The 576,716-nt window shown below is 39.5% G+C and overlaps 2 protein-coding genes across 13 annotated transcripts; both read right to left on the reverse strand.

Moving 5' to 3' along the window:
* Positions 1–756: 756 nt before the first annotated feature.
* Positions 757–42,678, reverse strand: RPRD1A (regulation of nuclear pre-mRNA domain containing 1A). Of its 3 annotated transcripts, XM_088129824.1 has the most exons (8): positions 42,308–42,678; positions 32,021–32,150; positions 31,242–31,348; positions 31,070–31,155; positions 28,788–28,914; positions 28,500–28,686; positions 4,798–4,804; positions 757–2,243 (listed from the first exon to the last, which is right to left on the reverse strand). In XM_088129824.1, the coding sequence occupies exons 1-8, from the start codon at positions 42,540–42,542 to the stop codon at positions 2,094–2,096; spliced, it is 1,029 nt and encodes a 342-aa protein (XP_087985950.1). In that variant the 5' UTR covers positions 42,543–42,678; the 3' UTR covers positions 757–2,093. The 3 variants fall into 3 exon arrangements, with proteins under 3 accessions (XP_087985950.1, XP_007429958.2, XP_007429959.2); XM_007429896.4 differs by lacking the exon at positions 4,798–4,804 and having other exon boundaries at positions 28,511–28,686; positions 42,308–42,664; XM_007429897.4 differs by lacking the exons at positions 757–2,243; positions 4,798–4,804 and adding an exon at positions 27,320–27,420 and having other exon boundaries at positions 28,511–28,686; positions 42,308–42,664.
* Positions 42,679–64,975: 22,297 nt separating this feature from the next.
* On the reverse strand, positions 64,976–395,020 carry FHOD3 (formin homology 2 domain containing 3). Of its 10 annotated transcripts, XM_088132801.1 has the most exons (28): positions 394,305–395,018; positions 356,237–356,343; positions 351,583–351,647; positions 240,321–240,388; positions 216,088–216,193; positions 206,289–206,383; positions 201,483–201,594; positions 197,136–197,230; positions 188,135–188,278; positions 186,853–187,091; positions 180,584–180,682; positions 178,449–178,811; positions 168,050–168,184; positions 164,102–164,152; positions 157,705–157,919; positions 138,551–138,847; positions 134,089–134,975; positions 123,365–123,523; positions 120,553–120,735; positions 114,847–114,966; positions 112,573–112,734; positions 107,538–107,728; positions 99,476–99,668; positions 82,212–82,235; positions 76,360–76,528; positions 74,184–74,345; positions 73,324–73,346; positions 64,976–66,887 (listed from the first exon to the last, which is right to left on the reverse strand). In XM_088132801.1, exons 1-28 carry the CDS (start codon positions 394,473–394,475, stop codon positions 66,885–66,887), a joined length of 4,638 nt encoding a protein of 1,545 aa, XP_087988927.1. In that variant the 5' UTR covers positions 394,476–395,018; the 3' UTR covers positions 64,976–66,884. The 10 variants fall into 10 exon arrangements, 9 of the variants coding, with proteins under 9 accessions (XP_087988927.1, XP_087988972.1, XP_087988262.1 ...); XM_088132846.1 differs by lacking the exon at positions 73,324–73,346 and having other exon boundaries at positions 178,449–178,607; positions 394,305–395,017; XM_088132136.1 differs by lacking the exon at positions 73,324–73,346 and having other exon boundaries at positions 394,305–395,017.
* Between the last annotated feature and the right edge of the window lie 181,696 nt (positions 395,021–576,716).

The following is a 576,716-nucleotide window of genomic DNA, read 5'->3' on the forward strand; positions in this document are numbered from 1 at the left end:
GGCTTGGAACAGAAAGAAAAGCAAGCAAAATGAAACCAAATATAGCCAAAAGCTTATGAGAAGATTAAAAAATTCTTCTGATTGTAGCTGCTGCTGCAATCAGAAATTAAGCCTTTTGACCATGCAGAGACAGGCAAACTGTCACTGAAATCCTATGCAGTTCTACAACGTTCTGAAAGGAAGCTCCACATAGGAGTAGAACCCATGTAGTATGTGTAAATCTCTGAGAGTCCAATATACTAGTTCATTTACAGTGTGTAATAAAATCATGTTTAGATGTTTATTATGCACAAAGCTATGAAAGGCAGTGGCACTAGTGTAAGTGACCATTTGAAGAACATTATTCTTTGCAAATTCAGATATTGTAACCACCTCTGAAGTTCACAATGGAATGGTTTAACAAGTAAAAATTATACAGTGTAGGTGTACAATGTGTCTGACCAACGCACTGGTATCCATCTAAAGATCATACTTCAGGAAAATGAATACCATAACGCTGTCCTACTTTTTTCAGAAAGCTGAATCCAAAAAATTGTTTAATTAAAAAGTTTTAGGATTATCTAAAAAATTGTAAGCAAGAAGTTAAAAATAGAAGCAAACAATAGCAAATATTTTTGATAAGAACTGGAGCATAATGCAAAAGTTAAGAATTTTAATGTGTTACCTATTTCACTGGACAAGATTTAGACACATATTTAATTCTTTCCACTAAATAAATTGGATTTCACTATGCTTGATTGGACCATGCCTAAAATTTGCAAAACAGCATATGAACACATAAAACAATTACTACATAATGCAAATATGGTAAACATCCAATACTTATTGCATAAACCAAATGTTTACTATAGAAAAAAGTGACAGATCAGGACACCAAATGTGCACCAAAATCGTTTCTGTAATAGAGTCATCAATATTTTTATCCAAGGAATTATACTTTCATATATTTAAGTAGCCATAGTAAAAATTAACATGTTTGATATATAATAATGTGTTCTCCTAGTAGCATTTAATGTATTTCCATTAAGCAATTCTATAGGCAAAATCTAAAAATATGCCAGCAAGGAGAAGAGTGTTACTTAGGTAACTTAGATTGTAAATGTGCAAGTATGTTTCCATAGACAAGTAATTTCGTCATCTGAGATTGTCCATATAGATATTTGGGCAAACATGTTGAGATATAAGGAGTAAATGAGCATGTACTTGTCTAGCTCATGAGTAGTCAAGAATAAACTTTTCTCATATGAAATTTGGGAATGTGAATGCTTTTCTGCAAGTAACATGGAAGCAACTGAGATTTCCCAGAGCAACACAACTCTTTGGTCAATGAATCTAGCACACTACAATGATATTTTTCACTCACTTACCTGGGAATAAACCCCACTGAAGGTAGTGAGACTTCCTTCTGAATTAGAATTTCACTAGTATTTTAGGATTTCTTTTTTTTTAATTACTTCTATATAACCACTCCCAGTTAAGGGAAGTGAGTGTTCTTCAAAAAAGACTATCCTGGATGTTTTCTAGGTTTGCCTATTTGGGTATAAATACAGAACAGAAATTTTGTATAAGCAATACAATCTTTGAAAATGTAAAAAACTCTAAATATTACTGATGGTTTGAAATGCTAAATCATAAAACATTTTTAATTTACTTAAATAAGATCATTGTTGATCTTTCAATGTCTGTTTTTTAATATGATTGTATTCAACATTTAAAAAAAATAATTGTTCTTCAAATATTTAGCAATCAAAATATAAGTTTCTGCTACTTGAGTGCACATATTTTGTTTAATTTAACAGAACTATATCCATAAAAAGCACAAGAAAAAAAAAAGAAGCTGTTTCCTATTGGGGGCAAGATTTAGTCAAAGAGGATACAAAAATTAATTGCAATAATCACTTTTTTTTTAACATAATACACAAATGCTGCCTCTTACATAGTACCTGCTTTACCACTTGTTAATCAAATATTAAACAAAGCAACATTTAACATTTCTTATAAATTAGAACACTTCAGTGCTATTCTCAACAAACATACAAAAATAATTATCAATCAACCTGACCAATTCCTCATTCCAGTGAAAGATCTGACAATCAATCGTCACTATAGACATCCCCTGCAAACGGTAGATGCACTTGACTTCCTGTGACATTGGGGAGTCTTGACAGATCAGGGAGGCTCTGGATGCGTGACTTGAGTTCTTTCCGTACCTGGGACACACCTGTTAATTTGTGCTTGTATTCCTGTAACACATGAAAAACATGTAAGTCAATCAGTCAGTCAGTCATTTTATTTTGATCATTGACAAGCAAAACAAAAGAGTCACGTCTACTGTAACTCTTTGAATATCAATGCAGCCTATACAGGACAGAAACTGACTAGAGTAAAAACAAGCCATAAAATCATATAACAAAACAAGTAAAATTGTAAATTTAAGAATTTTGGGCATAAAAATAATATAGTAAAGCATTATACAATTTATATAAGGCAATTAAATGATTATTATTTAGAATAACAGAATAGTAAATTTACCAATCTAAAGTATAGAACCATTATAGCACTAAAATCCATGGAAAAATTGTGATTGATTGTTGTTGTTTAGTCGTTAAGTCGTGTCCGACTCTTCGTGACCCCATGAACCATACTGCGCCAGGCCTTCCTGTCCTTGTGATTGATATTAATATTATATCTAGAGAAAATGTAGTGATGAAATGTATAAGGAAGAATAATATATAAGAAATGATTATGGTTTAAAAACTAAAAGTCAGAGCCCAATTATAGTGATTATTTATTTATATTGTTAAAATGACTCTGGCAGCTAATAATAAAAATAAGACAGAAATAAGAATCAATTGACAGTAAGAACATAATACACTGAGATAAAGTAGGGACTAAATGGACATCTGCATTTGAAATATCTAGATGTTTGTGGAAAAACTATTGTGTATTGTACAAACTATGGAATGGTATTTGGCCGTAGAAGCAGATTCGTCTGATAGTAACAATTTGAGACAGAGGGAATCAGTGCAACCAGGGTGTTTGATGATGACTGGGAATAGTAATTCCTGGTGAGCGTCAGCGTAGAGGGACCAGTACAATATGACATGTTCCAAAATTTCAGTTGCTCCTCCACCGCATGAGCACAATCTCTGCTCAAAAGGGATGTTCCAGTATCTCCTCTTAATGACTGCTGTTGGAAAGGCACTGAATCTAACCAAAAACAAAGCCCTTCTAAATTTAGGTGTTATGCAACTGGCTGGGTGAAGTAAACATGCAGAGTGGCTCAGAAGGAAGTTTCTGAGCAAGTGACAAATCTGACTTCTGGCCAGACTTCTCCAGACAGTAGATGGGGGTACTTGGGTCCCACTGGTTTCCACCAGTTCTGTGCTGATGGCATTGCTGGACATCTTCCGATGTTGAAGGGAAGTAAGCATGATGTGTCTTCCATCTGCTGCATTAAGTTTCCTTGGTCGGCCACTGCATCTACGGTCCTCAACGTTGCAATTTCATTATACATTTTGTGCTTCTTCAAAAGAGCTTGAACACACATCTTGAAACCCCAGTCTGCTTTGAAATTTTTGCCTGGGAGAGACCTTGCTGATGCAGTAGAACTACCATGTGTCCTGCTGCTGTGCTCAGTCTTGCCATGGTGTATGACCTGTGACATGAAACCGTCTTCCACAACCTCACCTTTGTAGCAGAGTTTGGCTGTTCCTCACTTGTTTTAAGCCTCCCACACAGCCGTTTCTGTTTCAGTTAATGACTGTGTTTCAACCTACATATGTGTTAGAACCTGCATCACCCAACTGTTGTTGTTTTCCATTGTATTGCATTCGTTGGGAGTTGGATTGATTTGTTTCTGCCACTTGTAAATAAGGAGGGGGGGTGGCTGTTAATGGTTGTAAGGGGAGTCGGGAAGCAGCTTAACCATATATGGGCAATTTAGACTGGCTTGATTGCCGGCCAGGCAGCTGGGGCCCAAAGAACCAGGAAGAAGCTCGAGGAGGAAGGAGAGAGGTCAACAACAGGTGAAGAGGAGTCACAATGCCAGGCAATAAGGGGAGGGGGGATAAATAGAGGGAGGTTTACCCAAGGCGTTAGTTTTAGCAATGTTCTGTTTACAAGCTACATAAGCTCTTAATAAAGAAGTATTTATCTGACCCAAGCCTGGTTGTGTGAGAATGCTTCAGAACTGAGAGTTGGACATCGTGACTTGACAATATGAAATTGATGATCACTAGCACCTGCTTGGTATAATTGGTTCATCATACACCTGACTCTAATCCTACAAGATCCCTGACTTTTTGCAAGTGTACAAAGTATGCAAGTGTAAGAATTGATGCTGGTTTGAAGCCAAAGGTTAGTCACACCAAATATTGATTTGATTTAGATTTTTCTTCTGTTTGCTCACTTTGCATTTTGTAAATTGATGAACATAAACAATTACAATATATATTTTTGAAAGTATTCTTACTTTACAGCATTTTTTCACACCTGCCTAAAACTTTTGCACAGTACTGTACTAAACTGAAAATGTATAATGAAATTGCATAGAATAGCGGGAGAAGTAACACCTATATTTCTGGCATCCTGCAACACCTGTCAGATATTAATGATTTAAGGTTCTTATTTAAAGCATATCTAATGTGTGGAATTACAGATATCTCATTTCTCCTGGGATAACTAGGGGTAGCTATCAATTTGCCAAGCAACTTGATTTAGGGAACTGGGCCACAGGTTGAAGCAACTCATTTTAACTTTAAAAATACAGAAAAGTATTTATAAATTACAATAAACAAGCACACTTTAGCAGTTAATAACATAAAAAATAAACACAGTATATCTATTACCACTTCCTCCACATCTTAGAAAGTTGTAAATATTGTAAAAACCTACATACTATGGAATCATAGTGAGTGAAAAGACCATTTAGGCCATGAGCAACTTGCTGCTCAGTATTAGAATCCAAATTAACTTATTCCCAACAGATGGCTGTCCAACCTCCACTTGTACATGTCCAGTAAAATAGTCTAACTTCAAATGAGCTGCCTGACTGCAAAATGGAAATGAGAAATCCACATTCCAATGCTGAGAGGCTTCTGCTGAAGTTGGATGGGACATTATGGGTTGGAAATTGCTATTATGCCCCATTTATTTCTCAGCACCTTGGCTGGAGGATGGGGGAGAGGGAGAGATACCACCTATTGCAACTTTAGCCTATGAAGTGCTTACAATAACCTTCACTTGCTGCAGAAGTATAAAAGGGATTTCTAATTAAAGTAAACCGTTTCACCAATTGTCTTAGTTTACAGCAGCCTTCTTCAATTTGGGTGTCATCTAACCATGTGGACTTCAACTCCCAGAGTTCCCAAACCAGCATGAACATAGCCGAAAATTCCAAAAGCTGAAATGCGTACCTTTGGAGGGTGCCCATATGTGGGCCCAATGTATCTTAACATGTTGTTCCAAACCAATTTTTAAACATTTTTAAAACATTTATAAATCTGCTTTCCTAATAACTTTTACAACTAAAAGCAGTTAACAAAATATATGATTAGATACAATACAAACATGTCAAAACATGTCAAAACCATAATAGTATCTACAGCAGTGGAAAAAAATCCACAAAGTAAACTGGAAAAAATGCATAAAACAAATCAAATCCTCAATATCTCTTTGGAACAACAAAATGCTTTACAGGATGGTAAAGAAACAAATTTCCAGGGAAAAGTTCCCAAATTTGGATATGACATCAGAATCCCAGTCCCACCTTCCTGATTGCTGAAAGCCAGCAGAAGGGGGAAAAAATCTAGAAAAGGACATCTAAAACGTATTATGGTCTTTCATCAAATACCCTGCTTCAGGCCATTAATAGCAGTTCCTTGGAACAGCTTCCAGGTTTTACAATTTGCTACAGCAACCCAGACGTAACCAAGGCTTGCGTGACTTCCAAGTCTTGCCAGGAAAGGCTGTAGCTTCTGAATCAATCTAAATTCATAAAGGCTATTTGACCACCTCTGCTACTTGAACAGCTAAAAGTCTCTATTTTAGGGAGTGCAGACTTTATCCCTCATTAAAAACAAACAAACAAGTTAAACTTTGATCATCAAAGTGCACATTCTTTTTTCAAAGCAGGAACGTCAGATCATTAAAAGAAGCCTACTGTTTAACTGGAGCCTGAGTTTGCTTTTCCCCCACTCAATTCTCCCACATCCATATTTTTAAACTGTAATCTTAAAACTACAGATTGCTTTGCCTTATAAGCAAATGCTTCAGGTGCTGAAGATAAACATATTTTAAATGAATAATAAATTATATGCCAACCAAATGTTTCTCTCAATCTCTTGCCATTCCTCTATGAATTATATTTACTTATATATTCTTCTTTCTGTCTCTGCACATGCTTGTATCACATATGCCTGTAGATTTTAAAGACAATAGACGGGGCTATTTCCTATGAAAAAATAAAATTAGGTTGAGAATATATTTTTAATATAACCTCCCCACCTCTCTCTCTTAGTAGGAATGCTGCCAAAAAGTGAAAAGCAAGAAAAGAGCTTTCCCCCAACTTAATAGAGATTTTGTCATAGAATGGGAAGGGGGAAGGAAGGGACTTTATATACTAACAAAACTAGTTAGGAGAAATAATCTTCAAGACAACAGATACTTGGTAAAATATGTGGACCTTCTTGTAACACATTTCCCCCTCCCAGTGCAATTGCCCCTGCACTAATGTTTTTGTTGTAAGAGAATATACATATACATATACGAAAGCAGATACAGTATAAGGTAGCATACACATACATGAAAACATATATGCAGAGAGGAGAGGTACATGCAATACTTGCAACTGATGTCCCATAATGTCCATTTAGGTTTACTATGCCCCCCTCCTTCCATACAAACCATTGATTGATCATGACTACAACATTTAAGACATTTAAAACTCACCCAAAATATTAAAAAAAACTCTAATATAAATCACCCTCCTTTGATCTTTCTCACTAAATCAGTTACCTACTGAACATTGTTTGATGCTTCTTCTCACCCACTTTCTTACAGCATACACAGAGAAAAATACTGAGAACAACCAGACAGAGACTTCTTTATTAAAAGGGAAAAGTAGTTGGAAGATTAAAATACTTGGAGCTTTATCACCAGTGAAACCTCAGTGTGGTGGTCCAGTTAACAAAGGTCAGCATCTGCAACTATACTGATCATTCCTTTACAATGTGAACAACCTGAGTGTGTGTCAGTATAATACATGCACTTCCTAATTGGTGAAATGCAGTCAATAATATGTTGGCTTGCAGGATAGTCGCTACATTTAGATATCATAGGTTGCCTACAATAGCATGAGTTTGTTTAGGGTACAACTGAATATTGGTTGTGGCATAAAGGCCAAAAGGTGTCTACATTGGCTAATACTGTCCTTACGAGAAACATGGAATGCTGTGCATGGCAAAGATATGACTAAGGCCGGTAATCTAGTCTACAGATTCTCTTATTTTGCTAAAATGAATTACAGGTAGTCCTTGCTTAATGACTACCCTGTTTAGCAACAGTTCAAAGTTATGACGCTGAAAAAGTAACTTTATGACTTATCCTCACACTTATGACCATTGCAGCGTCCATGTGGTCACATAATTGAGATTTGAGCACTTTGCAACTGGCAGGCGTTTACATCCTGTGGTCATGTGATTGCCATTTGTGCACTTCACAGCCAGCTTCTGACAGGCAGAGTCAAGAGAGGCTGGCAGTAAAATCACAAGTCACAGTCACGTGATGTCTTGCTTAATGACCATGGATGATTTGCTTAACAAATGCAGCGGAAGTGAGGTAGGTCCAGTGCAGTCATGTGATGTTTCGCTTAACAACCATGTCATTAGTGATAGATTTGCCAGTCCCAATTATGGTCGTTAAGCGAGAACTACCTGTATGTGAAAGTTTCAACTGATGAAAGGCATGTGAAAGGGTGACAGATATCTTTGGGCCTGTCAGTCAGGTTTGAATTAAGGTGGTTTGATCTTGGGGAGCAGAATTGATGAATACAAGCAGGGAAGTGGTATAGGTTGAATTGAAAGAGCTAAAATTGATGTTAGAATGGATGAATTAGTGTCTAGGTCGCTTTTTGTGGAGATAAAAGTAGCAATCGACATGTTGGTGTTCTGAATGTGGGATAGACCATTTTTGGTAGTGTCAAAGGTGAATCTTGAGAAAAAATGGACATGCTTGGTGAAATGACGTGAAAATGGATCAGAAAAAAATATATTTTTTGCTGCAAAAAATCAGGATAAAAGTAAGTTATTGCAATATGTGTACAGAGAGAGAACAGTGGCAAAGAATATAATCGAAGAGAGCAAGGAACAACTAAGATTAAAAGAGGAAGAAAACAATTTGCAGAGCAAGTTTGATGGAAATGAAAAAAAATTGGAAGTGGGTAAACAAGGCTAAACAAGATGCTGGTGTAGGTTTAATGAAGTTAAAAATAAATGTGATAAAATGATTTGTAATGAATCTAAACTGAGAAAGGACTATTTTAGAGATCTGTATGGGAATGACAAACATATGAGAACTGTGTGGGAATGATACACATATGAAGTATGGAACTGAAAGGAATGCTACTGTCCAAGAAGAAAATGGCTGAAAAGGAAGTCCTAAGTGTCATCTTGAAAATAGTAAAGCTTGCATATGGATGTAAAAAACACAAACCTTGAATGCTAATGTCCGACAACCACCACCAATAAACAGGCAGATTGCTCAACTGAGAATGGGGTTGAGAATAGGACACTGGACTTACTGTAGAGTTCTTTTCCTACGAGGATATCTCCTTCCATTGCTTCATGATTCCGTTACTCTAAATGTAGCTACACTGTGCTACACCATATGTAAAATGCACAGCCTACTGATGGATAAGCCCAGCTAATTTTACAATTTGTCTTTTTTTATATATACAAATCAGTTTTATACTATTACATTTTATTAACTACTAGTATTTGACCACAATAAAGATTTCTTCTTATTTTCCTTCCACTGCTAGGACAAGTAGGGCCAGGTAATTTTCTTCTGTTGCTTCTAGGTAGTAGTAGAGAGAAACCTCCTGGACAATTTAGGACCAGAGGAAAAAAACGTTAATAAAAGCTCCTTTGTGTAGTATGGAATAAAAGCTGTAAGAGATAATCCCTCATTGTCAAAATATTCATCTTCACTAAGGTACAGTCTGGATGCCCTGAGTCCTTGATAAGAAAAAGAACTTCATAGTAAGTATTTGTGGAATATCCTTCCCCCAGAGGTATAGATGGCCCTAATCTTGCCAATCTTTTTTAGATTTTCTAAAATTATTTTTATAAATAACTCAAGGTGGCAAACATACCTAATACTCCTTCCTCCTCCTATTTTCCCTACAACAACAACCCTGTGAGGTGGGTTGGGTTGAGAGAGAGTGACTGGCCCAAAGGGACCCAGCCAGCTTTCATGCCTAAGATGGGACTAGAACTCACAGTCTTCTGCTTTCTAGCCTGGTGCCTTAACCACTAGACCAAACTGGCTCTTTTGTAAGCTGACAAGAGTAATCCTATTTCAGTGTGTGTTCAGCCCTTAGTTTGTTTAGTTTTATGAATATCCATGATGTTTATTGTTAACTTTTAATATTACTTTAATGTTGTGTTCTTAAACTGTGTTTGCTTGACCTTGTTTATCTTGCCCAGAAACCCAGGAATGGAATGGGCTACAAATACTGTAAAACAAATAAACCTAATATTTCAGTTTCCTACTATGACCTAAGCATTTCCTCACGTGGGAGCTACTAGAATGGAACTACTTGTTGTGTCTCACAAATGCATAGGATATTAATTGAATATTAATTGAAAAGGTTGCAGAGGTGACTTCCAGGGGAGGTATGGCAAACTGAAGACAAGTCTGCAAAAGTGAAACTGTGGTAAAGACCAAGGAACCAGTGAGTAGACCGGTTCCTTGGAACCTCTCCAGATAAAGAGGGGATGGAAGATCACCCACATGTGCTCTGGATGGCTGCTCCCAGCAAGGAGACCACAGGACAGTGGTTTTCCATGGGTTTTTGAGCACCAGGAGACAACAGGATTAGCCATCTTGCTTGCAACCAAGGCAGAGACTTTTAAAGGACACTAAGTTTGCAAATCTCACTTTCTAATAACTTTTGGAAATTGCTCATTAACTACTTCTAAGCTAGTAGAGACCTTTGGAATGACAAGTTTGAAAATGCTGGGTGAGTCTGCCTTCAATCCTGAACAAAATAAAACTTTAACCATAAGCTTAAGAATTTAAAGAATCTGAAATAAACAGCAAAAAGGTAAATAAGATTTTGATCTTAGAAAGCTATAAATGGACTAAGGATAAAATTGGAATATTGAAACTTTTACAGTAAGTTTTGGGAATTAATTATAAACAACAGCTTACTGTGGTAAATAGATCCTGTTTTGGTTTTTACAAGATACAACATATATAAATAATTTCATGATTTCAAAAACTGGACACTACAGCAATCGGGGGGGGGGGGGGGACCAGGACCGGGAGATGGGGGAATTTGCCATATTTGCTCCAGCTGCAAACAGAGCCTTTCAAAGGACACTTCCCTTGCTAACTATTTTTAGAAAATGCCTATTCTGTTTCAAATAAGTTAGACGCCTGCAGAGTGACAAGACTGGAAATACCAGGTGAGTGCTTTCATTCCTCAGTATAAGAAAATGAAGATACATTTTTATAATTTTTAAGAACTTAAAATAAACAGCAAAAAGACAAGGTTTTGGCTATAGAAAATTTTAAGGGCTCAGAAAACATTGGAGTTTTGGACTTTGAACACTGAGACTTTGAAATTAATTAAAAAAAATAAATGTATGCCTTGGGGGGGGATGTTTTTGAGATTGAATTTATAAGACAAGCAATTTATAATGGTGTTTAGAGACATATTTGAAGAACTGTGTAGAGACCTGCACCATGATATGTCAGCTATGTTGTGTCTTCTTGAGAACAGTTGGTTCCCAGATGAAGATGTTACAGAACGAGATATGCAACAAAATTTACTTGAGGAAAATACAAACAAAACTCTGAATAACAATCTGTCATCGGATATACAGAGAAAACTAGAAGGAAATAAAAATGATAATCCCAGAGAGCAATTGGAATAATTTCCTTTTGTTGGATATACAAAAGAGATCGCTTAAAGTGCTAAAGAAATTTGTAACAAGGATCAATAATCATCTGAATGGATTACAGAAAAAGACTGCCTTGGATAGAAGAAAAAAGGACTACAAAGTCAGTTTATTCAACCAAGGATAATATGGAATATGTTGTTATTCTGGGTGATTCTTTCTGGATTTATTGATATCTAAATTAGAAAAATATGGTGTACTGGATTTGCTTACATTTAATATGATGTAAAAGTTTTTTTCCCCTATAGTTACTTTATGTAATCCTAATTTCATAGTACTTAAACTGGCTTTGCATGTAACTGTTTCTCTTTTTTCAAAGTAAAGAAGTTTGGAGAATTTGTCTTTTTAAAGGAAAAATGATTTCTCTTTGTTAAGTTAAATTTTAGTCTTCAGTTTATATTAGGATACTAGGATTATTTTATATTTGTGAAATGTGAATGTACTTATAGTTTAGAGACATGGAATGTATATCTCAATAGGATAAGTTGTTATTTGGAATGTTGTGTATTGGAACATATCTTTTGTAAAAGAGAAATGTTTCTTTTTGTCATGTTAAACTTGTTTTTTTCATTTTGTTTATATTAGGATATTGGGATTATTTTATGCCTTTTAAATGGGATTTTGTTATAGTTAAGAGATGAGATGTGGAATGTTGAGTCTTATACATGTTAGTTAATATTAAAAATCTTAAAGCTTTTTTGGATCTTTTGCTAGTAACTGGATTGAAGAAGATGTTACTTATTTGATTTGCCTATTGTTAAGAAATGGGTTATGGGATGAAGCGTTTTATATTTGTTAGCTAAGAGGAGGTGAAGAGATCAAGGAATTGTTTTATACTTGCCATGATGAGGGTGGGAAGTCACTTTCTGGGGGAGGGTAGAGGGTGTTTTTTAAAATATATTTTTTTCTTTTCTTGCATTTCTTTTTTTCTTCTAGTTTGTATTATCTTTTATTGTTTTATTCAAAACTTTTAATATGATTATTTGAAAAAACTGGACACTAGAGGGGACTAAAACTTTTAGGTAGAGGAAAGTATCAGGCTTGCAAGATGGTGCAAAATGTTATGACAATAAAAATATTTTTTTCTTCCTGCTGGATTTACAAATTGAAGAACTCTGTGCGATGGGACAAAGAAGAAATGAAGAGAAATCAATCCTATGACAATATTTGAATGAAGATTAAGACTATTAGAAGTAAAAGGAAGGAATGTAAAGTTGGTTTATTTGATCAAGGTTAAAATAAGATAAATTGTTACTTCTGGCTTCCCTTTATGGACTTTCTGCTGAAACCAGGACTGAAAAGATGATGCTTTATGATTTGTTTATAGATAAGAGATGGGATGTGGGATTAAGAGATAAATGTCTGTAACTTTAGAGAAGGTGAAGAGTTACTAAATGTGTTTATACTTGTGATGACGGTGGGAAATCACTTCTTTAGATATTTCTTTTCTCTTTATTATATTCTTACTTTTCTTTTTTTTCTTTTTCCTTGCACTTTTTGCTCCTTCTCTATTCTAAGTTTAGTTTGTATTAGATTTTTACGATTATAATCAACATTCATATGTGTGTGTGTGTGTATTTGCAGAGATGAAGTGCACTGTTAAACCAATAGGGTGGTGGCAAACAGGGTTCCATAATAGTGGGCTATGCAGGCTTGGATCTTACCTGACATAAAGGGTGTCTTATGGCTGACAGGAGTTTGCTGGAATGAGACATAGAGAGAGTCTGGCCTCTGCCAGTCCTTTGCCCTCTTGAAGTAAAATGTGGTGGTTTTTCAGAAATGTTTTCTGTGCCACTATTTCTTGATGTAGATGCTTGAATGCAGGCAAAAGGATGATAGACACAGGTTTGGTGACCCGTGGATGAGAGAGTTAAACTTGGATGGGAATGTGGGATCACATATCCTGAGAAGATCATAGAGTTCCTCCCTGGCCTGTAAGACACCCACCTGGCTGTTGGTATAGCTGCAAGTGAAAAATCTGGTTTCTGTTGAGTGAATGGAGCTGAATGAGTGGCACACCAATGCTTTTAAGACAAGTGGAAGCCAAAGAAGAGGAACCTATGAACAGAAAACAGGAAAATAAAGTGGTTCTGTACAGGCATCTCTTAATACGAAGAGGTACAAAGATGGATGGTTCCTTGAATCCTAAGAGAACAGATGCTAGCATTGAGACCTACTTTTTCAGTGAGACTGGTTCATACACCTTAGTTGAGGCCTGCTTATAAAAAGGTCAGTTTTATGAAGTGTCTAGAATCCTGTAAATCTGAATTATTAATGCTCTGCAGGAGGCTGAATTATAGCCTTGGCATCTGACTTTCAGGCATGCAGCTATAACTGATTCAGTTATAGGTGAAACTGGTTCTTTGAAGAGCCCATAGAGGGTTTGTGGACTGCACCAGCTTGGAATACCAAGGTCTTCTGGGCCAGCTGGGATCTAAACAAGTTGATTTCCACTTTCTCCAAGAGAAGCAATAAGAAGGTAGAGAACACCTTTGGGCCTTTTGATGTTCATTACTTCTGAGGGCAAGGATCATTCTGGAGAAAGCAGAAAATGAACTGCCTATCCTCACTTGCAGTTTAGATACCACTCTCACTAATCCACATCCCACTGGCTGAGCCAGTTTGCACTCAAGCTGAATGAACTTTGGACATTTTTCTATTGAAAGAGACAGGAGACTGCCCATTCCAGCATCCATGAGATCTCCCAAATGAGGTGGATGGTTCCATCATGACTGTGTGTCAGGCTATTGTTGCTTGCCAGAAATGAATACGTGGCAGTGATGTAGCAGAATGCTTACAGGCCTTTATTTGTACCTGGGGAGGTTCGCTTTGCCTTAGTGATCATACTCAATGCCTCTGGAAAGAAGACATTAATCACTGGCCCCAACCCTGGGTCAATGGATGGCTGAGTTAAAGCTTCCTTGAGGTCAAAGGTCTTAAAGGTCTTCTTGGCCAAGTGTGAGAAATCACTTCGAGTTTTAAAAAACTCATAAACTCAGTGGTTGCAATTTCTTTCCTATCCTTCTGTTTCTAAAAAATCTGGGAGACGGAGAGCCACTGGATGAATCAATACTAGGGGAACCGACACACAGTATGTTAGGATGTGCCTCCCCACCTTTCTTCCAGTGACAAATGTTTCCTTCTCATTAAGTACCCCCAAGTTTGAAGCACAGTATTTCTTCTAAGGTCAAAACAAAAGTCTTGCAACTTTGCTGTTTTGTTCCAAATACCTGCAATAATTATTTTGAACCTGGAACATTTTTCAAATATCTTTGCACTATTTTGATACTTCTGAAGAGAAACACATAAAAATAGAAATGAAGATAGAGAATCAATAGGGATGGTGGGAGCTGTCCAATATATATCTATGACTATCTGCATCCCAAACAGAGGTCATGAATATGTGCTCAATATAATGAGCTCTCAAAAACAAGTTTGCTCCCTTGCAGCCAAGGTTTTCTATAATGCTCTGTTCCCAGGATGTCACTTCCTCTGGTGTTACAGAAAACGAGAGTCTCAGAGAATAAGAATTCACTTAAAAGTGGAGAGTATTTGCCTATCAAACATTGCCATAAATATATATGCTCACATAGAAGTTACTTTATTGAAAAGATCTGTTCTGGGAAGCTCAGTCATTAAAGACACAGTGAGCTAGTCACATGGTCAATTGCCCTATACAAAAAGTCTTCATTTTACCTGTAGACAGATAATTAAAGAGGTCAGCAATCTTGGTGTATACTGACATTATTGATGTGTAGAAATGCAGCTATGGAGGTTAAATGTAGGTTGCTTGGTAGAAGGATGAAAATCAAGATCTTAAACTTCTCTGAAATGCTCCCAGCTTCATGAGGTCCAATTAAAGAATCCCAGTTTATGCATGAGAAAGTGGTGTAGGGGGTTAGGTTTGTTAGATCAAGAGCATTTTGGAACAAGACAGCATAAAAAGGAATTTATCCTTTTTTGAACTAGAACTTGAACTAGAACTTGAACTAGGATAGAATTTATCCTATCTTGAACTAGAATGGATCCAGATCTAGCTTATGAGATTAAAATGGTGGCAGAGCAATTTTTACATAGGTCCTTGAAAAGCCAGCAAAGAGCCCATATTGTGGAATATTGTGCCACTGAGGCTGAAACAAGCTGTCTTTAGTACAGTTTGGAGGGTCTAGAAAAATATTATTTCATTTTTGTACCAAAATGTTTCTATTATATTTCTAATGTTGTTTTTATAGATATTTATTATTCCTTTGTAACTGTCAGGAGCTGTTAAGGGAATGGATCACAATGTAATGTTCTAAATTAAATAAAAATTAAAAATTAAAATAAAAATTAAATTAAAAAGAATCAGCACAAGAGGATGAGGATGGGCATATTTTCAATAATTCAAATAGGAGAAAAAAATATGTTACTGTCATAACTGAATGTGATAGCCAATCATAGAGGGCAAAGAGCTACAAGGAAAAATACATATAGTGGAGACATCTCAAAAGAGACATGATGTACAGTACTGTGCAAAGGTTTTAGGCAGGTGTGAAAAAATGCTGTAAAGTAAGAATGCTTTCAAAAATATATATTGTAATTGTTTATGGTTATCAATTTACAAAATGCAAAGTGAGCAAACAAGAAAAACCCAAATCAAATCAATATTTGGCGTGACCACCCTTTCCTTCAAAACAGCATCAATTCTTCTAGGTACACTTGCACACAGTTTTAGAAGGAACTCGGCAGGTAGGTTGTTCCAAACCTCTTGGAGAACTAACCACAGATCTCCTGTGGATGTAGGCTGTCTCAAATCCATCTGTCTCTTCATGTAATCCCAGACAGACTCGATGACGTTGAGATCAGGGCTCTGTGGGAGGCAAACCATCACGTCCAGGATTCCTTTTTGTTCTTTACGCTGGAGATAGTTCTTAATGACATTGGCTGTATGTTTGGGGTTGTTGTCCTGCTGCAGAATAAATTTGGGGCCAATCACACGCCTCCCTGATGGTATGGCATGATGGATAAGTATCTGCCTGTATTTCTCAGCATTGAGGACACCATTGATCCTGATCAAATCTCCAACTCCATTTGCAGAAATGCAGCCCCAAACATGCAAGGAACCTCCACCATGCTTCAGTGTGCCTGTAGACTCTCATTATTGTACCGCTCTCCAGCCCTTCGGTGAACAAACTGCCTCCTGCTACAGCCAAATATTTCAAATTTCGACTCATCAGTCCAGAGCACCTGCTGCCAATTTTCTGCACCCCAGTTCCTATGTTTTTGTGCATAGGTGAGTCGCTTAGCCTTGTTTCCACGTTGGAGGGATGGCTTTTTGGCCACAATTCTTCCATGAAGACCACTTCTGGCCAGACTTCTCCAGACAGTAGATGGGGGTACCTGGGTCCCACTGGTTTCCACCAGTTCTGTGCTGATGGCACTGCTGGACATCTTCCGATGTTGAAGGGAAGTAAGCATGATGTGTCTTCCATCTGCTGCATTAAGTTTCCTTGGCTGGCCACTGCGTCTACGGTCCTCAACATTGCAATTTCATTATACATTTTGTGCTTCTTCAAAAGAGCTTGAACAGCACATCTTGAAACCCCAGTCTGCTTTGAAATTTTTGCCTGGGAGAGACCTTGCTGATGCAGTAGAACTACCATGTGTCTTGCTGCTGTGCTCAGTCTTGCCATGGTGTATGACCTGTGACATGAAACCGTCTTCCACAACCTCACCTTTGTAGCAGAGTTTGGCTGTTCCTCACTTGTTTTAAGCCTCCTATACAGCTGTTTCTTTTTCAGTTAATGACTGTGTTTCTGTGAAGGAATGGTTGGATGAAGGCCACGCTCGAGGAGATAAGCATTCCCTTAGCCCTCAACAGGAGCGTGGGAAGTTTAAGAAGATGAGACTGGCACCACCCTAAGGAATTCACAATGTTGTGGCTTGCTGGCTTGGGAAGTTAGATTCTGTCCTTAGGTGGAAGCTAATAAACGCAACAAAACTGTATCTGTGCTGTCTCGGGGAATTCTTTGGGCTGAACCTGACATCAATCTCTCCAGACTGAATCTAACTTCCCAAGCCAGCAAGCCACAACACTGTGAATTCCTTAGGGTGGTGCCAGTCTCATCTTCTTAAACTTCCCACGCTCCTGTTGAGGGCTAAGGGAATGCTTATCTCCTTGAGCGCGGCCTTCATCCAACCATTCCTTCACAGTTTCAACCTACATATGAAATTGATGATCATTAGCACCTGCTTGGTATAATTGGTTCATCATGCACCTGACTAATCCTACAAGATCCCTGACTTTGTGCAAGTGTACAAAGTGTGCAAGTGTAAGAATTGATGCTGGTTTGAAGCCAAAGGGTAGTCACACCAAATATTGATTTGATTGGATTCTTCTTCTGTTTGCTCACTTTGCATTTTGTAAATGGATAAACATAAACAATTACAATATATATTTTTGAAAGCATTCTTACTTTACAGCATTTTTTCACACCTGCCTAAAACTTTTGCACAGTACTGTATATGCTAATGCTAGAAACCTCTTAGTCAAAAAAGGAGAATTAAATATAATGGGCATGATGGACAGTTGAAGAATGGAAAGTGCCAGTTGCATATATTTATATCTGGATATAAACTGGACAAGCAGAAAAGAACTTATGAGAAGTAACATCACTATGCAATAAAGAAATCCATAGCTTGTTCAATCTCATTACAGAAAACTTAATACAGAGACTTAGGAACTAGGAAGAAAAAAAAATTCTCTAGAAGAATATAAATACATACATGCTAATATTTCTTTGAAATACATATAGAGAGATACTTAATTACAATTTCAATCAAATAAACTGTAATAGATTTAGAAGTTAATTTTGATGCATTGTTGGCAATATTAATCAACAGTATCAAAAGAATCACAGACGCTTTCAAGAATCCACTGGATTTTGAATTAATCCAGGTTGATTTAGGTAATTACTACAAATAATGGGCCAAATAACCAAATAAATGTAACTATGACCCTTTCCAGTGCAAGTTTAAAATGAAACTAAAGACAGTACTTTTCATTATTATTGCCTAGCAGACAATACAAAATTCAAAATTACCACTATTAGCATTCTATTTTCTGACCTCCCAGTTCCACTGCCTATTATCTAATATTGTAGATGGCAAAGAATTTTCTCTTTATTTAAATGTGACTATAGGTAACTGCTCCTACCTTCTAGAACAGCATTACCCCCAGACCCCAACCCTGCTGTCCTTCAGGAAGGCTATAAAGACCTGATTCTTCCAGCAGGTGTTGAGCTGTGAAGTTTCATGAACCCACTAGTATGCTGTGAATGCTTTGTTTTGTATTCCCTGGAGAGTTGTTTGCTGTTTGGTTCTTCAGTTTACTATTGTGCTTTTAACTTGTCCTATATGTCACCTTGATTCATTGGATGATAGGCACCCTTACAAATTAAATAAATTAAGGCAATCAATGTATATGATTAGGAAATCAAATAATGCTCAGTGGATACAAAAAGAGTTAGCCCCATTGATTAGGGCAATAGCATTCCTCCCTGACATTAAGAAATTAATATCTACTATTTCAAATTCATGTTTAAAATTTATTTTAGAAGTTTGGAAACAGTGGAAATTTTTACCTCCTTTCTCTTTTGTTCTTCTATAGTGGAGAGGATTTTGTGGAATTAGAGAATGGAACATTCTGGACATTATATCCCATCTTTATTATTTTTATAAATAACTCAAGGCAGTGAAGATATCTAATACTCCTTCCTCCTCCTATTTTCACCACAAAAACCCTGTGAGGTGAGTTGGGCTGAGAGAATGTGACTGGCCCAAAGTCACCCAGCCAGCGCTCCATGCCTAAGGCAAGGCTAGAACTCACAGTCTCCTGGTTTCTAGCCTGGAGCCTTAACCACTAGACCACACTCACTCTCTCTTGGAATTTTGGAAAAATTTTGGGAAAAATTCTGGAATATTTTGGAAAAGGATTGGTCACAATTTCTAACTTGATCTTAGATGACTCAAGTCCAATCCTTTCATTATCTTACTAAATCTCTTTCATTATAACTATTAACATAATCATTATACATCTATTTTATTTTAAAATTAAGATAATTTTTCAGTATTATACTATATTATGTAAGTGCAACAGGTTCGCTTGAAAGTCTCAACCTTCAGGAGGCTGATTTGGGATTTGAACTTCATGAATCTATTTAAGGCCACTGAATTTCTTTTAAATCCAGATCATCACAAATGAAGATAATCTGTATACACCACTATGCTGTGCTACAATTACATTACACACATTGTAATTTTCTAGATTGGGCTGGAAGAACTGTAAGTGTACTGCGATTTTTGGTGGTAAGGCCCAATTAATTATTCCTTGGTCAAACATAATTGGAGTAATTGGGAAAATCATCCACAACAAAGAATTATCCTATCGATTTATTGTACATATTTCCTGTGGCTAGCTTACAGTTTGTTATTGCAAAATGCTGGAAAACAAAAAAAGTCTTTCAGTCATATTTATAAGTGTGATTAAAATTGTTTTGGCTGGGAAATTCAAACAAAGAACTTTGAAAAAATCTACAGTTAAGAATTTATTTAAAATTGGCCAACATTTCTTAGTTAACATTAACAATACTTTACTTAATAAATTACATTCACCTGTAGAAATCTCACTCTGGTTAGAAGTATTGACTAGAGATTGCTTAAATGGTTATATTTCTCCTGAAAGTCACATAACACACACACATGCATCACACACAAATGTGTTGCCTTTATTTGTAGAACTGCTATTGTTTATGTTCCATTTAATTCTGTTTCTAGTTTTCTTGATAATTTTGTTCAATAATGAAGCAGAAAAAACAATAGCAGCAGACAAAAACAGCCCATTCAATATAAATTAAATATTGCCAAGGAGGTCCAATGTTCATTACAGGGGGAAAAAAAGTTGAAAAAGAAACTCAAGAGGGCCAAATTTCTTCAGCACGCCTAGAGCTTTCCCAAACCTCAATAACAGAAGTCTGGGCTGGTGTAAATCATCACTCTTCAGGTGTCCTGGAAGTCTTTTAAGATCTGGCTCTGTTTCCAGGCCTGTGGTTAGGGTATTTGTGGGGCCCCTGCCAACTTTTAAAAAATGTTATTTATGTGGTTTTATCTAGGCAGTCATGCTTCTCTAATTATGCATTTTTAAATACTGTAAGCCACTCAGAGGCTTTTTGGAGTTTCATGGCCTCAAAAACCAAAGAATAAATATTTTTTTTTTTAAAGTCAGTTTTTAAACATGCTCATGAATAATTTGAAGTTATGGATAAACAGTAAAAATATTTTGAATGACAACAAACTATTTAAGTTGCTTACAAAAAGAAGTCTTAAAAAAGAAGTCCAACAGGATCTCAACTTAAAGGGAGAGTATTAAAATAATAAACATGGCTCAATATAAGTAAGTAAAAAGAAAAACCATTGGCTCAAATTCTTATCTTCAGATATATGCTGGTGGGATTTATGCTAGTCATGACAAGGAACCAAGGCTATGATGTGTAGCTTTATAAAACAATAAAGAGAACAATAAATCAAATTGTGTATGGTGTAGGAAGAATATGTACATAATATCACTGAGTTTAATCATGTGACATAAGCCTGGCTTAGTGTAAAATGCAGGTACCATGCCTCTCCAATAGTTAGCCAGATGATATAATGAAACTGCAGTGACTAGACTGGGGTCAGAACCTCCTTCCATTCCCTTGGTTTCCCCATCTGCACCCCACATACCTATGAGGAGTGAAACAGAGCCAAGAGCAGCAGACACACCATTGCTGGGGTACTTGCCTTTTGTTGGTATAAGTGCTTCCTATCTCTATTATCTGGGAGACAGCAGGGGAAATTAACATTGTTAATTTAAAACTTAACCCTAACCAGAACGTAATACATCTTAACCAGAATTTAATCTAAAGTACAGATCTGAATATCATACTAAACCAAATTATGCCACAACTTAATGAGGTATCTCACTTTGGCTTAGCATGATGTGTAAGTCTATAATGGTTTGCAAACAATACTATACATTATATAAACCAAATCACTATAACTTATTTAATAAACTGTAGCTTAGCATATGTTAAGCCACTGATTTAATAAGCAAGCTGAATTCAAAGTATGTTTTATAAAATCGGTTTGTTTCAATAATTCATGTTAAGATGCACCACAATTTAGAACTTGTATGGAACTGAAATTATATCAAAATAGGAGTGAAATTTTACAATCTCCCTGTGCTTGGAAAATCTTTTCCAACTTCTACTTGACTAAGACATAGGAAGCAAAAATTTGTTTAATGCAACAGCACTATGTAGGCAACTGTTCATACAGTTCTCATTGAGTTTTCACCAATTCACATGATATTTTATCTAACAAAATCTAGGGAGGAAAAAAAAAGAGATTCATATTCCAATAGAAGCAGGATGTAAGTTTAGCTACAATGTCAGTGAGCCAAAACAAGGACTGCTTCTTTTCTTTGGAAGTGGTAACTGAAGTGGGTATGTAGCAGAGTTGAATACTCTATCCCTCTAATTGAACCCCAGAAGATAAGCATTATAAAGTTGGTTCAAGTTCTAAATGGACCTGAATGAATTCTACAACAATCAAGACGTATCAAGCTTCATTCTAGTGGGAGAATTCTGATTCGTATCCAAAAACAAATTCAACCCCATAATCAAGAATCTCCAGATACTCTTTTAAGCTTTATGGCACAGAGTAAACATGACTAAATCGGTGAGCAAAAACAAAAATAAAGTCTTTCCAGAATATAGTAAAGTACAGGTAGTCCTCACTTAATGACTGCTCTGTTTAGTGACCGTTTGAAGTTATGACAGCACTGAAAAAGTAACTTTACAACTGGTCCTCACACTTACGACCATTGCAGCATCCCTGTGGTCACATGATTGAGATTCAGACACTTAGCAACTGGTGGGTGTTTAAGACTGTCATGGTGTCCCATAGTCACGTGATCACCATTTGCGCTTCACAGCCAGCTTCCAATATGCAGAGTCAATGGAGAAGCTGGAAGTAAAATTGCAAGTTGTGGTCACGTGATGTCTCACTTAATGACTGCTGCAGAAGTGAGGTCGTAAGTCCGTTGTGGTCACATGATGTCTTAATGACTGTGCTGCTTGGCAATGGAATAGCCGGTCCCAATTGTGGTCATTAAGCAAGGACTATTTGTAACAAGAGACAAGTTTGTTCCCATCCCAATATCCCAGTAGCATGCTTGGGCCTAAAAAGGGCCTACCATTCTGACACTGGTACTACAACATCCAAAGTGCTCTCTACAGTTTGTTTCTCCCTGGGGTTCCTGCATTAGGCAGTCACCCCTATAATAGGCATTATATTCTATTTCCAAAGACTGAAGTGGTATAATAAAAGGTTTACTGTTATTAACAGCTGTTTTAAATGGACTTATGTACCTGTCACCGGTAATTTTACACTGGAGTGTGCAAAGAAATCTCAACATTGCCAAATGTTTAGAATACTCTTACAACAACGTGGGTGTACCTATATGTATATCTTATATGAAACAAGTTTAGAATAATCAATTACAATTTGTTTGACTGAATAGATGACCAATAAATATAACTATATATTTAGATAACAGTAACCCATTCAAAATATACAGTACTGTGCAAAAGTTTTAGGCAGGTGTGAAAAAATTCTGTAAAGTAAGAATGCTTTCAAAAATATATATTGTAATTGTTTATGGTTATCAATTTACAAAATGCAAAGTGAGCGAACAGAAGAGAAATCCAAATCAAATCAATATTTGGTGTGACTACCCTTTGGCTTCAAACCAGCATCAATTCTTACACTTGCACATTTTGTACACTTGCACAAAGTCAGGGAACTTGTAGGATTAGAGTCAGGTGTATGATGAACCAATTATACCAAGCAGGTGCTAATGATCATCAATTTCATATATAGGTTGAAACACAGTCATTAACTGAACAAGAAACAGCTGTATAGGAGGCTTAAAACAAGTGAGGAACAGCCAAACTCTGCTACAAAGGTGAGGTTGTGGAAGACGGTTTCATGTCACAGGTCATACACCATGGCAAGACTGAGCACAGCAGCAAGACACATGGTAGTTCTACTGCATCAGCAAGGTCTCTCCCAGGCAAAAATTTCAAAGCAGACTGGGGTTTCAAGATGTGCTGTTCAAGCTCTTTTGAAGAAGCACAAAATGTATAATGAAATTGCAATGTTGAGGACCGTAGATGCAGTGGCTGGCCAAGGAAACTTAATGCAGCAGATGGAAGACACATCATGCTTACTTCCCTTCAACATTGGAAGATGTCCAGCAGTGTCATCAGCACAGAACTGGTGGAAACCAGTGGGACCCAGGTACCCCCATCTATTGTCTGGAGAAGTCTGGCCAGAAGTGGTCTTCATGGAAGAATTGTGGCCAAAAAGTCATCCCTCGGATGTGGAAACAAGGCTAAGCAACTCACCTATGCACAAAAACATAGGAACTGGGGTGCAGAAAATTGGCAGCAGGTGCCCTGCACTGATGAGTCAAAATTTGAAATATCTGGCTGTAGCAGGAGGCAGTTTGTTCACTGAAGGGCTGGAGAGCGGTACAATAATGAGTGTCTACAGGCAACAGTGAAGCATGGTGGAGGTTCCTTGCATGTTTGGGGCTGCATTTCTGCAAATGGAGTTGGAGATTTGATCAGGATCAATGGTGTCCTCAATGCTGAGAAATACAGGCAGATACTTATCCATCATGCCATACCAGCAGGGAGGCATGTGATTGGCCCCAAATTTATTCTGTAGCAGGACAACAACCCCAAACATACAGCCAATGTCATTAAGAACTATCTCCAGCATAAAGAACAAAAAGGAGTCCTGGACGTGATGGTTTGGCTCCTACAGAGCCCTGATCTCAACGTCATTAAATCTGTCTGGGATTACATGAAGAGACAGAAGGATTTGAGGCAGCCTACAACCACAGGAGATCTGTGGTTAGTTCTCCAAGAAGTTTGGAACAACCTACCTGCTGAGTTCCTTCTAAAACTGTGTGCAAGTGTACCTAGAAGAATTGATGCTGTTTTGAAGGAAACGGTGGTCACGCCAAATAGTGATTTGATTTGGGTTTTTCTTGTTTGCTCACTTTGCATTTTGTACATTGATAACCATAAACAATTACAATATATATTTTTGAAAGCATTCTTACTTTACAGCATTTTTTCACACCTGCCTAAAACTTTTGCACGTTACTGTATATACAGTTGTGCTTAAATCTGTGAATGTGTTTTTCAATGTATCTGCACAAATATGACCTAAAATGTGATTTGTTCTCCATACAAGTCCATAAATGATTGAAAGCTACTTACTTTTGTGTGGGCAAAAGTATGCAAACCTCTAGGATTATCAGTTTATTTGAAGGGAAAATTAGAGTCAGATGCTTCAATCAATGGGATGATAATCAGGTGTGAGTGTGAGAGTCCTGCCTTATTTAAAGAAAGAATTCTGGGTATTCACTATCCAAGTCTGATTTTCACAACACAAGTATGTGGAAGGGTGTCATGGCTAGAACAGAGGAGATTTCTGAGGACCTCTGAAAAACAGTTATTGATGGTCACCAAGCTGAGAGGTTACAAAACTATTTGGACAGGTTACAAAAGTATTTGTTTGGACTCCATCAGTCCACTATCAGGCAGAACCTGTACAAAAGGAAGCAATTCAACACCACTGTTACCCTCCCCAGGAGTGGACAACCAGCCAAGGTCACACCAAGAGGAAGGCATGCAATACTTCAGGAGGTCTTAAAGAACCCTGGGGTAACATTTAAGGAACTAAAGGCCTCTCTTGCATTGGAGAATGTCAGAGTTCATGAGACCACCAACAGAACACTGAGTAACAGTGCTGTGCATGGCAGATTTGCAAGGAGAAAGCCATTACTCTCCAAAAAAGAAAATTTCTGACCGTCTAGTTTGTGAAAAAAAACCAGATGGATAAGCCAGAAGGTTATTGGAAGAATGTTCTATTGACAGATGAGACCCAAAGAAAACTTTTTGGGTTGAATAAAAAGTGTTATGTTTGGCAAAAGGCAAACACTGCATTCCAGCACAAGAATCTTATTCCATCTGTGAAACATAGTTGTGGCACTATCATGGTTTGGGCCTTCTTTGCTGCCTCTGGACCAGGATTGCTTGCCATCATTGATGGAACTATGAGTTCTGAACTGTACCAGCAAATTCTATAGGAAAATGTCAGGGTATCTGTCTGTGAACTGGATCAACAAGACAACCCAAAAACATACAAGTCATATGACCAAATAATTGGATAAAGCAAAAGAAAGTTAATGTTTTGGAATGGCCAAGTTAAAGTCCTGACCTTAACTTTACAGAAATATTGTGGAAAAACCTGAAGCAGGCAGTTCATTTGAGGAAGCCCAGCAACATGCCTCAGTTGAAACTGTTCTATAAGGAGGAATGGGCTAAAATCCCTCCAAGCCAACGTGCAGGACTGATCAAGTTATCTGAAAGGTTTACAGATAATCCTTGCTTAACGACCATAACAGTGAGTGGAAAATTGGCCACTAAGTGTGGCAGTTAAGTGAGTCACCATAGTCATTAAGTGAATCATGTGGTCATTAAGCAAATCCAGCTTCCCCAATGGACTTTTTTGCCGGAATTCACTTAATGACCATGTGATTCGCTTAATGATCATAGCAATTTGCTTAATGACTTGTCATAAAAAAGGTAGCAAATTGCAATCATGTGACTGCGGAGGGTGGTGTGATGGTTTGTGATGGTTGTAAGTGTGAGTACAGGTTGTAAAGCACTTTTCTTGAGGCTGTCGTAACTTTGAACTGTTGTTAAATGAACAGTCATTAAGCAAGGACTACCTGTAGTTGCAGTTATTGCTGCTCAAGGGGGACACACCAGTTATTGGATGCAAAGGTTCACATACTTTTGCCACACACAAATAGGTAGCTCTGGCTCATTTTCCTCAATAAATAAATAAGTATAATGTTTTTGACTCCTTTGCTTAATTGGGGTCTCTTTATCTAATTTAAGGACTTGGGTGGAAAACAGATCATGATTTAGGTCATATTTATGCAGAAATATTGAAAATTCAAAAGGGTTCACAAACTTTTAAGCACCACTATATTTTTTTTAGCATGAAGAGATATTTTAGTCAAGGACCTCACATCTTTTACTACTTTACACCATTCTTTGATTCTGCTAAATCAGGAATATAAAATTTCTTTTTCAGGTCAACAACAGCACTTGGTTTAAGTGGCATGCTGAAATCGCATTCCAAAAAGTATCTAGTACCATGACGAAAAAAAATTTAATTGAAAAATCTCCATGTATTTAATAATTTTTCCCTTCTGTCACATTAAAAATGATAGTTTGGGGGCAACTTTTAGAGGATCTGTAAGGGACTTCATCCAAGTTTTCAAGGGCACGTGTGGCTCTTAGGACTTGGTTGTACACACTTGTTCTAAATAGATGTTAGAAGCTAACAACAAGGGGGAGCTTTTCACCTTCATGTCATGCCTGTTAGCTCTCCAGAAAAACAGAGTAATATTAAGGCTATCCTTTCATTCTTAAGATTTCAATAGCCTTCCACAATTCTCTGTGGGCAGAGGAAGGGGAAAAAAACAGGAGGAAAAAAGCAATCAACCCTACTAGCAGCGGGAGTTTGACAAGTCCCCATCTCTCATATATTCATACACAGCTCTCCACCTGTACTTCAACACAGCTGTTCCTCATGTAACATAATACTTGTTACCAGAGACGTTTACTAAGTGATCATCTAATAAACTCAATAGACAATATTAAGTTGGTGAATTCAACTGTATAGAAATTCATTTTTAACTAATTTCATTAAACACATTCATCTTGCTGAGAATGCTTGGTTTTTAAATTTAAGCAAATTTAAATTTAATTTAAGCTTATTTAAATTTAAGCAAATTTAAAACTGATTTGTCAAATATCCAAAAAAGTAAATAGCACAAATTCATATTAAATTGGTAGATATTTGTTTGCCTCAGGCATTTCACTTTGTTTAGGTGATGTTTGAAATGTATGACAAATACAATTAAAACATATGGAACAGGTACAAGAAAGTTTCTTTGTTTAGAAAGAGGAGACAAAACAGGATTTTGATTCTGAATTTTATTTTTAGCAGGATGCATTACTAATGGAAGATGTCACCATTAGAAGATAATATCCATGTTCCTCACCTGAAATAAAAGCTAGATAGATGTTAAAGAAGTGCCACTACTGAAACTATAAGACATTACCTCATCATCTCATGGAGGATAGAAGGATTATAATAATATTAGGCTTTTGTTATAAGCTACTAAGTAAAAGAAATTAATTATATAAGTTTAAGGCACAAATATGAAGAAGCATTGATACATATTCTGAATTTAAAGTTCTTAAATCAGGTTAAAAGTTGTCAATTTAGATAAATAGCTCTCTATCAGAATCATCAGTGTTCCACTTATCTGAAGGGGGGAAAGTGAACAAGTTTATGGCATTCAACAAACATTTATTCAAACTTATAACTACCAGAAGTATTTATCGTAGCTGATGCTTGCTAAATAGCCTATCATCTGATGCTCTATTCTTTTTTCTAGCTAGAATGTTGAGGTTAATAAGTCTGAGTTTTATACTTTTGTTTAAAAAATCCAATTTTAAACATTTGAAGCCTTAAAAAAATTCAACTTAGACTTCTACAAAGAAGCATGCAGATAATCTAGCATTAAACTCCATCTCACAAAAGGCTGGAGAAAAAAAGTATTTCTGTGGTTAAAAGAAAAAAGAAAAACAGCTACAGAGGGCCACAGGAAACATAATAATAATACAATTATCACTAGAAGCAGCAGGGATAGAAGTTTGAAAGCCTTTTTTCCCATTTGGGGGGAAGTTGGCAAAGCCTTGGGCTTAATCTCACTGAATTCACTGGGACAGTCCATACACAAATTGCACAGAGAGTTTACATCAGATTAAAAAATTGCATCAATATTAAGAAAAATGCTGGTGCAATTTGCCCAAAGAGATATGTTAATGTCAAGCTTTATATTAAGTCCCAAAGAACATTTGATACTATAAAGTGTAAGAACAAAATAAAACAAATACCCCTAACATTTTCCCCACAGTAAATGTATGCGCTTCACTGTTTAATACTTCAGAAAAATCCACCTATTATGAGAAATTTGAAGTAACTTGTGATCTAACACACCCTGTGGAAAAAAAGGTAAACACAGTAAAGCATTTTAATTAGGAAAGAAAAGCTGGAGAATAGAACTACCACAACAAATCACGCACTTCCAATGTTTGTTCTTTCTCTGACAGGACTTCTTTTTGGCATCGTAAGAAATCCGACAACATCCGATTTAGTTGTTTTCTATCATCTATTTCAGCTGCCAACCTGCCATTATAATCCGCCAGCAACATACATGCATCATCTACCATCTTGGAAAGCTGTTCTCCTGATTCTTTGTCTGGAAAGTAAACAAAAACATATTCATAATTCACCACATTATAAATTATCCAATCAAGTTTAATATTCTGACACTACAGTTACAACATAAATTTGCCTAACCTGTGATTCTGTTAAGCAAAGTTGCATCTTGAACCTCTAGAGGTATTGAGGCTATCCTCTGATGAACTGCTGCATCTCCAGAAGCTGCATTTTCTAATTCTTGTAATGCTCTTATAAGATCCACTGTCTAGAAAAAATGTGTAAGTTTGGAAACAATCAGGTATTATTCTATTAAAAAATGATACCAAAACTGAGAAAAATTGCAGCAATGTTATTATTAATTCAACTGAGAGCAAAAACAGTGTGTTCAGGATATCAGCTAATCATGGCCTTTTCCAGGATATTCCATTACATTCTCTCTATCCCAGTCTCTCCTCCCTGTCTAGGATTTCCCCCAAACCACTGACACCTTTGCTTCTGTATGCATGGTGCCATTTTTTTAACTACATAAAAGCTGACTTTTCAGTTAATTAGACTGTCTGGGGTCTATTTCAAAGAGGATTTTCTCAATCTTTCTGTACTTCTACAAAGCTTGGGAGCCTTCCAGATCTGTTGCTCTCTCCCTTTCTGTCAATGTGTGATGCAGTTTTGGCAACAGAACTCTAGAGAAAGTAGATCACTGTATCTTCTACTACACATTTTATCATTATGCAGGCCCACATTAAAATATAGTGAATCTCTGGAATTAATTTATTAACTGAATCCCATGATTTGAAAGAAAAGAGAAGCTGACATCAAAGACAAAAGCCTCTGTTCTAACTTGACTTTTATTTCATATGCAGTTTAAAAGATTCTGGATGCAACTAAGTTCTTGATATGGGTGGAAGGCAGTCTGAAAAAGTGCTCTGAATACCTGCAATACTAATAATAGACTACATTCCAGAGTTGCTGTAAACTATTCTCTCAGCATAGCACTCAAACTTGAAAAGCCAGATTTGCACATTCAGTATCAATCACACGAAGGTCATCTTAAGCCGCTCTCTTTCAACCATAGCTCTTCCAACTTTTATACTGACAACGAACAGCATTTGCTTCAGAATTTACATTAGTAGTTAAATTAAAAAAACAAAACAAAAACCCAGCACCAAACAGGAGCTGAGTTAAAAAGAGCTGGAAATCTTTAAAAAATACTGCATCATTGCAACAGTGATTTCCCCCAGGACATAAATAAGAATTGCAAGATATATTAACATTATTTTATTACATTATTTCAAACTATATATACTCTAAGTCCCTGAGTATATTATTTTTCCTTATAATGGAAGTCATTAAAAAAAAGGTTCTGAAGTTACACACTGTTTTTACTGTTACTGGAAACTAGGACACTGATTTGAAGGTAAATCTCATAGATTTTACTTAGAATTTTAGCACAAAGAGTGCCCAGAATTTTAGCACAAAGAGACTTGCCAGTTTTTGTCTGCTTGGATAATTTGTAAGCAGTTGAATACATACACAAGAATATACTGTATTTTTCCATCTATAAGACGATACTTTTTTAAAAATTGTTACACTAAAAATTGAAGGGTGTCTTATGCAAGGAAGTAAGCCGAGGAGAGAACCCCGCGGTTGCAAAACTGCAAACAGGCTTCCTCCTATCACTAGCCTCCAATCACAAGTGAAATAGCTTGTTTCTGCAAACAGATTTCCTCCAATCACAAGTCTTATGTAACTGACGTCAGCTGATGCTGAACAAACCAATTGGAGGAAGTCTGTTTGCAGAGACAAGCTATCGGCAGTTTCACTCGTGATTGAACGTAATCAATTATACAAAAGAGCATGGAAATAGAGCTGCAGAGAAACAATTTGGACCTCCTCCCACTGAGTGTATCATGTAAATGTTACCTAATTACTAAATAAAAATGTGTTCTGCTTTATCTTTAAAATATTGATTTCTTAATTTTGGGTTGGAAAAGTGGGGGTCGTCTTATACATGGGGGCATCTTATAGATGGAAAAATATGGTATATTCTAAACTACGCACATACATACATACATACTCTATGTTTATGTTTAAATGCTTGGCTATTAAATGAAAACAGAAACGGATGCCTATCAGTCTTGATGAAATGAGAGCAATCTGTTGATCTCCCTGCCTCCACTACTGAGGCTGATTTCTCTATGCACAAATCATGCACATGGGCAAACTCACACCAAGTTCAATTACTCATTAGTACCCACCAGAACAAGGATATTGGGAAAACACTGTATAAAGAGACAAAGAGCTTACTGTCACTGGAAAAACATCATATTTGATCTTTTTAGAAAGAAAAGTCGAAGTGCAGTATCAACAGAATGTTCAGAAACAAAACATTTGCAGGTGTTATTTTTATACACTATTAATACCTGGGGAGGATCACATGGAGAGCTTTGTGCTGAGCAGTTATCTTCAATCTTTATCTGTTCATATGTGCGTTTCCTTGGGTTTCCATCTAGATATTAGAGAGTAAAGATGTAAAAATCAAGTAGGAAGTTATATGAATCATAAAATAAAAGGCTGCATATGAAATTTACTTACACAAAGCTTGCCTAAGTTGTTCCAATACATCATTTTCATAAACAGACCTTTCTTCCCAAATAGAGAGCACACGGCCTAGGTGCTTCTTGCAACTATCATCAGTTTCACTATGGTGGGGAAAAAAAAATCACCAACAGAAATGGAAGTAAAACAAAGGAAACAGAGTTTACAACAAACTTTTATATACCTTATTTGTTTTATATGAAATTATTTCAAGTCACCATATGCTAACAGATGTTATCTGTATTTTCAGTCAGAAAAACAAAAGTTACTGCATGTCTGAATAGCTTCCTTCTGTGTAGGGGTTAACTCTTTTCAATTGTTGGTGACCATATAGTACAGTATGGTCTTTTGGCTGTATCAGGATTTTCTATTAGAAGTTCATCAGTCTGATACTTTCAAGTCTCTGAATCATAATGCTCATATTGTTGGATTAAATGATGCTGCTTGCAAATTTCTGCAGTCTGAGTTTAATTAAAATCACCAATTGCTATAGATTTAGCCTTACAACAGTCATCCTTCACCTGTGCCAATTACAAGTCCAATTCTGCATAATTATGTACTTTTTATCCTGCATGACAGAATGAGGTATGATACACACACCCTCCACTACACTCACACACACTTATGCATGCACTTTAGTTCCATTTTCTAAATGCAAATCAAACAGATCCACCCACCCACCCACCAATCCATCTTACATTATTCTAGGATGGTGATTTTCCCCCAGGGAAACTAGCAGTTCCTCAGATTAATATACTGAAAAGAGTGTACTGTACCTGGATACATGCTTAAAAGCCTCCACTATGACAGGTGCAAAATCTTTTGTAAACTCCGGCCCTTTTCTTTTGCTATTTTGAATAACATCATTAGCCAGATACAAAAAAGTTAGCTTCCTGTTTGGTTTGGCTAAAAAAAAAAAAAAAAAAGGAAAGAAAGAAAGAAAGAAGTGATTATAGCAATCTAAAGTAATGTTTATTTCTTTTTGACAAATTCATATTTGCATATGAGACAGCAACCATTAAACAACAATTCTGAGAGTTCCACGCAAAGATTAAATTCAGATTCCCCAATATAGTTCCAAATCCAATACGCTAGTTATGGTGTGGATACCTCACTTGCATGTTGTCACATGCTGTCCAGGGTCTGAAGGAGGGAGTGTATATCAGGTACCGATTGGATGGCTCTCTCTTGGACCTTCGCCATTTGAATGCATGGACAAAATGCCTCCATACAGTCATCCAAGAAACTCTCTTTGCTGATGACTGTGTGTTCCTGGCACACAAAGATAGACCTACAGTTGATGCTGAACAAATTCTCAGATGTTGGAATGCTCTTCAGCCTGACTATCAGCCTGAACAAGACTGAAGTACTTCACCAGCCCGTGCAAATATCAACCCCGTAGAACCAAAAATCACTATTGACGACAAGTAGTGGCAACCCAGCTGACAAATGTAAACAGCTTCAAATACTTGGGAAGCATCATCTCAAATGATGGGTCTCTGGACAAAGAAATTGACTCCAGAATCAGCAAAGCCAGTCAGGTACTGGGGCGGCTGCATACTAGAGTGCTCAATCAACACAACATCTGTGTCTCCACAAAGCTGAAAGTTTACAGAGCTGTGGTTATCCCTTCTCTCCTATATGGATGTGAGTCCTAGACTCTGTACTGAAGGCATATCAAACAACTGGAGAAATTTCACATGTGCACTCTTCGTCCTCAGCATTCATTGGCATGACCGTGCCTCCAACCTGGAGGTCTTGGATCGCACAGAGTCCATCAGCATTGAGTCCCTGATTATCAGAGCCAAGATGCAGTGGGTGGGATAGGTCATCAGAATGGATGACCACCATATGCCTCGCCAGTTGCTCTATAGTGTACTGGAGTATGGGAAGAGACCTCGACCATGCAAGTGCTACAAAGATGCTGTGAAAGAAACCCTATGCCACTGTGACATCCACCTGAGGGAACTAGAAGCTGTGGCTGTTACAGAACCTGCTGGCGAACCCTGTTTATGAAGCCTCCACTGGCTTTGAAGACAGGCACTGCCAAAAACTGAAAGAAAACCATGAGCAGCATCACAGAATAATGCCCACAGTTACAACAATGGACTTCCAGTGCCCCCCATCGTGCTGGATTCTGCACTTCCAAACTGGGACTGCAGAGCCACCTCCATGTCCACAGATGAACTGCAGAACAGCATGTCCTCTTCGAACCCAAAGGACGACAATACAGACCTCACTGGTATTGGTTTTTTTTTACATTCCCCCTCTCTCTCTCTCTGTTATATGTAACATAACACCACCATAAATGTTTGTTCAAACTATTGTGCCTCGAGCAATAGTTTGACATACAGAATAAAGCACTGTAAGTTTATTTAATTAGATTTAACTAGAACCTTCCCAAAGCCTTTATTCTACATCTCATCTTTCCATTTCATTTTGGTAATGCTTCAGATCCATCAGATCAGCAGTTCATAAAAGTTCCCCTTTTTATAATGTACAGAAAGGAAGCAACATTTTTAACTGGTGTCTGAGTGTAGTAATAGTTTAGATATAGGCTAATAAATTGAGATTTAATCCTGACAAGACTGAAGTGTAGTTGACTATTTGTACAGTTGAAACCCCACACCATTTAGGGGTGGGGATGTCCTGTTCCGAAGCAGAAACACTTCTGAGATCCTGCTTCTGGATGCTGAATCATGGCTATGGCTAAAAGTGCTTCACAAAGCTTTGCTTAGTATGCCAACTTCTTTCTGTCTAGTCTTATTCTTATCCTGATTGCATTTAATAGAAATAATGCTACCTCTAAAAAATGTTACCTTTCTGAGATTATCTCAATGAACAATTGTCTGAGTTTGGCAGGTTTGGCAGGACAGCCAAAGCCCAAAGTGGGCAGTGTTATTAAAAACAACAACAACTGCAAACACATACATACAGAATGGTAGAGAGTACCTCGTTGTGGCAGCCTTGGGAAGGAAAAAGGGTAAGGTAGATGGAGCAGGGGAGGGCTTGCTCCAAAACGCAGTTTATAAACCTTTTAAATTAATGAATAAATACCATGGGCAAATTCTAATACCATTAAGAGCCAGACTATGAATAATGATAAAGAAATTCTAATTCGTACATTAATTTGATTAAAAAAATACTGAAATTCTCTTGGCAATATTTTAGTACACAATTATTTTTAAATTTATTTTTATGAGGTTAAATATCTGTACTTCATGAGTTCAGAAACTACACTGAAAATTTCTGTTAAAAAAAAAGAAAGAAAATCCAGTGGTGAAAAAAATTCCCCTTCTTTGCTATTTATTTATTGATGCTATTATGTTTCTGTAAGTGGCTGACATCCATCAATAAACATATGATTAAAATTATACCAACTATCATGCTCATAATAACAAATATCCACTTGATATGCCACCAAATGGGGTGGACTAATCCTCAATGTCCCTAAGCTTTGTCCCAAATTATCATCTCTTCACAGCCCTTTGGAAGCCTAATAGGGAAGGGGTGGTCTGAGGGCAAACTGCCACAGAAAGAGGATCATCATCAATAATGCTCAACAATAAGGTCCTTAGTAGTGTCTCCTTAACAACACTCCTTTCCCAGATCTCAGTGGCTGGCAGATTAAACCTAGAGCAGATGATCATGAAAATAACCAAGCTTCTGAGCCATGTAGAATTTTAAAGGTGACAACTGCCACCTTAACTTGAACCCAGAAGATAAATAATAGCCAATGCTGCTCCCACAATAGCAGCATTACATGGGCAAATCTTAGTAAGTGTGTAACTATCCAAGCTACTACATATGGGCCAGTTGCAGCTTCCAATGGGTCTTCAGAACAGCCCCATGTAGGGTGAGTTGTAATTGTCCAGACACAAAATGATAAGGACAAAAGTGACCATGGCTGTTAACTGGCACACAAGATAGAATTGTACAAAGCCTCTACCTGCTGTTCAAGCAGGAATCATGAGTCCAGAAGGACCTCCAGGTTGTAAGACATTTGGGGGAGCACAGCCCCATTTAGAGCTTAAGAAAGATGTCTTCAGATTCAGTAGGCCTTTGAATCCACAGCCACTCCATCTTGCTTTTCCCATCCAGGGCTAACAGTGTCCAGATACCAGGTCAGGACCTCCGCTGTCTTTCCTGTCCCCTGGAATGGAGATGTATAATTGGATATCATCTGCATATTAATGATATCTCACCCCATGCTAATGGATGCTCTCTCCTAGGAGCTTTATGTAGAGGATAAACCAAGGTGGGGGAGGGGGGATGAGCTCTGTGGTACCCACACTGAAGCAACTTGTCCTTTCCTACCAGCTGAAGCTGGCCAGTGAGGAAGAACAACTGCTACAAGCCACTGAGAGATCCAGCAGGAGCAGGTCACATACCTACTGAGAGATCCAGCAGGAGCAGAAGGTCACCCCCCCTTACACTGGCCTACCAAAGGGAATTAAAAGACCCACCAATGCAGTTTCTATTCAATACATAGGTCTGAATCCTAGCTCACAAAGTTCCAGATAATGCATTTCATCAAGGATTTTCTGTAGCTGCAAGTTCACCATCTTCTCGATAATCTTCCATAAAATGGACTGTTGGAAACCGGATGACAGCTGTCTAAAACAGCCATGTTCACTGATGGTTCCTGAGGAGGGTATTATCATCATCTCTTTCAAGATGGGAATACCTCCCTCAAGGATGTATCCACCATGACTTGAACCCAGATTCCCACCATCTTGCCTGGCAGCTTTCACTAGCTAGGTAGGTCAGGGATCCAATCTACAGGCAGCTGGATATAGCAGCACAGAAAACCTCTTCACTTCCTAAGGATCCACAGGTTCAAATTTATCCAAGATAACTAGGTTAGACATGTCCTCTGTCATCTCAATTGGGTATGCCCAGCTGGCCTCCAATTCTGAGTGAATATGAGTGACTGCATTTTCAAGATGCTGAGTGAATTCCTTGCAACAGTCCATCTGATCATCTGGCTCAAGGTTTCCCCAACAGGGATGTTGTAATTTTAAACAATGCTGCCTAGTAGCTATCCATGAATGGAATAAGAGTGAAGAAGCAAGCCCACTTTGCTCCTCTTGATACCATGGTATACTGTAGGCTTGAATCTGAATTCTTACCAACATCTGAAAACATTCATTTTCTGTTTTGTTCCCCATCACTCTTTTCTGCCACTTCATCTCCCTGGTAAGCGGAGATGTCTCTCAGAGTAGTGGACACAGAAAGGCCACTAAAGAGGAATTCTGTCAAGTGCTCACATCACCTGCTTATTGCAGTGGTCAATCAAGCTCTCCTCAGAAATGCCTGCCCAAGCTTCAGAAAATTCCCCAAACCCTGTTTAGAAACCCACAGGGTCAATTTGGTGCTCAGGGCAGATTAAATGAATAGGGTCCCTCCCCTCTGAAGAGTTTCAAGGCATTGGATCACTCCAAGGAAACAGGAGCCAGATTATGACAAAGATATGATAAAAATACCCCTCATCCTCAAATCACATCTCAGCTACTCTGAAACAAAACCCAGAACTGTGTGATCTCCTATGAGGGTTGGGGCTGCAATCACCTAGACAAGCCCATGGTTGTCATAATGGTAATTAACTCACAAGATGGTTCCCAGGGAAGGAAAACGGAAGTCCCCCAAGAGCAAAAGTCTGGGGCATTCCAACACCAACCCTTCATTGAGATTCAGCAGCTTTGGTAGGAATGACAATGTGTAGCAGAGAGGCCAGTTCAACAGCAACCCCAAACTTGTCCCTTGAGCCCAACCTTACAAATAGCCTTACCTCACAGTAAGACTTCATACTTCATAAACAAGGTGCTTTTGGCCACCTGCAAAGTCTCCCAAATGACAATCACTCCCTCTGTTATCTTCGAGTTGCGCCTGATGCAAAACCTAAAGCTCAAGCACATCTTTGAGAGAGGCACTCTCCCCTCCTCCATCTAGTCTGAGTAACACACAGCAGGTCTTCCCTATCATTCATAATCTAATCATAGTCAAGGGATAATTTATTACAGAGAAACCTGGCATTTAACAGCAAGGCATGTAGAAGCTCTGCTACCTGGTACACAAGAAGCTTCAGGTCTAAAAAAGGGGACCTGTTTGAGATTTTTAGTCCCCTTCTCTCAAAGGTGGCTTGCCTTCAACCTCCTGTCCCACTGCCCATGTCCTCCTCAATGCTATCCCCTTCTTTGAGCCACTTCCACCCTCACCACTCCCCACCCACTACATGACTTAGGGAGGATGGCTGGCTCAATCTCATTCCTATTACATTCACTCCCTCATTCTATGACTGCGTTGAGAGTATCACTCGGTGTAGTCAGCAGTCTCAATCCCCCACAACCCATTCAAAATTATTTTGCTGCCATCAAACTCCCTGAATTTTCTGTGCTGAGACTATCCAAAGTTTTTATTTTACCAACAATCAAAATATATTTTTCTCTTACTTTCAAAAACCTCTCTTCTATTCAGATTTCCAGAGGAGGAAGAGCAATAAAAAGTTAAACTAATTATCAGGTAATTCATACAATAATTATTATCAGTGATAAAAAATTACAAATGTAAAATTTTCATAAATTTTAAAGCAAGTAACCCCCCCCAAGGTTTTTTTGAAAATGAAACTGAAATTTGGGGGGAAATCAAAAGATATATATATATATATTTTTGGCACCATTTACAAATACAAAGTCACTCTGTTTCTAAAATACATTTGTATAACTTGATTTAGCATGTATTTAATTCAGACCTAGTTAGGAAACAAAAGACTAGAACATATCCCCTCCAGCAGCCAACATTCAGATAAGCAGGGATTAACACCAGATAAACAATGAGGCAGAAAACAATACTCTAATCAAAGAACCACCAAGGAGGAAACCAAAACTGGAAGGGTGAGCTACTATATATAAACAGGCAGCAACCCCACACTCACTTGCTGATGTTACCTAGTTGGGTAATGAAAAGTCTGCAAACAACCAACCAAGCTCAGAGGGCACCAAGAACTCCACAATTTATTAAGTGTGCTAAGGGAGATAATTGGTAGAATTCTACGACTTCATCTCAATCAGGAATACAGATCAGGTCACTAAGGAACATATAATGTGAGAAGGTTTATTGTACATTTGTTAATTTAGAGAAAAAAACCTGCATGAGTACAGAGTTGCCACTGAGTGCAATAAGAAAGATATAGGATGGAAGCATATATAACAATCAAACATTTAGGTTCAATACTGAGCACTGTGTAAGATAAGGATCTGTGATGTCCCCTTGATTGTTTAATGTGTTTACTGATGAATGTATAAGGAGATGGAGTTACTTTAATTGGGGATGTGAATGTGTATGTACTTTTCTAAGCAGAGGATGTCATATTGTTAAAAACTGAATAGTTTGCAATAAATGTTAAGACTGCAAGATGCAATGAGGAGTATGCCTCTGCAAATTAATGTATCAAAGACTCAGATAGTTGTGTCTGACAGGGAAAATGAAGGGAATGATTGCAAGTTATATAATAGTACAAAATTAGAGTAAGCAGATGAATTTGTGTATCTTGGTAGAATGTTTACTGAATTTTACATTTTAAAACTTGCAAATGCTGGTTGAAAAGTAGTAGGTAGCATGTGCTCTGTTGCAAAAAATTGTTTTAAAAAGCAAAAATCAGTATACAGTATAAGGGTATGCTTTTGCCCACTGTGGCATATAAAAAGTCAGTCAGGGAAAGCATAAAGGTTGACTGCAACAGGTATGGGATACTTAAGAAGTATGTGTGATAAAATGAGAAGAGTAATGAGTAATGAATACTGAATGCAAAAGTGAGTGATTAGTACAAAAATGTTTTGGGTCATATTACCAAAAAAAAAAAAGTTAAAAAAAAATAGTTGGGTCATTTGCATAGAATGAACGAACACCAAATCACGAAACAAATATATGAAGGAAGAGTGAATAGACTGAAGAGGAGAGAAAGAAGCAGACAATACACGAATCATTGTATGGATGCAGTAAGATAGAAAGGTATAATTAATAGAGTTGGTTTAGTTTGATTTCCTTTTCTCTCCTGCCTTTAATTTCTTTTGTTCACTGCTTTATTTTCTTTTGCTTGTTACAATGTCACTTACCCCAAAAGGAAACAACACTATGAATATCTAGATATGAAGGGGGGGGGGGAATCCATCAAAATCCCAACCAAAACCCAGAAAGAAAAAAATTGTGCATGGAGGCCTTGACCAGTTTGCATTATTTCCCAAGTCACTACAGCCCTTGCCATCCTCTGAAATGTTAAGTGTGCCTATAACCACCAAAAGATTGCTCATTCATTCCTCCCAATATATTGAGTCATTTTATTTATCAGCTCTGCATATTGTATTAACTGCCATGAGTGAAATAAAAAAGACTTGTACAATATGTATAAAATCTGAAGGGGTCTAGTAGCACCTTTTGAGATTAAGAAACTTTATTAAGCTTTCGTAAAAAGTGTAGCTCATTCATTTAGATTTCTGATACTTTTGGCATATGATGCCAAAGGTGGAGAAGAGTCTACTGAAATCATAGTCCATGTCCTGCTGTATTGTATTTTTTGTAAGGACGCAAGAGCCATTTTACCATTCCTCAATAAAGTTCCCAGGCAACTCCAATTTATTTTGTGTGCAGTTGTTATTATCAGATGAGTATGATTCTGTTTCTATGAATGTGGTCAAATTTAGTTACACTGTCTGCAAAACTAGGCATACTTTGATTATATAAATGAACTAGTCATGAACTGTTTTATTTTGGGTTGCTGCTGACTGTTGCATTCTGGTCTGTGTCCATAATAAAGATATGTATGTGCAATTCCTCTTCCCTTTCTGTTGCTTCTGTTCCTTTTAAACAAGTTATATCCTTCAAGTGCTTTATTCCAGTCATGGCACTCATCCCAGTTATTATTATCTGTGGTAAGAGTTCATTTATCTTATTTCTTATTCTCTGAGTATTATTACATAAACAATGATGGTCATGAACCATAAGAGTCAATGTTTTTTCTAATTTCTCACTGAGGCTCCATTACAGCAACACATCCAGTTTTTCTACAACTCTATTCCATCACTAGGGAATAAGCTAGAAAAGATTTGGAGCTCTTTTTTGAGGCATTGATATTGTCTTCCCATTCTCTGATAAACATATGGACATACTCCAGCAAGAATACAAGTTTGGTTCTTACCAATTATATCAGTGACATTACCAGCCAAGTTGTGTTTATGAACTGAATGAGATTCAAATCTTTATACATTCAAGCTATGAAAGTAGCTATTTTATACTTCTGGCATTTCATCTGCTATGCTAATTACACAATCATAAAGATATTGCAGATTCTACAATTACCAGAATTCTACATACGTGGATTTTCTTATAGTACTCATCTACAGGAATGTCTTCAACTAATTAAAATTTAACGTTCCAATTTCTACTTTTATAGTGGACCAGTTTAAAAAATATCCAGTTGATCAGCAATACTAAATGTTTCAGTTAAAGTATACTTTGGCATGCAATGCCCTCAGTTTTACAACTTATGAGAAAAATTCTTGTTAGAACATATCAAATGAAAAATTGTTATCCCAAGTGAGTCTATATATTATCTGCTATCAGATAAACTAAACTGCTAAAACACATTTAAAAAACAGAATATTGCAATCAAAGTCCTGCTGGATTCAAGTGGAGTATAGGCCTAGAAAACAGACAAAATAAAAAAGCTTAGAATAGAAATTGTTAGCACTAGTGTAGTAGGATTTTTGTTTCCCTAATAAGGTCAATTTGCCAGTCATTAAATATGTGATGGGATAATGTTCACTTCCTGGGAATAAGATGCTAAACTTAATTGTCTCTTCTGATGCCTAACATAGAGATCAATGGGGCCATGGCTGATTTGGTTTGGTGATTAAGGCATCCTTTCACTCAATAATTTTAAAGTGAGCTATCATTCTTTTTCAGTTTCTCCATCTACAACACAAGGATAGCATTTTCTTTGGCTACAGTAATGATAAGGCAGTAAAATGTGAAACTCTCTGAATATGAAGAAAGGCCCTGCATAATTTTTTCCCAATGGAATATCTGTATTACTATTGCTGTATCACATTTTATAAAAAGCATCATTCATATGTTTCAACCTATGTATGTATGAATTTTATCAGATTCTTACCAATCGTCTCCTCTTATATGAAGATATAAGATATTCAATGAAATAATACACAATTGATTCCCTTAAGACAACCAAAAATCAACACCCACCAGCAAACACTGCCTCCACTCTTATCTGAAAACATGCATCTTTACCTATAATGTTCTTACACTTCTTAGTAACAGCTACCAGGTAATACTCCAACATTTCCACAGTCCCATCACATGGAAGGAGCCAAGCCTATTCCATGGTAGTGTAACAGTTGTATACATAGTAGGAGCTTATTTTCAGCATACATATAACAGAATCAAATGCAATATAAACTTTAGCCTATCAGAACATAAATGTTTGCTCACAAGTTCCAACACCTTTCTTCCCAAAACATGTTGTACCTTTTCCTGCCAGAGCCTATGCAATAGGACCCGTGTACTATTACACATTCTGAAATTCTATAAACTGCAACAAGACATTTCGCTGTTTTAATTTCAGAGCACGTAAACAAGCCCCTTCATTATCACTGTAACGCAACGGGGACTAAGGAAGGAAATCCCACTGTTAATAAGGCATTCTCGGCATGGTCAAGAACGATCTTTCTCTAGCATGTCTCCTCTTCCTTATCGCCTTGTGACACCACTCCCATCCCCGGAAAAAGAGGCCCAGAGCCGCAGGCGCGCCGACCTCTGTCTGTCTATCCATCCTCCTCCCGCGTCCTCTCTGCTCCCTCCCGAGGTGCTCGCTCCGCGTCACCAATAGGCCGCGGCGGGCAGCCCTCCAGGGCCCATCCACCAAACGAGCACACTACCAAGACTTCCTTCACCCGCAGAGGTAAAACCCAGGCCCGCCCTGAAGAAGCAGAAGGGAGCGCGGGCTGCTCTCGGGTAGCCGACTCCCCTTGGATCATCCATCCGTCCCTCACCTTTGCGCAGTTCGCGCTCCCAGACGGTGACAATGAGCGGCGAGTGTTTTCGGTGGTGGATGAGCCACAGACTCAGCGTCTGGACACTTTGCTGAGAATTGCTTAGCTCCGACAATTTTCGCTCCAGTGCCGACTCTGAGAAAGCCGACATTGCCGTTCTATTTCTTTTCCCAGCTTCGGACCTTCTAGGGTGAACGAACGTTGCGGTAAGCAGATCGCGTACACTAACGTACATCAAACAAAATGGCGGCTACGCTGACTGTAGAGCCGCAGAGGCACGCCTTTTGCGCAACGTCACTAAGCGAGACCTGTCCTAGAGAGAGAATTACGAAAACTCCGAAAAGAGATAACCCGATTTAAAACTCCCAGTTCCGAAAAAGGGGGTGTGGTCTGTCAGAGTTTTCTTAGCGTAGTAAACTGAATTGCACAGAAACGACGCAGCTTTCAAAATGAATCACAACGCACATATGAAGCAGCGATTTTCTCATTGCAACTGCTTGCTGCCTTGCCCCTTCCTTCTGTACACCAGCAAATCGTATTGGATTCTGCATTAACTTCATTTTTTCTGTTCTGATGGAGCCCCCAGTCAGTGCCAGTAGATTGAAGATGAATGAAGTGACCAATAGTCTTCATTTTTGCATCCGTCATGGACTATTCCAATATATCTTTAGGTGGTTAGAATAAGGAAGAATGAACTTGGAAATGAGCAGGTAGTGAACATGTCTCTATCTGCTCTGCCTGTTCCACTACAGGTACTCCACAAACCCAGTTCTGCTGTTTTGGCATTCATGGAAGAGGAGAAATGGTGCCAAGGGATGTGATCTGACCCCATCCTACAGTTTTCTCTTCAGTGAGAGAGAATCCTCAATAGCTCTAAGGCAGCCTGAAGAATTCCATTACAGTGATGTTTCTCCTTTGTCCCATCTCAAGACCTAGCTTAGTGACCAATTATTTTCTTCACTTCCCAAGAACACAGGTGACAAGCCAGTTGTGGCTGCCAGAAATTATTATCAGAGCTTTTTGCAGAAGGAAATATCTACTTATAAGGAAGAGTCTACTGAAGTAGAGCGTTAAAATCCAGGTGCAAGTGGCAACTTACTGAAGAACAGCTGATGGCAGAGGCTTTTACTTATTTTGAACCAGTGTTACATTAATAGCTCTGATAAACTGATTGATGTCCTGCTCCCTTACTCTACCTTCTTAACTCCAGGGGCTAATCAGATTCAGTTCTCCAGTTTGACAGGACCTAGTCCTGGGCTCTCAAGTTCAAATTGATGCATGGGGACCAGCCCACCAGCCCTCACCTCTGATGTACAACTTTCCAATGAGTTGAAAATGAAGAGCAAAATAGCATGGCACCACAGATATATTTCTCAAAAGAAAGAACCTCCACTGTGAAGCAGAACTCCCTGCTTCACCAGCAAGCCTCTACCTTGAGAAGCTTTCAAGTCTTTAATGTATTTGATTTTGAGAACCTTCTCACTATTGTAACAGCCACCACTATCAGTAGTAAGCTGACAACCCCCAGTCCTGGCCATAATGGCAGCCCAACACAGGGCCATCATCCCATCCAAGGTAGGCCATTCCTTTACAACCTCCAAACTGCAGCAAGTAGGAGAGGCAGCAAAAGAAGAAGTAAGCTTTGATTGTACCCATGATGACACACCAATGTGGGTCAGGAGCAAAGTCTCCTAGCTTATCCCACCAATACATGGAGCCACATTCTTCTCCTAGCCCAAGGTGGACCCACATTGCTTGGCTGAGATTCACAAGCTGAAACCCCACTCCCTTCAGCTGCTCTCCACCTCTCTGGCCCACTCCAAAGCCCCATTGTGAGTGGCAGAGGGCCACATGCAACACATATGGCCTGTGTTTGAAAACCCTGACCTAGCTACTTATACAATCATGGCAGGCCAAATTAGGGCTTTCCATCCCAAATAGGGTGGAAAGAGAGATTGCCAAGAAAAGCCAGCCCTACAATCAGATTCCTTTGTCCCTGTTACAGTTCCCTGCCTGCTAGTGACCTACTGAAAGGGGAAAACAGAAGGCTAGAGAGAAAATAATAATCTTGCTTTTAATTAGTGGTTTATTTACAAATCAAGACCACATCATTTCTCAATAACTTGCAACAGAGGTAGCATACAGAATGGCAATAGGAGTAGTAAATGTTATCCTAGAATAGTTTTGTGCCAACTGAGTTATTAAAGGATAGCACTTTACAGTAAGTGAAGACCACAGAAGGTGAAGAAAGTAAGTCAAACATCAATGGGTTTAATCCTTCCTGGCTCTCTTGGTGCTATAGATCTGATCTTGGCTCAACTCCTATACCAGGTAAAGAGGACCATTTGATCTTCATTGTGTGGCTACTGGTATACCTGTGGCCGTCTCTTTCTCAGTTATTTATTTCCCAGTTATTCTCTCCTTGGCCCAGGGAATCAAACAAACCAATTTCAAAGCTGTCTGGTATGTTTGCTGATATGCCTAACCCTGAAGAAGGAGAGAGGATTATGCTAACAGACTTGGAGGAACTGGGTTATTGTAAGTAGTATACAACATAAGTTAAGGCTCTTATAATATGCTGGTTCATATTTACAAATCCACTCATTGCTAGGCATAGGATATGGTTCTAGTTTCACTATAATTATAGTTACCATAATAATCTATAGTTTTGATTTTTATAATAATTAATAGTTTTGATTTTTATTAATTAATTAATATTAACTAACTAATTAATATTATTAATTAATAATTAATAGTTTTGATTATATTATATATGTGTGTGTGTGTGTGTGTGTGCGCGTGTGAGCGCGCAAAACTCCCAGTTATAGATGGATCCCATGCTTTCATTAACTTTATCCTTTTTATACTGCATTGCAGTCTATGTACTGAATGGCCCTTTCATTAAAATAAATAATGCACAATATCTATTTAAGAAAAGTGTTAATGTTGCAATTTTAATATTTTACAATGGGATTTTGTCTGAATACTGTACACATATGTACAGTGTAAGACTTGAATGCCATGAATTTGTTTTGTTTTGTATTCTAATCTATTCCTTGCCCATCTGGTTTTCTCTTTTTCCCCTGCCAATCAACTCTCAGGGCCCAATCAGCATGCTTATTGAACTATTTCTTGAGGGAGAGGGCTTGCCCCTCAACTCCACACCATATATGTTATATTTCTGCAAGTCTAAGAATCACCAATACCTCCCTGTGGTGTGTGAACTGTATTGTTGTCTCTGCATAATAATAATCCTCAAAGAATGAAAATCTTTCTTAGAATATACTGTTATAGCAATGCAGCACCTATTTGTATCTTAGTGGCCATGAAACCACTAGATGGCACTCAAGAAGCTTTTTAAAAAATTAAGTGTAATGGCCAATTTGAAGTGTCTAGACAGGTTAATATGAACCAGATTTGCATACTTCTATTTTAATGTGGCACTCTTTCTCATTGAATCATGGAATTAGAAGAGGGCATTAAGACTACTGAGTCCAATCCCTTGGTTAGTGCACATTAAAGCATCCCCAACAGACAGTGCATCATTTTCGTGAAAATTTGGTTGCGCTGTCGAACTGCTCTTCCTAATATGAAGCTCCCCCCACCCCGAGATTCAGTCAGAATTTATCCTCCTGTAACTTCATTTATTCAGTCTCTGTATTCTGAAACAATACAGAACCTGTAAGAAAAGCCAGTTTGGTACAGGTGGTTAAGCTGTTGGACTAGGAGCAGGAGGACCCTGAGGAGACCGAGGTTCTAATCCACCTCAGCCACCAAAGCTGTTCCAAAATCAGCATACAAACAAACAAACAAATAAATAAATAGGCAAACTTCTTCTATGTGATATCCTTTCAGGCATTTATGCTATTATATACCCCCTTATCTTCTCATGCAATTCAGTCCTGGATTGTTAAGTCCATTAAAAGCATTGTTCTGAGATTAATAAACTCAGTTCCTCCTCTTCCTTCAAATCTGAGATTTGTTTGATTACGCTTAGTTCTAGCTTCCCTTAAAATCAAGAACTCCAGGTGAATTTTCCTCAAAGTTTCTGCTACTTCTATTTCTTCTATTTTTATATTCCAAATTAATTACTGTTAAGGATAGCTGATGTACTAGTGCCTTTTTCCATGGTCTGAAAGAGAAAGTTGTCAGGAAGGCAACAGAATTTCCTGGAAGAACCTTGCTTGGCAAAAGTTGTGTCCCAAAAGACATCAGTGTACTTGAAAACTCCCATCCTGATGACTTCATGCTTCTTTGAAAGATCTGCAGCTTGCTTTTGGAATGCTTCATCAACATTGTCTCCTTGACTAAGTAGGCAGTAGTAGCCACAAGGAAGAGTATTGTTTTTATTTGTTCCTCCACTTATTTCACCCAGATGTTCTCCAGAGCATTGCCAAGTTAGTACATTTAGATTTTTAGGTAGAAATGAATATTTGTAACATAGAGCACTCTACTTCCCCCCTTTCTGTGGCTTCTGTCCCTTTTAAATTAATTGCCTCCTTAATTTGCTATAATCCAGTTATGAGAGTCATCCACTAGGTCTCTTTTATACATATTATATTTGCTTTTCTCGAAAGCTCAAGCTAACCCTTCTTAATTCCTATATTTTGGGCATTAAGTGTACAGATAAAAAAGGCCATGATCTTATGAGCCAAAGTTGTTTCTATTTTTTTCTTTAAATAACTTAAAAGTCCCCATTACAGAAACACTCCCACTGTCTGCAACACACAAGTCTTTTCCTGAAATTCTAAGGGTTTTCGCTTCCATCATCTATCCTTATGAGGATTCATTTTTTTTTTTTTGTCTGCACTCAGTCATTGCTGACCCTGCAGTGACTACTTGGACGAGTCCTTGCAGTTTTCAAGGCAATTGTTTTTCGGAAGTGGTTTGCCAGAGCCTCCTTCCTAGAGCAGAGCCCAGCTGGCAAGCGCAGGAGGCGGGGTTTCCGTTGTTTTGCGCCCTTTTCGCGCTTACCGGCAACTGTTCCCAACTCCTTTTTGCAAGGCGCCGCCAGCATTTTTCCTCCCACCGGAGTGAGAGTCCCCATTTATCTACTCACATGAGTTTTCGACCTGTTGGGTTGACAGGAACTGGGGAGGAAACAGGAGCTCACCCTGTTTAACGCGAAGGCTGGACTCGAACCGCTGAAGCTTCGACCATTTCTGGCCGGCAACTTTCAGCATCATTAAGCCGCTGCGCCACCGCGTCCCCCTGGATTCAGTTTAAGGCCCTCCTAATCAAGCTCACCATTCTTTGGCTATCTCATGTCATCAATCCATCTAGATAATTCAAACCATGGTCCCAGGAACCAATTCTTTCCCATCAACATAATTTGTGTAACCAGTAATTGACTTCCAGTATTCTTCTTTCCCTTTTCAGTCCTCCTACGTGGACTGGAAAGATGGATGAGAAGACTGCCTGAGACCCAAGATTCTGAACTTTCTTTAAGTTTTTCAAAGTGCACAATGATAAAGTTGTAACTGTCTTTGCAGAATCATTTATTCCCACATGTATTACCAGGAAGGGATAATTATCAGTGGACTTGAAAAATTTTGGAAGTTATTCTGACACACAACTAATTTTTGCTCCTGGCAGACCACATACTTCATGAACCAATGAGTCTGGCATGTTTCTTTCATTCTGGCATAGTAATAAGATACTACCGTGACTCTTCGCTTTGTCTAATTACACTACAGAGGTGCATTCTCTCTGACTTTTGGGGATCTACTTTTTTGTTTTCCATTTTGTAATGTTACTTCCCCCCCTCACCCCAGACATACAGAGATGCACTAAATCTGTGTCCAAAAGTGGCCTGAACATCTTTAGTAAACATTGTACCAAGATACACAAACTATCTCTAGATTTTTTTTAATAACTTGCACCTGTTGAATTCATTTTCCCTGTTGGTGTTTGATAAATTACACTCCTTATTGCATCATACAGTCTATCTAATATTTGTTGCAGATGATTTGGAGTTTTGGCCAATAGGATAGGATTAATGTGCATAGAAAGCTATACCCCATTCTTATATCTGACCAACATATGTCACCACAAGCATTTATTATACTTTTATCTTTAAATGCGTTAAACAACAATGGGGCCATCATACATCCCTGCCTTATTCCCCACTGGTTGTTCAGCCAACCAGCCAACCAATCAACCACCATACCTTCAACTGCATATTCACACAAGATATTCCGTAATTCTCCTCTACTGACTTCTTTTAATCTTAATCATTTCTTGCTCTCTGACTATATTCCTTTTTGGTTATCTTTCTCTCTCTATATACATTATATAATATCTTGCTTTTGTCTTTATTTTTTTGTAGCAATCAAAATTTGATTTGATTTGATTGCTAAAAAAATAAGGAAGCCTCTGTCACTTCATCTTTCCACCAAGCAAGATTTTTTCATATTTCCCATTAGCATAACTCCACACATTAGAGGCATGCTGTAACATGATTCTTCTCACTCTCTTCCAAGACTTTCTATATATTCTTTCCTTACATTCAATTTCCATTTATTCTGTTGAGAGAGAGAGAATGATCTTCAAATACATTTTTCACATCAGACTCATATTTTCTCTTTCTGCAAATGTTTCACTTGTCTCTTTCCTTTCACGGTCACTCCTCCCCCAATCCCCAGATCCACTCTTCACACTACCAAAAAAATGGTCTGTCCCACATTCAGAACCACATTCACCATAAATATTCAACTCAATAATGCTTTTCCATTCAATGTTTTTCTGTGTGTATGCATGGGTAGACTAAGGCTTAGACAACATTCAACATTTAAAACTAAGACCCCATTTTCTATGTAGATACTCACCAGTCACCAGTCATATAAATTCTTGAGTTTATGGGAGGTCCAATAACATTTTCTGTACTCTCTTGCCTCATTTCTAACCATCCATTCATGTTACCTAGCAAAATATTTTTTCTCTGTATCTCATTCATTCAGAATGTAGCACAATTTTCCTAAAACGAATCCGTAATTCTTCCATTATAATCATTCACTGAAGTGTAACAACAACAACAACAACAACAACAATTAACTTGTGAATTCCTACTCTTATACAAAGACACAAGTGGAAGACAAGAAAAATAAGTTTATATTACAAGAAAGCTGATTTTGATTGGATATCAGAGTTAGGATTAGGGTTAGCTATTCTGCAATAGAATAGATTTTCCTGGGAGATGATGGACTTCCTTTGATGGCTTTATGGATGACTTCTGTTCTAGTAGTGGATTCCTGCACTGGGCAGGGTATTGGACTAAATTATCTCCAAGGCCCTTTCTAACCCTTCCATTCTATGATTTTAGAATTTAGATGACATGTATTTTCTGACATACATATTAGACCCTCCATTCATAACTAAACTTCCACCTTCATTTCCAAGCCTGTATTCATCAAATGTACATCATAAAATCAGACCATTCATTCAGATGTATTATATCCTTTCCCTTTCTTATTTAATGTATCTACTTTAATTCAATTTTGACATTGCTCAATTCTAACTGACTCTGGGTGGTTCACAAATGATAACATACAAACCAAAAACAAGATGGGATCTGGGTTCAATATGCAAACAAAAGCAAACATAACAGATACACCCAAAAAGGGGCTCCATCCATCTCACCCCCAAGATCTGGGAGAACAGCTAGGCCATTGAGACTTTTATGGAATGCCAACAGGGTGAGAACCACATGGATTTCAGCAGGGATCTCATTCCAAGGGGTAAAGGCCATTGTACTTGTTTGATTGAAGGGACAGAGAGTGCACAAAGGTGAGTCATGGGAGGGCTCCCTGTGCAAGCCTGATGGCAATCTGGAGCAATGTCAGAACTTACTTTCTCTTCATCTGGGCAAGCCCATAGCAAATGTGTGCAGGCAAACTGGAGACCAAAGCATGGAGAGTTTTGCAAGATGGCCAGACTGAAGGGTCTCACTTTTTATCAGTACCATCTACCAATTGCAAAAGTACTGTGATTGACAGATGGTTTCTTGCTGTTTGGCAACTTCCAGCATGATATGTAGCAGCATATCTGTGGTCTCTGGAATATCTGTGAAGTATATGTGTTGATGAAATTATGTATTTGTATTCATTATTCAAAATTGTCTCCTTCTGTTTTGCTTCTGTAGCCTTTGCTGCTATTCATCATGCTTCCCTAGGTACATCTTTTTTTGTAGAGTTCTTAGGGTTCTCTGAGCTTGGATGTTTTCTTGCATATGTTTCATTACCTAACATCTTCAGTGCTAGAAGGGAGTGGGGTTTGCTGTCTGTTTATATACAGTACTTTGCCCTGTCAGTGTTGGATGGGGTGTTGTTTTTTTCTTGGTAGTTCCTAGATTACTATTGCTTACCGCTTGATTGTTTGTATGAGTTGGAAGTTCCTTGATTAGATTATTGCTTGATTGTTTGTCTGATGTTAATCCCTGCTTATCTGGCTGTTGAGTGCTGGTGAGGAGGTGTTCTGGTCTTTCCCCCCCCCCCTTTTTATTGTATCTTTTGAATGATGTGTAAATGTTGTTTATCTCTATGTGCCTGTTGATGGCTGACTTGTCTGAATACCACGCTTCCAGGAATTCCCTCACGTTTTTGGATTTAACTTGGTCTAAGATGCTGTCAATTTCCCAGTTGACACAATGGTTGAGTCTGTCCATATGTTGTGAGATTAAGGAGTTTTCATTGTGTCTTCTGACTGCTAGTTGGTGTTTGTGGATGTCTCTGCATCCTACATAGTGGCTGTTACAGTCCTTATACTGTATGTTGTAGATGACTCCTGTTTTTTTCTTCTTGGGCTACTGGGTCTTTTGGTTTAATTAAGATGTTTCGGAGGGCTTTAGTTGGTTTGTGTGCTACGGTGATGCCATGTGGTTCTAATAATATGTTGGTTGTTTCTGAGATGTTTCTGATGTATGGTAGTGTTATCCTTTTCATACCTTGTGTTGGTTGTGCTGTAGTGGGTTGAGTGGTCAGGCACTTTTTGATAAAGTCGCCTGGGTATCCATTTTGTTGGAAGATGTATAGGTGGTCTGTTTCCTTTTTTTAGCTAGGGTTACCATATATGAGCGGCAAGTCTAGATGACCACTAGATGGCAGCAAAGAGATCTGCAGCCCGGATGGGGTAACCCTTCTTAATGGCAATTTCTGATTCAGTTTCTGTTACCATTGATTTTTCTTCTATTGTTGTCTCTTCTCCATAACAAACCTTTTTTCCACTACAGACCTTGCTTTGCCTGAGCAGCAGGGATATAATTATCAACATTACAGTTTTCCAAGCTCATTTGTTATTGTCTATCTCCTGATAAGGAAACATCATGTATATTAGGACCCAGGGTATCCCTTCTTTTGATAAATGATATGAATTGATGGTCCATTACATTTACTTCAGACAATGATCTTCTTCCTCTTCATTTCATTTTTGACAGTGGTAATTTTAAAGGGTCTTAGCTTCCTAACCCTTCTATTACTGCCTACCTCTTACAGACATTTTTTCTATTCACCAGTTCTGAATGGAATAGAATAATGATTGTTTCTTTTTCCATTTTCCTCTGTGTAACTGTGAATTGCATCTCCTGTTTCCCTTCTCTCAGCTTTTTGCTTGACTTCCTCATAAGGAAGTGTTCCATTGACTCTTTACTTGCATTTATTAGTGCAGTATATATGTGTATGTGTGTGTGTGAGAGACGGCGAAAAATACACAAATAATAGTTTTAAATACCCAAAATTTAGCTGAAAAAAGAGAAAAAGGTGAACACAGGAATTAGAAAGAAAGAGATTGTTGAAGAATACATGTAGGTAATCTGGAACTGTAGAGATGGTGTAAAAAACCCTCCCAAAACACTGAAGCTCAGCAGGAAGGATTAGTGAAGGATTTCAAAAATAACAACAAATGCAAGAGAACAGAATCAGTAATCCAATTGCTCAATAAAGATGGCACAACACCATGAAATAACAAAGGCTTAGGGTTTTGTGATTAGGGCTTCATCTTTTTCAATTATGAAGAGCAGGAAGAAGGGGCAAGTTTGAAGCTTAAGATCGATAGGAACATGATAGCCTATTTATTTTGATATACTATAAATCTCCAGGACCAGATTAATTGCATTACTGAGTACAAAATTAATTTGCTGATGAAACCTTATGTATCACCATGAGAAATCCTGAAGAATGGATGAAGTGCCACACTTGTTGGATACCTGACTTGGTAACAGTACTTATGAAAAAGATCTTAGAATAGTGGTGGACTGGAAATTGAATATTTTGGGAATGATGTTTACTGTACTAACTACGTTAAAAGCAAATCACTTCATAGGCAGCAGTTGAAGCAGGTACTTACAATATTTGGGAAAGATTTTGGGATTTAGTCTACTATTGTGAGACATCAGGGCTAAATGATAGCATGGTATTGCAGTGCTTCTTTGGACTAAGGGTGAGAAAAGCCAATTGAAATGCCATAAATGGATCTGTGACTTGCATTTCTGGTTGTTACTCAGAATTCCTAACAAAACTAAAGCATAAAATCAACTTTTTAGCAGTCTGCAGTACTCATGCAAATGATTTTAAGAGGCACTGGCTTTGTGGCAGTCCAAATTAGCAGAGAGAGACATGGAGCACTTCCCTGCACTGGATGAACAAAAGCCAGAAAAAATACAAAAAAAGATTAGCATGATCCAGAGTGTAAAATTTACTCAACAGTTCCCAAGAATGCTTTCAGGACCAAAAAAGGGGGAAATGGCTTAGACATCTTTATGACACTATGTGATGTTAAGCCAAATGAAGTTTCTGGCAGGATTATGTTTGAACTGATCTCAAGGCAGCAAGGAACTTAAGTCAAGATTCAAGAATGTTCAAAAACTGAAACAGAAGCCATAGCAAGAAATAATGCAAGCAATGAGTCCTCCCTCTCTGAATGTGATCTCTTTTCCTAATAATCAGTCTAGAAGCCCAGGCAAGGACAAGCCACATAGGAGTTCCATAGCAACTTGCTCCCAATCTGAGTGGCTGTCAAACCATTGCTTCCTTATATTGGATCTGTCCCAGATCTACTTAAATCTTGCCTCTATTAATGCGAAACTACACACTGCATTGACAAAGGCACAGATTTTTCTTTGTGATAGATATGCCAAGGATGAGAAAGTACTGGAGTTTATGGAATTGGGTTAAATAATAAATTAGGAAATCAAAATAGACCCACTGTTTAGATCCACAGTAAACTTTATTTAGTATATTAATTGAAGACAAGACAACCCTAACCCTAACTGGACTGGTAAATGAAACTCAAAGGCTAGCTATGTAGAATCTACAATAGATAGCAACTGTGAGTTAAGCCCAACATAAAGTTCTCAAGTACTGTACTGTGAAATCTCAGATGGGTTAGAATGTATGAGGTGCCATAAAAGCTGCACAAATCCTGGAAGATGGAATCTCAGAAGGTTCATACAGACTCACTTGATAGCACTATAAAATATTGGCCCACATATATTAAATGTTTAGAATAAAACTTTGTGCTTCACAATGCACCATATGAAAACAAAAAGCCTACATTACTAAATTACCTGAGCAAAAGACTTGCTGAGTTTTGAAACCTTTCCTATGCAGATAAGCCATGCACAAAACTTCTTTCTGAAATAACAGTGGAACAGTTTTTCACCAACCACTGGAGAATGCCAAATGATTCAGATTTCATTTCTGGAATTTATAGGAGGAAGAAACAGTCACATTTTCAGTGTTGCAATTCAAAGACTCACAGTATTATAATTTTGGAGATATCTTACAAATAGTCCAACTGATAGTCTCAATGATTAAAAAATTCAGAAATGTCTCTTAATACATTTTCCAGTTAGACATAGGGCAGAAATCGCATTAATAACCCTAACAGAGTACCTTCATCAGAACCTGGAGGGAAGGAGTGCACCCCTCCTGGTCCTTTTGGACTTCTCTGAACCATTCAGTACCATTGACCATGATATCCTTCTGGACTACCTGCAAGGAGTGATTTAGAGGCACCATATTGTGGTTCTGCTTATACCTGAATGAATGGCTTCAGTCAGTAATCATGAGGGATTACTGACCCTGACTGCTTCAATGTGGGGTCTCGTTGTTTAACATCTATATGAAAGTGCTGGGTGATGTCATCTATCTATTTGGAAATCTGCCTGCGTGCTCTGCATGCTCTCAGAAGCTGCCTCTCTGGGTGAGAACTAGCCCAGACTGGAAGAAGTGTTGGGGGGGTGGGGTGGAGAGGGAAAAAAGAAAAAGAAAGTGGCAAAAAGTGCCTCTCCCTTGCCCTCCTTTCTCTCTCTCTGTTTCCTAAGTATCAGCTGTAGTTAGCAGTCAATCTGCAGCAGCAGCAGCAAGCAATCAGCAGTCTCTCCCCCACCTCCCCGGTTCTTCCTCAATCCTCATTTGATTGTTTAGTGAGTAACTGTATTTAGCCATAAGAAAAGAAAACTGAAGGGAGAGGGCACTTCAAATACCTGAAAGGATTTCATAGAGCAAAAGGTTACAATTTGTTTTGTCTCATTCCAGAGTGCAGGACAGGGAATAATGGATGTAAATTACAGGAAGGCAGATTCCAAAAGAATGTTTTTTTTTTAAAAAAAACCCCTTCCTAACAATAATAGCAGTTTGACTTGGAACCAATTACCATTACCAAGACTGGTGGTGAATTCTCCTTCATTGGATGTCCCTAAGCAAAGGCTAAACGATCAGCAGGGGGTTGAACTTGATAGCCAAAAAGGTTCCTTCTGACTGTGATCCTAATGCTTAGTTAGTTGTGTGAGGGATCCTTTTTCGATGTGCTGCTGGCTCACTTTCAGAATTCATCAGTTTCGTTGGGCTAAAAATTACATTGGTTCTCTCACTTTCAAGTTCTTAAGAAGAAATCCTAAAATTGTTGACCCTTAAATATGTCCATAGCTAGGCAATAATAACCTGTTAAATACTGAAGAAAAGTGAATATGCTGAAGACAAACAAAAACCTTGCATATTTTTGACTGCTTTTTCAAAAATACGCTGTCATGGAAGGGATCACCAGCTGTTTAGTACATTAATCTGTAACCTTCATTATTCTCTGACTTGATTCTATGAACTTTTTTGTGTGTGTAAAAACTAGCTGTCTCAATTTTAAAATAAAAAAACTGTTTTATCAGTGTACATCTGGAATTTAGAATTGCTAATGGATCTGCTATGAAAGAAGAGAATGATGAAGTGTCTAGCCAACTTAAGTCATGTTAAAAAACATTAGAGCACTGCTGGCAGGAAGCCCTTTCTTTTCTTAACTTTGCACCACTAAAATTCGAATGCTAAGCAGTCAGCTAGGAGTTTGGTGTATATCCCATTAGGTCTAATGGAATGTAGATTAATCCCTTAAAAACATAAAAATCAAGCTACTGCTTATGCTAGAAAACAATCCACCTGCCAACTATATTCAATACAGTGAACATGTATGTGGAGGTCTACAACTGAGAGCTCCTGGGTCAAACCTGCAAACGTGAACCATGAAGTTGCCAATCAAAAGCAAGATAAATGTATGCAAATCATGATATCAGCTGCATGAAATTAGTGCATTAGTCATTTGTTGCAGCTTTGAAAGGGCACATAATTCACTAGTATCTAGCTCAAAATATTTGTGGCTTAGAAAACTGCATATAAAAATATTTACTTTTGAGAAAGTTATGCACAAGAAAATATTATATATATTAGGGAAGAATTATGGCCTTTTTTGTTATTTGTTTTAAATAATGCATACAGAATTTACAGAATGTATTGAGGCTTGTAGAGGCTATATAAGAATAGATACCAACTACTTTTCATGAACTCACATATTTTGGGAGCTACAGTGCTCATACATTTTGCCATGGTTTTATAGATTACTGTTGAGAAAAAAACTCCATGATATTCAGAATATTTGTTGAGCAGTATTGATGATAGGGTCTTTATCTGCATCACATTTGCTTGCCTGTCTCAAATCTTATCTCTCCTGTTTCCTTTCACAACTGGCAGTAAAGTCTGAACATCAATGCAGATGTTTTGCCTGCCTTTTCACCCAATGCTTTTTATTTTATAACAGAAATTCTGGAGGTCTGGAATATAAGAAATACATGTGGAAAATCTGTGCATAAACCTTTCCCCATTATATCTGTATACCAGAAGTGTGGAACTAGAAAAACACAAATTTTATTCCTGCATTCCAGAATCTTCTATTTTAAAATGGAAACTTTGCCCAGTTATTGTTTTATGAACTGCATTTCAGAATATGGAACACAAAAGGCATACAGTATGTGAGAGGACTACATATAGTTTTTTTTCTTCTGATGTCTTCTTTAAATATGCAAAAAAGAAAAGAAAACCTATAACCCCATTGTATAAATACATATGTCAGCATAGGATTTAAACAACAAGAGAAAATAGTAAAAACAAACTAGATTTTTTAAAAGAAAAGGACTGTAGCTCTTTACATGTTAACAAAACAAAACACCACTACTTCAGATGTGTTCTTAACTGGATGAAGAGGGGAAAAAAACATAGATTATTTCCTCCTATGATTCAGGAATTCCATAGAAGGAAAACAAAGAAAACTAAGAAAGATACATGGATATGCATGATACTTGCATGCATGCTCCTATCTTATGAGGTGATGGAAAAGAATCAAGGAGAAAAGATGAATGTTAATGCAGACATAGCATCTTCAATTTTTTTTTATGAAACTAAGCTTTGTAGAACATCCAGATTCAAATATTGGTGCTTCTATTTGAGAAATACGTTTTTGAATAGTTATGTCCTAAGCCAGCAATATAGAATTTACAAAACCTTGTCCAATCCTGAATCATAAGAGGCAATTGTGCACCCATGCACAATGGGGAAGGTTTTAATATGAAATTTCCTTATTAGACCAATGAATTCAAAGCTCTAGATATAAAAAGTGACTTCATTGGGAAAAGGGAATACAGGAAAACAAGGTGAGGACAAACACACACACACACACAATACAAAATAAAGTCAATGTCATCATAGCTAAAATACTATAGTAACTCCCTGAATAAGACCTTAAAGAGTTTCAGGATCCACTGCACAGAGATTGGTTATAGACAGGTCATCTGGACTTTATGCATAAATATTGACAGATCTTTGCTGCCAATGTTCCTTACTCTTGATGTGAAAGCAAGAGAAAGCTAGCCTTTTTGAGAAGACTAGTTATTGCTTTGTCCAATCCAGCAAAACAGTACATCTCTGATGTCCTGGGGCCAGCCAGCAAATCAGAAAACTGTTACTCTAATTTATAAGAAAGGTGTAGTCTAGTTTTCAACAGGTATGCCTGCTGTATGAATAGGATCATATTGAAGAAAAACAAAATAAACTTCTTTTGGAAACAAATATATATTCCATTTGTTCAAGTCTCTCAGATGGAGAGAACTTGACAGATGCTTTAAGGAGAATAACTGCCATGTAAAACTAGGGGTTTATCATAATGATGAGTAGGATTCAGCTTCTACTAAACATGCCATCAAATGGTCATGGGAATGCATTGGCTCTTGTTTAGACTTGATTCCAAAAAACTAAGCAGGGTGGGACCTGGTTAGTACTTGAGACAGGAGACCAAAAAGAAATCCCAAGGTCAGTTTGAGAAGTATAAAAAATATTATCTGGAAGAGGGAATTGGGAAAATAGTTCAGTATTACTTCAAATAAAATTACATAGAAGGGATTATGATGTCACCAGGAACTGAGCTTGAAGACTTATTTACAGAAAATTACTAGATTTCAGGTATGTCCAAGAGGGCTCTGAGCAATCATAGGGAATCATATCCCCTGAAAAATAATTTCCCTCATAGAGAAAAATTTATTAATTAAATTCATCCTAATTTGGTGACTCAGAATTACAAAGGGTTTTCAATGCTGCCATTGCTGTGTTTTACTAAAAGTTGAAAAATTATTTATAAATTTGGAGAAGAACTTCTGTAGGTGTGTAAATACAGGGTGCTGAATACTTTTATAAATGTGCTGTATCACTCACTTGAATTTATGCAGATTTTCTAACTCAGAACATCATCTTTGTTGTTTTTGCATTATAAAATTGTATGTTACAAAGAAACAAGATGACAACAGTATTTGTGCGTTTGTTCTATAACTTTAATGCTCTGTTATTTTCCACAGACAACATTTATCCACTTTTCAATATTTAGAATTCAAGATATCTCAGCAAGATACCTTCATAAGGTTAGATGTAAGACTACATTTCAAGATTTGGGCCAGATGTGTAACAGGAACACATTTTGCTCACTTGCTCTAAAAGATAAGTTGATTCTCCATGACTGTCTAGTGAATCTTAATTTCCTTTCACTGATCTGTTTACTTCCAGCCCTCTATTTCCATTCTCCCCATTCCCAGCAACTTACTGCATTTTGTTCTCTATGTTCAATGCTATTATTCCTGCTCTGACTTTCCATTAACATCCCCAGTCATTCTGTGGTGGTGATATTTTCTTTCAGGCAGTGAGTGATGTTACAGCCAATGAAACCAAGAGTTCTTTTGTAACATTGAATTGAATTGTAAAAACAAAAAAGATATCCAGCCATTTTTAGTCTAGTTAAGGACTGAAACCGAAACAAATATGCCCCTTTCTGACCAAAAAAAAAAAAAAAAGGGGGGGGGAACCTGCACCAGAAAACTATTGCACGTACATAAGTGAATTTTCAATTACACCAGATATAATGGGCTCTGGCCAATAATCAATATGCAAATGCTGAATTGCCAGGAAGAAAAAAATTAATCTAAAACTTATAAGGCATTTGAGAGCAGAGTTTGATGACAGGTGCTGTAATAACTCTTGTATTAAATTCATAGTAGTGCCCAAACTGAATGAAAAAGATGGCTGATGTGGGTCTTCCGGGCTGTGTGGCCGTGTTCTGGAAGTTTTGGTTCCTAACATTTTGCCAGCATCTGTGACCGGCATCTTCAGAGGACAGGAGCACAGACAGGAGCAGTTCTCTCTGTGCCCCAACTGCTCACAGCTGGGCACAGAGAGAACTGCTCCTGTCTGTGCTCCTGTCCTCTGAAGATGCCGGTCACAGATGCTGGCGAAACGTTAGGAAACAAAACTTCCAGAACACGGCCACACAGCCCGGAAGACCCACATCGGCCATCGTATTCCGGCCGTGAAAGCCTTCGACAGTACATTGAATGAAGATGGCTATGTATTTTAAATGTGCTCTTGTATCCAATAAATTCAGGAAAAATTAATTCAGTTCTTCATATCCTCTATTACTCTTCTCAGAAGAAAGCCCCATTCAGCTGAGTGAAGCTTATTTCCAAATAAATGAATTTAGAACTATACTTCAGAACTAAGTAAAACTCTGGAGATGTACTAACTTCCAAGATAATTGAATTAATCAGTTTACAAGATTGTGCATATAACCAAAACAACAATAAATCATTCCTATCTATATATGTGTATATGAATTTGTGTCATTGTGTATTTTTGTGTGTTTTTAAAATATATTTAAATATATTTTTGACCATGCATGGTTGGGTCTTTAAATTCACAGAATAATACTGTTGGGTAAAATGCTTATTTTACATAATACTACACACACAAAAAAAAGATTATTAACATGTACACATTTTACAGTAGTTATCTTTTCTCTAAATACTGTCATCTTCTACTTTACAAACTTCTTTTAAAAAAATACACAGCTCACAAAAAAGACATGAGAAATCGAAAGAGAATCCTTACAAAGAGAAATATAATCGAACATCACAATGCTTTATTTTATAAAACAGCCATATATTTTTCTGTTATTAAAATTTAGTGATGGATTGTTGTAATGCAACAAAGCACTTCAAAAATAATTTAAAAATTTCTTCTTGTATGTATGAAAGTTGTATTTATTATTGTATTTATACAACAATATTTTTATAAATCAGTGTAATAAATTGCTAGCTTACTGAATGTAATTCTATATCATATTACATTTAAAACCATTAAAGGAAACCACATCCACAGTACAGTAAATATGCTGTGGAAATCTTTTATACTGCTTACAGGTTTCATTGTTTAATCTTTGCCTTCATAAACTGGATAGATCAGAATCTTCCTATATGATTAAACTGAATCTCAGTTCTGAACTCTCTGAAAAATGAAGTCCAGGCATAACAACAAATTTACTGAATTCACTGGTGTGTAAGAACCACAGAAATAAATAGAATAGGTAACTGAGATTCTACAGTTTTCTTCTATAGAACTATTCAGTGAAAGTTTCATAAATTCCTATTTTTCCCTACATTTACTAATATAAACTAAGAAAGCTAAAATATTTCTCTTTAATTTTGACTAAGAACATGACTCACTTAACTCAGTGACACTTAGTTCATGTAAGTATTGCAGTGTTTGTATTTCTCATGTCCTTTTTCAATAACTACAGGACAGTTTCAATTTCATCCTTAAAATGGCATTTGAATTCTTGGCCATCAATTGGTTAAGGATGGTTTTCTTATTGTGCAAAACAAAGATTGGGAGAGGGTGGGAAGATATGAAACAATGGTAACCCTTCAGTATTCAATCAGAAAACATACATTTTAAAAATAAATAATTTTAAAATCACATGATGCCCTTCTGAATCAAAGTTTAATAAAAAGGAGACTGATTTTAAGAGTTAACTGAAGTTAATAAAGGCTATTATAAAATATTTTAGTGGATTATAATTTTTAAAGCCTTAACAGTACAAAGTGCTGCACCAGTAAAAAAAATTATAGACAACTATGAGCAATACAGTGCCTTCAACCTGGATTTGTTTGCAATCCACTATATCCCAAATGCCATTGCTTTAAGCAGCAATGTATAACCATTAACAGCAGTTTCCAGATAAAAGGGAGACTGAACCATGTATGAAAAAAAGATCAGTGTTTGCTCATGTCCAGGCTCAGGCACAAGCAAAGTTTATGATCTTTTTTTTTTTTTTTTTTTAAGGGCCAAAATATTTAGCACTTCTAAACAAAACATAACCCTCTTGGTTACATTTAGTGAATCTTTTAAATTTATTTTTGTTAAACTATCCATGCAGTTTACAGACTCAGTTTTAACACAATATCCTTTTTATTTGAATTCAGAAAAGCTCAGTAAGGCTTTAACTCTATACACATGTTCCTGGAAATAAGGTGACTGAACTCCTGAGTTCAGTCTTCAGGCTTGCAAGAAAATGAGAGTTTGAGTTCAATGGACAAAACTATTCTCTTGCTATATAAACACCTAGAAACTTTTATGTTTCAGTCTTTGAATAGGCTTGGTCAACACTGAAAGTCAGGTGAACTTGGGATATAGTTGTAATTATACTTTTTGTTTTGCTTCTTTATGTATTTACTTATGTAACATTTTTCCCTTTTGTTTTTGTATATAGTGAATTGTTAATTTTTACGTACGTCTGTTTGAAAATGGATTAATTAAAGGTATTTAGTGACTTTAAAAAAACCCTACAAAGCAACAAGTAAAAAATGTATGTTTTATCATGGCCTTAACATTTTATAATGTGGAATTTCCTTGGGCATTTCTGAGCATAGCTTAGTAGCTACATAGTACTACTACCCTTCAATAAGGGTAAATAGAAAATAAAAATTACTTGGACAAAGTTTACATTCAAAGCCTGGATACATTTTTGCCTTTTTTTTAAAGTAACAGTTAATAAATGCTAATCTGTCTCATCAAAGAAATATCAGTGCTGGACACATTTATGAATAATTGCTTGAGAGAAACATTTTAAAATGAGCAGGACAGGAGCACTGGAGTTTATTGGATACATTAAAGACAAACTAAGACTGGAAAAAATTTCCACCCATTTCCCCAAAACATTCTCCTCTTACAGTATCGGGCTAATTTTCTAGTGAGATGAGAGTACTATTGTTTATCTTATGAGATGGTTGAAGTTTTCCATTTTTTTGTTTTCATTAAAAGCATGCCTTGTACCTTTCATTGAAATGCCAAGCTAACTCTGCAGCTTCAGCAGCTGCACTTCCAAAATTGCCTTGGAAGCAGGGTAAGATGATGTCACTTCTCCTGGGATTTTAGGAAGAGGAATTTGTGCAGAGTGCCTCATGCCACATCTCACCAGTTTCCCTTTCACAATCTTATGGACACAGTGTAGTAAAAGGCGAGATTCTCAATGAAAGACTATCATTTGGAATTGACAAGATTAATATGTTATCTTTATTTTTGTAAATTTAGAAAATCAGTCCTCAGCTACCTGGAAATAAATAGAATTTCCACTCTTAATTTTCAGAAATCTTCCTTTCTCTTTTTTCCTTCACCTGCAGTCTTTTAAATGGGGTTGTTTGGCTTTTATTCACCTAACAGATGCTCACTGCATCTTGGAAAACATTCTAACTGATATAGGAATTTCAGTTGGTGTCCTGATTTCTGAGAGGTAATAGAAAAATCTTGTCCACTTTTCATTTGGAATACATTCAAAATTTTGTCAGTCACAAGAAGCAAAGGAATAATCCAACAGGCAAATTACATGGGAGATTGTGACCAGGATCCAATGAACGAATTCTATAAGCTTCTACAATACAGAAACACATTTGGTTCTCTCAGATCTTCTCCATTCCTGCATGGCAAGCTTCAAAAGCAGGCTGTGAATGAGTTGGCTGATAAGATATTCAAAGACAAAGAATTCATGTACAGTATTCCACTAGAAAGAGCTACCATATCTGAGCTGTGAAAATCCAGGTGGCCTCTAGACAGCAGCAAAGAGATACAAAAATTCTCTGTAATTCTTCAATATCATCTAGAGTTTTCTGGATTTTAGCAGCCTTATCACTGGGACAGTTGTTTGAATCAGTGCCCATTATCGCAACATTAAAAAATATTTCCTGTGGAACATTAAGGTAATTAAAGTAATCTACAGAAATTATTCAGTGCCATACCATAGTAAATATTAAAAATGGAAACCTTTTAGAAAATTAATGTTTTTAGGAAACAGAATGTCCTTTGTATATCAAAACACAATCCTAATCATGGTTTCAATAAGTAAGTGCTTAGGAGTGTTTCTTACAGAAATGAATTTTTATAAGATGCATGTGGAATAAGATTGAAAAATGATACATAAAATATATTGTAATATACACAATAAAATGGTAAAACAGATCAATGCAACAGTTTAGGATTGGAATTTGCTTACTTCTGAAAACATTCTCTACACTGTGATTAGCATTTTAGTTTTTTTTTAAATTAACCCTATATGTTTATTTTGAGAAATTGTAGACAAAATTGTGTGGTTTTTGATAGCCAGCAATCCATAAGAAATAGGATTCCTTGTATCTTTTTCTGCAAAAGTGACAAACATGACTCCAATCTTGGAGACAAAGCCACCTGCTCCTCTTTCCAATTCAAGCTGGCTCTTTCCAACATACAGAAATTCAAGTATCAGAAAGTTTGAAAAGAAGGTGGGGCAGGAAGGCTTGTCATTAGGATGAAAACATACAAAAAGTCTCACCAGGAAGGAGATGAAGAGACACAAACATTTGTGTTGGTCTGCCATCAGGAGGGCACAAGAATTCTTGAAAGCTCTATTGTTGCACTCAGAGTCAGGTCATATGATCCCACTGACAGTATTTTAATCAATTTAATCATTATTTTATGGGTCTTTTCCCTTACTGATAACATTTTGAAAATTTAGAAACATTTATTGCTATTTGAACTATGCAGTGCTTTGGACTTAAGTTCAAAAATGTGCTCAGAGTATGTGGGAAGATGTGAACTTAGCACCTCTCTGCAACTCTTTAAAGCAGCCCCCGTTGCCCAGCTTTAAAGAATTGCTGACATGCATTCATGCTCTGAAGTGCTTTTCCTGAATTATTTGAAGCACCACAAAGTCCTGATAGCTCTGATATAAGCAACAAAAAATGTTTCTGATGCCTATAATTTAGAAATACCAAAAATTAATTTAGTCCTTTTGAAACAAATAAAATGCTAAAGGAGAAAAAAAGATTGATACAGTATCATTCATTGTACTAATCATGCCTTTTTTCTTGATGAAAACACAACTAGGTTTATTAACAAAGTACTTACATGTTACTGTAGAATCACTAAAAAGTAATGCAACAGGAGGAAAATGTGTAATTCTGCAGCCCAGTGGAAGCTTTTATAGATCCATATTACATCCATATAGGTCCAGGTAAGTTGCAGAACAAAATCAAACAGTCAAGCAAGAGACATTATTAAAGGTAAAGAGGTACAGATTGTTACTCTTTCTGCTTATCCCACTTATTGTGGGGTCCACTTGTTTTGCACTGTGCTGACCTAGTTCACATAGCAAAGCTATCAGTGCATGACTTGATATGGGGTTTTGTTTTCTTAACTAGCTTGTTGCAGCAGTTGATACTGATTAGGTCTAAGAGGGAATGACTGGCCCAAGGTTACCCACCTGGCTTCAGTGCCTAAGGGAGGACTAGCATCTGTGTTTCCCCACTCTTAGTCCAGCACCTTAACCACCATACTGTGCTGGCTCTTATTCATACAGAAGTACACTTAAAAAAAAAAAAAGATTGTATAGTGGAGTCCTTGGGGTTCTCTGAGCTTGCTTCTTTTCTTGCAAATGTTTCATTACCCGGCTAGGTAACATCTTCAGTGCTAAAATGGGATGGGGTTTGCTCTCTGTTTATGTGCTGTGGCCTGCCTTGCCAGTGCTGGTGAGGGTGGGGGTTTTGTTTTGCTCCTCTGGTAGTATGTAGGTATCCACATACTATTCAAAAGAGACAAAAGACCAGAAGATTGCCTCACCAGCAATCAATCACCAGCAATCATCACCCAGATAAGCAAAGGTTACCACCAGGCACACAATCAAGCAGCAAACATATGCCAATCAAAGAACTACCAGAGGAGCAAAACAAAACCCCCACTCTCACCAGCACTGGCAAGGCAGGCCACAGCACATAAATAGAGAGCAAACCCCATCCCATTTTAGCACTGAAGATGTTACCTAGTCGGGTAATGAAACATTTGCAAGAGAAGAACCAAGCTCAGAGAACCCCAAGGACTCCACAGTTCAACCCTGAGCTACACATATTCACCTCTATTGGAAAAGATTGGATATTCACTACTTTCTGTATAAAGTTTGTTAGAATCCTCCAGAATAATGTATAATATCACAAGGCTTACCAACCCCAAACCACATCGGGCCAATGCTAGACAATGCTACTAGCTTAAAATCATGTTTCAACATAAAAAGTTCCTTCATGTTGCCATACTCATAAAACCTAAATCAACCTTAAAAAACCCTTGATTCTTCTAATTTTCCAATCTGGTTATGTATCTCTTGTAAACCAATGCAACTCATGGAAGTATGTGTAATGAAATTTCAAGCATATTCTTTAAATGATAGATTATTTACTTCTGGAAGCAAACTCTGCAGAATATATTGATGCAGACTTTCATGGTCAGTGTCAGTCCAGTGGTGATGGGCCTCTGGGCTAATGGGCCATGGTTTAATTATTTGGTATCCTGATGTTTGGCCAGCCACTGTGGCTGGCATCTTCAGAGGTGAAAATGGTTTGCTCTGTACCACACATTGACTGTGAGCTGCCAAGAAGTGCAGCTGCTCAGAAGCCTGGAAGCTCATCACCATTAAACTCTACTGAAGTTGGAAGAACGCCACTGGGTAGGTGATGTGGAACAAGTTTGATATGTAAAGCAATTGTTTTCCTTATTGTGTCTTCAAGGTTTGTGAGAGAAAAGCAAATGTTAGCAAAATCCTAATGTGATTGATAGCTAAATGTTATAAAATTGAACGAGGAAAGCAGCTTAATGGGCCCCAATGTGAGCACTACTTTCCTATCTAAACCTTTATAGGAAATAGTATTTTGTCTCAAACTATTCTGGTATAACTTAACTTGTTTTTCATTTTTATGCTTGACTGACAGAAGATATTCACGTACTATCCTAGCAGAATTCCAAATCAGTGTATTTTTATAAAAAGGAACATTATAGGCATCTGGATTCTATAGGTGTGCATGTGTGTATGCACAAATTGACATACATTTTACATTCCTGGTGAAAAGATAAAAACAATAAAGTACATTTCTCTACCTTTAGAAAGATAGTAGTAACTTCAATAAAAAAATTCTTTAAAGAATTGATAAAACATAGTGCTTTACAATTACTACAATATGCTGCAAGGAAAATGAGCATTAACACCTTTCACACAATGCAAGATGGGCCAAGGGCAACTCTCTCCAAGGATATATCAATGCAGCCTGACAGAATGAGTGTGACACAATGTTCAATTGAACTTCTGTTACCATAACTTATTTTTGTAGTGGTCAGTAATATACGTCTAAAAAATTAACCCTCCGACTTTACTATTTGCTTCAGTGTCATGCAGCAATGGGATAAAACAAATAGCAGCTGAAACAGGCAGAGGGCTGAACTTAAAAAGACTGTTGATGGCATGTGTGCGTGAAAGAAAGACAAAGATGTTTTTTCTTCTAGCAGACTTGATTGCTGTCCTCACACTTGCATCTCCGAAGTGCCCATCAGACCTAAAGCTTTGGCTTCTTCTGGAGTCAATCCACTCTTAAGTGTCCTCCTTACTGTGCAATCAGAAATGGAAAGAAAAAGATAGCATGAATATACTAAAAGACAAACTGCACAATCCTATATGGGAGCACTCAGAAGTATTATTGTGTGTATCCCTCTCACTCGCAGGTGTGAATATATGACTGTGGCAATATCACAAACTGAAAAGTGAGTACAAATGTAAAGACAAAGCATTACTTTCCTGAACAGAACAACTGGTGCATTGTAGACATACAGATGAAACTTGAAAAATTAGAATATCGTGCAAATGTTCATTTATGTCAGTAAGGCAACTCAAAAGGTGAAACCAATATATGAGATAGATGCATTACATGCAAAGCGAGATATGTCAAGCCTTACTTTGGTATAATTGTGATGATTATGGCGTACAGCTTATGAAAACCCCAAATTCACAATCTCAGAAAATTAGAATAGTGTGAAAAGGTTCAATATTCTAGGCTCAAAGTGACCCACTCTAATCAGCTAATGAATCCATAACACCTGCAAAGGGTTCCTGAGCCTTTAAATGGTCTCTCAGGCTGGTTCAATAGGAATCACTAGCATGGGAAAGACTGCTGACCTGACAGTTGTGCAGAAAACCATCATTGACACCCTCCATAAGGAGGGAAAGCCCCAAAAGGTAATTGCAAAAGAAGTTGGATGTTCCCAAAGTGCTGTATCAAAGCACATCAATAGAAGGTTATGTGGAAGGGAAAAGTGTGGAAGAAAAAGGTGCACAAGCAGCAGGGATGACCGCAGCCTGGAGAGGATTGTCAGGAAACGGCCATTCAAAAGTGTTGGGGACTTTCACAAGGAGTGGACCGAGTCTGGAGTTAGTGCATCAAGAGCCACCACACACAGACGGATCCTGGACATGGGCTTCAAATGTCGTATTCCTCTTGTCAAGCCGCTCTTGAACAACAAACAACGTCAGAAGTGTCTTACCTGGGCTACAGAAAAAAAGAACTGGTCTGTTGCCCAGTGCTCCAAAGTCCTCTTTTCTGATGAGAGCAACTTTTCCATCTCATTTGGGAACCAAAGACCCAGAGTCTGGAGGAAGAATGGAGAGGCACACAATGCATGATGCTTGAAGTCCAGTGTGAAGTTTCCACAGTCTGTGTTGATCTGGGGAGCCATGTCATCTGCTGGTGTTGGTCCACTGCGCTTCATTAAGTCCAGGGTCAACGCAGCTGTCTACCAGGAGATTTTGGAGCACTTCATGCTTCCTTCAGCAGACGAGCTTTATGGGGATGCTGACTTCATTTTCCAGCAGGACTTGGCACCTGCCCACACTGCCAAAAGTACCAAAACCTGGTTCAATGACCATGGGATTACTGTGCTTGATTGGCCAGCAAACTCGCCTGACCAGAACCCCATAGAGAATCTATGGGGCATTGCCAAGAGAAAGATGAGGGACACGAGACCGAACAATGCAGCGGAGCTGAAGGCCGCTATTGAAGCATCCTGGTCTTCCATAACACCTCAGCAGTGCCACAGGCTGATAGCATCCATGCCACGCCGCATTGCGGCAGTCATTGTTGTAAAAGGGCCCTGAACCAAGTACTTAGGGCACTAAAAGAGATCTTAATCCCAAAGAAGAAGCTTAAAATAAAAAATTGTTAAATATCGAAAAGAAAAGCCAGTCCAGTTGAGTTTAAAAAAAAAACACACGTTGCCAGATTCAAATCCATAAAAAGGGAAAATTGAAAAACTAAAGGTTTTTTTTTAAGAGGCTCGATCTCGCCGCTTGATCCCACTTTTCTTCACTTTTAAAAATTCACTTTAAATTACTTAGGGTGTTCTCTAAGAAAAGTTAGATAGTAAAGGTCCATCTCACCCGGTTGACACACTTTGTCTTTCTTCTTCCGTTTGGAGCTGTCCCGGCTTTTGCAGTCTTAATGGCTGCCACTCCGTCGCTGGTTTTAGGGACTTCTCCTGGATCAACCAGGGACTTTGCGATGTCCCTGGGTTCTACAGGACGTGCCCTATATAGTCGCTGTCTCTACGGGACGGCTTGGGTCCTTCGGGACCATCCAGCAACGGAGATATCGGCTGCGATCTTGGGAGCTCAAGATCGCACACTGTACCGCCGCAACGCCAGCTCCGCCTCCCGCCCTGAACCAAGTACTAAGTACATATGCATGCTTATACTTTGCAGAGGTCCGATATTGTTCTATTTCCAATCCTTGTGTTATTGATGTCATGTAATATTCTAATTTTCTGAGATTGTGAATTTGGGGTTTTCATAAGCTGTACGCCATAATCATCACAATTATACCAAAGTAAGGCTTGACATATCCCGCTTTGCATGTAATGCATCTATCTCATATATTGGTTTCACCTTTTGAGTTGCTTTATTGACATAAATGAACATTTGCACGATATTCTAATTTTTCGAGTTTCACCTGTAAATATCTGAGTGTGGAATCAAGTCATTGCACAGCAGACAGAATACTATTCATGGGTTTCACAGCTTACTAACAGATTACCGTATTTATTGGCATATTACACGCACAGGCGTATAACACGCACCTTAATTTTAAGAAGGAAATTTGAGTAAAAAACCCTTAAATTTAAAATAAATGACTTGGAAGCAAAATAAAGGGAGCTCTGAACTTGTTTATTAATATTTATACCACTTATAAGGTAAATACGTAATATGAAAGAAAAAGCACTTCTTTTGTATGTTGTAGGCTGTGTAGTGTGTAGTGTGTGTATGCCATTAGTATTTATTAGTTGTGTGTAGTGTGTGGTAATGGTAAGTCTGTTTATTACCATATGGGTACTTATTCCCTCCCTTCCTGCTTATCTGTCTGCAGCAGGCAGGCAGGTAAGATCTCTGGTGGACCAGTAGGGGCTAAAAGTCCCTGGTGGTCCGAGTGGATTGGGGGGTACAGTAATTTATTATTAGGGTATGCCTCCTCTGTTTGCAGTCTTTAGCAACATCACCCACGCTGGCGGCCAGGAGAGCATTTCTTTTTTGGTAGCTGCCGCAACCCGCCCCAGATGGCCGCAGGGGGAGGTGCGGGGCCCACGGTGAGCTGCACAACGCTCCCCTGGCTGCCCACTGACAGCTGTGCCTGACTCCTCTCGGATCGCCCCAGGACTGGCGAGCACGGAAGATGTAGCCTCTCCTCCGGCTCCCCGCAGCTTCACCCACTCCTCCCTCCTTCCTTTGGCGACTTTGGAAACTTTGGCGCAGAGGGGCAGCCCTTTCCCCTGAGGGCTTGACAGTGACGTTGGGAACATGGGAGAGTCTGGGGACCGTGTCAGAGCTAAGTGCAAAGTGCAGATCCGCAGGGCTTCTTGGTTTGCTAAAACAGGGCGGGCAGGGAGCTGCGCACCACCCATTCCCCGGGGCCTACAACTTTGCAAACCAGCTGGTGTCCCGAGCGTGCTGCGCCTGGAGGAGGAAGAGGTAAGCGCCGGTGTGCGTGTCTGTGTGTGTGTCTCTTGCAGAGAGCAGAGGTGTGTGTGTGTGTGTGTCTCCCTGAGAGCAGGGGCATGTTTGTGTGTGTCTTGCAGCAGAAGAGACATGGACTTTGAACAGGCAAGCCAGACGCTCCCAGGCAGAGCGGGGCACCTCCCACTGCATCAGGCCTTTGACTTTGCCAGGCTGAGAGACCGTGCAGTCCGGAGAGGTGAGTGCCACATGCCACGCCACCCGGGTGAGGGAACTGGCACTCCTCCGAAGGCTGCACTGCGCAGTTGGGAGCACAGGAGAGTCTGGGGACCCTAGTTCTCCAGCACTCAGTGTGTCAGAGCAAAGTGCAAAGAGCAGATGTGTAGGGTCAGAGGCTTGGTGTGGCGGGAGGCACCCCGCTTTGCCTGGGAGCATCTGGCTTTCCTGTTCAAAGCTGTGTCTCCAAAGGCGCCAATGTTTCTCCCGATGGGAAGGACAGAGGAGCGGGCAAGGCCGCAGGGAGCTGGAGGAAAAGCTGCGTCTTCTGTGCTTGCTGGTCCTGGGGCGATCTGAGAGGAGTCTCTGAGAGGGGTTGGGCACAGCTCTTAGCAGGTGGCCAGCCAGGGGGGGCATTGCACAGCACCTCCCCCTGGGGCCATCTGGAGCAGCAGCGCTGGGTTGCAGCAGCTGCCAAAAAAAGAAATGCCATCCTGGCTGCCGGTGCTTTGCTCTCCCAGCCCTGCTGCTTGAGGTGAGAAGCCGCAGGGCATATCGGCGTATAATGTGCAGCTAGGATTTCAACCCCAAATTTTAGGGAAAAAAGTGTGTGTTATACACCAATAAATATGGTACTTCTTAGTTCCCAGTGGAAGTTAGTTTTCAGTCCTAATCCTAAGTATAGTAATTAAAATAAGATTTACTAAGGTTGTAATTAGTTAACAGAGATAGACTGTCCCTCAGATAACCAGGTCCTATGCTATGAAAGGATTTATAGGTGCACCTTGAATTGTATCTAAAATCCTACTGGCAACCAATGCAGCTCACACAGTAGTGTTGTCACATAGGCATACCAATGACATGCAGCTGCAGCTCCTGGGTGGTCTTCAAGGACAGCCCCATGTGCCTTCCAATAGTTCGTTCTTGAGGTGACAAGGAACGAGTGATAGTTTGAAGGGCTTCCTGATCCAGGAATAGGTACAACTGGTGTCCTCGATAGATCTTGCAAAAGGCCTCTTGACCACAGCTGCCACCTGTTCTTCAAGCAGGAGCTATGAGTCCAAGATGACACTCCAATTTGCACACCAGCCTTGAATAGGAAAGTGCAGCCCTATTCAAGACTAAAGATGTGATGATGATGTGTGTGTGTGAGATGGACACACAGACACCTTGTACATACCCCCCTCTTGTGCTTTATATTGTGTGAACATATGAATGGACTTGCATAAAGGAGCCCTAGAAGTAGAAGGCTTTGTTCTGGAATATTTCAGACTGTGCAGTATGTGGAGAATACAATTTTGAAGAAGGGGCAAAAAGATATAATGCTCCCATTGAAAATGGTTTCTGTGTGAATTGGATAAGGCAATGGCACTGGTGGAAGAGTACCAGGAAGTGTGAGAAAAGTGCCAAGGTTGGAAATTATAAAAGTGTATGGAAAATGTAGTTCTTTGAAGTTACCAAATAGAAGAAGGTATGTGCACAGGATTTTGCCTTGATCCTTGAGTCAACCTAGTCTAGCCAGGTAGACTCTGAGTGGGCAGATACACATTGCTAGATCAATGAGTGAAGAAAACTTTGGTTTCAGAAAGGGAGCACTGAAAAGTTGTAAACCTGCATTTATTTCTGTGTGTCCTGAGTCTTTGGATAAAAAGAACAATAAGAAGGCTGCTTTTTGTGACTCCCAGAATGATAGGGATATAATCCAGAGAAAGATACTGTAGGTAGACAATATATAGAGACTATTTTAAAAGTATACCTAATACTGATAAAATATCACTATAAGCAATATCTCACATTCTACATTTAATGGTGTTACTCCATTAAACAGGTTATAAATCCTGTTGTAATGTTTTTGTATCCATGTGAAGTACTTTGTTTAAATATTCAAATTTTCCTGGAAGACCAAGAAAGTTCTTCCATTTGTTTAGATGATCATCACACTTTAGACTCATAAGCCTCTCATTCTCCCCTACTCTCTCTTTTACAGTGTGTGGAATGGAACTAAAATCTGAAAATCAATAGATTTATTTTCTGTAAAGTATTCTTATTCACGTTTCATTGTTGTTGATAAAGAAAACACAGAAATGAGGAGAGCAAAGGTTAATATCAGAGCTGATTTTGTTACTCAATAATTCCTCCCCCCAATAGATAGGAAACCCTAGCTTAGATCCACCCAGACTTATAGCCTGATAGGTCACAGCCAGAGTACAATGTTTTTAGGATTGCTGTTACTGTACATGAACTTGCTGAGGTGAGGGAGAGGTAAAAAAGCCCTAATTTTGCAAGGATGGTGAGAAAGCATAATTGTTCAAAAGTTTGCAATAGGTCAATCCTGGCTTACAGCCAGTTTCAGGGCAAATGCTACTTCACATGTATAGAAAGCCTGCCAGATAGTATAGCTCAAGGAGAGGTTACCATCACCTCTATCAGAGCAACAGGGATAATCCCCCTCATGCCCCCCTGGGTACTAAGGCACTAAGCACCCCAAAATAGTTAGTGCAGTTAGTTGCCATGGATTAATAAACTTATCCAATTCTTCAGTCTGCAATAACTGAGCAATAATACTTCAAGTGCATATAACTGGTGTGGCATATGGGTTTTGTGGCCAGGCTGGCTGCTGTTGTGCTGGTGGTGAGTCAGCAGAAGGAGACAGGAGAAATGGGGAGAAGAGGCTCAGGTATGGCCTTGGAGTGCAGCTGTGCTGTCACGAGGGCAGATGAGCTGCCCCGGCTGCTAGCCAGGACTGTTGTGGGGCAGATGGAGGCAGCATTCCCATTAGTCCAGCCTTGTGTATAGGTGCTGGGTACCAAAGCACTAGGGGGCAAACCTACCTCCTCAGTTGCCGGGGGGCATGCTACCAGTTTGAGATGTAAAAGGAGAGAAAAAGAGAGAGGAAAGACAATGGGAGACATGTTGCCACATTTGAGCCTGGGCTGCTTTGAGGCATCAAGGCAGACAGGGCCTTTGGAGAGGCTCTGCAGGAAGCTGGTGGCTGGAGAGAGACCTCTCTGTGAGCGTGCTGGGCTGCTGGAGTGGGGGCTGGTTCCTGGCCCCAGAGGGAGAAGAGGGTGGAGGCTTCCCTGAGAGAAGGGAGGTGAAGACCCAGGCAGAAGGACCAAACCCAGGGGACAGCGGCTGCCTGCAGACAGATAACTGGAGCCTTCAGGGAAGTCCCAGACTGGGAAGTGTTGGGCAGAAAACCCAGAGGAAAGGTGCATCTTCCATATAAAGGAGGCAATTAACAGTGATCACTCTGTTGAGGCATTTCTTTGTTCAAAAGGCTAAGAGATCCAATAAGATGTAGTGGTTAAAGTTTCAGACTTGCTCTAAAAGTTTATCCTTTTTCATTGAAACTTTGAGCCAGTCACTCTTCTCTAATCCAACCTCCCTCACAGAGTTGTTATGGGGAGAAAATAAAAGGAGCTCCTTATGTAAACCATCTGGGCTTTTGGAGAGGATATAAATCTAACAGACAAATGATAGTGACTTCTCTCAGCTACTGACTGAGGGAGAAATGCTGGGAGGGAGAGTTCTGACATAGGAGGCAAAGCTTCTTCTACCCAACCAAATTGCCTGCACATACATGGTGTGGATGGGGGGAGAATCCAAAAGGAACCAGTTCATCATCCCTGAAGTCTGTTCTTTTGTTTTGTTTATAGGCAAAGATCACCAGTTTATCTGTTGAACTTACTTGACTTTCTGTTTGCTCTTGATCGCTTTCTTTCTTTGGGCACTACACGCTGACTTGGCACTTGTGTGGCAGACTTGACAATACGATCCATTATCTCATCTGCTGCATCTTCTGTAGCATTAGACAAGTCGTCATTGCCAGGGTTCCATGAACCAACATGGCCTGGAAACCAAAATATTTAATAAATTTATATTCAACACAGTTGAGTATATTAGACAGTCACCCTATGGGAGGCATAAGTCATATTCTGTGCCTTTTAAGTCATCATCTTCTTTATTACGGTCACAGACCAGAATTACAAATAAAAATACATTAAAATACATGAAATACATTAAAAATGCATTAAATGAAGTGAACAGAACATGATAATATATTTACAGATTGGTGGGATCATCAGTGGGCAGTCAAAATCTGCCTAATTTTGCAGACAGTATAACAAAATTTAGCCACGTTCAGGGAAACTAAATCATTCTGATCAGATAGCAACAACTGGACGTAAAAAAGATCAGAATTCCCTGGATATTTTATCAGATGAGGATTTATTAAATGGGTTCGTGAGTCCTTATAGAAAATACAGTATAACAGGACATGTGCTATAGTTTCAATAGTCCCTTGTCCACAGGGGCACAATCTCAGTTCATATGGGACTTTTTTGTATCGGCCCTCCAAAACTGCTGTAGGGAGAGCATTACAACATGCTAACTCTGTGCCCTCCGAAATTTGGGGACAGTGATGTAATTTAGGTATCTTGCTGGCTTATAAGAAAAGGCTTTACTGCTCAAAAAAACGTTCTTAGACAGAGCAGACTGATCCTGCTGAGTTTCCAGATCTTTGATATGCTGTTTGAATTCACCAAGTGCATGCTCGTAGCCCACTATTAGAAATGCCTCACTAGAGAAGCCAAGATATTGAAGTTTTTGGAAGATAGTCCTGAACCATACTGATTTATAATTATCTTTAATAAGGAAAGAACCCAAACCTGTAGGGAAAAACAGTAGTTTCAACCAACGTGCTATAATACAAATCCATGCACCTGTTTTGACTTTGGACAACCCTGCTTCCCTCCTTAGTGCTACATTTGGGATACAAGGGGCTACCTGAAATATGGCCCTTAAGGATTTGGATTGAACCCTTTCCAGAGGTGTAAAAGAAGGATAGGGTCCTAGCTGGGCATCGAAGAGTAATTGTATGCGAGCCTTAGCTGAGTATAGCTTCAGTGCTGCTGGGATACACTGTGCTCCTCTGGTAAAGTAAAAGGATTGGATTGCAGCTACTGTTCTTTGAGTGTTTTGGATAATGTAGCTTTGGTGCACACTGCGTTTAGTGGAGCTATGAAAAACCATGCCCAAATATTTAAAGGATTTAACTTGTTCAATAGCCTTTTAAGTATTTACAGAGCCCCATAAAAATCAGTGAATAAAATACATTACTTTTGGGTTTGCCAGAAACACCACTACCAAACAGATACCTTGACAGAATAATTTTGCCCTATCCCAGAAATGGGGAAATCAAAGGTTGGGTTCTCTTGTCATACATCTTAACTGTCTGTGTGCACATCTATCTTTGTCCTCAGACACACAAAGGCCTCTAGTTCAACTTATAGGAGAAACAACAATATTGTATTCTTAACTTCAGAAGCATCAGTTATTCTGGGTTTACCTGCCCCATATAAAATATTCCAGATAAATTTTGCTTATAAGCCATAATTTGATATGTACTCTTGAAAATCTCTCTCATAATCAGGTTTTATTAACCTTTTTGTGCCATAGACCTCTTCGAGGTTTCTGGAGAAACTCCTTTACAGGAAAATGTATTTAAATGCATAAAATAAAATAGTATAAATAAAGTTGTAATTTTGTCCTCATCCAACTTCATGAAAAACCTGAAATCTGTGGACCCCAGGTTAAGAACATCTGCTCATAATATATTAAATATTTATTTATATTTCAACTGTGTTGAATATAAATACACATACCCATACTCTGCAGAACAATCTGATTATGTATATTGTACTCATGTGCATTGTGTCTTAATTTAGCCAGAATTACTGGAACTGGCAGTGGCCTTCTATAAATCTGCATCTCAGCTACATTCATCACTCAATATATATGTAATAATAATAATAATTAAAAAACAGAGTGAATCACCACTCCTCATATAAATCCAAACTATTCACCTCGATTGGCCCTGCATCGAGTCCGTATTCCTAACACGGTGTTCTCTCCAGTTAGAGATGAAGTCTTCAGGACCGCTTTCATGTTCTCATGTTCTACAGCATCTTCAGCATTCTGCAGCCCTTGCAATTGGTTGTGAGGTGTAGGAGAGCTACTGGAGAATTTTCCAGACTGTCAAAAAAGAAAGAAAGAAAAAAGGAATCACTTTTAGATTTAAAAGTGTTCAATCAGTTAATCAGTTAAGATCAGTAAAGAAAGAGGCCAATCCTTGGTAGATTTTATTCATGCTGCATTTCTAGAGATCTAATATAGTTTCAAAAGTTCCAAGAGATAAAATATATAAATAAGTATAAATAAAATATTTAAATATATAGTTATCGTTGTGAAGATACATTTTTGAAAAAAAAAAAGATTCAAATGTAGTAGTGTTTGAATAGCCTTAAAATAATGACATGGTACCAGAACAGAGATAATTATTTATTTAAATTCAGGAATGTTAAATTTATAGGTTATAAAAAACATTAATCCATTCATGATACGAGGGATCACATGTTGTCTGTTCCCATGTATGCCCAGAATGCCTGTTCCTACTTCCCAGGATTGACCAGAATAATTTTTTAGACAAACTTTAAACATGTTGAATCCTGTAAAATAAATAGAAGCTGGTATCAAGGAATTCTAAAATGGAGGCTTAATTTCTTTGTAATTTTAAAGTTGATAAGGGTCCTGGAGTATAGCAGCATTGTGATTATATACAATTTTAGAGAACTTCACATCAAAATTCTGTGATATATTTTACTATTTTGCTAACAACAATATCATACATTATTTTGTTAAAAGTCTTCATGAAATCCAGGTATATTATCATCCTCATTACTGTAATAATTCTTTTATACAGAAATGTTAGTTTTTTATTATCTTTCTAGTTGACCAGTGTCAAGCTGGCTGGTGTTAATAGCTTGGATTCTTTATTTTCTCCTTTTAGAAGATGGGGATATTTCCCCATTCCCAGTCTTGCAATACATAACTTGTCCCCAAGAAATTGCAAATCTTAATAGACAGAGGCAGCAAATTTATTAAGTTGTTTAGTTCCCTAGGATGTGATGTGACAGCCCTTTAACATTTTTCAAATCTATGAATTAGGTGTTCCATTACTATTCTTCCCTCCATATTCTCCTCCAAGACATCAGAAGTACAAGTATTCTTTGTGTGCATGTAAGCATTCCTGACAGTGGGAATCCAACCAATGCAAGAATAACTGCAATAGATTTTATTACTATAACAGTAAGGAGATTTATTTACAGGAATACATTATAGGGATAGGCAAAGCCTAGCATCTAGGTAGCTGCATCCCACCAGTAGGAGAATCTCAGAGTATGTGCTCTTTGCTTGTGTGCCTTCTGATGGGCAGTACTTCAGTTCAATGAGTTCCTCTTATTGCATATAGTGATACATGTTGTCCATATGCTTGAGTTTCTTCTGCATTCTTTCCTTATTTGTCTTCTTCAGTAGCTGTCATCCTTTAATGTTCTTTTCTGTGGGGAGTTCTTCCATTTGCTCTCTAGTGGTAATGTAGAATAGCTTTTGTGGTGGAACCCTTTTGATTAGTTTCCTCTTCTGGCTGTACCTGGAGTCTGAATACGGGGAACAGAATCGGATAATAAGCAATGTTGCGTACTTTAATGGTTTTTGTGGCAGGATCCCTTGGAGTGTATGTGTATCTAACCTTTACTTCTTCCTCACATCTGCAGTTTAGCTGGCTTCTCTCTTCTCTTGGCATATATGCATATACTTTAAACCCCATTGTCTATGTACAGAGGCCAAGGCTTTCCCTCAAATTTATTGCTTACTAACCTCCTTAGTCTTTAAATGTCTTCAACACTTGACTTTTTTCACTGAGCAAGAAGGAAAAAGTAAATCTTATATAAAATGAAAGTTACGAAATATTTGTTTCCACACAATTTGGTGATATTCACTGGCTTACAAATGTTGTTGTGAACAAATTCTAATGTCTCTTTTTCTTTTCACATAAGTGTGTTTGGGCTGCACACCTGGATTCACACATGGCTGCAACTTTACACCTTTGGCTAAGCTTTCTAATTTTCCAATAGCATCTAGTCTCTTGTCCTATTCTCCCGTAACATTTGCTTACAATTTTGTGGTTGCAATTTCTTCCTGCTTTATCTTCTGCACAGTTTAATTCAAATAGTCCATTCTTCTGGAGGGTATCTTTCACAGTGAATGCCTTCCAATCTTGCATCACATCCTCTCTCTGTGATATATTTTACTGGGAGTAGACTTGATTCCAGATTTGGAACTTATAAGGCAACTGTGATTGTTGAGCAATTTGCCTTTGCCTAATGCAGAACAGAATCTCTTCTGGTTGAGGTGATTTTTTTTACCCATTTGCCAAGTAAATAGTAAATTTATATTCATTCAATTCAACAAACCATTCTCTTTGATAAGATTAGAAGTTGTGCCAGAATCAAAATACATGCCATTTGGTGGCTCATTTGTTCTCACATTCATTGCTCTATTTCCTTTCTGGCCTTTTCTTATACTTGCCTGAAGTGAATCACCCCCTGTGAAATGCAGTCTAAAAGGTTTGTCTTGTCTCTCTTTCCTAGGACAATTTCTTTGTAATGATCTGTACTACTACAAAGGAAACATTTCCTTTCTTTTCTCCTGGTCAAACAGATTTTTAACAACTGCATCTTGCGTTTTAAGTTAGGCTGATTATAGCCTTGTAAGTAATTTAGCACAAAATGTATATCTTCTTCCTCTTTCATTTCTATGGTGTGTACCACAGCTTGGTAACTTCTAGGCAAAGAATGAAGGCAAGTAGTGTTTCTTCCACTAAAGTTTAGCTGCTCAAATTCACTTGCAACATCTTTTATTTGATTTATATGTGGATTTAGACTTCCATCCTCCTCCAGATGCGTGTTGCATAGCGTTCTGAAAAAAAAGCATTTTAGAGACTGGATCTTTTCTCATGTAAGATTTTCCAGATGTCTTTGTTTTGATCTAAATCCCTTAAATGCACAATAAGGCAGTCACTCACCATCAGGCAGATTATCCCAAGGGCTCTGTCACTTGCAGCAATGCAAGTTGCTTGCGTCTGTCCTGGTTTTGTCAATTTCTTTTTTTGAAAAGAAAGGCAGTTCTTTGAGTCTTCAGAAGCATTTTCATCCTGAATGACCAAGATAGAATTCTGGTCCTTCCAGTTTCTCCATGGATTGAAACTTTCTTGTCTCCAATTGTAAAAAAAATCTGTTTTTTTCCCTAATGTTTTCTTTAGCTGTTCATGAGACTTTTATTCCTTCTCTTTATGAAATCTCCTTGTGCATTTACTGCAATCAGTGGAGACATAATACTGTTGGAGCTAAAGTATTCTGTATGGGCTTGTGAGCATTTCTGAGAGTGGAAATTAACCTAAGCAAAGATTAGTGAAACAGGTTTTATCAGGGAAAGAAGATTTATTTACAAGAACAACATTTGTAGGGATAGGCAAAACTTAGCATCTAGCTAGCTTCATTCTACAGGATGAAGTAGTCCAGGAGCATGTGCTCTGTGCTAACATGCCTGGGAAGAAAGGCACAAGGAAGTGACCTCATGAACTGGTCATGAGGAGCTGAAGAGTCAGTGCTGCTGTATTTACCATTATGTTTCTACTTGCTCTGAATAGATAACCTTTCGAAACCATTTTTGGCATTTTTACTACTCCTTTCTTGACCATCTTTTTTATCTTTATCATTATTCCAAGATAATGGAATTCTACTTTCACCCATTATTCCATTATTTAATAATTCAGCTTTTAATAAGTCAGCTTTTCCCTGTTCGCAAGTGCCTAGTCTATTAGCAGCCCCTCCCCTTTTTTTTCCTTTCATTTTCTGGAAGGCAGATACTAAATAAAACCTAGGCATGAAATTAACAAACATTTAACAACCAATATACTGTAATTGAAGCCTTCCATTATTATTCATCTCAGTGATCTATAGCATGCAGCTATAAATGGCTTTATAAATATTTATAAATTTAAATTTAAATATTTATAAATATATAAATTATTTATATAATATATATAAATGGCCGCGGATCTAGGCTGATCCGAATGGGAAAATACCTTAGAATTGTATTCAAACTATAAAAGAAAATCAGAATATATATCTAATAAATATTGGTGATTACTTTAAATATATTTTAATTATTTTTGATGGTATTAAGGCAGGCAAAATTTTTTTTCTAAAAAAATAAAACCATCTTCACTTTTGAAAGAATGTAGTGATCCAAGCAAATTCTTAATATAAACATTATTCAGAGGTTATTTGCAATATTAACTGCTAATTTAAAAAATCACTGTGAGATATGGAGAGATAATTGCTAACTTGAAATATGTCTAAAGAAAAAAGCTAACTTTTGTCCAACTGTTTATAAAGATCTTCAAAAGATCTTCCCAATATCACATTTAAATTAACATTTTATGGGCAATAAGTGTAGTTAGCTGTTTTTTTAAAAATATCAGTACTGTGTTACATAGCAATGTTAGAAAACATTCATTAAGTACAAAGGCAAGTTTTCATATTGCACTGTGTATTAAAGCTTTTCTACAGAGTATGAAATTAAGAATTGCTCGTCTTTGGAAAAGCCTACCTCATTTTCCTGACCCTTAACTGGCAGCACACAAGGCCAGAAAAATGATTCATGCAGAGCTACAATGGGCAAGGTCATCTGAAGGCACTTCTATTGCCTTATTAAAGTGGAAATGATTAAATGATGCATTTCCATATGATGCAGAGATCCAGCAGAATTACCTACATCCAGCAGAAGCTAAGTGAAAGAAAGCAAGGATAGAGCACTAAATATAATGCAAAGATAATATGTGCAACTTCTAGTGTGAATTCCCTGACAGTGTTAGCAATCTGCAGTAGAATACATTTTTGCACTCCTTTACTTCTTGTGTTTGTGGTTAGACTGTATAAAGTTGCTTATTTTTGTTCTATTCCTTACTGGATGTCCCCCCCACCCCCACCCCCGTCATGAAGATAATATGAATAGGGAAAAAGATCATTGATATTTGGTATCACCTGTTTTTTCCACTTCAATTCACCTTGTAGAATTGCCATAGCAATCTTTTCTGTTCCAGTAATACAGCCAGTGCTCATTTAGCAACTACCTCAGTTAGTGACCATTCACAAATACAATGGCAATAAATGTTAGTAAATCATTTTTGGACCAATGAGTGCACTTGCACCCTAATTTTGATGCCTGACAACAAAGCACGCTGGAATGAGGGTAACGCTGGCATTGCTGCATGAGAGAATTGTATCTAAATGAGACGGCAGCAACCAGTGATTTTTGCAGCATCTCTCAGTCACATGGTTTACTTAGCAATCATGTTGCTTAGTGAGCATGTCGCCAGAGCGGATTGCAGTGGGTAAATGAGGACTGCCTGTATTTGATTACGGCCACAATTTCTATAACTAATGCAATTATAATAATTTGAAATGTTAGGATTAGCAATCTTTGTGGCAAATCTCCTATAATGCTTAGGCTTGCCATGCTTTTTCATATAACCAATTACAGTCACCATGTTGAAAGAAAAAGACCCATATCAGACATTAAACACACTGTAGTCTATTAGTGCAATCCAAATAGGAATCCTATGCATTCCTACTTAGAAATAAGTCTCATTAAGTTCAAAAGGACTTACTCCTAGTTAAGAAAATACAGAATTGCAGATACAAGGATTCCAGCCACAAAGCATGGTAATAAAGCATTCCTACTGAACTGTTATCAGTAGATCTCACAGCATACAGAAGATTTGAACAGAACATGCTCTTTTCCAGAATCATACCTCAATGTCATCTTCTTCATCTGTCTACCAGTGGGACAAAGAATAGGACAGAAAAGGATAGAAAGCAACGTTAGGTAAGGAATAATGTCAACACATCAGCCATCAAAAGTAACTATGATGCTGCTTCATCATTAAAGTATAGAATAAAACATGTGGTATAAAAATCAATGATCAGCATGCATCTTTCATGACGTCACAGAACAAAAAAACAGACTTTGTATGGTGTGAATCTTTGTCATTCCAATAATAAATTACACTGGAGTCTTGTCCTGCAGTTTATCATCACATCCTCCAGCAGATTCCATAAACGCAAAAAGGCCCAAGAAGACCAGTTAATTCTTTTCCTCCATTCTAATTGTCATTTTCTGTCCCTCAACCTTTATTATTACTGAGACCAAAAACCATTCTCAGTTCTTCTGGAACTTTGTGCATTCCATCAAGCCTTTATTCTGGAAACGCGAAGTGGCAAACATAGCATTTCCTCCTCCAATTTTCCCCACCACAAGCCTGTGAGTTAAACTGTGAGTAAAACAAATAATTGTCCTGAAATCACCAAGAAAGAGTCCTTGATTGAAGATGGACATGAAATAGAGATTTCCGATTTAAACTCAGGATTTTAATTATTGCACTAATGTTGGCACTTTTATAAAGTAATTTGGGTTTCTGTAAGCTTCAACAGTCAGCTGAGAATATGAGTGCCTATTTTATTTTTATTTGTTTACTAGATTTATAAGGCTGCCCAACTCCTATAAACTGAAAAAGAATAACATCACAAAAAACCACACACAATACATAAATATGAATATATTTATATAAAATATAAATATATAAAATTGGCAACTAAGCACCATAATAAGAATAGCCAAAAGGGGACTCCACTCAACTGCCCCGAAATGCCTGGGGGGAAGCCAGGCTGGTTTTAGGAATGGCTTAACAGCATTCCTAAAAGGCAAGTAGAGTTGGGGTTGGGGGGGAGGAAGGGGGAAACAGTTTGTTCCAGAGAACAGAAGTAGCCACAGAAAAAGCAAGCTTCTAGGTCCTATAAGGTGAAAAGATTTTAAAGGATGCTCTCTCTGTGGGAGTGTGTGGGGCAGGCAGATGTTCTTGGGATGTTCTTGTTTTTTATAGTTACCCTGCTTTAGCCCCCTTCCTTAATAGCATTTTCTCATCTGAATTTATAGAAAGGAACAAGTGGAACCAAAATCTTGTAGTACATTGACCATAACAGATGTGTATTTATTCAAATATTCAGTTCTGGCTTCCTCAGAATATTATAAGAAGCTCAAGCGGGTCAATTTTTGTCCCCCCTCCCCCCATGTTTTGTTCTTGTTTTGTACTAAACACACAACATCTCATTGCTCCTGGGGACAACACTATTCATTTTTCATTGGACATCTCTTCCTTTTAAGTTGCTTGCATTTCTCACCCCAGTTATCTTTCTCCATTAAGGAAAAGGTAAATAGATCTGATACCTTTCTCTAGAACAGGAAAGCAGACAAAAGATGTTTGATCATAAAATTAACCAAAAGAAAATACTGAAGCATTCATTGCCTTGCATTGCAATAAGGCCAAAAAAAAAAAGGAAAACATTTAGTTTTATCATCACCTTACATTTAACTTTTGTTACTTTGACTCTAAGATTTAACGAACTTTTATTTAAATAATATGTCTTGTCATTTCTCTAAATTTATTCTAGGAACACTTGCCATGACAAATAAAACCTAATCGGATTTATCTTCCAGGTCTTTCTGCAGACTAATAAAAAAGTTTAGGCCCACAATGGCACATTAAGCACTGATTTTATGGATACATATTTTCCCCATGAGACGATGATGATGATGAGCTATCAACTTGTTGACTTGTAGCAACCACATAGATAGATGTACTCCATGACGATCTGTCCCTAACGTGGTCTTTCAGGTCTTCTTTTTTTCTTTTAGTTCTATCTTCTTTCTTTTCTATAGTTTTTGATTTGTATTTTAACTGTACTTTTTATATATCTCAATAAACTTTTTAATTAAAAAAAGTAGGATAATTTGAGCCTGGTCATTTGTGCCTTGAGTGAGAACTCTGGATTGATTTGTTTGATGATCCATTTGTTTTCTTGGCTATCCATGGTATTCTCAGGAATATTCTCCAATGCCAAAATTCAAAAGCATCAATACTCTTCCTACCCTGCTTCTTCAAAGTCCAACTTTTGTTTCCATAGAGCGTTGCAGGGAATACCATGGCTTGCATGATTCTGATCTTTGTAGGTACAGTATAAACACATCACGGCATTTGAATACCTTTTCCAAGGCCCTCATGGCTGCTCTACCAAGTGGCGTATTTCTTGACTGCTTGTTCCTTTACTATTGATGGTTGATCCTAAAAGGCAGAAGCTGTCTACTACTTTGATATCTTCACTGGCAATTCTAAGGCTGATGGTTGTACCTGTTGACATTAGTTTGGTCTTCTCTACATTTAATTTAATCCCATTTTTTCACTGCGCTCCTTGACCTTTATTACTAGAGCTTGCAGATCCTTTGTACTTTCGGCTATCAGAATAATGTCATCAGCATAGCACAGGTTATTGATGTTTCTTCCTCCAATTTTAAAACCATGTTTATCTTCTTGAATCCAGTTTCCCTTAACATATATTCAGCATATAGGTTGACTCAATAAGGGGAGAATATACAACATTGTCACACTCTTTGCCATCCCGGAGCCAGTCTGTTTCACCATGTTCTGTCCATACTGTGGCTTCCTGACCTGTAAATAAGTTTCTCATGAGGAGAATGAGATGTTCTGGGATTCCCATTTTTCTAAGCACATTTCGCAGCTTGACGTGATTGACGCAAAGGCCTTTCTATAATCAGTGAAACACTGTGTTTTCTCTTTGGCTTTCTCAATTATCCAGCATGTATCAGCAATAATGTCTCATGTTCCTCAGCCTTTTCCAAAGCTAGCTTGAATGTCTGGCATCTCTTTTTCCATGTAGGGCTCTAAACTGGATGATCCTAAGCATGGGCCTAGTAAGACTCAAAGTCAGCTAAAATGCCACGGAACCAAGGCTGATATATTTCTTAATTGCTAGGGGAAAAAAACAGCCTTCTGAAAATTGTTCTAAATGTTTTATCCTATACTGTTATTACCAGCTTGAAAATTAAACTCAGAAACTGATACAGTATTTTTATCTTTAATAAAGTAGCACTAAGAATTTAGCGCTTTAGAAACTACTACTATGAATGCAATCCCTTCAGTACTTACAGAAATAGAGGGAGGGGGTGTTGAGTTAGGCTTCTCTGATTTTGTTATTAAATGAAAAAAGGTTCATAAGTTAGTACAGGGTCAAAATTAGATGACATTTGGTGGAATAGTTGATGCTTTCATGTAGATCAACCATGCCAGATGAATTAATTTCATTAATATTATAGTAGTCCAGGCATTTTACAGAATGCAAACCTAGCTTCAAAAACAGTATCTGTCCACTTGTACTTTGTCATAGTTCGTACCAGCCAGAATTCAAGAATATTTACTATTTTTATATATACTGCTTGTTAAACAATTTGGGTGGGAGGACTAGAATTTTTTTGTTTTTACCACCATGTATTAGAAATGTTCTCTTGGACAAAAATCCCTGCATATATTGGTTTACTCTTCTGCTTATTTAGCTTACTGATGTTCACAGAAAAGTCAATGTCTGCAAACATCATTTAACTCTATTGAAAAAAATTAGAAAATTACAGGCACTTCTACTTTTTACAAAGATCAGAGTTTGAGGCAGCCTAGTTCCAAAAATCCCGGTATTTATTTCTTTGCAATGTGGCAGATTAATTCCCTCTAAGTTTTCTCTGCCTGCAAATTGCATTCCATTTTACTGAAAATTTAAAATTACAATGATTTGTGGATTTTCCATGCCATTCAATAAGAGGCATAACCCTTCATTTTTTCTGAACCTAAGCTGTGTGTGTGTGTGTGTGTGTATGTGTGCATGTACATCTGTATGGTGAAGGTTTATGCCCACATATATGAATGAGGCATACAGAAAATCCAGTTTCTTTATGAGAAGCTAGACTTAAAGAAATGTAAACAGAGTCTGAAAGTTCTTCAATATTAATCAAATTTCCAGTATCTGAAAGATTTGATGCCAAAGCTGGAAATTTTTGTTAAGTACTGGCAGTCCTTAAGCTATTTGGACTGAATAAGACCATCTTAACTAAAGATTTACACATCTAAGAGTTTTATTTTGAAAGAGTTTTAATCTTCAGATTTAGATGAACTGTACCTTAGTGCTGAAGAAACTAGCTGATATCAATTTGATGAGGTCAAAACTTTATGTATTATTTCTGAGAAATAATGTTGAACAGGTAAAATGCCTGTTCGTTTTGAGAGCAGAGCAAACGTAGTCTCTAGCTTCAAAAAAGAATGATTGATTTAGGGAACTATTACACTACTTAATCTTAGGGAATATAGACAACTTAGTTGAACATTGATACTCTGGAGAATTTTAGAGGAGATCTTAAATAAATTGTTCTATAAGTATGTTGAACACCCAAAGGTTAGCATACATTTTTAAAGAGCAAGTCTTGCCAGAGTTTTATCTCACCTTTTGAGAATAAATTGTAGGCAAGCAATAGATATAATATTTTAACTGTATATTTTATACATACATACATACATGCATACATACATACAATATAGGGGTGGAGACAAGTTTAATAAATAAATAAATAAAATAAATATACTATTACATCTATTATTAGTAATATTAATATACTATTTCAGCAACATAATTGAAGAAAATACCCTATCAGAAGTCTGTACTAGAGAGTCTAAGGGAGAAATTATAAAAGCAACATCATGTTGTCATGATGCAAGCTTGGGCCCTTTTATACGACCAGTGTGACATTGCACACATAGAGAAAATGGCTCAAAAGCACAAATCTGAAATACAGTGTTCTACTAAAGGTGCTCTGACTCAGTGTTTTTCAAATGTTGCCTGAATCTTGTCAATTCTGATTTTCAGAGCTCTAATACTTTTGCCCACATAAAGTTTAGGATGGATACTGTATGGCTCGTACAAGAATGCTTTTCATAAATAATTTGTAACTTGAATATAACTTGAGGCTATTCTATTTTAGACTCTTACTGAATTACTTGAATATATGCAAGGAAAATTGGCCATTTTTAGAAATACATATCTTGCAAGTCATTCTAATGTCCTTTTTGTATTATTTCTGTTTTCATAGATCTTTGAAAAAGGAAAAAAAAATCTGAAATGAATTGGGCCTAATAAAAACTTCTTTACTAGCATGTGGAAATCCTTTCTCTCTTGTTTCTTTATTTCCTACCTTCCTCTGTCATAGTGTTTTAAATTCACCCTGGTTGCTCTGGATTGAGTTGCTCCTGCTGTGAATGTGCTCTGAGAACCAGACCTCTGAAATCATGGATATCTGCAGCTCTGAGGATCCTGGTTAGATGGTTAGAAAGATGCCTGGAGAGGAATTTCTTCCTCAGGCTGTAGACATGCCCAACCAATAGCTTTGGATAACTATTTTCATCCTTATAAGAGGCAATGCAAGCTTTCATTTTGGCTACAGGTAGTCCTTGCTTAACACCCATTCATTTAGCAACTGTTCAAAATTACGAAGGTGCTGAAAAAACGGACTTATAACCCATGCCTGAAGTTATAGCTATTGCAGCATCCTGTTGTCACGTGATCAAAATTTGGGTGCTTGGCAGCTCACCCACACCTACAACTGCAGGGTCACTGCAACTCCCCACCCATCTCTCCCCCTGATCTTGGTTGCCCTGCATAATGGCAATTGTTGGTGGCAGTGCTGGGGCTGAAGTAGAGGCCCGGGGCCTTGAGCAGTGTCAGCCAGCTGCCACCGCTGCCACCACCATCCCAGGCCTCTACTTTAGCTCCAGCACTGCTGCGGCCACTGAGAAATGCTGCCTCAAGCCCCATACCTTGGCCAGTCACCCCACCACCACTGTGCAAAGCCCCAGTGGCCCCCGCCACTCTGTGTTCCATAGGCTCTGCCACGCTGAGCTGACCTTCGCTGTTTTCCTCCTGCTGCTGCTGAGGCATGCCTGGACTGACTACTGTATGCAAGGCAGCTGCTGACCATACCAGGCCTTCTTCCTGAGGCTGCTCGAGCCATTCTCCAAGCTGCTCATGCCATTCCTTCACCAAACTGCATGCCCCATTCTCGCAATCCTTTGGAAACCTTCTAGTCTTCCCCAGGTCTTGTGAGAACAGGTGCACTATTTGGAGAATGGCAGAAGCCCTGTTCTCATGGTGCTTTGGAAGACCTCATTCTTCAAATCACATGCCCCATTCTTTCTCCAAATAGCACACCTGTACTTGCAAGACCTAGGGAAGACCAGAAGGTTTCTGAAGGATCACAAGAATGGGGTGCCCAATTGGCCTTTCTCCATTTTTCATTCTGCACCATCTACCACTGAACTGTGGTCTCCTGGCTCCCCTCTTTTAGTTGAGAGCTTGGGGGAATTTTTCTCTATAAAGTGGCAAATATTGTTCATTCTTTTCCTTCCACCAGCCCTCCTCTGCTATCCTAATACTTTTTTCTACTCCTTTTACATTTGACGTTACCCAGGTTTCAGAGAAACAAGTTCAATAAGCTGTGGAGGACTCTCCTTATGTTATTTCTCCTGCTGACTTTTTTCCCTTGGCTCCCTTTATCCTATTCCTCCTTTTCTATCCTATATTACCCAGCTTGTTAACTGTTTTTTAACTATTGCTGGTTTTCCAGACTTCTTTGAGCATGTTCTTCATACTATGTTGAAGAAACTCTCCTTGGATCCCTCTTTGTATTCAATGTTTCTGCTTCCTTTTTTAATCTAAAGTCCTTGAAAGTGTTGCTTTTCACAACTCTTTCTTCTTCATTTGTCTTCTAATGGCCTTCACAATTAATATAAATCAGGATTTTGAGCAGACCATTTAAATGAGATGGCACTTTATTAAATTCTGAATTATATTTTGGTGGCTAAGTCCCAATGCCTTACATTAGTGCTAGTACTTTTGGACTTGGTGACATCATTTGACACATTGATCATCTGATATTGCCGTCAAAGTTATAGTCCCTGGATATCATGGGCTATGCATTTGATTGGTCTGAATCTTTTTTTCTTCTCATTTTTTTGCAATATTGTATGGTGGATTTTTGTCCTGGGAATTTCCCCTTATTGTGGGTATTCCTCAGGCTTCAATCTTGTTTAACATTTATACCCTTCTCTTGGGTGCCATGATTCATGACCAGGACTTTCAATATCACTGTTATGCTAATGATACTCAAGTCTATCAATCTTTTGTGGCCCTTAATGACAGAATGTTTTATTAATGTTTCCTCCAAAGCTTTAAACTGAATATAGATAAGTTATAGATCCTTCACAGATCCTTCATCTTGTTGGGGTTCTGAAATGTTACTACAAAAACCATGAGGAGGAGGGAGGATTCATTCCTACCTCATGGAGAGCCATGAGGAGAAGAGAAGGAAAATGAGGGAAACAGGAAAAAAGGCAGAATCCAAGCCCCTCTCACACAAAGCAGCAAAGTTAGGCCGCAGCGAAGCCATCCCTCACTTCTTGTGCTCGTGTGAGACAGGCTTGGTTGAAACCCCATATTTTCCAACACCCCTTCTTTTCAACCTTGCATGTCTCCGTGTCCCACAATATTTAATTTTTCTTAGTTCTTGATAACTGGTTCTCGACAACAGCTTCATGAAGATGTCCACTCTCATGTTTCCTGTGGGACAGTAGTCTAGTTTGATTAACCTTTGTTGTTGCAACTCTCTCATCATGTGATACTTTACATCAATGTGGTTAATTCTCCCACCTACTTTCTCCGACTGTGAAAGTCTGAAGCAACTCTGATTGTCTTCAAAGATTTGTATAGGGGTTGGTTCATCTATACCCATTTCTGCAAGCAATAATCTAAACCACACAGTCTCATTACGTGCGTCTGTTGCTGCCACATACTCTGCTTCTGCTTTGCTTGTGACTTCCCCAGCTCACTGTTCCACCCCATTGAAAAATACATAGCCACTAATGGACTTACGATCAGCAATGTTTTCTGCCCAGTCTGCATCTGTGAATCCCACTAGTCTAGGATTCTCAGTGGCTGGCAGTTTTAGTTTTAGGTGCATGGTCCCCTTTAGGTACCTTCCCACCTGCTTGACACCAGTCCAGTCTCTCTGTGTTGGCGTGCTTGTCTTTCTGCATAGAATGCCCACTGCAGCTGCAATGTCTGGTTGTTGTTGTTCAGTTGTTAAATTGTGTCCGACTCTTCGTGATCCCATGAACCATATCGCGCCAGGCCTTCCTGTCCTTCACTGCCTCCCAAAGTTGGCTCAGTTTCATGCTCATTGCTTCAGTGATGCTATCTAACCATCTCATCCCTCTGCCGTCCTCTTCTCCTTTTGCTTTCAATCTTTCCCAGCATCAGGGTCTTTTCCAAAGAGTCCTCTCTTCGCATTAGGTGACCAAAGTATCTGAGCTTGAGCTTCATTATCAATCCTTCCAATGAGCAGTCAGGGTTGATTTCCTTTAAGATTGAGTGGTTTGACCTCCTAGAAGTCCAGGGGACTCTTAAGAGTCTTCTCCAGCACCACAGTTCAAAGACATCAATTCTTCTGGTCTAGTGGTGGTGGCTAGATACAACAAGTTTCCTGTGGCACTTCTATATTCATTGTCCTTTGGTAGGAGATCGGTGGGTTCTTGTTGCTTGTGGAAAGCTATCTCCATCAGTGTAGGCGCAGGATTGGCATTTTGCAATCCTAAGCTTTCCAACAGTTCTAGAATCTTTTGCTTCTCACTTAGAAGAAAGCTCCCATCTTCTTCTCTCTTGATCTGTATTCCTAAGTAGTAGCTGGCATTGCCCAGATGCTTCACTTCTACCTCTCTATTTAGTTGAGAAACAATATCATTAAAGCCCCTCTTGTTATTGTGGCAAATCATTAAATCATCCACATAACAAAGTATATACACATCCCTCCCATTTCTGTGTCTTGTGTATAGGCAGGGATTAGCTTTTCCTTGAACGAAACTCTGGTCAAGAAGTATTTGTTTTAACTTCTTGTTCCACGCTCTGGCTGCCTGCTTCGGGCCATAAATCCCCTTCTGAAGCTTGCAAATGAGATGCTTGGTATTGGGATTAGTGAAGCCTGGAGGCTGTGTCATGTAAAGTTCTTCTTCTATCTCCCCATGTAAAAATGCAGTTTTAACATCTAAGTGTTCAGCGTCCATGTTCCTGGATGCTGCTAGACTTAGAAGCATTCTAATTGTGGTGTGTTTCACAACAGGAGCAAAACATTCATCATAATCCTATCTGTATTTCTGTGAGTAGCCTTTTGCTACCAATCTGGCCTTGTACCTTTGTACTTTGCCATTCTCGTCTTGTTTTGCCTTGAACACCCACTTACAACCTATGGCCTTCTTGTCTTTTGGTAGTTTAGTTAAAGTCCATGTTTTGTTTTTTGTACAGAGCATCTAGCTCTTCTTGTGCTGCTCTTCTCCACTTACTTGCCTCATCTGCTGGCATTTGCAGCACCTCATTCCACGATGCGGGTTCGCTTGGTAGCGACAACCTTGCGAGGTAGGTAAGTCTGTCAGCTGGAACTCCTTTGTTGGGTCATGATGAGTGTCTCAGAGCAGGTTCAGGAGTGATGACTGATGGTTCACCCTCTTCTGCATCCTCAGCCTCATCATCTGTCTCTGGTGGAGTCTCTTCCTGGACTTCCATCTCCCTCTGGGTTGGTGTGGTTGTGTCTTCTGGTGTCAGGCTGAACATCTCAGGCTGGTAACTGCTGCTGCTGGTTTCTCCGCAGTTATTATCCACCTGAGTGCAGTAGCCTCTCTCCCTCTCATCAAAGTATACCACTCTGCATACACTTACTTTTCCCGTCTTTGGGTTCAGGATTCTGTATCCCTTGCTTCCTGGAGCGTAACCAATCATGACCCCTTCTTCATCTCTAGGGTCTAGTTTGGATCTCTCCTCTTTTGGTATGTGGGCATAGGCCTTAGATCCAAACATTCTTAAATGTGTGACACTTGATTTTCACCCATGTCAAAACTCAAAAGGCATTACCTTATTGGCTCTGGTTGGCAATCTATTTTGCAAGTACGTAGCTGTGATAAAAGCATCTGCCCAGTATTTGTCAGGTAGATTTGCCTCTAACAGCATACACCTTACCATGTCCATTAATGATCTATTCTTTCGTTCTGCGACTCCATTACTCTGGCGTGTAAGGAGTGGTTAATCTGTGCTCTACGCCTAGTTGTGTTAGGTATCTCTGCATGGTGTTAGAAATGAACTTACCACCTCTGTCGCTTTGAAGGGCTTGAGGGGTCTGGTTGAATTTATTCCTTACCATAGCAACGTATGTCTTCAGCATAGACCCACTTTGGAACTTTTCCTTCATCAGGTAGGTTACACAATACCTGGAAAAACCATCTATAAAATATATTATGTATTTGTTTCCACCTGCTGACGTTTGAAGAGGTCCACATAAATCAGTGTGGATAAGTTCAAGTGGTTTAGTTGCACGCCTTTCCCTTTGTTTGGGTATGGCAGGCCTTGTTGCCTTTCCTCTGATTCATACTACACACTTTGACTAGTATTTTTCGCGCTTGCTTAGTTCAAGGTCTCTTACTATATTTTCCTTCTTCATTCTAAAAATTGCAACAAAGTCCCTCTGTGCAAACCGTTTCTGCCATATGGTTGCGCTGATGTCCTCCTTTCTCTGCTGCTGTTGGCAGGTGAAGCTGACATCTGGTGGTGGCTATTCACAGTTCACCTGGTACACCTCATTTTTCTCAAAGCTTGTAACATAAATCTGCCTACCACTGGTTACTTCACATGTTCTATTGGCTTTAAACATTACATTGAAACCTTTTCTGTTTAATGATCGCACATTAAGCAAAATGGTTGTCAATCGTGGTACATAATATGCATCTGTCACTATGAGGTGTTTGTATTTTTCTCCATTAAAACATCTCAAGGGTATTTTGCCTTTTCCTCCTATTGAGATGGAATTCCCATCAGCAAGAGCAATGTTCCCTTGTGGCTCTTCATTCAGTTCACTAAAGTTATCTCTGCTCCCACAAAGATGGGATGCGACAGGCTTGCACCTGAATCTAAGATTCATTGACCTTTGGCTTCATTAGAATTAGCTCCAAGAGCATTTTCTGCTCTGAAAACTGTATGCAGAGCTAATTTTTCTTTGGAATGCCTTCCTTTTGAAAAATCCTTTTTGTCTCTGCTTTTACAAAATCTAGCTATATGCCCTGGCTTGTTGCAGGAATGACAAACAGTGGGTTTATTGTGCTGATGAGCAATCAATGGCTTCTGCTTATGTTTCCCTTTTTCTGCCAGGTAACCCATGTCTTCTGTTGACTTTTTATGGAAATACAAATAATTTTTCTGTCTCCTCACTTCACTTCTAATTGCTCTAAACAATTGAGACAAATTCATCCCTTGTAAATTCTGCACTGCTATGAAAGGGTAATATTTGTCAGGTAATGAGCTTAGTAGGAAACCCATTTTTAGTCTTTCATTCATGAAATTTTGAATTGTGCTCGTCCTTTCAAAGATAGACTGCATTCTCAATAAATGCTCGTTAATATCCTAATCTTCTAAAAAACTAGATGCAATCAGTTTCCTCAGTAACGAAATAATCTTCTGATCATCATTTTCTAAATATAATGTCCTCAGGTTCTCAATCATTTCTTTGGCAGTTGGAAGATCTTTTATTTCTGCCAGTCTGTGATCAGGTAGTGAACTAGAAATTAAAATCATGGCCCTTTTGTTTTTCTGTTCCCATAATCTCTTGGCTTCCTCAGAATCCCCTGGTTGTGGTTGAGGGGAATCTAAACAATCTAGGCTGTCCTGAAAGTTCAATCGTAGCCTTAGTCTGTATAGCCAAGCTGAAAAATTATCCTCATTCAACTTTGGGATGGGGGGAAGCCCCTCCTCCTCTCCATTGTTAAAAGGAGAGAAAAAGAAAAAATCTGAACTGAGCCTTTTTAAAAATGTGCAAGCAGTTTCTTGGCTGTAAGATCAAAGAAACCTCCCGGGGTGATACACTGGGCCCATAACCCTATGTTGGGGTTGTTAAATGTTACTACAAAAACCATGAGGAGGAGAGAGGATTCATTCCTACCTCATGGAGAGCCATGAGGAGAAGAGAAGGAAAATGAGGGAAACAGGAAAAAAGGCGGGATCCAAGCCCGTCCCACACAAAGCAGCAAAGCTAGGCCGCAGCGAAGCCACCCCTCGCTTCTTGTGCTCGTGTGAGACAAGCTTGGTTGAAACCCCATATTTTCCAACACATCTAACATCCTCCATTGTGTTTTCCCCCATTGTCTCCAGGGCTGCTAGACTGGCCCAATTTTCTCCACTTACAACATTAGGACACTGTATTGTCTGAAGACCAGGTGACTTGGTGCCTGTTTATTGCTCTTAGAGTGATGTTTACTAATTTTCATTTGACAAATATTTGTAGGATGTGAGGTTTCTGACAGAAGAGACTACAACTTTGCTTTATTAGTGCATGCAAGCATGGTGGGGCTGGGCCTGGCTCCTGCCAGGTGGGGAAGGGTGCACAAGTGGCCCTTGAGGCACAGTGTAAGTGTGGTGGGAGTGGCTGCTGCTGGATGGGGGAAGGGGTGTGAGTGGCACACAAGCGCAGCAGGGCCAGCTTCTGGTGGGCAGGGAGGGTGTGCGAGTGGCCCGCGAGGCATGGCATGAGTGTGGTGGAGTCAGGGGTGGCTGCTGCCAAGTGGGAGAAGGTGTGCAAGTGGCCTGTGAGGCATGGCATGAGCATGGCGGAGGCTGGGGTGGCTGCTGCCAGGCGGGGTGTGTGTGTGAGGAGTGACTGCGTCCTTCCCTGCTGGCTTCCCCATTGACTTTTCTTGTGAAAAGCCAATAAGGAAGGTCCCAAATGGCAATCTTGTGACCATGGGAGGTTGCAACTGTCATAAGTGTGAGCTGATAGCCAAGTGCCTAGTTGTGATCACATGACTACAGGGGTGCTGTGATGACCAGAACTTCAAGAACCAGTTGTAAGTCCCCCTTTTCAGCACCATTGTATCTTTGAATGGTTGCTGAATGAATGGTTGGTAACTGAGGACTATCTGTATTTGAAATACATATGGTGTTATATTTGGTTTGCCTTAATGTTCATATTTGTTTACTGGTATGGCTGTTAAGTTGTAAATTAATTTTATTGAATTAAATTCTGTATTTTTTTCTGATTTGTATGATGCCATGATAAAGATGCATAACACATAAACTTTATCATCATAATCAATGGAAATTGTGCAGCAACCCTAAATAGTATCCTTTATAGCACAGCAGTCTGCATAAAATATTTCTGGTTTAAATTATGCAGAACATTGGATCCTGATTTAACATTCCCATTTCCCATTTTCAAGGTTTGTGAAGCATGTGTCAATTAAAATGATCTCACACCCTCATCTCAAATCAAATTGTTTGATGAATTAAATTAAGTTTGTCTATGTTGTTTTAAGGTTAGATCTTCTTGTTATTCTTCTCCTGGTCTGTCCTAGAGTTACTAATTTTAAGATAAAAGGCTACTAAGAGCTAAACAGTTGTTAACTTGCAGTTGTCTTTATCTACACAAGTCATTTTTCTGCTTCAGACAGAATTAGTTTCAAGCATGCAATATGATAGAAAATTTAAGATGCATGTTTTCTCCATAACACAAATGAGTGATTTCCTAAAGTCTACCTGATTGTTTGAATTAATTTATATTGCACAATAACATGGTAGATTTAAAACTTGGACTTGGTTTAAAACCATCTATTCCAGTCTGTTGCATCAGACATAGCAGGAACAACACAATGAGGAGCTGACTTCCACCTTCAGTTATGTACACTTATGTTCCCTGCAAAGCCACATTGCAGTATAGTAAATTTAGTTAAATTATATTTTGGACCAGACATATATCCCATTTTTTTTCAACTTATACATAAGATTAAAACAAAACTGCCATTTTGAGATGGCAGAGAAAACACCACTAGGGTTAAACAATTATACCAATTTGTACCTACTATTCAGTCTGCAAATTGAGATTTGCACTCAATAAGCCAACAAGTCTGGAAAACTCAACGGTGGCCACGGGATTGGAAAAGGTCAGTTTACATTCCAATTCCAAAGAGGGGCAATGCAAATAATGCTTAAACTACTGCACAATTGCACTCATTTCACATGCTAGCAAGGTTATGCTCAACACCCTACAAGCTAGGCTTCAGCAGTACATGAACCGAGAACCGGATGTACAAGCTGGATTTCGAAGAGGCAGAGGAACTAGAGATCAAATTGCCAACATTCGCTGGATCATGGAGAAAGCACAAGAGTTCCAGAAAAACATCTACTTCTGCTTCATTGACTATGCAAAAGCCTTCGATTGTGTGGATCACAACAAACTGTGGCAAATTCTTAAAGACATGGGGGTACCAGACCACCTTACCTGTCCCCTGAGAAATCTGTATGTGGGCCAAGAAGCAACAGTGAGAACCGGTCATGGAACAACTGATTGGTTCAAAACAGGGAAAGGAGTACGACAAGGCTGTATACTGTCACCCTGCTTATTAAACTTATATGCAGAGTACATCATGAGAAATGCCAGGCTGGAAGAATCACAAGCCGGAATTAAGATTGCAGGGAGAAATATCAACAACCTCAGATATGCAGATGATACCACCCTAATAGCAGAAAGTGAAGAAGAACTAAAGAGCCTCTTGATGAAAGAGGAGAGTGCAAAAGCTGGCTTGAAATTCAACATTAAAAAAACTAAGATCATGGCATCTGGACCCATCAATTCCTGGCAAATAGAAGGGGTAGAAATGGAAGCAGTAACAGACTTCATTTATTTGGGCTCCAAGATCACCGCAGACGGAGACTGCAGCCATGAAATTAAAAGACGCTTGCTCCTTGGGAGGAAAGCTATGGCAAACCTAGACAGCATATTAAAAAGCAGAGACATCACCTTGCCGACAAAGATCAGCATAGTCAAAGCTATGGTTTTTCCAGTAGTAATGTATGGCTGTGAGAGCTGGACCATAAAGAAGGCTGAGCGCCGAAGAAATGATGCCTTTGAATTGTGGTGCTGGAGAAGACTCTTATGAGTCCCCTGGACTGCTAGGAGGTCAAACCAGTCAATCTTAAAGGAAATCAACCCTGATTGCTCATTGGAAGGATCGATAATGAAGCTCAAGCTCAGATATTTTGGTCACCTAATGCGAAGAGAGATCTCTTTGGAGAAGACCCTGATGCTGGGAAAGATTGAAGGCAAAAGGAGAAGAGGATGGCAGAGGATGAGATGGTTAGATAGCATCACTGAAGCAATGAGCATGAAACAGCCAACTTTGGGAGGCAGTGAAGGACAGGAAGGCCTGGTGTGATATGGTTCATGGGGTCACGAAGAGTCAGACACAACTTAACGACCGAACAACAACAACAATTCAGTCCACTCGGTTCTCCTTGTTCTTAGATAACATAAATAATTTAGATTTATTTTTAATAATCATTTTTGGATCATAAAGATTTAGGACAAGTCTTGAATAGGACTTGTTAGATAGGATCCATTTGCTTTTGAAATCAGATCTTTATATATATAAAAAAAGAAAATCACTGTGTTTATATTGAATGTTGAGCATGCAGAGCTGAATTAAGGAGAATCCAAGCAGTTCTGGTTTTTAATACGTTGTTTTAGATCAAGATGAGACAAAGTTATCAATAAGAATCAGAGGAGTCAAACCTTCAAGGGCTGTGTATAAATGTGTGCTCACTTTGTGATATGGGTGTGTCATGGGAAAGATGCAAGTTGAATTCAGTGGGAATGAAATATTTCATAAATGTGGCTGGTAAAACAAGAACAGATAAGGTCAAGAATGAATGAACCAATCAATGTGGATTTAATGGAGAGCTGAGTGGTTGCTATGAAAGAAGTATGCTAAGGTGGTTTGGTCATGTAGACAAAATAAATGAGAACTGAATTTTAAAACAAATATAGGAAGGAAGAATGAATGAGTGAGTGAGTGGAGAGGAAGGGTAAGACTGAAAAAGTAATGGTTGCATGGATTTGATGAAATCCTCAAAAAGGGAATAATGAGAAGTTTAAAGAAAAAAAATCAATATATGAATCAGTATTTGAACTACAGTATTTAGTCTTTTTCCATACTTTATGTAATTTTGTTTTCTATGAAGGGAATTGTGTGATAATTCATATATGTTTTTCAGTTCTAGGTTGTATGTGAACCTTTTATGATGTTATTCTAAGTTTACATTCTTCCACAGTATTGCAAAAATGATAAAAGGAACCTATGAGTAGAAGACAGACATTAACTGTTGGGGCTGAAGCATAAATGGACACATTCAGTACTGCACCTAGCAAACAGTTCCCATGGAAACTTACTATCTCAGCTATGCAAGAAAGAGTACTATATTGTTAGCAACTACTTAGTCTGAAGTACATATAGCTATCTATAATGAGGTAGATCACCTGGTATAGAGCAGAAATGCAAAGTCTGTGAAATGTAACTAATTTCTGCCACTTGCTGCACCACAACACAGTTCACAATCAGAATGTCCCTCTCTAATATACTGTAACAAAGTGAATATGGATCAATAATCTGCCTTTCACGCAGATAGAACATATAGGCAATGATTATTTGTAAGTAACAACTTGTTTATGCAAGCAGAACAACGTGGTAATTGTGCTTTCCTGTATGAGAGACCAAGGTAAAGGTGAACATGGGTATGAGAAAACATGGCACATGAAACTAGTGGGAAAGAATGAAAGAAAAATAGATAATGAGAAAATGAAAAGAGAAATTGAGCATGTACATAAAGAAAGGCAGAATGCACTTGTCACTTTTAATGGCTGTTCTGTTTGAAAAAATAAATCTAACATTTACATATCTAACATTAACATTCCAACATCTCTCTTTCTCATACTGAAATTTTCCTTGTCATTGCTGGTTTTCTCAGAGGTTACTTCAGCATCAACAATTCTTCAGCAGTAAAAATGATTCTATCTTAATCAGAATTTTAAATATAATTTCAGTCTGGTTGACAAACACTGGTTACAATTAACTACAGTTAATTTTGGTAATACCAGAATAACAGCAGAAGAGTTGTCAGTTGCTAACCCCCAGACTTTTTTTTTATATACACACACACACACACACACACACACACACACACTGCTGCATGTGATTTATTTTCAACTTACATCTGTGATCATTTTCCCTCTGGTTTTGTTCCTTTCTCTGTGGTTGGCTCGCTTCTGTTTCTGTTGCAAAACTCGTTCCCTGGTGGTACGATACTCCAGTGCAAATTCACTAATAATCTTGCAGAATTTATTGATGTTGACTTCACGGATTGCATAAAGAGGATAGCCCATAAACAACAAGAAGGAGTGGAACCTAGACAACCAGAACAAGTTACTTTTTAGAGTTTTTCTATAATTAGTAAGAGAATCCCCACAACCATTCTGGAACTCTTGCAGAAAATGCAAGTTTGGCATTTTAGGAGGGAATCATGTAAAGTAGGAAGAAAAAAAAGGATTTTAAAACTGACTCTGGGAAAAGTATATATTTTAACACATTTTCAGCAGAACAGAGTAAATCAAAGGAATGGTTGTTTTTAAATTATGAACTTTTATTCTGTTTCCCAGATGTTTCTGCTTTTTCATGCCTTTGAATCCCCTTGCCTTCATTCCAAACACTTATAAATAAAAACAGAGTGACAATAAAGGAACGTGATAATTTTTTCCTGATTTACTTTCATGTGATGATACATAAAAGAATTTTTTTGGGGGGAATGGAGGAACTGAATAATATATTGATTTTATTTGATTTTTACATTCATATTTGTTAATCCAACGTCAGCAAGATTAAGATGTTTGGAAATAGTCTAATAAGGAAAAAAAGATGTGCATGCCATCTATCCATATTTCTCATCTTGATAAACTTCAGGTTCATATTTAATAGTACCCATCTATTATTAGATGGCTTCTTACTTCCTTCTTGTTCTGTAGTAGTATTTATTCATTATGAACTGTACTTCCCTATGTTTTAAAAAGAAATCATTAAAATATACTTAAAAATTATGAACCACAGTATACACACAAGTGCATTATTTTTAATTCTTGCTAACAATAAATTGTTATAACTGCATAGTTGAAAAAATATTCAGTTGATGTGAATGAGAAAAGCATATAAAAGTTCTGCATAGGACTCATTCACTCCAAAAAACTTACGTTATCCTAAGAATTAGTGACTGATTGTTCTCTCTCTTGCAGAATATCCCACAGAATATCTCCTTTTTGATAGGTATATTTTGTATGTAAACAAAATACCCAACTGTAGCTTGGATTTTGAGAAATATTTCCCCCCATCCTGACTCTGGAAAGGGCAGTAAAAAGATGGTTACTCTGATCTGAATGCTATGGGTCAACACTTGTGCTTTGTGTAAAGGGTCTCAGTGACTAATCTTAATTTCTAAGGAGATATTAAAATGTTTTTTTAAAAAAAGAATGAACCTGTGACAAATATGTCTCCAGGGAGATCTGATCTGCCTAATCAGCCTTATTAATACTACTCCCCCCATGTGCTAACTCAGTCAGAAGCTGCTTTCCTAGCTAGTGAGTCAGTCAGTCAATCTAAAGTCAAGTACCATTTGAATATTATTTCTTTTTGTTCTTCTGCTTACCCCACATTGATACTGTTCTTCTCCAGGATTCCTCTTTGTTTCAGTGGGCTAAAATATCCTAGAAAAAGGCAATGGGGAACTATGGCTATACTGTTGCCAATAAAACTACATAAACATGTAAACACCAAGAGTCAAGCTTGATTTAAAGGAGTGATTGGTTTTATAGCCAATCAAAATATGCTTTCATTTATTTTGTTGCTAGCTGTATTACTGCAACCTTCCAAGACCAGCAATTTTCATTTGCCCACTATGTCTGGACAGTCTCATTTTCTTAGCCAAATAAAAGTTGGGTCCCAAATGTCTTTCCCCTAATCTTTTCAGACTAACAGATAGAATGTAATTGTAGAAAGAGAAGCTGCAAACTGCTGCTTTAGTGGAATCCTTGGACTATCCCAGAAAAATGGCTGTCCAACCTTTGTTTGAAAAACTCCAGTGATGGAGCACCCACGTCTCCATGAGACAGACTGCTTCATTGTTAAATAGTTTTTGGTCAGGAAATTCCTCCTTGTTTCTAGTTTGATATCTCTTTGTAAAGCTTCCACTCACTGGTTCTTGCCCTGCCCTTGGGCTCTATGGAGAATAAATCCACACCTTCCATGTGATGCCCATTCAAGTATTGGAAGGCTGCTATCATGTCTCCCCTTAGCGTTCTCTTCTTTAGGCTAAACATACCCAGTTCTTCATAGGATTTAGCCTCCAAGCCCCTCACCAGCTTTGTTTCTCTTCTCTGCACTCTTTCTAGTTCCTCAGCATTCTTCTTGTATTGTGGTGACAAAACTGGACACAATATTTCAGGTGTGGTCTGACAGTGCAGTGTACAGCAGAGCTATTACTTCCTGTAATCTCAATGTTACATATCTGTTGATGCAACTCAAGAATGCATCTGCTCTTTTGGCAGCTGCAGCACACTGCTGGTTTATGCTTATACTGTGGTCTACTGGGACATCGAAAATGCTTCTCACAAATACTACTGTTAAGCCAGGCACCATCTATCCTGTCCCCATTCACCTACTTTTTCTTAAGTGTAGAACTCTACATTTCTTACCACTGAGCTGCATTTTAATGGAAAAGACCCAATGTTTCAAGTCTTTCAAGATCCTTTTGAATCTTGAGTCTGCTTTCTGAACTGTTAGCAATTCCTCTTCCCCAGCTTTGTATCATTGCAAATTTGCTGAGCATTTTTTATAATCTTTCATAAAAACGTTGAAGAGCACTAGGTCCAGGACAGAACCCTGAGGTAGCCTACTGCATCTCTCTCTGGGACTTCAGCATCAGTGCTGAGCCGTCTTTTAGGATATGTTCAGGAATTAATGCACCAGATGATTTCCAGGGGGCTGTTATAATTGCTATTATTCCCCACTCCCAAAGCAAGAAACACCTTAATATTTTTCTTTTCACTGAGGTGAATGTTCCATGGATGGAGGAGGCAAAGGTCATGGATAGATCACCACTTTGCTAGGGTATGCAGATCTCATGCTGGGGACCAGGGCAACTATGAGACCCCTGTCCCTATTTGTGGGCATAGGATGTCCAGTTATTTCAGGCCATAGACCATTTGGCTTCAGAGCAATCTGTCTCTGTTAACTAAGCTTGTGTGTGGTCAGGCAGACATCTAGAATGCAGGTGGCAGAAATTCAAAAGCTAATAACTAAGAGCACAATTGGAATGTCCGCACTGTGGCTTTGAAGCTAGAGAAAAAGATGTTTTTCTCTTCCACCATTGTATCTTCAGAAAATCACCTGAGGGAGCTGTTCTGGGTGGCATGGGAGCTGGTCAGTCCTCTTGGGTAGTGGAAAGCCTTCTTCTGTCCTCAGCAATAAAATGTTAAAGCTTTGCAGAATTTTTCTGAGTTGCTCATATCCACAAGCAGTTAAAAATACCATTAGTGAAGAAAATAGAGAGTGTACCAATGTTACCAATTTCAAGTTTTGTTTGCTTCCCTTTTAATTCCAGTTGCTATATTTTCAACTTGTGCCATCCCTAAATATGTATTTATCATATAAGTTCAATAGATATGGTGATGATATACATCCTTGTCTCACTGCTTTTCCTATTCTGAACCACCTTGTTTCTCCAAACTCAGTTGTCACTTCTTGTTTCTAAGAAAAATAAATAATATACTTTGACGCATCTATTAGCTTTAACGTAGTCCACATTCTGGCATGACCTACCCAATCAAAGATCTTGCTATAAATAACGCAAAGGTAAACCCGCTTAAATTTTCTCGCTCCCTCCATCTTACTGTAGCTAACTGATCTTGTGTCTCCCTGCCTGTTCTGAAACTTGCTTGTTATTGTGGCATTTCTCTCTCGGTGGATATTTCTATTCTTCCTTGTAAGCTTTGTAAGAAAAACTTTGCTTGCCTGAGGAACTAGTGCAGTGGTCTGGTAATTTCTGTCTCCCTTCTTTAGTACAATATATAATCCAATCCTTTCTAATCTCTAGACCGTAAAGTCTTGTTCCTTGATTGCTAACACAGAGCTGATAGCATTTTCATTGCCCTTTCTCTGCAACTTCAACCAGTTCATTCAGTTTCTCATCTGTTCCTGCTGCTCTCCGATTTTTTCTCTTCTCAAATGTGCTTGTCATCCTAAAATTCCATCTGTAAAAAGATTTCTACTTTCCTTTAAATGCATTTGCCCCATTAGATCTTTTGAGTATTCCTATTTAGACATATACTTTTCTGATTTCTTTTAACTTTTTGAAAAACCACTCACTTTAATTTACTTGTTTTATTCTTCTACTTCTTGACATTCTTGATCAAGATTTCTGTATCCTTTCTTTTATGTTGAAAGTTTGCATTCATTTTATGTCCTTATTGCCCACAGCTTTTATCCAACTTTCTCTGGCTGTAATGTTAGATTGCTCTGAAAACCATGTAAATCTTTTGTTCTCTGAACTTTAGGAATTATTTTTTTTTGCTTCAGCTTTCATACTGTCACTCATTTCTTCACATAACTCTTTTGCATATGTTAAGTATACTGAATCTGCTCCTTAGAAACTTATGCATTCTTACTGTATATTGTCCAGGTCATATCTTGCTGGCACACCTACCCTCTTTCATTTTCTATGTTTAACTCATATATTTAACACCTCTCCCTTTAATATCCATGCAGTCTGTTTATGGTCTGTTCCACAGTTTATATCTGGAAGTGCTGACAGGATCACACAACTTTTTATCTTCTGTCTCCTTTTACGCAGCCTATCACCTTCAAAGTGTTGTGCATCTAATAAAGTTCATGGGCAGAATCTACATTTATATAGTTAGAAGCAGGTATTGATAATAAACTAACCTTTCTCCTGCATTATTGCATTTATTTATTCCAGACCTATTCTCCCATTTTTATTAATCACCTATTAGTAATACTAATACCTTTCTTTATATCATATCATGCAGTTTGCTACAGTATTCTATGGTGGTCTTCCTTGATTGCATCAGTAGTAAGTACATGTTTATGTATAACACTGATGTACAAGATAGCCACTAATTCTAACAGATATATTGTTTATTGGATTATAGCAGAATGCATATTTTGTGAGTATCAGTGGCATTTCATTGGTGGCATAGAGGAATGTTCATGCAATAATGTAGGTTAAAGTGACTGATTCTAGTCTACTTCTTCACTTCTTCCTAAAAAATCCACTTTATTATGCTTCCTTTTATCTTGGCCAATTTCAGTTTTTCCTTGGTTCACATTTCCCCTATTCCATGTTCTGTGGATATCCTTGCATAGGGAAGATCCTCAATACTGGCACCAGCAGTGTAAAGCACCTTGCAGCTTCAATCTGGCCACATCATCACCTTTAAATCTCCTTGAGGACATTTTGGAGCCTGCCTTACTAGCTAAAAGAATGCCTTTCAACCTGGAGTGCATGTCTCATTATCTAGCACCCAGACATATCTAAATGCTACACCCTGTCAGTAGAGTTTTCTTGGAAACAAGATGACTCCAGTTAGAGATGACAGCACTCAGACCTGTCAGCAAACTCCTGACTTTACTAATGCTCCATTTCTATAATACTTTTTGTTTGCAACTTGCATGTGTTCTGCACTATCACATATTTACAGTTCATTTAACGTGCATTTTATTCTTTATTTTCTATTTTAAGTTTGATTGCTAATCTTCCCAACTATTATTGTACATTTTTGCTGTTATTCAAAGAAATGTCTTAAATACCTTGATTCTGTATGTTTTTATGTGTATAGACAACATCTCTATTAATTGGAGAAATTATTTTATTATGGTATGAGCCAGTCTGGTGTAGTGGTTAAGGCTCTTAGGCTAGAAACTGGGGGACTGTGAGTTCTAGTCCTGCCTTAGACACGAAGCCAGCTGGGTGACCTTGGGCCAGTCACTCTCTCTCAGGCCTAGGAAGTAGGCAATGGCAAACCATTTCTGAAAAATCTTGCCAAGAAAACTGCAGGGACTAGTCCAGTCGCCAAGAGTTAAAAACTGACTTGAAGGCACAATAAAAAAACAATATTATGGTAACTGGATTTAATTAAGATCCACTTTTGGCTATTGTTTAAAGATCCTGTAATGGCTATTTATTAGAAGATGATTTAAAATTTGGTAACATCCTTTAGATTTTACTGTACTGGTCACACAGCACCATCGTAATATTTGCCCAGCTGATTTGATCTTGCAGAGTTGGGGTGCTCTGGGTTCCTTTGATTAAACAATGTCATTTCTTGGGACCCTAGAAGTGCACCTTTTCTGTAGCAGTGCCTGCCCTCTGGAATGATATTCACCCCAAGATCTGGATGACCCCCACTCTATTGTTGTTTATAAGGACCATAAAGACTGGCTTTTCACCCAGGCTGCTGATGAGGGAGAGTGAGACCCTTGTCCGTCTGGTCTGTTGTGCTTGCTATCTTTTATTGGTTTTATTGCAATTTCTTTGTTTGATTGTTATGAGCCGTCCAGAGCTGTTGGGAGTTAGGTGGCATACAAGTTTAATAACAACAATACTGTAGTAGTTACAGAAAGAGGTAGGAGATGAAGAACCTGGAGAGGGGTGAAATGCTTTTAAATAGTGGCTTTTGTGTATTGTGATTCTTTTATGTTTTTGATTGTCTATTATATATGCTGTATTTCTGCATTTTTTATTGATAGTTTTGTCACAAAGATGGCTTAATTAAAAAAAAAGAATCTAAAATATTTAGTGCTGAAATCAATCAAGCTATTTTCTGAGTTTTAAGGGAAAGTTCCCCCCCCCCCAAAAAAACCAGGCGTTCTCAATGTGTGGGTCATGGCCTCCTGTGGGATCAAAAGCAAATTTGAGGGAGGGGGGATCACACATTTTTTAGGCTTGTACATATTTATCCAGACAGAGGAAGGATATGGTCTGATGAGGCTCCAATTATAATTGATTGCTCTAACTGATCCACTGACACCCCCATCTCAACAGCCAATGTTGTTTACTTACCTCTAATGCCTCATTACTAACTCTTCCCTCCATGAAAATGTGGAGGTTTGCTGAGGGAGGGGGTAGTCAGCTGGTCACAAATGTGATGGAAGTAGGAGTTCCCCCCTTCTTCCTGAGTCTGCCTTTGTCCAACCTGGCTAGAAATCCCTGAGGCAGGGCAGGCATGAGAGGCATCTGGAAGTCATGCTGGGCTGCCTAGCATTGGCACCTGGGGGCTCTGCTTGTGTGCTCAGCCACTGGATTGGAGAGGGTCTGGCAATGGCAGGGAGGAGAGAGAAATAATGGTTGCTGCCACTGCCTTCTGTTCCTTCTGCCTGCAAGAGCTGTGGTGGATGCCAGCAGCTTGAGTGGGAAAGGTAGAAGCTATGCCACCAGCTTCCCTGCTCACCGTGAGGAGGAATGAGATGAAGCCATGATGAGGCAGGAATACCACACCAGACCTGTCTGGCAGCAGCACATTCCCATGGATTGCAGACATGAGTCACCCAGGCTGTGTACCTTTCTTAGGGTCCTCCACCACCATCTCCTTAGCAAAGAAATGCCAGGAGGAAGAGCAAAGAGTGGTTTTCCTCCCTTCATATGTTTTACACTTGGGCTTCAGAGGAACAAAACCACTGAATGAAAGAATCTCCCTCCCTAAGAGTGGCATAATGTTGGAGTGGCACCAGGGAGTCCCAGGTTCAAGTCTATCTTTAGCTATGGAAGCTCACAAAGTGATTTTGGGCCAGTCACTCTCTCTGAGTCCAACCTAGCTTTCACAGTTGTTGCAGGAAGATGTGCTCTGTATGCTAAATGAAGGTCCTAAATGAAAGGTGATATAAATCTAATAAACAAATACAGTGGTACATACAGTATATTCATACATGTACAACATATACATATATAATGAATACCCATAGTGCTGCCCCAAGCAGTTTGGGCCATGGAATGGATGAGCAGGGGGTCTGTCTTAATGAATGCTACCCTGATGAAAATTTGGAGACTTTCTGTGGGAGAGTCAGTCAGGAGGGCTTCATTCCAATTATTAAAACCATTTTCAGAAATTAATTTAAATCAATTATATCTTGACAATAGCCCCCAGGTATTTTGAAAAAGCATAATTCTATCACAATATTTGCATATATTAATCACACTGTGCCTTGATGCTCTACCTGTTAATTATTCTTTTGTGGACAATCTTTAAAATTATTATTCTTTCTGCACAGTCTTTGAGGAACTCCGATGTTTTTTGCTTTAATGTTGATTTCATTTCATGCTTTGCAATGGCCTTCAAATGATCCCATGATGCTTTGCATCTTTTTTCCATTTGACATAAGTTATCCTGAAGCTGTTCAAAGTCAACCTGAAAAGAAGAAAAACAGTACAGAACTGGTATATATACTAGAACTTCACCTGTGCAGCATACAGAAATGCCTTGTCTTTCATCATGATTTCCAAACTTTGTGATACAAGAATCAAAATTCCTCTCTGGTTGTGGAAGGTAGTTCACAAGAAATAAGATATCTTGACATCAGGGAACAGAGAGTTACAGAAAGAGTACTTGGTATAAATCAGTGCTTCTCAACCTTGGCAACCTGAAGATGTGTGGACTTCAATTCCCAGAATTCCCCAGCCAGCATGCTGGCTGGGGAATTCTAGGAATTGAAGTCCACACATCTTCAAGCTGCCAAGGTTGAGAAACACTGGTATAAAGGAAGATGATTATTCTGCCAGGATCATAAACCTGAGCGAGATTTTTCTAGCAGTTTCTTCAGGTAAAGAAGGGACAGATGACCAGATTACAATTTGAGATTTTTAAAAAGTGCTTGGTTTTGCCCAATATTATAAATTGGAAGAAATGTTGTACTTCATTCAAGCTGACAGAGAACTTAGGCAAAATCACTAACTAAAGTATCATAATTATTTTTCTTAACTTTTATTTATCATACTGCAAGACACATTTAAAATTTTGAATATTTTGTGCCAACAAATTTTATTGCTATAAATAAAGTTTAATGTGGAGGAAGCCAATAAATTCCTTAATAAAATAAACAAGACAAATGTTCTTAAGGTCATTAGCCATAAAAGGTGTTTAGATGGCAGTGCTCCATAGTCTTATAATGCTAAAACAGGAAAGGCCAGTGAGATTTCACTACATAAAGATACACATGCAGTGATTGTGGATGTACATAAATTGAAATTATTTTTTGTCATTATACTAGATCACTGAATACATGTTCAAAGTGAATTAGGACCATCTTCTTGCAAATATATACCTTTTAAATAGGGAAATTCCAATTCTCTTTTGCAGAAAAAAACAAACAGTAATATTTTAAAAAACCCTAAATTCACTAAACTTTTATATTTGACATATGACCTAGACTTGGGGGATGGGAGACAATTCAATGTATGGAGGTTGAGATGCAGGAAGATTCAAATCCGCTTTTCACTAAACTCAGGAATATTCTGAAAACAACAATAGTAAGATTGGTTGAGATTTAGGTGCTACTGACTTTGAAACACTGAGACTAGCCTGAACCAATCTTTTCATCCTTCCAGTAATCCTTCCACTCTGTTCAGACTACAAAAAAATGGTACTATATTCAGTCAGTGATCTACCCCCTATTTTTTTTTTTTAACTTCTTATTGTGCGAGTTTTCTTGGTGATTTTCCATAATAAAATGATTATATGAGGGAGATGCTAAGGCATCAAATCATTATTCCATTTAGACCAATGAAATGATAGGGTTTCAGCATTATGCCACAATAGCTGAACTTCTATGGGGAAGAGGGAGAAACTGGCTTGTGCCCAAGAGCTATGAATCAGGATGAAGCATGTTTTTACCAATGAGAAAACAGATCATTCACAAGATCTGCAGAAAATACAGCCTCTTTTGAGATTCTAGATACATCACAGCTGAAGGAGAAATACATCAGCTTTGCTAAACACATTTGATGGCATGAGTTTACACAAGCATGGAAGTACTTTTGCAGTGGTGCAGATTCTATATGGAAACACTCTTATTTTATTATATCTGTACCAATGTTCTTAATACTTGATTATGTGTCATCAAATCATTTTCAACTTCTAGCAACCACAGAGATTTTCTCCATGATGATCTATCCCTAACCTGTTCTTTCAAGGCACACTTTTAATGAAAATGACATGTTACTTCAATAACAGTAGCCACTAGATGTAAACATCCTGACCCCTAACTACAGTTTAGGTTTGAAAATGGACTTTAGCATCATGTGCTGACTTTTCTCTTGACTTACATACATTCCTCCTTATATTTATGTTTCTTAGGCGCACATACATAAACAATTTGCTTAAGATAGGAGGCCATATAAATCTTTTAAATAAATAAATAAATAAATAAATAAATAAATAAATAAATAGAATGAATGAATGAATGAATGAATGAATGAATGAATGAATGAATGAATATTTTGTGGTAATTCTGAAATTTTCCCAAGATAAGATTCCAATTCTCAAGTGGCTAAGATAATACTTGTGATAATGGAGTCTCCACTTAACACTGCATTATGAATACTGGTAACAACTTAAATAGTAATAAGACCTATTGTATTCAATGGGACTTACTTCTGATTAGATACATACAAGCTTGCACTATGTGTTGCCTTAAATGCATCAAATTATGTCTAAAAGCACACTAAACAGCAGCCACCTAGCAAATCTAACACCTTTTTTCTTTTAAAATTCTATTGCACTTGGATTTTTTCCCTACGTCATTTCAAAATATAATTCATTTTGTACCCTGAAAGGAAATTGTTAATGTGAACATTTTAAGTTCTTTCAATCCCTAACTCATACAGAAAATGAAAGCATATTTACAATTAAGCATATTTGCTACTTGACAACAAGTGGCAGTCAGATCTTCATAAATATATTTTTCAAGAAATGTCTAATTGTGAGACTACGGTTTCTGCTGAGTCAAAACCAACATGGATATTAGAGATACACAGTTTCTTGAGAATTTTAAAAATAAGCAGTTTTAGATGCCACAATCATTAATTGCAAGAAGTGTTGTAGTGTTGCTTAGCTTAAAAATAATATATCCCATCTCAAGCTACTTCATAGGATTCTATAAAACTCTGGTTGGAAGATTTTCAGTGAATTGTAGGTAGCAGAAAAAAGGATATAATAGTAGTATCCAGCACTCCTCTTCTACTCAGATTGGTGGCCACCTGAAGTGGCTTTCCACTATAAATAATGTTTAAAACCTACCATCTTAAATGACTATGTTCTCTCAGTTAACAGCTAATTTAGTGTATAATCTACATTGAGATGTAGAAAGTCATTATAATACTTTAAACTTTGCACTAGAAAATCCCCAAATGAAATATAGAGGTAATACGCTTATTCAGTTTTATTTTGTTTATTCAAAATTTTATTTTGCTTATTCATTTAGTTGTTAGTTTTCACTTTTCAAAATAGTGTGTTTTGCTAAGAAATACAAATAGGATATACTGAGTGAAGAAGATTTAAAGAAGATTTAAAATGTAAATTTTAAATTTTAAAATTAATATTTAAAGTTTTAAGATTTAAAATTAAAGTATTATAAAATTAAAATTTCATTAAAAACATTATGTTAAGTGTTAACATGCATTCCTTTTCCTTTTAACTCCTTCCAGGCTAAAGGAACCATGATTATTTTTAACAAAAGGTTTTTGGCTATCAAAGAAGCCTTTTAGCATTGGTGCTCTCCAGAAATGGTGGAACACTTTATCAAGGTCCAAATTCACCACCGGAATTTGGTACATTTAGAAACTTCTCATATTACTCATATTTTCATGACTCACACAATGCCAGGTCAGATGGACTTTTTTTTTCTTGCATTAACTTTCAGCTTTTCATATCTTTGACATTCTTAGCTCACAGAACAAGAGGTGGGTGTGTTATCGAATAAGGCATAACTTTCTTACTCTATAACCCTCCTGTCACCTTTGTTTTGTATAAAGAAAATTTTGCCTCACAGCACCTGGCTCTCCCTGTTGAGACTCTTGGAGATAAAAGGGAAACTTCTTCCCTACCTGACTGAATCCATACTGAGCAAAATGTATGTTCAGTCTTGTACACATAACCCTCAGGAAATCCATTTGTCTTTTCACTCCCCCCTTTCTTAGGTATACAGAGAACTACATCACACTTTAATTATTGAGATCATTTGTAATTTAATTTTTTTTTCAAGGGTATTAGCAATCCACTCATCAGTAAACACTCTTTCAGTGTGGTTTTTAAATCTGTTGTGGCTCTACCTAATAGATATGCCAACGAGCCCTTATTTAATTAACTTGGTAATCCGAATATAATGTTATATGTTTTACTGAAGTCAAGACATAATGTGCCTATAACATTCCTGCAATGCATTACTTACGCAAAGAATAAGTACTGTATGACTAATCTGACAAGGCTTGTTTTTCATAATCTGATGCTGACTTCTAATAATTTTTGCATTGTTTTCAAGGTGCTTATACACAGATTGCTTTATGATCTACTGTATAATCTTCCAGGATTTTGATGTCAGATGAACTGGTCTGTAATTTACGGGATCTCCTTTTCCTCTCTGTTGGAGGTAGCGACATTTGCCTTTCTCATGTAAGCTCATGTCACCCTTTCTCCAGGATTTCTCAAAGATAATAGATGACTGGCCAGACTATCAACGAATCCCCCCAGAACTCTGGGTGCTATTTTAAATCACCTAAAATCAGTGATATTCCCTGAACATGTATCTCTCAAACTCAAGATGGAGTCTTGCTTCTTCAACCAGGTCACCACAATTGCCTAGAGGAGCACATATACTCTTCTCAAGAAGACTGAGCCAAAAGAATTGAGTTTTGTTTCTTTCTTTTTGCCCTTTTGCCATCTTTGTAAACTGTTGTTTTTGTTGATAATATATTGACAATTTATTGAATTTCAAAACACTGTAATAGTTTGAGATTAAAAGAATAGACCATATATTAAAAACTTTATCAGGAATCTATTAAAGAGAAAAAGGAAAGGAAAATTTCTGTGATCTAAAAATTACAGTGAATGACGTAAAACAACTGTATTTCTAAGTTTACAAGGGTGATTTGAGAAAACTGATAGAAAAGCAAAATTTAAACGTTGCATGTAAAGCATTTTATGTTCCTTATGACAATGTACCCTGCTACTAGAGGATTTCCTTGCATTAACTGACATACCTTGGCTGATCTAGTGATGGCTCCAATCTCAGAATAAAGATCTGTGCTATCTGGGAATTTTTCCACCACAGTTGTACATACATGATGAAGAAGAGACTGTTTATGGACTGTGTCTTTGACTTCAGGAACCTTCTCAAGGTAGGTTAGTTCAAAGGCTTTAGTCTGTATGGAGAAGAGAAAAAGAAAAAAGAATCAAATAATAATATTAGCAATAATCATATTAAGTATATTTAAATAATGGCACTCAATTTTAACTAGGAGTGACTTTAAACAAGCAATATAATCTCAACTATTGATAACTAATTATGGTAAAAAAGCAAATGAGAAAAGATGTGGTCTAGAAGAACTGTATCTTCCATTTCACATATTAATAGGAAGTGAAAAGAATGATAAATTGCAGTCTAGAGGCACCTCATAAACCTGTTGTAATAATTGTGGCTTAAAGATGAGTAAGTCTTCAAGTTAAAATACAAACCAACATTGAAATGAATGGAACTGAGTGGTTCACCTATCTGTATTTCTTAGCTGGCCTAGAAGGATACCACAGTCAGTGGTACTGAAGGCAGCCAAAATCCAGCAGGACCAGAAAATTTGTAATTCACCTATTGCAGTCCCACCAAAGGTTATCAACAAGTTGACCTTGCAGTTCAGTCCCATACCCAGGCCTGAATCCTGACTGAAAATGGACCACATAATTTGTTTCATCCAGGGGTCTCCATAGCTGCAAACCTATAATCTTCTGAATTTTTCTCTAAAAAAGGAAAAATTGGAAATTTGTTGGTAACCATCCAAATCAGCTAGGTTGAGCTATGGCTTCTTGTGGAGGAGATATATTATTACTGTCTTTTCAAGGAGGGAGGAACAAACCCCTTAACTCAAGGAGCTTTCACCTCCTCCTTCACTCAGCTTCCTGTCACCCTTCTACAGCTTTCACTAACCAAGTAGGGCAGGGATCTAATACACAAACATGGATTATCCACTTCCTCAAGGACTACAGGTACAAACTGATCCCAAATGACTTCACGAGTCCTCCATGGTCTCAGCTGGACTTGGTGAGCCAACTCTAAGTGAGTATTATCCTTCAGGTTTATTTAATTACTTAAATAAATAATACATTATTTACTTTTCTAATTACTTAGAAAATTTATATTGCCACCCAACTCAAACATGACTCCAGGTGGCATACAAAACCATTAAATAAATATACAAAAGAAAAATAACACATACCACTAAAACAAACCTAAACCATTAAAAGACAATCAGGATTAAAATAGATTATAGTTCACCAATTGGGAACTCTACTCAGATGCTGAGTGAATTCATCACAAAAGCTGAGTAGACAATCTTCTGGCCTGGTTTTCCTTATTAGGAACCAGATCACTTTAAATAATGCTGCTGGGTGGCTATCTGTGCATGCAGTAGGAGTGGAGAAGTAAACATGCTTCATCATCCATGCCACCATGGAGTAGGCTTGAATCTAAGCTCTTACACATGTTTGAACAAATTCATTCTTCATTTTACCCCAGCCACGCATATTTCTTCTGCTGTATAACTCCCAGTTTTCCACATAAGTAGGTGCTTTCTCATCATTCCTAAGTGGGAAACAATATTGTGGTGGCAGTTGCCAATTGCTCTGTGCCAATAAATGGCCTTAAGTGTAGGAGGTAGATGTCTCTTGGCTTTGACTGAAAGACTGGGTAGTGAAGCAAAGGGCCTGTACTGACTTCAGAGTGAAAGGCACTAGCATCTTTCTACCCCTCATCCCACAATCACAAGGCAGCTGAATAAAAGCCCAAGGCAGAGAGAAAAAAAAGCAAAAAGTTTTTTCCCCCCCCTTTTGGGGTTCCCCTCCCTGTGATGTTTGCACTTGTTCTCACTTGCTATTACAACATTCACATGGACCTTGGTAGGTGTGCAGATGCCCTTTATAAGTGGGGCAAAATAAGATCACTGAATTGTGATTGTGGGGCTGAAAAACAAACTATCCAACATATAGTGACTGAGTACCAAAACAGAGCCTATAATAGAGATTTCGTTGATTTCCTGGCTGCGACAAATGAAGTAAAAAATTATATTTGTAATCTAGACATATAATTTTATATTTTATATTTCATATTTTGTATTTAATCTCTTGCATTTTTATTCTACTGAATTGCAATGTGAATGTGCCATATGATAAATAATAATAATAATAATAATAATAATAATAATAATAATAATAGGAATAAGAAAATATTGGTTAATAAGAATCAGTTAACAGTCAAATTTACTCACATTGGTTCCATTAAGAAAATTCCCAATAGCTAATAGAGTAGAAAGAATAAATCCAAAGGTTGCATTGTTCTCTAGCTGGTCCATTCCTTCCTTCAGGTCCAGAAGTGGTTCTGCAATCTCCTGTCATTAACATGGAAAACGTTCTTCTATATCAATTAAATCTTATGAACAGGCACTTTCATCCTTAATAGTGAATAATTCTTTTCAGGTCAAGGATGTTTCTATCAGTTATTTTTAATATGACTTCTAATTTGCTCTGCCATTTGACTGACCTGTCTATTCAGTGTTAGTACCTATATCCTCAATAATTTATAACCATTTACTTTACGCCTACCTATCCAGGATTACATTATCAACACTGTTAGAACTTGAAATCCTAGGGCATTTCAGCATAGAAGAAAGATATAACTTGGATCCCACGTATGGCTCTGGAAAAAAACAGTAGATCTAGCATACCTGTCAGGCTGTTCACAGGTGCCTAAAACTGAAAGTGATTTTTTCCAAGCACAATTCTCACAGAGTTCTGTTTAGCAAGATTAATTGAGATGAATAGATGTTATCAGAAGAATCCCAGTAACTAAACTATTTTTAGTTTGGAATCAATATATGCCATGTATTTTAGGGCAGAGTCATTTTGATTTTCCTTCTAACAGCCTTCGTATAACCTGGTGACTCTTCTTCTTGATAACAGGAAAGCTTACAGCTGGCTGATTATTTGATGGTCTCCTGAAACTATCTGGAAACCATCTCTTATAGTATCAAAAAGTGACTGCTACTTAAGTTCTTACGCAAGAAATGAAACCACCCTGTACTTATTGATGCATTTTGGCCTTTATTCATTGCTAATTTTAAAAAACTTCTGCCAGATATTCTTTCTTCTTTTGAAACAAATACATATTTAAAAATACTTCAATATTCACCTCACCCAAAGACTGTTGCAATTATAGATACATACAGTATGTGCAAGGAAGCACTAAATTAGTGTATAGTCTGAAATCCTTGGGTGTAGGTCCCTCTAAAATTTGCTTTGATTGTAGTTCTGACACAAGGAGGCATAATAAAAACATGGAATGTATTATTAATTGATTTAATTTATATCAAAATTTGTTCTTATGCTGGCCTCTTTGTTGTCACTGAAATACAATATGATGTTACTGCCTCCTTCCTTTCTTATTTACTTCTCTATCACACTGTTGCACTTTATCTATTCTTCAGCCAAGGAAACAAATAATCTGCCAACTTTATTCCTTTCTTGAGTGCTGTTAAGCTTACTAAGTATGCTGCTTGACATTACCTTTGCATTCTTAATAAGTAACATTAACCCATATTTTTCTAAAACGGTTAGTTTTTATTTTCATAATACGGTCTTCAAAGTCTTCCTTACTTTCAAAACTTGTGTTTTATGCATATCTTAAGCTATAAATGTTTGGGCCTCTTATTTTTGATTCTGCATGTCACCTCTTCCAATCCTGCCATTCTTACTGTATACTATATTCACTGTATATCTTTAGTACACATGGTGATAATATATATTTTGGTCTCATTCCCTTCCCTATTCTAGTTCTTCAAATTTAGTTCTTTTAGTAGCTTACTATTCACTGTCAAGAATCATGTATTTTGGCTCATGAATTAGCTTTAATTCATTCCACATTATGATATGATCTATATAATCAAAGGCTTTGATGGAGTCTATAAAGCAAAGGTAAATAGCATTTTTATATTTTCTTGTTCTTTCCATTATCCGTCTTAAATTAGCTATCTGATCTTGTGTCCCTATGACTTTTCTGAAACCTAGTGTTCAGGAATGTAGGATTTTAAAAATTAATTTTCTATTATGTGAATGAACTAGGCAACTCTGGCTTAAAATAAATGAAAGAGCAAATAATAGCAATACTATTGCTGATGTCTAACTGTGGATCTTTCAAGGAGGTATGAAGTCATAGTAATAGGAGATTACTCCAACATGTGATGGGAGACAAACTCTGCCAAGCACGGTCCTTCCAGGAAAGTCCTGACATGCCTTGCCGACAACTTTTTCCTTCAGACAGTCAAGGAGACACAAGAAGTTCAACTATCCTTGACTTAATATAAGGTTGACTTATTTAAGAAAGTGGAAGAAAATGACTATGTAATACTGGAGTTCTTGATATTAAATAAACTGAAACACAGCTTGATCCAGTACATATCTTGGACTTCAGAAAAGCAGAGCAGGAGAAAGTAATGGAAGAAGGAACTCAAAATGGGAATTCCTAAAGAAGGAGATATTAAAGTCACAACTGGAAACTATTATAAATAGGAGAAATAGTGGAAGATAGCAAAAGAAGCCAATATGGCTATAAAAAAGTTTAATGAAGACTTGAAAACAAAGGACATGTACAGGAAATGGAAAGAGGGCTGGGAAGATCAAAGAAAGAGCAAACTATAGAGTTGGATTTAGAAAAGTAAAGGCTTAGATTAAGGATTCTAACAATATAAAAAAGTTTTCCTTGGAATGGGTAGGGTAGGGCAGGGCAGGGCAGGGCAGGGCAGGGCAGGGCAGGATAGGATAAACAGGAGAGGACAGGTATGCTAGCTGTTCACGGAAGAAGGCAAAATACTAACAGATAACAAAGAAAAGGCAGATTGTGTAAATTTCTATTTTAGTTAAGTCTTTTCCAATAAAAAGTATTGTTCCATCAGAAAGTTTTGTAGGGCAAAAGCCTGAAATTGATAGAAACACTGTGATGAAACACTGTACTTTGAATGAGTTCCAATCTCCAGGACAAGATGAATTATATCCTAGAGTGCTGAAAGAACTCACTGATGCCTTGACTGAAGTTCTATGTATTATCTTTGAGAAATCCTAGAAAATTGGTGAACTGCCAGATAACTGTCAGACAAAAAAATCATCAGATCTACAAACTACAGTCCTAGCAGTCTGACATCAATATCTAGATGTTTCTAGAGCACATGACAAAGAGAAAATCTATAAGTATCTTGAAAACAATGTGGTCATCACCAGAAGTCAGCTTGGATTGTCAAGAACAAATCTTGCCAGACTGCCTGCACTGACAGTGAAGAAGTTATCCTAAGGAGGTTACAATTGCTCTCCTATAAACCCAGCGTCCAATACTGAGATTGTTCAGGGAAATGCAGAGAGCAATCTGTGATGTCTGAAGTGAACAATTTAACTTGCAGGCAATTTCCTCTTTTATATCCAAAGAGGCTTTAGTATGTATGAAACCACTACTCTTTGCCTTGTCAGAGAGCAAGGATTTATTAATATGATCATTTGACTGTTGCACAATTTTGTCAGATTGTTTTACTTGCCCTTTATCAGCACGCATGTCTGGAATGTGTGGCTTAGCTGGAGCTTCTGAATAAGCCTTAATAGACGTAGTGGCTCTGGCTTTGTATTTTTGAACAAAAGCCTCAAAATCTTTCTTCAGTGATTCCAGATCAGATGTTGAAATAATGAGATAACAGTTTGTGTTGTAAGAAGGCACTGTTCTGCCATAAACTCTGTTGAATACTCCCATGAAAGCCTCTCCATATTCTGATTTTGCTTCTTATTAACTTATTTTCATTTCCCTTGAGGTTAGCAGGTGAGTCAAGCTAAGGTTTTCCAAGCTAAGGTAGTCCCTCACCTTCTTTATGGCTTCCAAATTTGCTCTTTTGTAAAGCTTAACATTCTTGAAACTATTCAAAATATTTATTTGAGCCATACTGATTTTTCCCAAAAGTATCCAAAATGCCATCCTACATGTAGAGACAGATATAGTCTCGTGGGATGCTAGAGCATGGTTTCTTCTTATTATCTTTCAGCTAAAGTTAATTCTACTCCTTATAGGTTCGGCCCCATTAGCATTTAGAGATCGTTTCAAATCATCATGGCTTAAAAAAAACCCTAGATAAAATTCATTTGCCGGGCTTCTCTATGGAAAGTTTGTCCTCGTTAGATTTTGATAATGCTAAACTGCCCTGAAACAATGAATTTGGGATATAGAGCTCCAAACAATTTTAGGCTAGGTGTCACATCCCAAAGTATTTATCATATTCTTCCAAAAGGGTTTGCTCCAGCCTCCTATTTATCATCCATTACAATTCTGAAATTTGATAAGGCCTTCACTTCAGCCAGGCTGGATGCTCTCAGCAGTACTTTTTGGATGTTTTAAGGATACTATGTATCTTCGATTATGTCCATGTGGTGATGGCTCAGTAGAAACTCTAAGCCAGATGCTACTATGCTGCTCCCTATATAAGGACCCTAGATTGACCTTCATTTATCCAATCTTGTAGGAACTTCCAGATAGGGAGTGTGATTTCTACTTAACCTTACTTCTTTCAGACAAGGACTCAAAAATATCTTCCCAAATCTCCCAGTTTTGTGCTACTATCTGTACAATACACCGCACCATTAATTAAATTTGGAACTTCTTATAATACTATTTTTATTCTGTTTTATTATATCTGTTCTTAATTATTTTAGATCCTATTTATTGTTTTTATTTACATCCTATTATATTTGTTTATATTTATTATATTTATTGTTTTATACATGCTACCTGTATGTATGTATGTATGTAGGTAGGTAGTCCTCGACTTACAACCACAATTGGGACCAGAATTTCTGTCGTTAAACAATGCAGTCATTAAGTGAATCACACTAAATTTTACGACCTGGTCGTTAAATGAATCACTGCAGCTGTTAAGTGAATCACATGGTCCTTAAGTGAATCTGGCTTCCCCCACTGACTTTGCTTTTTGGAAGCCCCATGGGAAAGTCGCAAATGGTGATCACATGACCTCGGGACTCTGCAACTGTTATAAATAAATGCCGGTTGCCAAGTGCCCAAATTTTGATCACGTGACTGCAGGGATGCTGCAATGGTTGTAAGTGTGAGGACCAGTCTTAAGTCACTTTTTTCAGCACTGTCATAATTTTGGATGGTCGTTAAACAAATGGTTGTAAGTCGAGGACTACCTGTATATATGTATGTAACAGTTCTACTATTAGATATTTTATTGTATCTGGCCTTAGGGCTGTAGTAACTGGTTGACTGATTGAATCTTGCCAGACTAATCTTACCTAATTTTTTGATTGGGTAACTTAACAGATTTTGGAATGCTCTAACCATAATATATCTTGACTTCAGCAAAGCATTTGACACAGTACTACAAGACCTGCTAATTAGTAAGCTAGCTGGATGGATTTAAGTTAAAGATTGAATGTTAGAAAAAACTTTACCACAATAAGAATACGACAGTGGAACCAATAACGTGGAAAAGTTGTGAGCTCTCTTTCACTGGATGTGATAGTGGAAGCTAGTTAGCCATTTGTCTGAGATGCTGTAATATGGATTTGTATCCTGAACAAGGGGCTGGATTCATTTCCTTAAATGGCCTGTTCCAACTCTATGATTTTACAGTTCTGCCTGCAAGACTTCCCCCCACCCCTAGTTTTTCTACCAAAGTGCTACGGATGTTGAGAAGTATTTTGGGTGAGAGACTATTTCCTGATATAATTCTCATCCCAGTTAAAGTCCACTGTGCTTCAGATACGGCAATTAGGAAACATGGGCCTTACTGAATACTCTTAATTGTTCCTCTAGTTATTCAAAATGGTATTAATGAAGGGCTCAGCAGAGAGTTATTCACTATAGTGAGAGTAAATAGGTTACATTAAAATCCAGAAACAATTATATTTATTCAGCAATAAGAAATTACCTTTTCCACGAGCTCATAATCCATTTTAAATGCCCAGAGCTGAAGTCTAGGAGTGAGTTCAGTAATGGAAGACAGAGTCAGTAGGAACTGTTCAGCAGTACCCAGAGGAATATCAGGGTTGGCTAACTGAGCTTCTTGAATTTTCTGCTTCTCCTCTTCTGTGGGAATCATTGTGAGAATTTTCTAGAAAGACCCCCCCCGCCAAAAAAGAAAAATCCCATCAAAGGCAAACTACACAGAATGCTCACCTAAACTGAATGTATTAAAGCTGATCTTAGTTTTGTAAATTTTCTTGACAAAACTCCTAATTTTTCTTGTTAAAAATCTGAGAATGATTAAGAATTATCCACATCAAAATTATGCAAATATTTACATTTAACTGATTTTAATAATTGTTTAAATATTACAACTATTTATAAAATAATTTTTATCTTTTCAATTCTGTGCAACCATAATGTAAAAAATGGTATTTCTCTGAAGAAAGAGTCTTGTACCTGCATATCCACTGCTAACTGAAGAGATATGTACCGACTCAGGGGTTCAAAAACATGCAGCACCAGGACATCACATATACAGGCTAAAAACTGTCATAATATGTTTGGGGAGAAAACAGACTTGTACACAATCCAATCTTTTAAGCAAGAATGGTGAAATCTCATAAGATCTCAGTGTTCTCACATGAGATTTTGCACCACATTGAGAAAAACTGCATGGGTTACACATACAGTCAGGTCCAGAAATACTGGGACATCGACACAATTCTAACATCTTTGGCTCTATACACCACCACAATGGATTTGGAATGAAACAAACACAATGTGCATTGACTGCAGACTGTCAGCTTTAATTTGAGGGTATGTACATCCAACTCAGGTGAACGGTGTAGGAATTACAACAGTTTGCATATGTGCCTCCCACTTGTTAAGGGACCAAAAGTAATGGGACAGAATAATAATCATACATCAAACTTTCCCTTTTTAATACTTGGTTGCAAATCCGTTGCAGTCAATCACAGCCTGAAGTCTGGAATGCATAGACATCACCAGACGCTGGGTTTCATCCCTGGTGATGTTCTGCCAGGCCTCTACTGCAACTGTCTTCAGTTCCTGCTTGTTCTTGGGGCATTTTCCCTTCAGTTTTGTCTTCAGCAAGTGAAATGCATGCTCAATGGGATTCAGGTCAGGTGACTGACTTGGCCATTGCATAACATTCCACTTCTGTCCCTTTAAACACTCTTTGGTTGCTTTTGCAGTATGCTTTGGGTCATTGTCCATCTGTACTGTGAAGCACCGTCCAATGAGTTCTGCAGCATTTGGCTGAATGTGAGCAGACAATATTGCCTGAAACACTGCAGAATTCATCCTGCTGCTTTTGTCAGCAGTCACATCATCAATAAATACAAGAGAACCAGTTCCATTGGCAGCCATACATGCCCACGCCATGACATTACCACCACCATGCTTCACTGATGAGGTGGTATGCTTAGGACCATGAGCAGTTCCTTTCCTTCTCCATACTCTTCTCTTCCCATCACTGGTACAAGTTGATCTTGGTCTCATCTGTCCATAGGATGTTGTTCCAGAACTGTGAAGGCTTTTTTAGATGTCGTTTGGCAAACTCTAATCTGGCCTTCCTGTTTTTGAGGCTCACCAATGGTTTACATCTTGTGGTGAACCCTCTGTATTCACTCTGGTGAAGTCCTCTTTTGATTGTTGACTTTGACACACATACACCTACCTCCTGGAGAGTGTTCTTGATCTGGCCAACTGTTGTGAAGGGTGTTTTCTTCACCAGGGAACGAATTCTTCGGTCATCCACCACAGTTGTTTTCCATTGTCTCCCGGGTCTTTTGGTGTTGCTGAGCTCACCAGTGCGTTCCTTCTTTTTGAGAATGTTCCAAACAGTTGTTTTGGCCACGCCTAATGTTCTTGCTATCTCTCTGATGGGTTTGTTTTGTTTCTTCAGCCTAATGATGGCTTGCTTCACTGATAGTGACAGCTCTTTGGATCTCATCTTGAGAGTTGACAGCAACAGATTCCACATGCAAATAGCACACTTGAAATGAACTCTGGGCCTTTTATCTGCACATGTAATTGGGGTACTGAGGGGATATCACACACCTGGCCATGGAACAGCTGAGAAGCCAATTGTCCCATTACTTTTGGTCCCTTAACAAGTGGGAGGCACATATGCAAACTGTTGTAATTCCTACACCGTTCACCTGAGTTGGATGTACATACCCTCAAATTAAAGCTGACAGTCTGCAGTCAATGCACATTGTGTTTGTTTCATTCCAAATCCATTGTGGTGGTGTATAGAGCCAAAGATGCTAGAATTGTGTCGATGTCCCAATATTTCTGGACCTGACTGTACCTGCTCCACCTCAAGTTAATTAAAATTTACTATGTAGTATTCTGAATTACTCAGGCTCACACTGGAATTCAGGCTACACCTGGCTCCCGAACACACACCCAAACTAAACCTTTATGGAGTTGTATGATTTTTACATCTATTCCCATGGTATTGCCTTTTTTTTTTGGCTCTGTACTGGTTAATTGGAAAATAGAGGAAAATTTTATTGTGACATTGTAATGAATATGAATATGAATGCTTTGTTCAAAATTAAAATTGTGCCCTATATTGCTGATTGTTTTTAAAAAGATCATATGTCTGCAGAAGGAGAAAATGTTACATTAATACTAATCATATCAGTCCATTAAAAGAATTCATACATCAATACATTTTCAACCATTAGAACCTGGAAATAACAATATACTGTTTAACTTAATGCTCTGCATGGTTTTCTCAGTACCTCTATTCCTTCCTTATTTAAGGCATATTCATCGAAGTTCAAAATGGCAATCTTGATTGTCCTTGGATGTGGTAATACAGTCAGCCCAATATTAATAGCATTGCTCCGCTTGGAATCCAGCACAATGATTTCTTGCCTCTTGCCATCTGCAGCAGTTTTCTGAGAATAAGAAGCAGGGACTGTAAACTGTTATGTTTCTTTAATCATATACATACTTCTTTAAATAATTAAATCTTAACTATTACTTAAGTTAGTATAGCATATTGATAACATGATAATTCAATGATTTCTATAGTAAAAACAGAACTTATTTGTGATAGATTCTTTAGACTTTTCTTAGAAGATTCATGAGATATTTACTTGTCTGTTAGATTGTATCCCATCCTTCCTTCAGGAACTCAAGGCAATTTATACAGCACTCCCTTCTCCACAATAACAATCTGTATTAAGTAGATTGGACTGAGAGAGGGAGAGTAGCTCAAAGTAATTGAGTAAGCTGCTGCAGCTGAGGGCAGATTTAAACCTGGGTCTCCCTGGGACTAGTCCAATATCTTTTTTGTATTTTGTAGTAAGTTCATGTTGACAAAAGTGGCAGAAGCACGTATTTTGGAAATGGAGAAGAAGAAATAGCTTGAGTTAGGAACAGTTCTGCATAACTTAAAGTTGGATCTTATTGTCAATTTTAATTCCCTTCCAGAAAGGAACTGTGGTGCACTAGTGCCCCAGCTGCTGAAATCCATAATTCTTGCTATTTATTTATCAAATTTGTCACTGCCCATCTTGTTGAAATGACACTGGGAGGTTTACAGCAGAGATAAAATTCATTAAAATACAATACGAAACAGTCTCAATAATAAATAGCTTCCAAGAAAGATGGAGAGTTGGCGGATAGTTCAAGGGAGCATCGTCAGGGTGCTAAACACCCCTAAGGATGGTTAGAGCCCATCTTGCCCCAAGCACAGTGGCAGAGCCAGGTCTTTAAATCTTTCCAGAAAGCCAGGAAGGTAGGGGCCCGCTGCACCTCTAGCAGGGGAGAATATTCCAAAGGGTGGGGGCAACAGCAGAGAAGGCTCTCCTCCTGGGCCCCGCCAGCTGACATTCTCTCACTGACGGGGTCAGCAACATGCCCTCTCTGCCTGACTGGGTGGGACGGGTTGATGTAATAGGGATGAAGCAGTCCCTCAGGTAACCTGAACCCATGCTATGTAGGGCTTTAGAGGTGATAACTAACACCTTGAATTTTACCCAGAAGACTCTGCTTGTTCAAAATGTGTTCTGCAGAAAAAATATTATTTGCTGCTATTCGGTGAACATCTCTCTGATTTTCTTTTCCCAGATCAACATTAGTGAAATGTGAATTACTGTTTTAGGCTGCAGTAACAGGATAACATGAATGTATGTGATCTGTGGCTTTTAAACATCTGAGTAAGGTGTCATTTTTTTTACTGAACCATCTTGAATGTTAACACATTCTACACTAAAAGCAGTACATATTTTAACATTATTTAAATAATTAGCAATACATGACTCTTGATGCTATTTTGGATCACATGATGTGAACAACAAACAGTTGCAACTTCTCACTTTATTATTGTTACTGGCTGGAAGTCCTAACAGTAAAAGGTAAAACTGATAAAGAAGAGAGAATCTCAGATGAGTATGGTTATGTTCAAATTATTATCAATTATATGCATATCCCTTCATGTTTATTCTATAATAGAAAAAAGGTGAGAAGCCAAGATTGCAGAATAAAAGCTTCAGGATGGACCATTAGGCTACTGAGTTCAAGCAGGATTCCATATTAAAGCATGCCCAGTAGATGGGTGTTCAGCGTTCACTTCCAATGAATGCAGTCTACCTCTCTAGATAATTTTACATTCAAACTGCTTTTATTTTTATGAAGATTTATCCTAATATTTAACTGGAATCAGGCCTTCCTCTAACTTAGAACCATTATTCTGTGTTTCATGTTCCCAGCATATAGCACAAAGTGCAGTAGCACAACACAAGATGGATTGATGACTGCTACAGGATATATCGTAGAGCAGAGTAGGATTGGAAGAGATTACTAATACTGAAGAGCAGCAGTGAGTGGCCAGCAAGAATGTTGTTACTGTGGATTGGGAGAAAGGATATTAAGCACTTCTAAAGACAGTCAACACTACTGCTGTCAACTTGAACCTCAGAAATACTGTCTGTTTCTCTCCCTGCCATGTCTCTGAATTAATCAACTCAAACAACTGCTGAGAGTGGGGTTGGAAGAGAACCTTGGAAGAGAAGCAGGAAAGAAAGGAATCTCTCTCTCTCTCTCTCTCTCTGTGCTGTTTCAGAGTGCCAAGCTTATGTTTAAAAATAGCCTGCCTCCACCAAAGCTGACAGGCACAGGGGTAGTGGTTATGAGTGAGAGGGAGTTCTCTTTAGTGCACCCAGCAACTGCTTGCTCCGTTGTCAGCTATTAGCTGGGCTACCTTTTACTATGGCCAGCATTCTTCTGGAAGAGTGATAAACTCATGTTCAAAAGCAGCCTGGCCGTGGTTTAATGGCCTTTCAGAAGAGTGGTAAACCTGTTTAAAAGTAGCTTGAAAAACAGCTGACAGTCACTGTGGGGGCTGTGTGGTGAAGCAGGATCTCTCCTGTTTCACTGTGCAACAATGGAATCAGAGATAATGGATAAAGTGTCATTTCCCCACTTCTCCTGCCACCCAGCCCAGCTCAGGTAGCTCTGCCAAGGCTGGAAAAGTGCAGAAGGAGAGAGCTGACTGGTCAGTGCCTATCAACTAGTTGGAAAAATAGGTGACATGCACTGGCGAGGGATTGTCACATTTCACATTAATGAGATCCATCCCATGTTAAGTTAAGTAAAGTAAGAATATCTTCCCAAATGAAGCCACCAACCCCTTTTCTTAGCTTGCCTTGCACACAACCACCATTTGGCATCATCATTACATTTGCAGGATAGGGACTGGCAATGGGGGCAGCAAGTGTTATACTGATAATAGTTTCTGTTGTCTCAAATATGGATGAATAGTGCTAAGTATCCTTTGAAGAGGATCTGTCACCATTTAGGGAAAGTGGAAGTGACCCTAACACTTGCCAAGATCACCCTCCCCATAATGCCTCCTCCCAAGGTACACTTCTTCAGAATAAGGCATATGTGTCCCAAAGGAAGGACAAAGGAAGGAATAGTAAATACTGTTTAAAATGTAGCAGACAAATACCAATATGATGGCATCTGATCACAACTCAAGTAGATCAGAAATGTATTCCTGGAAAGGGTCCCATACTTCATTAGTTTGGGACAATAGATACTGGGGAGAAATATAGATACTGAATAAAAAGCATAATCACAGCTTGAGAAACTCATATCATTAGTGGGTGTGGTAGTGCATAGATGTAATACAAGATTGGTTAGATGTAATCTCTCTGAAATGAATATGCTAAGGCTGCTTGATGATCTCCCATCTTTAGTATTTGAAACTGCCCCCAATGTAAAGGGCTACTATGCTCCAACACTCCCCGGCCTCTTGAAGAATAATAATATTGAATATCCTTATTTTCTTGAGGGTTAGGGTTTTCTTAAGGAAAAAGGGGTCATTTCTTTTTGAGCACTAGCAGTGATGTTTCAGGAAATCAGCAAGATTTCTTGGTGCTCTCTTTGCAGTCAGTCAGATGTTGATGGGCCCAACAATACATCTGCAGGAGAAGCTGCAAGGTTATTGAAGGAATCTGCCTTGGCTTTGTGCTCAAAGGGCCCACACTCAGACTTTGCTGCAATAAGAACAATGCTGCAGTTGCTGAAGACATCTGTATCCTGGGGGCTTCTGGAAGTTTGGAAACTTCCTTCAATCCCCCATCAGCAACGGCTCACCCTCTTTGCATGATAATGAGGTTTTAAGACAGGGTTTTTAGTCTATTATAGTTTTAATACAACTCATTATGGGATTGAGTTTGGATCATTTTCATATTATTCAGAGAAGTTTTGTGGTAGACTGTTAAAGCCCTTTGTGGCAGGCACACTCAGGAAGTAAGAACCAACTGGATTTCTGGAAAGATCTTTATTGCTAATAGGGTAATTATTCCATATATACCTGGTATAATTAAGGGGAATTTCTCACAGTTCATCCCTCCCCTGGACTCAAGAACCTTTTCTATAATAGCCTTTCCCTCTCTAAACTGTAGTTATTTAAAATACTAAAAGATGATGCTGTTAAAGTGCTGCACTCAATATGCCAGCAAGTTTGGAAAACGCAAACTTGGGATTGGAAAAGGTCAGTTTACATTCCAATTCCAAAGAAGGGCAATGGCAAAGAGTGCTCAAACTATCGCACAATTGCACTCATTTCACATGCTAGCAAGGTTATGCTCAAAATCCTACAAGCTAGGCTTCAGCAGTACGTGAACCGAGAACTACCAGACATACAAGCTGGGTTTCGAAGAGGCAGAGGAACTAGAGATCAAATTGCCAACATTCGCTGGATCATGGAGAAAGCACGAGAGTTCCAGAAAAACATCTACTTCTGCTTCATTGACTATGCAAAAGCCTTCGATTGTGCGGATCACAACAAACTGTGGCAAATTCTTAAAGAGACGGGGGTACCAGACCACCTTACCTGTCTCCTGAGAAATCTGTATGCAGGCCAAGAAGCAACAGTTAGAACCGGTCATGGAACAACCGATTGGTTCAAAATAGGGAAAGGAGTACAACAAGGCTATATACTGTCACCCTGCTTATTTAACCTATATGCAGAGTACATCATGAGAAATGCCAAGCTGGAAGAATCACAAGCCGGAATTAAGATTGCAGGGAGAAACATCAACAACCTCAGATATGCAGATGATACCACCCTAATGGCAGAAAGTGAAGAAGAACTAAAGAGCCTCTTGATGAGGGTGAAAGAGGAGAGTGCGAAAGCTGGCTTGAAACTCAACATTAAAAAAAACTAAGATCATGGCATCTGGACCCATCAATTCCTGGCAAATAGAAGGGGTAGAAATGAAGTAACAGACTTCATTTATTTGGGCTCCAAGATCACCGCAGATGGAGACTGCAGCCATGAAATTAAAAGACGCTTGCTCCTTAGGAGCAAAGCTATGGCAAACCTAGACAGCATATTAAAAAGCAGAGACATCACCTTGCCGACAAAGATCAGCATAGTCAAAGCTATGGTTTTTCCAGTAGTAATGTATGGCTGTGAGAGCTGGACCATAAAGACGGCTGAGCGCCGAAGAAATGATGCCTTTGAATTGTGGTGCTGGAGAAGACTCTTATGAGTCCCCTGGACTGCTAGGAGGTCAAACCAGTCAATCTTAAAGGAAATCAACCCTGACTGCTCATTGGAAGGATTGATAATGAAGCTCAAGCTCAGATACTTTGGTCACCTAATGTGAAGAGAGGACTCTTTGGAAAACACCCTGATGCTGGGAAAGATTGAAGGCAAAAGGAGAAGAGAACGGCAGAGGATGAGATGGTTAGATAGCATCACTGAAGCAATGAGCATGAAACTGAGCAAACTCAGGGAGGCAGTGAAGGACAGGAAGGCCTGGTGTGATATGGTTCATGGGGTCACGAAGAGTCGGACACAACTTAACAACTGAACAACAACTCTAAACTGTCTTGCTGCCCCCTCTGTTTTCCCATGGTTTGTTAGGCATTCTAACACAGAGACTGCTAGAGAGGCTGGTTGACAGGCAGAGGGTAGCAGTAGCTGGAGGTGGGGTGCGTAGATGGCAGAATCCAGCATTGAAAAGCCAGGGAAAGACTGATATGGAATGAATGCATATACTGCATTTTTTTAAAAATAGTTCCTTTTCTTGTAGAGGATGGCTAGTCAGCAGGCTTTTTATATTGAAGAGGATGCCTGGTCAGCAGGCTACTACTACATATTTGTTTCAAGTCAATTCATTTTTCAAATGTTTATGAAGATCTGATGACAGAAAAATATCACAGATCACATATACAATACAGTGGAACCTCGGGTTACGAACGCTTCTGTAAACAAACTTTTCGGGTTACGACCAGCTCCGGCTGCAAAATTTTGCGTCGGTTTGCGAACTCTGCCTCGGGGTACGAACAGGATACGTGGCCATTTTCCCTGCTGACATGCGGTCGTGGCTTCCTGTGGGCGAGATCGCGGTAGCAAGGAGATGTTCGGTGAGGCTTGTGATGTGTTTCGTGGCGTTTTGGAAGGTTTTTGGTGTGCTTGTTAGCATGGCTCCAAAGAAACTGCAGAGCAGGCTTGGCAAGAATAAGGCTTTGAAGAAAATACTAACGATCGAATTGAAGAAGGAAATTATAGAAAAGCACGATCGTGGTATTCGTGTGACTGATCTGGGCTCGGAGTACAAGGTGGCGAAGTCGACCATCTCGACTATTCTGAAGAATAAAGATGCCATCAGAGGAGCTGATGTGGCAAAAGGAGTAACGATGTTAACCAAGCAGAGGATGCAAGTGCTGGAAGAGGTGGAAAAGCTGTTGTTAGTGTGGCTGAATGGGAAACAGCTGGCAGGTGATAGCGTTAGTGAGGCTATGATCTGTGACAAAGCCAGGAAACTGCATAGTGATTTACTGCGGAAAAACCCCTCTACCAGCGCAGCAAGTGAGGAATTTAAAGCCAGCAGAGGCTGGTTTGAGAAATTCCACAAGAGAAGTGGCATCCACAGTGTGGCAAGACATGGTGAGGCTTCCAGTTCTGACAAGGCTGCTGCAGAAGCCTACAAGACAGAATTTGAGGAATTCATGAAGGCGGAAGGATACGTTGCTCAGCAAGTGCTCAACTGCGACGAGATAGGGCTCTTCTGGAAGAAGATGCCGAACAAAACCTACATCACGCAGGAGGAAAAGGTACTGCCAGGGCACAAGCCCATGAAGGACAGATTGACCCTTTTGCTGTGTGCGAACGCAAGCGGCGACCTGAAGATTAAGCCGCTACTGGTGTACCATTCCCAGAGCCCTCGTGTGTTCAAGGCGCACAATGTGAACAAGGCCAGACTGCCTGTCATGTGGAGGGCCAATGTGAGAGCTTGGGTCACAAGGCAGTTGTTCATGGAATGGCTGCACGAGGTGTTCGCACCCACCGTTAAAAAATACCTGTCTGACAACCAGCTGCCTGAAAGGTGCCTTCTTCTGATGGACAATGCCCTGGCACACTCTCCAGCCTTGGTGGATGATATGGACGCTGAGTACGACTTCATAAAGGTCAAGTTCCTCCCCTCCCAACACCTCTTCTGCAGCCCATGGACCAGCAAGTGATCTGCAACTTTAAGAAGGTCTACACAAAGGCGCTCTTCACCAGGTGTTTCAATGTCACTGAGGAAACATCCTTGACTCTGAAAGAATTCTGGAAGAAACATTTCAATGTCCTCCACTGCATCAGCCTCATTGACAAAGCCTGGGAAGATGTCACCTGCCGGACCTTAAACTCAGCCTGGAGGAAACTGTGGCCAGAATGTGTCGCTGAATGTGACTTTGAAGGGTCTGATGCAGAGGTAGTGGAGGAGATTGTGTCCATGTGCAAGAGCATGGGTCTGGTTGTCAATGATGCAGACATAGAGGAGCTTGTTGAGGACCATAAGGAGGAGCTGACCACAGAAGAACTTGCTGAGCTCCAGAGTGAGCAACAGAAAACGCTTGGTGAGGAGCATTCCACTGAGGAAGAGGAGGACGGGGAGGAAGTGAGCAGTGATGTGCTAAAATCCATCATGGAGAAATGGAATGAGTGCCAGGATTTCTTTGAGAAGCACCACCCCAAGAGAACTGTGACATGATGAATGACAACGTGGTCTCTCATTTCCGGAGGACACAATCTCCTCCACTACCTCTGCATCAGACCCTTCAAAGTCATGTTCAGCGACATGTTCTGGCCACAGTTTCCTCCAGGCTGAGTTTAAGGTCCGGCAGGTGACATCTTCCCAGGCTTTGTCAATGAGGCTGATGCAGTGGAGGACATTGAAATGTTTCTTCCAGAATTCTCATTTCAGAACGGATTAACCGTATTTACATTGAACCTTATGGGAAAATTTGCTTCGGGTTGCGACCAAAATCGGTTAGCGACCAAATTCGGAGGGGTCAGAATGGATTAACCGTATTTACATTGAACCTTATGGGAAAATTTGCTTCAGGTTGTGACCAATTTGGGCTGCGACCAGAGTCACGGAACGAATTAAGTTCGTAACCCGAGGTACCACTGTATTATCTTCAGCCTGAATAGTAAGACAACTCTGAAACAGCTGAATTCAGGTCAGAGCTTACTACTGAATTAAAAATAGCTAGACCTGGAACTTGACCAACCTTTGCCACTGAAGGATATAGTGAGCAATTCATTTTATTTGAATTTTGGTCTGATTTCCCCCCCCAGAAAACTCACAATGTGGATTAAAATATATTTTAAAGTTCTGTAAATGACCAAAGCATAAACAACCACAATAGAGCACTGGCACAGCATGTGAAATCTGAGAATATTTCGCTGCACTTAAAGGAAATGCAATAGTTTAAATAACATAATTTCAGCTCTTCAACTATCTGTGTGAGGGTCACCGAATTAATCATTCTCAGGGCTTCATTCATTCAATTTATGTTGACTTTACTGTCCTTTTTTTTTTTAGCAATATTTCTATGTGTTGCAATTATTATATTTATTTTCAGACTTTTCAAACTCTCCTCTTAATCTGCATTTCAGACAGATCTACAACACTGAAAGAAATTGTGAAGTGTTCTTTACACTGAGTTCTTCCCATATGTTATATAAAGTCATGGATACACTAAAGGAGTTGGTATTAAAGCCAACTTGCTATTATTGACTGTTGACATCATTCACCAGCTTTCCCACCATATTGTGGTAGCAATAAAACAAAATAAAAATATATTATCAGTCTAATTTTTAGCATATTGTAGCATAACCTGTTGTGCATTAAAACATACTATAATTCTTCAGATATAAAAGTAGAATAAGAAACCTGAGTATCTTAGAGGCCATCTTTCCCTGGTAGTTTCTACTTTCCCTGTCCAAACAGCTAGGGCTCCCCACCTACCAGATGCAGTAGGAGGGGCCTAATGGCCAGCAATCTCTGTAACAGTCCCCCTCCTTTGGAATAGCTAATCCCCTGAAGCGAGGATAGACCCCACCCTCATGGCCTTCTGGAAGCCAATGAAAATGGGATTAATTGTATCCAGTGGCATCATCCCAAACAAAGGATTTAGCTCATTCATTTTAGTACCTAATTTGGGAGAGTAGATTTTGGATTTTATTATTTTAATTAATTATTTGATTTTCTGCTGTGTTTTATTTTGTAAGTACTATAAGCTGCCTAGGTTTCAGACAGTGGACAGATCTCATTAATAAATAATAGCAAATAATCAACAGCAAGCAGTGCAAACACTTTAAGAATGGTTTTCAAGATTCTAAATTTTAAAGGAACCTCAGTCTTTATGAAAAAAGGGGTGGGGGGAATGGTTTTATGGGGATTAGGCTTATCATCCAAACTGAGAACAAGAGAGTTCAACTTTTGTTGAATTAAAGCAATTCACTGTTTTATAATTAGAGAATACCTCATAATTCCTTTTCGCAGCCTAATATCCATGTCAAATGTTTGTATGAATTTCTGTCCTGCCACATGCTCTATGTATTCACTGCGACTGTTTTTTTTTTCAGAATGCCCATTCCAAGATCTATTATGTCCAAAATAGCCGAAATACTCACAGATTTGGTATTCATAACAGAGTTGTGTTTATTAAGACCTTTCTATAAAGAAATAAACCTGTGTTGCCAGTACAGACATCAGATGAGTATTTTAGATGAATGTGTGAAAACAGTGTGTGAACACTGATCATGCGAATTGGATGTATGAATGGCAAACAGATAAGAGAGAGTTATAAATAAAAATATATATGTCTGTGATTTTCTTTGTAAGGGGACCTCAACTTGTGTACTATGTACATAACAATTAAGTTAATCTGAAGTTCTTAGAAGGATATACTTATAAGGAAAAGATGTGGGACAATTTTGTCATTGTTTTCTTTACTTTCACGCATAGGAGGGTGACATCAGTATCAGAGAGCCACCTAGAGCCTATATGTAGGCCCTAATTGTACAGAAATTCTACCAGTAAAATTGACAAGTGACAAGAGTGTCAGAGGAGGTAGAGACCCACTCCTCTCTTTGTATGTACAACTGGTGAGAACATCTGAAAAGGACTATAATTCCACCTACCCCTGCTACATCTTTCAAACAAGACCAAAAATATGGTGTGTTTATGCATATTCAGGTATATACTTAACTTTTTTATCTTGATGGTGGTTAAACAGCAAAGCATTTGTACTAATTCCTACAATAGGACCAAAATCTAATCTTCATATGTGCTGTCCCCACACTTCCCAACAATATTAGAGACTCTTTATGTTAGCAATCTCAAAAGAAAACAAACAAACAAGATTTGATATTAATGTAATCTTAATTTTTTATGTCACAGAGATTTTTAGTGATAAAAAATGAGAAAGAACTTTAACTCTTTGTCCCAATTTAAAAGTCTTATCTGGGTACTACACAGGATATTGAACTTCACTGAAGGATTTAAACATATTAGGCAATTTTCTTGATTCTCAGCACCTGGTAAAACATTATTAATTATATATGGAAATCTGGTCCCAACAGTTTTTGAATTATTTATTATAAAGATTTGGTTTAGAGACACAAAGTATGAACACAATTAAGACATATAAAGAACAGTACCTTTGTGATAGGAAGATCTTTGGATTTAGTCTCGAAGAGGTGTTCTAGTTTGGCAGTGTCCACTTTAATAGGCTCCAGTTTTGACCACAGGAATCCTTTGCAGTGTCTGTTGTTCTTGCACTGCCATTCAAATGGCCTCACCTCATTCCAAAAGAGGCGAATGGTTTTCTTCTTTTTTATAAAGGTTGGTTGATCTCTAGGAAGTGGGGATGACCCTAAACCTTGAGGAGTGCTTGATAGAGGGGGAACCAATAAATTAGCAGAAGGTGGGGGTGGGAGAGGACACCCATAAAGTAATGGAGGAGGTGGAGGAGGAAAACCTAAAAAGGAAGGTACGGGTGGGGGAGGGGGAACTAAGGCATCACTAGGACTAATTTCCATGTCCAATATGTCAATATCATCCTCATCTCCTAAATCTGTAAAATCCATATCTTTGATTTTCAGTTTTCTTGGACTAGCCAAGAGTTGATCCCAAATATAGTCAGATTCTGTCTTAACCTGCACTGGAGTTTTTTCAGAAGTTTTTTCATTAAAATCACTTTCAGGCAAATTAGAAATTTTGGCCACCTCACCATTGTTGAATCTTTCTGCAAAGATCTTCACACTGCCCTGATTTTCCAAACTTCCGATCTCCATTTTTTTTACACATTCATCTTTGGCCTGCTTGGTAGTTTGTAGGACTGAAATCCTACTGGCCAGGCTGTTAACAGTATCTTCACTTGTATCCAACACCTTCTTTATATCTGCCTCCAGTTCTTTAACCCTTTCATCCTTGGGAGAAGGCAAGTTATGAGCATACAACATATCCAGCATGAACCGTTTATTGTTGAGGATGCTGTTGTATTGGTCGTTCACATCATCATCTTGTATGGGCTGTAACCACGGGCCTGAAATCACACATGTGAAACATTGAATAGTAAGGAATAACATTTGCTGAGAATCTATAACAAGCAGTATTGTTTGCAAACTGGAATAAATTTGATAGTCAGAAATGACATAACAGAATTGTAGACCCTATATACTACTGGGGGATGGGGGTATGTAAAGGGGTTTTCAAAGTATTTTGGGTGAAAGTTTCTTTATAGAATGAGTCAGATAACATGATGTACCTGACATCACTTTTATTATTTCTAATAACAGTGCTCATGATTTTTATTGGATGCTTTAATTGGATAGTCAGCACAACAGTCTAACATTAGTTATTCTAACTTCCCAAATGATGCTGAACTTTTCTTAGCAAAGCATCAATTCTATAGGATGCTGCCTTATATACAATGTGTGCAGTGATTTACAATAGCTTTTCGGGATTTTAGGCAGGGATTTTTTCCAGCTCCACCTAAAGGAGCAGACCATTTATGCTGAAAGCATGGGCTCTACTGAGTGAGGTGCTTTCCCATTAGGTGGAATTCTACCTGATAATCAGGTTCATAGAAAAATTCCCTTTTCTCCCTCAGAATATTTTATATGTTTTGTTGTATATAATAGGAAGAATAATTCTTCTATACATTTTTGCCAGCTATCAGGCATTAATAACCCATTTTCAGAAAAGAAAATAGTACTGAAATACTTCAAAGAACTTTTTATTATATTACTTAGGGTCCCTTGTTAACATTTACATTTAAGTTCATGTTAGAAATTTATTGTAAATCTAAGAATAGTAAGAGATAAAATAAAAACAAAAACTAGAAAATCTGGTGATAACACTAGCAGTTTCATGCCATATTTAATAAATTACAAGGAAACATTCAGAGCTCTAAGCAGTTGAGTCAAATTTTTGGTTGGTTTGTTTAATCACCCAGGCAACCATAATTTGTTAGAACAAAACTCTTGTATTGTGGGTGGAAAGGATACCATCTATTTACATTCTAACATTAAAATCAGACACAATAGGCCTCTGCATTTGTTCACCACATTCAGAAAAATCTTAGTAAAGATGATGAGAATAGTTATGCTTAGGACACAAAGAGAAATAATATATACATAATAAAAAGAATGAATCAGTCTTTATGGAGCTGCCCTTTTATAATTTAATTAAAAACTGAGAAAAAATCTTTAAGTGTGATCTTGCTCATATAATAGGTATTGTGTTCCAAATTCATCAGTGCAGATGGAATTCTATTCTCAGATACCATTCAAATGTCCATATCACATAAAAATACATTTAAAAATAATTTAAAAATGGCTGTAACTTGTTTTTCTATGAACCTCATCCATTTTTTAAATTAAAGCATGAAACGTTCTCACTCTTTTTTAATAAGCTGCTCTCCTTTATTTTTAAGCATCTTTCTTTTGAACTAGGAAGCTTATATCATTAATTTTCCTATTTAATTATCTAATTAATTGATAATTTAAAATTTAAAAAACATTATGTGAAGAAAGGGGAAATAGCTCTGATCACAAGGCCACTGAAGCCCTTATTGTTATTATTAGAAATTGCACAGCTCTTCCATTAATGAAGAGCAAATTCTCTTTGGCTTCACTCAGAAGTAGCTTGGTAATTACTCACGAGAAGGTAGAAAAAAACTAGCCAGCTTGCAAAGAGTTATTTTATTGCTTGTGATTTTTGCTTTATTTTATTGTAAAAAAAAAAAAAAAGCCCTCTTACGTTTTAAATGAGTTTTCAACTAAATCTCAGCATTTTGTTTTCAATATCCTGAACAGTAAGAATAACTCAAACACAGCCCCGAGATGCTGACAGGGACTTGAGGAGTAAGGAGTTATCAGCACAAAGCACAGCTCAGGGAAATCCAAGTTTAAGCCAAATCTCTGCAACAAATCCGTTGAAGCTCATCCAAGCTCTCTTTACGCCGGTGTTGTCCAAACTTGGCCACTTTAAGATGAGTGGACTTCAACTCCCAGAATTCCCCAGCCAGCATGGCTGGCTGGGGAATTCTGAGAGTTGAAGTCCACTCATCTTAAAGTGGCCAAGTTTGGACAAAACTGCTTTACGCTCTCTACATATGTCATTGCAAGGCAGCAGCCGCTGAGAACTGGCGACACAAAGCTTGCTTGAGGATTTCCGGCTTAATCGAATATGCCTCCCAAACTGCACAGCACTGGTGCACGATGCCCAAATAATACGCAGCAGGGCCCCAAAGCTTCCTAATCATTGGACAGCCTACAGTGCGTCTAGGTGCATGCAAAACTTTGGAACCCCTGGGGAAGCTCAGTGATGCCCTATTTTCTTTCAACATGGTGGATTTAGAATAGACCTGTTGAAAGCAGTCATTAGGGCAAAATGGATATTTTATCCATTTATATCCTAATATACTAAGGATATTACTGTGAATAAATGTTGCATACAACAATAGATGATCAAACTATTATTAGAGAGCCTCCCACACAGGTTTTTTAGAACAAAGAAATGTGACAATGTATTATATAAGATGTGTGCTTTCACACATAAAGGTATGCGTATGAGCAGAAATATGCCTGTACAAAGTGAAACATGGTTAAACATTTGCTTATGCCATGCATCGAAGAAAAGAATAAATCAGAGTTTACTTTCATATTAACATATTTCTGGACTGGCATTATGTGCAGACCATAAATTAGTAAAGTAATAAATTAAAAAAGTGAGTTGAGCCTGACTTCTTGTAACTTATATGGATAGATCCATGTAGTTTTCTTGAAATGATTTTACAGTAGCTTGTCGCTGTGCTCTGCTGGGAAATGTTTTGGCTTCCCAGTCTAGCTGACAGCCCTGGGTTTTCAAAATAGTTCTCCAATTACAAACCAACTTCCAATTTTGGATGGCAGAATTGAAATGTAAAGTAAATTCTATTTCTGGTCCACATTTAATGAAAACATGGGCAACCAAAACAGAGGTAAGTTTTCCTTCCTTTTGGTCACAAGGGAGGAGAAGCTCGGTGAGGGCATGAATCCAGCTCTTCATGCAGAAATAGTTCTGCTGATCCTAAACTATGGTTTAGATGGAAACGTGGCCCATGCTTGGTTATCAGGAAGGATGTTCAATAGCAAGCAGCAAGTTGCTGAGTATAAGAATATAATGGCATAGACACATTCAAAATGTAGCCAGTTTCTTTGTCTTTCAATCAGGAATCATATACAGTTAAGATGATTTTTTTCATGGAGCAGTGTGTATGTGAAAAAAAAAATACTACCCTTGAAAAGTGGACATCACCTTATTTGGCTAATTCTTACACACATGCAGCGAGGTGAAAATAACTGAAATATTTTACAGATTCCTATATTTCATTAAATACATGTTATTTAAGTTGCTGATTTTTTTGAATATATCCTGAAATCCTCCAATGACCAAAATCATCTGTTACAGGGGTGAAAAAAATCAAAATGTGATCAAAGCCCTCCTCCTATGATTTGTGAGCTTACAGGAAAATTTAAAAGTGAGGAAACAGGCTCAAATTTTTGTTTTTGTTTTTACCCCAAATATAAAAATGACAAAACTACACATGATTACAGGAAAAAGGCTTCAATTTACCCGCTTCATTTTTATTGCTTAGTTTTTGCTCCCGCTCCTCCCTCTCTAAAGTGCTGCTTGCTGAAGAGAGCCCGGATGCAGAGCAGTTGTCTTTCTCATTCACATCTTCATTTTGCCTCTCTTTTTCACTTATTGCACCTTCTTCTCTCTCTTGCTCTGGACCCAGCTCCACCTCTGCAACCTTTACTTCCTGGGATGTTTCTGTTCCCTGCTTGAACTTGGCCTCCTCTTCCTGTTCTGTTTTTGTTTCTCCCTCTGCCTCAGGTTCTGGTTCACATTCAGGTTGACTGGCACTCACTGGTGAAAAGAATAATGGAGAAGAATTCCCTTAATAGCAATCAAGTGAATTCCATCCGCTTTCACTTCCCCAAGGGAGTAAAAAGAAAGACGTCTTGCTAAGAAACAGCTGTGTGTGGGATTCAGAGCACAACATTTAAAGCTAGCGCTTTCTGTTCATGAAGAATAATTTGGAACCCTGCCATTCCTTACTTGAATAAAATCTAGCCATATACCAAAGTTTATATTTATACGTATTTCACCGCAACAGTATAGTACCTAATTAGTACATTGGTAAGGAATAGTTGAAAATACTTATGCCAGTATGTCCAGTTGGAAAAGCAAAAAGGGGTAATAAAAAAGGACAAATTGACTTTGGACTGATATTCGCTCTGTTATTGAAAACATTATTGTAGTGATTGATTCTTCATCTGACATACACAACTTACTAATAAACACATGTGTGCTAATTTTATTACTGTGACAGAAAGCATAGCTTGGAAAAGGAAATGTCATGTACATAGCTGATAGGAAACATATGTCTTCTAATGCCTATTTATTTCAGTATAGCCACATAAATCACTTTTTGGCTCTTGGCATATGTTGTCTCTTAAGTGATTGGCATCAGGCACATACTGTTGATGGTGCAATTTCCTCCTCCATATTTTATCACTGACACAATGAAAGCCAACCATTTGCTATCATTATCATTCAGCTGACGTTTCCCATGCAATAATATTATGCTATGCTCTAAAAACCCTAAAAGGCACTCACAGATATTAAGTCAAGCAACTCACAACTATTGGAATGTAGAGATAACCCTGCAGAAGTGATAGATATGGAAATGTGTATATTAATAATGTGTAATTCAGACATCAGCTCTTAGCTAAATTATTCAACTCTTTTGGCTTTCTCTCTGAGATCTTCCTGATCTCACTTCTAATCTGTGCAATTAATGCAATATTACAGAGGATACTACAGAGAGCTGTTGGCTTAACTGGTGTTTCCTGAGGACAATTCAGCTGAGTTATAAAATGAGATTTAAGGACAGAGGAGTTTATTTAAATAAAGAGATACAGAGAGTTCACTGAAGAGATGTACAGCTAAAAACGGAGACCACAAGATTATTTGAATACGTTGGAAGACTTGGGGAGGGGCGGTGCCACAGGAGCCTCCTAGAAGCTTTCTCGCTGAAATCCTGAAAGGAATTGAACCAAAATACTGTTTTAACAGAACTGATTCAAGATAACATTCTGATATATTAAACCCTCAGCTTCTAAGGTTGTAGATATTTATTTCCTAAACAATTCTTGAGAAGTCAATAACAATGTACTAGAAAAAGGTACTCTTCTAAAATAAAGGTATTTGTTATTTGCCTCACCTGTCAGGTTCGGTCAGCACGGGGCCTCGGGGAAGCTCGCAGCCAGACCACGCGAACTCCACCGGCGGTAGCTAGCGAGGAAAAGAGGAACTGAAAGCGCCGCTAATTAATGGGCCACCTGCGCCCAGCCAAACAGGAAAACCGCAGCGGAAGCTTTAACTATACACTGATAACGGCGCGAGCCAACAATGAACGGGGCCGCAGGCAGCGAAACAAAATCGACGCGCAGCACAGAACCCTCGGGCTTGCACGTAATGGGGGAGGACCAACCCAAGCCGGAGGGGACTGCCAATCAAGGACAATGGACCCTGACCGAACCTGCCATCATGGACAATCAAGAGGGATTATTGGGGGGCCGATAATCCGCAGCGGTAATGCGATCGCGGGGCGGAAAAAAGCGCGAGAAGGGGGGAATATAACGAGTGATGCAATTGTACCAAGCCAGTCCTGGCTTTGCTTGTGACTGCTACGTTACGCATGCGTAAACCTCTTTTGTCAACCACATGTGTCACGAGAGTTTCTCTGTCGAACGGGGCCACTCTTACATAAAGCCAGGACTCACCGTTAGCGCTACCCGGTACCACCGAGGAGCGTTTCCCTTTCTAATACAGGCATGACCAGCGACGAGGAATCCGTGGGTCAGCTGGAGCACGAGGAACCCGGACTCGAGGAGGGACGGTCAGAGCCACCCAGGAGCGACGGGACAGCGGCCAGGGCCGGGGACCCTCCAATGGAGCGGTGGTCGATGTACGTGAACCAAGGGCCAGACAGCTCAGGCGTTACGATGACCCGGGGTTCGGGGGCCCGGAACCGCGAGCAGGACGAGAAGCTCACCCGACTAGAGGAGAGGATCGAGCGGTGCCTAGACGTCGTGGAGGCGATGCTCCAGACCTTGCTACAGAGAGCGGGACCATCGGCAGTGAGCGATGGCACGAGCAAAAGGGGTGGCAGCCCGGCACCCCAGCCGGCACCGCCCACGATGCCCCGGTCGGTGGACCGACGGGCGGCGGACGCCCTGAGACTTCGAGGCATCACTGGGAAGTTCTCAGGGGACCCTGAACAGCTGCCGCACTTTTTGACACACGTCAGGGGTTTTATGCAGAGGGGTGGTCACCTATTCGCTAGGGACGAGGATAGAGTATCCTACGTGGCCGAGCTGTTAGATGGCCAAGCGGCTAGCTGGGTGATCGGACTATACGACGCCAACGCGGCGGAACTGCGGAGTTTCCTGGACTTCATGCAGGCGCTCCGGGACAGATTCAAGGACACATTGAGCTGAGGATGACATCCTGCAGTTCAGACAGCGGGACAAGTTGGTATCAGAGTACGCCCTGGAGTTCCGGAGGTTGGTAGAGAAGCTCACAGACTGGCTGGAGTCCCTGAGGGTAAAGTATTTTAAGAGGGGGCTCAATCCGGAGATCCTGGAGCGGGCACTGGGACGGGATGACCCGTCCACAGTGAAAGATTGGATCTGGCTGGCCGGAACGGCGGAATCGGCGTGGTGGCAGATTCAACAAAGCGCGAGGCGACGGGACCAGACGAGGGACCGGCCAAGGGAGAGACCCCCAGAGGAAAGGCAGAGCAGTCGGCGGCAGTCCACCGGGGGGCGAGAGGCAACCAGAACCCCGAACCTGTGCTTCCGGTGCGGAGGCAGAGGCCACCGAGCGGCAGTGCCCGACGGAGCGGGAAGGAGCCTCACCACGGCCTGAAGTCAAGCCCCCGCGTCCTACCGGGAAAAGGGCTGGTGACCGACCGTGGAAGAGTGCAGTGGCGGCGGTGACCGAAAGAGGACGGATGGGGTGGTCGACCCCGGAGACGGCATCCTCCGGAGAGGACTCGGAGCGAGCGGGAAACGAGGCGCGCTCGCACTGAACGGCGTCCCAGTGCGAGCAGGAGAACCAAGGCGCGCGGACCCAATCGGGGATGAGGACTGCCTTCCGTTCCGGGTGAGGATACACATCCGGGGGGTGAGATCCGGAGGGGAGGCACAGCTGCGGGCGCTGCTGGATTCAGGCTGCACCCACTGCTTGATGCACCCAGCTGTGGTCTCGGGACTCGGACTACAGCTGAGGCGCCTCCGGGAGCCCATTGCATTCAGCCAGCTAGATGGCTCGCTGGCAGGGGGGGACCAGCTCAGTATTACACCGAGCCGGTCCAGATGACGATCGGGAGTCACCGGGAAGAACTAAGATTTGTGGTGGTCCTGGTGGCCGACTACGCGGTGGTGCTCGGCTTGGTGTGGCTGCGGCGACGGAACCCACGGGTCGACTGGACGGCGGAGGCAGTGCGATTCGGGGTCGACAGGCCGGCGGAGTGTGAGAGCAGAGGGGACCGGGGCGTGGCAACGGGCACGACCGCAACCACAGACGGGCAAGTGGAGGATCCCAGGCATAGGGAGGCGAGACGAGAGCAGACGGAGCCCGAGACCTGGCCGGCAACAGCAGCAACAGCAGTGCCGGAACCCCGGAGACTCGCAACGATCCCGAGGCATGGGGAGGCAGCGGCGACTGGCGGAACAACTGCAAAACGAGGGACAGAGTCCGGGGAACCCACGACGAGCGGCGGAATCCCGAGGCAATATCGAGACCTGGCGGTGGCGTTTGGGGAGAAGGAGTCCGACCAGCTCCCTCCACACCGACACAGTGATTGCGCCATCGAGTTAGAGCCAGGGGCAATGCTGCCCAAACCGAAAATGTACTCCCTGTCAATGAGGGAGATGGGGGCTCTGCGGGAGTTCATAGACAAGAACCTAGCGCGGGGATTCATCCAACCCGCGAAGTCACCATTAGCGGCCCCGGTACTATTCCGGGAGAAGAAGGATGGCTCGCTCCGGATGTGCGCGGACTACCGGGGGCTGAACGCAATCAGCACCGAGTACAAATACCCCCTCCCCCTGATGAAGGACTTAATGTCGCACCTATCTAAGGGGAGGGTGTTCACGAAACTGGACTTGCGCGAAGCTTACTTTAGGGTCAGGATCCGCGCAAAAGATGAGTGGAAAACGGCATTCAACACGCCGCTCGGAAGCTACCAGTTTTCCGTGATGCCGTTCGGATTAAAAGGGGCCCCGGGGCATTTATACAGGTAATAAACGAGGTGTTGCACGACCTACTCTACCGGGGCGTCCTGGTCTACCTGGACGACATCCTCATCTACACCGAAACCCTGGCGGAGCACGTGAGCCTGGTCCGCACGGTGCTCCAGAGACTGCTGAAGGCGCAGCTGTACGCAAAGCTATCAAAATGCGAGTTTCATCGGGAGCAGCTGGACTACCTCGGCTACCGGATATCCAGTCGGGGAATTGAGATGGACCCGGCGAAAGTAAAGGATGTTCTGGGCTGGGAAGCGCCGCGAACCCGGAGGCAACTTCAAAGCTTCTTGGGGTTTGCGAACTTCTACAGACAGTTTATCCCGAACTTCATCCAAATCGCCCTTCCCCTGACAGACTTGCTAAAAACCAAGGGCACTGGAAAACCCCCCAAGCCCAGCATGACAGTTGCGTGGACTGCAGAATGCCAGGGGGCATTTGAGGAGCTAAAACGGCGGTTCACAGTGGAGCCGATCCTGCGCCATCCCGACCCAGATCGGCGGTTTATCATCCAAGTAGATGCGTCAGACGTGGCAACGGGGGCGGTCCTGCTCCAGCCCAGCCTGGAGGGGGCCATCCACCCATGCGCCTACGCCTCCCGCAAATTCACAGAGACAGAGAGAAGGTGGATGGTGTGGGAGAAAGAGGCGTACGCCGTCAAGTGGGCGCTAGCCACGTGGAGGCATCTATTGGAGGGGGCAGCTGAACCATTCGAGGTGTGGACGGACCACAAGAACCTCGAGGCCCTGAAGGCCCCGCGTAAGCTATCCCCCAAACAGGCGTGGTGGTCCCAATACTTTGGGAGGTTCAGGTTCACCCTAAAACACATCCCTGGGAAGCACAACTTCCTAGCAGATGGGTTGTCTCGCATGCCCCAGCACGCCAGCCTACGAAAGGAGATCGTGGACTCCATCATCCCTGCCAGCAGGCTGGCTGCAAAGGCGGTGACCCGGAGCCAGACCAAGGGGGAGCGACGGGATGCGGCGCCTGAGGTAAAGCAAGGGTTCGCGGAGGCGGCGGAGCGGGACACTTGGCTCAAGCAAAACCGAGAAGTGCTAACCAGCCAAGAGGGTTTGTGGTGGCACGAAGGGAAGTTGTATGTGCCCGAGGGGTGCCGACGGGAGGTCATGGAAAGAGCCCACGACAGCCGGAACGCGGGGCATTACTGCTTCGTGAAGACGCTCCACTTAATTCGGCGGCAGTTCTGGTGGCCAACGCTCCGGAAGGACGTGGAGGCATACTCGGGGGGTTGCCCGGTGTGCGCGACGGCGAAAGGGGCCAAAGGCAAGCCTACGGGGTTACTCCAGTCGGTAGCGGAGCCCGACGGCCCATGGCAAGAGATCGCCATGGACTTCATAGTACAGCTCCCGGAGAGTAAGGGGAAGACCGCCATTTGGGTGGTTACGGACTTATTCTCCAAAGAAGCGCACTTTGTAGCATGCCGGCGAGTCCCCACGGCAGAGAGGTTGGCGCGGCTGTTCGTGCAACATATTTACCGGCTGCATGGCGCGCCCCGACGGGTCGTCAGCGATCGGGGTGGCAACTTCATCGTGTGGTTTTGGAGGGAGTTCCTGAAGCGGGTGGGGACGAAGCAAGCCCTCTCCTCCGCGGCGCATCCGCAGACGGACGGAGCCACGGAACGCCTGAACGGGGGGCTCGAACAGTACCTGCGGTGCACCGTGGGGCACCAACAGGACGATTGGGTGGAGCTACTGCCATTCGCGGAAGTAGCATACAATAACGCCGTCCACAAGAGTACCGGCTTTTCTCCATTCAAAGTAGCCACCGGGAGAGACTTCGTACCCATGCCGGAGTTGCCTCAGCCGGAATCCCAAATCAACTCCCTGGACGCCTGGTTCGCCCAAATCGACGCCACCCGGCGAGCGGCGCACGCGGCATTGCAAAGAGCCAAAGCCAATTACAAAAAACACACGGACCGCAAGAGACTCCCCGAGGGGCAGTGGAAAGTGGGGGACCAGGTGTATTTGTCAACCAAAAACCTAAAGACGCACCAGACATCGAAAAAACTCAGCCCGAGGTTTGTGGGGCCGTTCCCCATTGCAGAGGTCATCAATCCAGTAACCGTCAGGCTGACGCTCCCGAAAAGCCTCGGGAAGATCCACCCGGTGTTCCATTGCAGCCTGCTAAAGCTGCACCAGCCGGGGAACGCCTGGCAAAAGGCAGAGGGGGTGCCACCACCCATCATGGTCGGTGGGGAGCAGCATTTCGAGATCAACCAGATACTGGACGCCAGGAGGCACAAGGGGCAGGTCCAGCTCCTAGTGCAATGGAAACATTTTCCCAAGTCCCACAGCGAATGGGTAAGCAAAACCCACATAAGAGCGCCGGACCTAGTGCGGGACTTTTACAATAAATACCCCGGGAAACCGAAATAAAGTCGGGGGGGGAGTTGTCTTCAGGGGGGCGGTATGTCAGGTTTGGTCAGCACGGGGCCTCGGGGAAGCTCGCGGCGAGACCACGCGAACTCCACCGGCGGTAGCTAGCGAGGAAAAGAGGAACTGAAAGCGCCGCTAATTAATGGGCCACCTGCGCCCAGCCAAACAGGAAAACCGCAGCGGAAGCTTTAACTATACACTGATAACGGCGCGAGCCAACAATGAACGGGGCCGCAGGCAGCGAAACAAGATCGACGCGCAGCACAGAACCCTCGGGCTTGCACGTAATGGGGGAGGACCAACCCAAGCCGGAGGGGACTGCCAATCAAGGACAATGGACCCTGACCGAACCTGCCATCATGGACAATCAAGAGGGATTATTGGGGGGCCGATAATCCGCAGCGGTAACGTGATCGCGGGGTGGAAAAAAGCGCAGGAAGGGGGGAATATAACGAGTGATGCAATTGTACCAAGCCAGTCCTGGCTTTGCTTGTGACTGCTACGTTACGCATGAGTAAACCTCTTTTGTGAACCACACGTGTCACGAGAGTTTCTCTGTCGAACGGGGCAACCCTTACATCACTTTCATTTATTTGTTTAAACTTCTCAAATGGAATTTTCTTAATCAAGGCTCAATACTACTTGTATATAGGTAGAACCATTTAATATTATGCATAGTCTCAGAACTGAGCGCTTTTTAAAAACACTAACAGATTAATGAATAATAGATCTATCATTCAATCACCAGTAACCATCAAAGTTGAAGGAAACCTTCATATTCAAAGGTTAAACACCGCTAATGAACAGTAGGTGTCAGATGCTCATTGGGGGAAATTCAAATTATGAACTTTTTTGGATGAAACAGAATTTTATCCTGTTTCAAATTAACTCATCCCAGAAAGAATTCCAGACCATACTGAAAATATTACATCCATTTCCAGCCGGGCCTTTTTGCTTCTTGAGGACACCCACAAGACATTGTTTCCCTTTACTAATTTTCAGGTTGCTTGTGCCATTATTCATTGTGTCTTTATTCCTGCTGAGTTTTTGGTACAAGAAGAAAACTACCAGGTCATTAGCACCTTACTCTTTCTGCACATAAATTTTTGTTGAAAGCTGTGGTGATAATGGCATGGCATTACAGCTTTGCAACCTGGCATTTGTCGAAAAGTTGCGACTATGGTGGCAGGTTACAGTGTAAAATCTCTATATGAGCGTGAGACAAAGTTAACTCCCTTGAGCCCAAAACCTGGGTGTCAAGGTGAGGCAAGAGTTTGTTGTTCACTGGTTACACAGGCAAGGAAAATTAAGGTGGGAAGCTTTAAAGGAGACCATGAAACTGACTAGAAAGACTAAGATTCAATCTATTATGTTGCCTATGAAATCTCCCAGAGAACTCCAAATTCCAGCAGAGGAAGGCAACAGTTCCTGTGAATAGGAAAAGATCTAGTTCCAACTTCACCAATTGTACAATAGAAGTTTTGCAATCAGAGCTGTACTGAAGACAAGATAGAAAAAAAAATGATTCACCTTCTCTGGATGGCAATATTGTCAGAACACAACCCTGTGATGCCAATGCCAAATCAGTGCAAACGTCAAGTGTAGAAGAAAATAATAGCTCCAACAACAAAATGAGAGGGGACATTCCAAGAGAAACAAAATGGTAGAGCCAACCAAAAGGAAATAAGAGATCTAGGGCTTATCTACACATCCTGGTTGCTGTGGCATGAAGATGCCCCACTTACAGCTTGCTGGGGACTTGTCCTCACAACTGAATCTCCACCTTGTTGCCAGCCTGCTGCTATGACAGTTGAAGTTGAACTAAGGTGTTCTGGTATGAGAGAAATGTTCTCCATTCTATACCAGCAGAAGGTCTCCCATGCAGACATTCTAGGTGTCGTGGAAAAGGAAATTTTGGAGGCCCGCTATCTGTTGGGTTCCCATTGGCTTGTTGCAGGGCTTCCTCCTCCTGTCCAGCCAGAGGTTGTGTGCCTTTGTGGCCACTTTTGCTACAGCTACCAGAAGGACCAGATACTTTACTGGCACAGGATGCTTCTTCTAATTTTTGTTTTTCAGATATGGGAATATTGATCTTACAAATACCAAACATAGATCTAGTGGGAGATCTACTGATCTCCCTACTGATATTCCTACTGATACTGATATTCCTACTGATAAGCAAGAATAAAGAAGGCCAAACTTTATCCAGCAACTTTTTTGCCAGTTGGTGAATGAGATGGGGGAACAATTAAAGAGGAATGGCTGCACAGTATTCAATTCTTTGTGTATGTGTGTGTGCGTGTGTGCGCGTGCACGCATGTGTGTGTGTTGTGAGTGGATATTCTTGTAGGTATGCAGGTATGTATGTATGTATGTATGTGTATGTATGTATGTGTATGTATGTATGTATGTGTGTGTATATATATATATATATATATATATATATATATAAATTATTGTGCATGTGTGTGTTTAGAGAGAGACCTGCAGAGCAGAGACATCCTGAAACATTTCCCCCCCCTCTGCATCTAACAAATGTGAAGTGGACTATTCTAAACAAGTATCCATGATAAATACTATAAAGGTTGGAGAAAAAAATAAATCCAAGTCTCCTCCTCAAAAAAGATTGTCTGGATGAATGATTTGAGATGTGACTATATAAATTTTATTCAATCTATTTCTGTTCAGTCTTAATTGTCTATTATGGGTACAATTTCCTGGAATACAATAAAGTTGTAACATCCAACTTTGTCTCTCCTTATCTCACAGCCTGAAACCAAGGGTTCACTTGTCACAAATTTCAGACTGTGTCAGGGAATCAGGTACAGAATCAATTTCTTTAACAATTTCTTACAACAATTCCACGTGCCGCAAGCCAGTGAAAATAGCATCTTTGGAATCATTACTGGCCTCCCCCTCCCTCTCCTCCTCCACCACAACTACATTAAAGCTCTGGGTAGCAGGTAATCAAACGTGGAGGCACTGCCTATTTAAAATTCTCCTTATACTTGTGCCCAGAACTTTGCCTCATTAACCTGGATTACTGGACTTTCGTCTATTCTGTGATTATGCTCTATGTGTAGACCTTCAGATTTATGGCAGAGTCTCTGATTTTTCAAACCCTGTACCAGAAGTTGACAGTTCTTGTTTTCTTCCCTTTATAAAAAGTGCCTTGTAGACCTTTGATCTTGGATTTATGCTCCTTTGTTTACATTTCTTAGGCAGACAGGACTACAGTGGGGAGAACAGAAATTCTTTGAAGAAACAGAGCTACAAAATTTGCACGGAGTTTCTAGAGAAGATGGATAGTGAAATTAAAAAAAAGCTCAGGATTAAATGGTTAATGAGATGCTATAGCTTAAATTGCTATTTCCTTTTGGACTGGTTCAGATCCAGACAAGAAATGAAGTTATAATGTAGACTGGACAGAAGTTTAAATTGTATTTGACATTGGAAAGACTTTGTATTTTGGAAAGGCAACATGCCCTAAAAGAATGATCTCCCACCCCCATTTTTTAATACAAAGATGGTCATAACTGAAACACCAGATTCTGAGATTCCTCATCACTAGATCAGACACAAGAACTTGCTTCCCCGCAGTGCTAGTATCTTTGAATCAAGATGGCACTGTATTTTGATGGGATTGGTGTGCTTTGCTTCTCTGAAATATTATCCTAACAATTGTTTATCAGCTACTCTTAATTGACAATGTCGGAATCAGAAACCACTGATAATCTCTTTGCTGACAAAGAATGTGCTTGTTAAATCCTTGGATGTTATCTAATAAAGTTACTCTCCTTCCATAATGAGTGAGTTAATGAGAAGGCTGTTATCTTTGTTTTTATGGAGATGCCGGAGGTCATAATAGTTATTAAAATAATGGATAACACTGCAAATACAAGATTGAATGTGGCTGCACTTGGAAGACTGAAAGAAGTCTACCGATACTTCTATAAACTGATTTACTGAAAGTGAAAAAGATCATTCACAACTAAGTAACATTCTAAGAATCTCAGCCTCCTTGGTTCAATGTACATATACAAGGAATTCCAGAACATGTGGAAAAGGATCAGCCTATTCTTTTATGGAAGTCATAATATGTGCAATATTAGCTGTGCTAGAAAATTATCAGCTAGGTTCTGAGAGAGTGTTTCTTCTTTTTATATTGTGATAAGCTTTGGCTATATATTGTGAAGTTTTTCAGATTTTCCGTGAAAAATAGTTTATTGCAAAGAGTAGGCCTCACTTCTGCATTTTGTTTTTCCCCCAGATCACTCTAAGGAGTTTCAACAACATAGAAAGGTGTTTGGTACTGTGAAACTCATGGCTTGTGAGAAGAATTTTAAATATTTTATCACGAGTTTAGTCATCCTTGTTTTTAAAATACTGGATAATATCCAGACATCCTTTCATAATGGAGGCAAAAATACTCCTTATTGCTTTAAGTTCTGACTGAAATCTCTTTGGAGGGTTGAAAGTTTTCCATGTTTTGTCATTGTGCCTCTTTCAGCTCCAGAGTGCCAACATTTTTATCTGTAGTTCCTAAATAGGCATTTGTTTGTTCTATGTACTTGTCCTTGGAACTACAAGGAAAAGATTAAAAACTGCAGATTCTTTTTAAAATAGCTATGGTTCATTCCAAAACTTGCACCTGTTTTTTGGATCTGAATTTATGAAGATGTATTTCAATATATCAAAAAAACAAAAACAAAAAACAAATCTAGTCATCCTTTTACCCCTTGTTGGTTTGTGTAATAAATCATCATCATCATCATCATCGACAGGAAGTGTCAAGCATACTTGCAATGAGTCTGACCTATTAAAGATCAGGAAGTACAAATTTTATGTTTACTTTCATAATGTTTTTATTGTTTATTTGTTGTTTTATTTTTTATTTTCACAAGAAAGGGCTGGATTGGCTATATTCCCTACTCCAGGACCATATTCCAAGATGGATTATTTATTTATTAAATTTCTATCCTGCCTTTTATAGTAAGAGCTCAAGGCAGCATACACAGTGCTTCTTCCTCTTGTTTTTCCCCATAAAACAATCCTTTGAGGTAGGCTGAGCTGAGAGAGTGATTGGCTGAAAGTCACTCAGTGAACTTCTGTGGCTGAGGATGAACTAGAGCTCCGGTCTCCCCATTCCTAGTTTAACACTTTAACTACTACAATTACACTGGCTCTAAAATATGACTTTTCTCATTTCTTTTCAATATATATACCTTTTCTATTGTTCTGTTTCTAATTTTAATTATTTCTCATGGCATTTCTGAAACATGGAAGGTTATGGAATCGAGGTCACTTTTCTAAGTGTAGTGAAGTATTGTCTAAGTTAAAGTAAAATGGGAAATAAAATTGCTTTTCTATAGAGACTAACCAGAGATAAATACCTTTAATGGAAAGCTTGGGTTTGGGAGATTATGTAAATACTTCTTCCAAATAAGTAAGAGTTTATTTTAATCAGTATATTTGCTAACTTAGCTGCTGAAGAAGAAATAGAAGGTTGTTTTTTACATATCTAATATTAGATTGAGAGATCAATGGCTAGCACCTATTGAATTAATATGGTCAAATGACAGATTCTCTAGAACAAATACCCTGCTGTTTTAAGTCACTTGAAGGGATGGAGAGGTTCTGAATCAAAATCTGGATCACTGTTTATATTGTAACACCCTCCCCATCCAAATTATACTCTTGGTTTTATATGTGTGAATTTAATTGAATGAAGATTTTGCACTGTAGCAATCCTAAACATAAATACTGTATACTTTACACTCATACGGTTCTTTCTGATAATAATTTAAATGCATCTTTCCAATGTATCTTGAATTATAAAGATTTAATTAAGCAGCTAGAAGAGAAAATGGTAGAGTTTTTTATTTTAATAGAGACTTGATATGATTTCAGAGATTTGGTTACAACGTGGTTTTATTTCAGGTTGAATCAGTGATCATTGATCATAACAATAAGTATTATTTGATTTGATATTCCAGATGGTTAACCCATGAAAACCTTATATTTGAGATATTTACACTATTGCCTCTTTTGAAAGTCCATGTTTTTAAAAGGTTTGGAGGAATCAATTCAGGCTCCTAAAACAGTAAACTACTCCTAAGCCAGAAGAGGAAGAAGAAATTGTTGAACTGATATTAATTATTTATACAATCTTGGACACAATGAGTTCCAACACGTTCCTTGAAGGCTGAATAAAATAATGTGAAATTAGGGTTTTTTTTTAAAGCTAAAAACAGAAGTTAATAAATAAAATGCTATTCTGAATACAACTCAGAAAATGTTTAATAAGCGATGGTTCAATTCATACTTCTTCTGTTCAATTCATTTCAATTCAATTCATTTCAGGAATTGGAATATTTAACCCATATTGTCTGAACTTATCTTACAATCACATTTGGGACTGAAATCCGCAGTATTGAGGATAATGGAAACATATTTTCTCCCAGGTTGTAAACCCAGTGCTTGGAATATATCAAAGTGTCACTGTATCTTTTAGACATGGGGAACAGCCAAAATTATTACAGGCAGTCCTTGACTTATGACCATTCATTTAGCGACTGTTCAAAGTTACGATGGTGTTGAAAAAGTTATTTATAACTGGTCCTTGCACTTATGACCATTGCAGCGTCCCCATTGGCACTTGGCAACTGGCATGTATTTACAATGGTTGCAGTGTCCTGAGTTCATGTGATCGCCATTTGCAACCTTCTCAGCTGGCTTCCAACAAGCAAAATCAATGGGGAACCATGTGATTTGCTTAATGAGTGCTGCAAAAAATGTTGTAAAATCGGGTGTGGTCACGTGATGCCTTGCTTAATGACTACACCACTTAATGATGAATTTTCCAGTCCCTATTGTGGTTGTAAGTCGAGGGCTTACACCCCTTGACTATGTATACAATATTGGAAGGATATATTTATACTTATATTTATTAGTGCTGACATGCGCATTATCTGTCTTTTCTTTTTTGCAACAAGAGAGGAACAATAACTTTTGAACAATTTAGTAAAACTTCATGGAATTGTTCATGGAATTGCAGGCCTTTTTTCTTTTTTTAAAAAATGAAATTATATCGAAACAAATTATAATAAGCATCCAATAGTTAGGGGACATTTGCTACCTTTATCACCACAAATTTTGCTCTTTGAAAACTGGTCTTTAAGTTCCACAGGACTTACATGAAAACCAGACAAAAGTGGTAGATTCAAAACTCACAAACTAAATGAGAATATTCCACATGTAAATATCAAATAAGTAAACAAAACCACAGGAAAATAAACTCTGAGATGCTGCTATAGTGACGGCAAGGAAGGAACAGGGGAAACTGTCAGGAGTCACTGCTTGGGAGAAGAGCGCATAGTGTGGGGTTTCCTTTCAACATCTCCCAGCTTTAGAACATTTTGGAACTTGTTCTGTAAAGGTGTACAACAGCTAGATATGAATGCACAGAGACTATAACAAAGGAGGAGGAGGTTTCCAAAGAAAAGGAAAAAAGAAGGGACAAGAAGTGAAATACATGGTTAAAACATGGCTGTCTCAGCAAGTCTTTAGAGATGAGCAGCTGTGATTTGCCTGACATCTGTTTCAGTAGATGCTATTATAATTTTGTATTGTTTTTAATGGATATTAATATGTGATTTCATGGTTTTACTGTTTCATGACTTAGGTTTGTGATCTGTCTAGAAATGTGCAATTTTGGCAGAAAATACAATGCAACATGATATAAGAAAATGACACAAACAGCTGAGAGAATTAGGAGACATATTGTTTCTCTGGAATTAATATAGTAGACACTAGGTGTTCCCATGTAGGGTTATCCTGACCACCTGAAGCTCAGTGGCATAAATTTAATAAAAACCTCAGTATTAAGAGATGCATGGTGATACTAGGGGACTCCCCTGTGAGGGTGACAGAACCAACTTTTTATTGTGATTTTCTACCCCTACCTAATTATTCAAAATGTGATGTATAACCTACCCAGATTTAACTATGGTCCAGATTCATGTAAGAACAAATAGTACATTCAGAAGAAGTGCTGAACAGATTTTCAAAAAATATGAATCCCCATATAGGAAAATTTATTTATTTATTTAATCATACTTATACAGCTGCCCATCTCACAAAACCTGTTATAGCATTGGGGGCATAAATGCTGGTTTCATCACTCATTAATGTGAAAAATCAGAGAGGAGAGAGAGAAAGATAGTGGATATGAAAAGGTCGTTGCATAAATGGTATAATAAAAATAAGAAGAATTCCTAGGGGGGGTGGGGGGGGTTGTGTCTTTGAGTCAGTCCTGATAGTTTTCTTGGCAACATTTTTAAAAGTGGTTTGCCATTGGATTTTTTCTGAAAGAGAATGACTCGCCCAAAGTAACCCAGCTGGCTTTGTGCCTAAGGTGGGACTACTACACCTTATGGTCTCCTGGTTTCTAGTCTGGTGCCTTACACTACATCAAACTGGCTGTCATCAGCCACAGTAGTAATGGAGAATCAACTATTCTGATATCTGCCAAAGGACTAAGCAGCTAAAAATATAACATAAGATACATTTTTGAGTTGCTTTCATGATAACTTTATCTTTCAGAATAAAGAGGAAGAAGCAAAAGGATTTGCTGCCTTAGAGTTATTTATGGTCAGTTGAAGGGGCAGGAATGTTGGAAGAGATCATGCCAACTTGTATTTCATGATCCAAGAGTGGTGAAAACTGAGCTTAGTTGCAGGGAGATATAAGACAACTCCTGAAGCACAGTATTGTCCCTGTGGCATAGGCGCGATAAAAACTATTGTCCATATTCTCCTTTACTGCCAGTTTTTTAGGGACATTCATCACCAGCTGATTACTTTTCCAGGGCATTCCAATAATTTCTATTTACTTGATCTGTTATATGATTGAGATAATTCTATCTCTTTAAATATAGCAAAATTTTGTTACATTATGTGTAAACTCCACCCAAAAATGGCCAATAACAGTTTTTTACACAGGTGCTAATTTTACTTTTTGTTTTCGAAGTTATTTTATTCAGTATATGCTGGTCTATGATTATAATAAAGATTTGAAAGTATGACCTTAGTTGTCCATATTCCTCGTAAGTAATGCTTTTTAAGATTAGCATTCCTAGAGGTAAGTTGGGAACAATCACATGGGTAGAAATTCTGCAAGAAAAAAAAAGTTCAACAAAGACCAAAAGCCTATAAAATAAAAATTCTGAAGGCACAATTGGCAGCTATTCTCATGAGGGGGAAAAAAAAAAAAACGGAGGACATCGAAAGAAGCTGGTGAGAGCTACACAGGAAGCTCTCTGGTGAGTGGAAGCTTAAAACATGCATCTGTCAAGGATGAAGAGAAAGATATATTGCCAGGAAGTACAGAAGAGAATATATTTGAATGTGTTCAAATTATGTCAGGAAAAGTAAGTTATGGAAAGAATTGAAAACTGCAAAAAAACAAGTGGTCCTTTTTTAGTTGCCTGTAATTTGTGAGAATTCTTGGGCAATAGGCAAAGTGTCTGAAGTGTGAAGATTCTAAAATGAGAGAAAAGCAGATTCAGCAAATTACAGACCAAATAAACTAATATCTCTATTGACCAAAATTCTAAAAACAGATTTAAGAGTTGCACTGATTTGTAGGACACATAATGTTAGGAATAAGTCATGCCAGACAAATAGTCTATCTTTTCAGATATTGGTTGAAAATTCCATGAATATGGTATATCCTTTTCAAACAAAGCATTTGAGAAGCATTCCCCAGGGTTCTTTGTTAGCAAGATAGTAAAATCTGGGTTGTATGATACTGCTGTTAGGCAAATCATATTCAACAAGTGCTCTAAGTGCTTCTTAACAGCTGCTTGTTCATCTATATTTTGTGGCTGGTGATCACATTTAAATTTGAGATATTTATCTTTCTCTTAGTGCAGAAAATATATTGTAGTCAATCTCAGTCAACTTCCAGTGATATCTGATTGTAAGTACAATCTATTTGCAAAGTTCCATAATACTGCATACTTGCTAATTACTGTGATGCATTTCTCTGGTAAATCCTGAGACACTTACTGTAGGTTGATAGAAATTAATCCTTCAGTCATTAAGAGTCTGGCTCTGTACCTGTTACAAATCTACTGCAATACTTAATAAAATGCTCCATTTTATAAGGTAGTGTTTAGGATAATTCCCAGAGACATATGCTAAACCAGTGATAAAAGAGATAGCTATTTTCCACACAAGAGTTTTGAAAAATTCTAATTTTAGGGAAAATGGATTGTAATGCCTAAAATTGAATTTGAATGACTGCCATTCCAAATATTTCTAACCAGAAGTGAATTTACAGATACAGTCTTCGTTGGAAATCTTTGCAAACTAAAATAAAGCTTCACATTGGCATATGCAAAGAAAGCATACATCCATTCTTCCTTCAACTGACAGTTGGGCTAACAGCATGTTTGAAGCAATAATAGTCATTAAAGACAAGAAACCTAAGTCATATATACCATCAAGTCATATACCATCAATCCATAGAACAGGCGAGTGAAAACTGGTCTTGAGCATCTACCATACTTAAAAGTATTTGTCAACTCTAACTGTATGGATTTTCTCTCCCTAAGGAAGACATTGAATATAGAAGTAGCATAAATATATAGTGCATGAACATATTTTAATTAAGCTCCAAGACACTAATCAAAGAAAATTCAACTAAAATTCAGCACTCCCAAAGAGGAAATATTTAAGCAGATGCAAAACTTGTCAATGATACCAGCTAAACTTAAAACAAGGATATAACTTGGCCTATAGGTTATCCTTTCTTTCTTTCCTAGCCGATTAACTCAAGTCTTTAACATTTAACTAAAGTTATGATTTTTACAAAAAATAGTTCTTTTCTGTTTTCTTCTCTCTCCATTAAACTGAACAGCCAGTCTTGGCATATGATAGCCACACTTCTTTCAGAGATTCTTGAAACAAAAACCAATCTATTTTGTACACATACTGTATATACTAACATTTTGTTTTCATTTTAACATCTACATGGTACCTAACAATAATTTAAATGTAATACAAATTAAAATTCAGGCAAGTGAATTTTGAATGTATACACCCAGATTTCTCATCTTCACGCCACCCCATTCTGTTCTGAAAGTTTTCAAAAGCAATTTTGTAATTTCCGAGAATTTCAAAATCCCAGAATTTCAAAAGCAGCTTGTTATTCAATATGCATGGCTCCTGTGAGTATAGAGAGTCCCTTACAAGTCTTCCGGGAATATATAAGAATTATTGATTTATCCTCTGCATCAAGACCTACAGAAGATATTGCTTTTCTGGGTATAACCTGGGCAAAATTAATTATTTTTAATTTCTGAATTAGCACAATCCTCTGAACCACCAGACTCTATGGGGGCCTGGAGGATTTATCAAATCAAATCAAATCAAATCACTTTATTACAGCCATAAGGCCAGAAAACCTGGAGGATTTTTAACTAACAATCCATCCTGCTAGGAGCCATGTGTATTGTTGACAAGTTGCTTTTGAAATTCCACACTGGATTTTAATGTGGAGAGCTCTTTCAAATTGGGAGAAAGGTAATAGAAAGATGAGAAGCCAATGGAATGTTAAATGTTTAATCTCAGCTAGATTGCATGTCTTTAGTGTTTTGAGGTTGTTAAACATAATATGCAAGAGTCGTACCAAAACCTGAATCAAATCACAGGCAGGCCTATTTAGTCTAGCATTCAGTTCCTTTATGGCCAACATAAACATAATATCACACCCTTTTTTATGTTTCCAAGCAACTGCCATTCAAAGGAATACTGCCTCTAATACTGGAGTACCCATTTATAGCCTTATTCTCCATGATTCTAAATTCAATCTAATTTCTAAGATATTAGATTTCTAATTTCTAAGCCTACGTTTCAACAACAATTATCACACTTTCATAACATGGAGCACCATATAGTCTGTAAAATTTTATCTACTATAACTACAATAATTATTTACAAGCACTTACCTTCTGGAGTTTGGGGTCTTTTGCAAGAAGTCACACAAGCCGATGGTTTCTCAGGAGAATATGTTAAACCTGGGGTGGTACATTTGGGAACGGTAGCAGTTGGGACTGGAGAACCACCCAAATTCAAGGATAAGTCACTCCTGTCCCTACATAAATTTCGACTTCTCAGCTCCTTTTCATATTCTTCAGCTGCCAATTTTTCCAAGTATTTATATCTGAAAGTTAAATTCCAAAGGGATTCCGTAAAGAAGAAAAAAGTGCAGCTGATACTTGTTTATAAATGAAACAGCCATAAGGAAATGTATGACTTCTTGACACATGAAATACACAGCAAAATGGGCTGCTGGGTTAATCTTCCAGGGGTTGGAGGGGATGGGGGGGGAGATGTGGAAACCCAAAATGTTTTTAAAAAAACCAATAATAGAATGTTGCTCAGATTTGTTTATATTGCCTCTCAAAACAACTTAAATGAAGAAAAATATCTTCGTCTTCACTTAGAAAAATGCTTCCAAATTTCTAGTCCCAGTTTTACTGAAGAGAGAGGGGAAAAAAGCATACTGCTCAGAGAAGAAAGCTCTAAATAATACAACTTATAAATGTTTGGACTAAAAACAGTCTGAGTCTCTGAACCTGCTACTATTTGTTCTAAGAGCAGTGCACTGGAATCACTTTGTTCTCTTCAGTGCCTAGAATGGAAACTTTTAAAAAACATTAAAAGACTTCTCTGCCGGACTCAAGATATCCAATAGCTTGGATATGATGTCACATATAGTTTATTCATCAAAGTCAATTGAAAAGAACAAAGATACATCTGTTTTGCATTTTAGGCAGGCAAGATTCACTAACTGTTTATTAAGACCAGCTACCAATCATATTCTCTATACAATTCCATATATGTTGTGACCAAAATGATTTGAAAAATGTGCCTCTTCCAGATGTCCATTAACTTATCCACCGTTATTTGAACATGGGTACATACATGAATACAGATGTAAAAGTAGACTCCTGATTCTGCCTTATTCAGTCATGAATTTCTAAAAAAAGGCAAATCAAAACTAATTTCCCACATCCCAGGCAATGTGTACTACTTCCAATGTCTCATTGCTATATACTTGTCAAACTAACATGCAATATGGCAAAATAAAGACATATTTCTATGCAACAGTACAGTGTTGTCTAAAACTCTGATAACGCTGATAATTTTCCTCCCAAATTAAAATTAGAAGCCTCTAAAATTAGACACCTATCTCACTTTTAATTCTCAAAGAGCTTAACTTTAAAATGTAAACTGTACTTTTCTCAGAAGAACCTATGCCCTGTTTTTGTGTCACAACATATCACCTTTCAAATCATTATAAGCAAATCATGCAAAGATACAATGAGAATGTTCTTTTGGGAGTGAAACTATATGTGAGAAATGAGAACAAGCAGTGATATCCAATGTACCTGCACTAGTACATCTACCCTTGGCAGAGACTGAAGACAAATTAGTGAATCCTGCATACACATATCATGCAAATCTTCTGTCAGATGATGCTTTGCACATGAAGCATTCATTAAGTTCAGGAATTTTGTAAAAATGAAACTAAACTCAGGAAACTATAGTGCTTATATTTTCATGCACACAACCACTACACAGAAGTATGCCTCAATCTTAAGTAACAAGGACACACAACAGATCTGCAGTAGCTTTTGGGGGTGAAAAGAAGGGTTCTCTGTGAAAGAGAGCATACACAGAACTAGGATTCAATTGCAAAACGGGGAAGTCTGTCCTTAAAAAAGAATAACCACCTTGATTTAATTTTGCTCTTGTGAGTATAAAAACAAGACAGACTCCTACATGTGCTACCATCACAGAGTGAATCACAAGAATGTATGAGCTGGAAGGACCTTATAGATGCCTGGTCCAATTGCCTGTTCAGAACAGGAGTAACAATCCCATTTGCAAACCTCCAGCTAGGAAGTGTGCACCACTGTTCTAGTCAACTCTGTTCCACTGCTTAACCACTTTTACCATCATAAGCCTCCTCCTAAGTTTTAGCTTGAATCAGTATTATTTTAAGTTCAGTCTGTTGGTCCTTCTCCTGCTCTTGGTTTCAACAGAGAACAGCTTTTTCATGCTCATGACATCCTTTTAGATAGTATGTTATCTAAATACATTAGTGTTTTACAAACTACACATGCATAGCTCTTTTAACCATTCCTGACAGAGCTTGGTTTCAGCTCTTCCTTGATCTCACTCCAGGTTCTCCATGACCTTACTCTTGTGCCCAGAAATGGAAACAGTACTCCAAATACAATCTAACCAGTGCCCATACTGTACCCCAAATACAATCTAACCAGTGCTCTCAAAGGAAAAATATATATAAAAAATGAAGATAGTCTGGAAGCTGCTATCATGTAGCACACCAGCTATCATGTAGCACACCCCATTGATTTTGCTTGTGGGAAGCTGGTAGGGAAGGTCATAAGTGGTGATCATGTGACCGTGGGACGCTGCAATGGTCATAATTGTGAGACAGTTACCAAGCGCCCGAATTGCAATCATGTGACCATGGGGATGCTGCAACAGCTGCAACTTCACGGACCAATTTTAAGCCCCCCTCGTTCAACATCCTTGTAACTTTCAATGGTTGCTATAACCCGAGGCCTACCTGTACGTTAATATCCCTGTATCAGGAATTGGATTCAAGCCAATCTCTTAAATCTAAACACCAACTCATTAGTTTCTTCATGCATTATAAATGGAGAGAGCTCAACACGTGAGCACTGCACATAATTTCCTCTTTCTGACAATGTTGCTTCAGTAACACAATTTTTTTCCTAAAGACATTAATGCTTTCAGTTATGGAAGCTAAAACAGGCAAAAACTTTTTTTTTGCAGATATACTTGCTGAAAACATGAATGACTGCAGAAAAAAAAAATTCAGTGGAACAATGTTCATTTTAGCACGAATTAGTTATTATGCAGGAAATCTGTGATTGGATACTTAGAGCAATTTTCTTCTAAAATCAACCCTATTTTCCTCTCCCTAGTTTAGAGCAGTGTTGGAGCATGGCCTGCATGTTTTCCCTAGATCAAGGATGTGCACAATGGGTGTATTGCTCCACCTAGAGTATCTGTGCTTTGCCACAGCTAGAAGCTAATGGATACTGATTTTTCAATTTTACTGTCTGCAAAGAGGAAAAGAAAAATAATCCAGGGAACTATAGGCAAGTTAACCTCATATCATGCCTATGTAGATTTAACAACAGATCATGAAGAGATTAATCCATAGGCACTTTAAAAACAATTTGGTAAATACTAGAAAAGTGTATTGATTTCTTAAAACAAATCTTGTTAGACTGTTATCTCATTTTTTAAAACCATGGATGGCATGACAATTAAATGGATATATAGCTGGTTCAATAATCATACTCAAAGAATGCTCATGAATGTGTCCTCATCAAAATGGAGAGATGATAGAATGAAGTGCTGCAAGACTCAGTTCTGGGCTCTGGATTTCAATATTGTTAGTATTAACTTGAAGTGGTACAGTGAATACTTATCATGGTAGCAAGGAACAAAATAGTTAGGGACTGCCCTTTAAACACTCCTGTGGAACTCTCCTGGTAAACTTCTGTTTGCTGTCCCTATTCATTCACTTCATGAGTTTGTTCCTTGGAATCTGACTGCCTTGCATTTCTCTCATAGTCTCTGCTTATCCAGGAGGAAGCAGTCACTGAATCATCCACGAAGGGCAATTATTTTTTCTTTTCCTAGTTATAGTAAAATTAACTAGTTTTTGTTTGCTCTAGTATCTTCTTTTTTCTACTGTTGCATACTTATAAAACAAAAATGCAAGTGTATTGTCGAAGGCTTTCACGGCTAGAATACGATGGCTGGTGTGGGTCTTCCGGGCTGTGTGGCCGTGTTCTGGAAGTTTTGTTTCCTAACGTTTCACCAGCATCTGTGACCGGCATCTTCAGAGGGCAGGAGCACGGACAGGAGCAGTTGGGGCACAGAGAGAACTGCTCCTGTCTGTGCTCCTGCCCTCTGAAGATGCCGGTCACAGATGCTGGAGAAACGTTAGGAAACAAAACTTCCAGAACACGGCCACACAGCCCGGAAGACCCACACCAGCCAAAAATGCAAGTCATTACTAGAATATGAATTTACTCTTTCAATTTTTACATGACTAATTATGTAAGCTAATGCTCTCTCTACATGGAAGAGGAATGAGGAGCTGGGTGATTATTTTCCTTTCCAGAGACCTCACAGCCTGCTTCGCCAGTGAGAGAGAGATAGAAAATTAGCTGATTCTATACACAGGACAAATTACCAGAAAAAAAAAAAGTTCTATTTAGGTCTCTTCCTCATGGCCATGTTAATGTGCATTCCTCCTGTCCCTGAGTCAGCAGAAAAGGATGTTGATATAAATTTGTGCTGTTCCTATTGCTGAACTTTACTGTGTCTCAGCAACAATGTGGTGTTGTTCTCAAAGATTAAAATGGCCCTGTCCTTATAGATTTCCCAGCTTCCTTTCCTTCCCACCTAGCATTACCACTGTTTTTCATAACATGTGGCATGGTGGGGGACTTAACATGGATGGGGGACATAACATGTGGGGCAGGGGGAATTTATGCTTGAAACTGAGTGTTTAGTCATGTAGAGTAAATTGCCTCAGTAAATGCAGTTCTACTGATCTTCAGAAAGGGTGCTATTCTGCTGTCAATTAAAAAAAATCCTGTCTGTTAATTGTCTGCTGTCAATTAAAAAAATATTCTGACTCTTCTGGGAATGAGTGGAATAAGAACAAGCTTGCAGGTGTATTGAAAGAGTTGCTTCCTTATCATCTTCTGCCCCTCCCACTGACCTGTCAGCCAGGTTATGTATTCTGGAAGTTTTCTGGAAGACAGGCATTTCCATGTCAAAACAAACAAGACAGCAGACATCTTGATGGGGCAGAGGAGAATGCAGGGTGGAGTGGGAGGGGGCTCAGAGATACAGTAACAGAACCCTCTTCTACTTCATCCTGCCTGCCTCCTGTGCTACACTAACTGTTAGCCACCCTCTCTACCAAGAAATGATAAACCCATGTGAAACCCATTCTCATCAGGACCAGCAAAACATTTGGAATACACTCATCTGTCTCTTTCTGCTTAAATCAACTAGCAGTCCCTTTTTTTGTACAGAAAAGTCAGCAGTCTTTTGAAACACTGAAGTTTCAAAAGTTTATAGTGATGTTTCAGAGGTTTAAAAGCACGTCTACTGGTCTTCCAGAATATACTATTTGTCCTGGACCTTCTCTTTATAAGTAAACAAAATCTATACTTCTACTGAAAATAGCCTTAAAGATATACAGTATTGGCAGAATGGCTAATCTTCAAAATTGAACACTGTTCTTTAATTCTTAGAACAACTTTATTTATATTATTCTTAAAGACATTATATTGCATATTTCGGCATATAAATTGGTTTTATTTTCTATCATGAAAATGTTCCTTAAATATTTTGAATCTGGTTTGCCCTTAGAAATGTGTCTCTTAACTCCTTTCAGACTTCAAGCCAACTCTCTGCTTAAAACAGGAGCACAAAATATGTCCCCTGGCACTGTGTCCAGCGAACCTGTGAACCAGCTAGTGATGGTCAGCTATTTTTTCTTTTTCTTAAAAAAAAAAAGAATAATAGAAAGCATAACTATCGAGAGAGAAGAGATGCAGTTTTATGAGGAAAATAATAATATAGGCGCCTTAGATGCAATCCCAAAACATCTGGAGCACCACTTGAACACCATCAGCATTGACAAAATCACCATCAGCCAATTGCAAAAGGCAGATTTACTTGGAACAGCTTATATCCTGTGACTATACTTTTAACACCATCAAACAACGACATCTGCCTATCCCAGGTCCTTGGGAAGGACTCAATAGGTGGATAAAAATGCCAAATGCAGTCTAAACATCCAGCTGACTGTGCAACCAACCATAATAATGGAATTTTAAAAAATAAAAGTGATCAAATCCACTTTGGAAGTTGCTGTGTTACTTCTGGAATATGGCCCTCAACATAGTGTGCAATGGCCTTTGAGCTGATGGAAGTTGTGTACCCATGGTTGAGAAGACAAATGAATAGACATTTTGGGAGGCAACACTGCATCCATAACTTGTATAACAAAATATGGCAGTGAGGGTGAACAGTTACTGAAGACCCCACTAGTTCAAATATTATTTTTGTCAAGTTTTCAGTAATTACCTATTCCTTTTTTTGACTTCTCTGTATATAAGACTTTGTATGCATGTCTGCATTATGTCCTTTTTTGCAAGTTTAGTTAGAAGTGTGTTTACAGAATCATGCACCTCTTAATAGTGGATTTAAGAAATGCAAAGCAGCCAAAAGCAGGGGCTAAGTACAAACCTCTCTTCTCTTGCTTGTTTTAGCTCTTCTCTTTTATCTAGATAATTTCGACTAAAAAAGAGAGATGCACAAAGTTACAGGTAAAATAAAAAAAAACAGGAAAGAAGAATAAATTAAGCAACAAAAGAAACAGAAATCAGAAAAAAAGGAAAAGCAAATGAAGCAAAAATAGCTAATGATAAATTTCTATAAGAATAGCTTTGATAAATTTCTATAAAAATTTCTAATTTGTATATAAATTTCTATATTCAAATAGCTTCGATAAATTTCTATAAGAAAATATAGCATGATTTGAGTACATCCTCTCCTTGTTTAGCGACTATGTTCTGTTCCAATGGCTTGTCATTAAGCAAAATGGTCGTTAAGTGAATATGTGATTGAGAAGGGGGGATGCTGGTCACTGGTTGCTGCTGTCTCATTTAGATCACGTTCTCTCCTACAGTGTCCTGTGTCTGACCTGTTTTTTCCTTCTTTTGCCCCCTTGCAGGGTGGAGAGATTGCTTAAACAAGCTATCTCTTCCTGAGCTGCTTTTCTCCACAGTACAAGCTCATCCCTAAAAGTGTTAACAACAAGTTAACAAGCTCAGCTCTGTGACCTTAATTAGTTGATTAGAACTGGCCTGCTCCAGCTGCTGCCTGAAACTGATCAGACCTTAATTAGTTTCACATTGAAGGCTTTCGTTGTAAATGTGTGCGTTGGTGAGAAAATGAATTTTTTTATTACTGTTTATTACTGTTGTATTTGCAAATGGTCGCTAACCGAGGTAGTCACTAAATGAGGGGTAGCTGTATAAATGAGTTAAATTGAAGTCTAGCATTCATCATACACTTTTGGTATATTTGACTGACAGAAATAAAATATAAAATTTCTTAAAATTTCTGAAGTGGAAACTAAAATCTCTTTAACTCTTTTCTAATATAACTTTTTATTAATACTAATACTAATACTAATACAATACAATATCCACTATTGCCAATGTTGTTCCTATTTTAGTTTAAACGTGTGTGAAGACAGAAAAAATTATCACAGTTCAGTTATGTAGTACAATCAAATATGGAAGCAGATGGCTATGAAGGAGTGCTTTGCTTTGGTGAAGATTTGAATGAGGCATCCCTGGGAACTGCCTTGTGGAATGACATGATTCCCTTGATTCTACAAGAGAATCAAAGTGACCATGCTACTTCATCTCGCTCTGCTTTAAACCCCCTCTTAGTCTGCTCCTGAAGATGACTTAAGCTGCACAGCACTGTGAACCAAAGGTGACCAGCCTGGAGTTCCCTTGGTGCACATCAAAGGCCTTCTAGATTGCATGGTTTTGGGGGGGAAGGGAGTTGTTTCATTTTCTTGCTGAAAATTGGAATAAATAGTTGTTTTGAAGAGAATATCCCTTTTTAGTATGACGATATGGGGAGAAAGGATTTAAGAGCCCGCTACAAGTATGCAATTCAAAATTATATTTAAAATTACAATGAATTTGACCCTAAGAGTGGAGTAACCCACAGCTATTCTTATGAAAGGTGATGATTTTCACTCAGTTATTATTTGTTACTAAGTGACATTATATCAAATATATCTGAACTCCTTGTGGGGGAGGGGAATCATATGAAACCATTCATGCTAAACCCTAGTTCTTATGTATCTTCAAACTGTACTGAATGTCTCTCTGAACAGAAAGATTCTTCTATCCAGAGAATTAGGTTTTCTTCCACACTGAGAAGGGCAATGTTTGGATGTATTTCTTAAGCAAGGAAAGTATGTCAGAATACATACATACATATATCTCAAATTATTTCAGTACTAAGGGTAGGTGGGTGGAGACTACACCATTATGGATCTCTCAACCTTGGGAGCCTGCAGTAAGGAATAAGAATAAATGGTACTTCACAACTGAGGATGTCTCTCTGTACGTGGGAACCCCCAGTCTTTTGAAACCGCTGGAATCAATCAGACACAGTTCTACAGCAAAATAAGCAACATTCCAAGCAGTGACTTGCTGTCTCAAGTCCTCTATAAACAGAACAATTTGTAGTTTGGAAGATACAGTTTCAAGAAAAAGTATGTGAACCTTTTGGAATTTCATGGTGTTCTGCATTAATTTGTCATAAAATGTGATCTGACTGTCATCTAAGTCAAGAGTATTGACAAATATAATGTGCCTAAAATAATAACACAAATCCTGAAAAACAATCCTGATCCTTCATGTCTTTATTGAACACACTCATTCAACATTCAAAATGCTAGTGGAAAAAGTAAGTGAACCCTTGGAATCAATAACTGGTTGACCCCCCCTTGGCAGCAATAACCTCAACCAGGCGCTTCCTGTAGCTGTGGATCAGACCTGCACATCGTTCAGGAGGGATTTTAGCCCATTCTTCCTGGCAGAACTGCTTTAGCTCTGTCATATTCTTTGGACGTCTCATGTGTATGGCTCTCTTCAAGTCATTCCATAGCATCTCTATTGGATTGAGGTCTGGGCTCTGAGTTGGCCACTCCAAAAGGCAGATTTTGTTTTTCTGAAGCCATTCTGTTGTGGACTTGCTCCGGTGTTTTGGGTCATTGTCCTGTTGCATCACCCAACTTCTACAGAGTTCCAGCTGACGTACAGACATTCTCACATTATCCTGAAGAATTTTTTGATACACTTGGGAATTCATCTTCCCCTCAATGACTGTAAGCTGGCCAGGCCCTCCACCATACTTTACGGTTGGGATGATGTTTTCATGATGATATGCAGTGCCCTTTTTACGCCAGATGTAGTGCTGCATGTTCTTTCCAAATAGTTCAATCGTGTTTCATCAGTCCACAAAACATTTTGCCAATACTGCTGTGGAATGTCAATGTGCTCTTTTGCAAACTTCAGGCATGCAGCAATGTTCTTTGTAGTAAGCAGCGGCTTCCTTCGTGGTGTCCTGCCATAGACACCTTGCTTGTTCAATGTTTTACGTACTGTAGACTCACAAACACAGATGTTAGCCAGTTCCAATGATGCCTTCAAATCTTTGGCTGTCACTCAGGGTTGTTTCTTTACCTCATTGATGAGTCTTTGTTGTGCTCTTGGGGTTATTTTGACTGGGTGCCCACTTCTTGGTAGAGTAGCCACAGTCCCAAAGTGTCTCCATTTATAGATCATTTGCCTAACTGTAGACTGGTGAATTTCTAAGGTCTTTGAAATCACTTTGTAACCCTTTCCAGCTTTATGTAAATCAACAATTCTTGAACATAGATCCTCTGAAAGCTCTTTTTGGCAAGGCATGGCTCACATAAGCATATTCTTCTTGTGTGGAGCAGGCTCAAAAAGTTTGAGTGGTTTTTATCAGTCAACATAGCTCTAGTCCACATCTCCAAACTCATTTTCTTAACAAGACTCCAGGTATGCTAATACCTGACTCCAATTAGCTTTTTTGAGGTCAACTCAAGGGTTCACATACTTTTTCCACTAGCACTATGAGGTTTTTATGGTTGTTCTCAATAAAGACATGAAGGATCAGAATTGTTTTTGTGTTATTATTTTAGGCGCATTATATTTGTCAATACTCTTGACTTAGATGACGGTCAGATCACATTTTATGACAAATTAATGCAGAACACCATGAAATTCCAAAAGGTTCACATACTTTTTCTTGCAACTGTATATTTGTGCTCTCCTACATCCCATGCTGTCTCCTGGGCAAAACAACTAAGCACCACAATAATCAGGGATACTGAACTTCAGAACAAAGGATTTACAAGTTCAGAATCCATGAGTAAATGTCTAGTTCTCTCACATGCATACCTCAGGCTGCCCTATCTGGCTATAAAGACTAATCTTGAGTCTCTATGCCACAATTCCAAATTTTCTTAGATGGAAAAATACAAATTAATGTGGAGATGTTAGCAGAAGCAGGAAATATTTTTTTAAATCTACCACATTCATTAAGGTAACAAGCCATTAAAGAACTGTTGCTTACTTGAATTTGTTTCTCTCTTCACGTTCTATTCTTTGCAGCCTCTCCTCTCTCTCCTGACGTCTCCTTTCTCTTTCCGCTGCCAAGGACTCTTGGTGTTGCCTATATGATGATGTAAGGAGACCACCCAAAGATGCCCTATACATGAAGAAGAAATATTCACAGTTTTTAAATAAACCATTGCCTGATTTATTTTTTCTTAAAGAAAATTTGTTAATTAAATCATGTATACTGTAGACTATTCTTTAAGCAGCTATTGCATCCCTAAATAGTATTATGTCCTTTGTTATTTACAATAATGCTTTCCTAGCTCTTACTAAAAGATGAATAAGCAATTGCATATCCTCTAATTGGACTTAGATTTTAAGTAAGAAAACTGCCTTAAGTAAATTAAGAAAAGTAATTTATCCAATTCTCTATGATAAATCATTACACATTATTTTACTGATTTAGTAGAGAATTCCCATTCCCATTCCCTTAATATTCCCTCCAATGTGTGAACAATGTAATATTTAATTATATTTCCAAATATAATTAACTCCTCCATAGATGTGGGTCAGCAATTTGAGAGAAGTCACCAATTATCTGGTCTGTGAGACTTAAAAGCATATCTTCAGACATCTGTATCATTATTGTTTTAAATCATTTACAAGTAGTGATGTAGTGTAGTGATGTACAGTACAAGTAGGAAAGACTGGTACTTTGTACCACGAGTCGAATATCATCATGCAGAATAGAAGACACCACATGATAACTTATAACTAATATTTGTAAATATATACTATAAAAGATAGTTAAAAGTGGGTTTTTTTGAGTTCTAAAGTATTCATTCAATCATTATCCACTGGGGACTTAATAGGATGATACTTCCCTTGGCCAAACCCCGAAGAGGTGAGAATGGACATGTTCAGCTGTCACTTTGTCTTGTATATACTGTCCACCTACAGTGGTGTTTTAAAGTTTGTTAATCTTTTGAATTTTCGACTTCCAGTGAGAAATGGCCATGCACTAGGCTCTCCTTTTCAAGCGGAGAGTCATCTTCAAAGACTTTTTAGGCTCAGGTAGGCTTCCTGGAGCCTGAAGAATTCTCTGAATCCAAGGAGAATCCTAGAAATTGTCCCATACGACCTCTGGACAACTTTTCACAGCCAGAAGACCTCGAAATGGAGACTTTCGGGATCAACTGGTGAGTGATCAGCTGGGGGGCAGGGTTACCATCAAGTTCCAAGATGCAAAGAAGCCAAAAACAGACAAACAAAAAACTGGACACTTGTGCTGACCTCATCATTTCTAAAATCACTTTTTTTTCTTTTTTACTTCTACATAGTTAAAGAGAGGCTTTGTTTAGTTACAGTGTATTTTTTTCTTTTGGCTACTATAGGTGCTCTATGGAAAGATTTTACTTTCTTTTTTTGATTAGGATAAATAGTTTTGTATATTCAGCAAAAAAAAAAGGCAAAGGCTTGGATTTTTTATTGGATTTTAAGTAATGAGAAAAGGAATTCTTTTTTTTTTTTTTGGTGAATCTGCACTTGGGTTTGTGATATTGGAATGCGGATATGGGAATGTGTGAATTCTGCTTTGTTTTCTTACTTAATTGGTGCTGACTGGGGAGGAATTTTAAATAAGATAAAGGGACTTTCTTCCTTTCACTGTTTACTTTGGACAGAATGTAATTTGTATTTCTGACACTAGATAGCACTATTGACCATGGCTATTAAGAGAGCAAACTGCAGAGATGAGTGTTTCAAGATGATGTTTCAAAACTTTGCAGAAAAAATAATTCAATCCCTGGAGGATAAATTTGATAATTTGAACAAGAAACTCGATGCTAAATTAAACGAGGCTGCTGATGTGAGACAAGTCAAACAGAAGTTGGGTATCTTGGAGAATAATATAGATAATAAAGATATGGAGGAAGTATAGAGGAAGAAAGAGATATGGATATTTTACTGGACTTTAAAGAAAAAGAATCTTATTTTGGACTTACAGTTACTTTGGATCAGTCTAACAATGATACTGTTTTGGATTTACAAAAAGAACATTATAAATCACTGAGAGATAAAGGGCACTTATTGAAGTGGTTCCTGAAAGACGACAAGGGGAAAATAATAAAGATTCAACTTGTGGGGCACTGTTTGGCAGGTTTAAAAAATTAATTCTTTAAAAGTAAACAGAACTTGGATCAGTCTAATAATGACATTATTTTGGATCTACAAAAAGAAGGTCTTAAACTACTGAAAGTTAATGTATTGAAGTTGCTCCTGAAAGAAGAAGACAAGGAGAAAATAATAAAGTCTCAATATGTGGGGTACTATCTATTAGGATTAAAGAATGAATCTCTTAAAAGTAAACAGAAAGTGTATAAAGTAAATCTGTTTGATTATGGTTAAAAAATAGGCTGTGGTTTCATGATTAATGGCAATTTTTTGGAACCAGGACTGTATTGTGATGTTATTAAGATTACTGCTGCTTAATAGTAGTACAAATGAATATAGGTTGTGACTCCTAATAGTTATTAGATGGGTTTCTTGTTGATTAGGACTGACTGAGGAAGTTACTAGGATTATATAGGGGAATGTTAGTGGGAAATATAAGTGATATTTCTATTACCTTTGGGAAGGAATGATGGTATATGACAATACTACTGAGATTTTTATATGCACATAGATGACAAAACACAGAGATATTTACAATTGGACATTAATGGCAGTGGCAGAGACGGTGACATAATGTATTGAGATTAAAAAATGGGGGGGGGTTAGCCTTGCTTTTGTTTGGAAATTGCTTTTGGTTTTCTTTTTTGCTTGGGATTGTAAAATGCCATGTTGACTTGCGGATTTGACAATTATTAGATTTTAGGATTAGAGAAGTATTTTTTTTATGTTCTTAGAGTAAAAGATGTATACATTCTATATTCTCTGCAACAGAGAAAGTCAGAAGTCACCTATTCTTTCTCTCTTTTCCTTTTCCTTTTCTGCACTTTTAATTTTTTTCCTTGAATTTTTCTGTTTGTTTTTTCTGTTTCCTTACATTTTATTCTTTATTGAAAATCAATAAATAAAACCTTTTGAATTTTCACTATTTCTCCATAAATATGACCTGGATCATTTTCCTCAATGAACAAGTACAATGTTTTTGACTCATTTGTTTAATTGGGTTCTCTTTATGTAGCTTTAGGACTTGTGTGGAAGACATATCATGTTTTAAGTTATATTTATGCAGAAATATTGAAAATTCAAAAGGGTTCATGAATTTTTAAGCACCACAGTATATTATGTGAATACAACTTTATTGTCAAACCCATTCAGTGTATAGTCACTAGACTGTTCCAGAATCATACAATCATAGAGTTGGAAGAGACCTCAGATCTCATTAATTCTGCCTCTTGCTCAGTGCAGGATCTGCTAAAACATTTTGGACAGATGGCTATCCAGCCTGATTGAAGACCTCCAGGCGACACTCCTAATAATGCAACCCATTCCATGGGCTACTAGGTTTTACAGTAAGAAAAATCCACCTAATACCCAACCCAAATCTATCTCTGTGCAGTTTCAACCATTAGTTCCTATCTGCCTCTGTGGGGAAACAGGGAAGAAATCTAGTTGACCTATACATTTTAGACTGAACATGAGTCCATTTTAGATGTTCTGTTCCAGAATGGATGTATGGGGGTGGTAGAAGCAAGACAGCACATCAAATTTATAGAAAACTCATATGCATAATCACTACTCTCAAAACAATGAACTTGATCAGATAAGAGATATTGTCTATCAAGAGGTATGTGCAGACTTTAACTCACGTTCACAGTAAACATCACAAAAATAGCACAAGCTTAAATACAGGTAGTCAAACATTTAAATAATTGAATGCTATGAAATATTAAAAGCAAGTGTCAAATGCTTATCAGCAATCTTAGTGTTTTTGAACTCAATGGCTACCATAGTTGGGCACTGATCTAGCAAACAACTAGTGAGTGCAGTTTTAATTCTATCTTGTAAAATAAAAAGACTAGAGAAATGCTGAGATGAAAAAAGGTGAGTACATTTCATAAACATTTTTGCTCCCATGAAATGCGCCTCTCTGGATCTTTTTTTTTTTTTTTTTTAAATTCCTTCTGTTTGTTGGGAAAAAGGCCAATATAGTTTAGGCAGAAAATAGATTGAAAAGTATACTTGGAGTTTCCAGTGGTTTACTTGAAATTCTCTTCCCCTTTCTTTTTGGAGTGCCATGTTATGAACTGGCATTGCCTTTTTAGGTTAATCAGTGGTTCCATAGTTGTGTATATCTTCAAAAAGTACTATATCTATAGTATCTAGTAAAATCTTATGAAAATTCTTCCCATCTTCACAGACCAATTTCAAAAGAAAACTGTTTTTATCTTAATACTAAATCTTTCCTGTAAGATGTATCTTCATGTATATATTTGTGTGTGTGCTGCTTTAAGTTCTTTACTATACATTTTAAACTAAGGACATTCCTATAAGTTTCTATGGGTTTACTATCCCTAGCGTTTCTGTGTGCTTCTTTTCTTCCTCCTCCTCCTCTTCCTCCTCCACTTTTACAGACAGGTCTGAATTGCCCACACTTAGCTAGCCCTGTCCTTAGCTGGTCTCCCAGCTGTGATCCTTTGCTCCTCCTTTGGCTGTCCTGGTTACAGGCTGGCATTTTCGGTCACTGATCAACATAAGATGATGACAATCTACAACATCCCAACATAAACAGTCTACCCTATATGTGCTGTGGAAGAATAATTAAAATTTAGAATTACTAATGCAACTGTAAAATCACAATGTCACTAAAATACTAAGATTAAGATTATGGGAACTACAGTGGCATGATATAAATGCTAATATGCAAAAAAAAAAAAAAAAGGAAAAATAGCTAGAAATCAGAATTACTAACCGAAGAATATAAAATTACTGTATCACTGAAATCTACAAGGAAAATTATAATTAATGTTGATATTAAACCTGTGAGTATAAAATAGCGTGATATAAATTCTACTATATAAAAACAATAGCAGTAAAAGTTATAAGGCTAAACAACTAGAAATAAAGCACACTAATAGAAATTTACTTTGAATGCATTATATGATGATCTAGCTCTCTGGAGAAGACTCTGATGCTGGAAAAGGTGGAAGAAAAAAGAGGAGGATGACCAGCAGCAAAGTGCATGGACTCAGTTACAGTGGAGATGGGTGTACTGTTGGAAGTCCTGAAGGAACAGTTAGGGGCAAATAGTAATAGAAAAAAATATATCTATATGGTTGCTAAGAGTCGACACTAACTTGATGGCACATAATCACTCAATCAATCAAAATTTAAGGGCATGGTCTTCAGCTAATCTAATAATCTAAGATATACTTTTGACAAACATGAACTTAGGTGTGGCTATCCAGAAAGTCCTGTGCTTGATTAATTAAATAGAGACGGATCTGTTATGGGACTAATGATATATCATGCTTGTCGTTTGCGTGGGATTCCTTTCGTGAAAAAGGAAATGTTAGGTTATAACAATTCAAAGTCAGAGTCTTACAAATGTATTCTTTCTAGAATCCTAGGCTTAGGCTGTGGGTTTCTTTCTGTTTCCAATGCATTTTGTTATAAACAAACAAACAAACAAACAAACAAATGCCAACTAATTTTTAGTTTAGTCTCTCAAAAGTGTCATGATTGCTCACACTGGCAATTTTGATGGCAGCCCTAGGGAATCTGCCCTTGAGATTTAATAAGTTCAGACAGTGCCCTCAATATAGTGGTCAACTCAGAATCTAGAAGCTCTTGTCTTACCAAGATGGCGTTTTCTTACATAGTGCAATTCTCCAATGATGGTGAATGAATTTCTTAAGGTCTCCAAGAATTGGTTCAGTTTTCTTGATATAGTAAGTAATCAGCCCTTTAAAAATGTGTAAGTTGGTAATGAGAGAGAAATCTACAGAGGCTTTTATTAAAGACTGGAGTATGGATTATATTACAAAAGTAGAGAAAAATAGTTTGATGATAAAGGGTTTTATAGATTAAATAAGGTGATATAATAGAAAAAATAGTGATTATAACTGTATAGAAGAATAAGAAATGGTTAATGGATCCATGAGGAATGTGAAGGGTGGAAGGGGACTATGTTTTTTAAGTTAGATGTTTAGTTTTGTATTTGCAGGTTTATGTTTCTATAGTTATGTATTGTGTTTTAATGTTTATTTTATGTGTAGAATTTTAATAATTAAACATATAAAAATGTGCAAGATGGGTTCTGATCTTCACAACTGATAGTAATTTTTGGGACTGTGGTAGAGTCAGGCCATTGTATGAAGCCCCCTTCTAAACTCCAGTTTCCTCAAGAAATCCAACTACACAATGGCCTAGATGGAGTAGTTTGACTCACTGGGGCCCCACAAATCAAGACTTTTCCAGGGAGGAATTGGCAAAAGAAGGGTTACTGTTTCATGAAGAAGCTTGAAAAGGATAGTGACTTTTACTCCTTCGTCAAGTACAACTCTTCATGCTTTGTCTTCAATTTTTTACCCAGATTCCGAACATAGTCCTAACAATAATCTCTAAGGCTAGGATAAAGAATGAGAGGGTTGTTTTTTTCTGCTTGGTGGTAAACGTCTTATTTTGTTAGCACCAGAGGAATATGTATTCATTGTTTCTGCACTTGTAACTGGAAAGTATTCTTCCTCCTAGGTGTAGCAGACAGAATGTGTCCTGTACTTCTTAATGCTTTCAACTCCCCTAAACTGCTGTTTGTGTATCTTGGAATATACAGCCAGTCCTCGTTTAGCAACTACCTCAGTTAGTGACCATTTGCAAATTCAATGGTAAGAAATGGTAGTAAAAAAAAATAGTTTCCCGACCAATGCACACACTTATGACCAAATTTCTGCGCATGACAATGCATGGTGATGTGAGAGTAATGCTGGCATTGCTGTACAAGAGAACTTTTATCTAAATGCGATGGCAGCATCCACCAATCTTTGCAGCGCCTCTCTCTCTCTCTCTCTCTGTCACCTGGTTTGCTTAGTGACCATTTCGCTGGAATGAATTGCAGTCATTAAATGAGGAGAGACTGTAGTTACTAGTTCATCAGTAAGAATGAGGTTCTTTTCCACTGGTTCCTGAAGTAGCCACTGGAGAAAAAGACCCAGAGGTTTCTGTCTCTGCATATTTTCTGAAAGCCTTTTTACCACCATTTGCATATATTTACTAACAAACATTTATCTTACAAAGTTTCTTCAATAGTTGGTAACCCAATCTTTGTCCTGTAGTGCATCTTTCCCTTATGTAATTCATTCCAGATGTATTGGAAATACAGTATATCTGGAGTGTACCAATTTGGGGGAAAATTCTATATAGTTACATCTGCTCAATGCACATAAACAGCTTCACTCCTTCTATCTACAAAGAAATGCAAAATCTACGCACATTCTGAAACTTACATTCTAAACCATCTAAATATTTCTATATGTCAGCTTGAAGATCAACTATAATCAGTGTGTGCATAATATCCGTAACAGGCCTTCTCGGACCTCCTCTGCCTTTGCTATTGGCCAAATCTTCATAATTTTTAATTGTGGATCCAGGCACCATATACTTCTTTCCCAAGATCCCAGAGATACTATCAGAGAAAAGAAGCTTCAGAACAAGACACCATTTTCCTCATAGCATGTATCAGAGTAACAGTACCAATAGCCTTTCTGGGAATACAGTTAGTCTTCACTTACCAACCACTCATTCAGCAACTTTTTGAAGTTGCAACAGAGCTGAATGAGTGGTACTTATGATTGGTCCTCAAAGTTCTGACCACTGGAGTGCCCCCGTGGTCATGTGATCAAGATTTGGGCACTTGGCAACCGGCTCACACTTATGATGGTTGAAGCATCCCGTGGTCACGTGATCATTATTTGTGACTTTCCCTGCTGGTTTCTCACAACCAAAGGCAATGGGGAAGCCGGCAGGGAAGGTGGCAAGTTGCTCTGGTAAGTCCCCTGGCCTCCCTGTGCTCACACCCTGCCATCTACGTCCTGGCCTTCCTGTACTCATGCCATGCTGTGCCATCTACCCTTAGTCTTTCTGTGTTTGCGCTGCACCATCCACCCCTTGGCCTTCCTGTGCTCGCGCCATCCACCCCTTGGACTTCCTGTGCTGGTCCCATACCATCCACCCCCCCAGCCTTCCTGCACTCACACGCATCCTGCACTAGGCCTCCCCCAGCAGCAAACCCGTGCTCCTTACCTGGGACTCCCACCACTTCCTGTTTTCGACTCATGTGTCTTGGGGTTACAATGGCAACTGGAGTACCAGGATTGTCGTTGCTAAGCAATGCAGTCATATGATGGCGCACTTTGTGGCCACGTTGCTTTCCTGTCCCAATTGCCGTCATAACCCAAGGACTATCTGTAGTTTGTTTAGACTACAGCAGTCTTCCCCTATTAGGAAATATTTTCTCTTTTACTAAGAAATGTGTAAGTTTGTCTTGGGATGAAATTTTGTGATTTATAAGCTTCTAGTCCATATAATTAGTTGAAAGAAATGTTAGGCATCTGCAATAATTCTATTGGAATATGCTGTTCTATCAAAGCAAAATAAAATTTGTCTTCTAGCCAACAAAAATAAACCTGCTGGGGTGTGGCTTGACAACTAAATGAAGTGAAGAGGATGCTCATTATCTTTTAGGGCTTAAGTGCACAAAACCCCTAGGGAAAACTAAATAAGATGACATGCTTATAATTAATTTTTAATTATAAGGGAAGTTCTCCAAAGTGAAAACAACATCTTTAGAGAAGCAGAATCATTTAGAATTTAGAAGAACTAAATGTACAAATTTCAAGCTTAAATAGTGAAGATGATCTCCTAAATGTGGTGAAAGCAGCAGAGAACAAATGAGAAAGAAAAGGAACCCTTATACTGTAGCTTCTGAACTGAAGCTTGACCCATCACAAATTACAAGTGCTGCTGCTATGATTGAAGCTTTAAAGCCACTATACAAAAGAAAGAGATAGAAAAATAAGATGAATGTCATTACTCACAAAATATAATGCAGCTTTGTAATATAGAAAAAATCAATAAAGAGGTTCTTTTCTCAACAGGGCACTAACAAAAACCTATTTCCAACCTGGAGTTATGAACAGAACAGATTTAAAAAATCATTTAAGAAAATTTCCAAAAGTTCAAAGTAAGAACTTAATTTCTTTGGCTAAACTAATTTAATTTGGACACTGAATTTTGAGAGTCACCAAGTTCTGGGTAAGTTGCCAAGAGAGAAGATATAATTACAAAAAAAAAATTGCTGTCCTGGCATGGCTAAATAAAATGCCCAGATAAGTAAAATTCTCAACTTGTTTTATCATATGATCTTGAATTTTCCAGCTATACTTTTTGAATTTTTTCTCAAAACCCAACATTTAGTTTTATCATAGTTAATTTGTAATTACTCTTGGCAATTCTTGACTAGTGCCTCAAGGTGGTGTTTCAAATCCAATCTAGTATGTGAAAGAACAGCATCATCTGCATGTAACAAAGCACAATTTTTTTCCATTTGGTGAATAATGGACAAGAATATTATTTAGATTTAGAGGCTGCCCAACTCCAGAATGACTCTGCGTGGTTAACACTCAAAAAAAAAGGAAAAGAAAAAGAAAAAGAAAACCCTGTGTGATGGACAAACCACACCATACTACTATTGCAACAATATTTGGAAAATTCTTGCTAATTTTCAAGTGTTATTATCCTTATGCTATCAATCTGATAGAAGGCCATGAATATGACTTTCTGTTTCGAAATGAATCTTAGCATGACATAGATTGTGATTGTTCTGATCATACTTACCTGTCTGCTACTAGTGAATGTGCATTACTCTGACTGACATTTGTGAGTTGGCCTAAAATCTACAAAAGACTTTTAATACCATTTAATACCACAGTTCTCTGGTATATAAATAAGAGAATGCTTGGCAGCACATTGAATGTAATATATGCCAGAATCATGCAAGGTGTAAATTTCAGGGAAGATCATTTAAATCTCTTAAGAGTTGGTGAGTTTGCATGATTTTAGGTAAGTTTTCACAGTGATGCTCAGCGTGTGACAAAGTTACAAACAACAAGGATAGGGCCTATATGAGTTGGACTGTATAGCTGTACTATAGTGTACAACAGTGAAATTCAAAATGTGAACTTCAAATAAGATAACTGCATTATGGAATTATTTAATTTGGATTTTGTCACACATTTTTTTCACAATGAATTCTGTTTATAGCTTGGAGATAAACTGCAAAATAATGAAAGAATTCCAAAGACCCCCCCCCCCCCATGATGAATTTCTTAATCTTCTTCTCACATTTCTTAACTGTGGCAATCTTAATTATCTTGCTATAAAACTTCCTTGAAACTTTTGAGAAGTGCTACCTGTTTTCCCTGAACTCGTCTGCTTCCTTTTCTTTCATTGCTGTTTGAGGCTCTTCAACATCATACGAGAAGAGGTGAAAGGGGCTATATGGTACATAAGGTAATTTCTCAACATTTGGAGATGCCTTTGGAGTAACACATGAAGAATTTTGGGAAGAGCTGTTGAAGACAGATGAGGAGAGTGATGAATGATGAGAAAAAGAGTGTGAAGCAACTGAATCAGTCACAAGCGGTGATGAGCTCCTGGAAATATTTGTTCTACAGTTCCTGGAAGGCTTTTCATCCTGAGAAACAATACTTGAGATGGTTGAAGTATCAGAATCCTGTGAAGCATGTTTAACCTTCTGTATTTCTGAGAACCCACTGGATAGAAAAGGCAGATGAGAAGACAAGTAAGGAAAGGTAGAAAAAGACAGGACAGAAAATGATATTATGCAAGTATTTCAATAAACAGGTTATGCTAAGAGCAAAGAGAAATAACTACAGTAGAATTTTAGTTATACACTTACTTCATCTGTCAGGAAGACAGGGAGAACTCGTCAGAATTAATTGGCAAATTTTGAATTTTGAAACCAAGTTATGGGCGCTCTCATAAAATAACTATGTGTTGTGGATTGCCAGTTCACCAAATGAACTGTGATATGTATGGCCAATCACAAAATTCTTTCCTGAAGGGAAACTGATAAGGTCATTTTTTTGGAGGAAGGTTTCTTCAAGTCAGTCTCAACTCCTGGAAATTCCTGGAAAAGTCTGTGTGGTTTTCTTGGCAACATTTTCTTAAGTGGTTTGCCACTGCCCTCTCCCCAGAGCTGAGAGAGAATGAACAAAAGTCACCCAGCAAGGAAGGACTAGAACTCAGACTCCTGTGAGTAATTAAGGCCTGGTGCCTTAACTACTACATACGATGGCTCTAAGTTCTAGTGCCCCTAAATGGTTCCTAGCATCCCACCTTACCATTTTGAAGGTAGAAATTAAGCACTAGGTTGTAGCTATCTTTTATTTTAATCCTTATAAAGGATGGCACTTTGTTTTGTCAAATACCAACTTCCCATTTAGATTCTGTTTAAAAAGGCATTTTCAAAAATTAAATATAAAAGTCAGGTAGAAAGTTGCATGGGCAAATTGGTGTTTATTGAAACTATGATATTTACTCATGACCTTGGAGAAAACTTCCCAAAATGAGCCCATTGTATCCATATGTTTGCCTTTCTCATCTATAAATAGTTGAGAATTCCAGAAAATAGCTCCTGACATTCAGGTGGTGTCCTCTGATATATTTGGGAGAAATATGTTTGGTCAATTCATTTTTTTTCTCTGCTCAAATTAAGAGTGAGAATTTCTGAATATAATTCAGAATGGAAATGTCCATGAAAGAACATCTATCTATCTATCTATCTATCTATCTATCTATCTATCTATCTATCTATCTATCTATCTATCTATCTATCTATCTTTTTTCCTATTAAAATAGTGGCTTGTACTAAATATTGTCTTCTATAAAATTTTCAAAAAGTAAGGGTGCAATCATGATTCCTGTGAAAGTATCTCAGATGTTATACAATATTATGCAGGGGAATATTATGCAGTTCCCCTTCTGCTGTCAGAGAGATAGGTCCACCATAGAAGTAATCTAGGCAAAGTTGGAGTTTTGCAGCACTGTAACTGCTCTGCTGAGGATGCTCTATTAGAGATGGGGAACTAAACAAACAAACAAACAAACAAACAAAAAATCCAATGAAAATGGGAAGAGGGAAACACCCTGATTCTGGTGAGCTTCTGTTCTGGCTGTGCTGAGGAGAGTTCAGGAAATGTAGTTCTTCCACTGCTTTTGTTTTTTAAAAAATAACACACAATTTTTAAAAAATGGTTTATTCCAACTTAATTATGGTAAAGTAAAACCACTGAAATCAATGGGACAAGACAGTCATGACTAATTTATATGGGTATACTCTAACCATGATTAAGTCTGGGTGAAATCCAATCTAAATACAAAGAGACATTATGTGTGGGTTTAATTTTAGTAAAATATACATTGTAACAATAACTTGTAATATTGCAAAGGTTTTGTTGTTAGTTTAATGAGATGTTTATTTCAAAAAGTCTTGAAGATGTTATGGAGGTCATGATCCTAGTACCTGGCTTTGACCTGCCTAGTAGCCTCTTCCTCCCCCTCATCCTCTGTACTGGGCTCTGTGACTGGCTGTTCCTCTTCCTCCTCGTCATATGCCTCCTCTCTAGGACAAAACAAGGTAAAGAGGCATGCAAGTTGGACAGCAACACAAGACACATGAGAGTTCTAAGGCGATATTATCAGCGAAACAAAATAAAGTAGAAATGAGAGAAAGAAAGAAAGAAAGAAAGAAAGAAAGAAAGAAAGAAAGAAAGAAAGAAAGAAAGAAAGAAAGAAAGAACAGAAATAATTAAATTGCCAAAGCATGGACTATATCTGCTAATAAAACGAGGTGCAAAATAATTCAGATCAGTTTTTCAGTGGCTTGGGGATTTGGAGCCTCAGAGACATTCCAATTTTGATCAGTTTCTTGGGAGCTTTGCTGCTACACAGTGACACTGGACAACAACAAAAAGAACATTCATGTGTGTAAAATGCCATGGTGGAAATGGAGAGACAAGGGAAGTAATGAATTATCTGTCAAGTGATTAACATATCTGTTGTCAGGTTAGAGTGACACCACAGAGCTCTGAGAACTGAAGAGAACTGAAGAGATCTTTATTATTTTTTAATATTTGTTTCAAGTGGCTCCACTTTATTATTGTCAGTGTCTCATATATTATTATGTGATAGTGTATTTTTTTAATGCAGCCTTTATTATTTTTATAAATAACTCAAGGCGGCAAACATACGCAATACTCATTCCTCCTCCTATTTTCCCCACAACAACAACCCTGTGAGGTAGGTTGGGCTGAGAGAGCGTGACTGGCCCAAAGTCACCCAGCTGGCTTTCATGCCTAAGGCAGGACTAGAACTCACAGTCTCCTGGTTTCTAGCCTGGTGCCTTAACCACTAGACCAAACTGGCTCCCTTTTTAGTTGTTATTAGCTAGCTTTCTTTCATTTGTTCATTAGTCACTCTACCCTTCTGTTTTGTTCTTCCTCTTTCCTCCTATGGATTCTCTTCTCCAATCCTTTTTTCCAAAGACAGCGTTATTATTTTTTTTTAAATCACCTTTCCCATTATATTGGCCCTATACTTCATCCAGATACTTGGTTCATTTTGTTTTCTTGTAATTTTCTATTTTGTTTATAAACTATGTGTAGTTTGGTGTCCTCTTATTACATCTATAGGTAGTGTCATCTAACTCAATGTTGACTTTGTTATTAAGATACTTCAGAGTCCATGCTTTAAAACATTTGTCGTCTTCTTATTTCATTTGAATAATATCATCCTTTCTATGCTGCCTCTATTAAGTTTACTTTTTTTCATACTCAGTTCTTTTCTATATTTTAGGAATACTTTGTGTTTGTGTGTGGAGAGACACATAGCCATTTCTCCTTTTTCTGTGTACCATACTATTATTGCAGCAATGTTCCAACATCTGGGGAACTCTTGCTAAATTGCAGTCCGTAAATCATCACTCTTACAGAAGGTTCAGTTCTCTATAAGTTTATTCAGAAATGAATCTTACAGTGTGATTTACTGTGATTCTGATTCTATTCCCTCTGATGTTGGTGAATATGTGCTGATCCATCTTGTGCATTGAATATCATCTGAATACCACAATTCTGTGGTAGATAAGAGGGGGGCTGACAGCACAGTCTACATACACAGTCACAAACACACATGCATGCACACCTGCACACACACAGTCATTGTCACCTCCTTTAGCTGATAATGATGTTTCATGCAGAATAGTGGCAACCATCATTACTCAAAAGAGGATTAAACAGGAATGTAATCTGGACCTTTTATTATTTAAATTTTATATTGACATTATATAGCCCCTTGCCATATGCAAATTCCACCTTCAACAAGCCCACAAATCAATTTCCATCCTTTTACATGCTGATGACACTGTCATTTTATCCATGACTCAACTCACAGGCTTCAGCAAAGCCTACAAATGCTAGTGTCATATGAAAAGCTAGACATTTAACTACTCACAGTTGAAGACACCTGTATTTATCAAATGTTACACTAATTATTCCATCAGACAGAAAATCAGTAACAACCAAACTGAGCATGTTTAGGCTTTCAAATATCTAGGTCTCCATGACTTTGCAATACAGAACTTCACTTGGAGTTCCCCACTCGCTAGCCAATGCATTTCCTTGTCTAGAGCTTGCTGAGCCTTTGTACAGGCCTGCAATAGATTCTACTGTTTGAAGTATTGGCTGAAACAGATATTTGGCTGCTAGTACTGGCCCAGCTTATCCCGTAAAATAAAATTACCTCCTCTTGGAATGAAAGAATTTCTGATCTAGCTCACTGCAGTCTCTCAACTCATGCTATATTAATGCTGGGTCCAGAAAAAGCAATGGCTGGTGAAACAGACTTACAAAATGATAGGTCTAAAATACTGTATCATCTCTTCAGAGACCCTGGCAATACTCTTTATGCCATCCCTAATATTTTTAAAACACTCAGCCCTTTCACATGTTGCTACAAAATTCCAAATGTTAATCTGGCAAAAGAAGAAATGTATTAAATATACAGGGACTAATCATATTAATCAAATTTAGTTCCCATCCAAACATCACTTACTTTTTGGAGGATGACCTCTACCATGCTATTTAGAGATTAAGTGCACGCTGTACTGCCCCAAATGTGTACCCCTGTGATAGAATAAGTTAGCAGCATAGACACACATCCCCCTTGTACTCAAGCAACAGAAGGTGAAACAACTGATTATGGAGACCTTGGGTTGGGGAAATGTATAGGATGACAGATTTCAGTGTCAACTCAGCCTCACCTACTGGTTAGTTATGTTTGTTGCACCTAATTAAAAGGGTTTATCTGAATTATTCTTCAAAAGGACAAAATATGTATACCCCCATCTATTTCATATAAACCAATGTAACAATATCACATGACTTACATGAACTCCAGCCAAATTCCTGCCTTAGATATAACAACAAGCCATATGTGGCATATGCTTTTCATTATATTGCAACTGCACAATGTTTTATACTCATCCTCAAAGCAATGCCATAATTAAGTTTTAAGACAGAAAGACTGTCAAGCACAAATGCCACAGAAGCTGACAATAATGGCTTATACCACATAATACGTACATGAATTAAATTCTAGATAGAAAACAATATACTGTATTGATTATGATCAATGTGCTAACACATCACCATAATATGGAAAAAAGATTTTTCATTCTATATACATGTATTTACTATATACATGTATGAATTCTTTTAAAAGATTATTTCACATGATAAAAAAAGTTATCAGAATTAAGAAGAATGTTTAATATGAGTATATCATATATAGAAAGCAATCTATAGGATGAAATACAGAACTTTGTGATTGACAGATACTTTATGGTTTTTTAAGTTGTAAAGTGTGAGAGAATGAGACCAACAAGCCAGTTTTTGGGGGGAAGGACGGGGAGATGTAATGGTAGAAAGATACAAGGGAGTGAATTTGTGGTTCTTTCTTGGCTTTTGATTCTTTTCCTCCTAGGTTCTATTCTGAAATGGGCATGCAGAAGGTTACTGTCATCATGTACAACAGTGCAGGGGTCTCAGATAATGGGTTTGATATTGCTTAGAGTGAGTTATTGACCTCACTGGTAGTAGAGCCACCCAAGACACCTAAGAAGCTTCCCTTTTCAGAGAACTCATGATTCAAACTGAGTGAACAAGGATGTTAACATACAGTTTTACATACAAGCTTTAGAATGTTTAAGGAAAAGTCCAAGACTTGTAAGGAAGCTGGTTCAGTGGTTCAGACCCAGTGAAAGAGTAGCAATGTTACAAAAAGCAGACTTTCTGACTCAAAGAAGGCAGGGCAGCTGATATTTCCCCCTCTTCAGGTGAATCAACATACATACCGTATTTACTGGTATATAACACGCACTTCCCCCCCTAAAATTTGGGGCTGAAATCCTAGCTGCGTGTTATACGCCGATACTCAAGCAGCAGGGCTGGGAGAGTGGAGCTTCATTTGAGTCAGGGCTGTAACCGGGGCTGCAACCATGCGCTTCCCACCTCCTCCTATGATTGATGGCACTTAAACCATGCCTCCTCTGTTTGCAGTCTTTAGTAACATCACCCGTGCGGTCTGGCACTCAGTGTGTCAGAGCAAAGCGCTTTGCTCTGACTCATTAATACACGCCAGACCGTGCAGGTGATGTCACTAAAGTACCGCGAGCTTCCCTCCTCTCTTTGCAGCATTCCGGCTTGTAGTAATGAATCAGAGCAAAGCGCCAGCGCTTTGCTCTGACACACCGAGTGCCGGACCATGCGGGTGATGTGAAACACTACTTGCTTCAGTTTCTTAAAACTACCGGTATCCCTAATCAAATCAAGACAAAAGTGTTTGGCACAGGGGTCCCCAGCCCCCGGGCTGCGGACTGGTACCAGCCCGTGGCATGTTAGGAACCAGGCCGCAGAGCAGGAGGTGAGTGGTGAGCGAGCGAGCGAAACCCGCTGCTTCCCATCGATCGCACTGCCGCCTGAGCTCCACAGAGCAGGAGGTGAGCAGCAGGCGACTGAGTGAAAACTGCCACTCCCCATCGCTCGTGCTACTGCCTGAGCTCTCTTTGTTCAAAGAGGTGCTTTTTCTTTCATATTATGTATTTACCTTATAAGTGGTATAAATATTAATAAACAAAAAGTTCAGAGCTCCCTTTATTTGGCTCCCAAGTCATTTATTTTAAATTTAAGTTTTTTTTACTCAAATGTCCTTCTTAAAATTAAGGTGCGCGTTAAACGCTGATAAATACGGCAATAAAAATAGCTACAAAACTAAAATCTATATACTACTAAAACTCTCACTGTGTTTATCTGTTTGTCTGTACCCTCTATTTAGCCCAAACGGTGCATTATACTGCAACAATTTTTGAATCAAGGTATCTAAAATCCACTAACTTAATGTGTAAAAAGTCTGGACCTCATTACTTCTGTGGAAATGAAATTTCCATAATGTTCAGACTAGTTTTATTCGCAAAGTTGATTACTGATTTGCCATTACAATTATTTTTCTATTTATGATATATACTCAAGACGATAATGGGACCATCCAGAACTGGGGTAAAAAAAAATATGGTCAGCCTAAAATTTAAAGGTCATTTTGTTCACATTAGACTGCACTACCTTTCTCTCAAAGGATGACCCAACAGGTCACAGGATTGTCCAGTACACAATACTGCAATCTATAAATTGATTTGGGATAACAAAATGTATCATCTGAAAAAAAAATCCCTGTAATTTGTACCTCAAATTGTACTGCCTGTTTTCCCCAGATTTCCCCATCTTCCCTAGTCTTCATATCCTTCTTCCCAGCCTAAAAAGATGCATTGGTATTTATAACTATGGAACCTTCACCAAACTGAGACACATTTGAATTAACAGTGAACAGTCTGTTCACTGTTCCAGATTAAATAGTAGTTCTCAGTTGTCTAGACTGGTCCTATAAAATATTCTGTTTCAATTTTCAAATCTGAAAATTATTGTACCATAAACACTGATATTTCTGGCAAAACACCTTCCCCCTACACATACCACAAACCAAACTTTTAGATTAAAAATGAATGTATATCAGTGAAATAAAATTATTGATCTAAAAATGTATGCTTGTAAGTTGAAGGATATACCACACTATGTGTACTTCTTCACAATAATTGGCAACGATAAGGATTATTTGATATGTCTGCAAGCATAAATGATCAATGAGAAAACATGAAAGCAGTATTGCCATAATATGGATGTTATATGAATGGAAAGAAGTTACTGATTTCTTTAATTAAAAAGCTAAGTAGGTGCTAAGAAGCCAGCACTGAAATGACATATTTCAGTCAACATATTCATTAAATAACTTCTCTTTTGTAATAACTTCTTGTCCTCTTTTAAGCTCTTGTATGATTGTGGTTACATCAAACCACAATATTTTCATTTCTCCTACATGCCTTATCAGAAAGGAGACAGAACTTGTTTACATTCATTCTTTTCCATTTTCATTTTCTTGGAAAATTATTTAAGTATCAACTCCTGCAGGCTATTTCCCTAGGAATTAATTGCTTGTTTTGTTTCATTTTCAGAAATCAGTAACTGAGCAAATAGCATGTTGTAAAAATGTTACATGTGTTATGTCATTTTAAGCAAAATTAAGTAGAACTGTGGGGTTGGAGTTATATCAACCAATTATGAGCCACAGTAAACTGAAAGTGTAGAAGGTATAAAGAAACCAGGAACATTTCTTATTCCCTATACTTACTTTTCACTATATTCTTCAGTGCTCTGTCTACGGCCACACACAAAATTAGGGCTTGAATGAGTACAGGGGCTGGCAGGGGCTGATAAAGCGCTCTTGCCACTCTGGATGGAATGCCTCCTGCTCCTCCTACGTTCTAGTCCTCTTCGTTCACTGGAACCAAGACTGGCCCTTCTTCTGTCTTTGCAGCCAGTAGGAAGAGGTTCTCCATTGTCATCACCATCTTCATGTCTCAATGTCATCTGAAAAGAATGAAAGGGAAAGTGTGATGGATAATGCATATAATACATTCCTACATGATTTATGTTTGTTTTGCCTCACAGAGACATCTGGAAATGTCTTTTTATGACTGTTATTTATCAAGGATTCATTACAATCAAGGTTTTTTCATACATGGGGGTGGTGGTGGGGAAATCACCAAAAAACATGCCCTATGTCCTCATGATGTTGCAGGAGCTTTTGTGCAGTTTGAGAAATGAAGCCAATAAAATGTTGACTTGGCTCTTACTCCAAGAGAAAAGCTGTGCAAAGACTTCTGCTGTCTCCTCTGGAGTTGTGGGATGGGGAATTTGGGAAGTCCCATTTTATCCCACTTCCTGGATCCTAATAGTTTCCCCCTCCTGTTAAATAATGGGGCAACATTAAGCTCCACAGTGGTGCCTCCACCCTGCTAGCTGCTACTTGATGCACCCAGTGCTGGGGTGAGGGAAGAAAAGGCAGGTGGTGTGCCGCACATGGGTCAGCTCAAAGGAGTGATGGCTGGTTCAAGGAAAGAGAGGCAGGGATCTTGGAGAGTGCTATGAATATGTCATGTATGGTGGGGAAGGTGGGGAAACAAAGCTGGAAGTCTGGTGGGAAGTAGCATTAATATAAAGTGGTAAAAGAGAACTTACTGCACAATTAATGCATAATTCTGGATAATAATTATGCAATGTGGAGCAGTTCCAAATAGAGCCTTTTCTTAATATTGGATGTTTTTATTCCCTATTAGTATAAAACTGCTGCACTGTATCAGTATTACAGCTATCAATATTAACACAATTCAGTTGTAGTTACACAGTTCAGTAAACATACTTGTTTTACCCTATAGTATTATCCCTGTCTAGTAAAAAAGTGCATTTTATAATAAACTATACTACTGTGTACCTGCATCTGTAGGACATAAACAGATCTTCGGCTTTCCAAATAAAAATAAATAGGCCAATATTACTATGGATTTACTTTCCTTGCAAACTCAACTATGAAATATTTGCAAGCTGTAAAGGAGAAGGGCATATTATGTTACCTCATAAATGTTGAACTGCTCTACTAAGTCCAAATCTGATCCTTTCTTGTTCAGATGTTTCTGGGAAATAATTTCCATCCCTAGCTCTTCTAGACAGTCAACAACATCATAGAAGGAATCTTGATCTGGCAAGCCGGATAATGTCTGAAAGTAAAAAAGGAAATATTTCAATCTTTGTTTTGAAGAAAACATCAAGTGTGACTTAGGCTTCTGTCCTATGCATTGCTTGATATAGGCTACTGAGGTCTTTTTGAGTAACTTTGAAGAATGGAAAATTAATGGAATGATATAAACTGTGGGAACAAAAGCTTACAAAGAAAGGTTATTTCAGAAGTTGTGGGAAGGGATCCTTAGAGAAGGAATGCATAACCTGTAGTTTGAAGTCCATATGTAGCTCCCCCTTTCTCCAAGGGTTTGGTGCAGTCCCCAGAGCTTCTCCAAAAGTGCTCCTGAATTATAATTTTTAGGATCACAGAAAGGGAAAATTATTAAATGCAATCCTGTTAACTGTATTTTTAAAAAATTAAAATACATTAAAATAAATTAAATTAAATCAATTATGTTCTTTTCCTAGTTGGCCATTCTATTTTTGCTTTGACTTTGCAATTTTTTTGAGCAGGCCTCTATACTTCAAAAACAAAATGATCTAAAAAAGTTTGGTATGCCTCTGTGACTTTGCACAATATTATAGCTTATTGAGCTTTCTATGACCCTCCAAAAGTCCTGCTAATACAGTTACTGTTAAGTAAAAGGGGTTTCTTTTAGTCAAACACTAATTTTTTGACAGATAATAGACCTTTAGCCTATTGCATTCAAGCCTCTAGATTGATTTTAGCTGAGACCATATATATGTGATAGTTCCCTGCCTCTAGTTAGAAATCCTGGGTCTCAAGTATAGGACTTTTTTCTTACAGTGGGGCAAAAAAGTATTTAGTCAGCCACCAATTGTGCAAGTTCTCCCACTTAAAAAGATGAGAGAGGCCTGTAATTTTCATCATAGGTATACCTCAACTATGAGAGACAAAATGGGGGAAAAAATCCAGAAAATCACATTGTCTGATTTTTAAAGAATTTATTTGCAAATCATGGTGGAAAATAAGTATTTGGTCACCTACAAACAAGCAAGATGTCTGGCTCTCACAGACCTGTAACTACTTCTTTAAGAGGCTCCTCTGTCCTCCACTTGTTACCTGTAGTAATGGCACCTGTTTGACCTTGTTATCAGTATAAAAGACACCTGTCCACAACCTCAAACAGTCACACTCCAAATTCCACTATGGCCAAGATCAAAGAGCTGTCGAAGGACACCAGAAAGAAAATTGCAGACCTGCACCAGGCTGGGAAGACTGAATCTGCAATAGGCAAGCAGCTTGGTGTGAAGAAATCAACTGTGGGAGCAATAATTAGAAAATGGAAGACATACAAGACCACTGATACTCTCCCTCGATCTGGGGCTCCACGCAAGATCTCACCCCGTGGGGTCAAAATGATCACAAGAATGGTGAGCAAAAATCCCAGAACCACATGGGGGGGCCTAGTGAATGACCTGCAGAGAGCTGGGACCAAAGTAACAAAGACTACCATCAGTAACACACTACGCTGCCAGGGACTCAAATCTTGCAGTGCCAGATGTGTCCCCCTGCTTAAGCCAGTACATGTCTGGGCCCGTCTGAAGTTTGCTAGAGAGCATTTGGATGATCCAGAAGAGGATTGGGAGAATGTCATATGGTCAGATGAAACCAAAGTAGAACGTTTTGGTCTAAACTCAACTCGTCATGTTTGGAGGAGAGAGAATGCTGAGTTGCATCCAAAGAACACCATACCTACTGTGAAGCATGGGGGTGGAAACATCATGCTTTGGGGCTGTTTTTCTGCAAAGGGACCAGGACGACTGATCCGTGTAAAGGAAAGAATGAATGGGGCCATGTATCGTGAGATTCTGAGTGAACACCTCCTTCCATCAGCAAGGGCATTGAAGATGAAACGTGGCTGGGTCTTTCAGCATGACAATGATCCCAAACACACCGCCCAGGCAACGAAGGAGTGGCTTCGTAAGAAGCATTTCAAGGTCCTGGAGTGGCCTAGCCAGTCTCCAGATCTCAACCCCATGGAAAACCTTTGGAGCGAGTTGAAAGTCCGTGTTGCCCAGCGACAGCCCCAAAACATCACTGCTCTAGAGGAGATCTGCATGGAGGAATGGGCCAAAATACCAGCAACAGTGTGTGAAAACCTTGTGAAGACTTACAGAAAACGTTTGACCTCTGTCATTGCCAACAAAGGATATATAACAAAGTATTGAGATGAACTTTTGATATTGACCAAATACTTATTTTCCACCATGATTTGCAAATAAATTCTTTAAAAATCAGACAATGTGATTTTCTGGATTTTCCCCCCCATTTTGTCTCTCATAGTTGAGGTATACCTATGATGAAAATTACAGGCCTCTCTCATCTTTTTAAGTGGGAGAACTTGCACAATTGGTGGCTGACTAAATACTTTTTTGCCCCACTGTATCATATGCTGCATTTATCTGATCAATTCTATAACTGCCATTTTTACAGTGGGAATGGATATGTGAATGCCTCTGAAAAATAAGGCATCTGTGATCAGATCTGTGAACAGGCAGGAAACATGTCATTTAAAAAATTATTTATGTAAAATAATTTTACAGGTAGTCCTCAGCTTACGACAGCAATTGGGACCAGAATTGCCATGGGGATGCTGAGATGGCTGGAACTCTGAAGACCTGTTGTAAGTCCCCCTTGTTCAGTGCTGTTACTTTGAATGGTTGCTGAATGAATGGTCATAAACTGAGGACTACCTGTACTTCATTCCTCAAGCAAAAAGGCTCCAGAGTAGCTTAAATTATTACTAATAAACAATATATTCTCTTTCTGCAATATTATTACAGTCCAAACAGACATGACACAAAAAGGAAAAAGGGCTATGTGTAATAGGCTGAGAGAATAACCTTGAAAGGAAGAGGAGGAAGAGCCACAGCCTAGACAACAGTCTGATAAACAAAATCTGAGTCCAAAAAAAGAATTGGGGGTGGAGAAAATGTCTCAGAATTGATCCTCCCAAGTTCTTTGGAATGTAAAGGGGAGGGGGAAGTGCTTTCAGACTTGCAAAACTCTGTTACTGTAACCTTACAATAAAGGTAGTATTAATATTCTTGGTTTTGGTTTCCTGGTCAAGACTACCTTGAAGGGCTGACATATGGAAGAGGAAAAAAAGCAAATTAATGGTCAAGATATACTTAATGTATAATACAGAGTTTCACTTTTGTTTTGAAGTAATTAGCAAAACAAGGTGAGATTTCTGAGAAAGTGTTGCAATATGCAGTGTAGGGAGCCCCTTCTCTCATCAATCCACCCTTCTTAAAAGGTTAGGGACTTTCATATATGGCTAACTGTAACAGGAAAAAAAAGTGGAATTAATGTTCACTGCAATATGAGGGGGAAGGACAATGCTAGGGAAATTCATGTATATTAGATCCTCTGGAGGTCTTTGGATAGGATTATGTGTGATTTGGTGCTCTTGCTGGATCATTACTGATCGCTTTTAGAGTAAGTGGGATACCAAAATATAAAGTGATTAGGAAGTGGGAAGAACTGATTACTTCCCCATAACTATAGTTCTTCATTGGTAAATATGTCTTCTGTGTCTAAGTGATTTTCTATTCTGAGCTCCTTCCTCCTTCTATTTGGTGCCCTCCAGGGTAAAGCTTCTGCCATTTCATTTTAGTTTGTTAGACTGGTCCAATATCCTTGAATGCAAGGGAATATCCTTGGTACCTGTGAGAAGGTAATGGATCTGAAGCTGAATATAACTCTACTCTGGTGAAAGAAACATCCTGATGGAAAAACAGTTCCAGCCTATAGGGTCTAATGAAGATGGAAGGATGAATCAAATAGCACTTCTTTTAAAAAAAACTCCTGAAGAGATCTGGGCTCTAATGAAGATGGGCATGGATATTTAGCTAATATAATGTCAAAGAATGTCTGCATCCAGAAAAAACATGTCAGAAGGATGATTTCTTGGTTCATATGAAAAACAGAAATTGTGTTTTGAATGAAAGAATTCATGCCTCAACTTTGCCTGTTTAACGCTAATCTGACTGAATTGTCTTGCTCTTCTGAACAAAGTAATCTCAACAGAAAAAAACAACTTATTCAGACATAATAGTGCAAATGAGATGAGCAGACAGCCAAAGATACAAATAGATTTCACATTAAGATGGGCAACCCAAAAGCAAAATTAATTGTGGGACTGTTCTCACTGTGCAAGGGCACGTGTTCAACAGACTTTAAAAAATCTATTTAAAGTTGGATGCTATTGGTGACTAGGCTGTGTTAGTTTTGATATTGGAATACAGTATTTTATTTTATTTTAACTTTATTTCAGGCTGTTTTATTTTTTGTTGTATTTTGCAAATTGCCATGAATTATGTGAAGCTGAATCATGAAATCTTGACTACATACATACATACAAAGCAGAATGTACTAAATTTTACATGCAAGTTATTTAAAATATTTGCCTGCCACAAATTTCAAAAGCATATTTTATTTACCTATTTAGGATTTTATAGTGAAAACCTTCCCAGCAGGTATCAATATTTTATTAACTACAGTGGAATCACATTTGAGAAGAATTTGCTATACAGCCATTTTGGTGGTAAGAAGCTGGGTGGTATATCACTCCACCATACAGTTCTGGCAAATGTGACAAAATGGAAGAGACAAGAAAGACAGGTTCAAAATGAGTGAAGATATAATACAGCAATCCATGGCTGATGTGGCTCTCAGTGAGTGACCAAAATGTAACTGATAATCAACAAACTGCATTATCTACAGTTAGAGATTCTGCCTAGGACTCATTGGAAGTAAAGTTGATCGACTCATTTGATGCACTGCCAGATTCAGAGCAAGCAGACACCATACAGAGACTGGATGAATTAAGAGAAACATTGGTGACAATACACTCCACAGCAAAACCATTAATTAAACTGGTCCTACCATGTACTCAGGACTGTGGCAATAAACTCAACCAGCAAATTGCTAACGCTGCCACAGCCACAAAAAGCCCAGGCACGCAGACCACTAATGGAGAACCTTTAATGTCTAACCCAGTCCCCGATAGTCTGCAGCTTGACAAATTGCTACATCAATTAGAGAAGCTAAAGTATGCAGACCCTGAGAAAAAGGCTCATTTCTTGCTTTCATCGGATCCAGGCATGCTTTTAACAACAGTACCCTCCAACAGTGTAGCTCCCTAATTGAATCCCCCCCCAAATACTTATAAATCATTGTGGGGGTTAGATGGGACACTGACAAAGGAGAAAAGTTCTGATCCCAGAAATCACTCAGAGGCAGAAGTTTTTGGGTCTCATGCCATCCCTGGAATTGTGTCTTCTTATATTGATACTGATTTTTCTAACACCCAAAATACACCCATTTCTCTGATACCTGATCTTAAAACCAAACAGTATGTACCAACTTATGTTCCTACCATTCATGAGGATCTGCCTCTTACAATGGCCACTGCTGGAACTCAGACTGACATTTGGATACCTCTAAAACCTTAACAATTCTTTCATGGAAAATCGCAAGCTGGAATGCTAAATCCAAAGACTTCACTTTCATGAAATATGTAGCTGAATTTGATATACTCCTACTTCAAGAAACCTTGCTAGATAACAGATTATTTATAAGTTGGTATAAGTCTTTCTCATTTACAGCAGCTCCTGGAGCAGGATAAGGTAGATTGTGTGGTGGCTCAAGTATACAAATTTCAAAAACAAAAAACAACACAACACAACAACAACAACAACCAGGGAAAAAATGGTGACAACTGAAGGTATCAAGATGCCATGTGGAAATAACATCAAGAGTCTGGATGAAGAAGATCACTACAAATACCTGGGCATCCTTCAAGCTGACAACATCAAGCACATTGAAGTCAAGAAGAAGGTTAATAGTCAGTACATCGTGAGAGTGAAGATCTTAAAGTCCAAACTCAGTGGAGGAAATACCATCAAGGCAATTAGGCATCAAGGCAACCTGGGCAATTCCAGTCATCAGATACACAGCTGGAATAGTGGACTGGAGTCAAGCAGAACTAGAAACCCTGGATAGGAACACCAGAAGAATAATGACCGTGCATTATTCAACCATGCTGCAACATTGACAAACTCTACTTACCAAGCCGCATAGGTGGGTGTGGAATGTTGCAAGTACACCAGATAGTTGAAGAAGAAAAAAAGGCATTGGAAGAATATCTGAAGGACAGTGAAGACGATGCACTGAAACTAGTATACCATGAAGGTTTACTGAATACTGAAGAGACCAAACTGGCCTACAAGAAAGACCAAAGGAAGAACAGAAAAGAGACATGGCAAGGCAAAGTATTGCATGGCCAGTACACAAAAAAACTAGCAGGCAAAGCAGATAACAAGAAGACCTGGCAATGGCTAAGAGCAGGAAAGTTGAAGAAAGAGACAGAGGGATTAATTCTGGCTGCACAAGACCAAGCCTTAAGAACAAATGCATACAAAGCCAGAATTAAGAAGACAACAACGGACAGCAAATGCTGCCTCTTCAAAGAAGCTAAAGAAACAGCCGACCATCTAATTAGCTGCTGCAAGAAGATCACACAGACTGATTACAAACAACAGCATGACAAAGTAGCAACAATGGTGCATTGGAATATCTGCAAGAAATACCATTTGCCTGCAAACAAGAACTGGTGGGACCACAAAAGTAATAGAAAATGAAGAAGCTAAAATGTTCTGGGACTTTAGAATTCAAACAGACAAGCACCTGCCACACAACCCCCCAGACTTAACAACTGTTGATAAGAAAGACAAAAAAGTCTGGATAGTGGACATTGCTATATGTGGAGACAGCAGAAGAGAAGAGAAAGAACTGGAGAAAATCACAAAATACTGTACAAAGACCTGCAAATAGAAGTAGAACGACTGTGGCAAAAGAATGCAAAGATAGTACCAACAGTAATAGGTGCCTTGAGTGCAATCCCAAAACATCTGGAGTACCACTTGAACACCATCGGCATTGACAAAATCACCATCAGTCAACTGCAAAAGGCAGCTTTATTTGGAACAGCTTATATCCTGAGACGATATCTTTAACACCATCAAACAACAACATCTGCCTATCCCAGGTCCTTGGGAAGGACTCAATAGGTGGATAAAAATGCCAAATCCAGTCTAAACATCTGGCTGACTATGTGACTAACAATAATAATTTAAATATTTGTAACATAATACCTACAAAAAATAATAATATAGATTCTCAGAAAAAGTGGGTTTCTTTTTTCTAGTATGGTAGAACCCAAATCCTTTGATAATGGTGCTGATGGGTTGTAAGATGTGAAAGGTTAAGAACCACTCTGGGTTCTTTAAACAACGGCTGAAAGAGCATCTTGGTTCATTAAGTCTAGTCCCCCACACTTACAGCAGTTACTGATGAATACATATAAAGAATACCAATCAAAATATTCAAGTGATTTATTTGAGGAATAGCAAAAATTCAGCAAATTTTAATGATCTGATTCTGAAATTAAGATCTAATTTTAAAAAAAAAATAAAGAGTAAGATACAAATTACTGTGTATAAAGAAGAGCAATGCAGAGTACAGTTAGAAAAATAGTATTTTACAACTGAGACTTAACTAGAGTGAGAAGTGGGCTTAAAGATGACTTAGGTGCTCAGTTACTTTTGTGGGATCATCAGATATGGGGAGCAGGATTTAGGCAAATTGGGACATGGAAAATTTATGAATTGAGATAAAGTAGAGAAAGGAATCCTAAAAAGGGTTTGGAACAAAAACTGTGAGTTACCAAGAAGTACTCTATAAGGCAGTTCACTCTGCCTCTGAAGATGCCAGCCACAGCTGCTGGTGAAATGTCAAGACAAAAGAAAGCTAGATCATGGCCATTCAACCCAAAAGCTGATTATTGCTTCACTGGTTGTGAGTGTATTGCATTACTGCCTTTTTTTGTGTGTGTGTGTGCGCGCCTTCGAGTCAATGTTGACTCCTGGCCACCGCCTGTACAAGTACCTACAGTTTTCTTGGCAAGGTTTCAGAAGTGGTTTGCCACTGACTGCTTCTTAGGGCTGAGAGAAAGTCTGGCTCAAGGTCACCCAGCTGGCTTCGTGCCTAAGGCAGGACTAGAACTCACAGTCTCCCGGTTTCTAGCCTGGTGCCTTTAATCACTACACAAAACTGGCTCTCTGCACTATTGAATGCAAGCAGTATATAACGATATGACAGCTGTTGCCAAGTTCTGTTTCAGATTACCGCTGAAGAAGCTAGCAGTACGGCTAGAGAAACAATTGGATAGATGGGTGGATGGATGGACAGACTTACATGGTATTGCCTGGAAGTCACTTCATCAATATGTTAGCATATTTCTAAGAATCAGATTAGAAAGGGAGGCTCTTTAAATAATTCTCACCTCTCAACTCCTGCAGTCTACTCAGCATGACCTTTTACTTTTTGGCTGAGTTTTTTTCAAACTCAGGATGGTGTGGGTTCCCCCCCCTTTTTAAAAATGCAAGCTTCCCATTCCATCATTTCTGCACATGTACACATACTATCTTTAAAAAGGGGAGTATTCTTTACCATATTTAATAAAAACAGGGTGATAAAACATGTAAAAATAATACAGGACAGAAACTGGCAGACTTGTCCATCAGTGCACCCAGAGATACATTTAAGCTTGACTAAAACCATGTGGTGGGAATTCCGCTAAGCTGCCATTGTTTATCAACTGATTCTCAGTGCATCATGAGAGAGAACAGTGTATAACATGGAGTTTGGAAGAGCTTGATGGACTACTAAAGGAAGCAAGAATTAAAAAAACACTCTGAGATATTAATACATCTATTTACTTTAAGCTAGCTTTCTAATTACAAATTTAATTCATAGAAAACTCTGAGTGTATTTGAACACATGCATGTCAAATTAAAACAAACCTTGTTTATTAATGTCATTGCATAAACTAGTAATTCTGTATCAATTCCATCCTTTTCCTCCAAGATCTCCATGACACTGGACCATGGCTTGAGACCTGAAGTAAGAAATATTAGTATTACAAAGATGCACTAAATAAGTAGGGTTTACCATGATTAGTCACTGTTTTTTAAAAACTTAATACAGAAAGCATATAATGGATTAACATTTAAAATAATCCAATATAATCCATTCTTTCTGGAAATAAAACCACTTGACATGGTTGAGTTCAACATGCTTAGTACTGAAGTCCATAATGTATTGCTTCTACTTCTTCCTCTGATTATGCCTGCTTGCTCAGCTGTCTTCTTCCTTGGCCTTAAACCAACAAATAAATGGTTATGGGAGTGAGAAGTAAATACAGTCTAAATACTTATACTTTCTTCTATGTAGGAGGTAAGAGGAAGAAGAGTGAGCAATCAATGGGTGACAAAAAGGAGAAGTGGTAGCAAAAGTAGCACTTTCACTGGTGACTGATTAGATGACAAAGAGGACTGTGTGGAGAAAATAGAAATGTTTATAAATGGCACTACTGCTGACTTTATGTTCTACTCCCAGTTAGAGATGGAGATAGAGATAAAATCAAAACTAGTCTGTTCTATGTCTCTCACAAGAATATGAACTTAAACTATAACCTATTCCAAAGGCAAAGTCTCTTCTCCTTCCATAATGAAATTGAGAACTTCTCTACTGTATTACATAAAATCCAAAATATCAGGAGGGAAGGTTACCAATTATTATATGCATGTGAAACATATCTCCAGTTGTTACAAGGTTAGGTGAGAGACTTGCCAAGGATGATTATAATATATAACCAGCTCTTGTATATTTAAGTATACTTCCAAATAAGCTCTAACAAGAAAAGAGAAACGATTCCCTATTCCTGGTATATTTAGTTTGTATAAATATAGGTATTCCTGAACCTCTTTCAGATCTGTCCTTCTACTTCTACCTCCCAAATTCATCTCTTCCAGTTCCCTCTAATATTCTCACCACCTGAAAGTAATACATACTTTAAATTAGGGTGTCCCCATTCTCTTCTCCCTGCTTCCCCACTCTAGGCACTTCTCACCTACGCCACTTACCTATCACCACTCACCCAAGGAAAATAGAAAAAGAATAATTTAAATCCACAGAATATTGTGAACAATAACACCTAGCCCACCCACTGAACATATCAGGTATGAAGGAAGGAAATGATCCATATCTTACGCCACTGCTCCCCTAAGCTGTTACCAATATAGGACTGAACTCAAGCACTTCTCCCAGGAAAACCCTCAACACATAGCTTTTCCTTACCTTAAATCCCCATGATATTGTTTTATATCAACAAACATACTGTGTCTGGGGAAAACCTCCCCTTCCCCCACTGAACAAAATATTCAAATGTTCTTCCTTGCTACATTAAGGAAGTCTTTTGAAAAAAGACTAGTTCAAATATTGACCAAAACAGGTATCTGCAATCCACTGATACAGATTAGGTGTAGCTTTATTCTTCCAATATTCTCCAACAAGTTGGTGATTTTAAATGATCCTTATTCAGTATTTTGAGGAGTCCACTATATGCAGTACACATTTTTATGTTAGGTATAATCTAAAGACTAGCTTCACCGTTTTAAAACAATTCGATGCTTACAACAGCAAAACATTCAAATTGCTATTTCAAAGATCACATAAATAATATCAGTTTTACCTGCTTTCTTCAATTTTGTATAAAGATAAGTTAGTGACTTGGAAGCATCATTTAATTCTTTGAAGACCTTTACTGAATAGAAACTTTCAGAGGGAGCAATGGCTTCAGGGTCAAAGATTCTAAATTTAAAAAATGATTAAGTTTTGAATTAAATGCCAATTGCTCTGGGGTAAATCAAACTAAATTTAAAAAATGATTAAGTTGAATTAAATGCCAGTTGCTCTGGGGTAAATCAAACTCAGTTTTAACTACTTTTTTGGGGGGGTGCCTTCGAGTCAGTGTTGACTCCTGGCCACTGTCTGGATTAGTCCCTGCAGTTTTTAGGGTTTTGGAAGTGGTTTGCCATTGCTTCCTTCCTAGGGCTGGGAGAGTATGACTTGCCCAAAGTCACCCAGCTGGCTTTGTGCCTAACATGGGACTAGTCAAATCAAATCTTTATTACGATCAAAGACCAGCATAAGGAGGGTGGGGTGCATCAATTAAAAAGCATAAAAATACATCAGAGTCTAAATAACAACAGCAGCAGCTTATATCCTGCAACAATACTTTTAATACCATCAAACAACATCTGCCTATCCCAGGTCCTTGGGAAGGACTTGATAGGTGGATAAAAATGCCAAATCCAGTCTAAACATCTGTGCAATCAACAACAACAACAACAATAATAATACAACATATAAAGTCCTGCAAATAAAAGCAGAATGACTGTGGCAAAAGAAAGCAAATATAGTACTAATAGTAATAGGTGCCTTGAGTGCAATCCCAAAACATCTGGAGCACCACTTGAACACCATCAGCATTAACAAAATCACCATCAGTCAATTACAAAAGGCAGCTTTACTTGGAACATCTTATATACTGCAAGACACCTTTAAAACTATCAAACAACGACATCTGCCTATCCTAGGTCCTTGGGAAGGACTTGATAGGTGGATAAAAATGCCAAATCCAGTCTAAACATCTGCCTGACTTATGCGACCAACAACAACAATAAGGTAAAAGATATAAAACAGAAAGTATATATCTAAAAGGAATCTGAAAGGGGGGGGTGGAACATTAGATGGGTGTAGGGGGGCTGAAAAGTTAGTATGTGGGAGATTATATCAAATTACAGAGCATTCTAGCATGAAAAACTAGATGCTCATTAAGACTAGTTTAAGGCACATGTGACAAATTTTAATTACTGCTGCACAGAACCTGGCAACATTATATGTTGTAACAGGGTTGGTATCTGAAAGCAGCAGGGAGGTATAGAATTGTCCTATGCACGCTGAGTATTTATGCAGTAATGGTGAGATGAGGCTAGTATGAATGTGTCTGTAATACAGGCACTGCAGAAGCACATGCTTTCTTGTTTCTGTGTGTCCAGAGTCACAGGGGCATTGTCTTTCCAGGTAAGGGATCTTCTTGAAAAGGAAGGATACACAGAGGACAGCATGAGATAATCCTCAAACTGACCAGTAAAAGAGTGAAAAAACATTCAATTAATGTATCTTTTGAATTTCACAAGATTTTAAAAAATGCTGACACCCACTCCACACAGAATGGAAATTAAATACATTTTCCCCCAGTCCATTATCCATGCCTTTAGTACAAATTGTTTGCATCTGTCTGGTCATTTGGGGAAAAAAACTAGGCAGTTCCTCTTAGGGGAAATTCCTGGTTCTAAAGATGCCATTCATCTGTTGCATTTAGAAATCTTTTATAACTCCTGAAGGTGAAATGATAGTTTATCAGCATTTTTACAATTTCCTTGATAACTTTAACCATGATTGTATCTTACTATGTTGGCTGGAGTGGGAAAAATACATTCTAAACAATCCCTACAGACAAACAGCAGGAATATGATGTGAACTTTATAGGAATGAAGGAGAGTAGCAATTGCCTTGAGTCCAAGAGATAGGAAGTGGAGTAAGACAAATGAAAAATCCACCTTTTCTTCATATTCAAATAAACCTGTGGAGAGTCAGAAAACAGACTCAGTCCAGCTAAAACTATGAAATTAAACAAGCCTGGAAGTCTCTCTGTAGAGGTATGCCAAATTATTTAAACAGTGAATTAATTCAAATATGATATCTAAACAATTCTATGTAGAACCCAAAAAATAGTATAACAATTGTTTCCTGATAACTAATCTTTGAGCCACCTGGCAATCCGTTCAGTCATCCAGGACACCGGTTCACTGTTGTTTATAACATGTCCAAATAACCCCTTTTGCAGAAGTCTGATGATGTAATGCTCATTACAATTGTCTCAAGAAGAGATCCAACCAATGCTGCATAATAAACTATGGCTAACTGCTCTTTTGCCTGAACAAAATATTGACATATTTTTGCATCCCTCACAATCTATCCTCCATTTTAAACACCAATTTCAACAGCCCAAATGGCAATGTTCAAACAACTCTATAAACATCTGGGTTTGGGATCGAATGGTAATGTACAGTTTATGAAAGGATTTAAAAGATTTGTTTCATTTTTGGGCTTCTGTTCCCAAGGATAACCCAAGGGAAGTATCAAATGACCCCCAGATTATTTTTTGTAGTATAAGTTTCTTTTAGCAAATGAAATAATCCACAATTAGTCCCCCCCTTTCTAGAATCATAATAGTGACTCACCCCTCTTTTCATCTACAATAGCCACTGCTTCAATAAGAAGTGATGAATTGGATTCAGTATACTCCACGAAAACAAGGAGCAATTTCAGTGCTGTCTTTACAACCAGACGAAACTGCAAAGGAAGAGAGAGCTAGTCATAAATCAGGTTGTAAAATTTGCAGGCATGGCTGTCTTCTTTTACTGGAATGCAGGCTGATTCTATGTAGAAATAAATCAGTAGGCAAAAGCAACATCACTATCCCGTAAGTCACGGATTGATCCAAAATATGCTTCATTTTCAAAATTAAATGCCAAAGTAGAGCAAAAAGTAAATCCATAAAACATGTACAAATGGAACTAGTTAGTTTAGCCTAGTCCACAGTTATTTTTAATCATGCTTCTAAACATCTTTAACTACCTATACCATAATTTAGACCTGGGACTGTTAAACCATGTGCTCTATAGCTAATTCTATTTCCACCCTCCCAAAACATATGAAACTTTCTTATCCTGAGTCAGAACCATTAATTTAAGTAATCCATGGCAAGCAATTTGTTTGGGCTCAAGAATCAAACTAACTTTGGGCAATCATATCAGAGACTGTATCCCGAAATGGATGAGTCACATGGTCTTGTGATTCTGAAACACACTCTCTATATAAAGAAACAGAGATCCCAGTACAAAAGATTTCCCAATTCTAGCACTAGCCTCCAGTGTCAGTCCAGTGGAGTGGAGCAAAGCCATGAAGGCACAGGATAATGGAAGATACCACAACTTTAACTACTGAGTCAGTTGCAGGACATGCTGTATTTTGCTTGGCAAAATGTGCTGTTTGTGTTTGAAAAACCAATATTTACCTCATGTCCTCTGGCAAACAAGATAGGAATCATGGTATTTTACCATACACGCTTGATAGCTGTCAATACAGAGGGAGCGAGCCCCAAACAAGATAACTTGTATTTGAGACTATCTAATTTTCTACCCTCCTTGTCCAGGAGTACAGACTGTCATTGCAGTCTAGAGCCTGACTGTATTATATTAAGTGTGAAGCTAATGAACAATTATTCCTCTTTCTAAAGGTGAATATAATCTAGCAGCATTTTATCAGTTCTCAAATAAAACCACAAATTATTATATTATTATTATATTATTATTATATTATGGAAATTAAAAGGGCTACAGAAAGGATCTGCAATGCTCCCTTCACTACAATTTCTAACCATAATAAAAATTGAGCAAAGTCACTTCTAAATAGTCTTTTTTCTTAATAGCAATTATTTATTAGGTTGAATTTTCAGCGTATCACATAGATTATAAAATCTTTTTTTCTCCTTAAAATGGTGAAGAAATCAAAACAATGGCAGATTCCTTTTGTTTCCACTACTGAAATCAACAGTGATGCTGATTTCAGGAAGAAAAAACATACTACCTATAATAACTGGTTGGACAAAAGTACTAGCAAGAGGACTCTCAGAAACAGCTAGGTAGTACCATTCACATCCCATGCAATCAAAAGAAAGGATGATTCACCTTGTTATACATTCATCTTTTCAAAAGACTGTATATTGTTGTCTAGGCATAGAAATCTAATGCAATGTCTCTGTCTAGTAATTTAATGGTGCTATCAATTAATCTCAGCCTCATTGCTATCACCTCTTATTCTGCTTTTGCTGCTTATCTGTCTCAATTCTTTTGATGCTTCTTATGAATGTACTGTACTGCCTGCAGTACACATTCCCTTCACTGGGGCATGGCTCTTTATTGTGTACACTGTCAGTTTAACCCCTCTGCTGGAGACAAAAAAACGTTGGTCATTTTTAAATTGGGGCAAGATCTCCAGAAGATGTGAACTGAAACTGGGAAAAACACAGAGCTAACACTGTTCCTCTCTAGCCTCAGATTAGAGTTTGGAATTTACAGGACAAAGGGAAATTCAGGAAGACTGAAATTGAGAGACCATCTGTTTCTAGAGAATTCTGTCTTGGTAAAAAGAGATGCATGCTTTAACCTAGAATTGCATTAGGTTTTTTTCCCTGCTTTCTTCTGTGTAGTGGTCAGTCTAATTGTCCTTTACTGTATTTCCTTGTTCAAGTCCAGAAAGTCTGCACACAGTTGGGAGTGGATGTTAAAATTTGGGAGGTGGTAGTGTTGAACAGTGATTACTCAACACTACCACCTCCCAAATCAATCAATCAATCAATCAATCAATCAATCAATCAATCAATCAATCAATATCAATCTCTCTCTCTCTCTCTGAGGTTTCCAGAAATGTTAAACCAGCCTTGTAATTAAATGTCTTGTGCCTGGTCTCAAATCTCAGTTGCCAGTTGTAAGCAGGGAACCACTTAACACATGGCTGATCTAGGAGATATGCAGACAATGGCAGATTGCTATTCAATATCCTCAAAGGAAAGAATTTTATAGATTCTTCTACTTCTGGGATCTCAATCTCAAATAGTTAAGAATCCTGCAGGAAGACTAGTTCATTAGCTCAAAGACTGCAACGTTTTCCTACACTGATACACAAAGATGAGGAAAATGAAGAAAAAATCATGATTTGTTATTAAACACAATTTTATCAAATAAATATTTTAATGTATCTATTAGTTAAATAAAAGACTTTGCTGTGAAAGAGAGCTAGTTTTTTTTCATTTCACTTTGGCTAGTTAGGCTGCAATGAAGGAACTAGTATTGACCCTGGACCAGGGCATGTAGTGGATGCTTCTTATGTGAAGAAAAGCTAGGAACAGCAAAGCAGAAGAGACTCTGAGGACCCTGTTGCAATGGAACTGCTGAAACTCCAGGTGGAGACATTTTATGCCCCGTTCCTATCTGAGCTAAGTCATACGCATCACTTGCACTGAGTTTGTAGATGTTGCCATTACCACTATCTGCAGGGCCTCCCCTATGTCAGAGGGGCCCTGAAAGGGTGAGGGAACAAGGCTATTACTGACAGGGCTCAGACAGGGGCTGCTCCCTCCCACACTCCTCCTTGTTGGAAACGCAGATCTGTGCCCAAGCATGGCAGGCTGAGGAGTAGCTGCATTCAGGGTATAAAAAATAAAATGAAACTAAGAGTGCAATAATTAATTAAAAGTAAATGTAGCAATCTAAACCCAGAAGCTCTATGCCAGGGGTGGGGAAGCAGACCCCATTTTGTGCCCTCTCAAGGATACCTGATCACACTGCTGAAACTGAACAGCAAAATCCCACTACAGCACAACCAACACAAGCTATGAAGAGGATAACACTGCCATATATCAGAAACATCTCAGAAACAATCAACAGACTATTACAACCACACGTAGCACACAAACCAACTAAAGCCCTCCAAAACATCTTAAGTAAACCAAAAGACCTGGTAGTCTAAGAAGAAAAAACAGGTATCATCTACAACATACAGTGTAAGGACTACAGCCACTATGTAAGACAAACAGGCAAAAGACCAGCAGAGCGCATTCATGAAGACCAACTAGCAGTCAGAAGACATGATGAAAAGTCCCTAATCCCACAACACATGGACAGACTCAACCAGTTTCAACTGGGAAACTGTGAGCATCCTAAACCAAGCTAAATCCAAAAATGTGAGGGAATTCCTGGAAGCTTGGTATTCAGACAAGGCAGCCATCAATAGACACATAGAGATAAACTGCATTTACACACCATTCAAAAGAGACAATAAAAAAGTTAAGAAGGAAACAAAAAGACCAGAACACATCCTCTCCAGCAGCCTACACCTAGATAAGGGGGGGTTAACACCAGAGAAACAATCAAGCAGAAAACAATACTCTAAGGTAGTTTTTAAAAATGGTCAGTTGTCATTAACACACAAGAAGTATTGTTGGAAAACTGAAAAATCCTACCTTGTATTATTTATTTTTTGTATTTATTATTTTCCTTTTAAATTACTTTTTTGCCTTTTTTCTCTATAAATGTAGTTTCTATTTTTAAGGTTGATCTTTGTAAAGAAAAAGGAATTGATTGCTAATTCGTTCACAGAAACAGAGTATTTTCTATAATGGAATATGCCATATGTACCATGAATTCCCTCTGAAATAGTTAAATGAATAAATAGATTTAAAATTATGTATTTTCATAAGGACAGTACTTGGACTGATACATAGTTTTTAAAAGCACAGAATATGTAAAGAAAGAAGCAAGATGAAGTGTAGGAAATATAAATTACTCAGGCTAAGGAGGGGAATGAGAAAATGTTATCTTTGCGGAAAATCCAAATATAGTCCATGTTGTTATTTTCTCTATACCTCATTCATGGAAAGAAATCTATCTTTATTTTCTCTCCTTATATCGTCCCCTTAAATAATTCCCAGATGGCTTGACAAGTAAAATTTAAACAATAGTAGTCATAAACAAAGAATAAATAAAAGATCAGGATAGAACTAACCTTCATTAAAAAAATAACCCAGGATTAAAGTAACAAAAATAAAAAGGAATTTAAACAGATATCAAGTGGTATGTTATGTATGATTAGTACATATTTCTGCAGATGGCATTCCATAAACAACCAAGCAGGCCACTTCCCTAGTTATTGTTTATTGGAGGAAGGTCTTTGAACATACATAAGTGTATGAAAGTTAAGCTTAAGTATCAAGTCCCAAATCATGCTAGCAACATAAAGATATGCAGTGTGTCATAGATGGTTTCCAGTAGCTAAAAAGTGGGGAAATTCCTAAAGCAGCATATTCACTGCATGTTTCTTGTAGCTAGGAAACATTGTTCTGGTTGAAATCCTTAAAAGTTATTGACATGGCCCAGAACAATTTTTTTTTTAAAGCCTGTGGTAAAATCTCCAAGAACTGTTCTTACCTTAGACCCAATGAGTATATACAGCCACTGGATGGTTTCGTTGTGATTTATTACTCCGTTCATCCCATCTACATACAGCATAATCTGTCCCAGTGCTAAGGAAATAAAGAAGATTGTTAAAAATTGTTAGATTTAACACCTTGCTTTTACAAGCAAGAATCATACAACCATCAGATCTAAAATTAAAAGGGGTCACTAAGTTGATCTAAAAACTTAACCTTGATCAGGCTGAAATGGAAGTTTTTCCCAGTTTAAATCCAGTTTCTCCTGATTTAAATGTATTGGTTTGATCTCTTCTCTCTGAGAAAACGATGTTTCGTCTTCATAAATATTTGAACATGCCAGCCATATTTCCTCTTAATAGTTCTTTTCTTTAGCTAAACATAAGTAAACTTTTCAACCTTTCCTTATATTATTTGATCTACAGGCCATACATTTTAGTTTGCCCATATCTGTAGACTGCAATGCCCAGAATTGGATATAGTGCTCCAGAGAAGATCTGATAAAATCAGGATAGTACAGAAACATTATGTCCCATGAATTAGACATCATTCAGCACAGCAGATGATGCTTGCAGTAGTCCTTTGGTTGGTACACGTTCAATGTTGGTTCACAGCACTTCTAAATCATGTTCAACTTCTGTCTATAAAAAAATTCCCTTTTGCATACCATCCAACTTGAATTTGTACTTCTTCCTACCTAAATGCAGAACCTTACATTCACCTCTGTTGAAATTTATTTTGTTAGTTTCAGAACAGTTATCCATGTCAGTCAGTAACAAAGAGAACTTTAACTACATAAAAGTAGTCACTGGATGGTTCAGAAATTCTGCTGAGTCAAAATGAGAGCCAGTGTAGTATAATGGTTATGGTGTTGGTTTGGTAGTGGGAAGGCCTAGGTTCTACTTGCTGTTTGCCACAGAAGTTGACTGGGTGACTTTGGGCCAGTCACTCTCTCTCAGCCTAACCTATCTCACTGAGTTACTGTTGTAAATAAATGGCAGTTCAAGCAATCTGCTAAGCAAAAGAAAACAAAAAACAAAAACAAAACAAAATATTATGGATTAGTATGATTTTTTAAAATTTATTAAACAAATTTATATACAGGTGGTCCTCATTTAACCACTTGTTCAGCGACTGTTTGAACTTGCGACGGCACTGAACAATTAGTACTTGTGACTGGTCCTTGAAGTTCCAGCCATTGCAGCACCCTGTGGTTACATGACTGTGATCTGTGTACTCAGCAACTGGTCTGGATTTCCAATCGTCACAGCTTCACAGCGATTTGTGATCCTCCCTGCTGGCTTTCCACAAGAAAGTCAGTGGAGAAGCCAGCACAAAGTCAGAAGTTGAGATCATATGAGGTCTTCGCTTAACGACCTGTGTGGTCCTCGCTTAACGATGGTAATTACTCCATGTACTATGTTCAGTTGTTGGAGCTTGTAATCTGTAGCCTTCAAAGCCCTCAAGTAGGACACGGCATTTTTTTTTCTTTTATTATTTTGTGTGTTTCAAAGGATTTCAAGGCTGAAATGGTTGCCTTAAACTCTGTAGTGGCTTAAGCTACTGTACCTACTTCATCTCTTAGCCCCCTCAGACCACTTTTCCCCATTTGTTTGTGGTTTTACATATAGTTTTCTATATCTCTTTTCTGCTATCTAGTGGTTATACAGATTTTTGAGGCCCAAGAGACTGGTAATAAATCCCACTTTCCCACAGCTGAAACACTTGAAACTGTTTTGGGTTTCATTTACACTGAAACTTGTAAAAAGCGTATTATTTGGGGTTTTCTGTTAAAACTTGCTGACTGCAACTGTGTTATTAACCATAGCTGTCATGGCCATCATGGAATTAGAAGAATCTAGGTATCATCAACAACCATATTGTCTTCATATTACCAGGAGAAAAATAATGACAAACAAAAGCATAATCTGTATATTTATAAAAAAAATCTCGTAAGCAACAGGATTCAGGAGAAGCCAATAGGAAAACTCTGGCAAGAAATTTACTGAAAGAATTTGAAATGGAGTCTGAAGATCCCCCTCTGGTTAGAGGATCAATCTTGACTTTCCTGAAGTTAGTCCAAAGCAAGTTTGAGATCACTTCTGCATGTGATATGAAATATATATAATATCTTTATTCTTTGTTCTATTCTCTTACTAGCTGACCAGAAAAGGGGAGAAAAGGGAAGAACATGAGTGAACTGCAGAATGCACACTGAACAATCAATCGGCACCATTTATGAATAATTTTTATTAAAATAAGATTTTACAGAGATTTTAAAAACTACAGAAACATAGGAGAAATAGAAAAAGAGATTATAAAAGGGTAAAAGTGAATAACAAAAAAGCAAGAAAAAGATATCTAAAGAAGTGATTTCTGATCTTTGCAACAGTTACAAACATAGCAATTACCATCTCCACCCTCCCATATTGCATATCATAGTTCCCTTCTTCCCATAAACAAACCTTTTTAATCAATAAATCCTGAAATCAGTTCATTTTTATCCATTTTCAGCAAAAAAGTGTATAAAGGGTTTCATCAACTGCCACCATTTAGAGCTGTAAACTAAATGGTAATAAACTAAAGGAAATGTCTGTCAAAGCTGTATGATCGGTACTAATAAACAAGGCTTTATTTCCTTGAGAAAGGAGCTTACACATCAAAAGAAGAAGTGTGAAAACTTGTGAGAATCAGCAGAGGTACCATGATCAGAACATGGTATTGAAATGCTGAAATTCTATCACAAAGACTTCTTTGGGATCTCCCAACTCCCTTTCATTTACCTGGATTAGTGGAGAAGGATACTCTCTCTCTCTACCTTTCTTCTTTTTTGAAATGTATATTGTGTGCATGTGAGTGGATACGTATGGGTGCTTTAGAATGTACTGTATTTACTTATTTATTAAATTTGTATGCTGCTGAAATCACAATACTCTTGGTGCCTAACAAGGTATAAAAATACAACAAATATAAAAGGTGAGAGAAATAAAACGCAAACAAAATGTGTGACATCAGGCCCCAAAAACCTCTGGAGAAGCTCCATCTTTAGCTTTTAGAAGGTAGACAATATCAGAGACAAATAGATCTCCAATGGGAAGTTATTCCAGAGGGTTGGACCCAACACTGAAAACAGCACTTCCAGGTTTCAGCCCTCCTCCTGAAAATGGGGGACAATAAGCCACTTCTGGCAATGAATGGAGTGGTCAGGCTGACACTAGTGCAGAGATGCAGTCCTGCAGATAGTTAAAATATGCTGAGAAAGCTAATCTAAAATGTCCTGAAAAAAAAAAGATGGAAAATACTCTAAGCATTGCTGCTGTTGTGGTAGAAGCAAGCAAGAAGTAAGAGCTATGCCCTATGATCACATACACTAGATGGCTTGTGTTAAAAAAAAGTTTCAGCTTCAGAATATTTGGGAAGAGTGTTCCCTACCAGTACAGAAAATTTGTATGTATGATACATGACACATTAATCTCATGCAGAAATAAAAAAAGAGACACCCCCTCCCCAAGAACCACAACTCAGAAAAATACAGGCGGAGCCCATGTAGTTGCCTGATATGACTGTTGTTTAAATATTTTTTTACTGGCAGATGAAATTCCTGTGATTTCTAATGACCATTCAGAATGAATTAACACATTGTAATTGGATACTATTCTTTTTAGTAGGTTTTTTTTTTCTCTAGATAAAGCACTGTTCTAAAGCAAAGTGACTGGAAAACAGTATTTATGATTATGATTATATTTGTAGACCCGTCAATCTCTTAATGATGGTTCTCAGCCTTGTATTTTATGGAGACATGAAGACAATGTAAGAGCTATTGTGGCTTTCAGCAATCTATAATCCCCTCTAGGTTGCCAAAGCTGATATATTTCTCATCAGGATATAAAATTTATATAGAGAGTTTTAAAGGTCACCAGATTTGCTCTTTAATCAAGAGAAGGGTTATCTCAGTGGATTTGCAAAGCAAATCATTACAGCCTACATGATAAGTCTCATTTGTCAAGCCCCTTGTTGACTCTGACAGGTGTTTAGATAAGACCAACAGAAAAAGCTTTAATGAGTCAAACAGGAAAGCAGAGTTAGTCTCCCCTCAGTGCTTTTAGTGCAGAATGGCTAACAAAGAAAAATGTAAATGCAGAAATATTAGAGTTGAGAGAGTTTATCAATCTTTGTGTGATGTTTACTTTTAATCTCAGCCATTAAATGTGGTACTTTTGCATGATCCCAAGTATGTTGGGATACAAGAAAACTGGAAGCGCGTTTTCAGAAAAAAGGAGGAGGAGGAGGAGGTGGCGGCAGCGGCAGCAGCAGCTGACATTCACATCTTTGCTCCAATTACTTACATGTATTCTGATACATTGCAAACTTCTGGCTGAAGGGATAATTCATTCTTCCTTACAGAAAGGAAGAGATAGAAGGTTCAAAGGAAAGGGGCACTGGCCTCTAGGAAGGGAGGGGGGGATCTTAGAGGCTGAGGGAGGAAGGAGAAAGGAGAGCAAAACCAGCTCTTGGTTAATGAAGGGATCACTGAAAAAAAGATTCACTAGGGTGTTTTCTTTCATTCATTAGGCATTTAGTTTGTTCTGTAGCAGCATGTTGTATAATCACTTTCCCCAAATTTTGCTCTTGGGTGATATTCATCCTTCTTTGCAAATTAAAACTATATTTATAAACTCTGAGTTGCTCATTGAATATGAGTCCCTTATAGATTTTGCCATCCAGCTTTCCATCATAATCCCGAATCTGAAATTAAAAATGTAAATGACTTTCCTGTTTTACCCAAGGAGGAGGAAGCTTCCATACTAAAACAGGTGATGGGGCCTAACTGCAAAGGTCTGAACTACTGAATCATGAAAGTATCTCTGGCTATTCCTGGTTGACCCTAGCCTGAGGAAAGTTGGTATTAATGCCAGGTAACCAAGAAAAAAAGACTGGAACAGATAAATTTTAATCTGATATAAAAACCGTTAAGACTTCCTTTTTCTACCCTCTCATTCATCTTATTGAACTTTCTTTCCCCTCCTCAATTTCTCATAATTCTCTAGCCATCCACTAAATGGGATCTATTGGGGCTTGAGTGGAGACAGTGGTTCAGCCAAGCAATAAGCAAGAGCAGCAGCAGAGTATAACAGGGCCCCAGCCATAATTCCAAATTGAGGGCTAGCATAACTTCTGATTATTCTTACAAGTTCTTCCTTTAGATTATTCTTCTAAGTTTAGCCCTTGATTTTTCAGAGCCATGACAAACATAAACCAGATGTCATTTTACTGCATATCCAAAGCCTAGAATACTTTCGGGAATCTGATTTCCCAGAACAAACAAGCACAACTGTTTGTTTTATAATTGGTGTCCAGGTGACATCATATGTCTTTGTTTTATAAATAGTGCTGTTGGATAACATATGGAGATTTGTCAGTAAGTTATTCTTTTAAAAATGCCTGAAATAAGAATGTACATGCAATTTGCTGCAGATCTTTTTTGGAAGTAAGGAATGCTTTATGAGAAGTGAGAGGCTAAATTCATCATCAGTTGAGAAAGCTAACTTGGATTATAATATAAAGTATTTAATTACTAAACATATGCCAAATACAATCTTTTTACATAATCCATGAGCTCAGAAATTGCTTGAACTTTTTTTTCACAACAGTTGAAAAAACAATGTACTGTTTGATTTAGAAAGGAGGCTGAGGCTAGAAAGCGCAGGTTCAAGCTCCTATCACCCTGTCAAAGATGATTCACCAATCCTTAAGAGATACAAATGTCTGCAGATTCCAGCTCAAAAACTGTAGCACACTTCTAACAATCTGGTCTCTGGATTTCAGTGATTTCTGATAGCATATCACTAAAAAAAAAACTCCTGGCTTTTGAAGTAGTGTCTTTTGATACTTGAATAACTATTTGTTGGTAAAAAATGCTACTAGAACTTCTGGAAGAAGGGCCATGAGCCTTCTAATATATTCTATAAATTCTCCACTCATGGACATTTGGACTTCAATTTTCTTGGACAGATTTTGAGTACAGGAGACTAATGACTGTCTATCATCACAGAAAAAGAAGTCTGAGTATTAGGTAATTGCTTGCTTGTGGGAACTAGGCATGTGCTGAATGATATGAGGTTGAACCACTACAAGCTTGGCAGTGATTCCTTCCATGGTTGTGTTTAGATTTGCTCCTCGATTTAGCCTTCTCTGTATGTCTTCAAAACATCTGTATACCATTTCTCATATAAAAAAACCCAAAGCAGTTTACAACCTTGTGTTAGTTGTGAAGAGAGGGGGTATGGAAGCATTGAAAAAAGACTTTCCTCCTTTCAGTGTTAAAGCTCTTTGGTTTAATATGCCACCAGCTCATTTACCCAGTTTAAAAATTGGAGCCCAAGGCCTGAACTGTGAGAGCCATTACTTATCCCAGACAGATCTGGAGACATAACTGAAATGTCAACTGCACCATTCTTTGTGTCACTTGAGGTATACTTCTCCATAGTCTTCAGGCCAGGAGCACATGCTGCTCCAATCTTCTCCCTGACTTGAAGTTGGAAAAAGGCCTGTGATCCAGATGCTGTCCCACAAGTCTGAGGTCAGCCATGTGGTGCTGTTGCCATGAAGAACAGCCTGCTCATTGGTGGAAGGAAAAAAAAAACAGCAGGGAATGGTACTGAAAATTAAGGCACTGTCAGAATCCTCGCAAGATTTTATAATAGATTATTAGATGGCTAGTTTAAAAAGAAAAAAAAATGGTTTTTTACATGCTGCGGTTCTGCCATTGTAAAAGGGGGGGGGGAAGTAGGGATGAGAAACCATTAAAAAGCAGATGGCTCCTTATCACAAGCTCTGGCATGCTCAAGGTCATACCAGCAAGAGAATCAAAGGACCAAGAACTACGGGTGATGTGGGGGGGGAAAGTAAGAAAAACAGCTTTTGGCACGCTTTTGATTAGTCTTAGCAATGCTTTGGATCTGTACACTTATTCTCAATAAATGAACTTTCTTTTGAATCAATATTGGTTGCAAGGAAAGTTGCTGGATTTGGGATCAACAGGTGGCAGCTCGTTACAGGCACATTTTTTCCAAGAAATCTTTCCTGCTCATTTTTTGTTTTGGGGAGAAAAATGGCTTGGACTCCTATGGAGCTCCAAACCAATCCAGGCATTCTGCTTGACTAGAATTGGCAGATCCAGTTTAGAAGGCAGGTGGGTTCCTCCTTGTAAAATTTCAGGGTTTTAACAATGACCTGATGGTATGTAATCATCATCATCATCATCATCATCATCATCATCATCATCATCATCATCATCAATTTCTTGACTAAGAAATTAAGAATCAAACTGTCCTATTTACTTCTGTGAGGTATCAAATGTACTTCATTGGTTCCAAATAGAAACACTCACACATATATCCCATTCAAGCATAATACTTGCACTAAGCACAAAGGAGGCTTAGACAGTTGGTCACACATGGTAACTAAGATAAACAATACTTAGAATACTGCCAGAGGGCCAAATTGTTCCTCATTTTCTCTCCTGAGAGGCAGATGATGTTAATAGTGGAGACAAGAACACTTCTTTTCTTCAGATCTTCACATATTTCATATCATGCAGCCCTAAAGGCTCAGCTGGTAAAGGTGTCAAGTGCGGTACAGGAATTTAAGAAGGAAGGCTTTTGCTTGATGGGGAACTAAATGGGGAGGCCTGGTGTGCCAGAAGTTCAACATCCCTAGATTAATACATTAGCAGCCAACAGCCTGGCTGCTCCAGAGAGAAAGATGACATAGCTATCTGTTGGCTTAGCTAAAATCAACTGCTATTTCAGGAGTGGCCAGTGTTTGAGGGGTTGAGAACTATAATTCAGCTTCCCAACTTTCTGATAGATTTATTTTGCCTTTGGAGACTTTAAAAATGGGGATGGGAGCAAAGGGCAAATTGTTCCCATACACACTTAAAACAAATCTCCTAAAGGGCCAATTTTTAAAAAACATGGTATATCCAGTAAAACATCCTTTTTCAAATCATTCTCTTGGCCTATCATTTATAGTTCCACTTCAGTATTTTCTCTGTCCTGTCAGATAAAATTTGTTTCACATCTGTCATTCCTTCATTAACATCTTTTAGACATAGTCTGTCCATAGAAGCAGACAACATTACTGACAATGCTGATATTGTAGTTACTAATTTCTGACTCTGTTCTTCAAAGATTTCCTTTAATGTTTCCGATGTTATAACATTTTGTGTCATTTTATAAGTCCCAGTATTGATTGACATGAAGAGCAGGCTTGTATTTTTTTTCCTTCCATTTCCTTCCTTGGAATCTTTAGTGTCCAGTTTCTAAAATCATAAAATGACTCTTTGCTATGACTTAGAATAGCCAGGATAGCCAAAGTAAGTCTGTTTCCCACAATAAACTATTTAATTAATTCCAAAATCTTATAGTAAAAATCAATATTCCAAATTTATCTGGACCCTTAATCCATTTATAACTTTCTTAGATCAAAATCTTATTTAGCTTTTTGCTGTTTCTTTCAAATTCTTTAAGTTCTTAAGCTTATAATTAATTTTTCTTTTGATCACAGCTGAAGATAAACTCACCTGATGACTTTTTAAATTTGTCATTCCGAAGGTCTCTAATAGTTTTAAAATGTAATAAACAATTTCCAAAAGTGATTAGAAAGTGAGGCTTGCAAATTTATTATCCTTTAAAAGGGTCCACTGCAGTTGTGAGCAAGATGGCTGGTCCCTTCATCTCCTGGTGATCAAACCTGTGGAAAACTGCTGTCTGGTGCTGAGCAGCCATCTGGAGTACATATGGGTGATCTCCTATCCTCTCCTTGTCCAGAGAGGTTCTGAGGTCTACTCACTGGTTCCTCAGTCTTTGCTGCGGTTATTGGCTCTGCTTTCGTGGAGACATCTTCAATTTGCCATACCTCTCTGGGATGTCCAGATTTGTTGTGTTTCTCATGCCTTTAATATCTCTGGCTTCATATTTCTTATTCCTGTTCTATCCTTTGTATAATATTGCTTACTCCAGAAGTGTAAATGTGTGTATGTAAGTGAACCAGTTTGGTGTACTGGTTAAGGCATCAGGCTACAACTGGGAGACTGTGAGTTCTAGTCCTGCCTTAGACACAAAGCCAACTGGTTGACCTTGGGCCAGTTACTTTCTCTTCCAGCCCTAGGTAGGAGGCAAAAGCAAACCCTTTCCAAAAATCTAGCCAAGAACACTGAAGGGACTAGTCCAAGTGGTTGCCAGAGACAAGACTGACTTGAACGCCTGGTTTAAGGATGACCCATAGTTAAGAATGGAGCCTACTCTAGCAAAATTTGAGTTAAATACACAACAATTCGAGTTAATTACACAATACTACTTATACAGTATATACTTATACAATACTGTTCTGGCTTACATACAAATTTGACTTGGGAATGGAACTCATTCTTAAACTGTATACTGCCTGTATTCTGAGCACTGTGAAAAAACGGCTGTCTGTCTGTCTGTCTGTCTGTCTGTATCTATCTAAAGGGGAGAAGGGTAAAAGCCATTCTGAGAAAACAGTTGAAGCCTTTTTTTTTTTTATAAAAGGAAAGCATTTGAAAAGAGTAGGAAAACTTTGGATGTTATCAGAATGAAGTGTTAGGAAGAGGCAAGAGAAATAGGAAGTATTCTTATTATTCTAAAAATGGTGAAAAGGGCATATTGACTGGCCATAATTATAGTTTAAATTCCTGAATGTAATTAGCTAGAGCTATAGAAAGTTAGTCGTTAAGTGAAACATACGCAGCTAGTGAAATTAAGCTTCCGTACCTCTCAAGATGTAATTCTGGTAGTTCTGGTCTGCCTCAGCTCCCACTTTTATTAAACAAGCCAGGCCTTCTGCTACAACAAATTCATGAACCAAATCCTTGTCATCCTGTGAAGGAGGAGACAGGGGAAAAAAGACAAATGATACATTGTGTAATATACTGAAAATATAAGAAACCTACATAAGTGTGTACAGGTAGTCCTTGTTTAGCAACTGCCCTGTTTAGCGACCATTCGCAGTTATGACAGTGATGAAAAAGTAATTTTGCAGCTAATCCTCACATTTACGACCTTCGCAGGTCTGTAAAGCAAAGGAAAGCTGAAGTAAGATCATAAGCACAGTTGGGTTTCACTTACTGACTGCTTCGTTTAATGACTGAGTTGCCAATCCCAGTTATGGTCACTAAACGAGGACTATCTATATTACAAATTTCTCATTGCTTCATGGATTTCTGATATTGTTTCAGATGAAAATTAGTGTTCTGTGTTGATATGATCACTCTTCAATAAACCCATTTACCCACAAACTAGGATGAAAAAGCTCTTTGGTGTTCAAGAATGTTTAAGGGAGGGGAGATGTATCATAGACTAAATAGCATCAATAAGCAGTTTGTCCCTTCAACTTCCCTTAACTGCAGATGCTTTAGACAAAATAAAAAAGCCATATTATTCCCCTCCTTGTCTCCACATGCAAAGCTTTTTATGCATGTAGTGTCTTTTGCTCTCCTCTGTGATACTATCTTTCTCCTAGACTTTGGTAGCAACTAAACCACCATCACTCTACTCTATAGACTGAGAGTATATTGAAAATCTTCCAACCCCTTGTCTTCTTTCATGCCAACTACACATATATTAAAAATAATTTAAATAGATAATTCAAAGTAACTTAAATAGATTCTCTAGACTGAGGGACTGGCAAAGAACAACTGCAAATATCCTTTCTATTTCCCACAGTAACTTTCTTTCGAATTTACAACTATATTTTCTTTCTTACCTCTCCTTTCTGTACCATAAAAAACAAAACAATATAATTTATTTTCTCATTTGCAGATTTATTAAAATGTGGAAAGTAACAGTTGCATTATGAAGAGTAACTGTAAGAAAAATCTGCATTATTTTAATTTAGGGCTGTTGTATATGGCTACAAAATTCCATAAAACCACAAGATGGCAGCACAGAGATAAGGAAAACTATTTGGATTTTTGCAGCTCAAATACAGTAGCTCTTTTTTTATATTCTGATTTTAACAATACAAGCTTGTTTTCTCTGCTGGATTTTGCAAGATTCACACTGTCTCTTCTATTTCTTTATTAAATTTATATAGCCGCCCATCTCACATACGTGACTCTAGGTGGCATACAATAAAACAATCAGGTAAAACAATGATAAAACAATATAACAATCAAAAAATTTAAAACAACTTAAACACAGATATAAATAGACCACAGTGGAATGGACTAGCATCCTACACTGTTATTATATTTAAGCCTGGGCAACCACTCCCGCACTTGCCTCCAGGGCACATCCTCACCTCTGAAAATGATATGAACCATTGTGTTGTTCTAGGTATTAGGCACAAGTTTATCTGAATTTTGGTGCATTAACTAGAAAGGAGGGCTTCCTATTGTCTAACACGAAAAACTTATAGCTGTTTATTGATCAAAATGGGATGAAATCTGAAGGGCATTAAGAATATTGTAAACTTCGTAAATATCATAGCAACTCGTATAGGGAACTGTTCGTTTAAGTGCCTATAACTTTTTTCTGAGAGAGGAAAAAAAGGAACAAAACTTGCAGAGAATGAATTGGAACTGACTGCTGGGGTTAGAAGCAGGGGAGGTGGTTACCAGGTCAATTCACTTATCTTTTTCATATAAAAATATAATCTTGAATCCAGTAATGTAAATAAGACAGTCACAAGATGGCTTCTCAGGGCATTTAAGAATTATGTGTCATTAAGTCGTTGTCGATTCTTAGTGACCACATAGACTATGATGATCTGTCCCTAACGTGGTCTTTCAATGGTGGATCCATTGCCAGTGTAACTGAGCCTAGCCACCTTGCTGCTGGCTGTCCTCTTCTCTTTTCTTCCACCTTTAGAGCCTTCTCCAGAGGCTTAGGTCTTCGCATAATGTATCCAAAGTAGGATAATTTGAGCCTGGTCATTTGCGCCTTGAATGAGAACTCCAAATTTATTTGTTTGATGATCCAGTTGTTTTCTTGGCTGTCCATGGTATTCTCAAGAGTATTCTCCAACACCAAAGTTCAAAAGAATCAATATTCTTCCTATCCAGCTTCTTCAAAGTCCAACTTTTGCTTCCATAGAGCATCACAGGAAATACCATGGTTTGCATGATTCTGATCTTTGTAGGTATAAATACATCATAGCATTTGAATATATTTTCCCAGGACTTCATGGCTGTTCTACTAAGTACTAGTCTACAGTGTATTTCTTGACTGCTTGTTCCTTTACTGTTGATGATTGATCCTGAAAGCAAAAGCTATCTTCATTGTCAATTCTAAGGCTGGTTGTTCAACCTGTTGTCATTAGTTTGGTCTTCTTTATATTTAATTTTAGTCCCATCTCTTCACTGTGCTCCTTGACTTTTATTACTACACCTTGCAGATACTTTGCATTTTCAGCTATCAGAGTAGTGTCATCAGCATAGCACAGGTTATTGATGTTTCGTCCTCCAATTTTAAAACCATGCTCATCTTCTTCCAGTCCAGATTCCCTTAATATATATTCAGCATATAGGTTGAATAAATTAGGGAAGAATATGGCACTCCTTTGCCAATTTGGAGCCAGTCTGTTTTGTCATGTTCTGTCATACTGTGGCTTTCTGACCTACGTATAAGTTTTTCATGAGAAGAATGAGACGTTCTGGGATTCCCATTATTCTAAGCAGATTTCACAACTTGACATGACTGACACAATTAAAGGCCTTTCTGTACTCAATGAAGCACATACTTACCTCTTTTTAATATTCTTTGGCTTTCTCAATTATCCAGCATGCATCAGCAATAATGTCTCATGTTCCTTGGCCTTTCCAAAAGCCAGCTTGAACATATGATGTCTTTTTTTCCATGTAGGGCTCTAATCTGCATTGGATGATCCTAAGTATTATTTTGGTAGCACGTGAAATTAAGGATACTGTATGATAGTTTGCACACACTGTTAACTCCGCTTTTTTTGGTATTGGAATGTAGGTTGATCTCTTCTAATTTGTTGGCCACTGTGCCATTCTCCAGATTTGCTGGGATAATTTAGTTAGAACCTTTACTGATTCTTCTTCTGTTGCTTGCATTCTGTGGGTATTCCATCAGTTCCTATAGTCTTCCAACTTGGTAATGACTGGAATGCTGATCAAACTTCATCTAGTTCTAGGGGTTCTTGTAAGTAGGGAATATCTTCTAAGGTATATTGGATGCTGACATCTCTATTGTACAGTTTTTCCAGTATACTTAATTTAAATCTGGTTGGCTTGAGTAGTGATTCACCTGGTGGCAGTAACCTTGAAGAGGTGCCTTTGGGTGCAATACAAGAGGAAGGATTATATCCCTTGGTAGTGTTATGGGCCTGCTCTTGTATCACAGCAGAAACAATTGTGGGGAGGGGTTGTCCTACCTGGCTTCCTGGTGAGAGGTGGAGCATTGGAAACTGTTATCTAAAGTGATAGTTTGGTTGTCACTTTAAGGAACAGAGTCCATTTGGTGAATGTTAAGGAACAAAGTGTTCTTGACAATTCCTCATTATGTTGGACTGAGGGATGTCTATGTAGTGAGTGCAGCTGTGTGTATGCATGTGTGTTCGTGTGAGTGTATGTGTGTATGTATCTAGATATCTAGATATCTTTTTAATTAACAGAGCTGTTTATTATCTTATTTTGGATCAATGGTGGGGGGGGACAAGATGTTCCAATTATGGAATCTGGGACAGCAATCACAGCAGCATGTGGAGTAGAAGAGACTAGCAAGCCATTGCAGGGAAGGGAGATTAGGAACAAATTCTCCTTCTGATGGCTTCCAGCCCCTCAAAGAACCTGGACTTACTCTTATGTAAAGTGGTACTGGTTCAAAATAAAAGAAGAGGTCATACACAGGTTTATAGTAAATGAAAAAGACAACCTGGCTTGCGTAACAAGCAACCTGGCAGCTTATCTCAGTTGCACGCTATAGTAAGGCAAGTCAGGGAAGGGTTGCTTTGGCTATTTCTAATAATGATTCTGTCAATGCCCTGGTTAGTATCTGGAATAGAAAGCTTGCTCTTTGAGCTGCTTGAAAGATGACCCTGTAATACATGGATGAACTGAAGGAACTGAAGAAGCAAGATAGAGAACTAGAATGCAGATGGAAGATGACCTGACTCAAATTTGGTAAGATGCAGCATAAAATCTATGTGAAGGCTTACACTGTAAATCCAGAAAAGAAGCATTTTTTCCTGGACCCATTGAATCTGCAAACTCATGGGCTCCTGACATTTTTTTAAAAAATAAACTCCACTGGAGTTCTGTCTGGTATTAACTGTCTGTAGTTGCTCAGGGCCTTTTCCCCTCCATTTTTGAAGACAGGAACAACATTTGCCCCTTTTTCAATCCTTTCATTTTATGCCTGTACTCCACAGATAATCAAAGGTCACACGAAGAGGCGCCAAGATAATATCTGTGAGCTCATTTAAGCTTCTTAAGACATAATTGATCTGGTCTTGGAAACTTAAACCAGGGGTTCTTTACTTACCTTAGGTTGCTACTCTCTTCTTTTGCTTACACAGTTTACCTTTGGGGAGAAGACCCAGGCAAAGCATGAGGTGAGGAGCTCTGTCTTTTCTCTTCACCAGTTACTATGCTACCCTCTTCTCCAAACTATGCACTTCCCCTTCTTTTTACTAATAACATAGCCAAAAAAGCCCTTTTGTTGCTTTTAACTTCTCTCGCAAGCCTATGTTCCTTTTGTGCTTTTGCTTTCTGACTTTTCCTGCAGATATCAGCTACTTGTTTGGTGATTCCATTTCCTATACACATCCCTTTTAACTCTTAGCTCAGCTGAAACCTACCTATGCATTCACAATACTTTCTTAAGCTGCCTCTCAATTTTTAAAATTGGGATGATATGGTATTATATCAGAATCTTATTTTTGAGAAGTTCCCTCCCTTGAGCTCCTTTTGAGCTGAGGATTTATGTCCACAGTACTTTTCTGAGCTTATTGAAATTTGCTCTTCAAATTCTCTTTTGGAGTATCTTAAACTCTAAGATGACATGGTTATTTCTTCCCAAATGTTCCTACTGCTTTAACCTCTTCCACTAGCTCTTCCCTATTGGTTAGGATCAGGCATAAGAGAATTGATCCCCTTGCCTCTTCTTCAACTGTTTGAAAAATGAAATGATCAGCAAGACTACTGAGAAATTTTGGGATCATTACAGTCTTGGCAACAGGTGTCTGGTGGTTGAAATGCATGATTATTACTGTCTCTCCTCCCTGAAAATTTCTGTAATCTGATCCGGGAGGACATTATCCAGATCTGCCTGGCTTGTCCCAATAAATAGCACACCTTTCAATAAACCCTTCCCTTTATATTTCCACAAATGCTCTTGAATGGACCCTCATGCTGAAATTCCTGGATCTTAATACATGTGTGCACTTTTTTCATGTATAGTATCACTCTTTCCCTTTTGTCTGCCCTATTTCTTTTGAATGCTATACTTTCTAATCCTTGCACACACTCATGAATTTCATTCCATGAGTAGTTCTCTGATAATTCAGAGTCTGATTTCTTTGAACTAAGAACGATATGCTAAAACAATGTCATTAAGCCAGATACTTTAGAACTACATTGAATAAACAAATTATATTTTAAAAGCCTTCCAAGTTTTCATTAAGAGAAAGGAAGAAGAAAAATATGTGAAGAAAAGTCATCATGCCACTGATAGTTTTATTATGTATTTATAATGTGGTATGGGCTGTGAGAAAGACCAAACATCTGGACTGTGAAAGAACAGATGAGAAGAAATCAAATTCATATTTCTCATATTCAAAAGATTATGCTTAAACCATTTTGAATTAAACTTCAGGACTTTTAAATGATTTGCAAAATTTACTGAGCTCTAAAATCATACAGCATTTTTCATGTATTTAATTGGGCTGAGGAGAGAATATCAAAGGCAGAAAGTAAGTTTCAATGCATATGCAACAGCTAATAGAGAGAGGACAAGAAAGTGTCCTAGAAGAGAAAAGGAAACTGCTTAGTAATACTGTGGAGAAGTGACTGGTCTGCCTCCTACCTCAGTGAGCATTAAAGTGACAAAAGAGGAAGCCAAAGTCTGTAATTTTCAGTTTTCTTTGGGGAATATTCACCAACTTTCCAGGACTGTATACCTGATTTGCTCTCATCCCCTGAACTGCCTGAGAGCAATCTGGGAGAATGAGAAGGAACATAAATTGTCTGTATAATTGTCATATTTTATTTCTATACTGCTTTTTTTCCCAGGGGAGCCCAGAACAGTTTACAAGAGAATAACCATATAATTAGTCTTAAATACACAATATGAATACACAATGCTTAAAAACAGTAAATACAAAAAGTAATCAGAATTCATTTTAAAATGCAGGAAAGCAAACTAACAGGCAACATTAATGCTGCAGTGGTTGTTGTTCTATAAATGCCTGAGTGAACAGTTTTCTGAAACAAAAGGGGGGGGGGTTTGAGCAGCAAAGCATCTCTCAGGAGAGAGTTCCATAATTTGGATGCTATCATTGAGAAAGACCAACTCCTGGCCGCAGGGCTGTAGCCCAGCCATCTGGTGTATAATCAAGGAGAACCTCCTCCTTTAAGCACAGCTGAACAAGGTCAGGGACTTCCTAGAAGATCCACAAAGCAAGCAGAAACAAATGAATAATATTATCATGGCTCTTTCATTGCTTTTTCTCTCTCTACCATGCTTTTTCTGGTCACGCCCCTGGTTTGCACCTTCTCAGAAGCCTCATTCATCATTGAGGACTATCTTCTCTAAGAAGTAATATGCGTTAATTGTTTTGTGAGTCTCTTGCTTTTGGACAGTTGCTGACTTGGTGCACATTACCCTACTTTCAATTAACCAGCCACCTGTAAGGAATAAATGCCTTCCTTGTTCCTTCTCTAATTAAGACAGTTTCAGGAACATCTAAATTGTCTGAATGCTACGTAGAGATGCTATTTTTTGGATAATTGGTCTCTTATGTCTGATTTGATTGTAGATAGATAATAGGGGAAATGGATATTAATGCATTAAGTGCCAACAGCCAATCACAATGTTCTGTGTCTGCACAGAAGAAAACTATATTGGTTTTCTTAATTGATGCAGAGCAGCAGCAGAGTTAGTAGCAACCACTGTTTGTCTCTGCAGTTAACCTGAAAGTGACAGTAAAGTAACAAGAAAGGGAAACTGGTTTGACTATGAGAATGGCTAAGTAACTGTATGTCTGTCTTGACTGTGTCTGCATAGCTAGGTGACAAGACAGCACATCACAGCACACCAGTCACCTGATGCCCAAGTCCACCCTGACAGTTTTTCATGGGTTTTATGTGCAACAGAATGCAAAATAAGTACTGAACAATCCACCCAGAAAGAAAGAAAAAAATCATGAAGAGTAAGTATCAGAAGATTGATCCTCAGGTGTCATTGGATTCTCAATTGCCAGCTGTGATGGTGAGTTCACTGGCACTCTTATGCCTAGTGTACCAGCTAAGACCCTTCCTGAACCTATTAGATTTGGAAACAGTTATACATGTCTTTGTACTGAATATAAATTTTCTACTGCTAATTGCCAATTTAAGATGCATTGGTCTTTACAGCCCTAACTGGCTTAGGAATTAGAGATCCATCTCTCTGGTTATGCACTTTTTTGCTATAACAATCTGAAGGAAACATCTTCTAATGATGCCCCTACTGTCAGAATTCCTTTTGGGACATGGAATTGTGTTTAGACTCCTCTTTTTAAAAGACTGAAACATCTAAATGGCACAACACTTCTGCTAGGCTTTTAATATTTAAAAATTAAATATTAAATTTAAAATTTAAACATTTTAATACCTAGGTAATAAATTGAAAATATGTTTTTAAACTCCATTTTTGTACTCGCTAAAGGTGAAGTAAAAATCAAATAAGAAAGAAAATTAATGTAATTTGAAAGATCCACAGTACTTTTCAGTTGGATCTAATACAGCCAAAAAAATTATTCCCATTAACTATGCATTACTTTTTTCAAGCAGAAAGTATTAAATATAGTATGACTTGTTTGATGTTTACAGTAATGAGATAAAAGCAGTACCTGAAACAAAAACTTCCAATATGCAACCAGGGAGTATTTTTAGCATTAATGGTACACTTTCTTATATGGCTGCTCTGCATTTTGAGAAACACAGGTTACTGTACTTGAATCTCAAACAATTTAATGACAAAGGAAAAAACAAAGGTGGAGATGCCAGAGAATGTAAAGACAATGTGGAGGAGGAGGAGGAAGGGCAGAGTGGAAAAGAAAGCGGAAAGGTGGAGAAAAAGGAGGTGACAATTGTAAATGTTCTCAGGGAGGCTGAGGGAAGGGGAAGGCAAGCATCCTATCTGCCACTTTCTTAGAAACAGCATGGTCAAAGTTCCTCTGTTTTTGATGCAGAGAGATAGGAGCTATTTTACCACTTTCATGTAGGAGGAAAGCACACAGAACACAAGAGATAGCTTACAGCTGTGTCCTTCCGCTAACAAAAAGAAAACTGAGAGTGATTTTTAGCAGAGAAGTATTTGTGGATAGAGGTACATGGGGAGGGGTTCGTATGGATATGAAAGGAGGTGAGCATTGAGAAGTGTGTATAGAAATAAAGGGGGGGATAGATTGAATTTTTTTTATTTATGTTAATATTTTTAACCATCCCCACTATTTGGCAGCCACTTTGTGTGTCCTGTTATATCCCCATTGTCACCATTTTGATGTTCTGGTCCTGATATGGTAAGGGCTGAAGCCTGCCTGAAGGGAAAAAGCTTTATTGGTCCATCCTCCTCCTCTACTTTTGTTTTTTTTTGGTTAAGAAAGATGGAATCTGTGTATGATTACCAGCTCTTGATTACCTGTTCTTGAATTCTGTAACCATTAGGAATCACTACCCAGTAGATCCAGTAAACTGTCTTCTCCTCAATAAGCATTCACTTCTCAGCCCATCCTCTATCACTGACATCCCTCCTGCCCCTCTGTGGATCAGGCTGATGTTTCTGATTTTGCTTTGGGCACTGTGATTTGATACTCTGCTCCAAATAATAGCTTGTTCCCATTTGCATATTTACAGTGGGGCAAAGAAGTATTTAGTCAGCCACCAATTGTGCAAGTTCTCCCACTTAAAAAGATGAGAGAGGCCTGTAATTTTCATCATAGGTATACCTCAACTATGAGAGACAAAATGGGGGAAAAAATCCAGAAAATCACATTGTCTGATTTTTAAAGAATTTATTTGCAAATCATGGTGGAAAATAAGTATTTGGTCAATATCAAAAGTTCATCTCAATACTTTGTTATATATCCTTTGTTGGCAATGACAGAGATCAAACGTTTTCTGTAAGTCTTCACAAGGTTTTCACACACTGTTGCTGGTATTTTGGCCCATTCCTCCATGCAGATCTTCTCTAGAGCAGTGATGTTTTGGGGCTGACGCTGGGCAACACGGACTTTCAACTCCCTCCAAAGGTTTTCCATGGGGTTGAGATCTGGAGACTGGCTAGGCCACTCCAGGACCTTGAAATGCTTCTTACGAAGCCACTCCTTCGTTGCCTGGGCGGTGTGTTTGGGATCATTGTCCTGCTGAAAGACCCAGCCACATTTCATCTTCAATGTCCTTGCTGATGGAAGGAGGTGTTCACTCAGAATCTCACGATACATGGCCCCATTCATCCTTTCCTTTACACGGATCAGTCGTCCTGGTCCCTTTGCAGAAAAACAGCCCCAAAGCATGATGTTTCCACCCCCATGCTTCACAGTAGGTATGGTGTTCTTTGGATGCAACTCAGCATTCTCTCTCCTCCAAACACAACAAGTTGAGTTTAGACCAAAACGTTCTACTTTGGTTTCATCTGACCATATGACATTCTCCCAATCCTCTTCTGGATCATCCAAATGCTCTCTAGCAAACTTCAGACGGGCCCGGACATGTACTGGCTTAAGCAGGGGGACACGTCTGGCACTGCAGGATTTGAGTCCCTGGCGGCGTAGTGTGTTACTGATGGTAGCCTTAGTTACTTTGGTCCCAGCATTCTGCAGGTCATTCACTAGGTACCCCCATGTGGTTCTGGGATTTTTGCTCACTGTTCTTGTGATCATTTTGACCCCACGGGGTGAGATCTTGCGTGGAGCCCCAGATCGAGGGAGAGTATCAGTGGTCTTGTATGTCTTCCATTTTCTAATTATTGCTCCCACAGTTGATTTCTTCACACCAAGCTGATTTCCTACTGCAGATTCAGTCTTCCCAGCCTGGTGCAGGTCTGCAATTTTCTTTCTGGTGTCCTTCGACAGCTCTTTGGTCTTGGCCATAGTGGAGTTTGGAGTGTGACTGTTTGAGGTTGTGGACAGGTGTCCTTTATACTGATAACAAGGTCAAACAGGTGCCATTACTGCAGGTAACAAGTGGAGGACAGAGAAGCCTCTTAAAGAAGTCGTTACAGGTCTGTGAGAGCCAGACATCTTGCTTGTTTGTAGGTGACCAAATACTTATTTTCCACCATGATTTGCAAATAAATTCTTTAAAAATCAGACAATGTGATTTTCTGGATTTTTTTCCCCCATTTTGTCTCTCATAGTTGAGGTATACCTATGATGAAAATTACAGGCCTCTCCCATCTTTTTAAGTGGGAAAACTTGCACAATTGGTGGCTGACTAAATACTTTTTTGCCCCACTGTATACTGGCAACTCCTTTCAGCCAAATGAGTGTGTGTGTGTGTGTGTGTGTGTGTGTTACAGGGAACTATTAACCATCAAATACACTTTTCATCATTTGCATCATCTCCTTGAAGGTGATAAATGCCTATCAGGACCTGAACTGACCATAAGAATTTAGAACACTTACAAATTCTTCACATTTCAAGCAACACCAGATCATTCAGACACAATTCTTTTCCTGTTTTAATATTTATATATCCCTAGCTTGTGGAACAAATGTGGGTGTTTTATCACATAATTCACAATGTTCCTTGCTCTATGACCTTCCTTCCATTTCCATTCTGCACCTGGAATTTTCCCCCCCTGACTTGTGGCCCAACCTGTGAGACTCCTGGGGTCAGCAGGATCCATATGAGACTTATTATCCATAATAATCCAAATTATTATTATTATTCCCACCTTTATTTTTATATATAAAAAATTCCCCTCTCACCCCTATGGGTGGTACGTGTCTTCCTCAATCTCGGGTCCTCTACCAGAGGCCTGGGAGTTTGAGGGTTCTGTGCAGTAACTTAGCTGTTCCTAGCACTGCACTCTTCTGCACAGAGAGCTCTGATGTTGTTCTTGGGATCTGTTGGAGCTATTCTCCCAGCTTAGGAGTCATGGCCCCGAGTGTTCCTACCACCACTGGGACCACTTTGGCCTTTACTTTCCACATCCTCTCTATTTCCTCCTTCAGGCCTTGGTACTTCTCCAGCTTCTCATGCTCCTTCTTCCTGATGTTGCTGTCACTTGGCACTGCTACATCTATCACTACCGCTGTCTTCTGGTCTTTGTCTACTACCACGATGTCTGGTTGATTAGCCAGTACCTGCCTGTCCGTCTGGATCTGGAAGTCCCACAGGATCTTAGCCCTGTTATTCTCCACGACTTTCTGTGGAATCTCCCATCTAGACTTGGGGGGGGTCTAGCCCATACGCTGTGCAGATGTTCCTGTACACAATGCCAGCTACTTGGTTGTGCCGTTCAGTGTATGCTGTTCCTGCCTGCATCTTACACCCTGCCACTATGTGTTGGACTGTCTCTGAGGTCTCTTTGCACAATCTGCACCTTGGGTCCTATCTAGTGTGGTAGACCCCTGCTTCTATGGATCTGGTGCTTAGTGCCTGTTCTTGTGCTGTCTTTCAGTCCGGCCCTTTCCAGCCACTGATAGGATTTCCCAATGTCAGCCACCTCAGCTATCTGTCGATGGTACATCCCATGCAGGGGCTTGTCTTGCCATGGTATTTCCTCCGCTTGAACTTCCTCCCATGTCTGCTGCTGCCTGAGGCATTCTCTCAGCAGCTCATCTTTGGGTGCCATCTTACTGATGTACTCCTGGATACTCCGGGTTTCATCCAGGACAGTGGCTTTGACACTCATCAGATCCCGCCTGCCCTCTTTGCGGCTGGTGTACAGTCTCTGGGTGTTGGACTTGGGGTGGAAACCTCTGTACATTGTGAGGAGCTTCCGGGTCTTCACATCGGCAGCCTCCATGTCTTCCTTTGGCCAGCTCACTATACCGGCAGGGTATCTGATGACTAGCAGGGCATACATGTTGATGGCATTGATCTTGTTCTTCCCATTGAGCTGGCTCTTCAGGACCTGTCTTATCCTTTGGTGGTACTTGGATGTAGCTGTCTTCCTTGCCTCCTCCTCCTCATGGTTCCCGTGTGACTGTGGGACACCAAGGTATTTAGAGCTGGTCTCTATGTCTGCTATGTGGCCCAGTGGTAGTTCCATTCCATTGGTCTTAACTACCTTCCCTATCTTTACTATCATCCTGCCACATTTCTCCAGTCCGAATGACATCCCAATGTCTTCGCTGTAGATCTGTGTCAGGTGGATCAGTGAGTCGATGTCTCGTTCACTCTTAGCATACAGCTTGATGTCATCCATGTAGAGGAGGTGGCTGATGGTGATTCCACTCTTGAACTTGTACCCATATCCAGACCTTGTGATTATCTGGCTGAGGGGGTTTAAGCCTATGCAGAACAGCAGTGGGGACACTGCATCACCTTGGTATATGCCGCACTTGATGGCCACTTGTGCGAGCTGTCTTGAGTTGACTTCCAGTGTTGTCTTCCACAGTCCCACTGAGTTCTTGAGGAAGGTCCTTAGTGTGCTGTTGACTTTGTATAGTGCCAGGCATTCACAGATCCATGTGTGCGGCATTGAGTCATAGGCTTTCCTGTAGTCAATCCAGGCTGTGCTCAGATTGGTCTGCCTAGACCTTGAGTCTCGGGTGACTGCTCTATCTATGAGTAACTGGTGTTTTGAGCCTCTGGTGTTGTTTCCAATGCCCTTCTGAGCTGTGCTCATGTACTGGCCCATATGGTCTTGTAGCTTGGCAGCTATGATGCCTGATAGAACTTTCCATGTTGTGGGGAGGCAGGTTATTGGCCAGTAGTTGGATGGTGCTGTTCCTTTGTGAGGGTCTTTCATGATCACCACTGTCCTTCCTTGTGTTAGCCAGTCTGGGTGGGAGCCTGCTGCTAGCAGTTGGTTCATCTGTGCTGCTAGGTGTTCATGCACTGCTGTTAGTTTCTTTAGCCAGTAGGTGTGGATCATGTCCGGACCAGGTGCTGTCCAGTTTTTCATGTTCTTGACCCGCTGTTGGGTGTCTGCTACTGTGATGGTGACTGGTTCCTGTTCTGGGAGATTGCTGTGGTCTGCTTTCAGGTCCTGCAGCCACTTTGGTCTTCTCTTTCTTGCCCATATGTTCTTCCAGTACTGTTCAGTTTCCGCTGCTGGTGGCTCAGCTGTTACTCTGTGGTTGCACTGCAGTTGGGAGTACACTTTGGATGGTTCTTTGGAGAACAAGGCATTTATCTTCTTGGCCTCTGCTTCTCTACTGTATCTCCTTAGCCTGGCAGCCAGTGCTGTGAGCCTTTGTTTAGCAGTCTCTAGGGCTTCAGATGGAGTCAGGCCGAGTCTTATCCTTAATCTCCACACGCTTCTTTAGTTCCACCAGCTGACTGACTTCTCTCCGAGTTGCCTTGATCTTAGCCTCCAATCTCATTTTCCAGGGAGGGTATGTACTGCTGTTCTTCTTGATCGTGTAGCCAAGCATTTCCAGGATTACAGCGGCTGTAGCATATACCAATTCATTGGTTTCAGTTATGGTGGTAGTAGGGATTGTCTGGAGGGCTCTGTTGGCATCTTCTAGCATACTATCTGATGGTACTTCTCCACTGAGCCTTGGTAATCAGACTCGAGGGTTGACTGTAGCTAGTTTATCCATGATCTGATGCCTCATATCAGCTGCTGTGCTCTGTAATGGAAGGGGTGGCAGTGACATTCCAGCTTCAGGTGTTGGCTGCACATCTGCTTGTTCTTCCAGGTCTGCTTGAGTCTGGGTTGTAATGTGGAGTTGGTCTATCTCAAGTTGTGAGAGCAGCTTCCTCTTCACTATGTTGAAGCGCTGGGTAACTAGTTGTTTCTCAGTTAGTGTGGATGTAGGCCTTCTGTCTATCCATAGTTCCCTTATACGTTTCATATATCCCCTCTCATTAGGTCTGCTGTTGTAGTAGCATTCCATCATTTCCAAGTTCTCTTGTCTCATCCATGTATGGCTTGTTCCAGTAGCCCACTTAACATCAGATTGTCCTGGTTCCCCAACATCTGACGCGGACCTTGTTAATCTGGGCGACATCCGAGCCGGCGTGACTCTCTTAGTTCATGTCACTCTCATATTTTGAGGTAGGCAGGTGAAGCGTTAGGCGGTCTTTGCCCAAGGACCCCTACTGGTAAGGTAGATACCAGTCGGGATTTGAACCCTGGTCTCCTGCATCAAAGGCGGTGTTCTAACCACTACGCTATCCAGCCGGTCACTTATTTATTTATATTTCCCCACCTTTAATTAATATTTATCCCCACCTTTAATTTCTCTCCCCCCTCTCTCTCTCAAGTGGCAAACATACTTAATACTCTTGCCTCCTATTTCCCCACAACAACTCTGTGAGGTGGGTCGAGCTGAGAAAGACTGACTGGCCCAAAGCCAGCTTTCATGCCTAAGGGAGGCCTAGAACCCTGTTTCCTGGTTTCTAAGACAGCCCCTTCATCACTACACCAAAGTGGCCCTATGGATATATGACCGCCAGTGATGCCTCTTTTTTCTCTCTTTTCTTGGAAACTATTAGAACTGTGACTCAATGACCAGGTATATATCCCTACTTCCTTGAGTCTTTGCCATGACAGATATCTAGTTTGCCATTTTGGAATATTTAAAATGAGAGATTCTCCATCTCTCTATTCTTCTTGCCACTTCTATCACTGTACAAAGCTTGTTGCATCCCTTCCCTTCATAAGGGTTTTGGGGCACAGCTTTCTTACCATTACTAACCATTCTAATGCTAGCTGATCTCTTTTTTAAGATGGCTTATTTAATTTCTTATTGTGGCCTTCCTTCTATTCCTGTTTATAAAACCAATTTTTCAGCTGTTTCTGTCAAATTTCAGCTGACTTCAATAATCTATCTAGATGTAAATTTCAGCTGCTTCAATAATCTACCCCATACAAGAATGGCAGGGCAAGCTACTGTATATAAACAGGGAGCAAACCCCACACTCACTAGCACTGATGATGTTACCTAGTCAGGTAATGAAACATCTGCAAGCAAACAACCAAGCTGAGGGAGCACCAAAGACTCCTCAATAATCTGTCTAGATTTTGGTTCTGTCTTCCATGGTGTTACCTACCCTGCTCAGTTTTGTGCCATTTGTAAATGTGATAAGCATTCTCTATCTCTTCATCCAACTCATTAATACAAATACTGAAGGACAGAGACCACAAGAATGCTTCATAACATTCTACTCAATACAACTTTCCAATCTGATGAGGAATCTTTGATAAGCATTCTTGGGACCTCTCCTCATGTGTAATTTAAGATCCTTAAATTGTCACACAGCCATGGCAGGGACAAATAAAAACCTTGCCTTCATGACAGTTCAGATCAGCACAATAATGGAAACAGAAGACACTATAAATTGTTACTATGGAAGTATGCCGAAGTATGACTTTTAGAACCAATTATGTATCCAATTAATTGTCATGTCACCTAGCCCACATTTAATTGGCTTGCTACGGAGAATATGTCACTTGCTTTGATGAAATAAAAGCATTCCCATGACCTATTAAGATGTTTCCTGAATAAAAAAATGAAATATGTTTAATCTGACAGTTGTGACAATTCTAGGCTGACTTCTGGTGATAATAGAATCATAGGGTTGGAAGGGACCTTGGTGGTCTTCTAGTCTAAACCCCACTAATCAATTGTCTTCTTTTTAGGCAGCTCTTTTCCCATAATTCAATGTCAGTTTGGCTGATCTGTAATACCTTGGAAACCCTTGTTCGTTTTTTTGAAGATAGAAACAATTGTCCACCTCTTGTCATGAGTTTTCTAGGAGCTTTCAAAGATAATATATAAAAGTTCATCCAGACCATTAGCAAGTTCCTTAAGCATCATTCACTTAGCTCTAGAAATCAAAGTATTTCTTGGTCATGTTTCTATCAATCTTAAGCTTCAAGCCTACTATTTATACTGCTGTTTGTAATTGCCTGATGGAATATACATTCTCTTTGAGAAGTTCTGCTTTTCTGGGGTTACTTGCTAACATTCTGCTGTTTTCATTGAGCACCTGATATACTTATTTTTATTGTCCTTAGCATTCCCTGCCAACCTCAGCATATACTGAGCTTTAGTTTTTCTAATACTACCACCACAGTTCCTGGCTATCTCTAAGAGCTCTTCCTTCCTTGCCTGTCTCTCTTTCCTTCTCCTAAGTTTTATTCATTGTGAGCAGGGAGGTATTTCACACAATCAAGTCATTATTAACTCACTACAAGGTTAAGAACCCTGTATTAAAGAACTTGATTCTAATTTGTAGGAAGAGAGCCATGTCAAATCCAGAAACAGTTTAGTAGCACCTGGTAGGACAATGACACTGCACTTTTTGAAGTGCTGGGTGGCAGGCCCATACTTGCCTAAGAAAGTGTAGACAACCAGCCAACCTGAAGCAGATTCTCATAAGCAACAAGACAATGACACTAATATGGGAACCAGTTCCTAGAATAATCCCAGATGTCTACTATACCCCCACATTTACACCAATATCATGGTGTAAATCATGGGCTCTAACAACTTCATATGTTCTTCCTCTAATGTGATATGTACCATCATCTGCCAGTAATGCCTCTCTGGATTCTACATAGGATAAACAGACCAGACTTTTCACAAAATAATTTATAGATACAAGTTTAACATCAGGACTCACAACAAGGACAAAGAAATAGCAGAGCATTTTAACCTCCTAGGACATTTCATTACAGAACTCAAAGTAGCAGTTCTGGAACAAAGAAACGTTGCCAGCACAGTTGAGCATGAGACAGCTAAACTGATATACATCAGGAGGTTTTAAGCTATCTCAGGAGGCCTGAACAAACACAATGTTCTTTTTAAAAATACACTGCAATTATTAATTGTTAAGGTGCTTGTAGCTCCCTTGCAAGCTTCATCTGCATTGGTATCCTGAGTTCCTCTTCCCTCCCCCATCCTCTTATGTATTTTAATCCCACATTAGGGGACCAACATTCTGCATCTGGGGAGGAAAATACAAAAGGCAAATGGATGGAAGATGGAGAAGACCTGGTTTGGTGGTAATACATGTGAAAAGGATCTGCATGTTTTAATAGCTCACAGGTTGAGCATGAGTCAATAATGTGATATAGCTGTTAAAAACACAAATACTATCTTGGGATACATTAACAAAAGTGTAGTGTCCAAGTCACAGGAAATAATTGTTCCATTCTACACTGTCTTGGTCAAACTCATGCTGCAATACTGTGTCCAGTTCTGGGTACTGCAATTTTAAAAGAACATTGACAAACTGGAAAGGAAGCATATTAAGATAGTGAGGGACCTGGAAACTAAATCCCATGAGGAACAGTTAAAGGAACAGGGTGTATTTAGTCTGCAGAAGAGAAGAGTTAAGGGGAATGTGACAGCAGTTTTCAGATATCTAAACGGTTGTTGTATAGAAGAGGACATGGATTTGTTCTCTGTCACTCAAGAGTTGAATCTATCGGGAAGTATATTCAGGTTAGATACAAGAAGGAATTTCCTGGTACATAGAGCTGTCAACCAGTGGAATAGGTTGCCTCATGAAGTGGTATGTTCCACTTCATTGGAGATCTTCAATCCACTGAGGATGTATAGCTACAGGTAGTCCTCGCTTACTGACCACTCGTTCAGTGACCATTCAAAGTTATGACAGTGCTGAAAAAATAACTCTATGGCCAATTTACAACCATTTACGACCTTCGCAGCATCCCTCAGTTACGTGACTGCCATTACAATCAATGTGTATTGTCCTGTGCCTGACGTGTGATTTTTTTCTTTTCCCCGCCTTGCAGAGCAGAGAGATCGGAGAGGAAGGGATTGCAAGAGAGTAAGCTGTATGCTCTTCCACACATCAAAAATAATGCAATTGTGCCAGCAGCCCACGGCTGGGAGCCGTGGGTATACTACGCAAACAGCTTACAGTACTCTCTTGAAATCTCCTTCTCTCCAATTTCTCTGCTCTGCAAGATGGGGTGGGGGGGGGGGAGAAAAAAAGCAAGCAATTTCTATAGGCAATCTCTCCTTTGTGTGACCCTCTACCCCCCTCCACCACCACCCCGCTCACAGAGTGGAGAGATTGGAGAGGAAGGGATTTCAAGAGAGTAAGCTGTTTGCTCTTCTACACATTGAAAATAATGCGATTGCACTGGCAGCCCGGGGATGAGAGCTCTGGGTGCACTACACAAACAGTACTCTCTTGAAATCTCCTCCTTTCCAATCTCTCTGCTCTGTGGCAGGGGGTTTTCTGAAGAACAAATTGTTTCAGAGTAACCTTATTTCTTTTTTTATACCCTAATTAGTTTGATTGAATGCTGTGGATATATTTTTTTTGGATCTGACTAATATGTTTCAAGAGGTATCTCATTACATTCTTGGGGATAACACGAATAAATGTGGTAGAGACCTTACTGTGCTCTGGTGGATTTGAAACAGGATGAATAATTGCATAACTCCTAAATGTTTTTGCACTGATTCAGAAATAGGCTCAAGAAATGAGAGTCCTGTTCCAATTGAATAAACAGCCTACCTACAGTTGGCCTGTGGATTAGTCCCCTCTACCTCTAATAAGATGATGTAATGGGCAGTAGCAATAACCTTGAGGAACAGGAGGATGAGCAGCAACCAAGACAATGGTCAGACAAAAGAAATCTGAGTCCTAAGCAGAACTGTAATTTGAGAAAGCATTTCAGGCTTGACCCTCCCTGGTTCTCTTGAACATAAAGGGAGGGATGGGGTGAAGTGTATTCAGACTTGCAAGATTCTGTTACTGTAACCTTATAATAAAAGTAGTTTATTTAGCAGTCATAACTAAGTTCCCAGTCTGGTCTACCTTGAAGGGTTGACACATGAATATCTGTCCTTAAGGTTATATGCCAAGGAAGTCATTTGCTAGAGGCGTTTGCCTTTCAGTTTTCCCAGGAGCAGGACTGGCTAATGTGAGAGAAGAGAGGGCCCGCTCCAGGTTGTGGAATGAGAACTGCAATATCAAAACTAGGAAGAGAAACAATCACACACAGATTTCTAGGAGAAAAATGCTTTCAGAGTGTAATAGCTTACCTTCTTTTATTTTGGATGTGTTCAAAGCCTTCTCAGATTCCCTTCACATTTATTCTTCCATGAGGCTTTATCTCCATTTTGGATAAGTTTACTTCCTCTGTCTATATGGTTACTGTGTGAATCTAATCATTTTTCAGTAAGCCTAACATCTACCCATGTTTCTCTTTGCTATTGTGCGCTTCCTAATAAAATAAACATTATTTTAAACAGACCTTTTTGGTATCCATTTGTGTCTTTGGGGCTCTAATCTGGTAACACCTCAGATGACTTGGGCCTCTGCAAATTGAAAGCTAACTGCTGTGCTTAAATGGCTCTTTTTTATTAGCAGAAATGGGAATGCATGTTACTTTTTTAGCCTTGCTCCTACTGGGAAGTAGGGAGAAAGACAGAAGGTGGTGGCAGAGGATACCAAGGAAAGCAGGATCTGTTGTATTCACTCTGGGGGCTATCCTTGTTGGATGGAGGGAAGAATCAAGTGGGGTCCCTCAGGACTCCATCTTTGGTCCTATAGTGCTTAATCTTTATACATGACCTAAATGATCTAAAGGATGGAATGGAAGGGATGCTTATCAAATTTTCACATAACAGAAGATTGGCTAACATCACAGAGGACAAAATCACAGTTGAAAATGACCTTACAGACTGAGTCAGATCCAATGGGATAACGTAACAAGTGTAATATATTTGAGAAGAAAAATCAAATGCATTGATACAGGATTGGGGAGGCTTGGCTTGGTGACAATGCATGTGAAAAGGATCTAAAAACATCTAAACATAAGCAATAGCTAAAAAGTCTGATGCAATCTTGGCTGCATTTTGTCCACATCATAAAAGACAGTATTTCTACTGAACTCTGTGCTAATTAGACTGCACTTATTGTATCCAGTCCAAGTCACTGCACTTTTTAGATAGGATTTAGAAGGGAGATATATGGATGATAAGAGGTTTGGAAAGAAAACACTATGAGGACTTGTTAAAGGAGCTGGATGTATTCAGGACTGACTGTTCCCAGAAGTAAGGTTAGGAAGGGAGCATTCTCTCTGGTTCCTTTTCTAAGAGAGTGTTACTATCAGAGAACTTGGAACTGGGTCTTTTGGTGCTGCCCCTCTCCTATAAATAGCATTCTCACTGGAAATAAGAGTACTCAAATGCTTTTGGACTTCTGAAAGATTTGGAGCTGGATAAAAAAAAAAAGTGCCCTTAAGCCTGAAATCAGAATGAGTCTGGTACTATTTTTCAGATGTACTTGTTTTATTAAAAGACATAAGCTTTGATGAACTGCAGCTCATGTAATCAGATGTAGGATTTAAATTGGCATGAGGCAGGGGGGAGAAAGGGTGAAGGTGGTTATGCAGATGCAAATGAGACAGATGCATGAGATACTGCCAAAGGTTTATTACTAGTTAATGCTGAATGTTACTGTTATGTAAAAATACTTTTTACTCCTTAATTTTTATCCTAATTTTAACTTTTTTAAAAAAAAATATTCCTTAAGGAATAAATATGCATTGTCCTGGTGTTGCTGGCCTTGTGATCCTAATAAATTGAAATAAAAACAAAAGCAAAATGATGTCAGTGATCAGTATATCGCCTATTTAATGAAGATAACAAAACGCTGATAAGTAATAAAGCAAAGGCAGAGCTGCTAAACTCCGACTTGGATTTATTGTTCTCCAACAAAAAACAAGCAATTCTCCTATATTTTTTTCTCATTGATGTCCACTAAGAAACTGAGATTAGCAGGATGAAGACATGGGAGTGCAGCTTGATAGAAGCATAGTTAGGTAGTAACTTTTTACTTGAAATGAGTTCACGTTTCCAGAGTCAGCTGAAGTGCATCTTAGAGCATTGAAGGATCCAGCTGATTATCTGGGTGAATCTTTATATATTACCTTTCAGAAATCTTGGAGAACTGGTGAAGTGCCAGATAACTGTAGAGCAAATGTTGTCTCTTTCTTCAAACAAGGGAAAGAGGAAGATCTGAAGAACCACAGAACAGTCAGGCTGACATTGATACCTGGGAAGATTCTAGAGCAGATCATAAAGAGATTGATCTGTAAGGAACTTGAAAACAATGTTGTTTTCCAGGTCATCGTGGATCTGTCAGAAAGAATTCTTATCAACTAACTTGTCAATCTCAATTTTTGGGAATGTGTGACTCTTGAGTTCACCAAAGCATTTGACAAAGTACCCCACAACATTCTGATTAGTAAGTGAATTAAGTGTGGGCTGGATGACATATAACAATTAGGGGGATACATTGCTAGCTTTAAAACTGCACTTAAAGAATGATCATCTATTACATCTCTTCGAACTGGAAAGACGAATTAGATGGGATATACAAAATGCCATTATAGGACTCTACATTTATATATATCATATTCATGACTAAGATGAAGAGGTGATAAGAAAGTTGATCAACTTTTCAGATGACACAACATTAGATGGGATAGCTAATGATTTGGATGACAGAAATAGAAAATGTTCTAGGTAGGTTAAAGAAATGGGCTGAAAATTAACAGGTATATGATCGGGATACCTGTCTTAGTAATGGTGTGAAAAAGAATTTGGAATAGTAGTTGATGACATACATTTATGAATCAATAATGTGCTGTGGCTGCAAAATAAATGCAATTATAGGCTGCATCAACAAAGTATATTTTGTAAATAACTGAAAGAAATAGTTTTTGTTTGTTATTCCTTGATCAAACCCTAGTTTGGGTATTGTGCCAGTTTTAGGCACCACATTTTAAGGGGGATTCAATGAAACACAACCAATTTCAGAAAAGATCAATGAGGATGATTTAAACGAAGTCCTATGAAGAAGACTGAAGGAGCGGAGTATATTTAGTCTTTGGGAAAAAAAGAGTGAGGGGGAATATGATAGCACTTCTTAATTATCTGAAAGGATGTCACAGAGAAAAAGGCTAAGACTTGTTGCCCCTCATTGAAATACACAGAATAATGTGTTTAAATAACAGGATGGAATATTCTGATGGAATATTAGAAAACAACTTCCAACCAGTATGAACAATTCAACTATGGGAACAAATACTCAGAGAAATAGTGGTCTCCCGTTGTTTGAATGCATTCAAACATACAAAAGCATACCATTCTGCCACGACCATTCCATTTTAAGAGAGATTCCTAGAAAAGGGCAGTGAAAATTATCAGGATGACAAAGGAAATAAAATGCTGTGGAGAGAGACTGAAAGAAAGGGGCCTTGAAGAGAAGTTTGAGGGGAGAAATGACAATATTTTCTAGTACCCCAAGAATGTCAAGACCCTTTCTCTATTGTTCCAGAATGCTGGATCCAGAATAATGGATTTAACTTAGAGCAAGACAGAATCCAATTGAATGTTAGGAAACAATACAAGAAAACCTTCTCTACCTGTAATAAGAGATTCTGAGTGAAGCTAATTAGCCAGAGAAATGTACTCCAGACATGACCAAACAGAGGCCAGACAGCCATCTATCTGGGATGTTTTGGCTGGCACTCCTGCACTGTATGGGAACCTGGATTCAGTGGCCCAATGGAGTACTTTCAGCGGTATATTTCCGTAATTCTATGACTGTGGTTTTGCTCATATTACCTCTAAAAATCAAAGCCACAATTGGGACATATATATGTATGCACTTTTGTGTATGTGTTTATCATGCGTATACCGCAAATCAGCCATATGTGACTTTTATGGCACAACTCAAGACATAAATAAGACCTTATGATTTGACAGTACTGCATAAGAATCCATAATAAAGTCTGAAGGATCCATCAGCTTCTGTGCATGAGAGTCATAATTTTGCAACATAGTGGCATTGTAAAGTAATAGAAACGTAATTTTACACATATGGGCACAGATCTGTAGCTTCTTGGAAATTTTATAACAGAACTGTTAGAAAGTCCATGAGAGTCAAAAAGATCTGGTTTTCAAGCACATATTTTGTGGCATAGTAGTATATGAAGTTTGGAATCTTTATGGCTCAGTCTATGCCCACCTATGATTTCATAGTTTCTTCATGGAGATCCCAAGTAAAAATCCAGATGATTCCTATTTTTATATTGTGGCACTGCAAAGAAATTTCACAATTTGCAAATCCCTTCTCATTAGTCCTTTCACACTTTTCCCACACTACTTACTAATTAACATTAACATGTTTTCTATTTGTGTTGAGAAAATATGGAGTTTTTTTTCACTGAATTTATTTTCCTTGTTGGGGCAGGGACAAAAAAGTTAAGACAGTGGCTGTGACTACGTGATGAAAGTTCTACCCCTTTCTTGCATGTGACACATAAAAAGGGGCAGGTTTCAACTGCCTAGTCATGGTTGCCATATTGACTGCTCATCTCCTCCCTCTGAAAATGCCTCTGCTTCCTCAGGAATTATTTTGATGCTCCTTTAAAGATATGCTATGGAACTTTCTGTAAATTATCCTAAGTGTGGGTAGAGAAAGACATTAAGATTAATAAAAATAAATAAATAATTGAAAGACAAAAAGATATTAGGCCTAGAAATGTAGTCTAACTGCCTGCTGTGGCAAAATAATAACAACAAAAATAGCAATCATAATGAGATACAGTAGTTCCTGGAGAAACAAAACATATATTAAGAGGTGAAGTTCACTTACTTGAAATATTTGTTTCAAGGAGAAGAGGGCCCGCCTCAACTCCCGTCCATTTGAGTTGTACAGTTTTTCTGAAAGCAAAAAATATTAAAAATAATTATCTGATTATCATATTCCATTGTCTGTTCTCTAGGGAAAGAAAGTGATATCTTTCCCCTTCCCCATGCCAAAGCTTTTAGTATGAAATACCGTGTATATGTAACAAAGGTGTAATAATAATAAAGAAACAAACAATTCAGAGCCAGAAGTGGAATGGGAAATTCAATGTCTCACCTCTAATCTCAAAGAGTAATTTGGAATGGTAGTAGGATACTTCACAACCAATGCATTAGTAATTAATTTATGGTTTAATTAATTTTCTAATCCAACAGTATTAATCGAGTTTTAAAAGCTTATTTGTCAGGATTGTATACTGTATGTCCTGACAGTATGGATTGGTAATTCACCCACCCAGCAGAAGAGTAGCATTCTTATGCCAGTAAGCCAATACAGTTTTGACACGTAAAATATTTCCAAAAACGTTTGTGACACTATCTGGGAAGTTGCATTTAGAGAGAGAGAGAGAGAGAGGAGAGAGGGAGGAAAAAACATATATTGCATAGGTATGACCATATTTTCTTGGAAAAAAATAAAGGGGAAACCTGAAAAAGGGGCAAATCTGAAACAGGTTCATAAGGATAAAATGTTTAAAGTGTTTATGTTTATAACTTTGCTTTACAAAGGAAAATTCAGGAGTAAAATCAAGAACAACTTTACAAAAATGCACATTTTAATAAAAATATCTAAAATCAAACAGTATAAGTAGATTGATTTAAAAAAGACTATTCAATTTCCATATTTTTCACATGAATGTGAAAGACTGTGCATTAAGCAGTCAATTGTATGGTAAAAGTGATCAAAATAAAGGAAAAAAGTGCGTTTTTGAAAAATAAATCAAAATTTATTTAAGAAAGCTATCCTTGAAAGGGCCGTCCTTTATAATAAAGGACGTGTGGTCACTGTATGCACAGCATAACTTCTGTGGATATACCTAACACTGTGTTCTGGATTCCAGCCACCAACATTCCGTTCAACGGGACACAGACAATTCCAGGCCCTTATAATTCATTTACTTAGTAGCTTCACTTAGCATAGCAAAATGTTCTGTTAGTTTAGGGTACACTTTGGTAGGGCTATTTTTAAGCCTCTTTTTAATTGGCACTGGAATGGAAGAATACAGCAAGGACATCTTTACTGCATGTAAAATGATAGTAATCTTGGTTCTGGAACACTTTGCTGGAGTTATAAGGAGAAAAAAAAAGATTTGTTGAAGCCATGATTGATTAACTATGTTAAATAATTTATTTGCATTCTAGAATTTTGTTATATTTTACTATTTTCTTTCAGTTAAGTCAAAATACCATAGAAAGATTTTCCCTCATAATAAAGATAAAATTTTAACTTTATAATAAGTCTGTGAAGCAAGTTGATTTGGGAACTTAATTGGCACAGCACAGATTTCTGGACTGAGATTTGACATGTTGTACATCAAATAGCTAATATGTTAGACTATCACAGTTTGGTAAACATCCATAATTTTTCTCCTTCTGAATAGTAAGTCTATTATGCTATATGCTCTTTCAAATAAGAGCAAATAAATAAAAGGATGATAGAGTAGAAGACAGTGAAGTCTCAGGATATAAACCAACAGAAAAATTTCCAGAGTCCACTATTCCTTTACTTCTGCAGGATTTTCCCACTGTTATTTCCAATGTGTTCTGCATAAGGAGAAAATATTTATTTTCTCTGAAAGAACAACATCATAGAAATTTCATAATCCCAACAGCCAACTAAGAAAAGAGACATCTCAGCAACTGCTTGTAAACATCCAATCCAACTTCCTTTTCTTTATAAAATCTTAACTCTCTTTGTTCTCATAACTATTCTTCTCTAATGCAAGTCAATGTAGAAAGCAATTTATCTTTGAATCAGGGCTTCAACTAGCCTATCTAGCTCAAGAATTAATTCACTACCATGAACAGGTTCATTGTATTTCCTGTCAGGGAAGCTGAAATAATATTCTTGAGGGGGGCAGTTGGCTATAATTCTAAACATCTGCTTTATTTACTTCATGGGCAAAATACGAACAAAAATATTCCTTGGAAGCATATGATCATCTGTTCCTCATCAGCATGAAAATTCCCGATTAAGTCATATATAAGGCATCGGCACAATTGCATACATTAGGTAATATGTTAAAGTATTTCAATCAGTTGAAGGCACAGTTGTAGTACTAGCCCCACACAGCATGTAAAATGATCATAAAACTCATTTCTTGAAACAATGATGAGCTTTTGGGCTGCTTCATTGATGCCAGCCACTAAAACCTACACCAGTATATCATTCTCATTTCATATTATAATTCCTATACTCAAAACAGAAGATTTTTTAACAAGAGTTTAGTCTATTTTCTCAGAAGTAGATCCCATGCCATTCAAAGACTTCTTAGCCCTGAAAGTATGCAAGGATCAGTGCCTTTTTTCTTAGTCCTGCTTCTCACTTACCAGAAATGGGGGTGGGGGGCAGGGATTAGGAGGCCTTCACCTGCTCTGATTTCCATTTGGAATGAGAGGATGATTCAGACTCTTAATGCAATCTCTGACCAAAGCCTCAATCCAGTTGTTGATTATGCTGTCTCTTTGGTATATTGGAGGAAGACTTGCAACAAATGCATTCTGACACAGTTGGCACAGTTTAGGATCCATCCATCAGTCTTATTCTGATGCAGCACTGATAATACAGCTATGTTACTTCTCTGTCACCCTTGTGTTTATTCAGTGTTGTCCAGAGTAACTGGTGTAGTGAACTACCTGCTTGCAACTGTATAAAGTGTCAAAGTCTCACTATGATGAATAGATGGAACATCTTCCAAATAAAATCACTTATATCCATGCCAATTTGGATCCTATCATTTTGACAGAATTGGAGACTCTGGACATATTCTGTAGCTCTTTGATCTCTGATGGATCCCTACGGAAAAATGTTCCATGGATACCCATTGATATGAAAGGGTCTCAGGGAAGCAAACTGGAAAACATAAACATTCAGCTGGAATGGACTGGCAGGAGACTGATAATTTGATTTAATTAGCTGCACTTTCATACCACCCACAACACAAATTTTCTGGGCCTCTCTGGGCAATATACAGTATGCTCTTTATTTTTAATTCAAGAAGGAAGTCCGTTGTAAGGATATGAAAAAGGAAGCAAGAAAGGAAAAGATTATCTTGTGGAATAAGCAGCAAATGGCAAAATTATTATTTGAAATATTTCACAACTTTGCAGCCTTTGGAACTTCTATGTCTCTGATGAGCCATTTAATACAGCAGATGTCTTTAAAAAACAATGAAAAGCTTATGCTGGTCTGTGACCGTAATAAAGATTTGATTTGACAATGAAATGCATATTTTTGCACACAACCATTTTTCTTCTTCTACCCAAAGTAAGATACTTAGGGTATCAATTCACTTGGGAGTAATCCAATTTTTAAAAATTCGTGTTTTCAATGAATCTCTGACAATATAGAGTCCATATCTGGCAATCACATAGTTGAATCCTGCATGTTAAACAAAACTCAAAAGGATTGTGGGAGACAGATAGACAGAAACTCAACTGACAATATACAGGAGATATAGGTATAGGTATTTCTTACAGTGAAATACCTGCCCACCTGAACCAAAGTCAAAAAAGTGCCTCATTTTGTTATAGTGATATATGGTAGTGGTGCAAATAAGCACTTAGTGAGAACTAAGACACCAACAGAATGATCTGCAGAGGAATGGATGGACTAGAAAGCTAATTAAATTAGTCTTTGTGCTCTTTGGCATCTGTAGGATAGACAGGCAGAACAATAACTGGCAAAATGTCAGGTCATACTAATTTATGGGAACTAACCAACTGCAAGACTGTCTGTTTTGGCAGAAATGAGTAGTGTGGGCTTGGTTTTTCCTTAAATGCAATTTGAAAGAAAGCTGCTTTCTACTAAAATTTGTTATGAATTCTAGGTTAAATTGTACAAACTTATTCACATTGAACTAATATCTTACTGCTGTTATTTAAACATGGAAATTCAACAGTATATCATCTTCTATGTAAGATTAGAGAATAAGATGATTGCAGTATCTCTTTATACTTCAAAATACATAGAACATTACAGTATAAATTATAATCCATGTCATATTAGATGCAGGGTCTCATAAATGATGATGTTTTCCTTTTCAGAGCAACATTGAATTGGGGAAAAAAGTGTCCAAATAGACATTGAACAGCTGCTGCTTCCCCAATCATTTGACAGACATGCCCCAATGAATTTATGCCCGATACATTTGTACAATGGACAGCACTTTCCCCAAATTCCATCAACTACAATAACTGCAAAGAGAATTTTAACAGATCCACAATCCATCCTCTGTAACATCAGAAATGGTACTGAAAGAATGAAATTATTTTACAAATCTATGTCCTCTAGCACTAATAAAAACAAATAAATGAGAAAAATAATTCATTATATATCATGTGATTTCTGTAGAATATTAAAAAAATAACAGGATCATTATTTTCAGGGAACAATATTGTTATGGATTTACTTTCAGCAATAAATTGTTTTATCTGGGAACAGCTTTTTCTTGGTTAAGCCTATATAATCCGTGATTTACCAGTCCAAATACAACTTATCCGCCACAAATGCAAGGTTACAAAGAGCTCAGTAAATCTGTTTTTTTTGTTACTGGTAAGACTAGCAACAAAAGGTTACCACATACATGGCAAGCCATAAGCCATGATTCTTGGGCTTGATGAGTCATAGGGTGTAAGCATCTTTAGCAAGGCTATAAGCGTATTTCACCACTCTTATATGTATAACTTACACAGCAGGAGTTGTGAGTCCAGGAATACTCCAGAGTGCACATTGCCTTTGAAAGGCCATCTCAGAGACGGTAAGATTTGAACTGGAGATGGTTACTCCCCATCCAAACCTGCATAGCCTCCAGTCATTGGGACAGAAACTCAATAGCCTCACTTGGCCAGCCCGAGGGTTGAAATTGGGTATCATTAGTGTGCTGAAGATACAGAACCGCAAGTTGGCAGAATACCCAGCAGTTTTATGTAAATGTTGGATAGGAGGGGAGGGAAAGTTGAACTCTGTGGTATCTCACACAGGATGGGCCCAGGGAGTGATCTTTTCCTCCCAACCAACACTGACTGGAATCAGCCTCAGAGAAAGGAAGAGAACCACCGTAAAATGGTGCTCCCAATCCCCAGCCTACAGAGCTGGCTCAAAAGGATACTGTGGTTGATAGTATTGTTATCAAAAGCTGCTGAGAGATCAAGGACCACAAAGATGGATGCATTACAGATTGATCGATTTATTTTTCTGATTTATGAAGCCACCCAACTCAAATAATGTGACTCTGGGTAGCATACAGCATGAAAACAAATCATAAATCATAAAGAAAACCCCCCAGCATATAACAGTAGGCCACTGCAATATATGAATACAAAATATAAAATGGCAACCAGCATACAACAGAACAATCAAAAAAGGGGACTCTTACTCAATTGGCCCCTTATGTCTGGGGGAAGAGCCAGGTCTTTATGACTTGCCTAAAGGTGAGAAGAGTTGGGGCCTCTCAAATGTCAGAGGGAAGATGGTCGCAGAAAAGAGGGACAACCATAGAAAAGGCATGCCTCCTTGGTCCCACAAGATGACAAGATTTAAAAGAAGGAACCTGAAGCATGCCCTCCCTCTGGGAATGCATGGGGCAGACAGATGTTCACAGAATAAGGCAGTCCCTTAAACAACCAAGTCCTATGCCATGTAGGACTTTAAAGGTGATAACCAGCACCTTGAATCGCATCTGGAAGCCTATCCAGAAAAAAAACCAGATTGCACACCAAGTCTGAATGGGGTAATGCCACCCCATTCAGAACCAAAGATGGAAATGCTGCATCTCCCCCACCTGAGAACCCAAAACCTATAGCTACTCAATCTTGGCAGGCTTGAGCTGCAACCTGTTCTTCCCCAACCAGACCTTCTCAGCCTCCTGACACTGGGAAAAAAACCTCATCAGCATCACTTGGATGACCAGGGACAGAGATATATAAGTGGGTCTCACCCTGAACTGACCTCCCTTAGTGACTTCATGTATATATTAAAAAAGGAGGGGAGAGCCCTGAGGCACCCAGCAATGTAGGGGCCTAGGGCTCCTCTGCTCCTCTCCCACCAATATCTACGAACCAGCCTTGGAAGAAAGAAGAAAACCGCCACAAAATGGTGCCTCCCACTCCCAACCCCCTTAGCCAGTCCATAAGGATACCATGGTTGATGGTACTGAAGGCTGCCAAGAAATTAAGGAGAGCCAGAATGGCTGCACCACCCCCATCCCGAGCTTGCCACAGGTCATTGAGAAGCACAACCAAAGCCATCTCTGTACTACTCCTAACCTGTACTTTTCCCAATTCCTTTTGTAGGTTGTTGTAGGTAATTTACCCAAACTGATTTTAATGCAATTTTAATAAAGCCCGTGGTTGTACTTAGTGGTAAGATATTATACTCCAACAAAATAGCATAATGTTTAGATATTAGTCCTTTAATGGACTTACTGATATCTAGAATTAATTTTAATTAATTTTTCAAATTCACTAAAGTGCCTTTTAATAATCTGAATATTATGTTGAGAAGAGAAAAAGGAACACAGAAATAAATGGCTTGAAACATGTTCCTTATGTGCTTGAAATTTACGTGAAATAGTATTGTGATGAACCAAAAGAAAATCTGATCATAAGCCATATTTATATGTTTCATCTTTGAAATAAAAACATAATGCAACATTTCTGGTTTTTCCTTATTTGGACCATAATAACTGAGTGCTCAATTTTCTAATCACCAAAATTAAAATCAATCAATAAATATCAGATATTTCTCGTTCCACCACAAAATTAGAAAACTATCCTAGCAATGTTGAATTACCACCTCTGACTAATACATTTCCTTGATAAGAAATCCTTCTCATCAGAAAGAATACAACTTTCTTGCAAAAAACAAATTCAGGTTTCTAATGGTTTACCCCATTAGAAAGAGTGGTTGGGAGTCAGACAGCATATAAATGCAAATACATCAATACAGTAACTAAGTTCTCTTCCCCTTCCTGGATGGGTATCTGAGGTCTCCAACATTCCACAAGACAACAATATAAAAGCAGTACATTTGTTAATAAAATCACCTGAGTATTTCTATGGGACAAGGAAACAGAAAAAAAGAGAAACAATATTCAGTGAATTGAGGTATTAGGCTGTTTACTTTTGACTGTATGACAACTAGTTCTCACCTGATATAGGAGACAGGTGAACAAAAACATTATTTTCACTGCAATATATTCAAAAAAATGTTTGATGGGAAAGCTATAAAATATTATCTCAGGTCATTCATCTGAAGAGGTTTACTACAACTGGGCTCAGCCTCAGTTCTAAAAAAACAAACAAACCCCAAATAATAGGGAGATTCAATTTCCAAATTATATTCAGAAAAACCTTTTGTAAAATATTTTCTCTAAAGGCCACTAGGGGCTGGTCTTGCTCTGCATTAGAGGATACTGAGAAATCTTAAGTTATTTCCACATCATAAAAATTTCATCTTGAAGAAACGTTCACCTTACAGGCCCACCATTTTTTTTCATGTAATTCCTATCAGTACTTTCAAAATGATAATTATCTTATTTAGCTCTTTCATGTCTTTATAAAAGATACTCATTTTCTGCTTCCCTCAACTTTAGCTGCATGCTTTAGCTGTAAGTGAGAGATTTCAAAAACACTGAAAGTTACAAATTAGAAAAAAACCCTGTCTCTCAAGAATGTTGACTGTGTCTGAAGTTAAAATAACTCTTTTTAATTAATCAGACATGGTTATCAGCAATGTCAGGTACATCAGCTCCTTTAATATCTATAGTTACCAGCTGTTCCGCAGGTAGCCTTTTTCCCTTGGTAGATGAGAGAGGGATGTGGAGTTCAAACTTTAATCAAAAGATAATTAGATAAGGTTTCCACTTACCAGTTAATTAAGCAGTCTAAGAGAAGAGATTTTCTGTGAAGCTAACAGGAGAGTCCAAGAACTGTAGCTAGCGAGTCTCCACCTTAACCGGAAATCTCCCCACAGCAAAAATTGTGAGGTACGTAGGGTTGAGAATGTGTGAATGGCCCAAAATCATCTAGTGACTCCCAGGGCTAAGGCTGGACTTGAACCAGGGTCATCCTAGGCCTAGTCCAGTATCTTAATCATTACACCATCAATTATATTAGTGCTAAAATTAAAGGAAAATAGAAAAATTTACATGCATGTTCAGAATCACCTTGCCAAAGAATAATGATCAATTCAAAGAATATTCTTTAAATCTGGCAGACTAGTGCATATATAAAATAAGATTTCATCTTAGAATATTCATTCCTTCATTCTTTCACTCATTTATTCAATTTATGGCCATAGACCAAAATACAGGAAGAAAAACAACAGAGAAAAAACTTTTTTTTTTGGTTATTCTTTAAAAGTCAGGTAAAAGAAAATTAAAAGACAGGAAGCAAGGATTTTTTTTTTAATCCAGAGGTAGAATATTGTATTTGCTCATGTTTATGATTATTTCTAATATACCTGATTCAGTCATGTGCATATAGTTTTTCTTTTAGTACTTTTGTTTTATCTTTTGGTAAAAAAAAACCTTTCTCAGTTATCATTTTGAGTCACTACTTCTCCTCATCATCTACCAGCAATGCCCCCTGGATTCCACATAGGACAAACAGGACAAACTTTACGCAAAAGAATTAATGGACACAAGTCTGACATCAGGACTCAAAATAAGGACAAAGTAAAAGAGAGCATTTCAACCTCCCAGGACATTCCATGACAGATCTCAAAGAGGCTGTTTTGGAAAAGCAAGATTTTAACAGCATCATCAAGGGAGAAGTTGTTGAAGCCACAAACAACAAAAGGTTTATGGCAACCTCAGATGGCCTCAACAAGAGTTTTTAACACATTACAGGTAGTCCTCAACTTATGACCAGTTGTTCAGCAACTGTCTGAAGTTACAACAGCATTGAATGAATGCTGGTTAGGACTGGTCCTCAGAGTTCTGCCCATCCCAGCACTTCTGTGGTCATGTGACCACGCTCTGGATGCTTGGCAAACCACTCGCACTTACAACTAGTTGCCAAGCACCCCGCAATCACATGACCGCCATTTGCAACCTTCCATGCTGGCTTCCCCAGAAAGCCAAAAGGGAAGCCAGCTGGGAAGATCGCAGTTACTGGGGTAAGTCTCCCCCACCCACACACCTTCCCTCAGCCCCACTATGCTTGTGCTGTGCCTGCTACTCATGTACCCCTGTGCAACCTCCTTGACCTGCACTCGTGTGCTCCCTCTCTGAGCATGTACATCTCATGCACCCTCTCTGACTGACACAACACCTCTCACGGACCCCAGTGCACCCTCATCAACCTGCGCCACAACCCCATGCTCCCACCCTGAGTGACATCTCTTGCACACCCTTGCCGACCTGTGCGGCGCCTTTCATGCACCTCCATGCACGCTCCCCAACCTGTGCTGCATCCCCGTGCTCCCTCCCCAAGCCATGTGGTGCTTCTCATGCACACTCACTGACCCATGCAGCAGCTTTCGTGCACCCTCCCCCTATTCATCCACCCCTTCCCCACTCGGCAACAGCCACTTACTTGCCTGCAGGCCTGGGACTTGCAACTTCCTGCTGGCTTCCCCACTGACTTTGGTTGTGGGAAGCTGGTAGGAAGTTGCCTCACCTAATGACTGTGGGATTCAGTTAACAACAGCAACTGGGACTGCAGAGAATGCTGTTGCTAAGTGATGTGGTTGCGTTTCACGACTGCATCGCTTAGTGATGAAAATTCTGGTCCCAACTGCCATTGTAAGTCAAGGACTACCAGTATAATGATTAATTGGTAGAGTACTGGTAGTCTGTCTCACATGTTACCAGCGTCTGCATTACCGACCTTTCTTCCCCCTCCTTTCCCCCCTGCCCCTACGCCAATTTAAATCTTACATCAGTCTAGCTGCTTTATATATCTTATGAAATAAGCTGCAGCTCACAAATATGCCTCATTATAGTTGGTCGCATATTCAGCCAGATGTTTAGACTGGATTTAGCATTTTTATCCACCTATCCAGTCCTTCCCAAGGACCTGGGATAGGCAGATGTGAGGTGAGTTGGGCTGAGAGAGAGTGACTGGCCAAAGTTGCCCAGTCTTTTTTCATGCCTAAGCCAGGCCTAGAATTCAACTCTCCTGGTTTCTAGGCCTGGTTTAGCCTGGCTATAACTCTCCTCCTACAATGTTTGTTTCGCTTTTATAGCCCTGTTCAGGTGTCATACTATTAAGAGCACTCACATGAACATCTTCATATATACAACTAAATTGTTAATTCAAATGTGTTATTCAGCAAAGAAAATATGTTGTTAAGCAACATTTCCCCAGAAATGCACACATAAAACCTCACTTAATTTATTTTTAAAAGAAAACCAATAACTAGCAGGTTGAAAAGACTAGACAAACCTCTTTAAAACAACATGTGGGTCATGGTACAACCACATCCAAAGTGTTATGAGACCTCTGGGAAACTCTTGCTGCCCTATTTCTGCTTCTAAAAAGTCCTAAGGAGATCTGTATTATATCTATGAGACAAACCTTACATACAGCATATGAAGAAAATTGCATAAATCTCTGTAATTCTTTTCCCATTAGACTGCAATAACTTATTGCTAGAAATGGGAGTAATTTCTTTTGTTCAGACTGTCTGGATTCCCAAAGATCAGAGACATAATACTGTAAAAAGAAATAGCTGAGAAGTATCCTGGTGACCATGAGTTTCCCCTATACCACCCCCCTCTGCAGGGAGGCAGGACCCATGTGATTGGTCTGTCCCTGGCGCCTGATGGACCCGTCAGGGTTTCAGAGGGAGCTGGGGGGTATTCCCGTGGATCTGCTGCACGGTCCAGTGGAGGCCTTGGCTGCTGGAATAGGGAGGCGGCCGGGGCCTTGGACAGGATCACACCTATGCGACCTCTCTTGCCACATCGTCCCCGACACTCCCTGTGGTTTATGGAGGAGTTGAGGGTGCTGAAGAGGGTCAAGAGACAGCTAGAGTGCTGCTGGAGGAAGACAAAGACCGAATCCGACCGAACACGGGTTAGAGCCGCTATCAAGACCTACACTGTGGCAATAAGAGCGGCAAAACACCAATACTTCTCTGCCCTTATTGTGTCTGCAGAATGCTACCCGGCGGCCTTGTTCAGGATCACTAGGTCCCTCCTTGCAAGGGGGATGTGGGGGTTCATTGCAGGGCTGTGCGGAGGAATTTTCAGAGCATCTGCAGGACAATGTCGCTCGGATTCATTCCAGACTCCGAGCATGGGGCAGGGTCTGGGGAGATATTGGGGGACTGTTCTTACCTAGTTATCTGGGAACAGTTTGATCCTGAGGAACTGGACAGGATCCTTGGGACTATGAAGGCCACCACTTGCCCATCCTGGCTAGTGAAAGCAGCTCGGGAGGTGACGTGGTTGGATCCAGGCGATGGTTAATACATCCTTGCAGGAGGGAGTGTTTCCAGCTGCCTTTAAGGAGGTGTTGGTGCACCCCCTCCTCAAGAAACCCTCCCTGGAACCTACTGTACTGGACAATTTTCATCTAGTCTCCCACCTCCCCTTTTTGGGGAAGGTGGTTGAGAAAGTGGTGGCATCACAGCTCCAAAGGGTTCTGGAGGAAACGGATTATCTGGACCCCTTCCAGTCAGGTTTCAGGCCCGGTTATGGAACGGAAACGACGTTGGTCGCACTTATGGATGATCTTTGGTGGGAGTGGGATGGTGGAAGTGCGACCATCCTTGCTCTCCTTGATCTCTCAGCTGTTTTCAATACCGTCAACTACGGTATCCTGTTGGGACGACTCAGGGAGTTGGATGTGGGCGACACAGTATTGTGCTAGTTCAGCTCCTTTCTTCAGGGCCGATCCCAATTGGTGGTGATAAGGAGCGAGAGGTCCCATCCTCGGCCCCTTCTTTGTGGGGTGCTGCAGGGTTCGGTTCTCTCTCCGCTCCTTTTCAACATTTACATGAAACCGCTGGGTGAAATCATCCACCATCTAAGGATGAGGTATCATCAGTATGCTGATGATACACAATTATACATCTCCATCCCAGGTGAAGTAAGTGATGCCTTGATCGTCCTTTCACAGTGCCTGGAGGCTGTAAGGGTCTGGATGGGGAACAACAGGCTTCAGCTAAACCCTGGTAAGATGGAGTGGCTGTGGGTTAATGGCTCCTCTGTATAAGGGATGTTGTCATCTTTGATGCTGGATGGGGTAGCACTGCCCCAAACAGACCCAGTGCGTAATCTGGGGGTACTCCTAGACTCCCGGCTCCTCCTTGAAGAGCAGGTGGCAGCCGTGGCAAGGAGGGCCTTTGCACAACTTCGGGTTGTGCATCAGTTATGCCCTTTCCTGGATCGGGATGCCCTTCGAACAGTCACTCATGCCCTTGTTATCTCCCAGATAAACTACTGCAATGCGCTCTCCATGGGGCTACCATTGAAGAGTATCCGGAAGCTAATACGGACTATAAAAATCACTATATTAGAAGATCTCTATTAAAAGTTTGGAATAAATGTAGACCACTTTTATGGCCTAAGATGACGATGTGGACCTCTACACAAGAAGCTTTCTATAGAACTGAAACAAGAGATAGAGATAAATGGATGAGATACCAAGATTTATTAGAAAAAGAACAAGGAGAATACAAAATTAAATCAAAAGAACAATTGGTTTTAGAAGGATATACCTTTCTTTTTTTAAAATAATATTTTATTCAAATTTTAAAGTTACAAAGTTAAAAGTTAGAAATGAAAAAGAAAATGGAAAATACAAATTATAAAGAAAAGGAAAAGAAAAAGTGAGATAAAGTAAAAGAAAAAAGATATAAAAAATAGATAACTTCCAATCTATCTCTGGTCTTAGGAATAGTAAGACTATCATAAGTGCTAGTTTTTAATACATTAAGTAGGAGTAATTCTTTGTCAAAACATATCCCATTACATTTATAATCTAATCTTCAAATCTCCATGTAAGCTTCACCCCACCTGCATTTTGCAAATAGTCCATCAATGGTTTCCATTCTTTAAGATAACAGTTACTTGAGTTTTCTTTTAATAAGCAAGTCAGTTTATCATTTTCTGCCATGTCCATCAGTTTTAACAACCATTCTTGTATTGTTGGTAGTGTCTGGGTTTTCCAAAATTGTGCATAAAGAAGTCTTGCTGCGGTAATCATGTATTGAGTAATTCTAATAAGATGTTTTCCTATTTGAAAATCCATTATCCCCAACAGGAATAGTTCTGGTTTAAATGGAATCTGTATTTGTAGTATGCTCTGCATCAACATTTGCATTTGAATCCAGAATTTCTTTGCAATTTTACATGTCCATCACATATTGTAAAACGACCTTTCTTGTTGGTTACATTTCCAACAAACATTGCAAATTGTCCCATACACCTTTGATAGTCTTTGGGGTGTCATATACCATCGATACAACATTTTAGAAAAATTTTCTTTCAAATTATAACATAAAGTAAATTTTAATCCTATAGACTACATATTTTCCCATTGCTGCGTATGTATATTATGTCCAATATTTTTTGCCCATTTAATCACGCTGTCAGAACCTGCATCACCCAACTGTTGTTGTTTTCCATTGTATTGCATTCGTTGGGAGTTGGATTGATTTGTTTCTGCCACTGGTAACTAAGGGGGGGGGTGGCTGTTAATGGTTGTAAGGGGAGTTGGGAAGCTGCTTAACCATATATGGGCAATTTAAACTGGCTTGATTGCAGGCCAGGCAGCTGGGGCCCAAAGAACCAGGAAGAAGCTCGGGGAGGAGGGGGAGGAAGGAGAGAGGTCAACAACAGGTGAAGAGGAATCACGACGCCAGGCAATAAGGGGAGGGGGGATAAATAGAGGGAGGTTTACCCAAGGCGTTAGTTTTAGCAATGTTCTGTTTACAAGCTACATGCACCCCTTAATAAAGAAGTATTTTTCTGAACCAAGTCTGGTTGCGTGAGAATGCTTCAGAACTGAGAGTTGGACATCGTGGACTTGACATTTTGCTAAAACTCCCTGATACTGGATTTCACCCGAGAGGAAACTCTACGAGGAATTTCCAGCAACTTAGCATGGCGTCTGAGGAACTGCAGAAAAGTTCAACGGAGGCACCAGCAGAAGAGGAGGAACGGCAAATCCCCCTCACTGAAGCTCTAGCGGGCGCTAGACCGAAGACCCCCACGAGGCGACTGGCCCACCACTGGGACCCACCGAGAGACCTGAGTTTCTGGGAAACCACTGGAGGGTTCACCCCAGAGGTGCCAGCCCGCCATAGATGGTCGAAGGCCATGGGGACCGCGGCCAATGTAGCAACGCCATGGGATGAGGGACAACGGGTGAGGGAGCTGGAAGGTGAAGTGCGCGCACTGAGGAAGGAGTTGGACAAGCTGAGGATTCTGGCGCAACCTTCCGTGCAACCTTCCAACCCCCTACAGGGCCCGGCGCCGCTCGACCAGCCCTCCCCAATGGCTCCGCTGGAACCACCGCCCCTTCCCCCTCATCAGGCCCCGGTCCAAAACCCCGCAGGACGCGGTGGGGGAGTGGACCAGCAGCAAGTCGCCCCATGACCATAGCAGGAGGAAGGGGACCTATTGCAAAGATGGGGGCTAGTAGAGATGTACAACGGAGACCCTGCCCAACTGCCCAACTTCTTGAACCAGGGGAGAATCTGCATGGCCACATGCAGGCACCTGTTTGCCAGCGATGCCTGGCGGGTGCTGTATGTATCCCACTTCCTGGTAGGCATGGCAGCTGAGTGGGTGAACGACTTGAACGAAGCAGAGGCCCCAGAACTGGGGGACTTTGACCGCTTCATCACCGCCCTACGGGACCGATTCGAGGACCAATGTGCCCACTCGCACGCCGCGGAGGCGATCAGGGAGCTGAAACAAGGGGCGCGCCCCGTGTCAGACTATGCGCTGGAGTTCAAGCGCTTGGTGGCGAAGCTCCCCGACTGGCCAGAAGCATTCCTCATGCGGCTCTTCCAGGAGGGGCTGGACCCACGGCTCTTCGAGAGGGCCGTGGTGCGAGGATGCACAGCGACCTTGGCGGGATGGATCACCCATGTCTCCGTGTTGGAGGTGCAACTGGCCAGAGTCAAACCGCATGGCGCGGAGGCAAGATGGCAGCCTCCTAGCGCTGCATGGCAAACAGGGAAGAAAATGGCAAGGAAGGAGTTAACCCCCTCGGCAAGGCCGTAGGCCGCGGGGAAAGCCTGCTTCATGTGCGGCGAGAAGGGGCACTTCGTGGCGGCCTGCCCCCAGAACCCAAGGCTACAAACCGTGGCGAAAGGGACAAAAGCCGAAAAACCTGCAAAGCCGATGAAAGCCCCACGGAAAAGCACGGGGGCGAGAGGCAAAGAAGAGCGGCTGAAGATTGCCTACCTCTCCGACAGCGAGGACGAAGGGGAGAGCGCCAGCGAGAGGGAGGAGAGCCCAAGGCATGACCAGCCGATCCCGAGCAAATCGATCGACGACATCCGGGTGAGTCCGATGACATATGAGGTAGTGATCCGTGCTCCGCAATCGACTCGTCGGGCCCGGCTCACAGCATTGCTCGATTCAGGTTGCTCCTGGAGTTTGATCAGCCCCGTGCTCCTCACCGGATTAAATTTAAAAGTGCACTGGCTGAAAACTCCCATAATCTTCAGGCAAGTGGATGGAACAGCAGTGGGGGGAGGTGCAGTCCGCTACTACACAGAGGCTTTTGAGTTAAAAGTCGGAACGCACTGGGAGACTTTAAAATGCCTGGTTGCGCCGCTGGCTAGTTACCCCCTCATTCTGGGAATGTCCTGGCTGGAACGGTGGGACCCCCGCATCAGCTGGCGGGAAAAGACGCTGACCTTTCCGGATGGCGGGCAGGGGATTGCACAGGCGGAGCCCAACCAATGAGGGGAGCTGGGGGCAGCAGCCCTGAAGGAGCAGCTCCAAGGGAGGAAGCCCCACGTGGGGGGAGGGGAGGAAATCCCCTGGCAATATAGGGACTTGGCGAAAGTCTTTAGCGAAAAGGAGTCTGACCAACTACCACCACACCGCCCCACAGACTGCGAGATTGAGATAGTGCCAGGAGCGAAGTACCCAGCCCCAAAAATGTACTCAATGACCCAAAAGGAAATGGGGGCATTGAGGGAATTCATTGACAAAAACTTGAGCCGGGGCTTCATAGTGCCTACCAAATCCCCCCTGGCGGCGCCAGTACTTTTCAGAGAAAAGAAAGATGGGACTTTACGCTTATGCACGGACTATAGGGGGTTAAATGCAATATGCACAGAGAACAAGTATCCTTTCCAATAAAGGATTTGTTAGCCCATTTGGCAAAAGGAAAGATTTTTACCAAACTAGATTTGAGAGAGGCATATTTCTGCGTGCGCATAAAAGCTGGGCACGAATGGAGGACCACATTCCGCTGCGCACTGGGACACTACATGTATCGAGTTCTCCCATTCGGATTAAAGGACGCACCAAGGGTATTCATGCAACTGATTAATAAAGTCTTGCACGAGTTTCTCTACCGAGGAGTGTTGGTGTACTTGGATGACATTTTAATCTACACCGAAACAATGGAGGAACACGTGAAATTGGTCAGGAAAGTGCTGGAGAAACTGCTAAATGCGCAGTTGTATGCAAAATTATCCAAATGTGAGTTCCATAAGGATTGCATTGACTATCTGGGCTACAGAATATCTAATAAAGGAGTGGAAATGGATCCCAATAAGGTGCGGGATGTCCTAGCCTGGGAGGCCCCAAAAACCAGGAGACAACTGCAACATTTCCTTGGCTTTGCCAACTTTTAGAGACAGTTTATTCCTAATTTTGCACAAGTAGCCCTCCCTTTGACTGATCTTTTAAAAATGAAGGACAAAGTCACGGCAGCAGCAAAAGCTCCAGGGGCCTCTTTAAAGAGTATGTCAGGAGGCTTTTGAAAGCCTCAAGCAATTATTTACTGATGAACCCATCCTGAAGCACCCAGATCCAGCAAAGCCTTTTGTTATTCAGGCCGATGCCTCAGATGTAGCAACTGGTGCAGTCCTATTACAAAAGGATGGGGAAGGAGTGTTAAAACCATGTGCTTACTTATCTAGAAAGTTCACTGAAACTGAGAGGAGCTGGCTGGTGTGGGAAAAGGAGGCTTTCGCAGTGAAATGGGCTTTAACAAATGGACACATTTGCTGGAAGGTGCGGAGGAGGCTTTTGAGGTTTGGACGGACCACAAGAACTTAGAAGCGTTGACATCACCCAGAAAGTTGTCTCCTAAACAAATAAGATGGGCGCAATTCTTCAGCAGATTTAATTTCACTTTAAAATACTTCCCAGGAGGGCGGAATTTCTTGGCATATGCTCTTTCCAGGCTGCCCCAGAACAATAGCCAACGGGAGAAGGTGGTGTCAGCTGTAATCCCAAACCGGCAGGGGCCAGAACTGGCAGCTGCAGTCACCAGATCACAAAGTAATGTCACCAAAACCCTCCTCAAGTCAGAGTTATTAACGGACTTAAATCGATTCCTGGAACAGGATGAGTGGTTCCAGGAGAATAAGGAGGAACTAACCCAGAGGGAGGGGGCATGGTGGAAAGGAGATAGACTGTACGTGCCTCAGGAGGCTCAAAAAATGGTACTGCAAAGGTGCCATGATGATAAAACAGCAGGACACTTTGGCTTTGTCAAAACTTTACATCTACTCCGCAGGCAATTTTGGTGGCCTTCGCTCAGGAGAGATGTGGCAGAATATGTAACTACCTGTCCTGTATGTGCTATGGCCAAAAGGCAAGGGGGGAAACCACGTGGGTTATTACAAACTGTGGCCTGCCCTGAAAAACCATGGAAAGAAATAAGCATGGATTTTATTGTAGGCCTGCCAGAGAGCAGGAAAATGACGGTGATTTGGACTGTTACTGATCTCTTCTCTAAACAAACTCACTTCATCCCGTGCAAAGCCATCCCCTCAGCGCCTGAACTAGCTGCATTGCTTATCCAACACATATACAGATTACACGGTTGTCCTGAAAGAGTGATCAGCGACAGGGGGGTCCAGTTCTCATCTAAATTCTGGAAGGCATTTTTAACCCTTTTGGGGTCTAAGCAAGCCATGAGCTCTTCCTTTCATCCTCAGACGGACGGAGCGACAGAGAGGAGGCATGCGGGGTTGGAACAATATTTGCGATGTTTCATAAACCATCAACAGGACAACTGGGTGGACTTATTACCTTATGCTGAAGTGGCTTACAATAGTACTGGGTGGCTGTATATGATAGTACTGGGCTGTCACCTTTCCAAACTGTATCAGGGCAAGATTTTGTACCTATACCTGAACTTCCGCACGCTCAAACAGGGGTTAAAACAGTAGATGAATGGGGTGACAAGATAAGGAGATTGTGGCCTATCGCTGAAAAAGCGATTACAAAAGCTAGAGAAAGTTACAAAGCACAAGTAGATAAGAAGAGAGCACCACATGAACCGTGGAAAGTGGGGGACAAAGTGTGGTTATCTATCAAGAATCTGAAATCTTCTAGGGCATGTAGAAAGCTTGATAATAAATACATAGGACCTTTCACGGTGGATAGAGTAATTAACCCAGTGTCTGTACGCTTGAAACTCCCCAAAACCCTCAGGAAGATTAATCCTGTCTTCCACAGTGAACTATTGAAACCCTACAAGGAATCTGATAAATGGAGGCCGGTAGTGGGCCCTCCTGAACCTGTTATGATTGAGGGGGAACAACACTTTGAGATCAAGGAAATATTGGACTCTAGAAAATTCAAAGGAGAGATTTAGTATTTGGTACATTGGAAACATTTCCCTAAATCACTGGCTGAATGGGTCTCCAAAAGACATGTTAGAGCTCCTGACTTAATTTTGGACTTTTATAAGAATTATCCTAACAAACGCAGGTGAACGTGTTGAACTCTATGGGATGTATGTCTTCATAATTCCAGTTCCTCTTTTTCTTATTTCTAGGGCTCCTGGCCAGCGTGGTGAAGAGAGATTTTTTTGGGGGGGCAGCATGTCAGAACCTGCATCACCCAACTATTGTTGTTTTCCATTGTATTGCATTCGTTGGGAGTTGGATTGATTTGTTTCTGCCACTGGTAACTAAGGGGGGGGGGGGTGGCTGTTAATGGTTGTAAGGGGAGTTGGGAAGCTGCTTAACCATATATGGGCAATTTAGACTGGCTTGATAGCTGGCCAGGCAGCTGGGGCCCAAAGAACCAGGAAGAAGCTCGGGGAGGAGGGGGAGGAAGGAGAGAGGTCAACAACAGGTGAAGAGGAATCACGACGCCAGGCAATAAGGGGAGGGGGGATAAATAGAGGGAGGTTTACCCAAGGTGTTAGTTTTAGCAATAATTTGTCTCAACAATAATTTATACATTTTTGCTATTAAGTGTTCATCTGTTTCACATAATTGAATTTCAAATTCCGATTTATTCTGTTCAAATCCAAATTCTTTTTTATCAATTTTAAATTTTTCTTTATATTGTATATAAGAAACCCATTGAAAAGTATATCCTTCTAAAAGCAATTGCTCTTTTGATTTGATTTTATATTCTCATTGTTCTTTTTCTAATAAGTATTTGTATCTCATCCATTTATTTTTATCTCTTGTTTCAGTTCTATAAAAGGCTTCTTATATAGAGGTCCACATCGGCATCTTAGGGCATAAAAGTGGTCTGCATTTAGTCCAAACTTTTAATAGAGATCTTCTGATATAGTAGTTTTTAAAGTCCACATTAACTTTAACTTTATCATACCACAAATATCCATGCCATCCAAATCTCAAATTATAACCTTCCAAGTTTAATAATTTTTCAGTTCTCAAGGTAATCCATTCTTTAAGCCATACTAAACCACAAGCTACATAGTACAATTTCAAATCAGGAAGACCCAAACCATCTCTTTCTTTCACATCTTGTAAAACTTTATATTTTATTCTTGGTTTTTTCCCTTGCCATATAAACTTAGAGATGTCACATTGCTATTGTTTAAAGGGTGCTTCTGAAGTCAATATTGGAATTGTCTGGAAAAGATATAGGATTCGCGGCAAAATATTCATTTTAATCACCGATATTCTTCCTAGTAATGACAATTATAACTTTTCCCATCAGTTTTTAATATCTGTCCAGAGTAGAACATAATTATTCTGAAATAAACCAGCATTCTTTGATGTCAAATATACTCCCAGGTATTTTATTTTTTTCTCTATTGTAAATCCAGTTAGTTCATTCAGTTTCTTCTGTTGATAAAAATCCATATTTTTAGTTAAAACCATTGAGAAGGATATACCTTTCAATGGCTTTCCTATATGCAATATAAAGAAAAATTTAAAATTGATAAAAAGGAATTTGGATTTGAACAGAATAAATCGGAATTTGAAATCCAATTATGTGAAACAGATGAACATTTAATAGCAAAAATGTATAAATTATTGTTGAGAGAAGAAATGGTTGAAGAACAAGTTAAAGAATGCGTGATTAAATGGGCAAAAAATATTGGTCATAATATACATATGCAGCAATGGGAAAATATGTGGTCTAAAGGATTAAAATTTACTTTATGTTATAATTTGAAAGAAAATTTTTATAAAATGTTGTATCAATGGTATATGACACCCCTATCAAAGATGTATGGGACAATTTCCAACATTTGTTGGAAATGTAACCAACAAGAAGGGTCGTTCTACCATACATGGTGGACATGCAAAATCGCAAAGAAATTTTGGATTCAAATACAAATGTTGATGCAGAGCATACTACAAATACAGATTCCATTTAAATCAGAATTATTCCTGTTGGGGATAATGGACTTTCAAATAGGAAAACATCTTATTACTCAATACATGATTACCGCAGCAAGACTTCTTTATGCACAATTTTGGAAAACCCAGACACTACCAACAATACAAGAATGGTTGTTAAAACTGATGGACATGGCAGAAAATGACAAACTGATTTGCTTATTAAATGAAAACTCAAACAATTACTACCTTAAAAAATGGAAACCACTGATGGACTATTTGCAAAATGCAGGTGGGGTGAAGTTTACGTGGGGATTTGAAGATTAGATTATAAATGTAATGGGATATATTTAGACAAAGAATTATTCTTATTTAATGTATTAAAAACTAGCACTTATGATAGACTTATTATTTCTAAGACCAGAGATAGATTGGATGTTATCTATTTTTCATACCTTTTCTTCTTTTACTTTACTTTACTTTACTTCACTTTTTCTTTTCCTTTTCTTTATATTTTGTATTTCAAATTTTCTTTTCTATTTCTAACTTTTAAATATGTATCTTTAAAATCTCAATAAAATATTATATAAAAATAAGAGTATCCGGAAGCTACAGCTGGTCCAGAATGCAGCCGCGCAGGCTATTTTTGGAGCCCCAAGAAGGGCCCATGTAATGCCGTTGCTCCACGAGCTGCATTGGGTACCAGTTTGCTTCTGGGTCCAATTTAAGGTGTTGGTTATCACCTTTAAAGCCCTACATGGCATGGAACCAGGTTACCTAAGGGACAGCCTCTCCCCCATGACTTCAACCCATCCCACCCAATCACACAGAGAGGGCATGCTTTGGACCCCCTCAGTAAAAGAACTCCGATTAGCGGGGTCCAAAAGGCCGACCTTCTCTGTGGTAGCCCCCACTCTTTGGAACATTCTGCCCCGGAGGTGCGATTGGCCCCCTGGCCTTTGAAGGGCTTTGAAGACCTGGTTCTGTCACTCGGCCTGGGATGGGGACGGAATACTTCAAGTGTGGGGATGGCTAGCCCGATAGAGGCCTGCTGTCTTCACCCCCAGATTCTTCATCTTCTTGGACTCTCCTTTTCCTCTTTTTTAGTAATGTTTTTAAATTTTGATGTTTTATGTATTTATATGTATTTATGGTTTGAATGTTTTGTGTGAGTTGCCCAGTCCCCCACTGGGGGGAGATGGGTGGGGGAGAAATGTAATAAATAAAATAAATAAATACCACAAAGTTTCTTGAGTCTGCCTACAAAACCTATGCAAAATACCCCCCTCCCCAATATTATTTGTTCATAAGCAGTGGTAACTGCATATAATTATATTCCTGGAAAGTGTTGCAATAGATCATGTATTCATATGACTGGTAATTATCCAGCTTATAGTTACTGTCTTCAGATAGCTGATAAAATCTTGTGATGCTGTGGAAATGAATAACATAAATATAACCAGCCAACTGTCACCTAACATTCAATCTATCCTCAGCTTGTAGTGTAAAAATACATTCCAACAGAGGTGGATTCCAAATACATTCCAAAATACATTCCAACAGAGGTGAATATGTGTAGCTCAGGGTTGAACTATGGAGTCCTTGAGGTTCTCTGAGCTTGGTTCTTTTCTTGCAAACATTTCACTACACAGCTAGGTAACATCTTCAGTGCTAGAATGGGATGGGGTGTGCTCTCTGTTTATATACTGTGGGATGCCCTGCCAGTGTTGGTGGGGGTGGTTGGTTGGTTGGTTTTTGTTTTGTTCCTCTGGTAGTTCCTTGATTAGGGTATTGTTTACTGCTTGATTGGGTGCCTGGTGGTAATCTCTGCTTATCTGGGTGCTGATTGCTGGTGAGGAGATGTTCTGGTCTTTTGTTTTCTTTTCTATTGTCTCTTTTGAATAGTGTGTAGATGCTGTTTATCTCTATGCGTCTGTTGATTTCTGCCTTGTCTGAATACCAAGCTTCCAAGAATTCTCTTGCATTTTTGAATTTAGCTTGGTCTAAAATGCTGACAGTTTCCCAGTTAAAACCATGGTTCAGTCTCTCCATGTGTTGTGAGATTAAGGAGTTTTCATCATGTCTTTTGACTACTAGTTGGTGTTCATGGATGCGCTCTGCCAGCCTTCTGCCAGTCTATCCTACATAGTGTTTGTTACAGTCCTTACGCTGTATGTTGTAGATGACTCCTGTTTTTTCTTCTTGTGCTACTGGGTCTTTTGATTTACTTAAGATGTTTTAGAGGGCTTTAGTTGGTTTGTGCGCTATGGAGATGCCATGTGGTTGTAATAGTCTGTTGGTGGTTTCTGAGACGTTTCTGATGTATGGCAGTGCGATCCTTTTCATAGCTGGTGTTGGTTGTGTTGTAGTAAGTTGAGTGGCCAGGCATTTTTTTATAAAGTTGCGTGGACATCCATTTTGTTGGAAGACATTGTATAGGTGGTCTGTTTCCTTTTTCTGTTGTTCTGGGTTGCTGCAATGTGTTTCTGCTTGCTTGAATAATGTTCTTACACAGCTCCTCTTGTGGGAAGTTGGGTTGCCACTTTGGTAATGGAGCACTTGATTAGTGTGGGTTGTCTTCTAATAAACTTGGATTTCTAATTTACTGTTGTTTCCTCTGCTGATGAGGATATCCAGGAAGTGTAGCAAACCCCATCCCATTCTAGCACTGAAGATGTTACGTAGCTCGGTAATGAAACATTTGCAAGAAAAGAACCAAGCTCAGAGAACCCCAAGGACTCCACAAAAATACATTCTTTCAATATGTGTTTTGATAGGTGTGACTTGGAATTCTCTGTAAGATACAGTGGGGCAAAAAAGTATTTAGTCAGCCACCAATTGTGCAAGTTCTCCCACTTAAAAAGATGAGAGAGGCCTGTAATTTTCATCATAGGTATACCTCAACTATGAGAGACAAAATGAGGAAAAAAACCAGAAAATCACATTGTCTGATTTTTAAAGAATTTATATGCAAATCATGGTGGAAAATAAGTATTTGGTCACCTACAAACAAGCAAGATGTCTGGCTCTCACAGACCTGTAACTACTCCTTTAAGAGGCTCCTCTGTCCTCCACTTGTTACCTGTAGTAATGGCACCTGTTTGACCTTGTTATCAGTATAAAAGACACCTGTCCACAACCTCAAACAGTCACACTCCAAACTCTACTATGGCCAAGAGCAAAGAGCTGTTGAAGGACACCAGGAACAAAATTGTAGACCTGCACCAGGCTGGGAAGACTGAATCTGCAATAGGCAAGCAGCTTGGTGTGAAGAAATCAACTGTGGGAGCAATAATTAGAAAATGGAAGACATATAAGACCACTGATAATCTCCCTTGATCTGGGGCTCCATGCAAGATCTCACCCCGTGGGGTCAAAATGTTCACAAGAATAGTGAGCAAAAATCCCAGAACCACACGGGGGGGCCTAGTGAATGACCTGCAGAGAGCTGGGACCAAAGTAACAAAGGCTACCATCAGTAACACACTACGCTGCCAGGGACTCAAATCCTGCAGTGCCAGACGTGTCCCCCTGCTTAAGCCAATACATGTCTGGGCCCGTCTGAAGTTTGCTAGAGAGCATTTGGATGATCCAGAAGAGGATTGGGAGAATGCCATATGGTCAGATGAAACCAAAGTAGAATGTTTGGGTCTAAACTCAACTCGTCGTGTTTGGAGGAGAGAGAATGCTGAGTTGCATCCAAAGAACACCATACCTACTGTGAAGCATGGGGGTGGAAACATCATGCTTTGGGGCTGTTTTTCTGCAAAGGGACCAGGATGACTGATCCGTGTAAAGGAAAGAATGAATGGGGCCATGTAGCGTGAGATTTTGAGTGAACACCTCCTTCCATCAGCAAGGGCATTGAAGATGAAACGTGGCTGGGTCTTTCAGCATGACAATGATCCCAAACACACCGCCCGGGCAACGAGGGAGTGGCTTCGTAAGAAGCATTTCAAGGTCCTGGAGTGGCCTAGCCAGTCTCCAGATCTCAACCCCATGGAAAACCTTTGGAGGGAGTTGAAAGTCCGTGTTGCCCAGCGACAGCCCCAAAACATCACTGCTCTAGAGGAGATCTGGGCCAAAATACCAGCAACAGTGTGTGAAAACCTTGTGAAGACTTACAGAAAACGTTTGACCTCTGTCATTGCCAACAAAGGATATATAACAAAGTATTGAGATGAACTTTAGATATTGACCAAATACTTATTTTCCACCATGATTTGCAAATAAATTCTTTAAAAATCAGACAATGTGATTCTCTGGATTTCCCCCCCCATTTTGTCTCTCATAGTTGAGGTATACCTATGATGAAAATTACAGGCCTCTCTCATCTTTTTAAGTGGGAGAACTTGCACAATTGGTGGCTGACTAAATACTTTTTTGCCCCACTGTAGACATTTTTTTATTCTGATAGCTTGGATCAATGTCTTGAAAAAACATTAGGCTATGTCCCACTACAAGCCTTCAAGCTCCAAGATCATAACATGGAGAATTCTACAATTCTATAAGCATTTATCCTGCTTCTAGGATGTATTAAGGATGGTTCCACAGTTACGAATGATAAGATAAGATAAGCTATCTCTTTCTGTGCTTGGAGTCTTATGTAGTCTTATGTAATACTGGTATTAGGGTTGTGCACAGAACTTAGCTGACCTGAAAAAATCAAGAAGAAAGCATTGTTCATCCTTAACATTAAGCCACAATGTGATTTGTTTTTACCCTAGTTTAATGTGTGAATTCATCCTTTTTAATTTATTAGCCATACTTTCATTCTTTGGATAGGATGACACATTATGTTAAGCACAAAACCAACCATATCATGGATTAATAATAGGTTTGCTATGTAGACCTGTTGTCCCTAGCTTGAATTTTTAATCCTGAGGACTTAACCAGAACCTTGCAGGTTCAGATATGAGCTCAGATATCCCTAGATCTAAAATAACTTAATATTTGACACAGTGTGGAAAGAATAGGTACAACACCTCTCTCTCTCTCTCTCTCTCAATACACACACACACATATATACATACATACATACACACATACATATATACATATATACATCCCTATCTTTTATGCTGAAAAATTGACAAACTGATAAAGATTTTTCCAGTGTTTAAAACATTCTTATCTTTATGTTATATAAAATGTGGGTCATTTCCAAGTATTTCTTCATTTTTTCTAAGGATATTCTGTGATTGTTGTTTAGCATGAAGCCCTTGCATTTAAGGCACACGTTAAATGGGAGATTCACTATTAAGTATGTTTTTTAAAGATTTCAAATTAATTGCAGGGAGATGGTTAGCGCCAAGGAATGAGGAGGTTTGGGTTTGCCTAATTTAAAACATATTTTGATGCTTGTTTGCTCTGGATGAAGGAGTGGATAACCTTGGAGAATAAAGAATTATTACAACTTGAAGGTCATGAATTAAGATTCAGGTGGCATTCCTAGTTGTGGGATGATAAAGTTAAAGTTAATAAGGATTTTAAAAATCATTATATTAGGAATGCCTTACTGTGGATTTGGAAGGTAAGGCTGTCTCCTAATGTACCTTTGTGGTTGTCACCTCAGGAAGCATTTACTAGAAGAGAAAATATGGGAGAAATGAAGTGGTTAAAATATAAAGATTTATTAAATTTTGAGCAGGGTGAACCAAGTTTTAAAACAAGAGAACAGTTAGAATCAGAAGGCTTTATATGTCATTGGTTTACTCATATGCAATTGTTTCAACGTTTCAAGCTGGATAAAAAGAACTATAGATTTGTTAATGAAACATCTTACTTTGAGACTCAACTTTGTATAAAGGATGAATGTGTTATTGCTAAAATGTATAAAATGTTGTTACAGATGAACCTAGAAGATGAACAAGTCAAGAAATGTATGATTAAATGGGCTAAAAACGTTGGATACAATATCATGTTGGAATGATGGGAAAACATGTGGAACAAAGGTTTGAAATTTATGTTGAATTATGATTTAAAAGAACATTTTTATAAAATGATGTACTGCTGGTATAACACCTGAGAAGTTATCAAAAATGTGTACTGGTATAACAAATGTTTGTTGGAAATGTTCACAGGGTGAAGGAACCTTTTATCATCTTTGGTGGACCTGTGAAAAGGCTAAAAAATTTTGGGACCAGATATGCAATGCTCTTCGAAAGATTCTTAAAGTGACCATTCAAAAAAACCCAGAGTTTTTCCTACTGGGTTTGATGGAGAAAGGACTGGAGAAACAACATGGAACTTTGTTTCTATACATGACCGCAGCTGCAAGACTGTTATATGCGCAAAGATGGAAGGACTCACAAATACCTACAGTGGAAGAATGGATTATCAAATTAATGGACTTGGCTCATATGGCAAAGCTAACAGCTTTAATAAGAGATAATACTGTTTCTAAATTTGTCTCCTCATGGCAACCCTTCCTAGATTACATGCTTGGGTTGGGAAAAAATGAAGCTTTGATTGTGGGATATAATGATTAGATGGTTTGTGTTGATAGAAATAATGTGAATTTGGATTAATTAGTGGTAAGAGATTAACTTTTTAAAAATTTGTACTCATATTTGTATTGGAGATAGTCGGAAGTCACTTTCCGTTTCATCTTTCTACCTGTTTTCACTATTTTAGTTTTTGTCATTTTCTTTTAGTTCTATTTTCTTTCTTTTCTATACTTTCTGATTTGTATTTTAATTGTACTTTTTATATATCTTAATAAAAGTTTTAATTAAAAAAAACAGGGAGATGGTTAGACAGCAAGACTATATTTAGACATTAACTCTGGGGAATTTGTTTTCAAATACTTTTAATCCATTGTTATCTTTTAAATGAGAAGAAACCTCCCCCCAAATACTGATTTGAGCATTTCCACAACTACTATTAATATAATAAAACAAGTTAATGTATTTTAAAATATGAAAAATGCCTAAGTTTAAATCCTGTGCTATGACTCTATGGTACATAATTTCAAACTGTAGACTGCATGTTTTCCACAACATTTCCCAAAACCTCAAACCACTTAGCTTTCCTGACAATCCCTCTACCAAGTGTTATTTGCAATCATCAGATAAATATATTGACTAAAGCAAGACTGGGCAACTCTTTTTCCAGTTTCTGGGTGATGTTCTCAAACCCAAAATCTCACTGGACCAATAATAACTTGTAGGAATTATTCCAAGATTACTTCCTCTGCTAGCTTCTTTGGGATTTTTATATCTTGTTGCAACCACTTCTCTCTTAGGTTTGTCAAATCAGTCCACAACTTCCTAACTCCTTCTTGGGGAACATAGGAACATTCTCTAAACCACTATCTGTATGTGTATTTTGTCACATCATTTGTCACATCATAACCATATAACATTGCTCCCAAATGGCAGATACAACTGGTTGATCAAAGCCATGCCCCTTTTATCATGCTTTGTGTGCACCACAGTTATGTAAAAAGAGGGGGAACTTTGACTGCCCAGTTGTATCTGCCAGTTTGAAGCTGATGACCATTGCTGTGGACACGTCTGTTCCAGAGTACAGGTATATATGGGTGTGAATGTTAAAAAAAACTTTGTAACACTAAGAGCAGTTCAACAACGGACCAAATCATCCAGGACCAGAAGCAGTGGCTCCCCTTCATTGGGGAGCAGAGACGATGAGGTTGAGGACGATCAAGCAATTAAAACTAAAACCTATGAAGACTGATTGCAGAAATGTAGTCTTGAATGCAGGATATGACAGCACTGGATTCTTGCACTGAGCAGGGAGTTGTACTTCTGAGATCTTCTACACCTGTATGTGAATACACAGGACACATTTCTGGCAGGACCAGCAACAAAACCAATTTTCCAACCAAATGGTTTGCAAAGGCTGACAATCAGAAGACACATCAACAACCAGGTTCCCTCATAAGCCCCTTTTGAAAAGAGAGTTTGATGTTTGATTAAAGTAATGATTACAAATAAGCCCCTTATTAATATTAATCATGCTTAATGTATAATGATTAAATCTCAGGAAGATATGCAACTAAGAAAAGATGATAGGATTTAAATGAATGTAAAATTTCAAATGCAACTAAAGAAGATTGGAAATTCCCCTTCAACTGAACCATTTTTAAGTCTAATGAACTTCCTCACGGTGGACATTTATAGATACTTATCAATCACTTATTAGAAAAAAAATTATATTTATTATACAGGGCAAATACTGCTCTCTGTACAATCGTTTATGGGAACATCAATCAGACAATTTTTTCTTAGAGGGAAAGCTTAAAAGTATCAGCTGAATTTCCACTGTGTGTGCGGCTTTTAAATCACAGGAAACGATAGGGTTCCAATTTTAACCTCTAGAACATATTCTCAATCTCTCCAATTCACTAAATATGCTTCCAGATCACTGCTTGCTTGCTGTAAGAAACAAGTGGAACTGCAACTGACATTCTGCTGTTAAAAGTCTTCGGCTTTTTAGATTTATGCCATGTTAGAAGTGTTCCGCTCTCACCTTTCCCCACCTCTCATGGTGACCATTAGGGCTGTGCAAAAGTACTTGAAAGTGAAGTAAGTTGGGTTTTTTAAAATTTATTTTTATTGCTTTTAAAATAATGACAGAAAAAAAGGAACAAAACACAAAGATAACCATGATAGAAACACATACATTGTCAAAGAAAAAAGAAAAAAAGTGCTTTAAAAAAAGTAAAAAAAACAACAGGAGAAAGAAAAAAGAAGCAAAGTATAAGATGATGTTATAACAGCAAACAGTTTTAATTCTATATATACTTGATCTAATGCAAATATTATGCAAGTATAAATATATTTATTTCTAATACTTATATAACTATCATGCTTTTTTTAACCTACTGTATTTTGTATAAATGAGTCCCATATTTCATTATACTTGTCCAGACAAAATCTACATCTACAGGTAGTTCTCGCTTAATGACCATTTGTTTAACAATCGTGTAGAGTTACAATGGCCTTGGGGAAAGTGCTTTATGACCCCTGCGGTCACGTGATCGCGATTTGTGACTTTTTTTACAACTATCGTTAAGCAAATCACTGCTGTCATTAAGCGAATCACATGGTTGTTAAGCTAATTCCAGCAAAAAAGTCCATTGGGGAAGCTGAATTTGTTTAACAACCATGTGATTCAGGTAACGACCATGTGATTCACTTAACTGCCATCATGAAAGGTCATAAAATCAGCTTTTATTTTATGCTTAATGACCAAATCGCTTAGCAACCTAAATTCTGGTCCCTATTGCAGTCAGATAGCAAGACTACCTGCATAGGCAATCCACTCACAGGTGGTAAATGTAATCAGGTCTTCAATTCACTGAGTGAATGGGGCCATACATTTATCTTTCCAATGCTGCAATACCAGTTTTTTGGCCATAGTAAGGGCATGGAGAATCCATTTATGTTGTCCGGTTGTCAAATTCCATGTACTAGGTATGTAATTCAAGAGAATATTATCCTCTCAAAATATTAGCTTTTGTTGCACAGTCACATTTATATAACCCACTACTTTCTCCCCCAAATATAGGACACTGTAAAAACATGTGTTTTAGTTTTAATCTCTGCAGTCCTGGTTGCTGTTGTTAACTGAATCCCATGGTTGTTAGGCAAGGCAACTTCCTGCCAGCTTCCCACAACCAAATGTCAGGATCTACGCAAACCAGATTCTTTGATTGTTTATATGCTTTAATTACTAATTATATTTTTGCTTTAATTGGTAAACATAGATCAATAGAGTAATGCTGGGAATGTTATTCTAACCGTTTGCTTGACCTGCCATAAGGGGGGGAAGGAGGAGGCCAGGTGCCGTTATCTCTCTCTTGAGCCAGACATCCAAGGCCAGGACGTGTGAGAACTGGAGGAAGGCGCGAAGAGCTGCAAGCGGGAATAGAAACCTAGAAGGGGGGGAAGTTGGGCTTAAAAAGACAAGGCTTTGCTATGTTGGGGCAGACTCAACAAACTATGATGCTGTGCGCTTCTCCTAAAATAAAGAAATCTGTAATGGAACTCTTTGGACTCCAGAGGATTTATTGAACTTTGGGATTGAGTGTGCAGACTCTGACATTTTGTTGAGTCTGCCCCCCCTTTACGAGGGATTTACCGGGAACCCACCACCGTGGAGAAATCCCTCGAAAAGCCGACCGCGGCTGCGGGAATGGAGGAGGAATGCCCCGAGGCCGGGGTTGTAGGTGGATCCGTGGGGGAGGAATCCTTGACCGGCACCTACCCGTCTCTCCCGGCGCCACGGAAGCCCGACCGGCGCAAAACTAAGTTGTGGACCATGGAAAAGGTGACGGGGGAAATGTCATTTCTAGACATGGAGCCTGATAAGCGCTGGGCCCTGACAACAGGAAGAACTGAATCCACCCGGAGGGGGACCCTAGAAGGTTGCGTGCAGATCCTGCAATCGGAAAACACCATGATGAAGAGGGAGCTGATGAGGATGAGCGAGCTCGTCCGTCGTTCAGGTCTGTACCAAAGCCCGGGCGCAGAGGGGGAGGCCGAAGAAGGAGGGCTAGAGGATTCGCTGATAGCCCCACCAACCACACCTGCCACCCCCCCAGCTCAGTCAACACCGGGTCCTCCGGCAGGCCCAGTCCCGCCACCTGTGCCCGCGCCGATGTTACCTCGGAGGGTGGCCCCAATCCAAGCCCAGCAAGATGCCCTTTTAAAGCGCTGGGGTTTGACCGAAAAATTTAGCGGGGACCCGAAGGAAGTACCTAACTTCATGGCGCAGATCACCATATGTATGGAGCAGACGGGGCATCTTTTCGCCTCCGACCGGGAGCGCGTACTCTACATCTGCAGAGCGTTCACCGGCAAGGCGGGAGAATGGCTGATCCAGCTCCGAGCGGCACAAGCGCCAGAACTAAACCACCTGGGGGGGTTCCTAACCGCCTTTCGCAGGAGATTTGAGGACCCCGGGGTCGTCACCCGCGCCCGGGCGCAACTGAGCACGCTGCGTCAGGGAACCCGTAGCCTCGGCGAGTATGCCTTGGAATTTCGCGGCGTTGCGGGGCTGCTTCCTGATTGGCCGGAGCAGTTCAAAATTGACTGCTTCCAGCAAGGGATGCGTCGCGATCTCTGGAAGTTGGCGTTCGCCCGGGGAGACCCGAATTCCCTAGACGGATGGATCCAGCACGCGGGGAACGTCGAAGCCCAGTGGAAAAGAGTGGACCCGGACTTCGGCAGGAGGCCCAGCGCCTCGGCGCCGACGTCCCGAAGACAACCATCGAGTGGAGGAGACGAGAGAAGTCCTAGAGCGGCCGATCACGTTTGCTTCCGCTGCGGCGAGCCGGGGCATCTGGCGCCTTCCTGTCCTAAGCCGCCACCCGCACGGGGGGGGGAGGCGAAAAAGCCCGCTGGAGCAGCGCAAAAAGCCGGCGCGAAAGGGAAAAAAGGAACCGCTGCGGCAGGCACAGAATCGCCGTTCCCAGACCTCGTCATTTACAAAAATGGATCCATTGGAAAAGATCAAAAGGCAAGCGTCGAGACCGACAAGCCTGCTCACGAACCCAAGGCGGAGCCGGAGCAGGAGGAAGACGACTCCGATGACGATGAGTCGGTGAGTGTTACCACCCTTAAAGTGACTATTTCAGCGCTCAGAACAGAGTACAAAGCCACGCTAACCGCGCTAATGGATACCGGCTGCTCACGCTGTTTGATCAGTCCCATACTGGTGAACGCGTTGGAGCTAAGGGTGAAAAAAATAAAGACCCCGATAGTGTTCACCCAGCTGGATGGTTCCAAAGCAGGGGGAGGGGCGGTGCTGTATCGCACGGAGCCTTTTGAGCTGCAAGTGGGGACCCACAAAGAGACTCTTAAATGCTTAGTGGCTCCTTTAGGGAATTACGCCCTGATCCTCGGAGCGAACTGGGTGAAAAAGTGGGATCCTCGTGTTTTTTGGAAGACAGGGCAGCTGCAATTTGCAGATGGAATTTATTTGGGACCTGAGCAGTCAGGAAGAACGGAAACTGCAGCAACAGCTTGCAGCATGAACAAATCCCTAGAGTTGGACCCAGAGTCCCTTAAAGACATTCCTGAACCCTACAGGGATTTACAGGCTGTGTTCAGCAAAAAAGAAGCAGACACACTGCCTCCCCACAGAGACACTGACTGTGCCATAGAGATTCAGCCAGGAGCTAAATTCCCAAAAAAGAAAACTTATTCAATGACCCAGAAAGAGCTTGCTGCTCTGAGGGAATTTATAGACACAAACCTGGCAAGGGGATTTATACAGCCAGCTAAATCACACATGGCAGCTCCCGTGTTATTTCGGGAAAAGAAAGATGGAAGCTTGAGGCTCTGCACGGATTACAGGGGCCTCAATGCAATCTGCAAAGAAAATAAATATCCCCTCCCGTTAATGAAGGATCTGCTTGCTCAACTTTCAAAAGGGAAAATATTTACTAAATTGGACTTAAGGGAGGCATATTTCAGAGTAAGAATTCGCAAAGGAGACGAGCATTTCACGGCTTTTTCAACTCCCTTTGGCTGCTATGAATACAAGGTCCTCCCGTTCGGCCTTTCGGGAGCGCCCGGGGTGTTTATGCAACTAATTAATGAAGTGCTACATGAGCATTTATATCAAGGAGTGCTGGTTTACTTAGATGACATCTTGATCTACTCTGACAACCTAAAGGACCATGTAAAATTGGTGAGGACTGTTCTGAAAAAATTGTTGAAAGCTCAATTATATGCCAAACTGTCAAAATGTGAGTTTCATAAAAAACAAGTAGACTACCTGGGGTATCGCATTTCTAAGGCAGGAATTGAAATGGACCCTGCTAAAGTAAAAGATGTTTTGGGTTGGGAACCACCTAAAACTAGAAGGCAATTGCAAAGTTTCTTAGGCTTTGCCAATTTTTATCGCCAATTCATTCCAAACTTTGCACAAGTGGCTTTGCCATTAACAGATCTACTAAAAACAAAAGGCAAAGTGATGGCTAAAGCTCAAAAACCCGGGGCCCCGATAACATGGACAGAAGAGTGCCAAAAAGCTTTTGAGGCTCTGAAAGTTTTATTTACAGCAGAGCCAATTTTGAAACACCCAGACCCTGACAAGCCTTTTGTAATACAGGCCGATGCCTCAGACGTAGCAATTGGGGCTGTGTTACTTCAAAAAGATGAAGAGGGTGCACTCAAACCCTGTGCTTATATTTCTCGCAAATTTACTCAGACAGAAAGAAGGTGGCTTGTTTGGGAAAAGGAGGCTTTTGCAGTACGCTGGGCCCTTATGACCTGGAGGCATCTCCTAGAGGGAGGAGCCCAGCCATTTGAAGTATGGACAGACCACAAGAATTTGGAGTCTCTTACAGCTCCAAGAAAGCTGTCTCCTAAGCAAGTACGCTGGGCCCAATTCTTCAGTCGCTTTAACTTCACTTTAAAATTCATACCAGGGGGAAAAAACTTTTTAGCTGATGCATTGTCAAGATTGCCTCAGCATAACAGCCAAAGAGAACAGGTGGTAGCCCCGGTAATCCTTAAAGCACCACCTCAACTAGAACCTGGCTCAGTAGCTCTAACCAGGTCTCAGACAAAACTCCAGAAACAAAAACCTACCACCGACCTACTCCAAAAGATAAATGCTGCTTTGGATTCTGATGAATGGTTCCAGAATAATAAAAATACTTTAACCCATGAGGACCAAGCTTGGTGGATGGGAGACAAGCTTTATGTGCCACTTTCATTTCGTAAACAAATTCTAGAAAGGGGACATGATGACAAGGCTTCAGGCCATTTTGGATTTATAAAAACGTTACACCTTCTGCGCAGGCAATTTTGGTGGCCAACAATGAGAAAAGACATTTCTGACTATGTTTCTACATGCCCTGTGTGTGCAATGTCAAAGAAGAGAGGGGGAAAACCTCTTGGCCTTCTTCAATCTGTATCATCTCCAAAAACCTTGGGAAGAAATTTCCATGGACTTTATTGTAGACCTACCTCTGAGTAATCACAACACAGTGATTTGGGTTGTGGTGGATCTATTTTCTAAACAAGCACATTTTATTCCATGTTCATCAATTCCAACTGCTAAAAAATTAGCTAAACTGTTCATTGCACACATTTACCGCCTCCATGGCGCCCCCAAGAGGGTGATTTCAGATCGCGGGCCACAGTTCACCTCCAAATTTTGGAGGGAATTTCTTACATTACTTGGATCTAATCAAGCTTTGAGTTCCAGTTTTCATCCGGAGACTGACGGATCTACGGAGAAAATTAACTCTTTATTGGAACAATATTTAAGATGTTTCACAAATCATCAGCAGGATGATTGGTCTGAGCTCCTTCCTTTTGCTGAAGTAGCTTATAACAACACAGTGCATCAAAGCACTGGTTTTACACCATACAAAATAGCATCTGGCCAGGACTTTCCACCTTTCCCAGAATTGCCTCTTAAAAACCTGCCTGAACTCTCAGCAGACCAATGGATAAACAACATTATAACTTTATGGCCACTAATTGTGAAATCTCTAGAAAAAGCAAAAAGCCAGCATAAAAAATTCGCCGATAGAAAACGTACTGCAAACCCACCTTGGAAGGTAGGCGACCTAGTCTGGCTTTCTACAAAAAACTTAAAATCTTCCCAACCATCCAAAAAACTTGCTCCAAAATATGTGGGACCTTTCCCAATTGAGAAAGTTATAAACCCTGTGGCATTTAAATTAACTTTGCCAAAACATTATAGAAATATTCATCCTGTTTTCCATGCAAATTTGTTGAAAGCATTCAAATCCTCTGAAACATGGCATCCTGATCCATCTCCACCAACACCTATCATAATTGAAGGACAAAGTCACTTTGAAGTAAAAAACGTTTTGGACTCTAGAAGACATAAAGGCAAACTCCAGTACCTGATTCAGTGGAAGCATTTTCCCAAAACCCATCACGAATGGGTGGACAGTATTAATGTTAAAGCACCTAAACTACTTCTTCGTTTTCACTCAAAGTACCCTGACAAGCCTAAGTAAACATTTTGATGTTCATTCTTGTATTTCTATTTTCTTTTTCAGATTTTCTTCCGAATGTAGGCACATTCGTTCTGTTGGACGGCGGCATGTCAGGATCTACGCAAACCAGATTCTTTGATTGTTTATATGCTTTAATTACTAATTATATTTTTGCTTTAATTGGTAAACATAGATCAATAGAGTAATACTGGGAATGTTATTCTAACCGTTTGCTTGACCTGCCATAAGGGGGGGAAGGAGGAGGCCAGGTGCCGTTATCTCTCTCTTGAGCCAGACATCCAAGGCCAGGACGTGTGAGAACTGGAGGAAGGCGCGAAGAGCTGCAAGCGGGAATAGAAACCTAGAAGGGGGGGAAGTTGGGCTTAAAAAGACAAGGCTTTGCTATGTTGGGGCAGACTCAACAAACTATGATGCTGTGCGCTTCTCCTAAAATAAAGAAATCTGTAATGGAACTCTTTGGACTCCAGAGGATTTATTGAACTTTGGGATTGAGTGTGCAGACTCTGACACCAAAGTCATTGGGGAAGCTGGCAGGAAATTGCAAGTCCCAGGCTTGCAGGTGTCAGGTTCGGTCAGCACGGGGCTTCGGGGAAGCTCGCAGCCAGACCACGCTAACTCCACTGGCGGCAGCTAGCGAGGAAAAGAGGAACTGAAAGCGCCGCTAATTAATGGGCCACCTGCGCCCAGCCAAACAGGAAAACCGCAGCGGACGTTTTAACTATACACTGATAACGGCGCGAGCCAACAATGAACAGGGCCGCAGGCAGCGAAACAAGATTGCCGCGAAGCACAGAACCCTCGGGCTTGCACGTAACGGGGGGGGCAACCCAAGCCGGAGGGGGACTGCCAATCAAGGACAATGGGCCCTGACCGAACCTGCCATCATGGACAATCAAGAGGGATTATTGGGGGGCCGATAATCCGCAGCGGTAATGCGATCACGGGGCGGAAAGAGCACGGGAAGGGGGGAATATAACGAGTGATGCAATTGTACCAAGCCAGTCCTGGCTTTGCTTGTGACTGCTACGTTACGCATGAGTAAACCTCTTTTGTGAACCACACGTGTCACGAGATTTTCTCTGTCGAACGGGGCAAACCTTACATAAAGCCAGGACTCACCGTTAGCGCTACCCGGTACCACGAAGGAGCGTTTCCCTTTCTAATACAGGCATGACCAGCGACGAGGATTCCGTGGGTCAGCTGGAGCACGAGGAACCCGGACTCGAGGAGGGACGGACAGAGCCACCCGGGAGCGACGGGACAGCGGCCAGGGCCGGGGACCCTCCAACGGAGCGGTGGTCGAATGTACGTGAACCAAGGGCCAGACAGCTCAGGCGTCACGGGGTTCGGGGGCCCAGAACCGCGAGCGGGATGAGAAGCTCGCCTGACTAGAGGAGAGGTTCGAGCGGCGCCTAGATGCCGTGGAGGCGATGCTCCAGACCTTGCTACAGAGAGCGGGACCATCGGCAGTGAGCGATGGCAGGAGCAACAGGGGTGGCAGCCCGGCACCCCAGCCGGCACCGCCCACGATGCCCCGGTCGGTGGACCGATGGGCGGCGGACGCCCTGAGACTTCGAGGCATCACCGGGAAGTTCTCAGGGGACCCTGAACAGCTGCCGCGCTTTTTGACACACGTCAAGGTTTTATGCAGAGGGGTGGTCACCTATTCGCTAGGGACGAGGATAGAGTATCCTACGCGGCCGAGCTGTTAGATGGCCAAGCGGCTAGCTGGGTGATTGGACTATAGGACGCCAATGCGGCGGAACTGCGAAGTTTCCCGGACTTCATGCAGGCGCTCCGGGACAGATTCAAGGACACATTGAGCGCCAAGCGGGCTGAGGACGACATCCTGCAGTTCAGACAGTGGGACAAGTCGGTATTGGAGTACGCCCTGGAGTTCCGGAGGTTGGTAGAGAAGCTCACGGACTGGCCGGAGTCCCGGAGGGTGAAGTACTTTAAGAGGGGGCTCAATCCAGAGATCCTGGAGCGGGCACTGGGACGGGATGACCCGTCTACAGTGAAAGATTGGATCTGGCTGGCCGGAACGGCGGAATCGGCGTGGCGGCAGATTCGACAAAGCGCGAGGCGACAGGACCAGACGAGGGACTGGCCGAGGGAGAGACCCCCAGAGGAAAGGCGGAGCAGTCGGCGGCAGTCCACCGGGGGGTGAGAGGCGACCAGAACCCCGAACCTGTGCTTCCGGTGGCGCAGTGCCCGATGGAGCGGGAAGGAGCCTCACCACGGCCTGAAGTCAAGCCCCCACGTCCTACCGGGAAAAGGGCCGGCGACCGACCGCGGAAGAGTGCAGTGGCGGCGGTGACCGAAGGAGGACGGAGGGGGTGGTCGACCCCGGAGGCGGCATCCTCCAGAGAGGACTCGGAGCCGGCGGGAACCGAGGCGCGCTCGCACTGAATGGCGTCCCAGTGCGAGCAGGGGAACCGAGGCAAGCGGACCCAATCGGGGATGACGACTGCCCTCCGTTCCGGGTGAGGATACACATCCAGGGGGTGAGATCCGGAGGGGAGGCACAGCTGTGGGCGCTGCTGGATTCAGGCTGCACCCACTGCTTGATGCACCCAGCTGTGGTCTCGGGACTCGGACTACAGCTGAGGCGCCTCTGGGAACCCATTGCATTCAGCCAGCTAGACGGCTCGCTGGCGGGGGGGGCAGCTCAGTATTACACCGAGCCGGTCCAGATGACGATCAGGAGCCACCGGGAAGAAGTAAGATTTGTGGTGGTCCCAGTGGCCGACTACGCGGTGGTGCTCGGCTTGGCGTGGCTGCGGCGACGGAACCCACGGGTCAACTGGACGGCGGAGGCAGTGCGATTCGGGGTCGACAGGCCGGCGGAGTGCGAGAGCAGAGGGGACCGGGCCATGGCGAGGGGCGCGACCGCAACCACAGACGGGCAAGTGGAGGATCCAAGGCACAGGGAGGCGAGACGAGAGCAGACGGAGCCTGAGACCCGGGCGGCAACAGCAGCAACAGCAGCGCCGGAACCCCGGAGACTCGCAACGATCCCGAGGCGTGGGGAGGCAGCGGCGACTGGCGGAACAACTGCAAAACGAGAGACAGAGTCCGGGGAACCCACGACTAGCGGCGGAATCCCGAGGCAATATCGAGACCTGGTGGCGGCGTTCGGGGAGAAGGAGTCCGACCAGCTCCCTCCACACCGACCCAGTGATTGCGCCATCGAGTTAGAGCCAGGGGCAACGCTGCCCAAACCGAAAATGTACTCCCTGTCAATGAGGGAGATGGGGGCTCTGCGGGAGTTCATAGACAAGAACCTAGCGCGGGGATTCATCCAACCCGCGAAGTCACCATTAGCGGCCCCGGTACTATTCCGGGAGAAGAAGGACGGCTCGCTCCGGATGTGCGCGGACTACCGGGGGCTGAACGCAATCAGCACCGAGTACAAATACCCCCTCCCCCTGATGAAGGACTTAATGTCGCACCTATCTAAAGGGAGGGTGTACACAAAACTGGACTTGCGCGAAGCTTACTTTAGGGTCAGGATCCGCGCAAAAGATGAGTGGAAAACGGCGTTCAACACGCCGCTCGGAAGCTACCAGTTTTCCGTGATGCCGTTCGGATTAAAAGGGGCTCTGGGGGTGTTTATGCAGCTAATAAATGAGGTGCTGCACGACCTACTCTACCGGGGCATCCTGGTCTACCTGGACGACATCCTCATCTACGCCGAAACCCTGGCGGAGCACGTGAGCCTGGTGCGCACGGTGCTCCAGAGACTGCTGAAGGCACAGCTGTACGCGAAGCTATCAAAATTCGAGTTTCATCGGGAGGAACTGGACTACCTCGGCTACCGGATATCCAGTCGGGGAATTGAGATGGACCCGGCGAAAGTAAAGGATGTTCTGGGCTGGGAAGCGCCGCGAACCCGGAGGCAACTTCAAAGCTTCTTGGGGTTTGCAAACTTCTACAGACAGTTTATCCCGAACTTTGCCCAAATCGCCCTTCCCCTAACAGACTTGCTAAAAACCAAGGGCACTGGAAAAACCCCCAAGCCCAGCACGACACTTGCGTGGACTGCAGAATGCCAGGGGGCATTTGAGGAGCTAAAACGGCGGTTCACAGCGGAGCCGATCCTGCGCCATCCCGACCCAGATTGGTGGTTTATCATCCAAGTAGATGCGTCAGACGTGGCAACGGGGGCGGTCCTGCTCCAGCCCAGCCCGGAGGGGCCATCCACCCATGCGCCTACGCCTCCCGCAAATTCACAGAGACAGAGAGAAGGTGGATGGTGTGGGAGAATGAGGCGTACGCCGTCAAGTGGACGCTAGCCACGTGGAGGCATCTATTGGAGGGGGCAGCTGAACCATTTGAGGTGTGGACGGACCACAAGAACCTCAAGGCCCTGAAGACCCCACGTAAGCTATCCCCCAAACAGGCGTGGTGGTCCCAATACTTCGGGAGGTTCAGGTTCACCCTAAAACACATCCCCGGGAAGTGCAACTTCCTAGCAGACGGGTTGTCTCGCATGCCCCAGCATGCCAGCCTACGAGAGGAGATCGTGGACTCCATCATCCCTGCCAACAGGCTGGCTGCAAAGGCGGTGACCCGGAGCCAGACCAAGGGGGAGCGATGGGACGCGGCGCCTGAGGTAAAGCAAGGGTTCGCGGAGGCGGCGGAGCGGGACGCTTGGCTCAAGCAAAACCGAGAAGCGCTAACCAGCCAAGAGGGTTTGTGGTGGCACGAAGGGAAGTTGTACGTGCCCGAGGGGTGCCGACGGGAGGTCATGGAAAGAGCCCACGACAGCCGGAACGCGGGGCATTACGGCTTCATGAAGACGCTCCACTTAATTCGGTGGCAGTTCTGGTGGCCAACGCTCTGGAAGGACGTGGAGGCATACTCGGGGGGTTGCCCGGTGTGTGCGACGGCGAAAGGGGCCAAAGGCAAGCCTAGGGGGTTACTCCAGTCGGTAGCGGAGCCCGACGGCCCATGGCAAGAGATCGCCATGGACTTCATAGTACAGCTCCCGGAGAGTAAGGGGAAGACCGCCATTTGGGTGGTTACGGACTTATTCTCCAAACAAGCGCACTTTGTAGCGTGCCGGCGAGTCCCCACGGCAGAGAGGTTGGCGAGGCTGTTCGTGCAACATATTTACCGGCTGCACGGCGCGCCCTGACGGGTCGTCAGCGATCGGGGTGGCAACTTCATCGCGCGGTTCTGGAGGGAGTTCCTGAAGCGGGTGGGGTCGAAGCAAGCCGTTTCCTCCGTGGCGCATCCGCAGACGGACGGAGCCACGGAATGCCTGAACGGGGGGCTCGAACAGTACCTGCGCTGCTACATGGGACACCAACAGGACGATTGGGCGGAGCTACTGCCATTCGCAGAAGTAGCATACAATAACGCCGTCCACAAGAGTACCGGCTTCTCTCCATTCAAGGTAGCCACCGGGAGAGACTTCGTCCCCATGCCGGAGTTGCCTCAGCCGGAATCCCAAATCAACTCCCTGGACGCCTGGTTCGCCCAAATCGACGCCACCCGGCGAGCGGCGCACGCGGCATTGCAAAGAGCCAAAGCCGATTACAAAAAATATGCGGACCGCAAGAGACTCCCCGAGGGGCAGTGGAAAGTGGGGGACCAGGTGTATTTGTCAACCAAAAACCTAAAGACGCACCAGACATCGAAAAAACTCAGCCCGAGGTTTGTGGGGCCGTTCCCCATCGCAGAGGTCATCAACCCAGTAACCGTCAGGCTGACGCTCCCGAAAAGCCTCGGGAAGATCCACCCGGTGTTCCACTGCAGCCTGCTAAAGCTGCACCAGCCGGGGAACGCCTGGAACAAGGCAGAGGGGGTGCCACCACCCATCATGGTCGGTGGGGAGCAGCATTTCGAGATCATCCAGATACTGGACGCCAGGAGGCACAAGGGGCAGGTCCAGCTCCTAGTGCAATGGAAACATTTTCCCAGGTCCCACAGCGAATCGGTAAGCAAAACCCACATAAGAGCGCCGGACCTAGTGCGGGACTTTTACAATAAATACCCCGGGAAACCGAAATAAAGTCGGGGGGGAGTTGTCTTTAGGGGGGCGGTATGTCAGGTTCGGTCAGCACGGGGCTTTGGGGAAGCTCGCAGCCAGACCACGCGAACTCCACCGGCAGCAGCTAGCGAGGAAAAGAGGAACTGAAAGCGCCGCTAATTAATGGGCCACCTGCGCCCAGCCAAACAGGAAAACTGCAGCGGAAGTTTTAACTATACACTGATAACGGCGCGAGCCAACAATGAACAGGGCCGCAGGCAGCGAAACAAGATCGCCGTGAAGCACAGAACCCTCGGGCTTGCACGTAACGGGGGGGGCAACCCAAGCCGGAGGGGGACTGCCAATCAAGGACAATGGGCCCTGACCGAACCTGCCATCATGGACAATCAAGAGGGATTATTGGGGGGCCGATAATCCGCAGTGGTAACGCGATTGTGGGGTGGAAAGAGCGCGGGAAGGGGGGAATATAACGAGTGATGCAATTGTAGCAAGCCAGTCCTGGCTTTGCTTGTGACTGCTACGTTACGCATGAGTAAACCTCTTTTGTGAACCACACGTGTCACGAGAGTTTCTCTGTCGAACGGGGCAAACCTTATAGCAGGCAGGTAAGTGGCTGGTGCTGGGTGGGGAGGGAACAAGGGAGTTCATGGGGCAGGGGCAGGGAGGGCGTGTGTGAGAGACACTGTGTGGGATGGGGAGTGTCAGGGAGGATGTATGAGGGTGTGATGAGGTGTGCAAGGCACCATGCTGGTCAAGTGCACAAAAATGTGAGGGTGTGCATGAGAGGTACTGCACAGGTCAGGGAGGGTGCATGAGGGTGTGCGAGAGGCACCACAGGGTTGGGGATGGTGTGCAGGGGTGCAGTGATTGGGGATGGTATGCAAAAGGTGCCACAAAGGTTGGGGAGAGTGCACGGGGGTGCAGCATGAGTTGGGTGTGCACAGGTGTGAAAGTGGCTGGAGTGGTACAAGTGCAGAGGAGCTGGGGAGATGCAGGGAGACTTACCCGAGCAACCTTCCTTGATGGCTTTCCCATTGACTTTCTGGGGAAGTTGGCAGGGAAGGTTGCAAATGGCAATCACATGATCAGAGGCAATTGGCAATGGGTTGTAAGTGCAAAGGGGTTGCCAAGCATCAATATTGCGGATCACGTCACTACGGGGTGCTGGGAAGGCTGGAACTCTGAGGACCGGTCATTACCACTATTTGTTCAGCACCTTTGTAACTTGGAACAGTCGCTGACTGAATGGTTGTAGGTTGAGGACTACCTATACCTTTAAAACGTACAAAAAGAACTGCTGAAGGCAATGTATCCAGCCTGGCTAAAGTGAAGACATTATAAAATTTCAGAATCATAATGGATGATAAATAGGAGGTTGGAGCAAACCCTTTTGGAAGAATATGATAAATATTGGGGTGTGATACAATATGTTTAAATTTGTTTGGAGATCTACATCCCAAGTTCATTGTTTCAGGGCAGTTCCAGCATTATCAAAACCTATCGAGCACAAACTTTCCAGAGAGAAGCCTAGTACATGAATTTTATCTCGGTTTTTGAAATATGGGGCCAAACCTATAGGAAGTAGGATTAACTTTAGCCAAAAGACAGTAAGAAGAAACCATACTCTAGTGTCCAGTGGGACTATACCTGTCTCTACACGTAAGGTGACATTTTTGATGTTTTCTGGAACCATCAGTATGGCTCTAATAAACTTATTTTGAATACAGGTACTCCCCATTTTAAGGACGAGTTCCATTCCCAAGGTTTGTCCTTAAGTTGAATTTGTATGTAAGCCGGAATAGTATTATTGTATAATACTGTAGAAGTAGTATTGTGTAATTAACTCAAACAATTGTGTATTTAACAGGAATCATTGTGAATTTAACTCAAATTTTGCTATAGTAGGCTCCATTCTTCACTATGGATCATCTATAAACCAGGTGTTCTTAACCTGAGGACCACCTGTAGTTTCAAGAACGTTAAGCTTTGCAAAAGAGCAAATTTGGGAGCCATAAAGAAGCTAAGGGACTACCTTAGCTTGGAAAACCTTGTGATGGGCTCCTTTTGAGTGGTAAAATCTTACGATAGCTGTACAGGTACACTGAACGATATTTGCCCAGTAAAAAAAGAGCATTCCAGGATAGAAAAGCATGGAACTGTACTCCAAGATAGTTATAGGTGTGCAGCTGCTCAATTTGAGTCCCATTTATTTGCCATTTGTGAATTTTATGATAACGTTGGGTAAATACTTAAAACTTTGCTTTTCTGATACTTTATTGATAGCTTTTGTTCTGTACAGAATACAGCCAGTGCCCTAAGTGCTTTTCTCATTCCCACCTGTGAAGTAGGCATAATAACTACATTGTCAGCATACAGTATGTGTATAAAACTACAGTGGTACCTCGGGATACGAACTTAATCCGTTCCGTGACTCTGGGCATATCCCGAGTTGGTCACACCCTGAAGCAAATTTTCCCATAAGGTTCAATGTAATTACCGTTAATCCGTTCTGGCGTCTGCAGACCACACATCAGGGGCAGGAAAACGGCCGGGCGCCGCGCCACGCAGCGGGAAAACGGCCGGGTGACGTGTGGTAGGAAAACGGCCGGGCACCACACGGCGTGGCGGGAAAACGGCCGCGGACCACGTGTCAGGGGAGGGAAAATGGCTGTGGACCACGTGTCAAGGTGGAAAAATGACCGTACCCCGAGGCGGAGTTGACACATCGAGGTAAATTTTTGCGGCCAGAGCTGGTCGTAACCCAAAAAGTTCGTTAGTAGAGGCGTTCGTATCCCAAGGTACCACTGTATCTGAAAGAATGCTAACACAATGTATTTTGTCTAAAAGTGTTGAAATAATGAGGGGGACTGAGTTTCTAGTTCACCCTCAGTCACAGATGTTCGATGGGTGACTTGGCCCCAATTTAGCCCATGGGGGAGGAGGAACCACTCTATGTGTCACTCTGAGTTCCTGAAAGATTGGATACAAACCATATTTTTTAAAAAAGGAAAACCACACAGACAATATTCAAAGAAAATTATTAGTTTTGGATGTGAGAATGTGAAGAATGTATTTCAATCAGAGGATAACACCACTAGGGATTTTATCTGCAAAGCATATGTGTTAAACACTTGGGGTAATTTCTTCTTCCTTTACTATTAATCCAACCTGGGTTTGACAGTTAATTAGTTATTAGGATGAAATGAAAAGAAACTGGTAATTATATTTATCAAGCATACTTTATACATCTCTACTCCAAAGAAGAAAAGAGGAGCGAAGGAAGGAACAATCTGTTCCTGAACTTGTAGCCATGGTTAGATGCCTAATTTCAGCAAGGATTATGCTATTTTCAAGAATCAATTAGCTTGACAGCTCTGTGTACTGAATTTCACCCCCCCCAAAAGAAAGAAAACAAAAACAAAACAAAAACAAAACTAATTTATAACAGAAAACCATTGTTCAAGTGATACTTTATTCATATATTTGGCCAATAATCACAACAATATGACAGAAACAATCGAACTAAACAAGGGTAAATCAATATTATTTCCTACAGGAAGACAGCCTCTCATAGTTAGCCTATTAAACAGCTGCTAATGAAACAAAAATAACCTTGCACTTCACACAGCCTGAAACAGAAACAGCATTATCATGTTACATAGCTTTATGAATGCCACCAGATAAAGCATTAATAGAAAATGCTGTCCTATCAACTTCAATAAGTGTACCATCATATTTGTATACAATTATTCTTTAAAGTAAGATATGAATGTAGGATATCATCATGAAAAGATACCTACAATTAGTTAAAAGAAAGAGGAGAGGGAGAGAAATAAATAATCATCTTATAATAATTTCTTAATACCATCACATATGTATTTGAACAATTAGGATTTCCTTCCAAAATTAATGACTGGTATATTAGCATTCATTTGTGGGGAAGAAGAGGAACAAAGCATGTGAAGTCCTTAAAATTTCATAGACTCGGCATGTAATTTTTTTAAAAATTGTCTTTAATAAAACAGAACAGAGAGAGAAAAATAAAAGGAAAAAATAAAGCCATGCAACAACAACAAAACATACAAAGGGAGGCCCTGCTCACTGTCACTCATGCCCTCATGACATCCTGTCTGGACCACTGCAATAAACTCTACATGGGCTGCCCTTGAAGAGCATTCGGAAGTTTCAACTGATACAAAACATGGCAGTACGGGTAGTAAATGGAGGCGGTTATTCGGTGCATGCATGTAATACCTCTACTTCGTGAGCTGCATTGGTTGCCAGTGTGCTTCTAGGTGCAATTCAAGGCTCTGGGTTTAAAGCCCTTCATGGCTTGGGTATTTCAGTACTTGTAACCCATTCCCAAGTTGTTTCTACCCATCTGATCCAGTCAGGCAGGATGGGCATGCTTTGGGTCCTGTTAGCTAAGGAATGCCAGTTGGTGGGGCCTACTGGACGTGCCTTTTCTGCTGTAGTACCCACCTTATGGTACATTCTCTCTTCGGAGATCAGGATGGTCCCGCCCCTGCTGGCTTTTTGTAAATCCTTAAAGACTTGGCTCTGGGCCCAGGCCTGGAGCCCTGAGTGTGTGCTACAGGGATCCGTTTCTCGGTTAATCTAGTGATTGTGATGCATGAGTTATTCTCAGCTGCTATATATTTAGATTTTTGTATTATTATAACAGTTTTTATTTTTTTAAATTTCGTTTGCCATCCCAAGTCACTTGGTGAGATGGGTGGCCATACAAATTGAATGAATGAATGAATGAATGAATGGATGAATGAATGAATGAATGAATACATAAAGGTTTCAAGAAAGGGTAACCATATTTCATTGTAATCTTCCATACATAATCTATATCTCTAAGTAACTCATTTATGTTGCAAAGTCTTCAATCCATGTGGTGGATTGCAAAAGAGAGCAATGTTCTCAGGAAAAAGGGGGCGCATTCCAAGAAGGGCAGAGAGACAACACAGTCTGGAGCAGGAGCATGGGAAATGTAAGAGGTTCAGGATAGCCACTCCCTGTAATCTCCCATGGTATATCCACTAGTTGCAGTAGTACAGATTTAGTCTGGCAAGATTTTGTCTATAAGGTGAAAGCAATAAAGGAACTGGTCTCAGTTGGACTGTTTCCCTGTTGTTCTGGGGCTGGGCCTGACAATTCACCAAACAACTGGTACCATAAACGTATCCTTCCAACGTTGACAGACTAGTCTCTCAGCAATAAGAAGAGCATGGAGAATCCACTACTATTGTCCAACTGTCATGTAATAGGTATGCAGTTGAAAGGAATGCTGATGTCTGAAAGTATTAAATCTTGTCTCAAATCAAATAAAAATTACTTCATCCTAGAGCATAATAATCTTAAGGAGATCTTTTTAATTAAGTGTTATTCTTATTTAATGTTTACTGAAGATTAGAAAGAATGCAAATAACTGTCTTGTACGATAACAAAATCCAAACCAACTAATATGGAAGATCAATTGTTTCTAACAGAAGTGCAAAAGAATCCATTCTTGCAGAAACATAAAACAAATAGTCCAAGTTAGTTTGACTGTTAAAAACTTTGTAACTTTGGTTTTGTGCTCTGCTTTATCGTCTGACATCTTATATTAATGTACTAACAGCTTTTCCCTCAAATTTGACTGCTAGTCAAGATTTCATTAGAAATTCCATTACCTCTACAGCTGACATGGTCATACAGAGATTGCTATAATACAGAGTACTATAAAGATAATATTACTTCATGTCCTAATATTATCTCTGTATACCCTCTTCTGGAAATACAGTACATATTTTAAAATCATAAATATGATCCCATTGCAAATTGAGAACTTTAAATCTGGCCCATTTCAAATGGATGGGAATATGAAATGTGCCCAGATCTCTCATTCTGAAGTAAACATAATTTAAAAGTGGTTTATTTGGGGTGAATCAAGGGCCCTGTTTCAAATATTATATTTTGGGAACTGGAATATATTCAGATTAAAACTATATCTAGATAGGAGAACTAGAATGCAAAATATTGAATTATATAAGTGAGAAAAGGAAGCCCAGTATTTCCTTTAATGAGGATGGTGTTGTAAGAGTACAAAGGATTTGAAGATGACTTGGTATAATTGCTGATGCACAATTTGGCGGTCATTTTGGACTCACAACTTCTGGTCAAGAAGCAGGTGGCAGCTGTGGCTAGGGGGGCTTTTACACAGATTCATCTTGTGCACCAATTACGCCCTTTCCTGGACTGGGAGGTCTTACTCATCGTCACTCACTTCCTGTTTAGATCACTGCAATGTGCTATTGATGGGACTGCCCTTGAAGACCACTTGGAAGTTAGAATTGGTCCAGAATGCAGTGGTGCACACAGTGCTGGGTGCCTCTAGGGTCACATTACACCCCTGTTGCACGAGCTGAACTGGCTCCCAGTTTCCTTCCAGGTACAATTCAGGGTGCTGGTTATCACCTTTAAAGCCCTACATGGCATGGTATTCGGTTATTTGCGGGAACACCTCTCCCAAAGAGTATCTGCCCATCCTACCAGATTGGATACGAAAGGCACACTTTGTTGCCATTTAGTGGGACCTTGGAAGTATGTTTTTTCTGTGTCCACTGCTACCTTGTGGAACACCTTCCCCCTGGTGATCCAGCAGGCCCCCACCTTTTTAGCTTTTTGGAAGGCCATCAAGACCTGGCTTTTTACCCAGGTTCTGGGGTAGAGAGGTGGTCTGGAGCTAATTGTTGGGGCCCCCCAGAGGGATGACTGAGGTGCCAGATTTTTGTTTTTATGGTTCTGTGTTTTGCTCTTGTTGTTGTGAGTCACGCAGTGTGGCGCTTTAAGATGGGCAGCCATACAAATCTTTGAAATAATGAAAATAAATAAATTCTGTACCATCTCTCCCACCTGCTCAGAGTCTATCACCTGTTTGATATGGTTACTGAATCCTATTTACAATAATTTCTTGCCAAGTAATCCTTGTCTCTAGGGGAAGACAGACAGGGAATGTATAACGATTTTGGATTCTTTCTAACAATTCTTAAATCAGTTTTGTGTCATTTTCAAAAAAAGAAGCCCTATAAAGTATATAATTATGATGGATAGTTAGGAAGTTGCCAGAGTAATAATTTGGAAATTACTCAGCTATAAATGATAATGGAAGGAAACCAATTCCAGTCTGAAGATTTTGTTTTAAGTTCTCAATTACATGCTATTTTTGTCCTCTCCACAGCTCACAGAACAAAGCATCACACACATGTTCATCAACATTCCATAAAAGGACGTCTGGCAACCTCCGATGGTGTGATCCCTCCATTCTTTGACTTCTGGTTTTAGCTGCAAATAATTACATATGTAATTATTTCACAGCCTATAAAAGCCTTTTATTCTAACAATTGAACATCTGGAGCATTGGTTTCTTCTTCAATAAAAATTAATCCTTATTTTCCATCACTCCATTAAAGAATAAATGGAAGTATTAATACATTCATCAAAAAACAGGTCATATTTTATTATACTCTAGAAACAGAATTCAAATATTAACAAAATGATGTCAGTTCTGATTCAAGTTCATTAATGTAAATATTAAAAACTTAAATCAATGTGGGGGGGGGGGTTCAAACACTATTTTCAAAGGCACTTTGGTAGTTGACTTGGCAATTTTGTAATTTTATAAAAAGAGAATAGAAAACTCCAACACATGCCCCATTTAAGTTCATATATGATGAATCTGAGGAAATGTTGTATTGCCTGCTTCAGTGCTATAGCATATATAGTCCTGATATGATAGCTGATTGGAAGTAATGAATTTCAGTGGAGGACATTCAGCCGACTGCTAATATTAGCATATCGTTTGGAACTGTGAAACTGCAATGTAGGTAACTGATTAGTCAGAAAAAATCAAAATTAATGCAAATGGTTATAACAGGACATTTTGCATGCTTTGTCAACATTTCTTCAACAGACGTTCTTTGCAGAAACCAGGACTCAGATATATGAGGAAGGGAAACCGGGCTTCCCTCATCCAGCAGGCTGCTTTTTTTCTTTTGCTGATACAAGTGAAGACAGAGCAGTCTCCTCTCTCACAGTGACCCTGCACCTTTTGTGCTATTATTAGCTATGGAAAAGAAGCAATATTGAGGAGGATTTTGGGAAGGAGGGAGGGTGACAAACTTCACTGTTGTGAATGTGGTTGTGCTTGCATATACAATAATTTAACACTTGTGCCTGAAAAGATTTCCCACCCTCATTATAACTCCACTGAAGGAGGATATAAAATTAGAAATCAGAGGGAATTGATCAACCCTCTCCATATTAGGATGTATTTCCTTGGGTTTTGCACCTCTAAATTTTGGTGTATGCTTCTTGGACAAAGCAACAACATGATGCATTGTTATGTATTATACAAGCACACTTAATTTGTATGAGAATATTAATGAATCAACTGTAGAAAGGCTCCAAGAAAAAAAAAAGCTGTCACATAAGTCAGTGAAAGAAAAGGATTTTAGGGGAAAACAGTGACAAGCTAATTTAATAGAAGCATCCTCATTCCTTACCCTAACTCTAAATCTGGTGATGGGTGGTGCCATAAGAGTGGAACTCAGAATACATAAGGCCAGTAAAAGGAAGGAGCAAGGCAGAGGTCCAGAAAGCGACGGAAACCAAAACCAACCAACCAACCAACCAAAAAACCCTGTACAAATATCCTAGGTTTTAGAAGCATGGCTTTACCCATGTAAAACAACTACAGGGATTGAAAGAACTGCTTAACACAAAATATGCTACCATTTTGAGGAAATTATTCTATTTCAAATTAAATGATCAGAAGTATCTGTCAAGCATTGGATATGAATTAACAAGTAAATATTAGATTAGGAAAATACAGAAGCAGAACTTTTGCCGAAGCCACTTCAACCAAAATAGAAAACTCAGTTCCTTTTAATATATGTATCGTTCAGATAATAAAGCTATTACTTTGCAAGCCTTAATACAGAAATGTGTTAGCTACTTGCCTTCTTAAATGGGTTGCCATGCTAACAACTCCAAAGTCTTTTGATTTTTTATTTGTAATAGATCTCTGCTTTAGTAATATGAGAGAAAAATGCAAAAGGAATTTTTGCATATAAAGCAAACTGCTCACATCAAAGACAGCCTTAACATGCTTTTGTTGCATAAAATGTATTAAGAATTTAATAAAATTCATGATTCAAAATTTATTAAAAAACAGACGGAAAGATACATATACAGTACTTTTCCCCATAATCACTTACTCACTGAAATACATGTACACTCATGAATACTGATAAATGAGAAAGCAATGAACTAGTCTTATATGATACTCAATGTTTCAAACGAAATTAAATAGTGATTTCTAAATAATAGAACACATAGAATACAAGTTTTTTGGCCATGAATGTATGCCTTATGCAAAAACCAAAATAAAAAACCACTGAAATGTCTGACAAAAAGAAAATGTTCTTGCTTAATATAATTTACTGCAATTTCAATAAATAATTTTATAAAGCTGATAACCCTCTGAAACCACTTAAGTCACTATTTTTCTTCAGAATTCAAATTCATTTGCACCGAACTTAGTGGCCCTACATTATTACTTCATAGTTTTCAGAAAGCATTACAGATAAGATTGATGTTAATTTCATATTACTCTTAATAAAATGAAGGATGAAAACCTAAAAAAAGTTAGAATGATTGCCATGATACCATTTATTTCCAACACATTTCATGCTTTGTATCCCATATAATATTTCATGCATTTCAGTAAAAGGCTCTCTGTTCAAAAGCTGTAACTTTTTCTCTCAGATCTCGATTCTCATCAAGAAATACTACCTACTGAGTAGAGATTAAATTAGAAATTTTGAAGCATTTAATCACGCTTATCCTACTTGATCTCCTGGGTTCAAATGTTTCCAGAATGGTCCATAAATCCACCATTTACTGGCAAATGCCCCATTCTCAAACTCTAAGGGCTAATCCAGCTTTTCTGTATTTTCAACAGTTTGTTGACTTTGTGGACAGGGGAAAAAAGAAACTGCATACAAAAATTTCTAGTGTGGGGGTTGATTTTTTTTAGAATGTGGCTGGTACACTGGCCCATAGACTTCACACTATACTCATCACATTTGTTTACCCAATCCACTAAAAGAGCTGTCAAAGATCTGACAATGTTTGATTTTCAACCAATTTGACTCCTCTCTCAAAACAGGCTGGTTGCTATTTTTTTTTCCTCCTGGATCCTGAGAAAAGATTGTTATGATTCAGAGCTAGCAGGAATGATGTGAGGGAGATTTATCTAAAAATGCATTATGTTATCCTTGTTTTCTTGATCACAAGTGAACACTAACAGTGTGCTGGTCATCTTTGTCCGGGACAGCACTATGCTACACATCTAGGTCTTCATTTCTTTTCAATTAGGGTTTTCAGTCAGAAAATATTAAATACATTATAAAACTGAAGGTGCATATAAGACAGCTATGAACAATAACATGTTTGTGTTTCCATTGTCAAGTGAGGGGAGGGGAATAATTTTCCAAGGAATCCTTATCCTTTTTGTAAAGCTTTGAGTAACATTCCTGAGATTTTAAATGTATATCTTCCAGTATTACTACAGGGGTGCTTAAAAGTTTGTGAACCCCTTTGAATTTTCAATATTTTTGTGTAAATATGACCTAAAATGTGATCTGTTCTCCACACAAATCCTAAAACTAGTTAAAGAGAACCCAATTAAACAAATGAGTCAAAAATTATACTGTTCACTTATTAATTGAGGAAAATGATCCAAAGCTACATATTTGTATCTTTTCTATGGATGTGCTGAGAGTCTGTTTTTATTTACACAGTGGGAAAGGATCAAGACTTTGTAATACTGTAAAGTACTTATACCTAAACAAATCTCAACATGCTTTTGGAATTCCAGATTTTACTATATGTTGGTATTTGGAATGAGAGATTTTACTATTTTTTACTTGGAGGCTTTCCACCTACCAAATATTGAATGGATACTAGCAGAAATAGAAGACAAAATTTGGGTTGAGAGGAAGATCCCAGAAAAATATTCCTGTGACATTAAAAAAAAAAAACTTTATTGTCAGAATTTTAAAAGATTTAAAGCTAAAGTCAAATTTCTTCTGATCTTGTAATATGGCTATCATAACAGAAAATTGTAATTTATGTTTATTCGATATCTCAAATAAATAAATAAATAAAGTTGTTTGCAATTCCTGTGCTGCTGAAGATGTAATCTAAGAGTTGGAGATTTAATTCATATAGCGAATTGTTGTTTCAAATGCACACCTACGGCTGGAGACTGGGCTGATAAAAGTAGAATCAAGAATCTGTATAGCTTCCTTATACCTCTGTCTAAAGCTTAATTTTTTTCCTCAAGGCCTTGCACCATTAATCCTTGAAGACAAATTCTCTTCTTCATGGATCAAGGCTGTAGAGTCTAACCTTGCAAGACTAGGATTTTCTCCTTCCTCAATACTTGAATTGGACTACGAACAGGCAAAACAAAATTTAAGATTAAGAGTAGAGGACACAGAGAGACAAACGGACTTAGAGAAAGTTCCATCATGCCTGTCTCCAGACCATACTAGATACATTGTCAACCCTGCCAGATATCTTAGCCAGTTAGAGACAGCGAACCATCGGAAAGCCTTTTCGCTTACACGATGCCATGCGCTCCACTCAGCTGTTCTGGATGGCAAATACAAAAATTAGTCGAAAGGCTCTGTCCCTGTGATTCCGGAGAAGTAGAAACCACTGGCCACGTCCTTCTTCAATGCTCATTCTAGAGAGACAACAAACAAAATTTATTCATCCGATGATTAATAGGTATCCAGGCCGCTCTGATACCGACTATCTACAGATCCTGCTTAAAGACAAACAGACTATAGTCACAGCGCAGGTAGCTAGATTCTGTGCAGCAGCATTAAAGATTCATCGGAATCTGACGAATATATTATTGTAAATAGTTTTATATAACCAACATACTTCAATTTTAGATATAATCATTTTATCATCACCTTTATTACAGTTACCGATCAATAACTGTAGGATATCATAATTTAAGGAGTAATAATTATACTATGGTATAGGCCGCTTGACTGCATGTATAAATTGTCAGGTTCAGCCCGGCATAGCACATGCCATTCCACCTAGTCAGTTTCAACGCCCCCGCGCACCATTCAACCTAGTCAGTTTCAGCACCCCAGGCGCCAGCAGCCAAAAGACGAAGCAACCAAACCGCAAGCAAATTACCAACGGGTGGTGGCAATCAACCAAAGGCGGAATTCAAATACATTGTAACCGTGGATTTCCCCAACCGCCGCAGGCAAGCAATCAACAATGGAAACAGGAGCTCTGCCGCTCGAGCAGCGATTGCTAACCCATTAAGAGCAATCACGAGCTTGCCCACATGAGAACCACCACGCCAGCACAGCAACCATGAACAAAGGACCACAGCTGAACCTGCCATCAAGAAAAGGAGAGGGGGCGCCACCGGCAAAGGAGACCCCAAGCACGGCAGGGGCAGAAGCCAGGAGGGTCTTACAGAGCATGGGAAGGGAACGCTATATAAATTAATGTAAATGTATCAAAGCCAGTTCTGGCTTTGCCTGTAACTGCGTGCATTACACCCAAATAAACTACTTTGACTGAACCTGTGTTCCGCGAGAGTTTCATTCGGCGCTGAATGTGGCAACTCTTACATAAAGGACATTTAGGTGGCCAAATTATAATTATGACATAAATTTTACCTATTATTATATCTAAGATTTTTAATTAGACATGTTATCTGCATTTTTAGTTGTACTGGTCTATGACTGTAATAAACTGATTGATTGATATAATATATGAAAGGATGAACAACCCTGAGACAAAAAAAAAAATGCTACATGGAAAAGTCAAAGTCAAAGTTTTTTCCCTTTGGTGGTCTGACTGTCAGGTCACAGCTTAGGCTCATAAGCAACTACACGCACACCAAAAAAACCCCAAAACCCTAAACTCCTTAGAATTGCCTGCAACTGGCACATATGTTTTGAAGGGAAAAAAATATACAGTACTGTGCAAAAGTTTTAGGCAGGTGTGAAAAAATGCTGTAAAGTAAGAATGCTTTCAAAAATATATGTTGTAATTGTTTATGTTTATCAATTTACAAAATGCAAAGTGAGCAAACAGAAGAAAAATCCAAATCAAATCAGTATTTGGTGTGATCACCCTTTGCCTCCAAACAGCACCAATTCTTCTAGGTACACTTGCACACAGTTTTTGAAGGAACTCGGCAGGTAGGTTGTTTCAAACATCTTGGAGAACTAACCACAGATCTCCTGTGGATGTAGGCTACCTCAAATCCTTCTGTCTCTTCATGTAATCCCAGACAGACTCGATGACGTTGAGATCAAGGCTCTGTGGGGGCCAAACCATCACTTCCAGGACTCCTTCTTGTTCTTCTTTACACCTGCTTGGTATAATTGGTTCATCATACACCTGACTCTAATCCTACAAGATCCCTGACTTTGTGCAAGTGTACAAAGTGTGCAAGTGTAAGAATTGATGCTGGTTTGAAGCCAAAGGGTAGTCACACCAAATATTGATTTGATTTAGATTTCTCTTCTGTTCGCTCACTTTGCATTTTGTAAATTGATAAACATAAACAATTACAATATATATTTTTGAAAGCATTCTTACTTTACAGCATTTTTTCACACCTGCCTAAAACTTTTGCACAGTAATGTATATATAAAAAGAAGCCAGAGCTGCTAGGCAAAAGTGAGGAGGGGTCTTTTAGGTTCAGCAGAAGATGCTGTTGGAATGAGAAGCAACTGGACAAGACATGGACCAGAGGAAGAAGCAACTGACAGAACCAGGAACCAGACAATCCACAATCAAGGAGAGGGATAAATCAGGAAAAGTCCTGTGGCAGCTGAAGACCGAGAAGAAATTTACCAAGAGTAGAAAGGAGAACACAACCCTGGACTGTAGATGGTAGTGAAGCAAATATCAGGTGGATCAGGTGCTAGAAAACTGGGCAAGAGGGGGTTAAGGAGAGAAAATAGTCAAGCCTGGTACAGTAATGGTTAGACAAGGCAGGAAAGACATTAGCATTCCTAAGTCTAGGAATAAGCAGCTACCAGTGAATTGTGAATATGAATTTTCTTTTGATATCTGAACAGGTTCTTTTTCAATAGAGTTGCAAGGAAGAGGGTTTTCAAGAAATTTGGTCAAGCTTCTTTCAGCTGTTTTGTCTGTCTATATATTTTCAAGGACATAATTCTCTCTTTTTAAATCATAGTAAAATAGATTCATAGAGCTAGAAGAGATCAAAACTCTCTGCAATCAGTTAAACCATTCTTGAGAAGCCACTGTCCAGTCTCTTTTCTAGAGATCTATAAAAAAATAGAAATCTTTTTCATTTACATATTACAGTATATAGTGGTTTGTAGTTATTATTTTGTGAATATAATACGTACACTTTTGTTGTACTGTAAATGTATTCAAATTCATGCCAGTACTACTGATTTCCCACTTTTTAAAAAGTTTAATAAAGAAAAATGAAGGATTCTGAATAAAATTTGAAGTAGGATTAAAAAAAGACTTAGTTTTACTCCCTAAAAAATTGCTTTTTAAATTTAACTCTTCTTTTTATATAAGAAACCATAATTATGAATCAGAATGGAAGGCTTTTTAAATATTTATCAGTGATAATTAAGCAAAGGATATCAACAAATATTAACTTATTTATTTAATCATTGTTTTGACGGTAAGGAATACTGTGAAAAGATTTATCCAGGTTTTCTATTTGTATTTTTAATATTTATGAACAATGTACATGTATGTGTGTGTGTGTGTGGATACACACATACATACACACAGACTTATACACACAAATAATGCAAGAAAATTATGCGTCAGATACAAAAGTCCAAATTAATTATTTTCTAAAATTTTGAATTGGGACACAAACTAAAGGTTTTGGTCAGTACAATCCCATTCTTTTTTTCTAACAATTATACAACTATACTTTCTAGGTACATACATGATGATGATGGTGACCATGATTTAGTATGTGGAGTAGTGCTATCAGATCTGGGCTGCCAAAATCCAGACAACCACGAGTCAAAATGTCTGTCTGTCTGTCTTTGCTGCCTATCTAGTGGGTCCCTGGATTTTGGCAGCCCAGCTGTGTGTGGTATTCCTAATGAGGAAGAAAATTGAATAATTTGGCTCTGACCTGTGATTGTGCTTTGAATTCAGCAACAACTAGATTGTAAAAGTGCTGTTGAAACAGTAGACTAGAAGATAGATACTCTTCTAGTTCTTACACTATAATTAAAAATTGTGGTACAATGTCTGGAATTGCCAACTGATGATACATAGACAAAATCCAACCCATGATTCTTGTGCACCTGTTGTTCAGGAAGCTCTGACATGCTGACTGTTCACTGTGTTTTTGACCGTGTGTGAAAAAATCAGATGAGTTATATATTGCTGAGATCTGCTTAGACTTCTTCCATTTGATGCTTTTAGTATGTGTTGCCATTTAAAGACAGGAAGACACAGGAATGGCCAGTTCAGCAACTACTCTTTGCATGCTAGCTTTGGCTGGGTGACCCTTATAAATTTTTCAGGAAAATAGCAACACTATGACAACAACAGCTGAGTTTTCACAATTCTAAATGGATAGTAGTTCAGGGACTGTGTGTTTCTGTTTGGAGCTGGAAAAGACACAGACCTCACTTTCTGGATGAAAACCTAGATGAATTGTTTAATTGTTTCTATACTTCTGTGATATATCAATATAGAAACAGACCTAGCAATGCTAGCTTAATTCTAGCCTGAATGTGAAGGCCCAGAGTCTAGGCCTAGTGGGTCTCTAATCAGAAAAAGAAAAAGAAAAAGAAATCACACCATTCCATTATGCCAAGTTAAGTTCCAGAGGTCAGATATCTTGGAGATCTGAAATGCAATATGCCTGCAGAAGGACCATCTGTTCTTTATATGCCATGTAGTTCTTAGTTCATTTAATCTTGGCTACAAGATATTCCCAGTCAAAGCAATGTTTAGATGTAATTTTTATTTGGCTGTTATTTCTATAAATATTGCTTGCATATGTGGATTTTTTGATAGAAATCCCAAGTAGCTTCAGAATACATTTAAGCAAGGACTAACATACCAAGTTGATACTCCCAAATATGAGTGTCTCAGACACCACTCTAATTTCTCTGACTATCTGATCATAACATAACATGATAATAACATGACTGAACATTTTCTAGAGGAGATTATTCTCTCACCGTGAATTCCGCTTCTCTATTATTAATTGCACATATAATTAACTACTACTGTGTTGTCACAGCAAAGTGTGAAACCAAGTCTTCCTCAAGTCTGTTATGCAATCAATGATATTAGTTCCTCCTGATCCTATATGCATGGCCCCCTTCCAGGTCTTGATATTTTAGATTCAATCTATTAATCAATTGTGCTATGTTCTATTCCTCAAAAGTAGAACTCCAGTCTGAATCCCCAAGGATGGTATAGTGAATACTGTTCAGCTGAAAACAGATGACACCTGAATAATTTTTCATCACATTTTAGCACTGAAGTGGCCTGCTGAAAGAAAGATCAGAATATTTAATCCTTAATTTTATGTTACAATTTTGAAAATTTTTCTCAAATCTCTTTTATGCAGCTTTTTAGTCACTGAGGGGGAAAGTAGGTATTAAATCGTTATGTTGTCCTATTTTCAGGTTTATAGCTAGCGCGTCATAAAGTTTAATACTAACATAGCTCAAGAGTTAGTCAAAAGAAAAGTTACAGGAACAAGATACCTACACTTAATAAGTCAATTATTAATTTATACTTTTAAAACTTTAAGATTATAAGATTATATGAAATTTACCAAAAACAGAAGAATGATAATATATACAATTAAAGCATTTGTGTTGGTTCAGATGCCTTGGCAGCTGCTGCTGCTGAAACCCCTGTAATTCTGAATGTATTAGAGATTTCTTTAGAAGCTTAACCAACAATACAATGTTGCCAACAAGTACACTGCAAACATAAATTTAGAAAATATGCAAGAAATTTGGAATAGAGCTAAAGTTTTTCATACTACAAAATAAATGATTTCATATCTTAAGGAATGTTAAATATATTTCTTACAATAAGGTTAATGCAACAAATAAGGTTAATGCAACAAACTTTTCTCTTTCAAGTTTATCTGACTCAACAGATGGTAAAAAAAATTGGTTTTCGTCTTTATGTTTGAGATCCAATAAATATAAAGGTGCACTAGTATACATGCTTTGATTACACCCATAGGTGGCTCTTTATTGGCTGGATATTCTTACTAATCTTAACCAGATTCTTGGGAAGAAGTTACGTTTTAAAGATGTCAATGTGCTGTTAAATTATATTCCAAAATTCTGGATTTTATCCATTTATGACTAACTTTGGATGGTTGGACTGTTGCTAAAAAGATTATTATGTGTCCTTGGAAGAACATTTGCATACCATATACAAAAGGTATGGTCAACAAAATGTGTAAATTCTCAGCTCTTTATTAGTGAAAAAGAAAGATCAAACAATACAATTCTATGTGGTCAGGGCTTAGCTTGTTTAAAATATATGTTGCTGAAAGTTTTTATAGATGCTATTCTTACACAGTACTATGCTATATACTATGCTATAGTATAGTAGATGCTATACTTTTTCACATCAAAAGTTCTAGGCAGGTGTGAAAAAATGCTGTAAAGTAAGAATGCTTTCAAAAATATATATTGTAATTGTTTATGTTTATCAATTTACAAAATACAAAGTGAGCAAACAGAAGAGAAATCTAAATCAAATCAATATTTGGTGTGATTACCCTTTGGCTTCAAACCAGCATCAATTCTTACACTTGCACACTTTGTACACTTGCACAAAGTCAGAGATCTTGTAGGATTAGAGTCAGGTGTATGATAAACCAATTATACCAAGCAGGTGCTAATGATCATCAATTTCATATGTAGGTTGAAACACAGTCATTAACTGAAACAGAAACAGCTGTGTAGGAGGCTTAAAACTGGGTGAGGAACAGCCAAACTCTGCTACTAAGGTGAGGTTGTGGAAGATAGTTTTATGTCAGGTCATATACCATGGCGAGACTGAGCACAGCAGCAAGACACAAGGTAGTTCTACTACATCAGCAAGGTCTCTCCCAGGCAAAAATTTCAAAGCAGCCTGGGATTTCAAGATGTTCAAGCTCTTTTGAAGAAGCACAAAGAAATGGGCAACGTTGAGAATCGTAGACGCAGTGGCCAGCCAAGGAAACTTAATGTGGCAGATGGAAGACACATCAAGCATACTTCCCTTCAACATCGGAAGATGTCCAGCAGTGCCATCAGCACAAACTGGCGGAAACCAGTGAGACCCAGGTACCCCCATCTACTGTCCGGAGAGGTCTGGCCAGAAGCGGTCTTCATGGAAGAATTGTGACCAAAAAGCCATACCTCTCACATGGAAACTAGGCTAAGCGACTGTGCATGAAAATATAGGAACTGGGGTGCAGAAAAATGGCAGCAGGTGCTCTGGACTGATGAGTCCAAATATGAAATATCTGGCTGTAGCAGGAGGCAATCTGCTCGCCAACAGGCTGGAGAGTGGTACAATAATGAGTGTCTGCGGGCAACAGTGAAGCATGGTGGAGATTCCTTGCAAGGTTGGAGTTGGAGATTTGATCAGGATCAATGGTGTCCTCAGTGCTGAGAAATACAGGCAGATACTTATCCATCATGCCATACCAGCAGGGAGGCGTGTGATTGGCCCCAAATTTATTCTGCAGCTGGACAACAACCCCAAACATACAGCCAATGTCATTAAGAACTATCTTCAGCGTAAAGAAGAACAAGAAGGAGTCCTGGAAGTGATGGTTTGGCCCCCACAGAGCCCTGATCTCAACATCTTCGAGTCTGTCTGGGATTACATGAAGAGACAGAAGGATTTGAGGTAGCCTACATCCACAGGAGATGTGTGCTTAGTTCTCCAAGATGTTTGGAACAACCTACCTGCCGAGTTCCTTCAAAAACTGTGTGCAAGTGTACCTAGAATTGGTGCTGTTTTGGAGGCAAAGGGTGATCACACCAAATACTGATTTGATTTGGATTTTTCTTCTGTTTGTTCACTTCGCATATTGTAAATTGACAAACAAACAATTACAACATATATTTTTGAAAGCATTACTTTACAGCATTTTTTCACACCTGCCTAAAACTTTGCACAGTACTGTATTTATTGTGATAAAGTAGAATAATTCAAATGTTTTTCCCTCTCTGTTTCATCAAGGTTTTATCTTTTGTTTGAATTGTATTTGTATGGTTTTAATGTTCATTTGTAGTTATATAAAAAGCATTAATAATTATAATTAACAGGACAGGAAAAAAATCTATTTTTAAACAGTGTCTAAACAGCATCTATTATAAATAGTTTAAAGGTTAATAAAAGGGATTTTTTAAAATAACTTTCGAAGCTACTCAGTCTTATCCAGATCAGCATAACAGATCTGGTGGCAACAGAGACTGATTTACCAAAAATTCTGCTGCTTTACTTGTTGACCTTTGTTTATCCTGTTATATTTGCTATATTTTAGAGTATCTGCAGGCCCCTTTCCCTTCCTGTTTTTTTCCACCAGTGTTCTCAGAAAGTTCTTCCCCCCACTTTGATCTCTAACTGGGGAGACTTCCCTGGGGTTCCTCTCCTTTTCTTCTTTTTCTGTCATTTAGACTCATCAGGTACATTTAGAGAACTCCCCCCTTTTTATGTGAATTGTTATAAAATGAGCACTGCTACACTGTCAAGAGGCATCATTTGATCTACACCTTCACTGAGAGATACTGTAACTCATTTGATGTCGCCTTGTCCTCCTCAATAGGTGTTTGTTTATGCAATAGCTGTGGAATATCAGTCACTGTGAAGCAGGTACAAAGAGGAAGTAAGGGAGTAAGTATACTGGTTACCTTCCCAAAATTGTTTGCTAATATTTAAGTAACTCAGTCTTTTACAGGCAATAGTTTGTGAATCTTAGCTTCTTTAAATGTCCTCCACAGTCTTGAGCCTTCTTCTCCATTGTAATGTTTTGTTCAGCTTAGCTATCAGCTCACTTGATAAAACAAGATCCTTCCTCTCCAGGTCTCATCCCTTCCAGATAGAAAAGTACTGTCTTACTAGTTTGGGACATAGAACTTCCAAATGTTTGTTATTTTATATTACTCTATTTTATAATGGAATGTGTTTTTCATTTATACATTTACAAAGTACTTTTATAATTTAGTGATGAAATCTTAAGTATGCAACCATTTAGTATTCTAGTGCTTGTACTTTATCCCTACATTTTATTTTGTCCCAATTTAATCAGAAACTTTTATGTAATTCCATTTGAGCTCTATAAATTCTATTACAAAACTGTACGTTATTCATCAGGGCCTGTAATAATGATGTTCGTCCATTACTTTAGGTGTCTCAGTACTGACTTAGAGTAGCCCTCACTCTTAACATACACTTTCCCTGATTTTCAATGCTTGTGTGTGTGTGTGTGTGTGTATCTATCTATATCTGTATATCTATGTCTATCGCTAATCTGTCTTTCCAAAATGGATCAGAATGTTTTGTGGTTGTGTGATAAGTGCTCTGTGCTTGATACCAGTCTCCCTCAAATCTTAGCTCTTAAAGAAATTGAGTATCTAGATACTTTCTAGGCTGGGTTTAGACTCAGATTTGTCATGAAGATGATCTTGATCACCTTGGGACCAGAAGAAAAATAAAGGGAAAGTGATCCTGATACTCCTGGATCTCTCCATGGCTTTTGATACCACTATCCTTCCTTTTGGAGCTCTATAGTAGTTTTGCTGTTATCCTCATGGGTTCAAAGAGAAGTAGGATTAGAAGACTCTGACTCTTTGGAGGTCTTGTCTCCCATGTTGTTTAATATTTATATAATGTTTTTATTTAGAAAGGCTCCAAAGACTCTTTTATGCCAATGGGCCTTCAGCTTATAACATGATTTATTATATATAGTGCCTTCAACTTAATCTTGACTTGGCAGCTACGTGGTCAAATCCTTGCAGTTCTCTTGGCAACATTTTCAGAAGTGATTTCCCACTGCCTTCTTCCTAGGGCTCAGTACAAGTGACTGGCCCAAAGTCACCTAGCTGGCTTCGTGCTTAAGGCAGCACTACAACTCACAATTTTTAACCCAGTGCCTTTAGCCACTACACCAGATTGGCTCTCACCAGAATAATTATTGCTTGACAACTATTGTTTATTAGGTTAAAGATTATTTTATGTTCTTTTTTTGCTTATTCTGCATTGGCCAGAGTCCTAGTAATAGGGATAATTATTATAATAGGATAGGGGTGGTATACAAAAACAGTTGAATGAATGAATGAATGAATGAATGAATGAATGAATGAATGAATGAATGAATGAATGAATGAGTCTCCATGTTTGACCAGAGCCTGCTACTATTTATCCAAGTTTATCCAAAATTAGATGCAATGCTCAAATAATATCCCAACTTACCAGGTGTTAGCAAGGTCATGTATTTGCTCCACTTTTGCTCCATCTTTACATAAATGATTCTGGTGAATACTTTGGATCTTCACCCCACTAAACTGTCAGAAAAACAGGCAGGATGATATGACAATCCTTTCTAGGACACCTGCATGAATTAGAAGAGCACTGAGGGCTCTCAGTATAGCAAAGGAACTAAGTTGGAAATAAATTACCAAAGAACTAAAATTATGTTATTATGCCAAGTAACAAAAATTATTTATACTAGGAGACCAAGGACATACTCCTGCCAGATGAAATCCAATAAGACAAATAAACATGTTTTAAACACTTGGAGATGGTTCTCATCAAGGAAGGCTTGTAAAACCTATGTGACTCAGAACACCCAGAGGTGTGCTGCTGCATTTTAAAGATTTTTCCATACCCTTTGCAGCCATGTCCAATGCTGAAATACAGCCAGAGACAGTAATGGTGAAGGCAGAGGCTATGATATGAATATCTGTAAGCCCTACCCAGTAGAACAGATGAGGAAACTGACTGCACAGGAAGACAGAACTATACTTTATTGAGACAAGCTACAGTAGTAGAACCTTGCAATTCTGCCTGCATTTTCCCTTCTGAAAGTTATATTCTTATACTCAAGGGAATCAGGGGAGAGCCAATCTGAGCCTTTTTCTAATGCTTTCCCACCTTCCTCTGCTTAATGCGTGTGTAGAGAGAAAGGAAGATGACCTTGATCGAGATATGCAGGAGCTGTTGCCAGGCAAAAGGGGTTGAAGCATAAGTCCAGAACAGTGAAATTACATCTGGAAGCAACTCAGGCAGATGCTTCCCTAATTGACTGAACTATAAGGAGGAAGAGGAGGTGCAGCACAGTCAGACTTGCAGTATTCTCTTATTATAGCCAATCTCAATAAAAGTACTTTTAGCCTTTTTGGAGTAGATTTCCTGGTCTGGTCCATCTAGTGGGGCTGATAATAGGCTTCTGCACCTGTTACTGTCTTAATGGTGTCTGCATAGCCTTTCCATCTCAATCCATTAGACTCAGTTTTCCCTCCTTCATGTAAAGAAAACCCTGGAACGGGAATGCAATGCTGATTCAATTGTCTCACCCTCACTTGGCAGCTCCCTGAGATGACTAGATAAGTGCTGTAGCACAGAGGTAGAAGAAGCAGGCAACCTGACCCCCACCCCTCACCCCCAGTCCTGCAACTGTCTGGGCCAGCTCTCACTGCCCTCTTCTGTTGCCTCTCCCAGCCTACCCAGCAAGTTCTGTAGTCCAGAGGTTTTCTGGTGCTGAATTCCAAGGAGGCCATCAGGAAGGAGACCATGAGTGAAGACAGGCTGTAAAAACCCCTGCTCTTGCTATTTCTTCCATGCCTCAACTCTTCCAACTGGCCATTTATTACCACATAAAATTGGAATAGCCCAAAAAGAGTTTGAGCTCTCACTCTTCAACTGCTTAGATAGGCCCTTAGAAAATACTAAGTTCATTTATGAGGACTTCCATCACATTTTCATGACAATTTACTTAAGTAAGGATCTACTTACTTATTTTAACATATGCGATATGTTACTTCTACTTTTTAAAGTGCCTGTCAGAGTATACAAAACATTCTAAACAACTACTCCCTGAGGTTAAATTAGATATTATAGAGCATCTTCAAACCAACAATGAATTGTGTGTTATCCTACTCTTTTGACCTTCTGGAAAGGGGTGAAGACCTGGCTCTGCCAACTCGCATGGGGTGAGAAGAGGGGCAACCAACCCTGGTAGTGGCTGGCACCTTGAAGATGCTCCCGTAACCTTTATATATTGTTCATACATAAATAATGTCTTCCATCAGTATCCTGGAAGACATTATTTATGTATGAACATGGTTTTTTATTGTATTTTTTATTGTATTTTAATTAATATTTATTCTTGTTTTACTGTAAACTGCCCAGAGTCAGTCTTGGATGAGATGGGTGTCAGGTTCAGCCGGCACGGCGCTCCTAGGAAAGCCAGCCCGCCATGCTGAGCTAATTCCGCCACCTGCTTGCAAGCCGGGGAAAAGAGGAAGTGGAAGCTGCAGCTGATTAATGGGCCACCTGCGCCTAGTCAACGGGAAACCGCAGAGTGGAAGCATTGAATTTACACTGATAAGCAGTGCAAGCTAACAATGAGTGGAGCCGCGAGCCATGAAGCTAAGATCACCGCGGAATCCAGAAACCCCGGTTTTACACGCAACTGAAAAGACCCCAAGGGAACCAGCCCATGCCGGAGGGGTAGTTGATCAAGGAACAATGGGACTCGGGCTGAACCTGCCATCTGGACAATTAAGGAGGATTATTGGGGCGCTGATAATCCGCAGCCGGTAACCCGATCGCGGGGCGAAAACGCGGGAAGGGGAGAGGTATAAAATGAACAATGTAAATGTGCTAAGCCAGTCCTGGCTTTGTTTGAAACTGTTGCGTTACGCTTGAGTAAACCTCTTTTGTGAACCACACGTGTCACGGGAGTTTCTCTTGACGAACGGGGCGTTCCTTACAATGGGTGCTGACTAAATTTGAAATATAAATAAATTACATGGCTATAGAATTTACTTGATTCCTTGAAAAATATTTTTGTACTACTGACCTCTGAAAACGTTTGGAGCCTATGTTATTACAGATGAAGATCTTTGCAATATTTCAGTTCCAATACCAAATGCCTGCCTACATTCTGTACATCTATCTTTCTTCCCACTTATTAAGCTATTATTAAATTCTATATTTGATCTATTATGGCCCTGGCTTAGCATTGTTATGATGTGATTACAGCATTGTTTCAAATATTTTTGATACTTGTAAATTATGCCTGTGAATTTCAATGCAGTACCACTTCACAGCTCAATTTTGTTATTCATGTTTTGATGTAGCGGCTGAATTAAACCACTGTCTACTTGTAAATACAGATAGTCCTCATTTAGCAACCACAATTCGGAGCAGCAACTCCATCGCTAAGCAAAGCACTTGCTAAGTGGGAAATCATGTGACCACAACTGTGCTTTCCTTTTTCCCACTCCCCCATCCTTTTTCAGCTTTTGTTGCCTCCTAACCATTCTTTTGCCCTTTGGAATGCTCACCCTGGTGCTGGGACAATTAGCAAGAATGGAATTAATGTTTGTATTTACATTCATTGGAGAGGAAGGGATTACAAGAGAGTAACCAGGCACACAATGGGGAAAAAGTATCAAAAGCAATGCACTGGTGCTGGCAGCTACAAGCTCACTACACAAGCAGCCCAGCGTATTCCCCACTATGCTCTGTGGGGAGGGGGGAACAAGTGATTTCTGTAGGTAATCTCTTCTGTGCCTGACCTGCTCCTCCCCGCCCCCCCCCCCCAATTCCAGAGTGGAGAGATTATTAAAAAAAAAAAATCTAAACAGGCATGTGCAATGGGCTGAAATGAATAAAATGGAACTTAACAGGGAAAAACATAAAGTTCTGCATCTGAGGAGGAAAAAGATAAGGCATGTATAAAATAGTGAAGATCTGGCTTGGCACATGAAAGTGGTCTGGGTGTCCTTGTTGATGACAAGTTAAACAGGAGCTAGCAATGTAATGAACTTGCCAAAAAGGCTGACGAGCTGCATTAACAGAAGCACAGAGTACAGATCACAGGATGAAATTGTTCTATTTTACGCTGTCCTGAACAACACTATTTGGAATCCTAAATCCAGTTCTCAGGTACCACAGTTCAAAAAGTACAGTGACCAACTGGGAGACTGTTCAGAGGATGGCTACCAAGATGGTAAATGGTCTGGAAATCAAGTTGTACATGGAACAGTTCACTATGTTTAGCCTACAAAAAAGATCAAGGAGAGGCAGAATAGCAGCCTCCAAATAACTGAAGAGCTCTCACATAGAAGAAGTGGACCTATTCTCTAGTCCCCAGAGGACAGGACCAGAACCAATGGGTTAAAATTACAAGGAAGAAGGTTTAGTCTAGATAGCAGGAAGAACATCCTGATTATATGAGTTGTCAGCTGTCATACAGAGTGATGAATTCTCCTTCACTAGAGGTCTTCAAACAAGCTGGATGGTCATCCATCAGAGGTGCCCTAATGGATCCTACACTGAACCTCTAAGGTCCCTTCCTACTCTATGGTTTTATGGTTAATGTGGAATGGCTAGTTATGAATCTTAACTGCAAACTAGAATGAAATCATATTGAGTAGTTCACTGTCCTTTGTCAGCACGAGAGTGCAGTTCTGTTTTATACTGAAAGTAGGTTAAACCTGTTGCTTCTTTATTCTCCTTTTCTTATATTTCAACAAACTTTGCCCCATGCTTCATGGCTTCATAGCATTTATTAGTTACTGATATGACTAGCATCTCTGCTCTGACAACTGCTCTGCTCTGACAACTGCCAGCTCTTGGCTTAGGTCTTATAGGTTTAGTCTGCCTTTAAAGTATGAAGAGTATGAAGTATGAAGAGCCTGCCTTTAAAGTACAAATATATGTATGATCAGCTCTGGAAGGATTTATTTGCATGATTATGATGTTTATATTATAAGTGTATTGAAAAAAAGGATAAAGATATTCCTTATGACATGTACTTCCCCCTTCCCATTTATCCTAGACAATATCACTACATATTCTACAGTGGAAGAATACCAATAGTTAATGTACCTCATTGTACGACAGCCTATGAAGATATGGTATCAACACAGTAATATGAATGTCTGCAGAAGTGCAGAAACACTTCAATAAAACTCTTGTGGGAGGAACTCTGCCAGTCACTAAAAAAACCCTTTGACTGAAGCCTGAACATAATCAGCAAGCATTACATGTTGATAGATTACTGTGGGAGAAAGAACTCAGTGTCTAATATCCTGAATAGGCAGCATATTATTTCAGGTCGTACTTGTTTCCATTTTGATTTTTTAATGTTTATAATTAGAAACAATTATATGAAAAGTATGGCAAATTACCGTTAATTGTGTCATTTTATTGCTTTGTTAAAGACTGTTCAGTGTTAGGGTGTGGTGAGAATTCACTGATTGTTGTGAAAATAATAGTCTGATTTATTATGCAACACATAGAGGAAGGAATTAAAAACTGTGCCTATTTAGCACACATAAATCTTAACATAACTGCAAGTGTTCAAAATAAGAAAGGTTCAGAATGCATTGTTCAACTGATTTCTATTTGACATACCCAGAACACCAACCATTTTTTTTTAACCCCACAGACAGTTTCTATATTGAGATTGTGAATTTGATGTATTATTCTTTTTGCCTGTCACACAAAGGAATTTAATGTGTAGGATACAGAGTTACACTGAATACATAGTGAAGCATGACAGTTCTTAGTTCTCTAGATTTTGACTGAAGCAAATCTATTGGTGAATTTCTTTAGTCCAACTCTCCTTGCTAGATAGGTTCTCTTCCACCCTAAGAAGACAAATTAATGATTTCACATGTAGTCTTACTTTGTCAGCACTGCTTGTTTTGGGACTTGATAAAACCCTGGCTGAACTGAAGCAGAGCATTTTGGATTTAGATATCCAAAATGATACAGCCAATATTCCCCATCTCTTTCATAGCACAATTGCTCTCCTCCCTGAACTGCCCATAGATATTTCTTTAACATTTTATATGCTCTTCATAGGAGACTATTTATTCTAGCATGAACTGGGGCACTATCTATTATGGCAACAACTGGTATATATTTAAGTCTCCCATATGAAAGCTTTTTGTTCTGACTTGGAGGAAGAATCTGTCTGACATGCGCTATTAAAATGTCCACTGTACACCCAATGGCCATCAAACTTCATACTTCCAACTGTTAACCACTGTAATTGCCATTGTGACCAGGAGGCCATTACCCTTCTCTTGGGTGACCTCTCCTCAGAAATCTCTAAGAAGGTTGCAATTTTTTTATCAGTAGCTATAGCTGTCAGAAGCTGTCTGGTTCCTCCCTCATGTTATTAATTGTTAGCTGTCAATTGTTCCAGGATTTTCTCATAATTTTTATTCCTTTTTTATAGTTACTGTATTATTGGTCCTTTTTCTTGTGTTTGGCCTTGGACCATAAATACATTCTGATTGACTGAAATCTTAACATCATGCTAAATAAACTGGTTTGTTTAGTCACTAAACTGTCAACTAGTTTGACCCTTCAACAAAGTGCTAAATGAGTGGGGGAGGGAATTCAAAATGTAATGTACAGTAATGTCATACTGTAGTGCTGCTCTACTTTACATGTTCCCTACCTTTCTTTAACCTTAAATCAAAGCAAAGTTAATATTGGAAAGGTTCTTTCTATAAACTTTATAATATAAAGTTCTAACAACTAAAAACAGGATGAGAAATGCTATGATTGTGGATTTATGGTTTTTTGCCGTTATAAATTGAATGCAAAAAAGAAAAAACAAACAAAATATATAAAAAAGCAAAATAATAATAATTTTGTACAGGGTATATGTTTACAAATACATATACTTTTATAAAAAGTTCTACTTAAGTATTTCAGTCAATGGTACCATACTTCATTATAAGCATCCACAGCTATAAGTAATTTGTCAATTAATTCATTGTTGTTAACAACATTAGCTTTGCAGACCACTGAGTAGTTGGGACTAAAAAATCAGCTTTCCAGTGCTGAAGAGTAACTCTTTAATAGATTCCATTTTCTTTGCCCAGATGTCAATGTCCATGCAATGGGAATATAATTAAAAAGAATATATACATCTGGAAATATTAAAACTTGTCGCAAAGTTGAATTAATACATGTTGAAATAATCTCACTGTAACTCCAATAACATGACAGTTTAGTCAAGCCTTTTCTAAACAAACACAATCAAGTCCCATAAGTCCAAAACATTTTTTGTTGAGTAAGACAGTCAAATAAGTATTGAAGTTTTTGAAAATGATGTTAAAATCTCTTCCCACAGTGTAGGCAAATAAGGAAATTGTACCATATTTTTCCAACTATAAGGCGATACTTTTTTCTAAAATCCTTATGCTAAAAATTGAAGGGCGTCTTACTCAAGGAAGCAAGCCGAGGAGAGAACCATGCGGTTGCAAAACTGCCCATACTTTGTCTCTGCAAACAGGCTTCCTCCTATTGCTAGCCTCCAATCACGAGTGAAATAGCTTGACTCTGCAAACAGGCTTCCTCCAATCACGAGCCTCCAATCACGAGTGAAACTGCCCATACTGTCTCTGCAAACAGACTTCCTCCAATCACGAGCCTTATGTAACTGATGTCAGCTGATGCTGAACAAACCAATTAGAGGAAGTCTGTTTGCAGAGACAAGCTATCGGCAATTTCACTCGTGATTGAATGTAATCAGTTATGCAAAAGAGCATGGAAACAGAGCTGCAGAGAGACGGTTTGGACCTCCTCCCACCGAGTGTATCAGGTAAATGTTAACTAATTACTAAATAAAAATGTGTTCTGCACTATCTTTAAAATACTGATTTCTTAATTTTGGGTTGGAAAAGTGGGGGTCATCTTGTACATGGGGGCGTCTTATTGATGGAAAAATACGGTAATTCTTTATTCCATTCAACCATTATAGTCTGCATATCAAACTGCATATCACCCACAGACATTTATAAAAGTAATTGTAGGTTTTTTAGTGTAATAGGAACTAATAATCACTTGTAGCAGTTTTGGAGGCTGAAAATGTTGTACTGTATGTCCAAATAGATGTACGGGTAGTTTTCACTTAACGACCATTCATTCAGAGACTGTTTGAAGTTACAACGGTGCTGAATGAATGGTAATTACACCTGGTCCTTGAAGTTATAGCCGTTGCAGCATCACAGTCACATGATCAAAATTTGAGCACTTGGCAGCCTGCCCACATTTACAACTGCAGGGTACACTTCAACTTCCCCATCTGGCTATCTCCCCCAAGCTCTGCTCATTTGGCTGCCTTGCACTCTGCCCTGCACCCCGCTGATACTGCTACCCCATGTTCTGCCGCCCTGCACTCCACCCTGCACCCCATCACCCCTGCCGACCCCAGCTGACCTTTGCCATCTTCTGAATCCTGCTGCTGACGAGGTGTACCCGGCCTTTTTGAAGCTGTGTGTGGCCTTCCTGAAGCCTTGCAAAGCTTTGGAAGGCCACACACAACAACAGCTGTCTCACGAAGGGTCAGGTGCACCTCGTCAGCAGCAGGAAGAAGTCGACGTAGTTCAGCTGGAGGGAGCACGGGCAGTGGGGCTGCAGGGCAAAGCATAGCGTAGAGCTGGCGGGGGTGCAGGGCACCAGGGACGGCGGACCACAGGGCTGCCAAAAGGAGAGAGATATGGGGGAGATAAGCAGGTTTGGGTGCTGAAGTGGAGGTGAGCACAGCAGGGCAGGAGAAGCATAAGATCCTGGCCTAACAATGGCACACGGTTCTGGTCTAATGACCGCAACCAGGACAATGACTGAAACTGCCATCGCTGTGATGGAATGGAATTATGAAGGCCAGGCTCAGGGAGATAAGCGTTTTCTTAGTTCACTGAAAGAGCGTGGGAACTACAAGAGGATGAGGCTGGCACCTCCCTGAGGGATTCACAGTGTTGTGGCTGGCTGGTTTGGGAGCTGGGGTTTCAGTCTGAGCAGATTCTTGCTAGAGGTTGTAGCTAATAAACATAGCTGAACTGATTTTGCATTATCTCTTCGAGTTCCTTGGGCTAAACCTGATAGTCACTAAGCGATGCAGTCACATTAGATGTTTCACCTAATGACATCATTTAGCATCACATAGCAACAGAAATTCCAATCCCAATTAGGGTTAAGCAAGGATTACCTGTGGTGATTACAAATACAGCTATTAATCTTTATTAAACAGACAATATTTAATGTGAAAAACGATTGTACAAGTCATTACCTTCATCAATTAATTGATCCAAAGTATAAATCTTGACTTTCATCCAAATTTCCATAGATAGGTAGTTGAGTTACGACTGCAATTAGGACCAGGATCGCTGTTGATAAGTGATGCAGTCATAAAGCACATCACATGACCACATCACTTGGCAATGGCAATCCAAGCATTCCTGGTTGCCATCATACCCCAAGATACACGGGACATAAGCGGGAAGCAGAGGGAGTCCCAGGTAAGGAGTGCGGGGGTGCTGCAGGGGGCAAGCCACATGCAAGTTGGGAACAAAGGTGCTGCACTGCGGCGCAAACTCAGGAAGGATGGAGAAAGAGGGCATGGGGTACATGCTTATGTGTGAGCAAGCACAGGGAGGCCCAGGAAGGAGAGCGCTGATGGGTGCATGTGTGTGTGTGAGCACAGGAAGGCTTGTGGGAAGCCGGCAGGGAAGGTCACAAATGGCGATCACGTGACATAAATCTCTTTGTTCAGCACTGTTGTAACTTCAAACAGTCGCTAAATGAATGATCATAACTCAAGGACTACCTGTAATAGTGTTTTAATTAATTCTGAAATCTGGACTATGCCATAATGTCAGCTGAATATGAGAAAATGACATTGAAATGAACAAAATGATATTTTTTAAAAAGGTGCGCTCAGGTACTATCAAACTCGCATGGTGAGTCACATGTGGTGTGGGCTGAATACTAATTATGCACAGTAGGACTAGTTACAACATGTGATATTTTAAGGTTAGTTTGTCAACTGTAACCCAAAAATGTATAAAAATCTGAAAAAAATGTAAGCATTTTTTATAATTTGTTATTTTTACAATGATTTTAATTTTTAATCAAACATGTTTTCTAATTTATAGTTTAACTAGTTTATTAGCTAAATTAGGAAAATATATTTTGTATTATTTATTTTTAACCCTAATTTACAGAAGGCAAAACAAGTTTCACTGGATTTTTTTGTCAAGAAAAAAAACTTTTCTGAGTATGGCACAAGTAGTAAACTAAATCATTTTTTTTATGGTTCCAGTCCAATAAAACAGAAGTACAAAATTTAAAATATTGGGGGAGGGGGCACCAAACCTGAAACAATGTTGAGAAGTGGATATCAATCAGCTTCTGCAAGTCGTAACTATTGCTAGAAACTTGGCAACCTTTATAGTCGTTGTCCAAATTAAGTCCTGAGGAAGGAATATTATAATTTCTTCATCAGAAAATTGGCTAAAATTTCTGATAATCAGGCTTCTGAGTGCCAGATGCTTAGGATGATACGATGATAACTATAACAATGGATTACTGACTCAACTTCTGTATCTGAACAGACATACATACAGTTGTTGTACAGGAGACTAGTATATTTGCCTATAGTCTCCATAATAGGTAGTGTGCCAATTCAAGCCAAAGTAGAAAGTCTCCTATGTGAAGTATGTAGGTTGTTATAAAGGTAGCTAGGAAACTTCCATGGAGAACCTGCAGTTGTGTCATAATAGGGATGGATGATTTGGGTCCTGTCAGTTGCAGATCTAAATCCCAAATCCTTTGTTTAAGTTTGATCAAGGCTGTATCTAAGCCGAATGACAATACTGCCAGGAGTGACAGGTTGCAATATGCCAATGTTTTTCAATAACAAGTAAGACTGAAGGACAAAAGTAAAAGTAGAAGCTTGGAAGAGAGTTTCTACAAATTGCTATGGTATGTTCTATCATTTAACAACAATTTTCCATGAAGTAGGTGATTGTCAGTCCTACTAGGTAGACCAGACCAGGATATCAGTGTCACAGAAAGACCAGAACTACTGGCTATAAAAACAGAATCTTGCAAGTCTGACTGTGCTGTACCTTCCTGCTTCTTATACTCCAGTGAATCAGGGAGGCATCTGCCTGATCCATTTTTGAATATTATCTTGTTCCCCAGGGCTTAAGGACTGATTCAGCTCCCTTTGCCTAGGTAACAGTTCCTGCGTATTTCTGTCAAGGTCATCTCCCTTATGCTCTACAGTGGATCTCTGCTGCTTATGTTCTATCTCCATATTGGACATCTATGAAAAGTTATCCCCTTACAAATTTAATAGAAATTTGTTTTCTATTAAAAAAATATTTTCCATCAAAAGAAGATCCATCCATAGGATCTGGCATCCATTTCTTTAATTGAAAAATAATTCAATTCAATTCATTTATTATTTCAATTTACATGGCTGCCCATCTGAAATTCATGACTCAGGGTAGCTAACAGTATTTTTTAAAAAATGGCATAATAAAAAACAGACAATGACAATACACATATAAACAGCAGCCAGGGTAAAAACAATTTCATCAATAATAAGTCAACATAAATCAATAAATCAACAGCTTCCCAGAGTCACAGGTCTGAGATGGGCGGCTATATAAACTGACTGACTGACTGACTGACTGACTGACTAAATAAACAAATAAACAAATAAACAAATAAACAAATAAACAAATAAACAAATAAACAAATAAACAAACAAATAACCATTGCATGGGCTCTGCCATGCATCCGAATCCCTAAGCTCAGTGACAAACCTGTGTCTTTAAGGCCTTGCGAAAGGCCAGCAGGGTCAGAGCCAATCTAATCTCTAGGGGATGATATTCCAAAGGGCAGGCACCACAACAGAAAAGGTTCTCTTCCTGGCCCCACCAAAGTGCATTCCCTAATAGACAGGACTTGAAGCATGCCTCTCATGCCAGTCTTAATGGGGTGGGTAGACATAACTGGGGAAAGGAGTCCATGCCATGAAGGACTTTAAAGGTCATTACCAGCACCTTGAATTGAATTTTACTAAACGTTACAGGATAAATTGTTGGAACTGACTACTGAGGAAGGATTGAAGATGATTTTGAAAATGTGTACCATTTTTGTGATTTTTTCCCCTTATGTTGTTTGTTCTGATTATATTTATTGAAACATATTTTTATGTCTCTTGAATCTAATAATAAAAAAATGGGCTCGTATTTGTAAATCATTTTCTAATAATTCATTTTATTGTATGTCTTTTTTTTTAAAATCATTTTCTAATAATCAGAGGAACCCAGGAGGAGGAATTATCACTAATGGAAGTGGTCCAAAATTTGACATTAACCAAAATATATGCAAAATGGTATAGTTCAAAGTTTGGACAATCAAATAGAAAGTTACATCTTAAAAAAAAATTAATCTTGGATTGTGGGTTTTAAAAAGAAAAAGGAATATTGGTTCTTTTTATCCCTGACACAGGTGAGGAGGAGGCAATGATTTGCAGTTGACATAGTATCCACAACCAGGAACTGCACAGAATTTAAGAGTTCTTTTCCTTCCATTTTTTAGCATGCACCAGTATATCAGGGATGTATTAACTGAATTCATACATCCTGTCATGACATGTATTAACCATGAGTTGTTGACCACTTTATATGCAATAAATGAATCCAATGATTAGTTATAATGATTTCCCAAATGCAGCAGCTACATCTACTCTAGTTTCAATACATACACTCAGTGACTGTTTCAAGAAATAATGACAATCATGTGCAAATGAGCCGCTGCTGATTAACTAATAAAATATTCTAAACTTCCACTGCCAATTCAGTTACAACTTTTGAAGAAAACCATCCATTCCATTTGAAGGAAAGTTATCAAATCCTGATCAATCATGTCCTAAGAGATAACAAAGGATAAATATTTTAGGCTGAAGCAACTCTTAAAGCCAGAGAACTGTATATATCATGGTAAGATCCAGAGGGCAACAAAACTCACTGGATAGAGAGCATAAAGGCCAGGGCAATTTGATAGAACCTAAAGCTTTACTGTGTAGCTGAAAAATATCAAGGAATCAAGAAAAATATAATGCATAAAGTAACAGAGGATAAATTAAAGGCATAAAATCTACCCATCTAAAGCTTTTAAATGTACTTTTTTCTCCAAACCAACTTCCAATTTCAAAACTAAATAATGTTTATAATTTTACTGATTATAAACCAGAGGGGTTAAGTAGGAACTATGCAAAAGTTATTGAAAGCATGCTAATGTTATTTATCTGAACACAGCAGTTCTTTACAAAACAACAGGTGAAGAAAGAGTTAACAAAAGGACTTACAGTAGTAAGGTATAAGAGATCTTTTATGAAAGAGGACAGAATTAAAAGAAAACCTCTCAGGGCCAATTCTGCTGAGCTGCAGTCCACTTAACTGAAAATTATAGATCAGGTTAAAACAATATGGGCAAAAATAGAGCAATCGGGGTCATGTTTCTTTTTTTAATTGAGAATCACAGCAACCAAGATATTCAGAAAGCCAGTAATTCCAGGAGGCTCCCATACAACTTGTAATTACTGCATTGCAAAACATGTTTCCTTAAGAATACACAGCTTTCCTACATATCCAACATTATTATTACTGCTGAATAAACATGGGAGAAAAAGGAATCACTACGGAAAATAAGATAAAGTTCAGTTGAAGAAAGAGATTGTGGTTTGTAAAATGCAAAACATATCCTGCATAGAAACCTCATGATAGCAGTTTCCAGTATTCTCTTTTGAGAGACAAACCTAACATTTCAAAAAAAGTGTAGTATATTTATTGCACTTTGAAGGTAAATCATGTAATCCAGGGGACTGGGTTGTTTTATCATTGAGCTATAATCCTAATCAGAAAAGATGCCATCACTTTCTAGTACATTATTGGTAAGTACATGCTAAAAGCCTACGATGATAGCATCAAGTAAAAAATACAATATAACTCAGTGACAAAGTTATACATGTGTCTTAGTATATTTAAAATTAATCCTTAACTTTTAACTTTACAGAAATATCATCAAATGTGACTCTGGGCATAATAAATCCATCTATAACATTAAACTGAAGACTAAATGGCTCTGGAACTTATCTATCAGTAACAAATAACTTTCCACAAACTTGTTTTTACTGGCCCCTGGCTTTAAAGGATGAGATGGACAGTTAGACAAGAGATGCAGTGAAAAAAACAGGAGTACAAATGAACATTCACCATCCAGGTTGTACTTTAAATTCTTTAAAACATCCCATGATAGGCTCCTGATTCTCCTGACTCTCAGTTTCCCCATTTCAGTTCCTTTCCTACTTTGCCTGCATCTCCATATGAATTCCTTATTTGCCGAGTGGCTTCCATCCTTTCTTCCAAGGACCACTGAATTCCATTTAATCAAATATCACTTTTCCTACTGTATATGCATGTCCAGCTATTAAATTGGATGTACTTCATCTGACTTGGGCATTCATCCTTCAGCTCCTTGTGACTACAATTGGAGTCAGATCTCTCCTATAACGTGGCACTTCACAAACTCCATAAACTAAGCTTCATAAGAATTTACTGGGATTGGAAGCATAAAGATTTATTCAACTAGAAAACCAAAAAGGATGTGGGGAAGCAAAGGATGCCAAAAATTTGGCTCTGCAGTCAATGTATGGGAAAATAAAACTTATTTTTAAAAAATGTCCTCTGAGGAATTCTAATATTTGTTTACAGAATTTGTAGTCTTCTACACATTTGTTCTCTTTGTATCATTCTGGCTCTTCACAGGATTTTAAAAATATCTTACATATTTAACTGATTCAGCCGGATAAGACTGCTAGAGAATTTTAAGTGCTAAAAAGAATGCTCATTTCCATGACCTTCTCATTAAGCTATAAAATCTGAGCTCTGTCTGAATGTTTTTGTCTTTTCTACATGCCACTATTTGCAGTATCACTCAAAACTAGAAGAGAAAGCAGATATATATGTGTACGCTAGTGAAATGTCTTTTCAGCTGTTCACTCATCTAGTAGAATTTTCATAACCACTGATACTGCCTTGTAGCAGAGACAGAAGTATAAAAACTTCTTCCTAAACTATACACAAAGATCATACAAAAATTATATAAAAAGCAAGTTTTGAGTAATAGAAAATGACAAAACATGAAGAAAAATGCGTATGTCCTATGTTTTATCCATAATAATCACAGTCTGCTATCAAAGTTGAAACGACACCATTCCCTCTCAGCATAACGTGTGGGGTTTGTTAAACTACTATTTCACGTCACATTACTATTTCCAATTTAAAGAAAATTTTACAATCAAATTTTGATTTGCATTTCTGATTTATAGACAGAAATTAAACAGTTGTTCCACAAATATATTTTAGGCATGGGACAAAATGGGGGTGAGAATGGGGGGGATAAAACAAACCAACATGTAATTGCTATATCTAAATGATTCAGTATTTAATTGCTGCTAGAACGTCATTTGACCTTGCTGTCTATAAAATTTGGTTATAGATGATGCACTCCTTTGGCCTTTGACAGAATTAACCTGAGCTTTTAATTTCCTAGAAGCCTGAAAGTCTAAGCCCAAATATTTAAAACATTTAACTTGCTCTAGTTCATGACAGCCAATTATCTACATCATTTATTTAATTAATTAAATTGTTTATGACTAAAACAGTTGCTGAAATATTGTATGGTGTATACCTTGTTTATACACCTAAGGAACATATGAAACCATTCATCTGAGCTTCCCTAGGACTCTGTTCATTCTCCAAAATGTGTCCCTAATGCAGTTTTGAGGCTTGAAGCTAATGTTTCAAGCATTAAGGACCAGGATTGGACCAGGATTTTAACTTCATGACTCAGAATCATGTTTGATCCTTAAGGGCTCTTACCTCTGCTGTTGAAACACAGCTATCAATATTGTTGGTATCAAACTTGTATGGAGGAATTATGTAGTCTTGGCCTTTCTCCTGAATACAGATAGTCCCTGGGTTGGAACTGGAATTTCCACTGGTAAGTGATGCGGTCATAAAGCATGAAGTCATGTGACCACATTGCTTAGTGACAGCAATCTTGGCAGACCGGGTTGCCACCTTAACCCCAGGACCACATGGGTCATTAAGTGAGGACCTCATGTGATTGCAATGTGGGAAGAGGCAGAAGTGCCAGGCAAGCAGGCCAATGGGCAAGAGTTATGGGCAGGCAGGTGCCCCGGGGGGGCCCTACAGAGTGTGGGCTGACAATTGCTACAGGCAGGTGCTACGGAGTACAGGTGGGTGGGTGCTGCGGGCAGATGCTATGGAGCGTGAGTGGGTGAAAAAACAGATGGAGCAGGAGTGACTTGTGACCTCCTGCTGGCTTCCCCACTGACTTTGCTTGTGGGAAGCTGGTAGGGAAGGTCGCAAATGGTGATCACATGACCATGGGATGCTGTAACTGTCATAATTGCGAGCTGGTTGCCAACTGCCCGAATCACAATCACATATCTGCAGGGACGCTGAGATGGCTGCAACTTTAAGGACTGATCCTAAGTCCCCCTCATTCAGCACCATTGTAACTTTGAATGGTTGCGGAATGAGTAGTCATAACCTCAGGACTATGTGATAGTCCAATTAATCCTTATGGAGGCTAAACCAATGGTAAAGCGAATTAGGGACAATGATTGTCCAGAATGATCTCACCACTGTTCCTGAATTTTATTGCCAAATGTTAAACTGCCACAAGCCTTCTATTCTGGATATTTATGCAATCTAACACTGAGTAAATATAGATGGGCTTTTTCTAGAGCTTATTTTAATGCATTTCCTTTTGCATTATTGGTGGGTAGATTTCCTGAGACTCTTTATCCTCAGAGACTTTGCCCTTGAGGCTCTAGGAAGGTGGAAACCCTTGCCCGCATCTTCTTAGGTTGTTGCTTATATGATATCCCGAGATGCACTATATTCTCCCCAGTTATTTCCCCATTTGAGAGACAAAGATAAATTTTCACAATTTTTGAAGGGGTATTAACTCTTTACTCATATTCCAGGTTGCCAAATATCTTTACTGAACCATATAAGTGCACAAAAAATTGATTTAGATGTGTTATTCTATTGTTTAATGATAATCTACAACTTTAATTTATCATCATCATCATCATCTCTTGGTAATAGGTTTTTTGTAGCAATCTTTTTTTCTTATTTGGAATGCTGGTCTAACACTGTAATAAAGAATGTTTAATTTCACAACAATTCAGTATTCGCTTCAGGAATCCAGAACTGAGTCTATTGAAATACTGAGTTTCAATATTAAAAATCTTCAGAGTTGAGTAATTTCTTTAAAAATGTAATTGTAAAACAATTTGTACTTTAAAATATGTGCAGACGCCCCAGAAACAACTACAAAAATAAGTGGCATCTATAACAGCAAAACGTTCAAAGCTAGCAAATGTTAACAGAACAACACTTCACCAAATATTTCCAAATCAGCCTGAAAACATTTCAGAAAATGTAAGATCTTAAGAGCAGAAGTGTGGAAAATGTCATCTGAATAGTTTGTTCATTGTTACTGAAGCAAAGACCACTTAGTGTGACAGACTAAAGTACAAAGACACTAAACAAACAATGCAACAAATAAAACATACAACACATTATCAAACTAAAGGATGTGAGGACTATATGAACTCTCTATCATTATCTCACTAAGGTCTCAAATCAAACAAAAACATTGGTTAATTTTGTCATAAAACAGAGTACAATGAAACATCACTTAGCACTGAGAACACATTTTGGTATACTTAAGTAACCAAAAAAAGAATAAATTTATCTGAAAGTTACAGGGGAACAAAATGGGAGAAGTGATAGTGTAGAGGATGTTTTGGATTTGATGAGTGCCCCAGTGTGCCAAATGTCAACTAACAGTGAATTTTCAAAGCTATGGAACAAGATTTATCTATTCATTAGGTAGCATTGGCCTGAAGCTTTGACATACAATTTATACTTTAGCTTCTGTACCTGGTACATATTTAGGAAAAGAGAGATTAAGGTGGAACACAGGTCCTTATAAAAGTTGCAATATACAGTTATAAGATGTGGCCCATGTCCTCAATTATGTGAGAACCACAGGGGCATCTGAATAGCTAACCATTTTATACAAATAGCTTGTTCACATTAACTGCAGGTTAAGGCTTAGATGTATCTTTTATAATTTTTAGGCACACTAGGGTTTTTAATACATAACTTACATATTGTAACTTGTAACTAAGCTATTTTTAGTTCAATAATCCCTTCCTGAAACTTGACAGCAGAACATGAAGGCAGCAATGCATCATCAACATATGATAAAGAATGTTTATTCATGAATTTTACTAGAATTGGGGTTTGGAGTTTTATAAGATTAAAGATACTTCATTTAAGCACCAATAGTTTGTCAGAAATTACTTACTGCTTCTAAGTGCATTAACGAGTGGTTGTATGTTGAATATATAAAGAAATTTGTGGAAAGAAAGGGTATGGCTCAGTGTCAAAAGTCCTGCTTTGCAGCCCCTCCTCTCCCTGTTACAGTAAACCACACCTGTTTACACTGACTGAGCTGTGCAGATAAAAGCAGAAATGCACAGCCCAGCTGGGGAAGTTTGAGGCTTGTACAGCAGAGAGATGTAAGAGAGAAGCATGTATAGTTTGAAGCTGGATGGAGTGAGAAAGTTAAAGAAGTAACATTCTTTGTAAGAACAGCTTGAAAGGCTTTTTCCTTTAAAATACAGTGGTACCTCGGGTTACGAACGCCTCTGTTAACGAACTTTTCGGGTTATGACCAGCTCTGGCCGCAAAAACTTACCTCGGTTTGCGAACTCCGCCTCGGGGTACGAACAGGATACGCGGCCATTTTCCCTCCCGTGACACGTTCCGCGGCCATTTTCCGCCCCTGACATGTGGTCCGCGGCCATTTTCCGCCCGACACGTGGTCCGCGGCCATTTTCCGCCCCTGACACGTGGTCCGTGGCCATTTTTCCACCCCTGATATCTGGTCCGTGGCCATTTTTCCGCCCGACACGTGGTCCGCGGCCATTTTCCCGCCCCTGACACGTGGTCCGCGGCCATTTTCCACCCGACACGTGGTCCGTGGCCATTTTTCCACCCCTGATATCTGGTCCGTGGCCATTTTTCCGCCCCTGACACGTGGCCCGCAGCCATTTTTCCGCCAGACACGTGGTCCGTGGCCATTTTTCCGCCCCTGACACGTGGTCCGCAGCCATTTTCCGCCCCTGACACGTGGTCGTAGGGAGGGGGACTCTCCCTCCAAGCAATAGCCGCCTCCCTGTCCTCCACGCCAGAACGGATTAACGGTAATTACACTGAACCTTATGGGGAAATTTCCTTCGGGTTGCAACCAATTCGGGGTGCGACCAGAGTCACGGAATGAATTAAATTCGTAACCCGAGGTTCCACTGTATGCAACTGAAAGTTTAGCAAATAAGAGCCAGAAGGTAACTGCCGCCAGCTAAGTGTGCCTGAAGCTATAGCAGCTGGAACAGTTATAGACAAAGCGGAATCAAGACCAAGAAGACCTAGTAAGAGCTGAAGGAGCCAAGACCAGGGAGGGTCCAACAGCAGTAAGCTTTTTAAAGGGACATTTGATGGATTTGGTATGGGAGGTTAGAAGTGGTCCAGCAAGTGAGGCTTAGCGAAAGTTCTTGCAACAGATGATGTGGGGAAGCATATGCTCAACCAACCCTAGTGAAGAAGCCACAGTAGCAGGTGACCCATAAAAAAGATCCAGCAGTGGCTGCCAGCTGTTAAACAGGGTAAGACTGGTTGGGAAGGCTTTCTGGAGAAGGCAATATAAAACAAGCCCAGGGGGAGAAACCTCAAGGTAAAGTCCATGCTAGGCTTATAACTCCATCTTACAGGAAAATCCTGGTGATTCATAGAGGGACTTATAGTAAACCCAGGCAAAAGGGAAAGGCTGCACAGGCCTAGATCCCTAAGAAGGCAGCTTGGAAGAGGAATTACCACCAAGCTGCCAATCAACTGCCCTATCATGGGACTTGTCACCCCATGTGCTGTTTACCATCCTAAGTCAAACTTACAAAAAAAAAAAAAAATATTGAAAAATAGTTTTCTCATATATGTGTGGTGATACAGCAGGGATGACATTCATGATCACTCCCCAAAACCATGGAGTCAAACCACAACAATTTAATCATAAATTATTTAAGGAACATAGGAATAGAGTGTCTGTTTTAGCAGAAGCTTGTTTTCGAATGCTAGGAAGTAAAGCAAAATAAATCATCCTAGGTAATTATGTTTGTTTTTAACAGACTATATTATCCTGCAAATTAGTTCTCAAGGGAGCTAATAAAATTAACTAAAATTAATTTATTTGGAAGATTTAACCTCTTAGAAATGCCATAATGAAGAGTCTGATTTTCTTTCTTTTCTTTCTTTTTTTCCCCTTCAATATATATAATTTGACTGGTACTATTTACAGATTCCTTAGTGGAACCAGTGGAAACCCTCCTTTGTAGATAGCAAAAGAGCAAAAACTTATTAGAAAAATCTTCTAAAATTCTCACAGGAAGTTGCAAAAATAAAAAACTTTTTTTTACCCCCAAATAAAATATGATAAAAAGGATAATAATTCAACTATCAGTAACGTTTAATGGTAAGTAAATTAATTTCATCTTATTAAGTTGCATTAGGTGTGTTTCCCCATGTGTAACTGACCACAGAACAAACATTCCCTGGCAACATCCTTTTCATCTTGTCCCCAACCTCTGAATGAGACAGGCTTAAGTTGTCCTTATATGTATCAATGTTAAAGTTGTATTTCCCCCTTTATTCTGACATCATCCAAGGGTAGCCTCAAGGTGCAAAAAAAAACTCTTTTGGGTTTTGTCACTCATTATCTTTGGGGGAGCCAGGTAACTGCAGTGACTGGAGACAAGGGCAGTACACTTCCTGCTGATATCGTTTTCTGTCAGCTTAAGAATGGGTAGAAAATATTTGAACTCAGCAGTGGGGAAAGGCCTTAAGTTTCAGTGAGTACAGCACTGTTAATGTGAAAGAGATTTAAACAGTTTCATAAGTAAGTACACTGAAATGATGTCTAGTACCTCTAATGGGCTTGAGAAGGTCCATCTACAAAAGCAGTTTTACCCGATATATGAAACAGAAGCTGTTTATGAAGAATGTATTTACTGAGGGTGGGTTTTCTTAAAAGCCTGAAAAACTAAAAAACTTAAGATACTCATAATATCTTCTAACTGGAATAAGAGCACTGTTGTATTTCGACCAATTAAAGCAGCATCAAAAGTGACATTTGGGGTGATAAAAATACAGCTTCTTCAATCTCATCTGAGAGACAAATACTGTATCTTAAACTTTATGAGACAACTAATCATAAGTAACTGATTCAATTCAAATGAGCTGAGCCATAACTATGGGTTAAAGGATGAGTTTCTTCCTATCGCTCATGGTTAAGTTTCTGAATGTAACAGAGGAAAGTTACAAATGCCATACAATTCATAAGTGGATATTTATCAGAAAATATTTTTTCTCAATTTTATGAAAGTTAACTCAATTAGACAATTTAATTAGGGTTTCCTGCAAGCAAATTTCCTGCAAGCAAATAAAGCAGCACGTTTCATGGTCATACTTCTTTTACAGCATATAGGGGAAAATCTGAAGTGTGGTGATTCTTCCTGGGTGGAATAGAAATGGCTTTTTAGCAGAGTTTGGGTTTAAATCTTCAGTGTAGTTTAAAAAATTGGGCTTTCTGTTTAGTAATCAGATAGGACTAAAATGATGAGCTTTGCAATTTTTGAATCCAAGTGAGAATGGGGTCTTTAAGTTTGATTTTTTTTTTTTTTTAGCTTTTAGAGTTGAAATAGTTTTATGCTAGTTCTTAATTACAGAACCTAAAAAGCCCATGCTCTCTTTGCCCTCTGTACAGTCCATATTTCGTCTGTTATATACTCAGTATGATCTTGAAAACAGGGAGAAAGGGGAGACAGGTGATTGAATTACCAACCCAGATTAAGCATGGAATCCTTCATAAAGTACGTCATCACTATGAACAGCAAGGCAAATCAATGAGGGATTTGGATGGGAATTTTGGCTCTGCTCTCTGTGGTTCCAGCTAGCTGCAACTAACAGACACAAGAGGCTGTTGTAGAAAAATGACAAGGGACACATAGAAAACGCTTTTAAAGTATCCACAGACAAAGCAAGCCAAGACAATTTTATACTTTTTTTTTTTTAACTGAGCCAGGATAAGTTTCTGGATGAATTAAGAACTTCAGCAGGATATCCGAGTTTTGAGAGCCATTGCTTTTCAGATCCTAAACTATCAGCTGAACAGATGCAAGGCAAGGATTAGGGTTAGAGTTAGTGAAATTGGAACCTGAAAATTGGAAATTGAAAAATTGGAACCTGAAACAGAAAACTCTACCAAGAGGGAAGCTTCTAGGGTTTCTGAAAGGATGGGTTTATCAAGTCCACAGTGGGGGCTGTCCCCAGCAATCTTCCTCTTGTCTACCTCCTTACTTTTGGCTAATCCATGTGATGCCACCCTTCTGCCAGCCTCATCTCAGTCTCTTAATTTTTACAGAATTTAGCGAACAACTTTCTTCCCACAAAGTCTCCCAAGCAAACAGGGTTTATCTTTTCTTAAGAGAGTGAGGAGGGGCAGAGTTCATCGGTGCCCACAAAGAAGCAATGGAACAGGAGGAATAGTGGGGAAAGGGAAAGAAAAAAAGATTCAGAGACTTGGCCAACAGATTGTTATTAAATTCACTGATCAGTAAAGGCTGTAACAGCTTCTGCCCTACGCTAATTAACTATTATGCCAATGCCTGGGTTGGCTGGGTGGGTAGCATTTAGCTTGGGCTAACTGCTATAGCAGTGCTGTTGCTGTTTTAATGTAGGTCTTTTTAGGAGAAGCAGATTCATTCTGTTTTGAAGAGTCCCATTTCTGCTACAGTGTGGAACATGGAAAAAGTAGTACAGGCCTCTTTTATTTTATTAACCAGTTCAGTGATGCCTCCAGGAGAAAAAATGAAGCTCCTCATTAATTTTCTGATACAAAAGAAAATACTGTTGGAAGATTTTTTTTACAGTATTTGGTTTTGTTTTAGAGTCCTACTATATTTTTAACTGTGAACAGTAAACAACTAGAAAAAGCACTTAATTTGAAAAGAATGAAAAACGAAGAACAGGGAGGATTTCAACTAAGCCTGTAAAATCCTAATCTTTCCTGCTGAAGTGTATGTGTGTGTGAGTGTCAGCAAAAGTGAAGAACAAACACAGAAACAGACAGAGAAGGGGTTCAAACTAACTGAATGTGATTAGTAGCAACTACTCAGGAGGGAATCTAGAGCAAAGTCTCTGAGAGCATTCCAAGCAAGAGAATACAAGCAGGTTTCCAGGACAAAAAGCAGCTCCTAGAGCCTGTGCCCGCAGCAATAACATCACAATGCAGTCTACTTCGCATGTTCTGACCCTGCTTCTTTTTGACTCACAAGATGCCCTGAAAGGGAAATATATTTTCAAAAATAGCTTTAAAACACAGTATTTTCTTTTTCTTTAATTTTTATTTCTAAAAAAATTACAGTAACTATGAACAGTGCAATAAAATTCAGCACATACATATAAGGGTTGAAAAGGGAGACAAGAAAAACAATTCATAAAACTCCACATATTAATAATTCTGTCATACTCCTCCCACACAATAATATATTCATCTGGCATAGAACAATTATGGTTTCCCTAGTTAGCATAATATATATAATCAGACCATATATTTGAGAAGGCTTGACCAGAACACAGGTGAATGGTGTTGGTCAGTTTTTCAGCTATGATGTTATGCCAAACACTTTGGTAACTCCAAAAACAGAGAAAAAGATTATGTTGTCTTAAGGTGCAGTGAGTACTGTATAAAGTGGAAGCAGGAAGAATGCTCAGATTCACACTGAAACACAGTGATATAAAGTTACAGATTTAGAGGAGTCCAGGCCCAGTACTTCCACTGGCTTTCTCCAATCTGGCAAAGGACCTCCACTGGGTTTCTCCACCTTTCGGCCTTTCTCCATACCCAAGGAGAGAGAGGGCTCCACTGCTACCCATTTATTTTATTTCTGTTTTAGAGCCAAGCATGGAGGAAGCCATGTGACAGTAGAAATGGTAACTGCAGTGGCATTAATCTCTCTGTAGTGTGTGTGTGTGAGAGAACAATGTAGGAGATACCACATGGCTAATTCGGATAAACAAAATTAGGAAAATGGTTATGCATTTTTTATCTATTTGTTGGATTTATATTCCATCTTTTATTCAGGAGTTCAAGGTGATGTATGCAGTGCTTCCTCATCTCACTTTCCTCACAACAACCCTGTGAAGTACATTGGTCTGAGGGTGAGTTTCCAAGGTAGAAGCAACAGTTCTTTCTACCAGCAAAGATAAATGTTCCAACAAAAGGTTCAGAGAGGTTAGTCCTTCTAGGGCTCTGCTTGTAGGGCCCAACAGAATTGCAAGTTTTGCCCCTTATTTTATTTATTGCTTCATGATCAAAGACCAGAAAGATGACATACAAATGTTTGAATCAACTTACATAGTAAAGAAATAGTCGCAGCAATAAATAGGCCAACTAATACCTTAGTAAGGATTGCCATGTGTACAGAACTGGATACTCACTCTCTGGCAAAAGCAGTCAGGCTGCTAAAAATAAGTAAAAAACGGAGACTTAATTCCCTAATGGGTACACATTATACTTTTTACTAACAATAGCAATCCTAGAAATTTTGCGACTACAGGTAGTCCTCGTTTAGTGACTGCCTCATTTAGTGACTGTTCAATGACATGATGAAAAAATAACTTTATGACCAGTCCTTGCATTTATGACTTTCACAGGTCTGTAAGGCAAAGGAAAGCTGAAGTAAGATCATAAGCACAGTTGCGGTTTCACTTAGCAACTGCTTCACTTAACAACCAAGTTGCCATTCCCAATTGTGGCCACTAAATGAGGACTACCTGCATTCTAGAAATTCCAGTAAATTAATCTCACAATAGTTGGTCTAAAATAACTGACTGAGTTATGAGGGAGGTTGTGGCAGAAGGTAGCTGCACCATCCATCAACCAGTACCTTCCTCAGCTGATAATACTGATACACAAAAATACATTTAGGCAAATAGATATAGGCAAACTGAATCCCACTGTTGCACACTAAAAGGAGTAAACCAAGGCTGGATTTGTATTTCATATTAATGAGACAGTATCAGCCCTTGCAAAAAATGAATTCCATATTTTTAGTTTTAGGCAATAGGACAACCTCTATTTTTTCGTATGTGGATGAGGCATCCATCCTTTCTGTGCTCAGAGTTGGTACTCACATGTGTCTCAGTGGGTTGTCTTTCTGCCATAGAGAAAAATGAGAAGGCACTCTAAAACAAAGGTGCTAGTTTTTAATTTTAAAAATGTTTCAATTTTTCTTATAACTGGAAAATGATAGATCAAAGAAGTTAAAGGTTTCACGTATTTAGGTATTCACTTCCAATCATCTACCTCTTGATAGATTGTGTGCCACAAGCTGGTGTCGACTTTTTGTGACCACATAGATTTTTCTCCCATGATGATCTGTCCCTAACCTGGTCTTTCAGGTCTTCCAATGATGCACTCATTGACACCATAACTGAGTCCACCCACCTTGCTGCTCATTGTCCTCTTCTTCTCTTTTCTTCTCCCTTTCCTAGCATTAAAGCCTTCTCTAGAGAGCTAGGTTTTCACATAATGTGTCTGAAGTAAGATAATTTAAGCCTGGTAATTTGTGCCTTGAATTAGAACTCTGAATTAATTTCTTTGATGATCCATTTGTTTATAGGCTGTCCATGGTATTTTCAGGAATCTTCTCCAACACCAAAGTTTGAAAGCATCAATACTCTTCCTATTCTGCTTCTTCAAAGTCCAACTTTCGCTTCCATAGAGTGTCATGGGGAATATCATGGCTTGCATAATTCTGATCTCTGTAGGTATAGACACATCATGGCATTTGAAGATCTTTTCCAAGGACTTTATGGCTGCTCTACTAAGACATCGCTAGTCTACAGTGTATTTCTTGACTGCTTGTTCCTTTACTGTTGATGATTGATCCTAAAAGCAAAAACTATCTTCATTGTCAATTCTAAGGTTGGTTGTTCAACCTGTTGCCGTTAGTTTGGTCTTCTTTATATTTAATTTTACTCCCATTTTTTTCTGTGCTCCTTGACTTTTATTAGTAGAGTGTGCAGATCTTTTGCATTTTTGGCTATCAGAGTAGTGTCATCAGCATAGCACAGGTTATTGAGGTTCCTTTCTCCAGTTTTAAAGCCACACTCATCTTCTTCCAATCCACTATATATTCAGTATATAAGTTGAATAAATAAGGAAAGAGTATTCAGCCTTGTCTTATTCCTTTGCCAACCTGGAGCCAGTCAATTTCACCATGTTCTGACCTGTGTATCTACCTCTTGGATTCACCAACTTAGCAAACTCACAAAGATGTGCAATAAATAAATAAATAATCTTCCAATGAAGTCATTAGATTTCTGAGCCTTAAGGGGAAGAGTTACATTCCTGCAGCAATCAAACTATTTAAAGCTACAGTTTTAAGCTCACTGCCATACTCAAACCTGTATATATAAAGACTCATCTAACTTGCAAGCCATTGTGATTAAATTTCTGAGAGCCTTCTTCCACATCTCAGTCTACAGGAAATACAATTATTTGGTTGGAGCATGGCTGTGTCTCTTTTGAGACCTAAGACTCTGGTGACTTAAATACAGTTTAAAGTAAATGTTGAGGGGGTGTGTGTGAATCTTTGGTCCAGCTCACCTTTTCTAACAATTGCATTTCTTCATTTAAAAAACAAATAGACCTTGACACATTCAATATGTGATATATCTGCGATGGAATGTGCCTATGAAGGGGGAGATGATAGGATGGACTACAGTAATGCAGCAGATTCTCAGGAAGGAGGGAATACATTCCAGGAAGTGGGGCGAGACAAGAGGCAACATAGTTTGGAGCTGGATCATGGGAAGAGGAAGACATTTAGGATAGCCACTTCCTAGAATCTCCCAAGGTATATCCACTAGGTTAGAGTAATACAGATTTAGTCTGTCTATATTGTGTAAGCAATAAAAGAACTGGACTTGGCTGGACTGTTTCTCTGTCGTTCTTGGGCTGGGCCTGACAATATCTCAGCTATACTATCACTGTGCTCAGGGAAAGCTATGGCAGAGATTAAACAGATAATTCTAAATCCAAGAAAACAGACCCCCAAACTTCACACATCTTCTATGGAATTCTTGTTAGTGTCCCTTTTATCATCCCTAGGTATTTTTATTATATTCTCCACATTTTGCACAGAAGGGCATTTACATTAGCACAAATCAATGCCTTGCCTTTAATGGTAATCACAGGAAGATACTATAATATTTATTATTTATTTATTTATTTAAGCAATTTATATGCCCACCCAACTCACCCACAGTGACTCCCAGGCAGCTTACAAAAATAAAACCCCAAATATAAACCCACTACACCCCACACCCCCCTGGCGACAACAATAATATCCCTTACCAAGATCCCCCGACCTTGAGTCATGTGCTATTAAACTTTCCTTTACATCATGCCTGGCATCTTGAGCTCACTGTTCCCCTTGTAAGTAAATTCTCAGACCAACTGTCAGCAGTGATTATAGATGAGCTATTTCCCATTAATGCTGACAGGTATCGTGAAAAATGTTGGAAGGGCCATGTTTTCTCCTGCTCTGAAGGAAAATACAGGAGACAATATCCTATAGCATCATGATCTTTCTCTTTCTCCTGTCTAGGCAAGACATTTCTCTTAATCCTCTATCAATAAAGAAGAAATTTCCACAAATATGATGTAAGAGAAAAAATGGAAGAGAGAAATAGAAAGAGGGGGAACCCCTCCCCCAAGCTATGAAACAGATCCATTGGCTCAGTAAGCAGAGCCAGACTGGGAGAGCTAGGTAGCTGTTCATCCTGAAAATCAACTTTTGCCTTACCTGTCTGTTCCTGAAATATTATCAGAAAGGTTTGTTAGTTAGTTAGTTTATTTATTTATTTATTTTTCACATTTTGAAAAATGCCCAACTTCTCAAGGACTCTGGGCCACATGATGTATGCAACCTACATTGGGAAAATGACAAACAAGAGAACAATTTCATAAAAACAGAATAATAAATTTCTTTATTATTTTACCTTCAGCAGGGATATGCCTTATCAATCCAGGATTTGGTTTTAGCTTAACAAAGATGCTTTACATGAAATATTGCTTTCTACAGGAAACTAGAAGACAAACTTCAAATTCTACGTGTATCAAAAAATCAGTGTTGTAACTGGGCCATTAGCCTGTAACAAAGAATTTGATTTGATTTGTTTCTTAACTGAAATATTTTAAAATCTCAGATAAACTGATTGTAATAGTAAATAAATGAATTACTAATTTCTACATTTAAAAATGTTAATTAGATGCACTCCAGTTAATTCAGTGATGCTTACTTCTGAGTAGTCCAAAAGAGGATTCCATCAGTAATAATTTTTAAAAATCCAGAGCTGGCAAAAACCATTTTAGAAAGGCATTCCTCTTCAATGCCATGGAGGACAGAATGCCTCTTAACAAAATGCATATAGAAATGCAAAATCTAAATGTACACACAAAATAATTCTTAACTGTTATTCTTCATATGTGATGCTATGAAGATTTAATCAATTAATACAATTTATTTAAATCATGGGGCATTTAAAAATGAAAAACTTATATGTAAGTATAAACTTTTCATTTATAAATGTAAATATTATTTTTAATCAAAGGAAGCTATCATTGCATTCTATTCTGTTTTGGTACTTCAAGTACTGTGTCCTATGAGCCCTATAAGAAAGGTATACTCAGCCTTGAGAAAAGATAAATGGAGTGAATGGGTATGAGAGCACTCATCAAATACTGGAGAAATTTCACACAGAAGGTTAGGACCTGTTTTCTCTCATTCTAGGTTACAGGACATGAAATAACAGAGTTGAGCTGCAGGAAAGCAGAAACTTGCTAACAGTAAGATCAAACCCAGAGTCAACCAACTACCAGAGAAGTGTTAGGTTCCCCTTCAGTGGATATGTTCAAATAAAGGTTCAGAAGCCATCTGTCTTGGATGGCTGAATCTGGGATTACTGCCCTGACCAGATGCTGGGCTTCCACAGCCCCTTCCATCCAAAGACATTAAAGGCCTGAGAAAGGGGGGAGGGGAATAGAGAGAGGGAACACAGCTAAAACAAATTTATCAACACTTTCACTATGTATTTTTATACTTTCTATCCTTGGAAATCGTGCTTACTTCTATCACATCTTTATAAAGCTTCATTCCAAAGACCTTCTCAGCCATACTTTGCAAACTCCGGTAGGTCTTGCATTCAGCTACCTTTCCCTTTCTATAAGGAACAATAAAGGCTTTCTTCCAATCATAAGGCACAGATACAGTCTTCACATACAGTGGGGCAAAAAAGTATTTAGTCAGCCACCAATTGTGCAAGTTCTCCCACTTAAAAAGATGAGAGAGGCCTGTAATTTTCATCATAGGTATACCTCAACTATAAGAGACAAAATGAGAAAAAAAATCCAGAAGATCACATTGTCTGATTTTTAAAGAATTTATTTGCAAATCATGGTGGAAAATAAGTATTTGGTCACCTACAAACAAGCAAGATGTCTGGCTCTCACAGACCTGTAACTACTTCTTTAAGAGGCTCCTCTGTCCTCCACTTGTTACCTGTAGTAATGGCACCTGTTTGACCTTGTTATCAGTATAAAAGACACCTGTCCACAACCTCAAACAGTCACACTCCAAACTCCACTATGGCCAAGACCAAAGAGCTGTCGAAGGACACCAGAAACAAAATTGTAGACCTGCACCAGGCTGGGAAGACTGAATCTGCAGTAGGAAAGCAGCTTGGTATGAAGAAATCAACTGTGGGAGCAATAATTAGAAAATGGAAGACATACAAGACCACTGATAATCTCCCTCGATCTGGGGCTCCACGCAAGATCTCACCCCGTGGGGTCAAAATGATCACAAGAATGGTGAGCAAAAATCCCAGAACCACATGGGGGGGCCTAGTGAATGACCTGCAGAGAGCTGGGACCAAAGTAACAAAGGCTACCATCAGTAACACACTACGCTGCCAGGGACTCAAATCCTGCAGTGCCAGACGTGTCCCCCTGCTTAAGCCAATACATGTCCGGGCCCGTCTGAAGTTTGCTAGAGAGCATTTGGATGATCCAGAAGAGAATTGGGAGAATTCCATATGGTCAGATGAAACCAAAGTAGAATGTTTGGGTCTAAACAACTCGTCGTGTTTGGAGGAGAGAGAATGCTGAGTTGCATCCAAAGAACACCATACCTACTGTGAAGCATGGGGGTGGAAACATCATGCTTTGGGGCTGTTTTTCTGCAAAGGGACCAGGATGACTGATCCGTGTAAAGGAAAGAATGAATGGGGCCATGTATCGTGAGATTCTGAGTGAACACCTCCTTCCATCAGCAAGGGCATTGAAGATGAAACGTGGCTGGGTCTTTCAGCATGACAATGATCCCAAACACACCGGCCGGGCAACGAAGGAGTGGCTTCGTAAGAAGCATTTCAAGGTCCTGGAGTGGCCTAGCCAGTCTCCAGATCTCAACCCCATGGAAAACCTTTGGAGGGAGTTGAAAGTCCGTGTTGCCCAGCGACAGCCCCAAAACATCACTGCTCTAGAGGAGATCTGCATGGAGGAATGGGCCAAAATACCAGCAACAGTGTGTGAAAACCTTGTGAAGACTTACAGAACACGTTTGACCTCTGTCATTGCCAACAAAGGATATATAACAAAGTATTGAGATGAACTTTTGATATTGACCAAATACTTATTTTCCACCATGATTTGCAAATAAATTCTTTAAAAATCAGACAATGTGATTCTCTGGATTTTTCCCCCCATTTTGTCTCTCATAGTTGAGGTATACCTATGATGAAAATTACAGGCCTCTCTCATCTTTTTAAGTGGGAGAATTTGCACAATTGGTGGCTGACTAAATACTTTTTTGCCCCACTGTACATGTTAAAGAAGTTGCACAGCCTATACATTATATACTATAAGCAAAGCTCATCCATATTTTACATCTCTCCAGATACACTATCAAACACCTGCAGCCTTATCATTTTTCGACATTCTCACAACACTGATGACTGTTTTAATCCATTTCTTTTCTTAGACATTAAAATATATAGCATTCATTACAATTCCACTACATCACTATGTGTGTGAAATATCACTATGAGAATATGCACGAGAATTATTAGTAAACTGCCATGCAATATTCCTTCCAGCATTCCTTCATTCAGTTTCATCCCAAATTAAACTTTAGAGCCAGCACAGGGCCGTTGCTAAGGTGCTGTATTGGCACAGGAGACACCCAGATTCTAGTCCACTGTCAGACATAGGAGTTCATGAGGTGGCTTGTGGCCAGACACTCTTAGGCCAACCTATCTCACAGAGTTGTGTGAAAAATAGGAGGCAGCATATATAACCAACACACAAGTAACTTCCCTCAATTTTATTTTTAATTCAATTCACTCTGCCACAGGCTCCTTGTTTGCCTTCTTTACCCATTTCCAAAGCAATTTATTACCTCTTAAATTGCTTTACATTTTGTCTGCCTCTTTCAACTTTAACCATTCCTTGCTATCTTTGACCACATATATCTTTCTATAAACATATAGAAACATATATCTTTCTTACTTTTTGCAATAATGATTCTTTGATTCTGAAATCAACCACTTGAATTCCAGGAAGAAATAGAGTCAAACTATAAGCCTTGTAATATGTTTGAAAATCAGGAAAATTAAAACCTTCAAATTCCTATGAAAATAAATGTTATTAAAATAAATGTCGTTAAAGATTTCCATAAGTGCATGGTGATGCATTTTTAACTTTTTTTTTTTTGGTGCCTTTGAGTCAGTCTTGACTCCTGTCCATTGCCTGGTCTATCCTTGCAGTTTTCTTGGCAAGATTTTCGGAAGTGGTTTGCCATTGCCTTCTTCCTAGGGCTGAGAAGTGACTAGCACAAGGTCAAACAGATGGTTTCATACCTAAGGGGGGACTAGAACTCATAGTCTCCCAGTTTCTAGCTTGGTGCCTTTACCATTACACCAAACTGGCTCTTAGCTATCTATCTATATCCTTAGTAATCTAACATAAACAACTGAGAATATTAAACCTTCACCAACAAAGAATTTTTATAGCTATCATAATTACAGAATATTTAAATGAACAGTTATCTTAATTGTATCTTATTGGGAACGAACATTTCACAAATTCCTGAAGAAATCTAACTATATAAATTATGTCCACAAAGTTCCCAAACAAGATTTACTATCTACAAGTCTGACTTAGAGTGACAGTATAAATACTTTTAGTGTGTTGAGCTATACGTAAAAAGGTTCTCTTCTTTGTTCTCTCAAAATCAGAGATCCTTTCCAATTAAATAACTAAGTTCAGTTCTGGCAAATCTACCTGTTATCAGAATACTAATGATACCTTCTTCTTCCAGCATAAGGATCACCTACATTCTTTACCCTTTCTGAACACAGCCTCATTTGAAATATGAAGGGATGGGGGGGTGGGGAAGAAAACGAATTCCTTTCCCCCTTTTCTTTTTAGCTCTTCAAATTTACTGATAAAGAGAAAACATTGCTACTCCTGGATTTTGAAATAGACTCTAAAAAGTCCTGTTCAATGTGTATTAATAAATTATATGTGTGTATGTGTGTGTTGTGTGTGTATGCATGTATGTGCGCATATGTGTATGTATGTATATGTGTATACGTATGTACAGGAGGTCCTCTTAATGATCACTTGTTCAATGACTATTCAAGCTTGCAATGGTGCTGAACAAGTGGTACTTAGAACCAGTCCTCAGAGTTCTGGCAGTCGCAGCCTCCCACAGTCACATGATTGTGATTTGTGACCTTCCCTGCTGGCTTCCCACAAGCAAAGTCAATGGGCAAACCAACAGGAAGTTGGAAGTCAAGGTCACAAGGCCGTTGCTTAATGACTTATGCGGTCCTCGCTTAACAATGGCAACCAGGACTGCTGGAATTCCCATCACTAAGCGGTGTGGTCACATGACATCACACTTTACAACCTTATTGCTTAGCGATGGCAATTCCAGTCCAATTCTGAGGACTACTTCTGTGTGTGTGTGTGTGTGTGTGTGTGTGAGAGAGAGAGAGAGAGAGAGAGAGAGAAGAATTATAATATTTTCTACAAATAAATCCAACAATGGAGCAATTCTTTCAGCAAGAAAAGGATTTTTGTTTATTTTGTTTGGGAAAAGAGCCTCTAGCTTCCATTAGCAGAATAGCCAATACAGCTTTTACGACAATAGTTTCCAAAGATGATAAAATCTCTAGGACCATGTTTGGCACAAAGGCATCAAAATGCTAAAATTAAATGCAGAATGCATATATTCTTGGAGTGGGTTGATCACTTCAAACCAGGGTTAGTATGTAGAAGATTCTGCATGGAAATCTTGATACTTTAGCAAAAGCTAGCATATAATGTAGTTTGAATAATCAGTATCAGAAGCTCAAAGTGTTGCTGGAAAAGTGGTTAAGATATGGAAATATATTCTACACATTTATTCATGTCTGAAATCTTATGATAAGAGGGCATAAAGAGTTTGAATCCACTGATACAGCTCTAGTCCATCTGCAGCTTCAGAACTCTGAATTGTTGCAAAGCAACTATAGTAAAAAAACTAAAAGAAAATGTATTTAATCATGTATTTAAAATGTTGATCAAATGCAATGTCTTGGGGAATGGAAAGAAAGAGTACATGTATACAATGCAAAGAGGCATATAAATAATTATCACATTTAGTACAGCACTGTTCCTCATCATATACAATCACAGACACTTAGATTAATTGCATGAGAATAGAGTGCTTGCCAGTTTCCTGGCACATTTGCTTAACAATGGTCAGACCAAGGGTCTGCATTTCCTTAATTGTACCAGGAGCAGAACAGAATTTTGCCACATTGAAAGTAATTGATAGATTCAGATCCATCACAAACAAATGGGTATAAAACTGATCAAATCTACAAGGCATATTCATTAAAAAGGAGCAATGAGAGTAGAACTGGTATTAGGACAAAAAATGAATAATGTAAGAAAATACTGACTCACAAGTTCCCTGGGGAATGTTGTGAAATCTTCTGTGCAGCACTGAGATGAATGGAGGTGTATGTTCCATATTGTTTCAAAGGAACAAGATTATACAAGTATTTGGTGATTCTCTAAATCAGTTGCCATTCATGGTCAAATATCTGCTATCTAAAAATCATTTAACAATCTCATATCCTTGGGGCATTAGAAAATTATGGGAAAAACCATTCGAGCTTAATTTCCTCTCTAGGTGCTTGGGCCAGTTAGACTTACAGTGTCAAGCAGGGTAGGGTAGGCCATTCCTTCTGGGAAGAAAAAAAACTTTTAAAAAGTAGCTTCAACCATAATTATGTTTCCAGGCAAAGTGCTGCATTAGACACATAAATAGCCAAGGGAAGAACAATTAGAAGAAATTCAGATTGTACCCTAACTGTGCAAAACTGTGATATGGGAAGATCTCTGAGTCATAACAACAGCTGTGCCGAAGTCTTAGCCTCAGCTACCTTAATGGATGTAGATATGTTATGTCCTCTTCTAGAATGAAAGGCTTTGAGGATAGCTGAGACCTTCTTTGGGTGTTAAGTTGCAGCAACCTGAGCTTGAGCCTTCCAGGAGCTTGTAGCCCAAAAGATGATCCACAGATACTTATAACTCTTTACTTGCTTGATTTTATTTCTACAGATCTTCCACTTATGAGAGACTGGCATTTGGGCAAACACCATGACTTTGTTTTGCTAAAATTAGTTCTTAGATGATTTTGACTGCCAAGATGGACTAATGCCCAAGAAACTCTACTCATCCCTTTGAGAATGCAACAGTCATCCACATATAGCAACATTCTTTTTAGATTTTTTATCCTGCCTTTCTTATTTTTATAAATAACTCAAGGCAGTCAACATACCTAATACTCCTTCCTCCTCCTGTTTTCCCCACAACAATAACCCTGTGAGGTGAGTTCCGCTGAGAGAGCGTGACTGGCCCAAAGTCACCCAGCTGGCTTTCATGCCTAAGGCAAAACTAGAACTCACAGTCTCCTGGTTTCTAGCCTGATGCCTTAACCACTACACCAAACTGGCAAAATATAAAATATTGCTAAGTCTTCTTGCAGTGTAGAGGAAAGGAAATCAACATCAATGAAACATTTAATCAATAAAATTTAAAGTAATTAAATAAAAGGAAAACAATAATTTATCTCTGTTCCATGCATTCTCTGTGACAAAATAAGGTAATAAACTGCACCTTATCCAGAGGAGATATTATCATGTAGTTTATGGATGAGCAAGAAAAGTGAACAAAGCCTCTCACTAGATATGAAGTCAAAAGCTGATTTAAAGTCAGCAAAAGTACATAAAGAGACAATTTAGCACTATTCATACCCTTCTCAACCAGATGTTGCAGGATTAATCAGTGATCCAGTGTACACCATACTACCCTAAGACGAACCAGTTCCTCCATATAATATCCTGCTCCATGCAGACTAATAGTTTATTATAGGAGTGCCTGGCAGTTCAGTTTATTTGATTACGGTCATAGACAAGTTCAAACTAAATTTAAAATTAAAACATACAATTCCCAAATAGTGAGTAGTGAAAATGAACAGTAGTATACAGATCTGTGAAACCTATATATGGTTAACTAATTGAACATAATCCAACATAATACTAAAAATGAGCAATTAGTTTGGGCAAAATGACATTTAAAAGCTGCTTATTGATATGTTAAAGTGAATACTGCAGAAAACAAAACAGTATTTAGCTATGTGCATTTTTAAAAATTATTTTAAAGGAACATATAACACATAACAGGTTCTGTGAAATTTGGCACACACTCCCATCTCTTAAAGCTCTAGGTTGCTTGATGTTGCCATCCCATTCTGCTGAAAATTAAAAAAAAAAAAACTGTTTTGATTTTTTTCATCCTAGACTATGGGAAAATGCAGTGCTGATCATTAAATGTGACCAAACTATATACAGAAAAACCCACAATAGATCAGGTCATTTATAGAGCTCCCGCTGGACATTTAAATCGGAAAGGCAATCTCAATTTCTCTCTACCTCTTTCTGGACAATTAGGTAGAGGCTGGCCTACTTGATTTTTTTTTAGCTAAATGAGTTTTACTGTAATGACAATTGAAAAAAAATGCTTTGAAATAGAGGCCCCACTGTGATTTAACTGAACAAACTGCTACAACTTTAAGCCAAAATAAACAATTGCAACATTTTCAGACAATATTAATATAAAATGTTCCACATTGTGTCCTGCTTCTATAATTATAATAATGGTCACTATGATGCTTGGAAATGCAATGAAGAGAAGTGACCTCAAATCCAAGTCTCTTCTGTTATGGAATTTTATGTATAATTTAACCCTTTCTGTACATGACTAGAATTCTTTCTGATGTCTACCAAATACAGAGACAATGGCAAAGACTATATGGGACAGAACCCATTGCTTTCTCCACACATTTTTTCAATCCTTAATATATGTGCTGAAAGATTACTTCAAATACACCTGGAGGGCAAAATTCAAAGTCCTGAGTATAGGACAGGAGACCATACCTGCAAAGATGATCTAGGTATCTTAGTGGATCACAAGCTGAACACAGACACTGTTGTAAAAAAAAGAAAATGCAGTGCTTGGCTGGGTCAACAGTAGTGTCAGGATCAAGATAAGTAACCATTCCTCTCTATGCTGCATTGGTCAAATCACATCTAGAAAACTGTATCCAGTTCTGGGTATCATATTTTAGGAAAGTCATTAACAAAAGTGGAGTGGTCCAGAGGAGACCTACCAAGATGATAAGATGTCTGTAAGGAAGAATAGTTGGAGATGTTGGGTATGTTTAGCCTGGAGAAGAGGAGACTGCAGGGAAACATGTTAGTTGTCTTCAAGTATCTGAAGGGCTGTCAGAGGGCAGGCCAACATTGTTCAGAGTTGTTTTGGAAGACACAACAAGAAACAGTGGGTTTAGATAACAATGTAAGTAGATTCTAACTGGTCATCCGATTAAAATGTCATAAAGGTAAGAGCTGCTCAGCAATGGAACTGAGTACCTCAGGAAGTGGTAAAGGTGCTACAGGCATTTAAACAAAACCTGGATGGCCATCTGTCAGGGATGCTGTAGTAGGGGGTTCCTAATCTGGACAGGAAGTTGGAATAGATGATCTCCAAGGTTCCTTGCAATCCTTACATTCTATGATTCTATGAAGACCGTTTCCCTGAAATAGGAAATAGGTAAATCTGGTGGGAGGTTTTTTTTTTTTAGGGTGACTTCAGGAGAACACCTTGGAAGAGGAAGGGAAGATATGCTTTCCATAAGGAGCTTGTGGACAAGATAGCAAATCTTTGCACACATTTGACACGTAGCCTGGAATTTCCCCACATCTGGTAGAAGTAGCACTGAACTAAATGGAACAACTGCAAATAAGGCTGCTTCCTATGATTCCTAAATTATAAAGATTCCTAGAATGGTCAGTATTTTTATATAAAAATATTTCTTCTATATGAAGAAAGCCGGTCATAGATGAACAATCCTTATACAGAAGGATACTTAGAAGAATAATGGTTTTAAATGGATGCAGGAATTGTTTTTTCTTCAAGATGATAACAAATCTAATTTAAACCAATTAAGCCAAAAAAGTGGAGGAGGAAAGGCAAGGAAGTATCAGGGGCTCACATTACAGGGGAACATCACTGTCTGGAGTATTTGTATACATGCAAAGGATTAAACATAATTACAAACAGCATGAAAATAATGAGGGACAAGTATAAATGTGTCCAATTAACTAGGAAGAGAAGCAAAGCTAATGCATTGTTGCCCCATGGCTTAGAGATTTATAAATAGCCTAATGAACTATATTACACCCAAGTAAACTGTATCAAGCTTGGAGTGCCTTAGAACAAGAGAATGGTGGTGAGTCTGAACATTCATATTTGGACATTAATATTAATAATTTATTTTAGAAGATTAAATATCTGGCATTGTAATTTACTTCATGGAGGAGTAAAAAGGAATTAGTTATATAAATTAGTTAAGATATAATTAATTTAAAAGTGTTATTTTAATTATTTATATAAATGTGTAGGGAACTCAGGTTTCTAATTAGAAAATAACCCCAACTTAGTGTGTAGAAGTAGGTAAGAGCTACTATTATTCATGTGTTATTGTTTATATGAAGTATTTTTTTTATTCTTTGTGGAAGCCTTGTTATTTCTGAATGTCATAGACTAATGGACAATGTAACTTCTAATACTTTTACAATTTAATATGAATACGAAAATATTTGGACAGAGAGAGATGTTTTATTGTATGCTTGAAGACTCTATAAGGCAAGGAGGGGTAAACTTTTCTAAAGTGTCAAGTGTCTAAAATGGCAAATTTTAGAAATGAAAACAATGTGAATTTCAGAAAAGGATTTTTAATGCTTGTCAGGATAAGAATATAATGTTGAAAACTGCAAAAGGAAGTTCCCAGGCACACTTAGAGTATAAGCCAATTAAGGTGGAGTTCCTTCCCAGAGCTCCCATCTCTGGGCTGGGCTGCCTATTCTCACATCCACTGAACTCCTCCTCCTCCCCTGTCTGGCTCTCTGTGTCTCACACCAAGATATCTTTATGTGTCAGGTTACCTGACCTACTTTTAGTTGGAAAAAAATTGTGTCATATAAAGTGATTTTTGGACAGGGACCTGATAAAATGACAAGGTGATTTTGAAGAGGGATTAGATTAATCATTGTATATTTTATTATCTCTTTCAGAGATAAGCCAGGCAGTCTAAACTGAGTAGGTGCATATGAATGAATTGAAAGCAACAGTTTAGTTTTGTAGAAGCCTAAATGAGTGTTTGGATTTAATATAATCTTCTTAAGAGACAGAACAATCCTGAGTGTAGACATACTAATCACTGAGGTCAAGTCTCAGATAAATGGTTTCTTTTCTTCCAATCTGCATGCTTATATTTTCAGTTTTCCCAGTGAGTTATAATAAATAGTTGAGATTTTGAAAGCAATCTTACAAATGCTGCTGTTCTCATATATATATAGATGTGGATGATAAAGCTATGAAAGCCATGATGTCTTGGAATATCAGCTGTTCAGGAGCAACAGCAAGAAAAGGACTATTGCCCTCACGTCCTATGCTTCTCATGGATAACTGCTGGTCAATAAAGGAAACAGAGTGCTGGAATAGACAAGTCTCTGGTTTGATTAGCCAGGCTCCTATGAAATACCCTAGAAACACTTTGTCTCTTTATATTCTTTATCAATGCCCAATCAAGAGATTATTCAATACAGACATCACACCAAATTAAATTAATGATGATTTGTATCTATTAACGAACCATAGTTATGATTAAGACTCTGGATGAAGTTACAAAGCTGGGAGAATGTTAAACATACTGTACTATACGTTTTCAGACTTAAACCATGATTTGGGCTCTCATTAGAACCAACCATGTCAGGTATGATATCTGAATACCACCTAGGGCACACATTTTAAGACCCAAGTGATCCAAATGGGAAAGCCACATTTCAGCTGCTGTTTAGAATGACAATCCCATATTGAACATTTTCAGGTCCCTGTAATGTTTAGGCAAGTTAACCTATGTTGTTTCCCCATGTTTATGATCCTCACTAAACATGAGCTTTCATTACTAATAACCATGCATAAGATCAAATAATAATTCCTTTAACTGCAGATACAATAGGAGGGAAATACACTCTTGATGTAGTGGGAAAGGGAACCAATAACTGACTTGAGATTTCTTAATTATGGTTAGGGTTGGATCTAGCATTATATCTCTGTTGTACCAGCTTTTATCTGAATTGCACATTTACTTATAAAATCCACCTGTTTTTATTTCATCAAACTGAATCTGGAGCCTTAGAAAACATTACATTCTTTCACATTTCTTATTCTGATGATGCAACAACAAGCACATTACTTTGTTTGAGAGAGTAACTATGTTAGTTGCATCAGAAATGGTACCCTGAAGACCAATTACTGATAATTACAGATAATCTTATGAAATGTTGTTTTCATTCTGTCTCTCAGTTGCTTGTTAAGGGGCAAAACAAAAATAAAAACAAAAAAATGAAAAGCACCAAAATCCAACCCTGTTGCCATGAAAATTCTGAAAATTAAAAGATGCAAGCAAAACCTTTTATTCTGCTTGCTAAATCAGCTACAGAAGACAAAAGTATTGTTTGTATGTTATTACATTCAGTGTTACCTCCAGAAAAAGACCTGATATGATAAATACCTGATAAATACAGAGGTAGGTATATAAATATTTAACTACTCTAATGACTCTGACATTACTTTTAATTTTTAACAACAGATACAAAGAATCCTCCTACAAGCCTCTTTCAGTATACTGTACCTGGCTTAATATATATTCATTTTTTATAGAGTTTCCATTGCCATCATATTTTTAAGAGAAGCACCCATACAAAGCTACCCCCAGCTTTTGCTGTTTTCCCACAACCTAATTTCACCGGGATGACAAAGGCCTTTCACACTAGAGCTTCTGAACTGACCCCTTGTTTTACATGTAAAAGGCATCAAAGATCTTTCAATCCCACCTCAAAGAGGAGGAATAAATGAGGAAGAATTGCTGGGGCAGAGGATACTAATCTCTTTAGGATGCTGAGAATCTCCACTATACAAAACATCCTGAAGGGATGGATGGATGGATGGACAGATAGACAGATAAAATAGCATTTGGAAAAGAAAAGGAGAATGGAAAATTATGATGTGGCATTTTCTCACAATAATTCAGTAAAACTTTCTGCTTACATGCCATATTTTTCTAAAGTCCTTAGAAATGTTTTGAAACAGTATTTTGCAATAAAAAATTCACAATACTTCAGGTAATGGTATGCCACTTGTATTCTACCAAGTCAGTGTTTGATTATGATAGGTATGTTTCTATGGATTTGTGTGTCGAGAACTATTTTTAAAAATTGAAATAACATGTATTTTACTCTATATATTTTGAATATCTCTTCATCAAGCTACAATTTTTATCATTAAAGCAAAAAAAAAAAAAGCAACAAAATATCCTATTAAAGTCAGAACTACTAACAGTTTCTTAAGAGGTACATCTGCTGACACATTATCCGCCTGCTCCCATCTGTTAACCCTCCTCTCTGGCCCCTATTGCTCTTAGAAAAATACAGTCATAAGATTAGAAGGGACCTTGAAGGTCTTCTAATCAGATCAGACCCCCTGCCTAGGGAAGGAATCCTCAAACCATCCCAGACAAATAGCTGTCCAATCTTTGCTTGAAAGCCTCAGTGATGGAACACCCACAACTCCAGGAAGCAGGCTGTTTCAGCGTGCAATAGTTGTCACGGTCAGAAAAACTCTATTTTGAGTTTGGATCTTCTTCTGTTCTTGTTCTACTAATGGGAACTACAGAGATTAAAAAGGTCTGTAACAACCCTTCAAGTATTAGAAGATTGCTATCATGTCTTCTCTTAGCCCTCTTTTCTTTAGGCTAAAAATGTCCTGTTCCTTTAACCATTCAGTTTAGCCTCCAAGTCCCTCAACATCTTCCTTGCTCTTCTTCGCACTCTTTTCAGATCTTCAGTGTCCTTCCTGTATTGTGGCAGTCAAAACTGGACATAATATTCTAGGTGCAGTCTGACAATGCAGTGCAGTGCAAAGCTATCATTTCCCATGATGTTAATACTATACCTTTACTGATGCAGCTCAAGATTACATTAGCTCTTTCTGCAGCTGGAGCATATGTTGGCTAAAACCTAACTTGTGGTCTACTAGAACACACAGATCCTTCTCACAAATACTACTGCTGAACCAGTAATAGTTAAGTACAGACCTGAACATTTTTTTGCCACTGAACCAATTTTATTGTATAGGGCTCAATTTTCAAGTCTATCAAGATCCTTCAGAACCATGACCCTGTTTTCTGAGGTGTTAGTAATCCTGCTCCTGCCCCTCAGCTTTGTGTTATGTGAAATTCTGGTGGACATCCCTTCTAGCTCCTCATCCAAGTCATTAACAAAAATGTTAAAAAGCACTGGGCCCAGGACAGAACATGAGTTACTTCATGTTGACATAAACATTAAAGATCACACATGTGGTATTGTTGTTCAAGCAGCTGTGAATCTATCTCATAATGGGACCATCCATCCCATATTTTTTCATTTATCAAGGAGGAGTTTATGGCCAATTTTATCAAATGCCTTACTGAAGTCTAAGTATGCTACATCTAACATAAAAACATACAGTTTTGATAGTTATAGAACTATCTTTGAAAGTAATATAACATACTATATGAATGCACTTTGTATATTCCTTGGCCTAGTAATCTGAGTATAAAAGAAAAAACAACTTTGTAAAATAACATATTTTAATTACAGAAAATAAATGGAGAAAATAGACTTTGATCCAGGCAACAGGGTTTTTTTAAGAAAATGTTCAACTTTGCATTTCTTTTAAAAATCTAAGCAATCATTTGATACTTCATTCAGGGCAACTCAGATCATTAGTTCATCTAGCTCAATACTGTCCCTGTGGCATTCTCTCCCTCAACTGGCTATGATTTTCTACAGTTTGCTTTTTTCCTCCCTTATTAGGAGACACTAGGAATCTACTACATAAAAAGTATCTATTCCACAGTTGTACCTTCCATGGTTATGCAACAATAATAGCATGATAGAGATCTTCCTTCCTTCCTTCCTTCCTTCCTTCCTTCCTTCCTTCCTTCCTTCCTTCCTTCCTTCCTTCCATCCATCCATCCATCCATCCATCCATCCAATCCAAAACATACTTTTAGCTTGCTCTTATCATTCAATGAAAATTGCTCTGGTCACTGCTTACTAAGGCAAAAACTTACTATTCAGGAGGATCACTTCAGGATGCTATATTCTTCTGAGGAGTTTTCCTCTCCTGATGTAAGTCTGGATTTTGAATACTGTAAACTTCATTCCCCACATGATGTCCCAAGGTCACTAGACTACCCAAACAACTAGAACTGGCTAAAGCACCAGGTAGTAATTTCATCACTGCAGAGGTCCTTCTTAATAATTCAGCAGTTTATGATGCTTTTATTGACCTCAGATGTGCCTCTGACCTAGTATCCAGACCCAAACTACATATATATACGACTTCCATAGATACACAACAATTTTTACTAACCTACAAACTTTACAGAAACTCCTGGATGAAGGTGTGATGTAATGCACATGGAGACTATACAACAGAAATTCCAGTTTGAAGAGATGTCAGACAAAGGTGCATTTTGGCACTTTATTATTTAAATTGTTCATTAACCCTCTTGAAGCAAAATTCAATAAACCAGCCATTCATTCTCCAAAACTGGTTAGTAGACATGTTCCAGTCCTCTTCTATGTTAATGATGCAGTACTTTTCTCAGAGACACATTTTGGCTTGAAGCAGGCGCTGTTTGCTCTTACTTAGTACTGCCAGGAAGAAATGCTTGTAATCAATTATTCTAAAAGTAAGTTTACAGTGTTTGCCAAGCATCTTGTGATCTATGTGGGGCACTTAAACAACCAACTGATACAGTAAGTTTCAGTTCCTTCAAATATTTTTGTTCCTTCAAATATTTAGGCATTGTTTTCATACACCACTGGCAAATGCAAAACACATTATCTATCTATCTATCTATCTATCTATCTATCTATCTATCTATCTATCTATCTATCTATCTATATCGCCGCCCATCTCACACAATGTGACTCTGGGCAGCGTACAACAATTAAAAAAAAAACATTAAAAACTATATATAAAAAACAGTAAAAAGACACAAAACAGGAGGGGATAAAATTAGTAAGGGAGCCATTGTAAAATCTCCCCAGTCCCCTGGGAACCGCAGGCCTGATCACATAGCCAGGTCTTGAGGGACTTATGGAATGTTAAGAGGGATGGAGCTAATCTCCCTTCCAGGGGGAGAAGATTCCACAAGGCAGGTGCCAACTCCATTTCATTTAACACTGAAAATTTGCTTCAGCTCTTCAGTCTATTTCACAAAAGGAGTTCAAATTTTTCAGTTAAGATTCACGTTAAGGTTTTTGGAGCTCAGGAGCCATATAGGCCATTTATTCTATTACAGGTAGTCCTTGACTTATGACCATTTGTTCAGTGACCATTCGAAGTTATGAAAGGACTGAAAAAATTGACTTATAACCAGTCCCCGAAGTTTCAGCTATTGCAGTGCCATGGTCATATGATCAAAGTTTCGGTGCTGGGCAACATGGCCGCACTTACAACTGCAGGAGTGCTTCGACTCCCCCTTTTAGCCTATCTTCCCCCCCATCTCTGCCCTTTTGGCAGACCTGCACTCTGCCACTGGGTGAGGGTGCAGCCCTGGGATGCGCACAGTGAGAGTGGCAGGGAGGCGGAGCCTCACCTGCCAAAAGGAGCTTGCCAGGCCTGGCCAGGGACGAGGCAGCGGGTTGGCGAGGCCCAGCACTATCACTGGGTAAGGCAGGAGAGCCGCCGTCGGCTCCCCAGGTAAAGGTGGAGGCTGTGTGGGAGGCGCTATTTGGGACTGGCAGCAGAACTGGAGGGACCGAAAGGATGCGGGCTCATGTTGGAAGCACTCCTGGAAAATGGGCCTGCAGGAATGCCCATTCACATAACCACCCAGGCACTGCCAAGTGTGCTGCCATTGCTGGGATATCTAAACTGCTAGGCTCCTCTCGTACAGCATCCAGGGCCAGCAGCCCTTCAGGACCTTGGTGGTGGCAAATGGGTCCCTAAGCCACAAGCATGGCCAGCCAAGGCAGCAGGCGGCTCCCTGCCTTAATCAAGGCTTAAAAGACAATGCCCACCTCCACCCTCTGTGGCCACTAGTGCGGCCTCTGCCATGAGCACTGGGGATTCATTCATTTTTACAAAACTGCTGGCCGTTTGTGAGGCTTTCTGGAACGGGCAAAATAAGCAAAAAGGCATAGGTGCACTTTTTAGTTAGTGTGTTCACCTGAATGAGGAGCAGGAATAAGTCTACGCCACAAATCCACCATGAATGAACACTTTTCCAGACTTCACCGCTCAACCCTTGTGTGCTTTTCCTAGTTGGTATTTGTGAAGAAAAGACTGAGCTTTTACTAGAGGGAATAAGGAAAGATACAAAATACAAAAGAGGGTGTACGGCTGGTGCAGAGATTTTGCGTTCAGGTTTCTTCTCTGCACTGCCCAACTCAAACACTTATCTGCCAGACACTCCCATATGGATAAACAAGCAGCGGGGTTGGGGAGACTTCTTGCATGCCTCTCCTCGATTGGCTGGTATCGTGCGCTGCTCTCCTTCTGATTGGTTGGAATATTCTGCGTACTGCCTCTGGGTAAGGCATTCCTCCCACCCTGCAAATTTCACTGACTGTTTTCTCCCCTGGTAGATTAGACTTGGCCAATTGGCCATTAAACTTTTAAGGTCTTTTTCTGATTGGCCAACCCCCCCCCCCAAAATCATGCTTTGGCCAGGGTAATTGTGGAGTGGGTAACCTTGTATAAATGAAGAAATCCCCCAGCGCACGTTCTTCTGATTGGCTGACCACAGAGGCCGGTTTTCCAGGAGTGCTTCCAACACGAGGTGCAGAGTGTACACAACTCACGTCCAGTTCATCCGTCACCCCAAACAGCATCTCCCACACAGCCTCTACCTTTGCCCGGGGAGCCGCCACTGGCTCTCCTGCCTTGCCTGGCAATGGAGAGTGCCATGCCTCACAATTCCACTGCTTTCTCCCCAGCTGGGCCTGGCAAGCTCCCTTTGTCAGACGAGGCAGGAATGGCTTGGATCAAGGTGGGTCCCTGCCTAACAACTGGTGGGATTCGGTTAACAACAGCAATGGGGACTGCTGGGATTGCCATTGCTACGTAATGCAGTGATGTGAAATCATACTTTACAACCGCACTGCTTAGCGACAGAAATTCTGGTCCCAATTACTGTCGTAACTTGAGGACTACCTGTACTATCGTATTAGAGAGCCTATGAAAGAAAAAAGAAATATGGTTTCTGGTATCATGTAGCCAGGGCCAGAGAATTTTCCAGCTTTCCCCCTCCTTATCTGAAGCATACTGGGAATTCAGCAAGTCCGCAATTCAGGGTCAAGAAATAGAACCATTTCAGAAAAAAAACAAAAACTTTTTTTAGTATATAAATCCAGATATGCCATTAATATATTTGAATAGTATTTTCTCTGCAGTTTATTCTTTTCCTATAATGTTACCACCAATGACCGTTCTTATTTTACAGATAAATTAGTTCAGTGTGCAATTAAGACTAGCCAGTTTACAGTCTAGAATATTAGTTGGCAGCAATCTAATTTCAATAGATGCATCTGAGAAGATGTATTCACTCTTCAGAGCTTTTACAAATGCAGAGAACTCCGATAGTAAAAATGTAAACAGCAAGCAAGAAGTGAGAAACAAAGGACAAGAAGTGGGACTATGAATGAGGGAAACATGAAGACGGAGCAAACAATGGTGTTTTTAATACACTCCCTGACCTACTGTTCAGAGGGAACATCTGGATAGTAACTCCCTCACTTCACTGCAACTTCAGTTGGCAGATCTTCAGCCTCATCCCAAATCAATGCCAACAAATTTGAAGGAGGTGTCAAGTAAAAGCTACAGGCTACATGGTAGGAATAATACTAGCGCTTATTTTACATGCTTGGATTACGTCTCCAAATTCCTGTGGGTTTGGGGATCAGATAGAGCATGCTAGGAGGCATAATCTGCTTTCCAAGAGTTGATGTAATACAATACATACATTAACCTTTAAGATGTTATAGGACTCTGCTGTTTGCTGTAATTTAACTTACAATAGTATGGGTGCAGGAGGAAGAATGGGGGAAATATCTCAACTACTTTGCATGTGCTTGTCCAAAATTATTCTTACAGCATGAGCAGGTCCAAGGATTTCAAGAGTGGGGAGACCTTATTAGACAACATCCAATGCAGCAACTTCCATTGCACTGAAACCAAGGAAGGCTGATTTGGGCTAAATTAATAAGATTTTATTCATAAGAGCTGCCTTCTACATACTGGTTTTACTTGGCTTTCTTTCTGACAGCAATATTTTCTATCACTGTCACTACTCTAATAAAAGTTTGGCTGGCTAAAAATGATATGATTTAAGACTAAAAGTATTGTTTTTAAAATACAATAGCTTGCTGCCTGCTAGCAGTTCTGCAGTACCCCATATCTTAACAGCATGCCTAATCTAATGAGGCACTACGAATGTTCTATTTAGATTACCTGAAGAAAAATTATAAATATTCATGTATACTTATAAATTATACATAATCTTAAAAAGAGAAATGTGTTTTCTTTTCACTACAAGTAAAATAGTAAAAATTCTTAATTCATGAGTAAAAGATTGAGCAAATCTGAATGAAAAAATGACAAATAATCACATTCAAACTTACTTTGATCTAAAATATGAAAACTGTTCAAATTCCACTAAGAATTTATAGCCTTAGCAGGATTTCTTTCAATATGTATTGTGTTCATAAACTATGCTGATGTCTAAATAGTGAAGACAGCTTCATGAAGGATTGGTATGATTAAGCTAAAGGATATTCTCATTCACAAAAATGAAACTTCAGTGCATCCTGAAAGCGATGTGTACGTAAATTCAGAGTTCAACATCTGTCCATAAGGAAGTCCATAAATAGCTGGGCCTCAAATCAAACTCTGAAACCGTTTATTCTAAACAATTTGTTACAATTATTTTCCTTGTATATACTCATTAAACAGAATATTCATATATTTTGCTATGCAATGTGTTTTGTAGCACACTGTACCAAAAGATTTTCAGTACTTTCAAAATCACAAATGTAAGATAATATTATGCAAATACTACAGATTCTTACTTTAAGAATATTTCCACTACATATCATACATTCTTCTATTTAAAACTTGCTATGCACACTTACCAATGCAGGCATGGACTCGGACTGAAAGTTGGGTTCTCAGAATTATACTGTGTTTTTTGCCCCTACTGGGGAGAACAGAGAAAAAATGTGATAAGCATAGTAGAGGGTAATTACAGAAAAACTTAGATTTACCTAATCCTATGACATCTAATGAATTTAAAGACAATCACATCTCATTTCTTCCATTAAAAACCATACACAAATATGTATTATGACATCTGCAGCTCTATTTTAAATTTAAAAGAGAACAATTCTAATAAGAGTTACATTTTTTTGTCACAGATTTGGTCTGGATTGATTTATACAAGTTAACTCTGTAGAATTTTGCCAAAACCCATACTAAACTAAACTAAACTAAACTAAACTAAACTAAACTAAACTAAGAAATATTCAGGTGGTATATATACCTCTCAACACACACCTACATACCTAGATTTCAATTAATATATATGGGAACAAAGAAAATAAATTTATGAACAATGGGCCCAACTGCCTGAACTTCTGCCTATGGCTTTGTTCGTGTATTCATTTATACTCACATATCACCTGTTCATCCTACCACCCAGGACTTCTGCTAGAGTCCTCCTTTCTTTCCCCCATTCCTAACAACTCAATTTCTGCACGAAATTTAGGCATTATAACTTCTCAAGGGCTGAGCCAGCTCAAGGTTTCTTACAAACATGCAGCTGATCCTCACTGCCATGAAGACTCTTCCAAGTTTGGATTCTAAGTTTACTAGGCCAGCTATGTAGCAGCTCAGAGAGGTCTTTTGCCTGCACTTTCCACCTACTATAAACATACATCTTGTTTTCCACCATTACCTTTTGGTCCTGGAATGTCTTTTATGCCCTTTCATCTGACCCACCTCCTCCTTCAGCTTCAGGTGGAAAAAAGGAAGAGTTTGATATGGAATATTTTCTGGATTCCAAGTGTAGGAGGTTCAAATTGCAATACCTGTGTCACTGAGAAGCATACTCTGCCACTGATACAGTATACCCTAGGAAGCAGCAAACAAAATTTATGCATCCTGTCTTCTTTGCCAATTCCATTTGCTGCAGCAACACAAATCTAAGCTTGGCTTTGCCATCTGCCTGAGTTATTTACAGACTCTTTGGATCCTGACAGGGAAGGCAAAGATCTGGGAATTCAAATTTGTGCAGGAGTTGACTTTTTAAACCAAGCTTGTCCCTCCTCTCCAGCCTGCATCCTCAAAATGGATTTCTCAGAAGGAAGGGAAGGTAACTGGGCACTTCTTCTCTGCCTTTCTGATTCTATAGCCCACACTGTTAAAACATGTTACCTAATATTTAACCAAAATAATATTTTGTACAACTTCTACAACTTCATTGTTCTGATAAAGCAAAATTATACTCACTCTTCCATTATCACCCTTCATATCCTCTCTTGCTTTAATTTTCCCTTTCCTATGCTAAAATCTGTAGCCTTTTCAACTTTTCCTCAAAGGACAGACATGCCTCTCCAAGTATTCCTCCGCTCTTTTATTTGACTTTTACAAAATTAAATATGTTATATTCTTTTAAAACTAGAGATCATTGTTAAAATCAAATTAATATATGAATATCAATGACTGTAATCAGTACTATAATTTTCACTTTTAAATTATACTTACATTTAAGTATAATTACATACTATTTAATTTTATTTACAGTGCAATGAAGATAATATAAAAGCAAAATGCATGTAGCCTTAATTAAATTTCTAGGAACCCAGAACTGGGTAGTAAACAATCATTATGCTTTTGTTATACATAATTGATGTTTAAATCAGGTAGAATAAAAATCAGCATCTGCGTTATGGTAATACTGACAGATAGATATCCTTTCCTGTTTTCCACCATGTTTCTGGCTGCAACCAGCACCTGCCCCCCGCCCAATTCTTTAGGCTCATAGTATGACTTGGCTTGTCAAAACATACTATCACACAAACCAAAAAAACCCTTAATAAGGCCAGCTTAGGGTGTACAATAATTCTGAGTTGTGATCTGTCCTATTTTTATAAAAAGGACAGTCCAAAATAATTGAAGAATTTTACCAAATCACCACCTATGTTAATATGCACCTTCTTCTTTACATTTTCTAAAACACACAAGAGTGATAACATAATTTTCATGTTAAATTTCCTTGTTAATAAATACAATTTATGAAATACTTTCATAGACTTTTCTCTAATCTTGGCTGAATTAAACCTTAGTGGTTCTCTGTGCCAATTGGATAACTATAAAATCAGAGGTAAAGAGGCTTATATATCTGATTCCCATATGTTTTCAATCCTTTCAAAAAGTCTGCCTTCTTTTCTAATAGAATGTTATGAAAATATTTGAGATTATCTCCCTATTAGATGGTGAATTTAACCTAATTTCATACTTAGACATATCACGTTGCTTGTATTCTACAGTAACTGCTGGGATTGCAGTGAAATGCAGAATTTGATGTATCTAAAACTATGAAAAAGCCAAATTTCCTAATTTTTCTGTACTTGTTCTCCAGTTTTAGGAATATCTCCAACATATAAAAAATAATAAAGTTATTGAATTTCTCTACCATAATACTGTAATTTTATGTTCATCGTAAAAAGAATACTGAAACATAAGTGATTGAAAAGGTAGTGGGTGTGGAGTTGATTTGTTGCTCTCACCACAAACCATAGTAAAAACACAGAATAAAATAACTGAAACAGTAATATATTACAATTAATCATAATGTCATAATATAAAATAAAGGCTGTCTAAAAGGTCCATGACATACAATAATATCTATAGATTACAAGTGACAGGTAAGAATTTATTTCTTTTAAAGAAACTGCACAAGGGTCCATGACAAATAAGTGCTTTTTAAAAACTTTTTTAAAAGAGTGGTGGTTTGTGGTGAGAGCATAATAAATAAAAGTACTATCATCACTATTGCTACCCCATAGGTTCAGCCATGCTGCTACAATAGTATATGCAAACCATAATGTGCTATTATAGCTAATTAATCTGAGCTAGGCTTCAGCTGACTAATTGCTCCATCATATTTGTGGTTGCTTATTTTTATTTGGTGATATCTGGAGAGAATTTAAAATGATCTTTAAAAAGCTTCAGTGCTTTTTAAAAACTTTTAAAGGATCCAGTTTCAGATATAATCTTGGTGGGAATCTAGTCCAAAGAACTGAAATCAAGTGAGAAATCACCTTAACCATGATGTGGCTATTCATCTATGTGGCTGAAGCAAATGTTCCTGGACTGATAATCCAGTTAAGCACAAAGGGACATGAGCCACTAGCTTGTTCTTTCAAATAACTGGATTTTGTTGTCATTAACTATTTTATACTGTAGAGTAAAAGATTGCTGGCCTCCTCTCCCAGAAGCACTTCAATCTACACATAATTGTTCCACCTTTGGTGATGTGCTTTTTAGTTACTGCTGCTGCCACCACCTATCTACCAGAGTGGTGCCTTTACATGGCATCCTCCTTCCAACTTTGGCATATGATAGAGATAGAACCCCACAGCCTGTGTACCTTACTGGCCAAAAAAACAAGCTGATAAAAATGAAATAAATTCTATAGTACCACCTTCTTGGCCCCATAGTGTGAAATGTGTGACTAGGGAAATAGCTCCCCTGTCTTTGGAAATAAATCAATTTGATAAGATATATACAAAATCAATTCTATAATAAAAAAGAGAAAAGTAAAAAATCCTGCAAAATAATCAATGAGGGAAGAATTAAAAACAAAGTTGTGAAATTCACAGCTTCTCAAGAAAATCTGTAATGGAAAATATAAACAAGGAAAATTAGTTCTCTCACGGACTATAAGATGTTATTGTCTGTTACCTACTGAACTATCTATGTGTGTGCACGCGTGTCTCTATGTATATTGTTATGTACAGAAAATACATATCAGAGACAATATATATCAAAAGCCATAAAGTTTAAATAGCTACACACATTTCAAAATAAAAGAAATATTATGCAACAGTTTTAGCTCAAACTTGTTACTATTCCTTAGGCACAAATTGTGGCAAACATCTGCTTGCTTCTCTGGAATTTCCAGTTTCCAATTGATTCCAACCTTTAATCAGATGCTCAAGAATAATGTTCCTTAATTCCTTTTCCTTTACAAAGGGGAAGATGCTGGGAGGAATCTCCTGCTGTATGCTAAAGTAAGGTTTGAAACAAAGTGATATTAACTGGGAAATCCCACAGTCTGCATGACAGTTCACAATCTGGAATACCATGGAAAGCACATCAGTTTTGCAAGACCACTAATCTTTAATACATCATATAAAAAAACCTTTGCCACTGTAAAAACTCCTCTATGTTTTAACTTAATGTTTTCAATAAATATTAGCCCCCCATCCTTCAAAAAAGATTTATAACCAATAGTTCTTAACCAATAATTTAGAGAATGCATTCCCCAAATGTTGTTGCTATTGAATATATATATCATTCTGTATCAAAAACAGATGTTTTAACCATCCGCTCTGTTCTGCAATATACAGTACATGTAATAATACATCACACTGCAATATCAATTTTGTGCAATTCTCTGGTAAGATTAAATAAAACTGTTTCTAAAGCTTGTATCAAAGCACGTGAGGTACAAGTGCTCTACCAACCCTAACTCTAGGTGGATAAAAATAATTAATTCCTTACCCAGATTCTCCCTGGAAACCTTCCAAGTCATCCTTTTGCTCAGCTAGGGTAGACTCTAAATCCAAGTAGGTACCATTGTGAGACAGCTGCAGTGCACAGTCATCAAGCTGAAAAATAATTTAACAATTTAGAATTTGTTGTTGCAATAAGACTTCTATCCAGCAAACCATCTTACATTAACACTATAAAGCAAGGAGAAATCAAATTGTTACCATTTTTACTTTGCCCTCCACACTATCCATTCCTCTCAGCAAATAATAATAAAAAAAACACACACTAAATTGGAATGACCAGGGAAATTATGGTTCCTACTGCAGGACTGCTTGTTTAACTGCAACTCAAAGGCTACTTCTCAGGATTCTTTTTTAATAACTACCACTCTTATTCATTCAAATAAGATATTCTAGCATGTTCGCTAACATACAGTGGGGCAAAAAAGTATTTAGTCAGCCACCAATTGTGCAAGTTCTCCCACTTAAAAAGATGAGAAAGGCCTGTAATTTTCATCATAGGTATACCTCAACTATGAGAGACAAAATGGGGGAAAAAATCCAGAAAAATCACATTGTCTGATTTTTAAAGAATTTATTTGCAAATCATGGTGGAAAATAAGTATTTGGTCAATATCAAAAGTTCATCTCAATACTTTGTTATATATCCTTTGTTGGCAATGACAGAGGTCAAACGTGTTCTGTAAGTCTTCACAAGGTTTTCACACACTGTTGCTGGTATTTTGGCCCATTCCTCCATGCAGATCTCCTCTAGAGCAGTGATGTTTTGGGGCTGTCGCTGGGCAACACGGACTTTCAACTCCCTCCAAAGGTTTTCCATGGGGTTGAGATCTGGAGACTGGCTAGGCCACTCCAGGACCTTGAAATGCTTCTTACGAAGCCACTCCTTCGTTGCCCGGCCGGTGTGTTTGGGATCATTGTCATGCTGAAAGACCCAGCCACGTTTCATCTTCAATGCCCTTGCTGATGGAAGGAGGTGTTCACTCAGAATCTCACGATACATGGCCCCATTCATTCTTTCCTTTACACGGATCAGTCATCCTGGTCCCTTTGCAGAAAAACAGCCCCAAAGCATGATGTTTCCACCCCCATGCTTCACAGTAGGTATGGTGTTCTTTGGATGCAACTCAGCATTCTCTCTCCTCCAAACACGACGAGTTGTTTAGACCCAAACATTCTACTTTGGTTTCATCTGACCATATGGAATTCTCCCAATTCTCTTCTGGATCATCCAAATGCTCTCTAGCAAACTTCAGACGGGCCCGGACATGTATTGGCTTAAGCAGGGGGACACGTCTGGCACTGCAGGATTTGAGTCCCTGGCAGCGTAGTGTGTTACTGATGGTAGCCTTTGTTACTTTGGTCCCAGCTCTCTGCAGGTCATTCACTAGGCCCCCCCATGTGGTTCTGGGATTTTTGCTCACTATTCTTGTGATCATTTTGACCCCACGGGGTGAGATCTTGCATGGAGCCCCAGATCAAGGGAGATTATCAGTGGTCTTGTATGTCTTCCATTTTCTAATTATTGCTCCCACAGTTGATTTCTTCACACCAAGCTGCTTGCCTATTGCAGATTCAGTCTTCCCAGCCTGGTGCAGGTCTGCAATTTTGTTCCTAGTGTCCTTCAACAGCTCTTTGCTCTTGGCCATAGTAGAGTTTGGAGTGTGACTGTTTGAGGTTGTGGACAGGTGTCTTTTATACTGATAACAAGGTCAAACAAGAGCCATTACTACAGGTAACAAGTGGAGGACAGAGGAGCCTCTTAAAGAAGTAGTTACAGGTCTGTGAGAGCCAGACATCTTGCTTGTTTGTAGGTGACCAAATACTTATTTTCCACCATGATTTGCAAATAAATTCTTTAAAAATCAGACAATGTGATTTTCTGGATTTTTTTTCTCATTTTGTCTCTCATAGTTGAGGTATACCTATGATGAAAATTACAGGCCTCTCTCATCTTTTTAAGTGGGAGAACTTGCACAATTGGTGGCTGACTAAATAGTTTTTGGCCTCACTGTATATACACAGTGTGTAAAGTAACCAGTCAATGGTTATTGAAACCCATTAGCTTCCATTAGAGATATTTCAGACACTTCATTTTCACTCTTTTGTGTTTTTAAGCTAAAAATTGCACTGCTAAGCTTTTAGCATTTTGCTACCCAGTTAAAGCTTGCGCAATCTTGTGTTGTTTCCAGAATTGCAAATGAGCTACTAGGTGGTTGCATTTAGCCCCTAGGCTACAGGTTGTCTTCTGTAGTTTGGATACTTACTTGCATTAATTATCTCACAAGAGAATATGAAGGGGGAATTTTTTGCCCATTTACTTCACTCTTGGGGAGTGGGTTTACACTTTAAAATGTCAACATAATTGGAGGGGTGATAAAAAATAATCAGTATTTTCTCCCAAAACATAATAGAAAAATATACAATTCAATTCAGTGACGTTAACCCACTGCTTCAGTAGCTGCAGTGGCTAGCACTATGTTTCAGGATGCTGGTTCACGTTTCTGGTCACCAGATTCCTGGAACTGGTTATCTAAGAGTCCAACTTTCCTGAATAGGTTATGGCAGGCCAATGTGTCATCTTCTCATTTTTAAAGCATAGAGACCTTTCAGAAGCAGATAACAAACTTAGATCCATTCCTTAAAATTAGGAGACTGACTTTCTTTCCAGTTACATAAAATTATCTTATTTGTTATAGCCCAAGCTTAATAAGGCCAGAGCTATTTATAAAACAACAATTTCCATATTTTAAGATCCTTAAATAAATTTTAAGATCCTTTCTTTGACTGATTTATGGCTTCACATGTGAAGATCCAATCATTGGTTAAAACTGAGGTATGTACCTTTTTCAGGGCAGGGGCCATAGTTGATCTTTTTGATGGAATGCCAGATATCATAAAATGGGGAGGGGTTTGGATCAAAATAAATACATGTAATTAAATGCAATGGTCTCAGCAGTTGATGGCATCTGGCTGACCTCGTGGGTTTGAAAGCTAAGCAGGATTGGCCTTGTTAGTATTTGGATAGGAGATTCAATTGAATTCCAAGGCTACATGCTAGACTTGGAAGTCAGACATTCTGGAAGGAAGCACTGGAAATCATTTCCATACTGTTGCAAAGAAAGCTGCGTATGCCATGACTATGAAGTCACCAGGAGTCAAACTTGACTCAGAGGCTCTGTTTCATTAAATACAATTACTGTATTTAATAGTCTTCCCTTTATAACTTATTCATGGGGGGTACCTGCAACATTTGGGGGTCTGCATGCAGCCCTGTGGCCTCATGTTATACATTCCATGATTTAGTACAATTAATTGAACCTACAATTTGTGGGGGGAAAGCACACAGAAGTTTGCAGAGAAAAGGTTTTATAACATCCCAGTAGTATTTGTTTTTATTAATCCAGCATTAATGAAATGAATGAAAACAAAGCAGGTTAACAATGTTTATTGTTAACTTTAGGAACTAAAAACTTTGCTTACACACAAACTCACGCAAACCTACCCATTTCAGATTCTAGCTGGATAGGCTAAGTTTGCGTTCCAGAAGAATCAAGACAGGATGCTGTACCTCAGTCAGTGTAATAGCTTTTTACAACATCCAGTTAGGCTAGGCCAAGCCCAGCTTGGTACTTTTCTCATGCCTCCTAGTATTTTTACACTTGAGTGCCACTGCTTCATGTAGTTAATATGAGAGCTATTCCTTGTTTTGAGAACTGTTTGTGTTTTGAGAATCTTCTCTTCTTGTGGCTTCTTAGAAATCTTCATTTGGATACTTTTTTACACACTGCAGAAACTGATATTTTCCATAATGGACCATTCTGCTTCTCTAGTCTGCATTGAGATGGTTTCATGTACTCCATCTTTTATACATAGCCATTCGTACCTTCATACAAACATGCGGGACAAAGTATATGTATAGGAATTAAACAGCTACAAATCAGTATGCATGATAATTACAGGCCATCACTGGTAATAATGTGGTGACGGTATATTTATAGTGGTGCTTAAAAGTTGTGAACCCTTTTCCATTTTCAATATTTATGCATAAATGTGTCCTAAAACTTTATGTGTTTAAAACTAGATAAAGAACCCAATTAAACAAATGAGTCAAAAATATTATACTTGTTCATTTACTCATTGAGGAATAAATGCAGAAATATTGAAAATTCAAAAGGGTTCACAAACTTTTAAGCACTAGTATACTGTAGGTATCAACCTAAGATTTTATATGTATTAATTATACTGTATTAATTTTTAAATCTGTTTTAAGTGTGAAAAATAAATACTAAAGAAGGGAACATTTAAAAACAATTTACAATATAGTAAAAAAAATTAAAGCATAAATAATTCAGTAAAGTACTCTAAAATAACATGCTAAAAATTACAAAAGAGCTTTAACAACTAAGATACAGGATATAAATCAGAATATACATCAGCACTAATTTAACTAAAAGTCTGGGTGAATGTCTTAGGCTGGTGTTGAAAGCTTTAAACAGCTTAGTGCCAACTGCTACCTGAGTGGTGAAGGAGTCTACAAAGATGTTTTTGTATCCAGAATATCCTTTCTTAAATTGCACATAGCAATTTGCCAGCAGATGACTCATCCTTAAGAGGGCATCTCCATTAGATGTTAGTTGAAAGAAGAGCATATAAGGGAGCAGGCACTCCTTTAAGGTCCAAATTCTAAGCCATATCAGGCTTTATATACCATAATGAATAACTTGAATTTGACTCAGGAATAAATTGTCAGCTAGAGCAGCTGTTTCAGAAGATGTGTAATATATTCACAATAGGCAAGTTACCTGAGTTATTTTGCACTACCTGCACCTTCTCAGGCAATCTGAAAGGGTAGCATAATAATCCAATCTTGAATTTACCAAGTTTTCCTTGTGCAGAAATGGCCTCAGTGGTTTCAATCTCATCTATCTCACCAGATGTTCTTGGTTTTATGGAAAGGTTCCATCTCCCATTATCAGCGGGAATTCCTCAAGTTTGGTTTTGGGTCCTTTGTTATTTCTTTTATGCACTCTTCCCCTAGGCCCCTGTTTTTGTCTTCCCAGTCCAATTATTACACAATGACTTTCAGGTTTATTCATCTATCCATGTTCTGGATGATATAATGCGGACATCTCTTCCCAACTATTTAGGTAGGATTTTGAAGTGGATGTACTACCAACAAATTAAATTGATCTGGATAAGACACATATTATTGTATTCTATCCTGATCATTTCATCCCTCCCCTTCCTGTTTTTGCTGATTTTTAATGCTGCTAGTTGTGGGTCTCCTTGATCATGAGGAACCAAGAGCCCAAATCAATGACATACTTATGGCTTATTGAAATATTGTTCAAATCTGTAATTTCCATTTGATGAATATTTTTAAGATCCATTAGTTCCTCAGTACTGAAACAACTAGGCAATTGGTTCATGCCCTGATTCTGTCTCCCTGGGATTACTGTGGCAGCCTGTTAACCAGAGTACCTCATTCTGCCTTTTTTTGTGTCCAGAATACTGCTCTTCGTACTATTCTGGATTTTCCTTTTTTACTTCTACCTCTTTTTATTGCCACCCATTATACTAGTTAGGTATTCATGAAAGATACTATACCCACTCCTTGTTTAATGACAAAGTTCCATTCCAATGACCAGGTCGTTAAGCAAAATGGTCCCTAAGTGAACATGTGACTGAAAGAGAGAGAGAGACAAGCTGCAAAGATCACTGGTTGCTGCCGTCTCATTCAGATAAAGTTCTCTGGTACAGCTATGCCAGCATTACTCTCACTCCAGCGGGCGTTGTTGTCGGGTGCATGAAATTCGGTTGTAAATGTGCACATTGTTCAGAAAATGAATTTATTACCGTCATATTTGTGAATGGTCGCTAACTGAGGTAGTTGCTAAACAAGGAGTGGGTGTATTATAAATTTCTGGTATTGTCCCATTGTGCTCTGTGTATGGGCAATCCAGCTATTTGAAAAACCTGCTAGCAGCTCATGAGCCTGTGCATTTTATCTGATGACCAGGCAAGAATTGTCTGGTTCTCCCATATACTAGAATAGCCACGTTGTGGTAGAAAGTCTTTCTCAGCTCCAGTTCCCTGGAATTGTTTCCCACTAGAATTATGTTTCGAAGCAGGTCTACTAAAGATTTAAAAAGTACACTGGCCCTTAATGAAACTGATAACATTTTAAATATCTGAATGTACAAATGCTGATTCTATTTTATGTCATGGGCCTTTTAGTCTAAAGACTCATTATTTTATTGTGTTTTGACAACTGTTTTTAGAAGTTTTTATAGTATTAATTGCTCATTTGATTCTATGTTGGTACAGGTGCATGATAAATTTATTTCTACTATTCTACTAACTGGAAAAATGCATTCCTTGCCAGTGGCTCCCTGTGCCTTCACTGATAATGATAACCGCAAGCATCTGCTGCTGGCTATATTGATACATAACAAAGTGGCAAAATTTTCATTCAGGCATCATGATGCAAAGTAAAATTGTGTGGTGAGCATCTTAAATACTAATCTGTGCAGTCCCATCCAGCTCAGGCAACCTGTTTAATTCCCAGCCAAGAAAATCACTGATTCATAATGCCTTCATATTGTTGAGATTTAGCTTCAACTTACTGATGACCCTCATATACCCCAGCACCCTGTCCCAGTCCAAAGCTTTCACAACCTCTTCTGATTCAAATGATATAAAGATATAATGTTGGGTATCAACAGCACACTACTAAAACTTTACTTCAAATCTCCTTCTGACTGCCCCCAAAGTTTCATAATCTTGAACCACATTGGGGACAGAATGAAACAGTGTGGAGTCCTGTTAATTAACTGCTGTATGGTTAGGGTCTTTTGAACATACTTCCACAGGTAGGAACAGAACTACTATAATGCAGTGCTCTCAATTCATAACCTCTAAAGTAGATCAACTCATTAAAGCTTCCACCAACAGTATTAAGGAGGGACCAAAAAGAACCAGCAAAGTTATTATGCAACAATCTGACGGTAAAGGTTACCTTATTTATTTTATTTAAATTTATTGGTCACCCAACTCCAGAGTGGACTCCCTATTTATTTCATTATTTATTTATTTTTTTATTTTTTTATACATTTTTGTAGACTACACTCTTCTTCTCGAGCTGCACCCTCAATGAAGAGTATCAATGCCCTCTCCCAAGTGTCTTAGTGAGCACTGATTTCATTCTGGTGCCAGATTAAGACTTGACTATTTACACCAACCCTTTAACTTGTTGCATACAATTTATTATGTTTTATTTCATCAGAACTATCAATGTTTTAAAGATATTATCATTAATGTATCCATTTACTGGTTGCACCTTGTCCCTGTGCAAACACACATAAATACATTTATTTATTTATCCAATTTATATAGATGCCCATCTCAACAAGTGACTCTTGTGGTGAACAGAATTACAATAGAATAAAAACAACCCAAATAACTAACACAATCAAGAAACGGGTCCTTGTATAACACTTGGGGCCCCAGGTCCGGGAACAGAACCAGGTCTTTAGGGCCTTACGAAAGGCTAGCGGGGTCGGGGCCATCCTGATCCCTGGAGGGAGAATGTTCCATAATGCGGGTTCTACAGCAGAAAAGGCACATCTTCTAGGTGCTCCCAACCAGCATTCTTTGGCTGATGGGACCTGAAGCATGCCCATTCTGCCTGACTAGATTGGACGGGTATAAATAACTGGGGAGAGATGGTCTCTGAAGTCCTAAGCCATGAAGGGCTTTAAAGCTTTTTACATGCTTCTAATGCTTTACTCAAAATAACCATCATCTTCTGAGGCAAGCTGCACAATGTAACCATCTGTGATCCAGCTAACTGGACATCAAATTTAGCAAAGCCCTGTCTAAGCTTGTCTTTTAAGGACCCAAATATAAATGCTACAACTTACAAACTCACATGTTGACCTCTAAGAAGAGGAAAATTCATTCTCTTTTGTTACCCCCAAAGCTGGTGACCTTAAACCATTCATTTTTACACAAGGAACTTCAAAGGGATTTACCCAGAAATTTAACTCCTTTTCCTCTACCTTGAATCACTACCATTCCTATCCTGCTACAGGTACTAATTAAGCTGGAAATGCTACAATATTACTGCTGAGTTCAGTTTGTTTATGCTAGTCCCAGACTATATTTCATTTGTTCCCCACATCAATAAACTTACCAATGAGTATGTACCATGCATCGGCTACTACAGACTTGTTGTGAAAGTTTATTTCAAAATACACATCAATTTTTAGATCTGCTAGAGCAGGGGTTCTCAAAGTATGGCCCGCGGGCCAGATATGGCTCGCCAGGGTCATTTATCCAGCCCACCCACCTGATTGGCCGCCACTGGTGTCTGTCAGAAGCGGAAGTGTCGGGGCTGTGTCGGGAGCTGCAGGAGATGCACGAGGAGGGAGATCGCAGAGCCGGACTATTCTACATGACAGGTATGCCGGGTCCGGCGGCTCTCCTCCTCTCATGTTTTTTTCAAACTATAGTCCGCCCCCCCAACATTCTGAGGGACCGTGAACTGGCCCCCTGTTTAAAAAGTTTGAGGACCCCTGTGCTAGAGTCTTCCTTAGTCTTTCTGCGAAAATTGAACATAGCCATTGACAGATAAGGTAGATAGACAGCAAATGAGGATAATGGTAACAAGATCTGAAAGTATCTTGGTTCAGAATATCTGCTATGCTATGTTCACTGAAACTGACTCTTTAAGAAATTTATAGAGCAACTGAATTTCTACAAAATAGCTAAAGTGCAGAAAGCTCCACTATCAAGTATTATTAAAATAAACTATTTTAACAAGTATTATTAAAACAAAATAGGAGAAAGAAGGAGTATTATGTATGTTTGCTACCTTGAGTTACTTATAAAGTAATAAAGGTGAGATAAAAAATATGTTTTTGATATGATATCCAGTAAGATCTTTCATACACATTCCAAGATTTGGAAAAGAAAAAGATCTCAATTTTCTTAAAATGAACTAAATGAGTTTGCAGAAATAAACAAAAGTTTTCAACAAGTCATATAATCTGAGCCTAGAATGTAAAATAAGACTGAATTATTAACAAATAATTATATTGAAATGGCATTTTCATATTGGCTATGTTCAAAACAAAGGGAATTAAATTATTTCAGTGAAGAAAAAATTAAATAAAGCTCCCGTACCTACAGAACATTTTAAACTATTTCATAATAATAGAAATATAAATACAGTTAGTCCCCAGTTTAAGAATGAGTTCCATTCCCAAGGTCTGCCTCAAATCAAATTTGTATGTAAGCTGGAACAGTATTATTGTATAATACTGTATAAGTAGTATTGTGCAATAACTTGAACCATTGTGATTTTAACTCAAATCATTGTGTATTTAACTCAAATTTTGCTACAACAGGCTCCATCCTTCACTATGAGTCGTCCATAAATTGGGCGTTCTTAATCGTGGACTCTCTGTAATAGAAATTTAAATAAACAATAGGAATATAAAAATTATATTTTATATAAAAACATAAATATTTTAGCTAATAAATCCTGCTGTGATCTAAAATAGACTGGCTAAATCTAAAGCTGCCTCATGTTTCCTATACACTTCAGTTAGCCATGTATCTCTATAATCCCACTGCATTTTAAAATCATTACCTCAAGAAAGAAAGAAATTTCCCTTAAAATAAATTTAATGTATTTTTGGAGATCAATGCCAAAGCATTGCTCAGCTGTATTATCAGAACTTGATAATTCTGTTTTTAATGTTCTTTTAATTAATGCTTTTTTAAAAAAATTGTTAGCTGCCTTGAATTGGGCAGGGGGGTAGAAAAGTGGATTATAAATCCCATAAATTGTAATAATTGGCTCAGTTTCCAGTACAAAAGACAGCCAAGACAAGCCTCTGAAACTATTAGGAACAAAAAGCTGTAATTCATCTTTTCATGTATTTCAGCATCTGAGTTGTCCAGATAAATGCTAAGTACATAACAGTACCTAATATCTGTATACATGTAAAATAAAAATATAAGTCTTTTCCCATTTAATGCTTGTCTAAGCAAATTGTTGATCATTTTTTCTCTAACTATAAATGCTTTGATTAAGCTACTATTCTCCACTATATGCATTTGAATACAAATTTGGGCCTAAAAATCCCGTTTTATGAGTCCAAAATGACTTGTCTCAAATCTTACACTTAACATTTTAAAACATTCTAATTCCATCAACTGGCCACAGATGTGGAAACTTATGGTCCATGTGTAAAGAAAGACCCTAACTAACAAGCCCAGTTATAGATGTTTTACTTATTTTAGGTAAGGCTGTTGCATGACTCTGGCTCTGCATGCCACATTTAGCTAGCTATAAATCAACTACATGGGCAGGGTTCGCTAAGTTGGCTAATTTATGGTTCATTAAGGAAGCAGGCTTCCTTTAAACATGATGGAATCATGGAGTTGGAGAGGAGCCATTCATGCCACTGAGTCTCTGCTGTGCCTAATTAAGCATCTCCAACAAATGGCTGTCTAGACTGAGCACATCCAGTGAAAGGTGCCCACCATTACTCTGGTTCATTTGTTCCAGTACTGCTCTTACTGTTTTTTCCTAATGCTCTATCAGAATGTGCCTTCCTGTAATTTAAATCCATAAATTTGTGTCCTGAACTCTGAAACAATGGAGAACATGTTTTGACCTTCTGCTGCATGAAAAGTTCTATAATTTCATATCTCAATCTTTTCAAGGCTAAACATTCTCAAGTCCTTCAATCTCTCTTCATGGAACTTAGTTACTAGCTCCTGACCATGCTCAACATTCTCTGAATCTGTTCTAGTTTGTCTGGTCCTTCTTAAAGTGCAGTGCCCAGAACTGCACCCAATACTCAAGATAGGGTTTGACTAATGCGGGTAAAGTGAAATTATTACTTTCCTGTAATGTAAAACCTATACCACTGCTAATACAACCTAAAATTGCAATTAACTCCTTTCTATTAATGTCATACTGCTAACTCATATTCAGTTTGCAATCAACTACTATTTCAAGATTCTTTCAAAAATACTATTAACAAGCCAGATATCTCCCATAATATACCTGTGCTCTTCTGAATGAAGCACTTGCAATTGTTTCTGTTATTTCAGCCCATTTCTTTAACCTATCAATACTATTTTGCATGCCCTGTCTCCTAGAGCAGGGGTCCCCAACCCCTGGGCCGCAGACTGGTACCAGTCCATGGCCTATTAGGAACCGGGCCGCAGAGCAGGAGGTGAGTGGCGGGCGAGCGAATGAAAACAGCCGCTCTCCATCACTCACATTACCGCCTGAGTTCTGCCTCCTCTCAGGTCAGCGGCGGCATTAGATTCTCATAGGAGCATGAACCCTACTGAGAACTGCGCAATTGAGGGATCTAGATTGCGGGCTCAGAATCTGACACTTATTTTACTCCGCACATGGCCCGCCCATTATTTTATTTACCACTTCTGTCCGCGCCTCTTTCCCACACTGCGTGCTCGTCTCAGTCAGAGTTTTGGTAAGCCCACAAGCTTTTTTTTTTTTTTTAATCTGTTCAATCGTGTCTGATTCTTCAGAGACTACCTGGACAAGTTCCTGCAGTTTTCCTGGCAAGGTTTTTTTCAGAAGCGGTTTGCCATTGCCTCCTTTCTAGGGCTGAGCCCAGCTGGCGGTTGCAGAGGAGTCGGATCTTCTGTTGCGTTGCGTCTTTCCGACGTTTGCGTCTAGGCAGGACCAGCAACCGATTCCTATCCCCGCGCAAAGCGCTGCCAACATTTCCTCCCACCAAAATAAAAATAGAAATAATAATAGAAATAATAATAATAATAATAATAGAAATAAAGTTTGAAATAAATGTAATGTGCTTGAATCATCCCGGAACCATCCCTCCCCCCCGGTCTGTGGAAAAATTGTCTTCCACGAAACCAGTCCCTGGTGTCAAAAAGGTTGGGGACTGCTGTCCTAGAGTACTAATAAACATTCCTTCTACTTCTTCATCCAAATCATGAAAATGTTGAGTAGAGGGCCGAGTACAATGTTCCCTGATCATATTTCCATCAATCTGACACTTCAATCCTACCATTCTACCTTCTTTTCACAAGTTGCATGGTGGAACACTTAACACTCATACCAGTGAAGAGGAGCCAAAAGAGAAGTCAAATATTTCTGTCTTTTCTTTGCTACTGTTAACATTTTGTTGTACTTCTTGACCAGATGGTACACTGATTCTTTAATTTTGAACATAATCTTTTTTTTCTTAACCTGATTTTGATTTTTAATCTGATTCTGAGATTACAATTCCAGTTCATACTCTGATCCTATTTTATTTTCTATATGTGTCCCTTTTTGTTTTTCAGAATTTCACTAAGCTTTTTATAGTCACATCAGCTGCTTCTGCTGTCATCCTTCCCTCCTCTCACTCTACTGGAATTATTTGCAATTATTCTTTTAGTATTTTTCTTTCTTAGGAATGCCAAAGCAACTTGAATTTGTTTTCCTATTACTTTATTCTGCTATAGGGCACTAAATATTATTGCTTTGAAACTACTTTTTTTGAAAACCAAAATATGTGTCTGACTACACAAAGCTTTAGCTTGACTTAAAATCAAGAACTTCAGCATTACATAATTACTTTCTCCTATGTTCCTAATATGAGCATTTCCATTTCTGCAACCACGTGTTCCTCAAAAATTAACAAGTCAAGCATAGATGGATCTCCAATAGAAGAGAATATACGTAGCTCAGGGTTGAACTGTAGAGTCCTTGGTGCTCTCTGAGCTTGGTTGTTTGCTTGCAGATGTTTCATTACCCAACTAGGTAACATCATCAATGCAAGTAAGTGTGGGGTTTGCTCCCTGTTTCTACCAAGGAGAACCCCCCCCCCAACAAAACTGGCAGGGCAAGCTACTGAATACAAACAAGGAAGCAAACCCCTCACTTACTCACAGTGATGATGTTACCTGGTTGGGTAATGAAATGTCTGCAGACAAACAACCAAGCTCAGAGAGCACCAAGGACTCCACAGATGGATCTTCTTTTGCCTTCCTTTAAACTTCTCTGGCCTAACACTTCTCTGTAACAAAGTCCAATAAGAACAAACCAGAACATAATATAATAACTCTAAGATTGGTGAAACTCAAAGGGATGGGTTGAATTCCAAAGCAGAGTCAGAAGGTGGTTTAAATCCCTCCCCCTCCATTCTCCTATAGTCAAAGAGCTAACTACTTATTATGGAACTGCTTCTACATTTCCATTCAAAATCATGGGGTAAATTAAAAAGGGTATTAAATACCCTTTTTCATACAGTTAGATTCTTGGGCAAGAACACACTGTCCCTGTTTTAAACAAAGAAAATGTGGTGAATGAAAGCAATGTTAAGTGAAAAAAATATCTGGATTTACACTGCCACTTTCAATAGTTGGTTTTAATGAACCCAGACTTTGTTGTTCTATGTTGGGAGTTTCTAACTAGGATTCATCAACATAACTTTAATTACTTAATAATCAGTCAATAGGAAAAGAAAGTTCTATGCCCATTTTCCTCACAAATGTAACTCTTGTTGCTAAGCAACTGAAATCTAGTTTCCTTAAACTCTATTGCTCCTTTTAAAGGACCCAGGAGCGGAGGAAACAAAAGAAAACAGTAGCTGGCTTCCAGCAAGTTATCTGAAGAGAATTAAATCTGTTATGCCCTATGCAGAATTAACAATTGAAGTTCCACATTGTCTTTAAATAAAACTGACTCTGTTCTATCTGTGCTTTTAACTATCTTAAGCTTTAGACTGACCCAGAAGGAAAGGGAGGGATCATTTGCCACCAGCACATTATAATCACCTGTCTTTAAAACCCATGAAAGTTCAAGCCTATCTCCTCCAACCATTCAGAGCCACCCCCGCCCCCATGCTAGTGGAACAGGCAAGTAAGTCAACAGAAAAATAATATACTTGTTGCCGTGTCAAAATAAACTCTAAGGTCCTCTTTTGCTTCCATCTTTCTTTAAATTCTATACTGAGATGTTATTGAATGGCTTAGAAGAAAGGACAAAATTACTGTTTTCTGCCAACAATGTTTTTAATTTGCATTCTTTAAGCTTTTGAGCTAGTTGCCCTAATGATAAAGTTTGAAATACTTAATTTTGTAAATTCCTCTGACTTCAAAAGTTTCCTGGACTATTTTAAGTAGGACATTACTTTTGCGCCAGTGTCGTCTACTCTTTTTCAGTCACAGACCCTTTTCATTCAAGCCCAGCCATGACAACCCCAATTCAGAGGATTCCAGGACATCTTCTAGAGAGCCCTTTCAATTCGCCTGGAAGCCTTGGCTAGGCCTATTCTATGAGCTCACCAACAGCATCTGGCAAACTACCTTCCTGAGAAGCCTGTGCCCAATTGTGGGCCTTCTAATTAAGGAATCTCTGATCAGCTCCCAAGGGAACACAAGGGCTCTGTTGAAACACAGGCTGAAAATGGTATGAACTGTTACTGACAGTTATAATTAGCTTTAGCAAAGGACAACTTGGATTATTGTTGGCTGAATCATTTCCATTTTAAACACATTCACCATTTTCAAGGTGTAGTATTGGAGGGCATAAAAATATAAAAGGAGAACGCTATTTTGCAGCACAAAATATTTTGCCTCCCTAGGATTTGATTAATTTTAGCAAACTGTTCTCATAAATATACATAGAGAGTGCAGAGTCTAATTTAACCTTTTTTAAATTGATTTGCCCTGCAACCCTAAACCAACTTTTACTGGGATGTTTCACTGAACTCAATGAATTTAGTTCAGAGCAAACATATATAGGATTGTAAGAGCTGCTTTTCCTGGAGAACCATTTGACTGACAGGTTTGAGCTAAAATATGTTTCAATCATTCCTTTTTTACTCTTGTGTGGCCACTTAGCTATTTATATGCTAATAGGCTTAGCTCCTGTCTCAGTTTCTTTTGACTACAGTATTTTATTTTCTAGTAGATGCACAGATAATAATTCCAGTGGCAACGGACAGAAACCATGAAGTTTTTCAAAGAATGACCTCTATGACCTCGAGTCACTCTTAGAGGCACTGAAAGTAATTGTGATTCAAGTGAAACAGAATATTTGCAGCTTATACAAAACAATTCAGTTGCCAAGCCCATATATGAAAAGTGGTTTCTTAGCATGAGAGAAGCAATCCTGACAAATGCTTTGAGTCTGGCACAATCCCCAGTTTTTGAGTCATGTGAATGTGAGACCAGATGTAATAAAGAAGCGAGGAACATTTTATTCACATTTTATTTATAGCTCCTTTTTAAAAGGAAAACCCAGGGCCTTTACATAAGCACTGTAAAATAAAGCTAGCTTCCTGCCACTTCACTTTACCATTGCCAACTACAGGATGGCTAGCTGCGGAGGAATGCTGCTCTGTGCCTGGGACCTAATTACAGTTAATGTCTCTCTAGCTTTTTTTGTGGACAAGGCCAGCCCAGCAATATGATTCCTCAAGAAGCATCAAGAACACTGCTTTTGGGTGCCATCTATGAATACTTGCTGTAAAGGAAGAACAGGGAAAGATGTGTTAAGGATTCACTGATTTGGTGTGACAAGAATCAACCAGCCCAGAAAATGCAAAGGTTGCTGGGGGGAAGGGGATGACAGATGAATATTCTGATCAGAGGGAGAGAGAGAGAGAGAGACAGTTAACATTTGTTGATAATGTGAACAATAGATAATCTAAATGATTATGCCCAAAACAGTTATGCACAGAACTAGCTATAATTAATTGAAATAACCATTCTTAACTGAGAAATAACGTGAGAACTGAAAAGCAGGAAGGAGAGCTTGTATTTCTTTTCCACCGTATAAAAGTAAGAAATCTTAACTAAAAAGTAAGAATGCTTTGCTTTCCTGGGATATGCCAGGATCTCACAGGAGTACAGCTGAAATAATTCCTCCCTCCCCTTTCAGAAGCAGGGAGATGGGTGTAGGGGAAAGGGGGGGGAGATTAAAAAAAAAAGCTAAAGCTCATAGCTAGGGTTGAAAAAGGGTTAATGGGCAGCTTCCCCTTCAGACTACCAGGAAATACTTTTGAAGAACAGTTGCTACTTCCGGTTAGGTGCAAAACTCCCCATCAGAATGAGCCAATCAGAAGCAAGTAACACTTCTATTCACACTAGGTTAGGCAGCCATTTTGCTGATTGACTATAATACATTTTGTTTGAATAAAGGTAGCAGTCAGCAAAAAAAACAGAAAGGAGGTGTTCACTACCAGATAAAGAAGCTTTCTCCATTTTTGATCTTAGGCCTGTAATTGTCTCTGGAACTTACCAGCAACTATTCCTAAAAGGGAACTAACTACTGGCTGGAGAGCAGCACACTGGGTATGAACACTAGCCTGGTATTACAATAGGTTTTCTCTCTTTTTCTGCTATTTTTATTTCAAAACACAATTTTGTATTTTAGTACAAAAAGAGATCTTACAGTAGCACACAGAAAAAAAAAGAAGTCTAGACTCAAATGTGAACACAGGAACATTTTTCAATACGTGAAGTTTTCTTTCTCATTTTGCTTGATTTTTTTCCTCTTCAGGTTTCAGCCTTAAGGGGTAGACCAGACACAACCAGATGAACTAATTCTACTTTATTGTAAGGTTACATTAGTAGAATCTTGCAAGTATGAAAGTACTTCTCTCCCCCTGTCCCCTTTACAGCCCAAGAAACTTTACAGCCCAAGAAACTGCCCAGAGTCACCCCACAGTGAGATGGGCGGTGACAAATTTGAAATATGAATAAATGAATAAAAATAAACAAACTAGGGAGAAGTTCTTCTGAGCCTCTTGCCCTGCCCACATTCCTGTTGTGGGCTAAGCTGCCTTTTATCTAACGGTTCCCTTGGCTGTGTCTCATTGCCTTGACTCCCAAGGTCATTCCACATACCATTACATCAGGGTACCTTAATATGGCAGCAAATAAAAAAAGAAAAGTGTCAAGTATGGATTGACTTATATTACAAGAGTGGGATCCAACATCATAAAGGTCTTGCATAGCTCAACAACCTCATCAAATTTGGAGAGCATCAACTGGTTCCGGCATGGGTAGAAAAATAAGTCTCAGTATAGAGTCACTTTTTTGTGAGATGGGCGGTATCTAAATTTGAAATATAAATAAAATAAATAAACAAATAGTCTCCTGCCTCAGTAATACAGGTAGTCCTTGGTTAACAACAATAATTGGGACCAGAATTTCTGTCACTAAGCAATGCAGTCATAAAATGTGATGTCACATGACATCGCTTAGCAATGGCAATGCCTGCAGTTCCCATTGCCATTGTTAAATGAGGATTGTGGGTCATTAAGAGAGGACCTGCTTGCAACTTCCTGCTGGCTTCCAACAAGCAAAGTCAGTGGGGAAGCCAGCTGGAAGTTACAAGTCCCAGGTGGTTTGGAAGCAGGCCAGCCAGCAGGCAGGCAAATGGCTGCTGCCAGGTGGGGGAAAGTGAGTGTGTGTGGATGGCCAGGTGAGGTGCAATGGGGTTCATTGCTGACAGGTGGGGGAGGGTGCACAAGGGTGCAAGCAGCCCCAGAGCCATGGTGTGGGAAGCAGCTCTAGAGCCACGCACAGCAAATAGCTCCATTGCCACTGTGCAAGAAGCCCTAGCCCTGTGGCGAAGGATTGTCCCATATGGCAGCGTCATGCGGTGAGGTGCACTGCTAAGGATCATTCCAGCCAGTAGGGTCCCAACCCCCACTTGCCCACCTGTAGCTCTCACCTGCTGGCCTGCGGGACATTTCTGCGGTGCCTCCCCACGAATGGCTAGGAAGCCAAGCCCAGCAGAGGGGAGGCAGGTGAAGACAAAAGTCTGCTGGGGGGGGGGGCGGCTGTAAATGCAGCCTGGCTCAAATTTTTATCATGTGACCGTGGGGTCACTGCAATAGTCGTAAATTAAAAGACCAGTCACCAGTCCATTTTTTCAGCAACACTGTAACTTTGAACAGTTCCTGAATGAATAGACATTAAACAAGGACTACCTGTAGTTTAATGATGAAACTTTCATCTAGAACCTGTGTGGCCACCAATTTTTTTTTTTAGATTTTTTTTTATCCTGCCTTTATTATTTTTTTTATAAATACGGTGGTGAACCAACCTAATACTCCTTCCTTCTCCTATTTTCCCCACAACAACAACCCTGTGAAGTGAGTTGGGCTGAAAGAAAGTGAGTGGCCCAAAGTCACTCAGCTGGCTTTCATGCCTAAGGCAGGACTAGAACTCACAGACTCCTGGTTTCTAGCCTGGTGCCTTAACCACCAGACCAAACTGGCTCTAAACAAAGGGCCAAAAGCTACCCTAAAATATCTGACAGACTGCCTTGATTTCTGGAATCCACTGCCTTTTTGAAATGTTAACTACACCTCTCCCTTGCTTAGCTTGACTTTTGGATTTCCTGCTGGCTATCCTATTGCTTGAAACCACTAAGTACCATGGAACTCAGTTGTTTATGCTTGTTAATGTGTTTTTTAAAACTCTCAAGCCTTGGACAGGACAGTTTAAGGAATATATAGATTGTCTGCCTACTTCTTTTCAATCTTAGTATCTCTTTATTTTTTTGATACATAAAAACTGCTTTAAGACTTAATGCTTAACTAGCACATTCATTAATACTGACAGTTTAAAACTGCAACAATGTTATTACTGCTTTCAAAGCATGCTCTATTGAAGCTTGCACTTTGTTGGAAAATTCAATTTTTTAAAAAATAATATTTTAACACATCTTTGTTTAATGATCAATAACTTATTAGCTGGATGGATCAGAAGATGATAGAATTTTCATTTTAATGAGGGATTCTACTGCAACTCTTTCTTCGATATAAGATGCAACTAAAGAACTCCAGATCTTAATCTTGCAAACACTTCATAAGAGGTTCTTGGGTCTACTTCACCACTAATTGCCTGTTGCCTTATAAAGAACTTCAGAGGACTTGATCCTACTATATATCATTTGGATTATTTATAGTTCGCTTTTTCAGGAGATGATACTGAGACTCTTACTTAGGAAGCTATAATTGCTTGGGCTATCAGTACCTCTGAAAAGATGAGGGTGGATATAATTTCATATGCAGATCATACTTTGTTTTACCGACCCAAAAACTCTACTTCTACTTTTATTTCAACAACAGCAACAACAATAATAATCTGTATCTTAAATGTATCTGTATCCTTCTACAAAGATAGATAAATATTGATATCATTGGGTTGTAACAGTAATGCTATTGCTGACATACTCAGGGCCTGATATAAACCTCCAGAAACTTTCTGAATTATCTCTGCATCAGGCACAAATGAAACCCAACCAAAATAGGTAGAGTCTGGAATCTCTTCAAAAAACAGGCTAAACCATTATTTAAACATTTGTTGATTTCTATTTTATATTATCACCTCATTTTATCCTATTATTTTTATGGGATTATAAATGATCTTATAATTCCTTTTAAATGGGGAGGGGGGAGGCATTTCTATCCTCATTATAAGATAGATTTGTTTCAGAATCAAGCTCCCCTTTGGATTCAGCTTAAGAATTATGATTTAATGATGTTGAAATCTTGGAAGACATTATTGCTGTACTTGTTCCAGAATCTGTTTCATTATCAATCATTAAGACTACATGGGATACATGGGTATACAGTATACATGGTATACTGTTTTGAACCTTTTAAGGTAGCCCTCACTTAACGACTGTTCATTTAGCAACCATTCGAAGTTACAACAGCACTAAAAAGTGACTTACGACTGTCATAACACCCCTGCGGACACAAAATCACGATCCAGGCACTTGGCAACCAGCTCGCACTTATGATGGTTGCAGTGTCCCGGAGTCACATGATCACCATTTGCAACCTTCCTAGCCAGCTTCCAGCAAGCAAAATCAATGGGGAAACCGTGTGACTCACTTAACCATGTGACTTGCTTAATGACCACGTGAGTCACTTAATGACTGCCGCAAAAAAGGTCATAAAATCAGGTCTGGTCACATGATGATTCACTTAACAACCACACCACTTAGTGACCAAAATTCTGGTCCCAATTGTGGTTGTTAAAAGAGGACTACCTGTGTTCATAAAAAGCTCATATTTATTTTATTTAAATTTATTGGCCACCCAACTCCAGTGAACTCTGGGCAGCACACAAAACTAAAAAGACATAAAAACAATTAAAGCTTTATACTTCTATAAAGTATTATAGAATACTTGGAATTAAAAATTATAGTTCTATGTATTAGTTCCCTTTTGCATTTTCTGAGTTTTTGCACATTTTTACCACTACATGTTTTGACAATGTAGGTCCAAACATGGTGCTTATTTATTTTATAAACAAAGGCCTTGATAACAGAATCTGCCAATGTGAAAAAAGTTGCCCCCTTAGTTTCAGTAACTGCTTACCTGCAAGAACTGCAACGAAAACCTTCTTGTAACTGGTAACCAGTTTATCACACTGCTGTACAGGGAGTTTGGGCCATTCCTCATTCCCAAGCTGCCTCACTCTGAGGCTTTTCTAACATAAACTGATTGTTTCAGGTCTTGTTGCAGTATTTTTATGGAAGGTTGTATTTTTGAATTATGTAAATTCTATGTAAATTATGATTTTATCCATGGGGTGGGGGCAGCAAAAAAATTACTTCTCAGAACTGGAAAGAAACTGCACTCCCTGATGTACAATTTTTGATCGCTGATAGGTGTTCACTTTTTTCAAATGAACCGGTTCTCTATTTAAGATCTCAATTTACATGGTCGCCCATCTCAAATTCATGGCTGTGGGCTGCTAATAGTAAATAAATAAGTTAAAAAAACATAAAAGAATACAAACAAGAACACACATGTAATCTGCAATTGAGGTAAAAAAAAACAAAAAACCACCAAGCAAAAGCCAACAACAAATTAACACAACCACTGCATGGGCTCTGCCACAATTGTACTATCAGTGAAATGGAAAGCGTAATCATTACTATTATAATTTATTATATATTTATTTCACCTTCTTAATATATATATAAAACTCAAGGCGGTGAACATACCTAATATTCCTGCCTATTTTTCCCTCAACAACCCTGTGAGGTGACTGGGCCAAACTGACCCAGCCACTTTCATGCCTCAGGCAGGCCTAGAACTCACAGTCTCCTAGTTTCAAGGCCACACACCAAACTGGGGCTCTACTTATAATGGTTTAATGATGCATTTCAAAACTAGGGTGAGTAATTTCCTATATGTTTTTGCTGTTCTTTTTTGCTCTGTGTCTTTTTGGTATGTTTAAACATAGAATAATTTTAAAACCTTTTCAATGAGTTTATGTCTAGAATTTGATTTGGTCATTTCTAAACACTGAATTCATTTTTATTCATTCTCTTATAGGTTGCCATATAAATTTTGGATCATTTTCTTGCTTCATAACCCCTTACCCTTCAGCTTCAACTGATGATCTGATAACCTCCAAGTCCTAAGGGACCTCCAACCATCCCCAAATCATGAGGCTACCACCTCCATACATGACAACTGGCATGAGGCTCTTATTATGGAATGCTGTGGGTTTTGCCAGGGCTAATGATAACTGTATAGTCTGAAATGTTCCACTATTTATTTATTTGCGCACAGAACATTCTTCCAGAAGTCTGAAGTTGAAAAATGGGAGATAAGCATCAATATTCTTTTTAATGAGCAGTGGCTTCCACCTTGCACAGATGGTAGAGTCCTAAACATTGACTTTGACCAAGGAGAGAGAGGTCTTCAGGTTTTTAGATGCTTGTCTGGTGTCCTTTGTAACTTCCTGGACAATTTTATGCTGTGCTCTTGGAGTGATTTTAACAGGACAGACATTCTTAGAAAGGACATAGATATTATTGTTCAAAAGCTTCTAAATTTCACAGCTATGCCTCTGACCGTGGATTGGTATAGCCGATCATATTTTGCCAACTGACTTTCAGTCATTCTATAACTATTACTCTTGGAGCCAACTAGCATCCCATTCCTTCACCACTGCTGTGGCCTAGGACCAAGAACTCTCAGCAACTAACGACGCAGCTCTCTACTCTTCAAATACCTCCGAGAAGGAACATGCACAATAGCAGACTACAATTATTGCCATAGTTCAAAGTAAACCATAATCTATTTTAACTGAGGTTTAAAGCTCTGCCTGGATGCACACATGATACTGAGCCATAAACCATGGTTTACAAACCACTATGTTGGATTCATACAATACAGTAAGCCAAAATTTAAAAACTGTATTATGGCTTAGTGTGATAAAGTATGTAAACAAATCAAACTGGTGTCAATGTCCAACTCTCACTGAAATGATGGCTTTTGTGATTTATTATTTATAAAATAGCTAAAGATGAATAAGAATTAAACTTTTATGTTCTAGTGATTTGAATGAACATCCATCGTATTCCTTTCTGGTCTGTGTGTCTTATGAATCCTGTATAAAAATTCTACTTCACATGACATAATGTATTCACTGAGTGAAGTATATATCATGTGACTTATCTTCCCAATGAATCAATACAGTCAAAATAGACCATCCAAGATTTCTCAACCAGTCTTATTACACAGAAGCTATCAACAGTTACCCAAAGCCAAGAACAAGCAATAATATATACTGCCTGAGTAAAAAACTATTTTTATACAGTGATTCAATCAGCAGCATTCTTGCAATGACTGAGATTAGTGCACAGGCACTAAGTCACTGTGCAAGACAAAATACCATAACATTTCTTTGGAGGAAAAACATAAAACATAGAGATTTGCTATTCCAGTTTACTCATCTGCCAAATGAAAGTATTCTGTCTAATTAGTAATCTTAATAAATGACTAAGTTCTATGCATCCAAAGGATTTGGACAAGCTATTTTTAAAATGGGGTGGGGGACTTAGATATACTTCTGATATAAGATGAGGAAGTGGTATTCAGATAAGGGAAGGGAAGAGTTTTCTGGGCATATTTAAATTGACTCATATTATTCATATTTGAGTACCCCGCTGCTTTCTTTCTAAGCACCTACAGGAGTGAACTGGTTTTCCTAAACTTTCCCCACAGACTACAGTATATAGATAGGTACTGAACTTAGTATTACTGGAAGGTAGAGAAGGATACAGTCACCCTATAGCTGCATAGCTGATTCATACCAACCTCTCTATGTATCTTTTGTTCCATCAATGGAAGAACCAATTATCCAGAAGCAGAAAAAAGACATTCTTCTACAAAGCCCAAACACCTTCAGAAGAGACTCTTCTCTTTTGATGGTATTCAAATTATTTAGTATTTGGTATAATATCACATTCCTTTCCTATTCTAAATGACCTTGCAAGTGTTCTGTTCCATACTGAGGAAAATATACAATTTAAATACAATTTAAAAATTAATGTGAAAACAACTTTGTTCAGTCAGAAGAAAGGACCACTGACTTCAAAAATGATGAATCTAGGTAACTATGTATATTGTGGATATGCAGTGGGTACAGGTAGTCCTTGCTTAATGATCACAATTGGGACTGGCAATTGTTACTAAGTGATGCAATTGCCAAGTGAAACATCACATGACTATGCTGGACTTACATAATTTCTGCTGCTGTCACTAAGCAAAATCACCCATGGTTGTTAAGTGCAATATCACGTGACTGCAACTTGCGACTTACTGCCAGCTTCTCCACTGACTTGTTCATTGGAAGCTGGCTGTGAAGCTCACAATGGCAATCACATGACTGCAGGGACATTGCGACCATCGTAAGTTTGAGGACTGCTTGTAAAACTACTTTTTCAACACCATCATAAGTTTGAACGGTCACTAAACAGGGCAGTCATCAACTGAGGACTACCTGTAAACATAAAGGGAGAGCTAATAAGAATTTGCCAAGGGAGTTTAGTGGGAGAGTTTAAGAGTGGATCCCTAACAAATTTTCTTTCTAAGTCAAAACTCTGTACTTTGGTAACATGAGAGCCTGAGACTGAGAAGATGACAGGACAGAAGTATGTGACTTGCAGTGTTTGTGGCATACTTCCCTTCTTGCCTGAAAACAACCTTGCATGCATTTGCAGAATAGATAAGCTTGTAGTAAATGGCCACACTTTATCTGATCAGAAAGGACAAAGATTTATCCATTCAAAGAAAGGAGGTGCTACAATGTAATTAGAAAGTGACAGCTACTTTTCATAAAGAAAGCAGTTAAACAGAGGACCAAGCCCAAGGGACAACAATAATAGCCAAAAGCAAGACATGAAGAAGACATTTTGACCACTGGAACATAGCAACTGTTTTCAGGCTGCAAATGAAACAGGCTCTGAGTGAAAAAAGAGAAACTGAAGAACACTGGATGATTAAATAGCAAAGAGTATGCACTATGCCCTGCGAAATGATAAAATAAACGTAGTTATTTGGTGACTCCTCCGACTAAGGTCATTAGCCACCTACTAGCATCTTCCACCAGGTATGCATGTCCTATGACACAGAGGCAAACACCTTTCTTGAAACGAAAAGAAAGACCTGAGAATTACTACATGGGGACAACTGAGACCTAGCAAAGAAGGAGAGCTGTTGGTAGGCAAGGGGCTGCTTGTCATTGTAATGGCAATCTGAAGATGGTAGCAAAGAAAAGAAGAGAAAAGTAAGAAAATATGAAGAAGACAAGTGACAAAACCTGCAGAAAGTAAGCAACTCAAGACTAAGAATATGTCCCAGGGGCTGCTTGTCATTGTAATGGCAATCTGAAGATGGTAGCAAAGAAAAGAAGAGAAAAGTAAGAAAATATGAAGAAGACAAGTGACAAAACCTGCAGAAAGTAAGCAACTCAAGACTAAGAATATGTCCCGGGAGAAAAAAAGACAAAGTAGTGAGCTGACAAAGGGAGAATGCATATGGGTATGTGTGTGTGTGTGTGTGTGCGCGCGCGCATGTGTATGGGGAGAGGGGTGATGGATGCTGAGAAACTGTAATTACAATCCAGCTTCAGGAGTTCTAGATAAAAACTGAGCTGGGAGAGAAGACTGAGGGATCTTTGTTATGCAGCATCTATTAAAAGAGGTGAATATTGCTGGGGACAGAGAAAGAAGGAGCTACAAAGCAGCTTTGTGGAATCCTGAGGGGCTGGGCAGGAAGAAGAGGACACCCAGCACAAAAGAGATTCTGCCTTCAGCCAGAGGAGAGTTCCCATAAAGGGTGAAGGCTGAGAAAAAGAAGAATGGTGTGGCATCATCATCAGAAGATGTGTTCTGTTGTGAGAACCAATCTCAAACCCAAATGCTTGAAGGAAGAAGCTAGGACAAGTGACTCTGGAGGAAGAAAGAGGAAGAGATAATAAAAGCCATAAAGGTCTAAGAGTTGGGTTGTAAAACAATAAAAGGTTAAAGAAAGTGTTAGGAAAGATAAGTAATCAGGGAAGAATGAGAAGACAAATGAAATCAGTAACTTTGTGTTTGTATGAAAGATGTTGTTAGTACAAAAAAGTATCAAGGTTAAAAGACAAATTTTACAGACCAATGACTGGTTATTCAAATGATGCTGATGGGTCAGAGTGAATTTCTGGGATTGTGGTCTAAGTTAGCTGGATAATGGACTGCTGATACAAGAGGGGTTCCACCTCACAAGGACTGGTAAAAATGTGTTTCACCAAAACTGTGTGAACCTGATTAGCGGGACTTTAAAAACTAACTCCTGTAGGGAGTGGAAACATACAATTCTGAAGTAAAAAGCTCAGATAAAGATTTGGCACTGTAGAAAATGGGAGTGTTCCTAAAATTGAATTTCTGAAACTACTTAAGGGAAAATCTAACAGAACATTGACTCATAGTTACTATCTTCATCATCTATACACACACACTATGGGAATTAAATCAAAATGAATTTGACTTCTTAATACAGGAAAGCAAATATGGTTTAACTGATATAAAGGAGGTGGTGTGACTCTCATGAATGGAATATAGTGATTAAAGGAGTAGAATGAAAAGAAGCTGTAGTACGGAATGAGTTCAAAATTAGTAGGCTCAAATAGAAGAGTTGCAGAGTATAGCAAACATATCCATTGCTGCTCAGAAATCCAAATGAATAATGTGGAAACTTTGTAGAGAATATCAGGGTTAAAAATAAGTCAAGGAACAAATAAAAGCAATATTGTATCACCTGTCTGACCAAGGATAAAGCCTTCCAAAAGCAAAGTGCAGATCTCTGAAAAAAGCCTGTAACAGTAGTGATGGGAGATTTTTAAATACCCCATCAACTTTCTTCTTCAGAGACTGGACAAAGACCCAAAAGGATCACCTAGTTTTAATTATGCTAATGAACAGATAAGGCTTTGCTGAGGAAGTTGAAATAGCAGGAACAATGCGATAAAGTGATGATTTAAAGCCAGAATTCTTGATTTTAAGGAAAACTAAATCTGACAGCAGTCAAATATGTATTTTAGAAATTTAAAACAGAGGATCTTAATAAACTCTGAGCAATGGTAACAAGGATCCCATGGCAGAAAAAGCTAATGTATAATCTACAAAGCTGCAAACAATTCAAATGGAGAAAAACAATGGAGGACAAGAGAAGTAACAAGTGAGGCTACATAAGATGTTTAATGAAGAACTGAAAATAAAAAGGACACATACAGAAAATTGAAACAAGGCCAGGAAAGAAAGGAAAAGGACAAGGAGGTAGCCCTAAAAAGCTGATGTCAGGAAAGCAAAAGTTTCCAAATGAGCTGAGGTTAACAAAACATGTTAAGAATATAGGTAGTCCTCATTTAGTGACTGCCTCGTTTACTGTTTACAGTTATAGTGATGAAAAGGTACCTTTATAACCAATCCTCGCATTTACAACCTTCACAGGTCTGTAAAGCAAAGGAAAGATGAAGTAAAATCATAAACACATTTTCACTTAGCAACTGCTTTGCTTAATGACCGAGTTGCCAGTCTCAAATGTGGTCACTAAACAAGGATTACCTGTAATACAAAAGGGCTTTTTAAAGTATGTTTAAACTAAAAGAAAAAATCAGCATACCAACTGCTCAAAACACTTGGCAAAATGCTAACAGGTAACCCCCCCCCCCCAAAAAAAGCTATATAACTCTAACTTTAGTAGTCTTCTCTAACAAAAAAATGTGTCTTGTATCAGAAAATTATGAAAAATAGGATGAAGGAAAGGATTGTAACTTGAGGTAGACAGAAAAGTGGTCAAGAAATGCCTCTTTATTTTGAATAAGGTTAAATCTCCAAAACCAGATAAACTGCATCACAGGATACAAAAGGAAGTAGCTATGGTCTGGCTGAACCCTTGTTTACAAATCTGGGAGAAATGGTGAAGGGTCAGATATCAAATACTATTTTCAAAAAGGGAGAAAGTTGAATCTGGGGAACTATATCTCCATCACTCTGACATTTACAGCTGGGAAAATTCTAGAGCAGGCCATAAAGAGATTGATCTGCAAGTACCTTGAAAACACTGTGGCAACTACCAGAAATCAGCCTGAATTTGCCAAGAACAAATCTTATCAGATTAAGTTTACCTAGTTACCCTCTGACATACTGATTAGAATAGTATGACATGGCAATTAAGCTGAGATGTAACTGGTTTGAAAGCCATACTCAAAGAATGCTTATCAAATTGGAGAGAGATTTCAAGTAGATCAGTCCTAGTGGTCCCTCTGTTCTTCCAAATTTGTACTAATCTGGATTAAGAAACAGAGGTAATGCTTATCACATTTACAGAAAAGTTGGTGGGACAGCTAAAGAAAACAGAAATAGAATTAAAAACAGTCTTGGTACAGTGGAGAAATAGGCTGAAAGTACTAGAATGAAATTTAACAGAAAACAGCAAAATGTTTCAGTTAGGGAAGAAAATTCAAATGCACAGATAGGATGATGGACCTGCTCCTATTCCGAGCAGTTAAAGCTCATGCCTGGTTAGATGGATAAGGGATGTCTGATGATACATCTATTTCCCACTAAACAATCAAACAATCAATCAATTTTATTTTAGTCATAGACCAGCCCAGAAGTAATACCATAACAATTATGCCAAAATAAAAATAAAAAGTCATATTGATAGAATAAAATAAGATAAAGATAAAATTATTAACATAAAATTACAGAGTACAGGAATTAAAATCCTATAAAATTACAATTAATTTTACAATGAATAATCTAAATGCTATAAATAATTAGGATAGATAACTATAAAAGGACATTGTATATTCCCCATATATAGCACAATACCCAGGCAGACCGGAGGCTGATTATCTTAGTCTCTTGCTGGCTGACCAGGTGACAGGGATTTCAGACAATGTACCCCAGTTCTGTGTCAGAGCTATGATTAAACATAAACAACTCCTCCAAGTGAGGTGACGCTGAGCCTTAACAAGGCTTCCATAACTCAATATATTTTCTGTTCCTTTTTTTCCCTCCTTTTCTTCCCCCCCTTTTTCTTCTCCTTTTAAATATACATATACCATTCTATGTTTTATGTCTTTAGTTATAATTGGTTGAACCATAATCCCAACAAACCCTAGTAGGGTTTCAGCACATATTAGACTTAATATAAATTAGCATAGCTTTACATTCTCGAAGTGTTTTATAAATTCTAGAATTATGTCCTTTCTCACCAATCTGTACCAAATAAGATGTTATTCTGCAAAACAGCGATGGGGTGACATATCACTGCTTAAGCCTAAATCTGAGTATTAACACTGCAACCCTAGTCACTGTACTACTTGAGTGGTGCACACTAAAGTAATGACCTTCTGTGGTACACACCGGGACTGTACCATAGTAACTGCACAATTTGAGTTGCAGAGAAATTCAGCCCCCCCTCCCCTGCTTCCCTCAGACTTGTTCCCATGGTCCATCTCCTTCATGAATGCCCAGCATGATGTTGTTGAGCCTGTCACCAATCTGCATGAAGGTAGTGCTATGAAGCATATTGTAGCCCGGTCGGAAAACTGCTTATGGCTGCATGCCTACCTTCTTGCCTACCTGATGAGTAACTTACTTTTTTAAAAAAAGATTTCCTATCAGGCAGCTATGGATGGGTTGGATGTGAGTTCTGCCTTGTGTTTCCTTGTGCAGACAAGTAGCCTGCAAAAAAAAAAGGGGGGGGTAAACGCAGTTAAGGGCACCCAAATGCAAAATGATGTGTGTGCATTTAGAGTGCAATCTGTAAATGCAAAGATCCTAATATTATCTTTCAATGATTTTATTGATTTATTGAGGTTTGGTAGGTATGCATATTCTTCTATCCTGCTGAAGTTGAATTTCAAGGTGCATTTTAAAAATTGATTCTTTGCATTTTAAAATATACCTTAAAAGATCAAGAATAAGACTTATCAGCAAGCATAAAATGCCTGAATGTACAAAGGCCTGCACATACGCAAAACCTCAACAAATGAACAGAGACTTTCTAAAAGCTATCTATGTTACTCTGGTTGGTTTGCTGAGCTTTGGTGTGATGTGTGCAGTCTGGGCATGCTTTTGTGTCTTGTTGAAGGTGAACTTTCAAAGTATATTTAAATGCAGGTTTTGCTGGTTTGACAAGCCTGGCAATTGCAAATGCAGTAATAGTGGGTGTTGGGGGGGTCTTTTGTTTTTGTTGTTAATGTTACTGATGCAAAAATTAAGCAGCAGAAGCACTTTTTTTACACAAATTTTCAACAAAGAACAACAAAACAGTTACTTTATGTTGGCTGGATTGCAGGATGCAAAAATATGTGCTAAAACTATTGCTTGAAGTTTTGTAGGTGTTCTTTATTTTTTACTCTAAAGCTACATGTGTAGGTGGAATAGCAATCTATGATTGTTACCAACTTGCAGTAAAATTGGCTATATAAAACCTTTTAAAACAGTTTTTAAAAAAACAACAAAAGAACTCCAACCTCTGCATTTTGAGAAGTTCTTGTTCTACTACCTTCTTTGGCAGGTAGTAATTTGGTAATTAATATGTATCAGTATACAGTACTTAAATCTTTTAATGTGCCATCTGTGCAATTTTAATTTCTAGTTGATGTTGAACTTAAGGGTGAATTTAAAAATGATGAATTTTCATGTGTTTAAAAGCTTCACATTTAAAAGCTCAACATCAACAAACTACACAAAGATGTCAGTGAGGGGTACGCAAAATTTGGATTCTGAACGAATCACCCCACTGAAGCAAATCTGCAAACTGAAGACTCACTTTGAAGCAATAAATCATGCCACAAATTCAGGGGCTCTTCTGCTGCTTCTGCAATTGTTACATACAATGTTTCAACTTCATTTGCATATATGGGGAATGTTGACAGCATGGAGAATGTCTGACAGACTCTCTAATACTTTCTTAGTTACAGCTTTTTGTATTGCTGAATTTCTAATACAATTTCTGTTGTTTTATATACAAAAAACAATATAACACTACCAAGTAATTGATAAAAAACATGAAATAACTAGTTAAAAAACAACACCTACTAGTGCACAATCCTAATGGCAATAATTAACATATCAAGCACTCTAAAAACAATTTACTTGCTTATGGCCTTTTTAAATGAGATCAACTAACTGTACAGGTAGGTCAATGAGACTCTTTGATTAGAGGAGACACTATTCAAAAAGAAGGAAGTTGCAAAGGAGCAATATTGCCTCCATCCCCCTCATTTCTTTAATGGGAATTGTGGCCCTTGAACATCCCTTCCCAAGATGGGCACCAAGCTAATGCCAGCTTCAGCCAAATGTTTATTGTCCTAAAAAGGAAGGAGTGGTGAAATACAAATACCCCTTTTTTTCCCCTTGGGCCAGCCTCTCCCTGTGTGATATTTCCTGATGCTGCTTCCGCTGCCATTGCTAATTAGCAGTATTGCCAGAAAGCCCCAATCATGACACAAATGAGTACTTCCTTCTCAAAAGGGCCATATTTGCCAAGCCAGCTCTCCTAATGCCCCAGAAAACCCAGTGATCAGAGACAGCAAATCACACACCATTCCACCCACAAGAACAAGTCAAGTCAATGGTTATTCTTCAGTGTCATGCCCAGTCTGACTTTCCACAAGAACAAGCAGAAACGGGCTTACTTCTAAAACAGTGCTGAAGCATTTAAAATTGTGGAGTATCCAGAAGTACTGCACAGCTCTGTCTTTCTACACACACACATACCTCAGGGTACCTCATGAACTCATGAAATGTTAGAGTAGTATTTTCACAGACTATTGTATTTATTTATTTATAGCTCACCTGCAATCTTAAGAACCTCAATCTAAGATGCAGCTTAAAACAAAAGGAAAAAAATGAAAAAGCAGGTAATACTTTAACAGCAGATTTTAAATTCTATAATAGAAAGGTACAGATTTTACATGGGACAAAGGGCATGGCCAGGCAGTGGTGAACCAAACATATAAGAGTAAATGCATCCTATTAATTCCTTTTACATCTAGAGCTTGGTTAAGGGCCCTATTTCAAAATAAAAGAGCAGCAGCAACTTTTCAAAAAAGGTGATCACATAGGGATAATAAGAAGTAAAGGAATTATTAAGAACATGCAACCACAGCATCTTCTTCCTTAATTTATGTTCATTTGTTTCTGATTTATTAATGCCTTAAATGTTGATGATGAATGTTCAACTTTTGAACTTTCCTGGTATCTCTTCTTAAATTGGCACTAGTTATTTTGAAATCCATATCAAACCAGTTGTGAGAAGCTCACTGAGGAAGCTGCTGCTCCATCATCATCTTAGGTAATCAAACCAGTCAGTAGGATATTGGAGAGAGTTCATTAGCTGTTAGAAGACATGGCTCAAGTTCTTCCATTATTTGTTGGGTCACTTTTAGATAAATTGGTATCATAGTTAACATACAATTCAATATGACATATTCTGATAAAATAATTAATTTGGCTACAATGGCATCATCTCATTTTTTTTAAATCCCACCTTTTTTATTTTTATAAATAACTCAAGGCAGCAAACATACGTAATACTCCTTCCTCCACGTATTTTCCCCACAAGCAACAACCCTGTGAAGTGAATTGGGCTGAGAGAGACTGCCCCAAAGTCACCCAGTTGGCTTAATTCACTTAATAACAATCAATTCTATATAAGCAGACATTCTAATTACATGTTAAAAAGCTCAAGTAAAAAGAAGATAAATAATGCTGATACACATACATATTTAAAAGAACATAGGAAATCCAATAAGGAAAGAAAAAAGGGAAAACAGTATAAGTATGAACATATGAGTGGATAACTTACGAATCTCAAATAACCACTAGATCTAAAGTAGCATATGGCTAATATATTTTAATATAGCATTAACATTTTAGAGCACTATAAGACATTTCTTACCCAGCTTCTAGTTAAATCATGTCCCTACTGAACTAAAATATTTGACACAAAGTTGATAAGCGTGGAAGAAAAAGTTACAGATAAATAAACAATTTATTTAATTTTTGTATGCTATCCAGAGTCACTGCTGTGAGATGGGCACTCCTATAAATTATATTAATTAATTAAAAGAATACTGTAAGTAATATGTAGGCTATATATCATATTGAAATATAAACTCTAGAACCCAAATTTGGGATGTGGCACAATTCCACACAGTCCAAAACTGGTTTCCAAATACAACTGAACTGGTCATCGGATTTATGTTTTAGATATGAAATTATTCTAGACATCGAAGCATACAGTATTCCCACAATTTGTTTAATCATTCTTCCATAGAGGGGTTCAGTGACCATTTCCATTAAAAAACACACAACATTTTTGTAGTTGTTATTATATACAATGCCAGTTCAGTATATTTTGAAGAAATGTGTGGTTTGATGAAGTTTAATAGAAATATCTCGGGTTGAAATGGAATTACGGCTTTCAAAATTTGTTCCATTCTATGATGAATTAATTTCCAGTTGAACTTAGTAACACTGTCAATACATATGGAAGAAAGATCCAATCTGTTCATTGCATTTCCCGCATTTCAGGGAAAACAAGCTACTCATTTCAGTAATCATGACTGAAGTAACATAACAGCAATAAAACATCTGATACCAGTACTCTCTAAATATGATGTTTGAGGTGAACGTAATATTCTTTTTCTTTTGAATTTTTTACTGTTCTATCTCTATAACTGTATTAAAATTTTGCACCCATTTAAACATATAATCTTGACCTGTTCAAGTTCTGAATCATATTTCAGTAACAGATTATAAATCATACTCAGTAAATGTTCAATATTATGCGTTAAAGGATTTTCAAATTCAGCAAAGTTCCTTACATGGATGTTTCAGGAACAGTACCTCGCTATTATTAATATCATAACAGAGTTCTATCCTACTCAGTGATATATCCTGACTTTTTGCTTATTTGAGAAGCCAAAAAGGGTAATTAGAAGATTTTCATGTCTGAATTTCTTCATCTTCAGGTACCTCATAGCTTGTCATCCTTGCTTCACTAGCTTGCTCCACTAGGCACGGCTCCATTATATCATTCTCTTTTCTTGTATCACTTGTTACATAAAGCCTTGTCTCTTCTGGTGTAAATGACTGATTTCCATCTCCACCTGATGGATTCTTAAAATATTATCACTGGCAGTGCCATATTTATATGTAAAGTTTTAGTTGACAAACCCTATGTGGAAATAGTTCTTAAGGAGATATTAGGTTAGTAGAACTCACACTGTTGATGATAATACACAAAAGCTTCTTAAACATAGAAAGCTTCAACAATATGTCATTCCAAAGATGGAATGAGAACCCTATAGTTCATTGTTACCATTTCCTTTCCTTCCAAAACTGTCAAAAGGAAAAAATAATTGGTACTGTTCTCACCTAAATTCCCTTATATTGGTTTAGTGTAACTGGCTGCTGGAGAGAATTAGATGTATTTAGATCAATGAGCTTTCAAAAAAAAAAATTATTCTCTTTCCTTGACCTTATGTTTTCCAGAAATACAGTAGTGAAGATATTAGTTGATACCTTATAAATCTGGAAAGCTTCTTAGAGTTACAAATTATGATCAAAGTGGCCTATACATTTGACTAACAAGCAAACAAGTAAAAAAGCCTACCTTAAATTTGTAAAAATTGTTGAAATAGTTCACGTTTTCACTGTTTCAATGTATCTAATGGCACATCTGGTATCACAGAGAACCTTTCAGTCAACCTCCCATCTCTTTATCAAAGACAGATCATCTAACCAGAGATTGAATAGCCTAGCTGTGAACTCATATTGTTTACTAAAGAGAATCAGAAGATAATCAAGATTATTGTTTTCTAAAAAAAATACAGAATTAGCAGAGCGTATGATGAAGGTAAAACACTATTTCTAATGTCCCCTGACTTACTCAATGATTTTACTCTGGTAAAAATTCAAGGATACTTCCACATCAGAAGGATTTCTACTCTCCAACACCTCACAAAGCAGTTTGAATCTGTTATTTGATCATCTTTATTTTTGCTGACCTCAAAACACTAAGAATTAGCATGTCAGTTACCTTATTTTTTTTTCCATTCCTATATAACAGTTACATATTTGTAGACTATAATGCAAAGGGTAGAATCAAATTTATAGTATTTGATTCTAAATACTATAAATTAATGCAAATATACATATTTGTGATACACTTTCCTAAAAATCAATTTTATCCAACACAAACTACACATGCATTCAAAGCGTAGCTTCATGAGAGAAAACAGGGTACTTTATGTAGCATTCTTAATCCATGTAGGTCAATGGCAAGGCCCAAATAATGACACTGTCTGATATATTCCAGAACTTGAATCACCAATAGAATGGATCATATACTGTATGTGCAGAAGTTTTCAGCAGACATATATACAATACCGGAAAATCAGCCCATAATAACCGTATTTTGGTCTGTATCCAAAATAACCAGCCCAGTTTCAATATGTGGGCCAAAATATCTGAAATACCCATGTTTTGGCTGAGGCATGAACTTCTCCCCACCCCACAAAACAGCTTTTTCATGCATAAAATGAGTTATACACTGAATATTTTGCATATCCCTAGAAAACAGTATTTGTTACATGCAACCTCTAGGCCCAATCTTTCAATAGTTGCTATCATTGTCCCAAACAGATAGGAAAATATAAAGGGATTTTGTTTTACAAACAGCGGAAGGACCGCCTAGCAAAAACAGAAGGTGGCAGCCTTCCCATAAGGTAAGATACTACTGTACCAGAAAGGTATCCCTGAGTACTCTTAGTTAGCAGCTGGAAAAAGGTTTAGAAGTGTCACAGAGATAACAAAATGGGAAGGGGTGGAGTGAGACTTGAGTTGGGGGGGGCAGCTTCTACTAAGGTTATAGATGGCTTCTTTTTATGTGATGCGTTGTAGCCTTTACAAGGGTATCAACTATTCCAAGGACAGGAGATTCAACTTCTATTTTTACCAAAGCTTCAGCACAAGTGTCAGCTCTTAAGACAACCATATGCAACAGCTTAAATATACTTTTATTTGCTTGTACATATTTCCCTCTTCCCCAACTTCTCCATAAGTCCTGAAATCTATATGTCTTCCTACTTCACTTTCTGAACAGGTTGCTAGTGCAAATTCATGTATAAGGATGACTTATATATGTTTTTAAGGCTTCAGCCATTTCAGAAACCCTAGCTAAGTAGAATTGTTTGTCCTGTTCAGCTGTTGTGGAAGTAAAAAGCAATCTCCAAGAGACCTAAGAAAACAGGGCAAATTAATGATTAATAGAAACACTTACATGCATTCATTTACATGGATGCCAAATGCACAGTTGCTAGAAACAGCTATTTGATAAGATTCAGAGGAACTCATTCCATGCAGGGGTAATTTATTAAGAAAGAACTCAAAATGTACTAGAAAAGAGCCAGCAGCCCAGGTTTCTAAGCCTCTAGATTTAGAAACATTTAAGTTAAAAAAAAATTTTTTTAAGGAATATTCTGTCTGTTCAAGAAAAAAAAAGTTGAGAGTAGATTTCTTAGATACTGGGTCAATGTGTAGGGTGATGGTTTGCTATGAGAAGAAGCATTTTTGGAAAGGTTATAAATACCCATTAACAACATCTTCAGGCACCACCAAAAGTACCTCAAATTGCAGTTGCCATTACTAACTGATCACTGTTCTGTTTCTATCTGCACCCTATTTGGTATCAGCATACTGTTGCACTATTTTTATACTAGGTTCTTAGCAAAAATCTGTACTGAAACCTGAAGTACAATCTTTCCATCCCAAATAAATTCAAGTTAAGAACTATTTTTACAATTATCCCACAGTCTACTCTAAATAGGAAGAGAAATTTTAAAGTTACATCTTCCTTTCTTCCACAAACAAAAAAGAAAGAAAACATTATCTGTATCACCAAGTACAGCTGCCTGAGAATAAGTTCCACTTAATGTAGCAGGGCTTAATTCTGGTAAATATGGTGATATCTGGCAACTTGGTAAATATGTACCAAATGAAACTGTCCCACTCCTGACTTCTCAGCAGTGTTCCAACTAGAACACCAAAAAATATGTAGGTTACTCAAGTCATTGGTGTTTTGTATATCATTGTAGCAAAGCATATATCCTTTTCTTCTTTCACATTACTGGTGACACAACAATCTCCAGCTACTATTTTTCACATATATTCCATCATCTGATACAGGAAATAGGTAATTATTGTGTGTAGTGAACAATATCTTAGAATCAAACCATGACCGCATTAAACTATGAACCCTGCTTTAGAAACAAAAATGCTTATGAGACTGCATAGAAGATAAAAGAACACCAAGAGATAAAACAGCATGAATAGAGTGATACTTTTAGGCTCATTATCATTAAATAAATACATGTACCCTGCAACATATAACAACTACTGTAATAGAACACAATAGAATCATATTTTTACATTTTTAGATATAAATATTTAAATACCTAGAAGTAAAGGAAGAACATTATAAAACCTTATTTCCTTCATATTTTGGGGACTATAAAAGCAAATAATAAATTCCAAAGGCCAAGCCCAGACTGTACAAATACAGCCAATTTGCACCCATCCTCTTATGTATCAATCATATTGATACTATTCCCCAACCTAACATCTTCCAGATTTGTTGCAACCTCAGTAACTCATAACTTACTGATGGTTTTCCCTATATGTCCCACTTAGGAATATTCTGGAAAATTAAATGCAACCTCCAATGTATCTTATATTTTGTGTCTGGGAATTATAACTTCAATTGTTTTGATTGCTCCTATCCATTTGACTTCAGGATGTTTGGTTATTTCAAAAACGTAATACAAGAAAGCAAGATCTACTTCTCAAGTCACACAACAATTAATCAAAGTAGATAACAGCTGGAGTGTGATAGATTCAGTTATTGATAGAAATCTGAAAGCAGCTCTTCTTTTTCAACATGATCAACTAGATACCTCTGCAAAGATCTCAGAAAGAACAGTAATCCAGTCCCTGCCTACAATTATCCCAACTGCCCCATAAGCCAACATTCACAGGGGTACTGCCTCTGCATCTGAAGATTTTATATAGCAGTCAAAATAGCTGTTGACAGACTTAAGCTCCAGAGGTCATTTGATCCCCTTAGTCACGTTTAGCCCCGATGAAATCAATGGGGCAAGCCAGTCCTAGGTAATCTAATTCCTACTGGTTTTTATTTTAATTATTTTAATGGGAGTAAAGCATAATTAACCTAGCCTGACTCCAACTCCTGAATCTCTTTTTATAGCTCCTAGGGTTGTGGCCATCACTGTTCTTGAAGCAATGAATTCCCTACCTTCATCATGTATGTTGTGAAGCATGTACTGTCATCAAACTACTGCCGATCCATTTCACTAGATAACTCAGACATTCAATACCATGAAAGAAAAAGTACTCTTCAGTCACACCACGCGTACTTTTTAAGAAGCAAGTCCACCATGTTCTCCAGCACAAAAATGTCCTTAAGTTGCTTACGGGCTTAATTTTTTACGTTCTGGCGAAAAACACCAATGGTACCATATGAACCCAAGAACTAAACGAGCTACGCAAACGGAGCACACCCCCCTCCGAAGTTTCTGGCCCCTTCCCCATCCAAATCGGCCGTTCCGGCCAGTTAAATGTGGCCCGGGAACTTCCATACCTTTTGCGGGGCTTTGAGCAGGCGGTGGACCCCGGCCAGTTGGGTGGCCAGGGGGATGTCCTCCCTGAAAGAGTAGAGGGGCGGCCGAGTGGGCTCGGGAAAATTGGTACTATTGAAAGGATCGGTGTCGTCCAGAAACTGCACCCTGCAAACCAGCGTTGCGGTAGCCATGGTGCAGCCATTCAAAAAAACAACACAGACATACAGCCGTAGAAACAGCGGCACCAAAATGCAAGGTCGAGGGGAGCTCCGACTTCTTTCTTCACCACCAAGCAAACGAAAACGACCCGCTCCTCACACACACAAAGTTAGATCCAAATGATCGGGCGGTCGGCAGAAAGCTTCGCGCGTCTCTTTTCCCGCTGCGAAGGAGATGTGGCGTCAGTCGCGCGGGAGGAGAGAGACAGAAAGAAAGAACGAAAGAACAATATGCACGCAATCCAGGAGTCTTGCAGAAAGCAGTCATCTCCCGAGCTGAACTCGGGCTGGTAGAATCGGGATGAGCCCACGAAAGCTTTAGGCACTCATCGAGGACAGCGAGATTAGAGCTGGCGCACCTTCCAGGCAAAGTCACTGCAGAAAGGAGAGGTGGCTACCGGAGCGAGAACAAGTTCCCCGCGGCAACCGATGGTGGTGGGGGCGGGGGCGGGGGCGCTGCCTCCCCCATTCTCAGCCGGCCGCTCACCCTACCAAAGTGGGAAGCAAAGGCAAATGAGGGAAGCGGCTGCTGCTGGGAAAGTTACTCCCCTCCCCTCTTCGCAGTTGCGTGCGGGAAGCAATTGCCGGCTGCGCCTCCCAGTGGGCGCAAATGAATGGATCTAGCAAAAACGCTAACTTTCCACGCCTGCCTCTTTGCCAGCGAGGGCCTAACTTCATGTGGCGGTTGGACCTTTATTTTGAAAAGACAGGGTTTTATTTTAAAGAACCCTCTCATAGATTGGTTTTAGCAATGTAATTCATGGGTGCATTGTATGAAGTAGTGTATGATAACGGAGAAGCAAGGCCGGTTTGCAAGGATAGAAACATGCAATGAATAGTGTTGGGATACATTAGAGCTATATTTCCTTTCTCCTAACTTAGGCCTTTAATGGCCTGGGCTTACTATTTCTTACTCTTTTTCTGCACTTTGCATAAGGTTGTTTACTTATGGAATAGGTATAATAGGATTTGGATGGATGGATTTAAGGAAAAGCAGCCAGAGGCAAACAGGCAAGAAGAGGCCGAGCTTAGGGTTACCAGATACCTGCAGAGGCAAAGGAGGACACGGACAATTGGAAAAGAGAACAAAGGTGGGGGAAAGGAGGACATACTGTTTAACTTTCTTGGCGTACATGACAAAAATTACAGTGAAAAACTGCAAAGAAAAAAAATACTCAGGCTGACATATATATGAAATTATTTTTTCCAGCATCAGAAAGACTGGTTCTTCAATCGCGATATTTTTCCAACAAATCTTTATTTTCAAGAACACATGCTAGAGATAATACAGAATCAATGTCATCCTTTTCAAATTTCACCATAGAAATGTATGAGAAATCTTGTGATTTACAGACAACAGTGATCATAGGTTTGAGGGACTGGATTCAAGCTGATTGCTGGAATCAGGAAATAAATAACAAATCTAAGATGTTGAGTCTTTTGATGGATGAGGGAAAGAAAAGCAACAATTTACAAGGTAAATTGTAAATACATGAAAGTTTGAATGACTACAGTTGTGAAAACAGTCCCCCACAAAACCCAAGACACTCAAAGAGCCAGACAATATTTGATTTTAAGGGTAGACCTGCCAGACCTGAGGATAAAAAGGAGGACACATCTGGTAAACCGAGCCATGCTTCATCTTGCTGGCATCTTATGGAAGCAAACCCTGCTTTGCACCTTTGCTCTACGTTGCTTTTTCTGGGCATTATTTGGCTATGACATCTCTGCTGTCTCTGTCTACTCCTTCATCCTCATTCATTTCTCTCTCTCTCTCTCTCTCTCTCTCTCTCTCTCTCTCTCTCTCTCTCTCTCTCTGGGCTGGGAGCATTTTTTTGGTGCCTTCAAGTCAGTCTTGACTCCTAGCAACTGCCTAGACAAGTCCCTGCCGTTTTCTTGGCAAGGTTTTCAGACATCATTTGCCCTTGTTTTCTTCCCAGGGCTGAGAGCTTTGTGCCTAAAGCTGGACTAGAACTCACGTTTCTAGACTGGTGCCTTTAATCACTACACCAAAGTGGGCTGGGAGCATGCCACAGGGTTTTTGAAACTCTTCTGTGGATCCAGAGGGTTTGGTGAGAATGTGATAGGATTTGGTGAGAGACTAAGGGGAAAAAAGTTCACTCAGACATAGCAAATTTTCTGTGACTAGAATTTTGCCTCTTAAGCCAGGGTTCCAAGTTGTTGTTTTTAAACTAACAGGTTCCGCAGCCTGCAAAAGTTTGAAAACCCCAGGCAGACAAGATTGTCATAGAAACCATCTAGATTCTCACTTGCTTCTTTAAACTGTCCTTCTGAAAGGAGTAACAGTGAGGTATTTTCCCAGTCATCCAAACCCTCACCCTATGCATGGAAAAAGTATAAGCCTTTTTTCAGTTTCTTTTTCTTAGACTCTACAAATGATGGTGAATAATTACTAACCTGCTTTCTTCCTTAGAAATGGTTGGCCTGCTCGCATGTCTTACCTCTTTGGGTGATACAGCAAGAAAGATTGAGCTTCGCACAGTGGTGTCAAACTCAGATAGAAACAGGAGCCACTAAATTGTACATAAGGATCCCTGTGGGCTGCATAGTGACTTAGAAAAACACACATGGTTATATATTTATTTTTTTATTAAAAGATCAATACATTAAAATCAGATAGGAACTAGAAATAACTAATCCATAAAAAAGAAACATATTATTACAAATATGAGGATGTATGTGTATTTTTGTATATTTATTACCTACATGCAAACAAATCAGGTAGGAACTAGTTATAGATAAAAAGAAGCATACAATTTTATGTTTTAATTTCAAATAGATTCAAAATCATTACAAAATATGTCACTATGAGAAGGTTCAAAATTAACTTAAAATTCTTTTACCAGAAACTATTTTATGAATATCGGGTACAACTTTTGTGATAACTCAGTTTTCAGTATGGATGATAAATGCTCATTTGTTAATCTTACCCTGTGTGAAATTTTAATAATCTTCAGGAGTGAAAATAACTGCTCACATAGGTAGGTACTACCAAACATTGCTAAGATTCTTGCAGCAAACGTGCACATTTCCACAAAATGTCTTGGCAAATAAGAATAAAAATCTAGAACAATAACTTCATTATACTTTTCTTTTAGCACTGTGTTACACTGAATTTCAACAAGTTCCATTTGAATGTTACTTTTTGCTCTTTTAACATCAAAAGAAAACGGAGCGCTGAGAATAGTAAAAAATTGTTTTCATACATTTTGAACCCTTCAGATCATCTTTCAAATTAAACTAGTAATTCTTGAATATTTGAGGCATAGTTGCTGAAATTATAAGAACCAAATGACTCTTGATCAGATTTACATGTAGGAAAATGAGTGAAATCACAATTTTTAGTTGTGATTTCTTTTAGTTTCCCAAAGTGTTATCTTAAATGGTTTAATGTAGTTGTACATAAATGTTACAACCTAATTTCAACCCTGAAGTTTTAAATTCATCTCATTTAAATGCCCCATAGTATCTGCAATAAAAGCCAAATCCTGGAACCAGTTCTTATTATGAAGTTACTGTGGTGACTGTCCTTTCATTTTAAAAACATTTCAATTTCATGGCAAAGTTGCCAAAATCACTTCGAAACCTTATGACAGGAAAGCCAGCAAACTTCTGCATAATAAAGTAAATTTTCCTGTTCATTTTCAATTTCCAAAAGTAATGAAGAAAACTGCTATTGATTCAATCCTCGAGAATATATAAAAGTCCCTGTTTTCTTAATAAACTTCAGGACATGTTCCATTTTCACTTCTTTTAAGCACAATAGTTTGTGATGTATAATGCAGTGAACATGATGAAACTTATTATCAGGAGCAATTTCATTCTGCTTAGCCAGTAATTTAGCTACAAATCCATTTGTCTTCCCTGTCATTGCTGCTGCACTGTCTGTAGCCACATATACTAGTTTTCATAATGGAAGATTATACTTTTCTAAATGTCCATATACTTAAAAACTGCCCAGCTTAAAAACTTGCAACTGAGTTGCAAGCCTGGAGTTTTGGTGATTGGTGACTAAATTTATTATGAAATGCAATATTATCTACATTTTATTGTATTTTTATTTTATTTTGTTAAATAGTTCCTAATTGCATTTTAATCTGGTTCAGGCCACACTTGGGAACATTGTAGGCCTTGTGTTTGATACCTCTGGCTTAGCAGGTCATCCAGAAGAACAAAAAATGTAGTGGTCTAGTCATCTGTACTCTATTCCTAGGTTATGTGTGGGTGGGGGCAAGTGACAAACAATTTGCTGTGACATCACAAAGCAAACTCTGTAATATACATGGTTGAATCCAACATCAGGATGGAAGTATGAAAGAGCAGGGGTTGTGCTCTGATGTCACTGTGTTGCATGTGTCATCACAGCTAGCTGTGGGCCCTTAAGCATTCTTCAGGAAAGGTGGCTATCCCCTCAGCTTTCTGAGTAGGTAGATGTAATGGTCTGTGGGAATATCCTTGAGAAACAGGAGGAGAAAGAGCTGCAGCGAGGACAGCAGTCAGATAAGAGGGATCTCACTCCACAGAAAGAATGGGGTGGGTTAAGAAGGGACCATCCCTGTTTCCCTGGTAAGTAAAGGCAAGAGGGGAGAGACATGCTTTCAGACATGTAAGATTCTATTACTGTAATCTTACAATAAAGGTAGTGTTAGTACTCATGGTTTTGTTTTCTTGTCTGGACTACCTCAAGGGGCTGACAGTGGATGAGATAATAAAATGACTTATAACCAAATTCTTCTTGTGGCAGAAAGCACATGGGCAAGAATAAGTGGTCAGGGTCCTTGGAGCTGTTAGGACAACCATCTCTGTGTTGGAACTATGTCCATCCTGGTTGGTAAAATCTCCAGGGTGGGGGTATGTAGTTAGATCCAGGCAGTGGATCCATCTCAGTACATGCTTGAGAGAGGGGATGGTTCTGACGGCTCCTAAAGAGGTAGTGGTCTGCCTCCTCCTCAGGAAATCATTGCTGGATGCAACAGAACTGAACAATTTTTATCTATTTTCCAACCTTCCTTTTTTAGGGACAGTTGAAAAAGTGGTTGAGTTACAGCTCCAAAGGGCTTTGGAGGAAGCAGATTATTTAGACCTCTTTCAGTCTGGATTCAGGCCTGATCATAGAACTCAGACAGGATTGGTCATGCTTGCTGATGACCTATGGAGGACAAGGGACGGAAGTGAGGGATCCATCTTGGCCTTCCATGATCTCTCAGTGGCTTTCGGTACCATCAACCATGGTATCCTTCTGGACTGGCTTGGGGAATTGGGAGTGGGAGGTACAATGGTGCTGTGATTCTCCTTCTTTCTTTGTGGTTGTTTCTGTTCAGTGTTGCTGCAACTCACAAAAGCTTGTGCTTTTTAATACATTAGTTGAAAAAGATGTATCAGACTCCTTCATATAAACTGTTCAGAGGAGAACAAGAAGAATGATCAGGAGATTGAAGAAACTGGGAATCCTTGAGAACTGAAGATAAAGGTGGAGGATACAATGGTACCCTTCAAATATAAAGAAGATCCAGATCTACTCTCCACTGTTTCAGAATTCAGGATACAGAATAATCAATTTATGTTGTAGAAAAACAGGTTCCAGTTGAATGTTAGAGAACATTTCCAAATATTTAGAATAGTTTGACAGTGGAATCGTTTGCCAGGAAATGTGATGGGCTCCCCTCTATGGATTTCTTCAGGCAAAGACTAGCCAGCTGTCTGTTTGGAATACTTTCATGTGAACTGTGGGTTTGGAGTCAATGGCCTAAATGCCCTCTTCCAACTTATGTTGGGTAAACATAATACACTTAGCCAGGTGAATTACAAGCTGGTAGCTACATTCAGTTGTGCTTACATTACTTCATTTGTATGCATGTTAGTGTGTTATGTGATTTGCGTTAGTTATGTGATTTGTTAGTTTATGATATGTTATGGGATTTGAGTTAGTTTATGGTAGAGTGTTCTGTGCCAACGTAGGAAACCTAGGAAATGGATTTATTTAGTAATATGGTTAAGCATGTTGTATCCTTATCATTTAGAGATAAAATCCTTATCATTTAGAGATAAAAGCTATTAGCATTTAGTCATACCACTCATCTATATAATCTACCCTCCAATTTGTCATATGTGCATATTCACATTCAGGATCTTATCTTACTGAAAAAAGCAATTCTGTGTTTCTCAGTTCTGTAACTTTTCTGTGCCACTGGGTTTCAAAATTTCTATTTCAAGTCCATGGTCAAAAAATGCCTGGTATGCCAATAGATTACTTATATCCAGATGGTCCTCTCTCTGATGGGTTGTAGAAAAGATATCTAAAACCAAGAGCATCCACTGCCTTTGCAAATATGCCCTGCAGACCTGGGTGCCATGCACCTGGAGTTGAGAAAGAATACATATGGATATCTTAGGGAGACATAAGAATGCTCCCTAAGATATCCATATGTGCTCTTTCTCAACTCCAGGTGCATGGCAGAGCTCCACAAACTCTATCAGAAATTCTAAGTGAGTTTGTAGGAGGGTTATGCAATCCCCAATGAGCAGCCAAACTCTAGAACTGAGGACAATCTTTTGGATGGTTTTTAGGGGGCTCCTAGACATCCCAGTCATAATTATTTTTAATAGGAGATGTGTATGCTTAGCTTCCTGGATTGTCTCAAATGGGCATCTTCAGAAGAATTCTCCATAATTTTCAGTTATTAAAAGTTAATAATGTTAATACTAGTGGACCTTATTATCTGTGATTTTGTTATTTCCTGATTCATGTATCCAAGGCTGTTAAATATATACTTGGACTCATTACTCATAGGAATGGTTTTGTGTATCTTCAGTTTTTGGTGTAGTCTGCCATTTTGCACACTTGCAGAAGCACAAAATCTGGCATACAAAATCCTCAGCAGTTTGCAGCATTCTTACCTTGTATGGTCATTTTCCTGCATGTTACTTCCTCTGTAGTGAAAAATAAGCAAGCACACTTTGGAGAGGTCTATCTGGAAGCAGATGCCATCTCAGTCTTTCATCAACTCCATCAGCAAGTGTCCTGCACTGTGATGAGAGGCCACAAGCAGGAGGAAATTAGCAAGATCCAAGCAGTTTTATTAACTTGGTTGTAAATCAGTTAACAAATAATGCTAGGGCTTTAAAATAGGAAAAGGTATGTATGCAGTTATCCTCCTCAATTCTTGCTGTACTGCCTCGTGGTGGTGGTGGGGTGTTCTGGGAGGGATGATAAAGAATGCAGGGATGTTCGCCAGGAGTATATACAGTACTCCCAGCAGGTCACCTAAGGCATAAAGGTCATTCCAGCTGCTAGTTAAAACAAGGAGGCACCTTTGTCAAGCAGCAGCAATAGAGGAAGATGCTGGAGGTGGATTGTCCTTTCAGTGACAATAGCAAAGGACTGATTTCATACTGTGTGGGAGAAGTCAGTGCTAAACCACTCTTGTATTTTACCAAGAAAATCACATGGATAAACAAGATAAAGTGTTGGACAATATAATGTTGAATGACGGACCCCTCAGGTCAGTTGGTACTCAATCTTCTAAGGAAGAGCTGAGGATCTCAGCTGAGAAATGCTAATGATGTTTATGAAGTGGCTAAATTAAAGTGTTTGGAACATCTATTTGCTGATGTAGCCATATAGGAAAAGAAAATCTGAAACTGCAAAGACAGAATCACAGTGGAAACATGGAATATAGGAAGTATGAACATGGAAGAACTCAACAGAGTGAAAAATGAAATATATTGGCTACACATTGACATCAGCAAATTGAAATGGACTAGAATGAAAAGTCATACTATTTACTACTCGGGGCACAAAAACCAAATAAGGAATAGTGTGAGTTTCATAGTCAGGAAGGATATAGCAAAGACTGTGCTTGGATACAATTCAGACATTGATCAAATAACATTATTAATTATTAATAATATTAATTAGACTTTACCTGTTAATATGATTATCCAAGTTTATGCTCCAACTACTGATGTAGAAGAGAGTTTTATGGTCAAGTTCAAACTGAAATTAACAGAACATGCAATCAAGATATGCTGCTTGTGGTTGGAGCCTGGAACACCAAAGTTGGAATTAGTAAAGTTGGAAATGTAGTTGGACTGTATGCCCAGGATGCAAAAATGAAGTTGGAGAATAGTTTATCAATTTATGTCAATCCAATGATTTCTTCATTACTAACACATTCTTCAATGCCTATATGCATAGACATCACCAGATGGAGTACACAGAAATCAGATTGACTATATACATAGACCTTCACCAGGGTGATATGTTCCCAACCTGGCCTTTCAGGTCTTCCAATCAAGTCCAGCTACCTTGCTGCTGGTTGCCCTCTCTCCTTCTACCTTTCCTAGCATTATAGACTTCTCAAGGGAGTTAGGTCTTTGCATAATGTGTCCAAAATATCATTATTATTAAACCTTTATTAGCGTTAAAAAACAACAACAGAAATACAAAAACACTCATTGACATATTGTAAGATTAGTCAAAGAGAAAGCCATACTCATTGAGAGACTGCAGCATCAAGTTCAAAAGGCAGATGGAGGCTGTTTTGCAATCTGATAAGGACATCTTCTGGGGTCTGCAAAGCATGCTCAAGCAAATTAGCATCACCAACTATTTTGAAGATGCAGGTACACCCATTACTGCTGAGTCATCTTCAGAAAGCAACACCAATACTTTCTATGGCTTGGAGGAAGGGGGGGAGGAGGAGGAGGAGGAGGAAGGAAGGAAGGAAGGAAGGAAGGAAGGAAGAGAGAGAGAGAGAGAGAGAGAGAGAGAAAATAGATCCCTTCTTGAAACTGCTGTGGTCTGGAAACTAAAGAGAGATGGAGTGCTGATAACTCCAGCAGTGGAGTGAAGAAACTCCATTGTTCATTATTCTTTGTTCTTTATTTTGTTTTTTGTTACTGGCTAGAGATTGCAGATAATTATTCTGTATTTTTATTATTTTAAGTAAAATACAGTATTAAGATTTACAAAAATATACCGTATTTATCAGCGTATAACACGCACTTTTTTCCCTAAAATTTGGGGCAGAAATCCTAGTTGCATGTTATATGCCGATACTCAAGCATCAGGGCTGGGAGAGTGGAGCCTTCATTTGAGTCAAGGCTGTAACCAGGGCTACAGCCACGCGCTTCCCACCTCCTCCTCCAGTTGATGGCACTTAAACCATCAATCCTCTGTTTGCTGTCTTTAAGGAGTTGCAAACCTCCTCTGTTTGCAGTCTTTAAGTAACATCACCTGCACGGTCCAGCACTCAGTGCGTCAGAGCAAAGTGCCGGCGCTTTGCTCTGATTCATTACTACATGCCGGACCGTGCAGGTGATGTTACTAAAGTACCACGAGCTTCCCTCCTCTCTTTGCAGTGTTCCGGTATGTAATAATGAGTCAGAGCAAAGCGCCGGCGAGGGTGATGTGAAACACTACTTGTTTCAGTTTCTTAAAACTACTGGTATCCCTAATGGAATCAAGACAAAAGCATTTAGCACAGGGGTCCCCAACCCCTGGTACCAGTCCATGGCCTGTTAGGAACCGGGCCACAGAGCAGGAGGTGAATGGCGGGCGCACAAGCAGAAACCGCCGCTCCCTATCGCTCGCGCTACCGCCTGAGCTCTCTTCGTTCAAAGAGGTGCTTTTTCTTTCATATTACGTATTTACCTTATGTTGTTCAGTCGTTAAGTCGTGTCCGACTCTTCGTGACCCCATGAACCCTATCGCACCAGGCCTTCCTGTCCTTCACTGCCTCCCTGAGTTTGCTCAGTTTCATGCTCATTGCTTCAGTGATGCTATCTAACCATCTCATCCTCTGCTGTCCTCTTCTCCTTTTGCCTTCAATCTTTCCCAGCATCAGGGTCTTCTCCAAAGAGATCTCTCTTCGCATTAAGTGACCAAAGTATCTGAGCTTGAGCTTCATTATCAATCCTTCCAATGAGCAGTCAGGGTTGATTTCCTTTAAGATTGACTGGTTTGACCTCCTAGCAGTCCAGGGGACTCTCAAGAGTCTTCTCCAGCACCACAGTTCAAAGGCATCAATTCTTCGGCGCTCAGCCTTCTTTATGGTCCAGCTCTCACAGCCATACATTACTACTGGAAAAACCATAGCTTTGATTATGCGGATCTTTGACGGCAAGGTGACATCTCTGCTTTTTAATATGCTATCTAGGCTTGCCATAGCTTTCCTCCCAAGGAGCAAGCGTCTTTTAATTTGATGGCTGCAGTCTCCGTCTGCGGTGATCTTGGAGCCCAAATAAATGAAGTCTGTTACTGCTTCCATTTACCTTATAAGTGGTATAAATATTAATAAACAAAATGTTCAGAGCTCCCTTTATTTTGCTTCCAAGTCATTTATTTTAAATTTAAGGTTTTTTACTCAAATTTCCTTCTTAAAATTAAGGTGTGTGTTATACGCCTGTGCATGTTATACGCCGATAAATATGGTATTTGTATTTTCACTATTCTCTATTTTCTTTTATCTGTGCCTTGGGTGGCCAATATATATTAGTGTGGGAGGATGGTTGTGTGTGGGAAGTGATTTTCTGGTGCCTCAGACCCTAATTCAGTTCCCACAGGCTCAAGGACTTACTATCCATGCTGTTGTTATCTGTGGTTAAATGCTGGAATGTAACACCTTCAAATAACTCCCTTAATTAACAGAAGATTACTCAGTAGATGATATGGAAATCTGCCAGGGGCCTATTACAGAAAGATTCCCCAGCATATAGTCTTATATTCTAACTGAAATCTTTTTTGAAATGGGTCCAAATAATCAGTGTAATCTATAATTTCAACATGATCACATTTCCTATTACCTTGGGACAGAAATGATGTCCCAAATTTCCCAAAAACTAACTCAAGGGAGGGTTTAGTAAAAGTTATATGATCTCCTTTGGGCATGATATAACATACCCCTTCTGCAAAGAGATGGTAAACCCTTCCTTAGCTTAAATCAGTGCTTCTCGGAGGGTTTAGTGAACCTGGAAGGGCATGGGTTGAAAAAACAGGTGATGACATTCTTGTCTCCAGACTTTCTGTCCATGTTTTCAGTATCTACAAGCTGAAAAGAACATGGAACAGCAGAACCAGCCTAACACTGGATTCTAAATAAAAATGTAGTAAAATTAAAATACTGGGAAAGGCTATTGTCATCTTGTGAGGGTCAGGGTAGAGGTGTTACCTGAAAGTCATTATAGCCAATATGTACTTTGCAATGTTTGCTTGCTTTTAGATATGGGGAAAGCCCCATTTTGCTGGAAACAGCCAATCTCTGTTCTTCCCTGCACTGATGTAAACACATGCCTAAGAAACGGATAGTATCCTGATAGTCTTTCGCAGATAAGGAGCGAATGGCAACTTGAGAATTCAGTAGCCAGAGACATGAGAAAATGAGAGTGTATTTAAAAAAGGGGGTGGGGAGTGACTTCAGGACTTTATTGTAGGTAGAGATCTTAGACACTTATCACAGAAAAAGATTGGTGGTAGTTTGCCCATTGCTGTTTGGAGCTCCAAGCAACTGAAGAGGCAACAGATTAACCATTTGTTTCTCTCTTTCTCTTTGTTGAGTCTTGTTATACTATTGGTGTGCTGCTGTATTATTAAATCAGTGTGGTTAAGTACAATAATTCCACCTGTCTTTTATCATACTCATTACGATAAATCCTGGAACCTTTCTCATTACTGCTGGCAGTGTAGATAATCAGAGTAGTTTAATCTGCAAAGAATTAAACAAATATATAATGACAATGAAACATTTTTTCAGGGATATTAGGAAAAGAGTGCTAACACATCATACTTAAATATTAACTTGGTGTGTGCATGGATTCCTTTTCCACAGAGAATAATGTAATCATAGCTTTCAAAGTAATATTGCTCAGTTAGGTCTTCGTTACCGGCTCTTGCCAGATATGGATACAAGTATAGCAAAAGATTACTTGCATTTTTAGTTCTGGCCAGGTCTAGTAAAAAAAAGTTGGCATCTCTGTTTCAAAGCTCAAAGAATCGAGTTCAACCCCCTATCTAATGCAGGAATCCAAACTAAAGCATCTCAGAAAGATAGCGTCTAGCTCTGCTTGAAGATATCCAATTAAATAAAGCCCACCACCTATCTGGGTAATGCAGTTCTCTTTTGAGGAGATTGTGCCAAGTAGGAATCGAGTAGCTCTGCTTTTATCTGTATCTGTATCTAACTAGATAAGCCCTTTTTATTTTAGCATTTGGTAACTTCACCTCATTCTGAGCTTTTGATTTCCTTTAGCTCTACAGTTTCAAGCCACCTGCCTTGTCTTTTTTTTTTCTTTTTTGACTTGATCTTGTTCCCATTTCCTGTATGTGTACTTTCATTTTCAGATCTTCACAAAAGTTTTGATTCATATGCTGACCTCCATTCTTTGTCCTCGCTGGATTGATTGCAGGTTTGCTTTTGCTATCACCTCATTTCAGAACTTAAAATCATCTTGAAATTCTTTTCCCATTAGCTATACTACCATGGGATCATACTTATCACTGCTCTAACTTTATTAGAATCTGCTTTTTGCTCAGTTTTACTTCCTTAAAATCAAGAACTCCAACACTACAACTTCAGGACCCTTTGGAAGAGTTGGAAACAAGAACAGCTTGTTCAGAAAGTATGCTGTCCCCTCCTTTCTTTTCCACAGCATAATTCAGCAATATTGAAAATTATTTTAAATTTTTCTTTACATCTGGAAAAAAAGAAAAGAAAATTGCCTTTGGAAGGCATTATCTATACCACCTTCTTGATTGGGAGAGCAATAGTAGACAACAACCACACTTTTGCTTTATCTGTATGGCCACTTATTTTAACCCAGAGCATTGCCATGCACAGTCATTTGGATTTCTCAATAGGAATTTAATGCATAGTGGAACTTCTCTTTTTCAACTGCTTCTCCTGCTTTTGAATAAATTATATCTTTCAGTTGCTATATTGAAGTCATCCACCATGGGAGACATCCCATCAGATGCCTGTTGTATTTGATCTTCTGGGTATTATGAGTTCATATTGTTTATTTCCAATATTTGAACATTATTGTACAGAAAATGGTCTTTATAAGCAATGTTCCTGTTTTATTCTTACTGAAGTATTTAAAATGTCCCATTTCAACAACATTCCTACTTTCTATAATGCAGAAGTCTTCATTTGAGGCTCTTACTTGATGGTTTTCACTTCTGCCCCCTTCAGGTTATGCAGTCATACCTGCATACCTGAAGGTTGAGATGCCGTAGTACCTTAGGCCAGGAACAAGAGAAACTGAATTGCCCAATACCAATTTAGTTCAATGAAACTTCTTTTCCAGAAGATTTCCAGTTGTTCGCTATATAAAAGGATTAGCTGACAGAATTTGTTGATACTTTTACAGGGCATGATTTCAGAAACATAAATAGCTCTTTTAAATTTTTCAAATTTAATTTATATATAATGACTTTCTTGTACCTTCTAAAGTTTATTTTTCAAATTTATATTGCTTTAGTGGGAAGATTATTGTGAACATAATTTTTAAGTGACCACATTACAGCTATTATTGGAGAAATTGTGCCATCTGCTGTCCAAATTCCTTGGTTGGAAAAAGTACACTTCAGCAGATTGATTTCTTTTAACATACAGTATCACATAAGCAGCATGTTAACACTTTGATCTGCATGAAATTAGAGCAGAAGAAAATGACCACATTTCATTAAAACCTAGTACTAACAAAAATGAAGGAGCAGTTAACCAAGACAGTGTAGCAAGTAACCATTTGTACTGTCTCTAATAGATTCACCTTTGACAAGACAGTCCAGTAAACTTGATTTGCAGAGGATTTAGATGATATATTTAAACAGAAACATATTAACTCTTTTATCATCCTACCACAGAATGAACAAATTATTGTATGTAAATTAGAACAACAAACAAACAAAGACTTCTGCAAGTTTAAATGTCAGCTGAACCTTTCAATTTTTTCCATCAAAGGAGGCCCTTGATACGCTTAATGGAAAGGACTCATATTCCCAGGAGATATTCAACAGCTATACTGTCAAATGGTTATCTCACTCATGCCCTGGTCACCTCCGGGTTGGACTACTGTAATGCGCTCTACATGGGGCTACCCTTGAAGAGTATCCGGAAGCTACAGCTGGTACAGAATGCAGTGGCACAGATAGTTCTTAATGCCCCTAGGAGGGCACGTATAACACCTCTGTTGCGTGAGCTGCATTGGTTGCCAGTTTGTTTCCGGGTCCAATTCAAGGTGTTGGTCATCACCTTTAAAGCCCTTCATGGCATGGGACCAGGTTATCTGAGGAACCGCCTCGCCCCGGTCATCTCAGCCCGCCCCACTCGGTCCAGCAGAAGGGGCAGGTTGCAGACCCCACCCGTCAAGGAATTTTGATTGGTGGGGTCTAGGCAGAGAGCCTTTTCTGCTGTAGTGCCTGCCCTATGGAACATCTTGCCACCTGAGGTGCAGTGTGCCCCCTCCCTCATGGCCTTCAGGAAAAAGATCAAATCCTGGCTCTGCCAGAAGGCTTGGGGGCCAGAGGGGGGCCCGCACCTATGGAGATGGCTGGTGGGGTGAGCATCTTACAGGTTTTTTAGGGCCAAATTATAGGAGGTTTTAGGCCATTTTTATATAAGTTTTTAACTATTTATAGATTAAGTCTATGTTTGGAGAGTTCTGTGTTTTTTCTTTTTTATTATTGTGAGCCGCCCAGAGTCACCCATTGGGGGAGATGGGCGGCATACAAATCTGAAAATAAATAAATAAATAAATAAATAAATAAATAAATAAATAAATAAAATGAAAACCGAATGGAATAAAATGGAAGCTATGATAAACTAGACAAACTAAAATAGCAGTAAGCTTAAAATTACCAATGACAATCTGAACTCTTCCAGGCTAACTAAAACCCCTTGAAGTAGTCTGTCAGGTTATGCTAAATGAACAGAAATCGTGGAAGTTAAAAAAAATTATGTGGAGGGAATAGTAAAAAAGAGCACCAAATAAATTCTGAACTACAGCCTAAGTAGCATTGAAGAAGCTGGATACAAGAGCAGGAACTTCTTTGCAAATGACCAGTAACCATCCATTCCTTTAGTGGTGATGTGATCCAGTTCCTAAGCAATTTTGATAGCTAGAAAAATCTGTCCCTTCAAGGCAGCCCTGGATTAACTATTAAGTAAAATAAGGACAGGTGCTTAGGGCACCAAAGGAAGGGGGGCATGGCAGAACTTTTCCTCTAGCTATCATGCCCTTAAGTCTTTCACTGCTGCACTTAAGTTTAGTAACTTGTTTTGTAATTGTCCTTATCTGGCATGTTCAACTTTAATTTGCATTGTTAAAAATGTTTTCTTTGGTGTGATGAGTGAATAAAGTTTAAAAGTTTGACTTGAAGCTGTCATCAGATACTACATTTGTTTCTGTCTCATGGAATGAGAGTGAATGAACCCTCCAGAACTGATCATTGCTCTGAAGTTATTATCATGGAATGTAGACAATTAGATGTCAAAAAGAAAGAACAAAGCCTCACTGAATACTTGATTCAATATGATGAGACACATAGTGAGGGATACTGAACTGAGAAACCATAGTGCATATTCACTCAATGCTGTCTCTAACACAAATAAGAACAAATAGGAACAGTGCTATCCTTAACACAAAACACACTCAGAGGCAGCCTGATTCCTCCATCAGTATGTAAATTTTTAGCTATGTCCATAATACTGAAAATCGAGTTTCATAATTGTTAATCACTCTCTCTCTCTCCCTTCCTTTGTCTCTCTCTCTCCAGTGGTTAATTTGTACTAAAGAGAGTTGGACTAAAACAGAGAAATACATAGGCAATATAGTGCCTTCCCATACTGAGGCAGATCCCATACTTTCAGGTGATTGTAATGCCTGGATGTGGATAAATTCTGTATTCCCAATTTAATAGCTTTCTCTTAGGATAGAAGAAACTTTGACTATAGCATCAGTCAAAAGATAAAAGAGTTAATTGTTTTTATCCTAAATGTGCTGTGGGATGATAAAGAGGATGATATGGGTGATCAGGAGTATACTTTTCAAAATGAGCAAGGAACTAATTTTATTAATTATATCCCAGTGTAATTTATTAAATCTAGTATTCTCATTTAAGACAGACTGCCTGAAAAGTGACCCTTTACAGCTAAAGCTTCATCTGTCAGTGATGAAATGATAAATTTCTGCATTGTTAGAATGCATGTGAAGAGTTAACAGCATATTTCCTGTTGAGGAGGGCAGGCAGAAAGTTAAGAGAACTTACATAGAGGCTAGAGGATAAGAGAGGAGAGGGAAGTGGGTAAGAGAGGAGAGTGATAGTTGCTAGGGATTGGGTAAAGCACTAGAGTGTATTTTTTAGAATGGACCCAGATTATCAAGTGAGTTACACAATATTATGGGACTCAGTACCCCCAAAACCTCCAATGATGCCATGAGAAATTTGGTTAATCAAGGGGATGAAAATTTAAGTTAAAATTAACTTAAAATTAATTAAGTTGAAAAGTACTAAAAAATAACATAGCTTGGTAGTGTGAGAGTTAATTTTCAGTCACCAGAAAACAGATCTACATGAAATGGTGAACTCCACTCTTCTAGCTAGAAGGCAGGGATGAACACGTTGCCATCTGGTGAAGATTAACCTTTCCTCCTCAGTTTTAGTTCTGCCTTCTGCAGAAGAAGCAGGCTTTTTTCCCTTGGCTTCATTAAGGGTTGTTTAAGTCAAGGTTACAAAGAAAGGCAGTGATAGCATTTACTCTCATACCCTGCTGGGAGTAGAGAAGATAATTGTGGCAAGCTCAGGGGCTGTGGCAGGTGCAGTATGGTTTAGGAAGGCATTCATTTTTGGCAGGAAGAGCAAGTGAGGCTGCCCTGTACAACAACAGTCAGGTCAATCCAGTTTATTGCCCAGAGGTAAAAAAGAAAAAAGAGTTAAAATAAAATCAAGTGATAGTTCACCCCTCTATTGGCCACATGGCTCCATGTGCTGTGCAGGCTGCTTGAAGATCAGTAATGCCTTCTGGTAGACCTCCCCCCACCACATCAGAAGCCTGGTGACGGACAGTGGAAGCTGGGTGCCTCATCTACAGAAAACTCTAGCAGTTTCCCCCCATCCCCCCCAACTCAGAATGGATAATAAGCTTTGGTTAAAGCTTTGAACTGGATTTAGAGACAGAGTAGTAAAATCACTAGCTGCAGAATGATTATATCTTCCATATGTTTTCCCAGTGGCCTCTAAAGTGGATCAGAGAAGGCTGCTTGCCGTTTTTTCCCCATAAAGATAATAAAAAAGGAATGGGCAGGGATGGGATGTTGCCTCCCTTGTTCAACAAGTGTTATATCTTCCTTTGAGATAAATGGACTGAATAGAAGATACCTCTTCAGATACTTGAAGACAGTTATCATGTCTCTCCACAGTCTGCGCTTCTCCAGGCTAAATATATCCAACACCTTCAAGCAATCCTCCTAGTTTTTTTCCTTCCAGGGCTCTTATCATCTTAGTTGTTCTCCTCTGGACTTGTTCAATTTGTCAATAACCTTCCTAAATTGTGCTGCCCCAAATTGGACACAATATTCTAGATGTGATCTGGCTGATGCAGATCTCTTCACACCATTACTTTTTTTTGATGCAGCTAGGACTACATCTCATTTTAACTCTTGTCCACCTTGTGACCCACCATAATACCTAGACCCTTGTTGTGTATAATGCTGCCCATCTATACTCATGCCTTTGATTTTTTTTCCCTCCCCAAATATAGGACTTTGTATTTTTCCTTGTAGAAATGTATCTTTCGGATTCTGCCCATTGTTCCAGATTATTAAGGGGCTCCTGAATATTTATACTGTTCTCTAAAGTGTTTGCTATTTCCCCAGCTTTGTGTCAGCTACAAATTTGATAATTTGATCACTACATTTTCTAGTTCCGTATTCAAATCATTTATAAATATGTTGAAGAGCACAGGGGCTATAATGGAAGCTTACAGCACACCATTTGACACTTCAGGTTGACACAGAGTCACTGGCATACTCTTGTTCTGGCAGCTCTATAATGGAGGCATAGTCCAGACCACATAAGGTTGCCATAAGGCTACCATAATCCTTGTGAAAATGGTCCAGGCAAACACATTGTCACTGCTCTGCCTTTCCTTCCAATACATTCCTAGTAAAGTTGAGCTGATACGTGTTTTAAATTATGCTTTTATTTGAAGATTGTTCTGGCCAGCATGTTACATACAGGAGTCTTTCCAAGTTTTAAATCAAAGATGGATGGTATCCAGATAACCACTTAACTTATGTTTTTTCTCTCCTTCCATTTGTATCCAGCTTTTCTTTCTCAAGGATGCTCAGGAAGACATGTTGTGACTAATCCCAATCATAAGCACCTTGCAATTCATCAAGATAAACAGGGCGTATCGGATCACATGTGCTCATAGGATTTTTTTTTTAAATCCTTTTTATTGAAGAGTTTAACAATACTAAAAGATAAAACAAACTGAAATCAGAAAGAGAAAAGAAATGACAAAGAAAAGAAATACTAAGTACAAAAAAGGAAAGAAAAAAGAATAAAAGAAAAGAGATAGAAAAAAAAGAATATTTAAAGAAGTGACTCCCAATCTTCCTTGCAACAAGTACAGGCAAATTTAATATTCCCCCACCCCCTATAAGATTACATACACAATTCACTTCTTCCCATAATGCCCCATCCATTCACAAATCCATAAATTGTTTTTGTTTCTGTCAAAGTATCTGCAAAAAGTCTATAAATGGTTTCCAGAATTTATATAAATATTTCTTATTTTAACCCTGATCAAACAAGTCAACTTTATATTCCTTTCTTTTGATTCTGACAATCTTGATATTTAATTCATCAAGCTGCTGTTGTAGGATTAAATCTCCATTCAAACTTTCTTTCTCCTGTCTCAGAGATTTCTTCAAAATTTTAGAAACCCTCTTTTGTAAATCCAATTATAAGTCCTTGCCCAGGTCATTTTTCATCTCTTAGCTTATCATTTGTATTTCCACTCTGGCTGTTATCTCCATCTTGTAATCTACAATTTCTTTATTTTCCAAACGTTTCTACATCAGCTGGAATTTATTTCACTGCTTTATCCTTTTGTTCTATAAATTCTTCCATGTTGTTCTCTTTCCCATCCTTTGTTTCTTCTTTAGAATCTTCTTCAAAAAATACATTAACAGGAGCAGTAATTATTGATGTTAGTTTAGCTATAAGTTTCTTTCCCAGTTCTTCAAAAATCCTTTGAAATGTCTCAAGTGTCATACTTTTATCAGTCATTTTATAAGTTTTACTGCTCCTCTTTTGAATCAAGAATAAAAGACAGGTTTTTCTCTCTTCTTTCTTTTTCTTTTTCTTGCCTGGAAATTTAGTCCCCTCTAGTGTCCCATTTCTATAATCACAAAGTCTCAATTTTTTTTTTATTTTCAAATTTCAACCAAGCATCTCTTTCCTAATAGATTAAACAATTTATGTTCCCACAAAGATATTATTTTGTTTATTTAGTTATTTCAAGAATCTTAGCAAAAGTCCTAATATTCCAAATTCATCTGGTCCCTTAATTTGTTTAAAACTTTCTTGAATTAAATTCTTATTTAGCTTTTTGCCATTTATTTTATATTCTTTAAATTCTTTAAGCTATTAGTTTTTCTTCTAATTTGGGATGAAGTTTTATTCACCAGGTAGTTTTTCAGACTTGTTGCTTGGAAGACCTCTTTTAACTTTAAAATAATTATAAATCCAAAAGTGTTTAGAAAGTGAGGTTGGATGAACCCAGTGCCCTTAAAGGCTCTGCCATGGTTGAGAGCTTGATGGCTTCCCTCATCTCCTGGTGCTCAAACCCATGGGTCAACCACTGTCCTGCAGTGTCCTCACAAGGAACAGCTGCCTGGAGCACAAATGGCCAGTCTCTCGTACTCTCCTTGTCCAGAGAAGCTCCATTGGACCAGTTTCGTCGCTCCTCCAGAGTTGTCTTAGCTTGCCATTGTCTCACTCAGAAGTCCGATTTTTTAAAATTTATAATTATTTTTTCTCCTCTGCCTTGCATTTGGTTAACATTTGGCATTTCATTTTGTACCAAATGTTGTACACATTCCTATAGGATGACCCTAGTGACAGTTGCAGCCATTATTTTTCCCTAAGATATTCCTCCTTAATGACATTACAGCCCAAAGTTGCCTCATCTTTTATTCCTGTCCCCAGTTTGTTTTAAACTTCTCATTTAAAAAATCTCAGTGAATGTTATTCATATAAAAGCATAGGAATTAATGAGGATATGGGGTGTATTTGGTTACTGAATCAATATTTTGTGCCATATTAAATTGAATATTTCTGTACCGTTCTCTATTGCATGAAAGTAACAGGTATTCTGGGAATGCCTGTTATACTCTGCTTTTTCCAAGAATGATAGAAAGCTGTATCTCCTGAATTCAGAACCATTACTATCTTATATAATATGATTAAATGAGAAATATTTAAATTTATAACCCAGTTCCTTTCCTTGGTTAAACTGTAGATGGTGCCATTGCTTTATAGATACTTCCATTAAATGAAATAGAATTTTTTAAAAATCTAGAGCAAAAGCCAGAAGTCAAGGGCTGCCAAAAGACTTAATTGAGGTTAATTTTCTTATCTTTCTTCTTATCATACCATAAACTTGTTTGCAACATTTGTAGCTTTGTATTTGAAGTTAACTTTTAATAGTTGTGTACAATTCATTAGATCTGAGTAATAAATGAAGAAAAAATAGTATAAAGAACTAAAATAATTGCTAAGAAAAAGGTGTTCTGATTTTCTTTTCCTTTCCTAGTTTGAAGATGTAGTTGTAGTGCTTGGAATGGTTTTCCTTAGCTTTGGCTGGTGCATGAAACAGATTTTTCCACAATTAGACCTGTTGTTATATTGACTGCACTGAACTCCTTAAAGTGCTCCTGAAAAGTGGACAATTGGCACAGAGCCCCATCACCAAAATAAGTTCTGATGCCTGCTTTTCTGCTTATATTGTATCAATCACACTCCTATTGCACTGGCTTTTAATTCATTTCCAAACTATTCATTGTGGCTGCTAATGTCTTAAGTGATTTGAGCTCTTTTCTCTTGTCTTTAGGCAGTAGTAAATTTATTTAGTTCTCCAAGACTTTTAGTGTAATCTTGCTAATTATAGCTTTGTTTAAAAAATTTTATCTTTTCATTGTCTTTTAAAAAGTATTTTAAAATTGCATTACTATAAGATCCCTTGGCAGCTCTAAGAGTAGTTTTTAAAATATAAACAAACAAATAGACAAAATGGCAATGCTTCATTTAGCTCACAGTTTAATCAAGGTGGGTAAGAATTACATTGTACCTAATACTTCTTCTGGAAGTAAACATTACAGCCTTCCAATGCATTAATTTGGGATGGGATATAACAGGACACTTATGGGACCAGATCTTTTTCTTTTTGTACATCCACATAAGCGTATAACAGGAATCCATCTTTGATTAATGCTATACAGACATGCAGTATTTTGTTGCTGAAACCAGAAATTGAGGAGGAAAGAGGATAGGAAACAAAAAGAAAATGTGGAGGGGAAAAAAGGAAAGGAAAAATGAACCAGAAAACTTTTTATAAGTGGCTGGCCAGCAATTATTTTTTATTTGATTTCTAACCTGCCTTTCTGCCCATAGATGCTGTATGGAGCTATGCACTGTTTATGGGAGAGTTCTGTCTATACACTCTGAGATAGGCTGGTATAACCTTGGACAGACCTTAGGGACAGTACCGTACCCTGATGAGAGATGTTGCCAGCTAAGACACTGATGAGGTTTCCATCAGTATGACTCATACAGTGTCAAAGCCACACTGGGCCAACTAAATTATAAGCTATGGATTATTGTGGGGTTGCATATCAAGAAAAAGGTGGATGGGCTAAAGACAGCCTCAACAGGAGAAAGGATCTACAGTTCAGAAATAATCAAGGAAAATGTCATGGGGCCAGATGCAAATCCAAACATGATTGTGACATTCAGTTCTCATTCTAGAGTCTCCTGCTCTTGACATTGGGGGGTGCATCAGAATTCCTTTTCTCAGTCCCAACACAATGAGTCATCTGTAGTGAGGAAAGAGTGGCCTTGTCCTACTATCTCATGCAACATAGCCACAGGAGTCAGAAAGTGAGTGGTTAAGAGTAGAAGGGAAGGACTTTAGGTTTGTCTATACCTCCATAATTCAAAGGCCATTCAAATGCTGCTGAACAAGAAGACTTCTTACTATCTGTGGAAATAATTCATAGCAGGCATCCCAGTTCTCTATGCTGGTAAGTGCCTGTGCATCCCCCTTAACCTCAAATCTGTGCAGGACCTGGCAGAGCCTATGGCACAAAAGTGTCCCAGATAGAACTCAGGGCTTCCAGTCAAGATGGGCACTGTAGGTTCTGGAATCTCCTTATGATTTTTATCCTAGTTATTGTTTATTTGTTATGTTCACTATTACTACCAGAGCAAAAAACAGGTGATTACAGCATGTTTTGATTTTTGGAGAAAGTTTGTTATCAGCCTCGATGTTATCAGCCTTATTCTGCCACCTTCTCTCCCAATAAAGCAAAAGTGGCAGCAGCTGCTAAAAAATATGATGAAAGAAGTTATAAAAGCTATTAAAGACATTGATAATGCTCTAAATCCCCGATTTAATGTGGCTGGGAACAGGGTATCTCAGGTGTAATTGAGTTACTAAAGGTGGTTAAAACTCTTCAGGACAAAATAATGTCTTTGGAATTCCACTTTCACTGGACTGAGAAAGGCCAGCTGGTTTGGTTTATTGTAGCTTTAACTTGAGAAGTATTGGCTGTGCTGGAAAATTACCATCTGGATATTAAGAAGGTACACTGCATTCCAGCTGCTCCTTTTCATACAACTGGTAATCCTGGTCATGGTGAGGGTGCTTTGATTTGCCAAAAGGAATGACATTTTACAAAAGGCCTGTTTTGCATATGTAATTTAAATGGAGAGATAAAAAGTCTCAAATTGAATTTTTCCTAATTATACTGAGGAAAGGCAGAAAGGCAGAAAAAATATTTAACAATGTGAAGAAACTCACTTGAGAGAAGAATCTGCAGTACACCATTAGGTTTCCACACATCTTCCAAAACTATCAGATGGAAATTTGAAATCATTTCACAATAATCTGGAAGCTGAAAAACAATTACTTCTTTAAACTCCCATTAAAAGACAAGGGTCTTTTTTCTCATTCTCTCTCTCTAATGTCCTATTGTGTTTACAGTGTGTTTGCTTGTATTTTTGCATGACCCTGACTACAGGGAAGGTTTACAAACTATAATCTGTTTGGCAGTTGTTCTCTTCCCTCTTTTTCCCGTTCTTCTTTCTCCTTTCCCATCCTTTTTTCTTTTCTTTAAATCGGCCTTTATTAAAAATGCCTCTCTTCCTTATTTTAATGAATTTTTCCTCTTCTTTTTCCATTTGTTCACATATTATTAAAAATAACAACCACCTGATTAGTTTATTCATTTTCATAAAGGATAGCAGAGATGCACTGTACTACTTGATCACCCATGATAAATTGAGATTTTTTAAAATCTTGTTTTATCACTACAGCTGTGTCTGTTAATGTAGAGAATTAGAGTTTTTCAGAGCAGGAATGCTGGTTATGTCAACAGCCAGCTGCCATGTAGCATCGAGCCAAAGAATCTCAAAGCAAGGTGTCCATTAAGAAAGGCAGAAAAATGAAGTACTGGATCTGGATGTGAACTGCAGAGGGTATGAGCTAACTGCACTCCCATATTGACAGAGGACATTCACTGTTGAAAGTCTCTTCTTTCCAGTGTGCAATTAAGATTCCTATCTAGCTATGACATGTTGAGTATTTGTATAGTTTCTGATGAGATCAAGCCAGGGAGCCTGAGAGTTATTTATATAATTTTATTTTTCTCAATCATTTTTGGACTTTGGCATGGTAATTTGGATGCCATCCAGATATAATATCAAATGACAAATGTTCTGGAGGAGGCCAGCCCCAAAACAGGACTGTTTTATCTAAAACACCTTGAACTTTCACTGAACCATCTCCATGAGAGAAGTTTGGTGTAGTCCAGAAGAAATATGAGTATGTTCCAAAGTTCTCTGGAATATTCTGTGACCTTTGCACATATCTAACAGTATGCTTTGTAAAATCTTTTCATTTTGGGAGAAAAAAGAGTATGATCTATTGATTGTTTGTGGGATGCCAGTTAGGAAAGAATGGAGAGTGGAAGTTGCTTGTAGAAGGAACTTGTAGAGTTATAAATAATAATAATTTAAAATCTGAATAGTGCCCATTCCTTTCCCCTAAGGTCAAGCTATTTTACAGAAACATTAAGCCAGATATAGAAGTATTGCAAGTCTATTAATATTACAGTAGGGATATGATATAATTGTCTCCAGATGATGCCAACCTTAATTATTAGTTCAGAGAAATTCCCTAGCTAGAAAACAAGTTTGACTGTGTGGATATCTGTTTTTGAAATGCCAAGTTACACTGTGAGTGTATACAGGATTTAAAAGAAACATTGAGTGAATGTAAAAGGATTTAAAAGAAACATTGAGATATGATGACTAAGGTCAGGAGGCTGACTTTTTATCTGACTGTGATACCCACCATAAACCAGAAAATTTATCTAGCTCAGTGTAGGTCATTTCTATAATGTGTAACACGTTAACTCTGCTTGAATTGGCTGTTGGGTCCCAGAAGCCAAAGCAGGATCACCGCCTCTGAACTTTTCAGTCCTCGGTGGCTAAGAGCACAAGTCTCATTATTTAAGGAAAGGCACACAGTATGAATTTAAAATAGGGCTGCAATTTTTATTTAAAGTCAAATATTCAAGAGGATCAACCAAAGGGTCACCAATCTCTTGTTTCACTGATATCAGATATTGGCTTTACAAAAGTCAATCAGTATACTGATTGTACAATATGCTAACCATATCTGTAGTAAATTTAATTATTGTAGCTTCAGAACTGGCAGTCAAATAGCACCCCAAGTGATCCTTGTTAATGTTTACTGTTACTCCAGTTACAAGATATCAAGGAAAGAGTCCTGCAGTATTGACACTTTTAATCACTACTTTCTAAGTAGGAACAATGACTTGCTCATTTAAATTGCAGGCTCAAACAGAGCCCTGGGATACTTCTTTCAATACTACAGCAAATTGAGAGATTTGAAAGCTGAAACAAGATAACTGTAGAGTTTGTGATTACATAATAGATTTTCAGTTATTTGCAGAGATGTGGGGTGAAATGCTCTGGCTTTGACTGACCAATTTCAAGAAGGACTTGCTGATGAATGGAGAGATGAACGAGTAAGGCAACCCAGAAAATCTGGAAGAACTGTTCCAATGTTGTTTGTTAATCAGTGCGTGCTTGGAGGAGTTGAAGCATGTAAGAAATAATAAGGGGAAAAGGTTTTATAGCCTCTCTTCATCCCTACTCTCTCCTGCTTCCTGTGGCTTCCTTGGATACCAGTGCTGAAGAACCCATGCAGTAAAAAAATCCCTGTCCTCAGCAGAAAAGCAGTTTATATTTCTCCTGTGGAGCCCTTGGACATCTTGTCAAGACTTGCATTGGCACCTCTGCAAAATGCAACACCTGTGGAATTACACCATGTACCACTATATCTCTCCAACGTCTCATCTTCAAGAAACTTTGCAGGCACCCCTCTCAAGAGCTTAGCAGGGGGCCCTTCCAACTAATTATTATTGGTTGCACAGTCAGCCAGTTGTTTAGACTGGATTTGGCATTTTTATCCACTTATCGAATCCTTCCCAAGGACCTGGGATAGGCAGATGTTGTTGTCTGATGGTATTAAAGGTATCATCGCACGGTGTAAGCTGTTCCAAGTAAAGCTGCCTTTTGCAATTGACTGATGGTGATTTTGCCAATGCTGATGGTGTTCAAGTGGTGCTCCAGATGTTTTGGGATTGTACTTAAGGCACCTATTACTACTGGTACTATCTTTGCTTTCTTTTGCCACAGTTGTTTTATTTCTATTTGCAGGTTTTTGTATTTTGTGATTTTCTCCAGTTCTTTCTCTTCTCTTCTCTTCTGCTGTCTCTAGGTATTGCAATGTTCACTACCTAAACTTTTTTGTCTTTTTTATCAACAATTATTAAGTCTAGGGTGTTATGTGGCAGGTACTTGTCTTTTTGAAATCTAAAGTCCCAGAGCACTTTAGCCTCTTCCTTTTCTGTTACTTTGTCTGTTATGTAAGAACCTGTTCTTACTTGCAGGGAAGTGGTATTTCTTGCAGATATTCCAATGCACCATTGTTGCAACTTTGTCATGCCATTGTTTGTAGTCAGTCTATGTGATATTCTTGCAGCAACTCACTAGGTGGTCCAACTGTTTCTTCAGCTTCTTTGCAGAGGTGGCATTTTCTGTCTGTTCCTGTTGTCTTGATTCTGGCTTTCTATGCATTTGTTCTTAAGGCTTGGCCTTGTGCCACCAGAATTAGCCCTGTCTTTTTCTTCAACTTTCCTCCTTTTAGCCATTGCCAGGTCTTGTTGTTATCTGCTTTGCCTGCTAATATTTTTTTGTGTACTGGCCATGTCATACTTTGCCTTGCCATGTCTCTTTTCTATTCTTCCTTTGGTCTTTCTTGTAGGCCAGTTTGGTCTCTTCAGTATTCAGTAAGCCTTTATGTGTACTAGCTTCAGTGTATCTTCTTAACTGTCTTTCAGACATTCTTCTAATGCCTCTTTTTCTTCTTCAACTGTCGGGTGTACTTGTAACATTTCATGCCCACCAATGCTCCTTGGTAAGTAGAGTCTGTCAATGTCGTTCTGTGGATGAAGGGCATGATTCATTGTCATTATTTTTCTGGTCTTCCTATCCAGGGTTTCTAGTTCTGCTTGAGTCCAGTCCACTGTTCCAGCTGTGTATCTATTGACTGGAATTGGCCAGGTGTTAACTGCCTTATGGTATTTCTGCCACTGAGTTTGGACTTTAAGACCTTCTTCACTCTCATGATGTACTGACTACTAACCTTCTTCTTGACTTCAATGTGCTTGATGTTGTCAGCTTGAAGGATGCCTAGGTATTTGTAGTGACCTTCTTCATCCAGACTCTTGATGTTATTTCCACATGGCATCTTGATACCTTCAGTTGTCACTATTTTTCCCCTGTTGATGGTAAGGGTGGCACATTTGTCCAGTCCAAACTCTATTGCAATATCTTGGCTGTATATTCGGACAGCATTGAGCAGTGATTCTATTTCAGATGGTGTTTTTCCATATAGCTTCAGATCATCCATGTAAAGGAGGTAGGATAGCCTGGCAGATGTTTTTGGTAGCTATGGCTTGACTTGTTCAGTATTGTTGACAGAGGAATCAATGCAATGACAAACAGCAGTGGTGATAGTGAGTCTCCTTGAAAGATGCCTCTCTTGATATTAACCTCTCCCAGTCTATCACCATTGACCAGCAACTGTGTCTTCCATTGCGCCATTGATCTTTGCACAAAGCTTCTGATGTTACTAATTATTATTATTAATATATAAATAATTTATTACATTTATATACTCCCTGCCTCCCAATGACCCAATTAAGAAAAGCTCAGACAACCCACAACAAGCAAGTGCACTTTATTTTCCCTGTTATTCTTTGTCCAACTTCAGGTTTAGAAATACAACTCTCAGCTGTTACAGATTCAGATGCCACAGCCAATTTCATAGATGAGACTACAGTGCAGCCTACACAATTATTAAATAAACTGTGCTCAAGGAAACAAATTGACATGCAAGCCCTTGGAGCTGGTCCTGTTTTGTAGTATAGAATACCTTTGTAACTAACAATAAATGATCATACAGAATTCTTACTGATTGGCTGCAAACCCATAATACAGATGTCCCTGCCTCACACCTTGTCACACCAGTTCCATGTGGAATTCCCACACAAACTCTGTCCCTGTGGTGTGCTGCCACTATCAATAGATAGCGGACCCCAGAATGAAAAGGACTTTCTGCTTCCAGAATAGACTGTCCAGTACAGGCCACCATACAACAAGAAGAGAGGAGGAACTCTCCAACTCCATCTGACTCTGTGTAGTAAGACTTGTCTGGTGATCTTGGGGAGCTGCCAAGCAAAAGTGGGGGGAGTGAGTCTATAGTTGTTTCCCATAGCACCACCTAGTACTTTCTTTGCAGACAGACAGGACAGACTGAGTCTAATGGAGGAGATGGTATGGAGTAGTATGGAGATTACCTGTACGAAAGAATTTAACAGCCATTACATAAACACCAGTTTAGCCCTGAAAAGGAAGTAGAAGTAAACAAGAAACTCAAGATTGATTTTCTTTAAGAGAGGGGGAGAGAATCTTTGTCAAGATTTGATTATTATACACGTCAGCAGTAGAGGTCCAGTAGTTCTTGTGGTGTCTGCTCCCTCAAGGGCTGATGATACCTCAAAAAACCTTTTAGATTGCATGAAGAATTTCTTACAGGCATCAGCTCATTTTGAGCATTAGGCTTCCTGACACAGTCCTTAAGCTTTTGTCATATGCTCCTTCTTCCATTTCCCATTCCTATACTTTTTTTCCTTTACAACATTTTAGAAAGCTCTGGGTGTATCCGTTCTAATTGTTTTTTGTTGGTAAAGTTTAAGTTTAGGATAGCAGCTTCACTTGTTCCTTCTTCCATCTCCTGTCAAATGAAGTTAGTAAGAATGGACAGATTTTGATGATATTTTTGACTCCTGGCAGAGTTAGATTTCTGGCAGATTTATTTGAAATCTCCCATTGTCACTATTGCTTGCTTTTTGAAAGTACGTATACTTTCACTATGACTATGTTTTGTCAATACAACATTTTATTACTGTCATCTTAGGTTATTTAGGGTGTTTTCAATGCTTTTTTTTGTCAGTGTACTGCATATGTAATTCACCGAAAGGAGGAAAGCAGCTTTAATTACTTCATTTCTCTTATAACAATACATAAAATGTAATGCATGAATCTGTAGAGAAAGATCTACAACTGTCATAGTTACTGTTCAGTGTCATAGATCTATAAGTTTATCATATTAAAAAAAGGAAAAACAATCGGACATCTGGTGAGGTACCCCTAGGAGACTACTGAATCTGTAAACAGCTACACTTTGGTTCTTCTCTGTATATGAGATTAAAGCTTTGATTTTCTCCTACATTTGACTTTCAGGTTTTATGGGATAAAAAGGGAGGAGAGTAATGTTTTTTGTTAGTGGCAAGCTTCTGTATGTGCTAGCTGGTTTAAAGTAGGAGAAATGTTTGTTAAAACTGCAATCCTAAAATGTGCTTGCAAGTTTCTAAGGTTATAAAGAACTTAGCTGCAGAAGGTACAACTTCTCTCCCCATAAGGCATTTGACAGAAGGACCATTATCCCAACAGGGCCACCACCATTCTTCTATTCACAAAATCCTAAAGATATCTCAGCAGACACTGTAGAGCTGTCCCTTAGGCAAAAACATATCAAATTAATTAGATGCCATTAAGTTGGGCTTGACTTCTGAGGAGTGCATGAAGAAATATGGCAGAAGTTTAAATAGTTGGTTTCTTTTGCTAGGTTCCATCAAAGATGACTTTGGGTTTGGGAAATGACAAACCTATCAAAGATTCATTTCCCCTAGTATCCTGCAGTTCAGAGTCTAGTCTAAACTCTGTTCAATACCATAACAATAACAATAATGCCCCCATGGAACTTACCTTCTCCTGGTGGGAATATTGTGAGCTCCAGTGAAGGCTATGCTGACAGTGGTCTTGCTATCAAGTTGCTTCAAGCAAGTCAGACAGACCTCAGCTGAGAAGCCAGATTAAGTACCTCCAAAATCCATTAATGCTATGGCTGTTGAGCATCAAGTATCAAGTGGGCTATAGAGCACAGTCTTCTCTGCTAGGCCACCAGGGCATGCAATTTTAATGTACCTGGATGGCAAAAAAAGAAAGAAGAAGTGGACAAAACTGGAAAATCAATAAATCATAGAATGCTATTACTATTCTAAACTAATTATAAAACTATTATAAACATGAATGTTTGAAATTTGGAAGCAGAGATTCCCAGTTTCAAATATTATTAAACAAAGATTCATGGATCAATCTCATGTTATCCTTAAAAGCAAGTTTTTCTCAGATACAGAACAGGAGTCAACTGAGCAAATAGCACATAAAAATTATGTCAGATTTGATGAACCCAAACCCATGACAAATTTGACCACTGAAGGAATGATAAAAAATGCAGTTGAAGTATATTTAGAAGAATACCTAACCATTATTTTTAATAAAAAATTGGAAGCTTTATTGGTTGTTTCCTGAGTTTCTTGAAAGAGGTTCTCATGCAAATCCATCAACTGAGACTAATGATGGTGTAATCTAGTTCATTTCTTTGAAACAACTTTAGCAATGGTACAGATGTTTAGTTTTTCTTTTTTTCATGTTAAATAAGGTGAGAAAATAGGACAATATTGCTATTTATTCAATGGTTTCCTGATTCAAGTAGTTTTTGAAAAGCACAAGAATAAATCTCCTAAAACATTTTGTTCCCAGGTTAATCCTATAGAAAAGTGTTGTTCTATTCATGATTAGAGACATCTGCTCATACTACCTACAAGGAATTCTGAAATTTAGGCAGCCATCTGCTTCTTCTCATAGGAACTCAACAACAAAGGGAGCTGTCCCCACAAATAAAAGATAAAGCATTTTGACTAATGAAAAAGACCTTGCAATGAGCAGATGTTATCCCAGTTTTCGGTAAATTCGGTTTTTTTCAGAAATCATTAAAGATTATATAGAATAATATAGATTCATACACAAGTTTCCTTAGTTAATTTGTAACTGTTTTATTTAGTGAAATACTTATTGTAATTAAGGTAAATGAGCAGATATGAGGTTTTAGCATTTGGAAAGCTAGTGAAAAATTTATATGCATTGACGCAAAATATTTGTAAACCTATCTATAGTGGCTAAAAAACCCTGCATCATTCCATGTTAGAAAACCTTGAAATGTTATTAATTTGAAGAAGCAGTTTGCCATGGAAGAATGGACCAATGTGCCTGTACAGCGATGTGAATGAATGATCATTATCTACACTCAAGGAGGTTCTTGATGGTATAATCAACTACTCAGTATAGATGGTAATGATGTCCACACTGGAATCATAACACAATAACCAAGAGCTATGTGTGCCCATTGTGTTGCCTATATCCTCACTTCAGTCCTGAAACTATGTTGGCTGTTCTAGAAGTAAAAAGCTTCTTTGGAGTGGTAGATTTTCCTTACAGTTAATTTGCAGAGTATTGGAGATGGTATTCATTCTCTGTACGTATGTCACCTCAGTTCAAAATTGGGCTGAAGGCATTGTTTTCTCAAATCCCTTTGTGCAACGCATGCCACATGGATGTTCTGACTAACAGACTTGGCACAGCCAAGACAGAAAGAGAGGAGGGCAAAAGTTGGCTTCTTTGTGCCATTTTAATAAAAAACGAAAAGCTTTTTTCTTTATTTAGAAGCTTTATTACTTGCATGGAAGGTATGGTATTACTGATGCTGTTTTAATTTTTAGAGGTTTTGATTAGTCTTGAATGGCTAAGAGCCCATTACATTGTGCGCTGTCTTCTTTAGGCAAAACAACAATGAACATATCAGGAACCACCTTTGAAGACAGTTTGACATTACAATAAATGATGACTCCATTGTAAAACAGGTCTAAAATTGTATCTAATTTTCCATCTATTTTTTTAAACTTCAGAAAATGCACTTACTAGTATCAGAGGCAGCAGCAGTAGATGATGATAGTTTTCTGTGATGAGACATTGACATTGATTGTAGCTCCCAGGACCTGGGTGCACAAAGTGTGACTCTCCAGATGCAGATAAATTACATTTCCCAGCATACTTCAGTTTCCCATGTGAATTGTTACTGTATTAAGCAAGTGAGTGAGTCATTGGAGTTACTTGTTAATTGAAGACAGAAAATGGTTTATCCAATGTTTTCTTCACTAAAGTTGATAAAGATGTTTGCAGGAATTTTGCAGCGGGGGGGAAACATTTAAGGCATGAGTCACTACAGTTGTCTGTGAGAAGGTCTGTGTAGCACAGCATATTTTTCAAGCTCTATAAACTATCTTAGATTACAGATTTAGAGTTCAAGCTTATGCAACTTCTTAAAGGTTAATGTTATTGTTGACAATGCTATTTACTCCCTAATAAGTGTACATAGGAATTTGGGGATTTTATTTAGGAGAGGTGGCTATTGACATTAGTACTTCTGTGACGATACAAATAGGCAGTGTTACCATGTTATTGCTCACCATTTACCATGGAAAAAGTATAACCCAATTCATAGGATAAATTGGCAAGAGAATTCCTGCACAGAATTTATTTATTCTAATTTGTTTATAAAGTTAAATAAATTACATAATTTATTTTCAGACCTAAGAAAGGTGCTGTATATCATAAAATTAAATGCATATTGAAAGATTCAGTACAAGACTGCTAAGGTATGGTTTTTGAAATTCTGTGTAGCTATTTTCTATTCTATTCTGAGAGTCAGTGTGTCATATATAAATGTGTCATATAGGAAGGATTCAGATTTAAGCTGTTAGTAATCATATGCTAAATGTTAACATTTATGCATATATTGCAGTTTCATACAACCTTATTCCTAATATCATGACACACCAAGCAGATATTGATCAATTGTGTTTTTAGGAAGCTATCATAATCAGATTATGGATAGTGACTGTTGAATTTCTGGCTGCACAGTTGTTAGAATAGATGAAATTTTGGGAAAGCAGTTTCCCTGGGATAGATATAATAGGCATATATTTATCACGGGTGTCTCTATTAAGTGACTGGGAAGAAAATAAGTTGAACTACCTAGTTCCATTCTTTCCTGGCCTAAAATTGACCTGAAAAACTGTAGGTCCATGAAATTTGATTTATAAAAGCATTCTACTATACTAAATTGAACAAACCATTTTCCCACTAGTGACTTACAGTGTCACTCAGCCATCACTGAGGTGATATAAAGTTTGTCCTTATTACTGTTGCATTAGCACAATGATGGTTGGGTATAACTCTAGAAGATACTATAGGGAACTTGTGGGAATCTTCCAAAATTCTTTATTGAAGGAAGGTGTTATTAAATAATGGCTGGATTATGCTCTAGTTATCCAATAATAATTGGCCGTGTAATTATACCTAAAATTTCTTGATTTACAATGATTGATTGATTATGTGCCATCAAGTCATTGTTGATTCTTAGCAACCAACTTAGATAGATTTTCTGAGAGGCTCTGTCCTTTACCCATATACATCTGCAAAAACACTCTGGAAATTCGTATTAGAAGAGAAATAATAGATGATATGTTGATAGTTTCCTTCAAATAGTGGATCTTTTAATTTTTTAAGATTTTAAATTTAATTTTAAAAATTCTTTTAATTTTTTTACCTTTGGAGAGGATGACTGATGCCCCTTTCTTCCTTTCTTTTCATCTCTGGGTTTATTTTCTTGCCATTGTTGTTCTTTTGTGCTGTTTTTGTACTGTTCTTTGTTTTTAAATGTTTTAACAATTGTAAACCATCTAGAGTTGCTGGGAGTTGGGCAGCATATAAATTTAATAATTTAATAAAATTATTTTTTCTCTTTTTGAAATATTTAGGCTGGAAAGCTCTTTTCTGCTTGATAATCAGGCTTACAGATTTCCTTCTCTGCTGTTGGCAGGAGGATTTATGCTTGATGATTCAAGCAATTATTGAGTAAGGGCGAAGTGTAAGGTTTGCCCCGTTGGACAGAGAAACTCCCGTGACACGTGTGGTTCACAAAAGAGGTTTACTCATGCGTAACGTAGCAGTCACAAGCAAAGCCAGGACTGGCTTGGTACAATTGCATCACTCGTTATATTCCCCCCTTCCCGCACTTTTTTCGCCCCGCGATCGCGTTACCGCTGCGGATTATCGGCCCCCCAATAATCCCTCTTAATTGTCCATGATGGCAGGTTCGGTCAGGGTCCATTGTCCTTGATTGACAGTCCCCCCCCGGCTTGGGTTGGTCCCCCCCCCATTACGTGCAAGCCCGAGGGTTCTGTGTTGCGCGGTGATCTTGTTTCGCTGCCTGCGGCCCCGTTCATTGTTGGCTCGCGCCGTTATCAATGTATAGTTAAAGCTTCTGCTGCGGTTTTCCTGTTTGGCTGGGCGCAGGTGGCCCATTAATTAGCGGCGCTTTCAGTTCCTCTTTCCCTCGCTAGCTACTGCCGGTGGAGTTCGCGTGGTCTGGCTGCGAGCTTCCCCGAAGCCCCATGCTGACCGAACCTGACACAAAGCACCTTACTTAAAATCATAATTTCTTTCCATATTAGGAAAAGAAATATTGGGAAACAGTGAAAACACTTAACATACTTAAGTAAACAGATAACATGTAAAGATGAGAGTTTTTGGCTCAGTAATTGTTCCAAAACTTTCCACAGTACATGCCTATATCAAAGGTATCATTGGGTTTAAAAATAATAATAAAAATATGACATCAGACAAAAAACATTTTCTGAATGTAGGGTACAGTATTCTAGAATTTTTGTTGCCTCACACTCATTTTCGACTTAGTATTTCTGGAAAACATTTAAGGGTTAATGTTATTAATAAGCTTACAAAAAGGTTTCATGTTTTTAAAGAAAGACTTCATAATGATACTGTATGGCACCTTTTATTTCCCAAGTTCCAATAAAGCCAAATAAAGAGACTTGAGACGAGGCTTCTTTAAGATAACAGATGTATATTGATCAAGACACAGCTGGGTGACTCCAATCAACACCCGTTAGAAAGGAATGTTGAAGGAATCACACCTCACAAAGCAAACATCAGAGTTTTATAGACATCCATTAATGTATGCAGGTGATACATTCCCCTATATCCATACATGGGGTTTTGGGGATGGTGTAAGGAGGGGTTGAGGTGGTCCCTGAAAGTTGAATCTAAGTTTAACTTTTTTTTCTTCTTATCTCTCCTTTGGAATCCCAAACCTCTTTCTCCGGACATCAGCCTAACACCAGCCTGGTACGGAATTAATTTATGGCTACAGGCCTCTGGCTAATTGCTTTTAAGGGAGATGGGGTAGGGGAATGGTGTGCTCTTTATAAAGTAAGTTAACCCTTTAAAATAGAGTGCACTCTTACAGGTATAGTTATACATTATGTGAAACATATATATCTATATATCTATAATATATATAGAATATAAAATTGTGTACTAAAATAATGCCCTTCAATACTGTCCTACAACGAAATGATGTTATGCATTAAATAATACATATCGTATATACTGTATTGGCTACATTTTACTTCCAACAGAATACATTTTCCTATCTTATAGGGAATTTACAAACACCAGAAAATGTGAACTATCAGATTACGTATCAGGCAAAATAATCTGAACTGCAAATTATATAAAATTGTGTTGACATGAGGAATATAACTCTTCCCACACCTCAGGATAATGTTAGTGTTCCTTTGTTGTATAGCTATAGAATTACACAGCTTGAATCCCCATGGCTACATAGCAGTGTAATTGATTCCAACTCATTTCTTTGTCTTTGCCCTGTGGCCCTTGGCAGATTGCTCAAGCCATGTCCATAAAAAATGTACACCTTGGCTAGGCATTATTGGATAGGCAGGGGAAGATGTTTTCTTACCCAGGAAAAGGCTATTCTTCTTGGCTGCTCTACCTGATGGGAGAATATCTGAGGGCACCAGCAATTCCAGTTCTTCAAAATGAAAAGCTGGGCATTATGATATACATACAGTATAAACACTGGGTTCTTTCCTGTAATTTCTCCTATTTTGTGTAATATAGTAATTGACTTTTGAATGATTTTACAGAATTCTAAGTGGTTGAGTCATGAGGATCTAGGGACTGTCAACCACTAATGTGCCACACCTTATACAGGAAACCTTACTCCCTGCCCAAGTTTTTATTATTTTTATTGCTCTAGTATGTTCAAGCATTAGTACAGTTGTTGCAGTTTAAGAGCTCCTTTTTTGAGGGCAATGTTTTAAAGAAGTTGAATTCTGCATGCAATACCAGAGAATGCTTTTCTGCCCTTTGAAATCATGGCACACACACCTTTGTATGCAAACATTCTCAGTTTTCTGAAGTTTTAAATATGCATCAATTACATATATAGGACAATTAATTACATATATGTTAAATGTGAGTTTACTCTGATCCCAAATAAACTAGAATTTGTTCCTCTGCTATATTCCTACACCCTGAATGAAATTGTTGAAGCAGCTATTTTTAACTAGGGCTGTGCAGAGCACAAAAATGTGCTTCAGAAAGCATGTCAGCATGAGCAATGCAGCCCTCCTTGAAGCATTAAACCAGCCATCTCCTTTGGAAAACTCATTTAATTCCTTTAAAGATTGTCCTTGGCTGTCTCTGCATATGTATATATGTACAGATGATAGCTTATTTTCATTAGAGCCACCAACAGCTGTGCATGTTTAATGCATAGCTGGCATTCCCCATCTTGTACCTGTACATGTGTTGCTTGCTAAGTGAAAAATTTTGCACCTGTCTCTGTTACATTTCATTCTGCTATTTCTCTTACCAATCAAGATAATTTGAATTTAAATAACAGAATGCAACCCAACTTTGTAATAATGCAGGGCTGAAACCTTCTGCACTTTCCCTTTGTCATTCTGTTTGACAGAAAAGAAATTGCAACCTGAGCACAAGGGAACCACAGTAACAAATTGTCAAGTTAAGCATATTCACAAACAAACCCAGTTTGGCACTAGGGTGAGAAGGCCAGGATTGTTAACTCTTCTGCCCCCCAGCTAAACAACCCCAGTAATCTCTACATCAGAGAAATAGCTCAAAACAATCAGCAACATTTATGTAGGTGCATAACCAAGAGAAATTCATAGAAAATCCATCATCTTGTGCCAAATATTATGATGCCTGGGTAGAAGTTATACATGTGTGCTTGATACTATGAATTCTGACACCTAAGAACAAACTCATTAATCTGAGGCCAGTAGGTGACCTATAGAAACCATGAAAGACAGAGTAATTGGAGAAGGCCTAAAAGAAAGGGAAGTGGCACCCTACTTCAAGGTGAAGGGTCATCTGTAATTACAGAGAAGGAAAGTTTCAGGAAGGAGAGCTATCATTTGGAGGAAGAAGAAAGGTTTCCTGAGGAAGGGAACTACTCCTTGGACCGTAAGCACATACATTTTATATTATGGTTGAGAGTCTCTTAGTGACTTAGTCATTAGAGGCATAGATAGATTAGTTTATGATGAGTTGTGTCTGCTTGGCACAGATGTTATGCCCATATGAATTGACTTAGACCTGTCCTGAGTGAAGAGCTTTCTGCTCTGGAGGTACTATAACTCTTTACTGAAGCAAACAGGCAATGTGATTTGCCTTGAGGAAATGTCCCACATCATCCTGAAGCTTCCTTGTATTGGTTTATTCTGTCACTTGCAAAGGCCAGAAGAGTATTTTCTGCAGGCACTGGGTCTATTCAGAAGCCTCTTCTGACTTGTAAAAATGATTATGTCTGTGGTGCACTAAACGTTTTGCCCAACATTAGTGGGAACAAGAACTAAGAATTTAATGATTGTGTTAAAACTCTGCTGCAAGGCTAAACCTCTTATACAGTGTAATCTCCTGATAATGGAACATATCTTTGCACACATGTACACACAGAGTTACACATGCACACAGACAGGTTAGTCTTTCTGGCTCCCTCAAGCACAACCTTACTGTTACAATCTCCACTGTTGCAACCTCCCACAATCAGACTAACAGGATCCGTCTGTAGACTGTTACTCCATGTTTTATTTAGGTTTAAATTTTCCACTGAAGGGCATTATTTTAGTACACAATTTTATATTCTATATATATTTTATAGAGATATAGATATGTTTCACATAATGTATAACTATACCTGTAAGAGTGCACTCTATTCTAAAGGGTTAACTTACTTTATAAAGAGCACACCATTCTCCTACCCCATCTCCCTTAAAAGCAATTAACCAGAGGCCTGTAGCCATAAATTAATTCCGTACCAGGCTGGTGTTAGGCCGATGTCCGGAGAGAAAGGTTTGGGATTCCAAAGGATAGATAAGAAGAAAAAAAGTTAAACTTAGATTCAACTTTCAGGGACCACCTCAACCCCTCCTTACACCATCCCCAAAACCCCATGTATGGATATAGGGGAATGTATCACCTGCATACATTAATGGATGTCTATAAAACTCTGATGTTTGCTTTGTGAGGTGTGATTCCTTCAACATTCCTTTCTAACGGGTGTTGATTGGAGTCACCCAGCTGTGTCTTGATCAATATACATCTGTTATCTTAAAGAAGCCTCATCTCAAGTCTCTTTATTTGGCTTTATTGGAACTTGGGAAATAAAAGGTGCCATACACCACCATTCAGCTTTTCTGAAGTTCTTTTTACTTCAGAAGGAAAAAGTGGAAGATCTTCTGTCTTTCTTTTCTATAGTGTCAGAGCCACAAAGTTAGGCTGCACATACTTTCTCTGGGGTTCTCCAGGCTCAGGAAGATCTACACTGAAGTGTATATCACAAATGCTGTGGGGGTTGTCTTGCTGTATTTATAATCTATGTGGGATTTAAATTTGGTTGGGTTGGTTATTGATTGGGTGCTTCTTAGAAAGTATCCATTGATTAGTGGTTACATATTAGTTCTGTTGATTGGTTTGCCTTATTGACGAGCCAGTGTTCAGCCATTTTGTATTTGTATTTTATATTTGCCATTTTATATTTGTATTTTATATTTTGTACATTTTTTAATAATTTGTATCCATCTCAATACTTTGTATAACCTCTCCATATTTCAAGGGAAGACACAAGGTCACTTGCAGGTCATCCATTTTGTATTTGTATTTTATATTTTGTACATTTTTTAATCATTTGTATCCATCTCAGTATTTTGTATAACCTCTCCATATTTTAAGGGAAGACACAAGGTCACTTGCAGGTCATCCACCCAGTTGAGTTGGTAGATTAGAATCAGGACATTTACAAGTGCTCAGGCTATTGCTTCCTGAGGCCCACAAAGACTTCACAAAGACCTGATTATTTTGCTGATGACCAGCCCTGCCAATCTTGACTTGTTTTTTGGGAAGAAACAAGTGTTATATTGCCCTAACATCCTCATCTGAAGGGTGCAAGTGTTCATTTGCCTTCTGTTTACCATAGACTTGATTGTTTTGCAAATGATGGACATTACCAGTCTTGCCTTGTTTTGCTGATTTACTTTGCAGATCCTGATTGTTTTACTGATGGAAAACCTTACCTGTCTTATTTTGCACTATAATAAGAAATACCACTTGTTTTGTTCCACCACTTTGTATCTAATAAGAAACACTCCCACTGTGATACACTCCCAGAAGACCAAATAAAGGATTTCCTGTGCCCACCTAGAGTGAGCAGAGCTAAGGATGTGCATCAATGAGATTTTACCAGACCAAATAAGGAATTTCTGGTGTCCACCTAGAGTGGGCAGAGCTAATGATGTGTACCAATGAGAATTTACCATTTCCCTGTGTGCTAATGTATAAATTGTACTGCTGAAGACAAGCACATGTACTTGCTTTGGGAAAATATTCCCAGGCATTTTTCCTCTGTACGGAATAAACTTTGAAAAGATCTCTATGTCTTGTGTGTTCTGACTGGGCATGGGCACCAGAGCTATGAACTCAGAGTTCCTGGATAATATTATCAGCCTGCTGTGACTGGTTTGGATCTTGTGTCTAATTGTGTGGCAAATTGCATTTGGTTATTTGAGCGCCAGGCTTTCATGAATTCTCTGGCTCTTCTGCTGTTTGCTTGGTTGATTATTTCTGTATTTTCCCAGTTGTATGTGTGGTTCATTTTGAGGGCATGGATTGGCTGTTAGGTATTTCTGGTCATGGCTCTTTGTTGAGGTTATGTGTTCTTTGATTCTTTGCTCTTTGGCATCCTATTTGCCCTAGGCAGTGTTGGTTGTATTCTTGGTGCTGTTGTCTCTCTGCAAGTATTCCCTGTGTCCAAGAATTTTCCATCTTCAGTCATAAGTGGGTGATGTACAGTTTTGTTTCTAGCCCTTTCATCATCCCTTCTAGGAGGGCAGTCAGTTTGTCCTTATAGTTTGTATAATTCTTGTCTTCAGGGAGAAGACACCCCCAAACATGCAAATAAGATGAAAAAGCCATAAAGAAAATAAAATCAGATCAAATATCACTTTACCAGCAGATGAGGGATGAACTATAGTCATCATGAGTAAAACAGACTATATTCACAAAGCAAAAACTGTACTTGAAGACACTACCACAATGAGTAATCCACAGTAATCCCAACAAACGTAGAACTCCCCCCCCCCCCGCAGTTCTCTCCATCATCATTTTTCTCTGATGAATCATATGTACAAATGTATGTGGACAAGGGAGTGGACTGGTTTTCTGTTGCCCAAGAAGGCAGGACCAGAACCAGTGGACTGGAACTGCAGGGAAGTAGATTCAATTAGGAGAACTTTCCAGACAATAAGAGCTGTCATCCTGAGTGGGTTGCCTCATAAAGTGGTATATACCTCTTCATTGGAGGTCTTCAAACAAAGGCTGAATAGGCATCTTTCCAACATCTTGCACCAAGCAGGGAGTTGGACCTGTTGATCTCTGCAGCCACATTAAACTTTTTTTCCTCTTGTTATAAATCTTAATACATTATATTGTTTCAATGTAATGATATTTAAGGTAGTGGCCTAGAAATCAGGAGACCGAGTTCTAGGCCTGCCTTAGGCATGAAAGACTGTTGGATGAGTTTGGGCCAGTCACTCTCTCTCAGCCCAACCCACCTCACAGGGTGGTTGTTGTGGGGAAAATAGATGGGCAGGAGGATTAGGTATGTTCACTGCCTTATATATAAAAAAGGTGGGATATAATAAATATATCATTTAAAGTTAGGATATATTTAAAGTTAGGATATATCATTTAAACTTCCTGAGATTCTATTGGTTGGATAACTTAGAGTATTGAAAATAAAGAAAAAAGAAAGAAATATTCTGCCAGTATTAGTACAGTTTAGAATATCACTATTATGAGCATAAAAGTATTTGACTTTTTCATAAAAGATTGAATATAATATTAAGAAAAAATTACTGCAGATTACACAAAGTATTTCTTGTACAATAGAGATTTCAGTCTTGAGCTTAGTACTGATGTCTCCACTCTCACTCTCTCTCTCTTTCTATACACACACACACATACATACACACATACATATACATACTCTGTGTGTGTGTGTGTACAGGAAAGCCTATGATTATATATATATATATATATATATATATATATATATATATATATATATAATCATAGGCTTTCCTGTAGTCTGTGAATGCCTGGCATTATACAAAGTCAACAGCACACTAAGGACCTTCCTCAAGAACTCAATGGGACTGTGGAAGACAACAATGGAAGTCAACTCAAGACAGCTGGCAGAAGTGGCTATCAAGTGCGGCATATACCAAGGTGATGCACTGTCCCCACTGCTGTTCTGCATAGACTTAAACCCCCTCAGCCAGATAATCAGAAGGACTGGATACAAGTACAAGTTCAAGAGCGGAATCACCATTAGCCACCTCCTCTATATGGATGACATCAAGCTGTATGCTAAGAGTGAACAAGACATTGACTCACTGATCCACCTGACACGGATCTACAGTGAGGACATTGGGATGTCATTTGGACTGGAGAAGTGTGGCCAGATAGTAGTAAAAAGAGGGAAGGTAGTTAAGACTGATGGGGTAGAACTACCAGTGGGCCACATAGCAGACATAGAGACCAGCTACAAATACTTTGGTATCCCACAGTCACATGGGAACCACGATGAGGAGGCAAGGAAGGCAGGAGCATCCAGGTACCACCAAAGGATAAGACAGGTCCTAAAGAGCCAGCTCAATGGGAAGAACAAGATCCACGCCATCAACACATATGCCCTGCCAGTCATCAGATACTATACTGGTATAGTCAGCTGGCCAAAGGAGGACATGGAGGCTGCTGATGTGAAGACCTGGAAGCTCCTCACAATGTATGGAGGTTTCCACCCCAAGTCCAACACCCAGAGACTGTACAACAGCCAGAAAGAGGTTGGGTGGGGTCTGATGAGTGTCAAAGCCACTGTCCTTGATGAAACCCGGAGCATCCAGGAGTACATCACTAAGATGGCACCCAAAAATAAGCTACTGAGAGAATGCCTGAGGCAGCAGCAGACATGGGAGGAAGTTCAAGTGGAAGAAGTACCATGGCAAGATAAACCCCTGCATGTGATGTACCATCGACAGATAGCTGAGGTGGCTGACATTGGGAAATCCTATCAGTGGCTGGAAAGGGCTGGACTAAAGGACAGCACTGAAGCACTGATCATAGCAGCACAAGAACAGGCACTAAGCACCAGATCCATAGAAGCAGGGGGTCTACTATACTAAGACAGGACCCAAGGTACAGATTGTTCAAAGAGGCCTCAGAGACAGTCCAACACATAGTGGCAGGTTGTAAGATGCAGGCAGGAACAGCATATACTGAACAGCACAACCAAGTAGCTGGCATTGTGTACAGGAACATCTACACAGTGTATGGGCTAAACCCTCCCAAGTCCAGATGGGAGATTCCACAGAAGGTCATGGAGAATAACAGGGCTAAGATCCTGTGGGACTTTCCAGATCCAGACAGACAGGCAGGTACTAGCCAATCAACCAGACATCGTGGTAGTAGACAAAGACCAGAAGACAGTGGTAGTGATAGATGTATCCATGCCAAGTAAGAGCAACATCAGCAAGAAGGAGTATGAGGAGCTGGAGAAGTACCAAGGCCTGAAGGAGGAACTAGAGAGGATGTGGAAACTAAAGGCCAAAGTGGTCCCAGTGGTGGTAGGAGCACTTGGGGCCATGACTCCTAAGCTGGGAGAATAGCTCCAACAGATCCCAAGAACAACATCAGAGCTCTCTGTGCAGAAGAGTGCAGTGCTAGGAACAGCTAAGATACTGTGCAGAACCCTCAAACTCCCAGGCCTCTGGTAGAGGACCCGAGATTGAGGAAGACACATACCACTCATAGGGGTGAGAAGGGATTTTTTTTTTTAATCACGTTAATAGAAGGAAGAAAGAATAGAAAGCAAAACAAATTTATCGAGAGTTAAAGTATCAAAAATAATTTAAAAGAAAGAGAAAAGAAAAAGAAAAAAGGAAGAACTATTGGGTTTCTAACTCCCCCCCCCCCTTTTTTTACATCTGCTAATTTCTCATATTGTAGACAATTAAACCCCCTTAAAAGCCAGACTCTAAGTGATTATATTTGCCATGCTGTGTGATATATTGTATATATTGGAACCATTCTTCATTAGATTTCTGTTGTGTATATATACTATTACTTTTGCCATTGCTGAGTATTCTCCTAGTTTAAGTGAATTAATTAATTAATTAATTAATTCCAATCAGATTTTGTTGGAATTGTATCTTTCTTCCAGTGTTGAGCAAAATTTATTATCACTGCTATAAGCATATATCTCATTAAATTATAATGTTTCTTGTTACTTATTTCTGAGATTATACCTAATAAGAAGAGTTGTGGCTTCATTTAAAATTTGAATTCCAAAATTTTCTGCATCGTACTATGGATATCTTTCCAGTGTTTGGGTTTTTTAAAATAAATTTATGTCCACCACATGTGACAGAAATTTCCTTCTGTTTCATGGCATTTCCAACATTTATTACTGTATGATTTGTCTATCTTAGGTATTATTGATGTATACCATCTGTAGAATATTTTGTACCAGTTTTCCTTTAAGTTATAACTTAGTGTAAATTTTATAGATTTAGTCTATAATTCTTCCCATTGTTGTGTTGTAACTGTTTCTTTAAAATTTTGTGTTAGAAATATTGGCAGAAAAAGTCTGAGGTGATAACAAATAACAGGTCTCAAAATTTGTGGAGAGGAATATAAGTTTAAATGTTATGCAGATGAAGTAGCATTAACTATCATAGAACCACAAAAGGCAATAATAAAAGTTAATGAAAACAATTCATAATTTTGGAGAATATTCTGAATATAAAATCAGTGTTCAAAAAACAAATATAATTATAAGATTTTAACACAAGAAAAAAATCAGTCTTTTGCAAGAAGAATCTGGCTGTTAGATAGCTCACTCAGGGAAATACCTTGGTTTATATAGGCAACAATCAAGAAATATACCAAAATAACTATGTTAAACTATGACTAAATATTAAAAGAGACCTTAAAAGGTAGGGGAACTTAAAGTTATCTTGGTTAGGATCAATTGCAATCATCAAAATGAATGTATTGCCAAGATAAACTATCTATTCTAATGTTGCCAGTCAGAATTTCAGAGAACTTTACAGGAATGGTAAGAAACTGTCAGTAAATTTATATGGAGTGGGAAAAGACCCAGACTCAAACAAAAAATTCTACAAGAGTCCAAAGAAAGAGGTGGTTTTGCTCTTCCAAATTTTAAACTGTACCATAAAGCAAGCTGCTTGTCACTGATATCAGAGTGCATAAAATTTCCAAATAGTAGAATGGTAATTTTGGAAGGAGCAGGCTTAGCCAATGGAGTTCATAGATATTTGTGATATAGTGATACAAAAGAGGATAAAAATCTAAAAGGAAACATTATTAGATAAAGGTTGATAAAAGCATGGAATTCTACAAAGAGAATAATAAGTACATCAACCATGGTATAATCTGGCCTTCAATAAGTAGTTCTTGCTGTGTTTTTAATCTATTCATAGAATCTGAATGAACCTTATCTGCATATGTAATTCTTGCTGTAATTGTCTCTGACATGAAAAGCATTTGCTTTACAAATCACTGGAAGGATAAAATCAGAGCTTAAAGGAAGGAGGGATATTAAGAAAAAAGAATTTGAAATGCTCATACCAAACCAACACAGACTGTGAGGGCACATATATAAAGTTACAGTGGTACCTCGGTTCACAAACGCTTCTGTTCACGACCAATTCAGGTCACGAACAGCTCCGTTCGCAAAATTTTGCCTCCGTTCGCGAATGCCGGATCGGATGACGAACAGGATCTGCAGCCATTTTCCCTCCCGTGACACGTGGTCGCGGCTTCCTGTAGGGAGGGGGACTCTCCCTCCAAGCAATAACCGCCTCCCCACCCGCCTTCCTGTCCTCCACGCCAGAAGTCGTGTCGAGCAAGGTTAGCGTTCTCTCTCTTCGTACTGTATTTTGTTTCATATTTTTGCAGTTTTAAAAAAAAAAAACATATGCTTCAGAATGGATTAACCGTAATTACATTGAACCTTATGGGGAAATTTGATTCGGGACGCGATCAATTCGGGTTGCGACCAGAGTCACAGAACGAATTAAGTTCGTGAACCGAGGTACCACTGTACTTAGATATGACATAGAGACACAAAAAACAAAAAACTGTATGATAAAATGGATGTTGAACTCTGTGATCCTAAGTACCTCTCCTCCAAATTCCAATTTGCTTGCTCCTGTTTGTTCACTCAGTGAAGTTGCTCCCTTGGGAAGTGACTTTCTGATATATCCATTGAACCTGCCTCAGCTAGGTCAGCCACAAGCAATGCTCCAACTTAATTATCCATTGCTAGAAAGCAGCTGATAATAGTTGGGCCCAAAGCTTTACTATATTCCCAAACATTCTTGTGTTTACATTATTTACAAAAAGGAAATTTTTGTAAAGGAATTTAAGATGCCCCCCCCCCCCAAAGAAGAACAGATGAAAATAAGACATAAAATTCTTGTGCAATGGTCAGATTCCTTGTTTTATCAACATGGGATGGCCAACTCTAGCTGAACTCAGTCCTGGTGATTCCTCCCACTCCACCCCGCTCCAAAATAGATTTTTAAGCTATGCTCTTGCATGTATATATACTTTGGTCAGAAGCCATACCCCTAAACGGGGCAGACCATGACAAATAAATTAATATGAACTGAATTACAACTATTCATTAAAAGTAATTAAGTAATTACTTATCCATAAAATAAGAAACCCAGTTTGAAGTTCCCCAATTTCAAAGGAATATATTTATTCTTCAACATTGGAAAGAAAAAGAGATGGCCCCTAGTACTTAATAGTCTGTGGAACTGATGTTTATAGCAACTCATGACTGAATCTCTTATCAATGTAGATTAGCTATGGCTGATCATAATAAAATATGGCTACCATTCATTGAAATAGTTTTGTAGAACTTTACGTAGAATTTTTAACATATGTATAAATATAGAAATTTATTTAATACATATATACCATGCATATGTTGGTCTTTTAGTTTTTTAACATTTCTTTATAACTTCTTGTATAGTTGTTTTTTTAAAATTCCTGTTTGGGTTTTTCTATTCAATTAATACAAAAAAAAAAAGGTACTACACTATATATAAGTACAAAGATATGTTAAAGACATGACCCCCTTATTCAGAGTCTACACTTTTGCAAATACATTTTCTTATCACAGCAATTTTATTCTAATCATTTTCTACTGTAGTTAATGATTCCTTGTTATATTACATGGAATCAATAAGACATGCTGTTCTCCTAAGAATAGATATCTTTAAAATGATTCACAGCACCTGGTTGGTCCTGTTAAGTAACTTCAACATTAATTTCTTTACTGCTTATATTATTAGGATAAAAAGTTAATTTGAAAATTAGAGTAAACAATTTATTTATTCCATGCAATTGGGAGCGGTGGTTGCAGTTGGATTAACAGACAATGTGAGACATGTGAACACCAAATTCATTATTCTCTTCAGAAGTTAGAGTTGAAAGGACATTTTATCAATGACAGGGGTTCTGGGATCCAAATGAAAATTTCAAGGAAAAAGATTGACTTCTTTTAATCTTAAATTCTTGTTTTCTCTCCCTTACACAGAAGTCTGTTATTCGGGAGGTCATTTGAACTACTATACAGAATCAATAACTCATTGCTCTTGTGTTCTCTGCTCTGTTGCCTTTCTGTTGCTGGCAAATCAATACTATGGGTAGAAATGCAAACCATGAATGACAATTACATGGCTGCACTCACCAGTTGCCAAGATGCGATGGAGGATTCTGGCAATAAAAAAGGCAACTGCCACCAATAAAGAAGTGGAAATAAGGCCAAAAACTCCCCAAAATGTGAAACTGATTGCTTATGACATATTTTAAAACTGCATTGCCAAGCAGAGAAAATGTCTTGCTGTTAATGTCATCCTTCCTGTAGTTTATGACATATGTGAAAAGTAGACATGTAATTAATATTTTCTCACTTTACTTTCTGATCAACACTTCTCTTGCAGAATATGCCTTGCCCAAGCCTAGAGTTCCACCTCACCTGGTTCAGTTGTAGTTTTGCAGCCACTATATTTTGTTGCTGTTTCCACTAAAGGTGGAAACATTCTCTTTGGTGAAAAATTAAATCTTGCCAAAAAAAAAAAAAAAAAGGGTCTTTAGTTTTCATAAGGCACATGGTAATTTTTAAAAAAGCTTTTAAAAGCTAGGATTTTATTTATTTCAAAACTGGGTATGTTGCTGTGCTCATTTAAGGGACTGCATTTAACATACACACACCCAGTCCTGCTGTACTGCCTCATCATGGGGGTGGGAGGGGGATGTTCCTGGGAAGGATGCGTGAAGAACACCGGAACTATGTGCTCAAAGTATACAATCCCAGCAGAGCCATCCAAGGCATGAAGGTCATCCCTAAAGCAAGCAGGCACCTATACTGGGCAGCTGCAACATACCGTAGAAAGAGCATTTCAATGGGCTTCCAGGTGAGGGAATGGCAAACTAAATGTCTCTAAAGGAGCAGAGACGATGATGCGGCCAAGACTGATGGACCCATGGCAAGCTCGGTCCAACAGAGCCTCTCCGGATAAGGAGAACACAAGAGATTGTCCACTTGTGCTCCAGATGGCTGCTCCTTGGGAGCACACCAAAGAACAGCAGTTGACCTGCAGGAGATGAGGGAAGCCATCAAGCTCTCTGTGAGATTTGCCCCGTTCGACAGAGAAACTCTCGTGACACGTGTGGTTCACAAAGAAGGTTTACTCATGCGTAACGTAGTAGTCACAAGCAAAGCCAGGACTGGCTTGGTACAATTGCATCACTTGTTATATTCCCCCCTTCCCGCGCTTTTTCCCGCCTCGTGATCGCGTTGCGGCTGTGGGCAATTAGGCCCCCCAATGTCCCCCCTGATCGTTCATGATGGCAGGGTCGGTCAGAGTCCATTGTCCTTGATTGCCAGTCCCCCTCCGGCTGGGTTGGCCCCTCCCTGCTACGTGCAGACCCGCGGGTTCTGTGCTGCGTTGCGATCTTGTTTCGCTGCCCTGCGGCCCCGTTCCTTGCTTGCTCGCGCCGTTATCAGTTCGTAATTAAAAGCTTCCGCTGCGGTTTTCCTGTTTAGCTGGCCGCAGGTGGCTCGTTAATAGCGGCGCTTTCGGTTCCTCTTTTCCCCGCTAGCTACCGCCGGTGGATTCCGCGTGGTCTGGTTGCGAGCTTCCCTGCAGCCCCGTGCTTCCCTGAAACCTCGTGCTGACCGAACCTGACATGCCGCCCCCCTGACGACAACTCCCCCCCTCGGTCCTATTTCGGCTTCCCGGGGTATTTACTGTAAAAGTCCCGCACTAGGTCCGGCGCCCTTATGTGGGCTTTACTCACCCATTCGCTGTGGGACTTGGGGAAATGTTTCCATTGCACTAGGAGCTGGGTCTGCCCCTTGTGCCTCCGGGCGTCCAGTATCCAGTTGATTTCGAAATGCTGCTCCCCCCCGACCATGATGGGTGGTGGTACTCCCTCCGCCTTGTGCCAGGCGTTCCCCGGCTGGTGCAACTTTAGCAGGCTGCAATGGAACACCGGGTGGATCTTCCCGAGGCTTTTCGGGAGCGTCAGCCTGACGGTCACCGGATTGATGATCTCCGAAATGGGGAACGGCCCCACAAACCTTGGGCTGAGTTTTTTCGATGCCTGGTGCGTCTTTAGGTTTTTGGTTGACAGATACACCTGGTCCCCCACTTTCCACTTTTCCTCGGGGAGCCTCTTGCGGTCCGCGTGCTTCTTGTAGTCGGCTTTGGCTCTTTGCAATGCCGCGTGCGCCGCTCGCCGGGTCTCGTCGATTTGGGCGAACCAGGCGTCCAGGGAGTTGATCTGGGATTCCGGCTGAGGCAGCTCCGGCATGGGGACGAATTCTCTCCCGGTGGCTACTTTGAACGGAGAGAACCCGGTGCTCTTGTGGACGGCGTTGTTGTATGCCACCTCCGCGAATGGTAGTAGCTCCGCCCAATCGTCCTGTTGGTGCCCCACGTAGCAGCGCAGGTACTGTTCGAGCCCCCGTTCAGGCGTTCCGTGGCTCCGTCCGTCTGCGGGTGCGCCGCGGAGGATAGGGCTTGTTTCGTCCCCACCCGCTTCAGGAACTCCCGCCAGAACCGCGCGATGAAGTTGCCGCCCCGATCGCTGACGATACGTCGAGGTGCGCCGTGGAGTCGGTAGACATGTTGCACGAACAGTTTCGCCAGCCCCTCGGCCGTGGGGACTCGCCGGCACGCTACAAAGTGCGCTTGTTTGGAGAATAAGTCCGTGACCACCCAAATGGCGGTCTTCCCCTTACTCTCCGGGAGCTCCACTATGAAGTCCATGGCGACCTCTTGCCAAGGGCCGTCGGGTTCCGCTACCGGCTGGAGTAGGCCTCTAGGTTTGCCTTTGGCTCCTTTCGCCGTTGCGCACACCGGGCAACCCCCGAGTACGCCTCCACGTCCTTCCGGAGCGTGGGCCACCAAAACTGCCGCCGGATTAAGTGGAGTGTCTTTACGAAGCCGTAATGCCCCGCGCTCCGGCTGTCGTGGGCTCTCTCCATGACCTCCCGTCGGCAACCCTCGGGCACGTACAGCTTTCCTTCGTGCCACCACAACCCCTCTTGGCCGGTTAGCGCCTCTCGGTTCTGCTTGAGCCAACCGTCCCGCTCCGCTGCCTCCGCGAACCCTTGCCTTACTTCAGACGCCGCGTCCCGTCGCTCCCCCTTGGTCTGGCTTCGGGTCACCGCCTTTGCAGCCAGCCTGCTGGCGGGGATGACCGAGTCCACGATCTCCTCCCGTAGGCTGGCGTGTTGGGGCATGCGAGACAGTCCATCCGCTAAGAAGTTGCGCTTCCCGGGGATGTGTTTCAGTGTGAACCTGAACCTCCCGAAGTATTGGGACCACCGTGCCTGTTTGGGGGATAGCTTACGCGGGGTCTTCAGGGCCTCGAGGTTCTTATGGTCCGTCCACACCTCGAACGGTTCAGTTGCCCCTCCAGTAGATGCCTCCACGTGGCCAGCGCCCACTTGACCGCGTACGCCTCTTTCTCCCACACCATCCACCTCCTCTCCGTCTCGGTGAATTTGCGGGAGGCGTAGGCGCACGGGTGGATGGCCCCTCCGGGCTGGGTTGGAGCAGGACTGCTCCCGTTGCCACGTCTGATGCATCCACTTGGATTATAAACCGCCGGTCTGGGTCGGGATGGCGCAGGATCGGCTCCGCGGTGAACCGCTGTTTTAGTTCCTCAAACGCCCCCTGGCATTCTGCAGTCCACGCGAGTGCCATGCTGGGCTTGGGGGTTTTCCCAGTGCCCTTGGTTTTTAGCAGGTCGGTTAGGGGAAGGGCGATTTGGGCGAAGTTCGGGATGAACTGACGATAGAAGTTCGCAAACCCTAGGAAGCTTTGGAGTTGCCTCCGGGTTCGCGGCGCTTCCCAGCCCAGGACATCCCTTACTTTCGCCGGGTCCATCTCAATTCCCCGGCTGGATATTCGGTAGCCGAGGTAGTCTAGTTGCTCTCGATGGAACTCGCATTTCGAGAGCTTTGCGTACAGCTGTGCCTTCAGCAGTCTCTGGAGCACCGTGCGCACCAGGCTCACGTGCTCCGCCAGGGTCTCGGTGTAGATGAGGATGTCGTCCAGGTAGACCAGGACGCCCCGGTAGAGTAGGTCGTGCAGCACCTCATTAATTAGCTGCATAAATACCCCCGGGGCCCCTTTTAATCCGAACGGCATCACGGAAAACTGGTAGCTTCCGAGCGGGGTGTTGAACGCCGTCTTCCACTCATCTTTTGCGCGGATCCTAACTCTGAAGTAGGCTTCGCGCAAGTCCAGTTTTGTGAACACCCTCCCCTTCGACAGATGCGACATCAAGTCCTTCATCAGGGGAGGGGGTATTTGTACTCCGTGCTGATTGCGTTCAGCCCCCGGTAGTCTACGCACATACGGAGCGAGCCGTCCTTCTTCTCCCGGAATAACACCGGGGCCGCTAATGGTGACTTCGCGGGTTGGATGAATCCCCGTGCTAGGTTCTTGTCTATGAACTCGCGCAGGGCTCCCATCTCCCTCCTCGACAGGGAGTACATTTTTGGCTTAGGCAGGGTCGCTCCTGGCTCTAGCTCGATGGCGCAATCACTGGGCCGGTGTGGTGGGAGCTGGTCAGACTCCTTCTCCCCGAACGCTGCCGCCAGGTCTCGATACTGCCTCGGGATTCCGCCGCCCGTCGGGGGTTCCCCGGGTCCGGCCCCTCGCTTTGCGGTTGCCTCGCCAGTCGCCGCTGCCTCCGCTCGCCTCGGGATCGTGGCGGGTCTCCGGGGTCCCGGCGCTGCTGCTGCTGCTGCTGCTGTTGCTGTCGCCGCCCGGGTCTCGGGCCCCATCTGCTCTCGTCCCGTCTCCCGGTGTCCCGGACCCTCCGCTTGTCCGCCGGTGGTTGCGGCTGCCTCTGTCTCCACGGCTCGGTCCCCTCTGCTCTCGCCCCTCGCCGGTCTGTCGACCCCGAACCGCACTGCCTCCGCCGTCCAGTCGACTCGTGGGTTCCGCCGCCGCAGCCACGCCAAGCCGAGTACCACCGCGTAGTCGGCCACCGGGACCACCACGAACCTCAGTTCTTCCCGGTGACTCCCGATCGTCATCTGGACCGGCTCGGTGTAATACTGAGCTGGTCCCCCCCCTGCCAGCGTGCCATCTAACTGGCTGAATGAAATGGGCTCCCGGAGGCGCCTCAGCTGTAGCCCGAGCCCCGAGACCACCGCTGGGTGCATCAAGCAGTGGGTGCAGCCCGAGTCCAGTAGCGCCCGTAGCTGCGCCTCCCTCCGGATCTCACCCCCGGACGTGTATCCTCACCCGGAACGGTGGGCAGTCCTCGTCTCCTATTGGGTCCGCGCGCCTCGACTCCCCTGCTCGCACTGGGACGCCGTTCAGTGCGAGCGCGCCTCGTTTCCCGCCGGCTCCGAGTCCTCTCCGGAGGATGCTGTCTCCGGGGTCGACCACCCCCCGCGTCCTTTCTCGGTCACCGCCGCCACTGCCCCCTTCCGCGGTCGGTCACCGGTCCTTTTCCCGTTCGCACGCGGGGTTTTGACTTCGGGCCGTGGTGGGGCGCCTTCCCGCTCCGTCGGGCACTGCGCCGCTCGGTGGCCTCTGCCTCCGCATCGGAAACACAGATTCGGGGCTCTGGTCGCCTCTCGCCTCCCGGTGGACTGCCGTCGACCGCTCCGTCTCTCCTCGGTGGTCCTCTCCCTCGGCCGGTCCCTCGTCTGGTCCCGTCGTCTTGTGCTCTGTTGGATCTGCCGCCACGCCGATTCCGCCGTTCCGGCCAGCCAGATCCAATCCTTCACTGTGGCCGGGTCGTCCCGCCCCAGTGCCCGTTCCAGGATCTCTGGGTTGAGTCCCCTCTTAAAATACTTCACCTTCAGGGACTCCGGCCAGTCCGCGAGCTTCTCGGCCAACCTCCGGAACTCCAGGGCATATTCCGATACCGATTTGCCCCGCTGCCTGAATTGTAGGATGTCGTCCTCCGCCCGCTTGGCGCTCAATGTGTCCTCGAATCTGTCCCGGAGCGCCTGCATGAAGTCCGGGAAACTCCGTAGTTCCGCCGCGTTGGCATCGTACAGCCCGATCACCCAGCTGGCGGCTTGGCCATCTAGCAGCTCGGCCACGTAGGATACCCTGTCCTCGTCTCTAGCGAATAGGTGACCACCCCTCTGCATGAACCCCCTGACGTGCGTCAGAAAGTGCGGCAGCTGTTCGGGGTCCCCTGAGAACTTCCCAGTGATACCTCGAAGTCTCAGGGCGTCTGCCGCCCGTTGGTCCTCCGACCGGGGCGCCGTGGGTGGTGCCGGCGGGGGTGTCGGACCGTCCCCGGTGTCGCTCGCCTCCTCGTTTACCGCCGGTGGCCCCACTCTCTGCAGTAGGGTCTGGAGCATCGCCTCCACGGCGTCTAGGCGTCGCTCGACTCTCTCCTCTAGTCGGGCGAATTTCTCGCTCCACTCTCGGTCCCGGAACCCCGAACCCCGGGTCATCGTAACGCCCGAATCGTCTGGTCCTTGATTCACGCCCATCGACCACCGCTCGGATGGAGTGCGCCCGGCCCTGGCCGCTGCCCCGTCGCTCCCGGGCGGCTCCGACCGCCCTTCTGCGAGCCTGGATCCCTCGCGCTCCAGCTGACCCACGGATTCCTCGTCGCTGGTCATGCCTGTATTGAGAAAGAAAACGCTCCTCGGTGGTACCGGGTAGCGCTGACGGTGAGTCCTGGCTTTATGTGAGATTTGCCCCGTTCGACAGAGAAACTCTCGTGACACGTGTGGTTCACAAAGAAGGTTTACTCATGCGTAACGTAGTAGTCACAAGCAAAGCCAGGACTGGCTTGGTACAATTGCATCACTTGTTATATTCTCCCCTTCCCGCGCTTTTTCCCGCCTCGTGATCGCGTTGCGGCTGTGGGCAATTAGGCCCCCAATGTCCCCCTGATCGTTCATGATGGCAGGGTCGGTCAGAGTCCATTGTCCTTGATTGCCAGTCCCCCTCCGGCTGGGTTGGCCCCTCCCTGCTACGTGCAGACCCGCGGGTTCTGTGCTGCGTTGCGATCTTGTTTCGCTGCCCTGCGGCCCCGTTCCTTGCTTGCTCGCGCCGTTATCAGTTCGTAATTAAAAGCTTCCGCTGCGGTTTTCCTGTTTAGCTGGCCGCAGGTGGCTCGTTAATAGCGGCGCTTTCGGTTCCTCTTTTCCCCGCTAGCTACCGCCGGTGGATTCCGCGTGGTCTGGTTGCGAGCTTCCCTGCAGCCCCGTGCTTCCCTGAAACCTCGTGCTGACCGAACCTGACACTCTCAACCATGGCAGACCTTTTAAGGACACTGGGTTCGTCCAACCTCACTTTCTAACCACTTTTGGATTTATAATTATTTTAAAGTTAAAAGAGGTCTTCTAAGCAATAACTTTGAAGAACTACCTGGTCAATAAAACTTCATCCAAAAATAAAAGAAAAACTAACTACCAGCTTAAAGAATTTAAATAATGTAATGTAATGTAATGTAATGTAATGTAATGTAATATAATAATATAAATGGCAAAAAGCTAAATAAGAATTTAATTCAAGAAAGTTATAAACAAATTAAGGGATCAGATGAATTTGAAATATTAGGACTTTTGCTAAGACTTTTGAAATAATTAAGTGAACAAATTATCTTCATGGGAACATAAATTATTTAATCTATCAGGAAAGAGATGATTAGTTGAAATTTGAAAATAAAGAAACAAAGACATCTGAGACTTTGTGATTATAGAAATGGGACACTAGAGGGGACTAAAGTTCTAGGTCTGTCTTCTATTTCTGAACCGAAAGAAGAGCAGTGAAATTTATAAAATGACAGACAAAGGTATGACACGTGAGACACATCAAAAGATTTTTGAACAATTGGGAGTTTTGTGTCCTGGCTTTGACAAAGGGAGAAAACTCCCATGCAACTGGTAGGCAAAATGCAGGTGCGATGCAGGCATTTGGGGCCAGGCTTGCAGAGGTACTGGGCAGGAGAACACATACTGTGGAGGGAGCTTTGTCAAAATGCAGTGAGGAGGGAGAAATGATGGGAAGCACCAGGAGAGTTGCAGCAGAGCAATTGGAGCAGAGCATTTGCAGTGAGGCTTGTGAAGGCATCAGGGAGCTTGTCAGGAGAGATGGCAGCAGACAGGTGGGGGGAGATAACAGAAGAGAAGTTGGGAAGCAGGAAGAAGAGCATGCATATGCACAGCAGCTTACTAAGAGGCTGAGGAGAAGATGTAATCCAAGTCAGACAGTCCATAATCAGAAACTCATGTGAGAGAGTGCGAAGGGGCTAAGGAAGTGACTTACCTGCCCGTCCGAAGCGAAGGGGGATTAACTGGAGTTTCTAGATAAGGAGGTAGAGAGATTAGGGAGATAGGGAGGTGAGTGTGTACCAAAGTCATTGTGCTGGGGGGGGGGGGCGCCAGAACAATGAGTGGATAATTAGATCACTAGACACAGGCAGCACGTAGGCTTGACATGTCATGTGAGTGAGGGTGTTGTGTATTCAAAAAGATTTGGAAGGAAGAATGTGAGCCAAGCCCGTTAAGGGGGAGGACAGAGAGGATATAAAAGGAATTGATGAATGTGGATTGGGGTTCTACCTTGCTGGGTGGAACCCGCCTTTGCAAATGCATCAATAAACCTTCTGCCTGCTTATTGCAACTGAACCTTGTCAGCGTGTTTTCTGACAAATTTGGCAAGCCAGCCAGGAGCCCCTCCTTGTTGCCAGCGGGGCTTTGCGGTGTCAGCCCATGCTCATGCGGCTGCCTTCCGTTTGGGAAGAAGAGGGCGGGGTGCCATCGCTTGGTCTTCTCGGCATTGGGGACGAGGGCTCCAACCAAGACGCTGAGCTTGCAGAAGGAAGAAGCGGCTGGTCAGTGAGGATCAGCTGGGCGAGCCCGTGGAGGTGAGTGGTCCTGCACTGTAGTAACGAGGGGAACTTTGACGTTGGACATCGGAAGGAGTTAGGTGCAGAGGTCTAACTGGGTGGGATACAGTGCTGGTGGTACTTTGGGCAAGGGACAGTCCAGAAGGAATGCGGGAGAGCGAGTCAAGGCTCTATCCCGTCCGCGGATTCCTCTGGACTCTCCATTGGGGCAGTTGCTGCAGCAGTGGGGAACGAGTTGGTTATCCCCCTATACTCATGAGTTGAAGAAGGAACGCATGGTGCGTTTCTGTGTGAAAGATTGGCCACATAACCCTCTGGTAGACCCAGAATATCCATATTTCTGGAATCCAGAAGGGGAGGTAGATCCTTATTGGATTACCAAAGAGAAGGAGTTTTTGGAGCAGCATGGGTTAGCTCCACAGATTCCATATTTTAATGTTTGGTATCATGTAAGATGGGAAGGACCCGTGCCCCCCGGAGGGGAGACCAGTGAGACAATATGTGCAAAAGGAAAAGGAGAGGGAAAAACAGGAGGAAGAAGTGGAGAGTGGGGTCCGAGGGACAGGACCAGGGACCAGGGGACCAATAGCCCCGGCCCATCCAGAAGAGGCTCCCCCTCCCTATAATCCCACCAGCCCATACCCAGGGCTGAGGAGGGAGCTGGAGCAGTTAAAACAGGACATCAGGAGTTTACCTTTAGAAAAGAGGGAAAGGGAAAGTAAAACAGTACCGGCGTATCCTGTCAGGGAGGTACCTAATGGACTAACCGCTGGTGGAATCCCGGTAACTAGCTATGTCACAGTTCCCATGTGACCCAGTGAGTTGAGGGAGCTTAAGAGCATTTTGCCTCGACTTCAAGAAGACCCGGTGGGAGCGGCGGAGCAGTTGGAGTTGTTTTTGGGACCGCTGGACTATACCTGAGGGGAGTTGGGATACATCATGGCACATTTATACACCCCAGAAGAAAGAGTGCTGATTCGGAGGGCTGCAATGACGGTTTGGGATGAGCGGCAATGGGGAGCTGCGAATCCGGTTGCCGCAGATACTAAATACCCCCTTGCCAATCCTGGGTGGGACATAAACAATGCTGCCCATAGAGAAAATATGAGAGACATGAAAAACTTGATTTCAGCGGGGATCCGGAAGGCGGTTCCCCAAGGATGTAACCTAACTAAAGCTTTTGAAATAAGCCAGACCAAAGATGAATCCCCCGGAGAGTTTTGTGAAAGGGTAAGAAGAGGGTTGGTGAAGTATTCAGGAGTGACCCCTGATACTCCAGCTTTTGAGACATTGTTAAAAATGCAATTCGTAACCAAAGCCTGGCCGGATATACAGAAAAAGATACAAAAAAATGATGGGTGGACAGACTTAGGAATAGGAGAGCTGTTGCGAGTGGCGCAGCAAGTGTATGTGAATAGGGAAGAAGCCAAAGGAAGGCAGAAAACACAGATGATGATGGTGGCTGTCCAAGCAGCTGCTAAGAACGAGACAAGGAAAGTGTACCAGGAGCGGCAGAGACTGAGGCGAGCGGCTGGTGTGGTGAGAGGAGGAAAGACGGGGGTTACTTGTTTCTGTTGTGGAAAGAAGGGACATTACGCTCAAGATTGTAAAGATCGGAAGGGACCACAGAGAGGAGAGGTCTTGGCGGAGGAAGCATACACGCTGTTAGATTAGGGCTGCCTAGGCTCCCGACTTGGGACTCATGGAGAGCCGCTGGTTAACTTGTTGGTGGGTCCCCACCGAGAGGAGTTGGTGTTCCTTGTAGACACGGGGGCCGCCCGCACCTCGGTGTGTGCGCGTGTGGAAGGGATGATAGAAAAACGTAAGCTGAAGGTTGTTGGGGTGGGGGGTGTAGCAAAGCAAGTATCTGAGATGGATAACTTATGGTTGCAAAAAGGAGAAGTGACCCTCCTAGCTCCGGTGATATATATTCCAGAAGCAGGGGTGAATTTGCTCAGAAGGGACTTGATGACTCAGTTTAGATATGAGCTGTTGAACGTGGAAACAGGGGAAAGGATGTTAGTCCTGACTGAGTAGGCGGAGAAGAACATCAACCCTGAAGTGTGGGCCACCGCGGAAGGTGTGGGAAGGTTTCGGATTCCCCCCATTCAAATACAAGTAAAACCAGGGGTGACTGAGAAGCGGGTTCGGCAGTATCCCTTGAGCAAAAAGGGAAGGGAGGGGTTGAAGCCCGTGATAGATAGACTTTTAATAACGGGACTCCTGGAACCCACCATGTCCCCGTTTAACACTCTGATTCTGGCCATCCCCAAGAAGGATGGAACCTTCCGTTTGGTCCAGGATCTGAGAGAAATTAATAAGATTGTACAGCCCAGGTGTCCAGTAGTACCGGACCCTTATACTTTGTTGGGACATGTGCCGGCAGAGCATAAGTGGTTCACGGTAATAGATTTGAAAGACGCATTCTGGTCATGTCCATTAGCAGAGGGGAGTAGGAGCTTGTTTGCCTTTGAGTGGGAAGATCCGGTGACAGGGCGAAAGAGGCAATTGCAGTGGACCGTGCTGCCTCAAGGGTACACAGAGAGCCCATTGCTATTTGGTCAAGCCCTGGAAGAAAGACTTCAGGAGTTTCGGGCTCCTAAAGGATCCCAAGTCCTCCAATATGTAGATGATTTATTATTAACGGGAGAAAAAGAGCAAAATGTAAAAGAAGATACCATTGCCTTGTTAAACTGGCTGGCAGAAGAAGGGTTAAAGGTGTCAAAGGAAAAGCTTCAGTTTGTGCAATCGGAGGTGAAGTATCTGGGACTCGTGCTGAGTCAAGGGAGAAAGGCAATCGATCCAGGAAGAATAAGTGGAATCTTAACCCTTGCGCCTCCAAGAACAAAGACAGAGGCGTGGAAGTTTTTGGGATTGGTGGGATATTGTAGGTGGTTGATAGATGGATACATGAAGAAGGTAAAGTTTTTGTATGATAAGTTGCCTTTGGAGAAGGGTGAACCCGTGGAGTGGGACAGCGAGGATCAGAGGAAATGGGAGGAATTGAGAAATAGTTTAATAACTGCGCCGGTGTTGGCTCTGCCTAATCTGAAGTTGCCCTTCCATTTGTATGTGACTGTGGCGGATGGGGTGGCAACAGGGGTATTGGCCCAAAAGAGAGCTGGGAAATACAACTGGTGGCATTTTTGAGTAAGATATTAGAACCAGTAGTGAGAGGATGGCCCCGATGTGTGCAAGCAGTAGCGGCGGCTGCCGTTTTGCTGACTGAGAGCAAGAAATTGACGTTTGGGAGTCCGATAGTCATTAGCAGCCCTCATCAGATTTTGAGCGTACTTAGCCAGCAGGCAGCTACTTGGATGACAGAGGGATGAATGTTAAAATATGAGACCATATTGAGGGTGCAAACTGATGTGATTATTGGGGTAGATCGTAATCTTAATCCAGCAGAATTTCTGGTAGGGGAGAGGAAGGAATGGGATCGGGAATGTTCACATGACTGTAGCACCATTTTAGAACTACAAACCAAGGTGCGTCCGGATCTGAATGAACTCCTGTTGGAAGAAGGGGAACAATGGTTTTTGGATGGATCAAGTCGAGTGGAAGAGGGAGAACGATTGTCTGGCTTTGCTATTGTAACTGCTGAAGGGGAGGTGATTGAGAGTGGAGCTTTGCCTAGAGATTGGTCAGCCCAGACTTGTGAATTGTACGCTTTGAAGAGGGGGTTGGAGTTAGGCAAGGGGCTCGCTGTGACTTTATTTCTGGACTCCCGATATGCTTGGGGGGTGGTACACTCCTTTGGGAAGATTTGGAAGGAACAGGGATTGTTGACCTCAGGAGGAAAAGAGGTTAAAACTCACAAGCTGGTGTTAGAGGTGTTGGACCGGCGAAGATTTCGGTGGTACATGTAAAAGGACATCAAAAAGGGGACAGTTTGGAAGCCCGAGGCAATCAGTGGGCAGATGTGAAAGCCAAACAGGCAGCAAAAGGGCAGCCCCTGACTGTTTATTTGTCAATTCCAATGATAGAGGAGCCACCCCCGTGGGTTCCAGGAGAGTTAGAGAGAATACTGCTGGAACGAGAAGGGTGTGTACAAAATGAGGAAGGAATTTGGGAGACTCAAGAAGGAGTGAGAGTGATTGCCAGGGCTGCTATGCGGGGAATCTTGGAAAAATTACATGAGGGATCTCATTGGGGAGTGCAAGCTTTGGTAGACACAGTCAAGACTTTGTATTGGAGCCTGGGGATGTGGACTGAAGCTCAGGCTGTGTGCTGGAAGTGTCTAATTTGTCAAAAGACCAACAAACGGGCAATGAGAAAAAAAGCCTTGGGGGGGGCACCTGTTGGCAGTCTGGCCGTTTCAAAGAATGCAGGCAGATTTCACTGAAGTTCCGATGGTGGGAGGTTGGAAGTATTTGCTGGTATTGAAAGACCATTTGACCGGATGGGTGGAGGCGATACCATGTTGGCGAGCGACTGCCCAGGTGGTCAGTAAAATAATTTTGGAACAAATAGTTCCCAGATATGGGATTATGGAAAGTTTGTATTCTGACAGAGGGACGCAATTCACCCATAAGGTTTTACAGGAAGTGATGAAAACTTTGGGGGTGAAATGGGAGCTACACACCCCCTGGCACCCAGAGTCGAGCGGAAAAGTGGAGAGAGCAAATGGGGAATTGAAGAAGCACTTGACTAAGCTGGGAATGGAGACGGGGTTACCCTGGACTAAGAACCTACCCTTAGCACTTCTGAGGGTGCGAACGTGTCCAAGGAAAGATGTGGGAGTGTCTCCTTTTGAAATGCTAATGGGGCGACATTATGTAGCCACTCTGGGGATGCCGATCCCGGAACTTAAAGATGCCTTCTTGAGAAAGTATTTGCTGTCGCTGTCCCAATCTCTTTTGTCTTTAAGGAAACAAGGACTGTTGGCGCAGAGACCTCCCTTGGGAGAGCAACACCCCCATAAACCAGGTGATTGGGTCTTAATCAAGAGTTGGAAGGAGGACAAACTGAAACCTCACTGGACTGGCCCATATCAGGTGCTGCTAACCACTGAGTCTGCTGTGCGAACCCGAGAGGGTGAATGGACTCACTATCATCGAGTGAAACGAGCTCCAGAGCCAAAGTGGACGTGTACGCAACACCCAGGGAACCTGAAGCTGACCCTGTGAAAGACTGGAAAGGACTCATAGTTAAGCATGCTTTGCTTTTGTGTAGGGGGGGGGAGTAGGTTTGCTGGTATTAGGGTTATTGCTGTTGTGGGTAATTCACCGGTGCTGGAAGACTCAAGATGAAGAACCTGGTAATAATCATTCTGATAATTGTGCCCCTGACGTGATCATATCTAGCTTGGAAACAAAATGAATGGATCAAGATGATTGAGGGCCATAGCAGGTGGCTGAATTTGAGTGACTGCTGGATTTGTGATAAGATAGCGCCCACTAATAAAGGGGTTCCTTGGGAAGCATGGCCAGTGAATGAAATTGAGTGGACCCTAGTGGAACCTAAAAACACCATCCAACTATATTATGAAAATCAAAATAATACTGTTACCCTGGTAGGGACCCGAAAGGTAGCCCCAGCAGTCTTGTGCCTGAAAGGGAATAAGACAAATGAGATGGCCAGTTTGAATATGGGAGAGTATCCCAAGTGCAATCTGACTTGGCAGGGGAAGGTACTTGGGAAGAGTGGCAATGCAGAAAGAAATTTGGAACATATAATAACACCTTGAGAGAAAGCCCGATGTGTAAGACCCTGGGCGTTATGGCAACTATTCAATACCAAGGGGTGGAGGCAAAAGGGAAGGTGAATCAGGGATATGTTTATCTGCCACAAGGGCTTTGGTTCCTCTGTGGGGACCAAGCATATAAAGGATTACCACCTAAGTGGCATGGAACTTGCACCATTGGTAGAGTTGCTCCTGCCCTTAGGATTCTGCAGAATGTCCCATTGCAAGCCAGGGCCCGAAACAGGCGAGAAGCCTCAGGGTTGACGGCCTCCACTGGAACAGCTATTGGAAGGAGCATAATCCCTGCCATAGGGGTTTTTCTTAATTATAAAGACATACATACCTTAAGTAATTGGACAGAATACATGTTCAATTTGTCTATAAAGAACATGAAGGATTTGAATCAGGAAGTTGGAGAAATGAGACATGTGGTCTTACAGAACCCACAAGTGTTAGACCAGATGTTGGCCGCTACAGAGGGAGTTTGTGCCCTGCTGCGTGAGTATTGTTGTGTGTACATTTCAGATCAGCAGGTAAATATTACACACACGATTAAAGCAATGGAAAGAGGAATCCAAGAACATCATGAGATGGGGACCGAAGTTGGACTAGATGACTGGTCATGGTTGACTAGTTGGCTTCCTGGGTGGGGCTGGATACGAGGACTATGTATACTGGCCATAGCATTTGTAGGAATTTTAATTTTGATTTGTTGCGTAATACATTTAAGCCCTGTGTTTGGAGAGTGTTGCAAAGGTTGGGTTCGAAGGGACCCTCTGGAAATGCGACTCTTGCGTGACTTTGAGGCACATCAAGGAAGAAGAGAAAAAGGGGGGATTGTGAGAGAGTGCGAAGGGGTTAAGGAAGTGACTTACCTGCCCGTCCGAAGCGAAGGGGGATTAACTGGAATTTCTAGATAAGGAGGTAGAGAGATTAGGGAGATAGGGAGGTGAGTGTGTACCAAAGTCATTGTGCTGGGGGGGGCGCCAGAACAATGAGTGGATAATTAGATCACTAGACACAGGCAGCACGTAGGCTTGACATGTCATGTGAGTGAGGGTGTTGTGTATTCAAAAAGATTTGGAAGGAAGAATGTGAGCCAAGCCCGTTAAGGGGGAGGACAGAGAGGGTATAAAAGGAATTGATGAATGTGGATTGGGGTTCTACCTTGCCGGGTGGAACCCGCCTTTGCAAACGCGTCAATAAACCTTCTGCCTGCTTATTGCAACTGAACCTTGTCAGCGTGTTTTCTGACACTCACAATGTCTTGAAAAGTACCAAGGAAGAGCCAGAGGCTTGGTCAGGAATGTACCGAGGTTGAAAACATAGCAGGAGTCAAGAGCAAGAACACACAAAGCACAAAGCCAGATGCTGAAGTTGCTTCCAGCAACAGAAGACAGTCCCTGCGCAGTTTAAATCCTCTTCCTGCCAGGCTTGCACAACTGAGGCTTTCCTTGCTCATCTGTTGCCAGTAATGAGGCAGCAGGCTTGGTTGCAGAGTCAGCGTCTTGCCACTTGCTCACGAGGCGCTTACTTTGATGAGGTACAGAATTCTTGGGCCGAGGGGGTTTGCCCTGCTTCTTGGCACCCATGTTGGCTAAAGAAGGATCAGTGCAGGCTGAGGAGGGACCTGAGAGGGTGAAAGTGTTTGATTCAGTGGCTGCTGAATCAGTGGATGCAGCAGTGGGACCTGATCTGCCTGCATCTTTGAACGTGGCTCTGAGACCATGACAGAGAGAAAGTTATAGTTAAAACCTGACAGCAATAATTTCTGCACCTGCTAATGCATTTTTTGAAGAAGACTTCAAAGAAGAAAAGAAAGATGTGAAAGAGAGCAACATGGAAGAATTTATTGACCAACAGGATGAAGAAGTGAAACAAATTCTAGCTGATGTAGAAACATTTGAAAATAAAGAAATTGTAGATTACAAGACAGAGATGACATTCAGAGTGGAAATACAAATGATAAACCTGTCAGGTTCAGCCAGCACGGCGCTTCTAGGGAAGCCAGCCCACCGCGCTGAGCTAATTCTGCTGCCCGCTTGCGAGCTGGGGAAAAGAGGAAGTGCGAGCCGTGGCTGATTAATGGGCCACCTGAGCCCACTTAACAGGAAAACCGCAGGGTGGAAGTGTTGTATTCACCCTGATAAGCGGCGCGAGCCAACAATGAGCAGAGCCACAAGCCACGGAACGGAGATCACCACACAATCCAGCAAACCCCGGTTTTGCACGCAACTGAGTGGACCCCAAGGAAACCAGCCCACGCCAGAGGGGCAGTCAATCAAGGAACAATGGGGCACGGGCTGAACCTGCCATCTGGACAATTAAGGGGGATTATTGGGGGCCGATAATCCGCAGCCTGTAACACGACGACGGGGCGAAAACGCGGGAAGGGGGGAGGTATAAATTGAACAATGTAATGTGCCAAGCCTTTGTTTGTAACAGGCAGGGCTGGGCTGGGCTGGGCAGTAGGGGCATCTGGCAGCAGCAGGTAGACAGGCAGCCAAAAGACAGTTGTAAAGATGGATGGGCCTGAATTTTGTTCACATGACTGCAGGGGTGCTACAACAGCTGGAACTTTGAGGACTGGTCATAAGTCCCTTCATTCAGTGTTATCGTAACTTCAAATGGTTGCTGAATGAAAGGATGTTAAGCGAGGACTACTTGTATAAAGTTGACTTGTTTGATCAGGGTTAAAATAAGACATATTTCTATAAAATTCTGGAAATCCTTTATGGACTTTCTGCTAAACTTGGACAGAAATGACAACAAATGTTGCCATACCGGAAAATAAAATCTTTACGTCTAGAGTCCAGAATAGCTTCCATTTGATACTCTTCCTCACCATCCATCAGAACGTGGGAAAGTGGAGCTGTTTTAGAGCATATGTTGCAGGTGGATGCCTCCCAAAGAAGTAGGGATCGATGGAAAACAGGATGAATCTTCATAAATGCAGGCTGATGGTACAAGGTAGACAGGACCAGGAAACTGACTCCATAGGAAGACTAGAACTACAGTTTATTGAGATAGGCTATAGCAACAGAACCTTGCAAATTTGCTTGTGCTTTTCCTCCCCTCCGTCTTATATCCCAGTGAGTCAAGGAGGAGTCAATCTGATTCTCTTCTTAATACTATCTTTCTTGTAATGAATGCCCCTTGTACGCATCTTACTTCTTGCAATCAGTAACATGATTTTCCCTTGTAAATAGATGGGCCTGACAAGGGGTTTCATAGAAGCCTTATTATGCTTGATGCCTAGAAATCCTTCACATAGGTTATTCATTGGATTCCTAGGATATTGATAAATTTGATACAATGTTTATTGGTATGTTACAAAATCTATTTCATGACAACATGTGTTCTCTCAGGCAGAATCATTCCTTTTCTTGATGTGAAGATCTCTGATTGATTTATCAATATTTGGAGTAAGTAAAATGTCTTGGGAAAATAATGATACAGAAAATCACAGTTCAAACTCCCAGAACTTTTCCTACAGCTGTTGACACTTAATTTGGCTAGCTTTTTTACATCAATAATTATAATTTATACATCAATAATTTTATAGCAACACAAAAGCAGTCTCTGCCTGAAAGACCCAAAGGAACTTAGCTCACTTTTCTGGGACCTAACAGTGCAGAGAGCAGCCAGGCCTGGCAATAGGATAGAGAACTTTGCCCTTTAGAACACTCATTTCTCCCCAAACAACAGGCCACAGTTGTCTGTCTTTGGCTACTTAGAAAGAGTGCATTGAGGGCAGATGCACTGTATAGTTTTTAATTGTTAATGTGCATATGATTAATGTGTCTGGGTTCTCATATTGTACTAAGGCACAATTGTTTGAAACATGGTTGATTGTCCCAAATGTCCATTTTGCCAATACAGACGCTAAAATTCCTTGGGACTTAAGGTTAGATGAATTTCCCATTGGCAGGATTTCCTGCCACTTCCCATGTTCCAGCTCTGTAATGCTTCACCCTCCCCAACTGCTGTACCAACTTGGCACCCTTTTGCTTGAAAAGAGGAATGAAATTAAGGAATGGAAGAAAAGGAAAGAGCCAGATATTTGTTTTCCTATTTTCCAAACTTCTAAAGTAAGTTTGGAATATGGATTTATGACGTATACATATACATTTCTTAACTTCTAATTGATGGGGTCTCCATTGCTAATTTGGTTTGTATTCATTGAATATTATTTGAATTCCTGGTGATATGGATTTCTATTCTTAATTGAAAGCACCAAAATAGTTTCAAATGGTTTGCTGAACCTCACCTTTTTATAGTTGTGGATAATATATGAAACCAAGGAATAGACAATGAAACGATTTGTGTTTGAACAAAATAAAGGTTTAGAAAATATAGCCAAACTCATTTTAATTTTTGGCAGACTGATAAATAGATTTATTTAATGGGGAATTCTGGAATGCCAATTTCTTGCATTTTCTTGTTTTCCTGTTTGTTTTGCTTTGGACATGTTTGAATATTATGAGAAAATGAGATCTTGGGTACATGTGAAATCAGTGGAGAAAATGGAACTGTCAGCAGCTTGATGTGAATTCAAACAGGAAGTAGTAAGGCTGCTGCCATTATAAAAAAGGGGGAAAACTAACCCAAATGAACATGTCCTTTTAAATATATATACTTTTATTGAAAGCTTTAAAAACAAAGATAAAAACTGACACAAATGCATATAGAGTGTGGAAGAAAAAAAAAGAAAGAAATCAAAGAGAGCTAAAAGTGCAAGAAAGAAAAGTAAAATAAAAATAGAAAAGAAAGGAAAGGAAAGGAAAGGAAAGGAAAGGAAAGGAAAGGAAAGGAAAGGAAAGGAAAGGAAAGGAAAGGAAAGGAAAGGAAAAAAAACATAAAAAAGTAGCTTCTGATCTTTAAGTACAATTATAAATTTACCTCTTTCTCTAAAGTTACATCATGACTATCTTCTTTCTATATTCTATCCTATCTAATCACCAAAACTGTAAATCATAAGTTCATTTTTTTCTGTTTTATGCAAAAAGTCTATAAGGGCTTTCCAGTACCAAATTAGCATGTCTAAGCAGCAGTAATGTATATAATATAACCTCTGGCTGAAGAAGAAAATTTTGTTGAGATAAACTTGGAGTCTGCTTTGCATTAATTGGCTGGAATGGATGTTTTTCTAGAAAGTGAACAGTTGCTGTACATCTTACAGGCTATTTGTTATCCTCCAGGGCAACACTTTTGACCCTACTAAACTATATCTCCATGGAGTCTGAATGGTTCGGTGCTTTCAGTGTGGGCTGTGCCACACTCCATTAGATTACCTTTCCTATCTTTCTTTCTGGAGAGTTTAGGAGAGATTCTTCCTCCATTACCTGAAACTTCAAAAATTTAAACAAGACAGTATGACATGGTTATATTAAGCAAGTGGAATAAATCTGAGAAGGAAAGCAGGCTGAAAATTCTGTGATGTGTGATCCAAATTAGATTCAAGACTGAAATATTGCTGATGCGCAGACAGTGTTTAGCAGCACCCAAGCTGCAATAAAATTACTATTTCCAACTGTATTTGTTGCAATTATCTTCATCCTCTAAGCACAGCAGTTACACAGTCCATCAAGTTGTATTTACAGCCTGCTTATCTCCACAACAACGCTTCAAAATTTGGCAATAATTGTACAATTTGTATCAAAATCTGCTGCAGGGATGAGCATGCTCTCTTTTGGCCACGGGCACCACGTGCAAATAGAACTCCATCCTTACACTTTCTAAGCGCTGAAAATGAGTGCCACCTGCTGCTCCCCAATGTAAGTTGAATAAGGCTGGTCCCTGGAAGAGGGGTAGGGGCAGGAATATGAAAATTGTGGCAACTCTTAAACCTCTCCCTGCTGTGCAGCTTCCAAGGACAGCAGGATCTTGATTAGGTAATGACCTGTGGGACAATCAAGAGACTATTGTGTGAAAAAGAAAAAAATATTTTATCAGGTTTGATGGGGTGACAAGTCTTTGTTATAACAGTTTCAGTGTAGAGCTCAGGCATGCTTTAAATACATAAATAGAAGGAAGGAAGCAAGGGCATGTTCAGTAGAAGGAAACAAATCTCATAATGAAATATCTATTTTTTTTTCCTGGTGTCAGATAGCAAAGAATTATTTTCTAGGCCTGAATAAAGCTTTGAGGAAGTGTTGCTCTTCAACAAAAGTGCATGCAAAGGATCGCTGCTTTGCAAAGCTATGCAGCTGCTTCTGTTCCAAATGTGAAGCGGCCGCGTTATATCCCCACCTTGTTTCTGCAGCCTCTGGCATTTCCAATAGCCAGAATAGGCTTCTGCATGTGCCTGCGTGCAGAAGCCTCTTCTAGCTACTAGGACTGTTAAATGAGGTTTTGAAGTGACGCAAAAGGACAGCAACAAGGAGAATTTTGTGGCTTTCTCACCTCAATATGGAGTGTCTTGTACAGTATGTAAGCTGAAATACCACATTCTGTCTGCACAGTGGCACTATGCTTATCAATGGAATTATTTGCCTTTTAAAAGCTAAAGTGTTATTACAGTGTTGTTTTTACTCTGTTAGTTTTATTATACTTCATTTGGGAATTTTATTGTTTGATCCTTATGGTCTTACAGGGAAAATGATGCAGAAATGTTTAAGTGAAATTACTTATATATTTCAGAACATGGACTATTACATAGAAATAGTACTGGGACATAGGTCCTATAGAAATTTTGTGGACTGTTGCATCAGTCCTCTCTTCATATCTTACAGTGGTTGATCTGGGATGATGTAAGCTATCTGATTTTGAGCAGTGATGTTACCAAAGTAAACAAACAAACAAACACCACATGGGGCAGATATCACCAGTCAGAATCCCTAACAGTAACAACATAATTAGCCCTAATAGTCTTAGGAAGCCAAAGGTTAATGATTAATAGTCCTAAGCCTATTTGAATTGACTGTGTCAATACTTTTGGTCATTTCCCATTATATATTTCAAAAGTAGCCCCTTAAATGTAGTCATCGAGTTACGACTGCATTTGGGAATGGGATTGCTGTCACTAAGCATTGCGGCCGTAAAGCATGACATCACATGACCATATCACTTAGCAATGGCAATTCAGGCAGTCCCAGACACATGGTCACTATCGCTTAGCAATGGCAATTCAGGCATAACCCAAGACACATGGGTCACTAAGCAGGAAGCAGAGGGAGTCCCAGGTAAGGATGGCAGGGGTGCTGCAGGCCATGTGCGAGGTAGGGGAGGGGGTGCTTGGTGCGGCAGGAGCTCAGAAAGACTGGAGAATGAGGGCACGGGGTGCATGCGATTGCAGGAAAACTGGGGAAAGAGTGTGTGTGTGAGCTCAGAGAGGTTGAGGAAAAAGGGGGCAGGGTACATGCGTGCATGTGTGTAATCACAGGGAGGCCAGAGAAAGAGGGCACGGAGTATAGGGTTCAATTGCAGGGAGGCCAAGGAAAGAGGGCCCAGTGCACATGTGTGCATGTGTGTGATTGCAAGGAGGCTGTGGAAAGGGGGTGCAGGTTATGTGCAAATGAAGAGGGGAAGCAAGGCATGGGGCTTGCAAGCAAAGAAAGGCCGAGGAATGAGAGAGACTTACCCCAGCAACTTGCACCTTCCTTGCTGGTTTCCCATTGAATTTGCTTGGGGGAACCAGCAGGGAAGAGCACAAATGGTGATCACGTGACTGCAGAACACTGCAACTGGATGTAAGTGCAAGCTAGTTGCCAGGCACCTGAATTTTGTTCATGGGGGCATTACCATAGCCAGAACTTCGAGGACCGGTCATAAGTCCCTTTGTTCAGCACCACTGTAACTTTGAATGGTTGCTGAACGAATGGTCGTAACTCGAGGACTACCTGTAGTAGGCAAATTCCTGTTTTGAGTGCTTTTGAAGCAAAAAAATAATTGATATTATTTAGTAACTGATTGCATTGTAGCCGAGTACTGTTCTTGCTATACCCTTCCTAACTATAAAAGCAATGTCATTCCTTGCTTTTTTATATCCTGAGTAATAAACAGTGTGATCTTCTGACTGAAAGTGTCCAATTCCAGTTCATCTCAATTCACTGATGCCTAAGATGTCAATTTGTAATTGTTTCATTTAATCTTCCACTGTATTGAGCTTTCCTGTGTTCATGCTTCTTATGTTCCATGTTCCTACTGTAATTCTATCTTTGCAGCTTCAGATTTTCTTTTCCTGTGTGGCAACATCAGCAACTAGACATCCCAAAGGCTTTAATCCAGCCATGTCATAAGCACCATTAGTACTCTGGAAGATCATCAGCTTTTCCTCAGTAGCATATTGAGTGCCATCCAACCTGAGGGGTCCATCTTCCAGTATTATATCATTAATCGTTTATATTTTCTATCCATGGTTTTCTAGGTAAAAATACAGGAGTGGTTTACCATTGCCTTTTCCTGTGCAGTATGCCTCTGCTGTTGTCACTAAAGTGATCATCTGCCTCCAGAATCTTCCTATATTGCTGCTGCCCAATATAGGGCCTGCTTGCTTTAGCTAGGCAGCTGGGATGACCTTTGTGCCTTGGGTGACCGTACTGGGAATATATACTCTTGGCATGCAATCCCGACATTCTTTGTTCATCCCTTCCAGGAAGACGCCCGCCACCATGATGAGGCAGCACAGCAGGAAGGGGAGGGGGTCGGTAGGATAAAGGCCAGTAGACTGGAGATTCAGAGTTCACATACTTGCATGTTGTGTTGTTGTTTGGTTTAATGACATTGCTCAAGAATGAGAAACAGTTATGTGCCATCTTTAAAATAATCTTATTTTATGGCAATCTTTCTGGGTGGAATATATATATATATATATATTATTTGTTTTCAAGTACAATAAATCTATTCTAAGATTGTAATGTTTTTGCCAGAAAACCAAAATAAAAATACTATGATGTAAAGCCATGTTATTTAACTTAGCCATTTATTCACCTCTTTTTAAAAGCAGAGATGTTTTTAACATTGATTTTAGCAAGTTAGTTTTAGTGAGTTCAGACATCCAAGACTACTTCCTAGATTTTTTCCTAAAGATCCCAACCATGAGGTGGGGCCCTATTTTAAACATGGCTATGAAGTGAAATGCTAATCCTCTCCATGTCAAACAGGAATCTTTTCCATTCTTCTAATTCATAAATAAAATGGAAGTAGAAGTACATTTTTCAAATAAAATGTAAAATATAGTTTGACCCTTGTATTTGGAGAGTTGTGACCTGGATTTAGGTCGAAGCATTAAAAAACGGGGAAGGTTTTGTAAGTTATCCCTAAGTTTAAAGGCAGAAAGTGGTTTGAAAGACATTCTCTCATGCTGGATGTTGCAAGCAAAATAAAGCAACATAGCACGCCTTCTGGAATTATTTCCTATCCCTTTGCCAGTGGCTATAGGAGACATCAGTATTTTTTCTTCTGTGTAATTAAGTAATGTTGCATCTGTACGTTTTTCTACTGTCCTCTCACATTGTATCTGTGTATGTTTGTGTGCACTGGGTGGGAGGCTTAGAATGGAGCAATCGGTGGCATTTTGAGCTGTTGTGCAGCTGCCTTTCCTATGGAGATGTACGGGAGCAATTCTGACACACACATACACACACACATACCATGGCTCTGTCTGGATCCAGCTTACTTTCAGAGTTGATCTTTCTTTTCCTGGCTTGTCCCCCAAACTAATTTTTCTTTCATTCTGAGTTGCCATGCTCACAGACAGAAAGACGCAGTACCAACTCTATTTACATAATTTCTTTCCAACATTCTGACCAACATTTGGGTTGAAAAGAATAAATCAGGCAAGTATGCCATTTTTTCCATTGGAAGGAATTACGCCCCTGCCACATGACTTCTTTTAACAGCTTACCCTTCCATTTCTATGTATACCAGGGGAGATGCAGAACCTTCAGTTAGACATCTCTTCCCTCCCAAAGACTTTTATAATCTTCTTCATGGAGTGTCCACTGTCTTAGTATGCATTGTTTATAGCTTTCATTTCCCCATCCTATCCTTTGCACAAAAGGGCTTCTCTAATGAGGCTTGGCATCATAACGCCAAGTTTACAGCTGCTCAGAGGGTCTTCCCAATGAAGATTTGTTGCTGGTCTGCCATGCCGTCATGGCTGCAGCAACTCCGAAAGGCTTCTCAGTGCAGATGTGTTGCTATCACTGTAGCCATGGTGCTACTGTGCCTAGGGGCATTCATTTGCATACTTTTTACCATGATATTTCCAGTGAGTTCTCAGAAGGGTTTTTGTTGTTTTAGCAAACCATCAGACAAATGTAGACAAAGACATGCAGATAAATACATGGTTGGGGGCCAGGGGATCCTCTAGTATGCCTCTTTATTCTATCTTTATAGGAGAAGAAATGAAGGCTTTTTTCCTCAGAGGCAGGTTTGCATTGGAGAGACCAGATCTGTAGCTGAATTCAAAGGACACATGGTTATTAACCTGTTTGGATACAGCTATTGCAAACAATGATTGGGCAATGTTCTCTGTGAGTTTGAGATTAAGAAAAATATAGACATTTCCATGTCTGTTGCACTTAGTACGTGCATAGATGTGAAAAAGCAGAAACGGCTCAGTAATATTCCAATTTTTCTTGAACGTGCATTGTAAAAGCTTGGAAATGGATAGGTTGGTGGGCTGGAGAGCCTCAGTGTAATGAATACATTAATTGTTAACTAAATGAAAGGGATAGTACTTTGCAGAAAAGTATATTGGAATAGGAAAATCTTTATTTGGTTTATACAATCCTACTTAACACTACCAAATAACACAAAGCTACAAAGTTATAGAGTCTGGTAGTTTATGAAAGAATAGAAAAGAGAGATAATTGGCTCTGTTTTATCTCACTGAGTTTAGAACTATATAAGGAAAGATCTTATAGACCTTCAGTTTGATAGGACAGAACTGGTTTTGCATAGTCTGAACAAAATCTGCCTACTCCTCTTCCCAGTTTATGCATCTAATTTGGGATGATGAGGCCCTGACTCCAAACACAAAAGTTGCTTTGTTGCTAAAGATGCTCTGAATTCATCTGAATGGTAGAGGTTGCAATTAAAGATTTGCTATTCTGGGCAATATTCTCTTTAGATAAAACTATTTCATCTATTCTGTTACAAATTAGCAGATTACTTAATCTGAATATATAGCAATTACTATTTTGTTGTTCTTGTTTAGCAAGTTAATTGTCTTGCAGTGTGATATTATGTAAAGCCTTCTGATGTTGTGTATGGTTACCATGGAAAAACAGCTTGTAAATCAACTGATGATCACTTTTGTTCTTATTGAGGATATGCAGTATATACTTCTTCTAAATGCTGTAAAATGTACTCTTTTTTATATTTATAAACCAACATAATGTCAAGACCTAACTCATACTATAAAAGTGACAATGATTAATATTGCCACTTTTATTTTAAAGGAATCACTGTACAGGTAGACCTCGCTTAACAACTGCCCTATTTAGTGACTGTTCAAAGTTACAATGGCGCTGAAAAAGTAACTTTCCGATCAGTCCTTGCACTTACGACCATCACAGCATCCCCAAAGTCATGTGATGTGAGTCATGCTGTGATGGCTGCAAGTGCAAGGACTGATTGGAAAGTTACTTTGTCACCACCATTGTAACTTTGAACAGTCACTAAACAGGGTAGTTGTTAAGTGAGATCTGGGTGCTTTGCAATCGGTGGCCATTTACAACCGTCACAGAGTCCCACAGTCACATGATTGCTATTTGCACACTTCACAGTCAGCTTCTGACAAGCAGAATCAATGGAGAAGGCAGTAGTAAAATCACAACTCGCAATCATGTGGTATCTCACTTAACAACTGCATTGCTTAGCAACGTAGTTGCTGGTCCCATTTGTGGTTGTTAAGCAATGACTACCTGTATATTGAAAGAAGAGGTAATCAAAGAATAAACAACAGTAAACAATAAATAGAAGTAAGTAGAACCCTGGGCTAGATAAAAAACAACAACTCAGGAGGGAAGGTCTCCAGCACTTTCCTCTGTGGAACCTGCTTCACTGAAAAGTGTTCACTGCTTAAAGTAAGCAGAGTGTGTGCAAGAAAGAGAGGGCAGCAGCTGCTCCTACTTTTACTTACTTTCTTTGGGCACCACAATAGGGAGGAAAGGTTCTGCAATGCTTCCTAGACAGAACAGAAGCACTAGTCTCTTGACCCTTTATCTTATGGCATACAGCATTCATTTCTAAGAGGAGCAATCACTTTATCTTCTGACATAATCACCTCCCTCTGAGTGGCATGGCAGTGGGGCTTGCGCTGAATTAATCCATCCTTCTTGCTGCTCAGAGGCAGAGTGAGAGAACAGCATTTCTAATTTCTGCCTGGAGGTACCAGACTGTTTAGCTATTTCTTTAAAGCTCTTTTTGTTCACAAATTTCAGGGGCAGGGTAGTCATAAACCTTATTTTATGAACTCAAGCTCATCTTTGGGCAATATTCTACTCCCCAGGAACTATCCTATATCCTGGAGACCATAATCCTGACATCTTTGCCGATGACTTGGAAGGGACCTCTGTGGAGACCTATAGCCATCAATTCTAATGATGCTATTATATTCACATGGAGACTCTGAACATTTGGCAGCTGATTTTCAATCTGCTGCATGAATCAGACTTATCTGAGTTCTTGTGGGAACTGTTTGCTATTTGAAGAAAAGTAATATAAAGCTCAAAGTCATGATGAAAAGCAGAACTCCCATGTAAAAAATCATCAAAAACAGTTATTTATGGCCAACAGACATATATGGCTGTAAATCAAATCTCATGATATTCTGTGGTGTTTGCTAAGGGATATCCTAGAATCCATAGTTTATAGGAGTGAAATAAAATAAAGCAAGATAAACGATACAGTTTGCTGTGAAAAGCATTCCTGTTATTGTTTTCTGAAACATAACAGAGCTTTGTAAAAAATTCACTCAGTTATAAATCTTCAAGGCTAAACAATTTCCGTAAATGTTGCTAGCACAATGTCAGTGCTTTCAGGGTTTAATGCAAGAGGAGAAGAAGGTTTAAGTTTCATTGTCCATGCATGAGGAGTCAGCTTGAAGTTTCAGAATTTAGGAACTCTCCCTCCAAAGTCCATGGATCCTTGACAGTTTCTGCTGATGGCTATCACAGGTCTCTCCTCAGTTTCCTCTCTTGCGCTTTCTTCATCTGTTTTTGTATGTGCATCATCCCAGTGCCTTCCTGTCACTTTCTTGGTCTTCCCTTCCATTTTTCTCCCACTCTTTTCAACTCCCGAGATTCCCTTCTGGGAGGTACCCTTCACTTAAAGCTACCTCTGTTGACAAGACTGTTATGCCATGGAATCCATAGGAGGAAAGAGAGAAGACAGACCATATTGTATACCAACCATATTATAAGAATATATAGTGGGACAAGCAGAATTCCATACCAGTCATGCTTCACCCCTCACTAGTGTGCCTATTTTGTTTTTCTCACTAATTTGCATTGTAGCTGTTCATCCTTTTATATGGCTGCTGAGCCCAATTAACTTCTCTGATCCAAGTAGCTTGTTATGGTTATGTGCTGTGGTGGTAAATTTCAATGAAATTTCAGACACATGTGCAGTACGCTTGGTTATGACCTCATAGAACATGTCATGCCATAAAGAAGTGAAACACATGATGGTGTAGCATGTGGGAGGATCCTAGATCCAGTTACTGCAGACCAACAGTTAGTCTGACTATAGCAGAGGAAAACATTTTCTTCATGGTGAATGTGAGAAGGAAAGTTTATTGCATGATTAATGATTAGAGAAAGTATATGATAAAGTGTATAGATTTCAATTAAGGAATGTTTTACATGAATATGAAATTGAAAGTTGGTTGATTAATATAAGAACAGTACATGACGGAATTAAAGTGTGTGTGAGAGTGCTTAGTGAATGATTCAGCATTAAGCAGGGAGTAAGACAATGTGTGATGCTCTCTTAGTTTAATATATTTATAAATGAATGTATAAGGAATACTGTGCTATTAGAGGTATGTTGATTGAGAATATGTATATTTTGTTTGCAGATGAGGCTGAGTTGGCTAAAATCTTGAATGGTTTGCAGCAAATGTTAGATAAATTGTCTGATGCAATGAGAAATATACATCTGCAAGTTAATGTATTGAAGACCATGGTATTGTGTTTCCTGAGGGAAATGGAGTAAATGATGGCAACCCCCCCCATAAAAGACAAAAAATTAGAGCAGGTAGAAGAATGTTTACTAAAGATGGGTAAATGGATGGAGAAATTTTAAGAACTACAAATGCTGGTAGAAAGGAAGTGAATGGTATGTGATCCATAATACCATGTCAGAATTTAGGCATACAGCATTTTACAGTGGTACCTCGAGTTACGAACACCTCTGCTTACGAATTTTTTGTGTTATGACCAGCTCCGGCCCCAAAAATTTACCTCGTGTTGCGAACCACCTCAAGTTACGAACCGGATCCGCGGCCATTTTCCCTCCCGTGACATGTAGTCCGCAGCCATTTTTCCACCCCTGACACGTGGTCCGCGGCCATTTTCCGCCCCTGACACGTGGTCCATGGCCATTTTTCCACCCCTGACTCTCCCTCCAAGCAATAGCCGCCTCCCTGTCCTCCATGCCAGAACGGATTAACGGTAATTACATTGAACCTTATGAGAAAATTTGCCTCGTGTTGAGACCAATTCGAGTTGCAACCAGAGTCACGGAACGGATTAAATTCGTAACTCGAGGTACCACTGTATATCCAAACCAAGGATTTATAACTACTCAGGCCTGGCCTAATCTACCCCATAAAGAAATATTGGTAACTAATTAAGTACAATAGCATACACCCACAGAGAGAGGGACAACCTCCCCACCCCCACACAAATATATATCATTCATTGACATTTATTACTTATAATGCCCTATTACAGTGAAATATTAAGAATACCAGCTAAGGTCATCAAGGTGAAATTAATGAGCTACTAATTGCAGGCAAATTCTATAAGATGTAATGAAAAAAATTAGCTAGTTTGTTGTTGTTGTTGCTTTGAGTCCTGGCCAGAAAAAAGATAATGGGCACAGAATTCATATTGTCACTCAGTTAAAGGTTTATCACCTAGTATAGAAAACTAAAAAAAAAAAAAGTATATTAAGATATGAGCCAGTGATTCAACTGTTCCAGATCCTCAAAGACAGATTCTGTTAGCATAAGTATTCCTAAATCTGTCCTCTAGGATTGCTGAGGGTAAGATATCAAAGTGCACTGTAAAATCATAGAATCACAGAGTTGAATGACTGAAACAAATAGGAGTTGAATAGTGTCATAGATTCAAAAATGAAGTGTAACATTGAAATCACGCTTTATTGCAAACATTGATCATTGAGTTCTAGTTCATAGTAGAAAGAGGAACAAGAAAAAAAAACAAAAGGAAGGGTTTTTATAGAAGATGCATCTTGGGGAAATTCTACGGCTCTGATTCGCTGGCAGGTTTCTATGGCCATAGGGGGTAGTCAAATTGTTTTTATTTCATGAGAGGAGAGAAGATCACATCTTTTCAAAGGAGAGAGCGGTGTCCAGAAACATCCTTTGTTTCCCATGCTAAGGAACGGTGGGAGATTAGATGCTTGTGCCCTTAATCCAGAACTGGAAAGTCTGTGATTTTCCACCCAGCTACATTGTTGCAATTTCCTTATTAGATCTGCTGCCGGGTTGCAAAGGGTGAGTCCTCACTATCGTTTGTTGGTTTTGCCCTGGCGAGTGAGTGATACTTCTTTTCTTCTGGCCTGACAGGACTAAGGGGGGTTTGTTTTAGGGCAGGAATAGTCTCTTCAGGTCTGATGGGATTATGTAAAGGAGGGAAAGTCCTGTCTCTTAGGTTTAGAGTTTGGTCCTGATCTTGTTTCTGAGATCCTGGGAGGGATCCTCCTTTTCTGGTTTGCCACAATAATATAATTCTGCCAACTTTATTAAGCAGCTAGCATACTCCCCCCCCCCCCACCTTTCCTTCTTTTTAAAAAGGTCATTTTTCTTCTTTTTTAAAATCTGTTCAATTGTGTTCGATTCTCAGAGGCTGCCTGGACAAATCCCTGCAGTTTTCTTAACAAGGTTTTTCAGAAGTGGCTTGCCATTGCCTCCTTCCTAGGGCTAAGAGAAAGTGACTGGCCTAAGGTCACCCACTGGTTTGTGCCTAGGTGGGACTAGAACTCAGTGTCTTCTGGTTTCTAGCCTGATGTCTTAACAACTACACCAAACTTTAAGGTCCATGGTGATTCAGTTGTAAATACAATATCATTTATCCCCACATGTACAATAATTCTCAGTGGACCTGATATGGCTTGGAAATTGCTCTGTCAGTTCCTTGTTCCTTGCTTCTTGAGGTCAACAGATTTCATGAGCTGATGGATGCATTTGTTTTGATTCCTCATACTGCTGAGTTATTAACTGCCACAACTTTTAAGTATTCTTATAGAACACAGTTCCCTTCAAAGACTCACTTTTCTGGTTCCTGTTCTGCAGTGTTCATTATCCTTGAATGCTGTTTCTTCTACAAAAAAACCCTGTTTCTGAATGTCAGTACTGTAGAGTAAATTCTGCATTCTTGCTTCTAGTTGTTACTCTCATCCATTGGGCTTGCTTTTCTGTCTGATGGATTTACTTATCAAGGAATTACTTTTGATAGTGCCTCCCTTCTTTGATTTAACAAACCTCCATCAATTTGTCCATTCTCATGAGCTGAGGTGTGGTCACTCATTGTTCCAATCTTTGATTTTTGTTCTTCAGTGACTATAAATGTGTAGTTCTTGCACATATATGTCTGTCTGTTTTCATGTAGGAAAGCAAACATACAACAGGCACTGTGGGTCATAACTGCAGTCTTTCTCTGCTCATCTTTATTTTTGCTTCTTAGGGTACCACCATACAAAGAGTTATATTTTCTCTTATTCTCTTCCCAGGCTCTCAGGTTAGCAGACTCTTGACAGAGAGATTTGTTTGGGAGTCACACTTAAACTTCACTGCCGAAGTTTAACAACCTCCTGTTGACTCTTCCTGTTTGCTTATTCTGTGAGCCTGCTCCTGGAGATTGCCATATCTCTTCCAGTCTCTGCTTGCTTAGCAGGAAATAGTCACTCAAAATCAGCAGGAATAACATGAAGACTATGCACAATTAATTAGAGTAAGCTGATCATGGTAGCTACTGGCTTAAGACTATTCAATTGTTCCTTGGCTTAAATTTTAATATGGATTTTACTATGTTCATTTTGAATTCAATATCCAGAATTTCTCTCTTTGTAGAATAAGATGATTCAGCAGAATATCCATGACTCAGCAGTTTATCCTATGCTTTTTGCATCCAGGTCTGTCAAAGTTAGGGGCTTTAATCAACAATTAAAAATTGTATTATTTCACACAGATGTTCTGCTGTTTTGCATCTTATCCTCAAACTAGTATTGGGTTGTAATTTATAAGCAAGAGAAAGCAGAAGAGAATTTCCAGTGGAGGTCCTAAACTTCTACTTCACAATAAATTCTAAATATTTTAGCTGAGATAAACTACTAATTCAATTTTAAATACAAAATAAAGAGTAACATTTAAGTTAAGTAATGCCCCATAGTAAGTTTTTATTATATCAGGGCTCAGTCTTATGTCTTACTGTTGTTTTAGCAACATTGTTATTATGTTAGTTACTGTATACTGTGGGCACTTGGAAAAGAAAATAATTACTAAGATTGTAAGTGAGAGGTGAGAGAGACAATGAGAAAAGTGGAAATATAAGCCAAAGGGAAGGGAGAAGTAAAGAGAGGCAAAAAACATGGGGTGGGGCAGAGAACTCACTATGATAAGGAAGCAAGCTAATGATCTGGAGAAGGGATAAACAGAAGGTGGCATTGAAAAGGGACAGAATAAAGGAGGGGAGAGGCAATAAATAGGAGAGATGAGAGAGCAATGGAAGAAATTGGAGGAAAGTTAATGAGCCAAGGGACAACAAGCAACCAAGCTGATAGTGGGAGGAAGATTCCTGGATGAAGTCAGGAAGAAGGCTGATTATAGGAGTCCTGTTTGTAAATTTGAGAATGTGCTCTAGAAGCCTGTCAACCCAAAATAACAGAATTGGTGACTGGCAACAAGTTTGTTCCTACATAGGCCTGACTACAAAGAACAGAAGGAATTATCCACATTGCTCCTCTGATGAGTGAACCAGTTGGTAACACTTAAATAGGGATTTGTCAATTATGAATTTTAGGCTAGTGAAAAAGGATCATGGTAGGGACTGTTTTGTGGTTATGATTGTCTGATTTCTGTGAAGCAGCTTAGGTAAAATCAGATATAAATTAATATTGTTCACGGGCATGAAATATTTTTCCTATTATTTTTGTTACCCCTGGGAGGTGTTTGATGGATCTTATCTTTATTTTCTATCACAAAACTCTTGGATGGAAGTATCCATGGCACTATGTTTATGTAGAGCAATTAATAGGAACTGGAGAGGACCACTTCCTGAATCCGGGGACCCTCCAATTAGGTTACACACCTGTCTCAGAACTTGATTAAAAAATGGAAGAAAATACACAGGGTAGAAATTATCATTGAAATTATCAAATGCATAATCTAGATTATCTCCTTAATAAGCAATTTAGGGTGCAGTTGGTAGGCTTCAATCCTTCAAAAGCCTAGATTTATTTATTTATTTTCTAAGCTGCCCACTCATTGACAACTCTCGGTGGTTTACAAATGGTTAAAATAGTAAAAGTCCTAGCTTAACAATAAACTTGAAATCTTAATTGTTGTGTTGTAGAGTTGGGCAAAAACCTCAGCATAAACTTTTAAAACTCCTTGGTATTCCAAAAATTGCCAAGAAAGACAGTATTCGGGAATCACTATTTCAAAACAACCCCCCCCCCGCCATTCCATAGATGGTATATGATTCCTTATAAACTAACCTGCATGAACAAAAAAAGCTTTCCTTTTTGTTGGAATGGTTGTGAGGAAAAGGGAACTTATTTACACTTGTGGTGGTCATGTCCCCATATCTTTTCCTTCTGGTCTGAGGTGTTTTTGGAGATTTGTAAAGATATAAATAAAATAATTAATATATGTCCACAACTTGCTTTGCTGTGAATGCATTTTTAGGGTTTAATGTAAATATTTACTCTAAAGAATTAGTGGTATTTTTGTTGATAGTCACCAGAATATCCATAGCTAAACACTGATAGAAGTGTGACATTGGAGCTTTGTTACCAAAATGTTTGGCATATCGTCATAGCTGAGAAATTGACCTACACTGTTCACCTGTGTATTGGTCAAGCTAAAGTTAAAACCTTCTCAAATATATGATCTGATTTTATATTGTATGCTAACCAGGGAAACCATGATTGTTTTATGCTGGATAAATACATTAAATGTGTGGGAGTAATATTAAGGGGGGATGCGGTGGTGCAGCGGCTTAATGACACTGAAAGTTGCCGGCCAGAAATGGTCGAAACTTCAGTGGTTCGAGCCCAGCTCTACACAGCAGAGTGAGCTCCTGCTTCCTCCCCAGCTCCTGCCAACCCAGCAGCTTGAAAACTTATGTGAGTAGATAAATGGGTACTCTCACCCCGGTGGGAAGAAAAATGCTGGCAGCGCTTGCATGGGAGACGGGACCAAGTTGCCCGTAACGCGGAAGCCACGCACGCCCAAAAAAGGCATGAAGCAATGGAAACCCCGCCTCCTGCACTCGCCAGCTGGGCTCTGCTCTAGGAAGGAGGCACTGGCAAACCACTTCCGAAACACCTTGCCTTGAAAACTGCAGGGACTCATCCAGGCAGTCGCTGCAGAATCGGTAACGATTGAGTAAAGATTAAAAATATATATATATTAAGGAATTATTAATATGTGGTTGTATGAATTGTTTTTCTTGTCTCCCCTTTTAATGCACTTTATAGTTATTATAATTTTTTTTTAGAAATAAACATTACTAAAAAAAAAACATTGAAAACCCAAATGTTAAAAAGCAACCATGTTGGGAGGAAACAAAATCAGATATACTATACCATTGCTGGTGAATGGTGGGATCACATACCAACCTCATTTATCTCCTCTAGTGTATTTGTAATGATACAATGTCATATTTTAAATTTGATGTGGACATTAATTACATAATCTTTTTTTTTTAATTATGACCTACAATCAAAGAATCATAACATTGGAAAGGGTATTTGGGCCATCAATTCCACCCTCATGCAGTAATCCAAATTGAAGCATCCCCAGACAGAGAGTTCTCTAGCTTCCAGTTGAACACATCCACATCTTCTCTGAGTAATTGGTTCCACTACTGAACTGCTGTTTTTTTTCCTAATGTTTAATTGGAATTTGTTTTTAATGTGACTTAAATCCACCATCCCATGTTACAGAATCACTGAATTGTTAATTATAAAGATTGGAAGTGGGCCTGGTGATCATACACTGGTCCCCTGCCCAGTGTAATAATTCCCTTACAATAGCATCCCCGACAGATGACCATCTAGCCTCAGTACAGGAAAGTCCTCCAACTCCTAAGGCAATATGTTCCAAGGTTGTATAGCTCTTACCATTAGGAAACTCTTCCTGATATCCAGTAAAAACCTGCTTTGTTATCATTTAAACCTTGCATTGGAGCAAGAGAGGACGGATCTTGACTTTCTATGTGACATCCTTTAATGAGTGCTATAATAACCCCCTCCATCATCTTTTCTCATGGCTAAGCATACCCAGCTCCTTCCCTCTTTCTTCATAAGATGTAATTTCTAGTCCCCTTCATGGATCACTGCCTTGTCATGGCGAAGGGGCTTGCGTAACTCAGTGAAGCCATGAGCTATACCGTGCAGGGCCACCCAAGACGGACAGGTCATGACAGAGAATTCTGACAAAATGTGGTCCACTGGAGAAGGAAATGGCAACCCACTCCAGTATCCTTGCCAAGAAAACCCCATGGACAATGTTAAAAGGCTAAAAGATATGACGCCGGAAGATGAGCCCCTCAGGTCGGAAGGTGTCCAATATGCTACTGGGGAAGAGCGGAGGGCAATTCCAAGTAGCTCCAGAAAGAGTGAAGCGGCTGGGCCAAAGCCGAAAGGACGTTCAGCTGTGGATGTATCTGGAAGCGAAAAGAAGGTCCGATGCTGTAAAGAACAATATTGTATAGGTACCTGGAATGTAAGATCTATGAACCAAGGCAAGCTGGATGTGGTCAAACATGAGGTGACAAGATTGAACATCGACATCTTGGGAATCAGCGAACTGAAATGGACGGGAATGGGTGAATTTAATTCGGGTGACCATTATATCTACTACTGTGGGCAAGAAACCCTTAGAAGAAATGGAGTTGCACTCATAGTCAATAAGAGAGTGGGAAAGGCAGTAATGGGGTACAACCTCAAAAACGACAGAATGATCTCAGTGCGTATCCAAGGCAAACCATTCAATATCACAGTCATCCAAGTCTATGCCCCAACCACTGATGCTGAAGAAGCTGAAGTTGACCGCTTCTATGAAGACCTACAACACCTTCTAGAACTAGCACGAAAAAGATGTCCTTTTCATCATAGGGGATTGGAATGCTAAAGTAGGAAGTCAAGGAGTAATCGGAATAACAGGCAAGTTTGGCCTTGGAGTACAAAATGAAGCAGGGCAAAGGCTAATAGAGTTCTGTCAAGAGAACAAGCTAGTCATAGCAAACACTCTTTTCCAACAACACAAGAGACGACTCTACACATGGACATCACCAGATGGTCAATACCGAAACCAGATTGATTATATACTTTGCAGCCAAAGATGGAGAAGCTCTATACAGACAGCAAAAACAAGACCAGGAGCTGACTGTGGCTCAGATCATGAGCTTCTTACTGCAAAATTTAGGCTTAAATTGAAGAATGTAGGGAAAACCACTAGACCACTTAGGTATGACTTAGATCATATTCCTTGTGAGTACACAGTGAAGGTGATGAATAGATTTAGAGGATTAGATTTGGTAGACAGAGTGCCTGAAGAACTATGGACGGAGGTCCGTAACATTGTACAGGAGGCAGCAACTAAAACCATCCCAAAGAAAAAGAAATGCAAGAAAGCAAAATGGCTGTCTGATGAGGCTTTACAAATAGCTGTGGAAAGAAGGAATGCGAAAAGCAAGGGTGAAAGGGAAAGATATAAGCAACTGAATGCAGATTTCCAGAGAATAGCCAGGAGAGATAAGAAGGCCTTCTTAAATGAACAATGCAAAGAAATTGAGGAAAACAATAGAATGGGGAAGACTAGAGATCTCTACAAGAAAATTGGAGATATGAAAGGAACGTTTAGTGCAAAGATGGGCATGATAAAGGACAAAAAAGGCAGGGACCTAACAGAAGCAGAAGAGATTAAGAAGAGGTGGCAAGAATACACAGAAGAACTATACAAGAAAGATCTTAATGTCCCTGATGTCCACGCTGGTGTGATCACTGACCTTGAGCCAGACATCCTAGAGAGTGAAGTCAAGTGGGCCTTAGGAAGCATTGCTAACAACAAAGCTAGTGGAGATGACAGTATTCCAGCTGAGTTATTTAAAATACTAAAAGATGATGGTGTTAAAGTGCTGCACTCAATATGCCAGCAAGTTTGGAAAACGCAACAGTGGCCACGGGATTGGAAAAGGTCAGTTTATGTTCCAATTCCAAAGAAGGGCAACGCCAAAGAATGCTCAAACTATCGCACAATTGCACTCATTTCACATGCTAGCAAGGTTATGCTCAAAATCCTACAAGCTAGGCTTCGGCAATACATGAACCGAGAACTACCAGATATACAAGCTGGGTTTCGAAGAGGCAGAGGAACTAGAGATCAAATCGCCAACATTCGCTGGATCATGGAGAAAGCACGAGAGTTCCAGAAAAATATCTACTTCTGCTTCATTGACTATGCAAAAGCCTTTGATTGTGTGGATCACAACAAACTGTGGCAAATTCTTAAAGAGATGGGAGTACCAGACCACCTTACCTGTCTCCTGAGAAATCTGTATGCGGGCCAAGAAACAACAGTCAGAACCGGTCATGGAACAACCGATTGGTTCAAAATAGGGAAAGGTGTACGACAAGGCTGTATACTGTCACCCTGCTTATATAACTTATATGCAGAGTACATCATGAGAAATGCCAGACTGGAAGAATCAGAAGCCGGAATTAAGATTGCAGGGAGAATCATCAACAACCTCAGATATGTGGATGATACCACCCTAATGGCAGAAAGTGAAGAAGAACTAAAGAGCGTCTTGATGAGGGTGAAAGAGGAGAGTGCAAAAGTTGGCTTGAAACTCAACATTAAAAAAACTAAGATCATGGCATCTGGACCCATCAATTCCTGCCAAATAGAAGGGGTAGAAATGGAAGCAGTAACAGACTTCATTTATTTGGGCTCCAAGATCACCGCAGACGGAGACTGCAGCCATGAAATTAAAAGACGCTTGCTCCTTGGGAGGAAAGCTATGGCAAGCCTAGATAGCATATTAAAAAGCAGAGACGTCACCTTGCCGACAAAGATCCGCATAGTCAAAGCTATGGTTTTTCCAGTAGTAATGTATGGCTGTGAGAGCTGGACCATAAAAAAGGCCGAGCGCCGAAGAATTGATGCCTTTGAACTGTGGTGTTGGAGAAGACTCTTGAGAGTCCCCTGGACTGCTAGGAGGTCAAACCAGTCAATCTTAAAGGAAATCAACCCTGATTGCTCATTGGAAGGATCGATAATGAAGCTCAAGCTCAGATATTTTGGTCACCTAATGCGAAGAGAGATCTCTTTGGAGAAGACCCTGATGCTGGGAAAGATTGAAGGCAAAAGGAGAAGAGGACGGCAGAGGATGAGATGGTTAGATAGCATCACTGAAGCAATGAGCATGAAACTGAGCAAACTCAGGGAGGCAGTGAAGGACAGGAAGGCCTGGCGCAATATGGTTCATGGGGTCACGAAGAGTCGGACACGACTTAACGACTAAACAACAACCACAATTTCTAGTCCCTTGAACATCTTTGTTGCTGTTCTCTGTAGCCAATCTATTTTCCCTGACTCCTTCTGTGTGATGCACATAACTGGACATAGTACTCAAGGTGGAGGCTCACCAAAACAGGAAAAGCAATGAAATTGACTGTTTATCCACCCTAAAATTGCATTTGCCATTTTTGTAGCCACATTACATTATAAGCTCATATTTAGCATTCTAAGATCTACAAAGATCAGATCATGCAAGCCATGGTATTCCCTGTGACATTCTATGGAAGCAAAAGTTGGACTTTAAAGAAGCAGGATAGGAAGTATATTGACTCTTTTGAACTTTGGTGTTGGAGAAGACTCCTGAGAATACCATGAACAGCCAAGAAAACAAACCAACAGAGCACTGAACAAATCAGTCTAGAATTCTCACTCAAGACACAAATGACCAGGCTCAAATTATCTTACTTTGGACACACTATGAGAAGACCCAGCTCTCTAGAAAAGGCTCTAATGCTGGGAAAGGTGGAAGGAAAGAGAAGAAGAGGATGACCAGCAGCAAGGTGGATGGACTCACGGTGGTGATGAGTGCACCGTTGGGAGATTTTAAAGAACAGGTTAGGGATAGATCGTCATGGAGAAAATCTATTTATGTGGTCGCTAGGTGTTGAAAACAACTTGATGGCACATAAACAATCAGTCAATCAAGATATTTTCCACAAGTACAATTACCAAACCAGGTATACCCCATCCTATACCTGTGCATTAGCTTTTTGTTTTCTAAGTGAAGAACTTTGCACTTATCTCTGTTAAAGTTCCTCTTATTTTCAGCCCATTTTTCTAACCTATCAAAATAATTTTGAATATTATTTATATCTTCTAGAATATTCCCTTTTGTTTCATCTGCAAATTTGATAAGCATTCCCCCATCTCTTCATCTAAGTCATTAACAAAAATATTGAAGAGTAGAAAACTCAGAACTGATCCTTGTGGCAATCCACTTGAAACCCCTCTCCAGTTTGATGAGGAACCATTAACAAGAATTCTCTGAGTATGATTTTTGAGTCAGCTATGTATCCTCTTAATTGTCATGTGTCATCCAGCCCACACTTAACTAGCTTGCTAAATAGTACAACATGAGAAAGTCTGCCAAATGCTGTGCTGAAATCAAGTCATATTATGTCTGCAGCATTCTCACGCTTCATTAAAGAGGTTAGTCCATCAAATAATGAGCTCAGATTATTCTGTTTACCTGGTAGTAGTTCCTAAGGAATAAAAATCTGACATTGTGTTGTCTGAAACAGATAGAAATTTATTTTTTTATTCCTGTAGGTGGAGCTCCAAATTTATTTTTTGCCATAAAGTACAGAGACCTGTAAGAATTGTGTTCTGAAGGCAATGTCAGAATAATAAAATTTCAACAGAAAAGCTCCTTAAAATTTTAATAACAGAATACTTACTGTATGAGAAATAATGAGAACAGATAGTATTTTTAAAGCTAAAAAAATCATGTTGTTTATCTCTTCTTTTAGCACCTCATTCATATTAGAACCAGCAAATTCTTCCTTATCTAGCCTTATAAAATTTTAAAACCTAGCTTAGATGATACAGAGTGGGCATTATCTTTTTAAATGATTGATGTATTATGAATGTTTGACAAAGCTGCAAATTTTTACTGTGTAATAAAACACGGGCAGGAGCTGCCCACCTCTGTCCATCTTTTATATTCTGGCTGTGCAACAGAATCCCATCCTGGCTCTGAGGAAAACCCATACAGATAGGATTTCTGTCTCCGCCGTGTAATGAACGCTAGGGCTATGCAGCAGCTCAGCATGAACTGAGAATCCAGAATAAATCAAAGCAATTCAGGGTAGTTTTAAACTCACGTGGAGCAGAACAAATAATTGTACTTTGTCAGTTCAAAATCTTCCATGAAGCTTTACCTTCAGTATGTAATTGGGAACTCCGCCAGATGCCAAAAAGGAAACACGGAGGGGCAATTTAAAAGATGAAGCAAGGAAAGCGCACCTGCTCTCAAATCAGGGTGATTCTTCTGATCTGGCTCTTATAGTTGCTGAAGCACAGCACCTTTGGGGGGTGGACCTGGAGAGAAAATGAGAGAGAAATCATTTTTAACCAATTGTACCCCTCACTGTTTCCTGTCTCCCATCTACAGACTTAATAAGAGGATGTTTTATAAGGATCTACTTGATTGACTTAAGTTCTGTACAGTAAACCCTGAATGCCTGCTAAATAGAGAGTTTAACATAACCATAACAATGATAAGGGACAGGGCAGGGTAGATGTGTGTCACTCCCTCTCTCCCCTCTTCCCTTTAGCAGCTCCCAGTATAGCATGCTCACCCCTGATTTCCTCATAGCCTCAGTGGGTGATGTCCCAGTGCAGCACACCCTATTGGGCTAAACATTCCCCCACCTATCTCTAGCACCTCCCTCCTCCCTTTTTTGCCTCAGTCACCACCTGTTGATGTCCCTGTTCCAACCATTCTTGGAATATTGTATCTTTTTATCCCCAAGTCCATGAATTCCATTGAAAAGTAATTATATCTTTAAACCACAGCCACTAAACCAGTGGGACTCCAAAGTAGCTAACCATTTTATTCTATTGGTCAACCTGTCATTCTACTCTGTATTGTATTGATGGCTAATTTTTAAAAATATATCAGTAATGAAATCTGTAACTAAAATGTTAAAAAATAATGAAATAAGTAAAATGTAGGTTTAGGTTTGAAAAACACCAAAAGAAATGTGGATGATTAATTCAGTGTTCTCCATAAAAGGAATGTACATTCAAATATTAAAATCAACTATCCAGTTACAATATAGAAAAAGCCATTTCTGGTTCCCTGTATCATGCTATCAATATTTGTCTATTTTATGATGCTGAGATCTGCAGAAACCAGTTTTTCCTGGATGAAAAGCATTCTTATACTTTCACCAAGAAACACTCATTTTCAAGCAGATCTGTCAAGAATATTAATATGGAAAATCTGCTAAAATACTGTATCTCCAAATTTGTTGAATGCATCTTGTCAGAATAGTATACTATTTCACTCACAGTGTTCTTGCAGAACACAAAGACAAAGAGAGATACTATGAATTATAAAAAGGAAAATGGGTTTGAAAATTCATCAAAAGTTTCAGCAGAACTATGAGGAATAGGATTTGAGCTAGGCATGTGCAGAGATTAGTCAATCCCTTTTGACAGCTGGAACTGAGCTATGTGTAAATGGCCCAATCTGCTTTGAGTCACTGGGAAAATTCCAGTCCAACTTAGTTGATCAGAAGCTTTGGCTCCACTATTCAGCAGTAGGAAAACAAATTGTTATAGCAACCCCCTCAACTTTTTTTTCTTAATCAGAACTGGGTGAAATTTTCAAAAGCTTTGGAGCATGGTAAGAAGAAAAAGGGTGCCAAATGCCATAGGAACTGATAAAGGGAGTTTCGAGTTACTTGCGTCTGCTTTTTAAAGTATCCATTTTTATCTATCTATCTATCTATCTATCTATCTATCTATCTATCTATCTATCTATCTATCTATCTATCTATCTATCTGTAAGAGGAGGCTGAACTTTACCAGAAAGCTAAATCACTAGTAAGGAATGAAGTATGCCAACAACAACAGAAACTGATATTGGAGTTTTCAAGCCGGTTCTTGTGTGTGCATGTGTGCACCTTTAAGTCAGTTTTTGACTCCTGGTAACTTTCTGGACCAGTCCCTGCAGTTTTCTTGGCAGGGTTTTTCAGAAGTGGTTTGCCACTGTCTTCTTCGTAGGGCTGAGAGAGAGTGACTGGCCAAAGGTCACCTATATGGCTTTGTGCCTAAGGCAGGACTAGAACTCATGGTCTCCCGGTTTCTAGCCTGGTGCCAGCCCGTACCTTTTATTATTTGAGGCAGAATGTTAAAAAAAAAAATGGTCCTATGAAGGGGAAAATCTGTGGAAAATTTCAGACAGATTGTGAATGAGCATCCATGCAAAATGAAGAGATTCTGACAAGAAATAACGGTCTTCCTTCCTGACTTAGAACTGGGCTTCCCTTTTATGGTGACATAATATGATGCTATCATTACAAGGTGCTGAGGGAACAAAGAAAGATGATGGGCTTGACATTGAAACAAGGATGGTCAGATTCAGCTGCTCTGCCTGAGGTAAACAAACACCTGTTCCAGCCTCTCTGATCTATCAATCACTTCAATTCAGCTAATTTGAGCAAAATGGAAGCATTTCTTTTTTGGGGGGGTCTGGGGTGGCATGTGAGGTCACCCTTGAGGAAGTGTATTTGTAATCTAAAAGCCTAACTTATACAAAATGCTACTATGCTATAGATGCATCATCCTTCGTATCATGGGAATTTATTCATGTTTTATAAGAAAAGCTGAGGAAGGATTTGTTTGAACTGGGCTTACAGCATATGAAGAGGGGATATTTAACTCTTCCCTTCTTTCTTGTGACTTAAAAAAAAAAAATCCTATGCCAATGCATTTTTCCTGTTTTCCATCCCTCATTACAATGTGGGAGGGACTAATTGTTTTTAAGATTGTGGTTCCTGCTCTTTTATGGATCTAATCTGAAACAGGCTTCCCTTTCCCCATCTGAGAGTAAAGAAAAACCCACCTCATAAAAAACAAAGCAGGTGACAAGTTTACATCATAAAAATGCAGACACTTGGCAAAAACTCAAATGCTAGGAATTGCCTGTTCTGTGCAGTATTTCTGTACCATCATTACTGTGCCAGGAAGGTTTTCTCTTTTGCTGATTTTTGTGCTTTTACTGTTTTTATGTTTTTATTATTGTTTGTGAACTGCCCAGAGTTATAGGACGGGCAGGGAAGGAAGGAAGGAAGGAAGGAAGGAAGGAAGGAAGGAAGGAAGGAAGGAAGGAAGGGAGGGAGGGAGGGAGGAAGGGAGAGAGAGAGGGAGAGAGGGAGGGAGGGAGGGAGGGAGGGAGGAAGGGAGGAAGGAAGGAAGGGAGGGAGGGAGGGAGGGAGGGAGGGAGGGAGGGAGGAAGGAAGGGAGGGAGGGAGGAAGGGAGGAAGGGAGGAAGGAAGGGAGGGAGGGAGGAAGGAAGGGAGGGAGGGAGGAAGGGAGGAAGGGAGGAAGGAAGGAAGGGAGGGAGGGAGGGAGGGAGGGAGGGAGGAAGGAAGGGAAGGAGGGAGGGAGGAAGGAAGGGAGGGAGGGAGGGAGGAAGGAAGGGAGGGAGGGAGGGAGGGAGGAAGGGAGGGAGGAAGGAAGGGAGGGAGGGAGGGAGGGAGGAAGGAAGGGAGGGAGGGAGGGAGGGAGGAAGGAAGGGAGGGAGGAAGGGAGGAAGGAAGGAAGGGAGGAAGGAAGGAAGGAAGGAAGGAAGGAAGGAAGGAAGGAAGGAAGGAAGGAAGGAAGGAAGGAAGGAAGGAAGGAAGGAAGGAAGGAAGGAAGGAAGGAAGATGTTTCAGTTTCCAGTCTGGACCGAAATGATTTTAGCTAACCCAATACACTGGGTATAAATCTAGTCAGATCTGACATTCGTAAGTGGAGCCCAGGGACTTCTAATTGGTTTTGTCCCCTGTTGCAGTTTAGTACAGTTGTTGGGATTCTGGAACTCAAGTTTTTTCCCCCTCACCACTCACTTGTGCAGCACAGATCAGCCAAACTATTCAAGAGATTGCACGGAAGGGGATTTTAAAACGATTCCATTCCACTGTTGCTCAGTTGATTAGTACAGAGAAGCAAGCAGTGAAGAAAGGTGCTCGAGCTGCAGATAATACGCCTTCCCCAGTGCTCAGCTGTTTTCCCAGCTCCTATTCGCCTACTTTCCACTTCTTCTTTTGCTTTGGCTTCTTCATCTGCAGGAGGCTTATAGGCACACCGGCAGTTTCAAAAGAAAACAATATGGCAAGGAAATGTTCTCTCTCCCTGCCCCCTCCATTTGGAGACTGGATCTGTGAATGTCTGTTTCGTGGAAAGGACTGATGAGCTGCTTCTCCGAGTAGAAAGAGAATTTGTTAACCGTAGAGACCTCCTTGATGGTGCTACATCTGCCAGAAGTTCACTCTGACCGAAGCTTTCTTGATCCCCCAATTGGGGCATTCCTTCCCTGCTCAGCTGCGGTTGAGCTTTGTTCATTTTTTCTGCCATCTGAACCGTCATTTATTCACACAGGCTTTTTGTTAAGTTTGTTCTGTTGCATCTTTTGATCATTGTTGCTGGTGTTCCTGCTGTTTTTAAATTGTTTTTAATCTGGGATTCTATAGGGCGTTCCCATCTTGTGTAATTTTGTATTATTGTACTGTCTTACCACACAGTACACCTACATTTAGATTATTTTTTAAGAATTAAAAGCAGATCATCCATTTTATGAATAAATAATAAAATATAGGTGATTATAGATTATATCATCTAACAGATGTTCCAGACACTGACATGGAGGTCTGCCTGGCTGAGAAAGTGAAAACACATAAAGCAGAAGTGTGGTAAGGAATAAATGAATTAAGTGCAGAAACTTAAAAGAAATGTTGTAATAGCTTGTTTTCTGTCTGTCTGCCTATCTATCTATCCATCTATCACTTGATACATCAGGGAGAAAATACCAGTTCAGAATGCAGCAGCAATGAAAAAGACTGATCTTATTCTAGGAATTGTTAGGAATGATATGAAGAATACAAATAACTTGTAGTATAATGCTGTTCTATAAAGTGTATGAAAAATCCTCTGTGCATATTTAGTCATATAAAAGGAATATAATAAAAATGAAAAAATACAGAAAAGAGAAAACCAGAGACTCCAAGGACTGAAACATTGTCTTCAGTAGATAAAGCTACTGAGAAAAGATTAAATGGATATGGGATTTATAAAATTATGTATGATCTGAAGAAAGTGAAGATGTTTTTTGAGCAGTAAAATACATTCCAAGCCTTGCTAGTCTTATCAGCAGCCCTATCTCCTATTCAGCATCACTGATAATTGTGATGCTTATTTTTCCTTTCTGCCACCATAGCTTCTGTCTATACAAAGGAAACATTAGCAGGACCTAATCTTCATGTATGATATTTTATTTTTATTATTAGATTTATACCCTACATTTCATTCAGGAGCTCAAATGTACATAGTGCTTCTTCCTTCAATTTTTCCCGCAAGAAAAACAATCTTATGGGATAGGTACAGGTGAGAAAGTATGAGTGGCCCAAAATCACCAAGGGAGCTTCCATGGCTAAGGATGGACTAGAATGTGGATCTTCCCACTCCTAATCCAACATCTTAACCACCACACCACACTGGTTCTCAATTAATTATATATTTTATATATCATGTTACATATCATTTTATACATATGTATGTATGTATTAACTGCCATCAATCTGGTGTCAGCTCTTAGCAACTGCACAGCTAGACCACCTTAATTTAGAGAACTTTTGAAGGACTTTGTTTTTCCATGTCTATTTTCATCTTCAGATGTTGTTGTAAATATTGCTTCTAATCTCTTTTAACAGCTTTCTTCCTGAGTTCTTCGTCTTTCTTGGTTTTGGCTTCTCTTCTTGACAATTTTTACCATTGTTCTGACACTGACTTTGGTTTCTTCTGTTTCTTGGTCTTTGGCAGTCTCTTGTTACATTTATCCTTACCAGATTCTTTGATTTCATTCCACAGTTCCTCTGGTTACCTATTAATGAGGTTTGGGACTTCATAGTGATTCCTGATATTCTTCTTAAAATTGATCAGTATAAGATTGTATTGTGGTAACTGGGCTTTGTTCCTGCTTTAGCTTGACTGGAAAAGTTCATGATCTAACCATGTCTTTCCTGTTATAACTGAGTTCTTCCATTTCTTGTACCAATAATATTGTCAATTTGATTTCTGTGTACTTCATCTGGTGATGTCCACATATATAGGCATCACTTTGATTGTTTGAAGAATGTGTTAGTCACAAAGAAATCGCTAGATTGGTAGAATTAATAAGTCATTCTCCTGCTTCATTTAAGTTCCTAGGCTGCACAGTCCAATTACATTTTCCTCTTTACTATTTCCATCTTTGGCATTCCATAAGCAGCACATTGTCTGAAAGATTTTAATCTAGCCACATCATAAACACCATTAGTACTGTGAAAGATCCTCAGCTCCTCCTCAATAGCATGATAAGTGCCCTTGGACTTGAGGGGCTTATCATCTGGCAGTATATCAACAATAACTTTATTTTGTCTATGTAACAATCTGCCACTCACAACTCCCAATTTCAGTAACTCTCCTTGCAACCAGTAATGGTTCAAAAGAAAATTCATTTATTGAGAACAACTGTACAGTTCCAAAGCATTGCTAAGACTGAGCCCATGCATGTCAAAAGTTGCTTTTACCTTTTTTCTCTTTCCCCCTTGCACCCCCCAACCTCCCAGTCTTCTCACACTTACTCATTGGCATGACCTTGAGCATTCCTCAGTGTTTGATAACAGCCCATCTGCCTCTAGCGGTCATTTCGTTCATCTATCCTTCCAGATCCTTCCAGCACCCCCCCCCCCCATGTCTCCTAATGGCAGAACTCAAGCAAGCAAGCAAGCTGGCAAGTAAGGTGGTTAATTGATTGCGAGGATTCTGTCAGTCTATCTCATGTGGTTTTCTTGGTAAAATAAAGGAGTAGTTTACCGTTGCTTTCTTCCATCCAGCATGTAAGCCTTTGTCATTGTCACTAAAGTGATTTAGCTGGCAGAGGGATGACCTTAATCTCTTGATAGACCCTATCGAGAATATACACACTTAGTGTACTCTCCCACGTTCTTTGGTGATCCCTCCTAGGAACACCCCCTGCTATGTTGAGGCAGCATAGCAGGACTTTGGGATATGAGTGTATTTCAATCTCATATCCCAGTCAATCTCAAAGAAATTTTGAGTCAGGCCCCATAGATTGCAAATCATAATAACTATCCCACAGCATAAGTTGTGAAATATATAATGGCTATTGCCATATATGGCTTTAGAAAAAGAGTAATGGAAGATATATCTCTCCATGATTAATAGAAACCACATCAGCTAAATGGATCAGAGGCATTTTACCACAATATCAATTGTTTGGGGATGATGGCCAAATAACATAATGGCAGTTGTCTTCATCCTTCGCTGCAAAGCTTTGTGGAAATAACTGGCCACCACTGGAAACAGTATACTGAATTCTCATCTAATCTGCCAGAACCCTTTCCTATGATAGTATGTTGGGATTCTATATCTCTTTCATAATAATCAGGGATTCCAACCCTTCTCATATTATTCAAGGATGGATATATTCCATGTATTTTCCCTATTTGAAATGCTTTCTAAAAATAGGAAGCAGCTTGGTTTCTGCATATAACTTCAAGTTGAAATCCTGTGATTGCAGGACATGATTCTCTAATGATAGGGAAATTTGCACCCAGGCACTTTGATGTTAGTGAACAACAATGTCTTCATTATACTGGTATAGGCTTTCATTGATGTCTCCCATTTCTGGATGTCCTAATCACCAAAAGCAAGATAAGTCACATGATATTCCAAAAACCCATCCATATGGATCACTATCTACACAAAGATTCCAATCATCATCCTGGCTAGAAGAGAAGCATGGTCAAAATGCTAGACGACTGCTCTTGAGATCCTCAAGCATGCCAACAGCTTCAACGAAAAAGAAGAAAATCTAAAGGTTAGCAAAATGTGGTGGTTACCTGCCCTGCCCCATGCACAAGGCTCACAGCCAGCAAACAACAGAAAGAGTCTGCGTTGGTTTCAATCAAGGATGACCCGTACAAGCCTGACCAAAAGCAGGACCAACCAGAATCAACTACCAAAAATGGGCAAATCAGAAACTTGCCTGGACAAGCTCAGGACTCAGCTACTCAGATTAACCAACCAGAACCCAGCACAAACAGAGAACCAATCAGCACTCCAAATATGACCAATCAGAAGCTGGCAAGGACCAATTAAGATCAACACCACCAAAATGACCAATCAGTATCAGGCACAAAGAAAGAACCAATCAGAGACCAGCCCTCATCAACCTGCACCAATCTGAAACCAGCTCAGCTAAAGACCAATCAGAAATCAGATCAGGAGCCCATTCAGTCCCTGCTTAGCTGCCTGTGGTTTGTATAGTAGACTATCTTGCCTCTGAAGATGTCAGCCACAGTTGCTGGTGAAATGTCAGAAAATCTGCTGTCTGGTCACTAAACCCTGAAGCTGAACACTGCCCAATGTCTTCATTAATTCAGGCCTGGACTTTTCCTGGAATAAATAATCCTGTTTTGTCTGCCAGGAGAGCAAATAGCTGAAGTATTGCTCTGGTCTGTGAAGCAACAGCTGCCCAAATTAATTAACTAAATAGGCCCCTGTTGTTATTTTTTCATGTCTGATGCATTCTGAATGTAAGGTTTGCCCCGTTCGACCGAGAAACTCCCGTGACACGTGTGGTTCACAAAAGAGGTTTACTCATGCGTAACGTAGCGGTTACAAGCAAAGCCAGGACTGGCTTGGTACATTTGCATTGCTCGTTATATTCCCCCCTTCCTGCGCTTTTTCCGCCCCGCGATCGCGTTACCGCTGCGAATTATCGGCCCCCCAATAATCCCCCTTAATTGTCCATGATGGCAGGTTCAGCCAGGGTCCATTGTCCTTGATTGGCAGTCCCCTCCGGCATGGGTTGGTTCCTCCCCGTTACGTGCAAGCCCGAGGGTTCTGAGTTGCGTGGTGATCTTGTTTCGCTGCCTGCGGCCCCGCTCATTGTTGGCTCGTTCCGTTATCAGTGTGGAGTTAAAACTTCCGCTGCGGTTTTCCTGTTTGGCTGGGCACAGGTGGCCCATTAATTAGCGGCGCTTTCAGTTCCTCTTTCCCTCAGCTAGCCACCGCCGGCGGAGTTCATGCAGTGTGGCTGCAAGCTTCCCCGAAGCGCCATGCCGGCCGAACCTGACACTGAACTCATTGTGATATTAATGGAACCATTAGGTGTGCCAGATAGTTTTTGTCAAAGGTGATACATTGTAACCCTAAAAAAGTGTCATGTCCTATATAATGGGCAAAACTTTATGAAGTATTAACTCACCATTGACTATAGAAGACCTGAGTGGCAGTCAGATTTCTGACACCCTATCCCCAGTCAGGATATTGAATGATCACAAATCAGTAATTATTCATTCTTAGACTGAGATGCCATAAACCATACCAGCTTATCCCATTGTTTAATCTATTTCACTAATGCATGTGAAGTCTTTAGCCAACAAGGTCCCTAAAAAGGCTATAAGATTCAAGCTTAGGTTTACTTCTTATCCAGCAATATCTTTGTTGCTTGAGAAAAGTCCTTTCTTCTGACTTGGGCTTCTACCCTTCGGAAATTATACCCTTAAAGCCACTGGTCCAGATAGACTGCCAGCTTCTTATTATAAATATTTTGAAGAAGAGCTTTTATAACCTTTGCAAAAAAGTAATAAATTATATTTTAGATAATGGAAAGATACTAGATAGCTGGACAGGGGCAAATATAACACTGATCCCCAAAGAAGGACAAGATTTGACTTTACAAAAAAATTGTAGATCAATATCATTATTGAACAATGATTATAAAATATTCATGATGATCCTAGCTGAAAGGATGAAAAATGTTTTACAAGGTTAAACATGAAGACCAATATGGTTTTTCACCTAAGAGACAATTAAGAGATAATATTAGAAATGTTCTTAATATATTAGAGTATTTGGAGCAAATCAGTGAAAAACAGGCTGCTTTGATATTGATGCAGAGAAAGCTTTTGACAATTTAAATTGGACTTTTTTGTTTAAAATTTTGGAAGAAATGGATTTGGATTACATGATTATTACATGGATGAAATCAATATGTGCTTCACAAGTGGCACAAATTATTATGAATGGGGAACTGACCAGATTCTGTGAAATACAGAAAAGAATGAGGCAGGGATGCCCACTTTCACCACTGCTATTCATTCTGGCGCTTGAAGTATTGGACAGAGATATAAGACAAGATGAGAGAATGCTGGAGTGAAGGTTAAAAAAGAAGTGTATAAATTAAGGGCATTTGTTGTTTATTTGATTTTAATCCTGTAAAATCCTTTAGAAGGAATAGATATATTAATGGAAAAATTAAGAGAATTTGGTGCATTGGCTGAATTTAAAATTAATAAGGAGAAAATGAAGATGTTGACAAAGAATATAAAGATGAAAGATCAAAAAGCACTGTTTGCAAAAACTGGGTTTCAGCTTGAGAAAAAAATGAAATACTTAGGAATTAGTATAATTAATACGAATTGTATGTTATTTCAAAATAATTATGTTAAGGTATGGAGTGAAATTAAGAAAGACCTATTAAGATGGGAAAAGCTACAATTATCATTGCTGGGAAGAATTTCTGTGGTAAAAATGAATGTGCCAGAATGTTGTTTTTATTCCAGACAATACTTGTCTTGAGAAATGATGTACCTTTTTAAAAAATGCAAAAAATAAATAAATATCCAGATTCATGTGGCAGGGGAAGAAACCATGCGTTAAATATAAGTTTCTCCAAGATGCAAAGGAAGGAGGTGGACCGGGATTGCCTGATTTTAAATTGTACTTTGCTGCCTGCTGCTTGGTTTGGATGAAGGAACGGCTGTTGTTAAGAAATAAGAGATTGCTAGAATTATAAGAACCCAGAAGTTTGGGTGGCATTTTTTTATGGCATGATACAGTTAAAGTAAATGGAGACTTTTAAAATCGCTATATTAGGAACGCCATATTATAAATATGGAATAGATACAAACCTGGGCTATGCCTGAAAATACTTTTACATTGGCCTCAGCTCAAGAAGTGCTTTATAGGAAAGAGACAGTGGGCAAAGAAAAATGGTTAACATATAAAGATTTGTTAGTATAGGAAAATAGAGAATTTAAGATGTAATCAAAACAATTGACTACGAAAAAGGATTTACTTTTCAATGGTTTTCATATGCACAATTAAGGGAGAGATTTAATATGTATAGAAAGTCAGCAGGGGTAGAAAAACATGTAACAATTTGAAAGAGAATTATGTACAAATGATAATAATGTAATTGCTAAAATGTATAAATTTCTGTTGAGATTTGAAATGGAAGAACAAGTTAAGGAGTGCATGATAAAATGGGATAAGAATTTTGGTTATGTACAAATGAATCAGTGGGAAAGAATGTGGTTAAAAGGATTGAAATTCACATTGTCTTACAATTTAAAAGAGAATTTCTATAAAATGACGTAACAGTGGTATTTGTCACCAGAGAGACTATCCAAGTTGTGTAAATGTACTTCTAACTGTTGCTGGAAATGTGAAAAACCTGAAGGGACATTTTACCATGCATGGTGGACTTGTGAAAAAATATTGGATACAAATATATATGATGATGCAGAGAATTTTAAAACTTAACTTTAAATTGAAACCAGAGCTTTTTTGCTAGGACTTACGGATAGTCAACTAGAAAAGACTCATAGACGACTGGTTTTATACATGGTAACTGCAGCAAGGCTATTATATACACAAAGATGGAAAAATATAGAAATACCCACAATGGAGGAGTGGATTGTGAAGATAGCAGAATTTGCTGAAATGGCCAAATTGACTTGTTTGATTAGGGAAGGAACAACAACTATTTTTATAAAAGACTGGAAACTATTTATGGACTTTTTGCTGAAAATGGACAAAAATGAACTGATGTTTTTGGTATTTACTGATTAAAAAGGGTTGTTTATGGGAAGAAGGGAACCATGATAATTTGGGAAATGGTAATAATTATGTTTGGAACTGCTTAAAGAAGTTTGGAAGTTGCTTCTTTAGATCTTTTTCTTTCTTTTTTCTTCTCTTCTTTTGACTTTTACTGCTTTTCACTTTTTGTTTTATCTTTTAATATCTTTTTCCTTTTTCAATTCTTTATATTTCTGTATTTTTTAATTCTGTAATTTTTTTCCTCAATGAAATTATATATAAATATATGTATAAAAAGAGAAGTTATTCCCTTATATTCAAAGTATGTTGAGAAAGAATGGGGCCATGTACAGTTGCCCCACTGCCTCATTTCTATTTCCATCTTTGGTAGATTCTGTACAAAGAAAAAAAATAGGGAATCAATAGGCTGAAACACAGGGTAGTAGATTCAGATAGAAATTAGAAAGAATATCCAGAGCTGTTGTATCAGGATTGGTGGTCCCTGAGTTAGCCAGCTCTTTAGGGCTTTAAAAGTAAAAAACAATTCCTTAAATTGTGTTTGAAACTGTAGCAGAGCACATCTTCCAAAATTTGCAACATACACCTAGCTGTTTATATCAGTGGACGCTAGTCCACATTATTCTTGAATAGATCTGTGTTGAACACATGGTAGAATTAGGCATCAGTGTCAGGTTCAGCCCATGAAACTTCACGGGACAGTTCTGGAATTGCTCAGTTACTTTATTAGCTTACACCTGCTAGACAGAATCTTGCCAGACTAACTCTAACTCCCAAAGTCTGCAACTAAACACTACGAATTCCTTAGGGTGGTGCCAGCCTCATCCTTTTTGCTTTCACATGCTCAGAGTGGGCTGAGGAGATGCCTGAGATTCTTCTCCCCATGACCTTGAACCTCCTCATCCAAGTCCTCCATCACAATCAGTAATTTACAAATCTGACTGATTCAGGAATAGTCTCAGCTGTCACATTAGAAGTAATCTGAGAACTGTACTCCTTACTTCTGCTGTTACCTCAGAACCAAATGATCACTCAAGATCAATAGCTGTTCTTAGATTGCAGCCTATTTTTAAAGGGAGACTAATCTTGAATTTCCTACTTAAAAATTTCAATTAGATTGAAGATTTTAATTATATATATAATTTTTCCTCCCATCCCCAACATCTCAACTAACAGAAATTGGTTCACAAAGTGGTTCACAAAGATAATTAGATTTCTTCCTCTCTCCTAAATTTCAATTTGTTGGATTGATAAATTGTGTTTGTTATGACATTTTGAATGCTTCTGGTAAGACTGGATTTTTTTTCTTCCTAGCATTTTCTGCAGGTGCAGGGTCCACTTTTTTCAGATCAACCAAATGTTGATCCATTGGTTGCAAGAGGAAGTAACTGACCAGCTTGTCACCCAAGCCTGACATCATGGGCTGAGAGAGAGTGACTGGCCCAAAGTCACCAGCTGGTTTTTATGCCTAAGGCGGTACTAGAATTCCAGGTTTCTAACCTGGAGCCTTAACCATTAGACTAAAGTGGCTCTCTTAAGACCAGATTTTAAATTAAAAAACAAAAACAACAGTGTTACAGAGGATCCTTGGTGCTATGGATGATTCCATAACTTTGTTTGCAAGGAAAGACACTTATAAATCACAATCACAGGAACTTTTATTCTTTTTGTAATAGACATGCATTTGGGATTACTGTACAAAGATTTCACTGTGTTTTATCCAGCTTTATCTATTTGTTAACATTTTCCAAGTATCCTCTGATATCAGCAAAATAAATACTGCAATTTTATTTGGTAAGATCAGGTCATTCAGTGACTGAAGCTGAAGCAAACAGCACTTGCACTTCATGAATATTGTTACAGCTTTTGATGAAACCTCTGAGTTTTTAATATGATTTATTTCTGGATTCAACTTTACTGGAAATATCTGCACATTAGGATTGCAAAAGGATGTTATGTTATGCCTACTATGCGCATAAATGGACTATTTTGCTCAGTGCTGGTAGCCCCAAATCACAGTGAGGTTTCTTTCAGCCCTGTTTAGTTTCTGGACAGGGGAAGATAATGCGATGCTTGTCAGGTTCGGTCAGCACGAGGTTTCAGGGAAGCACGGGGCTGCAGGGAAGCTCGCAACCAGACCACGCGGAATCCACCGGCGGTAGCTAGCGGGGAAAAGAGGAACCGAAAGCGCCGCTAATTAACGAGCCACCTGCGGCCAGCTAAACAGGAAAACCGCAGCGGAAGCTTTTAATTACGAACTGATAACGGCGCGAGCAAGCAAGGAACGGGGCCGCAGGGCAGCGAAACAAGATCGTAACGCAGCACAGAACCCGCGGGTCTGCACGTAGCAGGGAGGGGCCAACCCAGCCGGAGGGGGACTGGCAATCAAGGACAATGGACTCTGACCGACCCTGCCATCATGAACGATCAGGGGGACATTGGGGGGCCTAATAGCCCACAGCCGCAACGCGATCACGAGGCGGGAAAAAGCGCGGGAAGGGGGGAATATAACAAGTGATGCAATTGTACCAAGCCAGTCCTGGCTTTGCTTGTGACTACTACGTTACGCATGAGTAAACCTTCTTTGTGAACCACACGTGTCACGAGAGTTTCTCTGTCGAACGGGGCAAATCTCACATAAAGCCAGGACTCACCGTCAGCGCTACCCGGTACCACCGAGGAGCGTTTTCTTTCTCAATACAGGCATGACCAGCGACGAGGAATCCGTGGGTCAGCTGGAGCGCGAGGGATCCAGGCTCGCGGAAGGGCGGTCGGAGCCGCCCGGGAGCGACGGGGCAGCGGCCAGGGCCGGGCGCACTCCATCCGAGCGGTGGTCGATGGGCGTGAATCAAGGACCAGACGATTCGGGCGTTACGATGACCCGGGGTTCGGGGTTCCGGGACCGTGAGTGGAGCGAGAAATTCGCCCGACTAGAGGAGAGAGTCGAGCGACGCCTAGACGCCGTGGAGGCGATGCTCCAGACCCTACTGCAGAGAGTGGGGCCACCGGCGGTAAACGAGGAGGCGAGCGACAGGGGGGGGCGGTCCGACACCCCCGCCGGCACCACCCACGGCGCCCCGGTCGGAGGACCAACGGGCGGCAGACGCCCTGAGACTTCGAGGTATCACTGGGAAGTTCTCAGGGGACCCCGAACAGCTGCCGCACTTTCTGACGCACGTCAGGGGGTTCATGCAGAGCGGTGGTCACCTATTCGCTAGAGACGAGGACAGGGTATCCTACGTGGCCGAGCTGCTAGATGGCCAAGCCGCCAGCTGGGTGATCGGGCTGTACGATGCCAACGCGGCGGAACTACGGAGTTTCCCGGACTTCATGCAGGCGCTCCGGGACAGATTCGAGGACACATTGAGCGCCAAGCGGGCGGAGGACGACATCCTACAATTCAGGCAGCGGGGCAAATCGGTATCGGAATATGCCCTGGAGTTCCGGAGGTTGGCCGAGAAGCTCGCGGACTGGCCGGAGTCCCTGAAGGTGAAGTATTTTAAGAGGGGACTCAACCCAGAGATCCTGGAACGGGCACTGGGGCGGGACGACCCGGCCACAGTGAAGGATTGGATCTGGCTGGCCGGAACGGCGGAATCGGCGTGGCGGCAGATCCAACAGAGCACAAGACGACGGGACCAGACGAGGGACCGGCCGAGGGAGAGGACCCCGAGGAGAGACGGAGCGGTCGACGGCAGTCCACCGGGAGGCGAGAGGCGACCAGAGCCCCGAATCTGTGTTTCCGATGCGGAGGCAGAGGCCACCGAGCGGCGCAGTGCCCGACGGAGCGGGAAGGCGCCCCACCACGGCCCGAAGTCAAAACCCCGCGTGCGAACGGGAAAAGGACCGGTGACCGACCGCGGAAGGGGGCAGTGGCGGCGGTGACCGAGAAAGGACGCGGGGTGGTCGACCCCGGAGACAGCATCCTCCGGAGAGGACTCGGAGCCGGCGGGAAACGAGGCGCGCTCGCACTGAACGGCGTCCCAGTGCGAGCAGGGGAGTCGAGGCGCGCGGACCCAATAGGAGACGAGGACTGCCCACCGTTCCGGGTGAGGATACACGTCCGGGGGTGAGATCCGGAGGGGAGGCGCAGCTACGGGCGCTACTGGACTCGGGCTGCACCCACTGCTTGATGCACCCAGCGGTGGTCTCGGGGCTCGGGCTACAGCTGAGGCGCCTCCGGGAGCCCATTTCATTCAGCCAGTTAGATGGCACGCTGGCAGGGGGGGGACCAGCTCAGTATTACACCGAGCCGGTCCAGATGACGATCGGGAGTCACCGGGAAGAACTGAGGTTCGTGGTGGTCCCGGTGGCCGACTACGCGGTGGTACTCGGCTTGGCGTGGCTGCGGCGGCGGAACCCACGAGTCGACTGGACGGCGGAGGCAGTGCGGTTCGGGGTCGGCAGACCGGCGAGGGGCGAGAGCAGAGGGGACCGAGCCGTGGAGACGGAGGCAGCCGCAACCACCGGCGGACAAGCGGAGGGTCCGGGACACCGGGAGACGGGGCGAGAGCAGATGGGGCCCGAGACCCGGGCGGCGACAGCAACAGCAGCAGCAGCAGCAGCAGCGCCGGGACCCCGGAGACCCGCCACGATCCCGAGGCGAGGGAGGCAGCGGCGACTGGCGAGGCAACCGCAAAGCGAGGGGCCGGACCCGGGGAACCCCCGACGGGCGGCGGAATCCCGAGGCAGTATCGAGACCTGGCGGCAGCGTTCGGGGAGAAGGAGTCTGACCAGCTCCCACCACACCGGCCCAGTGATTGCGCCATCGAGCTAGAGCCAGGAGCGACCCTGCCTAAGCCAAAAATGTACTCCCTGTCGAGGAGGGAGATGGGAGCCCTGCGCGAGTTCATAGACAAGAACCTAGCACGGGGATTCATCCAACCCGCGAAGTCACCATTAGCGGCCCCGGTGTTATTCCGGGAGAAGAAGGACGGCTCGCTCCGTATGTGCGTAGACTACCGGGGGCTGAACGCAATCAGCACGGAGTACAAATACCCCCTCCCCCTGATGAAGGACTTGATGTCGCATCTGTCGAAGGGGAGGGTGTTCACAAAACTGGACTTGCGCGAAGCCTACTTCAGAGTTAGGATCCGCGCAAAAGATGAGTGGAAGACGGCGTTCAACACCCCGCTCGGAAGCTACCAGTTTTCCATGATGCCGTTCGGATTAAAAGGGGCCCCGGGGGTATTTATGCAGCTAATTAATGAGGTGCTGCACGACCTACTCTACCGGGGCGTCCTGGTCTACCTGGACGACATCCTCATCTACACCGAGACCCTGGCGGAGCACGTGAGCCTGGTGCGCACGGTGCTCCAGAGACTGCTGAAGGCACAGCTGTACGCAAAGCTCTCGAAATGCGAGTTCCATCGAGAGCAACTAGACTACCTCGGCTACCGAATATCCAGCCGGGGAATTGAGATGGACCCGGCGAAAGTAAGGGATGTCCTGGGCTGGGAAGCGCCGCGAACCCGGAGGCAACTCCAAAGCTTCCTAGGGTTTGCGAACTTCTATCGTCAGTTCATCCCGAACTTCGCCCAAATCGCCCTTCCCCTAACCGACCTGCTAAAAACCAAGGGCACTGGGAAACCCCCAAGCCCAGCATGGCACTCGCGTGGACTGCAGAATGCCAGGGGCGTTTGAGGAACTAAAACAGCGGTTCACCGCGGAGCCGATCCTGCGCCATCCCGACCCAGACCGGCGGTTTATAATCCAAGTGGATGCATCAGACGTGGCAACGGGAGCAGTCCTGCTCCAACCCAGCCCGGAGGGGCCATCCACCCGTGCGCCTACGCCTCCCGCAAATTCACCGAGACGGAGAGGAGGTGGATGGTGTGGGAGAAAGAGGCGTACGCGGTCAAGTGGGCGCTGGCCACGTGGAGGCATCTACTGGAGGGGGCAACTGAACCGTTCGAGGTGTGGACGGACCATAAGAACCTCGAGGCCCTGAAGACCCCGCGTAAGCTATCCCCCAAACAGGCACGGTGGTCCCAATACTTCGGGAGGTTCAGGTTCACACTGAAACACATCCCCGGGAAGCGCAACTTCTTAGCGGATGGACTGTCTCGCATGCCCCAACACGCCAGCCTACGGGAGGAGATCGTGGACTCCGTCATCCCCGCCAGCAGGCTGGCTGCAAAGGCGGTGACCCGAAGCCAGACCAAGGGGGAGCGACGGGACGCGGCGTCTGAAGTAAGGCAAGGGTTCGCGGAGGCAGCGGAGCGGGACGGTTGGCTCAAGCAGAACCGAGAGGCGCTAACCGACCAAGAGGGGTTGTGGTGGCACGAAGGAAAGCTGTACGTGCCCGAGGGTTGCCGACGGGAGGTCATGGAGAGAGCCCACGACAGCCGGAGCGCGGGGCATTACGGCTTCGTAAAGACACTCCACTTAATCCGGCGGCAGTTTTGGTGGCCCACGCTCCGGAAGGACGTGGAGGCGTACTCGGGGGTTGCCCGGTGTGCGCAACGGCGAAAGGAGCCAAAGGCAAACCTAGAGGCCTACTCCAGCCGGTAGCGGAACCCGACGGCCCTTGGCAAGAGGTCGCCATGGACTTCATAGTGGAGCTCCCGGAGAGTAAGGGGAAGACCGCCATTTGGGTGGTCACGGACTTATTCTCCAAACAAGCGCACTTTGTAGCGTGCCGGCGAGTCCCCACGGCCGAGGGGCTGGCGAAACTGTTCGTGCAACATGTCTACCGACTCCACGGCGCACCTCGACGTATCGTCAGCGATCGGGGCGGCAACTTCATCGCGCGGTTCTGGCGGGAGTTCCTGAAGCGGGTGGGGACGAAACAAGCCCTATCCTCCGCGGCGCACCCGCAGACGGACGGAGCCACGGAACGCCTGAACGGGGGCTCGAACAGTACCTGCGCTGCTACGTGGGGCACCAACAGGACGATTGGGCGGAGCTACTACCATTCGCGGAGGTGGCATACAACAACGCCGTCCACAAGAGCACCGGGTTCTCTCCGTTCAAAGTAGCCACCGGGAGAGAATTCGTCCCCATGCCGGAGCTGCCTCAGCCGGAATCCCAGATCAACTCCCTGGACGCCTGGTTCGCCCAAATCGACGAGACCCGGCGAGCGGCGCACGCGGCATTGCAAAGAGCCAAAGCCGACTACAAGAAGCACGCGGACCGCAAGAGGCTTCCCGAGGAAAAGTGGAAAGTGGGGGACCAGGTGTATCTGTCAACCAAAAACCTAAAGACGCACCAGGCATCGAAAAAACTCAGCCCGAGGTTTGTGGGGCCGTTCCCCATTTCGGAGATCATCAATCCGGTGACCGTCAGGCTGACGCTCCCGAAAAGCCTCGGGAAGATCCACCCGGTGTTCCATTGCAGCCTGCTAAAGTTGCACCAGCCGGGGAACGCCTGGCACAAGGCGGAGGGAGTACCACCACCCATCATGGTCGGGGGGGAGCAGCATTTCGAAATCAACTGGATACTGGACGCCCGGAGGCACAAGGGGCAGACCCAGCTCCTAGTGCAATGGAAACATTTCCCCAAGTCCCACAGCGAATGGGTGAGTAAAGCCCACATAAGGGCGCCGGACCTAGTGCGGGACTTTTACAGTAAATACCCCGGGAAGCCGAAATAGGACCGAGGGGGGAGTTGTCGTCAGGGGGGCGGCATGTCAGGTTCGGTCAGCACGAGGTTTCAGGGAAGCACGGGGCTGCAGGGAAGCTCGCAACCAGACCACGCGGAATCCACCGGCGGTAGCTAGCGGGGAAAAGAGGAACCGAAAGCGCCGCTAATTAACGAGCCACCTGCGGCCAGCTAAACAGGAAAACCGCAGCGGAAGCTTTTAATTACGAACTGATAACGGCGCGAGCAAGCAAGGAACGGGGCCGCAGGGCAGCGAAACAAGATCGTAACGCAGCACAGAACCCGCGGGTCTGCACGTAGCAGGGAGGGGCCAACCCAGCCGGAGGGGGACTGGCAATCAAGGACAATGGACTCTGACCGACCCTGCCATCATGAACGATCAGGGGGGACATTGGGGGGCCTAATAGCCCACAGCCGCAACGCGATCACGAGGCGGGAAAAAGCGCGGGAAGGGGGGAATATAACAAGTGATGCAATTGTACCAAGCCAGTCCTGGCTTTGCTTGTGACTACTACGTTACGCATGAGTAAACCTTCTTTGTGAACCACACGTGTCACGAGAGTTTCTCTGTCGAACGGGGCAAATCTCACAATGCTAACAGGTCTAGATATTTGTTTGTTTTTACTGAGTATGTTTTACTAACCGGTCCCAACTGTATTAATATGTTTGTGCCAAGAGAGTTTTATTGTATTGTGCTTAGAACATTGATTTTGCCTTTCCTGAAGTTTGAAGTGGAAGTTATTTTTTGTCATACTATCAGAGGCTTCTTATGGTTACACTATGTGTGGGTGTTAGAGGTGTCTAGAAGAAGGAAAATGCACTGTAGATTGATTCCAACTTTAATATTGTTGAAATATGCCAAGCAGCTTAAAATATATGACTTCCTGCAACCAAAGGATCCAATAAATTATTTGAGCCTCTTTTCTAACCCTAACAAATTTATGGTGCTACAACTGGATTTGGAAAAGTCTTCTATGTGAGGGGCTTCATCTTCATCTTGCAACAGACTAACCAACTGTAACAGTTTAGTATATTAGAAATAATGAACTCAAAAGCTCCTTCAAACTTTTCTGCTCAGAAATATTATAAAATAAAAACAAAAACAAAAAAGAGCAAGAGGTGAAATCTGTAGAATGCTAGCCAAATAAGAGATACAAAAATCGTATTTGTCTACTTAGAGGAAATACTGTAAAGGAAATAAAGCAAACCAGGCTTTGCTCTACTTAATTTTAACTAGGTTTAATAAAATATTTTACTCAGAGTCTTTGGAAATGGAATGACATAGAAACTGAAGTAATAAATAATAAATTATATGACACAATGGCTCCTCTAGAGGACTGTTTACTCATTAGACCAGTTTCTTTGCTATCAATATCAAGGCTGTTGCCCAACTTCGCTTAGAGAAAGAAAGTTCTGTGAACTTTTAAGCCATCCATTATTCCATTTATACTCCTGAGGATGAAAAATGTTCTTTCAAATATCACCATTTTCCACCATTGAGGAATCAGCCATTGCTTGTTGTGACATGCCTCCAATTGATATCTTCCTGATGGCTTGTCATATGTCTAGGCTTCTATGCCAAACCCACCAAAAATGCTGTCTGTAAAAAGAATAGAGATGGTTTGGTTTTCATAGAAATGCTTCTTATAGGAAACTGGAGAAGGGGCTAATGATGTTGAGTGGGGAACAAGGAGGATTCTGGGAAGGGAAGAAAGGAGAACTGGAATGGAAGTTTGGAAGTGGCTGGCAAGTAAAATGCATTTAGACAACAAATGACTATTGAATATTGATTGTTGGTTTTAAGAAGAACTATGTGGGCTGGTAAACTTGAGTTGGATTGAGCTGTGTATGCACTTCTGTGGCACAGTCCAGAGAAATATGCTGAAGACCAGAAGAGAAGATGAAGAGCACCAAAGATTAAATAACTCAAAGAGCATGGTGAGGTGCCAAGAAGGTGGAAAAAAGGTAGATCAAAGGCTTTGTCAAACAGAAGAAATGTGTCTGACAGAAATTGAAAGTAGAATGCTATAGTTAATAAAGCCTAAAAAAAGAGGGAATATTGTTTTGTATGAATTTTCAAATGAATCCTCAGAATCTTGTGTCACAGACTAATCTGATGCTAGTTGTAACTGATTCAGATATGACTTTGGTGTTACCTCTGTCTTCCTGATGAATGGTATAAATCTTTTGTTGGTTCTATTACTATTAAAGGGCTATAATGAATCATTTAAATTCAGCAATTGCCCTTATGGTTTTATGAGGCTTATATAATATTTATTTTTAAAATATTCTAAATTTTGTGCAAGTTTTAGACCCATCATTAATTAATGTAGATACTAAGATATTAACGACTTTGTTGGTTAGGTGATTGCTGAGAATTATGAATTATGACATCATACATAATTCCATTCATCTTAGTTTGGATTTATCAAAAATAGGCAAGCATTGGACAATTTACACTTATTAACAGATATTTTGGATATAGCTCAAGATTAGTTTTTGTGAGGGCATGTGTGTGCTCACCAGAAACATACGTATATATAATAACAATAAGCTGTGGTTCACAGTGAAGCTCAAGCAGTTGCGTCGTGTCAAGGAGGAGGCTTATAGGAATAGGGACAGGATTATGTACAATCGGGCCAGAAATGTACTTAGGAGAGAGATTAAGGCAGCAAAGAGAAATTATTCAGAAAAGCTGAAAAATCAGCTTTGGGCAAATGATCCTGCAGCTGTGTGAAAAGCCTGAAGAACATCATCGGCTATAACAACTCACCTCTCTTGACTGAAGAGAGTCATCAATTGACAGATGACCTCAATATGTTTTACTGCAGGTTTCAGAAGAAACAACTGCTACCTGCTGCTACTAACTGTATTTTAGATACATCATTAGCATCAAACTTTTCTACCCCTATTCCCTTGGTCCCTTACCTCTGGTGATCTTAGAAAAAGAAGTGCGAAGTCTATTTCAAAAACAAAAGATTGGAAAAGCTCCAGGCCCAGATGGTGTGACCACCTCCTGTCTGAAAGCTTGTGCGGAACAACTGGCTCCCATTTTTACGCATATTTTTAATAAATTGCTGGAGCTGTGTTAAGTCCCTTCTTGCTTTAAAAGCTCTACAATCATTCCAGTTCCTGAGAAATCCTCCATCAGCGAGCTGAATGACTACAGACCTGTTGCACTGACATCTGTAGTTATGAAGACCTTTGAGAGGTTAGTGCTGGCTCACCTGAGAACCATCATGGATCCCCTGCTAGATCCATTGCAGTTTGCTTACCAAGGAAATAGGTCAGTAGATGATGCTATTAACATGGCCTTACATTACATTCTGCAACACCTTGAATCTCCAGAGTCCTACGCATGAGTTCTTTTTGTGGACTTTAGCTCAGCATTTAATACTATTATTCCAGAAATCCTCTACAATAAACTGATCCAGCTTGCTGTGCCTGACCTTACGTGTAGGTGGATAATCAGCTTTCTAACAGGCAGGAAACAACATGTGAGGTTAGGGAAAACCATATCCAGTACTCGATTAATCAGTACAGGTGCCCCTCAGGGATGTGTGCGCTCCCTGTTGCTTTTTTCCCTCTACACCAATGACTGCACCTCAAAAGACTTTTCTGTTAAAGTTCTGAAATTCACAGATGATACCACTGTCATTAGTCTCATTTGAAATGGTGATGAGTCAGCATACAGACAGGAGGTTCAACAACTGATCTTGTGGTGTGGTCATAACAACTTGAAACTGAATACACTTAAAACTGTGGAGATGATTGTGGATTTTAGGAAGAACTCTTCTAATTTCCCTCTCCTTACTATACTCAACAGCCCAGTATCAGTAGTAGAGTCCTTCAAGTTCTTGGGTTCTATAATCCCTCAAGACCTGAAATGAATGCTTAACATCAGAACCACCATCAAAAAGGCACAACAAAGGATGTTCTTCCTGCATCAACTTAGGAAGTTTAAATTAGCTCAGGAGCTTTTGGTACACTTTTATAGAGGAACCATTGAGCCTGTTCTCTGTTCCTCTATAACTGTCTGGTTTGACTCCGCAACCAAACAGGATAGATACAGACTCCAACTGATAGTTAAGTCTGCAGAAAGATTAATTGCAATCCACCTGCCTTCTATAGAAGATCTGTATACTGTGAGGGTCAAAAGGAGGGTGGAGAAGATATCTGCACATCCTTCTCATCCTGGACATAAAGTGTTTCAACTTCTCCCTTCAGGATGGTGCTATAGAACACCGTATGTTAAAACATCTAGACACTGGAACAGTTTTCTTCCTCCTGCCATTGCTCTGTTGAACACCTAATTAATGCAGTATGATATACTGGTTGACATTCCATGAAGATATGACTGCTAAGACGTGACTGATAATACTCTGTAAATGTGAATATATGTTAGATAATAGCTTTTCCTTTTTAAAAATAAATATATGTTAGTTAATAGCCACAGTACTATCTTTCCTCTAATTCTCTTCTGACTGCATAGTTTTTTAGTATAATTTTGCTGCTGCTGCTGCTGCTGCTGCTGTTGTTATTATTATTATTATTTAGTATTCTTCTTATTCTGATGCTATGCAAACACACTGAGAGCTCTTTGCACCAAAGTCAAATTCCTTGTATGTTTACATACTTGGCCAATAAAGTATTCTATTCTATTCTATTCTATTCTATTCTATTCTATTCTATTCTATTCTATTCTATTCTATTCTATTCTATTCTATTCTATTCTATTCTATTCTATTCTATATTGGATTCTGCTGTGTCCAGCTTTTGACATAATTCAGGTTAATTTTTTAAAACAATGTCTAAATGTGGATTTGTATCTTCTTTTATTGAATGGATTGCAATTTATTATTTGCAACCAATAGCAAGAGCAATGTATATGTATATTTATATGTATATGTATCCCTTCAAATCAGTGTTGACTCCCGGCAACTGCCTGGACAAGTCCATGAAGTTTTACTGGCAAGATTTTGGAAATGGTGTGCCATTGTCAGCTTCCTAAGACTGAGAGAGAGTGACTGGCTCATGGTCACCCTGCTGGCTTTGTACCTAACACAGAACTAGAACTTACAGTCTCCTAGTTTCTAGTCTGGTGCCTTAACCACTGCACCAAACTGGCTGAAGAGGAGTAATAAATCAATTATTGATTTATAAATACCTGGACCAATTGAGTTATAGTGTGCCACACATCAGGCTTTGTTTTTTGACTTACTTATTGAATTATTATCAAAATTAATGGCATTCATGATTTATGGAATAAAGAGTTGGAATACCTGAAAATGGAATTAATTAGTGCAAATCTTTTAAAAACATGTTACGTTTGTCTCTTTGGACTTGAGATTGAAATTAATTCATCAAAAGATTTTATTATGGGACTCATCAAAGAATGTGTCATAAAGGATGGACTGCAGATTTTCTTTGTTGGCAATGTAAGAATTTTTAGAGTAATTTTGAGAAAGCTGTGGATGACGTGGCTAAGATGGAAAAGGAGTGTGGCAGTACATTTGGCTACCAGACTCCATTAATCTCAGTTGATAAATAGATGAAGAAGAATGTGATCTCACAAAATTCATTAATGCTGCAGTGGAAACTGTCTCTAGGTCTCTGATGAAATGGAGTGAAGTGTAGTCATGCTATGGGTGGTCAGTTTTCTTCAACATCTATGCCTTTATAGGTAATTATGCAGGAAGTTGAATGCTCTGCACAAGTAATCCTATCTTTTTTAGTCAGCTCACTAGACAGAAATGGAGCAAAGCAAAATGTTCTGCATAAGAGAAATTACATGCATAAATTTCTCAAAAAAAGCCAAACTAAATTTTAAATTAATTGATTGGAAAAATATTTCAATTAATTTAAATTTCTTTTGTAAAATAGAATTCATCTGATTTCTTTATCCAATATCTTCAATTGTATATTTGGGTACAGCCTATACAGGCCCAGTAAAATTTACTGCATTTGAAGTGGGAGCTTCCCACCAAATGGAATATGCTGGATAAATGAAGATATTGCTAGTGGTTCTGAGGGCACATTCACATATCCTCCTACCTATTGTTGGAAGATGCCTCATTAACCATCCTCATGATGCAGCCTTTCTTTCATTCTCAGCTCATATTGAAGTTGTCTAACATCATAATTTATCTCATTTGGTATTAAAGTGGTATTTTCCATGTTCTTTAGACATGTGCACAACATATGGCACTTTGGTGGCTACTGTATGACGGTGAGGTAGGAGCTGGAGTGGACCCAGCTTCTACTGGCTGCTTTCTGCTTTTGTGGGCTTTCCTCCTCCCCTCTAGTCACAAAACTTTTTCCCTTCATGGCCATTTTGGCTTGGGCAGCAGGAATGACCAGGCATCAAGCAACTAATGCCTGACAGTGCCAGGGTTCTTGCCTCCACATATCTAGAGGTCTTCATAACACCACTAGACTTGTGCAAAACAAACAAAAACCTGTAAGTCATGTAAAACAACAAAAGACATGTAGTTATGTAATGGAGCAGTTCTGGCTGCAGCTGGAGAGTCTGCCCTCCAACATCTGTTAAGAAATGCCCATTGGTTCTTTTTTGCACTTCTCCTATCATTCTAGACCTCTTGGAGGCTTTCAGTACCATTTACCATGATATCCTTCTGGATTCCTTGTGCTGGTTGGAGATTGGAAGTACTGTTTTGCAATGGTTCTGCTCCTTTTTTTGTGGGCGGTTCTACTCAATGGTTGAAGGGAAAGAGAGATTAGCTCAGTGACTTGCTTTGTGGTGGTTAACATCTACATGAAGATGCTGGGAGAGCTCATCTGGTGGTTTGGGTGAAGTGTCATATATACATTGATGATACCCAATCATAGATCTCTATCCAAGGCCCATCTGGTTGTGGAACTGTTGCCCTGGAACCTGGAAGCTGTTAGAATTCAAATGAGAAAAAACAAAAAGGGTACCTTGCTACACATCATTCACATGAATAGCTATAGTGCACTCTATTTTTCAAAAATTTTTATACAATTAACAAAACAATCTTTAAACTTTAAAAAAATGTTTAAAAATTAGAAAAGAGACAACTCCAAACAAACTAAAAATACAAACTAAGAAACAAAATAAAAAGAAAAAAAATCTATCTTATATTTTATACCTATCAATAGTCACTGGTTTACCAATAAATACACTACTATAATATGATCAGTACAAAATATTATTGTAAAATATCACAACATCTCTGCCATAGTAATACATATTGCTGCATCCTCTGATTAATAGAAAATATTGCCTTTTATCACATTTCTAGTGTCTCAATATGATTCTTTTAGTGATCCCCCATACTTGATACAATCATAAATCCTGATAAAATCAGATTCCAAAACTGAAGTGCATTCTACATGGGTCTGCCTTTAAAAATCACTCAGAAGCTGCAGTTGGTCCAAAAGGTTGCCCACATGTTCACTCAGATTCTCTAGAGTTGGACTTTGACTGGATAGGTCCTGTTGGGGTGATGGAAACAAGATCTTGTGTAGTTAACTGGGATGGGTTTAAACCTGTAACTGAGTCCTTGACTCTGCTAATCTGACCACCAGTTTATTAGATCCCTCTCCCACTTGATTGGTGAATATTGTTTGGAAGATGATAGGTAGTTAGGTCCATGCTGTAATCTCAGCTTTGCTGAGGAAAGGGTGGTCCCTGCTACCTTGAAAGGGACAGTGGTACACCAATTTTTGTCTGGTCGAACTATGGAACATCCTATGTTTACTGCCTAGAGTTGTAATTGGGGTGTACATTGTAGATAGAAAGATAGAAAGATAGAAAGATAGAAAGATAGAAAGATAGAAAGATAGAAAGATAGAAAGATAGAAAGATAGAAAGATAGAAAGAAAGATAGAAAGATAGATAGATAGATAGATAGATAGATAGATAGATAGATAGATAGATAGATAGATGTGAGTCTGTAACTACAGGGGGTCCTCGAAGAAACTGATTATTTGAACCCCTTTCTGTCAGGTTTCAAGTACAAAAACTGCATTGGTCATTCTTATTGATGACCTCTGGCAGAGCTGGGAAAGAGGTAGTGCAACCATTCTGGTTCTCTTAGACCTCTCACTGGCTTTCAGTACTATCAGCCATAGTATCATTCTGCCCCACTGTGGGGATTGGGAATGGAGGCATGGTGTTGCTGTAGTTCTCCTTTCTCTGTGGTCTGGGCCAGCTGATGTTGAAAAGAGGGGAGTGATCAAGCCTGAGGCCCTTGGTATGTGGGGAACTCTATACTCTTGCCACTTCAGTTTAACATCTACATGAGACTGTTGAGTGAGGTTATCCATTGGTTTCGGGTTAAGTATCATTAATATGCAGATGGTACCCAATTATTCATCTTAGCCCCAGAGTGACAGGCAATGTTGTCAAAGGCTTGTCCAAGTACTGTATCTGGAGGCTGTGAGGGACTGCATGGGGAGGAATAAGCTTAAACCCAACCCTCATTCAACAAGATTCAGTGGGTGTGGGTTTTTTGGACTCCCCAGGACCAGGAGTGTTTCATCTTCAGTCCTGAATGAGACAGTACTTTTCCCTGTGCACAATTTGGAGGGCGTACTTTTCCCTGTGTTCCCTGTGCACAATTTGGAGGGTGGTCTTGGACCTGTAGTTCCTGCTTGAGAAGCAGGTGGCAGCTGTGGCTAAGAAGGCTAAGAAAGGCTAAAAAATCCATCTTGCATGCCAATTGCACCCTTATCTGGACCAAGAGACCCTTCAGATAGTTGCTCATGCTTTGGTTACCTCATGCAAGGACAACTGAAATGGAGTCTACATGTGGTTGCTCTTGAAAACCACTCAGAAGCTGCAGGTGGTCCAGAATGTAGTGCAAAGGACAATTATGGGCATATCTTGTCAGACCCATGTAATATCTTTGCTCTATGAACTGCACTGGTTTCCAGTAGGCTTCAAGGTGCAATCTAAGGTGCTGTTTATTACCTATAAAACCATTCATAGCATAGGGGCTGGCCATTTAAAGGACTGTCTGCCACAGAGTTGGCATACTCCAGGTCCCATTCATTAAGCAGTGTTACTTGATGAGGCCTAGGAAGCATGCCTTGCCTTCTCTGCTTCAGCACTTGCCCTCTGAAACACCCTCCCCCCTCCCCTGTCCCCCTCAAGTTATATCTGGCTCCCATCTTGGCTGTGTTCACAAGAGCTCCGAAAACCTGGCTCTTTCCTTAGGCTTTGGGTTAGAGTTGGTGGTGGGTCCTGCATGTTTGACTGTCCTTTAATGGTTGCTTATCTTATGGCATTTGGGTATGGGTTTTTGTTGTTGCTTTGCTTTTTTGTTTCAATTGTATTGCATGATAATTTTTACTGTATGCCACCCAGAGTCATTGTAAAGTTGGGTGGCCTAATAAATTTCTGAAATGATAATAATCATAATAACAACAATAATAACAACCCCTCCTCCAACCCAATTCAACCCATCTGAGGCATTTCTCTGAAAAAGCTGCTACAAGTATACCTCGGGTTGCAACAGCAATTGGGACTGGAATTTCCATCACTAAGCAATGCAGTCATAAAGCGTGACATCATGTGACCATGTCACTTAGTGATGGCAATTCTGGCAGTCCTGGTTGCCATTGTTAAGTGAGGACCATGCAGGTCATTAAACGAGGACCTCACATGACTGTAACTTCCAACTTCCTGCCAGCTTCCCCATTGACTATGCTTGTGAGAAGCCAGCAGGGAACGTCAGAAATAGTGATCACATGACCGTGGCTTGCTGCAACATTGTAATCATGAGCCAGGTGCTGAGTGACCTCAGAGACACTGTGATGGTCAGAACTATGAGGACCTGTCATAAGTACCATTTGTTCAGCACTATCATAACTTTAAACCTGAGGATTACCTGTAATAGTATCCCATTTCCAGGAAGTGAGGGGGTCTGAGGGCCAGAAGTATTGTTCCCTGTGATGGCCCTGCCCCTGGCCCTGTGGAATAATCTTCCATTGGAGGTTTGGTTGGCTGCATCAGTAAGTCTTTCAGAAACTAGTTAAAACCAAATTATTCTAGAGGCTTTGGGGTGTTAGTGTAATATTGTGTTGTGCAATTTTAATTATTTGATTAATTTATATTTTACTTTGAATGTTTTAACTGTTTTACCTTATACAGTATTTGTAGTTAACTGTCAAGAGTCACAAGATAGCTAGGTATATAAATGTAATAAAGAAATAAAGAATGTGAGAGTGCAAAAGAGGCAGATGTAAGAGAGTGCAAGACTGGTTAGGGTGAGAGAGAGAAAATAAGCAAAAGACAGAAGGACTAGCAAGAAAGAGAAAAAATGTGCAAGAAAGAATGCAAGAAAGACAGATGGATGAATGTAAGAGACAGACTAGTGAATAAGAACAGGCAGGAGGAAAAGCAATAGAGCAAGGCAGAGAGAGCTCTTGTTAAAGGCAGATATCATGAAAATAAGCAAGGGAAAGAGTGACAAAGCAAGTGATAGAGTAAAAGTGAGTGTGAAAGAAAAAAAGCAAGAGAAGGTTTAGTGAGGGAGAAAAAAAGACAAATGAGTCACATAGGCAAGCACAAGAGCTGGACCAGTGAGTGACAGCAGGCTAGACACAAAGTGAGACAGTGAAACAGAAACTGTGAAAGACACAGACTGAACAGCTAAGATAGAGTGCAAGAGAAGTGGAGTGGAAATGAGCAAGTGAGGAGTGAGTGAGAGCCTAAGGGAGAGAGAAAGCAGGAAAAAGACAAATGAGTGAGAGAGCAAGAGAGACAGAGAAAAGCCAGTCAAGGCAGAGAGATAATTCACATATCTTCTAAGGGATGGTGTAGACCTTCCCAGTAAAGCAGGAGGGGTGGAGAGTTTCCATTCACCCTGAAGAACAAGATCAGAACATCAAAACTTGCCTCTTCCCATGGTGAGGGAGAGTGATCGGTGTTTGTTGGGCAAACACAACTAACAACTGCTGCACTTTAACTTGGTCCGTAGAAAACAATCAGGGTAGCACACTAGCCAGTTTGATAAAACAGGCAAAGCAAATTTATGCTGGCATATTTTGTGCTGCCTCACTGACTGGATGAAAGGAAGTTTTCTTTGGTCTGGATGTCCCCTACGTGTCTAAAGAGTTGAATCAAGATGGGGAATCAAATTACAATCAAAGGTCAGCATGTCAAACTAAGGATGGGGAATGGAAATAATTGCTCCTTCACATTCCTCTATTTTCAGTGGAGAGCAAAACAGCTGGTTAAACTAGAATAAGAGCCGCACAATCCCACAATGAAAATTTTATCTTTGAAATTTTTGGTGGTCTCCATAATTTTTCTCTGGTTTCAGAAAATTTAGCTACTGGTTAGGCAACACTGGGGAAGTGACCAGTGGGACTGAGGTTAGGTAGGATAGGGGTGTGAGATTTATTCAAATTGCATCCAGAAAAGCTTAAGGGAATCTTTGAGAACACCAGGTGGTTATGATGAGTCATACTGGCCTCTGAGTAAGAACTATAATCCATTTTAGGAAGCATTTTTTAAAAAGTTTTTTATTTTTTTTACAGCAAACACAAACATACATAAACAAACAAGAACATAAAAAACATAAAAACCCTCTTCCATCTTAAACCGTGTGTCAGCCAGTTACCAATCATTTGTGCCATCCTTTCATAGTCTTCACTCACCATTTATATAGATTCTCATATCCAACGTATATTTATATATTTATCAGTTATCAATTATTAATCATTTGTGACTAGTCTATCTATAACACCATTTATTATGAGAAATTATAGCTTTCATTATAAGATTTGTATCATTTTTGTCCATTGATTATATATATATATATATAGTAATTTATATCAGTTTATCAGGTTTCTATTATAAAATTTCCTAATCTATTACATTACTGTATCTTTTCGTCCAACCATTGATAAAACAAATCCCATATCATATAAAATTGTTTGTCTTCTTGCTCTCTAATTTCAAATGTGTTTTAGGAAGCATTGTGATCACTATGCCTAAAGGGATGGGAAAAGCATTTGGCAAAGGACCAGTCTGTGGAGACTTGGTAACTCTATGCTTGCACATTTGTGGACTATAATTGTAGAGCTGTAACATGGTTTGTCCCATACCTGCAGGTCCTGCTAAAAAATTCTGCACAGATGGCTTCCTGGGAGTGGAGTAAGTAAGTAGACACTCTATGAGTCAAAGGATGGAGAAAGGGAAGAAATGCACAGCTCCAACATTCTTTTAAAAACACTGAAGACAGAGTTCTGGATTTCTATCCAGGCTGTCAAGAGGATTGGGAACAGCAGTACTTTAAATTAACGTTTTTTAAAAAAAAAGTATATTAATCCTGATAAATGCTACCCTTTAGAAGGATATCAGATAGCCTCAATGAGTTGGATTATTGATGCTTTGGTGTCACTCTCAATAAACAGTGTCTGTTCAAGGACTTCTCTTCCCCTGTTTCAGGCTTAGATTTCAAGTTAATTTATCACACCTTTGCATTAAAACTGACTTTGCTTTACACCTTTATGTGTCATTTATCATGATTAAAGTCCTGCTAAGATAAAACATAAAAACAAATTTGTGTATAATAGTGAGATATGCCCTTGTGTTTAATATAGAAAATAAATGTGACTCAGGTGGTATAACTGGGGAAACTACTATTATCTATATATATATTCAAAGCTGTGAATAACTGATGGAAATGTTACAAAAAACAGCATAAAGAAACAGCTATTCCAGTCATACAGAGAGCTACCTAAATATATATAAAGACATCAGCCTCACATCCTGCTTTGTTGTTTATCCTAATGTATCCCGAAGAGCTCAAAAGCTTCCATATGGCTTTGTGGCTTTGGATTTGTTATGTGGGAGTAGAAAGAAATACTGGGTTTGAAAATGGGCTGGATCAGGCTAGAGAGCTTGGAATGCTGCTCAGTACTCCATTCTCAGCCCTTCCCTTCCCTTCCCTTCCCTTCCCTTCCCTTCCCTTCCCTTCCCTTCCCTTCCCTTCCCTTCCCTTCCGGACATGGGATCCACCCTATGTTTTGTGGTTCAGAGAGAGAGGGACGGAGAGACAGAGACAGAGAGAGAGATTTTACCTTTTTACATAGAAGAAAATACAGATACCTTCTATGGCCACTGCTGGTAAAGAGGTTGCAAGAATTTCAGAAGCTATATTTTGCATCCTCTTTTGTTATTCTTCCCAATCCAGTAAAATGTTCAAAATTATGTACAGGGGCTCAGGACTCTCTCCATCACCAGGATAACTCTCTGAAAATAGACTGGAATGGGATAAAACTCAGTGTAGTGGGAAATGCCAAGGAAATAAAGATCAGAAAGCCAAGGAAACTCAGAAATGGTTGGGATCCATCCAGGGGCTTCAGACAAAGAAAATCCCCAGTGCAACCCTATAGGAGAACCAATTAGTGTCTTGGAATGCTGCCAACTGCTCTATGCTCAACTGGTCACAGGACCCAGTTTGCAATGTATGCAGCCCAGTCTGCTCTTCAGTGCCCTCTGCCTGCCTCCCCCCCCCCCCCAGCAACATGGATGTACTCACCCTGATTAGTCCCTGAAGAAAAAGTGCCACAGATGCAACCCTGTTACTTCCTTATGGATAAGAAAATATAGATGCCTCCTGTGGCCACTGTTGGTAAAAGATTGGAAAGAATTCTGAAAGCCGTGCTTTGTTATATAAAAAATAATTAAGTTATCATTCCCAATCTTGAATGTTCAAATTTGTGCTGAATTTTAGCTTTTACTTATATATGGTAATAAGCAGAATGTGTGGAAGCTTCCTCTCCATCAACTAAATTTTATTAATTATATAGAAATTAATAGCTATTTATTCCTTCAGTTTTTATCCTATTTTGTTGGAGGGAAAAACTTCAAAATAGCAACCTGAACACTGTTTGAAAGTGCAATAAAAATAAAAATGCTGAAGTTAATAACATCCTTTTGTTTTTTCTTGAGCTCCTTCAGATATTTTATTCCAGATTTTTTTTTTAAATTCAACTCTTATATCACCTGATAGGCTTCTTTTGGACATGGTTTAGTGCTATTCCTGAAGAGCACTACACTTTGTTCAAAGGCAACCCAAACAATAGGTGACAGGTCTGGGGACAGTTGCAGTGTGAAGAAGGGGGTGGGTGGGATGGGAAAGAGAACTCTTTTTTCTTCCATTTTGCTATGTGCCCCTTCCCATTGCTGGACAGTTGCAGTTCAGGGTGATTCAGCTATATGAGCAGGTACAGGGGGAGAAACTTGCTTGGAAGAACTACACTTTTCTGCTAGGACTAGGGACATGAGGGAGGGGGCCCGCCTGCAGCAGCCAATACTATAGAGTTCAGCTAAGGGCAACAGGTATGGACTGGGCATCAGATGAAGGTAATGCCATAGAACACAGCAGAAAAAGAGGTTGCGAGGGCATGTTTGTGCTGCAGTTAGTTGCAAGTGAGGAAAGGTTTTTACTTATTGATTGCATTCTCTATGGAAACTTCTCTGTCCCTTTCTTATGGAACGCTTCTGTTTTAATTGTTTAAAATTGAAAATTGTTGACTTGGGAAAACAATTGGGATGCTGCAGGGAGGGGAAACTCAAGAGTTGTTTTTATCATAAGCTGTGAGTCCTTGAGACAAATGCGTGTGTCAGCCTTGGACTACACTAGAGGAGGGATAAATGAAAATCTCCACAGTCTGTGCTTGAATGAAACTTAGGAATAGGGGAATAGGGGAAAAAGGAAAAACTGAAAACTCCAGGGGGAATGTTTTATTTACATTGGCCATAACCTAACATCAGAGAAGGCAGGACCAGCCTTACCTTCAGGCTGATGAAAAATTCCTTAAACAGCAGTTTCAAGCTTGTCAGCATCTTTCTTGAGAAAGTCAGGGGCAGGTGGCTGGGATGGCAGTTTTCCCCTATGAACTCATCCACAAACAACCAACTCCTTTATGGTGAGGCTTCTTTCTTCTTCCTTGTTCAATTAGTGGAACATCTAATGGACCTGCATTAGTGCCCCCCTCCCCCATTCTGTAAACATGGGGGATTTTTATTGTCTGAAGAATTACACCTCATCAGGCCCGTTGCTTCCTCATACTCACTCCTGGCTTCCCTTTGACCACAGCTGCAGTTTTCAGTACATTGATCATCAACCCTGCAGCTGTTTAGGAATTTAACATTTCCTGTCCTGTTAGTTTGCTTCTGTACTGCTTGTGGTAGAGCGAATAAAAAGTTTTTTTTGCTTCTGGGACTGATGGTTGCAAAAGCAATTTTTATTAAAACAAAGTTCTACATGAACTTGGAAGTTCCCACTTGGACAAACTTTTGAGGAAAGCCAAGAGAGGTTCTGGAACATTTAAGGGGAAATAGAGGGGCAGCTTGTCAAGAATCATACATGCTAATATAAACTAATGAGAAAATATAAACTAATGAGAAAAAGCTGGCAATTTTTTTTCCTACTGAAATAAGAAGTCTGTCTCACTGTTAGGGTATCTTTGAATACAAAACATTTGACAAGCAATGCTGCAATTTACAGTTTTCAAATGCTTCCCTTTTGAATTGTAATAATAAATAATCAAATGCATAGCTATATTATTACAATTATAATTCCAATATTCCTCAATGATAACGAAATGTATTAATGAAGTAATAAATATACATAAATAGAATAATGTGTACTCATATTGTCATATGCCTGTACCTGAGAGGCAATTTAATTCCAAATATATGCCTAAATAACATGTCAAATCTCTTGACCAGAAGGAACAATTATATATTGTAAAATGACATGCACAATAGATAGATAGAGAATAGACATGAAAAACTATATTGGTTTTCTGCCTTCTTAGTACAATTTAAATAATAAAAAATGGAAGAAAATGTTCTTATTTCATCACTCACAATTTCATTTTTCATTTCTCATAATCAACATTTCCACAGAGCACAGCAAAAAAAAAAAAGAAAAGAAAAGAAAAGAAAAGAAAAGAAATGAAAACCATTTTAAAAAGGGGAATGGAACATAGAAAAATGAGGTGAGGGCATAATATTCTGCGCTATTAATAACTCTGATAAAGGCTAGCATTCTTTGTTGAAATATTTTGAGGTATAGATATTTGCATTGCCCATTGACAAGGAATGCTACATAGTGGTAATGAAGGTCAATAATAAATACAGATCACCCTTTCCTGTTAAGGTGGGACCATGACCATAGCTCAAGCTAGGTGCATGCTTAGCCCCAAGAGAGGGTAAACCAATTTCAGGTGTTATCACAAAATAAGAAACAGAGTCAGAAACGTAATCAGCTAGGAGGACTAAAAGTCAAGCAAGTGGATGATAGACCTCACCTCTCCAGACACCCAGCCTACATTGTTATAATGCACAAGCTGAAAAAGATGTTGAACAGTAGGAGAAACTGTTATTACACTCTGATATGTATCCCTTTGGCTTTAATTTCCTAGTTTCTTGTGGCTCCTTGCCTGGTGGACTGATCTCTAGCTTAATTGCCCAGATAAGATAAACAATCAAATCTTTATTGCAGTGTGTAACCAGTCTAGAATAAGAAGATAACAAAGCAAACAAAATGTCTTTTAGAGTTGCAATATGAAATGTTTCAAGCAAGGAGTAAAAAAGTACATAAAGTAGAGTAATATAAGTTTGTAAGATCTGCTTTCAGTCCTGCCCCTGCAGAGACAACCATCTGGCTATGCTTAGCCATTTTTTGTGATCTGATTGGGTGGTTCACATTTTTCTCTCAGGCCTTGTATTGACATAGGGCCAAATTGGGAAAACTTTGATCTAAGACATTTGAAGGCCAGGAAAAGCTTTAAAAGTTTGTCTATTCCATGTGTTGTAGTCACAATATTGTAAATTTTCATCTGCAGCCATTTGCTCCATTCTTCCCATTGTCTGAATTTGGGAAACGTTTAGCCATTCAAAACTTTCAAATAATCTTTCAGTTTGTGTCTGAAATAAAATACCAAGGGAGATAGTTTTCAGTCTATTGATAACTATTGGTTCTGTTAACACATCTTCAAAGTCATCTTGCTAACAATTATTGCTAACTAGTGAACACTTTACATTCTCTTCTACCAGCAAATGAGCTTGCAAATCTTGAATATTCTGATAGGTTCACATCCTTATGCTAAGCAGCATGGTATAATTCACTGTTTAAAAGTAAGCAAAATTCTTTGCATGTGTAATAATTTCTTGTAAGTAATCCACAAGAGTTACACCAACAGCAGAAGAAAGAAGTTTGAACAGCAAATAGCAATAGAACGTATCTTTTTTTTTTTTTAAAGCCTAGGTAGAAGTAGCTGGGAAACAAAAATAATAATTAAAGCCCACATCTTTTTGCTGAGGTTTTCTAAACTAAGCAAAGAGATCAAGGAAGAAATACAAAGGAGATCCCAGGAACCTCATGAGAAATTGAGCCTTTATAAGGTTGTATATTTCCTGCTTTCAGCATGGTAGCCCACCCACTCTCTCTACTTTGGTACAATGTGAGATTAATTGGTCACCTGTTATAGGAGCCAAGCAGGATTGCGGTGTCCTTTTGGGGAATATGGATACAATTCTTTCCCATCTACTTCAGTTAAAGATGTTGGAGATGTGCCACAGTAGGTTTTGAGTTACCATCCTATTTTATATTGCCCTCTGGCTCAGCATGGATTCTCTGGAGCAGTGGAGGGCCCATCTTCCTTGCCTTTATTGTGGTCTGCCACCTATCCTTCATCAAGCTCTACTTTGTGTAGTTTGAGAGTTCAGTGTCCTGGATGGCACCACTCATCAAAAAGGGTAAAAAGTATTTCTTTAAATACTAACTTTTGGCTCTTCCCATTTATTCATTACTTTCAGTGATGGCTCTAGCCTTCAGAAGTGCCTTGGTGGAGAGGGTAACAAAGGGTCCCTTGTGACTGATCAGACTACTATATTTTGCCTGATCAAGATTCTTGTGAATGGAGAGAACCTCAAAAATGCTCATTATTTTCATGTTTCATTGTTTCCTAGTTAGGAAATATAAAATGAATACTGTACTCTTATATTCCTTCTCATAGTCTACTGCAACGGTCAGGTAGAGTGGCTTAAGTCATGAAAGGCTATTATTATTCCTTGTACACCATCCCTTCCCATCACACAAAATTCCCTCAATACTGTCTTTAAATCTGCCACAGATATTCTTCACAATAGGGTCAATTTTCACTGCAAATTTCATTACTTTATGTCTTAAAACAAAAGAGCTATGGGCACTTAAACAGATTTACAGCGACATAGCTCAAAAGCCTCTGCACACACTTATATAAAATTTGGCATAGTGCTCCACTTACAATGTTCTCATTTCTCCCATTCCAGTAAAAAACCCAAAAAAGTACTATCTATTTATTTAAGTTTTTCCATGCTAGATAATGGGAGGACAGGTTCCAGGTTTCTAATTAACACTCCAGACTTCAGATAAGCTGAAATGAGTTTGCCCCTGGGCAACACAAAATGAATTGTATTATTTTTTTTTTGAGCTAAGGATTTTTTAAAGCTTGAGATAGATTGAACAATACTTGCACACACTATATACTTTGGAGTGGATCTCCAAAAGTGCTTCAGAGAGCACAGGAGTAAGATTTTAGCACCTGTCTGCAATGCTTTAAAGGTATGAATGGTTTAAGGTGTTGGAAAGAGATATTACGTTTGCTCTGAATAACCTTTTGGAGGTCAGAATTGAAGCAGTACACAATGTTAATGATTATAGTTGCCCAGAGTCCCCTATTGTAGGGGAGATGGGCGGGGGAGAAATCCAACAAATAAATAAATAAATAAATAAAATATAATATAATATAATATTCCCACTTTTTGCTCCTTCTATTTTACCTCTCCAAGGAAAGATTCTCCCTATGAATTAGTTTTGAGACAAGATAACTCGGGATAAGGAAACACTGGGAATGTTCTGGTTTTGCAACTGATACTGCACAGGAAAAAAAAAAAGAATCAGTTTTATAAGAAAAGTAAGGATGTAAAGAAAAGTGGCTGGTCTTTGACAGAAAAAAGAACCACAGCTATGTGTTGTTTTGTTCCACTTGTTCCATGAGGCATTCAGACATTAAAGCAGGAGAGTTTAGGCAAAAAAAGAAAAAGAAAATTGATTCTATGAAAAATAATATTAAAGTGATACAAACGTGCTGAACATTTTAAGTCTCAGGTGCCAATATATCATTTTATACTTATATATAATATTTTATATATTATAACAACAATGGGACCAGTGCATGCATGGAAAAAGGGGGAAGGAGACTGGGTGATGACATTTTATAGTCCACCACTCACACAAGCTTGACACACAGCAACATCTGAACCTACACACACACATGCATGCAAATAATTGCTTTAGGGATTGCTGGGGAAGAAAAGGCAAGTTTAACTGTGTCTTTTCCGGAATCATGATCAATATTTTTTCCCCTTTTCTGACATCAGCAGTAGGGAAACGGCAACCTTTATCCCCTATGGAGGGGTTGATCATTAAATTTCTTTACTATAGTCTTACTAGGGAATGAAAAAAACAATCAATCCCACTTCTAAAGAACTCTATATAATTAAACATAGATATTTATTTGTATATTCTCTCTATAATTATTTATTTAACTGCATATTCTAACTATATTCACAAATTTCTGGAATTAGGCCTTATCCAAAGAGTGATATTTAAAGTAGATCATTGATATTTAAAGCAGACTTCCAGAGAATGGCTGAAACTCTCTAACTCATTATGCATGTGATAGAAGTATTTCCTATAATAGATCCTATATGTATTCTACCTTGCTATCATAAATGTAATTAGGTAAGTTTTTAGCTTATTTGGCTGAAAAAATTTACCTGATAATATGGAGGTTTTTTACATGCAAAATAGCCCTCATGTTACAGATAAAGGTACTACTCATATTAACTTTTCTTTATTTGTTTCATAGTCAATGCCTTTGACTATGTAGATCCTACCAAAATGTGGAACATATTAAGGCCAATCAGGTATCAGATTAATTGATCATTCTTCTCAGATAACTTTACAATTAATAAAAAAAAATATTGCAAGGACTGAATTTGGAGCAACAGTCTTTCAATATAGGAAAAGTGAAGCAATACATATTTAATTTATATAGAGAATATATTCAAAGAGGAGATAAAACCAAATTGGAGGTAAAACATTTGAGGTATGCAGATATAATACTTTGTTAGCCAAAGAGGTAATTATGAAAATAAAAATGGGAAGTGAAAAATCCAGGTTAATGTTAAATATTGAGTAGACAAAATTAATGTCAACCTGTATGTTTAGTGAACTTAAAGTTGACTGTGAAGATATGAGTGTAGACAGATATGTTTTCTCTGGCTTGGAATAAATAAAGATGGACACTGTGCTAGAGCAATAAGAATGTAGTTACAAGTTTAGACAAGCTCTTGAAAGAAATAGTGATCTACCTGAAAGACAATAAAGAACAAAATAGTTAAAGCAATGATTATAACGTTCAGAAAACTCTTTCCACACTCAAATTATGGCTTTATTTAGCTTTCTTATTATATATAGATTTTGCTTGGCTTGGTTCTTTATTACTCACTCTTGGTTACTTGATTGTAATCATCCAAATATTTCAATTTCAAGACTTATGAAATTTGAAAAAGAAAAAAAAAGCAGTGGCCTTCCTAGTGATAATGTACAGCTGTGGAAGCTGGACATCGAGAAAGAGCAATAGAAATTACAGATTTTCACATGTTTACTAAGAGTACCACAGAGCACACGAATACACAATTGATCACTCCTGGATCAAGTAAAGTCTGCAGACTCCTTTGAGGCAATGATCATGAGCAGAAACTCACATTTTGGGCATATGACATTAGTAGAGAATGGAATATACTTGATCAGACTGTGTAAGGGGAGGATAATGGATGAGGTGGATGGTTGGCTTCAGATAGATAATGGAATGTCCTTAGAAGAGCTACAGTACATGTTAGTACAGGAGACAGATCAGGCACTTATTCACACAATCACCAGGAGTCAAATGTGACTCTGTAGCATCTAGCTAACTAACAAGCTTGAGATAAAAATATATATAGACCATGGGGATAAAAACAAATTTGTCTCCTAAGCAAAGAAATTTTAACGCTTTAGATAAATTGAATGCAAGCCTATGGCCTGTATTTGTGGGGTTCTCTCTCTCAGTAAAATCAGGTTGCTTAGCAACAGAGTCAGGAAAAAAAAGGCAGCAAGCCATGTGTATGTGAATCTTGTTACCCTGTTTAAGGACACAGGATTTTAATGTTACAATAAGGTTGCTGAGTTAAGGAAAATAATTTATTAAGGGAATTGATCTTTCTGTAAAGGTAAATAAAACTAATTGTTTACTATGAATCTGTTAACATTAATGATAAAAAATACATTTGGATGAGTAATTCCAAACTGAAAATGTCATTTCTCATACAGCATTATTTTCAGATTTCTGACAGTCATCTTTCATATGCTTTTTGTATAATAAAACACTGACACAACTCTCCCCACTCCAAAAGAAAATTATTTTCTTTCTATTCCAACTGGAATGGAAGACTCTAGAATGAGACTGTTAAATTTATGATGGATAGAAATATGGATAGAAAGAAAGTTGCAATCATTTGCATTAATGTTTTGCTTTACTTGATCTTTTTGAGAACTGAATTTTAAATCCTCTTTAGTTATCATGAAAGTTTTGAAGCATAACTCTTGTGTGTAAAGTTTAGCCCTCAGACATGTTACAAGTGAGGTGAAAGTGTAGGTGAGAACAAGTAGGTTGTCATTCATGCAGAAAGCATGCTTTTGTATGTATGTATATGTGCAGAGGATTTTTTCAAACTTTGGCAGAGATGCCATAAGAGTCTCCCTCACATAGGGCTTGTCCTATCTAGGACAGCCAAGAGACATGGGGCAGTTATTGACTTTAATTGGTCTTTGTTACCACCACTTTCTTTTCTTCCCCTCTATCTGGATTATGAGAGCAAGACCAAAATAAGGGAAATGCTTTTGAGTGTGAGTTTCACTGACAGGATGGTCAGGGACAGAAAGAGAAAGATAGCTAGCTGATCACCACCATGCTCTTCCAGTGTGAGTTTCACTCAGTGGAAGCTCAAGGACTTCAAGACCTCTAAAATGTAGGGCTTGAACACTGTCTTAACTTTCTACTTACCATCACCCTGTGTGCAAGTTCTGCTACATATCCATGTAGAGAAAGTCGCAACAATAAAAAGAACTGGGTGGACTGAGTGTTGAAGGATTCCTGAAACACTTTACACACATTACACCCATGAGCCATTTTGACTCACCTTCCCATCCTTCCTGAGAGCTGGTGTACTGTACACTAATAGTGTAGGAACAGCAAAGTGAAAAGGCAAGAAACACCATAGATTCACAGACTGCACTAGGATTCTGCTTACCCCCAAAGTAGTCCTGTGATCCTGGAGCTGGTCCTCGTGAATCATGTGTTGAGCAGTAGTTCCAAGGGGAAAGGAGCATTCTGACATGAGCAAGACAAGAGGAGAATCTCGGTTATAGTTTCAGGTCAAATTGCAGACCCCAGGCCACAGAGGGAAAGTTGTTAAACACCATTTGTAGTACTTAAACTCACACCTGCTATTCTGAATATTCTCCACCTGCTTACATGAAGGTTGTGCCAACCCCTCGAGGTTACATGTTAGAACATTTAACAAACTGGAGTCATGGGAGATACACCCATGATGCCACCCACCATCCCTGCAGGTTGCTGAGGAAAGGAAGCTGAACAGCACTTGCAGTACTTTGCCTCACACCTGCTCTTCTGACTAAGTGCATGAAGGTGGTAGCAGATCACCAGAGCTACCATCAGATTATTTAACAAAGTGTGGCCACGGCTATCAAACTATTTCCCCCCACTATCACCACTACCATCAGCCTTTCCTTGAAACCTACCACCTGGGCTGGCAGTTTGTTCTCAGACAAGACCTGTGGAACACAAACAGGAGGTCCAGAGAACTCACCCTTCCTGGTGTTGGCCTGGGACAGAAGCAGTTTTACTTCTGCATGCACTGCTTTTGTTGGTTATATGAAACCAGGTACAGACAAGTTGTGCCAAATGCACATGCACAGAAGAAACAGTGAAGATGAAAAGAGTGGATGGGGTAAGGTTTCAAATATATCATGGGCAACAATGTTGACCATGTACATACATTGCATCCAGGAACACCTTTCACTCCTGGCGCTCCAGCTGAATGGTATGCTATACATCAATGATGTGAATGTACAAGGTGATGGCATAGGCACATAGGAAGCAGAGGGAAGATAAGTAGGTAGGTCGATCAGTCATGTAAAGGTAGTGGCGATAACCACATCTACATGCCAGACCATTTTACATACATGCATTCTTTTTAAGAGGGACATCTGGTATTTACCACATTGATAGCTACTTTCAGACAAGGAATCAACATCAATCTCAAGTAAAATCACTTCGGTTTTGGCATGGACTCCCCCCAAACTCTTGCCTTTTGGCTAGTTAGAAAAAAGTTTTTCTCCTTTTAAAATCAAGTGCAAGTAGCTGGATGAGAGGCTGGAAGCTAGAATTCACTATCTCACCTCAGCCTCAGGTTTCAGCTGGGACTGAAGTAATTTCTGTTCCAAGACTGATCTGTTTTCTTGAGGAATAGGAAAAGGTAGCTGTGCTAAATTTAGTTTCTTTTTCTTTCTGTGTTAAGTCCACTTTACGGTTTGGTGATTACTATCTCTGATATTTATGTTGCATGTACTTGGTAGTGAACCATGGGCTTTTATGCAACTCACTTTCCCTTTTTCCTGTTGCAGAGCCCAGCATCTAGGTGTCCTCCATCTCTTGCTATCAATGTTATCATTTCTATTAGTACAGGAGATAGGAAGCAAAGTGGAGGATTTTCAGGAGGACCATAAATGGGTGTGTTTGCACTTATGGTCTTTGATTAGAGAGACCAAGGTTTAAGTCACTAATTGACTGTCAGGCTCACGGACTTTAGGCCAGACTGGATATAAAATGAGGCAAGACTCCATGTAAGTTGCCTTGAGCCCTTAGAGAAAATATAAAATATAAATGCAATACATAAATAAATACATTATGAAAAACCATTAATCCTAGTGTTAAAAGGTCTTTGCTCCTGCTTCTAATTGTATGATTGTATAATACTGTGGTTCTGTATTGCTAATCCATATTTATTGGCAGCAATATTAGGGGTGAGGGAGAAATAGCTTTTGGTCACTATTGCTGTTTTTTAAAAATTGGTTTTATTTTTAAGCCACCCAAAGTAGTGATGGAGTGGAGTGATCTCATAAATACATAAATCTGTCTTTGTAATTGTAGAAGCACTCACATTTATGCCTACCTAAAATATAAAGTACATCTGCATTGTGTTAAGATTCTGAATTTTATAGTAATATTTCTATAATTTAAGTAAACTCAACTCTGGAATAAAAAATGATCCTACCATATGTGGGACAAAAGGTTAAAATTGATTAGAATCATAATATATAACTTCATATTCATAATATATAACCATATAAACATCTTCATATTTCTTTGTTTTTCTTTGAACCAGTCTAGCTACTACCATTTATAAATACATACAGAATTAGCATTTTGGAATAAAGAGCTGGTTGTCCTGCAGTTAAATTAATTCAGCAAAGTTAATTAAAAAAATTAATAAGTGTCAGCAACATACAAGCATCTGCTCATCATTTGATTAGAGCTTTTCTTTTTTTTTTTTTTGCTATTGCAATACACTCATGTTCAGTTTAGCCAAGAGTTTTTTCACCTTTGCCCTGAGCAGTGAAATTAGATGTCTTCAAGGAGATAGATGATTTATCTCCAATATAGTTCCTTTGAAACAATTTATTTTTGACCTTTTGAAGACTTCCACCACATATTTTCCCCCCTTTGGCCTACTCTCTCATGCTTCTAATTATGTAAAGACAGATACTTTTGACATATTGTACATGCACATAAAATGATACTAAACAGTTGTTAGCTCTCTAACAGGTCAACACTCTCTGTATTTGATAAATTAAGACTGCCCTATTTAAACAACGCAGATAATAATTTGGTTTTCAGAGTATCCTAGTTAGCATTAGTAAAAAGCAGGAACTATACTAAAAATATTTCAGTAAGATGTTCATTCACTCTAATTTCCTCCATAATTTATGGGATTATGTAAACCAATAAGTGCTGTACTAACTGCTTGTTTGGGTAGTAGAAGCAATTTGTCTCTTATGGCCATTGTAGCATATGTATCCCAACAGAATAATATAGGAGACAGAGTATATGAGGTTGGAAATGGGTATGGGTTGCTGGGAACTGGAATTCTATAGGGTTTTGAAAAACCACCATTTTATGAAAAAAAAAATTGGGGCTAAACTGATTATTGATAAAGTCTATAAAACTTATTCTCTTTTCTATGTACCTCTTGTCAAATCACTTGGGTTTTCCTGGAGCCAATCACAAGCCATCCTGGGGCAGAATAAACAATATTTTGAGTAGTGATTTGCTAGTCAAGGCATTTTCCTAGGAAAAAAAATCCTCTGTTCTATTCTCTGACAGACAAGAGATTTGTATTAGAAAGCACATGAAACAACATAATCTGATTCAAGCTGCAATTCAATATTCAATTTGTTACAGTTTGAAATTTGAAATTCAAGCTGCATCATACTAGCAGCTTCCTCCATTGATTGACGGCTTCTGCAACTAATTATGATGTTGCATGAAAGGACTACAATGCAGATTCAATGCTCAAATAGCGAAGAACTGACTGACCTTATTCCAACTTTTAAGCGAGATAAGCAGTGAAGTATCCTGGACCCTCTGTTATTCAATTTTTACATCAATGATATTGTTCAGGCCCTTACCAAAACCAAATTTCATCCCCCTTCTTTGGCTAGTAAACCAATCTCCATTCTGCTATATGCTGACAATAATGTAATCTTGCCTGTTTCCGAGTAGAGCTGTGACCCAGCGTTCATGCATTAGCATCCCACTGCCAATCTGAAATGCTAGAAATCAATGAAATCAAAGAAATCAGCCTAACCAAGGTGGTTGTATTCACCAAGCAGTGCACTAACCACCCCCATATTTAGAAGATTAATTTAAATTGAACAGGTCAAGGCTTTCAAATATCTTGGCATCTATTTCCAGTCATCTTCTTCTTGGAAGCTTCACTCTTCAAGCTTTTCTTTGTGAGCTCAAATAGCCTCTAATAAAATTATTAGATATTCAACTCATAAGGATAACAGTCACGTGCCTGCAGCAATTAAACTTTTTAAAGTCAGTAGGCTAAATGTTTTGCTATAAGGGGGGAATTGTTGTACTTACAAGGATATTTGTGTCTTAGAAGTTGTACAATCCAAATTTCTGAGATCCTTACTCCAAGTTCCTCATTCTGTTGTTAATGCACTTCTTCTGCTAGAACTCAGCTGTATCTCAGTCAAGGCTCGATTACAATCCTGCCAAGCTGAAGTATTGCTTTAAACAAATGTTTAAATAGAGGTGAATCTCTAGCTCTACTAGTTCTGACACACAGATACAGTCTTCCTGGAAGAAACAAATAATGGATGACCTGGCTCATTGTGGACTCACCCCCAAGACTATATTCATGCTAGGCTTGAATGAAAGCCAGAGAGAACCTCAAGCAGAGCATTTCAGATCTCAATTTACAAAGAGATTGAACTAACATTCCTCATCTCTGCTACAGTGAGCTCACACACTTCCCTTTTACATTTCCCCAATATCTGTACCATTTACTGGTTCCATCTCACAGGAGGCCTTTCACATTGGCATGTTTAGATCTGCTCAATGGTACAGTTGAGTGGATAGAGTGGTATCCCTTACCAAGACTATTCATGTATGTGCTCAGACCTTAAAATTGAGATAGTAGTGCAGGTGCTTCAGAAATATCCTATCTACCCAGTTGGAGGGCAGAGTTATGTAATGTATTTTTTAATTTCTAGGTGTTTTGTCTATAACCATATATTTTAATAAACTAAACTAAACTAAACTAAACTAAACTAAACTAAACTAAACTATGGTAAAACCTTTATTTAATCATTCAGGTGGAAGGGATATCTGTTAAATCCTAATAAATGTTTGTGTGAATTTGTCATTTGTATTGTACCTAATAGATGTAAATGGGATCATCTGAAGTAAAACATTGATTTACAGAAAAACCCTTGGTTTAACAGAAACAGGTTGGTTAAGTGGGGTGAAATCTGAACAAAAATGTGTCCATTGCATCCAAAGAATTTGGATGCATCCTTTGGATTGTGTCCAAAGACTGTTAAACTGAGGTCTCCATATCAGTATTATTATACCATGCTTCAAATCAGGACTGAATAAGAATAAGATTGACTTGCAATGTTTTATGTTGTAATCCCATATCCATTTACCTGGTAATAAACTACATTGAACTCAGCCTCTGAGAAAGAATCTATAGTACTGCATTAAGTTAAACACATTTTATTGTCCATTTTATGCTGTCATATTGTCAGAGTTGACAATCCCTATTTAAGCAAATTTCTGGGTCATTCCAGTATATTTTATTTACAATTTTTATTCTCAGATATCCATAAATCTGTTACGATAAATGTAGCCAAAGTTTGCTACAATATATGCAAAATGTGCAACACTGATAAGCCCAGTTAATTTTATGATTTATTCTTTTAATATTTAACCTATTTTTTCTACTGAGTTTTATTTTGAATTGGCCTTTGACCACAGTAAAGATTCTTGGACTTGGTACTGAACTAATAAAGAATTTTTGATTAGCTAACAATTGGACTGAGAACATTCTGGTTCATATTCTTAATTATCATACTATATTAGGTAGTTTAAAATATTATGTGAATTCCAAAAAATAATGAGAAATTAATTAATTAATTAATTAAGACATTAATTAGCTCATTTTTCTTGGACAAACCTGTGTTGAAGAAAAACACAGAACTTTTACAGGAAATAATAATATGATGTGGTTGTCGAAGGCTTTCACGGCCGGCATACGATGACTGGTGTGGGTCTTCCGGGCTGTGTGGCCGTGTTCTTGAAATTTTGTTTCCTAACGTTTCGCCAGCACCTGTGACCGGCATCTTCAGAGTGCAGGAGCACAGACAGGAGCAGTTCTCTCTGTGCCCAGCTGCTCCTGTCTGTGCTCCTGCACTCTGAAGATGCCGGTCACAGATACTGGCGAAACGTTAGGAAACAAAACTTCAAGAACACGGCCACACAGCCCGGAAGACCCACACTAGCCATCATATGATGTGGTTATTAACAGACAGCTAGATAGCTCTCTGAACAGTAACTTAAAATATTATACTGTTGGATCTGGTATTGTGAAGGCATTTAATTTCCTTTAAAGTGATACTTGTATTAAAAACATTTCAGCACATTCAGAATAATGAAGTGTTTTAACATAATTATATTGCCTCATTTTCTTGACAAAGGCATGGAATTTGACTGCAGGAGTTTGTGCTTGTGCATGCAATGTTCTTTTAATTTGAAACATATTAAAGCAATGAGACACAGAATTTATGCAAATAAATTGTGAGAGTAGATACGGATGAACTTACTACTCTTGACTGACATAATACAGAGATAATTAGATAAATTAGAGGAAACTAGTGTGGGTCTTCCGGGCTCTGTGGCCGTGGTCTTGAAGTCTTGTTTCCTAATGTTTTGCCAGCACCTGTGACTGGCATCTTCAGAGTGCAGGAGCACAGACAGGAGCAGTTCTCTCTGTGCCCAGAGTGAAGTGACCCTTCTGTGGGTATCACCCTGGGCACAGAGAGAACTGCTCCTGTCTGTGCTCCTGCACTCTGAAGATGCCAGTCACAGGTGCTGGCGAAACGTTAGGAAACAAGACTTCAAGACCACGGCCACACAGCCCGGAAGACCCACACCAGCCATCGTATGCCGGCCGTGAAAGCCTTCGACAATACATAGAGGAAACTAATTGAAACTTTTTGCCTGATGGGACTCTGATTTTCTCTATGCTGATGAAACAACTTTCTAAAGTTCGGCTTATACACAGTGTGACCATTGGTCTCCAACAAAGAATAGCTACTTCATATGCTTGTTGCAATGGTCTTCTGTTCCAGCCTTTTATCTTAACATCCGATTAGTTAGTGATACCAGGGATTGAACCTGAGACCTTGTGCATATTCAGACATTGAAATACACCCTAACCCTGACAGAATTTATGACAATGCTATTCCCTGCACAGAGTACATTAACTATAGCATTCCATAATTCTGTCTGTAACTATAGAGTACTGTGAAAAGTATAGGCATGTGTCCTGATCAGGAGCTTAGACGAAAAGTACAGTCTAAGAATGCAAAGCATTTCTCTATAACTTTCACACCAGCTTGCCTTGCTGGGTAATATATTGTATATAAGGGATCCATTCCTGCTAGTGTAATGGCATGTGGGAATGACCTTGGGAGACAGGAAGAAGATCCACAGACTAGACAACAGTCAGATAAGCAGCAGCTGAATCCACAGAAGGAATGGGGGAGTGACAAAACTCTCAGAAGGGACCCTCCCTAGTTTCTTGGACTATAAAGATGAAGTGGGGGGGCGGGGAAGAGATGTACATTCAGACTTGCAAGATTCTGTTAATGTAACCTGACAATAAAGTTAGAGTTATTACTTCTGGGTGTGCTTCTTGTATGGACTACCTCACAAGGCTGACAATTTGGCTAGACTTCTGCTGTCAGTTTTTCCATTGCCACATATTCTTCAATTGAGTCTCCCAATCCTGTATTGATGGCAAACTTTCTCTTTTCCAATGTTGTACCAGATTGATTCTTGTTGCTGTCACCATATATTTTAATAAATTATGATACTTTTCATTTATATTCTCTCAGTTCTGACCTAATAAAAATATTTGTATTTTAATTAAAAATTTATTTTTCAGAATTTTTTGGATGTTTTGATATACTGCTTTCCAGTAATTTTGGGTTTTTTACATAGCCACCACATTTAATAAATATTCCTTCTTTGTTCTGGCATTTCCGACATTTATTGTTATATGATTTATCTATCTTGGCAATTGTTGATGGAGTTATATACTATCTGTAGAACATTTTACCCAATTCTCCCTCAGATTGTAGCTTGGTGTAATTTTTCTAAGAAACTTTCAAGATTCACACTGTAGAAAAAAAAGAAGGAATAAATAAAACAAATGATTGTTAGGCTTCATTCTTACACCAAAGAGATTATAAATACTGCAACTCGCAGAAATGAATAGACTTTTCAAAAGTAAACAAAGGTAATTACTGTAAATCAAATAAAAGAAAATAGTTTAAACAAGATAAAGCTTAAAAAACACACACACACAAATGAGCCATATAAATTAAATTGAATTAAACACATTAAATGAGATTTGTGCTTAATTTTAATTCAGAAGTTTAAACTGTTTTAATTTGGCAAGAATATAACAAAGCAAATTAAAATATTGTTTATCATTGCTAAGTTGGACAGCTATATTACTTTACCTATACTTTGTATGACTGCATAATTGATATATTATTCCTTGTTTAACTAACTAAAAGGTTAAGTTGGATAATGTTAGCCTTTTCTTTTAAATTATTTAATTACATGGATAGTTGGCAGCAGAGGCATCCTCTGGGAGTGTCAAATACGCAAGTTGGCAGGTGCAGCATTTCAGTGCATTTCCTGCCCTTTCATACCTGCTTCTGATGCTAACACATGTACAAAAGAAGCTGGGCTTGGACTGTGATGCTGTGCCTGCAATCTTGCAGATTTTGACCTCCCTGTGAACACCACTTGTTGGCAGTAGATAAACTAAATTGCCAATTTAAGGATAATTATCTGGTTCTTGAAATGTCTCTCAGATGAACATAAACTCATTTACCATTCTTCTGAATAACTGAATTATCTGAATAACTTCACCATTCCAGGTCCTATCTCTGGTTCTAAATATGGATGTAGTAGACTACTAGATCTAGGCTACAGAAATCTGGATGGCAATCAAGATAGCAGCAAAGATGTTCTGTACAGAGAAACACTAACTCTTTGCTGCCACCTAATGAGATATTTATATCCCTTTGTCTTTATTTTAATAAGCTTCCTTTTACTCTTGTCTCCATAAAGAGTTCAGTCTTGCAACATACAGTCTCCTTTTATGTGTCTTAAAAAAAGACAGAGAAAGAGAAGAAATGGCTAGTTCAGAAATGATTGATTGGAGACATTTAACTATGTATTGCAGTTACAAAGATATTCAAGAGTAGCATTGGCCTAGGTGCATTTTAGGATAAGCCTGGAGACCTCTGTGAAGGAATTATGCTGAGCTATGGCAGGAATTGCAAGTAATGTAAATAACACTCAGTAGCATAGGATGAAAAACAGAAGCTTTACAAAACAAGATGCCATTTAAAAATAGGGTTTATGCTTTTATAAAAGCATAAAAACAGTTATGCTATTAAATAATGCTTTATCTTCATTGGAATTTTGCTAATATTTCATTTAAATGTCTGGTATTCTCCTGTCAAATGACACATCTGAGAACTGACAACAATTCTCTACTCCTATTTTGAAATGTAAAATAGCATTTTTACTTTTTAAACGAGCATTTTACTGCCTGAGTTAAATGACAAGTTGGCACATCCCACTTCTGAATCAGGAGAAGGATCTAAAGAGATAAGTATATGCACCTGACTAGCATTTTTAGAAGATTGCAAAACATAAATACTTCAGGCTGTACTAAAAAATCTTCTGAAAGAATTTTAGTAAGCTGCCTATTTTCTCTGTTAGAAGGTAGAGAAAAAACTCTTCTAAATAAGATAAAAGCATAAGGAGATAAGAATAGCCTGGATCAGTCACCAGCCAAGCCATGAATCCTCCATCTAATACAATAGAAGAATAGCTCTTCTGGATCATGCTAGGGCCCATCTTAATTCAGAATTTTGTTTTGTCTCAACAGATACCTTATTTTTTTCACAAGCAGGAAGTAGCGACATGCCTTTCTCTCCTGCAACTGATATTTGAAGATATGCTGCCCCTCAATCCAGATGTAAATTGTGTCTCAAGACTAATAGTCCTTGATAAACATGTCCTCCATTAATTAAACTATAATTAATTCCGTTGATTAAAGACATCTAAGTTAGTGGTCATCACAACTTGTGGTAGTGAATTCCTCAGGTTAATTTTGCAATACATGAAAAAAATGCTTTATTTTTTCTGTCTAAAGCTTCACAAGATGAGCCTGAGTTTGAGAGAAGGAGAAAAACCTGCCTTTTTCATAGCATTCTGAGGTAAAATAGTAACTGTCAAGCTGAACCCAAATACGAGCCTCATTCTGAAGTTCCTTACTACAGGCAGTAACCGAAGTAGGATAAATGTCCAGTGATATATTTAAAGTGTGGAAAGTTAAATCCACTTTTTTTCAAACAGGTGATAATTGGCATAATGAAAATCTAACCACGTGTCCTTGCCAAGGAAAATATTTAATGTCTGTAAATTCAATTAAAATCATGTGACTGAACACAAGATTGTAAGATAAGAGGAAGAATATAAATATGCATAAGATAAGAGAATAAACTTCTCAGAATATAAATCAAACTTGGAGGTAAATCAATCACATTTATTTTATATCAAACATTTAAAAGAATTCTAGACTTACCTAGATATGTTCAAATTTGCTAGGTGAGAAAGCTTCCTGGGAACCAGAATAAAGAGTGTGAGAACATAATTTTAAAGCACCTATCTTTATACTTGTCTAAATTAATATAATAATCCAATGACATCAAATTAATGTTTTAATGAAATGAGATTAGGAATAGATTTCTGGTCTGTCTACAAAACATCTTTTGCATGTAACAAAATTTATAACTCTGCTCTCCCCCCCCCCCATTAATTCCCTAATGTTATCCCAGTATCTACTTAACAAAAGCAAGAGCTTCTAAAGCTAAATTGAAAAAAGAAAAGAGAAAGAAGGCAGTGTGCCACGTGGCTTGCAATAATTTAACCAAGGAGAGGGCACATCATCAGTAATCATAAGGGCTGAATAAATTTTATCAATTCAAAATATAAATAGGAGAAATCAGTGCTAACTAAAAATCTACTGATAAATATAAAAGGCTTTACCAATTTATTTCCCAAATAAATTATAGTGGCTGTGTCATATCTATTTTAAGTTATAGCAAGAACTCCAATTAAAAATCTGGTATTTTCAAAAGCTTGATGGTCTTTTATAAATCCAGCCTCAGCTGGGTGCCCAATAATCAGGCATTGTAATCTTCAAGTAAATTTTGCTATAAAATCTTGGCATCCATATTTATGAAGGAAATAGTCCTGTAATTAGAACACATAGTAAGAACCTTGCCTTGTTTGGGAATAATCATATTTGCTTCATTAAAACTAAAAGGCAGAGCTTGATTTGAAAAAGCTTCGTGATAGACCTCCAGTAAAATAGCAATGAAGAAAAAATATAGCAACTCACTGGAAAGCCTATCCTGATTTCATCAATTTAATTGTAGCAATAATTGAAGTAAAAGAGATAAAATAAGATTAGTAACCCGATCCTGTGATAAATGTGATATTTCCTGTACAAATGTTAAAAAATGGTTGGTTGATTAATAAATCCAGGAACTGTACACATTTTTGCATTTATATCCTGCATAGATAGTACTGTTTGTGTTGATTAATTTGTAACGTACTAGCCTTCTCTTCCTTTTCCCAAAATTGTTGCCCAGTGCAATGTAATAAAATGTCTGTTTTGGAAGCATAAAGTTTGTTCAGTCCACATTAGCAAATGTTTATATTGGTCAGCAGATGGATGGGATGCACTCACCTCTCTAAAATTTAACTTTAACACATTATTGCTTATTTTAATATAAAGTGATATTTGATGTTTTGACCTCATATAAATATTTTGGTAGAGACCCATACTAAAGTGCAAATGGCAAAAGCAGCACTGCAGTGTCATGCCACTAACTCTGCCCCATGTGGGCATGTTAGTGATGTTGTGATACATGTAGGAAATGGTGGGGCATATGTAATAATTCTGCAGTGCTGTTTATGTCACTTGAACCCTCACTGCCCTCACTGGGGATACTGCTAACTGGTTACTATTTCTATGTCTCTCACCCTTTAAGCATTATCTGCAATTTTATAAGTATTACTCAGAAGATTGGAAATTTTAAGAGATTTATAGGGACCAGGAATGCTTGCAGAAGATCCCATATATTTTAGGGGTATATTATTGGATTTAATAAAGGAAAGACTTTGCCAATCTGGAATGGAGCATCTCTTTTTCAACTGTAGGCTATCTATACTCAACCAGTGTGAAACTTTCTGGCAGTTTTCTTTGTTATTGATGAGGCAGACCCGTGTTTTCCAAAAATTACCACAGTAGTGTAAAATGTAACAGACATAGGCTCCAAACAAGAAGTGCATTTCACCGACAAATATCAAGCTCTTTCTATTTGGGCTGCAAATGATTGATTCTAATACTGTCTCAGTTTCTAATTCTTTGTTTCTAATTGTATAAGGAAAAGGGAAGGATTTTAAGGGTAGATAGACAGTAAAGCCAAAAGACATCAGTTAGAGAATATTAGAAAAATAGAGGAAGGCTGTGTTCAAACATGAAACTAAAATTATGGAAAAATGATTAATGAAGAAAAGCTTAAATTTCAAAGATCATATTAGAGAAGATGTGGGAATATACATTACAGAGCTCAGTGCCTGGTTTGGTTAATGGGTAATCAGAGAATGTGAAAATTTGCTTACTTAGCTGTCAAAAGGAGTTGATATAACTAATGCAAATATTCTTCTGCTAAATGTTCCATTGTTTTGTTAAGTGCAAAATATTATTTTTGTTGAGTAGGTGATAATTGAAAATCTACTGAAAGCTTTTTAGACAAATTGAGATCTCCAGTTCTTCATTCCATTCAGCCTTTGAAATTTGCAAATCTAATTTATTTATCAATGACAGGTATTTATAAGTTCTAAATTGTGTGTGTGTTTTGTGGGGGTTGTCTCATAGGATTAAGTGATCACTTCTAATAAATTAGATGTCTCTGAAGCTGAAAATGTTGTTGGTCCAAATCAGGATGTGAATAAACGTAATTATAAATTTTACCAGTGGGTGGTAATGGACAAGTGCTATTTATCTTTTAACATAGAAAATGATATATTTTGGTAAGAACAATTACATATTTTAATTTGAATTTGAGACAAGGTTTCCTATTTTCAGATATCCGTAGTCTTTTGAACTATATACCAATTGATGGCCAGGCAACAGAACAGGATAGGATTCTCTGTGCTGTTCTTATTGCTAAGAGAGTAGTTCTTTGACATTGGAAAGATAAATTTATGGCCCCAATTTCTCTGTGGATTGAGAAATGTTACTTGTACCTTATGAATGAGTTGCTTGCAGACTTAGATGATTGAAAATGAACAAGCATAGGCAAGCTAAAGCCAGCATTCACTGTCTGCAAACAAAATGGGTGATAGTGGAAATAATAACAGAGACGAGGGTCCTAAGGGAAATACCAAGGATGAAAATGGGCCAAGAAAAATAAAAGGTACAGCTGAGATGGGAAATTGAATTGGCAATCATTCACCAGACTGTTCAGCAACAGCTTACTTCTTTTGGTCATATTCTAACAATTCAGCTCTTCCTTCACCCATAATCCTTCAGTCTATTTTTTCCTTTTGCTTACACCAATGTATGCAGCTGTTGAAACTACTTTCATGGCAGCTTTGTGCAGGGAGGAGGGTAAAAGATTCTCTCTACCTTTCTATGGCATATTTTATGCAACCAGACTTTGCAAGGACTACTAATGCTCACATTAGTCTATAAGGGTAAATATATTTCCTATGTCTACTTACACATGGGGTGATTTGGGCTCCAAGATCACCGCAGATGGCGACTGCAGCCATGAAATTAAAAGACGCTTGCTCCTATGGCAAACCTAGATAGCATATTAAAAAGTAGAGACATCACCTTGCCGACAAAGATCTGCATAATCAAAGCTATGGTTTTCCCAGTAGTAATGTATGGCTGTGAGAGCTGGACCATAAAGAAGGCTGAGTGCCAAAGAATTGATGCCTTTGAACTGTGGTGCTGGAGAAGACTCTTAAGAGTCCCCTGGACTGCTAGGAGGTCAAACCAGTCAATCATAAAGGAAATCAACCCTGACTGCTCATTGGAAGGATTGATAATGAAGCTCAAGCTCAAACACATTGGTCACCTAATGTGAAGAGAGGACTCTTTGGAAAAGACCCTGATGCTGGGAAAGATTGAAGGCAAAAGGAGAAGGGGACGGCAGAGGATGAGATGGTTAGATGGCATAACTGAAGCAATGAGCACGAAACTGAGCCAACTCCGGCAGGCAGTGAAGGACAGGAAGGCCTGGCATGATATGGTTCACGGGGTCATGAAGAGTCGGACACGACTTAACGAATGAACAACAACAAAAGTTATTAGTTATCTTTACATCCCCAAACAAGGTGCAGTGGGATCTAAATAAATGTAAAACAATTGGAATGAACAGAGATATTTCATACCAAGTTCAAGTAATAACTAGAAATTTTAGAGATAGGCATTATCAGTGACTGTTCATTTCATTTCATAGCATTTGCATGATGCATTTTTTTCTTTATGTGCTTATATAATCTATTGTGCCTTTTTGGGCTGTTGCATTAATATAACCTCAAAAATATGAGTTCTTTCATAGGGAATGGTTTTAACAAATGAATGGAATTAGTGTGCCAACTGTAAGACATCAGGATTTCTACAACATTTATTTCAAATGCCAAACAATGAGCATTTCTCTGTAAAAGACAATCTAATAGGACAATCTTTAAAATGTGGGTGTTTGTTTGAGCTAGATATACTTTTTCATTTGAAGCAATTTCTGCTAAGCTCTTGAAGAACTTTTGCTTGAACTCCAGACTAAGAACCCTCAGGATCTCAAGAAACCTACATCTTTCCCTATAATAGAGAGTTCTGAAAGTTTAAGAAGCCTGTTTTTAATATGAGACAGGCCTGTTCCTTTCAGAGTTTTGGTCTGCACTCCTAAGAATTACCTTTAAATACTCAACATATTCAGAATAATATATTATAGACCCACACCAACATTCAGGCATAATATAGAACCCTCCATATCTGAGACAAAGGATTTTGGAAGTTTCAAATGATTAGTGCTTCAGTGCTAATATAAGATTGCTCCCTGATCTGCACTGCTTAAGGAAATACATTTTTGAAGTTCACACTAGCTACCCTGAATGTCCTGCTTGTTTTAGAGTTGAGGATGGCCAAAACTGAGGTGTGGGCTTAGAAGTCAATGATTAATGACTCTTCAAGATCCACTTTTAATTAACAGGTTTATTTTTTCTTATTTTTGTAGAAAAGTATTGTTCAAAATGGAAAGCTAGAGCACTAATATCATATGGGTTACCAGCATATGATATTTTTCTGATATTTTTTTTTCTTTTCAAATCTATTTTTTTATTTATTATGATTATGATTTTTTAAAAAAAGGAAAAGAAAGAATGCTGGTACAAATGCACATTTAAAAGAATATAGAAAATATAGTTGTAATGATCACTGCATTCAACAAAGACTCTGTGGGACACAGGCTTGTATGAAAGCAGCTTACTCAGGTGTAATGCGTAGCGGTTACAGACAAAGCCAGGATTGGCTTGGAGCGGTTACATACAGTGGTTTTATAGGGTTCCCCCCCTTGACCAGGAGTTACCCCTTGTTCCCGCCCTTTACCCTGGTTCCCTGGGTTACTCAGTTCATCAGTGGTGCCCTTCCCCTCGCTTTAATGGCAGATTCAGCCAGGTTTCTTTGTCTCCCTGATTGCTGCCCTTTGTATGTGTGATCGTTGCATTCGTTGGGCTTTTCTTCTGCGGGCCAAGCCGGGGCTCCTTGATTGCTTGCGGATTGCTACTGAATTGCGGCGCTTCCAAGTTGTTGCGATTGGCGGTGCCTGGAGCATTTGAGGGAAGCTGGCTTTGTTACAAAGTATCCGTTCCTGCCCTGAGTCAATTGCAGCCACCTGCCAGCAATTAACTTGCGGTTTGCCCCACTTCCTCTTTTCTGCTGCCTGTGCCTGAGGTGGTGAAATTGACTAGGGGTGGTGAAACTGAACAGTGGCATTGGCTGTGCGGTGCCTGCTGAATCTGACAATAGTGAGGATGAAAAAATCGCAATAAAATATGGTTGGTGGATAACCAAGAAATCTTGAATAACAGATCTAAAATATCATTTGGTTAATATATTGGAGTACACCATTAACAACTTACAGTAATATAAGACATTTCATACTCAATTTCTAGTTAAAATATGTCTCTATTGAATTGTAAAAATATTTGGCTAGCATAAATGGAGTCAATAAGAAAAAAAAGGAAAAGCTATAAATAATGAAAGAATACTCTAAGTAATATGTAGATTATATGTCAGATTCAAATACAAACTCTGGAACCCAAATTTGGGATGTGGCAAAATTCCATGCATAGAATTGTATTCCAGAAATGGTTTCCAAATAAGATTGAACTGTTCATCAAATTTACTTTTTAGATATGAATTATTCTAGACATTGAGGTGTATTCCCACGGTTTAATTTACTGTTCTTCCTTAGAGGGGATCCGAGATATTTTTCAATAAAAAGCATATAAAATCTTTGTAGCTATTATCATGTACAATGGCAGTTTAGTGTATTTTGAAGAAATGTGGGGTTTGGTGAAGTTTAATAAAAATGTTTCAGGTTGAAAAGGAATGACAACTTTCAAGATGTGTTCTACTCTACAATGAATTAATTTCCAATATTGTTGAACTCTGTAACACTGCCACCAGATACCAGCAACATTTTTAATGTCTTGGGATATGAGCAGGCCAAACATTCTCTCAAAGATTAAAAAAAGAAAGATTCTTATCTTTCTCAGGCTAAGGCAAACATTTTCACAGCCATCCCCACTGCACTTTTGCAGATTAGATATTCTACAACTCCAGTAGTCAAGTGCACCTTCCAAGTGGATTCAGGGAGGGAGAAAAAGTTCATAATGTGCTACTATATTGGAACTTCTATAAGGATACTTGGAAAAGTTAAGTTTTATGCCTGATGCACCTATATCCTCATGATGTCATTACTCGTTGTTTGGACCATTGCAATGTGCTTTACATGGGGCTGCCTTAATGACTACTCTGAAACAGCAACTGGTTCAGAAGGCAGTGGCCCAGGTACTTATTGGCTCTTGGCACTGGGAGCACATAACACCAGTTTTAGAGGCCTTGCGTTATTTGCTGATTTGATCTCTGGGTACAATTTAAAATGCTAGTGTTTACCTATAAAGCCCTTCATGGCTTAGTGCTTGGGTACTTGCACCTGCTCCAACCAGAATGGAGACTACCCAGTAGATCTTAGAGGCAGCAGCTGCTTGTAGTCCCATACTACCAGGACGTGGGGAGGTGGGCACAAAGGGACTGTTTTTCTGTGGCTGCACCAATATTCTGGAATGACCTTGCTATGGAGATCAGACTTGCCCCTTCCATATTGGTTTTCAGGAAACTACTGAAAATGGAATTATTCCAGACAGCATTCTCTTAACTTAAGCATTGCACTACCTTTTATACTTTATTTTTTTCCCTCTTGTTTGTTGTTTTTCTGCCTTCATTGGGAAGGCAACCGTGTTATGGTTTTTAATTGTACCATGAATGTTTAAATTGTAATTATATTGTATAATATATAAGGTGCAGAGAGTTATCAGATTGTATTGGGGTATAAATTTAATACATACATACATACCCTAGAAGTGCAGATAATTATTCTGTGAACCTTTTTCTCACAAATATTAAATAATCACTTGTAAAACAGGTACATTTTGTGATGCTGCAATGAAAATAAGGCAACAGCTGACACTAGTTGTTTTTCTTTTTAATTATATTTTATGTAACTTTCTGAATGTTGATCAAAATAAATTTGACCTGAACATTGCTTAAGAATTGTGCTTGTTTTCTCTTATATAGCCTCTTCTGGACCAAAGCTAAGCTTATTCAGTTTGAGTGGAGCAATATCAGAGAGAGAGAGAGTTATAATACTTACATTTACAGGTAGTCCTTGCTTAGCAACTGTCTCATACAGTGACCATTTGCAGTTACAACAGTGATGAAAAAGTAACCTTGTGACCAATGCCTACATTTATGAACTTTGCAAGTCTGTAAAGTAAGGAAAACTGAAGTAAGATCGTAAGCATAGTTGCACTCACGTTATTTTTCACTTAGCGACTGCTTCATTTAATGATTGAGTTACCAGTCCCAATTGTGGTTGCTAAATGAGGACTACCTGTAACTGGGTTGGATTGCTTTTTTTAAAAAAAGCTATCTTCCTGTATTTGTGAATGAATAAATGCTTGCTTTTCTGAAAAGCATGAATTGATTTTACACAAATTTTGATAGGTTTACGTGACCCTGTAGGCAGGTGATTTCCATTTTCTTTTTTAAATCAGTAAGCCTGAAGAAGATTGTCCTGAATGAAACATAAAGTTTTTATTCTTGGTAGAATCTCTTTTACATAATTTGTTCTTAAATCAAGTACAGCAAAAATATACATTTAAAGATAAAAATAGAGTGACATTAGGTTAAAAGAAAAAAGACTGAATGAAATCACCCACATTTAAGAAAGAAAAATTCAGTACTATTTGCTACTTCAGTTAAAAGGCTTTAAATGAACAAATCTACTGTAAGTTCCATTTGCCACTTCAGTGAGCTTTCCAGGTCAAGGAAATGCCTTAACAAGACTTTGTGCAGGAAAAACCATCTGTCAAACTCCTTAATTTGTCCATGAATAAATCTGTCTTCTGATATAAATAGTTCATTATTAATAAGTAATAAATTCAGAGTACAGAATGAGAGACAAATTAAATGGAGGACAAAACCAGGTGTTTCTACATAAAAATGGGAACCTAAAAGGGTAAGCTCGTTTCTAGAATACTGCTTTGTTTTTATATGAAACTCACAAGCATGCTATCTGGGGGTTGGGTAACATCTGTTATTCAGGTATCTGGGCAGCAGAAAATGTTTGCCTCAGAGACAAGGTTGCTAGAGGAATGGAAACACTTGATTGCAGTAACATCATTAAAGCAAGAAAGGAGTGGATCTAAGAGGTAAAATGGGATTAGATAGGACATTTCAAGGAAGCCTGCTTCGTCTTTCTAAAGGAAGGACAGAATGTAAGCCTTAATAGTTAAAGAAAACATTATCAATAGAGCCAATGGGATAAGCTCATACTTTTATGTGAGAAGTGAAGCTCCCCAGGCTTCATTTGGTAAGGATGAGGGTTAATTTAATTTAATATGAATTGGTTTAGATTCAATTTACCTTAGCTAATTTGAGATAAGCCCCACTTTAGTGCAAGAGCATACCGCATTCCCAAAAATGTCATCAAGATGTTTAATCTTGGATCATATTCATTCAGAATGTTGCTCAGTTGCCCTCTCCTTCCCATTTTTAGTACTTCCATTACTACAATTCACTAGGATGTAACATGCCACTATCACCAACTTATGAATTCCTACATTCATATGCACCCATAACAGTCTAGATGATACCAGTTCATAGTTTCTGATGTACATTTAACCCTTTCATTCGTAAGTAAACTTACACATTCACTACATTCATGTATTAATCAACTCAGTCTAGAAGATCAGACTACCTTCATTCAGAACTATTAAATCCTTCCTTTCTCTTAGTTTAAAAATCACACTTAAAATCTAGTTTTCTTTCTTTTCTTTTGTTCATTAATTCATGTTCTTTACCATTATTCCTTTCAATTCACATTCACATTTATTTATTTATTTATCTGACCGTCTCAACATATTGATTTCAGGTGGTTAATAATGCATAAAAATATAACAAAATACAAGATAAAAGCAACAAATAAAGTAATTTTAAATATCTATACAAAAATGTAAACAGACATAAACAATACAGTAGAGTATCTAAAAAGAAACTGAACTAACCTTACATATTAACAGACATCCTAGCCCAAAACCTGAAGAGTTTTGCCAGCTCTTCAAGGCTAACAAGGGTCCTTACATCATGATCATCACAAGATAGTCCTATAGATATTGACCTCTTCTGCCCATCATGGTTTTGGTCAAGCAAGGCTTTCAGACAAAACTATATACTAAGAGAAGGAAAGAATAAATTACTTTACTAACCTTACTTGTACCTGTGGCACATGCAGCTGTGCCTGCTAAAGGTAAGGAAGTACTAGTCAGTTTGGCACATTTTAGACCATAAGCCACAAGGGCAATCAAAGCCCACTTTATTCCAAACATGTTCAGACTATGCTGTGCAAGCTAGCGTATACAGCTTACTTCGCAACCCAATATTCTTTTGCCTGCATCTGACCATCTAGGAAGTATATGCAGTGTATTGACACATTTGACATACATAGAGCTGAAATACTATATATCAATCACAAAATCCTAGCCTTTCTGTTTTCAAAAATGGCATCTCCTACCTCAGCTTTGCAACCAATAGGATTACCATTTAAATTACCCCAAGCTAAACATGGGGTAATATGGGGACTCCCCTTCAAATAAGACAACTGAGCAAGTCCAAAGGAAAGAGATGAGCCCGCTTGTGGGATACAAACATTCAGTTTCATTGAAGATATCACCTGACCCAATTTGCACAGGGCAGTCAGAGGACAACAATATAAAATAGTATTACAACTAATCAATATAAAAATTAATTTTTTGCTATTGTTTTGGTATCTTTGAGTCAGTATTGACTCCTAGTGACTGCCTGGACTAGTCCCTGCAATTTTCTTGGCAAGGTTTTTCAGAAGTGGTTTGCCAGGGCCTCCTTCCTAGGGCTGAGAGAAGGTGATTCACCCTGCTGGGTTTATGCCTAAGGTGGGACTAGAACTCACGGTCTCTCAGTTTTTAGCCTGATACCTTAAACGCTACACCAAACTGGCTCTCTAAAAAATATAAATTAAGGACAGCTTCATTCCACCGTTAGTGTAAAAAATGTTGCTACCTTCTGGTGAATCAGCAGTTTTTAGGAGGGAAGACCCTTATACAAAACTTGAGTTTCTGTTTTACTGTGATCTAAGCCCAACAATATATAAATCAAATTAGTAAAATAACTAAAAATTAAAGCCACAATAAAAATATTAATACTAAGCAGACATCTTAGTACAGATTCTACAGGCCATATTATTTATAGTCATTTAATGAGATTAAGCCATTATTATCTGACAGATGTTGGAGGCAGAGCAAATCTGAATGTCCTGGAAATGTAACGCTTAGTGGGCATATATATCATGCATGGGTGTCCTTATAATAAAAAAAGAAAAGAAAAAATGAGATATAGTTTCCACAAGGCCCATCCTGCATGGACAAAACCAATCTTCATATGAGTTTTTCTTACATCTTCCTTCCAGTATAGCTGTGGGTAATGCATGTGCTAGCATCATAGCTGTCCTGTATTTTGATATTTCAATTTGATCTAAATATCTAGCTGCACTGGAAATGATGGATTGACTGCCCAGATACATCCCTCTTTCTTGCCCCTCTGAATCTAAGGCTGTCTTAGCTCTGCCTTGGCTTGGTCATAGCCCAGAGCTAATACAGCTTCTTGTGATTATTCTTATTGATTCAGCTTTTGCAGAACAGAACCTTTCCAACTGGAAATAAAATTATTGACCAAAACTAAGACAGGGAAAAAGGACAATTTTAGCCAATAATTTAATATTTTGATCCACATCAGTTTCTGTCAGATTATGGCTGCAGGAGAAGGTGGTACCACCTGCCTTGAAGGAGGTGGTGGTGTGCCTCCTTATCAAGAGGCTGTCCTTGGCCTGGACAATTTTCATCCAGTCTCCAACCTTCCCTTTCTGGGGAAAGTTGTTGAGAGGGTGGTTGGCACTCAGCTTCAGAGGGCCCTGGATGAAGTCGATTATTTGGACTGTTTTCAGTCTGGATTCAGGCCCGAGTACAGCACTGAAACAGCATTGGTCGCACTTCCTGATGACCTTTGGGGGGCTCAGGTTGGGGGTGGTGCAACTGTCATGGCTCTCCTGAATCTCTCAGCAGCTTTCAATACCATCAACCATGGTATCCTTCTGGACTGGTTTCAGAGGTTGGAAGTGGGAGGCACTGTTTTGTGGTGGTTCTCCTCCTTTCTCCATGGCCAGTTTCAGTAGGTGTTGTGGCAGGGAGAAGTTGAGCCCTAGTGGAGGGTGCCTCAGGGGTCAGGTCTCTCTCCTCTCCTCTTTAACACCTACATGAAATCTCTGGGTGAAGTTATCCAATGGCACAGGGTGCGGTATCATCAGTATGCTGATTATAACCAGCTGTACATCTCCACACCTGGTTGGGCAGATGATGCAAGTTGCAGTGCTGACCAAGTGGCTGGAGGCTGTGAGGATCTGGATGGGGAGAAACTGACTTGGACTCAACCCTGGTGAGAGTGGCTTTAGGGTTTTGGGCCCCCAGGGTCTGGTGATTTGTTATTGTTGTGGAATTTTTGCCAAAGACAGGAGCACAATGCTGAGGAGAAGAACCATGTTTATTGCAATGATCATTGGGTGCCTGCTTTCCAAGAAAGAGGGACCCTGAACAATAGAAAAGCATAGAATTATACACTTTTGAGGTTGAGAGGTGGGAAATCTGAGGGATCTGATTCGAGGATAGGTTTGGATAGGTGTTAAATGGAGGATAAATGGTTTTTCTATTGTGAGATAAGAACCACAGCAAACCCTTAAGCAGACAGGTGATGGCCCTCCCATTGTTTCAGTATGATAGTGTTAAGAAAGCTATTTTTGGCAGCAGAACATGGTCACTCTTGGGTCATACAAATGCTTGGAGCTGATCCTGTTTTGCATGAGCAAAGAATGGCAGAAGGAAGTGGAGAATAGTGTGCAGGAGAGGCAAGGGGGGGCGCAGAAAGATGCAAGGGGGAGGGGGGAATAAAGAGTTTGCGGCAGGAGAGGCTGTTGGGGTTGTGAAATGTCAGCACAAAAACCATGAGGAGGAGAGAGGATTCATTCCTACCTCATGGAGAGCCATGAGGAGAAGAGAAAGAAAATGAAGGAAACAGGAAAAAAGGCGGGATCCAAGTCCCTCCCACACAAAGCAGCAAAACTAGGCCACAGTGGAGCTGCCCCTCCCTTTGTGCTCATGTGAGACAGGCTAGGTTGAAACCCCATATTTTCCAACACCCCTTCTTTTCAAGCTTGCATGTCTCCGTGTCCTACAATATTTAATTTTTCTCTTAGTTCCTGATAACTGGTTCTCAATAATGGCTTCGTGAAGATGTCCGCTGTCATGTTTCCTGTGGGACAGTAGTCTAGTTTGATTAACCTTTGTTGTTGCAACTCTCTCACCACATGATACTTTACATCAATGTGCTTAGTTCTCCCACCTATTTTCTCTGACTGTGAAAGTCTGATGCAACTCTGATTGTCTTCAAAGATCTGTATAGGGGTTGATTCGTCTATACCCATGTCTGCAAGCAATAATCTAAGCCACACAGTCTCATTACATGTGTCTGTTGCTGCCACATACTCTGCTTCTGCAGAGGACTGTGATATTGTGCTTTGCTTGTGACTTCCCCAGCTTACTGTTCCACCCCCACAGAAAAATACATAGCCACTAGTGGACTTACGGTCAGCAGTGTTTTCTGCCCAGTCTGCATCTGTGAATCCCACTAGTCTAGGATTCTCAGTGGCTGGCAGTTTTAGTTTTAGGTGCATGGTCCCCTTTAGGTACCTTCCCACCCGCTTGACACCAGTCCAGTCTCTCTGTGTTGGCATGCTTGTCTTTCTGCATAGAATGCCCACTGCAGCTGCAATGTCTGGTCTAGTTGTTGTTGTTCAGTTGTTAAGTCATGTCTGACTCTTTGTGACCCCATGAACCATATTGCGCCAGGCCTTCCTGTCCTTCACTGCCTGCCGGAGTTGGCTCAGTTTCGTGCTCATTGCTTCAGTGATGCTATCTAACCATCTCATCCTCTGACATCCTCTTCTCCTTTTGCCTTCAATCTTTCCCAGCATCAGGGTCTTTTCCAAAGAGTCCTCTCTTCACATTAGGTGGCCAAAGTATCTGAGCTTGAGCTTCATTATCAATCCTTCCAATGAGCAGTCAGGGTTGATTTCCTTTATGATTGACTGGTTTGACCTCCTAGCAGTCCAGGGGACTCTTAAGAGTCTTCTCCAGCACCACAGTTCAAAGGCATCAATTCTTCTGGTCTAGTGGTGGTGGGTAGATACAACAAGTTTCCTGTAGCACTTCTATATTCATTGTCCTTTGGTAGGAGATCGCTGGGTTCTTGTTGCTTGTGGAAAGCTGTCTCCATCAGTGTAGGTGCAGGATTGGCATTTTGCAATCCTAAGCTTTCCAACAGTTCTAGAATCTTTTGCTTCTCACTTAGAAGAAAGCTCCCATCTTCTTCTCCCTCGATCTATATTCCTAAGTAGTGGCTGGCATTGGCCAGATGCTTCACTTCTACTTCTCTATTTAGCTGAGAAACAATATCATTAAAGTGTGTCTTGTTATTGTGGCAAATCATTAAATCATTCACATAACAAAGTATATACACATCCCTCCCATTTCTGTGTCTTGTGTATAGGCAGGGATTAGCTTTTCCTTGAACGAAACCCTGGTCAAGAAGTATTTGGTTTAACTTCTTGTTCCACGCTCTGGCCACCTGCTTCAGGCCATAAATCCCCTTCTGAAGGTTGCCAACGAGATGCTTGGTATTGGGATTAGTGAAGCCAGGAGGCTGTGTCATGTAAAGTTCTTCTTCTATCTCCCCATGTAAAAATGCGTTTTAACATCTAAGTGTTTGGCGTCCATGTTCCTGGATGCTGCTAGACTTAGAAGCATTCTAATTGTGGCATGTTTCACAACAGGAACAAAACATTCATCATAGTCCTGTCCATATTTCTGTGAGTAGCCTTTTGCTTCCAATCTGGCCTTGTACCTTTGTACTTCGCCATTCTCGTTTTGTTTTACCTTGAACACCCACTTACAACCTATGGCCTTCTTGTCTTTTGGTAGTTTAGTTAAAGTCCATGTTTTGTTTTTGTACAGAGCATCTAGCTCCTCCTGTGCTGCCCTTTTCCACTTACTTGCCTCATCTGCTGGCATTTGCAGCACCTCATTCCATGATGCGGGTTCACTTGGTAGCAACAACCTTGTGAGGTAGGTAAGTCTGTCAGCTGGAACTCCTTTGTTGGGTCATGATGAGTGTCTCAGAGCAGGTTCAGGAGCGACGACTGATGGTTCACCCTCTTCTGCATCCTCAGCCTCATCATCTGTCTCTGGTGGAGTCTCTTCCTGGACTTCCATCTCCCTCTGGGTTGGTGTGGTTGTGTCTTCTGGTGTCAGGCTGAACATCTCAGGCTGGTAACTGCTGCTGCTGGTTTCTCCACAGTCATTATCCACCTGAGTGCAGCAGCCTGTCTCCCTCTCATCAAAGTATACCACTCTGCATACACTTACTTTTCCCGTCTTTGAGTTCAGGATTCTGTATCCCTTGCTTCCTGGAACATAGCCAATCATGACCCCTTCTTCATCTCTAGGGTCTAGTTTGGATCTCCTTTCTTTTGGTATGTGGGCATAGGCCTTAGATCCAAGCACTCTTAAATGTGTGACACTTGATTTTCACCCATGTCAAAACTCAAAAGTCGTTACCTTATTGGCTCTGGTTGGCAATCTATTTTGCAAGTACGTAGCTGCGATAAAAGCATCTGCCCAGTATTTGTCAGGTAGATCTGCCTCTAACAGCATACACCTTACCATGTCCATCAAAGATCTGTTCTTTCATTCTGCGACTCCATTAATCTCTGGTGTGGAAGGAGTGATTAATCTGTGCTCTATGCCTAGTTGTGTTAGGTATCTCTGCATGGTGTTAGAAATGAACTCACCACCTCTGTCACTTTGAGGAGCTTGAGGGGTCTTGTTGAATTTATTCCTTACAATAGCAACGTATGTCTTCAGCATATCCCCACTTTGGAACTTTTCCTTCATCAGGTAGGTTACACAATACCTGGAAAAACCATCTATAAAATATATTATGTATTTGTTTCCACCTGCTGACGTTTGAAGAGGTCCACATAAATCAGCGTGGATAAGTTCAAGTGGTTTAGTTGCACGCCTTTCCCTTTGTTTGGGTGTGGCAGGCCTTGTTGCCTTTCCTCTGATGCACACTGTACACTTTGGTATTTTTCACGCTCGCTTAGTTCAAGGTCTTTTACCATATTTTCCTTCTTCATTCTAAAAATTGCATCAGAGTCCCTGTGTGCAAACCGCTTGTGCCATATGGTGGCACTGATGTCCTCCTTTCTCTGCTGCTGTTGGCAGCTGAGGCTGACATGGTGGTGGCTGTTCACAGTTCACCTGGTACACTCCATTTTTATCAAAGCTTGTAACATAAATCTGCCTACCACTGGTTATTTCACATGTTCTATTGGCTTTAAACATTACATTGAAACCTTTTCTGTTTAATGATCGCACATTAAGCAAAATGGTTGTCAATCGTGGTACATAATATGCATCTGTCACTATGAGGTGTTTGTATTTTTCTCCATTAAAACATCTCAAGGGTATTTTGCCTTTTCCTCTTATTGAGATGGAATTCCCATCAGCAAGAGCAATGTTCCCTTGTGGCTCTTCATTCAGTTCACTAAAGTTATCTCTGCTCCCACAAAGATGTTGGGTTGCACCTGAATCTAAGATTCATTGACCTTTGGCTTCATTAGAATTAGCTCCAAGAGCATTTTCTGCTCTGAAAACTGTATGCAGAGCTAATTTTTCTTTGGAATGCCTTCCTTTTGAAAAATCCTTTTTTGTCTCTGCTTTTACAAAATATAGCTATGTGCCCTGGCTTGTTGCAGGAATGACAAACAACGGGTTTATTGTTGTGCTGATGAGTAATCAATGGCTTTTGCTCATGTTTCCCTTTTTCTGCCAGGTAACCAATGTCTTTTGTTGACTTTTATGGAAATACAAATAATTTTTCTGTCTCCTCGCTTCACTTCTAATTGCTCCAAACAATTGAGACAAACTCATCCCTTGTAAATTCTGCACTGCTACGAAAGGGTAATATTTGTCAGGTAATGAGCTTAATAGAAAAGCCATTTTTAGTCTTTCATTCATGAGATTTTGAATTGTGCTCGTCCTTTCAAAGATAGACTGCATTCTCAATAAATGCTCGTTAATATCCTCATCTTCTAAAAAACTAGATGCAATCAGTTCCCTCAGTAACGAAATAATCTTCTGATCATCATTTTCTAAATATAATGTCCTCAGGTTCTCAATCATTTCTTTGGCAGTGGGAAGATCTTTTATTTCTGCCAGTCTGTGATCAGGTAGTGAACTAGAAATTAAAATCATGACCCTTTTGTTCTTCTGTTCCCATAATCTCTTGGCTTCCTCAGAATCCCCTGGTTGTGGTTGAGGGGAATCTAAACAATTTAGGCTGTCCTGAAAGTCCAATCGTATAGCCAAGCTGAAAAATGATCTTCATTCAACTTTGGGATGGGGAGAAGCTCCTCCTCCCTCTCTATTGTTAAAAGAAGAGAAAAAGAAAAAAACTGAACTGAGCCTTTTTTTAAAATGTGCAAACAGTTTCTTGGCTTTAAGACCAAAGAAACCTCCTTGGCTGATACACTGGGCCCATAACCCAATGTTGGGGTTGTGAAATGTTAATACAAAAACCATGAGAAGGAGAGAGGATTCATTCCTATCTCTTGGAGAGCGATGAGGAGAAGAGAAAGAAAATGAAGGAAACAGGAGAAAAGGCAGGATCCAAGCCCCTCCCACACAAAGAAGCAAAGCTAGGCCGTCCCTCCTTTTGTGCTCATGTGAAACCCCATATTTTCCAAAGGAGGGGGGAGAGTTTCCAGCTTTATTTTATTATTTTTCCATCATAGTCATCTTTGACTTTGGATGGGACTGCACTTCCCCAGACCGAGCTGGTGTGCAATTTCCTACCATCTGCAGATTTGACATGCATGTTCTTTATGTTCATACAAGTATGGGGTGCAGTAATGACTCTTCTGGCATCTTATTTAGTACCTTACTCCAGTTTGATGAAGTACTGTTGATAAGCACTTTTTGAACACAATTTTAGAATTACAGTACCTGAATCATACCATCTAATTCACAGTTAACAAACTTGCTATTTGACTAAGAGCTTTGTCAAAATCAAGATATATTGTTTCTCCGGCATGTTGAAATTTCCTCAATCTACTAAGAAGGTTTACTTATTATGGAATTTATACCCTGCATTTGGACCAGTCACTTTCTCTCAACCCAACCCACCTCACAGGGTTGTTGTTATGGGAAAAATAGGAGGCAGGAATATTATGTATGTTCACCACCTTGAGTTGACTGAAATATATACAAAAAAGGTGGGATACCTATCAAATAATGATAATAATAATTCCAGAAGCACTGCACATCACAGCCACAAAGTCCATCCTTCTTTATTTTTATTTTTTAAGGCACTCCCAGGGTTTTATGTCTTCTTGTTTTTAGCTTTCTGAGGCTCTCAAGTTAGCCATGTACTCAGTGTTAGAGGGAAAACTTGTCTACAGGCTACCTGGAAGCTGGAGATGAAACTCTTCTACTTCAGGTGACTGGAAAAATGGTAAAACTCTGGACTTATTTTTTTTTTTTAAAAAACAGAGATGGTATATATCAGAAAGGTTATAATCAAAACAATAGCAACAACACCTCCAGGTTTTGAACTGGCAACTTTCTATCTGCTTAACCACTACACTATTTCCTTAGGATTAATAAGGGGAGGTAGAGAACCTTCTAGACTGCATGCTGGAAAGAAGGATGTTTTTGTTTTAGCTGATGGGGGTGCCTGCATGTCCCTACATTTTAATGCTTTAACCTTGTAAATACGTATTTCCCTTAATGTAATGTAATACATGAGCAGATATACACATGCCTATAAATATTATATGCCCAGGAAGACCCACCACTGAAAGGAAACCAATAGGCCAAGGCTTTCCTGGAACAGAAAGGTGGGAGAGCACAGGAGCAGGGAACTGGCTAAGGGGAGAGTGGAGTCACCTGAGTCTAGACTGAAGGACTTGCGAACTGCTGCCCAAGTGTCTCAGTCCTGAAAGAATCCAGCTAGCATCAGCACAGGACAGGAGCAGTTTACAAGATAAGTGTGGAGATATGCCCTGAATCTCATAAAATCTCCTCTAAGGAACTGGGTGACTTTACAGTTTGGCTAAAATTTTGTTCATATATCTTTATTTATGCATTTGATTTTTAATAAACTGCCTCAATCATCCAAATGACTGTGTTTTGCTGAAATAGTTAAAAATAAAATTTAGAGAGCATTTAAGCTATCACAAGTAAATGGAGACTTTTTTTTTCTTGATGTCAGGTAACACTCACAAGGGATCTGATTCTCTTTATTAAAAAGGCAAACACACTGCTATTACCACCACATAGTGGTAAAACAGGAGTCATAGTGTTTATTAACTGATTATATCTGTAACATTTCCTCCAATGAATAGGAGTTAAGATGCCCATAAACAATACATTATCACTTCTATTATTTCTCTGTGTTCTTTGCTTTTAATTTTCTAGACTACTGAAGAAGAAATATGAGTTTCTTATTAAAGAAGGCAAAATATTGTCAAGATGTTTGTATTAAAGCCACCCTTTTGTAGTTTTGTTTAACTTTCTTGTACATGAGGAAGAATTTAATTTTGATTATATGTTACAACCAATATATATTGAAAATTACATAATTAGCATTTAAGTTGTTTATGCCTTTGGTCAGTAACTATTTATTGTTAATAGGGGACATATTTTGTATGTCTTAACAAGGCTTAAAAGCCAATAGCATTAATTTCTCCCACTGATTTATACCCAGGTAAGTTGAGACATACGCATTGAGGTCTTCATCTCATTTCTTCCCATGTAAACTGTAACAAAGATCTCCTTCTGTGCACCTCAGCCACTCATTTCCCTGCTGGAGAAAAGCCACACATATAAACAGACAGTGATCAATTTCTTCTGCCAAAAGTCAGGTCAAAGTCTTTGTTGGTGAACCACGTAGGAAGAGGAAGTTTCCTCTTTTCTTGAAAAAATATTTTGGAAGTTCTTCCCATTTTCTCAAGCACAATTATGTTATAGAATCTATTTCTGTGAAAGAGGAGGAAATGTGAGGTTTTAAAAGTATGTAGGATTTGGCTGGTGTGGGTCTTCCGGGCTGTGTGGCCGTGTTCTTGAAGTTCTGTTTCCTAACGTTTCGCCAGCACCTGTGACTGGCATCTTCAGAGTGCAGGAGCACAGACAGGAGCAGTTCTCTCTGTGTCCAGGGTGATGCGACCCTTTTGTGGGTATTTATAGAGATCTGAGGGGGGGGGGAAGGGGGGGATTGGGTTACTGAGTGGCTGCTTGTTTTGGTGTCAGAATCTGTGTGTATCTTCCTGGGGATTAGGCAGGGTTTTTTCTTCTATTGAATTGTTAACGAGGGGCTGCTGGGGATGATTAGCAAGTTCATTGTGTGAACTGTTCACATGTCCTGGTGGTTGAGCTGAGTTCCTTGACCTTTTGCAGGCTGTATTTTTCAGGATTGGTAGCCAGGTTTTGTTGATTTTTAGACTCTCCTCTTTTTTATTGAAACTGTGCTGGTGTTTGTGAATCTCAATGTCTTCCCGGTATAGCCTGGTATAGTGGCTGTTGGTGTTGTCCAGTATCTCTGTGTTTTCAAATAGGATTTTGTGTCCAGTGTGCTTGAGAGCATGTTCAGCTACTGCAGATTTGTCTGGTTGCTGTAGTCTGCAGTGTCTTTCGTGTTCTTTTATCCTGGTATGGATGCTGCATTTTGTGGTCCCGATGTATACTTGCCCGCAACTGCATGGTATGCGGTATACTCCTGCGGCGGTGAGGGGATCCCTTTTGTCTTTTGCTGATTTTAGCACTTCTTGTGCTTTTCTGGTGGGTCTGAAGATTGTTTGGAAATTGTGTTTTTCCATCAGTTTTCCCATGCGGTCTGTGACCCCTTTGATATAGGGCAGAAATACTTTGTTGGTGGGTGGCTGTTTTTCTTCTTCAGTCGCATGTTGCTTCCTTGGTTTGATGGCTCTTTTTATTTCATTCTTGGAGTAGCCATTCGCTTGTAGGACCCAATTAAGGTGGTTAAGTTCAGAGTTTAGGAATTGGGTTTCGCAGATCCGATTGGCACGATCCATGAGGGTTTTGATAATGCCTCTTTTCTGATGTGGGTGGTGGTTGGAGTTTTTGTGTAGGTACCGGTCTGTGTGGGTGGGTTTTCTGTAGACTTTGTGTCCTAATTTGAGGTCTGGTTTGCGTATGACCAACGTGTCTAGAAATGGAAGTTGGCCGTCCACTTCTTTTTCCATGGTGAATTGTATATTGGGGTGGACGCTGTTTAGGTGGTTCAGGAACTTCTCTAGGCCTTCTTCATCCTGACTCCAAATTGCGAAGGTGTCATCCACAAATCAGAACCAGACTGTTGGGGTAACGGGTGCGGTTTCTAAAGCCCGTTTTTCAAAACGTACTTCAACGCATACGCAAGACAGAAGCCCTTACACCCAGACTATACGGACTCCCCAAAATGCACAAAGACTCGATCCCACTCAGACCCATCGTAAGCGCCATTGGCTCCCCGACATATGAATTATCCAAACATCTGGCCACCCTTCTACAGGCCCACGTTGGACAGACTCCAGCCCACATCAGAGACTCAGGACATTTCATCGACAAAATCAGCACCCTGAAACTCAACCCCACGGACAAACTGGTCAGCTTTGACGTGGTCTCCCTGTTCACCAAGGTACCAGTGAGGGACACCCTGGCACTCATCAAACAGATCTTCCCAGAAGACATCACAGCCTTATTTCAGCACTGCCTAACAACCAGTTACTTCCTATGGGATAATGAGTACTATGAACAGATGGACGGTGTCACCATGGGAAGCCCCCTGAGCCCAGTCGTAGCAAATTTCTACATGGAACATTTTGAAAAACGGGCTTTAGAAACCGCACCCGTTACCCCAACAGTCTGGTTCTGATTTGTGAATGACACCTTCGCAATTTGGAGTCAGGATGAAGAAGACCTAGAGAAGTTCCTGAACCACCTAAACAGCGTCCACCTCAATATACAATTCACCATGGAAAAAGAAGTGGACGGCCAACTTCCATTTCTAGACACGTTGGTCATACGCAAACCAGACCTCAAATTAGGACACAAAGTCTACAGAAAACCCACCCACACAGACCGGTACCTACACAAAAACTCCAACCACCACCCACATCAGAAAAGAGGCATTATCAAAACCCTCATGGATCGTGCCAATCGGATCTGCGAAACCCAATTCCTAAACTCTGAACTTAACCACCTTAATTGGGTCCTACAAGCGAATGGCTACTCCAAGAATGAAATAAAAAGAGCCATCAAACCAAGAAAGCAACATGCGACTGAAGAAGAAAAACAGCCACCCACCAACAAAGTATTTCTGCCCTATATCAAAGGGGTCACAGACCGCATGGGAAAACTGATGGAAAAACACAATTTCCAAACAATCTTCAGACCCACCAGAAAAGTACAAGAAGTGCTAAAATCAGCAAAAGACAAAAGGGATCCCCTCACCGCCGCAGGAGTATACCGCATACCATGCAGTTGCGGGCAAGTATACATCGGGACCACAAAATGCAGCATCCATACCAGGATAAAAGAACACGAAAGACACTGCAGACTACAGCAACCAGAAAAATCTGCAGTAGCTGAACATGCTCTCAAGCACACTGGACACAAAATCCTATTTGAAAACACAGAGATACTGGACAACACCAACAGCCACTATACCAGGCTATACCGGGAAGACATTGAGATTCACAAACACCAGCACAGTTTCAATAAAAAAGAGGAGAGTCTAAAAATCAACAAAACCTGGCTACCAATCCTGAAAAATACAGCCTGCAAAAGGTCAAGGAACTCAGCTCAACCACCAGGACATGTGAACAGTTCACACAATGAACTTGCTAATCACCCCCAGCAGCCCCTCGTTAACAATTCAATAGAAGAAAAAACCCTGCCTAATCCCCAGGAAGATACACACAGATTCTGACACCAAAACAAGCAGCCACTCAGTAACCCAACCCCCCCACACACCCCCAATCCCCCCCTTCCCCCCCCCTCAGATCTCTATAAATACCCACAAAAGGGTTGCATCACCCTGGGCACAGAGAGAACTGCTCCTGTCTGTGCTCCTGCACTCTGAAGATGCCGGTCACAGGTGCTGGCGAAACTTTAGGAAACAGAACTTCAAGAACACGGCCACACAGCCCGGAAGACCCACACCAGCCATCGTATGCCGGCCGTGAAAGCCTTCAACAATACTATGTAGGATTTGCTTCTTTACAAATATACCCTGAGCCAAGCAATAACACAACGCTGGAAAAGATCTCCCACTTCTCATTTTACCCTCTTCAGAGGCCTGTAATAGGGAGTATCGTCATATTGAGGCAAATCTGGAGAATTATAAAAAGCCTTGTCAAAGAGCCTGGAGGCTGTATGTGAGGATCTCTGCCATAGCCTACTGAGTGACAGTTGGAAAAACAATGATATTGCATTGCCGATTGCCTAGAATTGCCTACAAGTCTACAAGAAGCCTACAAGAAGCACTTAATATTGAGGGCCAAATCACACATGATCTTGCTCAGGAAGTCCCTGGCCTTGCAGGCAGGATAGTTCTCCACATCTAGGTTTCAAACTGGAGTGAGATCCTGTCTGCTTGCAAACCACATTGCTGAAATAAATGAATAAATAAAAAAGATTTCTCAGAAAAGAATAGCATTATTTTGGAAGCATAAATTGCAAGCATGGGGAAAACAAATCAGTGGGGACTGTACTAAGGACCAGCTTCTAAAAGCAGCATATTATTTGACATTGGAACTATGCAGTTCAGATAAGCATATCCAAGAGAGATGCTGTAAACAATAAATTAAAAAAAATATTCAGAAAATACATTAGAGAGAGCTGGAGAGTTATTCAGCTTACAACTGCACAGATTTCTGTTACACAGGCAAAGGGCAGTATTTTATGTTGTAAACTATCATTTTCAGGATAAAGGAGTTACTAGTTTTTATATTTTGAGAAGATATGTTAATATGTAGGATGTCTTCTTTCAAAATATATGAAGAATAGAAGAATTAACAACACTTCCATCTGGTGTAGCATTAATATATTGTTTATCAGTTTGTTTATACAAACATTTATATCCCACCCATGATATACACTAAAATAAACCCAATATAATAAAGCAAAAGCATCAAATAAAAAGGTAACATTTTTGCCAAATGAGAAATTGCCCAACTAGTCTCCTAAGGTAAAGTGTTCTATCATTCACATGTGGCCATTGGAAAGTTTGGAATTGTCAGTATAGGGTTTTGCAGCAATGACCAGGCTTCCACCTCTCCAGTACGTTAATGTTAAAGGCTTCCAAATCTCTTTCCAAAATTAACTCCATCCAGTTCACAAGAAAATGAACATGCATGAAGGCAGCTAAGAATTTAAATCTATATAGAGGACTTTTGCATGTAAATGTGAAAGTGTAATTTAGAGAAATAAATGTTTAAATGGAATATTTAATAATTGTCATCCAAATTTGAAATGAATTTGAAATAACCCCCCCCCCCATAAACATATAGACCTTTCTTCTAAGATATCTATTTTAAATTGATATCTTAGAAGTAAATTTGCACTTTTAGTTTCCCCAGAGAAAATATGTAGGGATTATGGTTGAAGGAAAAATATTTTCTTACTGGGTTTTCTATCTTCCCAATTTTGTGGTATACTCGTATTATTATCACTCTAAAAATAACCTTTGTTTCTATTTGGAAATGCTAGATTCAGTTAACAAAGAATTGTATTGCCCAACAGCATAGACAAAAAGTAATTCACACTGCTTTTATTTTGTCTCATTATGGCCAGTATGGGTAACTTGGGGAAGACAGAGGAGATGCACAAGGAATTAAAGAGGTCCATGAAAGGGTGACAGAAAGATTTAAAAGAAATTCTTCCAGAATTCACTGATTGGATCAATAGGTTATAGCCTCTGCAGCTTGAATCCTGCACCCTTCTTGATCACAACCTTTGTTGATCACATGCCATAGATGGTAAAACAGTGGTGATGCCTGATCAGTTATTAAAAGTGTTACTTCTTCAATGAACTTTCTAAACAACAACAACAATAACAACCTGTCACTGGCTAAGAGCAAGAAAGTTGAAGAAAGAGACAGAGGGGATAATTCTGGCTGCACAAGACCAAGCCTTAAGAACAAATGCATATCAAACCAGATCTGAGAAGACAGCAACAGTCAGCGAATGCTGCCTCTGCAAAGAAGCTGAAGAAACAACGGACCATCACTATATTTAGCTGCTGCAAGATCGAACAGACTGACTACAAACAATGGCATGAAAAAGTAGCAAAATGGTGCATTGGAATATCTGCAAGAAATACCATTTGCCTGCAAGCAAGAACTGGTGGGACCACAAAACAGACAAAATAATAGAAAATGAAGAAGCTAAAGTGCTCTGGGACTTTAGAATTCAAACAGATAAGCACCTGCCACATAACACCCTAGACTTAACAATTGTTGATAAGACAGACAAAAAAGTCTAGATAGTGGGCATTGCAATACTTGGAGACAGCAGGATAGTAGAGAAAGAACTGGAGAAAATCACAAAATATAAAGTCCTGAAATACAAGTAGTACAATGGCAAAAGAAAGCAATGATATTATCAATAGTTATAGGTGCCTTAGGTGCAATCCCAAAACATCTGGATCACCACTTGAACACCATTGGCATTGACAAAATCACCATCAGTCAATTGCAAAAGGCAGCTTTACTTGGAACAGCTTATATCCTGTGACGATACCTTTAACATCATCAAGCAACAGCATCTGCCTATCCCAGGTCCTTGGGAAGGATTCGATAGGTGGATAAAAATGCCAAATCTAGTCTAAACATCTGGCTGACTGTGTGACCAACCATAATAATTTAATTTCTGTGGTTCTTCTTTGGATGGAGATTGAACTAGCGTGCGTCTCTCTTTTTTCTAACTGGGGAAGCTGAGCTCTCCACATCCTCTGCTTCTTAATCTGTGGATCCAATGAGAGCAATGTGCATGATAGAGCTCAGGGTATACTGGATTTATTAATGTGTTTGTCATAACATTTACATTGAATTAATGTCCTCCATAAAACAATTATGTAGAAGAAGCAAGAGTTAACAGAATTTTTTATCTGAACGGCAAATGTGTGGCTTTAATACATAATGTTAAATATTATAATACATAATATATTTAAAAAAGGATTGCACTGTATCATTTTTAATACCAGAAGAGACCTCCAATAGGTCTGTTGTTTTATTTTGGTACTAGTTCCTTACTTGAGCAGGTAGAGTAGAATAGCATTGTATTGAAAGGAAGAGCGATATGCACGATCAAGGGCATTGGGCGGGGGAGGGTTGGATTAAAAAAAGTCAAGATGGCCATGATCAAAGCCCATCTTGGTATATTTCTCAGAGTTTTGTGAGGAAATTACTTAGAGAAAAAAGAGGCACTTTGTATGCCTAAGAAAGATAATACATTTTAAAAGTTTACAGTAGGTGAAGTTCCTCTTTAGGTAAAGAGCTCAGATCCTGCTGACTTAATGGAGACATTCATGCAGTTTTCTTGGCAACAGTTCACACTGCCATTTCCTTTTTCCAGAGCCTTTTTCTACTTCCAGGTCTATTGTACAGCTGGTATTTCCTGGTGCTCTTCCAGATGTAACGAGCCTTGACTCTGTTCAGTTTCTGAGTCCGGTAAGGTCAGCTAGTTTCTGCAACCTGCTGAATTTAGAAACTTAGGGGGAAAAAATGAGCAATTTTTAAAGATCTTAGAAAATCTCCTGACTTTGCTACTATCTTTGGGTTCAGGATAGATATACTTGTACCAAAACACAGCTCTGCCCAAATTCTGAATGTTTTTTTTTTATGAAGCAACAATCAAACAAGTAAGATTATTATTTTTAAAAGTTGGCCTTGTCTGCACAATGTTTATATCAGTCATTGCTAGGACTATTTATTCATCAACTAAAAGCTGGCTATTACAAAATGGGCAGAATATGACTATGTGTTTTGACATATATCTTAGCTTTTAGAAGGCCAATAACTTTTAAAGATGGGAATATAGGCATTATGGCTCCATAGAGAAATAATATAGTAAACAATTGTTAATCTGTTGCACCAGAGTGACTTGACGATAAATACAACTATTTGTTGGTATCCTACAGCATTCTGAAATCTCTAAACGAAAAGTGGTTACTTTTTAGAAGAGGAATAGCTGCCACATTTGTCTGATGTCATTCTCTTAGAGGAGATGCATATCAGGGAAATACAAGGAATGTTTACATGGAAGTATTTGTATTTAGAAAAGCCAGGGTGGATTGAGAGTTTGGAGAGTTGGGTCATGATCTGTCTAGAAGTTAATGACAACTAACTAAATTGGTTACTGAGAGGGCACTTGTTTCTGCAGGGCAGTCAAGTAGTCAGGCAGAGATTTAGCTAGGAGAGAATCCAAGGTTCAGATTACAATATCTTATGTCAACTATTCTAGTCAAAGTCCATGTTTTTCCATGAACTGTGTTAATCTTCCCCAAATGCAAATATATTTTAAAAAAACATATCTTTTCTTGGTTACCTGTTACTGTTACCTGTTCATATTTTTCTGCATTTATTGAGCCACTGGTATACAGATTATTTTCTTTTCCTTTTATTTTGAAGATAGCTGAAGAAGACCTAAGGATACTAAAGGTATTCTTGGCAGTCTTCACAAAATTCGGCCCATTCTGAGCTTTTCTGACAGCATTGCTACAATTTTCTACAATATCTGTGCACTCTCATTTAGTGATTTGTTTTTCCTTCTACCATTGATGCCATTTCTTTTCTTTTCCGATTTTCACTACATTTTTGGGCACCCACATAGTGACCAATCATAACTTATTGCGGGGGGGGGGAGGAATCACTTTTGGAAAGAGCTTGAGCAAAATGCAAAGCTGAGGAAGCTGCAAAGGAATTTCAATCCTACATGCTTGAATCAGAATCATAACCTGTAAGGATTGGAAGGGTCCAACACCTGTCCCGTGCAAGAATCCACTAGTACAGCAGGTGTCCTTTGGATGAGAGGAGGACTGAGGGTGGTGTTGGCTTAGGCACTAAAAAGAGCTTTAGTTGTATGCTTTCTATGGGCAAAGAATGGAAGGTATAGCACCCTTCTGATCTGGAAATTAACTATCATCCAACCCTCATGGCTGGAAATAGGATGGTTTCAAAGGTCAGCCAGCCCTAAGTCCTAAGTCCTAAGACAGGACGGGGCCCAGTGAGGTGATATTTTTTGTTTTTTTGTGTTAGAAAGTTTGGGTTTTTTTTTCTTTTATTCAGACATAAGTTCTGAATTTTCAGTGTTAGTTTCTAAAAAACTATATGTTCGTAAGCACTCAAAACCTGCGCCAGGATTTTGTGCTGTCTTGTACCATAAACCCTGATCTCTATCCATCACCAGTAAATATAAAACATTTTCACTTAAAAAATCAAGACTATTGGTTTTTTTCAAAAGCTGTTCCAAAGTTTTATGCTAATTAAACTAGATCAAGAGAAGTCGTTGTTCCTCTCTATTCTGCATTCATACTGCATCTATAATTTTGCATCCATTTCTGGGTATCACATTTTAGGAAAGACACTGACAAATTGAATCATGCCCAGAGGACAACAGTAGAAACAATAAGGGGCCTGGGAGGAAAAACTAATAAAGAATATCTGGGGGTGTTGTGTAAATTTAACTTGGAAAAGAGAATACGGTGGGGAGACATGATTACAATCTTCAAGTGTCTTTGAAGACTTTGTTTCTGTTCTATTCCAGAAGACAGAGAAAGAAACAATGACTTTAAATTACAAGGAAGTACAGTAGATTTCTGTTGGAGATTAGGAAAAAATTCCTAACTGAAACTGCTATTCATCAATGGAAGAGACTGCCCCTTGGAGATGGTGGATTTTCCTTCATTGGAGGTATTTATATAGAGGATGGAGGGCCATCAGTAGGGATATGCACTGGGCAGAGGACTAGATTATCTCCAAGATCCCTTCCAACCCTTACGTTGTATATTTCTCTGAATCCCACTGGACACATGAAAGTTGAAAAAATAGGAAAACACTGTTCTGACCACCCATAATATCAGCACAGAATCTATGTCCATAATGATTTGTTTGTAGAATGCTTGCTGATCCTTTAGGAACTGTGCTTTTCAGAATTTCTTATTGCATGAAAATATTAAATGTGCTAGCATCCTGTTTATGTGCAGTTGTGCATTGAATTTTTCTGCTGACCCTTTGGCTCAAGAATCCATTTCATTCTGGAAAGAGCAATAAAGCCTTTAGGAATAGCATTCCTACAAACTACAGAGGGGATAAAATATCATCATTCATACAGGCCTTCTATTAATTAGTTTAAAGCAGGCTACATGCTTAGTCCAGTAATTAAACTGAGGGCAGTTGCTGTCAGAAAACTGCTGATATGTGCCAATGCTTGCCAGAATGACCATCCAGTACATCTAGTACCTTTCCTCTAATGTAGCATAAGAACAGTAGAAGAGCTTTGCTAGATCAGGCTAAGGCCTACTCTAGACCATCATTTTGTTTCTCACAGTAGCCAATCAAATGCCTCTGTAGTGCTCAAGAGCAGGAGGTGGATATAGTCCCTCCTACTGTTATTCTTCTGCAACTGGTATATAGAGGCAATGTAAGGTTTACCCCATTTGTCTAGAGAAACTCTCGTGACACGTGTGTTCAACAAAGAAGTTTACTCAAGCGTAACGCAGCAGTTACAAACAAAGCCAGGACTGGCTTGGCACTTCTTCCCACACAATTTATAGTCGCCCCAATCCCCCACTAGCCCCATTGCTAGGTTACATATTACAAATTGCAGATTACAGATTACCCACTGTAATCCCCCCTTTTACTCAAATGTCAGGTTCAGCCCAGTTCTGTTGTTTTCCACTGGCGTGTCGTTGTCTTTGTTGGGTCTTTGCGCAAAGCCGGGAGTTTCCAATCGCACGCTGATTGCTCTTCCTTGATCCATGGCTCTCCCCTTTGTCTATAGTGCCTGTGGCCATCTGGTGTTAATACAACGCATCTGCTTGTAGTTTAGTAAAGTGGCGCCAGCTGGTCCATTAATTAGTTTGTGGTTTCGCACTTCCTCTTTCTTTGCTAGTGCTCGAGTGGTGAACTGACTAAAGCATGGTTGGGCAAGTTCCTAGCCGTGCCACGTGTCAGGTTCGGTCAGCACGGGGCTTCGGGGAAGCTCGCAGCCAGACCACACGAACTCCACCGGCGATAGCTAGCGAGGAAAAGAGGAACTGAAAGCGCCACTAATTAACGGGCCACCTGCGCCCAGCCAAACAGGAAAACCGCAGCGGAAGTTTTTAACTATACACTGATAACGGCGCGAGCCAACAATGAACGGGGCCGCAGGCAGCGAAACAAGATCGCAACGCAGCACAGAACCCTCGGGCTTGCACGTAACGGGGAGGGACCAACCCAAGCCGGAGGGGGACTGTCAATCAAGGACAATGGACCCTGACCGAACCTGCCATCATGGACAATCAAGAGAGATTATTGGGGGGCCGATAATCCGCAGCGGTAACGCGATCGCGGGGCGGAAAAAAGCGCGGGAAAGGGGGAATATAACAAGTGATGCAATTGTACCAAGCCAGTCCTGGCTTTGCTTGTGACTGCTACGTTACGCATGAGTAAACCTCTTTTGTGAACCACACGTGTCACGAGAGTTTCTCTGTCGAACGGGGCAAACCTTACACCACGCCGGCTGAACCTGACAGGCAAAATGTTCCAAACCTGGCGAAAACATCGAACCTTCGAGACTAATAGACTTTAATGTACCTGTCCACAATGCATTGATCTGATCCCCTTTTACAGACATCCTAGTTGTGCCATTCCCCTCATCTTATGATCCCAAGTATTATGTAACTCACCAGATTCTTGCAAGACCCAAAATGTTGTATCCACCATCATGGCTATTTGTAATACTGAATTATTTCAGAGATGTTTGTACTTGATCTACACTGTTATATAGATGAGAATATTCAGAAAGAATAACAGCAAGGAAGCCAGGCAGATGCTGTTGTGAAAATGAACATCTCCTTGTGTATAAAGCCAGATTCATGTGCTTTTTTCCTCAGCTGGTGCATCCTCATGAAAGAGTCAACAGTGTGAATCAGAAACTGGAATGATTTTCATATCTGGATAATTGAGGGAATTATTTTCTACATATGGCAAGTTTAAAGACCTCTTTTCAAGTTCCATATAATTATTCTCTTCTGTACAAACAAATTAAACTTGTATCTATATTTTATTTTTCTCACATTGCCACTATCATAAAGCAGAAGAAGGTAGCTCTGTGTATCACATTTTACTCATTCTCACTTCTGTCTTCTAAGGCTTCTCTTGGTCTTTCAGTCTCACCTTCTAATCTTTGTAAACAACTGAAGCTATTCTCAAGAGATGGTGAAGCAATCACTTTTCTTCTGCTTAAAGCATCTAAATGATTCTGTAATTGAAAAGCACGTACTGTTCCACATTGCTTCTGCTAGCTATAATTTTGATCTCAGAATTGTTTAATAAAAGATATAAAATAATATGTTAAAATTAATTAAATAAGAGTTGCCTAGCTGAGCAAATAAACAATTAGCCAAGCAATTGCTAATAAAGTTCTTTTTAATGTCAGTAACTGCTCTAATATAAAACAGAGAAAAAAGGATAAAAAAATGAAAATAGAGAACAAAGCAAAATAATAATATATTGTAACACACATTTTTTAAAAAACTGATTTTTAAAAAACAGAGGAGTAAACCTTGATCTCACAGAGTAATAATGATAAATATTTCTATTATGTTGAAAAAGTGCCATAAGCAGAAAGCAAACATATAATCAATCCAAAACTGGGTTGTACTGTTTTTAAATTTTAAATATATCCTAAATAAATATTTTTGGGGGGGCTACCTTTTTGCTATAATGATAGATTACAAAATTGTATTATATAGTTCAAAATCACATCCATATCTTTAAACTATATTACTCATCCCAAAACCACATTAACAAAGTTAGGAATATTAAACCAGAATGAGGACTTCCGGGGAAGAAATGGTGAACTGAAGACCAGCAGAGCTGACGACCACGGTGGAATGAAGAGCCGGCGAGTAGACCAGCTCTTCATAATTCTTCTCCAGACAAGGAGAGGACTTGAGATTGCCCACAAGTGCTCCATACAGTTGCTCCTTGTGAGGAGATCACAAGACAGTGGTCTCCGGTAGGTTTAGAGCTTTGGGAGACAAGGGAACAGCCATCTTGCTCAAACTACAGTCAGCACCTTCAAAAGGACACTGGGTTCACATACTTTATTTTCTGATCACTTTTGGAAATTATTTGTTAACTGCTTTTTAGCTGTTAGGAACCTTTGGATCAATAGGTTTTAGAGCACTGGGTGAGTTTCCCTCAATCCTTAGCAAAAGAAGTTTTAAACACAAGTTTAAGGACTTAAAAATTTTTTTTTCTTAATAAACAGCAACTAGAACTTTGATTTTGGAAAGTTACAAATGGACTAAGGGTCCAGATGGATTTGCAATAAGAGTTCAGAATTAATTATAAGAATCCTTCCCATCAGAAAATGCTTTTGTTTTGAATTCTCTTTAAAAAATAGATAGGATGAGACTTTGAAGATTGGACACCAGAGGGAACCAGAAGGAACTAAAGATTACAATTAAAGGAGAAGAACACTTAAATTTGACTTACTAATACAGAATGGAACAAAATAGTTTAACATTGGACATATTGAAGGATATTTTTAAACAATGGACCCAGAAGTTAATTTTAAGAGTGTCTAGAGCTTCTATAGATAGACTACGTTTAAAAGATGTTATGGAGGAGGAACAAGTTTTATCAGACAAGATTGAGACTGCTCTCAAAGTGGATTTTAAAATGACATTTAAAAGCATGATATGGAAAAAATGCTGCACTGGACATACAAAAGAAACTGGCTGATGACTTAATAATTAAAAGGGGTATACAAGTAACAAACCAAGAGAGTGACCTGGATAATTTTCGTATATTGGATTTACCAAAGAGGCTTGTTAAAGCTTTGAAGAATTTTGTGAGAAGAGATAAAGAAAAAATGAAAAGAAATCAAGTTCTAGGATATTGTTTGAAGAGACTAAAGATCAAGATCGTTAAAAGTAAAAGGAAGGAATATAAAGTTGGTTTATTTGATCAAGTTTAAAATAGATATGGTATCTCTGGTAACCCTTAATGGACTATTGCTGATCAGGACTGAAATGATGAGGCTTTAAGAATTTGTTTATAGATAAGAGATGGGATATGGAAAGAAGAGAGCATATGTTGTATTTTAAGAGAAGGCAATAAGTTGCTAAAATTCTTTATATTTATTGTGATGAAGGGGAAGTCATTTCTTTATAGAGTTCTTTTTTTTTTTTTTTACTATATTCTTATTTTTTCTTTCTTTTCTATTTTTCTATTTTTTCTTTTCTGCACTTTCTATTTTTTCTTTTTATTCTTTTCTTTTTTTAGTTTGTATTAGTTTTTATCTTTGTAATCGTAATTTTTAATAAAATTACTATTAAAAAAAGAAATATTAAACCAGAATGGGACAATAGTGGGGCAATTTCACTTCATTTGCATAATTTTGCTCTCTGTAGGTTTATACTTCCAGCATGATGAAGTTGACTGCCAACCCTTGAGGTGTTTAGTAAATATGAAAAAAAAAATGTACTAGCCTCCTTTTAAGAACATAAGTGCAGTTGGTATGACATCACTTTTTTGTTAATAAATGAGATGTATTAAAAATTATTGTAGATTTGAAATCATCCAAGACATATTTCAATACTGATAGCAGTTCAAGAGTTTCTGATGCTACTAAAGTGCCTGGACCAAAAATTTTCCCATTCCACAGTTTTAGACAATCGAAATTCCTTTGCAATAACTCAAATTGTTTAAAATTTTGATTATCAATAATATGATCTAAAATATTATTGCACTATTACCTGCACTTTTGAACTTAAGTGTAAGTTTATCATGTAAATAAAGTTCAAAATTACTCTTCTAACATCTTTCAGATATGTCTTGCAGCTTTTAATGCTGAAAATACTACTAATTTTTTTATTGTAAAAGTAATCAAGGCCCTGCCAAGGTATCAGAGAGATCACATAGGAGCTTTCTAATTATGCCTGCAGTGTTTTTTGGATTGCATGATGTGGAGTCCATTGAGAAAAATAAATTTAAAAATATATAAAATATAACCAGTTATAAAGCTGAAGGTCATAAAACATCTGAATGGTCTTTAGTAAGACCATAATAATTAATAAATACAATCAATTCTTAAAACAATTAATTCTCAGTATTAAAAATATCCACCTGACTCACATTTCTTGTTCCATTACAAATTTTGAAGACGTAGTAATTGAGTTTGCTACACCCTAGAAGATGTTCCATTTCCACTAATATATACTTGATCAGCCCTTCGTGTCAGAGTCTGCACACTCAATCCCAAAGTTCAGTAAATCCTCTGGAGACCAAAAAGTTCCATTACAGATTTCTTTATTTTAGGAGAAGCGCACAGCATCATAGTTTGTTGAGTCTGCCTCAACATAGCAAAGCCTTGTCTTTTTAAGCCCAACTTCCCCCCCTTCTAGGTTTCTATTCCCACTTGCAGCTCTTCGCGCCTTCCACCAGTTCTCACACATCTTGGCCTTGGATGTCTGGCTGAAGATAGAGATAACAACACCTGGCCTCCTCCTTCCCCCCCTTATGGCAGGTCAAGCAAACGGTTAGAATAACATTCCCAGCACTACTCTATTAATCTATGTTTAGCAATTAAAGCAAAAGTATAATTAGTAATTAAAACATATAAAGCAATCGAAGAATCTGGTTTGCGTAGTTTGCGCCCTCCAACAGAACGAATGTGCCTACATTCGGAAGAAAATCTGAAAAAGATGCACTGTGTTGTTGTAAGCTACTTCAGCAAAAGGAAGGAGCTCAGACCAATCATCTTGCTGATGATTTGTAAAACATCTTAAATATTGTTCCAATAAAGAGTTAATTTTCTCCGTAGATCCGTCAGTCTCCGGATGAAAACTGGAACTCAAAGCTTGATTAGATCCAAGTAATGTAAGAAATTCCTTCCAAAATTTAGAGGTGAACTGTGGGCCGCGATCTGAAATCACCCTCTTGGGGGCGCCATGGAGGCGGTAAATGTGTGCAATGAACAGTTTAGCTAATTTTTTAGCAGTCGGAATTGATGAACATGGAATAAAATGTGCTTGTTTAGAAAATAGGTCCACCACAACCCAAATCACTGTGTTGTGATTACTCAGAGGTAGGTCTACAATAAAGTCCATGGAAATTTCTTCCCAAGGTTTTTTTGGAGATGAAACAGATTGAAGAAGGCCAAGAGGTTTTCCCCTCTCTTTTTTGACATTGCACACACAGGGCATGTAGAAACATAGTCAGAAATGTCTTTTCTCATTGTCGGCCACCAAAATTGCCTGCGCAGAAGGTGTAAGGTTTTTATAAATCCAAAATGGCCTGAAGACTTGTCATCATGTCCCCTTTCTAGAATTTGTTTACGAAATGAAAGTGGCACATAAAGCTTGTCTCCCATCCACCAAGCTTGGTCCTCATGGGTTAAAATATTTTTATTATTCTGGAACCATTTATCTGAATCCAAAGCAGCATTTATGTTTTGGAGTAAGTCGGTGGTAGGTTTTTGTTTCTGGAGTTTTGTCTGAGACCTGGTTAGAGCTACTGAGCCAGGTTCTAGTTGAGGTGGTGCTTTAAGGATTACCGGGGCTACCACCTGTTCTCTTTGGCTGTTATGCTGAGGCAATCTTGACAACGCATCAGCTAAAAGTTTTTCCCTCCTGGTATGAATTTTAAAGTGAAGTTAAAGCGACTGAAAAATTGGGCCCAGCGTACTTGCTTAGGTGACAGCTTTCTTGGAGCTGTAAGAGACTCCAAATTCTTGTGGTCTGTCCATACTTCAAATGGCTGGGCTCCTCCCTCTAGGAGATGTCTCCAGGTCATAAGGGCCCAGCGTACTGCAAAGCCTCCTTTTCCCAAACAAGCCACCTCCTTTCTGTCTCAGTGAATTTGCGAGAAATATAAGCACAGGGTTTGAGTGCACCCTCTTCATCTTTTTGAAGTAACACAGCCCCAATTGCTACGTCTGAGGCATCGGCCTGTATTATAAAAGGCTTGTCAGGGTCTGGGTGTTTCAAAATTGGCTCTGCTGTAAATAAAGTTTTCAGAGCCTCAAAAGCTCTTTGGCACTCTTCTGTCCATGTTATCGGGGCCCCGGGTTTTTGAGCTTTAGCCATCACTTTGCCTTTTGTTTTTAGTAGATCTGTTAATGGCAAAGCCACTTGTGCAAAGTTTGGAATGAATTGGCGATAAAAATTGGCAAAGCCTAAGAAACTTTGCAATTGCCTTCTAGTTTTAGGTGGTTCCCAACCCAAAACATCTTTTACTTTAGCAGGGTCCATTTCAATTCCTGCCTTAGAAATGCGATACCCCAGGTAGTCTACTTGTTTTTTATGAAACTCACATTTTGACAGTTTGGCATATAATTGAGCTTTCAACAATTTTTTCAGAACAGTCCTCACCAATTTTACATGGTCTTTTAGGTTGTCAGAGTAGATCAAGATGTCATCTAAGTAAACCAGCACTCCTTGATATAAATGCTCATGTAGCACTTCATTAATTAGTTGCATAAATACCCCGGGCGCTCCCGAAAGGCCGAACGGGAGGACCTTGTATTCATAGCAGCCGAAAGGAGTTGAAAAAGCCGTGAAATGTTCGTCCCCTTTGCGAATTCTTACTCTGAAATATGCCTCCCTTAAGTCCAATTTAGTAAATATCTTTCCTTTTGAAAGTTGAGCAAGCAGATCCTTCATTAACGGGAGGGGATATTTATTTTCTTTGCAGATTGCATTGAGGCCCCTGTAATCCGTGCAGAGCCTCAAGCTTCCATCTTTCTTTTCCCTAAATAACACGGGAGCTGCCATGTTCGATTTAGCTGGTTGTATAAAGCCCCTTGCCAGGTTTGTGTCTATAAATTCCCTCAGAGCAGCAAGCTCTTTTTGGGTCATTGAATAAGTTTTCTTTTTTGGGAATTTAGCTCCTGGCTGGATCTCTATGGCACAGTCAGTGTCTCTGTGGGGAGGCAGTGTGTCTGCTTCTTTTTTGCTGAACACAGCCTGTAAATCCCTGTAGGGTTCAGGAATGTCTTTAAGGGACTCTGGGTCCAACTCTAGGGATTTGTTCATGCTGCAAGCTGTTGCTGCAGTTTCCGTTCTTCCTGACTGCTCAGGTCCCAAATAAATTCCATCTGCAAATTGCAACTGCCCCGTCTTCCAAAAAACACGAGGATCCCACTTTTTCACCCAGTTCGCTCCGAGAATCAGGGCGTAATTCCCTAGAGGAGCCACTAAGCATTTAAGAGTCTCTTTGTGGGTCCCCACTTGCAGCTCGAAAGGCTCCGTGCGATACAGCACCGCCCCTCCCTCTGCTTTGGAACCATCCAGCTGGGTGAACACTATCGGGGTCTTTATTTTTTTCACCCTTAGCTCCAACGCGTTCACCAGTATGGGACTGATCAAACAGCGTGAGCAGCCGGTATCCATTAGCGCGGTTAGCGTGGCTTTGTACTCTGTTCTGAGCGCTGAAATAGTCACTTTAAGGGTGGTAACACTCACCGAATCATCGTCATCGGAGTCGTCTTCCTCCTCCTCCGGCTCTGCCTTGGGTTCATGAGCAGGCTTGTCGATCTCGACGTTTGCCTTTTGATCTTTTCCAACGGATCCATTTTTGTAAATGACGAGGTCTGGGAACGGCGATTCTGTGCCTGCCGCAGCGGTTCCTTTTTTCCCTTTCGCGCCGGGTTTTTGCACTGCTCCAGCGGCTTTTTTCGCCTCCCCCCCCGTGCGGGTGGCGGCTTAGGGCAGGAAGGCGCCAGGTGCCCCGGGTCGCCGCAACGGAAGCAAACGCGATCGGCCGCTCTAGGATTTCTCTCGTCTCCTCCCCTCGATGGTTGTCTTCGGGACGTCGGCGCCGAGGCGCTGGGCCTCCTGCCGAAGTCCGGGTCCACTCTTTTCCACTGGGCTTCGACATTCCCCGCGTGCTGGATCCATCCGTCTAGGGAATTCGGGTCTCCCCGGGCGAACGCCAACTTCCAGAGATCGCGACGCATCCCTTGCTGGAAGCAGTCAATTTTGAACTGCTCCGGCCAATCAGGTAGCAGCCCCGCAACGCCGCGAAACTCCAGGGCGTACTCGCCGAGGCTACGTGTTCCCTGACGCATTGTGCTCAGTTGCGCCCGGGCGCGGGTGGCGACCCCGGGGTCCTCAAATCTCCTGCGAAGGGCGGTTAGGAACCCCCCCAGGTGGTTCAGTTCCGGCGCTTGTGCCGCTCGGAGCTGGATCAGCCATTCTCCCGCCTTGCCGGTAAACGCTCTGCAGATGTAGAGTACGCGCTCCCGGTCAGAGGCGAAAAGATGCCCCGTTTGCTCCATGCATATGGTGGTCTGCGCCATGAAGTTAGGTACTTCCTTCGGGTCCCCGCTAAATTTTTCGGTCAAACCCCAGCGCTTTAAGAGGGCCTCTTGCTGGGCTTGGATTGGGGCCACCCTCCGAGGTAACATCGGCACGGCCACAGGTGGCGGGACTGGGCCTGCCGGAGGACCCGGTGTTGCCTGAGCTGGGGGGGTGGCAGGTGTGGTTGGTGGGGCTATCAGCGAATCCTCTAGCCCTCCTTCTTCGGCCTCCCCCTCTGCGCCCGGGCTTTGGTACAGACCTGAACGACGGACGAGCTCGCTCATCCTCATCAGCTCCCTCCTCATCATGGCGTTTTCCGATTGCAGGATCTGCACGCAATCTTCTAGGGTCCCCCTCCGGGTGGATTCAGCTCTTCCTGTCGTCAGGGCCCAGCACTTATCAGGCTCCATGTCTAGAAATGACATTTCCCCCGTCACCTCTTCCATGGTCCACAACTTAGTTTTGCGCCGGTCAGGTTTCCGTGGCGCCGGGAGAGACGGGTAGGTGCCGGTCAGGGATTCCTCCCCCGCGGATCCACCTACAGCCCCGGTCTCGGGGCATTCCTCCTCCATTCCCGCAGCCGCGGTCGGCTTTTCGAGGGATTTCTCCACGGTGGTGTTTTCCCGGTAAAACCCTCGTAAAGTGGGAGAGAGACTCAACAAAATGTCAGAGTCTGCACACTCAATCCCAAAGTTCAGTAAATCCTCTGGAGACCAAAAAGTTCCATTACAGATTTCTTTATTTTAGGAGAAGCGCACAGCATCATAGTTTGTTGAGTCTGCCTCAACATAGCAAAGCCTTGTCTTTTTAAGCCCAACTTCCCCCCCTTCTAGGTTTCTATTCCCACTTGCAGCTCTTCGCGCCTTCCACCAGCTCTCACACGTCCTGGCCTTGGATGTCTGGCTGAAGATAGAGATAACAACACCTGGCCTCCTCCTTCCCCCCCTTATGGCAGGTCAAGCAAACGGTTAGAATAACATTCCCAGCACTACTCTATTAATCTATGTTTAGCAATTAAAGCAAAAGTATAATTAGTAATTAAAACATATAAAGCAATCGAAGAATCTGGTTTGCGTAGATCCTGACACTTCGTGTAGATAAAAGATCCTTCATGTGTGGAAGAATATGAGTTTCTTCTTAAAATGCTTTTAGGTTCTAAATTGCTCAATTTAATATAGCTCTATCTCTGCTCAGAAGGACATCCAAGGCCTTTCCATAAGATGAAGATGACATAAGGGAAAAAAATTACATAAAAATGCACTTCTGTAAGCCAAAGGAGAAAAATTTTAAAAAATCATTTAACTGAAGACATTTTAAAGAACTAATTAACAAGACATTTTTAAGAACTAAAAAAGAAAGCATGAAGAATTACAAAGAGAGGAGAAAAACAGTGAAACATTGAAAAAGTAAATTAAAAATAATAAAAGACTTGAAAAATTGGAAAAACAAAATAAAAAACTAAAAATGAAATTAAAAAACAAATTAAAAAATACTGCAGGGAGCTGTGGGTGAGACATTCAGAAAATGCAGTAGAGCCAAACCAAGGTGACCCATCTCCTCTAAGGCAAGGTTTGTAGAATGAATTGATTTCCCTGATCTATACATTATACCATGAATTTGCTCTCTCTTGAATTCCTTTCTAACCAGGATAATTTTTAAAAATCAATGTCAGACTTAGTGCATGTATAGTTTGCAAGAGCTTCTATGCATTTGTGTTTCATCACTATCACCACAACTTCACTGCCATTGAAAGAAGTACTGCATTTTCTTAATTATTCTTACCTACTTTTTTCCATTACCCTTCTTACTTTTTCTAAATATGGCCCTCATATCACACTAAAAGTTCAGGTATGATCCTCAGTTTGAAAAATCACATTTTACTGCCAAATTTCTATGTAAACCCCACCATAAATGTATTCAGAAAAAATGATCTGCATTTGAAGATGTTCAATAGTATTTTAAAAAACAGAAATTCTGTAGCAATCATATAGCAATACCTTGGTAGTCAAGTCAATGCAGAAAATATTAATTAACATTGATTTAAATATTTTAGCCTATCCTAAGATATCTATCCTTAGATAGCATCTCAACCCTTTCCCACTTCTGTTTCATCATGATTTATAGCAACATTCAAAACAAAAATTATGTGTATTGTATAATTTCAGGGTAGTAGATTAACAGTTGAATTTAGTTCTATAAAATAATATTGGCCAATTAACAGTTAGCTGAATTCTGTAAAGACATGTACAGCATCATAAGAATAACAATGAACATTTCTAATAGACATTATGAGGACAATTAATTAAATGCATATGACTACTGCTCATGTATTTAATAATCACCTTTCTGTTATCAGTAGTAACTTTTGGATAGGCTCTAGGGGCTGCCTACAGTTCTGGGATCTCGGTTTAGGTATTCCTAAGCTTGATTATCTATACTGAGAGAGAGATAGGGAAGTGTGATCTTGTTGGTCTTTCCCTAATTCACTCAATAATTTTTGACAGCCATCTTCAGCATCATTTGTAAGCAGAAAGACAGGTGATAATTCCATAAGACAAGAAACAAATACTATTGAATGCTGTATTTTTTTGGGTTAGTTGTCTGGATGCATCGTTTTCTTATTTGTCCCTATGTGCATGGTTAATTTAAAAATATGGTATTGGGGCATCAGTGCTCAACTGCTTGATGTCTGAGCCACAGAATTCCACAGAATCATAGAATCATAGTTGGAAGGGACCTAAGAGGTCATCAAGTTCAACTACCTGCACACGGCACAATTCACTATACCATCTTCAATAGATGTCTATCCAGCCTCTGTTTGAAAACCTCCAGTGAAGGGGAAGAAACCACTCCATGCAGTAACCTATTCCATTGGTTGACAGCTCTTGCTGTCAAGAGGTTAGGCTGAGTTCAGGGCGAAGTCTTCCTTTCTTCTGCCAGCTATTTGTAGGGCACAATTTAGATCATTTGCCTTGGCAGGATGAACAATTTTGTTCAATTGACTCTCAGTAAATTTTGCAAAAGATTCTTTTAGAGAATCTACTTTGTTTTTAATTGTAGTCAGCAAGTCGAAGATTGAAAGAACGGTCTGTGCTGTCAGTAGACTAGTTATAAAATCTAATATATTTACTTCTTTCAAGGATTTAAAATTAGAGCTCTCATCTCTCTCCTGTATGAGCTGTTTAGTGGCTGAGCAAACAGCAACAGTCTGTGGGAAAGGACATCCTCTATCAGAGAGGAGAAAAGCTGTATAAGTTGCTGACAATCTCAGCCTGTAGGTCCCACTTTAGAGGGTCATACCTATCGGATGAATGAAGTGGGGTGTTGTTATTTACAGGAGATGCTGGCTTGCTTGTGATGTATCTGTCAACTTTCTGTTGTTTCAGAGGCTTAGATGAAGTCTGTGTTGCAGAAGGTGTCCGCTGGCTCTTCTTCCTTTTCCCCATGACAGTAGTGCAAATATTCTTTCTATAAAAAGGACTGACCCAATAATAGCAATAATAAAAAGTTGGTAAAATAATAAAAGATGAGGTTAAGGGAGAATAAAATGATCTGAAAATAATAGTAATAGAATAAGAAGGCTTTTAGGAGGAACTTTATAAGGATTGTAACCATCTTGCCATTTTTCTTCCTCCCTCTACTATCAAGAAGTTCTTTCTCATGTCTAATCTGTATCTATATCCTTGAAATGTCATCCCATTAATTCTAGTCTTACCCTCTGGAGCAAGTTAGAATTAAGTCCAACCCCCCTACAATCTGACTGTAGAGGAAAGATGGAATGGCCTTGAGGAACAAGAGGAAGAGCCACTACCAAGGCAATGGTCAAATAAAAGGGACCTGAGTCTGGGGCAAGAATGTAACACTAGTAATCATCTCAGACAAGCCCCTCCCTAGTTCACAAGAAGATAAAGGAAGGGAGGGGGGAAGTGCATTCAGACTTGCAAGATTCTATTACTATAGCTTTACAATAAAAATAATATTGACCTACATGGCATTTGTTTCCTAGTCTGATCTACCTTGAAAGGCTGACAGATATCTGAAGACAGCTATCATGTCCCCTCTCAACCTTCTCTTCTGCAAGTGAAACATATCTAGGTCTTTGAACCATTCCTCATAAGACTTGGTTTCCAGTTCTTTCACTATCTTGGTAGTTCTCTTTTCCAGTTTATCAATGCCTTTTTAAAATTGGGATGTGCAGAACTGACAACAATACTCCAAGTGAGGCCTGATCAAGCCAGAATAGCAAGATAATTACTTCCCACAATCTTGACTCTACACTTCTCTTGATGCTCGTCAAAATGTTGTTGGCCTTCCTTGCAGCTGCATTACACTGTTGTGACATTTTGAGCTTGTGATCCACTAGTATACCCAAGTCCTTCTCACATGTGTTGCTTTTGAGCCAAATTTTCCCCATTCTGTATATCTTTCTTCCACTTTTCTTACTTAGATGCATGACTTCACATTTCACCCTGTTAAATTTCATTCTATTTGTTTCTGCCCACTGTCTAAGCCTTTTTGAATTTTTCCCTCTCCTCCCATGTATTAACCACTCCTTCTAGCTTTGTATTGTCTGCAAATTTGGTAAGCATTCCCTCAATGCCCTCATTCATATCATTTATAAAACTGTTGAACGGCACCTGGCACCTGTGGCACCCCATTTGAGATGTCTCTCCAGATAGTATGACACCATTTATAACTACCCTTTGATATAATCCTTGAGCCAACTGTGGATCCACCTAATGGTTGAGTTGTCAAACCCATATTTGACCATACACAGAGTTTAATCTTGTCCTCCTGCTCTTTAA

This window comes from Python bivittatus, unplaced genomic scaffold, assembly GCF_059951505.1.
Source record: "Python bivittatus isolate LINGU-HERP-01145 unplaced genomic scaffold, Pbiv_v1 ctg000000_np1212, whole genome shotgun sequence".
Lineage (NCBI taxonomy): Eukaryota > Metazoa > Chordata > Lepidosauria > Squamata > Pythonidae > Python > Python bivittatus.

Excerpts from the sequence above, each read along its gene's own strand:
- RPRD1A (XM_088129824.1), bottom strand. The coding sequence starts at position 42,542 with ATGTACGTTAGTGTACGCGATCTGCTTACCGCAACGTTCGTTCACCCT. Across the intron at positions 32,151-42,307 it reads GGAGCGCGAACTGCGCAAAG|CCAAACCAAACAGGAAGCTA; the intron begins GTGAGGGACGGA and ends TTTTTTTTTTAG. Across the intron at positions 28,915-31,069 it reads CTCCATGTGATCCTCCCCAG|ACAGTGGATCTTATAAGAGC; the intron begins GTATTAATAGTG and ends CATTTTTTCTAG.
- FHOD3 (XM_088132136.1), bottom strand. The coding sequence starts at position 394,475 with ATGGCTACCGCAACGCTGGTTTGCAGGGTGCAGTTTCTGGACGACACC. Across the intron at positions 206,384-216,087 it reads CCAGAATTACATCTTGAGAG|CACTGGGACAGATTATGCTG; the intron begins GTACGGAAGCTT and ends TTATTTCCTTAG. Across the intron at positions 134,976-138,550 it reads AAGCAATAAAAATGAAGCGG|GCCCGTGGTTACAGCCCATA; the intron begins GTAAATTGAAGC and ends GTGTGATTTCAG.